Genomic DNA, 509,788 nt, shown 5'->3' with positions numbered 1-509,788 from the left:
CATCCCCTATAGGTTACTGCGACGCCATGCATGTGTCGCAACGTAACGTCGCAGCGGCCTACTAATCACTTGCAGGACTTACGACGTGGTCGCTGGACCAGGGACCTGCAAATCTTTTAGCTCAACTCTAATGACCATACATCCCTATGAGAAGATTGGAGAAGACATTGGGCAATTGCTTATATAGTAATTCCCTAATATAATTTACAGGGCTGATCTAATCCTGCAGATTTCAATGGTAAATCATGGACGCTGTCACCCTGATTAAATCTATCGACATCGGTCAGATTATCGATTATAGTCAATCGCCTAAAGGGCAATTCCCTAATAATGTTATCTTTTGCTAATTGCTTGCTTTATGTTCATGAAGCAGGACACTTGTATAGATAGATGGATGGAGCTGACCTGGAATACCAGATTACCGAAACGGGTAAAAGTCCCATATTAAGGGATGTCAAAATATGACTTATTAATTTTCAAATTAAAAAGTGGTCAATAAAGTGTTATTAAAATGTTTCTAGAGTGATCCTGTATTAAACTATATTCCAATCTTTAGCTAGGGTTTGTATTTACTGCAATAGCTATCAATTACTAGTATTTTAGGCTGATCAACCACAACTGCAGTCCGTGACTATATAGTAATTCAGAGATAAGTATCAGTGTTGTTTGTATACATCAGAATCACTCAAGTACCTAAAATTCAGTCATAGCAACCCCAACAAGTTTCGCCTTTACGGGCTTCCTCAGGAGGCTACGGCTATCACTCAAGCAACTAAAATTCAATCATAGCCACCCCAAAAAGTTTCACCTTTACAGGTTTCCTCAGGGGGCTGGGGCTTTCACTCAAGCAGCTAAAATTTAATCATAGCCAAACCAAAAAAATTAGCCTTTAGAGGCTTCCTTAGTGGGCTGGGACTGTCACTCCAGCAGCTAAAATTCAATCATAGCCAAACCAATAAATGTAGCCTTTACAGGTTTCCTCAGGGGGCTGGGGCTATCACTCAAGCAGCTAAAATTCAATCATAGCCATCCCAACATGTTTCACCTATACATGCTTCCTTGGGGGGCTTGGGCTATCAATCAAGCAGCTAAAATTCAATCATAGCCATGCCAACAAGTTTCACCTTTGCAGGCTTCCTCAGGGGACTGAGGTTGTCACTCAAGCAGCTAAAATTCAATTATAGCCAAACCAACAAGTTTTGCCTTTACAGGTTTCCTCAGGGGCTAGGGCTATCACTCAAGCAGCTAAAATGCAATCATAGCCAAACCAACAAGTTTCGTCCTTACAGGCTTCCTCTGGGGGCTGCGGATATCACTCAAGCAGCTATAATTAAATCATAGCCAAACCAACAAGTTTAGCCTTTACAGGCTTCCTCAGGGGGGCTACGGCTATCACTCAAGCAGCTAAAATTCAATCATAGCCAAGCCAACAAGTTTAGCCTTTACAGGCTTCCTCAGGAGGGCTACGGCTATCACTCAAGCAGCTAAAATTCAATCATAGCCAAACAAACAAGTTTACCCTTTACAGGCTTCCTCAGAGGGCCGAGGCTATCATTCAAGCAGCTAAATTTCAATCATAGCCAAACCAACAAGTTTCGCCTTTACAGACTTCCTAAGGGGGCTGGGGCTGTCACTCCAGCAGCTAAAATTCAATCGTAGCCAAACCAACAAGTTTCGCCTTTACAGGCTTCCTCAGGGGGCTGGGGCTGTAACTCCAGCAGCTAAAATTCAATCATAGCCACCGAAATAAGTTTCGCTTTTGCAGGCTTCCTCAGGGATCACTCTAGCAAAATTTTAATAACACTTTATTGACCACTTTTTAACTTGAAAATGAATAAAAGTCATGTTTTAACATCCCTTAATATGGGACTTATTTACCCATTTGGAAAATTTGTTGTTTATAAATTTTTGGGTGTTTAAACTTCTTTGTTGCAACCTGGAATACCAGACACTGCCTACGGACAAGAGGGGCGCTGCTTATTGTGGGCTGGGTAAATCCTGAAATATGGCTCTCTTCTCTGTATGTAAATCTAATATTGCTACCAAGTGCATAGTGCACAACTCTCCTCATGGGAGTCTTCTTAATGACCACGCCCACTTGGTTAAAATACTAGATTTATATACAGGGAAGAAGGGGCCATATCTCAGGAATGGAGAGGCGCAGGAAGAAAAGAAAAACATCTCCGGATTCAGGAGAACAGCAGCATTTACACCAGGTAAAAATTTATTTATGGCAAGTGACAGATTTTCGTTAAATTTAAGAAATCTTCTATTTGCTTGATATGTAATCCTTCTTTGAAGAATTGCTACTTAAGTAATTTCCTCATTCTTTTAACTAGATAAAGAACAATAGCCAACAAGCCACGTCCATGTATCGGCCCCAGTTTTGCCAATGACAGGGTCAAACCCAAAGCGTTCCCCCCAGAGTATCATTCAAGGCTCTAACACAAACGCGACCCACCCCCCTTATAAAATCTCCATTACAATTGCCCCGTCCTATTAGGCGCAGTTCTGCCGCGGTGTCTCCGCGTTCTGCAGGCGATCCATATTTCCTCACTCATATGGTTATTTAATCTAATCTTTTATTACCTCTCAGCGGATTTGCATTGATTTCAACGTCTCGGGCTCTTTCCAGAGCAAATTAACCAGTCGCTGCTGAACAAAAAATAAATAGGAAGAGGCGGCTGCATGTGTCAGTGGGGGCTGAGGTGGGATTTATTGGGTTAATGGAGGAATATAAGGTTTCCCATCATTCTTCCCATGGAGAAGTGATTGCTATTCGGTGTCTGACCTCGCGCTGTTTCCAGGTGGTGAATCGCTTGGTGTTTCCGGGATGATTCAATTATCTTTGTAGAGAGGCTTCAGTATCCGCTCACATCTCACTTCTGAGGTCTTCAGCTACTGTAAAACTACAACTCCCAGCATGCCTTCACGGCTGTCAGAGAATGCTGGGAGATGTGACTCTCCGGCTACTGCAAAACTACAACTCCCAGCATGCCGTCACGACCGGCATAGAATGCTGGGAGATGTGACTCTCCAGCTACTGCAAAACTACAACTCCCAGCAATCTCTCACAGGCTGTCATAGAATGCTGGGAGATGTGACTCTCCAGCTGTTGTAAAACTACATCTCCCAGCATGCCCTCACGACTGTTAGATCATGCTGGGAGTTGTAATTTTGCGACAGTTGGAAAGCCAGAAGTTGCAGACTTCTGCTATAATGGATCATTGTTGATGGGATTGCATATAACGGTTACCTATTGTTGGGGGTCTTTTTCCCCAGCCCAAACCATTCGTATGGTGTCATCTCAAGTGCTCGGGTCCCATAGACAATGAATGGAGTGGATTCCGAGCACGTGCGCCTCCGCTACATTCAGGACGGGGTTGCGCCTGCACTAGGGGTTCCAGAGCCTAAATCTTGGGATAAGTTCTAGGGGTCACAGTGGTTGGACCCCCAGCATTTAACAAGTATTTTCCTTTCCTGTGTATATGGTGTTACAGATCTTATGAACTGTAGAGGAAACCTAAAAAGTGGGCGACTCAACAGCCCCGTAAAATGTCACGTTAACTTGTTTTTTGGGTCTAAAGGAAGGGGTTTTTGGTGGAAAAAAATGGGGGTCCCAGAGTTGGTGCCCTCCCTATAATGCAGCCCTGTATACTGTGCACATATACTGGATGCACATTCACATACTACATACAAGTGCATCTCACTAAATTAGAATATCATCAAAAGGTTAATTTATTTCAGTTCTTCAATCCAAAAAGTGAACCTCATATATTATATAGAGTCATTACACACAGAGTGATCTATCTCAAGTGTTTTTCTGTTAATGTTGATGATTATGGCTTACAGCCAATGAAAACACAAAAGTCATTATCTCAGTAAATTGCAATAATTAACAAAAACCACCTGCAAAGGCTTCCTAAGCGTTTAAAAACGTCCCTTAGTCTGTTTCAGTAGGCTCCACAATCATGAGGAAGACTGCTGACTTGACAGATGTCCAGAAGGCAGTCACTGACACTCCACAAGGTCCCAGAGTCAGGAGGAAGAGTGGAGAGATCAAAAGACCAAAGTCAGCGCAGCCGTCTACCAGGACATTTTAGAGCACTTCATGCTTCCCTCTGCCGACAAGCTTTTTGGAGATGGAAATGTCATTCTCCAGCAGGACTTGGCCCCTGTCCACACTGCCAAAAGTACCAATACCTGGTTTACAAACAACAGTATCGCTGTGCTTGATTGGCATCAAACTCGCCTGACCTTAACCCCATAGAGAATCTATTATAGAGAATCTATGGGGTATTGTCAAGAGGAAGATGAGAGACACCAGACCCAACAATGCAGACGAGCTGAAGGCTGCTATCAAAGCCACCTGGGCTTCCATAACACCTCAGCAGTGCCACATGCTGATCGCCTCCATGCCACATTGCCGCATTGATGCAGTAAATGATGCAAAAGGACCAAGTATTGAGGGCATTTACTGAACATATATTTCAGTAGGACAACATTTCAGATTTTAAAAACATTTTTCAAGCTGTTATAAAGTATTCTAATTTACTGAGATAATGACTTTTGTGTTGTCATTGGCTGTAAGCCATAATCATCAACATTAACAGAAATAAACACTTGAAATAGATCACTCTGTCTGTAATGACTCTATATAATATAGGAGTTTCACTTTTTGTATAGAAATAAATTAACTTTTTTTTTATATTCTAATTTAGTGAGAAGCACCTGTAGATGAATGTACACAAAATACTGTCACGCATATAGCCAATCACTACACAAATACAAATATACACATACTTTTCATTAGGGGCAATTATAGGTTCCTTTCACAGAAAATGTGCAGTAGCTCCGGCCACTAGATGGCAGCATTGCCCACTGGCAGGGCTCAGAGGTTGATTGGCTGCAATCTGTGATCGTCTACCTGTCCTGGCTCAGACCTGAGTGAGGGGCACGGGAGAGGGTAACATTATGCGCAACCTGCTCACAGCCCTCTACAGTCCTTTATATGTGCACACAGAAATGTTACTATTAGGGAAGCCTTTAGTGGGATACCCCCTTTTATCGCCCTTATGCTATATGACACCCCCACACTGCCCCTCCTACACAGAATGATTCCCAAACAGTATGATGCCCTAGCAATGCCCTCCCCTCCAAGCATAATGCCCCAATGCTTCCTACACATAATGCAAGCATAGTGCCCCGAATGGCCCACACATTGTAATGCCCCTCACACAGTATGATGCCCCCTTATTGCCTCAATGACCCACACAGTATGATGCCCCCACAATCAGTATGATGCCTCCACAGTGCTCCCCAAACTCTCACATAGTATGATGGCCCCAATACATAGTATGATGTCCCATAGTGCTCCAATGTCCCACACACAAAGTATAATGCCCCATAGTGCCCCCGCACAGTATAGTGGCCGACATACACAGTAGATGCCCTTAGTGCCCCCAATGGCCAACACAGTGTGATGCCCTCAACACAGTATGATGCCCCATACACACCGTATGATTCCTCATAGTGCACCCAATGGCCCACACCCATTATGATGCCCCATAGTGCCACACACAGTATGATGTCCCCATAGTGACCCCAATAGCGCACGCACAGTGTGATGTCGCCACACAGTGTGATTCTCTAATGTCCCTCACACATAGTATGATGCCCCATAGTGCCTCACACACAGTATGATGCCCCTACAATCAGTATGATGCCTCCATAGTTCCCCCAATACCCTCACATAGTCTGAAGACCCAACCCCCCCCCCCCCCCCCCAAGTATGATGGCCCTTCACACCACTGTCATAAATATACTCACCCAGCCATGTTCCCATGAGTGGAGCAGATCTCTGCCTTGTACTGTGTGGCCCCCACAGCAGGGGCGATGTTGTGCTAGGACCCCCTATTAAGAAAACCACTCGTGTACAGCTATAACAGCGGGCCACCATTGGTAAGCAATCTGCCGCAGACCCCCTGCCAATCTATTAGCTGGTTGTTATCACACACCATTAGATTGCACTGAGCTGTGAATAATTTTCTTTCATCTGGAAGAGATGATAGTTTATTTTCTGGATAAAATGAAGTCAGCAGTCATAGAATAAGCTGCACGGACCTAAGGAGGACCAGTCCTCATTCTCGTACAGGAGCAAATGTTTAATATGCAAAAAGTCGATATATATGTAATCTGTAAAGTAAGACATGGAAAGGATGAGGATGTGTCCCCGGTCTTGTAACACACCAATCAGATGTAGCAGCGGAGCTTGCAAATCCCTCATTAGGAGGATCATCTCAGTGATGAACCCGTCCCTTTGTTTAACGAATAGCATCGGAGTCCTAGAAAGGAACGGTCCCCAAAGATGTGCGAAGTGGGTTAATGATCACACAGACATCTGTTTCTAGTCCATGAAGTGTGGAGTTTCAGGAACTTGTCACCAGTCCTAATTAGAAGCAAACGCAGCACTGAGCTTAGATTTGTAAAGAAGGGATCTGCCGCCACCTGGTGCTGAAGGGAGGGATGGAGTAGTCGTCCTTCAACTCGTTATGATCGAAGAGTTTATAACTCTATAATAAATGGGATAGTTTTAGGGAAGGCGATAGGCCAGTCTAAAGAAATGTGTTTGTACTGCATGCTTGAAAGAGTGGATACTGGGAATTAACTGCATCGCTTGGGGTAGTGTATTCCAGAAAACTGATGCAGCACGGGAGAAGTCCTGGAGACAAGAGTGGGAGTTTTGGATTATAGAGGATGTTAGTCTTAGGTCATTAGGGGAAAGAGGAGGACAGGTGGTAGACAGATAAGGGAGATGTAGTGTAGAGCGTTGGAGAGCTGTGTGTTAGGCCACATTCATACCTTCAGTATTTGGTTAATATTTTACATCAGTATTTGTAAGCCAAAACCAGGAGTGTGTGAAAAATGCAGAAGTGGTGAAGTGTTTCTATTATACTTTTCCGCTGATTGTTCCACTCAGTTTTCACCAGTTTTAGCTTACAAATACTGATGTGAAATACTGACCAAATACTGAACGTGTGAACATGGCCTTACGGTGATGAATTTGTATTGGATTCGGTAGCGGATGGGCAACGAGTGCAATGACTGGCAGTGTGCAGGCATTAGTGTAGGAGTTGGACACATGATACCGGCTGCTGCATTCATGAAAGATTAGAGAGTTTAGTAAAGGGGAGAATAATCAGTAGCGAGTTGCAATAGTCCAGGGGAGAATAAATCAGAGCAACAGTAAAAGTTTTTGAAGAGTCAAAAGTAAGAAAATGTCAAATTCTGGGAATGTTTTTGAGGTGCAGAAACACATCACCCAACTTTGAATAATAAGAAAGAAGCACACTAATCCAATATCCTAACGTCACCCAGTTCTATAAATGCACCCAGGGAAACATTTCTCCTGGCGAAGCCCAATAGTGTTCCCACACATTAGAGTAACACATTCACAACGCCCACCATACAGTATGATGTCCCCACAGTACATCCCCCCACACACACACAGTATGATGTCCCCACAGTACATTCCCCCCACACAGTATGATGTCCCCACAGCACATTCCCCCCACACAGTATGATGTCCCCACAGTACATTTCTCCCACACACACACAGAATATGATGTCTCCACAGTACATTTACCCCTACATACACACAGTATGATGTCCACATAGTACATTCTCACCCACACACAGTATGATGTCCCCACAGTACATCCCCACCACACACACAGTATGATGTCCCCACAGTACATTCACCCCTACATACACACAGTATGATGTCCACATAGTACATTCTCACCCACACACAGTATGATGTCCCCACAGTACATCCCCACCACACACACAGTATGATGTCCCCACAGTACATCCCCACCACACACACAGTATGATGTCCCCACAGTACATTTCCCTCCCACACACATCCCCCCACACACAGTATGATGTCCCCACAGTACATTCCCCCCCACACACAGTATGATGTCCCCACAGTACATCCCCACCACACACACAGTATGATGTCCCCACAGTACAACCCCACCACACACACAGTATGATGTCCCCACAGTACATCCCCACCACACACACAGTATGATGTCCCCACAGTACATTTCCCTCCCACACACATCCCCCCACACACAGTATGATGTCCCCACAGTACATTCCCCCCCACATACACACACAGTATGATGTCCCCACAGTACATCCCCCTTCACACACACAGTATGATGTCCCCACAGTATATTCCCACCACACACAGTATGATGTCCCCACAGTACATTCCCCCCACATACACACACAGTATGTCCCCACAGTACATCCCCCCCCACATACAAACACAGTAAGATGTCCCCACAGTACATCCCCCCCACATACACACAGTATGATGTCCCCACAGTACATCCCCCCCCACATACACACAGTATGATGTCCCCACAGTACATCCCCCCCCACATACACACAGTATGATGTCCCCACAGTACATCCCCCCCATATACACACAGTATGATGTCACCACAGTACATCCCCCCCCACATACACACAGTATGATGTCGACACAGTACATCCCCCCCACATACACACAGTATGATGTCCCACAGTACATCCCCCCCACATACACACAGTATGATGTCCCCACAGTATATTTCCATCACACACACAGTATGATGTCCCCACAGTACATTCCCACCACACACACAGTATGATGTCCCCACAGTACATTCCCCCCCACATACACACACAGTATGATGTCCCCACAGTACACCTCCCCCACATACACACACAGCATGATGTCCCCACAGTACATCTCCCTCCACACACACAGTATGATATCCCCACAGTACACCCCCCCACACACACACACAGTATGATGTCCCCACAGTACATTCCCCCCTACATACACACACAGTATGATGTTCCCAAAGTACATCCCCCTGCACACACAGTATGATGCCCACATAGTACATTCTCCCCCACACACAGTATATTGTCCCCACAGTACATTCCCCCCATACACACACACACAGTATGATATCCTAAAAGTACAGTCATGGCCAAAAGTTTTGAGACACCAAAATTATATTTTCACATGATCTGCTGGCCTCTGGTTTTTATTAGTGTTTGTCTGATGTTTATATCACATACAGAAATATAATTGCAATCATATTATGAGTACCAATAGGTTATATTGACAGTTAGAATGAGTTAATGCAGCAAGTCAATATTTGCAGTGTTGCCCCTTCTTCTTCAAGACCTCTGTAATTCTCCCTGGCATGCTCTCAATCAACTTTTGGACCAAATCCTGACTGATAGCAGTCCATTCTTGCATAATCAATGCTTGCATTTTGCCAGAATTTGTTGGTTTTTGTTTGTCCACCCGTCTCTTGATGATTGACCACAAGTTCTCAATGGGATTAAGATCTGGGGAGTTTCCAGGCCATGGACCCAAAATCTCTATGTTTTGTTCCATGAGCCATTTAGTTATCACCTTTGCTTTATGGCAAGGTGCTCCATCATGCTGGAAAAGGCATTGTTGAGCGCCAAACTGCTCTTGGACGGTTGGGAGAAGTTGCTCTTGGAGGACATTCTGGTACCATTCTTTATTCATGGCTGTGTTTTTAGGCAAGACTGTGAGTGAGCCGATTCCCTTGGCTGAGAAGCAACCCCACACATGAATGGTTTCAGGATGCTTTACAGTTGGCATGAGACAAGACTGGTGGTGGCGCTCACCTCTTCTTCTCCGAATAAGCTGTTTTCCAGATGTCCCAAACAATCGAAAAGGGGATTCATCAGAGAAAATGACTTTGCCCCAGTCCTCAGCAGTCCACTCCCTGTATCTTTTCCAGAATATCAGTCGGTCCCTGATGTTTTTTCTGGAGAGTAGTGGCTTCTTAACTGCCCTCCTTGAAACCAGCCCTTGCTCAAAGAGTCTCCGCCTCACAGTGCATGCAGAAGCACTCACACCAGCCTGCTGCCATTCCTGAGCAAGCTCGGCACTGCTGGTAGTCCTATCCCGCAGCTGAAACAGTTTTAAGATACGGTCCTGGCGCTTGCTGGTCTTTCTTGGGCGCCCTGGAGCCTTTTTGACAACAATGGAAGCTCTCTCCTTGAAGTTCTTGATGATGCGATAGATTGTTGACTGAGGTGCAATCTTTGTAGCTGCGATACTCTTCCCTGTTTGGCCATTTTTGGGCAGTGCAATGATGGCTGCACGTGTTTCTTTAGAGATAACCATGGTTAACTGAAGAGAAACAATGATACCAAGAACCAGCCTCCTTTTAAAGTGTCCAGTGATGTCATTCTTACTTAATCATGACTGATTGATCGCCAGCCCTGTCCTCATCAACACCCACACCTGTGTTAATGGATCAATCACTAAAACGATGTTAGCTGCTCCTTTTAAGGCAGGACTGCAATGATGTTGAAATGTGTTTTGGGGGTTAAAGTTCATTTTCTGGGCAAATATTGACTTTGCAAGTACAGTAATTGCTGTTAAGCTGATCACTCTTTGACATTCAGGAGTATATGCAAATTGCCATTACAAAAAACGAAGCAGTAAACTTTGGAAAAATTACTATTTGTCTCATTCTCAATACTTTTGGCCATGACTGTATATTCCCCCCATACACACACACACACACAGTATGATATCCCAACAGTACATTCCCCCACACAAACACAGTAAGATGTCCCCACAGTACATCCCCACCACACACACAGTAAGATGTCCCCACAGTACATCCCCACCACACACACACAGTAAGATGTCCCCACAGTACATTTCCCTCCCACACACATCCCCCCACAAATAGTATGATGTCCCCACAGTACATTCCCCCCACACACAGTATGATGTTCCCACAGTACATTCCCCCCTCCCCACACACAGTATGATGTCCCCACAGTACATTCCCCTCCACACACACAGTATGATGTCCCCACAGTACATTCCCCTCCACACACACAGTATGATGTCCCCACAGTACATTCCCCTCCACACACAGTATGATGTCCCCACAGTACAGTCCCCTCCACACACACAGTATGATGTCCCCACAGTACAGTCCCCTCCACACACACAGTATGATGTCCCCACAGTACAGTCCCCTCCACACACACAGTATGATGTCCCCACAGTACAGTCCCCTCCACACACACAGTATGATGTCCCCACAGTACATTTCCCACCACATACACACACAGTATGATGTCCCCACAGTACATCCCCCTCCACACACAGTATGATGTCCCCACAGTACATCCCCCTCCACACACAGTATGATGTCCCCACAGTACATCCCCCTCCACACACAGTATGATGTCCCCACAGTACATCCCCCTCCACACACACCGTATGATATCCCCCTTCACACACACAGTATGATGTCCCCACAGTACATGCCCCTCCACACACACAGTATGTCCCCATAGTACACCCCCCTCCACACACACAGTATGTCCCCATAGTACACCCCCCTCCACACACACAGTATAATGTCCCCACAGTATATTCCCAATAGTACACCCCCCTCCACACACACAGTATAATGTCCCCACAGTATATTCCCCCCACACACAGTATATTCCCCCCACACACAGTATGATGTCCCCACAGTATATTCCCCCCCACACACAGTATGAGGTCCCCACAGTACATCCCCTATAGTATATCCCCAAAGTACTTTCTCCCACACAGTATGATGTCCCCCAAGTATATTCCCCCATACCCACAGTATGATGTCCCCACAGAACATTCCACCCCACACACACATTATGATGTCCCCACAGTACATTCCCCCAGACAGTATGATGTTCCCCCAATACATTCACCCCACACACACAGTATGATGTCCCCACAGTACGATGTCCCCACATTACATCCCCAACACACACAGTATGATGTTCCCACAGTACTTTTCCCCCACACAGTATGATGTCCCCACAGTACATTCCCCCCACAGTATGTCCCCAGAGTGCATCCCTCCCACACACAGTATGATGCCCCGAGTACATTCCCCCCACACAGTATGATGTCCCCAGAGTAAACCCCAAAACATAGTATGATGTCCCTAGAGAAAATTACCCCCCCACACACACACAGTATGATGTCCCCAGAGTACATTCCTCCCCCACAGTGTGATGTCCCCACAGTACACCCCCCCACACACACAGTATGATGCCCCCACAGTACATTCCCCCCACACACAGTATGATGTCCCCACAGTACATTCCCCCCACACACACACACAGTACGATGTCCCCACAGTACATTCCCCACCACATACACACACAGTACGATGTCCCCACAGTACATTCCCCACCACATACACACACAGTACGATGTCCCCACAGTACATTCCCCACCACATACACACACAGTACGATGTCCCCACAGTACATTCCCCACCACTTACACACACAGTACGATGTCCCCACAGTACATTCCCCACCACTTACACACACAGTACGATGTCCCCACAGTACATTCCCCACCACTTACACACACAGTACGATGTCCCCACAGTACATTCCCCACCACTTACACACACAGTACGATGTCCCCACAGTACATTCCCCACCACATACACACACAGTACGATGTCCCCACAGTACATTCCCCACCACATACACACACAGTACGATGTCCCCACAGTACATCCCCCACCACATACACACACAGTACGATGTCCCCACAGTACATCCCCCACCACATACACACACAGTACGATGTCCCCACAGTACATCCCCCACCACATACACACACAGTACGATGTCCCCACAGTACATCCCCCACCACATACACACACAGTACGATGTCCCCACAGTACATTCCCCACCACATACACACACAGTACGATGTCCCCACAGTACATCCCCCACCACATACACACACAGTACGATGTCCCCACAGTACATCCCCCACCACATACACACACAGTACGATGTCCCCACAGTACATCCCCCACCACATACACACACAGTACGATGTCCCCACAGTACATCCCCCACCACATACACACACAGTACGATGTCCCCACAGTACATCCCCCACCACATACACACACAGTACGATGTCCCCACAGTACATCCCCCACCACATACACACACAGTACGATGTCCCCACAGTACATCCCCCACCACATACACACACAGTACGATGTCCCCACAGTACATCCCCCACCACATACACACACAGTACGATGTCCCCACAATACATCCCCCACCACATACACACACAGTACGATGTCCCCACAGTACATCCCCCACCACATACACACACAGTACGATGTCCCCACAGTACATCCCCCACCACATACACACACAGTACGATGTCCCCACAGTACATCCCCCACCACATACACACACAGTACGATGTCCCCACAGTACATCCCCCACCACATACACACACAGTACGATGTCCCCACAGTACATCCCCCACCACATAGACACACAGTATGATGTCCCCACAGTACACCCCTCTCCACACACACAGTATGATGTCCCCACAGTACACCCCCCTCTACACACACAGTATGATGTCCCCACAGTACACCCCCCTCCACACACACAGTATGTCCCCACAGTACATCCCCCCCCACACAGTATGATGTCCCCACAGTACATTCCCCCCCCCACACACAGTATGATGTCCCCACAGTACATCCCCCTCCACACACACATAGTATGATGTCCCCACAGTATATTCCCACCACACATAGTATGATGTCCCCACAGTATATTCCCACCACACACACAGTATGATGTCCCCACAGTATATTCCCCCCACACACACAGTATGATGTCCCCACAGTGCATTCCCCCCCCCACACACAGTATGATGTCCCCACAGTGCATTCCCCCCCACACACAGTATGATGTCCCCACAGTGCATCCCCCCCCCACACACAGTATGATGTCCCCACAGTGCATTCCCCCCCACACACAGTATGATGTCCCCACAGTACACCCCCCTCCACACACATTTTGATGTCCCCACAGTACATCCCCCACACACACAGTATGATGTTCCCACAGTACTTTTCCCCCACACAGTATGATGTCCCCACAGTACATTCCTCCCACAGTATGATGTCCCCAGAGAGCATCCCTCCCACACACAGTATGATGTCCCGAGTACATTCCCCCCACAGTCCCCAGAGTACATCCACCACACACACACACTATGTCCCCAGAGTACATCCCCCCCACACACACACAGTACATCCCCCCCCACACACACAGTACATCCCCCCCACACACACACAGTACGATGTCCCCACACACACAGTACGATGTCCCCACACACACAGTACGATGTCCCCACACACACAGTACGATGTCCCCACACACACAGTACGATGTCCCCACAGTACATTCCCCCCCCACACACAGTATGATGTCCCCACAGTACATTCCCCCCCACACACAGTATGATGTCCCCACAGTACATTCCCCCCACACACAGTATGATGTCCCCACAGTACATCCCCCTACAATCTGATATCCCCACAGTACATTCCTCCCACAGTATGATGTCCCCACAGTACATTCCTCCCACAGTATTATGTCCCCCAAGTATATTCCCCCATACACACAGTATGATGTCCCCCCAATACATTCACCCCACACACACACAGTATGATGTCACCACAGTACATCCCCCCACACACATTTTGATGTCCCCACACACAGTATGATGTTCCCACAGTACTTTCCCCCACACAGTATGATGTCCCCAGAGTGAATCCTTCCCACACACAGTATGATGTCCCGAGTACACCCCAACACATAGTATGATGTCCCTAGAGAAAATCCCCCCCCCACACATATACACACAGTATGATGTCCCCAGAGTACATTCCCCACACATACACACAGTATAATGTCCCCAGAGTACATTCCCCACACATACACACAGTATAATGTCCCCAGAGTACATCCCCCACACATACAAACAGTATAATGTCCCCAGAGTACATCCCCCACACATACACACAGTATAATGTCCCCAGAGTACATCCCCCACACATACACACAGTATAATGTCCCCAGAGTACATCCCCCCACACAGTATCGTCCCCAGAGTACATCCCCACACACACAGCATGTCGCTAGAGAAAATCCCCCCCCACACACACAGTATGATGTCCCCAGGGTACATTCTCACACACACAATATGATGTCCCCAGGGTACATTCCCCCCCCCCACACACAGTATGATGTCCCCAGGGTACATTCCCCCCCCCCCACACACACACACAGTATGATGTAACCAGAGTAAATTCTCCCCCCCCACACAGTATGATGTCCCCAGAGTAAATTCTCCCCCCCCCACACAGTATGATGTCCCCAGAGTAAACTCTCCCCCCCCACACAGTATGAGGTCCCCAGAGTAAATTCTCCCCCCCACACAGTATGATGTCCCCAGAGTAAATTCTCCCCCCCCACACAGTATGATGTCCCCAGAGTACATCCCCCACACACAGTATGATGTCCCCACAGTACTTTCCCCCCCACACAGTATGATGTCCCCACAGTACTTTCCCCCCCACACAGTATGATGTCCCCACAGTACTTCCCCCCACACAGTATGATGTCCCCACAGTACTTTCCCCCCCACACAGTATGATGTCCCCACAGTACTTTCCCCCCCACACAGTATGATGTCCCCACAGTACTTTCCCCCCCACACAGTATGATGTCCCCACAGTACTTTCCCCCCCACACAGTATGATGTCCCCACAGTACTTTCCCCCCCACACAGTATGATGTCCCCACAGTACTTTCCCCCCCACACAGTATGATGTCCCCACAGTACTTTCCCCCCACACAGTATGATGTCCCCACAGTACTTCCCCCCCCACACAGTACTTTCCCCCCCACACAGTATGATGTCCCCACAGTACTTTCCCCCCCCACACAGTATGATGTCCCCACAGTACTTTCCCCCCCCACACAGCATGATGTCCCCACAGTACTTTCCCCCCCCACACAGTATGATGTCCCCACAGTACTTCCCCCCCCACACAGTATGATGTCCCCACAGTACTTTCCCCCCCCACACAGTATGATGTCCCCACAGTACTTTCCCCCCCCACACAGTATGATGTCCCCACAGTACTTTCCCCCCCACACAGTATGATGTCCCCACAGTATGATGTCCCCACAGTACTTTCCCCCCCCCACACACAGTATGATGTCCCCACATTACTCCCCCCCCACACACAGTATGATGTCCCCACATTACTTCCCCCCCCACACACAGTATGATGTCCCCACATTACTTCCCCCCCCACACAGTATAATGTCCCCACATTACTTTCACCCCCCCCACAGTATGATGTCCCCACATTACTCCCCCCCCCACAGTATGATGTCCCCACATTACTTCCCCCCCACACACACAGTATGATGTCCCCACAGTACTTTCCCCCCCACACAGTATGATGTCCCCACAGTACTCCCCCCCCCCACACAGTATGTCTCCACAGTACTTCCCCCCCCACACAGTATGTCCCCACAGTACTTCCCCCCCACACACAGTATGATGTCCCCACAGTACTTTCCCCCCCCACACAGTATGATGTCCCCACAGTACTTCCCCCCACCCACACAGTATGATGTCCCCACAGTACTTCCCCCCACCCACACAGTATGATGTCCCCACAGTACTTCCCCCCACCCACACAGTATGATGTCCCCACAGTACTTTCCCCCCCACCCACACAGTATGATGTCCCCACAGTACTTTCCCCCCCACACAGTATGATGTCCCCACAGTACTTTCCCCCCCCACACAGTATGATGTCCCCACAGTACTTTCCCCCCCCACACAGTATGATGTCCCCACAGTACTTTCCCCCCCCACACAGTATGATGTCCCCACAGTACTTTCCCCCCCACACAGTATGATGTCCCCACAGTACTTTCCCCCCCACACAGTATGATGTCCCCACAGTACTTTCCCCCCCACACAGTATGATGTCCCCACAGTACTTTCCCCCCCCCACACAGTATGATGTCCCCACAGTACTTCCCCCCCCCCCACACACAGTATGATGTCCCCACAGTACTTCCCCCCCCCACACACAGTATGATGTCCCCACATTACTTCCCCCCCACACACAGTATGATGTCCCCACATTACTTCCCCCCCTACACACAGTATGATGTCCCCACATTACTTCCCCCCCCCACACACAGTATGATGTCCCCACATTACTTCCCCCCCCCACACACAGTATGATGTCCCCACATTACTTCCCCCCCCCACACACAGTATGATGTCCCCACATTACTTCCCCCCCCACACACAGTATGATGTCCCCACAGTACTCCCCCCCCCCCCACACAGTATGATGTCCCCACAGTACTCCCCCCCCCCACACAGTATGATGTCCCCACAGTACTTCCCCCCCCCCCACACAGTATGATGTCCCCACAGTACTTTCCCCCCACACAGTATGATGTCCCCACAGTACTCCCCCCCCCACACAGTATGATGTCCCCACAGTACTTTCCCCCCACACAGTATGATGTCCCCACAGTACTTTCCCCCCACCAGTATGATGTCCCCACAGTACTTTCCCCCCACACAGTATGATGTCCCCACAGTACTTTCCCCCCACACAGTATGATGTCCCCACAGTACTTCCCCCCCCACACACAGTATGATGTCCACACAGTATGATGTCCCCACAGTACTACCCCCCCCACACAGTATGATGTCCCCACAGTACTTCCCCCCCCCCACACAGTATGATGTCCCCACAGTACTTCCCCCCCCACACACAGTATGATGTCCCCACAGTACTTTCCCCCCCACACAGTATGATGTCCCCACAGTACTTTCCCCCCCCCACACAGTATGATGTCCCCACAGTACTTTCCCCCCCCACACAGTATGATGTCCCCACAGTACTTCCCCCCCCCAAACAGTATGATGTCCCCACAGTACTTTCCCCCCCCACACAGTATGATGTCCCCACAGTACTTTCCCCCCCCCACACAGTATGATGTCCCCACAGTACTTTCCCCCCCCACACAGTATGATGTCCCCACAGTACTTTCCCCCCCCCACACAGTATGATGTCCCCACAATACTTTCCCCCCCCACACAGTATGATGTCCCCACAGTACTTCCCCCGACCCCCACACAGTATGATGTCCCCACAGTACTTCCCCCGACCCCCACACAGTATGATGTCCCCACAGTACTTTCCCCCCACACAGTATGATGTCCCCACAGTACTTTCCCCCCACACAGTATGATGTCCCCACAGTACTTTCCCCCCACACAGTATGATGTCCCCACAGTACTTTCCCCCCACACAGTATGATGTCCCCACAGTACTTTCCCCCCACACAGTATGATGTCCCCACAGTACTTTCCCCCCACACAGTATGATGTCCCCACAGTACTTTCCCCCCACACAGTATGATGTCCCCACAGTACTTTCCCCCCACACAGTATGATGTCCCCACAGTACTTTCCCCCCACACAGTATGATGTCCCCACAGTACTTCCCCCCCCACACAGTATGATGTCCCCACAGTACTTCCCCCCCCCACACAGTATGATGTCCCCACAGTACTCCCCCCCCCCCACACACAGTATGATGTCCCCACAGTACTCCCCCCCCCCACACAGTATGATGTCCCCACAGTACTTTCCCCCCCCCACACAGTATGATGTCCCCACAGTACTTCCCCCCCCCACACAGTATGATGTCCCCACAGTACTTCCCCCCCCCCACACAGTATGATGTCCCCACAGTACTTCCCCCCCCCCCACACAGTATGATGTCCCCACAGTACTTCCCCCCCCACACAGTACTTCCCCCCCCCACACAGTATGATGTCCCCACAGTACTTTCCCCCCCACACACACAGTATGATGTCCCCACAGTACTTCCCCCCCCCCACACAGTATGATGTCCCCACAGTACTTCCCCCCCCCACACAGTATGATGTCCCCACAGTACTTCCCCCCCCCACACAGTATGAAGTCCCCACAGTACTCCCCCCCACACAGTATGATGTCCCCACAGTACTCCCCCCCCACACAGTATGATGTCCCCACAGTACTTCCCCCCCCACACACAGTATGATGTCCCCACAGTACTTCCCCCCCCCCCCACACACAGTATGATGTCCCCACAGTACTTCCCCCCCCCACACAGTATGATGTCCCCACAGTACTTCCCCCCCCCCCCACACAGTATGATGTCCCCACAGTACTTCCCCCCCCCCCCACACAGTATGATGTCCCCACAGTACTTCCCCCCCCCACACAGTATGATGTCCCCACAGTACTTCCCCCCCCCACACAGTATGATGTCCCCACAGTACTTCCCCCCCACACAGTATGATGTCCCCACAGTACTTTCCCCCCCACACAGTATGATGTCCCCAGAGTACTTTCCCCCCCACACAGTATGATGTCCCCACAGTACTTTCCCCCCCCACACAGTATGATGTCCCCACAGTACTTTCCCCCCCCCCACACAGTATGATGTCCCCACAGTACTTTCCCCCCCCCCACACAGTATGATGTCCCCACAGTACTTTCCCCCCCACACACAGTATGATGTCCCCACAGTACTTTCCCCCCCCCACACAGTATGATGTCCCCACAGTACTTTCCCCCCCCCACACAGTATGATGTCCCCACAGTACTTCCCCCCCCACACAGTACTTTCCCCCCCCCCACACAGTATGATGTCCCCACAGTACTTTCCCCCCCCACACACAGTATGATGTCCCCACAGTACGATGTCCCCACAGTACTTCCCCCCCCCCCACAGTATGATGTCCCCACAGTACGATGTCCCCACAGTACTTTCCCCCCCCCCACACAGTATGATGTCCCCACAGTACTTCCCCCCCCCCCCACACAGTATGATGTCCCCACAGTACTTCCCCCCCCCACACAGTATGATGTCCCCACAATACTTTCCCCCCCCACACACAGTATGATGTCCCCACAGTACTTTCCCCCCCCCACACAGTATGATGTCCCCACAGTACTTTCCCCCCCCACACAGTATGTCGTCCCCACCGTACTTTCCCCCCCCCACACAGTATGATGTCCCCACAGTACTTCCCCCCCCACACAGTATGATGTCCCCACAGTACTTCCCCCCCCCCACACAGTATGATGTCCCCACAGTACTTCCCCCCCCCCACACAGTATGATGTCCCCACAGTACTTTCCCCCCCCCCACACAGTATGATGTCCCCACAGTACTTCCCCCCCCCACACAGTATGATGTCCCCACAGTACTTTCCCCCCCCCACACAGTATGATGTCCCCACAGTACTTTCCCCCCCCCACACAGTATGATGTCCCCACAGTACTTTCCCCCCACACAGTATGATGTCCCCACAGTACTTTCCCCCCACACAGTACTTTCCCCCCACACAGTATGATGTCCCCACAGTACTTTCCCCCCACACAGTATGATGTCCCCACAGTACTTTCCCCCCACACAGTATGATGTCCCCACAGTACTTCCCCCCACACAGTATGATGTCCCCACAGTACTTCCCCCACCCCCCACACAGTATGATGTCCCCACAGTACTTTCTCCCCACACAGTATGATGTCCCCACAGTACTTCCCCCCCCACACAGTATGATGTCCCCACAGTACTTCCCCCCCCCCACACAGTATGATGTCCCCACAGTACTTCCCCCCCCCCCACACAGTATGATGTCCCCACAGTACTTCCCCCCCCACACACAGTATGATGTCCCCACAGTACTTCCCCCCCACACAGTATGATGTCCCCACAGTACTTCCCCCCCCACACAGTATGATGTCCCCACAGTACTTCCCCCCACACAGTATGATGTCCCCACAGTACTTCCCCCCCCCCCCACTCAGTATGATGTCCCCACAGTACTTTCCCCCCACACAGTATGATGTCCCCACAGTACTTTCCCCCCACACAGTATGATGTCCCCACAGTACTTTCCCCCCACACAGTATGATGTCCCCACAGTACTTTCCCCCCACACAGTACTTTCCCCCCACACAGTATGATGTCCCCACAGTACTTTCCCCCCACACAGTACTTTCCCCCCACACAGTATGATGTCCCCACAGTACTTTCCCCCCACACAGTATGATGTCCCCACAGTACTTCCCCCCACACAGTATGATGTCCCCACAGTACTTCCCCCCACACAGTATGATGTCCCCACAGTACTTTCCCCCCACACAGTATGATGTCCCCACAGTACTTCCCCCCACACACTATGATGTCCCCACAGTACTTCCCCCCACACAGTATGATGTCCCCACAGTACTTTCCCCCCACACAGTATGATGTCCCCACAGTACTTCCCCCCCCCCACAGTACTTTCCCCCCACACAGTATGATGTCCCCACAGTACTTTCCCCCCACACAGTATGATGTCCCCACAGTACTTCCCCCCACACAGTATGATGTCCCCACAGTACTTCCCCCCCCCACACAGTATGATGTCCCCACAGTACTTCCCCCCCCCACACAGTATGATGTCCCCACAGTACTTCCCCCCCCCACACAGTATGATGTCCCCACAGTACTTCCCCCCCCACACAGTATGATGTCCCCACAGTACTTCCCCCCCCCACACAGTTTGATGTCCCCACAGTACTTCCCCCCCCCACACAGTATGATGTCCCCACAGTACTTCCCCCCCCCACACAGTATGATGTCCCCACAGTACTTCCCCCCCCCCACACAGTATGATGTCCCCACAGTACTTCCCCCCCCACACAGTATGATGTCCCCACAGTACTCCCCCCCCCCACACAGTATGATGTCCCCACAGTACTCCCCCCCCCCCCCACACAGTATGATGTCCCCACAGTACTTCCCCCCCCACACAGTATGATGTCCCCACAGTACTTCCCCCCACACAGTATGATGTCCCCACAGTACTTCCCCCCCCCCACACAGTATGATGTCCCCACAGTACTTCCCCCCCCCACACAGTATGATGTCCCCACAGTACTTTCCCCCCACACAGTATGATGTCCCCACAGTTCTTTCCCCCCACACAGTATGATGTCCCCACAGTACTTTCCCCCCACACAGTACGATGTCCCCACAGTACTTTCACCCCACACAGTATGATGTCCCCACAGTACTTTCCCCCCACACAGTATGATGTCCCCACAGTACTTTCCCCCCACAGTACTTTCCCCCCACACAGTACTTTCCCCCCACACAGTATGATGTCCCCACAGTACTTTCCCCCCACACAGTATGATGTCCCCACAGTACTTCCCCCCACACAGTATGATGTCCCCACAGTACTTCCCCCCCCACACAGTATGATGTCCCCACAGTACTTCCCCCCCCACACAGTATGATGTCCCCACAGTACTTCCCCCCCCCCACACAGTATGATGTCCCCACAGTATTTCCCCCCCACACACAGTATGATGTCCCCACAGTACTTCCCCCCCCCACACAGTATGATGTCCCCACAGTACTTCCCCCCCCCACACAGTATGATGTCCCCACAGTACTTCCCCCCCCACACAGTATGATGTCCCCACAGTACTTCCCCCCCCACACAGTATGATGTTCCCACAGTACTTCCCCCCCCCCCCACACAGTATGATGTCCCCACAGTACTTCCCCCCCCCACACAGTATGATGTCCAAACAGTACTTCCCCCCCCCACACAGTATGATGTCCCCACAGTGCTTCCCCCCCCACACAGTATGATGTCCCCACAGTACTTCCCCCCCCCCCACACAGTATGATGTCCCCACAGTACTTCCCCCCCCCCACACAGTATGATGTCCCCACAGTACTTCCCCCCCCACACACAGTATGATGTCCCCACAGTACTTCCCCCCCCCCACACAGTATGATGTCCCCACAGTACTTCCCCCCCCCACACAGTATGATGTCCCCACAGTACTTCCCCCCCCCACACAGTATGATGTCCCCACAGTACTTCCCCCCCCCACACAGTATGATGTCCCCACAGTAATTCCCCCCCCACACAGTATGATGTCCCCACAGTACTTCCCCCCCCCACCACACAGTATGATGTCCCCACAGTACTTCCCCCCACACACAGTATGATGTCCCCACAGTACTTCCCCCCCCCACACAGTATGATGTCCCCACAGTGCTTCCCCCCCCCACACAGTATGATGTCCCCACAGTACTTCCCCCCCCCCCACACAGTATGATGTCCCCACAGTACTTCCCCCCCCCACACAGTATGATGTCCCCACAGTACTTCCCCCACCCAGTATGATGTCCCCACAGTACTTCCCCCACCCAGTATGATGTCCCCACAGTACTTCACCCCCACCCCCCCAAAAAATTATGTCCCCACAGTACTTCCCCCCCCCCACACAGTATGATGTCCCCACAGTACTTCCCCCCCCCACACAGTATGATGTCCCCACAGTACTTCCCCCCCCCCACACAGTATGATGTCCCCACAGTACTTCCCCCCCCCACACAGTATGATGTCCCCACAGTACTTCCCCCCCCCCCCACACAGTATGATGTCCCCACAGTACTTTCCCCCCCCACACAGTATGATGTCCCCACAGTACTTCCCCCCCCCCACACAGTATGATGTCCCCACAGTACTTTCCCCCCCCACACAGTATGATGTCCCCACAGTACTTTCCCCCCCCACACAGTATGATGTCCCCGCAGTACTTTCCCCCCCCCCACACAGTATGATGTCCCCACAGTACTTCCCCCCCCCACACAGTATGATGTCCCCACAGTACTTCCCCCCCCCACACAGTATGATGTCCCCACAGTACTTTCCCCCCCCCACACAGTATGATGTCCCCACAGTACTTTCCCCCCCCCACACAGTATGATGTCCCCGCAGTACTTTCCCCCCCCCAACACAGTATGATGTCCCCACAGTACTTCCCCCCCACACAGTATGATGTCCCCACAGTACTTTCCCCCCCCACACAGTATGATGTCCCCACAGTACTTTCCCCCCCACACAGTATGATGTCCCCACAGTACTTTCCCCTCCCCACACAGTACTTTCCCCCCCCACACACAGTATGATGTCCCCACAGTACTTTCCCCCCCCCACACAGTATGATGTCCCCACAGTACTTTCCCCCCCCACACAGTATGATGTCCCCACAGTACTTTCCCCCCCCCACACAGTATGATGTCCCCACACAGTATGATGTCCCCACAGTACTTCCCCCCCCCACACAGTATGATGTCCCCACAGTACTTCCCCCCCCCACACAGTATGATGTCCCCACAGTACTTTCCCCCCCCACACAGTATGATGTCCCCACAGTACTTTCCCCCCCCACACAGTATGATGTCCCCACAGTACTTTCCCCCCCCCACACAGTATGATGTCCCCACAGTACTTTCCCACCCCCACACAGTATGATGTCCCCACAGTACTTTCCCCCCCCCCACACAGTATGATGTCCCCACAGTACTTTCCCCCCCCCACACAGTATGATGTCCCCACAGTACTTTCCCCCCCCCACACAGTATGATGTCCCCACAGTACTTTCCCCCCCCCACACAGTATGATGTCCCCACACAGTATGATGTCCCCACAGTACTTCCCCCCCCCCACACAGTATGATGTCCCCACAGTACTTCCCCCCCCCACACAGTATGATGTCCCCACAGTACTTTCCCCCCCCCACACAGTATGATGTCCCCACAGTACTTTCCCCCCCCCACACAGTATGATGTCCCCACAGTACTTTCCCCCCCCCCACACAGTATGATGTCCCCACAGTACTTTCCCCCCCCCACACAGTATGATGTCCCCACAGTACTTTCCCCCCCCCACACAGTATGATGTCCCCACAGTACTTTCCCACCCCCACACAGTATGATGTCCCCACAGTACTTTCCCCCCCCCACACAGTATGATGTCCCCACAGTACTTTCCCCCCCCCACACAGTATGATGTCCCCACAGTACTCCCCCCCCCACACAGTACTCCCCCCCCCCCACACAGTATGATGTCCCCACAGTACTTTCCCCCCCCACACAGTATGATGTCCCCACAGTACTTTCCCCCCCCACACAGTATGATGTCCCCACACAGTATGATGTCCCCACAGTACTTCCCCCCCCCCCACACACAGTATGATGTCCCCACAGTACTCCCCCCCCCCCCCACACACAGTATGATGTCCCCACAGTACTTTTCCCCCCCCCACACAGTATGATGTCCCCACAGTACTTTCCCCCCCCCACACAGTATGATGTCCCCACAGTACTTTCCCCCCCCCACACAGTATGATGTCCCCACAGTACTTCCCCCCCCCCCCACACAGTATGATGTCCCCACAGTACATTCCCCCCCCCACACACAGTATGATGTCCCCACAGTACTTCCCCCCCCCACAGTACTTTCCCCCCCCTCACACAGTATGATGTCCCCACAGTACTTTCCCCCCCCCACACAGTATGATGTCCCCACAGTACATTCCCCCCCCACACAGTATGATGTCCCCACAGTACATTCCCCCCCCCACACACAGTATGATGTCCCCACAGTACTTTCCCCCCCCCACACAGTATGATGTCCCCACAGTACTTCCCCCCCCACACAGTATGATGTCCCCACAGTACATTCCCCCCCCCACACACAGTATGATGTCCCCACAGTACTTTCCCCCCCCCACACAGTATGATGTCCCCACAGTACTTCCCCCCCCACACAGTATGATGTCCCCACAGTACATTCCCCTCCCCCACACACAGTATGATGTCCCCACAGTACTTTCCCCCCCCCACAGTATGATGTCCCCACAGTACTTTCCCCCCCCCACACAGTATGATGTCCCCACAGTACTTTCCCCCCCCCACACAGTATGATGTCCCCACAGTACTTTCCCCCCCCCACACAGTATGATGTCCCCACAGTACATTCCCCCCCACACACACAGTATGATGTCCCCACAGTACTTTCCCCCCCCCACACAGTATGATGTCCCCACAGTACTTCCCCCCCCCACACAGTATGATGTCCCCACAGTACATTCCCCCCCCCACACACAGTATGATGTCCCCACAGTACTTTCCCCCCCCCACAGTATGATGTCCCCACAGTACTTTCCCCCCCCACAGTACTTTCCCCCCCTCACACAGTATGATGTCCCCACAGTACTTCCCCCCCCCCACACAGTATGATGTCCCCACAGTACTTTCCCCCCCCACAGTACTTTCCCCCCCTCACACAGTATGATGTCCCCACAGTACTTTCCCCCCCCCCACAGTACTTTCCCCCCCTCACACAGTATGATGTCCCCACAGTACTTCCCCCCCCACACAGTATGATGTCCCCACAGTACTTCCCCCCCCCCCACAGTATGATGTCCCCACAGTACTTTCCCCCCCCACAGTATGATGTCCCCACAGTACTTTCCCCCCCCACAGTATGATGTCCCCACAGTACTTTCCCCCCCCCACAGTACTTTCCATCCCCCACAGTATGATGTCCCCACAGTACTTTCCCCCCCCACAGTATGATGTCCCCACAGTACTGTAGTGGATTGTCCCCACAGTACTTTCCCCCCCCCTCAGTATGATGTCCCCACAGTACTTTCACCCCCACACCAGTAATGATGTCCCCACAGTACTTTTCCCCCCACACACAGTATGATGTCCCCACAGTACTTTCCCCCCCCACACAGTATGATGTCCCCACAGTACTTTCCCCCCCCACACAGTATGATGTCCCCACAGTACTTTCCCCCCCCCACACAGTATGATGTCCCCACAGTACTTTCCCCCCCCACACAGTATGATGTCCCCACAGTATTTCCCCCCCCCACACAGTATGATGTCCCCACAGTAATTTCCCCCCCCCACACAGTATGATGTCCCCACAGTACTTTCCCCCCCCCACACAGTATGATGTCCCCACAGTACTTTCCCCCCCCACACAGTATGATGTCCCCACAGTACTTTCCCCCCCCACACAGTATGGTTGTCCACCACAGAATGTCCCCCACACAGTATGATGTCCCCACAGTACTCCCACAGTATGATGTCCCACCGGTTCTTCCCCCCACACAGTATGATGTCCCCCCACACAGTACTTCCCCCCACACAGTATGATGTCACTTCCCCAAGTATGATGTCCCCAGTACTCCCCCCCACACAGTATGATGTCCCCACAGTACTTCCCCCCCCACACAGTATGATGTCCCCACAGTACTTCCCCCCCACACAGTATGATGTCCCCACAGTACTTTCCCCCCCACACAGTATGATGTCCCCACAGTACTTTCCCCCCCCACACAGGTATGATGTCCCCACAGTACTTCCCCCCCCCACACAGTATGATGTCCCCACAGTACTTCCCCCCCCCACACAGTATGATGTCCCCACAGTACTTTCCCCCCCCACAGTACTTTCCCCCTCACACAGTATGATGTCCCCACAGTACTTTCCCCCCCCACACAGTATGATGTCCCCACAGTACTTTCCCCCCCCCACAGTATGATGTCCCCACAGTACTTTCCCCCCCCACAGTATGATGTCCCCACAGTACTTCCCCCCCCACACAGTATGATGTCCCCACAGTACTTTCCCCCCCCCACAGTACTTTCCCCCCCTCACACAGTATGATGTCCCCACAGTACTTTCCCCCCCCCACACAGTATGATGTCCCCACAGTACTTTCCCCCCCCCACAGTATGATGTCCCCACAGTACTTTCCCCCCTCACACAGTATATGTCCCCACAGTACTTCCCCCCCCACACAGTATGATGTCCCCACAGTACTTTCCCCCCCCCACAGTACTTTCCCCCCCACACAGTATGATGTCCCCACAGTACTTCCCCCCCACACAGTATGATGTCCCCACAGTACTTCCCCCCCCACACAGTATGATGTCCCCACAGTACTTCCCCCCCACACAGTATGATGTCCCCACAGTACTTCCCCCCCCCACACAGTATGATGTCCCCACAGTACTTTCCCCCCCCCACAGTATGATGTCTCCACAGTACTTTCCCCCCCCACAGTATGATGTCTCCACAGTACTTTCCCCCCCCCACAGTATGATGTCCCCACAGTACTTTCCCCCCCCCACAGTACTTTCCCCCCCCACAGTATGATGTCCCCACAGTACTTTCCCCCCCACAGTATGATGTCCCCACAGTACTTCCCCCCCCACAGTATGATGTCCCCACAGTACTTTACCCCCCCCACAGTATGATGTCCCCACAGTACTTTCCCCCCCCACAGTATGATGTCCCCACAGTACTTTCCCCCCCCACAGTATGATGTCCCCACAGTACTTTCCCCCCCCACACAGTATGATGTCCCCACAGTACTTTCCCCCCCCACACAGTAGGATGTCCCCACAGTACTTCCCCCCCCCACACAGTATGATGTCCCCACAGTACTTCCCCCCCCCACACAGTATGATGTCCCCAGAGTACTTTCCCCCCCCCCACACAGTATGATGTCCCCACAGTACTTTCCCCCCCCCACACAGTATGATGTCCCCACAGTACTTTCCCCCCCCCACACAGTATGATGTCCCCACAGTACTTTCCCCCCCCCACACAGTACTTTCCCCCCCCCACACAGTATGATGTCCCCACAGTACTTTCCCCCCCCCACACAGTATGATGTCCCCACAGTACTTTCCCCCCCCCACACAGTATGATGTCCCCACAGTACTTTCCCCCCCCCACACAGTATGATGTCCCCACAGTACTTTCCCCCCCCCACACAGTATGATGTCCCCACAGTACTTTCCCCCCCCCACACAGTATGATGTCCCACAGTACTTTCCCCCCCCACACAGTATGATGTCCCCACAGTACTTTCCCCCCCCCACACAGTATGATGTCCCCACAGTACTTTCCCCCCCCCACACAGTATGATGTCCCCACAGTACTTTCCCCCCCCACAGTATGATGTCCCCACAGTACTTTCCCCCCCCCACAGTACTTTCCCCCCCCCACAGTATGATGTCCCCACAGTACTTTCCCCCCCCACAGTATGATGTCCCCACAGTACTTTCCCCCCCACAGTATGATGTCCCCACAGTACTTTCCCCCCCCCACAGTATGATGTCCCCACAGTACTTTCCCCCCCCCACAGTATGATGTCCCCACAGTACTTTCCCCCCCCCACAGTATGATGTCCCCACAGTACTTTCCCCCCCCCACAGTATGATGTCCCCACAGTACTTTCCCCCCCCACAGTATGATGTCCCCACAGTACTTTCCCCCCCCACACAGTATGATGTCCCCACAGTACTTCCCCCCCCCCACACAGTATGATGTCCCCACAGTACTTTCCCCCCCCCACACAGTATGATGTCCCCACAGTACTTTCCCCCCCCACACAGTATGATGTCCCCACAGTACTTTCCCCCCCCACACAGTATGATGTCCCCACAGTACTTTCCCCCCCCACACAGTATGATGTCCCCACAGTACTTTCCCCCCCCCACACAGTATGATGTCCCCACAGTACTTTCCCCCCCCACACAGTATGATGTCCCCACAGTACTTTCCCCCCCCACACAGTATGATGTCCCCACAGTACTTTCCCCCCCCCACACAGTATGATGTCCCCACAGTACTTTCCCCCCCCCCACACAGTATGATGTCCCACAGTACTTTCCCCCCCCACACAGTATGATGTCCCCACAGTACTTTCCCCCCCCACACAGTACTTTCCCCCCCCCACAGTATGATGTCCCCACAGTACTTTCCCCCCCCCCCACAGTATGATGTCCCCACAGTACTTTCCCCCCCCCCACACAGTATGATGTCCCCACAGTACTTTCCCCCCCCACAGTACTTTCCCCCCTCACACAGTATGATGTCCCCACAGTACTTTCCCCCCCCCACACAGTATGATGTCCCCACAGTACTTTCCCCCCCCCACAGTATGATGTCCCCACAGTACTTTCCCCCTCACACAGTATGATGTCCCCACAGTACTTCCCCCCCCACACAGTATGATGTCCCCACAGTACTTTCCCCCCCCACAGTACTTTCCCCCCCCCACACAGTATGATGTCCCCACAGTACTTCCCCCCCCACACAGTATGATGTCCCCACAGTACTTCCCCCCCCACACAGTATGATGTCCCCACAGTACTTCCCCCCCCACACAGTATGATGTCCCCACAGTACTTCCCCCCCCCACACAGTATGATGTCCCCACAGTACTTTCCCCCCCCCACAGTATGATGTCTCCACAGTACTTTCCCCCCCCACAGTATGATGTCTCCACAGTACTTCCCCCCCCCCACAGTATGATGTCCCCACAGTACTTCCCCCCCCACAGTACTTTCCCCCCCCACAGTATGATGTCCCCACAGTACTTTCCCCCCCCACAGTATGATGTCCCCACAGTACTTCCCCCCCACAGTATGATGTCCCCACAGTACTTTACCCCCCCCACAGTATGATGTCCCCACAGTACTTTCCCCCCCCACAGTATGATGTCCCCACAGTACTTTCCCCCCCCACACAGTATGATGTCCCCACAGTACTTTCCCCCCCCCACACAGTATGATGTCCCCACAGTACTTTCCCCCCCCACACAGTATGATGTCCCCACAGTACTTCCCCCCCCACACAGTATGATGTCCCCACAGTACTTTCCCCCCCCACACAGTATGATGTCCCCACAGTACTTTCCCCCCCCCACACAGTATGATGTCCCCACAGTACTTTCCCCCCCCCACACAGTATGATGTCCCCACAGTACTTTCCCCCCCCACACAGTATGATGTCCCCACAGTACTTTCCCCCCCCACAGTATGATGTCCCCACAGTACTTTCCCCCCCCCACAGTACTTTCCCCCCCCCACAGTATGATGTCCCCACAGTACTTTCCCCCCCCACACAGTATGATGTCCCCACAGTACTTTCCCCCCCCCACAGTATGATGTCCCCACAGTACTTTCCCCCCCCCACAGTATGATGTCCCCACAGTACTTTCCCCCCCCCACAGTATGATGTCCCCACAGTACTTTCCCCCCCCCACAGTATGATGTCCCCACAGTACTTTCCCCCCCCCACAGTATGATGTCCCCACAGTACTTTCCCCCCCCCACAGTATGATGTCCCCACAGTACTTTCCCCCCCCCACAGTATGATGTCCCCACAGTACTTTCCCCCCCCACACAGTATGATGTCCCCACAGTACTTTCCCCCCCCCCACACAGTATGATGTCCCCACAGTACTTTCCCCCCCCCACACAGTATGATGTCCCCACAGTACTTTCCCCCCCCCACACAGTATGATGTCCCCACAGTACTTTCCCCCCCCCACACAGTATGATGTCCCCACAGTACTTTCCCCCCCCACACAGTATGATGTCCCCACAGTACTTTCCCCCCCCCACACAGTATGATGTCCCCACAGTACTTTCCCCCCCCCACACAGTATGATGTCCCCACAGTACTTTCCCCCCCCACACAGTATGATGTCCCCACAGTACTTTCCCCCCCACACAGTATGATGTCCCCACAGTACTTTCCCCCCCCCACACAGTATGATGTCCCCACAGTACTTTCCCCCCCCCACACAGTATGATGTCCCCACAGTACTTTCCCCCCCCCACACAGTATGATGTCCCCACAGTACTTTCCCCCCCCACTCAGTATGATGTCCCCACAGTACTTTCCCCCCCCACACAGTATGATGTCCCCCACAGTACTTTCCCCCCCCCACACAGTATGATGTCCCCCACAGTACTTTCCCCCCCCACTCAGTATGATGTCCCCACAGTACTTTCCCCCCCCACTCAGTATGATGTCCCCACAGTACTTTCCCCCCCCACACAGTATGATGTCCCCACAGTACTTCCCCCCCCCACACAGTATGATGTCCCCACAGTACTTTCCCCCCCCCACAGTATGATGTCCCCACAGTACTTTCCCCCCCCCCACAGTACTTTCCCCCCCCCACAGTATGATGTCCCCACAGTACTTTCCCCCCCCACAGTATGATGTCCCCACAGTACTTTCCCCCCCCCACAGTATGATGTCCCCACAGTACTTTCCCCCCCCCACAGTATGATGTCCCCACAGTACTTTCCCCCCCCACAGTACTTTCCCCCCCCCCCACACAGTATGATGTCCCCACAGTACTTTCCCCCCCCCACACAGTATGATGTCCCCACAGTACTTTCCCCCCCCCCACACAGTATGATGTCCCCACAGTACTTTCCCCCCCCCCCACACAGTATGATGTCCCCACAGTACTTTCCCCCCCCCCCACACAGTATGATGTCCCCACAGTACTTTCCCCCCCCCCACACAGTATGATGTCCCCACAGTACTTTCCCCCCCCCCACACAGTATGATGTCCCCACAGTACTTTCCCCCCCCCCACACAGTATGATGTCCCCACAGTACTTTCCCCCCCCCACACAGTATGATGTCCCCACAGTACTTTCCCCCCCCCCACACAGTATGATGTCCCCACAGTACTTTCCCCCCCCCACACAGTATGATGTCCCCACAGTACTTTCCCCCCCCCCACACAGTATGATGTCCCCACAGTACTTTCCCCCCCCCACACAGTATGATGTCCCCACAGTACTTTCCCCCCCCCACACAGTATGATGTCCCCACAGTACTTTCCCCCCCCACACAGTATGATGTCCCCACAGTACTTTCCCCCCCCCACACAGTATGATGTCCCCACAGTACTTTCCCCCCCCCACACAGTATGATGTCCCCACAGTACTTTCCCCCCCCACACAGTATGATGTCCCCACAGTACTTTCCCCCCCCCACACAGTATGATGTCCCCACAGTACTTTCCCCCCCCACACAGTATGATGTCCCCACAGTACTTTCCCCCCCCCCACACAGTATGATGTCCCCACAGTACTTTCCCCCCCCCACACAGTATGATGTCCCCACAGTACTTTCCCCCCCCCACACAGTATGATGTCCCCACAGTACTTTCCCCCCCCCACAGTATGATGTCCCCACAGTACTTTCCCCCCCCCACACAGTATGATGTCCCCACAGTACTTTCCCCCCCCCACAGTATGATGTCCCCACAGTACTTCCCCCCCCCCCACACAGTATGATGTCCCCACAGTACTTTCCCCCCCCCACACAGTATGATGTCCCCACAGTACTTTCCCCCCCCACACAGTATGATGTCCCCACAGTACTTTCCCCCCCCACACAGTATGATGTCCCCACAGTACTTTCCCCCCCCCACACAGTATGATGTCCCCACAGTACTTTCCCCCCCCCCACACAGTATGATGTCCCCACAGTACTTTCCCCCCCCCACACAGTATGATGTCCCCACAGTACTTTCCCCCCCCCACACAGTATGATGTCCCCACAGTACTTTCCCCCCCCCACACAGTACTTTCCCCCCCCACACAGTATGATGTCCCCACAGTACTTTCCCCCCCCCACACAGTATGATGTCCCCACAGTACTTTCCCCCCCCACACAGTATGATGTCCCCACAGTACTTTCCCCCCCCCACACAGTATGATGTCCCCACAGTACTTTCCCCCCCCCCACACAGTATGATGTCCCCACAGTACTTTCCCCCCCCCCCACACAGTATGATGTCCCCACAGTACTTTCCCCCCCCCCACACAGTATGATGTCCCCACAGTACTTTCCCCCCCCCACACAGTATGATGTCCCCACAGTACTTTCCCCCCCCCACAGTATGATGTCCCCACAGTACTTTCCCCCCCCCACACAGTATGATGTCCCCACAGTACTTTCCCCCCCCCACACAGTATGATGTCCCCACAGTACTTTCCCCCCCCCACACAGTATGATGTCCCCACAGTACTTTCCCCCCCCCAACACAGTATGATGTCCCCACAGTACTTTCCCCCCCCCACACAGTATGATGTCCCCACAGTACTTTCCCCCCCCCACACAGTATGATGTCCCCACAGTACTTTCCCCCCCCCACAGTATGATGTCCCCACAGTACTTTCCCCCCCCCACACAGTATGATGTCCCCACAGTACTTTCCCCCCCCACACAGTATGATGTCCCCACAGTACTTTCCCCCCCCCACACAGTATGATGTCCCCACAGTACTTTCCCCCCCCACACAGTATGATGTCCCCACAGTACTTTCCCCCCCCACACAGTATGATGTCCCCACAGTACTTTCCCCCCCCCCACACAGTATGATGTCCCCACAGTACTTCCCCCCCCCACACAGTATGATGTCCCCACAGTACTTTCCCCCCCCACACAGTATGATGTCCCCACAGTACTTTCCCCCCCCCACACAGTATGATGTCCCCACAGTACTTTCCCCCCCCCACACAGTATGATGTCCCCACAGTACTTTCCCCCCCCACACAGTATGATGTCCCCACAGTACTTTCCCCCCCCCACACAGTATGATGTCCCCACAGTACTTTCCCCCCCCCACACAGTATGATGTCCCCACAGTACTTTCCCCCCCCCACACAGTATGATGTCCCCACAGTACTTTCCCCCCCCCACACAGTATGATGTCCCCACAGTACTTTCCCCCCCCACACAGTATGATGTCCCCACAGTACTTTCCCCCCCCACACAGTATGATGTCCCCACAGTACTTTCCCCCCCCCACACAGTATGATGTCCCCCACAGTACTTTCCCCCCCCCCACACAGTATGATGTCCCCACAGTACTTTCCCCCCCCCCACACAGTATGATGTCCCCACAGTACTTTCCCCCCCCCACACAGTATGATGTCCCCACAGTACTTTCCCCCCCCCACACAGTATGATGTCCCCACAGTACTTTCCCCCCCACACAGTATGATGTCCCCACAGTACTTTCCCCCCCCCCACACAGTATGATGTCCCCACAGTACTTCCCCCCCCCACACAGTATGATGTCGCCACAGTACTTTCCCCCCCCCCACACAGTATGATGTCCCCACAGTACTTTCCCCCCCCCCACACAGTATGATGTCCCCACAGTACTTTCCCCCCCCCACACAGTATGATGTCCCCACAGTACTTTCCCCCCCCCACACAGTATGATGTCCCCACAGTACTTTCCCCCCCCCACACAGTATGATGTCCCCACAGTACTTTCCCCCCACACACAGTATGATGTCCCCACAGTACTTTCCCCCCCCACAGTATGATGTCCCCACAGTACTTTCCCCCCCCACACAGTATGATGTCCCCACAGTACTTTCCCCCCCCCACACAGTATGATGTCCCCACAGTACTTTCCCCCCCCACACAGTATGATGTCCCCACAGTACTTTCCCCCCCCACACAGTATGATGTCCCCACAGTACTTTCCCCCCCCACACAGTATGATGTCCCCACAGTACTTTCCCCCCCCACACAGTATGATGTCCCCACAGTACTTTCCCCCCCACACAGTATGATGTCCCCACAGTACTTCCCCCCCCCCCACACAGTATGATGTCCCCACAGTACTTTCCCCCCCCACACAGTATGATGTCCCCACAGTACTTCCCCCCCCCCACACAGTATGATGTCCCCACAGTACTTCCCCCCCCCCACACAGTATGATGTCCCCACAGTACTTTCCCCCCCCACACAGTATGATGTCCCCACAGTACTTCCCCCCCCCCCACACAGTATGATGTCCCCACAGTACTTCCCCCCCCCACACAGTATGATGTCCCCACAGTACTTCCCCCCCCCACACAGTATGATGTCCCCACAGTACTTCCCCCCCCCACACAGTATGATGTCCCCACAGTACTTCCCCCCCCCCACACAGTATGATGTCCCCACAGTACTTCCCCCCCCCACACAGTATGATGTCCCCACAGTACTTCCCCCCCCCCACACAGTATGATGTCCCCACAGTACTTCCCCCCCCCTACACACAGTATGTCCCCACAGTACATTCCCCCCCCCCACACAGTATGATGTCCCCACAGTACTTCCCCCCCCCCTACACACAGTATGTCCCACAGTACATTCCCCCCCCACACAGTATGATGTCCCCACAGTACTTTCCCCCCCCCACACAGTATGATGTCCCCACAGTACATTCCCCCACACAGTATGATGTCCCCACAGTACATTCCCCCCACACAGTATGATGTCCCCACAGTACATTCCCCCACACAGTATGATGTCCCCACAGTACATTCCCCCCCACACAGTATGATGTCCCCACAGTACATTCCCCCACACAGTATGATGTCCCCACAGTACATTCCCCCCACAGTATGTCCCCAGAGTGAATCCCTCCCACACATAGTATGATGTCCCAAGTACATTCCCCCCACACAGTATGATGTCCCCAGAGTACACCCCAACACATAGTATGTCCCCAGAGAAAATCCCCCCCCCCCACACACACACACAGTATGTCCCCAGAGTACATTCTCACACACAGTGTGATGTCCCCAGAGTACATCCCCCTCCACACACACAGTGTGATGTCCCCAGAGTACATTCCCCCCACACACAGTATAATGTACTCTGGGGGACATCCCCCCACACACACAGTATGATGTCCCCAGAATACATTCCCATCCTGCACACCGTATCATGTCCCCACAGTACATTCCCCACCCTGAACACAGTATCATGTCCCCACAGTACATTCCCACCCTGAACACAGTATCATGTCCCCACAGTACATTGCCTCCCTGCACAGAGTATGATGTCCCCAGAATACATTCCCACCCTGCACAGTCATGTCCCCACAGTACATTCCCACCCTGCACACAGTATCATGTACCCACAGTACATTCCCCCCCCACAGTATGTCCCCAGAGTGCATCCCTCCCACACACAGTATGATGCCCCAGAGTACACCCCCACACACACACACACACACAGTATGATGGCCCCAGAGTACATTCTCACACAGTATCATGTCCCACAGTACATCCCCCCCCACACAGTATGATGTCCCCACAGTACTTTACCCCCACAGTCTGATGTCCCCAGAGTACATTCCTCCCCCAGTCTGATCTCCCCACAGTACATTCTCCCCCCCAACAGTCTGATGTCCCCAGAGTACATTCCCCCCACACAGCATGATGTCCCCAGAGTTCACCCCCCACCCCCACATACAGTATGATGTCCGAAGAGTACATTCCCCCCCACACACAGCATGTCCCCCACAGTACATTCCCTCCCTGCACACAGTACGTCCCCAGAATACATCCCCCCACAGACCGCATGATGTCCCCACACACACAGTATGATGTCCCTACAGTACATCCCCCTCCACACACACAGCATGATGTCCCTACAGTACATTCCCCCCACACACAGTATGATGTCCCCACAGTACTTTCCCCCCACACAGTATGATGTCCCCACAGTACTTTCCCCCCACACAGTATGATGTCCCCACAGTACTTTCCCCCCACACAGTATGTCCCCACAGTACTTTCCCCCCACACAGTATGTCCCCACAGTACTTTCCCCCCACACAGTATGTCCACAGAGTGAATCCCTCTCACACACAGTATGATGTCCCAAGTACATTCCCCCCACACAGTATGATGTCCCCAGAGAAAATCCCCCCCCCCCCACACACAGTATGTCCCCAGAGTACATTCTCACACACAGTGTGATGTCCCCAGAGTACATCCCCCTCCACACACAGTGTGATGTCCCCAGAGTACATTCCCCCCCACACACAGTATAATGTCCCCAGAGTACATCCCCCCACACACAGTATAATGTCCCCAGAGTACATCCCCCCCACACACAGTATGATGTCCCCAGAATACATTCCCATCCTGCACACCGTATCATGTCCCCACAGTACATTCCCACCCTGAACACAGTATCATGTCCCCACAGTACATTGCCTCCCTGCACAGAGTATGATGTCCCCAGAATACATTCCCACCCTGCAGTCATGTCCCCACAGTACATTCCCACCCTGCACACAGTATCATGTACCCACAGTGCATTCCCCCCCCACAGTATGTCCCCAGAGTGCATCCCTCCCACACACAGTATGATGTCCCGAGTACATTCCCCCCACACAGTGATGTCCCAACAGTACATTGCCTCCCTGCACAGGGTATGATGTCCCCAGAATACATTCCCACCCTGCACACAGTATCATGTCCCCACAGTATATTCCCACCCTGAACACAGTGATGTTTCCACATTACATTTCCCCCCACACACACTATGATGTCCCCACAGTACATCCCCCCCCCACAGTATGTCCCCAGAGTGCATCCCTCCCACACAGTATGATGTCCCGAGTACATTCCCCCCACACAGTATGATGTCGCTAGAGAAAATCCCCCCCCCCCCCACACACAGTATGATGGCCCCAGAGTACATTCTCACACAGTATCATGTCCCACAGTACATCCCCCCCCACACAGTATGCTCCCACAGTACTTTACCCCCACAGTCTGATGTCCCCAGAGTACATTCCTCCCCCAGTCTGATGTCCCCACAGTACATTCTCCCCCCAACAGTCTGATGTCCCCAGAGTACATTCCCCCCACCCCCACAGTATGATGTCCCAAGAGTACATTCCCCCCCCACACACAGCATGTCCCCCACAGTACATTCCCTCCCTGCACACAGTACGTCCCCAGAATACATCCCCCCACAGACCGCATGATGTCCCCACACACACACACAGTATGATGTCCCTACAGTACATTCCCCCAGACAGTATGATGTCCCCACAGTACATCCCCCTCCACACACACAGCATGATGTCCCTACAGTACATTCCCCCCAGACAGTATGATGTTCCCACAGTACATCCCCCTCCACACACACACAGTATGATGTCCCCCAGAGTACATCCCCCCCCCCCACACACAGTATGATGTCCCCACAGTGCATCCCCCCCCACACACAGCATGATGTCCCCACAGTACATCCCCCCCCCACACACAGTATGATGTCCCCACAGTACATCCCCCCCCCCACACACAGTATGATGTCCCCACAGTACATTCCCCCCACACACAGTATGATGTCCCCACAGTACATTCCCCCCACACACAGTATGATGTCCCCACAGTACATTCCCCCCACACACAGTATGATGTCCCCACAGTACATTCCCCCCACACACAGTATGATGTCCCCACAGTACATTCCCCCCACACACAGTATGATGTCCCCACAGTACATCCCCCCCACACACAGTATGATGTCCCCACAGTACATCCCCCCCCCCACACACAGTATGATGTCCCCACAGTACATTCCCCCCCCACACACAGTATGATGTCCCCACAGTACATTCCCCCCCCCCACACAGTATGATGTCCCCACAGTACATTCCCCCCCCCACACACAGTATGATGTCCCCACAGTACATTCCCCCCCACACACACAGTATGATGTCCCCACAGTACATTCCCCCCACACACACAGTATGATGTCCCCACAGTACATTCCCCCCACACACACAGTATGATGTCCCCACAGTACATTCCCCCCACACACACAGTATGATGTCCCCACAGTACATCCCCCCCACACACACAGTATGATGTCCCCACAGTACATCCCCCCCCACACACAGTATGATGTCCCCACAGTACATCCCCCCCCACACACAGTATGATGTCCCCACAGTACATCCCCCCCCACACACAGTATGATGTCCCCACAGTACATCCCCCTCCACACACACAGCATGATGTCCCCCACAGTACATTCCCCACACACAGTATGATGTCCCCACAGTACATTCCCCCACACAGTATGATGTCCCCACAGTACATCCCCCTCCACACACACAGCATGATGTCCCCACAGTACATTCCCCCAACACACAGTATGATGTCCCCACAGTACATTCCCCCCCAGACAGTGTGATGTTCCCACAGTACATCCCCCTCCACACACACAGCATGATGTCCCCACAGTACATACATATACACACACGGTAAAAACTGCAGCACCCTACCCCAATTTAGGACTTAAGCGGAGTTCCTTCCATCATATACATTTTTGCCATAATATATTTCTTCCTTGAGGAGTCTAATGTACCACTGATTGTCTACACTGCCCTAGCAAATAAATTCAGCTAAGAGATATAAGTTTTCATGCTGGTGTCCGCACAATCATAGTTTTGGTTCCAACACTCCTGAACCAAATATACAAGCAATACAGAAACCATCCACGGCCTTTAATAGCCATATAGATCCCAATATTATAGTTGGCAATAATGTCTCAGGTCTGAAGACACTATATCTGTTCTAACCCTATCAAATGGCAGGGAATATTGGGTCCAGAGTATCCAATTTCAGACTGCCAAATACTTCTGGCCGCAGCACGCTCATAGAAAACACGTTTATGGTGGGGTTGGGAGAAGGCTGTTGGCCTACTGATCCGATGAATTGGACATCTGTTGTGTATGGGGCTAAAGAAGTTTGTGACATATTCACATGTGTGTCATGGATGCAGGTAGAAGAGTAGAAAACAAGGTTTCCAGACAACACCCAGTGAGGCAGCTGCACTACAATAAGGTCGCCCAGGCATGTGTACAGCCCTCATTTAGGATTGGACCAAATAATGTAACTGGCCTCCACTTTCCCCGCTGCAATGGGCAATTCTTGCACAATCATGCAGCCAGTAATCTGCCATGGGTGGTTGAAGCTTTGGCCACACTGCCACTGAAATCTGGGCGTACTCTTTATGTAAATCCCACATAAGTGAAGACGCGAGACTAGCAGCCACATTAACTGCATAGCCCGTGGATGACATGAATGGTAATTACACTTTAAAACAGATTTGCTTTGCTCTAGAAACAGAGTCTTTTTCCTATTGAACCTGAAAATAATTTCTATTCCTCCCGGCACGAGACCGATATGAACGACTCAAGGGCAGAATTACAGAATATTGTTTTATTAACAGTTCTCGTGAAGGATTTATTTTTTCTTCTCCATGTCCTGTTCTGCAGCTTCCTTTGCTTTCTTGGCACGGATGCCAAAGAGCCGGGCGTTGGCACGAGCCATACGCAGACTGGCAAAAGCTTTGAAGTTCTTCTCTTCCTCTGTGATGACTCTTGGTTTTTCTCTCTTGTAGAGCTAAAATAAAATTAAAAAAAAAGAAAAAAAAAAACACCTTGTTAAAACACCAAAATGGGGCATGGACCTACAAAGGAAGGCAACTCTGATTTGTGAAGCCCATAATACACTGAAGAGCCCACTGCGGAGGAACCACAGATCAAACAGCGCCCCTACCCAAACAGCATTTTCTTTACTGGACAGTTTAGGACTTAAGAGTAATTCCTCCTATCGTATACTTTTTTGCCATAAATATCAGCTATTTCTTTCTTGAGGAGTCCATAATGTACCACTGATGGTCTACACTGCCCTGGTAAATAAATACAGCTAAAAGATAAGTTTTCATGCTGGTTGTCCTCACAATCAGTTTTGGTTCCAACACTCCTGAAGCAAAAATACGAGCAATACAGGAACCCCCAGCGGCCTTTTATAACCGCGTAGATCCCAATATTCTAGTCGGCAATAATGTCTGAGGTCTGAAGACACCACATCTGTCCATATAGATAACAGCAGCTATGAGAAAACCAAGCCGGCCTCACATGAAGGTGCTGACACCATCCACAGAGCACTAGGGGCGCATTGTACCCTGGCACATTTTTCGTTAAACTGGACCTAGGCAGCCGCCTACTTGCCAACATCTAAAGCCACCATGAAGGAGTTGGCCTCAATTTCCTCTAAAAAGAATCGACCAGCAGATTTTACAATACAAAGATCTACTATATGGATAAACGTACTGGGACGAGTCTTCGGACAGAATGAAAAAAAATTAAATTCACTGCTTATTACCCTACAGTGTACAACATCCACCCGGTGTTTCCCCCCGCCCTACATGTATAACATCCAGCCCCCCCACCATACCGTCTGCCTTTACTACCATGTGACAGAACGGCCGGTGGAGCAGAGCTCACTGATACCAGTGCGGTCCTGTAATAGGAGCCACAGGGGTAACAAGTCCATTCATGATATTTCTTCCTCCACCTATATAATGTAAATAATTTACGGATCTTAAACCGGATGAAACTGGTGTATTTGCTATAAAATAGTCATGTCAGAATAGATGTATAATAATTTTTTTTTAAAAAAAAAAATGGGAAATTAAAAAAAAAAAAAAAATATTACACAGCCGAGTCATACACAAATTCATTAAGAAGGAAAAATTGTAAGAACTTACAGTGCGGATCGGCATGATCGTGCCCTTAAATTGGGTGGCCATCTTCAATTCTTCAGCCTGGAACAAGAAATAAAACGTTGGTATAAGATTTAGAGGGTTTTGCTCATCCTCTGACTGTAGATATAAATGCATTATCTGAGTATAGAGGGATGTGAATGAAGAAATAGAGGAATCTGCTGGGACCACTGCACCTTTATGTTATTGGTCTCCATAGTCCAGCATATACCCCAACACTACTTACAGAGCTGTCTCCCTTCTTGGGAGCGGAGGGTTTGCGTGGGAAGATGATCAGTTTGGAGCGGTACTCCTTTAGCCTCTGCACATTGGCCTGCAGGGATTCTGTAGACTTGTTGCGACGACGATGATCCACTGAGATGCCAATAGTGCGGGCGATCTTCTTGTTGATGCCAGCAGCCTGTACAAGAGAAGCGTGTTAAACTACGACGTACACTAAAGACCTCAAGACGGACGACCGATCCCAACAGCCATCAGAACAAAGGGTTCAAGGGAATCATCACAGAAATGCAGAGATTCCGGAGATTTGTCATCACACGGCCGAGTTCACGTTATTTGTCAGAGTTTATTTGCCATCTCTGCACACACAATAATCAAGAATTGCAGTCCTATGGAAAGATGCATCAAAAATAGCTTAGTAGTTCATAAGGTCACAGCTTAGATTTTCTGAAAAATTAGGTGCAAGCTTATTGGTTGCAGGGAACAAATGCAAAGCTTCTCATTGGTTTTGATTCATCTCTCTCATAGTGTTCGCGAATCTTTATTAAAAGAGGACTGATTGAAGTTTACAGACAGCCATGCTGCCAGCTCACCTTGAGTTCCTCCAGACTGAAGCCTCGTCCAAGTCGCACCTTTGTGTGGTATCTGACGGTCGGACATCTAACCACTGGCCTGACTGGTCCTGAAATGGGCCTTGGAGCTATCAGGCGGGCTTTGGCCTGACGTGTCTTGCGCCTATTTGGGTTAAGAGAGTGCATATGAGAATCTACCAAACGGTGGCGTAGTAAAGCCATTGCCACAAATAATGGGTTTCGGCAATAACTTCCACTTAGAGGAGCTGTCCAGTGAAGATATGTGATCACCTAACCTATGGATAGGTGGACTCCAACAAATGGACCCCATTTCTGCGCATGCCCGACCACTGCTTCATGCACTATAGCACTGGCAATAACTGTGCTCAGCTTTATCCCACAGCTCCATGGAGAATGAATGGAGTGGAGGTCATGGCCGAAAGTGTTGGCACCTTTGAAATTGTTCCTGAAAAATAAGTATTTTTCCCAGAAATTACTACAATTACACAGTTTGTTATACACATTTTCAAATACACACAAAAAAAAGGCAAATTGGACAGAATTTCACAAAAAAACAAACAAAACTGGGCCGGACAAAATTGTTGTCACCTTTCCAAAAATTGTGGGTAAACAACTTTGTTTCAAGCATGAGATGCTCGTTCACACTCACCTGTGGCAAGTAACAGGTGTGGGCAATATGAAAATCACACCTGAAACCAGATAAGAAAGGGAGGAGACTCAACCTTTGTATTGTGTGTCTGCCACACTAAGCATGGAGAACAGAAAGAGGAGAGCACTGAGGACTTAAGAACCAAAATTGTTGAAAAATATCAACAATCTCAAGGTTACAAGTCCATCTCTAGAGATCTTGATGTTCCTTTGTGCACAACATAATCAAGTTTACAACACATCAGACTGTAGCTAATCTCGCTGGACGTGGATAGTAGAGAAAAAATGATGAAAGGTTGCAACGCAGGATAGTCCGGATGGTGGATAAGCAGCTCCAATCAAGTTCCAAAGAAATTCAAGCTGTCCTGCCGACTCAGGGTGCATCAGCGTTAGCGCAAACTATCCGTCGACATTTGAATTAAGTGAAATGCTATGGCAGGAGACTCAGGACCCCCCTGCTGACACAGACAAAAAAAAAGCTAGATTGCAGTTTGCCAAAATCCTTCTAGGAAAGCGTCTTGTGGACAAGTGAGACCAAGATAGAGCTTTTTGGTAAAGCACATTTTTCTGCTGTTTACGTAATATGGATTGGGGACTACAAAAAGAACACACTACCTACAGGCAAATATGGTGGAGTTTCAAAGATGTTTTGCTGCCTCTGGCACTGGGTGCAAGGTATCATGAATCTGAAGATTACCAAAGGACTTTGGGTGGTAATGTAGTGCCCAGTGTCAGAAAGCTGGGTTTATGTCCTAGGTCATGGGTCTTCCAGCAGCACAATGACCTCAAACATACTTCAAGAAGCACCCAGAAATAGACGGAAAAAAAAGCACTGGAGAGTTCTGAAGTGGCAGCAATGAGTCTGGATCTAAACCCCATTGAACACCTGTGGAGAGGAGATGTCAAAATTGCTGTTGGGAGAAGACGCCTTCACATATGAGAGACCTGCAGCAGTTTGCAAAAGAGTCCAAAATTCCAGCTGAGAGGTGGAAGAAGCTTGTTGATGGTTATAGGAAGCGACTGATTGCAGATATCTATCCTGAAGGACGTGCAACTAAATATTAAAGTTGAGGATTCCAATAAATTGTCAGGCCCATTTTTTGGGGTTGTGTGTGAAATTATGTCCAATTAGCTTTTTTTCCCTCTTTTTTGTGTTCTAATATGCACAAATGAAACAAACATGTGTATAACAAAACAACTGTAGTTACAATAATTTTCTGGGAGAAAAGCTTCATTTTCAGGAATAATTTCAAGGGCGCCAACACTTTCAGCCATGACTGTATATGCAAGTTATCACTTATCCCTATACTGGACAACTCCTTTCAACTATACCACAGAGAACTTTTGCATTAGGTGCCCCTATAACAGCAGGCAGTGATCTAGCTGTCCTACGTCACCTATATACTTGCAAATAAAGAGATCGTTCCATCACATGTCACAGTCTACAGTCATCAGGCTGAAAGGGGTTCAAATATGGATTCATCACAGAAGCTGCAGAGATTCCGGAGAATGTGTCATCATCTGACCGTAGACCTGGACCCCACATCCCCCCCAATAGAGATCTTACTATAGGACGCCCGTGAATTTACCTGCGGAGCTTTCTGGCTGGCTGGTTAAACCAGGTGGCCACTCGCCGCTGCCAGTCCTTGTGGAAATGAGGCTTCAAGATCATGCCATTCCTGCTGGGGGCCATGGCGACTTAATCCCTTCAAAACAAAAAAAAAAAAGTTTAAGATATTTTTATTAGAGTCTATACTTTGTATGGACATTATGGGCAGAGGCAATGTCATGTATGGACATGTGCACAGACCCAATAGATTACTGCCTGGGACACAGCCCTTTAATACGCAGTATTAACTAAAAAGCTTTCATGACATGTAAGAAGTTTTAAATAATTGGTTTTCAGAGGACAGAGACAACCACAGATAGGAAAGTATAGCTGGCTCAAAAGTCTGATGTCCACTTACCCGGGCACTGTGCCCTTCGTTTCCACGATCGTAGAGGAAGAATCTTATCCCCCAACCCCACCGTGATCAAAACTTCAAATTATCACCCGTTCCTGAAGTTTTTATTCTTACTGTGCTCAAGGCAGTGCACCACATAAGACCGATCTAAGCATCTGGTCGGCATCAAATAAATAAAAAAGGTGCAGGAAACCGAGAAATCACACATTCCTGGACTTGCCCAGATAGTCTCAAGGCACCAAATTGTGAGCCGATTACAGTCATTAAAGGGTTAGTCCCCAAAAGTGATTTACTAGCCATAGGCCAGGTGACGACTGAGTGACCACTGGGACCGCAACGACCCAAGGAAGTGGGTTCTGCAGGCCCATACTGAATGGGGGAGGGGGAACAGCAGTCAGACCCCCTGCAAACACTACATTTTCCTTTATCCTATGCACTGGAGATGACTAGTAAAGAGAGGTTTCCAAAAAAAGATGTCTCCCATTCATAGGATAGAGGAAACTTGCTGATGGCTGGGGGTCCAACTGCCGAGACCCCCAGAGATCCTGAGAAATCCGTTCCTGGCACTGATGAGGGTCCAAGAAGTCGGACCCCAGTGATCAGCACATTATCCTTCGTTCTATTGCTGGGAGACGTCATTTTTGGGGGAATAACCCTTTAATAGTCACCAGCCAGTGGAGGTAATACTGGAGATGAGCGGCGCCAGACGTGTGCGGCTGCTGATCTCCAGGACGCTACAGAATGTAACTGGTTAATAAGCAACAGTCAGGCAGTAATGGAGGCCAGGAATAGGTAGCATAAGCACTGCCAGATCCAGGGTGCAACCAAAAATATCTTCCCCACAAACACACAGGAGGAGAGCGCAGAGCCCTGCATACATACATATACACACACCGCTCTCCGGTCACCAGGCCTCATCGCCTGGATCGGACCCCCCAAAACACTAAACTCCCCTCTAATAAGGCCCCCAAACCAACGCCCGGGAGCAGAGGATCAAATCCCACCCGGCCGGGGCATCCGGCGTCACCCAGAGACCGAGGATGATAACGGATAGTAAAACATTGCGGCCGCGGACCCGTCCAACATACCTCTGTGGGGAGAAAATGGCCGAAAAGAAAGGAAGAAGGCTCCCGTTGCAGTATGGGATATGATGCGCTGGAGCCAATCAGCAGGAAGGAGTGTCGGCACCCAATCAGAAGACACGTAAAGGAACGTCCACTTCCGCCAGTAACTACAGCGTGTTGCGTGCCCGCACTAAAGATGATAGGGCCGGACGAGTAAACGCAAACAAAACTTTATTGAAACTTTACAGTCCACGCGCAGGAGGTTATGTTCATGAAGCAATAAAGTTTGAAAACTCAAAATGGCAATAAAATTAGGTGCTATGTCTGTGTGTATATCCCTGTGTGTATAAATATATCTAGATAGATAGATATACACACATGAATGCAAAGACGCCAGAGAGGACCACCAGCGGTTTCCCGAAGCGTCTTCTGCACATACTCCTCTCCCTCAGTTGCATTTTTTTTTTTTTTTTTTAAAAGACAGTCTTACTCACCCTCCCCTGGTCCAACACTGAGTCTCCACCACTGCTCCGGTTATTGTCTTCAGAAGTGATGATACGCAGCCAATCTTCGAGTTCAGCAGCTCAGAGCGACTCCTGCTGTCAATTCGGGCAGAGCTGCTGCGCTCAGTGATTGGCTGCAGCGCTGTTGACATGATATCAGTGCTGCAGACAATAACAGACATGGGGAGCAGTGGGGACTCAGCGCCGGACCAGGGGAGGGTGAGTTATCAAGTTTTGTTTTTTTTAAATAAACTGCAGTTTTCCAAAAGCGAACCACCCCTTCGACCGCCTGTGGATCTATGATAGGATTTTTTTGTGCATTTAGGTGCGGATTTCACGCCCTGTATTGAATAGGAAAATCCACAGCTGGCCCTTTATTTCACACGGATTGGTTTTAAAACCACTTGCACATGTTGCACTATCAAATTTACACTGAAAATCAGCAGAAATTGTACAATATGGCAGCTCTGATTGATCAGGGTTAGGGCCCGTATACATGACCGTATTCTCAGTCTGACAAAACATCGGATCGCACTCAGACCAATGTTATTCTATGGGGCCGAGCTTTCCCTCGGACTGAGCAGGATGCCCACAATTGAATCTGATCGGATCGCACTCGGCAATGGAAATCAAGGAGTCCATGGAAAACATTGGACTGCACTCGGATGACATCTGAGTGCAGTCCAATTTAAACAGACAGAATGGAGAATTTTTTTTCCTCCATCTTCTCGTCTGAGAAAATTGAATCACACTCTGATCAGAGTGTGATTAGTATAATTGGTGCAATTCTCTCGGATGACCGAATATACTGCAGTGTGACCCTAGTGTATACACTGTGTAGGGACATAATCTCATGGACATTAATAATGGTAGCACCCAGTCGTAAATTTTCTGCCATAAATTTCCAGGAAGAATAATAGAGGATCACAAAAATAAGAAAATATGCAGAATTGTTCTTTCAAGCTGCCATGTTTAGGGATAAATAATAATAATGATAATGAGCGGAACCGTGGATATTCGGGTTCCTTCGGCTTGAGCAAACTTTAGTCCAAAGTTCGGATCGGGTACCAAAACTCTACCCAAACACCACAGAAGTCAATGGGGACCCGAACTTTGATGCTGTAACTGACAACAGACGTCTGGGAGAAGTCCGTGCTCGGAGTTCAGCATTAGGTGTCCGATACTTTACAGTACATGTCTAGCCATGTTGTTACACTTGTGGAGACCTGGATTCATAGAAGACCATCATTTACATCCACACTGCAGTTTGAAAAGTATGAAAACAAATTCTTAAAAGTCAAATTACTTTATTTCGCCCAGTTTAAAATGAAATAAAAATAAATTATTATCTGGTATCAACGAGTCTCAAAGTCCGATCATATGAAAATCTAAAAATATGGTGAATGTTGTAAATAGGGGTAGGGGGAACACCAGAATTGTCAATATTCCACTGCCGCACTTATTTAAGAAAAATGCAATAACAAGTGATCAAAACGTTGTGATCACTTCCAAAAAAAAAAAAAAAAAAAAGAGGTAACAATACTAATACCATCCTGCCACACAAGAAAACAGGCCCTGGCACAGCAAAATTGCCCCCAAAAAATGAAAACAGATACGAGTCTCAAAATACGGTGACCATAAAAAAAAATAAAAAAAAAAACCTTTTGAGAAAAAAAAATAATTAACACTTAGAATAAGATCATGCAGTAATCATACTGACGTGAAGAATCATGTTATCAGGTCATTTAATATCACACAATAAATAGCAGGGGGAGGGGGAAATCAATGGCAAAATTGCATTTTTTTTTTTTTTCACCATTATGATCCACTTGGATTTTTTCCTCGCTTTTCAATATGTTGCATGATTAAAATGAATGATTGTCATTTAAAAACTACAACTGGTCCTGCAAAAAAAAAAGCAATCATACGGCTGTAAATGGTAAAAAAAAAACAACAAGTTACAGCTCTTAAAAGAAGTGAAGGATAAAAACGGAAGTGTAAAAAATATAAAATGGATAAAAAAAGAAATTAAAAAATTCATCGGGTCCTTACAGGGTTGAAGGAGTTGTTTAATGTAAATGACCAGCTCCCCGTGTCCAGTTAGGGTGATATGGGGACTATAAACCAGGATCTTTGCAGCACATGGTTACCCGTTAATATCCTGCAATGTACAGGTCGCCAGAAAACATTTTCTCGGAGGTTTCCCACAGACATCATTTACTATTGCGGAGAATGAAATCAGCTACTTGTGGGGGGAAAATCTTACAGGTCCAAAATAGCCACAATAATTTAAACACAATAAATAAATTTATTTATTTTTTTTTCACAAAAAATTACAACTTTAATTCGATTTATTAAATATAAAATGCAAAACTCTAATTGCGATTTCAACATCTGCATCGGTGCAATGGTATGTACATATACTGCATTCATCTCAATGGGATTGTTCTTCAAGGGGTGCAAGGATTTCTGTAAGCCCCATTCATATAAATGGGCCAGTCACAGAAACTTCTGCAAAAAAAAACTTGCCACGTGTGAATGCCCGGAAGTGGCTTTTAGGCCTCAGCCATCCGAGGGTGCATCACAGTCCGAGTACAGACCGGCCACCGATCTCCTGATCTGAACTCCACGGTCTCATATATGAAGGCTGTCAAATTTGGATCAGGAGACTCGTGGCCGCACCAACGTCTGAATTTGGGTTGTAGCAGTCATTTTTTTAGGCAGGTGTCATATTAGGTTCCTCTTCTTCCTCCTCATCTTTCCGAGGCAGCGGTCTCGGAGGTTCATCTTCTCCGGTGTCTTGTTTATCCCTCTCAGCTTCAACCCAACTCTGCGGGGCGATCATTTTTTTGGGCCCGTGTGGAGGAGGACCGATAAGTGCTTCAATGTCATTATAGTTTATCACTTCCTTTTCCAAGAGGGCACTGGCCAGCTACGGAAACAGAGGAAAGGTGTGAATGTGCAAGAAAGGGGACGACAGAAAAATAATACAAATGTCACAAACCCCCTACATATAATAAACTAGCCCCCTTCAGTGTCTCATGTGGCACTGAAGGGTGTTTAGCCTTATTTAACCTATTAAATAAGTTTAAAAAAAATGGTGTGGGGTCCCCCTTTTTTTAATAACCAGCTGAGGGAAAGCTGACAGCTGGTGTTATTATTCTGGAAAAGGGCCACTATCCATGGATCTTCCCAGCCTATTAATAATAGCTCACAGCTGTCTGCTTAGACTTTGCTGGTTATTAAAAATAAGGGGGACCCCATATGATTTTTTTGGGGGTCCCCCGTTTTTAATAACCAGTAAAGGCTATGTAAACAGCTGTGAGCTGATATTAATAGCCTGGGAAGCTCCATGTTTATTGCCGCCTTCCCAGAATAATACCACCAGCTCACAGCTGTTCGCTTTCCCTCAGCTGGTTATTAAAAATAAGGGGGACCCCCATGCAATTTTTTTAATTTAATTTTAGATTTATTAGATAAATACATGTACAGTAAACACACATGCACTGCACTAATTATATATCTCACTGACATCTTTCTGTCTTTATATATATTTTATCTATTCTGACTGTTCAGGCTGTGAATTTACTGTAGTCGGCTGATGAAATGTCGGGTTTCCTATGAGATGGGTGCGTAAAAATAGGACGGCATACGAATGGCCTGTGCGATTTTTTTCTCGCATCCATTGACTTGCATTGGAGAGTCTCATCGGATATACGCGGCCACTCGCAGCACGCTGCGATTTTTTTCTCAGTCCAATCCAAGGTGAGAAAAAAAATAGCAGATAAATACTGAATCAGTGAATAACATTAGCCAGAGTAATCAAATTTTTTTTATCGGATTGTACTCATCCGATTTATACGCAGATGAGTATGAGCCCTAAAATGCGTCGTAGCTGGTATATACCGACACAGCTGGTGTATACCAATATCATTTAAGGTATAACGAATGGTAGCTGGTTTATACCGTCACCACTTGCTGCTGGTATATACCGTCACCACTTGCCGCTGGTATATACAGTCACCACTTGCCGCTGGTATATGCCGCCACCATTTACCGCTGGCATATGCCATCACGATTTACCGCTGGCATATACCGTCACCATTTATCGCTGGCATATACCGTCACCACTTACCGCTGCTATATACCGTCACCATTTACAAGCTAATATGCGCGCACGCAGATATGTAGCAGGTATACAGATCCGTACCATTTGCAGCTTGTCCTTGTTTTCCTGCAATAGTTTCTCTGTGTTCTTGTAAGCTATTGCAATGAGCTGCTGCGCTTCCTACGACATGAAGAAAATATGTAATAAGCAGATCAGGATTATATGCACTGTGAAACATAACAGTGTAGCGCCAGTACGAGGAAGTAATCCAGGACCTTATTTTGTACCGCTTACTAACTATTCAGCAATATAACTGGATAGGTGGATGAAAGCGCCAATTCCTCATCCCATCATCTCTGAATACAAAATGTTACTCACATAATCCATCATTTCCTGCAATCCCTGACTGAAGGGTCGTCTCCCGATGCCCGTCGAGGAGTCACTGTCTGGAAAGGAGACCTGCCCGATGCTGGGTATCATGCCATATTGTTTCACCATATTATATGCCACCCCGGTCACTTTCCTCAGATCGTCCTGAGCGCCTGCACAACAGGAGAAAACATGAAAACCTCCAGCAATAATAATCATAGTGTGATAAATTAAAATATTTTAAGGCTGACCTAGATTGTGCAAGTAGGAGCCTAACACTATATATATATATTTTTTTTTTTTTATTTTTTTTTAGACATTTTAACTTTTTTTTCAACTTAGAGTCTCACGCAGTAGGAATAAGGAACCATGTGGTTACTTACTGGATTCATAGATTTCTGCATGGCAATGTCTTATACAGCCCTATGAGACCCTACATCCGGCAAGGCATACACCACAGGCAAACTTTAGCCTCAAGGCGCCATAGAAGCCTATCGGCACCTTCGAGGTTGCAGTGGCCGTTAAGGGGTTAAGCAATACTTGTCAATATCCCAGTTTTATCAAGCATGATATTTAAAAGTTCTGTCTCAAGAATCTAAAAAAAAATATGCAGGAATTTCTGCTTTCGGATGAGGTTTTTGTAATCCACACCTCTTTTACGGACTAGGAAATGCCCAAATTTGGCTAAAAAATAAATAAATTTGGGACTAGCCCAACAAGAAAATGAACCACGCTAATATAATTTTTGTTGCATACCTGTGGTGACCTTGTTGAAGGTTATTGCCTCTGCCACCCTGCCACCCAGCGCCATGCACATCCGCTCGCACAGCTGCTCCTTGGTGTACAGATACTGGTCCCTTGGTAAAATCTGAGCAAACCCTAAGGCTGCATTTGTCCTCGGAGCGATGGAGACCTGTAGAGACGACACATAAGAGTTGCTCTGAACGTCCATTAAATGCAAAATCTGCAACAATTTTTTTGCCCTCCGTAAAAGTGTTAACCCCTGGGGTTCCCCCTTACCTTCATTACAGCTTCCGTGTGCTCCAGCAGCCATCCGACCAACGCGTGTCCGGATTCATGGTAAGCCACCACACGCCTCTCCTCCTTTGACATGATCTTACTTTTCTTGACCGTCCCTGTGTATAAAAGATGGCTAAATGGTATCAATTGAAAAATAATGACAGTGCACTCTTCTCCCCTGGCCACAAGAGCACTGTCAGGAGGAGTTGACAGGAGTGGCTGTTCACTGCTCCATTATATATCTATGGCACTAAAGACAGCTGAGTGCAACAGCAGAGGACGACAGAAAATACAAGACCCCTCTTCTGGCGACCCACCCATATCCATTTGATCAATATAGACATTTATTATTGATATTATATATTCTGTATTATCAAAGGGGTTTTCCCAAAATCACAAGTTATTCCCCCTAAGGGATACATTTTGAATATGGGAAAACCACTTTAATCAATTCTAAATATACATATATGATAATAATCTTTATTTTTATATAGCGCCAACATAGCCCGCAGCGCTTTACATACATTATCATCGCTGTCCCCATTGGGGCTCATATCTAGATTCGCTATCAGTAGGTCTTTGGAGTGTGGGAGGAAACCGGAGAACCCGGAGGAAACCCACGCAAACACGGGGAGAACATACAAACTCCTTGCAGATGTTGTCTGTGGTGGGATATTATCACTTACCTGCAATAACCCTCTCCACGGCATACTCAAAGTTCATGGTGTCTATGGACGGGTGGCCTTCGCGTGCTGCATGCAGAGCCGCCTCGTTGCAGATGTTAGCGATATCCGCTCCTGAACAGGACGTGAAGACGCAATTCTTACAAGATGTGTTAGGATGAGGATATTCCCCCCACTGAGCTAACACTCCAACATAACCTTCCTCTAGCAAAAAGATGCAGCCGAAAGCAGGTACAATTGGGCGGCCAACGCCACAGGGGAATTACACATCTAAACCTTTTCTTTCCAACACCCCTTCATGACTTAGTAATTTTTTGGATTTTTCCTCCCTTCAACATAATCGTTTAAAGGCTTGCTTTTTGCAGGACGATTAGTAGTTTTTTTACCATACAATGTATTGAAAACCAGGGAAAAAAAAAATAGAATTGGAAAGAAATGGTGGGAAAAAAATGCAATTTCGAAATTTTTTGAGTTTAATATAAATACACACACATATATATATATATATTATATATATTAGTGTGTGTATTTATAATATGTGTGTGTATTTGTACTATATATATGTATATTATAAATACACTAACTATATATAGAGATAGACAGATTTTTTTGGTTTGTGTGGCAAAAAAAAAAAACAACATATATTCACAACCTCTTTAGCTACAAAAGAAATATATACAGTACAGACCAAAAGTTTGGACACACCTTCTCATTTAAAGATTTTTCTGTATTTTCATGACTATGAAAATTGTACATTCACACTGAAGGCATCAAAACTATGAATTAACACATGTGGAATTATATACTTAACAAAAAAGTGTGAAACAACTGAAAATATGTCTTATATTCTAGGTTCTTCAAAGTAGCCACCTTTTGCTTTGATGACTGCTTTGCACACTCTTGGCATTCTCTTGATGAGCTTCAAGAGGTAGTCACCGGAAATGGTTTTCACTTCACAGGTGTGCCCTGTCAGGTTTAATAAGTGGGATTTCTTGCCTTATAAATGGGGTTGGGACCATCAGTTGTGTTGTGCAGAAGTCAGGTGGATATACAGCTGATAGTCCTATTGAATAGACTGTTAGAATTTGTATTATGGCAAGAAAAAAGCAGCTAAGTAAAGAAAAACGAGTGGCCATCATTACTTTAAGAAATGAAGGTCAGTCAGTGCGAAAAATTGGGAAAACTTTGAAAGTGTCCCCAAGTGCAGTTGCAAAAACCATCAAGCGCTACAAAGAAACTGGCTCACATGAGGACCGCCCCAGGAAAGGAAGACCAAGAGTCACCTCTGCTTCTGAGGATAAGTTTATCCGAGTCACCAGCCTCAGAAATCGCAGGTTAACAGCAGCTCAGATTAGAGACCAGGTCAATGCCACACAGAGTTCTAGCAGCAGACACATCTCTACAACAACTGTTAAGAGGAGACTTTGTGCAGCAGGCCTTCATGGTAAAATAGCTGCTAGGAAACCTCTGCTAAGGACAGGCAACAAGCAGAAGAGACTTGTTTGCGCTAAAGAACACAAGGAATGGACATTAGACCAGTGGAAATCTGAGCTTTGGTCTGATGAGTCCAAATTTGAGATCTTTGGTTCCAACCACCGTGTCTTTGTGCGACGCAGAAAAGGTGAACGGATGGACTCTACATGCCTGGTTCCCACCGTGAAGCATGGAGGAGGAGGTGTGATGGTGTGGGGGTGCTTTGCTGGTGACACTGTTGGGGATTTATTCAAAATTGAAGGCATACTGAACCAGCATGGCTACCACAGCATCTTGCAGCAGCATGCTATTCCATCCGGTTTGCGTTTAGTTGGACCATCATTTATTTTTCAACAGGACAATGACCCCAAACACACCTCCAGGCTGTGTAAGGGCTATTTGACCAAGGAGGAGAGTGATGGGGTGCTGCGCCAGATGACTTGGCTTCCACAGTCACCAGACCTGAACCCAATCGAGATGGTTTGGGGTGAGCTGGACCGCAGAGTGAAGGCAAAAGGGCCAACAATTGCTAAGCATCTCTGGGAACTCCTTCAAGATTGTTGGAAGACCATTTCCGGTGACTACCTCTTGAAGCTCATCAAGAGAATGCCAAGAGTGTGCAAAGCAGTCATCAAAGCAAAAGGTGGCTACTTTGAAGAACCTAGAATATAAGACATATTTTCAGTTGCTTCACACTTTTTTGTTAAGTATATAATTCCACATGTGTTAATTCATAGTTTTGATGCCTTCAGTGTGAATGTACAATTTTCAAAGTCATGAGAATACAGAAAAATCTTAAAATGAGAAGGTGTGTCCAAACTTTTGGTCTGTACTGTATATAGTATAAAATATATGTATTTTCTTAGATTTTCAGTTCATTTTAATAACTGTATAAATTCCCCACCCACTGAAAAAAAAAAATATATATTTTTTTTTAAAGCCACAAAAAAGGAAATTATATATTTGAAACACACTATTGTATTTTTTAATGCTCAAAAAAGAATTGTCAAATATAAATTTGCTTTATGTCACCATTTTTGAGTCTAGTAAAAAAAATTTATTTTTCCATTGATGCGAGATCTTTTTTTTTTTTTTTTTTGCATGATGACCTGACCGTTTTATTGATAACATTTTGGGGCACATATGACGCCTTCATATCCTTTTATTGCATTTTTAGGAGGCGGTGCGGTGACGGAAAAACAACAATTTACTTTTTAATTAAACAAAAAAAAGAACAAATTCTTCTCCCCACTCCTCTGACATCTGCTATGGAAAGATTGCCAAGACACTTCCACACAAGTTAGATAGTCAGGGAAACATTGAAATCTGCAGCTTTGGTTGTCATTCATCTACAGGGTGGAAGCAAGGTAGCAGCTTCAAGTACGACATGAGCAACAGCACCGGTGGCCACTGTCATTTTAAAAGTGGCTAGAAGGTTATTACTTTGCATCAGAATGGGCAAGTGAACTTCATAGCGTACAAGGATTGGTAAACTGTGATTCTTAGGGGCCACATACTATTATCACACATGGGCACTTTGCCCTCTCTGTGGTCTATACCCACCACTGCTGAGACTACGTCACCCGTCGTGATATCTGCCACGTACCACTGAACCCAGGAGTCAGCTCCGCCAGGCGCAGCGAATAGAAATTCCCAGGTTGCGTCAGTTTCAAGATTTTCAGATGCTGCTCAAAGATCTCCCTTCTCTCCTAAAAGACAGAAATGCGCGTGGGTGGCTGTAATGAAATACTAAATATTCACCATAAAGACAAGTCTGTTCTTACCTGTAACGTGGGCAGATCGATAAAAATGTGTCTGTCCAGTCTTCCCGGTCTCATCAGAGCCCCGTCCAATATATCGGCTCTGTTGGTGGAGGCCAGTACTATGACGTGATCCGTGGTGCCCATACCTGCCGGAGAGAGCAGAGACGTTCCTCGTAACCCTATATACTCTGGTATCACCACTGATTAGTATGGGACGACTGCCGAAGGAGGGGGAATTAATAATAGAGCCGTGAGTGAGAAATTCAGGAAACCAGGATGTGCGAGTGTTATTTCTGGCTAACGTCCCACAACGCCATGTCACATCTCGGGAGAGGATGCCATTGCTGAATAGCCAAAATTAAGCAATGCTTGTCACCTCCAGAGCCGAACACTACATCACACACAAGACTGGCTCCACAGCTGGCAGGCGAAGGAAGGGGGCAAAGGGAGCGACGCCTCCCCCATTCAAGGCCGATCTATGTTATCTCCGTCAACCATAAATCAAAGGAAGGAAGTTTACTCCAGTGCACTAAGAAACCAGAAAAAAATGTGGGACTGAATCACAACCGGGGAAAGTTAATGCACTATAAAATATGGAGGCGATATAAAGGGTCAGAACAAAAAGTGCTAAAACAGGATCACAGAGATTGTCGTGGTCGGTACTCGCCCCTCCATGATGCTCAAATGTCCTAATAGGACACATTCATGTTGAGGCGTCGTCATATTCTGCAATGGAAATAGCGCCAAACAAGACACTGTGACCTAGATCATTGGACAACAACTAACCCCTTCCCAACCATAAAAAAATATATATTTTTGCGTTTTCGGGTTTCTTTTTTAGTCCCTTTCTTCCAACAGCCATTACCTTTTTATTTTTCATTTTCGCCTCTACATAGTTTGGTATCAGCGTTTATTTATATATATGACCCACTAAATAAAGTTAAGTGTTTTGTTTTTTTTTAAACTATGCAGAAAAAAATGTGGAATACATCATTACTTTGTGAGACACGTAGCTTTTTTTTATTCTTCTGTCGATGGAGTTTGTTTAGGTGTGACAAGTTGCTGTTTTTATTGGTAATATTTTGGAGTATTCACGATGTTTCATAAAGATAAAATAAATAAATAAATAAATTCTGGCGTTTCTAACTTTTGTTTTACACTGTTTACTGTTCATTAATTTTATATTTTCAAAAATCTGAAGTGATAATGTTTAATCAACAGATGCTTGTCGGGTCTTGGGCAGTTGTCTATGCATTAGAATAGGGCGCACCGATGTCACCTGCCGGCCATGCACATATCCTGACCGACACAACGTCATCAGAACCCAACATCTTGTGATGCAGAAGTAAGAGATGCCGGAGTGCCCCCTTTAAAAAATAAGCCAACCCTGCACCCCAAGTAAGCTTGTTCCTTATAAAGCTTTAAACAACTAGGTCCTCCATGCCATCAGATCAGGAACTTTCTGCCTCTGCTCACCGTCCATCTCCACCAGCAGCTGGTTCAGCGTCTGCTCCTCTTCAGTATTCGAGAACGTGGACATGTTAGATGATCGCTTTTTACCCACCGCATCTATTTCATCAATGTAAACGATGCAGGGCGCACGGATCCGGGCTTCCTTAAAGAGACTGCGCATACGTGCTGCGCCGAGACCTAGAGTAATATAGAAGAGGGTGCATCACAATTGGTACATGTATACTACACTACTCACCACAGCACCAATCATCAGATCATTTACTCATTTTCTGTAATAGATGCAAAAACCGGGATCTGATTGATTCATTAAATCAAAACATTACTTTTTTTTGGTGATCCACGATATATCGGGCAAAATGAAAAGTTTTGCAACTTTTCAACTTTGCAATTTCTCAGTCAGTGGATAAAAAAAACAAACCCCATACATAAGCACTTTTTTTTTTTTTAATTATTATTTCTTACCTCCAATCACTTCCACAAACTCTGATCCCGCTATTGCCAGAAACGGCACCTGCGCTTCTGTGGCTACGGCTTTTGCCAACAAGGTCTTTCCACAGCCGGGAGGCCCAAGAAGTAACGCTCCTTTTGGTACTTTGGCACCGAGGTGAAGGTAACGTTCTGGGCTCTAAAAAATTAAATGTTTTCATTACATTAAGGGGCTAGACTGCTGTGATCAGAGCTTCAATTTGGGAGCCGGCTGTACTCCGGAGACCACTCCAGACAGGATTGTATGACTCCCAGACACAGTTAGACCAGGGGTTTGTCACGTGCTGGTGCTGGTTCTCACATCATTTCCAACCATGATCACTGTAAAAAGTTAACAGGGATATACTGTACATGTTTAAGTAGTTTCTTACCTTCAGGTAATCCACAAACTCTTTCACTTCCATTTTAGCTTCATGCATCCCTGCAACATCCTTAAAGCTGATTCCTTTTCCCGATGCTCCATCCACAATGGTAAAACGAGCCGTCTTCAGCTGATTCTGAAGCCAAAGACAAAGCAGTAAGTTGTAGATAAAAGCAAAAATTTGTAGCTCTTTTCATTGGTAAATTAATCTATAGGGGGACACTGGATCAAGGAGGAAGGCTACGCTACTGCTCCCATGCTCAATGTTTCCCTATAGGAGGAAAAGTGGCTACGTGCTTGAAATTGTGAAAACAGTGAGGCCGCATGATGGTTGTGGTACCAAAAATTGCTGTTGCTCTCAAGCATAGAATATGGGCTCATTCACATGTCCGTTTTTTCAATGGATGGGAAAAATGGACCGATTATTCCGATCCGGGTTTGATCAGATTTTCTCGTATGTGGCGAAATTGAAAAAAATAAAAATAAATTTCTCCACCTTCTCTATTCTGATAGTCCATGAAAATCAGATCACAATCGGATGTTATCCAAGTGCGGTCGGGTTTTTTCACGGACCCAGTGACTTTCATTGACAATTTTGATCTGACCCTCAGATCAAAATCGGACATGTCTCCGCGGACCAAGAAAATTCAAGGGCATAGACTATCACAGATACGAGTGCTATCCGTGAAAATCAATAATAGCACTCGCATGCAAAAATCAAAAATATGAATGAGCCATAAGTAAAAAAAAGAAGAAAAAAAAAAAAGGGGTCTCCCCCTTATTGATCACACTGGGACCCTCAGTGATCGTGAGAATAGGGCTCTGGAATGGATATTATTATACTATAGTCATTGTCTTTGGGGACGGTTGGAGACCCATACAGAATGAATGGAGTAGAGTTCACGTATACTCACTCCATTCATGCAGAGTCCGCTTCCCAAAATCGCTGGTGAACCCAGTGATCGTCCCCCCGCTAATCACTAAGTTGGGATAGGGGATAACGTTTTATCTTGGGAATAACCATTTATCAATATTACCAGGAAAAACGTAGGGAATATAAAAAAAAATAATGTATTGGGTCCGATCTCCCAAAAGTGAGCAGTTTGTGAATCCCCCCATATAGGATTTAACCCTTTGTGATCCCATCCAATATAACATAACTCACAAAAGCACTGAAACCTCCTTGGCGACCTGTTAGCCCAATTAGACGCAAAAAGTAGATAATAAGGCCGATGGCGAGAGCCGTGAAAGCAACGGTGTACACAGCACTGTGGGGGAAAAAAAAAAACAGACACACTATTTCCATCTCCTCTAATCTTCATAGCGTCTTATATAGAAGCCATGATCTTACTTTCCAAGAAAGTCACTGCGCTTGTAAGAAAGAGGAATCCGGTCGGTCACAGCGATATTCAGGGCATCTTCCGCGTCGCGCAGCCTTTCCTCGAACTTATCAATGTTGGCCACTTTCATTCTGTAGAACAAAGTCCTGGCCTATGAGAAGGGGGCAATTAAAAAAAAATTAAAGTTATAGTCACACCATGCTGAAACATTCAATTCCAATACAGCTAGGGGAAAGGGGGACTGGGGATCAGTGGGACCCCCCAAGGAACAGCCATTTATCTCCTACCTTAAAAGGGAAGGTGTCATCCAAAAAAAAAAAAAAAAGTAAAGAATTAATGTTTTAATTTTAAAAAAATATTATCATTTGTTTTTAATGGAGTAAAATATGAAAAATAATTGTAAAAAGTTTGGTAGTTCCACTTTTAAACACTAGGGGGAGCAGCTGCTGAAATTTACCATGAGAACCTAATGTAGTGCTAGCTCGCATTACAATGACTGCAGTAAATGTGCATCACATGTGTATGACATCACTCCTCTCCTCCCCTTCTGGGCGTTAGCAGAAGGATAAGGAAGCATGAAATATAGGATAACAGTGTGGAGCCATCTTGTTGGTGACTGCCACTGATACAGACAAGTACAGTGTCACCGAGGACGGCGCTGATTCTGTTAGTCGTTGCTGCTCGCTGTATCATAATCTGGGGTTAGATACGCAGAGTGTATCACGTGCTGTAATTAATCCCAGAGTGTGTTACACTCCTCGTACCCAATTGTAGCATGTGATGCACTCCGCGTATCTAGATACAGGGCTCAGTGTAGTGTATCGCATGATGGGATTAAGTACATTGGTCTGGGGCGTATCACGCATGATGGGATTAGATACATGGGTCTGGGGCATATCACGCATGATGGGATTAGATCCACGGGTCTGGGGCGTATCACGCATGATGGGATTAGATCCACGGGTTTGGGTCGTATCACACATGATGGGATTAGATACACAGGTTTGGGTCGTATCACACATGATGAGATTAGACACACAGGTCTGGGGCGTAGCGCACATGATGGGATTAGATACACGGGTCTGGGTCGTATCACACATGATGGGATTAGATACACGGGTTTGGGTCGTATCACACATTATGGGATTAGATACACAGGTTTGGGTCGTATCACACATGATGAGATTAGATACACGGGTCTGGGGCGTAGCGCACATGATGAGATTAGATACACGGGGCTGGGTCGTATCATGCATGATGGGATTAGATACACGCGGCTGGGTTGTACCACGCATGATGGGATTAGATGCCCCAACTGTAACCCCTCCGCTCCCATACACACAAACACAGCCCTCCATGCACTATAATGGGCCTTCATACAGTATAATGGCCCGCACTAGCCCTCCACACAGTATGATGCCACACAGTATGATGGACCGAGCACAAACCTTCACACTGTATAATTGCTTGTAGACAGTATAATGGCCCCCACATAGTCCTTCATAAAGTATAAAGGCTGCTACAAAGGCCTCCAAATATAATGCACCCCCCCATCGTCCTCCACATAGCATAATGTACCCCCCCATCGTCCTCCACATAGCATAATGCACCCCCCCATCGTCCTCCACATAGCATAATGCACCCCCCCATCGTCCTCCACATAGCATAATGCACCCCCCATCGTCCTCCACATAGCATAATGCACCCCCCCATCGTCCTCCACATAGCATAATGCACCCCCCCATCGTCCTCCACATAGCATAATGCACCCCCCCATCGTCCTCCACATAGCATAATGCACCCCCCCATCGTCCTCCACATAGCATAATGCACCCCCCCATCGTCCTCCACATAGCATAATGCACCCCCCCATCGTCCTCCACATAGCATAATGCACCCCCCCATCATCCTCCACATAGCATAATGCACCCCCCCATCGTCCTCCACATAGCATAATGCACCCCCCCATCGTCCTCCACATAGCATAATGCACCCCCCCCATCGTCCTCCACATAGCATAATGCACCCCCCCATCGTCCTCCACATAGCATAATGCACCCCCCCATCGTCCTCCACATAGCATAATGCACCCCCCCATCGTCCTCCACATAGCATAATGCACCCCCCCATCGTCCTCCACATAGCATAATGCACCCCCCCATCGTCCTCCACATAGCATAATGCACCCCCCCATCGTCCTCCACATAGCATAATGCACCCCCCCATCGTCCTCCACATAGCATAATGCACCCCCCCATCGTCCTCCACATAGCATAATGCACCCCCCATCGTCCTCCACATAGCATAATGCACCCCCCCATCGTCCTCCACATAGCATAATGCACCCCCCCATCGTCCTCCACATAGCATAATGCACCCCCCCATCGTCCTCCACATAGCATAATGCACCCCCCATCGTCCTCCACATAGCATAATGCACCCCCCCATCGTCCTCCACATAGCATAATGCACCCCCCCATCGTCCTCCACATAGCATAATGCACCCCCCCATCGTCCTCCACATAGCATAATGCACCCCCCCATCGTCCTCCACATAGCATAATGCACCCCCCCATCGTCCTCCACATACCATAATGCACCCCCCCATCGTCCTCCACATAGCATAATGCACCCCCCCATCGTCCTCCACATAGCATAATGCACCCCCCATCGTCCTCCACATAGCATAATGCACCCCCCCATCGTCCTCCACATAGCATAATGCACCCCCCCATCGTCCTCCACATAGCATAATGCACCCCCCCATCGTCCTCCACATAGCATAATGCACCCCCCCATCGTCCTCCACATAGCATAATGCACCCCCCCATCGTCCTCCACATAGCATAATGCACCCCCCCATCGTCCTCCACATAGCATAATGCACCCCCCCATCGTCCTCCACATAGCATAATGAACCCCCCCATCGTCCTCCACATAGCATAATGCACCCCCCCATCGTCCTCCACATAGCATAATGCACCCCCCCATCGTCCTCCACATAGCATAATGCACCCCCCCATCGTCCTCCACATAGCATAATGCACCCCCCCATCGTCCTCCACATAGCATAATGCACCCCCCCATCGTCCTCCACATAGCATAATGCACCCCCCCATCGTCCTCCACATAGCATAATGCACCCCCCCATCGTCCTCCACATAGCATAATGCACCCCCCCATCGTCCTCCACATAGCATAATGCACCCCCCCATCGTCCTCCACATAGCATAATGCACCCCCCATCGTCCTCCACATAGCATAATGCACCCCCCCATCGTCCTCCACATAGCATAATGCACCCCCCCATCGTCCTCCACATAGTATAATGCACCCCCCATCGTCCTCTATATAGTATAATGCACCCCCCATCGTCCTCTATATAGTATAATGCACCCCCTCCATCGTCCTCTATATAGTATAATGCACCCCCTCCATCGTCCTCTATATAGTATAATGCACCCCCATCGTCCTCTATATAGTATAATGCACCCCCTCCATCGTCCTCTATACAGTATAATGCACCAGCCCATCGTCTTCTATATAGTATAATGCACCCCCCCATCGTCTTCTATATAGTATAATGCACCCCCTCCATCGTCCTCTATATAGTATAATGCACCAGCCCATCGTCTTCTATATAGTATAATGCACCCCCCATCGTCTTCTATATAGTATAATGCACCCCCTCCATCGTCCTCTATATAGTATAATGCACCCCCTCCATCGTCCTCTATATAGTATAATGCACCAGCCCATCGTCTTCTATATAGTATAATGCACCCCCCCATCGTCCTCTATATAGTATAATGCACCAGCCCATCGTCTTCTATATAGTATAATGCACCCCCCCATCGTCCTCTATATAGCATAATGCACCCCCCTATCGTCCTCCACATAGTATAATGCACCCCCCCATAGTCCTCCATATAGTATAGTGCACCCCCGCATCGTCCTCCACATAGTATAATGCACCCCCGCATCGTCCTCTATATAGTATTAATGCACTCCACATTGTATAATGCACTCACCATAGTCCTCCATATAGTATAATGCACTCCAAATAGTATAATGCACTCCATATAGTATAATACCCTCCCCATAGTATAATGCACACCCCATAGTTCTCCACTGCCTTGGGGCATATCAGGTATGATGGCATTACATACACAGATCTGCTATGGCAGTACATGCGTTACAGTAACATAGCATAGCTGCGGCAGTGATCAGGACACAGCAGGGTGATAATTACTCTGCTGTGCTCTGAACACTGGTGACAAAGGCGGTGATCAGCAGCCTGGAATTATATAGTATAATGCACACCCCCCCATCGTCCTCCACATAGTATAATGCACCCCCCCATTGTCCTCCACATAGTATAATGCACCCCCCCATTGTCCTCCACATAGTATAATGCACCCCCCATTGTCCTCCACATAGAATAATGCACCCCCCATCGTCCTCCACATAGTATAATGCACCCCCCCATCGTCCTCCACATAGTATAATGCACCCCCCATAGTATAATGCACCCCCCAATCGTCCTCCACATAGTATAATGCACCCCCCAATCGTCCTCCACATAGTATAATGCACCCCCCAATCGTCCTCCACATAGTATAATGCTCTTCCAATAGCTCGCCACATTGTATAATGTACCCTATAGTCCTCCATATAATAGTATAATGCACTCACCATAGTCCTCCATATAGTATAATGCACTCCATATAGTATAATGCAGTCCATATAGTATAATGCAGTCCATATAGTATAATGCAGTCCATATAGTCCTCCATATAGTATAATGCCCTCCCCATAGTAGAATGCCCTCCCCATAGTTCTCCACTGCCTTGGGGCATATCAGGTATGATGGCATTACATACACAGATCTGCTATGGCAGTACATGCGTTACAGTGACATAGCATAGCTGTGGCAGTGATCAGGACACAGCAGGGTGATAATTACTCTGCTGTGCTCTGAACACTGGTGACAAAGGTGGTGATCAGCAGCCTGGCATTGTACTACTAATCACAGACTTCTGATCGCTGATCAGCGCCGCTGATACTCACCTCATTTCGGACCTTCGTTCCCTGGCACCTCCTGTCACAGCCCGCACTGAGCAGTGTAAGCGGTGACAGGGGGAAACTGGAGTGTGCAGAGTAGCTGCGGGCTACAACAAAATGTCCGCGACTCCTTCCACAGCTGTGACCTGCACAGCCCTGTCACAGCAGGAGGCATCTCCAGTGTAGGAGATGCGGACGGACACTGATAGCAGTCTCCTATGAACAGGAGCAGTATTTTGTGCAAGTGTCGTAGACACCAGCAAATGAAAATGGCCACTCCCAGTGGCTGAAGAAAAAATAAAAAGCAATTAAACAAGTAAATTTCAGTTTGTATTAAAAATAATTAATTGATTACATAATCAATAATTATTAATACAAAAATAAAAATCACGGCACCTTTCCTTTAAAGATAAGGGATCAATGTAATTTGTGGCCAAGACCAACTGTAAATGATGCAATAATGCAAGTGCTGTGGCATTAGGTGACGTTACTTACCGGTCGGCCAAGGACCACAGCTTCTTCGTGGAGGAAGATCTGAACGTAATCGCTCTCAGGTACGACGTCTACCCGCTTCACTTCACCCTTGGCCAGCATTTCATTTACAAATTCATTCCAGGAGACGTATATGGTGTTAAAGGTGGTCATAAAGTATATACCCAGGGCAAGTATAGAAAGGGTGAATATTCGATAGACCGACAAGAGGTGCTCCTTATTCTTCTCCTCATCTGAGAAACACAAAATGTGGCATATAAGTCTGTATATTGTTCATGCCACAAGCAACGATATGATGGAAATCTATCAGATCACTTTGATGAAAGTCTGAAAAGTTGGTTGATCTGCCACCATCACTTAGTGTACACCACCAGCCCCGCACTAACCTGCCGCCATCACTTAGTGTACACCACCCGCCGGCACTGATCTGCCACCATCACTTAGTGTACACCACCCGCCCCGCACTGATCTGCCATCACTTACTGTACACCACCTGTCCCACACTAATATGCCACCATCACTTACTGCACACCACCTGTCCCACACTAATCTGCCACCATCACTTACTGTACACCACCCGCCCAGCACTGCTCTACCACCACTTACTGTACACCTCCAGCCCTGCACTGATATGCTGCCATTACTGCACACCACCCGCCCTGCACGGATCTGCCTCCATCACTTACTGTACACCACCTGCCCCGCACTAATCTGCTGCCATTATTGTACACCACCCGCCCCGCACTAATCTGCCGCCATCACTTACTGTTCACCACCCGCCCTGCTCCGCCATCACTTACTGTACATCCCCTGCCCTGATTTGCCACCACTTACTGTACACCACCCGCCCCGCACTGATCTGCCACCATCACTTACTGTACACCACCTTCCCAGCACTGATCTACCACCACTTACTGTACACCTCCAGCCCCGAACTGATATGCTGCCATTACTGCACACCACCCGCCCCGATCTGCCTCCATCACTTACTGTACATCACCCGCCCCGCACTCATCTGCCTCCATTACTTACTGCACACCACCCGCCCCGATCTGCCTCCATCACTTACTGTACATCACCCGCCCCGCACTCATCTGCCTCCATTACTTACTGTACACCACCCGCCCCGCATTGATCTGCCACTATCACTTACTGTACATCCCCAGCTCCGCACCGATCTGCCACCACTTACTGTACACCTCCAGCCCGACACTGATATGCCACCATCACTTACTGTACTTCCCCAGCCCCGCACGGATCTGCCACCACTTACTGTATACCTCCAGCCCTGCACTGATATGCTGACATTACGGTACACCACCCGCCCTCCACTGACCTGCTGCAATTACAGGACACCACCCACCCACCACTGACCTGCTGCCATTACGGTACACCACTCGCCCCGCACTGATCTGCCGCCATTACTTACTGCACACCACCCGCCCCGCACTGATCTGCCGCCATCACTTACTGTACACCATCTACCCGCACTGATCTGCCACCATCACTTACTGTACACCACCCGCCCCGCACTAATATGCTGCCATTACTGTACACCACCCACCCGCACTGATCTGCCTCCATCACTTACTGTACACCACCCGCCCCGCACTGATCTGCTGCCATTACGGTACACCACCCGCTCTGCACTGATCTGCTGCCATTACTGTACATCACCCGCCCCGCACTGATCTGCCTCCATCACTTACTGTACACCACCCGCCCCGCACTGATCTGCTGCCATTATGGTACACCACCCGCCCCGCACTGATCTGCTGCCATTACTGTACATCACCCGCCCTGCACTGATCTGTCACCATCACTTACTGTACACCACCCACCCCGATCTGCCATCACTTACTGTACACCACCCGCCCTGATCTGCCGCCATCACTTACTGTACACCACCCGCCCCACACTGATCTGCTGCCATCACTTACTCTACACCACCCGCCCCGCACTGATCTGTCACTATCACTTACTGTACATCCCCCATCAGATCTGCCGCTATCACTTACAGTACACTACCTGCCCCGATTTGCTGCCATTACTGTACACCACCCGCCCCGCACTGATCTGCTGCCATTACTGTACACCACCCGCCCCACACTGATCTGCAGCCATCATTTACTGTACATCCACAGCCCTGCACTGATCTGCCTCCATCACTTACTGTACACCACCCGCCCTGCACTGATCTGCTGCCATTACTGTACACCACCCGCCCCGCTGCCATTACTGTGCACCACCTGACCTGCACTGATCTGCTGCCATTACTGTGCACCACCCGGCCTGCACTGATCTCACGTACCGTCGTTTTCCTTCTGGTTTCTTTTACTGGAATCTTCATTCTGATTTTCTTTCCTCCTTTCTGTGGTGGAGCTGAAGTAATGGATCCCCCCTGTATAATAAAAGCCAATACTGTTTCACCAACCCAGGAACAAAGCGTTAAAGGGGCTCTCCTGCCTTATAATGTGGACTGCCTTATACTACGGGGTCTGCAGCTCCGCTCCCATTCACTATAATAGCAGCTGGGCTGCGGGACTCGAGAACAGCCTCTACCCATGCTGAAAATCTGGAGAACCCCTTTAATTTTCCTTAAATAAGTTTTTTCTTTAATGTAAGCTGTGAAATGACAGACCTAGGAGCCTCCAGAGCTGAGCGGGATTTTCAATGGCATGCCGTCTTATTAGGAATGTGGTTACTCCGTCAGATATCGGGGTCACTTTCCTGCACAGTAGTGTCTGAAAAAAAACTCGGGGTCAGAGCTTCTCCAAGAAGGAAAACCCTCAGATATAGGAACAGAACCACAGAGATGAAAAGCAGCAAATACACCTATATCATCCGGTAACCTCCATCTTACTGTTACTTCTTACACCCTGTATCTGCCCCTATTATTACTGCCCTGTATTATAGCCCCTGTCACCCCTGTATCTGCCCTATATTATTACCCCTGTATCGTTGCCCTGTCACCCATGTATCTGCCCTATATTATTACCCGTCACCCCTGTATCTGCCCTATGTTACTGCCTGTGTCATCTCAGGATCAGCCCTGTATTGCTGCCAGGTTATCCCTGTATTATTGCTCCTGCCTCCCCGGTATCTGCCCTGTATTATTGCCCGTCACACCTGTATTATTGCCCCTATCACCCCGGTATCTGCCCTGTATTATTGCCTGTCACCCCGGTATCTGCCCTGTATTATTGCCTGTCACCCCTGTATTATTGCCCCTATCACCCCGGTATCTGCCCTGTATTATTGCCTGTCACCCCTGTATTATTGCCCCTATCACCCCGGTATCTGTCCTGTATTATTGCCCCTGTCACCCCGGTATCTGCCCTGTGTTATTGCCCCTGTCACCCCGGTATCTGCCCTGTGTTACTGCCCCTGTCACCCCGGTATCAGCCCTGTGTTACTGCCCCTGTCACCCCGGTATCTGCACTGTGTTACTGCCCCTGTCACACCGGTATCTGCCCTGTGTTACTGCCCCTGTCACCCCGGTAACTGCCCTGTGTTACTGCCCCTGTCACCCCGGTAACTGCCCTGTGTTACTGCCCCTGTCACCCCGGTATCTGCCCTGTGTTACTGCCCCTGTCACTCCGGTATCTGCCCTGTGTTACTGCCCCTGTCACTCCGGTATCTGCCCTGTATTACTGCCCCTGTCACCCCGGTATCTGCCCTGTATTACTGCCCCTGTCACCCCGGTATCTGCCCTGTATTACTGCCCCTGTCACCCCGGTATCTGCCCTGTATTACTGCCCCTGTCACCCCGGTATCTGCCCTGTGTTACTGCCCCTGTCACCCCGGTATCTGCCCTGTGTTACTGCCCCTGTCACCCCGGTATCTGCCCTGTGTTACTGCCCCTGTCACCCCGGTATCTGCCCTGTATTACTGCCCCTGTCACCCCGGTATCTGCCCTGTGTTACTGCCCCTGTCACCCCGGTATCTGCCCTGTATTACTGCCCCTGTCACCCCGGTATCTGCCCTGTATTACTAACCCTGTCACCCCGGTATCTGCCCTGTGTTACTGCCCCTGTAACCCCGGTTTCTGCCCTGTATTACTGCCCCTGTCACCCCGGTATCTGCCCTGTATTACTAACCCTGTCACCCCGGTATCTGCCCTGTATTACTGCCCCTGTAACCCCGGTTTCTGCCCCCCCTATACCTGCAGTAATCCCCCGGAGCTGCTGCTCCTGATCTCCGTCCTGCTCAGCAGCCTCCACGCTCCGTACAGACCGGCCGGCCTCCTCCCGAGAGCCCGCAGCAGTGGCCCCATGTGTGGGCCGGGCTGATACTTGAGGCCGAGGCTTCCCCGCGGCCTAGTGACTGGGCACAAGACTCCGAGACCGAGGGCTCTGCCCGCCCACTGTCATCAGAAGCCGCAGCCCAGGAGCTGTCACCGGAGGAGGCGCTATCACAGCTCCTCAGCGTCCTGTAATAAATCCTTAAAATCTTCTCTATGTTATAATGGCTCTGTGCTAACCAGTTTTGGATTTTTTCTTTATTGCCCCTTTTCTTTTACTATTTAAATAAAATGATATATAAAAAAACTGGCAAAAAAAATATATATACCTTAGGTCACCAAAGTCTGGGAGCCATAACTTCTTTTTAGTTTTCAGTGGACAGAGTTGTATCATATTGTGATATTTTATTAGTGTGGACGATTCCGCAGGCGGCAAAACCAGATATATTTATTTTTTAAATATATTTCATTCTAGCAGCAACAAAGTAGCAGCAACCAGCAACTAGTTACCTTCTTCCTTCCATCTTACCTCTCCCAGCTGTCGCTTCTCCTGAAAATGCCTGTTGTAGTCATTGTCTTCCGCCTACTTGTCTTTCCTTAGACATATGTATTGTGCTATACCTCAGTTATTCCTCCTGGAAACGTCTAGCTGACATGTTTTCTACAACTTCTAACTAAAATTTTACAACAAGGGTGATTTGGTGTGTTAGGGTGGGAAAACCTGACATCCCCTGGCAGAAGAAGAAGCAGCTAACTGACTGCAGCAGTCACCAGACATTCCCCACCGGAAGAGAAAGCTAATTGTCTGCAGCAGTCATCTGATGTCCCCTGCTGGAAGAGAAAGCTAATTGTCTGCAGCGGTCATCTGATGTCCCCTGCTGGAAGAGAAAGCTAATTGTCTGTAGCGGTCATCTGATCTCCCCTGCTGGAAGAAGAAGCTAATTGGCTGCAGCAGTTCCTTGAAATCCCCAAAAGGAAAAGGAAGCTAATTGACTGCAGCGGTAACCAGATGTTCCCCGTCTGAAAGAGGAAGCTAATTGGCTGCAGTGGTAATCGGACTTCCCTCACTGGAAAAGGAAGCTAATTGGCTGCAGCAGTCCTCTGATATCCCCTACTGAAAAGGGAAGGTAATTGGCTGCAGCGGTCCCCTGACATGCTCCACTGGAAAAGGAAGCTAATTGAATTGGCTGCAGCGGTCTCCTGATATCCCCCACTGAAAAAGGAAACTGGCTGCAGCAGTCTCCTGATATCCCCCACTGAAAAAGGAAACTAATTGGCTGCAGCGGTCCCCTGACATCCCCTGCTAGAGGAGGAAGTTACTAGACTAACAGAGAACACAGGCAGCAAATCGGAGGGACAGCGGGGGTCACATAGGTGAGTATGCGTTTGTTTTTTTTAAGAAAACCATCGGCCCATTTTTTTTTAATAATATAAAGTAGTGGACAATCCCTTTAATAGCACGGCCGCTTCCCAGTGAGGTGCATATAAATACTGCAAGGAAAAATCCCCAGATTCAAGGTTCCCCAGAGCGAGCAGTGGTAGGGGGAATATGCTGCCACTTGTGCGAACTGAAAGGCAGATGGCGCCGCACTATAAGTAATAAAGGGCCGTGTTTTGCATTGTATGTAAGGTCACATCCGGCGGCGTCTCTGACAAAAACAGGAAGTAAAAGGAGATGTGACCAGTGACGTAATGTGGCCAGTAAATACAGTCCCCAAATACACCGTCAGGATCGCCAATAACTGTATATATATATTCTCATCATCATCTTATGTTTGTATGTTCTCCACATGCTTGCGTGGGTTTCCTCCAGGTTCTCCGCTTTCCTCCCACACTCCACAGACATACTGATAGGGAATTTAGATTGTGAGCCCTGATGGGGACAGTGATGATGATGTCTGTAAAGCGCTGCGGAATATAATGGAGCTATATATATAAGTGAGCACAACAAATAAAATAATAAAGACATGCAACATTGCAATTTACTTGTTATTAAAAATCCTCTCCATTCTCAAGGAACTTTATTGTCTACTGCTCATTGCCCAGGTCACCACTGCAGTCAATCAGCGGTAGCTAGATGCCTAGGCAAGGAGTGCATTATTACAAGAGCTGATCTTGTAAGCGCTGCTGTGAGGTTCGCTAGAGAGCTGGATATTACCGTCTTCATTGCCCCTTCTCTCCTCCTCCTCAGTTCAGGCAATTGCACAAAGATGCCGCTGGAGCAAAGTGTCAATCTCCAGGAGTGGACGTCCTCCGGCAATCTGGGATGCTGGGGAGTGGTATGATCCACCAGGAGCAGTGGAGAAGACCCCTTTCAATGAGCATTTACCGTAAGAGTGCTGTCAGACAACTGTATAAATTGGACCGGATTGCAATGCACGGACTGGCCGGTGGGTATCCCTACCCAAGCGTGACAGCTTCATATATTTCTATGCAGCGGTTGGGAGAGCCGCTGTCCAGTCCGGGCATTACGGTCCGATCTCAGTCCCATTTATACGGTCTGGCTGTGCCCTAAGGGTAAGACCAGACATGCAGCTGACCGTGCAAATGAAACAGCCCAGCCGCGGGAACCAATTTTGTTTTGCAATCATGCAGACGTTGGCCCCCTAGGGAGGGCAGTGATGCTGAATGCTTTGAGACTGAAAATGGTCGGATCCAAAAAGACGGTCAACTTCCGAACTGCGCTTGCAACGGCAGAGGTGGCCAGTAATCTGAAAAATTAAACATCCCTCCGTTCTGGAAAACAGAGAGGAATTTTTAATAAGAGGTACCGTACATTGGAAAATTGTTTTTTTACAAGCACTTTGCAATTTTTCCCATTGAATCGACCCCTTTGAAAGGGTAATTCGGGACTTTAAGATGGACAGATGATCTTAAGCTGATTGCAGAGGGGTCTCTCATCTTGACCTTGAAGATGGATAATGACCTTAAATCTCTTGAACAGAGTAACATGCCGTCCTTCTGTCTTCGTCTTCAGTTGGGTAAGTTTCTAACTTTCGGGCAAGGGCCCAAATATTCTGGATAAGATGCATGGTCATTCCAGCTGTCCTGGCATTGGTAGTTTCAGCTCTCCACTGATGAAAGCAAGATGTCTTCAAGTATTTTGAACACGGTTGACAAGCAAGGTCATAACTAAGATTAAAAAAAAAGACCTTGGTTCATCTGAAACACCGCAATTACAGTCAGGTAAGTCTCCAAAATCAGGTGATATGGAGCTGCGGGAATGAGGGAAGAGACACCTGGGGAAAAGGACACCATACTGCAGAGAGGGGCATCTTGGAGGAGTTGGTGAGGTCACCTTGTGGCACCACATAGATGAAATGTTGATGACAAGAAAAATAATGTAGTTGTATTTTTAGACATTTACAGTTACTAATGCTATTTTGGGGAATTAAAGAGAATCTGTTGCCCAAATAGAGTAGCAAATTACAGGGAAAGGTCCGTTTGTCTATTAAAGGGAATCTGTCAGCAGGTTTTTGCTATCTATATAATCTGACAACAGCATGATGTAGAGGAAGAGAGCCTAATTCCAATGATGTGCCACTTACTAGGTTTTGCTTTGCTGATTCAATACAATCAGTGTTTTATCAGCAGGAGATTATCACTACAGGACTAGGTGTCTGGTGCCTCCTGGTCCAACCACGCCCCCAGCACTGATTAGCAGCTTTCTGGAAGGTACCACCGAAATTGGTAGCTTCAGCTGATGTTGTACTAATGTGTATGGGGGGCTTTAAAGGGGTTGTGACACCCATGATGTTGTCGGTTATAAAGTAATGAAGATATACTCCCCGGCTCTGACTCCCGTTGGTTTAGCACAGGACACTTGGGTGTCTCGATTAATAAAGGAATCAATGAGGCCTGTGATTGGCTGCAGCGGTCAGGTAGCTGGAGCATCTCTTTAGAATTTATTTATGTTAGGGTTTATATGAATTTTTGCATTTTGTAAATAGTATTTTTCTTTTTTTTCCTATTTTATTGGTCCCTTTAGGGGAATTGATCCTGCGATCACTTGATTGCCTGTACAATATATTGCAATACTGCAACATTGCATCATAAAATGATCAATCTTCTCAGCAGACCTGGCAACAGGCACTGTGTCATGGGTGTCCAAACATGGCAGACGCAGCCTTCTACAAACCCCCCGACAGCCAAGACAATGCCATCGGCACCCAAGTATGACTGACAGCTGCATCTAAAAGGTTAAACTGCTGCGATCGGGGCAATTGAAACACAGGCAGAGCGGGCTCCATAGGTGATGTGGGCAGAGGTACTTGCCCAGGTTTGTTGGCACCTTTTGGGGCAATTTATTTAAAAAATTCTACTTAAACCAATGTAATTTGGGCTAAAAATTGCACCAAAATGTTGCACCATTCTATAGACTCCATGATGCACTGTCTGTTTCTGTGAGTTAACTGAGAATCAGTCAGTGAGCTCTGATCAGAGTTGGTAACTCTTTTACGTGTTTTTTTTTTAGTGCCTCTAAAATTATTTATGACCACAGACCGCATCAAAGTTGAATTTATAGGGAAACAACGCGCTTGGAAAAGCCAAAGAGTGCAAAATTTTTAATGAAACCCAATTGCAAAAATAATTTTAAGCTTCAAATATAAGCATTTAAGTAAAATAAAAAAAATGGCTCCTAAAAGTGGACAACCCCTTTAAAAGCCCCTAAACACACAGGTATGACATGATGCAGTGTCGATGGAATGGTCTCAATCATGTGCAGCAAAGGGGCGGGACTGTGTGTCTGGCAACAGCAGGAGAGCTGACCAATCAGAATACAGTATATCCAAGATTGACAGATAAGGTTTAGCTCCGCCTCTGTCACTGACGTCACTCCCAACATACACACAACAGAAGCAGGGAAGAGATGGCAGCCGCGCCCCGCCCCCTTTCTCTCGCCCTCTCCTTCCTAGCTCCTCCCACCTCCGCATCTGTCCTTGCGTCACTCGACCAATGAGAGTCGCCGAGGCAGCCAGTCGCTGAGGCGCCGGCCAATAGGAGAGCGCGTCACGTCGCCTTCTTCCCACCTACTTTCTTCTCTCCCGGGGAGCGCGCCTTGAGGGAGTCAAAGGGCGCGTAGAAGCAGCTCGCTATGCAAGCGTTTGGGGGCGCGCACGGGAGCGGCCTCTGAGGAGAAACAACCGGCAGCGGGGGGCTCCGCCTCCCCCACCACCGAGCGCCGCGCGTTCTGGACTCACCCTCGCCGTGTTTTTGGTCACCTTTACTTCATTTTGGGCCTTTTTTTTCCTCCCCTTTTTTCCTGTCAGGACCTCGTTTACCGGACGCTGCTGTGCAGGAGAAGCCTCGCAGCCGCCCCCCTCCCCCACTCACGCGTTGGGTTATCGGCTGTCGCTGGTTTCCGTTCCCCTCCCCCCCCCCACTTCCATCCCGGTTACCGGAGGAGGGGAGGAGGGGGAGGTAGGCCGCGGCCCCCGCTGGGTCCATGCGCAAGTTCGCGGCCTTCCCTCCCTCCTCCTCCTCCTCAGAACCGGTCCGAACACCGCGGGGCCCCAACCGCCAGGGAGTCGGGACTGATCACCGCCCGCCCGGAGAGCAGCGTGCACGGTAAGAGCCGGGGAAGGGGTCTGGGTGGGCAAAGCCACCATCATGGGGGGCAGGAGCCACTCGTCAGGTCTGAGGGAGACCGAAGCTTCCATCATGGAGGGCAGGAGTGACTGGTCAGGTCTGGGGGAGACCAAAGCCTCCATCATGGGGGGGTGGGAGCGACTGGACAGGTCTGGGGGAGACCAAAGCCTCCATCATGGGGGGTGGGAGCGACTGGACAGGTCTGGGGGAGACCAAAGCCTCCATCATGGGGGGGTGGGAGCGACTGGACAGGTCTGGGGGAGACCAAAGCCTCCATCATGGGGGGGTGGGAGCGACTGGACAGGTCTGGGGGAGACCAAAGCCTCCATCATGGGGGGGGGTGGGAGCGACTGGACAGGTCTGGGGGAGACCAAAGCCTCCATCATGGGGGGGGGTGGGAGCGACTGGACAGGTCTGGGGGAGACCAAAGCCTCCATCATGGGGGGGGGGTGGGAGCGACTGGACAGGTATGGGGGAGACCAAAGCCTCCATCATGGGGGGGGGGTGGGAGCGACTGGACAGGTATGGGGGAGACCAAAGCCTCCATCATGGGGGGGGGGGGGGAGCGACTGGAGAAGTCGGGGGGAGACCAAAGCCTCCATCAAGGGGAGTGTGGGAGTGACTGGTCAGGTCTGGGGGAGACCAAAGCCTCCATCATCGGGGGGGGGGGGGGACTGGTCAGGTCTGGGGGAGACCAAAGCCTCCATCATCGGGGGGGGGGGGGACTGGTCAGGTCTGTGGGAGACCAAGGCCTCCATCATGGGGGGGGGGGGGGGAGCGACTGGTCAGGTCTGTGGGAGACCAACCTTCATCATGGGGGGCAGGAGCGACTGGTCTGGGATCTGCATCGTGTGTTTTTTTTTTTTTTTTTTTTTGGTGGTGAGGATTGAATCTGGAGTTATTTCTGTGGATTATTCTCTATTCATACGGTATTTGGTAACTTTCTGATTGCTGGAGACCCCCTGTCATCTCAATAACGGAGGTCCTGAATGTCAGCCTTCTTGGATACTCATCCCCCTTGGATATTTCTGGGGGTTTCTGGCACCTCTACACCATTCATGATGGGGCTCTGTTCTTGGTATATCATGGGGTTCCAGCACTCAGGGGATTACTTACTATCTACACCATTCAAGATGAGCCCCATTCTCAGGATCACTGGGGGTCTCTGTTCGGACCCCCCCATTGTTCAGTGAGTTATCCCTTACCTTGTGAAAAGGATGCCATCATTAATTGGTGTACCACAGCACATCAACCTGTGTATAAGGCCCCCCTAACTCCCCAATGCATATTGCAAAAAAAATATCCTTGGACCATGTGCACAGCACGGTCCAGTTGAATTCGCTACTGGGGCTGCACATCCTAGATGTGTCCTATATCCTCCCACAGATACCTGCATATCCTGCACAGGCACATTCTGGCCTGCCCGTCAACCGTGCAGGGATCTGTGCATTATCCACATCTATCAAGATAGGAGGAGTCAGCCATTGTTTACAAACGGTTAGCATGTGACTTAGAATCATAGAATCATAGAATGGTAGAGTTGGAAGGGACCTCCTGGGTCATCTGGTCCAACCCCCTGCTCAAAGCAGGATTCACTAGATCATCTCAGACAGATGTCTGTCCAGCCTCTGTTTGAAGACGTCCATTGAAGGGGAACTCACCACCTCTCGTGGCAGCCTGTTCCACTCATTAATCACCCTAACTGTCAAAAAGTTTTTTCTAATATCTAATCTGTGTCTCCTCCCATTTAGTTTCATCCCATTGCTTCTAGTCTTTCCTTGTGCAAATGAGAATAAAGATGATCCTTCTACAATGTGACAGCCCTTGACATATTTGTAGACAGCTATTAAGTCTCCTCTCAGTCGTCTTTTTTGCAAGCTAAACATTCCCAAATCCTGCAACCGTTCCTCATAGGACATGGTTTGCAGACCAGTCACCATTCTGGTCGCTCTTCTCTGAACTTGCTCCAGTTTGTCTATGTCTTTTTTAAAATGTGGTGCCCAAAACTGTACACAGTATTCCAGATGAGGTCTGACCAAAGAGGAGTAAAGACCGATAATGACTTCACGTGATCTAGACTGTATGCTTCTGTTAATACATCCCAGAATTGTATTTGCCTTTTTTGCTGCTGCATCACACTGTTGACTCATGTTCAGTCTATGATCTATTAGTATACCTAAGTCTTTTTCACATGTACTGTTGCTTAGCTCTATTCCTCCCATTCTGTATATGCTTTTTTCATTTTTATTGCCCAGATGTAGTACTTTGCATTTTTCCCTGTTAAAAACCATTCTGTTGGTTGCTGCCCACTGCTCCAGTTTATTTAGGTCTTTTTGAATCCTCTCTCTCTCTTCTCTAGTATTAGCTATCCCTCCTAGCTTTGTGTCATCAGCAAATTTAATCAGTTTACCCTCAATTCCTTCATCTAAATCATTGATAAAGATGTTGAACAATACAGGTCCCAGGACGGAGCCCTGTGGTACCCCACTTGAGACATTCATCCAGCTGGATGTGAAGCCATTTACAACCACCCTTTGAGTCCGATCACTAAGCCAGTTATGAATCCACCTAACAGTTGCCTGGTCCATTGCATACTTGGTCATTTTTTCAATAAGGATGGTGTGAGATACTTTGTCAAATGCTTTGCTGAAGTCAAGATATACTATATCTACAGCATTTCCCTGATCCACCCAGTCAGTGATTCTGTCATAGAAGGAAATTAAGTTAGTCTGACATGACTTGTTAGTTACAAACCCATGCTGACTCTGGTTAATCACTTCATTCTTATCCATGTTCTTACATACATGTTGTTTAATAATTTGTTCAAAGATCTTTCCTGGTATAGAAGTCAGACTCACCGGCCTATAGTTCCCTGGGTCCACCTTCTTCCCCTTTTTGAAGATAGGAACAACATTTGCTCTTCTCCAGTCTTCTGGGACTTCTCCTGTTCTCCAAGAATTTTCAAAGATTATGGAGAGTGGTTCTAAAATTTCTTCTACGAACTCCTTCAGTACTCTGGGGTGTAATTCATCTGGACCTGGAGACTTGAACTCATTTATGTTAGCTAAATATTCCCTCACAATCTTTCTGTTTACAGATAACTTGGATTCCTCTATTCCTTTAAAAGGACAGTGAAGATCAGTTGATGTTACATTTTCTTTCTGAGAGAAAACAGATGCAAAATAGGAATTAAAAAGTTCGGCCTTCTCAACATCCTCTCTTACCATTTCTCCATTTTCATCCTGTAAAAATCCTATAGCATCTTTGACTTTTCTTTTACTTTTGACATACCCCCAAAATCCTTTTTTATTGCTTTTGACATCTCTTGCAAGCCTTAATTCATTGTCAGCTTTAGCTAACCTGATACGTGCCCTGCAGGATCTGCAGACTGCATTATAATCTTCTTTAGATATGCCTCCCTCTTTCCATTTAATAAACATTTCTTTCTTTCTTTTCAGCATGTGTTTAAGTTCTGTGTTCATCCATCCTGGTTTCCTTAAATGCTTCCCATTCTTCCTACTTTTCGGGATTAACGATTGTGCTTTGAGAATCTCATTTTTAAAAATTTCCCATCCTTCCTGGACATTTTTGTCCTTAAGGACATCCAGCCATTGGATCCCTCCTATTCTCTTTCTGAGTCTCTTAAAATCTGCCTTTCTAAAATCTAACCTTGAAGTTTGAGTCTTCACATGTCTTCCTCCTCTAGTTATCCAAAATTCTATAATAGCATGATCGCTGCCTCCTAGGGTCCCAGCCACCTTTACCTCCTCAACCATTTCCTCCCTGTTTATAAGGATTAGATCCAAAGTAGCAGATCCCCTTGTTTTCTCCCCTACCTTTTGGAAGATAAAGTTGTCAGCAAGAGAGGATAAGAATTTTCTTGACCTGTTAGTTTTACTTGAGAGAGATTCCCAACAAATGTCTGGATAGTTGAAATCTCCCATGACCACTACGTCATATTTTTTGGAGAACTTGGTCATTTGATACATAGAGTTCATCCATATCTTCAGCTTGCCCAGGTGGCCTGTAGTAAATGCCTACAATGGTGTCCTTTCCGTTGTTCTCTCCTTGTATTCTTACCCAAACAGTTTCCACAGAACTCCCAGTCTCTGAAGCTTCAATCTCTGTGCAGATATACGCTTTTCTAACATACAATGCAACACCTCCTCCTCGTTTATCAAGTCTGTTTCTTGCAAATAAGTTGTATCCTTTTAGCCTTTTATTCCAATCATGTGTATCGTCCCACCAAGTTTCAGTGATTCCAATGACATCATATTCCTTTTCCTGCATTAGTAGTTCCAATTCTCCTTGTTTGTTGCCCATGCTTTGTGCATTTGTATAAAAACATTTTAGTTTGTGATTGGTTTCTCTTCCTCCCATATTTTTATTATTTAAATTGTTTTGTCTTTGTTCTTCCTTTCCACTTCCAGTAGCAGAGATCTCAATAGTATTTGTCAGCTGTATGGCTTTTTCTGGCCTTTTGCTTCCCTTCCCACATTGTTCTAGTTTAAAGCTCTTCTGATGAGTGTAGCAAGGCGACTTCCAAATACATGTTTTCCAGTCTTCGTAAGGTGCACCCCATCTCTAGCAAGTAGTCCATCGTATAGGTAATTCATTCCGTGATCCAGAAATCCAAATCCTTGTTGACGGCACCATCGACGTAGCCAGTTGTTCACCTGTAGAATCTTATTCCACCTCATTGTTCCATGGCCATCCACTGGGAGGATGGATGAGAAGACCACCTGCGCTCCCAATTCTTTCACTTTCTTGCCTAAGTCTTCAAAGTCACTGCAGATGGTTTCCAGGTCCTTTCTTGCGGTGTCATTTGTCCCCACATGTATTAGCAGGAATGGGTAGTGATCTGTAGGTCTGAAGAGTCTTGATATCCTGTCAGACACATCTTTAATTTTTGCTCCTGGAAGACAGCACATTTCTCTTGAGGTTATGTCTGGTCTGCAGATAGCGGCCTCTGTTCCTCTTAACAGGGAATCCCCCATGACGACCACTCTCCGTTTTTTCTTCGCAACATTCTTCTTTCTCCATCCAGGAGGATTCTGAGGGCTTACAAGGTTATTCATTGCTGGCAAAGTCTTATCTTGCTGTATTTCTTCATGGTTCTCCTGTGTGAGAGCCTGGTACTGGTTCCTGAGCAGTATGGGTGCTGACTGCCTCTCGATCCTCCTGCTTCTGTGGGTCACATGCTTCCATTCCTCTGTTTCGTCAGGTGCAGTTCGAATTTCTTCTCTTTCTGAATCATGAAGAGATAATTCTGCTCTGTCTAAGAACTCTTCACCTTCCTTAATGATTTTCAAGGTACTTAACCTCTCTTCTAGATTTCGCAACTTTTCCTCCAACAGGGACACAAGCTTGCATTTCTGGCATGTGAAGTTTGGCTTTTCCACTGGCAAGTCTGTGAACATGTAGCAGGATATGCAGCTCACCAAATGGCTCCTGGACTCTTCCATGTTCTTATTGTTAATGTTCTGAAAACAGTGAAAAAAGCTTAAAAAAAAAAGCTTCAAAATGCGCGTGCCGGTAGGCGCGCGGTTTACCGATGTCCTCTTTTCAGCTCCAACAGCCAAAATCCAGTGTTCTTTGAGCTCGCGGAGACTCTTCACTTACCCCAAAACTTGTATCCAATCAGTGTTTTTCTGCGGTCACATGTAGCACTGGAGCAAATCGATGTGTACGATCCAGTCCATCGGCCTAGTCTGTGGCCGCTAAACGGGAGTTGAGAGCCGCCACTTTTTGATCAGCCTGTCATATCGTCTTACGGATCAGATTAATGTTGTGGCCAATGGTCTGATTGGGCTCTATTCACATGCTGTTGGCATCAACACTGCCCCATGATGTTAGTAGCAAGGCATATGACTGGGTGTTTGTAAACAAAGACTGATAGGGCCACTGCTCAATGACCAAGGGAAGACAGTGATTAGTATTCTAGATAATTCCTGGTGGTTATACACAGTAGATAAAAGTAGAACGAACGTTTGTTTGGTGACAGTCATACACAGTACAGGTGATATTACCCGTCATAGGTGCTCAGAACAGCCTTGATATGGGGAAATGTGGGGCCTGGAGTGACCTACAATATAGGAGAAGAGATCCTTTGTGGAACGATTTTGTGCATTGGATAGAAAATGTAAATGTGGTCTACGTTGTTCTACACAGCTAGTTGGCCAAGGCCATCAATCATTGCTGTTTTTGTCCCAAAAATGGCAGTGAGGATTTTTACATGTGTAAAGTCTGCAGACTAATGCAGCACCATCTAAGTCTCCTACATATTGCATAAATATTGAGGAATTCATTGGATGTTACTCTTTGCACTGTGGATGAAATTCTCAAAAAAATCTGCTTGTGACACATGCAGAATGTAATGCAGAAGCACTCCAGACTGCTTTGGATTTTGACGTGGGTACGGTGCAGAATTTGATGCAGCTATGCGTCGGAAAGTCCACATGAAGCCTTCTTTGTGAAGAGGTACTCTTCTGGTTCTAATCATTCGCTACAGTAATCGGCTGATGTGGACCATTGTGTAGCCCATACTGGGGGGGACACACAACAGTTGCAAAGAAAATGAAATAAATGCTGTGAAACAAAAGCTGGGATCTGGTTGCTCTAGGCCGCACCACCTTTGTTCCTGTTGATAAAGATTGACCCAAGGTGTGTGGTGTGATTATCTCGTGACATCCAAAAGTCATGACTGTCTGCAGTACTTTGTATATGCCCCAGCTTGAACGACTAACAAAGTCTCTGCAGATGATTAATTCCCAAACTGCATTAAAATGCCAGATAGTGTTTAGCTAAAGATGTGGAAAAGTAAAAACACAAGGCCCATTTGGCTGAACACAGTACAGCAGTGCTCTATTGCGTCGGGGAGTCTACGCAATACAACACTGTGGCACTGTGCTCAGCCAAAGGAGATATAAAACCAAGGAGATAAAACTACTTTTCTCTGCATTCAGACATCTACCATGGGCCACACTGGTATGTATACATTTACTATTCAATACACTGTATGGCCATAGTAGAGGTCTGATGACTCCAAAGTGGTGACAGATTCCCTTTAAATATATTACACACAAATGGAGCTGAAAATGTGCAGGCATAGTTGCCAGCCCGCAGGTTGTAACCCAGCAACATATGGTGCAAAATAAATTAGGCAGTATACAATAAATGTGCACAAATAAATGGTGTCTTTATTGGCTCATGTGAATAGGTGGCTCGCGTTAATATGGTGGACCAATAATTGTGTGTATGTATTATATTTCTAGAGTGATCAAAGATGGCTTGTGTTGCTTCCAAATGAAACTAGACAGTGTCCACTGACTATTTCACTTACATGATGATGCGAGCTAGAAACCAAGATTAAGGGCACATTCACACGTCCAGTATTTGGTCAGTATTTTACATCTGTATTTGTAAGCCAAAACCAGGAATGGAACAAGAGGAAAAGTATAATGGAAACCCGTGCACCACTAATGCATTTTTCACCCACTCCTGGTTTTGGCATACAAATGTAAAATACTGAAAGTGTGAACTTGGCCTCAGCCTGGAGGTGTCAAATGAGCTAAGGTTTTGTTGAGGATATTGTGAGTGGCACTCAATGGTATGTGGGGTACTGGAAGTACAAGCAAGACCTGGCAGACAGGATTGCGGAGTCGGTAAGCCAAACCTCCGACTCCTCAATTTCCATGACTCCGACTCCCTCAAACATGGCTCATGTTTAAGTGATAAACTGACTGTAGCCCCGATTCATCTCAGCTAAAAGTCTAGACCAGGGGTCTCAAACACTCGGGCCGCATGCGGCCCTTCAGGCTCCTTCATGCGGCCTGCAGGCACCATAGACCCTGATCACGGCCCAGTCCAGGAGCTGCCGGCAGCTGCGCTTCAGTTCATTGTATGGCCGCGCAGAGACCGGCTCTCTGCACAGCAATACCAGTGCCAGCCGCCGGCCTATCAGAGGCCAGCAGCTGATCTCTGCGTCCCAGCGCAGCAGCGTATGACGTCACTGACACGCGCAGATGTCAGCTGCTGGCCTCTGATAGGCCGGCGGCTGGCACTGGTATTGCTGTGCAGAGAGCCGGTCTCTGCGAGGCAATACACTGAACTGGAGCGCAGCTGCTGGACCGGCTGCGATCGGGGTCTATGGTGCCTGCGGGCCGCAGGTGCAGAAAGGACGCCAAGGCAACAGAGGACAGGTGAGAAGAATCCCTTTTTTTTTTTTTTTTTTTCTCTTGTATGTGTAGAACGGCACAAGATGGGGACCGGGATGGGAACAGTCCTCCAAGATGGTGTAAGGTGGCGGTGTACACGCCGTGCAGTAACTGAGGCAGTGACCCAAGCTAGTCCAACATAAACAGCTTTTATTCAGCAACTCACGGTTAAACAGAAAGTCCTCCTGTTCGCAGCCGGGTTAACATGACTCCATAAACGACGGTTGCCGGGGACAACGGCCACGCAGGGCCTCTCAGAACCTGACAGGTGCAGAGCCTTCCTAGGCGGTGGTTCAGCCACACTCAGTCCTGCTGAGCTAACCTGCTGTGCTCCTAGCAGGTTGCAACATAGAATAACACTAATGTTTAGTGCAGGGATTTTAAAGGACCTGTGGCAAGAGCCACTGGAAAACCCAGGTTGGAGGGAGGAGGCCGCCCCACTGCCTCCTGTGGACTCCTCCAAGAAATGAAGGCCCTGGCGGGTTTTACTTAAGCTGCCTTAGCCAGGTAGTCTGACCAGGTGATTGCTCACCTTCATTCCTGCATTGCAGCTGTGTCTGTGACTGCAATGCACTCCAATGGATTTAATAGGTCTCTGTACGTACACATTCTGGGGGATATATAACGTCCCTCGTATACGATTCCGGTCACTGCCTCAAATATCTCCCCCCCCCCCCCCCCCCCCCCTGTTCCAACTTGTGGGGTTGAACATTTGCCACCATACAGGGTGCCCGGGACAGGGCATCCGCGTTTCCCTGCGACTTCCCAGGGCGATGTTCTACTGAGAAACTGAAATTTTGCAGTGACAGGAACCACCTGGTGACTCGCACATTCCTCTCCTTGGCATTTCTCATCCATACCAAGGGTGAGTGGTCTGTCACCAAGCGGAACTGACGCCTGAGTAAATAATAACGTAGTGATTCCAAGGCCCACTTAATAGCCAAACACTCCTTCTCTACCACACTATAGTTTTTCTCTACCGGGACAAGTTTTCTACTCAAGTAGGTGACCGGGTACTCTTCACCATTCACTTTTTGTGACAATACCGCTCCTAGGCCTACCTCCGAGGCATCTGTCTGTACAATGAAGGTTTCCTTGAAGTTGGGGCTGATGAGGACCGGTTGTCCACACAGAGCCAACTTCATGGACTGAAAAGCTTCCTCTGCCTTAGGGTTCCACTGAACCATTACCGATTCCCCCTCCTCCCCCCCCCCCCCCCCTTAAAGAGATCAGTCAGGGCTGCCGTTCGCCCAGCAAAATTAGGTATAAACCGGCGGTAATACCCAAGGATGCCAAGGAACGCCCTCACCTGCTTTGTACTTGACGGTTTAGGCCAGTTTTTTTATGGCCTCAACTTTATTGATTTGGGGCTTAATAGCTCCTCGGCCTATCACATACCCCAAGTATCGGGCTTCCTCTAGCTCTATCGCACATTTTTTTGGATTTGCCGTTAACCCCGCAGCTCTGAGAGAATCCAGAACCGCTTGTACCTGGGATAGGTGCGTATGCCAGTCAGTGCTAAAGATAATGTCATCTAGATATGCGGACGTGTACTCCTGATGGGGCTTAAGCACTATGTCCATCAACCTCTGGAATGTAGCCGGGGCCCCATGTAACCCAAAAGGTAAGACCACATAGTGGTATAGACCCTTTGGAGTTACGAAGGCGGGCTTTTCCTTCGCCGAATCTGTGAGGGGTACGTGCCAGTAACCCTTGGTGAGATCGAGCGTGGTAAAGTATTGGGCCTGCCCCAGTCTCTCAATCAGCTCGTCCACCCTGGGCATTGGATAAAGGTCAAACTTTGACACTTCATTCAATTTCCGGAAATCGTTACGGAAGCGTAATGATCCGTCTGGTTTTGGAATCAATACGATGGGGCTAGCTCACTCACTCCGTGATTCCTCTGACGCCTAGCTGAAGCATTTGTTTTACCTCAGCCGTGATGGCTTGCCTCCGGGCCTCGGGTACCCGGTACGGTCTTATTCGTACCCTTACGCCAGGTTCGGTGACAATGTCATGTTGGATTTTTAGTCCTACCTGGTAGCTCTGAGAACACGTTATTGTGCTGCACCAGCGAGCGAGCCTCTCGTCGCTGCTGTTTAGTGAGGGCACCATTTATCCTGACCTCCCCCTCGGATGCTTCCCTGGCTAAAGGTAGAGAATTCTCTGGTGATATGCGCGGAGTGACGTCTGTAACTAAACACTCTCGATCTTTCCAAGGTTTTAACAGGTTTACATGGTAAAGTTGCTCAGGTTTCCTCCTTCCGGGCTGATACACCCGGTAATTTACCTCCCTCACTTTTTCTCGAATCTCATATGGTCCTTGCCACTTGGCCATGAACTTACTCTCTGCTGTGGGTACCAGTACTAACACCCGATCACCCTTGTTAAAAGTTCTGACTCTGGCTCTTTTATTATATGTGCGCCTCTGAGCTGCCTGGGCATCTAACAAATGCTCTTTCACGATGGGCATGACCGCCGCGATCCGGTCCTGCATACTAGCCACGTGTTCAATTATACTCCGATGCGGAGTTGGCTCTTGTTCCCATGTCTCTTTGGCTACGTCCAACAGACCCCCTAGGGTGTCTGCCGTACAATAACTCAAAGGGAAAGAACCCTGTGGAAGCCTGGGGTACCTCACGGACGGCGAACATCAAATAGGGTAACAACATGTCCCAATCCCTTCCATCCTTAGAAACCACCTTTTTTAACATGGACTTGAGGGTTTTATTGAACCGTTCTACTAGCCCGTCGGTTTGAGGGTGGTACACCGAGGTGCGCAATTGTTTAATTTTTAGCAATTTGCATAGTTCCCTTGTCACTTTGGACATAAAGGGGGTCCCCTGATCCGTCAGGATCTCCTTGGGGAGTCCAAGGCGACTGCACGGGAGCTGTTTGCCATGTTCTATCAGTTTTGCCGAGGTGTGGCGTAGTGGTATAGCTTCCGGGTACCGAGTGGCATAGTCGACGACTACCAGTATATGTTGGTGTCCACGGGCGGATTTTACAATGGGTCCAACCAAATCCATTGCAATCTTTTCAAAAGGCACCTCTATCACTGGCAGAGGTACCAATGGGCTACGGAAACTTGCAGTGGGTGAGGTCAACTGACATTCGGGGCGTGATTCGCAATACCTTTTGACTTCTGCGTAAACCCCAGGCCAAAAGAACCGCTGTAAGATATGGTCTAGCGTCTTTTTCACCCCTAAGTGTCCACCCAGCAGGTGTGAGTGTGCCATCTCCAGAATCTCTCGACGGTACGACTGAGGTGCCACTAACTGATCCACAACCTCGTCCCTGATCTTATCTATCCTATAGAGCAATTCACTGTTGATTACCATGCGGGGAAATACAGTATCTGCACCGGGCTGTTGAGCTACGCCATTTACCTCTAACACCCTTTCCCGCGCCTGAGCCAGGGTGGGATCCTGTAGCTGAGCCGTCCCAAACGTGGCCCGGGACACTTCCAGCTCTGGTATCGATGGGATCTCCTCGACCTCTCCTGCCAGCACCTCTAAGGGAAACCTATCAGGGTCACACTCTGTCCCTAGGTTGGACACCCCTACGGCAGATTCCCCTGACTCTGGTTCGTCGGGAACAATGCCTGTAATACATTTTACCGGGGGAGAGTGGATTTCGTTTTTCCACAGAGTCCAGAACAGGGGCAAGTCTCTTCCCAACACAGTCCCATAGGGAAGAGTTTTTACCACCCCTACCACATGTTTTATTTCTCCACACTGCGTGGACAGGACTACCTCCTCAGTTGGGTACTCTCGGAGGTCCCCATGGATACACACAACCCCAATGGGCCGTTCACCAGGGTTGTCTCCTGCCACCAACGACCCATGTACCAAAGTCACAAGGCTCCCTGAGTCCAGGAGGGCCTCCGTGGGGTACCCATTAACCAGTACCTGGCATAGTTGGAGTTCACTGTCCCGGGAGTCGGCACTCGCCGTGCAGACGGTCTGGGCATACATTGAGACCCGGCGGCTATATCCACAGTCCATGGGTTCCGTAGTCAGGGGGCAATTAGCAATCACATGTCCCGGCCGCTGACACCGCCAGCTCCTAAAGATGGTGGTACTGTTTGGTTCTCTCCCAAACTTTCATAAGACCTGTCTCCTGCCGCTCTCACTGCGGGGTTCCCCTTCAGCACGGGCACGGTGCTGACTGTCCCCAGCAGAGGGACGCGACCCCTTTCCCGACTCCTGGGTTGGCAGGGATCGGCGTGACAGCAGAGAGGGGGCAGAGTCTCGAATGAAGTCCTGAGTAGCGCTCGACCAAACTGACCACCTGGTCGAGGGTGCCGGGGTCCCCTTGCCCCACCCAACGTTGGATAGCGACTGGCAGAGTCCTCACCAGCCTGTCAACCACCACCCTCTCCACTATCTGGGCTGGGGACAAAGTCTCAGGTTGGAGCCACCGCTTTACCAGCTGCAGGAGGTCATAAGCCTGAGACCGGGCAGGTCGGGTCTCCACATAGGCCCACGAAAACACACGCTGAGCCCTCACGTATGTATTGACCCCCAGCCGGGCAAGGATCTCACCTTTTGAGCCTCTGGTAGTCCCGGGCGTCCTCCTGACTGAGGTCGAAACAGGCCTTCTGGGCATCGCCAACCAAATACGGAGCCACCACTTCCGCCCACTGGTCTGCTGGTAGGTTTTCCTGCTCGGCTGTGCGTTCCGGTCCCATCTTCCTCAACGCTGATCGAACCTTTTCCCTGGTATCTCAACGTTCCGGGGCTGATGCGATCGGTGTCTCCCGCAGGGCAGCAATCTGTTGCATCATCAGTTCATTTATTTTTTTGCTGCTGCTGGTACAGTAGCTGCTGCTGCTGATTGTGCTGCTGTTGCCGCTGGAGACTCGGGTGCTGCTCCTGCTGTTGCCGCTGGAGACTGCAGCAACTGCTGCTGGGCGAGTGCGAGCTGCTTTAATAGCTCCTCCATTTTGTCCATGGGGTGGAACTGAAAGATGGCAGGCCGGATTGTGGTCATGCAGCGGCCGGTGGGGTATGACTCAGTCACTATGCCCGCATTCTCCACCAAGCTGTAAGGCGGCGGTGTACACACCGTGCAGTAACTGAGGCAGTGACCCAAGCAAGTCCAACATAAACAGCTTTTATTCAGCAACTCACGGTTAAACAGAAAGTCCTCCGGTTCGCAGCCGGGTTAACATGACTCCATAAACGACGGTTGCCGGGGACAACGGCCACGCAGGGCCTCTCAGAACCTGACAGGTGCAGAGCCTTCCTAGGCGGTGGTTCAGCCACACTCAGTCCTGCCGAGCTAACCTGCTGTGCTCCTAGCAGGTTGCAACATAGAATAACACTAATGTTTAGTACAGGGATTTTAAAGGACCTGTGGCAAGAGCCACTGGAAAACCCGGGTTGGAGGGAGGAGGCCGCCCCACTGCCTCCTGTGACCTCCTCCAAGAAATGAAGGCCCTGCCGGGTTTTACTTAAGCTGCCTTAGCCAGGTAGTCTGACCAGGTCATTGCTCACCTTCATTCCTGCATTGCAGCCGCAGCTGTGTCTGTGACTGCAATGCACTCCAATGGATTTAATAGGTCTCTGTACACATTCTGGGGGATATATAACGTCCCTCGTATACGATTCCGGTCACTGCCTCACAATGGGGACAGTCCTCCAAGATGGGGACTGGGCTGCGGCACATTACTACAAGATTTTGGTAGAAAAACTTCAAAATAAAGCATGAAAAAATATTTTGCCACTAAAAATGCTGCTTTATATCTAAACTAAAGTAAACAAAAAAGTGCATGTTTTATTATCGCCACATCCATAACGACCCAAGCTATAAAAAATAAAACAGCAAAAATGTTCAAAAGGTGTATAGAAAAAAAAAAATGGTATCACTAAAAATGTCTGTCCTGCAAAGAATGCTGCCCCCCAAATTATTTTTTTTTCAGTGTGCGGCCCATATACCCAACCGAGTTTGAGACCCCTGGTCTAGACTCTTAGATCAGGAATAGGTCAGACATTTATAGGACATTTCATAACTTTCCCAAATTCTTAAGAAAAAATATTCCCCACAAACTGCATTTAACTACTGTACCCTATTATATATTTTAGGAGTTGGAGTCGGTCCACTTTATACAGATTCTGACTCCACAGCACTGCTGGCAGAGGTGGTTCATGTCTTTTCAGGTCCTTCTTTCTGTACTATGAATCTATCATCTCTACCTTATCACGGTGCTAAATGAAGGAAGTGCGATCTGATAGAGACACAATTCTGGGATTTCAGCAGTGTTTGCATATGCAATGACGGTTGCCCAGATTATACATTTTTAACCAGGGCCCTATGGGAAATAACCCAACTGTCTATTCTCTTAGGGCTCTTACACACATCTGCACAATGGATCTGTTCTGTACGGAGCCCTAAAAAGGTTCCCAATAGACCACTGTGGGTATATTCTGTGCTCCTTGTTTTACATGGAGAAGCCTGTGAGCAAACCATGGTTATCATAAATCAGTTGCCATAATACAAGGTTACTACCATTGCTGTAAGTACACGGTGACTGTGTACAGGGTGTTACTCAGTTGCAGTTTTGTTGCACTGTGTACCTTGCTTGGCTCTGTCAGACGCTTTCTTATCGCTCTGCCCAGTCCTTTCCTCTGAAAGCTGGATGATGTTGGAGTGTCTTACAGAGAAGACTGAAAGCTGCTCGTGGTTAACAATGTTTTTTTAGGTTATTCCTGAATGTTGACTTTTCTGCTTCCACTTTTTATCCCTCCCTCCCCAGACAGTGTTTTTTTTTTTTTTTTTTTTTTTTTTTAAAATATCACCAGCCTTAATGTACTGCCAAAAAGGAATACCTATTTCTGAAAATCCCAGTGTATGCCTCACGTGCAGCATTCATCAAATGTTTGACCAGAAGAGCTCAGCGTGTTTAGTATGTATGTCCAATGCTGGTATCTGCTGACCCATAAATGGCCAATATTGAGGCTCTGCCATTACTGTAGGGTTTCCATTTTAGAGGGCTGTTTACATCGGCTGGGTTGTTTAGATTTGTGACCTAATTATGTCTCTGCATAACCTGTTCTACTTCTCCATGTGCTTTAATCTGCAGGCTATTTACTGTAATGTATCCTGGCCCTAATAGCATTTCCTCAATTATATAACTAGAGACCCCAGACCTCTTCATGGAGATATCCAACTTGTGTAGTGGTAATCGGCCACGTTTCCTCTTTGAAGGGCTAATATTGGTCACATCAGAGATGTGTCATTTTGTCTGGCTAGTAATTCTGTGCCCATAAAGACACTTTGCTTCTGTATACGAATGGAGTTGTATCGGAGATAGAATAAGGGACCAATTCATCAAAGCTTTTGGAAACTGTCGTAACAGTTTTTAACAGTTGCAAAAAAATTTGCACCACTCACAATCTGGCTTTATTTTTTTTTCATTTTGGCAGTTTGGCTCAGCTCTGCCAGAATGGAGGTGTGCCCGCCCATCACGTTTATTAAAATTTCTGGCTTTTCTACACCGGAAGTACTACTCGAGTCCTTGACTGGAGTAGCATTTCTGGCACACGGCTCAGCAGAGACACTGAATGTATTAAGTGATGAGCGCCTCTTAATGATTTCAGCGCCTCCTGTACTCCATCATGACTGTCGTAGCAGGACTTCTGAATGATGACCAAAGTTAGGGAGCTTAAAAATTAGTACACTTGGATTTGGGGTTGCAAGTTTGCTTGTGACTTGGCTCCCATTGACTTCAATGCAAGTTTTGGCTGCAAGTCAGATAATCAGAACAAATGATTGCTGTCAGATGTGCGGTGCTGCTGTATGGCCGCAGCCTTTAGGTTTTTGCATCCTCCTGTGCATGTTGAACTTTGAGGTAGAGAAATTGCTGCACATCTCCAGTACCGTTCTTTGTTATATTTTATTTATTTTTTAGCCACTTGTTACTAAATCTATTACTAGGATGGAATGGTTTTGACTGTCCACCTTCTTATAACTAAGGGAACCTAGGTCTGGATTTTTTTTTTTTTTTTCTGCTTCCATATTTTCTTTGACTCTTAGCTGATAGTTTGACAAAGAATACAGTGTCACGTTTGCTGCAGTCGGCTGGTGCACAGATTTATGTACTGGTAGTCTTAAAAGAAGTGTGCTATTGTCACAGGAGCAATTATAGTGGCTGCCTTCTGATTAAGGTGTGGTTGAGGTGGAGATGTGGTTTTGGAAAATATTTCCTTCTATATATTCAGTCCTGTGACTGTCTGTTTTGTTTTGTAAGGTTCCTTTAGTTGACTCTGAAGGCAGCTTTCATGCATATCGTTACTTATGGGGCATCGTCTCCTGACTTATTGGGAGAGCTTTCTGAAGGCTTATGACAACATGAAAATTGAGCAGAGCTGAACTTTGCGGTCATAAATCATCTGAGAACAGACCAAAAGAAAGAAGATAAGTAATAAATGCTCTCCTCCAAACCAGCTCACTGACTGATTCTTAGGGCATGTGCCCACATAGCGTTTTTACGGCCACGAAAACGCTTGTAAAACCGCCTGCCACTCAAAGCAATGTGTATTCGGATGTGCTGTGCACATGATGCGCTAATTAGTGCGCCGAATTCGCATTGCAAAACGCAGCATGACCATTTCTACCACGACTACGCTGCAAATTCGCGGCCATTGAGGAACATTGAAACACAGCAAACCCGCATGTATATGTGGATTTGCTGCACTTCAATTAAATTCAACGTCTGTGAATTTGCAGTGTAATTGTGTTGTGTGTGGTACCCAGGATGAAGGAGAGACTACAACTCCTCTTCATCCTGGCTACCACGTGGTGAAAGAAAGTTTAAAAAAAAAAAAAAAAACTGTATACTCACCTCTCCAGTCTCCTCCTGGCGGCGATCTTCGGCGTCCCGCCGTGTACTTGCAGGATCTGCGGTGATGTCATTTAGTCAGCTGATGGTCACGCGACCGCTGACGTCAGGTGATGGTTGCGTGACCATCAGCTGACTAAATGACATCACCGCAGGTCCTGCCAGTACACAGGTTTTTTTTTTTTTTTTGGTTTTTTTTATATATACTATAGATGCAGCATTTAAAGCATCTAAGTTGGTCACACAATTTAAATCCATGCCAGTTGCATGGATTTATATTGTGTGACCAACTTGTCAAGCACTTTTCCAAGTGATGCTCAAAATCGCTTGGAAAAGTGCTTGAAAAAACGCATGTAAATCCTCTCTGCCAGAGGCAAAAACGCTCTGCATCAAATCTGGGCACACAGCCTCAGGCCGGTTTCACACATATGAGAAACACGGACAGTCCTTGAAAAATCTGACTGTCTGCTCTCCTGACCTGAGCGAAGTGCTTCATTAGTGAAGCACATGGACCAGGAGTGGTCTTCCGATGCAACAGTGGTCAGTGCTTCATAGGCTAAAAAAAGTTCCAGAAGATGTTGAAATCCTTAGGCATCCTTCATGAAGATTTTATTAAATTAAGGATTTTTTCTTCTTTGAAAGATAAACCAATGGAAGATGACATGTAAACAACTCTATGCTTAGTGTTTCTTGTATTTGTTATAAAACCCCACAATGTTTTTGTGATTTTTAATTTTTCTATTGAGAAAAATCTCACTGCAGCATTTTTTTTTAATTTTTTGCTAGGAAAACCTCCAGGAATTGAGCAGCAAATGTGGTGTGAAAGCGTCATAAGGATATGTTCACATGTTGAGTACATTGTGGAGTTATAGTAGCAGGGAATCGTAGCCATGCGCTTGGGGCCTGGAGGAGTTCCTGCTCTAAAATGCTGCGTGGTGTGTACGATGCCTTAAACCAGCTATGAAGGAGCTTGTTTAGTGAATGTAGTTTACCTTTAGGTTCTCATCTCATTTGATGAAAAAACCTAACCAGATAATTAGTCGGTCTCCACTAGTGTTGAGCGAGCATGCTCAACACTACTCGTTACTCGCCCGAGCATCACGCTACTCGGGATGTTCGGCGAGCACCGAGCATTTCCGGGTTACTTGGGCGGGAGCTCGGGTCTCCGCCCTGCACGTTTGACGCTCTTTACAGAGCCAATGAACAGGCAGGGATTGCCAGCCAGTCACTGTAATGCCGCAGCCATGTTTGTGGGCATTACAGTGATTGACTGGCCGCACAGCGTCACCTCGAGTGTTTAAAACCAGGCGCCGCCATCTTGGACACAGTTGCTCCGGATCAGCTAGTGTAGGGTCAGTGCTGCTGAGTTAGGGAGAGATATATAGTGCGAAATAGGTAGTGTAGGGTCTCTAAAGCCTGCCAAATCAAACACAGTCCTCAGGACTAATATCCATCCCAGATATCAGGCAGGCAGGCTGTATAGGAGATGCAGTGGTTATACCAACAAACACTGCATTACAGTCCTGTGTGCTCCTGTTGGTCAAATTGCTAGACTTATCACCCCGGTTTCAGGGGCCAGGAAAAAATCTTTGTTTTCATCTAAATCCTGTTTTTTTTTTTTTTTTGTTTGTTTTCCCTCAGACTGTACAAATACTCGTCTTATTAACCTTTTGGTATTCCCCCCCCCCCCCCAAAAAAAAAATAAAAAAATAAATTGTGTCTGTGACTGTTCAGACACCAATATATCTGTTTAAAAGAGTCTGGTGTACGACACATAACTATAACTGTGGTTTTGCAGTTCCACGGGTCAGATCTCTGTATTATCCACTTTTGGGTCTTTTTTACATAAAAAAAAAAAAAAAAAAAAAACCCGTTTGAGTGTCCCGGACTGTTCAGCCCCAAATATATCTATTTAAAGTCTGGTATACGCCAGTAAATTAGAACTATGGTTTTGCAGTTCCACGGTTCAAATCTCTGTATTATCCAGCTTTTGGCCTGTTTTACGTAAAAAAAAAAAAAGTAAGTGTCTCCCGGTCTGTTCAGTCACAAATATATCTGTTTAAAAGATTATGGTGTAGGCTAGAGAAAGAGAACTGTGGTTTTCTTCTTCCACGGTTCTAATCTCCTTTTTATTACCCTTTTTCCATTGATAGTGCGAGTGTAAGCTATTTTACTTCATTTACAATGGGCAAGGCGCGTGGCAAGGGACGTGGAATTGGACATTCTGGTGATGGTGCGTGTAGAGGACGGGGCCGTGGCCAAGGTGAAAATGTGCCACAACCAACAGCCACATCTTCTCGCTCCCACTTCTTGACCGAATTACTAGGGAAGCACACTACAACACCAGTATTGCGAACTGATCAGTGTGAACAGATTATTAATTGGATAGCAGATAATACTTCCTTTTACCTGGGCACCACCACCTCCGGTCTGTCTTCCACACGGTCAAATCTTAGTAGCCGTGAGTCTCGACCGCATACTCCTCCTTACCCTGATGCTCCTTCCTCCCACCATGCCGAGTGTCGTCAGACAGCAACTGATCCCACACTTGGACACTCTGAAGAGCCGTTCACTGGTCCATTTCCAGATTTGGGCCCATCGCCTGCTCCGCTTGAAGTGGTGGAAGAGGAGATCCCATGTAGCGATGCCCAAATATTTGAACTGCCACGGCCACAGGAAGTCGACGCTGGCAATTTGTCACGAGTTGGACTATGACGAGACACAATTGCCACGAAGTGAGGAGGAGGATCGTGGTGCGCAAGTGGAAGAGGTGGTGGATGATCTAGTAACTGACCCAACGTGGCAGGAGGACACGCAGAGCGAGGCCAGCAGCACACAGGGGGAGGGAGGCAGAGTACCCCAACAGGCAGAAAGAAGCAGTGTGGTGGCCGCAGACAGAAGGCGGGCAACCGTTCCCCGTAACACCAACACGAGGGACGTTGCCAGTACAACCAGTAGGTCTTCCAGAGTCTGGAATTTTTTTAAAGACTCTGCTGATAACCCCAAAAAGGCCATTTGTACCACCTGCCATGCCAGCATCAGCAGGGGTGACAAAACTACCAGCCTGACCACCACCAGCATTATCAGGCACATGGCAGCAAAGCACCTGACTTTGTGGGGCGAACCCCAGGGTCCACGACCAGTGTCAGCGGGTGTCACCACTGCTTCTTCCGCTGTTGTGCGTGCAAGGCAATCCCCTGTCCATACTGCATGCAAAGATGCCCCCTCCTCTGTCTTCACTTGTTATGGCAGTTTCTCAAGAAACAGCATCAACGTCCACGTCCCACCGCAGCATTCAATTGGCCATATCCCAGAGCTTTGAACAAAAGCGCAAATTCGCAGCCAACGCCCCACAGGCCACATTCCTAAATTTGCACATTTCATGACTGTCATGCTGTCTCAACGTACAGGAGGTCAGGGGCCTGAGCTGACCCTAAACGGGGGCCCTGACTAATCCCTCAACCTGGAGGTACTGTTAATGGTACAGAGGTCCAGGCCGCCAGCGTAACCCTAAACTCCTGAATATCCCTGAACCTTAGTAATCTAGTCCTGAGAAGGACCCTGATCACAACAATGGGGAACAGGATAGAAAATGCCCAAACACAGTACTAAACAAACGAGACAGTACAAGGGGAAAACCAAAAACCACCTTGCATACAAAAACTCACACCACAATTACAGAGGGAACAACAACAGGTTAGGAGATAAATGATAAAGGGAGGAAGGGAAGAAACCACACCGTATACTCTTCGCTCCGAACTCCACCAAACAACGATCCGCTCTGAAGGTCTGCAAGAAATGCTTTCACCGACAACTTCCCTATCAGACCAGCAGGTATTTGAAGGAATCCCAATCCAGCAGCATTAACTGCAGCTGGGCGAGGCTGAGCCTCGTCAAGCACAGAGGGAGAGAATTAACTCCCTCACTACCAAAACACAAAGCACCAAAAACTCAGCTGCGAGAAGTCAGGCTGTGTAGTCGCGACGATCTTCGTGGCGACACACCCGTGACAGTCTGCTTGCGTTGGAAATGCTGCCTTTTAGGCTGGTGGAGACGGAATCCTTCCGCAACCTTATGGCGGTGGCCGTCCCTCGGTACTCGGTCCCCAGCCGACACTATTTTGCCCGGTGTGCCATCCCCGCACTACACAAGCACGTGTCCCAAAACATCTGCCGTGCCCTCAACAATGCAGTTATTGGGAGAGTCCACCTGACAACGGACACGTGGACAAGTGCTTGTGGCCAGGGACGGTACATCTCCCTGACGGCACACTGGGTAAACATAGTGGAAGCCGGGACCCAGACGGAGCACATCCTCCCCACACCGATGATTGCGGGCCCTATGTCAGTCAGAGTTGCCCCCACAGTGTACAGCTCCTGCGCATCCTCCTCCTCCTCTTGTTCAGCCTCCATCTCAGATATCAACACATCAGTTACAAGCTGGAAGCACTGCAGTACTGCCTCAGCCAAGCGGCAACAGGCTGTGCTGAAACTCATAAGCTTAGGTGATAAACCTCACACTGCTTGTGAGTTATGGACAGCTGTGAAAGAGCAGGCAAATCTGTGGCTGAGACCGCTGAACCTACATCCAGGCATGGTCGTGTGTGACAATGGCCGTAACCTGGTGGCGGCTCTGAGGCGAGGCGAGATCACACACGTACCATGCCTGGCTCATGTGCTTAACCTCGTGGTTCAGCGGTTTCTTAAATCGTACCCCGAGTTGCCAGATCTGCTCGTCAAAGTACGCCGCCTGTCAGCTCATTTTCGTAAGTCTGCTACAGCTTCCGCCGCCCTTGCTGTGTTGCAGTAGTGTTTGCAGCTTCCGTCACACCGACTAGTGTGTGATGTCCCCACACGTTGGAACTCTACCCTCCACATGTTGCGAAGGATTTGTGAGCAGAAGAGAGCAGTTGTGGAGTACCAGCTGCAACAAGGCCGTCGATATTCAGGTCAGACTCCACACATAAGACCTCAGGAGTGGACCTGGATGTCTGACATGTACTATCCTGACAAACTTTGAGGAGTCCACCAAGATGGTGAGTGGCAATGACGCTATCATTAGCGTCAGCATCCCACTTGTCTGTCTTTTGCAACGCTCTCTGCAGAGAATTAAAGAGGAGGCATTGCAGCCAGAGTATGATGAGATGGATCAAGAAGCCGTAATGGGCGATTACACACAGCCCAGCCTCATCTCATCCCAGCGTGCATTGGTGGACAATGAGGAGGAGGAAGAACAGGAGCTGGTATCATGCACTGTAGATGGTAGTACCTATACAACTGTCATACTGTCGGTTCAGCATGGCTGGCCTGAGGATGGGGGGGATGGGGGGGGGGGGAGAGCATGGTCAGTCGTCATCTTGGTGAGGACACGGAAATCTTGCCCGTTACCAGTCTGGCACGCATGGCTGACTTTGTTACGCTGCCTTAACCGTGAGCCTCGCGTTGTCAAAATGTTGGGTGACAGTCATTACTGGTTGGTGACACTTTTAGACCCCCGCTACAAGGAGAACTTTCACTCTTATTCCTGAGGTGGAGAGGTCTACAAAAATGGGGCAGTACCAGAAGGCCCTTGCTGCAGAACTGTTAAAAAAAAAAAAAAAAAATTCCCATCTGAACACGCTAGCGGCAGAGGTCACAGTTCGTTGCCCAACCAAAGGCGTACAGGCGAGAGAGACGCAACTCCAATCCAGCAGAGGCAGGGGAACACTGTCAATGTTCTGGGACAGTTTTCTGAGACCCGTCCAGCTTACAAGCCCTGAGGCGTGGGGTACTCTCACAAGGAGTGGAAAGTTTCAAAAGATGGTGAGGGAGTACCTTGCCGACAGTACCAGCGTCCTCCGTGATTCCTCTGTGCCTTTTAATTATTGGGTATCCAAGCTAGACACTTGGAATGAACTCGCTCTGTACGCCTTGGAGGTCCTGGCCTGCCATGCCGCTAGCGTGTTTTTAGTGCCGCTGGGGGAATTATAACTGATAAGCGCACTCGCCTGTCAATTGACAAGCTGACCCTTATCAAAATGAACAAGGGCTGGATTGGGCCAAACTTCTCATCACCAAATGACAGCAGAGTAGCATAAAGTCAAATCCACTGTGTTATTTTGGGAGGTATATTCCCATGCACCGCTTCACACCCACACATGGGTATAGCGCTTCCTCATTTTGGCTGTATTTTGCTCTTCTTATCCTCAGCCTCCACCACCACTATACCATCAGGGTAACCGTGGTCCGTGTTGCCAGCATTGCAAGTTCCTCCGTCCTAATTTTTGGCAGATTTTGCTTGGAAGGCATAGGCAAAGACTATGGGAGACCCACTCCTTAATAATGGGAATAATGTTTTTAATATGCTGTACTGCATGGCTCTTTTAAGGGGCATTAAAACCGTCTTGTTAAGCTACTGCGACCTCCATCACTTTCCCCAGGGGCATTGATATTGTCTTTTTATTCCACTGCGACCTCCACCACTCTTCCAACGGGCATTGCATTTCCTCCTAATTTTAGTTAGCTTTTGCTTTTCAATGCATAGGCGAACACTAAGGGAGACCCACTCCCCAATAAGGGGTAGAAGGTTTTTAGTATGCTGTAATCCACGTCTGTTTCAAGGGGCACTGCAAGTACCTCATAATTTTTGGAAAGCCTTCCATTCACTGCTTAGGCCAACAGTGTACAGGAGACCCAGTTGCTATAAATGGAGAAAACAGTTTAGTTAAGGCCCTCTGACCTCCATGTCACTTCCAAGGGGGCATTGGAGTGCTTTGAAATTTTTTAGGCATTGCACTCACTGCATGCCCTAGAACTGTGTAGCCGAATTGCTCCTTTTGGTACAGAAACATATCCTACAAGACATGCGTGGTTGACTGGCCTGATATTGATGTGAATGGTCCCTGTTCCTCCTGCTTTTACTCCTTTGCCACCACCACATCAATCATTCATCACCTGAAGCTTTGTTTTAACAGGAGTCATAGAACTGGGATAGTAGCAGGAAAATATCCAGCAATCCTCGGAGGAGGTAGGATATGCGCCAAATTCCTGACCACCTCAGGCCTAGCCGCTACTACATACATGCGCTTGCATTCCAAGAAAACAAAGCAGATGCTAACTTTCATCATCATGCTCCTCACCTTGGCACTCTCAACTCCCCTGATGGAGAAGCCAGGGCCCACTGGAGGAGTCTGGTTCTCTGGTGGGCTCGTCTAATGCTGCCCTAAAGTAGGCCAGGCTAAGAAAAGTGTGGGGGAAGTTTCAAGGAGAAATAGGGGCGGCTGGGGACCGAGTATGGACGCCCGGCTGCCCCCAGGTGGCTGGGGACCGTGTGCGCACACCTGGCCGCGGGGCGGCTGGGGACCAAGTGTCGACACCCGGCCGCCGGGCGGCTGGGGACTGAGTATGGATACCTCGCTGCCGAAGCAGCCATGAGGTAGTGGCCAGCTTCGGCCTCCTCCAAACTAAAAGGCCCCCATTTCAAGTGCAAGCTAGTAGTATGGTATTGCAGCCTGGGGGTGGGTGGCAGGCTGCATACTTGCGCTTGCATTGCAAGGAATGGGGGAGGTACGATTGAACACTGCCCTGGGACAAGGACTTGCACGGGGATAGTTGCAAGTCTGCATCTTCTGATGCGGCAAGGATCACTTCTGATGGGCACACTTTTAGGCAGTGTGACCTGGGTGTCAGATGCTTCCAGGGATCTTCCCCATGCTGTTCCCATGTCTTTTCAGCACGGTATGCATGTCACACAGCACATGGCCAGATAAGGTTGTAAAATGTTAAAATGACATTTCCTGGTGAATGCATTTGTCACGGTTGAAGCAATGCAAAAACGCATAAAAAATGCTACTTTTGAACATAGCCCAAGGTGTGGAGGAGTATTTTTGTTTTTGGTTATTTATTTTACCTTATACACAAGTCTTTACCCTGGAAATGAAATTCCTTAACATATTTCACAGGAAAGCAGTTTCAGTTTCGTTTTTGAACGTTTTATTGTGAGCCCGTAAAAGTGCCTTAATACCTCTGACCACGTTGTTGACAGCAGTGACCTGGGGGTCAGAAATGCTTCCAGGGGCGATCCCCATGCTGTCCCCATGTCTTTTGAGCACTGTCACTATCGTTTTGCGCACTTTTTAGGCTTTCTACAGACTGCCGGGGGTGCCGCCGCAGAAATGCTCGTGTCTCCCATAGAGTAACATAGGGCTCATTGCTCGGGTCGAGCACCCGAGTATCATGGCGAGCTCGACCCGAGCTTTAAGCACCTGAGCATTTTAGTGCTTGCTCAACACTAGTCTCCACATATGAGCATTCTTCTTCTTCTTCTTCTTCTTCTTCTTCTTCTTCTTCTTTTTTTTTTTTTTTTTTCTTCCCTCTCTTTATTAAACTTTGGTTATAACTATTATTGACTTCCGCTAGGTGTACTTTTTTTTTTTTTTTTTTTTTTTTTTTTTTAATTGTGGTTTCCTGTTTTGAAGCTTGCAGCAGTCCATGCTTTTCAATACGATTGGAAAAAAATGTTCACCTGTAAAGCCAACAGAAATATCCCAAAAAGTAATATTTTTAAGCAGTTTTCCAGATCGAGCAGTGCATCTTGCCGAATGCTAAGTGTGTATTGTACACACTGAGAGAATTTGGTGGCCAGTTCTAGCAGTCATGATGTGACCACAAGTGCGTGATTTGCATGCTTGCGGTCACATGCTAATTAGCTCTTTATCCTCCTTTCAATGCTGAGAAACTTGACTGTTTAAATCGACTTGTAGAGCCGAATCCGAATACTGTGCACCTTACGCACTGTTAGGATTTGTCATTCTACACTACTTGCCAAAATTTTCATCTTTGGTGGAAAACTCTTTAGGCTGGGGCTATATGGGTGACTTTTGAAATGGCACATGCGCGCCCCCCCCCCCCCAAAAAAAAAAAAAAAAAAATGGCTCCATGGTGCTGCTACATTGCAACCTAATGCAGTTGAATGGGGTTGCATTGTGCCCCAGGGGGTTGCCAGGACAGGCAAGTTATAAAAAAAAAATTAAATTTAGTTCTGACTTTCTGCAACTAGTTTACCTGCATTACTGCAATGTTTGGCGTCACGGCCAAAGGCGCAGTGTAGTCCAAGCCTAAAGAGACCCCTGTCCTGTTTTCTAGACTGATGTATTCTAGTTAGCGTGCACACAGGCTTGCTATATGCAGTAGTGCTTTGCACGTAGTAGCTTGTTGCTAAGCTTACGTATGGCTTTGTGCTTGCTCACACTGTGAGTCATGACCATGTTCTAAGCTTATTGTTGCTTTCAGCTTCCTTTTGCCGAATATACTTAAGATATTGATGCAGCAACATCATTTAAAATGGTGAAAAAAGTATGAGAATATTAGCATGCTTTTCCAAATGTTCAGGCTGTGAAACAGCTAAAAAGTGGTGGTAGGTGATCATAAAATATTGGGCTAAAATTGTATGATCAACCTGTACAGTAATGTCTCAAAACTGTGTTTTCTGAGGGCTTTTTAGTGGTGGTTAATGGTTTTTACAGTGTTTTTAACTGTATATTTGTTTTTCTGCTATAGCTGTTGTCAAGGCATCTTGGCTAGACAATCTTATCTTGCTTAAAGGGGTATTCCCATCTCAAAGATCCTATCCCAATATGTAGTGGGTGTAATAGCAAATGCCTCCAATTAGAAATGTATCAGTTTTTCTGATTTGCTATGTCTTTCCATATGTGAAGGGCATTGCAGCACCTTGGGTATCCATGGTAACAACCACTGATATAGTGACAGCTAGTTGCTAGTGGCTATTACCATGGATACCTAAGGTCCTGCACATGAGAAAAGAGACATACCGAATCAGAAAAACAATAGTGCATTTCTAATTAAAAGTATTTGCTAATATCATTACATCTACATATTGGGATAGAATCTTGCAGATTGGTATACCCCTTTAAGTCTATTTTGGCTTAATGTTGTACAATCTAGAATACAGCATTATTTTTTTTTTTTTTTTTTTTTAGTCATGCAGCAGGTTATATAGGGTTTTCCTGGCTGATTGTGTGTAAACACATGGCCCCACTTTATTCCATAAGGTGCGTGAGCTTGCATAACAGATTGGATCAAGAAACTAGAACCATTTTTCTATTTTTGTCTTGCATGTCATCCATATACAATCCATTTTTTATTTTTATTTATTTTTTGCACCAGCTGTTAGTCTGCGTTCACACATTGCGTATTTTCGCGTGCTTTTTTGCGCGCCCTTTTTCAAAATGCGCTATGTGCCTTGTGTCTGCCAGCAAAGTGAATGGGAAATTCACTTTGCCGTTCAGACACTGTGTGATTTTACGCAGCGCGAAAGCGCCGCTGCGTAAAGAATGGACATGTCAAATCTTTACGCAGCTGCGTCCTGTTCTTTCTCACTATTGTGCCCATTATAAGCGCTGGAATTACGCAGCGGTGTTCACACACTGCGTAATTACAGCGCTTTTTTACGGAGGCGCAGAACAAACTATGGATACTCGCCTATCCGATGGATGGGAGAGACGTCCGGTCCCGCGCTTCCAGCATCTGCCGGTGAAGCGATCAGCTGATGGCTAACCGGCCGATCAGCTGATTTACAAGCCAGTCAGCTGATTGCTTCACGGTAGATGCTGGAAACCGCGGGAACGGACCGGACGCCTCTCCCATCTATCGGATAGGTGAGTATCCATAGTTTTTTTTTCTTAGCAGTGTATGTACTGCTGCCAGAAGCTGTCTGTACATATACTGCTAGGGGGACACTCACACACACGACACATAGACACAGATAGTACACACAGGACATACAGACACATACATTACATTACATACAGGTGTCCATGCTCCTCGCACTTCATTTCTCCTGCACCTCCATAAAAAATGGTGTGTGAATGGAGGTGCTTTTTTTACCTGCGTAAAAAACGCAGGTAAAAAAAACGCAGGGAAATACGCAATGTGTGAACGCAGCCTTAATTCTTTGCAAGACCATTTAGTTTCCTATGTTACAAAGTGCAATGTACGGTTGCTATACTCTGGCTCTGTATGACATCCAATCTTTTTTTTTTTTTTTTCTTTGCGGCTCCATACACGGAGTCTCATCTGATTTTACTAAAGAAACTAGTTCATGTTTTTTTTATTTTTTTTTCCCCACACCTGTTTTGGCCGGTAAAAAAAAACCCAAAAAACAATCTGCACTGCCCCATTGAATAACATTGGTCAGAGTGTGGTCTGTGTTTTTTTTTTTTTTTTTTTTTTTCTCCATACACTGCACTCAGACAGAAAATACGGTGGTGTGAGCCCTTAAGGTGATTGCATATGTCCGACGTTTGCGGTCTCGGTACAGATCGTCATGGTTATTTATTATTATAGCACCATTTATTCCATGGCGCTTTACATGTGAGAAAGGGGTATATATAGCAAAACAGTTACAATAATCTTGGCCAAAAACGAGTCAGCGACTGGTACAGGAGAAGAGAGGACCCTGCCTGCGAGGGCTCACAGTCTACAAGGGATGGGTGAGGATACGGTAGGTGAGGGTAGAGCTGGTCGTGCAGCGATATGGTGGGGCAATGATTACTGCAGGTTGTAGGCTTGTTGGAAGAGGTGGGTCTTCAGGTTTCTTTTGAAGGTTTCTACGGTAGGCGAGAGTCTGATGTGTTTGGGTAGAGCGTTCCAGAGTAGGGAGGATGCACGGGAGAAACCTTGTATGCGATTGTGGGAAGTAGAGATGGAGATAAGTTTCAACCTACTGTGGCTTTCTCGACCCAAACTTATCAGCCACATATATGCCTATATGAGACATGGTTATCTATGACCGTTTGGCATTAGAAATCTGTTTTGGGGTTTTATCTTGCATTGCCCTTTCGATAGGGGTTGATCTAACGAGCAACAGTCTTACTGCCATTTCTCCCGAGCTCCAACCCCTCCTTATCCCGTCCTCATTCATTCACGCAGTGCGGACGCATGGTGACTCCGTACAGCACAGTATTCTCCTTTTAGAAGGAATGTGAGGGGCTTCGTGTCTCTACGTGCTCTAGAGAACAGATCCATGTTATTTGTACCTCCCCTTGTGAGGCACCTTATTCGCATGTATTTATTTTTCAGCCTTGTAAACATGTACTTCTAATGTAAACCACAGATGTAGTGTGCAGCCAGCCTAATCAAAAAGTATTTTACGAGACTGGGGAGGGTGGGATGGTTGTGTTTCAGCAAAGATGTTGAAATCCATATCAGAAGGGTAACTGGGTATTGTTGGGTCGGGCCTATACACAGGTCAGACTGAGCCTGCAGGCTTTGTAGTATATTACTGAGGGAGTTCCCTGTGCTAATGAACAGGCGCCTGTGCATGAGGATTAAAAGTGAGTTGTTTGACTTAAGTATTCGTCACCTCTGAATCATGTTTACTAGTGCATTGCTAGCAGAAGAAAATGTGCACAACTCTTGCCAGATTTCAGCTGAAGCCCAAAGCTATGAAGTATCTGGAAGGTCATTCTTTAATGCTGCGACGCTGAAGCCTTCAGCACGTGCAACTCCACCAAACAGCTGGTCTGTAGCCATTATTAAAAATATTATGGATTTCTTAAATGTAGTGAACTATATAACCGTAGTTGCCAAGTTAGAATGAAAGATCTTTTCAGCACATTGTGGTGAATCACTTCATGATGAGTTGACAATCGTCATGTCCTGATGTATTAGGAAGACAAGCATCCTGTTTGTGATAGAGTTAAAAAAAAATTCACTTTCAGATTACCCAAGGACTGAAAGGTTTTGTGCTATTCATATTCCCCACCACACCCCCCTCCTGCTTTCTGAATTAGACTTTGGTCAATGATTGGTACTGACACTTGCATATTTATAGCGAATCGCACAATCAGCCGAATGAGAAATCAAACTGGCTTTTGGTGTGGTCTCGTGGATTTCGGGTTGGTGCCGTCTTAGTTGTGGGCGGCACTCTCACTGGTGGCGATCTTCATGAAAATGCCGCAGGCGCATGCACAGATCGACCTCCGGCGATCTTCAGTAACATTATGCCGGAGGTGGCTCGTGCTCAGAATGAGATCTGCTCAAGGACTCGATCATTGGCATGGCAAGAAGACAACCAGCGGGTCAGCCAGCTACAACAAGCCTGTTAAACCATGCTCAGAGCATGGTCTAAAAGGCTTCTGTCAGTGCAACACTGACAGGTATAATGCATTGCAATGCATTATACCAGCTATCTGAGTAAAATAAGTTAAAAATATATATATATTTTTTTAAATCTCAAAATAAAGGACAACAAATGAAGAAAATTATTATACCAATAAATGCAGCCAAAGACCCAAATAATACACTTGATATCACAGCGTCCGGAACAACCCGACCTATAAAACTCGCACTAGTTAATTCCTTCAGTGAGCACCATAAAAATGTTTAAAAAAAAACAACAACAAAAAACTATGCTTTTTCATCATACTGCCGAACAAAAAGTGGAATAAAAATGCAATCAAAAAGTCAAATGGAAATAAGAATGGTATCTCTGAAAACGTCATCTTGTCCCGCAAAAAACAAGTCTCCATGTAGCTCCATCAGCAGAGATTTAAGTTACAGCTCTCTGAATAAAGCGATGCTAAAATAATTCTCTATTATATAGTTTTGTTTAAAAGAACATAAAAAAATATTAATGTGGTATTGCTGTAATCGTATTGACCCAAAGAATAAAGCTGCCTTATCAGTTTTACCACACTGTTAACGACCAAAAAAAACAACCCTAAATTGTTGGATTTCGTTCATTCTGCCTCTCAAAAATTGGAATAGAAAGTGATCAAAAAAATGTCGTGCCCAAAAATGGTGCTAATAAAAACGTCAACTCGTCCCGCAAAAAGAAGCCCTCCCATAACTGTCGGCAGAAATATAGAAAAATTATAGCTCTATGGCAATGCAAAAACTTGTATTTGAAATAAAAAGCGTCTCTTAATGTGTGACAGCAGTCAAACGGAAAACCTATATAAATCTGGTATTGCTGTAATCGCACCGACCTGAAGGATAAAGTTGTCTAATCACTTACACTGCACGAGGAACTCCATAAAAGATAAAACCAATTCTTCACCTGCAGCGCATTTATTCGTTCTGCCTCAGATCGCAGTATGGCTCGGCTCGCATTTATCCTGTGCTCTAGGCTGAGCGCTTACACCGGGGTTTCTGTTTAAGTCTCTGAAATGTGTGATTCAGATGGAAACCCTGGCGGAAGATTCCTCATAAAGAGGCAGACACACTGTGGACGCTGTCTGCCCTCTAATACGGTGGCGTCTGTCTTTTTAGGTGTGCATAAAAGTGCCGTTGGCCACAGTTTTGTGCACCTCTGAAAAGGATACTGCTGAACAGAGCCCAGTCGGAGTCCAGAGTAACTCTGCTGCCTCATTATAGTGAATGGATCCCTCAGAAGTTTCATCTGAATCACATCACTCAAAGATTTAGATGGAAACCCTGATATAAGTGCTCAGCGTAGAGCGCAGGATAAATGTGATCCCAAATGTTATGTGAAATGTTCTCAATAAAAGCTTCGACGTAATCCACAAAAAAAATCCTAACTGAGGTCCATCATGTTATCAGAAATATAGGGGGGCTTCCACATTACTGGTAGTACAAAGGCTCTGGAAAACTGCGATGGCTCCTCACCCCCAAAAGAAATCCAGCAAAATCAGCGCTTCCAAAACCAAATGCTCCCTCTGTTCTGAGCCCCAGTGTGTCAAAACTGCATTTAGCATCCACATGCTTGGCACTTCTGTAGCAATGAGAGGCCCGCTTAATTTTCCTGGTCCATGTCTCCAGAAGCACGAGCTGGGCCACAATAAGAGCAGATTTGTGATTTTCATTCGGCAATATCCACTACTGCTTGTTTCTGGGAAACATACATGGAGTCAAAATAGTCACTACACCTGTAGATAAATTCCTAGAGGGGTATCATTTCCAATATTGGAAAATTTGAGGGGGGATTCTGCTCTTCTGTCACTTAGGGGCTCTGTATATGGAGTCCGCAAACTGTTCTGCGATTTGTTCAGAGTCAAACAGTGCTTTGTCCCTCCCGAGTCTCGCAGTATGGCTAAACAGTACTGTACAGCCACATATGGGGTATTGCCACGTTCAGCAGAAATTGTGACAAATTTTGTTGCCAGTTTTACGCATTTTCCCGTGCGAATTTTTTTTTCTCGCTGCCCAATGGTATAAGATTGTGACACACCTGTGGTATCAATATGATCACTGCACCCCTAGATGAATTCGTTGAGGAAGTGTAGTTTGTAAAATGGGGTCACTTATGGGGTGGGCTCTTCCAGTGGGTCATGGCACCCGCAAACCATAACAATCTGCACTGCAATATGGCGCTCTTTCCCTTCTGAGCATTCCACTGTGCCTGAAAAGTATTTCCCCCTCACATGTAGGGTATTGGCGCTCTTGGGAGAAATTGCACAACAAACTGAGGTCCATTTTTTTTTTTTTTTTTTTTTTTTTTCTTTCTTCCCTCTTCCTATAAATGCTTATAAAATTTAACCCCTTCACCCACCAACCCTGTTTTTTCACCTTCATGACAAGGCCACTCACTTTATGTGGTAATAACTCGAATGTTTCAACGGATCCCACTGATTCTGAGTTTTTTTTTTTCTTTTTTTTTCCCCATAGCATATTCTTCATGATAGTGGTAAAATTTGTTGGATATGACTTGCGTTTTATCTGTGAAAAAAATGTGAAATTTGGATAATGTTGAAAAGCTTTTAATTTTCATGCCCTTAAACCAGAGTTATGTCACACAAAATAGTTAATAAATAATTCCCACGTGTCAACTTCAGCACTTTTTTTTTAAACGTTTGTTAGGAAGTTAAGGGTTAAAAGTTGACCGATCTCCCAATGTTTCCAACAAAATTCACAAAACCTTTTTTTTTTGGGGATCACATTTGAAGTGACTTTGAGGAGCCTATATGATAGAATATACCCCAAATTGACACCATTCTGAAAACTGCCTGCCCCCCCCCACCTTGAGGTGTTCAAAACAACATTCAGGAAGTTTATTAACCCTTAAGGTGCTTCATAGGAACTGAAGCAATGTGAAAGGAAAAATTGAGTACATTTTTTTTTTTTTTTTTTTTGTGAAAAAAAATAAAAAATTAAGGCCTAAAAAATTTTTTTCACAAGGGTAGCAGGAGAAAATGGACCCCAATATTTGCTGTGCAATTTCTTCAGAACATGTCCATTTCCCATATGTGGGGGAAAACTACTGTTTGGGCCCATGGCAGGGCTCTGAAGGCAAGGAGCATCATTTGACTTTTTAAAAGCAAAATTTGCTAGAATCAGCGGATTCCATGTCACGTTTGGAAAGCTCCTGATGTGCCTAAACAGTGCATTCCCCTGCAAGTGACACCATTTTGGAAACTAGACCCCTCAGGGAACTTATCTAGATGTGTGGTGAACACCTTGAACCCTCAGATGCTTCACAGAAGTTTAACATTGAGCTGTGAAATAAAAATTAATTTTTCTCACAAATGGGTTTTAGCCGCTTTTGAGGCACTTTGCAAAGCTCGAAAGGGAAGAAGCGCTATATTCGAGTTCAGATTTCTCTGGAATGGTTTGAGGGTGCCACGTCACATTGGCAGAGCCTCTAAGATGTCAGAACAGCAGAAATCCCAAATAAGTGACATAATTTTACAAACTACACCTCTCAATGAATTCATCTAATGGTGCAATGATCATATTGGCACCACAAGTGTCTAACAATTTTATACCATTGGCCAGTGAGGAAAAAAAAATTTCATTTTTGACCCCCCCCCCCCCCAGCTTTTACTTTTTCACATTGGGAAAAGGGTAAAAATGGCACCAAAATTTGGCACACAATTTCTCCTGAACATGGTAATACCTCAGATGTGACTGTGCAGTACTGATTCGCCTCCTGGAGCACAGATTTTCTTAGAATAGTATGCAGACTCCATATACAGAACCCCAAAGTGCTAGAATAGCAGATTTCCCCCCTCAAGTGACCCCCGTCTTGGAAATTATACCCCTTTGAGAATTTATCTACAAGTGTAGTGATTATTTTGACTCCATGGGTGTTTTCCAGAAACAAGCAGCAGTGGATGTTGCTGAGTGAAAATTGCAAATCTGCTACTATTGAACTACCCGTAAGATTATGCCCAGCTCGTGCTTCTGGAGACACTCACCCGTAAATTAAATGGACTCTTATCACTACAGTAATGCCAAACATGTCAACACGAAATGTGGTTTAGGCACACTGTGGGGCTTAGAAGACAGAGGGGCATTTGGGAGCAGAGAATTTTCTGGATTTATTTTGGGGTGAGGAGCCACAGTGCTTTGCCAGAGCTTTTTGTAGTACTAGTAACGTGGAAACCCCCTATATTTCCGATAACAGATGATGACCTGAGTGGGGACTTTTTTGTGAATGGAGTTGAAGCTTTTATTGGGAACAATTTACATAACATTTGGGATCACATTTATCCTGCGCTCCTACTATGAGCACTTTTTATATCGGGGTTTCCATCTAAATCTTTGAGTGACGTGATTCAGATAAAACCCCTGAGGGATCCATTCGCTATAATGAGGCAGCAGAGTTACTCTGGACTGGCCTCTGTTCAGCGGTGTCCTTCTTTTCAGAGGTGCACACAACTGTGGCCGACCTTGCTTTTATGCACACCTAATAAGACGGACACATAGGCCAGACTGCATCCACGGTGCCTCCATCTGCCTCATAGGGTATCTATCGCTGGGGTTTCCATCTGAATCACGTATTTCAGAGATTTACACGGAAACCCCATACTGCGATCTTTGGGAGGCAGAATGAACAAATCCAACAGCAGGTGAAGAATTGGTTTTATTAATTTTTCTTACTACTGTTTGAGTTTTTTGTTTGTTTTTTTTGTGATTTTTACTTTTTGCAGTCTCAACTCTTCATATTGCATTGCACAAGCTTTAAACTCAGTGCCATACTGACACAAGCTTGTTTGACCATGCACTGCGCATGATCTAACCAGGCTTGCTAGCCCTGGTGGCTCGAATGTAGTCATAACGATGTCAGGTCACCATGGCAACGATCATCCCATATTAATGTTGCACTGGCGCCGATTAGACAGCAGACGGAGCCCTTTCTTTGCATTCTAATTGCTGTGATTGATATTGACCCCATGAGCGGGGTGGGCACTGCTCATGCCAGTGAGTGCTGGGTGTCAGCTGTCAAGTCTGCTGAACACACGTCGGTGATCGCGTGCCCACAACTCTTAAGCGTGCAAAATTGCCAGAACATATCCAAGGTTGGCAAGTGCATCCCAACCTGGACATATGGAGACGTCCAAGGTCATGAACGGCTTAAAATCTTGGGGCTAAAACATTAGTGGTAGAAATGTAATTTATTCTTTTCCTAATGGTATAAAACTCTGTGAAGCACATTTGGTGTCAATATGATAACTGCACCCCTAGATGAATTAAAGGGGTTGTCCACTACTTTTACATTGAGGATAGGGCATCAATGTATGATCGGCTGGGGTCTCGTACACTGCACCCCCACCGTTGAGCTGCTTCCGGTGCTGGCTGCCAGCCGGAAGTGCTCAACTGCGGGGGTCCGCCGTCAAGTGGCAGTGGCCGACGCAGTGTACTGCACATCCACCTCCTATACATTTGAGGGGGGGGTTTCTGTGGAGTCTGAGTTCGTATCTATTTTGGTGGAGTCTGTATAAAATGAACTAACTCCTAAAATATATAATGGATTGGGTTCATTAGTACAATGCAGAATGTGCTGTAAGTATTTGGGAAAGTTATGAAATGTCCTATTCTGGATCTAAGGATCTCAGCTTTTAGTTGGGATGAATCTGTTGCATTGTATGTACATGCTTAGTAGTGAGGCAGGGCTGTGGAGTCAGAAGTTGGGGAAATTGAGTTGGTGGTTTGACTTTCCGACTCCATAGCCCTGGTTTCTGCTATTCTGGCACCTCATGGACCCTGCCAATGTGACATGGCACTCTGCCATTCTAGCAAAATCTGCACTCAAATATGGCGCTTCTTCCCTTTTGAGCATTGCACTCTGCCTCAAAAATAATTTTCCACCAAATATGGGGTATCCGTGTACTCCAAAAGGAAGGCGGGGAAAAAATTATTTTTTTAATTTTCACGGCTCAACGTTAAACTTCTGTGGAGCACCTGGAGATTCAAGGTGCTCACCACTTTTCTAGATAAGTTCCTTGAGGGGTGTAGTTTCCAAAGTGGGGTCACTTCTGTGGGGGGAGGTTTCCACTGTTTAGGCACATCAGGGGTTCTGCAAACGCGACATGGCGTCAGCTATCAATTTTAAGCCCCAAAAGTTGAAGGGTGCTCTATCCCTTCCGAGCCCTGCCATATACCCAAAAAGTAGTTATCCACCACATATGGGCTATCGGTGTACTCAGGAGAAATTGCACAACAAATTGTTTGTTCCATTTTCTCCTGTTGCCCTTTTGAAAATGCAAAATAGTGGCATTGTTCTGTTGCTGGTCCAAACTGTGTGCTTTAATGCTACAAGATGGTTTTGGCTCTGCAGCATTTGAAGCACGGACGCTGTCAGAATTGGGGGTGAACAGTGTGCTTCAGCGCAGTGCTTATAATCCTTACTGGAAAGCACTTGTAAGAACAGTCATGTTTCTGAGGCAATGATCTGTAAACCAATACAATGTTTAAAGCAAAAAAAAAAAAATTTCTTGAACGGAGAGGATTTTTAGTAGTCAGAAACTTAAACAGTTTCTTGTTTTTTTTGTTTTGTTTTTTTTTAAGCACTATTGCGATTTTTTTTTTTTTTTTTTTTTTTTTTTTTTTTTTTTAACCATTTTTATTTAAACCTGAGAGCAACCTTTTTAAGAGATGGCATAACTGTATACATTATTAAATCAGTGTTAGCGGTACAGCCCTTGGCAGTTTCCTTGAGGCCATAAGTTTGGGTTACGACTGCCGCTGGAATACAAACTCTAAAATGTTGCACATTGGTCATCTGAATGAACCCTTAAAGGGAATCTGTAGCCAGGTATTTGCTACCCCCTATCTGAGAGCAGTATAATGTAGGGGCAGATTGCCTGATTCCAACTATGTATCACTATGCTGCAGTTTTGATAAAATCACTGTCACTGTTGCTGAGCTTGAAGGCGGATCTCTATAGCCCCACCCACACTGCAGATTGGCAGTTTTCGGTGTACACTGTGTAGAGGCAGAAAGCTGCTAATCAGTGGTGGGTGGAGTTATACACAGATGGTGAATATATTTAACTACCCTGCAGCAGATATATTCATCTTTAAAATCACCGTTTTATCAGGAAATTAATCAAACCTACAGTAAGTGGCACATCAGAATCAGGTCTGTTATCCTGCTCTTAATTACCCAGCAAAACCCTTGTGATTCCCTTTAAGGCCCTTCCCTCATACACCTCAAATGAAAGGCAGCAAAACTTCCCAATTTTGATTTATCCCAGTGACCATCTGATGTGTGAGGATAAAGCTGATTGCCTCCCTATTGTGGTCTGTCTTTTTTTGGTGCTTTGTTTTTCTGTCTGTCAAGGCCACTAACAATATTGCAGAGGACTGCTGTGAAACGCTTGCACCCGGCGTATTGTTTGTAAACCCTCCTGTACTTGTGACCTGAAGCAGAGAAGTGCTGTGAACGCTGTCTTCACAAGCCACGTCCTTGAACATGTTCTGCTGCCACCCACTTATTTATTTTGTAGAGATACTAGATATTTTTACATGTATATCTTGCATGACTGCTGCTATAGCAACTGATGTTCAGTGTTGGTGACTGCTAACGATGCATCACATATCCTTCGCTACAGACCTGTTAATGCTGCAGTCACAGCCGTGTATGGTTTCAATAATAAGGTGGTTTGCTGGCTTAGGACTGTACGGTAGACTGATTTTACAGCGCCCATACTGTAGCACCGTGTACAGAGTCTACTAATGAATCTGTGAGAAGAAATAATTGTGGCCTTCTGTATCAGAGCTGTCCTTACCTAGGGATGAATAAGTCGCCCACAAAAGCAGCATGATGGGTGTCTTAGCGCACGGCATTGCCATGTGCCTATAAGCCTGTTTTCTGTTGCTGTACTCCTTGTAATTTGGCTATGACGTGCTTAGAGCCCATGTGGTTATGTTTTCGTGTTTGTGCATGAAAGGTTTGTTTCGTACAATGTTAATGTTTCTCTCCCACGGTTGTGTTCTGCATGTTGCATCACATGTGATTTACTAAGGCCCAAGCTGTCTATGGTTTAACATAACAGGAAGGTGGGGGGAGGGGGTATGAAAAATATACTAACTTTAGCAGTTTGTAATACACTACAAAGAAACATTATTTTTGTGGCCAATCACTAACTGCTTAAATTAATGTCTTTCTTATGCAAGAAAAGGACTAACCTATTTCTCCCAGAAGACTCATATTGGCAGCAGTGGTGCCTTCCAGAAAACCTGTCTAGTCCATGGGGCTGTCCAAAAGTGTACATAATTGGGATGAAGCTGGGGGGCCAAGGTGTACAACACATGTACAATCCCTGAGCTTGATCTGAAATAATTATTCAGCTAGTGTATATTCTTGCCTCACAATTTAACTTTTTTTTTTAATGGGTGAATGTTTGTTTTATACCAGAGAGTGCAAACCATAGAGATCTGAACACTCATGATGGTTCATGTGATACAGATGGATGACCTGTCCAAATTTGGTTTTGCCTAATGCCACAAACATTCTAAAATTAAAACTACCATAGCTGGAATCGCATACAAAATGGGAGAAATAGGAGTCCGACAAAGCTTAAAAATACAATTTTTATTTAGGTGTACATGTATAATGGAGTGGCCGAGCTAATGTATGCTTTTCAAACATGCTATTCCGGTACTATTTAGGGATCAGTTGTGGTCTTCCTTCATGACCTAAATGAATAACTTGACACCTCCATCCCAACCCATCCTTCCTCGGGCCTCATTCAGACTTGCTTGTTTTAGCTTTTACAATCTATGGTGCTGTTCATATGTCCATGCAAAGCACAGACATGATTTTTTTTTTTTTTTTTTAGCAGCACAGATGAAGGGCAAATACAAGACCTGGGTCAGTGAAAAACACATGCAGCACACGGATGGCATCAATGTGCTGTCTAACATTGCAAAGTATAGGAGAAGCTTTACAGTATTTTTCTTCATCCATCCATGAAAAACACTGACATACTGATCGTAAAAAGACATGCTTGACACTTATACGGTGCCATTTTTTTGTCACTTATATGAACATGGACGTGTGAATGAGGGCTTTGTGCTCATCTGTATTAAATGTACCAAAAAGTGACGCCGGCCGGCCTCTGCTGTGCTTCCATATGCAACATATGCCTTCGACGGCTGTATTATAGAGTATTTTTCCACTTGAGGCTTTAATATTGCTTTTAGGATAAATGTTTGTGACATGGTGCTGTAATGGCACCATATAGTGGCACACAGCTTTTGGCATGTTTGACTTCTAACTGTTATAAATGTGCTCCTTGTCTGAGTGTATGTGTAATGTGGGAAGAGTCCAGTATAAAATTGCCAGCTTTATATTGCAATATTACAACAGTTTATAGGTCACACCGTACATTGGTGTATTGGGCCCCTTTCCTAGTTGCAGTGCTAAGCCGCTTATATCATGGGGACCCGACTTGCTGCAGGAACGCTGGTGTTGCTGCCGTAGTTTAACGGATTGTCTCATTTGACATTTGAAATGCAAATACTGCGTGGCTCTTACCAGTGTACATCTAACAAATCCCATGTCTTTCTTATTTCAGAATCTTCCCACAAGCTTGGGCAAAACACTGGATTTTTATATGCGACTAGCTCATCGCGGCTTTCCACTATGGAGTCGGTAAATATCCTATTGCAATTTTTTTTACCATCTTTTTGACGCCGCCTGCTGTACGCTCTGGCTGTAAAGCTTCAATGTGTGACTCGCCATAATATAAAAGGGAATATTGTTGACACAGTAGTGCATTTTATTATTTATTTTTTTTTACCTACCCTTTAATTATCTGCATTGCAGACTTTTAGATATATAGGGTTACTGCACTACATGCCTTTTTATATTGCCTTTTATATACAGTTTATTGGCGTGTGCGCTTAACTATTCATTTGGTTGAAAGCACTGTTTGATCACAAGGTTTTGGACGCCGCCGATGTTTATTTGCTTTACTGTGATGCTCTCTGCTGCAGTGTCGGATTATTAGTATGTCTTCAGTACAGGGTGGTTTTCATGGTTGTGTTTAATGGCTTTTTCTTTACACCTTTTCATCTGTTTTTGTAATATTTCATTAAAAAGGTGAAATCTCACCAATTTGATAACTTGCAAAGCAAGAAGTTCAGAGATGTTGGCCTTCCTGGTCTATTGTCATTGCTTCATGCAGTTACTTTGTGACTGTCAAAGTGATCTGAAGTTTGTTTGCAAATGGATTTGATCTTATTCGCAACACTGGTGAACGATTTAGACAGATGCTAGTGGCATGATCAGCTGGTTCTTTATATCTACCGATTGTGCTTTATAGAATTTACTTTGTCGTTGGTGATCTCCCTCTTTAGGCTGTTATTCAGCAGGATCCTTGGATGTTTTTGCATTTTTGTCTTGACTCTTTCTGGTTGCATGTCTGGGCTCAAGCATCTTAATGGACTCATTTTCTGAGTGTTACATTGTGTGCTCTCCCCCGCACCATTTGCTTTATGCCTCGGAGCGGGTGTGTTCTCCTTCACGTGACTTTTTCCATATAGTAGCTTGTTAAGTCTGCTTATTTCTTTGTTTTGATGCTGAGGCCCTGCTTTCCCACTCTTGCTTGGCTTGTTGCGTGCAAGCAATTAACAAGCTGCTACATGGAAGACATTTACTTATTGCTTCTTCTGGTGTGTCTTTAGGACCTCAGCGCCAGTGTAAAAGCCATTACTGTTCAGTCTTAAATGTTTGCTGCCAGAGAGATTGGTACATTTGGTAAACTCTGACGTTTCATTAATTCGAGTATTGTCGAGGCTTGGCAAACCTCATGGGCCCTGTAGCTAATGTATCTTCAAATATGCTTTTGGTACCTTATTCTTCATTTTAGAGAGCTTTCTATTTAATGCCTTGGCAATTTCTCTTTGCTGATTAAAATTAGCAGGAAGTGTATTTTATTTTTACCATCCCTGGTGTTGTACTACTTTAATGCCTACAATAAAGTTTTCTGTCGGCCTCTCCACCAAACGTCCATTGCATTGCACGAGCCGAGGTCCAGGCGTGCGCTGACATTGGCCATATTGTAACATGTGGTACCCCTGAAAATGACATGCTATGATGCATCAGTCAATGTAATTTGCTCACTGAAACAGAGTGCTGTGGTCTTTCCTACATTGTCGGGATTCCTACCTTGCCACTGAGCACCGTCATCCACCCGGAGTACAGACCTTTTTTTTTTGTCCATGTTTCATACTTTAATAGATTACACTTCATTCTTTTCTTTTTTTTTTTTTATTCTATCTTTTTACTTTAACTGGGGTGTGTACTTTGTCCCTTTCATGACGTTTCCCAATCAAAAAACAGGAGGTATCATGTAAAAAAAAAAAAAAAACCTCTGCTCCAAACTCTGTAGCTACAGTGCAGCAGAGCAGAGTTTGATTAAAAACACTTCCAGATCTTGTCTCATAGCAGTCAGGTCTGCTGTATTCTCCTTCCTTTCACAGGGAGTGTCAACACAGACATAACTGCAGCTGTCCTCTCACAGCACTGTCTATGCCCCACACTGTTACTGTCCTGAGAGGTGTTTGATCATTGCACACGCTGCATTTTCTGTAAATGAGCATGTACTTTGGTTGGCCATGTTCCTTTCTGCATTTCTTTTTTCTTCTTATAATTAGGGCTTGTCATGCAGTTGAGGGCTGTACTGAAAGAACTTGCATTGTGTGTCTTTTGCAACGATAGCTTGCCATACGGCTTTTATCAGACTCGTGCTTCTTTTTATAGAGCTGTTGGATGTGGCTTCATGACCTGAACCATAAAGCGCTAGAAAGTTTCTTTTGCAATGTAAATGATCATCCTGCCTGCTGTAGACTCGCTCTTTAGATTGAATATGCAGCAGATAAATGCACTGAAGATTTTTACCCGTTTTCTACATCTGTCATGTCGGATGAGAGCAGTTTATATATGCTGCGGTTTAGAAAAGCCTCGTCTGTTGCTATGCAACGTGTTAGTCTGCTCAGACAAGCGTTCCAGGATTTTTCAAGCTTTAAAATTTATTTCTTTTTTTTTCTTTTTTTTTAATATACCTGTAAATGCTGGATCAGGTGGAATTTTGTTCCTGGAGGCAATTGGATTAAATAGTACAAATATAATGAAAAATAATACAAAAAGGTTTTTTTTTTTTACCTTTCTTTAAAGCCCAAATAAGAAATATATTTAAGTGCAGATTTTTTTACTATAAATGTGCCAAATTTAGCAGAGGTGTTCCCTACTATGGCCTCACCCCCTGCTGCCCTGGATAATGTGGCGCCTTTTGCACATGTATCCCCCCATGGATTATCTCGGTGTAAACATGCTGGTTTTTCCACTGTTCGGCATCTGTTCTCAGGAATCAAATGACTCAAGTATACTGGAAACCTTCAGAACTTTGTTCATACTGACTGCCCTATGAATCATTACTGTGACTACTTGCTGATTATTACCCAAATTTATATATCCCTCACCCCTTCACACTCTTATGAGTCTGCCACTGTTCAAAACTGAAAACTGTTAGGCCATGTGCCCACGTAGCGTTTTTGTGGCGTTTTTACGGCCGCGAAAACGCTTGTAAAACAGTCTGACATGCAAAGCAATGTGAATTCGGATGTGCTGTGCACATGATGTTCTAATTTGCGCGCCGAATTCGCATTGCTTTGCAAAACACAGCATGGCCATTTCTACCTCGATTACGCTGTGGCGTAATCGCGGTGTGTGTGCTACCCGGGATGAAGAGGAGACTACAACTCCTCTTCATCCCGGCTACCACGCGGTGAAAAAAAAGAAATAAAGTTAAAAAATAAACAAAACCTGTATATTCACCTCTCCGACGGCCCCCGGTCTCCTCCAGTCTGCTCCTGGCCGCTTCTTCTCTCTTCAGCGTCCCGCAGTGTACTGTCAGGACCTGCGGTGACGTCATTTAGTCAGCTGATGGTCATGCGACCATCACCTGACCGCCAACGTCAGCGGTCGTGTGACCATCAGGTGGGACGCTGAAGAGAGAAGACGCGACCGGAAGCAGACTGGGGGCCGCCGGAGAGGTGAATAGACAGATTTTTTTTTTTCTTTTTTTTTCTATACTATAGATGCTGCATTTAAAACATCTAAGTTGTTCACACATTATAAATCCATACCGGTTGCATGGATTTATATTGTGTGATCAACTTGTCAAGCACTTTTCCAAGTGATGCTCAAAATCGCTTGAAAAAGTGCATGTAAAAACTCTTCTCTCTGGCAGAAAAAACGCATGCTTTTTTTCTGCCAGAGCGAGGCAAAAACGCTCTGCATCAAATCTGCTACGTGGGCACATAGCCTTAATGATTTGTTGGCCATGTGAATGTGGTCAGCTTTTTCTGTTGTCTGCAGCAGTATTATATGGTGGCCTTGCCAATATATAGCACTTCATGTCATACAAGGACTTCTCAGCATGAGGGGGGGTCTTGATGTGTGTAATGGGGCGTGTTGACAGTGTTTGTCTTCATAAAACCACCCCTTTAACTAAATGTTGCCATAGACTTGGCTATACTTGAACAATCCAGTCTCTGGTTTAGTTACATCCCTGACTCCTGTTGTGCTTGTTTTAATATATTCCTGGGTTCACAAGGTACTTTTTAAGATAAATGAAGTAAGGTGTTTTTAGGGTTTTGTGTTGTGTTTTTATTTTTAATGAGTATTTAACATTAATTGCAACCAAGGCTGTCTTGAAATGTGGTGAATGTAGAAAAGCACAAGGTCCAATATCCAAAATTGATTCAGTTTACAAGCTAATGACTTAAACGATGAGTGGTGCAGCAAAGCTGCAGCTGGCTATCTGAGGTCCTGCTCCATGAGGTGGGGGAACCTTTTTTTTACTGCCAAAGGCCATTTGGCTATTTATGCCATCCTTCGGGAGCCAAAGAAATCGCGCTCTCTGCTTACAAAGTACATTCTGCTGTTGGCAATGGCGTCATGACATAATCCTTGCACGTGCCTCAATGTTCAGTAATGAATGCTGCATGCGCGTGCTCACAAGAAAGAAGAAATTAGATGGTTAGACATCACGGGCCGTAAATGGCCCAGGGACCTGTGGTTCCCACACCCCTACTCCAATGCATCAGCATCTTCTGCCTGGTGTGACCCAGTAGAGACAAATTTTTGGAGGCCCACACACACATTAAACCCATGTCTTTGTAATGATCATAATGCTGTCGAGGTGCCTTTTAGCTGCCATAAAGGGCCTAGAACCAAATTGTGTAGCTAGAGTCTGATGAACCCTCGTGCAAGATTAGGACTGGCGGCCCCCCACATCCTGAATACAAGTGTGTGTGTGTGATTACGTGCAGTGGTGTAAAAGTGTTTGCCTTTTCCTGATTTCTTATTCTTTTGCATGATTGTAGCACTTAAATATTTCAATCACAAAACAAATTTAAATATTAGACAAAGATAATACAAGTAAAGACAATGTCGTTTTTAACCCCTTAGTGACCACCAATACATCTTTTTACTGACCTGTGATCTAAGAGGCTAGCATCCCCTGACGGGTGACAATCCTGCAGCTGTACATTATAGCTGACAACTTTCTGCATCAGCCTGGATCAGTGTTGGCACCGACCATAACCTTTTAACCCCCTTAGATGCTGCTGTCAATAGTGATTACAACATTTAAATGGTTAACAAAATGTGGAAGCTCCCTCTTTAACCCCATTGGCACCCTGAGATCTTAATTGTGTGGTACTGATGTTTGCCATCGCAGTTCATGGCCAAATAACAGCCTTAAACTTCTGAACAGGTCTCTATAGCTGACAGACTATCAAAATTTAGGTGGTAAAAATAAACTTTCATACCGTCATACCACTTTGCATTAATTCATGAAAAGCACCTGAAAGGTTATTGAACTACCTGAAAACAATTTTGAATACTTTGAGGGGTGCGGTTTTTAAAATGGTATCACTTTTGGGGATTTAAAATATATAAAACCCCCAAAGTCACTTAACAATTGAACAGGTCCCTATAAAAATAAGTTTTATAAATTCATTTAAAATGAAAGATTACTGCTACATTTTTAAACTTTCTAAAATGCTAACAAAATAAAAACATTTTACAAATGGTGCAGACATGAGCGAAATGTGATATATATTAATGCTTATGTGTGATATGACTATCTGGATTAAAGAGATAATCATTTAAAGTTTCAAAATTGCAAATTTTTTAAAATTTGTAAAATTTCTGATGTTTTGCGTCTTTTTCTAAAAATATGTAAATTGCCTCTTCAGAGAAAAAGAGGACTTGAACTCTATAGCGCCACCTATTGGAAGCAGCAATCCTACAAGTCACAATCAACCCTTTAACGAGTCGTGCAATATGACTTAGGATAATAGCTAAATCAGAATCTGTTTGCAGACACTGTGTTTCGGGCTGTTGGTCCTCATCAGTGCAAAGTATGAGAACTGATTTGGCTAGATAAGAGGCTCTGGACTGAGGTCTAAGGGGTAAGGTTTCTCCTTGTGGAGAGTGACCTAAAAATATCAACCTAAACTTACCATTATTATAATGTAAAATATGTCACAAGAAAACAATCTCAAAATCAATAGGGTATGTTGAAGCATTCCAGTCGTACTACATAGTGACTGGTCAGATTTAAAAATAAATAAATAAAAAAAAGGCTCTGTAACTAAGGGGTTAATTGAAGGTCTTTATTAAGGGAGAAAGAACTCCAAACCTACAGGGTCCTGTGTGAAAAAGTGATTGCCCCCTAAATTTAACTGGTTGGGCCGCCTTTAGCAGCAACAACTGCAATCAAGCATTTGCGATAACTGGCAATGAGTTTTTTTTTTTTCAACCCTCTTACAACAATTTTGCAGTGGCCAAAATTCCTCCGATCAGCCACATTTGAGGGTTTCCGAGCATAAACCGCCTTTTTAAAGTCCTGCCACAGCATCTCAATCGGATTAAGGTCATTACTTTGAATAGGCCACTCCAAAGTCTAAAATTTTGTTTGTCTTATGCTATTCAGAGGTGGACTTGATGGGGTTTTGGATCATTGTCCTGCTGCATAACCCAAGTGAGCTTCAGCTTGAGGTCATGAACAGATGGCTGGACATTCTCCTTCACGATTTTTTGGTAGACTTCAGAATTCATGATTTCATTTACCACAGCAAGTCTCCCAGGTCCTGAAGCAGCATAACATCCCCAGACACTACTACCACCACCATTTTTTACAGTTTGTATGATGTTCCTTTTCTGAAATGCCGTTACTTCTACGCCAGATGTAATGGGACATACACATTCAAACAGTTCAACTTTTGTCTAGTCAGTCCACAGAGTTTTCTCCCAAAAGTCTTGGCGATCATCAAGATGTGTTTTGGCAACACCGAGATGAGCCTTTGTGTTCTTTTTGCTCAGCAGTGGTTTTCATCTTGGAAGTCTGCCATGCATGCCAATTTTGCCCAGTCTTATGGTGGAGTCATGAACACTGACCTTAACTGAGGCCTGCAGTTCTTTGGATGTTGTTGTGGGGTCTTTTGTGACCTCTTGGATGAGTCGTCGCTGCGCTCTTGGGGTAATTGTGGTCGTCCGGCCCCTTCTGGGAAGGTTCACCACTGTTCCATGTTTTTGCCATTTGTGGATAATATCTCTCACTGTGGTTCACTGGAGTCTCAAAGCTCTAGAAATTGTGTTATAACCTTTTCCAGACTGATAGATCTCAATTACTTTTTCTCATTTGCTTCTGAATTTCTTTGGATTGCAGCTTGATATCTAGCTTTTGAGGATCTTTTGGTCTACTTCACTGTCAGGCAGGTCCTATTTAAATGATTTCTTAATTGGAAACAGGTGTGGCAGTAATCAGGCCTGTGTGTGGCTAGGGAAATTGAACTGATAACCAAAGATGTGATTAAACCACAGTTCATTTATGCTATCTGGGGGCAATCACTTTTCCACACAAAACCCTGTAGGTTTGGATTTCGTTTTCCTTTAATAATAAAGACAATACATTATGCACCCTCCATCCTGATATATAAGTCCCTCCGCTCCAACCTCCCCACCCCCCTTTATGCTGCTGTTCTTTAATGTATAGAAATAAATTTTACCATTATTCTCACCCAACAGTATACATAAGTCATGGGGCCCCATAGCAGAAGTATAATGCACTCCCCATAGTCCTCCATTTAGTATAGTGCACGGCCCACAGTCCATGTAGCAGCAGCAGCGCTACTGATTTAAAAAAAATATACTTCCCTTTGCTCCCCCGCCGTGCGGCATCCTCTGCTGAAGCTGACTTGTGTGACGGGAGCACATGATGTCACTGCCATGCGCCCCCAGTCACGTGCACGCAGACGTCAGCTGCTGGCCTCTGATTGGTCGGCAGCGTGTATTGTCGTGCATGGTCCCGATGGTTCTGTGCGCAGCAATACACTTCAGCTAGATGTGTGTCCGAGGACGCATGTCCAGTTGAAGTTTCTGCTGGCGCCAGCGTGCCCGGTCGCAGCAGCAATGGCAGTCGTTGTACTCCTAATCATACCCATTTTTTTAAATGCTCGAGCGATCATTATCCAAATTGCTTTCCCATGCGCCGTATTTCAAGGGATCCCGCTGCCCATAGTTTAATGGTATAAATGCAGAACTGCGGTTGTCACTTGGGAAATTACTAGACCATTTCCTCGGTCCTCTCCAGCACAGGCACTGAAAACTTCTAGCACATATCGAGATGCAGTTGATTTTGCTTCCTCAATGTTTAAGCATCTATGTAAAAGAGGGTAGACTTGGGGAAGTGGACACTTGAGTACCTGTCCTGTGTACATGGCGCTGCTACTGTGCAGTTCTACCACAGATCACAGACACTAGGGGTCTTAAAGTGCAGTATACAGGTATTCATGACTTGTTGCGTCTGTACAGTTTTGGCCAGGGCGTGGCCTGCTCTTTTTTAAAAAAAAATAAAAAAAAAATGTTTGCAAGACCTTAGCGATGTACTGAGCTGATTTGCCTAAAATTGTTCTGGGTATCTGCTACCAATTTTCTCTTTTGCTTTCAATATTTTTTTTTTTCGCTGCAGGTTTAATAAGAATGTAATAAGCCGTCTGTGTATTCTTCTTGCAGTCTGGGAAGCTTTGCAAGTCTGCTAAACACTGACTGCTCTTCTACGCTGGTGTTTAATTATCATGATCTGCAGGCTCGATGTTCTTCCCTTTTCTGGTCTGTTTGTGGCATTTTGCAAAACCTTCAGTGAAGAATGTCAAACTCAGCACCAGTTTCCCCCCTAGCGCCTAGACGCTGCTAAGCGGAATGTCAAAATCAGGCTTTTTCTAACTTTCCGATCTTGGATTACTTAATAGTTCTCAGTCAGTGTGGCTCTTTTCACATTGGCCATAGGAATATAATTGTGTTTTTCATTAATATTGCCCCATCAACAGTGGAGGAAGGGGGAAGAAAGTGTTTATTGCAAAGCAAGTGTTTTTGTCCCCGTCCCCCCCCCCCCCCACCACCACCACCACACCCCTTGGTTTATACAAATCCTTGGCACCTACAATTCGAGGGTCTTGCTTCATTTATTACATATATACGAGTCATTCCATGTCAAGTGGACCAGTGGTCCCCACTCGACCTTCTCTGATTTTGCTGAAAATTTATAAAGATGTACATGTATGTTTGAAAAGAGGTTCTGTAAATTTTTAGGGCCAGATCTCAAATACATTGGGCACTGTTGACCTTTCACTGGAGGTTCCACCAAGCCTGCGGCTTCAGCTAAGAGGATTTTGCAAACTTTGGCACATAGCCATTAGAGTTCTATACTGGCTATGATGCTGAAATTTGGCATACTAGCTCAACTTTTGCTGCTAAACACGATAAAATTATTACCGGCTATGACAAAACAATATTTCGGCCGCAATTTTGTGTCAAAGTAGCTTGTAAAACGCGTCGCATAAAATTTATGCCAAACTTTGCCCATATATAACTCAAGACCAAAAACCAATAGTAACTGGTGCTTTGCCCTGTACACCAAACATCTACATGACTTTGCATTGCTGCAATATCACGGTCAAACCATATGTATTTGTGGAAATATTCACACCCACATATGATGAAAAACTTAAAAACTGAATTTTACCTATTTTTAGGCCAAATTTCTCAAAAAGGGTACCCCTAAAATATATTAATTCTGATATCATTAGAGCACATTTTACTCTACAATGATCATTGTTGTTTTTTTTTTGGAGTCTCTCAGTTTAAGAAAAGAAAAATGCCACTGAACATGGTGTTATTTATTAATAAGCAATGAATGGTAACTGCACTATTCAAACCCTTGCGTTGGTCCATGGTGGTTATACCACAACCAATTCCCTAAGAATTGGTATTTATAATCCTATTAAGAATTGTAATAATGCTGTCTTTCGAGAATTGGCAGCCCCATCGCCTAGGAGCCATGGCCGATAGCCGTGCAAGGCCAGCCGCGGGCGGTCTCTTTATCGCAGGTTCCGAAGCCTGAGGGTGGGTGTCTTTGCCCAGGATCCCAAGCCTAATATTGGGTATCTTTTGTTGGTTCCCAAGCCATAATGTTCAGTCTACGTGGTCTGGAATTGTTGCTGAATTTGCAACATAATCGGTTCAGAGAAGCTGTATTGTCGGCCCATTGCTGTTGCAGCTGGTGCTGGAATTATTGCAATGATTGACTGCTCGGGAATCCAGCATGTATCATTTCTCACAGGCCAGTGAAAGAAGCTAGCTGGTCCATGAGGATGCATAAAATTTATTAATGCATCATGGTCGTCGACTGAAATTTCAGAAATATTTCCAATCCACCAGTTCCTATCGTAAATGCAGGCAATGTATTGCCCTGGCTGGAGGTTTGCAATTGGCACAAAAGGCATTTCTGATCTGACAGATCTATCTACATGGGCAATGAAAGATGATGGGTCATTTGACACCCTTGAAATGCGAATCTTTTTGTCATTAATTGGCACAAACTGGTGATTTTCTCTTGTTCCAGCAATTGTATGTCCATCTTTGAACCTTTCCTCTTGAACTACCCGTATTTCGTCAATTTTTTCTTTTGGAACAAAAAAAAAATTTGATTCCATGCAGTTGCTCGTTGCAAAAGTTGAATAAATCCACCGGGGTCAGTGTTTGGTTTTCAGTTGGGCGTTGAAGACTGGCACGAGCTGCCAACCTCTTTGCTGTCCCTCCAATCCCATCACAGGGCGACTTTCCATGACTGGTACCAAAAAATTCCATTCAGCGCTGATATTGAAATCAGCATTGTGGTGGCACAAGTTGAGAACATTTTTGAAATTTTTGTACTGGGCTGCAGATCCATCGCTGAAGTAGTGGATATGACGAATCCCATAGATGAGAGTCTTGAGATACTCCACAATTACTGTTAAGAAAGTGTGGACTGCAACTGTGTCATGTCGTGAGCAATCACTGATTATGCACAAGCTGATGTTCTGCGCAGCTTCACCATTTAACTCCTTGAAGTAAATTACAAATGGGTGTACTGTAGCTTGACTATTTTCCCAGTGGAAACCTTTAATGGCATCTTGAACAATAAATGAGTAATTTTCAGCAAAGTCCATAAGGATCACAAGTAGTGTTGAGCGATACCTTCCGATATCAGGAAATATCGTATCTGATTGGATCGGACCGATACTCAAAAAGTATCGGATATCGCCGATTCCGATACCGGAAACCAATGCAAGTCAATGGGACAGAAATATCGGAATGAAAATAAACCCTTTCTTTCCTTGTAGGTTAATTCTACATGAAGTAAAACAACTAAGAATAATATAGAATGTATTATGCGAAAAGCCGGCAATTCATCAGCGCATACACCGGTACCCGACAATTTACAACCGAAAGAATAGAGCTTCACACATAGATTAGATAGATAGAAACATGTCAGAGCAGAATTATCTCTTCATGATTCAGAAAGAGAAGAAATTCGAACTGCACCTGACGAAACAGAGGAATGGAAGCATGTGACCCACAGAAGCAGGAGGATCGAGAGGCAGTCAGCACCCATACTGCTCAGGAACCAGTACCAGGCTCTCACGCAGGAGAACCATGAAGAAATACAGCAAAATAAGACTTTGCCAGCAATGAATAACCTTGTAAGCCCTCAGAATCCTCCTGGATGGAGAAAGAAGAATGTTGTGAAGAAAAAATGGAGAGTGGTGGTTATGGGGGATTCCCTGTTATGAGGAACAGAGGCCGCTATCTGCAGACCAGACATAACCTCAAGAGAAATGTGCTGTCTTCCAGGAGCAAAAATTAAAGATGTGTCTGACAGGATATCAAGACTCTTCAGACCTACAGATCACTACCCATTCCTGCTAATACATGTGGGGACAAATGACACCGCAAGAAAGGACCTGGAAACCATCTGCAGTGACTTTGAAGACTTAGGCAAGAAAGTGAAAGAATTGGGAGCGCAGGTGGTCTTCTCATCCATCCTCCCAGTGGATGGCCATGGAACAATGAGGTGGAATAAGATTCTACAGGTGAACAACTGGCTACGTCGATGGTGCCGTCAACAAGGATTTGGATTTCTGGATCACGGAATGAATTACCTATACGATGGACTACTTGCTAGAGATGGGGTGCACCTTACGAAGACTGGAAAACATGTATTTGGAAGTCGCCTTGCTACACTCATCAGAAGAGCTTTAAACTAGAACAATGTGGGAAGGGAAGCAAAAGGCCAGAAAAAGCCATACAGCTGACAAATACTATTGAGATCTCTGCTACTGGAAGTGGAAAAGAAGAACAAAGACAAAACAATTTAAATAATAAAAATATGGGAGGAAGAGAAACCAATCACAAACTAAAATGTTTTTATACAAATGCACAAAGCATGGGCAACAAACAAGGAGAATTGGAACTACTAATGCAGGAAAAGGAATATGATGTCATTGGAATCACTGAGACTTGGTGGGACGATACACATGATTGGAATAAAAGGCTAAAAGGATACAACTTATTTGCAAGAAACAGACTTGATAAACGAGGAGGAGGTGTTGCATTGTATGTTAGAAAAGCGTATATCTGCACAGAGATTGAAGCTTCAGAGACTGGGAGTTCTGTGGAAACTGTTTGGGTAAGAATACAAGGAGAGAACAACGGAAAGGACACCATTGTAGGCATTTACTACAGGCCACCTGGGCAAGCTGAAGATATGGATGAACTCTTTATGTATCAAATGACCAAGTTCTCCAAAAAAATATGACGTAGTGGTCATGGGAGATTTCAACTATCCAGACATTTGTTGGGAATCTCTCTCAAGTAAAACTAACAGGTCAAGCAAATTCTTATCCTCTCTTGCTGACAACTTTATCTTCCAAAAGGTAGGGGAGAAAACAAGGGGATCTGCTACTTTGGATCTAATCCTTATAAACAGGGAGGAAATGGTTGAGTAGGTAAAGGTGGCTGGGACCCTAGGAGGCAGCGATCATGCTATTATAGAATTTTGGATAACTAGAGGAGGAAGACATGTGAAGACTCAAACTTCAAGGTTAGATTTTAGAAAGGCAGATTTTAAGAGACTCAGAAAGAGAATAGGAGGGATCCAATGGCTGGATGTCCTTAAGGACAAAAATGTCCAGGAAGGATGGGAAATTTTTAAAAATGAGATTCTCAAAGCACAATCGTTAACAATCCCGAAAAGTAGGAAGAATGGGAAGCATTTAAGGAAACCAGGATGGATGAACACAGAACTTAAACACATGCTAAAAAGAAAGAAAGAAATGTTTATTAAATGGAAAGAGGGAGGCATATCTAAAGAAGATTATAATGCAGTCTGCAGATCCTGCAGGGCACGTATCAGGTTAGCTAAAGCTGACAATGAATTAAGGCTTGCAAGAGATGTCAAAAGCAATAAAAAAGGATTTTGGGGGTATGTCAAAAGTAAAAGAAAAGTCAAAGATGCTATAGGATTTTTACAGGATGAAAATGGAGAAATGGTAAGAGAGGATGTTGAGAAGGCCGAACTTTTTAATTCCTATTTTGCATCTGTTTTCTCTCAGAAAGAAAATGTAACATCAACTGATCTTCACTGTCCTTTTAAAGGAATAGAGGAATCCAAGTTATCTGTAAACAGAAAGATTGTGAGGGAATATTTAGCTAACATAAATGAGTTCAAGTCTCCAGGTCCAGATGAATTACACCCCAGAGTACTGAAGGAGATCGTAGAAGAAATTTTAGAACCACTCTCCATAATCTTTGAAAATTCTTGGAGAACAGGAGAAGTCCCAGAAGACTGGAGAAGAGCAAATGTTGTTCCTATCTTCAAAAAGGGGAAGAAGGTGGACCCAGGGAACTATAGGCCGGTGAGTCTGACTTCTATACCAGGAAAGATCTTTGAACAAATTATTAAACAACATGTATGTAAGTACATGGATAAGAATGAAGTGATTAACCAGAGTCAGCATGGGTTTGTAACTAACAAGTCATGTCAGACTAACTTCATTTCCTTCTATGACAGAATCACTGACTGGGTGGATCAGGGAAATGCTGTAGATATAGTATATCTTGACTTCAGCAAAGCATTTGACAAAGTATCTCACACCATCCTTATTGAAAAAATGACCAAGTATGCAATGGACCAGGCAACTGTTAGGTGGATTCATAACTGGCTTAGTGATCGGACTCAAAGGGTGGTTGTAAATGGCTTCACATCCAGCTGGATGAATGTCTCAAATGGGGTACCACAGGGCTCTGTCCTGGGACCTGTATTGTTCAACATCTTTATCAATGATTTAGATGAAGGAATTGAGGGTAAACTGATTAAATTTGCTGATGACACAAAGCTAGGAGGGATAGCTAATACTAGAGAAGAGAGAGAGAGGATTCAAAAAGACCTAAATAAACTGGAGCAGTGGGCAGCAACCAACAGAATGGTTTTTAACAGGGAAAAATGCAAAGTACTACATCTGGGCAATAAAAATGAAAAAAGCATATACAGAATGGGAGGAATAGAGCTAAGCAACAGTACATGTGAAAAAGACTTAGGTATACTAATAGATCATAGACTGAACATGAGTCAACAGTGTGATGCAGCAGCAAAAAAGGCAAATACAATTCTGGGATGTATTAACAGAAGCATACAGTCTAGATCACGTGAAGTCATTATCGGTCTTTACTCCTCTTTGGTCAGACCTCATCTGGAATACTGTGTACAGTTTTGGGCACCACATTTTAAAAAAGACATAGACAAACTGGAGCAAGTTCAGAGAAGAGCGACCAGAATGGTGACTGGTCTGCAAACCATGTCCTATGAGGAACGGTTGCAGGATTTGGGAATGTTTAGCTTGCAGAAAAGAAGACTGAGAGGAGACTTAATAGCTGTCTACAAATATGTCAAGGGCTGTCACATTGTAGAAGGATCATCTTTATTCTCATTTGCACAAGGAAAGACTAGAAGCAATGGGATGAAACTAAATGGGAGGAGACATAGATTAGATATTAGAAAAAACTTTTTGACAGTGAGGGTGATCAATGAGTGGAACAGGCTGCCACGAGAGGTGGTGAGTTCCCCTTCAATGGACGTCTTCAAACAGAGGCTGGACAGACATCTGTCTGAGATGATCTAGTGAATCCTGCTTTGAGCAGGGGGTTGGACCAGATGACCCAGGAGGTCCCTTCCAACTCTACCATTCTATGATTCTATGTCAGTCACATATATATGAAGTACAGTGACAGTGTTGCTTACTGTACTTGTCATTTAGTGTAAAGGATTTATTTAAAAAAATAATAGTGTTTTTATGCACCGTCTCTTTAAGAAAGCCGGCCGGCAATTCAGCATCTGTACCGACAATTTAGAATAGAAGGAATAGAGAATCATACATAGATTAGATAGATAGAAACATGTCAGTCACATATATATGAAGTACAGTGACAGTGTTGCTTACTGTACTTGTCATTTAGTGTTAAAATAAAGGATTTATTTAAAAAAAAATTGGCGTGAGGTTCCCCTTAATTTTAGGCTCTAGCGGAGGTTAAGCAGACAGCTGGGGCAGATGTTTGAAGCCTGGGAAAGGGGTAATACCCACGGAGCTTCCCAGGCTGCTAATATCAGCCCCCAGCGGAATACTTAGCCTTTACTAGCTATTAAAATGGGGGACCCCCCCAAAAAAAAATGACGTGGGGTTCCCCCTAATTTAATAGCTAGCAAAGGCTAGGCAGACAGCTGGGGGCTGATATTAATAGCCCAGGAAGGGTGCCATGAATATTGGCCCCCTCCCAGGCTAGAAACATCAGCCGTCAGCCGCCCCAGAAAAGGCGCATCCATAGGATGCGCCAATTCTGGCACTTAGCCTCGCTCTTCCCACTGCCCTGTAACGGTGGCAGTGGGGTAATAGGGTTGGGGTTCATGTCAGCTTATAATACCAGCTGACATCAAGCCCAGGTTAGTAATGGAGAGGCGTCTATAAGACACCCCCATTACTAACCCCATAGTCAAAGTTAAAAAAAACACAAACACCCAGAATAAAGTCCTTTAATTGAAATAAACACACAATTCTTTATTGTTCTAAATTAAACCATACTTACCATCACGCCCATTCCAGCTGAAGCCAACGATCTCCTGCAATAAAAGAAAAATAATAAACCAACCTCATCCTTACCTTTCCATGGTTCCCAGGACAGCTTCAGCTCTGCTACATCGAGATGACAGGCTGGACCGCAGGAGAAAGCTGCCATCCAGCCTGTCATCCCGCAGACACTGAGAAGCGCAGGCATGCTTGCGCTCCTCAGTGTCTCTCTGTGACGTCATCCAGATGAGCCGAGTTCATGTCCAATGAACTCAGCTCCCCTCATGGGAAAATTCTCACGCTGAAGCGCTGAGTGCAGGAGAATTTTCCCACGCTGTCAGTGACGTGCATGAGGTGAGGTCATGTCCAATGAACTCGGCTCACCTCATGCACGTCACTGACAGCGTGGGAAAATTCTCCTGCACTCAGCGCTTCAGCGTGAGAATTTTCCCACGCTGTCAGTGACGTGCATGAGGTGAGCTGAGTTCATTGGACATGACCTCGGCTCATCTTTATGCCGTCACAGAGAGACACTGAGGAGCGCAAGCATGCCTGCGCTTCTCAGTGTCTGCGGGATGACAGGCTGGATGGCAGCGTTCTGCTGCGGTCCAACCTGTCATCTCGATGTAGCAGAGCTGAAGCTGTTGTGGGATCCATGGGAAGGTAAGGATTCATCATATGTGGGTGTGAATATTTCCACAAATACATATGATTTGACCAAATACTGACCCCGGTGGATTTATTCAACTTTTGCAACGAGCAACTGCATGGAATCAAATTTTTTTTTTGTTCCAAAAGAAAAAATTGACGAAATACGGGTAGTTCAAGAGGAAAGGTTCAAAGATGGACATACAATTGCTGGAACAAGAGAAAATCACCAGTTTGTGCCAATTAATGACAAAAAGATTTGCATTTCAAGGGTGTCAAATGACCCATCATCTTTCATTGCCCATGTAGATAGATCTGTCAGATCAGAAATGCCTTTTGTGCCAATTGCAAACCTCCAGCCAGGGCAATACATTGCCTGCATTTACGATAGGAACTGGTGGATTGGAAATATTTCTGAAATTTCAGTCGACGACCATGATGCATTAATAAATTTTATGCATCCTCATGGACCAGCTAGCTTCTTTCACTGGCCTGTGAGAAATGATACATGCTGGATTCCCGAGCAGTCAATCATTGCAATAATTCCAGCACCAGCTGCAACAGCAATGGGCCGACAATACAGCTTCTCTGAACCGATTATGTTGCAAATTCAGCAACAATTCCAGACCACGTAGACTGAACATTATGGCTTGGGAACCAACAAAAGATACCCAATATTAGGCTTGGGATCCTAGGCAAAGACACCCACCCTCAGGCTTCGGAACCTGCGATAAAGAGACCGCCCGCGGCTGGCCTTGCACGGCTATCGGCCATGGCTCCTAGGCGATGGGGCTGCCAATTCTCGAAAGACAGCATTATTACAATTCTTAATAGGATTATAAATACCAATTCTTAGGGAATTGGTTGTGGTATAACCACCATGGACCAACGCAAGGGTTTGAATAGTGCAGTTACCATTCATTGCTTATTAATAAATAACACCATGTTCAGTGGCATTTTTCTTTTCTTAAACTGAGAGACTCCAAAAAAAAAACAACAATGATCATTGTAGAGTAAAATGTGCTCTAATGATATCAGAATTAATATATTTTAGGGGTACCCTTTTTGAGAAATTTGGCCTAAAAATAGGTAAAATTCAGTTTTTAAGTTTTTCATCATATGTGGGTGTGAATATTTCCACAAATACATATGGTTTGACCGTGATATTGCAGCAATGCAAAGTCATGTAGATGTTTGGTGTACAGGGCAAAGCACCAGTTACTATTGGTTTTTGGTCTTGAGTTATATATGGGCAAAGTTTGGCATAAATTTTATGCGACGCGTTTTACAAGCTACTTTGACACAAAATTGCGGCCGAAATATTGTTTTGTCATAGCCGGTAATAATTTTATCGTGTTTAGCAGCAAAAGTTGAGCTAGTATGCCAAATTTCAGCATCATAGCCAGTATAGAACTCTAATGGCTATGTGCCAAAGTTTGCAAAATCCTCTTAGCTGAAGCCGCAGGCTTGGTGGAACCTCCAGTGAAAGGTCAACAGTGCCCAATGTATTTGAGATCTGGCCCTAAAAATTTACAGAACCTCTTTTCAAACATACATGTACATCCTGTGGAATGACCCATACCTGGAGTTTCCTGAAACATAACTTCCTGTCTGCTTCTACGTGGCTAATATTTACCCAGAGTAAGCCGGTCTATTCCATAGAGCACATGGAGTATTATCAGTCCCATTTTCCATTATTACTTTTAACATATCTTGAATATTTTCTGTAGATAATCATTTTCTTCAGTTGCACCTAGATTAAATAGAATAGTTTGCTGCTAGTCCACTTCCAATGCTTTGGCACAGCAGCTGGTCTGAAACTACAACACCCTGGCAGCCAAAACTAATTGGGGGGGGGGGGGGGAGAGTATCCTTGAATCAATTGATTCGATGAGAGCCATAAATTATATGTTAATTGGGCATTTATAGACGTTATCAAGACCTTGTACGGTGGCGTGCGGAGGTAAACGCAATGCTTCTAGTAGAAACTTGCACTAATCTAGCATTATTAAGGGCCTACATTGACTGAGATGGAGGATAAAATAACTTGGCAACATAAGTAGATTTAATGGTGTACCATGTACTCGCCACCCAGGAATCCTAACTTTCAGGGTGGCATACGAGCTTGTTGGGTATAGATGTTGGTCTGGTTTGCTAGTTTGAAAAATGTTTGTATTGATGAGCTGCAAAACGAGGTCGGTGAAGGCCTTAGCTCTTCGATAAGGGTCAGTAGGTGCATGAGCTTACCAGCCTGGTTTGTCTTGCTTCTTGACGTTCATCCATAAAGTTTTATGGCGATGTGTTTTGAGCGTGTCTCAGCATATTTTAGGTGCATTCTGCACGTGTTTCACGTAATCCGCTATCAGCAGTGTACAATACAAAACCAGCCTAGTTGAAATTTAGAACTGTGATTCCCTGTCATTTTAAAGTAGTGTTTAGCCTTGCCTAGCTATTTTATTTCCCCCGACCACTAAAAAAAAAAAAAATTTTCTTTGCAATGATCTAAGAGCGGATATTGCACTAAGGGGAATTTACCAGGTTTTTGCCACCTAATCTGAGGGCAGAATAATGTAGAAGCAGAGACCCTGATTCCAACGATGCCATTTACTGGGGGGTTAGCTGTAGGTTTGATAACAAACACTGATGGAAATCTGATCCGAAATATCAATGAAAAATCAGTCCTTATTTTATTTTTGCATTTGGTAAAAATCCCTGGTGTCTGGATGCATCCAGAGATAGCCATGGCCACCATACTCGTCCCAATGCGTGGGACATTTGTAAATACTAATTCCACAAATATTCATGGTAGTACAATGGTCTTTCATCAGTTTACCCCTAAAATGACTAATGCAAATTTGTTTTAAGCCAGGAGCTTATGACCATCTTTTCTATGGATCATGTATGTACCGTATTTTTCGAACTATAAGACGCACTTTTTCCCTCAAATTGTGGAGGAAAGTGCGAGGTGTTTCTTATAGTCCGAATACTATATTACTGTATGGCCGTTCATGGTGGTGGGTGTGAGGGAGTGGCAGCGGGGGATCAGCGGGGCACAGGAGGCAGCAGCCGCCTGCTGCAGCCTACGCTGTGCCTGCTACTAAAGAAAATGAATATTCCCTGCTCCCCACGCCCATGGGGGAAAAATACGGTATGTACAGGTGCATCTCACTAAATTAGAATATCATCAAAAAGTTAATTTATTTCAGTTCTTCAATACTGAAAGTGAAACTCCTATATTATATAGTCATTACAGAGTGATCTATTTCAAATGTTTATTTCTGTTAATGTTGATTATGGCTTACAGCCAATGAAAACACAAAAGTCATTATCTCAGTAAATTAGAATACTTTATACCAGCTTGAAAAATTGTTTTTAAAATCTGAAATGTTGTCCTGCTGAAATGTATGTTCAGTAAATGCCCTCAATACTTGGTCGGGCTCCTTTTGCATCAATGCGGCAATGTGGCATGGAGGCGATCAGCCTGTGGCACTGCGGAGGTGCTATGGAAGCCCATCTGCATTGTTTGGTCTGAGGTCTCTCATCTTCCTCTTGACAATACCCCATAGATTCTCTATAATAGATTCTCTATGGGGTTAAGGTCAGGCGAGTTTACTGCCAATTAAGCACAGTGATACTGTTGTTTTTACACCAGGTATTGGTACTTTTGGCAGTGTGGACAGGGGCCAAGTCCTGCTGGAGAATGACATTTCCATCTCCAAAAAGCTTGTCGGCAGAGGGAAGCATGAAGTGCTCTAAGGCTATGTGCCCACGATGCAGAAATGCTCTGGATTTTTCTTGAGCGGTCCTGTATCTCCCTGGCAGACAAAATGCATGCGGATTTTACATGCGTTTTTTTCTGCCAGGTAGAAGCGTTTGTCACGCGTTTCTAAAATGCGATTTTGCATTCTGGTTGTCAAGCGCTTTCCAAGCGATTTTAGCATCACTTGGAAAGTGCTTGACAACTTGGTCACACTATATAAATCCATGCAAACGGCATGGATTATAAAGTGTGATCGAAAGAATGGTAAAAAATAAATCTATACTTTCTGATGGCCACCAGAGTCTTTATCCAATGCGTCGCAGCTCGCGGTACACTAAAGGACCTGCCGACGTCAGCGGTTGCGTGACCCGTCACACGACTAAATGACGACATGGCAGGTCCTTGAGTTGAGTCCACCGCGATCTGCCGGCAAACCAAGACCAGCACACCGGGGGCGATCAGAAGGCAAGTATAATATTTATTTTTTATTTTATTCTTTTTTTTTTTTTTTTTTTTTTTTTTTTACAGGTATGATGGTACCCGGGTCCGGAGGAGAGTCTCCTCGTCTTATCCAAACCTGGGTGCCACCCGCACATTGAAACGCATGGATTCCGCATGTACATATGCAGTGATGATTAATCCATGCGTTCCAATGCAAGTCATTGGCAGCGAAAACGCAGCACTTTTGCAAAATAATTGGTAGTGCTGCGGATTTTTCCGCAATGATGATCCGCAGCGGAAATTTTCGCAGCATGTGCATAGCACATGCGGATTATCATTAGGGAACATGGCAGACCTTCTACCATGCGTTTTTTAAGTGTTTCTGCAGCGGAATTGCCGCTGCAGAAACGCTTAAACGCATCGTGGGCACACAGCCTAAGGGACCTTTTTAACCACTTCGCACCAGAGCCTGCTTTTGCCTTCGTGACCGGGCCAATTTTTTCAATTCTGACCACTGTCACTTTATGAGGTAATTACTCTGGAACGCTTCAACGGATTCCCCTGATTCTTAGATTGTTTTTTTCATGACATATTGTACTTCATGATAGTGGTAAAATTTCTTCGATATCACTTGCGTTTATTTGTGAAAAAATTGGAAATTTGGCAAAAGTTTTGAAAATTTTGCAATTTTCAAACTTTGAATTTTCATGCCCTTAAATCAGAGAGAGATGTCACACAAAATAGTTAAATAACATTTCCCACATGTCTACTTTACATCAGCACAATTTTGGAACCAAAATTTTTTTTTGTTAGGAAGTTATAAGGGTTAAAAGTTGACCAGCGATTTCTCATTTTTTCCAACATAATTTACAAAAACATTTTTTTAGGGACCACCTCTTATTTGAAGTGACTTTGAGGGGCCTTTATGACAGAAAATACCCAAAAGTGACACCATTCTAAAAACTGCACCTCAAGGTGCTCAAAACCACATTCAAGAAGTTTATTAACCCTTCAGGTGTTTCACGGGAATTTTTGGAATGTGGAAGAAAACAATGAACATTTAACTTTTTTTTTTTTCCCACAAAAATGTTACTTTAGACCCATTTTTTTTATTTTCACAGGGTAACAGGAAAAAATGGAATACACAATTTGTAGTGCAATTTCTCATGAGTACGCTGATACCCCATATGTGGAGGCAAACCACTGTTTGGGGGCACGGCAGGGTTTGAAAGGGAAGGAGCGCCATTTGACTTTTTGTATGTAAAATTTGTTTGAATAATTAGCAGACGCCATGTCGCATTTGGGGAGCGCCTGATGTGCCTGAACAGTGGAAACCCCCCACAAGTGACACCATTTTGGGAACTTATCTAGATGTGTGGTGAGCACCTTGCACCCCCAGCTGCTTCACAGAAGTTTATAATATTGAGCCGTAAAAATAAAATTTTCACATTTTTCCCACAAAAAAATGTTTTTCATTCCCTAATTTTGCATTATCATAAGGGTAACAGGATAAATTGCACCATGAAATTTGTTGTACAATTTCTCCTGAGTACGCTGATACCCCATATGTGGGGGAAAACCACTGCTTTGGTGTACAGCAGGGTTCGGAAGAGAAAGGAGCGCTATGTTGGCTGGGATAGGCAGCAGACACCATGTCACATTTGAAGAGTCGCTGACATGCTGAAACAGCAGAAACCCCCTCAAGTGACGCCATTTTGTAAACTACACCTCTCAGGGAATTCATCTAGGGAAGTAGTGAGTATTTTTTAATTTTTAAATTTATACCATTGGGCAGTGAAGAAAACATAATTGTATTTTTACCACAAAAAAATGTTTTGCCCCCAGATTTTACATTTTCACACAGGGCAATGGGTAAAAATTGTGCCGAAATGTGTCACACAATTTCTTCTAAAAGTGGAAATACCCCATATGTGGCTGTATCGTACCGCTCAGCCATACGGCGAGATCTGGGAGGGACGGAGCGCTATTTGACAATTGGAGAACAAATTATTGTAGAATAGGCATTTGGATTTGGGAGCACAACATTTTCTGAATTTCTTTTGCGGGGGCAAGGACCATTTCGCTTTTCCAGAGCCTTTCTGCTACCAGTAACTTGGAATATTTTTAACAGATGACTGACCTGAGTGGGGACTAGCTTTTTTTGAGGACTGAGTTGAAGCTTTTATTGGGAACATTTTACGTAACATTTATCCGGCTGAGCACTTACATCGGGGTTTCCATCTAAATTTCCAAGTGATGTAATTCAGATGAAACCCCTGCGGGATCCATTCACTATAATGAGGCAGCAGAGTTACTCTGGACTCCGTCTGGCCTCTGTTTAGCGGTGTCCTTTTTTTCTGAAGTGCACAAAACTGTGGCCAACCGCACTTTTATGCACGCCTAAAACAAATGACACCGTGGGATCCCAGGCCAGACGGCATTCACAGTGGCCTATATCTGCCTCATTACAGGGAATCTTCCGTCATGGGTTCCGGCTGAATCACATATTTTAGAGATTTACACGGAAACTCTGGTGTAAGCGCTCGGCGCAGAGCGCAGGATAAATGTGGGCAGAGCCTTTCTGCGATCTTTGGGAGACATAATAAATCAGTAGCAGGTGAAGAATTGGTTTTATTTATTTTTTACGCCGTTCCTCGTGCGGTGTAAGTGATGAGATTACTTTATTCTTCGGGTCTGTGCGATTACAGAGATACCAGATCGGGTTTTTATGATTGACAGCTGTCACACGCTAAGACGCTTTTTTTTTGCAAAATCTATTTTTTGCATCGCCATATTTTGAGAGCTATAATTTTTCCATATTTCGGCCGACAGTCATGTGATGGCTTGTTTTTTGCGGGACGAGTTGACATTTTTATTGGTACCATTTTTGGGTACGTGACATTTTTTGATCGCTTTCTATTACGTTTTTTTGGGAGGTAAAATTAACAAAAACCAATTCAGGAATTGTTTTTTGAAGTTTTTTTTTTTTTTATGCCGTTCTGCGTGTGGTAAAAGTGATGAGGCAGCGTTATTCTTCGGGTCAGTACTTTTACAGCGATACTACACTTACTGTATATTTTTATGTTTTGGCGCTTTTACACAATGAAACAATTTTATAGAAAAAATATTTTTTTTGCATCGCTTTATTCTGAGAGCTATAACTTTTTTTTATTTTTCGGCTGATGGAGCTGTATGGCGGCTTTTTTTTTGCGGAACAAGATGACGTTTTCAGCTGCACCATTTTTATTTCTATTTTGCTTTTTGATCTCATTTTTTTCCACTTTTTTGGCGATATGATGAAAAGGAAAAGATTTTTGCTCCGTTTTTTATTTATTTTTATTACGGTGTGCACAGAAGGAGTTAATTAGTGTGACAGTTTTATAGATCGGGTTGTTTCGGACGCGGCGATACCAAATATGTGTACTTTTTTTGTTTTTGCATAAATATACGGATTTATTGGTTTAATATTTAATTTATTTATTTTGTGGGTTTTGTTTTTTTTAACAGTTTGTAAACTGTTTTTTTTTACTTAGTCCCTGTATGGGACATTAATTTTTATTTTTCTAATCACTGATGTCATGCAATGTAATAGACATATATTACATTACATGACATCTTTTCTGACTGTTTCACAGTCAGTGTCTCCTGTTGGACTCAGCTGCAGGGCTGAGCTCAGCAGGACACCATATATGGCAGATCTGGAGGCGGTCATGTGACCTCCAGCTGCCATAACGGAAGGTCCTGGAAGATATCAGGGGGCCGTCGGAGAGGTAAGTTGACGACCCCTTCTCCTCTCACTATCTTCTATATGCCGCGATCACTATAGATCACGGCATATAGAAGATGGCAAAAGGTTAACATCATTGGGACCTGATCCAATCAGGTCCCGATGATGTCCCCTATCAGAGCTATCGCTCTGCACCGGAACCGCAGCGCTCAGGACCCTGGGGGTCCTGAGCGCTGCGGAACCAACCACCGTTTTTAAACGTCGGTGCTGCACAGAGCCCAGGCAGCGCCGACTTTTATGTACAGTGGGCGGTCCTGAACCGGTTAAAGGCTTAGGAAGCCTTTGCAGGTATGTTAATTTTAATTTACGGAGATGATGACTTTTGTGTTTTCATTGGCTGTAAACCATAATCAACATTAACAGAAATAAACACATGAAATAGATCACTCTGTAATGACCCTGTATAAGGAGTTTCACTTTTTGTATTCAAGAAGTGAAATAAATTCACTTTTTAATCCATATTCTAATTTAGTGAGATGCGTATGTATGTCCCTTTTTGTTGCAGATCAAGGGACTGTATTAAAATCCAGCATATGGACTTATGCATATCTCACACTGAGTATTTTCAGGATCTGTGTGATCTCAGATTTAAGCCCTGGAAATTATTCTGTAGGCCAAGTTCACATTTTGTGTTGTCTTTGTTCAGGCCAACACTACCTAGTGAAAGAGATCTTGTTGAACACTGGAGTTTTCATTTACATCTCTTGCATGCTTCTGTATTTTCTGATGTGTTGTACGAATCCATAATAAAGTACCTTTTCACTATATTACTATTTTTACATGTGTACTAGATTATGTTTGTACCATACCGTGGCACAAGGGCAGCTCTTAAAGCTTCGTATAACTGAAGCTTTGGCCCAGTGTATACACTTAGTTGGTATATGCGTCCTTGAGCTGCAGTTTTCTGTGTCATTGAACCCTGTTGGGCATGTGGGCATAACTGTACATGATGTGCCCGGGTGACCATGTGTGTAGGGTGATCAGGAGCGGAGCTTCCTCCACACACGGCTGATGCTGGTTATAACAGATATATGGATGATGCTCTCAATTGTTGACAGTGGAATTTAAAGGACATTACAGCCTGTGTATGTAGACTCCTATCGCCTTCTCCACCTGTGCCTTGATTGCTGGGCTCAGCTTGATTACTATGTTGGCCCATCATTGTTGCCATGCTGTGCCTTCTTGGCTATATACTGAGCTTCTGAAGAGGGTAGGATTTACATTATATACTGCAATACACAAGTATTGCAGTATATAGTATAAGTGATCAGACGATCACAGGCTCAATTCCACTAGGAGGACCAAATAATATTGAAGAAAATGTTGGCTTGCCGTGTAAAATAGGCAAACGCACAGCTCCATTCATAGAAAAGTAAACACTAAGCAAATCTCTCTAGATATATATAAAAAAATAAAAAATAAACCTCTACATTTTTATTCACCAATTTACTTAAAGTATGCAAGTTTGCTTGTCGTAATCATACTAATCTGGAGAATCAGGCTTCCAGGTTTTTTCCATAAAATGAATGCTGTGAAAACAACCCCCAAAAATATTAGGTGAAATGATAAAAAAAATGCATTTCTGCCAACTAGAATTTTTTCCCCTGTTATTTAGTACATTGTTTACAGTATAATGAATGGTGTCATTCAAAGCACTTAATTCTGAAAAAAAAAAAAAGGCTCTCATTTAGACATATTTATGGAAAAAGTTATGGCTTTCTGTGTTTTTTTTTTTAACTCCCATTTGAAATGGCACAATGGGCTCAGCCCTGCTTTACCTTACCCTGCTGGTGTGTCATGAGATGTCAGTGGAAATGTATGTGGTAATTTTTTTTGCTGTCAGAACTTGTTTTGCAAATAGATGGCTGGAAAGTAGTCAATTTTTTTTTTATAATTTTGGAATTAATGTAAATTTTTGTTTTTGTTTTATGTGATGTCATGTTCCCACGATGAGTGTCTTAATGTTGCAGAATTACTGCACGCTATGTAAATTGGGTTGCTTGCGTGTTTGTGTCCCCGCACCACCAAATGTGTTTGACACTGCGGTTCTTATTTTTGGTGTCATGCTTAAAAACAATTGTGATGCTCTGGAGAGGGACAGAAGCGCGGACAATAGTGATAGTAATGGTGGTTCTCACCTGAAAGTGTGTGCAGGTTCAACACCTATAAAAGCTTGTGCCTCGTGGCTGTAGGAAATGCTTCTTCCAGATGTATAATGGCAGATATGGAAACTGTCTCGTGTAGGTGGGCTGCGCTGCCACAATTAAACGATTCTGAATCCCAGAGCTTTTATTATTACCAACGCGTTTCTGCGCTGGACTGGCGCCTTTCTTAAGGTATAAAAACCAAGTGTCAAAAATAAAGCAGCTTTGTTTATATATTCCTAGTATTTGGCTTTGATAGGCATATGGATCACATGCATTTTTAGTGCTTTTCTGCTGCGGAAAATCACTAAACTTTTTTTTTTTTCCTGCGTATTTTCCTTATCTAATGCGATTCTATAAGGAGAAATTGACAGATTGCGGATTTGAAACAGGCACCACAGGTCAGTTTGCGCTGCGTAAAAAGAAACAAATATTGATTAGCAGATCTTTAATTCTGGCAGAAGCTGCAGGGCATCCCCACTCTGTATTCAGTGTAGTTGGCACAGCAAGTATCGGGCATGCTAATTTTATGGTAACTAGTCTGATTTTCATTTCCCTGTGGGGATGAGTGGCGATTGACAACTACTATATATTTGCGTTAAATCAGCTACATGGTGATGTTTTTTTTTTTTTATTTAGTCCTAATTTTTATGGTTTCTAGTAAGAGGGTGCTGCTCACAGGGGCAATCGTGCAATGCAGCCTAAAGACACACACCGAATACTGTGAGCAACACCCCATTGGTAACGATGGGTAATTGGCACATTGGGAGAATTTAAATAAAAAGGTCCATATCTCTACAACCATGTAGTGAACTAACCCCTTCCTGACGTGACATCCTGGTATGTAATTTGTCTAGTCCCATTGTTTGATGCAGGCTCAGGAGCTGAGCCAGTGTCTTTTCCAGCAGATGATGGCTAGGTCATTCAGCTGTCATCTGTGGGGCGTTAATCTCAGTGTAATTTACAGCGCACTGTTCTCATTGCATATCGGTGCACCTCTAATGCATAGTGTTTGCTGGTACTGTAAAACGCAGCTTAAAATTGGCATAAAAAGCAGCAAAAATGCGACGTGTGAACATAGCCTTACTGTGGATTATTGTATGCTTTCGGTGTGACACCCACTACCCATTGCATCAACGTAGGCCCCTAATTTAAGCATTGTGGATTTCCTTATTCTGAACTACTCAATGTATATTAAAAAAAATATATCATTTATATCTTTTTTGGGGGGGGGGGGGGGCTTTTTCATATGTCCGAATAAAACATGTACGTGAAAAAACGTTACTGGTGTCATTAGTGTTTTGCATTTGTCCAGTGTAATTTCTCCTTAGCCATAGCGTAAAAACAAATCCTCTCCTGTACTCTGCAGTGTTCAATATGGATGGCACACACAGATGCTTTCCGTGTGCTGTACGTGATTTTCACTGACCCATAGACTTGTATTGGCCTTTGTCATCTGTGCTGCTGGAAATAAACTAACATGTCTCCTTTTAGTTTTGCATGGACGCACAGTGCGTGTATAAACACAAACTTTCATAGCACCATAGGTTATCAAGGGTACGTGTGGTATCCATGAATGTAAAACAGATACCACATGTACTGGAAACACGGACGTGTGAAGACCTTTGCTGGCCAGTCCACTGATTTTGTAAGGACTGGCCAGCCATCTCCTGTATGAGGCTTCCTAATCCCCCCCCCCCCCCCCCCCCAAATATTGTCAGTATGAATTACAATGCCTCATCCTTTGATTTCATTAGTGATGAGCTGCTGCCAGCGATGTCTTTCCCCATTGGAAATGTGTAAAACGCAAGTGTGTATGGGGATTCTGGAGAGAGCTGTTAGCTGACTGCAATCTTCTGGGTATAGGCAGCTTGAAGGGGGCAGTAGGCATTGTAAAGTTGATCAAAATGGGCAAAGAATTGGTGAACTAAAACAGTGACAGACCTTTATAGTCTGGACACCGTGTAAAACATGGCTGACACTTTTCCATAATCCTTTAAGATCTTTCATTACGTGTCTTCTCTGAAAATCATTTGACTACTCATTGAATATTCATGGTCATTACTGCTGTTCAAACAGGCCAACGTGGACCAAAATCTTTTTCGGTCTAAAGATTGTTCACCTGTTGACCTTTCTTACAATAGTTACTACAACTACGTTATCGAATGTGTATGGTTCACTTTAAACAACATGCAGAACAGATATGAGGTCCTTGAAAAGATGGAAGAGGCCTTTGGGATAGTTCATGGTCTTTACATGCTTGGATTTTTTTTTTTACTACTTGACATCCAAATCACAACTCTCCACTGTGACATTTTTGCCTTTTCTTCCTTTTGTTTAAAAGTTTTGTGCAGGAGGTTGCTCAATAAAAGAATCCAGGGTACTTGTCTTGTGTCACTGAACTTTCTGGTGCAAATATAGACATGGTAACTAAGGCTTGAAGATGTGGGTTGCCTGAGGATGGTGGCAGTAAGTTTCTCGGGGTTTTCTTGCAGTGTGTGCATAGTTCTGTGTAAATAAGCTGTGTGGATTCTAGGATATGAAGCTTCTGATCATCCTGTTGGATTTTGCATAGCTAGAAGTTTCACTTTAGCTGCATTATGAATCCTCTCTCTAACATGAAGATGTTATCAATGGTGGTCTTTCCTATAACTCCTACCGACTGCTAGAGCAAGCCCTCTGCATTGTTCATTTTGTTACACTGGATTTTTTTTCTTATTGGTTACACACTTCTTATTACATTTCTAATTACCTTGTAGCAGTCAGTGGTTTTTGCAGTTTAAGGCTACCCCTCTAAAAAGAAAAACTGCTCTGTCAGTGATTGAGTAGGCTTTTCTGACCAGTTTCATCCTTCATGAACCTGGAGATATGGTGATGATTGTTATTGATGCTTTAATTTTATACCATCCTTTTAAAGTACTGGTACAGCTGGACAGTCCCTTTTTTAAATCCGTTTTTTTTTCCTCCTCCCTTTAGGCTTAATCCCTGAAAGCGAGCTGAATGCTTCAATTATATCCTGTCCACTCATGGATGCTCTGTTGTGCCACACAAATCTGCCCATACACATACTTTTTTCATTATTGGGTTTCCGGTTTGCTGGCACCGGCTCTTGTCAGGCAGGCTCGAATAGTAACTCTGTGTTTGTGTTTAAGATCCACTATTTAATTGACAGTGAATTCAGCCCATTTCCATTTCCGATGGGTAATTAACATCTGTGAAGCGTGCAAAGGGCTACACAAAGCTTTCTCAAGATATAGCAAAGCTGTATTCATGTACAGGCACAGAAGTCTCTTGGAGGCAATAGTTATTCTCTGTGAAGGTTTCTGGGCAGCTGGTGCTGCAGAGGCGCAGCTCATCCTACAGGTGCTTGGAGGGAAACCACAAATCAATTGGGGGGATTCAATGTGCTGTGGTGTATATGTCTCTTCACGTTCTTGGCAGTGATTTGGGAGTTTGGCTGAGATTTAAGTAGATGTTTGATTATTTACTAATTTGCTGTAGTTTGTCTGTTTTGTGCATCCATATTTACCTGAAACTCTCATCCCAAAAATAAGGAAATTATTCCAGATTTACTTCTTTTTCTAAAATGTTTTTTCACTAGATTTCGTGTTATGGCCATGTGAATTCACACCATATAGTGACTAGAGCATTATTGATGACTGGGAACGGCCTGATTTACAGTAGACACTGTAGTTCCTTTAGGATAGACATCAATATTGCTCTGGGGAGGGTCCAAATCTCAGCTAGCCCACTACATCTTCTCTACTGGTTACCAAGCAGCTCCATACACTTAGTAGTGATCGGTATTGCAGCCTGCCAATCTAATATCATTACCATTTAATCCTTCAAGGAGAGGCTCATTCCGCATACAGGATCCCTAGATTTCCGCATTTGTAACTTCTTAAATTATGCACACGCTGCATTTTTTTTTTTTTTTTTTTTTTTTTTTTTTTTTTTTTATGCAGCCAAAACATGCAGTAAAACCGGTGCGTCCCACACAACCATTGACTGTATTTTTGTGTTTTTTTTTTGTTTTGGATACAGATTACATGTTCTGTCTCCAGTGTAATAAAGTTAGTGTGGGGGAAAAAACACCACTGCAAAAGCTCAATGGCATTTTTGAAACTTATTTAATGCATAAAACGTTCTCATTGCTTTCTGTGGGTGAAGAGAAAAAATCTGAAAGAATTGACACCCTGCAGAATCAATAAATGCTTTTTTTCTCCCCTGATTGAATTTGAGAACTGCAGCAAGTGTGTGAGACTTCTGAAATCTCGGCTTTTGATGGTACTTTGTAAAGCAGCTTTTAACTTACATTTTTTTGCTGCCTTTTTATGCATGTGAAAATGCCATTTAAGGCTTTTTTTGAGTGACTAATGCAAGTTTCACACTGACTGAAAACATCGGATCACACTCAGACTAATGTTGGTGTTTGAGGCTGTACACATGTCCGTTTTTGTTTTTTTTTTCCTCTGACAAGCACTGTCCAAGTTAAATCGTTGCATGCCCAAGTTTGATCTGGTATTCGGGTCGCACTTGGCCATGCAAGGCGAACAGTCCGATTTCCGTGCACTAACACTAAGAATAAAAAATTCTCCGTATTCTTCAATCTTCTCATCTAAGAGAATCAGGTCAAATTCTGACTAGTGTTCTTGGCGTAATCCCCCGGTTCTCTTTGAGAGAATATACTACAGTCTTCACCAAGCCAACCTCTAATACATCGACCCCCTGATAACCGCATTACTTAAAGTACTTGCCTCATTGATTTTAGGATTCATATAATGTATCCTATGGTACACTATATATAGCTATTGCTTAATCCTAATCAGTCCGAAAAGATGCTGAGGCCTTTGTGAACGGTTCCTTAGACAACGCATACTTTGTTCTGTCAGTAGTGAGAACAGAACTTTTGGGGGGTACATTAGTACTATAACCCCCATGTTCTCTCCACTGACACAATACAGATATTATAAGGATTACTATTCATTCTGATGGTGCAGGTAAAGTGGCTGTTAGGGGATTACATTTTCCCACAATTGCACACTTGAGCGGGAACAATTTTAGTATATAGAAGAGCATCAACATTTACATACTGTTCTTGATTTATAGGAGTCTTATTGGTCAATCTTGCAATTTGCTCTTGTGTATGGCCACGGACAGCTGCAGTGTATACCACAGCCTGGATATCTGTCGATCAGTGATTCACCTGTAGCACCAGGTTGTGTTTTTCCATAATAGTCCTTTCACAGATCGTGGAGTATGAAGCTCTGAATAGTCCGTGCCAAAAAAAGGATTTCTAAGCTGTATTTAATATGCTTGTTTGGTTGCAGCGTTGAATACGTGTAATGTCGGCTGCTCACTACGTGGACTTTGGCCTACTATCTTTTACTCCTTCTTACAACAGTTACCAAACACAGATTGCTTTAGACAGGAAAAAACTCAGAAGCAAAGCCTGGTGCCTCCCATGCTGCACGACATGAGGGTGTGTGGTGGGAATCATGGCTGGGTACATGGGTGTTCTATGATTGCAGCAGATCAAAGCGCTTCCGAGTCTGTTCATAGGTTTGGCTTTTGTATTTTCTAAATTCCCCTTGCCTAGCCTATTGTAATCGCTAGCAAGAGTATACTACCACTAACGTGTATGTAGACAGAGGCAGGATCTGAGAGCTGAAATGTGCCTTGTCATCTTGTAGCAGCGTTGGGTGGATTAGTTCTTTTTTTTTTTTTTTTTTTTTTTTTTTTTTTTTTCCATTTTATTACATGAGCTACACGTTTCTCATCTGTCCAGCCCTGGTATAGCAGTTTTAACTGCATCACGGTGTCTCTTGACCTATCTCCCAGTTGGACCCCTGTTACACTTGTTTTCGTATTTCCCTCATAGGAGCACGTACAGGTTCCACCTTTCATTCTCCAGGCACATGACCAAAAGTCCCTCTTCTCTCATGTTACGCAAAAGGGGTTTCACAAACACTTTCAACCGGTTTACATCTGCAGCTCTTATACAAGCTGAAGTCTCCACAATGACTGATAATAAACCATATTTAGTTGATCTTGCAGGCTTCTGTTGCTCCATTTCTATGTTGGTAAGAGGAGGTGGTTGAGCACAGAGAATGGGCAAGCACCTGGAGGCAGCTGGGTTCGCTTCTTCACGTGAAACAAGAGTCTTCCTTTCAATGAAGCAATATGTTGGTTTGGTATATTGCTGTCGTGCCTGCTGTAGAGGGAAAATCTATATATATAATTCTTATCCCGTCTGTCTAGGAAATCCCTTGTCACTCATTGGTCCGGCAGCGGCCAATCAGCGCCGCGGGATTTCTGAAAAAAAGATGGCGGCCGTTAGCGGCTCATCTGCCGGACGGAGGTCAGCGGCGATGCAGCGGGGAGATGAGCGGCGCTAGCAGCACAACTACCCCGACCAGCGCCCCTGACCTCCATGCGGCTAACGTCGGAAGATCAGCGGCTTGGCCCGCTGATCTCCCGACAGCAAGTGTGAACGGAGGACCGGGGAGCGGCGCTGCCGGTCGGGATGCTTGTGCTGCGAGTAGCCGCTCATCTCCCGGCTTCTCGCAGCAGAAGGAGCCGCACAAGCAGCGCCGCTCCCGGGCCCACACTAATACGACGCTGATTGGTCGCGGTGGCCGGCCGTGACCAATCTGTGATATAGGTGCCAAATTTTAACACCGCTTTGCTAATTGGTCGAGGCCGGCAACCGCGGCCAATCAGCGATTTTGGTGCCAAATTTAAATACCGCTCTGCTGATTGCGCCCGGTCAGCCGCATGCCTATTTTAGCATACCCGATGCGTTAGAATCGGGCCACCATCTAGTAGTATATAAGTGGCTGGATTTTAACTTGTCCAATCCTATAATTAAGCGACTTCCGTGTCTAGCAAATGCACTACGGAAGCTGTGTCCATTACTAAAGCTGAAGGAGCCGGATGTCTATGGGCAACCAATAAATGAACCATTTTGACAGTCCTGGTATCTATATAGATAGAGAGATGGATATATATAGTGCAGGTATGTCCAGATCACTTGAAATCATAAACACGGTAACTATTTCAGTGGTTTACTTAGTCAGTGACGCAATCTGCCATTACACCTAGAGACAGACCACATTGGTTACTGTAGATTACACATGTCAAACTCTGGCCAGCAGGCAAATCTGGCCCTCGGAGTGATTACATTTGGCCTGTGCTGTGTGGGGCCCACAGTTGGGGCATCGTACTTTATTAATTCAAGGTTATTTATACTTTATTACATATTTAAATTAAGCAATTTGCTTTTTATTGCTCTTAACGTATATTGTTCCAGTATGCCCCATTTGTGATTGTAACATAGTAACATAGTCTAACTTCAACCTTAAAAACTAAGTCCATCTAGTTCAACACATAGCCTAACATGTTAATCCAGAGGAAGGCAAAAAAAAACCCATGTGGCAAACACTAAGCTCCACATTGGGGAAAAAAATTCCTTCCCGACTCCATACGACAATCAGACTAGTTCCCTGGATCAACGCCCTATCAAGGAATCTAGTATATATAACCTGTAATATTATACTTTACAAGAAAGGCATCCATGCCCTTCTTAAATTTTAGTAGTGAATCACTCATTACAACATCATGCGGCAGAGAGTTCTATAGTCTCACTGCTCTTACAGTAAAGAATCCGCGTCTGTGATTATGATTAAACCTTCTTTCCTCCAGACGTAGAAGATGCCCCCTTGTCCCCGTCTCAGGCCTCAGAGTAAAAAGATCAGTAGAAAGGTCTTTGTACTGTCCCCTCATATACTTGTACATAGTAATAAGATCACCCCTAAGCTTTCTTTTTTCCACAGTAAATAACCCCAAGTGTAATACCCTGTCTTGGTATTGCAGACCCCCCAGTCCTCTAATAACCTTGGTCGCTCTTCTCTGCACCCTCTCTAGTTCAGCTATGTCTTTCTTATACACCGGAGACGAGAACTGTACACAGTATTCTAAGTGTGGTCGCACTAGTGACTTGTATAGAGGTAAAATTATGTTCTCCTCATGAGCATCTATGCCTCTTTTAATGCATCCCATTATTTTATTTGCCTTTGCAGCAGCTGCCTGACACTGGCCACCAAACGTGAGCTTGTCATCCACCAATACACCCAGGTCTTTTTCAGTGACCGTTTTGCCCAGTGTTTTACAATTAAGCATATAATTATACATTTTATTTCCTCTGCCCAAGTGCATTACCTTACATTTATCCCCATTAATGCTCATTTGCCATTTATCAGCCCAAGCTTCTAGTTTACATAGATCCTCCTGTAATATAAAATTGTCGTCCTCTGTATTGATTACCCTGCAGAGTTTAGTGTCATCTGCAAATATTGAAATGTTACTCTGTATGCCCCCTACAAGGTCATTAATAAATATGTTAAAAAGAAGCTGGCCCAATACTGACCCCTGTGGTACCCCACTGTTAACTGTGACCCAGTCTGAGTGCGTTCCATTAATATCCACCCTTGGTTTCCTATCACTGAGCCAGTTCTTAACCCACATACATATATTTTCCCCTATCCCCATTGTTCTCAATTTATGTATCAACCTTTTGTGTGGAACCGTATCAAAGGCTTTTGAAAAGTCCATATACACAACATCCACTGCATTTCCTTGGTCTTATTCTAAGATCTATTAATTAAAATGTACTTTGTTCTAGGGACAACCCCTTTAAGTTTCCATATGAAGTTTCATCATATTTGATGAGGAAAAACTTCCTCAATTGTAGACATTTTTTGTTTTAATAAATATCAAGGTTGGCCTGCTACTTTGTCAAAGTTTTTTAATTTTGGCCCTCTGTGTATTTGAGTTTTGACATCCCTGCGTGTAGATCAGGAATGTCAAACTCAAATACACAGCGGGCCAAAATGTTAAACTTGGACAAAGTCGCGGATCAACCAGTATACAGAATAATGGGCCCCGCATAGTGCTCTGTGTAAAATAATGGGCCCCGCATAGTGCTCTGTGTAGAATAATGGGCCCCGCATAGTGCTCTGTGTAAAATAATGGGCCCCGCATAGTGCTCGGTGTAAAATAATGGGCCCCGCATAGTGCTCCGTGTAGAATAATGGGCCCCGCATAGTGCTCTGTGTAAAATAATGGGCCCCGCTTAGTGCTCCGTGTAGGATAATGGGGCCACCCCGCATAGGGGTGACTGTTCTGGTGTCGAGGGGCAAATATATCCACCCTGCGGGTCAGATTTTGCCCACGGGCCAGAGTTTGACACGTATAGTGTAGAGTAAAGCATTATAGAGTAGTCTTGGTATTGGACTTCATCTGGTGTGTGTTTTATAGATAGATGGAGCTTAATGTTGAGGGGAGTCCGAGAGAAGCATAAGCTGCAATGACTTCAGTGGGTCAGAGGAGCAGCATACAGAGATTTCCTCTCGATCTGCCCTGGGCAATTCACTTTTTGAATTGGTGAACATCTCTGTAATCTTCTAAATTTTTTTTATTTTTGTTTTCCAAAATGCCATTTACTAATTTATTATGACAACTTTTGTTTGTGTAAAAAGACTGAAAGTAAGTAGACATGGGTAAATTGAGTTAGTTTTTATGTAGAGCACACTTTTCTAGCTACCGAAACGTATGTTTCAGAGCTTGGGCTGCAAGTATGTATGATATAACTCAAGATCGTAGGGGTACGGGTGTGTGGCTAAGAGTTTAATTTTAAGTATATATATATTGGGGAATACAACAAATATCCTTTTTAAGAGTGTATATATACCTAACTAATTTTATGTTTTTAAATTCTTTGTCTGCTTCATAAAGCATTCCACTTGTACTTTTATTTTATTTTTTTTCATTGAATATTCTGCAGAGATTTGAGTTAAGGTTTTTGCTTATAAACTAGTTTTTCAATGTTGAAAAACAGACAGGAACCGGTTGACAGGAACCGGTTTTGTGAATTCCTCTGACCCATAAACTTGTACTGGTGACTTTTGACCCATGACACGGATGACAAATTAATGATGTAAGATTGTGTTCTGTCTGAGGCTTTATGGTTAGCTCACTTGAAGGACAATGTTGAAGCTCTGGTCAAACCTGTTTCATATGATTATTAGTGAGGCTAGGCTTAACATATTCAGTAGGGTAAGCTGAGCGTCCTACTGAACGTACAGCTAGGTTCAGTCACTGTCAAAATATTTCTGAAGTCTGGAGGCTATGGATGTCGCCAAACTCTGGGTTTCCTCCATTGTGAGGCTTTGCTGCCTTTACTGCAGTGACTTCAGTTGTTGCTTGTGGCTCTTTCTGACTTGTGTTTTGTCTTCAGCCTGTGAGATGCTGCTCAATGGGGTGGAGATCTGGTAATGACTTGGCTATTGCAGAATATTCCACTTCTTCTTGCTTTTGCTGTATGTTTTGGGTCATTGTCCATCTACTGTGAAGCGCCGTCCAATCAACCTTGCTGCATTTGGTTGAATCTGAGCAGAAAGTATTGCCCTGTACACTTAGAAATTAATCTGGTTGCTTCTGTCTTCAGTCACATCAATAAACACTAGTGACCCGGTGCCATTGGAAGCCATGCATGCCTGCGCCATCGCACGGCCTCCATGTTTTACAGAGAATGCGTTGTGCTTTGTATCAGGAGCCGTTCCAAGCCTTCTCCAAACTTTTTTTCTTACCATCATTCTGGTACAGGTTGATCTTACAGTAGTGTTTGTCCAAAAATGCTTCTCCAGAACTGGGCGTCTTCTTTTGTTACATGGGTTTTGGCAAGGTCTAATCTAATCTGGCCTTTCTATTTGTAAGGCTGTTTAATGGTTTGCATCCTTGTGGTGAACCCCCTGGATTTGCTCTCATGAAGTCTTCTGTTTATGGGAGACTTGGATACTGAGACACCTTCCTGGAGAGAGTTCTTCACTTGGGTGGATGTTAAGGGGTTTTTCTTCACCATGGCAAGGATTCTGTGATCATCCACACTGTTCTGTTCTTCTGTGGTCGTTCAGACCTTATCGAGTTCCCAAGCTCACCCCTGCGCCTTTTCTTTTCTTGATGTGAATGCCCTCAAAGCTGAGGGTCTGCACTTTAAGCCTATACTGACTATATCAAAACATATTCAAGATAGTTATAAACCGCTAAAATGTCAAAATTGGTCACGGTCCAAATATTTCTAGGCCGAACTGTATAGCTCGGCACATATGGCTTTGAGGCTATATGGTTACAAAAGTCGGTCATTCGATATATTTTTGATGAATAAATATATTTATGAACTGTACATATAAATATATTCTACATAGTGTGGGGTGTCAAACCTCAACCAAATGTTGGACTTTAAGCTGTCAGTATGCCACATTCCCCTCTGCCTTGACCGAATGACCATCTTGTTTCCTGGCTGTCGGGAGGGCAAATTTGCCTGTTGACTTTTAGTGCCCAAGACGAGCCATCACTTAAGGCTCTCATACACATTATGCTAACTGCCCAAACCGATTAATATTGACAGGCTTGGCCATCAGTCTTGTGTATGGGGAGATAGGGATCCGGCATGTTTAATTTCAGACTGCTTCTCCTTTTTGTGCTAAGCGAGGAGCTGCAGCTGATCGCTCCTGTGCATGGAGGAGTCACAGATGGGTGACTTATCGGTGTTGTATGGGGCACCTTGGACATCTGGCTTGAGCTTTATCCTTTTCCCTATGACACGTGCACGCCAAATAACACATGTATGGGGAGGAGGAATAGTTTGCAGTCAGAATTAGTCGACAGCGATTGCAATTTTATGACCGGCTTTTCCCTAGTCTGTGCCAGGGCAGCGTTTTCTTAAGGCTGACATATATTTTACCTTGTTAGTGGTCATTGTGGGTAGAAGCCAGTTTGCTGGAAGTGAATGAGGCGATGGTTGGTTGGGTAAATGGCCCGTCATTGTGGATTTTAATCACCAGTCCTAGTGCAGTTGTATAGCACATTGGCGATTTTGCTGGACAGAGCGTTATAACAAGCTTATGTGAAGGCCCCAATCATGCAGAACACAGAAGAAAAAGTTGACAGCCCTCTGCCAGAGACACGCTCGCACAGCTAGATGTGTTTTGTGAGTAGAGTTGTAATGTGCAGGGTCACAGTGGCTCAGAGAGGAAAATAAACAGGCATGGCATTGGTGGATATAGCAGTAGGAGGAACGAGAAGCTTTTGTACCATTAATAACAGATCTGGCCGGCAGCCAAGGCTCAGAGTGTGGGATTAGCCTGAACAATCAAGACTGCAGGATCAAAACAAGGAGGCAGGAACAGCGAGGTCACACTGCTGCCATCTGCGTTGCCGCAGTGGGGGAGGGTGAAGACTGGGAAGAGAAGGGAGTGGGGGGTGTGATGGAAAAAGAGGGGGTTGGGGAGGATGAGTCTGCTCCAAACAGCAGCCGGAGTATATAGCCAGTATATCTTTAGAAAAGCTGTCTGTGGAGCAGGAAAAAAACATCCTGCAGTTGAGCAATAAGCCTTGCCTACAACTGTATGGTATGTGTATGTGTGTATATATACAAAGGAGAGATTTTTGTGTGTATATATGTGTACAGGCTTTGTCACTAGATACTTTTACAGATTCTTTACTACATGGATCAATTTGACATTTTGTAAATGCAGCAATTGCAGGCGACTTGTGGAACCATAAAATGGAAAAAATAAAGTCTTCAATTGTACAGTTGCACTATCACATCTGCAAATGTGCTTATTAAATCTTAGCCTAAAAGATGCCCATTAACATTAGATGAAAGTTGTCTGAACGCGCAGATTTTGACAAGATCTGCAGACCATCTGATGTGTATGGGGGGCTTCCTGAATCACCCCTGATAAAAGGATTGCTGATTTGAAATTTCAATGTCGACCCTTCTATTTTCTGGGGGAGTGAAGGTGTCTGAAGCTGCTTTCTCCTCTCTCCCCATTAAAAATGCATGCACGCTCGGCTGGGATTTTCCCAGGATTTTTAACTTGTGCCCCAAACGTATAGCAAAAACAGTGGAGTAAACAATCCAACATGTATGACTTTGACAGGTCTTCAGTAGAAGTGCGTTCTAACGCGAAACAGGGGTGACTAATCAAAAACAGAAGCATTTATGCACATGCTACGTGTGTTGACCTATAAATTTCCATCCAATACATGTTTTTCTTTAAGAAAAACACTGAGGAACACTGAGAAAAGTCACATGTAACCATTCATCTAAGCTAAAGGTGCACTTTAACGTGTTTATTTCAGCCCATCAGCGTACCATAACCTAGGACGCAAGCCCAGCCTTGACACTGGGCACTACATTGTGACCCAAAATCATTTGGTAATCTTCAGATTTCATGATGCCTTGCACACTGTCAAGGCGCACAGTGCCATATGCAAAACAACCCCAAAACATCTTTGAACCTCCACCATATTTAACTGTAGGTAATGTGTTCTTTTCTTTGTAGGCCTCATTCTGTTTTCAACAAACAGTAGAATGATGTTCTTTACTAAAAAGCTCTATCTTGGTTTCAGTGTATCTTAGTGTGACATACAAAGACATACAATGAAAAGATCCAGTCAACTTCTCCCCTTTTTATCTGGCTTCGGGAGTTTTTTTTTTTCATATTGCCCACACCTGTTACTTGCCACACTTGAGTTTGAGCAAGCATCGCATGCTTGAAACAAAATTGTTTACCCACAATCTTGGAAAGGTACCAACAGTTTGTTTTGCCCATTTTGGGGGTATTGTGTGAAATTATGTCCAGTTTGCCTTTTAAACATGTTTATAACAAAACATTTGTAATACTACATTTTTCTGGAACAATTTCAAGGGTACCAACACTTTTGGCTATGACTGTATATATTTGTACTACCTGGAAGTAAATGTGTGAATGAGTTTCAATTTTAGGTTTAATTTTAGAGTTGGGCAAAAAGATTTGCAGGACAATGATCTACTGCCGGTCAGCTGCACGCAAGATGCTCATTCACCGGCCTGTTTACACTGACCAACCAACAATGATGGGGCAGAGCGATGGCTAGTACGTTTCTTCTGTCCCCTTACTGTATCATGTTATCAGAAGCACATCCCTGTTCACACAGTGCTGCTTGTAGTGATAACTTTATTGCTGGAGTAAATGATCTCAATTCACAACAAAGTATTTACTAGTGTAAATGCCCCTATTGCACCCACTTACTTACTGAGTACGGCTTGATCCTGCAGCAAGTCTGGTTCATTTGTTTTGCAGGTTTTTTTTTTGTGTTGTCTTTGGTTAATCGTTCCCCTCACTAATCTCTAATTCAGATATGCAAATTTAGTAGCATTGCCTAAAAAATACTATCGCTATATGTACAGATGATGATCGCAGTAATGTCTGCTCACACATAATAATAAAAAATAATAATCTTTTTATATAGCGCCAACATATTCCGCAGCGCTTTACATACATTATCATCGCTGTCCCCATTGGGGTTCATATCTAGATTCCCTATCAGTAGGTCTTTGGAGTTTTGGAGGAAACTGGAGAACCCGGAGGAAACCCACACAAACACAGGGAGAACATACAAACTCCTTGCAGATGTTGTCCTGGGTGGGATTTGAACCCAGAACCCCAGCGCTGCAATGCTAACCACTGAGCCCCCGTGCTGCCCGCTTAGCAGTTTATCATTAATTCCACAAGGCTATAGCACTAATTGCCCAGATACAAAGTATAGTTTCTGTGTAGTGTTCATGATTAAGGGAAAATAAACTTTTTTTTTGTTCCCCTGAGTTCTGTCTATATAATTAGTAGATAAAGCTTTCATACGCATGTGGTTAATTATAGTTAACACAATAGTGGTTAGTATTAAACTTCTTTGTACTGATGAAGGGTCCGTCTACACCGAAGGATAAGTTGGTACAGCAATAATCGATTGTTAAGCAGTAGTATTTGCACACAAGTTGTTTGTTACAATAAGGTTCACATGAGTGTATAAAAAAAATCGTTCAGTTTCATTCAGAAAAGTGGGGTGATGTTGCGGTTTGTGGGCTTTTTTTTTTTGTTTTTGTTTTTTATTCTCCCATGGAACTAAAATACGCTCCCTAATTGTGATTACTTGAGATGCCTTGCTTTTGTCAATGTATAACATACTTCTACATGAGTCTTTAAAGAGTTTGACGTGTTTTTTTTTTTTTGTTTTGTTTTGCTACGTTCCCATGATGCTTTTGGTGCATTTTTGATGCAGAATTTGTGCTTTATTTCTGTCTGGCCTTTTTAGGCTATGTGCCCACGTAGCAGATTTGATGCAGAGCGTTTTTGCCTCTCTGGCAGAAAAAAACGCGTGCAGATTTACATGCGTTTTTTCTGCCGGAGAGAAGCGTTTTTACATGCGTTTTCGCATGCGTTTTTTTCAAGCAGTTTTCTAAGTGATTAGCATCACTTGGAAAAGTGCTTGACAAGTTGGTCACACAATATAAATCCATGCAACCGGCATGGATTTATGTGTGAACAGCTGATGCTTTAAATGCAGCATCTATAGTGTAAAAAAAAAAAAAGAATTAAAACGTTAAAAAAAAAATTAAAAAAATAACCTGTATATAACCTGTATACTCGCTTCTACAGTCTGCTCCCGGCGGCGATCCTGCGATCCTCTCTCTTCGGCATCCTGCAGTGTACTGTTTGGAGCTGCGGTGACGTCATTTAGTCAGCTGATGGTCACGCGACCATCACCTGACCGCCATCGTCAGCAGTCGCGTGACCATCAGGTGACTAAATTACGTCACCGCAGGTCCTGACAGTACACCGCGGGACGCCAAGGAGAGAGTACGTGGGCGGGAGCAGACCGGGGCCGCCGGAGAGGTGAATATACAGGTTTTGTGTATTTTTAACTTTTTTCTTTTTTTCACCTCGTTGTAGCTGGGATGAAGAGGAGTTGTAGTCTCCTCTTCATCCCGGGTACCACACACTGAAAATTTGCGGCCATTGACTTAAATTGAAACGCAGCAAATCCACATATACCTGTGGGTTTGCTGTGTTTCAATGTTCCTCAATGGCCGCGAATTTGCAGCGTAATCGTGGTAGAAATGGTCATGCTGCGTTTTGCAACGCAATGCGAATTCGGCGCGCGCATTAGCGCATCATGTGCACAGCACATCCGAATTCACACTGCTTTGCGTGGCAGACTGTTTTACAAGTGTTTTCGCAGCCGTAAAAACGCTACAAAAACACTACGTGGGCACATGGCCTTATAGTGTTTCATGCTTTTTTGAACGCTGTGGTTTTTGTCTCTGGTTGGTGTCCTGCATTAAACAAAGCTGCATTGTTTTTGTTTCTTCCTGGGATTTGCCTTTCACAACTTCATTGATCTACTTGAAGGCAGATTAGATGCTTTTTTTTTTTACCTGCAAATTTTTCACATCTAATGCAAGACTATGGGCAAAATACGCACTGAAAACTGATGCAAGAGAAATTGACATGCTGCGGATGTGAAACTCGCTCCGCAAGTGCGTTTATGCTGCGTTAAAAAGCAGAGTGGGCATGAGATTTCTACAAATCCCATCCACTTTGCTCGAAATGTAAGGCTACTTTCACACACTGCGTTTTTGCTGCGTTTTTCCTGCAGGCAACCGGTTTTCTTAGCAGTAAAAAAGCAATGTCAAAAAAGCAGGTTTTGCTGTTTTTGTCAGGGTGCATTTGTCTCTTGTGCATGCTGATGGTTTACTGCGTATAAATAAACTTCCTCAGGTTTTGTCAGCAAAACCTGATGCCTATGTTTTTTTGCCGTGTTTTTGCACTATCCATTGCTTTCTATGGGTGAAAAATTATCAAAAAACGCAGCTTTGACAAAAACGGTCAGGGAAAAAAGGTGTCTTCATGAGATGTCTGACATCCCAGACTTTGCTGGTACTGTATAACACCTGTGAGCATAGCCTATGACAATGTTTTTGACACGGCACAAATACGCAGCGTCAGAAGCTCATTGTGGGAACCTAGCTTTAAACTTTTTGTATTATGGATCACATTGGGGTTCGCATCACCTGATGTTCTCAGAGCAGCCAGTGTCCATTGAGCAAGATGTGCACTAATAACCTCATTTAGGTAAGTTCCCACAAGGAGATTTTGATGCTGCGTATTATTGCAGCGCATATTCAAGAGGGAGCCGAAGCACAAAACAACGATCTATAGCCAATTATATTGAAAAATGTGAAACAATCTTTATTAAACATATAACCACAGGAAGTCTGGAGAGACTATTGAATGCAAAAAATACATACACAAGCCTAAAAACCTGATTAAAAACAAGCAAGTATCACGCAAAGTACAGATTCCTCTATTGTCAAATTATATAGCAGAGAAGATATATATGTAGATATACAAGAAGAGCGATCTATATGTGTCCAAGATGCCCCCATTCATATAAACCTATATCCTACCCTCACATCATGTCCCATGGTAATCACTCATATTTACCTTGGTGGGGAGGGCGAAGCCTGCACAACCTGCACAATGCGTGTATCCCCGACGCGCGTTTCGGCGCTGTTGCCTTCCTCAAGGGGACTCCCCACCAAGGTAAATATGAGTGATTACCATGGGACATGATGTGAGGGTAGGATATAGGTTTATATGAATGGGGGCATCTTGGACACATATAGATCGCTCTTCTTGTATATCTACATATATATCTTCTCTGCTATACAATGTCTTTGTGCAATAGGGATTTGACAATAGAGGAATCTGTACTTTGCGTGATACTTGCTTGTTTTTAATCAGGTTTTTAGGCTTGTGTATGTATTTTTTTGCATTCAATAGTCCCTCCAGACTTCCTGTGGTTATATGTTTAATAAAGATTGTTTCACATTTTTCAATATAATTGGCTATAGATCGTTGTTTTGTGCTTCGGCTCCCTCTTGAATACAGTCTATTTGACGATCAGCCTCTTTATATATATATATATATATATATATATATATATATATATCTATATCTATATCTATATCTATATCTATATATCTATCCAATGAGTAAGTTGCAATATGGATAGTATGTTTGTTTATATTTTATTTTATAACCTTGGTAGTATGCAACTTGATACTCTATCCTAATTATCCCGTTTGTGTATTATTGCAGCGCAAAAAAACAAATCAGTGTCTTCGTTTCCACTTTGGAAACGCACAAAATCATGCATGTAATCCACACATGACTGTCAGTTTTGTTAGAGCCAAATACCAGAAAGTATAAAAAATATAGCAGCTTTATTTAAAATGTGACAAAACGCAATTAAAAAAATTGCAGGCAGCGGTCAGCATGGGGGCTCAGTGGTTAGCACTGCAGACTTGGGGACCTGGGTTCAAGACCCACCCAGGACAACATCTGCAAGGAGTTTGTATGTTGTCCCCGGGTTTGTGTGGGTTTCCTCCGGGTTCTCCGCTTTCCTCCCACATTCCAAAGACATACTGATAGGGAATTAAGATTGTTAGCCCCAATGGGGACAGTGCCCATAATGTCTATAAAGCGCTGTGGAATTAATGGCTCTAGATGTGAGTAAAATAAATATAAAGCAACCAAATTTAACTAACTGGTGCAGAAAATCGACATCAAAACCGCCTCAAATACCAATTTTTTTTTCCAACGTAGAGGGATGGTTTCATGTAGTCCTATTGATTTTTAATATTTTGTGCAGTGAGAGGATCCCAGAGTGTTTAGCTGCCAATTCGTTCAACCAAGCCAGGGAGGGAGTAGAGCAAAGTTTACAGCATTATCTGCCACCATATGTAGTGTTTATACTGTAGTACATGGGTGGTGAACCTTCTTTTTTTTCCTGCCACCAGGTATCTGGATATTTATACCATCTTTCAGGGGCCGTACAAACTTAGCTTGAAAATTATCCTGCTGTATTGGTCAAACATTTACTTGCCTCACCCCTAATGTGATGGTTGGAGCTGCTCCTCTTTGGTGTGGCTGTGATAGGTGGGGTGGATGATTTTTCTACTCTCAACTTCTTTTCCATATTTGCATCGATCTGGAGAGCAGGCGACTCTTTGCAATTTTAAGTTTTGTACAGAACTTGCAGCATTAAGTTGCACCGAACACAGATGTTTATTACGCTGCCGGTCTCCACAGTGGGAAATTCATCATTGCCCACGTTACATTTAGGCTGTGTGCCCATGATGCGTTTTTCATGCGTTTCTATATTAAAAGACAGTGTAGGTACCGTCCCAATTTAGAGTCACCTTGTCGCTGGTGGGACGGCTTGTATACTTTTTTTGATCAAAAATAGTTCACTAAGTACCCTATATTTAATATGCAACTTTGCTTTACATTTATATATAATGATGGTAGGGTATGAGATATATTTTTTGTCTGTTGTAGGTTATACTGATAGGAAATGTAGATTGTGAGCCCCAATGGGGACTGTGTCGATAATGTCTGTGAAGTGCTGTGGAATTAACGACTATTTATTTGTGAGTAAAATTAATAAAATGTACAAAATCATGCTGTGTGTTTTGGTTACATAGTTGAGTAGAGGGGAGTGTTTCACCTCCTGGTCTGAGTCCTGAGAGCCTATGATGCCTTGTGAAGGCCGGCCAGTGCCCTCTCTCCCGACCCCATTTCCCAGCATGTCTTTCATGAAAAGGCTTTAATACACTGCATTTAGAGGGATTATCACTATTTTATCCCATGTGATTTATTCAATCTATTCTCTCGTGATCACCTTACATATTGTAATCCTGCATGTGGCTGCCAGTGCTTTTTGTATAAATTAAAAGGTATTTGGGGCTTGTATCTTTATGACCCTTCCTATTAGACACAGCCAAGGTCTTCCCTTTAATCTAGGGTACATTGTGCTGCTTTGTGTATGGTGCTCAGCCATTATCTGATTTGTAAAGAAATTATACTTGGAAATTTTTACTTGGTCCTTTATGACAGGTTAAACTTGTATCTATGGCTAAAGTCTTATTCAGACGTCCCTTTTCTTAAGCTGCTCATATCAATGTTTTGTTTTTTTATTCCTCCTTCCCCCGAGGCAAACTGATCAAATCTGACAAACTGACCAAACTTTTATTCTTTACTTCTTTTTTTTTTTTTATCTATCTGTATGAGGCCTTAGGTAGATTTTCTCAAGTTGAAAACTTGTATACTTTGACGGGATCGTGCGATCGAGCCCTAGTCTGTCAGTGGATGCTGCAATAGAGATTCTTGAGACGCCGTACAGTGACAGATTGCAGTGCCATGGTGTGGAGACACTGGTGCCTCGCTAAGGCTCCTTTACACTGCGTTTTTGCCCACGTTAGTTGGTCCCATTGGGGCTTGCGTCCAACTCCCCTCCTTGATCTCCTTGCAAAACGGAATTAGGGTTTATGTGCCGACGGGACCATAGACTATAATAAACAGTCAATGTGCGCTGGCGTGCATAATGGAGGCGGATACTCAGACATAGTAGACTGCGCAAGTGTCAATTTTTTTTTTTTTTTTATGGGGGTAACCTTGTTGCCTGACCTGCTGTTCTCCACATTCGGAGAGCTACTTCACAGCAGTTACACGGGATGTAGACAGACTGGAGATATTCATTGATTTATATGTGAGAGCGGAGTGTGATCTGTGCAGGTCATTGTGCCGGGAGGGGAAGAGGAGTTGTGACACCTTTTTTTTTTTTTTTTTTTTTTTTTTTTTTTTTTTTTACTTCTAGTAAATTCTGGTGTGAATTTAGCCTGCAGGTATGTGTACATGTCAGTCCATGCATAAAATCTGCATCGCATGAATGTGAAAGTCATGTCTGACACCCCCCTCCTCCTCCCAGGTATGTGCATTTTAAAGTGTAATACAATGGTTGTAGCTGGAACGAATGACAACACTTAAAAAGTGTTGTAGGGGTCAAACACCTACATTAAGCCACTGTAGAATGACCATACGGTAAATCTTCAGATCTGCTGTGCACTCTTAAGCCGCATTTACTCAAAAGGTTGTCCTTACCTTTTTGGTGTAAACTATCTGCCTATGAATGAGCAAAATGCTCATTCATCAGGTGAAATGATCCTCTGCACAGTGCACAATATCATTGGTAGCAGTGTGTCGTCCTGTGTATGCCAAGAACAGTGGCAGCTTATGTACTGAACGATCTATTACAGATCAGTCAGTGCGCATCGCCTACAGCAAATGACTGCCGATTGGTAACGGTTGACCGGTCTGCAGTCGTTTAGTGTCACCGGTCGGTCCGTGTAAATAAACCCTCAACAGATCTGTGGGTAAAACCTTGGATTTCTGGCGCAGATATACTACATAAATGAAGGTCCTTTGCCACGGGCTGATGTCCTGGAATGGGCATCGATTATCCGCCTATGCAAAAATGCCTTCCATCGCTCAACAAACAAGCAAAATGCTCACTCTTCTGGTGAGCGGATCCAGCATGAAGATCATATTAACAACCTTTCTTCCTTAGACAGTATGCCAGACTGCATGAACGAGCTAGCACAGGTCTTGTATATATTTATATAATTGTTCAGGCTTCATCCCCTTCCATGGTTCTAGCGAACACTTGTGTTTTCTCTTTGCAGAACATTTCAGTGATTAAACCGGCGCTGAACTGTTGAGCCACAGAGTCCAGTCCCCCATTAAGCCGTGGCACATTACCGCATTCCAGTCACAGGAAGACTGGACAAAAGGCATTCCTGAGCGTCCTCCTACAGGAAAGCTCTACCCGCAGCTCAGGACTGGGGAAAGATACTGCTTTCTTGTGAAATAATTTAAAAGGACCTGCTTTTGTGTGGGGTGTTTTTTTTCTGTTTAAATTTAACATGGCACTCCATCTCTAGTCCCTCATGTAATATTTATGACCCATGCGTAAAGCTAATTTGTGATTTTGCACACCACACTTGGTTTGAATGGACCAAGCAGGTTGAGTCCCTCTGCAATGTATAATTTAGAGCTATAAAAATGCTGTGCTGCTAAGCAGAGCACCAATGATGTAATGGGTAATCGTACTCTGCTGTATGTAAGCCCTGTACATTAGTTTCTTGGCTAGGATAGCTGCTGCTATCAATTATGTATAGTCTTCTGGCTCCTTACCTTAGTAAGGTCACATCACAGAAAGCTGACTATTCTCATTGTTCGCTCCCTCCTGTCCAGCTGCCGTTTCCCTCACAAATCTAAAACCGCCATATAAAGCATAGGCTTAGTCCTCTGCCCCTCTATGGTTCTGGCTAATCCATCATCGCAAGTTTTTTTTTTTTTTTTTTTTTTTTTTTTTACTGAAAAGAGGGGCAAATTATTAACACAGTTAAATGTGCACACTTATAATATAGATTTCCTAATGAGATTGATGTGGCCCTAATTTGGCAAGTGAATGTGTAGCGAGGCTATTACTACTGTAGATGTAGATTTGGGCCTCATGAATAACGTAGATTTGTTTTTCTTCTTAAAGGCCCATGTAACGTTGCATTAATTGCTCTTCCTGGTAGTGCTATCATTTCTGTCAGGCTGATCTATATATCTGATTTTCGTCCTTGTGTGCTACGCCGGAGGATGATGTAAGCCTCTTCAGGCAGCATTTCTTTGTTGGCAATTTGCTTCTATATTACTTTAGACGTGTTTGCGGACTTCTTGTGTAAGAGTTTGAGCTTGTACTTGAATAACAAGTTTAGTGACCCCTCTAATAGACTGGCCAAGCTAGTCTTAGGAACTTTAACCTACCGCAGATCTTGTTTCCAGCTTCTTCCTTTTTGTTATTGACTCCTTCCCCCTGCCCTTTTGTGATCAGCATATTTGCTGGACAACAGATGCGAAGAATTGGATCATGGGCCACCATGGGGTGCTTTTTGATCAATGTATGCATCTTTTAATTACAATGGAGTATACAATAACATTCAGGTTAAACAGAAAAAACACCTTGCTCCTTAGGCACTAAGATCTGACTAGCGAGGTGTTTTACATGTGTAATCACCACTGCATTTACACTTTTTTTTTTTTTAATTTTCAGGCCGTGGTCACACATGCACATAACCGCTCCACTCCAGGGGGGACGGGGACCCCTGTTCTCAAGTGGTGACCCCTGTTCTCAAGTGGTGACCCCAGTGGTCAGCCTCAACAGTTAGATTTTTCGCACATACTTAGTTAGGATAGGTGAGAATGCTTTAAAAACTTAACTCATTTTCAATAGACAACCCTTATTTCACATCTAAAGGATAGGCAATAATTCGCTGATCAGTGGGGAACACAGACCCCTGGCACCCACACAGATTGGCGGAGCAGGGTATTTTTATTGCCTTTTATAAGGTGAATGTAGATCGTTACTCCATTCATTGTGTCTGCTGGAAAAGGCTGAGTGCAGCGCTCAGTAGCCCTATAGGGGATGGATGGAGCAGCAGTCTAGCATGTACATCTAACGGGGGGATAAAAGTGCCCCCTTCTGCCAATCCATTCAGGTTCCAGCAGTCAGAGCCTCACGATCTCCAAGTCGTTACCTATACTGTTGGGTGTTAATTTGTTTTCACTAGACAACCCCATTAACAAAAACTTTCATTCCTATGCACAGCAAAAGCTTCTGACATGTTAGGCTATGTGCCCACAATGCAGAAATGCTGCATATTTTTTACGCTTCTCCCTGGCAGGAAAAACGCATGTGGATTTTACATGCGTTTTTCCCGCCAGGTAGAAGCGTTTGTCAAGCGTTCTTCACATGCATTTCTTGCATTTCTGCATGCGGGTTATCAAGCGCTTTTCCAAGCGATTTTAGCGTCACTTGGAAGAGTGCTTGGCAACTTGTTAACACGAAATAAATCCATGCAACCGGCATGGATTTATAGTAGTGTGACCAAGTTAGTTAAACAAAAAAAGAATAAGAATGGTAAAAAATAAAGATTATACTCACCTTCCGATCTCCTCCCGGTGTTTTCTCTGCTGCGTCCGGTCTCTTGCACTGTTCGCGGTGATGTGAAGGACCTGCGGTGACGTCATTGAGTGATGTGACAGGTCACATGACTCAATGACGTCATGGCCGGTCCTTCACAACACCGTGACCCATACAGCAGACCAGACAGAGGGGAGAAAACACCGGGAGGACATCGGAAGGTAAGTATAATCTTTATCTTTTATTTTAAATTCTTCTTTTTTTTTTTTTTTTTTTTTTACAGTTTCTATGGTACCCAGGTCTGGATGAGTCTCCTCTCCTCCAGACCTGGGTACCATCCGCACATTGAACCGTGTGATATCCGCTTGTACAGATGTAGTCATGTGGATGTCATGTGGTCCAATGCAAGTCAATGGCGGCGATTACGCTGCGTGTCCGCAAAATTAATGGACATGCTGCGGATTTTTGAGCGCAGCATAAATGCTGCACAAAAATCCGCAGCATGGACATTGCGGCTTGTCATTGGGGACCATGGGGGACGGATTACCAAGAGTTTCCCAAGCCTTTATGCTGTGTAAATTCCGCAGCATAAACTCTTGGAAAATGCTTTGTGGGCTCGCAGCCTTACATTTGACCCTGGGACAGGTTGCCAGTCATCCGAGGCTATAATGGCTCTACCTTTTCTATAAAATACACCAAGGTCACATTTTTGGCCCTGCTCTTAGTCTGTACACGTCCATTGGGTGCTTTTCTGTCGCTTGTGAATACACGAAGCAAAAACATGATGTAAAAGGGCCTAAGATTTATTTCTGACCTTTAGTGTGTGTTGAATGACTTTTTGATTGAGTAGTTTCAGGTTTTGGAATAGCACAGCTAGACCCCCATCCTGTCTGTTGATTCATGTGCAAGTGATCCTTAATGATACTTTGCATCTTATGGACTACAGCTTTCAATGGACACACGTGTTCACTGTGGGGGAGATGTACGCCGTGGGGCTGGGATTCAGACTGAATTTCATATAATACTGGTTATGACAACTTTGACACCATGGCAGTATAAATGTTTCTTCTGCATACTGTTTTCCCCAGTACGAGATGTACCCACTATTTAATTTATTAGGCTTTGCTTGTATAGCGCCAGCATATTCCACAGTGCTTTAGACTCCTATATCCCTGTCCCCAATGGGGCTCTCAATCTAAATTCCCTATCAGTATGTCTTTGAAGTGTGGGAGGAAACCCAGGCAAACACGTTGAGACCTTAAACTCCTTGCGGATATTATCCTTAATGGGATTTATACCCAGGACCCAATGCAGCAGAGCAACAGTGCTAACCACTGAGCCACCCTGCTGCACTGCATTTCAGTTCAAGTATTGGCCGAGGTGGTTGTAACCAATCAATCCTGTCTATTTCAAGGTCTGCGCAGAGTCTTATAATTGCTCCTTCTAGACTGCCAGCTAAATATAATTTTTTTTGTGCTAGAAATGATTGGGAGTTTGGGCAATTAAATCTGTATAAGGTTTTTTGTATTGCCACATGTCAGCAGTGGTTGTAGGATTTGGCATAAGGTTCTGGTCCATTTCTACATTTTGTAAAGGTGCATAAACAAGGAGATAAACTATTCGCAGGAAATCTACCAACTAGATATTTAGCAATATGATATAAGGACTTTTTATGTTCACGTGTAATATCAAAGTTTCTGGTTTCTCAGTTAGAACCTGCTGGGCTCTTTACATTGAGAGCCTACATATGGGGGATATTACAATATTAAACTAGTCACTGCAGCATATTCCTCTGCATGCCTATACATTTCCAGTAGTCTTCCATTGTGAAAGAGTTTTAAAGTAGTTGTGCACTTCTTGGACAACCCCTTCTGAATCCCTATGGTTACCCCCTGTAAAATAACACTTGTACTCCCCTTCGGTGCAGTCACGGTGATCACAGGACCTTTTTATGTCACGCAATCCCTGCGGCAATCAGATCTGGCCTTACTCTTCCCTCCTATGGATGTAATTGACATCCAAAGGAAGTGACAGCAACCGCAGCTCTGACTTCCACCAGATGTCTTGATTTGTTCAAAGAGGAGTGAAACCAGTTCTGATTGGCTGTAGTGATCACGTGACATAAATGTCATGTGATCTCCTTGAGAACCAGTGTCAACACTGGAGGTGAATGTGTTTTTTTATTTTACTGGGGGAGGAATTCAAAAGGGGTTGTCTGAGGAGTGTACAACCATTTTTTAATAGGGTATTCTCTTATGGCATGCGTGGTTTTGGAATCTTTTAATGTATTTTAAACATCACCTAAATAGTCCCCTGTGACCCTTACCACGAAATGAAATAATCAGGCTGTTGATCGTTAATTGTGAAGCGCTAAGATTGTCAGGTTATTTTTGTTTTGTTTAGAACTGCCGTGTAAACAAGCCCTTAATGTCGGTTCAGGTAGGTGTACACAGAATATATTTATATAGCACGTCAGATTAGTCTTTTCCTATGCATAAAAAAATATACAGGTGCATCTCGCTAAATTAAAATATCATCAAAAAATTAATTTATTTCCGTTCTTCAATACAAAAAGTGAACCTCATATATTATATAGTCATTACAAACAGAGTGATCTATTTCGGGTGTTTTTCTGTTAATGTTGATTATGGCTTACAGCCAATGAAAACACAAAAGTCATTATCTCAGTAAATTAGAATACTTTATAACAGCTTGAAAAATGTTTTTAAAATCCGAAATGTTGTCCTACTGAAATGTACAGCTCTGGCAAAAATTAAGAGACCGCTGAACAGTTTTCTGTTGGAAAGACTGGTGGAAAGCATGCCAAGACGCATGAAAGCTGTGATTAAAAATCATAGTCCACCAAATATTGATTTCTGAACTGTACGGGAGTTAAAACATGAGTAATTTGAGGTCTTGAAAGCGCTGTTTCTCTTTTAGTATTTTGACGCTTTATCATTTGCTGCAAATACAAAATTTTTAGCTTTGAATTTCAGAGACATGTTGTCAGTAGTTTATAGAATAAAACAACAATGTACATTTTATTCAAAAATATACCTATAAAGAGAGAAATCAGAGAAACTGAATATTTTGCAATGGTCTCAATTTTTGCCAGAGCTGGATGTTCAGTAAATGTCCTCAATACTTGGTCCTTTTGCATCAATTACTGCATCAATGCGGCAATGTGGCATGGAGGCGATCAGCCTGTGGCACTGCTGAGGTGTTATGGAAGCCCAGGTGGCTTTGATAGCAGCCTTCAGCTCGTCTGCATTGTTGGGTATGGTGTCTCTCATCTTCCTCTTGACAATACCCCATAGATTCTCTATAATAGATTCTCTATGGGGTTAAGGTCAGGCAAGTTTGCTGCCAATCAAGCACAGTGATACTGTTGTGTGTAAACCAGGTATTGGCCCCTGTCCACACTGCCAAAAGTACCAAGTCCTGCTGGAGAATGACATTTCCATCACCAGCAGATGACTAGGCTCCCCAAACCATCACTGATTGTGGAAACTTCACACTAGACCTCCAGCAGCTTGGATTGTGACCTCTCCACTCTTCCTCCAGAATCTGGGACCTTGATTTCCAAATGAAAACTGGAACTCTGGGACCTTGTGGAGTGTGGCAAGGACATCTGTCAAGTCAGCAGTCTTCCCCATGATTGTGGAGCCTACTGAAACAGACTAAGGGACCTAATTAAACGCTTAGGAAGCCTTTGCAGGTGTTTTTTGTTAATTTTTTTAATTTGCTGAGATAATGACTTTTGTTATATTCTAATTTTGTGAGGTGTGTGTAATATACAGGGGTTGGACAAAATAATGGAAACACTTTGAAACATCAACAAAAGTTTGTTTAATATGGTGTAGGTCCACCTTTTGCGGCGATTTACAGCCTCAATTCTCCGAGGTATGGATTCATGCAAGGTGTGAATTGTTTCCAAAGGAATTTTAGCCCATTCTTCAGTTAATACACCCTCCAGTTCTTTGAGCGACAATGGCGGCGGAAATCGACATCTAACTTGAATCTCTAAAATCTACTATATAATTGTCTTATCCCGTCTCTGTCTGTCTTTCTGTCTGTCCTGGAAATCCCGGGTCGCTGATTGGTCCGGCCGCGGCCAATCAGCGATGCGGCATTTCTGAAAAACATGGCGGCCATTAGCGGCGATGCAGCCGGCTACTCGCAGCACAAGTCCCCCGACCGCAGGTGCCGCTGACCTACATGCGGCTATCATCGGGAGATCAGCGGCTACGGCCGCTTATCTCCCGAGGACAAGTGTGACGCCCCTCCCCTCTCCTCCCGTCCCTCCCCTCTCCTCCCTCTCCTCCCCTCTCCTCCCCTCTCCTCCCCTCTCCTCCCCTCTCCTCCCTTCTCCTCCCTTCTCCTCCCTTCTCCTCCCTTCTCCTCCCTTCTCCTCCCTTCTCCTCCCTTCTCCTCCCTTCTCCTCCCTTCTCCTCCCTTCTCCTCCCTTCTCCTCCCTTCTCCTCCCTTCTCCTCCCTTCTCCTCCCTTCTCCTCCCTTCTCCTCCCTTCTCCTCCCTTCTCCTCCCTTCTCCTCCCCTCTCCTCCCCTCTCCTCCCCTCTCCTCCCCTCTCCTCCCCTCTCCTCCCCTCTCCTCCCCTCTCCTCCCCTCTCCTCCCCTCTCCTCCCCTCTCCTCCCCTCTCCTCCCCTCTCCTCCCCTCTCCTCCCCTCTCCTCCCCTCTCCTCCCCTCTCCTCCCCTCTCCTCCCCTCTCCTCCCCTCTCCTCCCCTCTCCTCCCCTCTCCTCCCCTCTCCTCCCCTCTCCTCCCCTCTCCTCCCCTCTCCTCCCCTCTCCTCCCCTCTCCTCCCCTCTCCTCCCCTCTCCTCCCCTCTCCTCCCCTCTCCTCCCCTCTCCTCCCCTCTCCTCCCCTCTCCTCCCCTCTCCTCCCCTCTCCTCCCCTCTCCTCCCTTCTCCTCCCTCTATCAGGACCCCGGCACCGGCGTCATACTTACTCCTCCCCGTGTCTCCGCAGCAGCTCCTGTGTCTTCCGCTGATGCTCTGTGATGTCTCAGGTCAGAGGGCGCGGTGACGTCTTTACACCGCGCTCTCTCCTGACCGGTCACAGCGCACAGCGTCCACATGCCGGCTACGCTGGAGTCCAGAGAAGCAGCTGAGAAGAGAGGTGAGTATTGGATTTTTTTTTTTTTTTTTGTATGGGGCCATAGGGGACCTGCATGGGGCACTATGGGGGTATGGATATACAGGGGATATGACTTCCTGCATGGGGCATTATATGGGGGGGAGAGGTGACATCCTACATGGTGCATTATATGGGGGAGAGGTCACATCCTGCATGGGGCATTTATGGGGGGAGAGGTGACTTCCTGCATGGGGCATTATATGGGGGGGAGAGGTCACATCCTGCATGGAGCATTATATGGGGGAGAGGTGACATCCTACATGGGGCATTATATGGGGGGGGAGAGGTCACATCCTGCATGGGGCATTATATGGGGGGAGAGGTCACATCCTGCATGGGGCATTATATGGGGGAGAGGTGACATCCTGCATGAGGCATTATATGGAGGGAGAGGTGACATCCTGCATGGGACATTATATGGGGGGAGAGGTGACATCCTGCATGGGGCATTATATGGGGGGAGAGGTCACATCCTACATGGGGCATTATATGGGGGAGAGGTGACATCCTGCATGGGGCATTATATGGGGGATGTGACATCCTGCATGGGGCATTATACGGGGGGAGAGGTCACATCCTGCATGGGACATTATATGGGGGAGAGGTGACATCCTGCATGGGGCATTATATGGGGGGAGAGGTCACATCCTACATGGGGCATTATATGGGGGAGAGGTGACATCCTGCATGGGGCATTATATATGGGGGATGTGACATCCTGCATGGGGCATTATATGCGGGGGATGTGACTTCCTGTATATGGGGCATTATAAAGGAGGGTCGGGAGACATATGCTAGAATACCCGATGCGTTAGAATCGGGCCACCATCTAGTCTACCATAAATGCTCAATAATGTTGAGGTCTGGGGATTGTGGTGGCCAGATGAGATGCTCAACTTCATTAGAATGTTCCTCGTGCCATGCTTTAACGATTCTAGCTGTATGAATTGGTGCATTATCCTGAAAGATGGCGTTGAACCATAGGATGCACTTGGTCGCCCAAAATGCCTAAATAATCTCTGCTGTTAATTCTTCCATGAAGGGATATCATTGGCCCGGCAGATCTCCACGAAATAGCACCCCAGATCATCACAGAACCTCCGCCATGTTTTACGGTTGGGAGAAGGCAGTCTGGATGGAAGGCTTCTTTCGGCTGTCTCCAAATGTACACTTGGCCGGAGGTCGGAAAAAGGGTAAATGAATATTACATTTTTCCACTGCTCAAGGGACCAATTCTTGAGGTTTCTACACCACTCTAAACGCTTGGAAACGTTTGTCATTGAGAGCAGCAGTTTTCTAATTGCAGCTCTTCCGTGGAATCCAGATTTGTGCAGCTCCCAACTTAGACTATGTGCCGACGATGCAGAAATGCTCAGGATTTTTTCCTGAGCGTTTCTGCATCTCCCTGGCAGAAAAAAAACGCATGCAGATTGTACATGCGTTTTTCCTGCCAGGGACATGTGGATGTGAAGCGTTCTTCACATACATTTCCGCATGCGGGTTGTCAAGCGCTTTCCAAGCAATGTTAGCATCACTTGGAAAGTGCTTGTGACAACTAGGTCACACATATATAAATCCATGCAAACGGCATGAATTTATATAGTGTGACCAAGAGAGTGGTTAAAAATAAATATATACTTACCCTCCGATGGCCCGCGCTGGCTTGTTTCGCTTGGTCCCGGCAGCAGTGAATTGAAAGACCTGCCGACGTCAGCGTCGCGTGACCCGTCACATGACTCTGACGTCAGCGCAGGTCCTTCAATCCACTGTGAAGTGCCGGGAAGCAAGGAGGAGCGCAGCGCGGGCCGCCAGAAGGTAAATATACATTTATTTTTTATTTTATTCTTTTTTTTTTTTTTTTTTTTACAGATTTTTTAATGGTACCTGGGTGTGGAGGAGACTCTCCTCTCCTCTCCACCCGGGTACCATCCGCACATTAGAACGCGCCAATTACGCAAGTACAGATGCAGTCTTGCGGCATTGGCGCGTTCTAATGCAAGTCAATGGCGGTGAAAACGCTGCGCTTCCGCAAAATTAATGGACATGCTGCGGATTTTTGACCGCAGCATGGGCATTGAAAGTGCGGAATTGCATAGGGGACCATGGCAGAAGGCTTATCATGCGTTTACACTGCGGAAATTTCCGCACCAAAAGCGCATGAAATACGCATCGTGGGCACACAGCTTAACAGTTTTCGTGGAAACTGGGTTCTGTATGTGTTCATTGAGCTCAGCAGTGATTTTCCGTGGTCTTGCGATCCTCTCACAATTCGCTTTAGAGTCAGACGGTCTCTCTCAGTCAACTTAGACTTTCGGCCGGACCTGTGCTTTTCCTGCAGACGTTTTTCCCTCTCTTTCAAACGCAGTCATTACTTTGGAGACAGTACCTCTTGACACGCCAAGCATTTGGGCACTTTCGGTTACACTAGTGCCTGCCATGCGAGCACCAACAATTTGTCCTCTTTGAAAATCCAAGAGGTCTGCTATTGGTGTCAGGTTCTCATCAATGTTCTTACAATTGTGCAAAACAAAATTTAATTTACATACACATATCAAATAACACAATCAACTACAAAACATTACCATATGTCACGGTTTGCATGTTTATAACATATTCGAAGATTATGATGCCGAAATGTTAGGTGTTCCCATTATTTTGTCCAACCCCTGTATGTAGTGTGTATATATTTATTATGCATAGCGAAAGACCAATCTGACATGCTATATGAATATATTCTGTATACACCCACCCACCTGACCCAATGGACAATGTGAAGGGCTTGTTTACACGACAAGTCTAATATATGTTTTGCCAACAATCTGACATGCCACAGGTTGGCACAGCATAACTGAAATTCTATATGACTGAACTGTACATTAAAAGTCAAAGTATATGCCACCCTCCACTGCAGTCTGTTACCTTATTTACTACATTGGCGTGCTGGTTCTGGGCATGTAACTGTTGTTTTGCTACTCTCCACCATCCCCCTGCTGTAATCTCTCAATTTGTCATGTGTTAATCCTCTAAGAGTCATCCTGATGACCATCATTTTAGGAGTCCTGTATATGTAAATAGCCCTCATCTCCCCCAATCCTGTGTGATTAAAGCAGGACCATTTCATTGCCATCACCAGCTCTCCTGAGAGCAGTGTGTACACCAAGCCTAATACAATGGGGAAAATAAGTATTTGATACACTGCTGATTTTGGAAGTTTTCCCACCTACAAAGAATGGAGAGGTCTGTAATTTTTATCGTAGGTACTCTTGAACTGAGACAGGATCTAAGCAAAAAATCCAGAAAATCATTGTATGATTTTTACAAAATTAATTTGCATTTTATTGCATGAAATAAGTATTTCATACAATAAAAACAGAGCTTAATATTTGGTACAGAAACCTTTTATTTGCAATTACAGAGGTCAGATATTTGCTGTAGTCCTTGACCAAGTTTGCACACATTGCAGCAGGGATTTTGGCCCACTCCTCAGATCTTTCAGGTTTCGTGACTGTCGCTGGGCAACATTGAGTTTCAGCTCCCTCAGAATATTCTCCGTTGGGTTCAGGTCTGGAGACTGGCTAGGCCACTCCAGGACCTTTAAATTAATCCATGACAGCGTAGTGTGATACTAACGGTAATGTTTGAGACAGTGGTCCCAGCTTTCTTCAGGTCATTTACCAGGTCCTTCTGGGCTGATTCCTGACCTTTCTCAGAATCATCCATACCTCATGAGGCGACGTCTTGCATGGAGCCCCAGACCGTGGAAGATTAACAGTCCTTCCAATCTCCAATAATTGTGCCAACAATTGTTGCCTTCTCACCAAGCTGCTTGCCTGTTGTCCTGTAGCCCATCCCAGCCTTGTGCAGGTCTACAATTTTGTCCCTAGTGTTAGCTCTTTGGTCTTGGCCATGGTGGAGAGGTTGGAGTGTGATTGTGTGGACAGGTGTCTTTTTATACAGGTAATGAGTGCAGAGTAGGAGGGCTTCTTAAAGAAAAACTAACAGGTCTGTGAGAGGCAGAATTCTTGCTTGTTGGTAGGTGATCACTTATTTCATGCAATAAAATGCTGTTTAATTATGTAGAAATCATACAATGTGTGATTTTCTGGCTTTTAATTTTAGATTCTGTCTCTCACAGGTGAAGTGTATCTACGATAAAAATTAAAGACCTCTCCATTCTTTGTAGGTGGGAAAACTTGCAAAATCAGCAGTGTATCAAATACTTATTTTCCCCACTGTAGGGTGTGAATTTGATCTGTGTAGCATTTGACTCTTTTTCAGTTGGGGAATATAAAAATGACATTACAGGAGTATTGGGGTCTGTAAAACATGGTGGACGATTTGGCTTTAAAGTTTCTGATGAAATGTCAGACTTGCATTTCTTCTAGGGAAGATCTGTTAGGACATGTCTGTATTACAAAGCTTACGTGATGTTGACGTGTGCACAAGGTCTTACCCGCTTTGATATTAAGGCTCTGTACCCTCATGATGTAGTTCTATGCGGTGGCTGCAGTACTCTCGTGCACGTCTGGCTCCGGCGCTGCAGTTTCTCAGCGTTGGTTTTATAATCTTTGAAGACTTCTCAGATCAGTCGTATTCTTTGCATGGCACTTTCTACTGTGCATATATGGCTATGCGACCGAGCATTCCCTAAGCGCTTGTATCTGTTGTCATAGATGAATGTATTTCTGGAGAGACTAAATGTTTTGGAGATTTACTCGTATGGTTGTCTCTGCCCATTGGATTAGACTGGGGCTAGACAGCCGACCTGTAATGGAGCCTCATTGGCATCTTTGCAGGATTTCCGGTTTAATGTGGAAGGGACCTTTTATATGACTGGGTAACTTGTGGAGTCTACCACGAGCTGTTGCAGCATTGCATGTGATGTTTGGCCTATGACTACACTGCATATAAAATGCAGGCCAATGCCAGTACAGTTAAGAGTTCCCCTTAGTGCAGACTGTGCCATATGGTAATACAGGAATGAAGCATCCCAGGAGCCACGTAATCAGTGCACTTAAAATCTCAGAGGGGTTTGTTAGGTTAATTTGTATTGATCTATAGCATTTTTTTTTATTTTTTTTTCATGGATGCGATTCTAAATATAAATTTAACTGCCATCTAAAGCCTACAGTAACTTCTCTTGCATCTTTCCATTTGCTTAATAGGCAGCAAGCTATTCTAATAAAAATCTGCACAATGTATGAAAGGTGGACTGCGTGTTAGCTCTGTGGAAGGCAGCCCAGAGTCTGTTCACCATTGCATTAGGGGTCCACTTTTACCTTGGAGACAACAATAAAGTGCTGAATCCTTTGTACCTTGAACTCTATTGACGTATTAGGTCTGTCAAGGATAACCGCTGGGGGGGCTCATGCTGATCCCACCACTGTTACCACTTCGTCACAGATTACATCAGCGAGATCATTCAGATCCCACCACTGCCACCAGTTGTCAAGGAAATGCCACTCCGCAGCCTCCAATCGTCAGGACAATTACGCCATTGACTGACAAGTGATGGACAAGGCCGCAGCTGCTCTCACTACTAGGCCAGTTATTGGGGAACTCACAGTGAGCGTATGGTATATACACCTCCGATTGCCGCTCATGGAATGCGTGTTTATTATACACACCCCGATACGGTGTAATATATTTATATTAGTAGGCAGTGTTTCTAAAAATGTATGCATGTTTTTACAATACAAAATTAACAAACAAAACGATATGTACTATTACATAACGTAAAGAGGGATAACTGAAAATTACTAAACCTAATGTCGTGGAAATGGCTCGGAGGGAGGTGGTACTAAAAAAACACAACAAAAAAGACAGAACCCACAACAAGCTGTACCGTATAGGAGTGCCAAATAACCGAAACCCAAATACCGCTTTTTTAGATCAAATTTACTCCCACATACCTCCCCTTGATGAGCTTATATGAGGGCTGATTGTGACATGTGCCAGGTCTTTCATAATTTTGAGATCCCCCAACTTACATGATGATTTCACCCCTGGAGGTCCCAGGTGGTAGATCTTGTCATGTTGATTGCAATTTTATTTTTACATAGAGATGAACATGACCTGGATAGAATCATCCATCAGAATGTTAAGTTGGATGGGTGATGCCAGCCTTACGGTTACGTGAGTCAGTGCGTTTTGTTAGTCCCTTTGCTGCGGTGTCGAATATATCTCCCATGAATATTGGATTAATGCAAACTCCAATATTCATCACTGACCTCTGGCTCCTACTGATCTGCGAAAAATTTTGATCAGCGGAAGGCCTTTTTAATTTTTCTGACACTGTCCTTAAGATTATTACAGTGGTATATAAAAGTTTTGGGCACCCTTGGTCAAAATTACTGTTGTGATCAGTTAAGCAAGTTGAAGATGAAATTATCTCTAAAAGGGTTAAAGATGACACATTTACTTGGTGTATAGAAGGCAAAAAGTCATTTTTTTTTTTTTTTACATTTTAAAAATCCAAAAAGTAAAGTGGGCCGATGCAAAAGTTTGGGCACCCTACATGGTTAGTACCTACAGTAGTATCACCCCCTTTTGCAAGTATAAAAGCTTGTAAATGCATTTTGTAGCCAGACTAGTCTCTCAACTCTTGTTTTTCCTCCATTCTTCCAGTTCTGTAAGATTCCTGGGTCGTCTTGCATGCGCTGCTATTTTGAGGTCTAGCCACAGATTTTCAATGATGATCAGATCAGGGGACTGTGCGAACCATTGTAAAACCATCATCTTGCACTTTTTGAGGTAGTCTATTGTGGATTTTGATGTGTTTAGGATCATTATCCATTTGTAGAAGCCATCCTCTTCAACTTTTTGACAGATTATGTTTGCATCAATAATTTGTTGAAATTTCATTGAATCCATTCTTCCCTCTACCCGTGAAATGTTCCCATTGGCTGCAACACAAACCCAAAGCATAATTGTTCCACCCCCATGCTTAATGGTTGGCAAGATGTTCTTTTCCTGAAATTCTGTGCCCTTTTTTCTCCACACATACCTTTTGATCATTGTGGTTAAAGAGTTCTATTTTAACCACCTCAATGTACAGGACTTGTTTCCAAAATGCATCAGGCTTGTTTAGATGTTCTTTTGCATACTTCTGACGCTGAATTTTATGATGAGGACACAGGAGAGGTTTTCTGCTGATGACTCTTCCATGAAGGCCATATTTGTGCAGTAGAATAGGATCTAGGAGATGGGAATACCCCTTTAACACATTGTTTTTATTAGCGTAAATGGTCAATTTGAACAAATTTAAAGGCTGGTTTTGCATAAACTTATCTTATGCCCAATTTAGAGGTGGGGAATTTTTTTTTGCCATGGGCCACTTTAAATATTAATACTATCCTTAAGGGACTGTACGAAAATGATCCTGCTATATTTAATCAACTCTCCAATTAACTCCCCATATTGTGATGGCTGGAGCTGCTCCTCTTTGGTTTAACATGTGATGCTAGGTGATATTGATGATATTTGGCCTGGAGCGCAGTTAACTCTTTGGAATGAATTTTGAAAACAACTTGAAGCATTTAAGTTCTGAACACAATTGTATCTTGTACTACATGTCTCCTCACAGTGGGATATTTATTTCCGTTCATGTAACATTAAGACCTTAAAGGGGTATTCCCATCTCCATGATCCTATCCCAGTGTGTTTTTAAATGTAATTTATTAGGATTAACCAATACCTCCAATTAGAAATGTATGGTTCTTCTGATTCACTGTTGCTTACCTCGTACAGGGCATTCCCGTAGCTTAGGAATCCATGGTTATGACCACTCATATAGTAAGTTAGTTGTTAGGGGTCGTAACCATGGATACCTAAGCTACTGCAATGCCCTGCACATGGGGTAAGCGACATGGCGATACAGAAGAACTAAACTACATTTCTAATTGGAGGTATTTGCTAATATTACACCTACTACATAAGTGGAATAGGATTTTTGAGATAAGAATACCCCTTTAAGCAGTGGGAGGTCTGCAGTATACATCACAATAGACACCAAGACTGCTCTATATAAATCACAGACACACAGACTGCTGCATATGCATCACATAGGAGACACTGGAGCATATACAGTTTATCACACAGGAGACGGAGACTGCTGTATATAAATCACATAGGAGCTGCTACATATTACATTGGAGACCTGGGCTGGATCATATACATTACATAGTATACTTTGCTGCAGCACATGCATCACATAGACCTCGAGACTTTTGTATATACATCATATAGGAAATTCTGGGGCTGGAGAATATAAATCACATAGACACTGGGAAGCAGCATTTAAATCACATACTCCGAGACATAATTATTTATTGTCTGCGCCTCAGTGGTGAGTGGTGTTCTCACAGAGTAAAGAGCAATTAAAGGGCCCATGGCCAACAAAACGGGGCTTTCTGCCTGAGCACTGCGGTCTTGGGTATCTGCCCTGGGGCCCGAGGGAAAAAAGATATTGCGGGGCCACAAATGGGCGCTTGTAAACCAGGGCTGTGGAGGTGGAGTCGGTGTTGGTATAAAATGGACCAACTCTTAAAATATATATAATAAATTGGGTACAGTAGTTCAATGCAATGCAGTTTGTGGGGAATATTTTTTCATAAGAATTTGGTAAAGTTATGAAATGTCCTATAAATGTCTGTCCTATTCCTGATCTAAGAGTCTAGACTTTTAGCTGAGATGAATGTGCTACAGTGAATTTATCACTTACACATGAGCCATGTATGAGGGAGTCTGAGTCATGGAAATTGAGGAGTCGGATGTTTGGCTTACGGACTCCACAGCCCTGTTAACAAGTCAAAATCAGGGGCTAACTATTTTGCAATCGATCAGGGCTCGTTTACTGCCCTGTTTTACACAGGACAATGGGGTGGGTGGGAGAATATATCTATCTATCTGTCTGTCTGTCTGTCTGTCCAGGAAATCCCGCGTCGCTCATTGGTCCGGCCGCGGCCAATAAGCGACGCGGTATTTCAGAAAAAAGATGGCGTCCATTAGCGGCTCATCTGCCGGACGGAGGTCAGCAGCGATGCTGCCGGGAGATGAGCTGCGCTAGCAGCAGAACTACCCCGACCGACGGCGGCGCTGACCTCCATGCGGCTAACGTCGGGAGATCAGCGGCTAGAACCGCTGATCTCCCAAGGGCAAGTGTGAACGGAGGACCGGGGAGCGGCGCCGCCGGTCGGGATGCTTCTGCTGCGAGCAGCCGTTCATCTCCCAGCTGCTCGCAGCGTTAGTAGCCGCACAAGCAGCGCCGGTCCTCGCTAATACGACGCTGATTGGTCGCATCCGGCGGCTGCGACCAATCAGCGATATGGCCGGCAAATTTAAACTCGCTCTCCAGTACTCACTAACACGGTTCGCTGATTGGTCCCGGCCGCAACCAGCGATTTTGGCGCCAAATTTAAACATCGTTCTGCTGATTGGTCGCCGGCTGCAACCAATCAGCAGTATTGGCGCCAAATTTAAACACCTCTTTGCTAATTAGTCGCGACCACCGACCGTTACCAATCAACGATATTGGTGCCAAATTTAAACACAGCTTTGCTGATTTGTCGCGGTCGCGACTAATCAGCGATTTTTGGCACCAAATTTAAACACGCTCTCCAGTCCTCACTAACACGGTACGCTGATTGGTCGCGGCCGCCGCCCGCGACCAATCACCGATATTGCCGCCAAATTTTTAACACCGCTTTGCTGATTGGTCGCGGTTGCCGCCCGCGACCAATCAGCGCTTTTGGCGCCAAATTTAAACACCGCTCTGCTAATTGCGCCCGGTCGGCCGCATACATATTCTAAAATACCCGATGCGTTAGAATTGGGCCACCATCTAGTATTAATATAATTGCTTTGTCCTCATGCAGAATCTTTCAATCGCCAGCACAGCCTCAGTTTACAGTGTGATGTGCTGCTGATAACTATTTTTATGCTGGAAATCATTCAGTCACTGGCAAAGTTTTGGTCATTCATTGGGTGAACGCCGGCAGGCTGATTATCTGAGAAGGCCATTTTTGCAAATATTTGTTTGGCAAATATTCGCTAGCCTTAATGGACCATTAGTTGTGAAACATTAGTGTTCAGGTGTCAGAAACCGGCCGATCAGACGTGGATAGGTCAATGTAAAAGTAGTGGATAACCTTTCACACGTTGGATTATTCTCAACTTGTCCCTTGAGCAGCTCACAACTTTGCAGTCTCCTTACTTCATGGTTTCTGGAAGGCGGTCACTCTTACTAATACTACAGCTCTGCTACTGAACTGTCACTGAAGGAGAACTATAAAGGTCAGCACAAGTTTTGCAATACCACAAGCTCGGTGAATTGTTTTGGCATGTACACCATCAGTCTATATATAGAGATAACTGCAGTTGAGCAAGCACATCTCAAAGTGAGAGCTGTGATGCTGGGGACCGAGGGGAAAGATTTTATAGGATTGGTGAGAACAGCTATTCTGGAGATGAGGGGGAGGTGAACAGGTAACTGCTGTATAGAAATCAGTGGGCTGAAGAGAGATGGCTAGTATGTTATCTTTTCTCCTGGAATGTAGCTACTGTGCACTGTTGGCCAGAGTCTGGGCAGGCACTGGTGGTCAAGTTCCAAGGAAACCAGATGTACACTATGTAAGATAAAAGCTGTCGTTGCAGAAGAATGACAACAGAAAAAGCAAGTCAATTGCAAACTTATTTTCATATTGTCTAAAGCAATTTATTAACTTAAAGTGGTTGCCAACTATTAGGACAACCCAGTCTTCATCTAAATGTTTGGCCCCGATGAAATAGTCTTATACTCTCTTCCCATGTCGGTGCCGTTCCAGCATTGTTGACACTCGCGGTCACAGGGCTCCCTTGTGGTGGTTGTGACATGTGAGCCAGACGTCCAATCAATGCTGGCTTCACTGTCCCCGCCTTCTGTCCAATTAAGCATGAAGAGGAAGTCCGGGCTGTAGATGATCTGACTTCCTTCTCATGTTCAATTTGTCCGAAAGCGGGGACATTGACGCCGGCGCTGATTGGACTCCTGGCTCACGTGTCACAACAGCAGCACAGGAGCCCTGGGACCGCGAGTACTGACACCGCTGAAGGGATGCCAGCACGGGAGGAGACTATAAGCTTTATTTATTTTATCGGAGCCAAGCATGGGGAATGGCAAGGTGTTGTCGAAGTAGTGGACAACTTGTTTAATGACATCCTTTTTAAGTTTTGGTTCAGTACCGCTGTGCAAGGTTTGCATGCAGCGATCGTAACACATCTTAAAATGCAACTGCATTATTGCTGGATAAGATCCAGAGCCGGTTAAGGCTATGTGCCCACGATGCAGAAAATTTCTGCAACATTTCTGCATCTCCCTGGCAGAAAAAACGCATGCAGATTGTGCATGCGTTTCTCCTGCCAAATACATGCGGATTTGAAGAGTTATTCACATGCGTTTCCGCATGCGGATTGACAAGCGCTTTCCAGGCGATTTTAGCATCACTTGGAAAGTGCTTGACAACTACGTCACACTATATAAATCCATGCAAACAGCATGGATTGATATAGTGTGACCGTAAAATGTTTAAAAATAAAAAAATAAACCTATACTTACCTTCTGATGGCCCGGCGTGTGTTGCTGCGCTCTTTCCTGGCTGCCAGCTGATTGCGGGACACTGCACTGAAGGGCCTGCGGTCACATGACTGTGACGTCACCGCAGGTCCTTCAGTCCTGCCCGCAAGCACAGGGAAGGAGACCGGGGGCCGTCGGAAGGTGAATATAATCTTTATTTATTATTTTATTATTTTTTTTACAGGTACAATGGTACCCAGGTCTGGATGAGAGTCTCCTCTCCTCCAGAACTGGGTACCATCCGCACATTGAAACGCATATAATCCTTGAGTACAAATGTACTGACACGGATTATGTGCATCTCAATGCAAGTCAATGGCGGCGATTACGCCGTGCTTCCGCAAAATTAATGGACATGCTGCGGTTTTTTTTAGTGCAGCATAAACGCTGCGGAAAAATCCGCAGCATGGGCATTGAAAGTGTGGAATTGCATAGGGGACCATGGCAGAAGGCTTACCATGCGTTTATCATGCTTTTACGCTGCAGGAATTTCCGCACCAAAAGCGCATGAAATGCGCATCGTGGGCACACAGCCTAAAGGGATTTTTTTCTTTTTTTTAAATCCACATTGGCATAGACCTCCATTGACTTGGTATATAGTAAAAGTGGCTTTGTTGCTTACAGGGCTGTAGAGTCGGTAAGCCAAACTTCCAACTCCTCAATTTTCATGCCAAAGACTGATTCCCTCATACACGGCTAATGTTTAAATGATAAATTTACTGTAGCACAGATTCATCTCAGCTAAAAGTCTAGACCCTTAGATCAGGAATAGGACAGACATTTATAGGACATTTTATAACTTTCCCAAATTCTTATGAATTAAATATTCCCCACAAACTGCATTTAACTACTGTATCCAATTTATTATATTTTTTAGTAGTTGGTCCATTTTATACAGACTCCAACAAAATGGGCTCCGACTCCACAGCCCTGGTTGCTTAGAGGGGATCTCCAGATGCAGCCTCAGGAGTCCACCCCTTCATGCTTTGCCAGTTGGAGGGGAAGAATTCAGGCCAACAGTGATGGCTTAGTTGGTATGAGCTTGTGCTCTTTCCAGGTTATTGGCACTGGCAGTTTTGCCTTTGCAGCATGGAAGGTAACACAGAGGCTGGTCTGAGCCAGCGATCTGGCCAGCTTCAGAGCCGCACAAGTGGGCTGTAAGCGTAGAGCCTGCTTGTGAAGCACGCTCCATGCCTAGGTACCCATCCTGGCTGGAACTGCAGGTTGTGTGGCAACTTGGGCATCAGTCTGTGCACTATAAAATTAAAAGCACCCATGCTCTTAAGAAGATGGTATTTCCTTTTTTATCAGGGCGCAATGTATTTTCTCTGCGTTCTAATTACAGCACTTGTGTTTAGGTAATATGTGGATTTGCCGCATCTAATGACGTTCTATTGTGAAAAATAGAGACTAGCATCTCCGCTACAGAAATTAACATGCTGCGGCTCATAAACCCGCACTGCAGGTGAGTTAGCACAGCGTTAAAGGGAATCTGTCACCCCCTGAGTTATCAGACCGCTACTATGGGCATATAGGGTATAGAAAAGTAAATCTATACTTGCCTGTATGGCCATGGTAGAAGTCTGATTGCAGAGAAAAGTAGTTCTATCTTTTTGGTTTTCAACAGGCTTGGCGTCAGGCATTGCTTGGCATCCCCCGATCAGCCTAGTTACCATTTTCCCTCCCCTGCACATCACAGGGCGCTGTGACGTGCGCTTTCCTTCCTTCCTCACCTCCCGGCGCATGCGCAAAGCGTGGCTCTTAGATACTGCGCTTTTTCTCCTGACCGGGTGTGTGAGCACAGTGCCGCAGTTCTGTATTGCGTAGGCGACTGGGAGTCACACGGACTTCTGCTCAAGTGCAAACCCGGCCAGGAGGAAACAAAGCGCGGTCTAGAAGAGCCGCGCTTTGCGCATGCGCTGGGAAGTAAGGAAAGAGAGCGCACGTCACAGCGCCCTGTGACGTGCGGGGGAGGGAGGGAGAATGGTAACTAGGCCGATAGGCAGCGATTTAGGGGAATAGTAATCAGATAGACGGGCATTGCTTGGCGTCCCCCGGACACCAAGCCTGTTGAAAACCAAAAAGATAAAAGTACTTTACTTTTCTCTGCAATCAGACCTTTACCATGGCCATTCAGACAAGTATAATTTACTTTTCTATACCCTATATGCCTTAGTAGCGGTCTGATAACTCTCAGGGGGTGACAAATTCCCTTTTAAAAAGCACAGCGGGCAGGGGATTCCTAGAAATCCCATCCTCTATGCTTGCAATGTAGAACGCAACGTTTTGGACGTAGTGAAAATACGTTACATCAAAAATGCTAATATTCCTGATCGTGGGCACAGTTGGTTTTTTTTGTGGTTTTGTTTGTATTTTTATATTCAAGCCCTTTGCAGTTTTACTCATTTGAGACCCCGTAAGTCAGTGTTCAGCATTTTTGTTTTTTTATAAATATATTTGATAGTTTTATAGAGGATTGTATATACTTTCTTTAGATTTGTTTTTCTTAGTTTGTTTTAGGTTAAAAAAAATGTCTAAACTAGATCGCCTTTGTCCCATCCTGTTTTCTCCTAATAAAAGGTTTTTCTCTTTTGCCTTGAGAACTCATAATTGTAAAAATAACTTGTGCCTGCTTTGCTTTCTTCAAGTGTAAGAGTATGTGCACACGATGCAGAAAATTTCTGCATCATTTCTGCATCTCCCTGGCAGAAAAAAACGCATGCAGATTGTGCATGCATTTTTCCTGCGGAATACATGCGGATTCACATGCGTTTCCGCATGTGGATTGACAAGCGCTTTCCAGGCGATTTTAGCATCACCTGGAAAGTGCTTGACAACTAGGTTACACTTTATAAATCCATGCAAACGGCATGGATTTATATAGTGTGACCCGAGAGAGTGGTAAAAATAAAAAATAAATGTATACTTTACCCTCCGATGGCCCCCGCAGTCCTGCTCACTCCGTTCTCCCTTGCCGGCAACATTGAATTGAAAGACCTGCCGACGTCAGCGTCACGTGACCCGTCACATGACTCTGACGTCAGCGCAGGTCCTTCAACTCACTGCAAAGTGCCGGGAACCAAGCAGGAGCGGTGCGCGGGCCGACAGAAGGCAAGTATACATTTTATTTTTTATTTTATTCTTTTTTTTTTTTTACAGATTTTTTAATGGTACCTGGGTGTGGATGAGACTCTCCTCCACACCCGGGTACCATCCGCACATTAGAACGCGTGGATTACGCATCTACATATACAGTGATGCGTAATCCATGCGGTCTAATGCAAGTCAATGGCGGCGAAAACGCTGCGTTTCTGCAAAATTAATGGACATGCTGCGGATTTTTGAGCACAGCATAAACGCTGCGGAAAAATCCGCAGCATGGGCACAGCACATGCGGATTATCATTGGGGACCATTGCTTCCGCCCTACCATGCGTTTTTAATGCGTTTCCGCAGCTGCAAAACCGCTGCGGAGACGCATTAAAAACGCATCGTGTGCACACAGCCTAAAGTTTTTATTTTCTCCCTTCCCTCTATTTACAGATCAGTATCAGCTGATCTCCCTGTACATATGTTTAGAGCAGTTGCTAAGGTGATTTGTTGAGAATTCAACACCTACGCTATTCTAGTGAGAGGCTGAGAAATGTTTAGTATCCTCTCCTCTATCTCCAGCAGGTCAAGGCCATGCAGAAAGCTGAAATCCTGCCTGCTTTTATATCTCCTTATTTATGCCATACATATTCACTAATGGTGTGTCTTACATTAGCTGTATGTACACGGTGTGCAGAATTATTACGCAAATGAGTATTTTGATCACATGATACTTTTTATACATGTTGTCCTACTCCAAGCTGCATAGTCTTGAGAGCCAACCACCGATTAAGTAATTCTGGTGATGTGCATCTCTGTAATGAGGAGGGGTGTTGACTAATGACATCTACACCCTATATAAGGTGTGCTTAATTATAAGGCTGCTTGCACACAATGTGTTTTTCATACGTTTATGCTGCGGAACGCAGCTGAAACGCATGGTAATCCGCACCCCATGGTCCCCAATGGCATTCCGCAATGTCAATGCACATGCTGCGGATTCTTCTGCAGCGCAAATAAATCCGCAGCATGTTCATTAATTTTGCGGAAGCGCCGCCATTGACTTGCATTGAGACGCATAATATCCGCGTCTGTACATTTGTACAAGCGGATTTTATGCGTCTCTATGTGCGGATGGTACCCAGTTCTGGAGGAGAGAAGACTCTCATCCAGACCTGGGTACCATTGTACCTGTGAAAAAAAGAATAAAATAATAAAGTTTATATTCACCTGTCCGGCGGCTTCTCTCTGCTTGCCGGCACCTCTTCTCCTTCCAGGACCTGAGATGACGTCGCGGTCATGTGACCGCAGGCTGTCTCGCGATGTGCCGGCAAGCCAGGAAGGAGCGCGACAGCTCACGCGGCGGCATCGGGGGTGAGTATAGCTTTATTTTATTTTTTTACGGTCACACTGTATAAATCCATGCCGTTTGCATGGATTTATACAGTGTGACCTAGTTGTCAAGCACTTTCCAAGTGATGCTATCGCCTGGAAAGTGCTTGTCAGTCCGCATGCGGAAACGCATGCATTTATGCATGTGAATCCGCATGTATTCTGCAGGAAAAACGCATGCACAATCTGCATGCGTTTTTTCTGCCAGGGAGATGCAGGAATGCTGCAGAAATTTTCTGCTTCATTTCTGCATCGTGGGCACATAGCCTTAGGCAACTTCCTTCCTTAGGCAAAATGGGTCAGAAGAGAGATTGGACGGGCTCTGAAAAGTCCAAAATTGTGAGATGTCTTGCAGAGCGATGCAGCAGTCTTGAAAATTCCAAACTTTTGAAGTGTGATCACTAAACAATCAAGCGTTTCATGGCAAATAGCCAACAGGGTCACAAGAAGCGTGTTGGCCAAAAAAGGCGCAAAATAACTGCCCATGAATTGAGGAAAATCAAGCGTGAAGCTGCCAAGATGCCATTCGCCACCAGTTTTGCCATATTTCAGAGCTGCAACGTTACTGGAGTATCAAAAAGCACAAGGTGTGCGATACTCAGGGACATGGCCAAGGTAAGGAAGGCTGAAAAAACGACCACCTTTGAACAAGAAACAGAAGATAAAACGTCAAGAATGGGCCAAGAAATATCTTAAGACTGATTTTTCAGAGGTTTTTTGGACTGATGAAATGAGTGACTCTTGATGGGCCAGAGGCTGGATCAGTAAAGGGCAGAGAGCTCCACTCCGACTCAGACGCCAGCGAGGTGGAGGTGGGGTACTGGTATGAGCTGGTATCATCAAAGATGAACTTATGGGACCTTTTCGGGTTGAGGATGAAGTGAAGCTCAACTCCCAGACCTACTGCCGGTTTCTGGAAGACAACTTCTTCAAGCAGTGGTACAGGAAGAAGTCTGTATCGTTCAAGAAAAACATGATTTTCATGCAGGCCAATTCTCCATCACATGCATCCAACTACACAGCGTAGCTGGACAGTAAAGGTCTAAAAGAAGAAAATATAATGATGTGGCCCCCTTGTTCACCTGATCTGAACCCCATAGAGAACCTGTGGTTCATCATAAAATGTGAGATCTACAGGGAGGGAAAACAGTACACCTCTTGGAGCAGTGTCTGGGAGGCTGTGGTGGCTGCTGCACGCAATGTTGATCGAAAACAGATCAAGCAACTGACAGAATCTATGGATGGAGGCTGCTGAGTGTCATCATAAAGAAAGGTGGCTATATTGATCACTAATTTTTTTGGTTTTTGTATGTCAGAAATGTTTATTTCTAAATGTTGTGCACTGATATTGGTTTACCTGGTGAAAATAAACAAGTGAGATGGGATTATATTTGTTTTTTATTAAGTTGCTTAGTAATTCGGGACAGTAATAGTTACCTGCACAAACAGATATCCTCCTAAGATAGCCAAATCTAAAAAAAACCCACTCCAACTTCCAAAAATATTAAGCTTGGATATTTAGTCTTTTGGGTTGATTGAGAACATAGTTGTTGATCAATAATAAAAATAATCCTCTAAAATACAACTTGCCTACTAATTCTGCACACAGTGTATGTATTATTCTGTATCTCTCATCCATTGAACGGATCACCAATTTTCTAAGTAAATATATTTTTAGATGTGCTGTTGACTTGACATTCTCACCAGATGTCTGTAGCTGCCTCATCCAATCCACACAGGCAAAAAGCATGGATTTCTTTACATTTTAAGATAAGTGTAATAATGAGAAGTGACACAGGGATAATGTATTGAACACCTGAACAAGAGCTACAAAAAGCCATGGAAAGTCCTGACACCAGGTGCATCTATCAGTAATTAGAAAGCAATCCTGCATTTAGTGAAAAATATCAGCTGGTTCAACTGATGGCATATAAAGAGGTGTCTCATTACCAAAGTGTCACACAAACATCTCATGATGGGTTAAACCAGTGAGTTGTCTCAAGACCTTTGCAACCTTATTGTTGGCAAACAGACTGCCATTTATTACAGAATTTCTAAACTACTGAAGGTTCCAGTGAGCACTGTTTGTGCCATAATTTGGAAGTGGAAAGAACATAATTTCATTATAAACCGGACACGACCGAGTGGTTCCCGCAAGATTTCAGAGACTGGTGAAAAGAATTATCAGAAGAGTTGTTCCAAGGGCCACCTGTGGGGAGCTACAGAAAGACCTGGAATCAGCACGTACAATTTTTTCACAGAAAGCAATAAGTAATGCACTCTACCTCCATGGCCTGTATGCACGCTCACCACGCAACCTCCATGGCCTGTATGCACGCTCACCACGCAACCTCCATGGCCTGTATGCACGCTCACCACGCAACCTCCATGGCCTGTATGCACGCTCACCACGCAACCTCCATGGCCTGTATGCACGCTAACCACGCAACCTCCATGGCCTGTATGCACGCTCACCACGCAACCTCCATGGCCTGTATGCACGCTCACCACGCAACCTCCATGGCCTGTATGCACGCTCACCACGCAACCTCCATGGCCTGTATGCACGCTCACCACGCAACCTCCATGGCCTGTATGCACGCTCACCACGCAACCTCCATTTCTAAATATAAAGCATGTTCAAGGCTTTTAAAGTTTGCTCAACATTTCAACAAGCCTGTGAAATACTGGGAGAATATAGTCTGGTCAGAGAAGACCAAAATTGAACTTTTTGGATGCCATAATACATGCCATATTTAAAAGCCAAAAGGCACTGCATATCACCCCTAAAACACCATATCAACAGTGAAGTTTGAGGTGGGGTTGTTTTCACCATATAGCACTGGCAAACTTCATATAATTTAAGGATGAATGGCCCAATGTACTGAGCTGCTATTGATATAAATCTGCTGCCCTCTACCAGGATGACTATGAAACGAGGGTGGACAGACATTTCAACAAGACTGTTCCCAAACACAGCCAAGGAAACTCTTAATTGGTTTCAGAGAGTCTCAGCCAGTCTAGCAGCTTTATTTTCTATCACCAGACCTGAATCATAGAAAATATGTAGGGAAGGAACTAAAGCTGAGTTCATAGAATAGAAGGAGCCCACGGGAACTTCAGGATGTGACCTATTTGTGTTGCTGAATGGGCCAAAATCTCACCTGAGCAATGCCTGCGACTAGTTTATCCATATTGGAGGCGTCTTGATGCTGTAATCACCAACAAAGGCTTTTGTACAAAGTATTAAATTTCAGTAAGCGTGCTCAATACTTTTTTTTTTTTTTTTCCTTTTGTAATTTCTCATTATTACACAACTTAATTTATGGACATCTATGGTTTGATTTCTTTTGCCTTTGTGGATTGGATGGGTTGTTACTGACATCTGTTGATCATTTCTTATCAATAGCACCTTTTTGGAATAGGTTTACTTAGCGGGTGAAGTATTTAAGAACTCACCAACTGCGGGTGGGTGGGTGGAGATCCTATACATATACACCCACCCCTCACAAAAAAGTTAGATATTTTTCGCTTTCGTGTGAAATTTTGAGGATGATCCTAAATTGCACTCTACCCTTTTCGGGTGAATTAAATTTGACAGTGTCTAAACTTTTGAATGCACATGATCAATTGTTAAACGTTTCAGTACTTTTTGCACAACTTGCTGTTCTCCTACGAGGAGCTTAATGGCAAAATTCACAAGTGTTTGATCCATGAATTGCCCAATAAATTTCAGGGCTGTGGAGTCGGTAAGCCAAACCTCAGACTCTTCAATTTCCATGACTTCTGGCTCCACAGCCCGGCCTCACCACTGAGCATGGACATAAAGTGCCGCACAGATTCATCTCAACTAAAAGCCAGAGACCCTTGGATCAGGAAAAGAACAGACATTTAGGCTATTTGCCCACGTTGCGGAACTAAAGCATATTTTTTACGCTTCTCCCTGGCGGGAAAATCGCATGCGGATTTTACATGCGGTTTTCCCGCCAGGTAGAAGCGTTTGTGAGGCGTCTTTGCAGCGTCTTTGCATGCATTTCCGCATGCGGGTTATCAAGTACTTCTCCAAGTGATTTAAGCATCATTTGGAAAAGTGCTTGACAACTTGTTCACACTATATAAATCCATGCAACCGGCATGGATTTATATAGTGTGACCAAGTAATAGTTAAAAAAAAAAAAAAAAAGAATCAGAATGGTAAAAAATAAAAAAAATAAAGTTTATACTCACCTACCGATGCATTCTTGGCCCCGTCCGGAGTCTTGAGCGGCTCATGCTGTTGTGTGCAGGACCTGCGGTGACGTCATTGAGTCATGTGATGGGTCACATGACTCAATGACGTGGCAGGTCCTTCACACAACAGCGTGACGGAGGGAAAACATCAGAAGATAAGTATAAACTTTATTTTATTCTTTTTTTTACAGGTTCTTTGGTACCCAGGTCTGGAGGAGAGTCTCCTCTCCTCCAGACTTGGGTACCATCCTCACATTGATTCCGCTTGCGGAAACGCAAAATTAATGAACATGCTGCGGATTTTTGACCGCAGCATATACGCAGCGGAAAAATTCGCAGCATGGGCATTGACATTGCGGAATGCCATTGGGGATCATGGGGTGTGGATATACATGCGTTTTACAAGCGTTTACGCTGCAGAAATTCCGCAGCATATATGCTTGTAATACACAACGTGGGCACGCAGCCTTATAGGACATTTCATAACTTTCCCAAATTCTTATGAAAAAAAGTACTGCACATACTGCATTGAACTACTGTACCAATTTATTTTAGTAGTCGATCCATTTTATTCTGTATAATCTGATCACTCCACCATCGTCTTGCATGGCCACGGAGCATCTACACTGGACAAAGGACCAGTGGACCTCAGTGCTGTTCACTGATGAAAGTTGATTCACACAGAGTAGAAATAATGGGTTGGAGACGTCAAGGAGAGCGCTATGCACCAGTCACTGTTGTCACCAGACGAGCCTGTGATGGTGGGGTTAGTAAGGGTAGGTGTGTGTAGTCAATCCAGAGCTGTCCTACACTATGTGAATGTTAGTGACAAGCCCCTACTACTTGAATAACATCATTGATCCAGTCATTGTGCCATTGCATGAACATTTCATCTTCATGAATGACCATGCTCCAGCTCATCAAGGAACGGCTTCTGGAGACTGGTACGAAGGGGTGGACTGCACTTTCTGCAGACCTGAATCCCATAGAAAACCTATGGCATCCGCTTTGTCGCAGTGTTAGAGGCTTGTAACTCTGTACCCCAGAACCTCAATGACTTGAGGGCTGCTCTTCAAGAACAGTGGGATGCCATGCCTCAGCAGACAATAACTCCAGTTGTTGAACAGCATGAGATGTTGTTCAGCTGTAAATGATGCTCAAGGCCTCATGACAGGTTATTGAGACATTGACTTTGGGGGAGGACAGAGGACTTATGTTTCAATAAATTGAGGTGAGAAAATCTAAGTTTCATGCTTCTGCTTAAATGCCTTTCAGGATAAAATATCACTGTAGCATGAATGTTCTACATTTTCCATAAATTTCACCCGAAAGCCAAATATCCCTAACTTTTTGTGGTATGTACGGTATATTTGTGTGCATATATTTTGAGTGACACAATCAGTCTTTACAGCAACCTACTGCTGCAATGCAACACTTGATAAAAACCATATTCCTTTTATTATTTTTTTTTCTATTTTTTTGTACACATTTAGCCCACATGCCACTTTACTGGCAACTTTTTTTTTTTTTTTTTAAATGGGTTACACCTAACCATATTGCCTGCAGTAGACTTACAGACCAAAGGCACCTAAACTGCCCCGATGAGCACAACACCATAGCGACCACTGCCGAACACCATGGCCATGTCAACTTACCGTATATATTATGTAATGTAAAGCCATTAACAAATATTGGTGACCATGTATCCAGAGATGAGAGCTGATCAGTTTGTCAGTCACACGTACTTGCCCTTCTAGACATGATCTTCGTATGCTTGTGATGCTTTCGTGTGTTGTGTGATTCCATACAGTAACACAAAGCTTCCACAATTAAATTTTTTTTTTTTTTTTTTTTTAAATATATCAGAAAATGTTTGGATTGTCAGCACTTGCCGAATTAATAACGGGTGAGAGCATTCATAAGAAACGCTTGTTTGAGTGATTTTTAGGTCGTTTTTAGCCAGCAAAAAACCACAAAGCTTTATATGGAAAAGGGGGAGGGGTGGTGATGAAATCAATCTGTATGGGATGATCATATTGTCTAGCCTTCTGCCCCATCATGTATCATCGGCATATGTAAATAAGCTGGTAAATGAGAGCTTGGCAACTGGTATAAAGTCCAATGGCGCTCGTTCATGACCTTAAACAGGCCGTAAGGCAGTGTTCAGATGGGTGCATTTCAATGACCGCAGGTATCGCAAACTGAATTTACAACCTTTTGAGACCCTGAGGCTGTAAGTTTGGGCCAGAACACCCACCGCTGCTGGCCCACAAAATACGAATGTGAAATTTTAAGGTATGGTGTACAAAGAAGCCCAGTGTCCTAATGAAGCGATCTCACAAATGCACTGGGGTTGGATCTTGGTTCTGGGAATTCACTGTTTGTGGTTGATGCTTTTCAGCCAGATAAAACACACTGGTAACCTAGTATTCCTGTATGCTTCTGTGTAGCATATGATAGCCATTGTTTTGTACAGTGTACTATTACATCTTTATCTTGAAACCTTTAGAAAAAGCAAATGTAAACTCCTTGTGTAACCCGAGGTCTTGATAGGACATTGTTTCATGCCGTCCACAATGTGTTCTTGAAGCCAGCCTGTCAGTTAGTATTGTACAGGCCCTTTGCCGCATCTCTCCCCCACCATGAATAAGCTGTTCTGCTTTATTCAAAAGCTGCATTGAGTGAGGTAATAGGATCCAAGCCTTGATGTGAAGAGCAACACGATCCAGCCTTGTGCTTCAGAGAGGGGGTGGTTTTGAGTACAGAAGCCGAGCCTCAAACTGGGGGATGGGAAGATTAAAGAATGGTCGAGGAAGAAAGCGATATTATGTCACCACCTGTACTGCTGCACCCACAGGTTACATCCTTTAATCTGTGCAGTGTTCACCTTGTATAGAGAAGCAAATAAACTAGTTTTCATATAAAAGCCTGGGTCTTGTATGTCCCCTCTTCCTTACTATAGGATCATTATATTCTGTAAAAGGTTTGCTGCTGATATTTTGCTTCAGGATTCACCCTTCTGTTTTATTTTTTTTCTTCCTTGGACCACATGCGGACCCCTAGTTTCATTTGTCCACATACATCTATTTTAAAAACAGATCAGTGTGACCGATCCATGAGACTGAGCGTGTCCTGTTCTCATTCATTTTATGGATCAAACTCTGCAATAGTCTATCCTGTGTACCTAAGGCCTCCGTTCACTTTTCACTTATTGTGGAGTGACAGTCCAACAGATAAATAAATCAATGTTCAGACCTGTTTACCTCCTTCAGCTTTTAGGAAAGAGAATGAGAAATAAGCAGATAAAACACTGAGGCCAGAAAGTCAGTCGTTTTACTTTGATAATGAAAGTAAACACGGATGTGTGATTGTAGCCTTAAGGCCCCGTCACACTAAGCGAGATCGCTAGCGAGATTGCTGCTGAGTCACAAGTTTTGTGACGCAACAGCGACCTCAGTAGCGATCTCTCTACGTTTGACACTTAGCAGCGACCAGGCCCCTGCTATGAGATCGCTGGTCGTGTCGGAATGGTCTGGACATTTCTTTGATCGTTGAGGCCCCGCTGGGTAGCATGCATCGGTGCGTTTGACACCTTACCAACGACTTTGTTGACGACTCAGACACAAACACATAGGCGTGCATCGTTATACAGATAGTTACGGGTCACTGCATCGTTGCTGCGTCGTTGGGAAGATCTGACTGTTTGACATCTCACCAGCGACCACATAGTGACGAAGCAGCGATCCCTGACAGGTCATATCGTTGTCGGGATTGCTGTAGCGTCGCTTAGTGTGACAGGGCCTTTAGTCCCCAACTTTCTATTCAAGGTCTTTGACTATATGAAGCTGCAGCACGTCTTTAAAAGGGTTGCCCACTACTCGGACAACCCCTTCTCAATCCCTGTCCCACCCAATTAAAATATTTTTACTTGCCACCGGTGCCATTCCTGCAGTGTCTTCACTAGCTCTCCCAGGGCTCGCATGACATAAACTAATTGGTGGCTCCTTCACTCCCCTCTTCTGCGGACACATCAAAACTTCCGGAGGAAATGAGAGGAGCCGCAGCTGCCACCTGTTCTGGAGGTCTATTACAGCTCTAGGACAGGAGATTTTAGCAGCTGCAGGGTTTGCGTGACACAACAATGTCACCCAAGCCCATGAGTCAATGCTGACACCACTGGAATGCTGCCGGCACTGGAGGGGACTAGAAGTATTGTTTTACTGATTAGAAACGGGGACTGAGAAAGGGGTTGGTCAAGTAGTGGACAACCACTTGAATTTTTTTTCCCAGCCTAGTAAAGGCAATTCTTGCGTACAAATGAAGGCTTTATATCCACATGGAAAAAAAATGGCACCATACATCATTCTGGTCTGTTTTAACATGGGACTGTGCTAGTTTTTATGGCAGGTAGCTCCTGGACCCTTAGGGGATGTTGCGAAGTGCATGGATTTGCCATTGTGTTTTGTCCAAGAGTTGTGAAATTTGTGAGCATGGCCTTGGAGTAAGTTCACATTGCACATAGGCATGGGGCAGGTCACAAAGTATGTCAGAAGTATCCAGTTTTTCTAATGAAGGCCTACAAAGCATGTTTTTGTCTGTCAAGCCAGTATTACCTTTCCAGCCTCCCAATGCAGCATAAAGACCCCGTCACACTAAGCGATGCAGCAGCGATCCCGACAACGATACGACCTGTCAGGGATCGTTGCTGCATCGCTAATACATCGCTGGTGAGCTGTCAAACAGGCAGGCTCACCAGCGATGAGGGGAGCAGCGATATCGTGGAAAGAATCGTTCCACGATGTCCTGCTCCCGTTACCAGCCTGCTGCTTAAGCATGAGCAGGCTGGTAACTATGGTAAACATCGGGTTACTAAGTGCGCGTGTGCCCCTAGTAACCCGCTGTTTACCATGGATACCACTCTGCTACGGTGCGCTGGAGCCTCCGCTCACCGTAGCAGAGTGGTATCTATGGTAAACAGCGGGTTACTAAGTGCGTGCGTGCCCCTAGTAACCCGATATTTACCATGGTTACCAGCCAGATCGCTGGTCACACACAGCGATGTGTGCTGACCAGCGGGAGAGCAACGACCAAAAAATGGTCCAGGACACTTTGCAACGATCAGCGACCTCACAGCAGGGGCCTGATCGTTGCAAAGTGTCACACATAGCGACATCGCTGGTGAGTCACCAAAACCGTGACACAGCAGCGATCTCGCTAGCGATATCGCTTAGTGTGACGGGGCCTTAACACTGCTTTTAGATAAGTAGATAATCTGCAATCTCGTTCACAAACCTCTTTCCATGGAAACGTACCGATCTAGAAAATGCTTATTCGCTGGGTGATCATGTCGGAGAGCAGCGTTCCTGGTTACATTTGTTTCTTTTGAATTTCCTGAAACCCAGAAGGACTAAAAAATGTGGAGAGCCTAATCCTGAGACCGAAAGCCCCATGTTTGCTGGTATTTAGATTGGGGACTTGTACAGCAGCCCAGCAGTTCTCATCTCCGCTTCTAAATTCATTAATCGCTGTGTCTCTGCAATTACTTTTTGTTCTAAAACTTGTATACTGGGTGCATAGGAGAATGAATGCAATATTCTTTACTTCTATGAGGATGAAGGTGGGGGTGAGACTGACTTCTCCCAAATAGCCACAGTGAAGACATGTGTTCCTTAGGAGCTGTGGTCTGAATGATTTGTCAGAATATCTTCGGATAGTCTAAATATTATTCCTTGTGATGTAGCTTCTTGTCCCTCTCCCATGAACTTGCAGGCAGCGGATGGCAGGCTGCCACACAGTTGTGTTTCTACAGATTGCGATACGTGTTCAGCGTCTGACATGGGAGTAGGTTTGTACACTGCGGAGCCTACACTTTCGCACACTATTTGTTTTTCTGGTCTATTTTCAGTAGCCTGTGTGGAAACACGCTAGGCAGCAATTCCCTACATTTTTCAGTAATTGACTCCAGTCAGGCCTTTGCATGCCTCTGACGGAGGTTTTTTTTTTTTCCGAAAGCCATTCTGTGGATTGCGTTAAAGCAAAAACAGATTTTCTCCTCAGAGGTTTATTCATTATGCCGCACCTCTGGTGCAAGTGATCTAGAGGCCGAATGGTGTTTACTAGAGTAAATGGGATCGGTTTTTACTTTGGGGTTCATTGAGTGTATGGTTGGCAGATCGTGCCTAACAGGGATACAGTAAAGGATGAATATTGGGGTTTTCCAAGTAATTTCTGCAAGTGTGATATTTTTACATTTTTTTTTTTCCCCAATATAAATTTACAAGGAGCTGACCCTTTCAACTCCAGAAATGCTACATAGCTGCTGATATAGGGGGTAATCTGCAGGGAAATGACTCTTAAATCCTGTATGTCCGACTTGCTGAAGATGCGGCCACAGTGAGAAAATGAAGTTTTATGCTCTCTGCAGTTGCTCACCTTGTCATCAGGAAGGTGCATAGAGCAAACCCCTTCACGCCATATGAAGTACAGTTACGTCGTGTACCTGCCTTTGATGCGGGTTCACATGCCTAGCCCCTGTCTTTCCTGGCAGATGATTGCTGATTTAATCAGCCATCATGTGCCATTTAACATTTGCGGGTGGAGCAGAGCTTTGCCCGAGGCTGTCACCTGCTAAATCCAGCTGTCACTCCACTCCCTCATCGGTGCGGCTGTGACGTGATTGCGTGACACCAATGGGTTGCCATTACAGCTTGGGGGTCTGCTTAAGGCCTCTTCTTAAGTAAACAATGGTGCAGCGGTCTCAGGGAGCGCCAAAGGAATACTGGACAATTTAGTAGATGTCAACCGACTTTTATTCTTCCTCCAATACCACTGCCACAACGCGTTTCAACGGTCTAAGCCGTCTTCATCAGGTGGGGTAACGGGGAATGTTACAATGACAGCTTTATAAAGGGGTGGTATTTTACAAAATTTAGACCACGTGTTGTAATCAATTAACCCTTTCATTGAAAAACTCCATATAATACATTCTTAACCAATTAACCTCTTATTTCCCCTGGAAACAGCATTGTGCACTAAAAAATCCCTACATGGATTCTTAAAATCACAATTCTTAGTAAAAACTTCCTATTTGTAAAAAAATAAGTTTTTTTTTTTTTTTTTTTTTTTTTTTAAAATATATTTATTACCAACTATTAATTATTAAAATCATCCTGGGGACCTTCTTGGGGTGTCTTGACAGTGTTATACTGCACTTTCCAGCCCCCAATTCAAAAGTTGAATTTCTTAAAGAGACAGTGCACTTTCATATAAAATGGCCGAAAATAACCCTGTACAATTACCCACTACGATTATAAACCCCATAAATATTTAAAAACACCCTGGGAACCTTACCAGAGTGTCCTGACAATGCTATACTGCAGTTTCCAGCCCCCAATTCAAAAGTTGGATTTCTTAAAGAGACAGTACACTTTCATATAAAATGGCCGAAAATAACCTTGTACCCTTGCCCACTGCGATTATAAACCCCATGTGAGGAGCACGGAGTTGCGAGGCAAACACCGACAGGACGGTACTACAAATAGAGGTGACCCGGAGCCTCATTAATTACACGCTTAATCTTGGTTGTGTAGACGTACACAACCTTCACAGGTGAGTGTACTGGCACTTTTTAAATTCAGCAAATAGCCCTGTGAGTCTACACATGCGCCCTTTCTTTTCTTTTCACATAAGGCCTCTTCTTGTCATGACTATTCTCTTGTGAAAGCTGGCATTCATAGGAGACCATGATTTTCACTATACACAGCAGTACTGTAGCACATGAGATTGGCTGATCACAGCTTCAAGTCCCATAAGGGGACTATTAAATACAGTAAAAAGTGTAAAAAATAATAAAATAAAATCACCTCCTTTTGCCCCATTAAAAATAAAACAAATACACATTTGGTATTGTGCATTAGTAAAAGTCCAATCTATCAAAATATAAAGTAAATTACATCAGTAAACTGTGTAACAAACATATTGAAACTCCAGAATTGGGGGGGGGTAGGTGGGTGGTTTGGGCCGTTGCAACAAAACATTGTATTTACCAGGGCTGTGGAGTCTGAGTCTGTATAAAATGGACAGACTCCGACTCCTAAAATGTATAATAAATTTGGGTTCCATGAATACAATGCAGAATGTGCTGTAAATGCTTTCATAAGAATTTTAAGAAAGAAATGTCTTCTTCCTGATCGAAGGATCTCCGGCTTTTAGTTGAGATGAATCTGTGCTGCTCTTTATGTCCATGCTCAGTAGTGAGGTCGGACTGTGGAGTCAGAAGTGATGGAAATTGAGGAGTCTGAGGTTTGGCTTACTGACTCCACAGCCCTGAAATTTACTGGGCGATTCATAGATCAAATACTTGTTGTTTTGGTATCTACCCCAAAATGGCATTCGTAGAAACGTCTGCGCCAGTAGCAAAAAATAAGCCCCCTCACAGCCCCATGTCTTGAAAAATGAAAATGTTACAGGTCTCTGAAAATGACGCAAGAAAAGGCTTTTTTTTTTTTTTTTAATAAAGTTCCAAATTTATTTTTTTCACCGCTTAAATACATTAAAGGGGCTGTCCACTATTAGGAAATCCCCCCCCCCCCCCCCCCCTTCTTGAACTAAATGTTTGGCCACAATAAAATAATAATAAAAAAAAAACTCTACTTGTCTTGCGTGCTGTTGCCGTTCCAGCTGAGTCCGCATTCGCGGTCCCGGGGCTCTGGTGCTGTGGAATGAGACATGGTGCCCGGCACCCAATCTGCTCTGGCGTCAGTCACCCGCCTTTGGACAAATCGAACACTAAGGAAGCCCGGGCTGCAGCTGAACGCACTTCCTCTACATGTTCACTTCGACAGGAGGCTGAGACAGTGACACTGATTGGCTACCAGGCACCACATGTCATGACACTGCTGTAACTGCATCGGCACGGGAGTGGAGTATATGTATTTTTATTTCATTCGGGTCAAACATTTAGTTCAAGAAGGTGTTGCCCTAGTAGTGGATAACCCCTATACATGTTAGGTACCTGCTTAATTATACTGGCCTGGAGAGTTATATTGCCAAGTCAATGATCCTTATAGGGGCCAAGTTCCCTATATGGCTGTATATGTAGTTTCAATAGAGTTTTAGGGTTAACCAAATCGCTTTCATGTACTATAATGGGTCTGTGTGCTAGTTATGAAAAACGGAAACCTAATGAAAAACGATTCAGAGTGAGGCCTAACACCATGTTTTGTTTCGAGAGCGTCCCCCATTCACAATAGATGGTTGGTGGATTCTGACCATTTTTATCCAGTGATTTGTTTTGTTTTTTTTTTTTGCTTGTTTCCAGTACATAAACTTTCTGCCAGCTGTTTGTGAGGCTGAAACTGCACACGTCCATAGGATCAACTAAAAGTTTTGCCTGCGCTTCCTAGGTAAATCTTCCAATTGTAGGCCAGAGGCTTTTTTTTTTTTTTGTGACATTTTGCAAGGTTAATTATCACTATGCACTCTTGGGTTATTTGGCGTCTCCTCTTGCTGCTATAGTGTAAGAAAAGAAAGATAATGAAATTAATTTTCACAGATCACAAGACTGATGGCCTTCCAGTTGCCAGGATACTGAACCAGAATAAGCAAAGACCTCTGCAATCCTTTCTGCGTGCAAAGCATTCACTGCTCGCTAATATGCTTTCTGCTGAACAGTATCGGGCAAGGTAGATGGTGTTTTTCTCACCCAGAGAAAAGTACATGTTTAGGCCAGATCTTTATTCTGAAGAGATAGATGTGTAACGCGCCTGCTGCGCCTCCTTGTCAGTGCTGTTGTAAGCAGCGTTCCCTGGTTTTATGTTTGCAGAGATTTTGTCCATGTATGTTCCACACTGCGGTACATGTAAACTGAGCGGCTCTGGTGCCTGATTTCCTGCAGTGTTCAGTGTGTGGGGGATTTCAGCAGGCGAGCGAGTGAGACCGGGGATCTCTGCACACAAAATTGCCTCATTTAAATTCCAAGGTCGCTCTGGGAGGTTTTCAGAGGAAATGTGAACCAGGCTTATCTAATGAAAGTGATACTAGAGATTTTCATGTTAGTTTTTGGGGCAGCTTTCATGTCCTTCTGCATTCTTGCATGAAACCAGGCAGAAATTGAGTGCGCGCTCTGTGGCTCCCAGCTACTCTACTTGTATAACCAAGGCTTCTTTAGCTTTTCTTTTTTAGTGTGGCATGGATGTGCCCTAAACCACTATCTGTCAATGGATTTTACATTGGTATGTAAAATGTATTTCCTCAATACATTTCCTGACAAACACATTTTGCACTAACGTGGGTTTCATAATTTTTTTTTTTTTTGGGGGGGGGGGGGGGGGTCTTTTTATAGCTTGGACTTTAAACTCAGAATTTCATGCATCCATGTAGTTTAATAGACTGCCGAAATTGCAAAAAATTGTAGTGCATAAGTTTTCCATAAACTCAATTTGGAGATGTAATCTCCTTGAACTGGTATGTCCCTCAAGCCATTCCTAAACAGTTTTTTGGTGCGTAGCGAAGGCATTACTGAGGTTGGGGAATACTGCTTTTATGAAGGATGAGGTACTTGATCTTTACAAAATTTTAGGTTGGTGGTACCGGTCACACGAACATGATTGGCAGTGGCAATTACTCTGGGCAACTTGTGTTGGTGCCGTCTCTCCCCAACTCCACCTTCCACCCCGTATCGTGTGAATGGCGGGCGAAGTGTCCTCACCTGGGGAAACGCACAATTCGTCCAGTCAGGCTCACATGCTTTCATTGCGTCATGGTCCGTTTCTGAGGGTTACATGCCCTTTTCCAGCCTTTTGATGGTTGGCCAGGATCTACTTGGCTCTGACTTCTCTGAGCTTCAATACGCAGTAAGCTCTGTGCATGCAGACATCCTATTATAATGGCCAGCAGGAACTTTTTAGCAACTTGTGCTACTGTTTTGGAGAGGATTTGACTTGGTTCTCTAATCGGTTTTTCCTTTTTTGTTAAAGTTGCTCCGATCCTTCCTGACCAAAAGTCTGGAATCGGCGTTCCGACAAACTCTCGTTTCCCAATTTTCTACCTGCCTAAACACACTATTAATCACCCAAAGGACTGGACGAACTCTCGCTCGTCTGAATTTAAGCTAGCTTAAAAAAAAAAAAAAAGTTCTCGGCAGCACATTGACATGCTGCTGAAAACAATATTGTATGCACACAGAACAAACATATCTGCAATCGTTCTATGCTTGTGGAAGTGTGACCTGCCTGTCTGAACAGGTTATTAAATGACCATTGATAGACTGACGTTTAATCAGCCGCTGTCGACTTGCACATATGCACCTTTGCCTATTTTTCCTGCCTCCCAAGGAATCCATTTTAAAAAGTGTTTATGCGCGAACTAAAATGTCCCACCCTATGATGGGTCTGCAAGAATGTGTTCACGTCACCTGCTGGGGGATGTGGTGTATGCAATGTGTCTTCTGTGTTTATGGGGTTTCTGCCAAACTCCAAAAAATAGAATCTAATTTTTTTGGGAGGTCAATTATTTCAACACTCGTATTGTGCTGTAAAATGTATGCTAATGGTAATTGTTCTACATTTCAGCCGAATTGCCTGTTTCTTTATATCCGCATGAATCACTGTCCCAGTTCCAACCACCTATTGATTCCTGATCCATCTCTGCACGCCTTGGCCGTACGGCAGGTAGACTTGTGATTATGCCACCCACATTAATACTAGTGAGATGATGTATCTTTCAACGAGAAATTGCTGACTGATCGTATCCAGCTTTCAAGAGCATTAAAGGGATCAATAATACAACCTTATGATATAACTTCCTGTAACAGGCACAGTCCGTGATTGCTTCATAGTAAATATAGAGGACAGTGTCGCAACACACGGACTGCCACGTGCCAATAATGTGGTTTCTGCTCTGGAGATGCTGCTCGCCTGGACACTGGATATGAAAGCAGATTTGTTTTATTTGTGTTCCAAGTCTTGATGTTTATACTTTAGCCAATAGTGAGAAATCGTGAGAATTTGTTTCATTTCTCTCTCTGGGGTAACAAAACATGAAGGAAAATGATCTTTGCTGCTTTTGCGGTTTTGTCATGGAGCCTTATTCAGATGTTTTAATAAAATCTTATGAAAGCCTTCATTAAGGGCTAAAATAATGTAACACACTATAGGCAACTTCTCATATATGTGACGGAAAATCTGTCTGCATTTTTAAGACTACCGCAGCTTTTTCTCCCATTGACATCCATATTTTTTTTTATTTCCGGTTAGTATAGTGTCGTTCTAGTCAGCAAGATTGTACAGAGATTGTCGCAATTCTCAAATCAGTTCCTCATATTATCTAGCTTTCATAGGAAGCCAATTTAGTATATGTAGTTTTTGGTTTTTTCTTTATGGGAGGAAACTAGAAGACTTGGTGTCCCATGCGACATGGGCAGAACATAAACTCCATGTAGTATGTTGTCCTCGGGCTACTGTCACATGTTTTCATTTTTTAAATCTGTGTTAAACAACTATTTTATCACCCATCTCATCTGTATTAAATCAGGGTTGCAGCCATCTCTTTTTTTTCTCAGCTGTTTTAAAAACTGGAGCTGAATGGGGTGTACTTTCTGGATAAGTTAAACGGTGTTCAGATTTTCATCTCTTTAATGGACCTTCATAAACTTTAATGGCCAAACCTGATCCGTCATACGGATGAGAACAGGGCATGCTCCGCGTCTCATTGTATCGGACACACTGATCCCTTTTTACATCGGATGTGTTTATTAATGAGTGAAACTCTACGGGTCCGTGTTTTGTTTTTTTTAAAGCACCCGGGCGTGTATAATGGATATGTGAATACAGCCTTGGTCAGATTAAACACCAGGACTCCAGTGGTGCAAGGCAACAATGCTAACCACTGAGCCTCTGTGGCCCATTTCTTGCTGTGGATTTCATACTATTCATGTGAATTTGCAACTTTATAAAGTGTCTGTATATTAATACAGAGCAACGTCCTGATGTTGAGTTGTGGGTTACTTTGACTGAGGATTGTATGTATATTCCCTTCTCCCCCACATTTTGCTGAAGCACAAAAAAAAGAAGGAAAAAATGTATCATGGCTCCTCCCTATATACTGAAACATCTTCTTTTTGTTTTAAATTGATTGTCCTAAACTAAAAACTGACTGGGTTGCCCTCCTCATCTGTTACTAAACCAGAGGGTCCGTGGAGCTTGAAGTAAATTTGACTGTTACGTTTCCTGACCATTATTCTGGGGGTTTTCTGCCTTCTATTTAATAATCTAAGGGGCGAGGGTTATAAATAAAACAAAAAACATGTCCGATATTGAAGCTCTGCTTCTTTAAATCTGATAACTGCCGAGTGGACCCATCACAGGAAGAGGAGACTTCACCGATCTACCTGCAGCAGCCTGTGATTGGCTGCAGCTTTTCAGGTGATTTGAGCACTATGTCTTCAGAAAAACAGCTGACCGCTGCGGCCAATTACTGGTTGCAGCAATCCTGCTGATCAGTGATGTCTCTTCTTCCTGAGTCAGTGCAGGCCATCGAACAACCTGCACTAGATCCACATAGGAGTCGGTAGTGGAGAATCACTTACTTTAGTGGAGGGAGAGACTGATATATATCTCATATTTTATTTTTACAGCTAAAAGTCCCTGGGGAATTTTTTAAATGATTCTAAAAGTTTCTATGAACTATCTATTCCATGCATTAGTGTGATAGTTTTCTGCACCGTGTGCATTGATTTCTACAAGCCTTGTTGAATTGATTGCAGATGTTGTCCTTGGTGGGATTTGAGCCCAAGACCCCAGTGCTGTGCAGCAGTAGTATTAGCCACTGAGCCACCCTGCTGCCTCTGCCTAGATTTGCAGTAGCTGTTACAGGGCAGCTAATTCTTGTCCAAATTTGACCTTGTATCCTATTAATACCCAACTTCAGTCCTTTACCTCCTTCACCCTATTTTCTAATAGTCCTTTTTTCTGGTTTGTACATTGACTTTGCCATTAGAAGTGTTTTATCAGACGGTATGCTAACCTAGCTGTGCGACCATCCTTGTACTGTTACACTTGGCGCTCTTTAGAAAGTCGCAAGTTCCCACATTGTATTGTCAAGTTTGAATGTATTTTTTATGGCCAGATAGTGTAGTACGTGTGGTGACTGCACACGGTTTATGGCTCCCATGATTATGTGGTATAGTCGGCTGTTTATGTGTTATAACGTTTCAGCTGAAGAGGACGAGCACATGAGCTCTAGAAGCCGCGCTTCTACTACCAGAATATTGCTTAGCAACGAATAGGAGAAAAAGATCGAACTCTATAAACCAATGAATTGATGTGTGAATGTGGCCATTAGCACTCTGTAGTGGCGACGACGTGGCCGTAACCTGCATGTCTTGTGTAAATGGGAATTTTGATATGTAAACCGTTCTGCGGCCTATGTATGAGCGACACAGAATGAAAGTGAGTGTATACAACAGTCTCCGTGATCTGATCTGGTAACGTTTCATTCTGGAGTCTGAATCCTTAGCAGAAATGGCTGTTTCTTTGCCTTAGAACTGAGCCTATATAATCTGGGTTTTTTCTCATACCTGTGGTTTGATCCCCCGTGCAGCAGATTCATCTCGTTTGCTGGAGATGTTGCATTGAATGTTGTGGCGAACAAGTCTGATGATCCCTTAGTCTGATCACTCGGCATACCGACAAAGAGAGAAGGGTTCACTGCTAAAGAGATACTGCGGGTCCCTACATGTGTCAAAATCAACTCACAAAATGCAGGATGAGCACACCTGGAAAAGTAAAAAATGTATTCCACAAATGGCATAAACAATACACAAGCATAAAAACATGTAAACACACACTGATCTCCTGTATGTCATGTCATCACAGTATGTATGTAATGGAAAGGAGCAGCATGCAAGAAAATCCTACACAATGAAATATGCCACAGGCATAGACCCAGAAATAAGTCCAAAATGGCCAGTTGCAAAAAGGTGCGAATAAGATACAGATGGGGAAAATGGATGAGGCTCAGCTCCATTCCAGGCTAAGTACCTATGTTGGGTGTATAAGGATAGAGGCCATAACAAATACCACAATTCGAGTATATTATCATAATACAATATAGATGCAAGTGAATTGCAAAATATGGCAATAGCCCATATAATCCCAACAAAGTGAATGGTAGCCTAACAACAATGAAGGATGGACATTGCTAAAAGTGTGGCAATATGTAGAGCAATAGAATAGTTACAAGCATGGTTCACATGTTAACGAAGCAACCCAATGTGTATCGCTGCATGTGTGAAGCTTCATCAGGGAACCTTCATTACACATCCCCTGACGAAGCTGCACGCATCCAGCGATACACGAGGGGGTTGCTTCTTTAACCTGTGAATCTTGCTTGTTACTATTGTATTGCTCTACATATTGCCGCACTTTTAGCAATGTCCATCCTTCATTGTTAGGCTACTGTTCACTTTGTTGGGATTATATGGGCTAGTGGCATATTCTGCAATTCACTTGCATCTATATTGTATTATGATATTTGATGTACCCTGCTTGTAGTATTGGTTATTGTCTCTAACCATCCTCATCACCCACCCCACCTAGATACATGTGTGAGCCTCATGTCCATCCCAGGTTATTTTTTCCATCTGTATCTTGTATGGACCTTTTTGCAACTGGCCATTATTTCTGGGTCTATAGCTGTGGCATATTTTATTGCATAGGATATTCTTGCATGGAGTTCCTTTCCATTACATACAGGAGATCAGTGTGTTGACATGTTTTTATGCTTGTGTATGGTTTATGCTATTTGTATAATATTTTGTGACACTTGGGTGTGCTCATCACTCTTGTATTTCTTTTTGTTTTGTGGTGATCACTCGGCATACCGGAGTGTGGTATAGGATTTTAATGATTACACACTGTAGTTCTTCTGACCTGAACTAATATTTATATATCATTTTAGGATGTAGGATCAGGCCCGGAGCCCCACATCAGTCTGTATACGGACCGTGTAACCCGACAGACATGTGAATAGGGCCATTGTCTCATGTTCAGTGCAAGCCGTATTAAGAGCTGTTCTGGATTATACTATTAGAGACGTTTGCTGACTGCATGAGGGCCGCTGTATTAAATCTCATGCAATAATGTGGCCATCATTATAGACTGTGTACGGGACCCAAGTTTACACATTCAGACTGCAGTTTTTATACAACTTCTCTTAGGCTACGTTCACACACTGCGTATTTGCTGCTTTTTTTTACGCGCACATATTTTCCTGCAGTTTTTACCTGCGTTTTTTTTCGCAGGTGAAAAAAACACCTCCATTCACACACTGCGTTTTTTGCTGCGATTTATTACACATGCTTTTTTTTCTGTTATGTACACTACAAAGACAGACAAAGTTTGTTGGAAAAAAAAAAAGAGAAAAAAAGTGTCATTGATGTAATTTCCTGTCTTTCCTTCCCTTTTTTTTTTTTTCATGAATTTCACGCAGCCACCCCAGAAAATGGCACGTTCATAGAAGCGCCATCTTCTGGCGCTGTACCCAACTCATCCAGGGCCCTGGTGCGGTGGCTCACTGGGTAATAGGGGTCAGGGCCAGCTTGGTATTATCAGCAGGCTCTAAGCCCGAAATTCATGGGGTCACACCAATATTAGACATGACTGCCATGAATTTCTAGTAAAGTATTTAAAAAAAAACACAACACCCAGAATAAAGTCCTTTACTTGAAATAAACACACAATTTTTTAATGTTCTAAATTAAACCATACTTACCATCGCCCATTCCAGCTGAAGCCAATATCTTCTGCAATAAAAGTAAAATAATACACCAACATCATCCTTACCTTTCCATAGTTCCCAGGACTGCTCCACCTCTGCTACATTCACATGACAGGCTGGATCGCAGCAGAACACTGCCATCCAGCTTGCCATGCCGCAGACACTGAGAAGCGCAGGCATGCTTGCTTTCCTCAGTGTCTGGCTGTGACGGCATCCAGATGAGCCGAGGTCATGTCCAATGAACTCAGCTCACCTCATGCACGTCACTGACAGCGTGGGAGAATTCTCCTGCACTCAGCGCTTGAGCAGGAGAATTCTCCCATGCTGGGATGGCATTGAGATGACAGGCTGGATCGCAGCTGAGCTCTGCCATCCAGCTTTTCATCCTTCAACCGGACCGGACGCCTCTCCCATCCATCGGATAGGTGAGTATCCATAGTTTTTTTCTTTTAAGTTAAGCAGTGTATGTACTGCAGCCAGAAGCTGTCTGTACATATACTGCTAGGGGGACACTCACACACACGACACATAGACACAGTACACACACGACACACAGACACATACATATACTTACCGCCATTCACTTTGCCGGCAGACACAAGGCACAATTGCGTATTTTGAAAAAGCGTGCGCAAAAATATGCAGTGTGTGAACGTAACCTTACAAAAGTGCTGCACCAGGTAAATGTAAGCAAATCAGGTTAATACCGGTAATATTATTTTTTTCCTCTGGTCTCCTCTTCATCAATAGGTTAAATTGAGAGGGTTTGGAAAATTGAGTAAGTGGTGTTTTCCAGATAGAGATTTTAATTTCTATTGTGTACAGCTAGTTACCTAGGTTACCGGCCACCCTGCTTAGTCAGAGTGGCCAGTTACCTAGGCAGTGAGCACACACCTCTCTGCATTAGTGCCTGCACTTGCAGCTATGAAGGTGGCTGCTCCTCTGATGTTGTAGAGGCTTTGGACACCGCAAGCAGTATGGGACGGCACTCCGTTCATCTATGCTGCAGATCCAGACTGTCAGTCTTCAGGAGCGCCCCTTCCCTGGCCAACAAGAAGCCAGGAGGCAGCTGAGTGGTGCGCTCCTGAATAAAAAAGAACCCTTTAAGGAAAGGTTGAGGTTGTGGTACCTCAGCCATTCCTCACTTGTGGGTGATGAGATCACTGAGAAATCCTAGTCTTCTGGTTTCTACTGAGTAGTTGTGCTGTGGTTTTGTCTCACTGCTGTAGTGCGCAGTCTGAATGTAACCTTATTTGGTCTCAGTTGATCTTAATGGAAATGTTGCAGCAGTTACCTGTATATTTATCATGTGCACAGTGTGACAGAGATCCACATCTACTTGGTCCTTCTGGAGAAGCCTTGCCAGGGTTGGCCATCACTCTCCCCCTCCACAGCAGTGTTTCCCAATCTAAACCCTGCAGAGAATATAATGTAGTTGTTGGCCACGTGCAATGTCTTGTGACCTAGTAGCGAGCAGGAATTTGCAGCCCTATTTCATCATACTCGCTCCAGTCATTTTCTCCTCCCTGTCAAACAGGTCTGTTGAACATAGAGCCTAGTTATGCACTGCAGATGTCTGGGGAGAGGGGGAGGTTGGGATTGAAATGCTTCCATGCAATTTTCCCATGGGTGGAGTCTGACCGTAATAAGATTATCTACTTGCCATATTGCTGGCAGTCCTTGTGTTCATGTGTATTGTTCTTGTAGTTGTCCCCCCATGAAGAGATTAAAATGATACTGTGTGTTCAACATATTGCTGTGATTCTTGTGTCTGAATGTAATGTATTGTTACTCAGTTTTAGCTTTTTCTCCCCTCATGGTGAACTTCATGTCTGCAGCATACACAATCTGACATCCTGGGAGTGTAAGCGGCTTTAGTTAACGTGGGATAGTCCTGCCGTGCCGAGGAGCAATGTAATGCCATGCTGGAATGTTTAGACGTATTAGAAATGTACAAGTGTGCAATGAACATCTTACTAAAGGCTCTGTAAAATACAGTGAAGGAAATAATTATTTGATCCCTTGCTGTTTTTGTAAGTTTGCCCACTGACAAAGACTTGAACAGTCTATAATTTTAAGGGTAGGTTAATTTTAACACAGAGGATATACAAGAAAATCACATTGTTTAAGTTCGATAAATTTATTTGCATTTTGCAGTGAGAAATAAGTATTTGATCCCCTACAAACCATTGAGTTCTGGCTCCTACAGACCAGCTCCTAATCAACTCGTTACCTGCAATAAAGACAGCTGTCTTACATAGTCACCTGTATAAAGGACTCCTGTCCACAGACTCGGTTAGACTCTAACCTCTACAACATGGGCAAGACCAAAGAGCTTTCTAAGGATGTCAGGGACAAGATCATAGACCTGCACTAAGCTGGAATGGGCAACAAAACCATAAGTAAGACGCTGGGGGAGAAGGAGACAACTGTTGGTGCAATAGTAAGAAAATGGAAGAAATACAAAATGACTGTCAATCGACTTCGATCTGGGGCACCATGCAAAATCTCACCTCGTGGGGTATCCTTGATCATGTTAATGATCTCAAGGCAGCTGGGACCACAGTCACCAAGAAAACCATTGGTAACACATTACAGCTTTAAAGGTTTAAAATCCTGCAGTGCCCGCAAGGTCCCCCCGCTCAAGAAGGCACATGTGCAGGCCCGTCTGAAGTTTACCAATGAACCCCTGGATGATTCTGTGAGTTATTGGGAGAAGGTGGTTGTGGTCAGATGAGACAAAAATTGAGCTCTTTGGCATTAACTCAACCCGCCATGTTTGGAGGAAGGAGGAGTACAACCCGAAGAACATCGTCCCAATCATGAAGCATGGTGGGGGAAACGTTCTACTTTGGGGGGTGCTTTTCTGCAAAGGGTATATGATGTCTGCCCCATACTGAAGGGAAGATGGATGGGGTCATGTATTGCGAGATTTTGGCCAACAACCTCCTTCCCTCAGTAAGAGCATTGAAGATGGGTCATGGCTGGGTCTTCCTGCAAAACAATGACCCAAAACATACAGCCAAGGCAACAAAGGAGTGGCTAAAAAAAAAGCACATTAAGGTCATGGAGTGGCCTAGTCGGTCTCCAGACCTTAATCCCATAGAAAACTAATGGAGGGAGTTGAAGCTTCGAGTTGCTAAGCGACAGCCTCAAAATCTGAATGATTTAGAGATGATCTGCAAAGAGGAGTGGACCAAAACTCCTCCTGACATGTGCGCAACCCTCATCATCAACTGCAAACAACGTCTGACTGTTGTGCTTGTCACCAAGTATGAAGTGTTGTTTGCCAGAGAAATCAAATACTTATTTCTCACTGCAAAATGCAAATAAATTGTATCTAATTTATACAATGGGATTTTATTTTCTTGATTTTTTTTTTGGGGGGGGGGGGTGATATTCTATCTCTCAATGTTTAAAATTTACTTTATTTCATTCACTGTTATATGGTCTTGTATGGACACTGCCAAAGTATATTATTTTACATAAAGGGTCATTGCTTAAATTGGGGTAGCATGAACCCACTGCTATCCTGTGATTGGGATTCCTGTAGAAAGCCAAGTACAACTCTAGTACATAGACAATGAATGGAGTGGAAGTTTGAGCGCACACACCTCCACTTCACACAAAGCAAGTCTCTGCACAGCCCAGTTCCAGACCCTCTGTTCTCAGGATCGCTGGTGGTCCGAGTGGTCAGTAAGGATAGGGGATAACTGACTCTTTTGGGAATAGCCTTTTAAACTAAGATCCTGTTCCCATAACTGTTATTTGCTGTCTGTTTGAGATGGATAGATTTATATTTATTACACCCAAAAATCTGGAGAAAACGCTAATTCGGTTACTAGATGGAGGCCCGATCCATGTATATCACTAAACCACAAGAACAGGTGTGGCTTCCTTCTTGTGGACTCTTAATAAGATTACATTTTTGTACATGTCTGGAGAAAAAAAGGAATACTGGTAGGATGGAGGCCAGATAGTGTCCAAATCCTCAAACATGACATTTCCACTCCAAAAACTCGGCAACAAGTCTATTTTCACATGCGTTTAAAGTAAATGGCTCCTGTAAGGTTTCTTTTGGAATCCTGTTTTTTGGTGGAGAGCTGTGTGAACGCAGCCCTATTTATATGGATGAATCATGAGGTTTTCCAGTGGCATTTGCTTGACAGATGTATCTGACTAATGAAAATGTCACGAAAAGCCATTGAATAAAACTGTATATGACGCATGTTAGTTAGGCATTTGTAAACGGAGAATGTGACCATCTTTAAAAAGAGATTTTTGGGGGATGGATCAGATTTTTATTTTTTTTTTTGTAACTTTTGCAAATTTTAACTTTAAAGAGGTTGTTCACTATTTTAACATTGATGGCCTATCCTTAGGATAGGTGATCAATATCTGATCGGTGGTGGTGTGACACTCTGCACTGACCAGTTGTGGAGCTGCACAGCTCTGTCTACTGTGTAGCGGCCACAGGTACTGATTTGAGTAGGGGGTGGATGTGCAGTACCCAGCCGCGGCCACTATACAGTAGACGGAGCTGTGCAGGTCCACAACTGATCAGTTCTGGCTGACACAGAACAGCTGATCTGTGGGGGTGCAGGGTGTCACACCGCCACCAATCAGACATTGATGACCTTTCCTAAGGATCAGCTATCAATGCTACTGTAGTGGACAACCTCTTTAAGAAAACTAAATTAGTTGCTGTTAATAAAAGGGAGAAAAAAACAAAACCCTTCTGATTTACTGGATGCTCCTGATACAGGGAGATGCTCAGTGTATGGAGAGTGAGCAGCACTGATTTTTGCCATATATCTGAATATCACTTGCTGTGGGAAAAAAAAAAAATTAATGTAGGACGGCACATTGGTTGCAGCTAGAAAAAAAAAAAAAACGTCAACATCAATGATGACTACCTGCAGCTCTGGCAGGAAATACTGGAGCCCATCCCCATGGTGAGACGATCCGTACGCTACTGTTGCTGGGCAACGGGTTGTAATATGCAGGAACATGTGCTCGGCCTGCCTCTGCTCACTGCTGTATTCACTGGTTTTTGCTGTTTTTTTTTTTTTTTTAATGACATGGGTGATTCGTTACAAGGTTTATTTTGGTCCTCTGTTTATTAATCCTCTCCCCCTCCCCTAGTAAGTGACAGTGCAGTTCTGTTGTAGACTTGTATTGGATAAGGGCAGATTTGTAAACCTTCTGCTTTTCTTACTTTTCTGGTCTTTTGCTGTTATCGCTCTTCGGCAAGAGCTGGCGACGGAAGAGTTATTGACTTTGTAATACTTTTTTAGTCTTTTTTTTTTTTTTTCTTCCTCAGCATAAAGCTGAAATGTCCTGTTCAAGGTCACACACAACCGATCACTGGACGAAAGCCAGACTTCACTGCCCCGTGCATGTGTAATGGGCGACATAATGGCTGTGAACACATCCCAAACGGCAGTGCCATTGATGGCAGGAAAGCCACTATCTTTTTCTATATCGTTCAAAAGCTTAATGTCTGTAGATAAGATTAGCGGAAGTGGACAGATCTCCAATTTTTGTTACTAGAAATTGTCTCCTACGCAATCTTTAATACTTCAGGGCTTCAATCTGGATCATGCAATAAACCCTACTTTGTAGCCGTTCTCAATTCTCACTGCAGCATCCCTGAAGTCTTTCCTTAGGACTGATGGGTCACACTAGCAATTTTTAGTAACGTTCATCTGAATATGTGCAGCAATATAAACAATTGGATCATGCACAGCCCTGTTACAGAGAAGTGGGGCTCAAATCCATAGTATTTCTGCAGATTCCTATGGGGGAGAATTCTGCCCTTGTTTAAAGATTTTGCTTGGTGCCTTATCAGCCTATTGCAAGTATCCAATGGGTGAAAAGTTGAACTTTCGATCTTAAGTAAACTTTCTTTTTTTTCTTTGGGATGTCCCTAGTAAAAATAAAATTGTTCTAATTTTTCCTTGTTCCCGTCAGTGGTTCAGGTCTCGTTACAACATGTACCTGAGTGTTTGTTGAAGCGGTGTGTTTTTTTTTCCCCTGACCTTGTTTCCTGGCAACACCGCCCAGCCGGTGCAGTCTTTTGTCATTCCATGTCGGCACAGCACTTGCCTAGAAGAGAAATAATAGCGTTGTCAAGATTAAAGGCACCATGAAGATGTTTGGAATACAGAGTCTTGTCCTACCTCCGCCATGTGACCTCTGTAGCGGATACACCCTCCGAGAGGCCCGGTGGATATTCCGCTGCGAGCCGGGCACCCCCAGATTACCATTCTGTTTTCTACAGAGTTGCGTATGAGGAAAAAAAATGCTGAAAAAATTGACATGCTGCTTTTTGGCAACGTCACCAAGAAGTAGAGGATACACATACAATTATCCATTTATACATATGTAGCAAAGGTTATGTTGGGCATGACCATAGGAACGCATTGTCTCAATATAAATCTATGGATCAAAGCAAAACGCAGTATGTAGATGAAGGTATCGCCTGTATAAGTGCCAGTATTATGAGGTATGAAGAAATGGCAGAACCAGCGTCTTACCCACTGGGATGTTGCCAGCCCAGACGTGTTTGACCTCAGGCAGTGATATTTGTGATTCACGATTTTTAGAAGAAGAAAAAATTGTCCCAAAAGAAAGTATATTTATAGTCATAGCTGCTTGTCATCAATGTTTTCCCAGTATGTTAATAGTTTAGTTTCATGTAAAAGCACTTAATACACCGTACATACACATACATACAAGCCGGATTCAAAAAAAGCAGCGTCAGACCACGAGTGTGTCATGTGAACAGCTGCTGTTTGCCAGCATGACTGGGTAGTGTTTGCAGTTGCTTGGTGGGAAGGACGATATTAGAGTATGGTAGAAAGTGACAGGTATCAATTATATAATACCAGAATATATATTTTCATGTAACTTTACTTGCTGTTATGATTTTAGAATTTTTTTCCCCCATTTTGATCACTTCTTGCAATCTTTTGGGGAAGGTTCTGCAACTAATATACAATTCTTGCCATAGGAGTATTTATCTTATCTTTTTCGTTCTAATTTTGCATTTCCTGTTCCAGTTTAATTTTGTTTTGACAGCTCAGACTTTTACCGCGGTGGTGATGCCTGATATGCCTATTTTTTGTTTGATTTACTGCTTTATTATTGAGGGATGTGTGGAAAGTGTTAGACTATGTTAACACATCTGGGTTTTTTCCAGCTTTTTTTGATTGTTTTTTTTATGCACATTTTCAGCTGCGTTTTACAGTACCAGGAAAGTTTGAGATTCCAGAAATCTCATGCACACATCTTGGTGCTTTTTTTTGTTCAGGAATTTGTGCTTTGCGTGTTTTTTTTGCAAAATAGAGCATGTCACTTCTTCTTTCAGTTTTTTTTTTTTCACCCATTGAAAATAATGGGTGGTGAAAAAAAAAAAAAAAAAGCAGCTGTCAGGTTTTTCGGCATTTTTGTGCCAAAACCAGAATGAATTTTTTTCACTGAACTTTATGTACATGCGTAAAGAGACAAAAGGACAGTGAAAAAAAGCACCAAAAACAAGCAAGAAAAATCCTGAACAAACCTCCTTGCAAGAGATCAGGTTTTGCTGCAGGAAAAAAAAACCTCAGCAAAAACACAATGTGTGAACATAGTCTTACTCATACAAAAAAAGGGAAAATGTGTAAACAATTTTCCCCTTTTTTTTTGTATGAGTAACACTGCCCCACATCCCTCAATATTAAAGCTGTGTCCGTCTATTTATGCATGTACATAAAGTTCTGTGAAATAAAAAAACCATTCTATTTTGCCATCAAAACGCTGAAAAAATTTTTGCGTCCCCCCCCCCCCCCCCCCCCCCCCCACCACCACCCATTACTTTCTATGAGTGAAATTGACATGCTCTATTTTGCAAAAACCCAACCAAGGTACAAAATACGAAGCCAAAAAAATAAGGTGTGAACAGAGAATTCTGGTTTCTCAGGCTTTGCTGGCACTGTAAAAGGCAGCTGAAATTTTGCATAAAAATCTGCAGCAAAATAAGCTGCAAAACACAACGTGTGGGAATATAGCCTAAATCAAACAAAATTGAGCATAATGGGCATCACTACTGCATTAAAAATCTATATTTCCTATAGGAAATTTGAACCTTTTGTAAATTTTGTCTACATACAAGCAAATGATCAATCTCCTATCAAGCATGTGCTTCACAGGTGGGCAAAATTGTCATCATGAAGGGCTTCCAGAAGGCCCTTGACTGGCATGATGACTCATCAGCTCCCACACCCAGCAAAAAAGTGTTATGGTGGGGTGATGGAACTGGTGAATGTACCAATGATTGCATTATTTAAATGATGCTCAGTGATTTGACAGTGATATTTTAACAATTAATCAGCAGGGACCGGATACTGCACGATGCAGTCTGTGTATCACTGCTGGCCTCTCCTGGGTACGGTGTGGGCTCAGCTCCTGAGCCTGCTCCATACATCGACACCCTACATGTCTTACCAGTACATCATATGTTGGGAAGGAGTTATTTTTTATCTATTCATTTGTACTTAATCTGATTGCTACTATTTTCTTTTCATAGTTGCCTACATAAAACAATGAAATGTTGAAGCTGCTCGTTTCACTATTATCTTGCTGTGTAAACAGGCTGCCGATCACCCAGTGAACAAGCAAAGTGCGCGTTCATCGAGTGAAATGATCTTTTATGCATCATAAACATTCATTGCTCTCGGTGGCACATCGTCCTGCATAAACGGAACTCGTGCTGCCGTGGACAATGTCAGCCAATACACACAGAGCAATTTCTTATAGATCGCTCAGTGCGCAGTCAAACTACCACCAATCAGTGATCGTATCGTATAAAGTGATCCTAAGGGGGTGTTCTGAATACAACTGTGCACTGCTGGTCGGATGCCAGCTGGGAGTGGGAACGGCCCCCTCATTGTGTAGACTAAGGTGGGACCTGGCCATAAATATCACTTTTGAAACCATCCCATTTTAAAGGTCTGCTAAACAAATCTGATTTTTGTAGCATAACCATGTGACTAATATACTGTGGATGAAAGTGTGACTGTACCCTTAAGTCTGTGTGCACACGTCACGTTTTTGCCATGCGGGGTTGTCACAAAACCTGAAGGGAATACCAGTGCCAGCAAAGTGAGTGAGTATCCTGACGTGTCATGCACACGTTGCTTATTTGTGACTTGCAGATTTGGTGCAGATTCAAATCTGTTTCATGTCAATTCTTTCAGCTCTTTTGTAGCGTTTTTTGTACTTTTCACCCATTGACTTCAGTAAAGTCGATTTTAAAAATGCTATAAAAGTGCAGGTTTAAGGCTATGTGCACATGATGCAGAAATTCCTACCAAAATCCGCATGTGTTTTTTTTTTTTTTTTTTTCCCTCTCCTCTTGGCAGAAAAAACGTATGCGGAATTGACATGCGTTTTTTTTCTACCAGGGAGAAGCGTTTTAGCTTTTTACATGCGGTTTAAGCATGCGTATTTTCAAGCACTTTTCCAAGCGATTTTGAGCATCACTTGGAAAAGTGCTTGACAAGTTGGTCACACTATATAAATCCATGCAACCGGCATGGCTTTATATTGTGTGACCATACGATAGTTTAAAAAAAGAAATTACTTAGTACAAAATATTCCTACTCGCTCACCGGCCGCCGGTGTCCTCCAGGCGACGATGTGCTCTCCTTGGCTCCCAGTGGTGATCTGCAAGGACCTCCGGTGACGTCATTTAGTCAGCTGATCGTGACCCGACCATCACCTGACCGCTGATGTCAGTGGTCGCGTGACCATCGGCTGACTAAATGATGTCACCGAAGGTCCTTGCAGATCACCGCTGGGAGCCAAGGAGAGCCAATTGTTGTCGGGAGGACACCGGGGGCGCCGGAGAGGTGAGTGATTTTTTTATTATTATTTTTAACTTTATAATTCTTTTTTAACTTGTAGGTACGATGGTACCTGCGTCGGATGAGTCTCCTCTTCTCCAGATCCGGGTACCATACGTGTAGTCAAGCAGATCTTATGCAGTCCAATGCAAATCAATGGCGGCGATTTTGCAGCGGAATCGCACTACAATTGGTCTTGCTGAGGTTTTCACCGCAATGTGAATCCGCAGCGGAAATCTCCACATGATGTGCACAACACATGCGGATTTGCATTGCATTACATGGCAGACCTATTGCAAAAATTTTAATGCGTTTTCGCAGCGAAAATCCTGCCTATTGGTATGTTTGTGTAAATGGAGTATCAAACCATGAAGGAGGGCTAACTTTAGGAAGACCCAAATACTATGATTTGCTGCGTGTTTGGTAAACAATCATGTTACCTTTTGTATTTCTCCTGTCTAATAAGCATCTCATTATATTTAACACTGACCTTCATGCTCCTCTATTATTGAGGTGATGTTGGCTTCGTATGGTCATTGCTATGTATCATCAGGTGCTTTTTTGTTGGTTGAGTTACCATTGACTCTTGTTAGCAGGACTATTCTAGTTAATACATACTTTCCTGTGTGTATTTCGGACGACCATTAACACACGAGAGGTCATTTGAACACTTGATGGCCTTATATTGGGTGTGACATTGGAGAAAGGGAGTGTATGAGTGGATCACTCTTCTATTGTATTCATGTCAGTCTGTAAGCACTTACACTTTGATTTTATAAAATGTACTTTTTAATTGATACACGGCTATTTCAGTCATAGTCCAGAGTGACCAGGAACGTCTGGAGAGCAGGGATACTGCTGTCACGGTGTCTGAGGCGCCGGGTCACGCCTCCCTCTGAAGAGCCGTAACCTCACGGCTCTTCAGACGTTCTTGGTCACTGTGGACTACGTCAGACCTGCGTGGAACTTTTTTTTATATATATAAATTGGTGAACGAGGGATAGTGTTGGAGGGTGTTTAATTGAATGAAGTATTCTTGTATTTTTTTTTTTTTTCCCCTTACGGGATTAGTAATAGGGTTGTCTAATAGACACCTCTCCATTACGAATACCAGGGCTTGATGTTGGCTGTGTTTTTGGACACTACACAGCTGGACATCAATCCCAGCCGCCACTGTCCCGATTGTCAATGCACCAGAGAAATCTGGGAGAGCCAAGGCGAAGCGCCAGACTGAAAGCATCTCATGTAATGCGCCACCTCTGGGGCGGCTGCAGGCTTGTATTTTTAGGCTGGGAAGGGAAAGGCCAAATAACATGGACCTTCCCATATTGATATTGGCTCACAGCTGTCTGCTTTACCTTTTGCTGGCTACAGAAAATGGGGGAACCCCACATCAGTTTTTTCATTTATTTATTCATAAAAAGCTCCATAGGGTGAAATTGTATAATGTCTGGGGGATTGTGCAATTGTTTGTCTAGAACATCTATCTCTCTATAGCATTCTTTGCGGTCTGAGAGCAAAAACGTGTGTTCGCTGTTGAGATTTTCCTGCCAAGAGATGCAGAAATTTCTGCATCCAAATACTCAACGTATACACACACCCTTATCAGCTAACCTGACAGATTTGGGTGTCTGGCTGCCGCTTTATACCCCTCCTGCTGGTTTAATTGCTTTGGGGGCTCTGAGTATGGATAATTTTTTTTTTTTCTTATTTTTATCTGCTTTTTTTTTTCTCACCCATATTTGCTCTATTTGCGGCTGAACAATGAAAGAAATATGACTGAAACCAAAGAAAAACGGAGCATTGACATAACTTAAAAAGAAATCGATAGACATAAATAGGGAGAGATCAATCTGTATTACATGTCCACATTTCCCTGCGTTCTTCTTGTGACTGAGATCTGAAAAGAGATGCACACCGTACTAGACAGACCCCTAACCTACTTTAAAGGGAATGTGTCAGAAAATAACTTAACCTTTTTTTTTTTTTTTTAACATGGGGTTACTGACTTTCTTTGCAATGGTCATTTGTAAAGCGAGGAGGAGGTGAGCTGTGACCATTGGCTATTGTGAATGGTGGCTCCTGTTATCTTTCATTGTAATCCTGTTTGATTTATAAAGGGATGACCTTAACATTTGTGATTTTTTTTTTTTGTCTGTGCTGGTTGCAGATACAGTAACTATGCAGCACCCCCTAAAAAAAACACTTTTTTAACATTATGTGCAAGTGAAAAGTCAATGAGCCGCTAACCTGTTCTGTTCTTAATTTTGTCTTTCAGACTGTTGATGACGAAGCGATAGGGGCATAAATGAAGGCCAAATAAGCAAGGCAAAACGATGCCCAAGGGTGGGTGTTCTAAAACACCACAGCCAGAAGAATTCTCTCTCAGCTACGACATGGTGGAGAAACAAACTGGGAAAAAGGTAAAACAGCTGCTCTATTTGCACTTCTGTACTCCTAGCATGTTAAATGCAAGGGTTGACTCTTGCAGTTATGTGAGTCTCATTGAAAGTAGTAATTTTTGCATATACTAGGCCTAGGCTGCATTCCATATATCCATTGTACACGTCAAGGTGCTGTCTGGTTTTTTTTGTTTAACTCCTTTCCAACATATGATATACTATTGACTCATTGGTCAGGTTCCCTTTCTTTGATGCACTCCCAGAAACTGAGCTTGCACCTTTCCTGGTAGATGACTGTGTTGCACAGCCAATAGCTGCTGTTAACCTCTTAAATCCCACTGTCAACCCCTGTCAGCAGAATTTACATCACACTGTTTGAAGCTGCGGTCCATTCCATGCACCCATCCCCTCCCCCCACGACGCTTTGGCAGCCAGGGGTCTGCTGAAGGCCCCCGTATTTACCACGACAATACCACCCTATGGTTTTCATTATATGTAGCATTGTGATCGGTAGATCACAGGTCAAAGCCTTCTTAAGGAACAGCCAAGAAGTAATAAAAATATTAAAAAGTAATGTGAATCGGTTCCCTTTTCCCCCATTAAAAAAAAAGTATACAGATTTGTTATTTCTGCGTCTTTAAAAGTCTGATCTAACAAAATACAAATAACTCAATCCGTAAACTACATAACAGAAAGCAAATCACAGCTCCACAATAGGAAGCTATCAATTTCTGACGTGCCCCAAAGTGGTATATAAAAAAGAAATCTGCTCATTACACACACAAAACCCTCAGGCTATGTTCCCACAATGCAGAAATGCTCCGGATTTTTCCTGAGCTTTTCTGCAACTAAACAGTGGAAACCCCCCACAACTGAACCCATTTTGGAAACTAGACCCCTCAGGAAACTTATCTAGATGTGTGGTGAGCACCCTGAACCCTCCAGTGCTTCACAGAAGTTTATAACATTGAGCCGTAAAAATAACATTTTCACATTTTTCCCACAAAAAATGTTATTCAGCCTCCAATTTTGCGTTTTCTTAAGGGTAACAGGAGAAATTGCATCATAACATTTGTTGTGCAATTTCTCCTGAGCAAGCGGATACCCCATATGTGGGAGAAAACTACTGTTTGGGTGCACGGCAGAGCTTGGAAGGGAAGGAGTGACGTTTTGGAATGCAGACTTTGATGGAATTGTCAGCGGGCGTCATGTCTCGTTTGCAGAGCCCCGGATGTGCCTAAACAGTGGAAATGCCCAACAAGTGCTCCCTTTTTGGAAACTAGACCCCCTCGGAGAACTTATCTAGACGTGTGGTGAGCACCTTTAACCCCTAGGTGCTTCACATAAAATTATAACGTTGACTTAAAAAAAAAAAAAATGCCAAAAAAATCACGTTTTTGCCACAATAATCTTTTAGCCCCAATTTTTTATTTTCACAAGGGTAACAAAATAAATGAAACCCCAAAATTTGTTGTGCAATTTCTCCTGAGCACGTAGGTACCCCATATGTGGGAGAAAACTACTTTTGAGGCACAGTGCAAAGCTCAGAAGGGAAGGAGCGCCATATAGTAGTTCATATTTTGCTGGGCTGGTTTGACAGTGCCATGTCACATTAGCAGAGCCCCTAAGGTGCAGAATAGCAGAACCCCTCCACCCATAAGAGGCCCCATTTTACAAACTATGCCTCTAAATGAATTCATCTAGGGGTGCAGTGAGCATGTTGACACCACATGTGGCTCACAGAATTTTACACCATTGGGCGGTGAAAAAAGAATAATTAAATTTTTTTCCACCAAAGGTTTGTTGGCCCCAGACTTTTACTTTTTCACTCTGGGAAATGGGTAAAAACAATACCAAAATTTGTCCCACAATTTTTGCTGATTTTAGAAATACCCCGTATGTGGCTCTACAGTGCTGCTTAGCCACACGGTGAGACTCTGGAGGGACGGACCGCAATCTGCCTCCTGGAGCGCATATTTTCCTAGAATAGTATGCAGACCCCATGTGCAAAGCTCCTACGTGATTCAGATTAATCCCCGAGGGATCCATTCACTATAAGACATCAGAGTTGGGCCTCTTTCACATGTCAGTGTGTCCAGTATGTGTAGTGACAGTTTCCACACGTACCAGACACACACGCAGACCCATTCAAATGAATGGGTCTGTGCACATGTCAACGTGTTTTGCCCACAGACACACGGTCCGTGGAAACACTGACATGTCCATTTTTTTCGCGCTGCTTGGGCTGCAAAACGTCCAACACAGATGACATCCGTGTGACACATACCAGCGCCTGGGAATTAGTGTACAGTTACCGCTGTTCCCACGCACCGAGTGCTGAACGCTGCCCTCATCATTGTCCCTTGCTTGCCCTGCGATCAGCGTGAGCAAGAGACAATGGGGAGAGTAGTGTCTGCTACCGCTGTGTCCTGGTGTAAAAGGATTAAAAAAAAATCTTATACTCACCTGTCCGAAGATGTCCCCCGCTGTAATTCACCTGACCGCTCACACAGAGGAGCTGGGGAGAATGACTCCCTCCAGTGAGCGAGCCCCGGAGCTTCGCTGAGCTCAGTGAGTGACAGGACACCTCTCGCTGAGCGCAGTTCTGAGGCCCGCTTTGTTTTTCTTTTCATAATATTTATAAGTACTATGTATATTTTTCTTTTCTGATTTTTCAAAAAATATTTTTACATTTTATTTTTTTTTACTTAGTCCCACTATGGGACTTTCAATTTCTGCAGTCTGATCGCAGTTATAAGGTATAGCGGTGCTGGATCACTGCTATACCTCATAACTGTCGGTGCTGCAGACACAAATGCACTGCTTATGATCAAACTAACTTGCTGGTGACCTGGATGTCGTTGTGACATTTGGTCACCATGGCAACGATCAGGACCCTGCGATGACGTCACGGGGTCTCCAATACAAGAGCAGAGAGGCTTCAGTCCCTCTGTATACTTGCTAGATGCAGCAATCGCAGCATTTAGGGGGTTAAAGTGCCAGGAGCAGTGTGGGCACCACTCCTGGCACTAAGTGCCGGGTGTCCGCTATCAGTCAGCGGACACCCGGTGGCAATCGAGCCCGCCCAGCAACTGTGCGATCGCCGAGATGTATTATGTACCCGGACCATAAGGCCCAGGGCACAAGGACGTACTATTACGCCTTACGTCAGAAAGGGATTAAGGCTGTCACCAGGTTTTTGCCACCTTTATTCTGAGGATAGCATAATATAGAGACCGGGACCCTGATTCCAGCAATGGATCATTTACTGGACTGCTTGCTGCAGTTTTGATAATCTCCTGCTAAGTGATTTTATCACTAGAGAACTAGTAATTCTGCCATGTAGTCCCCATTTTCATGAGCTCTGTATAACCCTGCCCTCGCCACTGATTGGCAGCTTTCTGTGTACACTCTGCATAGGCAGAAAGCTGCCAGTCAGTGGTGTGAGCGGGTTATACCGAACTAGCATTCAGAGAACTGCTAGATCTGCAGCAGATAAAACAGGGATTTTATCAACTGTGGCAAGCAGCCCAGTAAGTGAAACATAGTTGGAATCGGGGTTTCTGTCTCTCCATAATGCTGCTCTCAGGTTCCATAGCAAAAACCTTCTGACGGATTCCATTTAATTGTAATGACATGGAGAGCATCAAGTTCACCAGTCCTTTTTACCATATGATGGATACTGTAAAAACAAAGACTAAAGTTGTGGCTTTCAATATGTTTTTTTTTGTTTTTGTTTTTTTGCTCCTTTCCACAACTTCTCATTTTACTTCTCTCACTCTTTTAATACATGGACAACATTCATTTTAACATTGACTCCAAACTACTTCCTATGTCTGTCAATGAAAAGAAGGCACAAAAATGAAAAATCACCCGTTAAACAAGACAATACACAGACCCAGAGTTTCATTGATCCATGCACACACACATCTGTTTTAAAATAAATAAAAATAGGATCACTTTTCAGCCTGGGGATCAGATGAAAAATGAGAGGCCTACCTCAGTGCTTTATCCGTGTTTTATCTGTTTTTATTTTACCTGATTGAATTACTAAGAGTGAATGGATTTTTTATAAAATGAATACAATTTACCTCCTTCAGATTTTATAAACTGCTTTAGGCTGTGTGCCCACAATGCGTTTTTTAAGCATTTCCGCAGCTGCAAAAACGATTAAACGCTGTGCACATGTTGCGGAAATTTCCGCTGCGGGTCATCATTGTGGAAAAAAACGCAGCACTACCAATTATTTTGCGGAAGTGCTGCGTTTTCGCCGCCATTGACTTGCATTAGACCGCATGGATTACACATCACTGTATATGTAGATGCACATTCCATGCGTTCCAATGTGCGGATGGTACCTGGGTGTGGAGGAGAGGAGACTCTTCTCCGGACCCGGGTACCATAGAACCTGTAAAAAAAAAAAAAGAAAAAGAATAAAGTAAAAAAATATATATTTGCCTTCTGACGGCCCGCGGTGCACTCCTCCTCGCATGCCGGCAGTTCGCAATGGACTGAAGTATCTGCGCTGACATCATAGTCATGTGACTGGTCACGTGACGCTGACGTCGGCAGGTCCTTCAGTGTACCGCTGCCAGCAAGGGCGAACGGAGGGAAGCAAGACACCGCGGGCAATCGGAAGGCAAGTATAGATTTATTTTTTTATTTTTTACCATTCTTTCGGTCACAGTATATAAATCCATGCTGTTTGCATGGATTTATATAGTGTGACCAAGTTGACAAGCACTTTCCAAGTGATGCTAAAATCGCTTGGAAAGCGCTTGTCAACCCGCATGCGGAAATGCAAGTGAAGAACGCTTCACATCCGCATGTCCCTGGCAGGAATCCGCATGTACAATCCGCATGCGTTTTTTCTGCCAGGGAGACGTAGAAACGCTCAGGAAAAAATCCTGAGCATTTCTGCATCGTGGGCACATAGCCTTACTCTTCTGTAGTATTGTAGCTGTCATGTTTCATCCCTACTCTCACATCCAGACATTTTTGAACCTTTTATTATAAGCACCTATGTCTCATTGTACCCAGTCAATGACCACCTAATGGATACTTCAGACCAATGGCGTGGTCGTGGTTGTGCCGCAGGCCGGACATAGACCGAATAAGTGTAAGAACAGTATAGGGGCCCTTTGCAGTCCAATAATGATTGACAGAAGCTGCTTTGGAGGTGGTAGTGGCCCCCTTACATCATTGGTGCAACCTGTGCAGCCATACAGGGTCACCAGTAGTATGTCCTCTAGAAATTGCCAGCAGTGATGGCTTTACATCTCAGGAGGAAAGGATCTGACCAGGATCAGAGTATTGCTTATTGGTAAAGAGCTTGTAAGGTTGCCCTCCTTGCCTAAGAGACCGGCCACCGCTGATGCTGCTTGTTGCCTAGGATACCAGCCACCTTTGCAAACTTACCTCTTATTGCTGTGTAAATGTCGTGTTGGAAAGAGTGTAACGTGTCACTAAGATGAAGAAGCCCTCTGAACATAAATCTCACGTCTGCATTTGATGGTTGTTTCTTTGCTGCTGTCGCCGGCCCTGGAGATGGTGACTCACAGCTCGGGCACTGCTGCTGCACAGAGGGAAACGTCCATGTTTTCTGCAACCGAGGGATTCACGGTCTTCTGTATAATGACATTATCTTCTACGAGTAACATTTATTTATATCTGGAGATGACCATATTCTGTGGTTATCAGCCTCGAGGTTGCGGCTGGCCATCTAATAGTTAATGTGGGCTTCCTTTCTACCTGTAGTGCTGGGTTTTTCACCTGCACTAATGTTTACGCTGAGTTTTCACTTTTAGATATATATCAGGAAGTTTTGGGGTTTTTATGATGACTACATGAAAATGACCCCCCAAATACCAGTTAAATGGGCTATCAATGATTAGCTGCAGCGTTGATAAACTATCGCGGATGTCACCGCTGGAGCCAAAATGCTGAGATCGGAGCAGCGCCGGCTGTGTTTATTTTAGGTATTTTAAGGCATTTTCGTCCACTTTCCTGAAAATGGACAAACCCCTTTTAAAGCAATTGTCTGGTCTCAGAAGAAAAGTCTGCAGTCACTTTGTGACCATGTGCACACTATTCCCTGTGTGAATTGGTGGTCACTTGCCGCTTCACTTTTCTCCATTCTCTCCTTTTGCGCAAAAACTAGTCGGCACATGATCGCAAGTCACTTGCTTGGAGAATACAGGAGAATCAGGAGTGTGCACATCTCCCATTATTTGGCAATCTGCAGTCACATAATGTGTTTGCAGACTTTTTTCTTCTGACCTCTTTAATGTTTATATAGGCCCACATCCACTTTTTAGCCTCCATCTGTCTGGAGTTCATCTACTTACTATTTAACTGAATTTGCACACTTATGTCCCTATAGAGGGGGCCGCTGTTTTTGCAGTGGGAGCCTATGGTGGACTGACGACACACAGGCCTTGAGGCATGCGATATGTCAGGATTTGTTGGTGTTTAATAATGGGTCACAGCCGTATCTTTCCTGGGCCCTGTTTTAGTGGTGTGAAAATGAATGAAATCCCTCTGGGGGTGCAGAGGCCCATCTGATGGGTGCAGGCACATTCGGAGACACCCAGAGGTGCATCCAATAACCATCCTGAAAACAAGGGCACTTTTACTGACAGATACCTTTTTATTCCACTTCTAAGTCTGAAGTCTTAAAGCCTAACAACTACAAAGCTTGCAGCCATGTGAGCGAGTGCACACGTAAACACGGACATTAAATTGGGTGAAATGTGGGCAATCATGGGAATGGTTTGCTTTAATACAATTCCATTTTTTTTCTCCGCCATCACTCTCCCTTAGTGTGTTCTGGGTCAGTGGAAATCGTTTGATCTTGTGCTCACCCTTTCATCTGCCTGGATCTAGTTAGGATTAGATGCTGCTTTGGTCTCTTGGCTGTGAGGAAGATTTTTACCATCTCCATAGTGGATAATAATGTAACTATTAACCCTTTTCCCTCTGTTGTGGGAGAAGTTATACCTTACTGGTAGAGCAACAGTGCGGTAGTAAAGCAAATTCCCAGGTTCACGGTTTACTCGTTTGATGTGATCTATATATTTTAATTTAACAAAAGGCTTAGGGAGGGGTATGGATTGTTGCTGGTATGCCCAATCGTTTCTCAAAAAACAATCGCTGAAAAAGGAACACTGATTTTAATGCATTTTGAGTTAATTATATCACTCCTGATATAACTGTTTAAACTGTCTCACCTTTTATTGAATTTATTGTTTGTACATGTCCCCGCTTAATTGTAAAGTGCTGCGGAATATGTTGGCGCTATATAAATAAAAATTATTATTATTATTTCCTTTAAAAATACCCAAATTAGCGCATATACATGTTCTCTTGCGTGTCGTAATGGACCATTGAAATGGATTGTTACAGCTCACTATGAATTATTGTGATTTATTTATTATTATAGCGCCATTTATTCCATGGCACTTTGCATGTGAAAAGAGGGTATACATAGGAGAAACACTTACAATAATCTTAACAAAACGAGTCAGCGACTGGTACAGGAAGAGCGAGGACCCTGCCCTTGAGGGCTCACAATCTACAAGGGATGGGTGAGGATACGGTAGGTGAGGGTAGAGCTGGTCATCGAGCGGTATGGTGGAGCGAGGGTTACTGCAGGTTGTAGGCTTGTTGGAAGAGGTGGGTCTTCAGGTTCCTTTTGAAGGTTTCCACGGTAGGCGAGAGTATGATGCTTTGGGGTAGAGAGTTCCAGAGTAGGGGGGGATGCACGAGAGAAATCTTGTATGCGATTGTGGAAAGAGGAGATACGAGGGGAGTAGAGAAGGAGATCTTGTGAGGATCAGAGGTTGCGTGCAGGTAAGTACCAGGAGACTAGGTCAGAGATATATGGAGGAGACAGGTTGTGGATGGATTTGTATGTCATGGTTGAGGTTTTGAACTGGAGTCTCTGGGCAATGGTGAGCCAGTGAAGAGATTGACAGAGAGGAGAGGTGGGGGGGGGGGGACGACAGGTGGATTAGCGGGCAGCAGAGTTTAGGATAGATTGAAGGGGTGCTAGGGTGTTGGAGTGGAGGCAACAGAGCAGGAGGTTGCAGTAGTCGAGGTGGGAGATGAGGGCGTCCACTTATGTTTTTGCAGAGCCTTTGCTGAGGAATGTGCGGATTCGGGAGATATTTTTGAGTCTGCAGGAAGTGGAAAGGGCTTGGATATGTGGTTTGAAGGAGAGATCAGAGTCCAGGGTTACCCCGAGGCAGCAAGCTTGCGGGACTCAGGAGAGTGGACAGCCATTGATGTTGATGGATAGGTCAGATGGGGGGAATGAGTGAGATGGTGGAAAGATGATGAATTCTGTTTTATCCATGTTAAGTTTAAGAAATCTGGCAGAGAAGAAGGATGAGCTAGCGGCAGGCCATGTTGGATTCTGGTTAGTAGGGAGGAAATATCTGGTCCAGAGAGATAGATCTGTGTGTTGTCAGCATAGAGGTGATACTGAAAGCCATGGGACTCAGCTGTCCGAGGCCAAAGGTGTAGATAAAGAAGAGCAGGGGTCCTAGGACTGAACCTTGGGGGACACAGACAGATAGGGGGGTGCTGAGGAGTTGGTGTGTGTGTGTGTGGGAGATGCTGAATGTCCACATTAACCCCTTCATGCAGCGGCCATTTTCAGTATTTTCGTCTAACCCCCCCCCCCCTTATTCAGAGTATGTGTGTGTATCAAACTCTGGCTCAAGCTGTAAGGCACTCGATGTTGGAGCCTGCTACACCGTATGGAGGGGCTGGGGGGGGGCCCAGTTGTACCGTATGGAGGGGCTGGGGGGGGGGGCCAGTTGTACCGTATGGAGGGGCTGGGGGGGGGGGCCCAGTTGTACCGTATGGGGGGGGGGGGGGCCAGTTGTACCGTATGGAGGGGCTGGGGGGGGGCCCAGTTGTACCGTATGGAGGGGCTGGGGGGGGGCCCAGTTGTACCGTATGGAGGGGCTGGGGGGGGGGCCCAGTTGTACCGTATGGAGGGGCTGGGGGGGGGCTCAGTTGTACCGTATGGAGGGGCTGGGGGGGGGGGCCCAGTTGTACCGTATGGAGGGGCTGGGGGGGGGGCCCAGTTGTACCGTATGGAGGGGCTGGGGGGGGGGCCCAGTTGTACCGTATGGAGGGGCTGGGGGGGGGAGCCCAGTTGTACCGTATGGAGGGGCTGGGGGGGGGAGCCCAGTTGTACCGTATGGAGGGGCTGGGGGGGGAGCCCAGTTGTACCGTATGGAGGGGCTGGGGGGGGGAGCCCAGTTGTACCGTATGGAGGGGCTGGGGGGGGAGCCCAGTTGTACCGTATGGAGGGGCTGGGGGGGGGAGCCCAGTTGTACCGTATGGAGGGGCTTGGGGGGGGGGGCCCAGTTGTACCGTATGGAGGGGCTGGGGGGGGGGCCCTGTTGTACCGTATGGGGGGGGGGGCCCTGTTGTACCGTATGGGGGGGGGGCCCTGTTGTACCGTATGGAGGGGCTGGGGGGGGGGGCCCTGTTGTAACGTATGGGGGGGGGGGCCTGTTGTACCGTATGGAGGGGCTGGGGGGGGGGGCCCTGTTGTACCGTATGGAGGGGCTGGGGGGGGGCCCAGTTGTACCGTATGGAGGGGCTGGGTACATTACAGTAGTCCTACCATGTGTTTGGAGGAATGCACTGTGAAGGTAGCATACTGTGTGGGGCACTTTTGTTTGCATCATACTTTATCTGTATTATTCAAGGGGTTTTTTTTTATCCTTAGTTATAGATTTAACTTTAGGCCATTGGGCCATATGATTTTTACTATTCTATAACATATTATTCCAATATTTTATTCTAGGATCTATTAATTAAAATGTACTTTGTGGAACAACCCCTTTTAAGGTTTTTTTTTTTTGTTTCCTTATGAAAAAGTTTGTTATACTTGATGATGAGGAAAAATTTCCTTAATTGTGGACCTTTTTTAATATCACTTTTGGCATGCCCCTTTGACTAAGCTTCTAATTTTGTCCCTCTGTGTATTATTACATCTCTGGTATAAGGGCTTGTATTTTGTGGGACGAGTTGTACTTTTGAATAACCTCGTTCATTTTGTGATGCACTGAGGGGGGGGGGGGGGCAGTGCAGTGCAGTGAAATTGCAAAAAAAAGGTGCAGTTCCACTATATGGTAAAACTGAGCAGACATTGATTCTTCAGGTCATTGCAATTATGCAGAGACCTAAAATGTATAGTTTTTTTGTTTTTTTTTTAAGTGGTGAATATTTCAAAAATGTAAAAAAAAAAGATGCTGGTCTCCATTTCTCGTGACCCGTAATTGTTTCAAATTTCTGTATATGGAGTGGTGTGTGGGCTTGATTTTTGTGCCCTGAGCTTGCATTTTTACTGATGCTATTCTGGGGTAGATATGATGTGGTGTTCGCCTTTTATTGCAATGTTGCAGCTCCCCAAAAAAAAAAAGTAATTGCATTTTATGCAATGTGTTTATCCCGGACAAAATGTAATGGATTTTGGGTGCTTTGTAATTTGCTCTCCATCCTGATCATTCTTTATGCCGCGCTGTAGGACGTTAACACTTCCCATTTTTCCTTTGACTCGGACACTTTCCCTTCACAGACAATAATGCACAAAGTATTTTTTTCTTGTGTGTAAATGGCAGCTTCACAACTATATCATCGCCAAGATAGAAGCAAAAATTAGAAAGCTGTAATGCTTTCCAAGGTGAAGCACACTGAAAAAAACATATTTGTATCCTGGAGAAACCTACAGAGAAGCTCTTCATAGATGTATACAGTCTGTGATCTGGAAAGCTGACTGCCCGGAGATGTAGTGGAACGCCGGGCTGGATCGGTCATGGAGTATGTGGGATTGCAGCCTTACAGGGGTGGTCTTGACTGCTGCTATCCCATTATATGAAATCATCCGGGCTGTATGAGTATATATGGATAGGCTGGTATCTACTTGTAGCCCTTTCCAGGAGCCATGAATGTGATCAGAGACCAGATATATAGTAATCTGCACATTTGAAACTTGGAAGTCTAGGCTAGTTAGTAAAGCAGAGGTGTATAATGTCCCTGGATGTAGCCTCATCAACAAACCGAAAACTGCCTTGTCGACTGCATCCAGACAAATAATGCACTAATATAAAAAATTACTTATGCAGCAAATGTCGAATACAAAGGAAGATTTATTAATTTGGTGATGAAGCTGGAGCTTCCTTGCAGGATCCATAATGGCCCACGTGTCACTGTAACTTTTGCAACATTAATACAACCAATCTACTTTTGTAACATGACCACAAGTAACGGTCACCACTATAGATGATGTAAGCTCCTCATTCAGCAGAGCCGGTGGACTGTGGTATTTGTTATTCACTTGTCATTACGTTTTATTTTGATTTCTCCAATCTTCCCGTTTTGTTTTTAACCTCTCTGGTGAACATAACACCAATGTTTTCATGCTTTCGTTGCCGTGCAGTCTGGGTATTTGCACCCCAGTTTTAGCTGGTGGTAATTGCTTTTATTGCTGCTGTGTGTGGCACTGCACAGTCTACCATCTGGCTTTATCTATAAACTGATGCCAGCGAGCCTGGGAGCCTGTAAATTACACGTGTAACACAAGCCTTGATCCAGCTTCCTGCTTTTCTTCTGGGCGGTTTCCCTGGCTGCAGTCAGTTTGGGCCACTTGGAAGACAATATCTGTTCCTGTTTTGCCTATTAATAGAGACGACCATTGTCTTGAGTTGTTTCAATTTTAGGTGGTCACTAATAAAAGGGGTCCAGCTGCAGCTAAGATCAGTCAATCAATGGTTCCATACTGAGAAGGTTTGAGTTTGTAGTCGTTTTTTCTCCGCACAGTGGTTCACCTGACGCACATCTTAACAGCCCTTCATTATAGAACCTTTTTCCAAAAAAAAAAGTGTGAGTCACTATGAAGTTGTGGGCAATAGTAATTATAAAAACAGTCTGTATAGATGTTAAAAGCAGGGCTGTGGAGTCTGAGTCTGTGCTCATTTTGGTGGAGTCGGTATAAAATGGACCGACTCCTAAAATATATAATAAATTGGGTACAGTAGTTCAATGCAGAATGTGCTGAATATTTTTTCATAGGAATTTGGGAAAGTTATGAAATCTCCTATAAATGGCTGTTCTATTCCTGATCTAAGGCTACATTCACACACAGCTTTTTTGCTGCGTTTTTTGAGGATACGTTTTTCAGCTGCAAAAGCAGATCAGCTTTTTAAAAACCGCATCACCTGAAAGGTTTTTGAGCTCATAGATAATGTTTTCAATAGCAAAAGCAGATTAGAAAAACGCTGCACAAACTGACATGCTTATTCTTTGTGAGGATCCGTTTTTGAGCCCAAAAACGGATCCTCACAAAACGATGTGTCTGAATGTCATATCTTGAAACCTATTGACTTTGCTGGGATGCCCAGAGTCACTGCATTTTACTGCAAAAAAACGATCTGCAAAAACGCTGTGTGTGAATCATGGCCGTAACCAGCAAGGGGCAGGGGGGGCAGCTGTACCCCCCCCCTTCCCTAGAAGCAGGGGCACGCACCTATCAAAACTCACTTTTATGCTGCAGTGCTCCCGTCCTGCACCGGCTGCAGGGGGCAATCACCCCTCCTCTGTCCTGTGTTCTGCCGTCTTCACCAGAGAGAGGAGGGGTGCCTGCCCTGCACCGGATCGGATTCCTGGGCCCCGAGCTGGAGAAAGTGAGAAAGTGAAAGTACTACTGCTCATCTCTGTCACAGGAAGGTAACTAATGCTAATATTGTAGGTGATTATGTTCTCTCTGCACATATCGCACATATAGTTCACACATTGTACAATGTACTATTTGCTGTCTGTAGCTATCATCTGTCTCACGCTCTCTATCCCTCCATGTATTCATCTATCTATCTCTCCATCCCTCTATTTACCTCTCCATCCCTCTATTTACCTCTCCATCCCTCTATTTACCTCTCCATCCCTCTATTTACCTCTCCATCCCTCTATTTACCTCTCCATCCATCCTTTCATCTATCCCTTCATCTATCTATCCATCCATATGGCTATTTATCATCTATCTATCCATATATTTATCCATCCATCCCTGTATCTATCTATCTATCTATCTATCTTTTGGAGAGAGACACAGCTATTGGATAATAAAAAAATTTCTGGCAGCTGTTTGTGGACCCAAGTCATCGTATACTGCTTCATGATCAACAGCTTACTAAAGGAAAAGAAGCTCTGACTGAGGTAGCAGTTAGGATGAGTGGCCTACAGGAGGACTGCCAGGCACAAGAGGACTTGGGTCCTGACAGTGCTACTGCTGCCATATCTTCATCCTCACCAGATGAGGAGTTTGACTTTGACAAGTATTTGGATGACATGGAGCAGGCAAAGCGTTGCCGCAAGTAAAAAGATTTCACTCCGTCTCCTATAGCAAGCAGATTGACCATAATTCAGCAAAATGTTTCACTTGCTCTCAAAGAAATAGAAAAATTCAACCGTTCATCAAAACTGACTGTGCATGAGGCAATTCCTTTATACCCGGAAATTGTTAGAGATGTTGCCCATGTGGTTACGGCTTTGCCTCCAACCCAAGTTAGTGTAGAGAGGTTGTTCTCTAGCCTTAAAATTATTAGGTCAGATTTGAGGTCCTCTATGAAGGAGGATCTGATGGAGCCAATTCTATTTCTTAGAACCAATTCATAGACTGCACAAATGTTATTTAGTATGTTTTTGTTGAAAACTGTTTTTTGCCACTTACATACAGTACAGACCAAAAGTTTGGACACACCTTCTCATTTTAAGATTTTTCTGTATTTTTAGGACTATGAAAATTGTACATTCACACTGAAGGCATCAAAACTATGAATTAACACATGTGGAATTATATACTTAACAAAAAAGTGTGAAACAACTGAAAATATGTCTTATATTCTACGTTCTTCAAAGTAGCCACCTTTTGCTTTGATGACTGCTTTGCGCACACTTGGCATTCTCTTGATGAGCTTCAAGAGGTAGTCACCGGAAATCCATTACAATTTGCACAGCTTTGAAGTCTGCCTCTTACGCTTTGGGTATTAATTTCTTGAAATGCATCTCTTATGTATTTTTCAAATCACTGACACTTTTTGGTTTTCGACTATAAACTTTGTCCTTGAGTACTCCCCAAAAGAAAAAATCCATTGGGGTCAAGTCTGGTGAACGTGTCGGCCAATCAAGTGGGCCTCTTCGGCCAATCCATTTATTAGGAAATGTTTCATCAAGATACTCGCGGACTACTCTTGAATAATGTGGAGGGGCCCCATCTTGTTGAATTAGGCTATTGTTGTAACTGGGGAACAACTTGATTCATTAGAATTTCGAGATGCTTATCTCCTGTGACCGTTCCATCAAAAAATATTGGTCCTAAAACACCAAAACTTGAAATACCACCCCAAACATTAACACCAGACTCATTCACAGTAGTTGTTGCTCTAATGTTAAATGCATGTTCTCATTATACCAGTAAATACAATTATGTCTGTTAATATGGCCGGATAATTTGAAAGAAGCTTCATCACGCCACATAATGTTATCTACAATTACTGGATTTTGTTTGATATATCTCCCCCTTCATAACCTTATTACACTTTCTGTCCACCTACTTTTGGACCACCGTGTGTGTGTATGTGTATATATATGTGTATATATATATTCGATATTACATATGTACAATTTATTCTTTTTTTGTTATAAAGTTGTATTCCAATAAATGTATATTATGTTCTATATAAATATATTGATTATTGTATCAAAAAATGATTAAATGTCTGATATTCACATTGTACTACAATAAATTTTTCACTTAAATATAAGCAATATATGTGTGAGTCGTGGAATCTGTGTAAGGGAAATTGAGGAGTCTGAGTCTCAGGTTTGGCTTACCGACTCCACAGCCCTGGTTAAAAGGGTGTCCAAACTTGGGATAAGTCAGCAGTCATTCTAAGGCCAGGGAAGAGTCGAATATTGACATTAAATGTCTTTAAACCTGATTTCTAAGTTTTGAGCAGCGTTCATCAGGCATGACATCGCTCCTTTTTATTCTCCTAGTTGTAAGTACTTTGTGAAATAGTACAGAATCAATGTAAATGGTTTGCCTAAACCTGACTACACATGTCTGTTGACTGTCATTGGGGTTCTCAGAATTGCTATAATCTTCTTCTTTTTAAAGGGCTTTCCCGAAAAAAACAAATATCCCCTATATGTGTATATAATAAACTTTATTGATCCTTGGTCCCCCAGTGATTCTCAGAACAGGGCTCCAGGAGCCTAAGTGACTGCCGGAGATATCCAAGTACAGCGCTTGGGACATCTCTTAATGATATTAGTCATCCTATCCCCAGAAAAGTTCCAAATTCAACCTGAAATACTTATCAGCAAATGTCATGACGTACTGCTTACTGTCAGATATATTAATGTATGTGTATATTCTTAAATGTAGCTCTGATTATCTAATACCTTGTGCAAAACATTCACCTTATAAAAGTGTAGGTACCGATGTGCCTAAGTAAAGCGTTTCATGTTTATAGCCATCTAGAATTATACGGATTTTAAGGGATCTGTATATTTTCTTTCAGGATAAAGATAAAGTTTCCCTGAATAAAACTCCAAAGTTGGATCGAAGTGATGGAGGGAAAGAGAAAACTACTAAAAGAAAATTGCCTTTCTCGGTAGGAACAAATGGAGATCAGAAAGATTCAGACACAGGTAACGTCTGACCAACTTTATTGCTTATTGCCCAACTTTTATTGTGTGCACTGAGATGCGTAGAAAGGCAGCCCAGGAGTACAGATGAATAATCCTGGAGGTCCCCTTGGCATGCTCTTTGTATAGGTAAAGAAATCTTTGTTTTAGTTTACATTTTGTCGATTGGTTTTTGGCTTCTGAAACACATAAAGGGGGTCTAATTTTGCGTTTATGAAACAGTAGGGTGGAAATACGATATGTACTAAATGATTAAAGCAGGCGCATCTGATCTGTGAGCGTTTTCCAGTATAACTTTATGTATATGCTGATTTATATGTAAGTCTTTATGGTAAGGAGTATCGTATCTCCATGTAAACAGGCCTACCGGCATGTGAGGTTTGTTGTTTTTGGAGTGTCACGTGGAGGCCTCCAAAGTCTCCCCACACCGCTGTTGAGAGAAAAGTATTTGAGCAATGGACTTGACTCACCTGATCCTTTTTTATATCTACAGAGGATTTGGCAAGAGATATGTAAAGGCCCCCATACACACACGCAGCTGTCTACTGACCCATAGTTTGGCAGACTGCTGTCTTCTGCCGTACACAAGATACTCTGGTTCCCTCAGAAGCAAGTCTTAAAGCCTAAGTAGATGAGCGTCCACTACAAGGCACGCCAATTATAGGCTTGTGTAAACTTGCTGACAATAGACCGAAACGCTCATTTGGTACTTGGACCGTTAATGCCTGCATGAAAATCCACGTTATTGCCAACTCATCTTGTGCAAACAGATAACGTGCTGCCGGTGACATGTTGTTCTATGCGTCCGATCGGTGGTCGTGTCACGGCCGCAGTTGGTAGTTGTAAGTGCCTGTTACTGAGCAGATATGATATATTTTCAGATGAGCAGCAATTAAATTACATCCACTAATGTCAAAGATACAATGGCATTGGAGCTGCTGAAATGCAACTTGTTTGTTGGGTTTCCTGGTCAATCATTGCAATGTTCTGCTGTCCTGAAAGGGGTCCCCGAATTGCCGATCACTTGACGAACGAGCAAAACGCACATACTTCAGATGAAATGAACACTTGCACTAAAGATCATCATTCTCGGTAACTCCTCTTCCTGCGTTACTAGGACTTGGGCTGCCTAGAACAATGGCAGCCTATGCACAGTGATCATTCAGTGCACATCTGACAGAAACAATGGCAGCCTATGCACAGTGCACATCTGACATGTCGGTCTGTGTAAATAGGATATTAAACGAACAGCACTCTGCGAGCATGCTTTTGGCTGGTGGTTACAAAGCACTGCACATCGCTCATTGTACGCCAAACTTTGGATTAGGTCATCAATATAAAATTGGTGGAGTCAGACACTGCCCCATATGGATGTGAAATTGATAACCTATCTTATGGACATTCTGGATAAGCCCTTTTTACATACAGCCAGAGCTGGAAGCCATCATTGGTGGTGCAGGGTGTTGGACCCTCACCTGTCAGATAATCGGTTACCTATGATAAGTCAACAATATCAAAGTTGAGTGTTTTGATGCAGACTATTTAATATAGTATTCCACAATACAAAAATACCCATTTCCAAGCTACAGGAAAAATATTGTGTGTTTTGTGGCATGCTGTAGGTGGTGAGCTGCGCAGCATGGCCTATGTGTGGCTGATTTCACCCATTGCAATACGCCAGCTGATATTTGGGATCCCTCAGCTTTTTCTTGTGCCTCACAATGGCCTGAATCTTTTTCTCAATGACGCTGTGATCTTCCTAGCTGTATAGCATCAGCGCTCTATATATTGATTTTCTGCTTGTATTATGTGCTATTGGTCTTACCCTCAGTCACGTGGTCTAGCGCTGGCACTTGTAGTCCCCCCTCTGTGCACACACTGCTTGGCCGCAGCGGCTGATTGTCTGGCTGGCTGATGGCTCTTTTGACCTCTCTTGAGTCTAGATAAAAAGCTGCACTTATTGGAAACATTGTGTTAAGATGCAAAATGAGCAAAAACGTATGACGAAACCCTAATTTCTTGGTGTATTTACATTATGCGATCTGTAGATATTTGCAGATGGGCGTTTTAGACAAGCAGAGTGCATCGCTCTGTGGGCATAGTCTGTCATTGTTCTCGGCGGCAGAGGTCTGCGATGTGCTGCCGAGAGCAAAGCAATTGATTATTTCACCGGACTAAAAGACCAGATCTATACATCTTACTGTTTTTTAAGTATAGTTAGGTGGTAGCAGTCAAGCACCTACTGAGTTTGCCGGGTGATCATCAGCCTGTTTACACTGCGTGGTTATCAGGAAAGTTGTGTCCTTTCATGGAGCCGTGTATATGTACCTTTAGTGTGATTTGCTTGACTGTTACCTTGCTTTTCTTAAAAATCAGGAAGAGAGGATGGGTAGATTTTGTCTTATAGTTTTCCTAATAGTGAAGCCATGTATAATTGTATTATTGTGAATGATGTGTGTGCCCTGTACGGAGAGTAAAGCGGTCCAGTGATTCAGAACATTGTTTTATCCTTTTTAAATTCTTTCATGCAAATGTAAATTGCAATCTAGGAGGGAGATTCCACATCCCTCCGATGACGGCCTGTGCTCAAAAAGAACCTGCCATGAGGGCATCATAAAGTCCGCGCCACAGACAGTCTGCTCACTGCCATATTCTATCAAGTCGATTACAGCAGTTTCTATCTTTAGGAAGGCCTTTTAATTGAATCAGCCTAATGGACCTGTGCAGACCGGAGCATTAGTGTGGGGGATGCACTGTCTTCTGGGCAGGGTATATCGATCACATTCCCATTCAGCTGTAAGCTTTTAACCAGTTGCTTTAATCCGAGCACTGAAAAGAACTTGAGCTGATGCAGAATGTCTGATCCAGGCTGCTTAGTGTTAGTGCACTCATTTGGGGATGTTACTGACCTTGGTCACGTGAATAAACGAGTAGTCGTTCCTGTGTATAAGTATCTTGGTGGCAGTTCTACATGTTCTCCCTTTCTTTTTTTTTCTTAACCTTCTGCTTCGTGAAGGTGATGGATGAAAGGAGAGATTCCAATAAACAGTATAATTGCCAATGAAAGTCATTTTGCAACTTTTCTGCTCCCTCTTGCAAGACAAAAAAAAATAAAAAATGTAAACTTACCATGAAGGTGTCACTCTATGAATTGCTAGATTCTCCTGCTATGGCATTATCGAGCCTGGTAAAAGTGGCGATATCTGTCCTATGTAGGCCTGTTTGGTTTCCACACAGCAGATTAAAGGGCACCAGTCATCTGATTCATGCTGCCCAAATCACATCTCCGTTGCATACTGCCGTACATGATTTAGGCTTAAACAGAGGAAAGCTACGTGGAAAAGCCAACCGTGGACTATGCGTCTGAAATGACTAGTCTGCGGCGGATCCCCGGCAGTTTCTCCTAGCTCCGCTAGACTGACAAAGCTTCCTTCTTGGGCTCGGTTTTTGTGACTTGATGCCTGCAGTTTTTGATGCAGGTTTGTGGGTATTTATTTTTTCATTCTTTTTTTTTTTTAAATATTTCATTACATTTTTTTACTTTTTTTTTTTTCTGTAACTTTGTTTCTGAAGCTCCAGTGCAGATGTAAACCAAGCCTCATTCGTAATATTTGTCTGACATTCATTCTGCAGATTTGTGGAAGGGATCAGACATGTTGAATTTCAGCATGCCCCATCCTCTGCAAAAGAGCTTACCTGTTAAAGAAAATGATGTATACATCTCTAAAGAGTTGAGTGCTGCCATGCCTGCAAAAACTTCTGAAAGAGTGCAATTGTGTTTGCCATGTGAGATGGCGGCGTATTCCAATCTCCCAGCAGCACACAGGCACGCTCAGGAGAGCAGTGTACATGGGTCTCCCGACCTCCTTGTAAACATCCCCGCTTTGGTTTGGCCTTGTACACACACGAGTTCTGTAGGGGAGATAAGCCGCTGTCAGACTGAGAATAGGATCGGCCCCCCCGACTTGGGTGGGCTTTGACCCTTTTATGGTTGCCGTGACCTCAGGGCTTTAGAGCAGTTTGTTGCAGTTAGATTCTTGCTGCGTGGTATGATCTTAAGTTGTTGTGGGAGGGGGTTTGGTTTTTTTTTTTTCCTTTATTTATAGATTTATACTGTTGACCTGGTAATTGAGAAACCATTGTAGTGAGAGCGGTGTTGGGGCCCAGCCATGCAGTGTCTTGGTTGAAAGTGTATTGTCATCCGGTTTCTATTGCACCACTTTGGCCGTGCTCACCGCCACTGCCTCTGGCCCAGCTCCTTCCTCCTTTCACTTCCCCATCCATGTGATTAGCAGTGCTACAAATTTCTCTGCACGACACACAGCAGAGTCATGATCTCTCTCTGCGCAGTACAGCCGTGTTACGAACGCCAGAACTTGTCAATATCAAGATTGGCTGAGACATTCATCTAACCCTGGAGCGACTACTCCCCCCTAAATAAATCTTTTACAAGAAGTTTGAGGCGTAACGCAGTCCTTCGTAATATGCCAGCAAGTGCCGGACTTCACTATATTGTGTCACACCACATACAAAATATAAATTACAATCAACAGACTGGTGCAGAGGGGGAGGCCCTGCCATTATGGGCTTGCAGTCTACAATTTAATGGGGAAAGAGACAGTAGGCCCATGGGGGGTTGAAGCGGCTCTGGTGGTGGGGATGTGGCAGATTGTCTTTGTTGGCTGTAAGCTTTCCAGAAGAGATGGGTTTTCAATATCCATTTGTCCACCACATTCAGAACTTTTAATTGGACGTGTTGCGGCACAGATCTCCTGAGGATGGCGGATATGCATTAGAAGTTGTTACGGTGAATGTGAGAGTGGAAGATGTTTTGAGGACCATAGATTACATGTGGGAAGCTATTGGGAGGTATATGGAGGAGACACATTATGTACAACTTTGTAGGTCAATGTTAGTACTTTGAACTGGATACGTTGGGAAATTGGGAGCCAATGAAGGGATTCTCTGTCCAAAAAATCCACATCTGTCCACACTATTCCTCAGTTAAGGGTGGACTGGAGAGGTGCGAGCATGTTAGCAGGGAGGACACAGAGGAGGATATTGCAGTAGTTGAGGCCGGAGATGAGGAAATGCACTAATATTTTAGTAGATTCAGGGTTGAGGAATGAATGGATTCTTGAAATATTTTTGAGTTGGAGGTAGTGAGAGCTTGATGTGCGGTTTGAGGGACAGGGCGGAGTCTAGGGTTACTCTGAGGCTGCGGACCTCCTGTACAGGGGAAAGTGTGATGTTAATTGTGATCGGGTTGGGGAGTTAAGTGGGATGGGGGAAAGATGAGTTTGGTTTTGTGTACATTGCACTTTAGGAAACGAGTGGAGGATATGGCTGGTAGACCCTGTGGGATTCTGGAGAGCAGAGAGATGACGTCTGGGCCGGAGAGGTATATCTGAGTGTTTTCCGCGTTTAGGTGGTACTGGAAGCCGTGGGACTTTGAGTTGTCCCAGGCCAAAGTTATAGATGTAGTGTAAGGGACCCAGGAAAAAGCCTTGAGGGACACCAACAGAGGGCAAGATGAGGTGGTAGAGTGGGAGACTATAAATGTGTGGTTAGAAAGGTATGAGGAGATCCAGGAGAAGACAATGTCTTAGACACCAAGGGAAGAGTGGATCTGTAGTAGGAGGCAGAGGCCGACTGTGAAAGGCAGAGGACAGGACTAGAACGAGGACTGTAAAGAAATGTCTTTTAGCTGTTCAGTAAGTCGTTAGTAATTTTGGTTAGGGCCATTTCAGTGGAGTGGTGAGGACAGAAGCCAGATTGTAGGTTGTCGACGAGTTGGATTTTGAGGGGTCCAGTTCAATGTGGACCTGCTGTTCTTTGCAGTAGGTTTTCACACTGTAAAACTGTTTTGCGTTTTACTGTAAGGCTGTGTGCACACTTTTTTGGCTTTTGCAGCAGAAGCATCTGCTGCAAATACTAGTGTTGGCACAAAAATGCTGCATGGGAAAAAAATTTCATTTTTACTTTAAATTTTTTTTTCCTTGTTTTGGGTGAAAAATACTGCAATAAATGACTGACTGGCTGCAGAATTGAAAAAATCACTTCTGAAGGTTCAAATCTGCAAGGGGAAAAAAGCAGCATTTGCATGAGACTTCATAAATCTCATCCACTATGCTGGTACTGTAAAACATTACTTATTTCTGCAGCCAAGAAAAAAATTGCAATGTGTGAACAAGCTCAAAATTTTGTTTTTATCTGCTTGGGGCTCACAGAAGATTTAGTTGCAACAATCTAGTGTAACAAAACACACTTGGCCAAGCTTTTCATGCAAATAGCAGTTTTGAAGCATATTTTTAATTCTCCCCCTTGCTGCCATACTGTATTTCTGCTGTTTGGATACTTTCTTCCTGAGGTTGTGACCCATAAACTACCATGACAGCTGTCTTTTTATTTTACTTTCTTTTTTTCTCGCCATAGTTCTGTGGGGAGGGTAAAGCTTTTTTCCTCCTGGCCTAGTGCTGCTTTTGGTTTTTCTATATAATGCATGTGTAGTGTAATGTGTGGCTCCCATTGCATTGAGACATCTTAAACTATAGTGTTATTAACCCCCGGCACACCGTTAACTCTTGATCTGCTGTTTATTTAAGACTTTTGGGTAACATAATATTCAGGGTAAGGTTAAATTTAAAGTTTTATGTGATGGTGTTCATCCTCGCAGATTAAGACTGGAGAACCTTTGGTAGTCCGGCTGTTATGGACAGCTGGCAGATATTTGTGAAGGACAACGTTACCATTGATAACTTCTTGGGAGTTGACAGATGGATGGGTAGTATTTTTTTTCCTTTATGTACTCTAGCTCCTTACAATGAGTATTAAATCCTTCCTCCTAAGCCATCAAATATTCAGATCTGAAAGTATTGTGTAGCATTTTAGTTAATGGATTTATTTAGTTCATATACAGTTAGGTCCATATATATTTGGACAGAGACCACAATGACTGAGGAAGACTGGGCACAAACTGTTGTAATGGGGCACAGAAGCAGAGGAGTGGGCTAATGAAATAAAATGTGTTCTGCAGGTTTTTGCTTTTTTTTCGCCCTGAAATTTTTCAACTTCTTGACTGTGCCAATTTTTACAGTGCTGACCAGTGTCCTTTTAACGTAATAACTCTGGAACGCTTCAACGGATCCCCCTGATTATGGTGTCTCAGCTCCTGCTCCCTGAGCAAGCGCCGACAGGCCACCGTCCTGAAGGACTCCGCGACCATCTTGGGTCCGGGGGTCACCATCAGCACAACGCCATCGCATTGCGTGGTGCTGATGGGAGCCCACGCCCTCAGCGATGCCCCACAATGTATTGGTCACTACTGACAGCAGTATCACAGGGGTTAAACGCCCGCAATGGGTGCTAGAACCGATAGCGAGTGTTACTGTGGGGTGTCATGTGCACCCGCACTCTATTGCAGCAACACTCAGCGTGTGCCCGCTCGCTCACAGCGCCATATATATACTGCTCTTTGCTGGAACGCAGCTTCCGCAGAGCAGTATATATTCAGCAAGAAAATGTTCCTCTGATAATGTCCTATTTGATATCCTATACATTTTAGCTTGTTCTTTCTGTGTCAGCGAGGCCACTCTGCTTTCTACAGGCATTGCTTTGGTCGCTCTTAGAACCAAAGAGCTTTAATGAAAAGACTAATACTGTCCAGTAATAATGTCCTTCACATCTATAAATACTGCAGAGGATACGGGGAAATGTTCTCAGGGAGAAAGACTAGAAACACAGATTGTGAGCCTTTTAAAACTGAGAGATCGCATGACCTTGGCTACAAAATGACCGGTTCCTAGTAGTTCAGGTCTTCCCAGCCTGATTCCTCTTCAAATGCAAGTGGTGCAAAACCAAATTGTGGACTGACAGGATGATGCGGCTCATCCGTCAGGAGACATAGCTTGTGTTTACTATGGATTAAGACCAAAACTAGTAGCTCCAATTATAACATGTCGTGGGAAGATTGTGTAAAATATTGGATGTCAGTCTGTATAGGTAACTGAAATTGGGTGAGAACATGCAAAATATGTAATGGATGGCAATTCTGGGCATACACAATAGCTGCCAGCTCGACATTTGTTTTGCCAACATCTTCCTCTCCCTACTCCCCCATAAACTTGAGTGCTTGGCTGGGTGTACATGTTGTTTTAATGGGGGAAGAGGACTTTTGGGGGTTGCCTTTCTGTGACGGGGCTTTTTAAGGTGGGCCCGCCTTTCTGTGACAGGGCTTTTTAAGGTGGGCCCGCCTTTCCTCGACAGGGCTTTTTAAGGTGGGCTCGCCTTTCCTCGACAGGGCTTTTTAAGGTGGGCCCGCCTTTCCTCGACAGGGCTTTTTAAGGTGGGCCCGCCTTTCCTCGACAGGGCTTTTTAAGGTGGGCCCGCCTTTCCTCGACAGGGCTTTTTAAGGTGGGCCCGCCTTTCCGCGACAGGGCCTTTTAAGGTGGGCCCGCCTTTCCTCGACAGGGCTTTTTAAGGTGGGCCCGCCTTTCCTCGACAGGGCTTTTTAAGGTGGGCCCGCCTTTCCTCGACAGGGCTTTTTAAGGTGGGCCCGCCTTTCCTCGACAGGGCTTTTTAAGGTGGGCCCGCCTTTCCTCGACAGGGCTTTTTAACCCCTTTACAACCCAAGGTGGTTTGCACGTTAATGACCAGGCCAATTTTTACAATTCTGACCACTGTCAATTTATGAGGTAATTACTCGAACGCTTCAACGGATCCCCCTGATTCTGAGACTGTTTTTTCGTGACATATTGTACTTCATGACAGTGGTAAAATTTCTTCGATATCACTTGCGTTTATTGGTGAAAAAAAACGGAAAATTTTGACAATTTTGCAATTTTCTAAATTTGAATTTTTTTGACCTTAAATCAGAGAGATATGTCACACAAAATACTTAATAAATAACATTTCACACATGTCTACTTTTACATCAGCACAATTTTGGAACCAAAAATTTTTTTTTTATTAGGGAGCTATAAGGGTTAAAAGTTGACCAGCGATTTCTCATTTTTCCCACAAAATTTACAAAACAATTTTTTAGGGACCACATCATATTTGAAGTGACTTTGAGGGATCTTTATGACAGAAAATACCCAAAAGTGACACCATTCTAAAAACTGCACCCCTCAAGGTGCTCAAAACCACATTCAAGAACTTTATTAACCCTTCAGGTGCTTCACAGGAATTTTTGAAATGTGAAAGAAAAAAAAATGAACATTTAACTTTTTTCACAAAAATGTTACTTTAGACCCAATTTTTTTTATTTTCGCAGGGGTAACAGGAAAAAATGGACCCCAAAATTTGTTGTGCAATTTCCCCTGGGCACGCAGATACCCCATATGTGGGGAAAAACCACTGTTTGGGCGCACTGCAGGGTTCGGAAGGGAAGGAGCGCCATTTGACTTTTTGATTGTAAAATTTGCTTGAATAAATAGCAGACGCCATGTTGCGTTTGGAGAGCCCCTGATGTGCCTTAACAGTGGAAACCCCCCACAAGTGACACCATTTTGGAAACTAGACCCCTCTGGGAACTTATCTAGATGTGTGGTGAGCACCCTGAACCCCCAAGTCCTTTACAGAAGTTTATAACACATGGAGCCGTGAAAATAAAAAAAATCAAGACTTTTTCCACAAAAATAGTTTTAGCCCCAATTTTTTTTATTTTCACAAGGGTAAGAGGAGAAAATAAACCCCAAAAACTTTTGTGCAATTTCTCCTGAGTACGCCAATACCCCATATGTGGGGAAAATAGTGTTTGGGCGCACAGCAGGGTTCAGAAGGGAAGGAGCACTGTGTGACTTTTTGAACGCAAAATCGGCTTGAATTGAGAGCGGACGCCATGTTGCGTTTGGAGAGCCCCTGATGTGCCGAAATAGTGGAAACCCCCCACAAGTGGAAACTACACCCCTCAAGGATTTTATCAAGGGGTATATAGTGAACATTTTGAACCCAGAGGTACGACACAGAAATTGATAACATTAGGTTATCATATTGAATAAGTTGTAATTAGTCTTGAGCGCTATTGCTCGCTACTTGAGTTTGCATCGGGTACTCAGGTATGCACCATGTACTGCGTGTGCTCGAGTCCCTGCCCCGCATGTTTCACTGTTATTAGACACCCAAAAAAAAACATGCGTGGATCGCTCGTGCATGGCAGGCAATCCCTGCAAAGTTTTTTTTGGCTGCAAAGCATATGGGGCGGAGACTCGAGCACCCGCGATACTCGATGCATACCCGAGCACCCGATGCAAACTCAAGTAGCGAGCACTTGCGCTCAACGCTAGTTTCCATATCGTCATCATTTTTTTTTATTATTTTTTTTTTACTTTTGAAAAAAATCCCAGCCCTAACCCTAGCCCATCCCTAACCTGAGAGTTTATTTTTTACGCCGTTCCTCGTGCGGTATAAATGATTAGATGACTTTATTCTTCAGGTCGGTGTGATTACAGCGATACCAGAATCATATCGGGTTTTTATGATTGACAGCTGTCACACACTAAAAGACGCATTGTTTTGTAAAATCTAGTTTTTGCATCGCCATATTTTGAGAGCTATAATTTTTCCATATTTTTGCCGACAGTCATGTGACGGCTTGTTTTTTGCGGGATGACTTGACGTTGTTATTGGTGCCATTTTCATGCACGTGACATTTTTTGATCGCTTTCTATTCCGATTTTTGGGAGGCAGAATAAACAAAAAACAACAATTCAGGAATTGTTTTTTTTTTTTTTTTTTTTTTTTTTTTTCTTATTCTACTCCGTGTGTGGTAAAATTGATAAGGTAGCTTTATTCTTCAGGCCAGTACGTTTACAGCGGTACCACATTTATATAGTTTTTCTATGTTTTGCGCTTTTACATAATAAAAGCAATTTTAAAGAAAAAAAATATTTTTTAGCATGGCTTTATTCTGAGAGCTGTAACTTTTTTTATTTTTCGGATGATGGAGCTGTATGGCGGCTTGTTTTTTGCGGGACAACATGACGTTTTCAGCGGTACCATTTTTATTTATATTCGCCTTTTTGATTGCGTGTTATTCCATTTTTTCTTGGTGGTATGATGATAAAGCATGGTTTTGTTTTTTTGCTTCGTTTTTTTTTTGTGTGTGTTCACTGAAGGGGTTAACTAGTGAGAAAGTTTTATAGGTCAGGTTGTTCCGGACGCGGCGATACCAAATAGGTGTACTTTTATTTATTTTATTTTTTTCCCCATAATATTTATTGATGGGTACATTATATTTTTATTTTTGGTGGATTATTTTTTTTATTCATTTTAATATTTTTACAATTTTTTTTTTCCCCACTTTCTGACAGTTTTTTTTACTTTTATACTTCGTCCCACTATGGGACTTTCACTTTTTTTTTTATTCTGATCGCCTGCATAGCACAGTAATGCAGCACCATCCCTGTGCCATGCAGGCAGTCAGCGCAGCACAGGGTGAAGCTAGTTTGGTCATGCACTGCGCATGACCATAAATCTTCCTGCTGTCTGGTGACCTGGATGTTGTCATGACGACATCGGGTCGTCATGGCAACATCCGAGAAGCCGCGGCAGACAGCGCTGGAGACCGGAAGAGGAGGGGAGTATTGCAATCACCTCCCCTTAGCCACCGCAATGCTGCGATCGACTTCGATCACAGCATTGCGGGGGCTAATGTGCCGGGAGCGGTGCGGGACCCCTCCCTGCACATAGCATTGGGTGTCGGCTGTGACAATCAGCTGACACCCGGCAGCGATCGCGCCCGCACTGCCTGTGTGCGGGTGCGATCGCTATGACTTACTATTCCGTACCTGGCTCTTAACTCCCAGGGCGCAGGTACGGAATAGTACGTCATGGGCTTTAAAGGGGTTAAGGTGGGCCCGCCTTTCCTTGAGAGGTCTTTTTAAGGTGGGCCTGCCTTTCCTCGAGAGGACTTTGACCTCGTGGTCAAAAAACTGCATGCAGATGTACTGTGGGTTATTAATATAGGTTTAGCTTCTTTTTTTCTCTCAGATGAAATATTAAAAATGTTTTGCTTGTTAAAAACGCAGGGTGTTTTTTTTTTTTTTTTTTTTTTTTTTTTTTTTTTTTTGCCCTCATGGATGTAAACGCACACTCAGCCCACGCCAGACTGGGAAATAATAAAAGTTGTGATGCTTTGAGCGTGGCACGAGCCGTTTACTCAGCAGATCGCCTTCTGACTGGAGTGAAACCCGATACATTGTAACGTTTGGCTTCTTCAGCTTTCCGTCTGTTCGGATTGCACAACCTCCTATTAATAAAGCTCGGGCAAAACATTTCTCCTAAACGTGTTTGAGAGATGTTGCGTAACACAAGATATAATGGGAGGAAATTAAAACGCAAAGGGAAGATATTCTCCCTTGCTGCACCACGGAGGTGATACATGGCGGCATTACCACTGTCGGGGAATATGCCTACATGGCATCCTTCTACAGGAAGCCGGATAATGGCATCTCCATGATTGTGCATACAATAAAGCATTACATTAGATGAGGAGAGCAGGGGTACGAGGAGCTGTTCCCCCATCTGCTTTAGAGGTCTCTATGCCGGAGAGTTGTAAGATGAATAGGTGATTCTGGGGGCAGGGATGGATTTTATTTTTTTAGACTTCATGTCCGTCATCACAGATGTGACTGCTCAGAGTTTAGATCACATAAGCAAATAAAAATGGAGAAGTCTGTACCCACGGAGCTGATGTTCTCGGGCTTTGAGGGTTTTTTGCATCTGGGTATTGAAGCCGCAGCATAAAATATGGTATTCAGTGGTTTATAGTGAACTAATGCTAAAGTGTGGCATTTGGTGGGTTGTGAAGACCTATGCTTCAATGTTCGGCCATAAACGTGGTTGAGCACATGGGTGGTGTTTACAGTAAAAGCGACCGTGTTTTCAGCGTTGCTATGTGGTTATTTTTCACGTTTTGGTCCTATATGAAGCTGTCATATTACAGGTGCTGTCAGGAAGCCGGGCCCACATTCTGTAACCTCTAGGGATGTATATAGGAATGCTCATATGCCTGCAGAGCAGCGCGCCGACTGCTGCCTGTATGTAAATGGCTGGTTTAAAGGGAATGTCCAGATCTTACCACAATCCGCCCCTTCACTTAGTTATACTATTCTTTATTGATTGAGCTTTTAAAAAAAATGTTTCCCCTGTCCATGTTTGTGTGATACTTGATGCTGTATATTCCTAACGGTGTCATGTAATGTTGTTGGAGTCGGGTGGTTGCCATATTCACCAGTAACGTACGCCCAGATGATAGTCTTGCAGATGTCATTGATACGTTTAATTTCGGTGTAATGTGAAGGACAGCGGCGTCACTGAAGGGTTAAGATATCTTCTTCTCAGGGTTCTCATGTTCCCAGTGTGTTAATTCCAGTGAGTCATCAGAGTTAAAGCTGCAGGAAGAAGGAACCTGTTTTGGTGATTTTGGAGCTTTGCTGTGGAATAAGGGCGACTTGTATACTGGTTTTTACAATATCCTAAAAAAAAAAAAAAAAAAAAAAAATTCTACACCCCAGTGCCATTAAACAGTGATGTTCGGCTTCTGTCTGGCAGCATTGGACTCTAAACACCAATGTTTTGGCATCTAGTGAACCGTATATGCTTACAGGGATCCTGTCACTAAACCATTGGTTTAAAAATGCCCTCCATATATGAAAACCACTTGTTTCAGTAAAAAGGTATTTAAGCACAAGTATACATTGTATAATCTGCACGGAGTTACAATCCGTGGTGCTTTTTCCTATGACTGTCCAGTGCACGTCGCTTCAGGGTTTCTTCTATTTTGAGCCCCGATATCTTCATCTCCCCTCTTCTTTTTTTTTTTTACCCTGTGAAAACGAGTGTAGGATTCTTCTGCCTATGATTATAGAAGCTGACAATCATAAATTTGTAAAGGATTAGCAGCTCCTGAAGCTTTTATTGTATTGTGTTTTAATTAAAAAATGCAATTCTAAGCTTTATTACTAGCATTTTTTTTATTTTCCCCTCCACAGAAAAGCAGGGTCCGGAAAAGAAAAGAATCAAGAAGGAGCCTGCCAATCGGAAGTCTAGTTTACCATTCGGTATTGGGATATCTGGGATTCGAGCTGGATACCCGTTGTCAGAGCGGCAGCAGGTTGCTTTGCTTATGCAGATGACAGCAGAAGAGTCTGCCAACAGCCCAGGTAACAAGCGACCACGGCCCCCCGGAGATGCCACTCATCCTAAGATTATTGCAGGCGAGGGAGGCATGTCCTATGGAGTAAAACAACACATAATACAAAATGATCCAAATCTGTCTGTCTGTGTGTGTGGGCCCACAGCTGCCCCCTACAACACACTCAGCAGCATGTAAATGGCATCTGTACTCTCTGAATGGAGAGATGGGGGTCTCTGCCTTTTTGCCTTCTTTCTGAAATCCAGTTGTAGCTAAGCTTGGATTTCAGTCTTCTCTCTCGGACATGCACAATCATGCAGTCTAATGGCATACCTTGTCTTGCCGCTGCCCTTGTATCTGTTAATACGTGAGTGGAAAAAAAAAGTTCCTATTTTTGCTTTATAAATGTTGTATCCTACAATCCTTCCTCCGTATTCCCAGCTTTCTAACTTGTTTTGTGCTTTATTTAATCCACCAGCGCGAGATCCACGTCCAGTTTTATGTATGAAGCAGGCGCCCCCTCTTGTGGTGAATATTGAGATTGCAAGGCATTTCAGGAAAAGTTGTTCAAATGGCATTTTAAATACCTTTTTAAATAATAATAAAAAAAAAATCTATAGAAAGCTGTTTGTCAGTTTATTACAAACCATTAAGCTGGGGTTTACTATGATCAAGCTGCAGCACATATATTGCTCGAAGCCAGATTTATGTCTATGTATTACGTGTTATCTCGAGATTTTTTTTTTTTTCCTTTTCCATATTGGTCATGTTACACAGTGAGAAAAAATGGAGCTTTCCTCTTGGCATCACCTGTTTTTTGACAAATTTATGCACGGTACTGACCAGATATATAAATGTCTGAATGTACCCTTTTTTTCTTACAATAAAAGGGTCTTGTGTTATTTTTTTTTTTTCTTGGACTACTTAATTTAGTAAACGTTTATGGTCGCTCCACTTTTCTTTTTTCTTTCCACAAGCTGTGACTAAAGCTGTGCATAAAGAATAAAGCTAAAGGGGCTGATTTGATTTGAAGGGGCTGTCGCACAGCCTTTGGTGTAAAGGGGCTGTCGCACAGCCTTTGGCGTAAAGGGGCTGTCGCACAGCCTTTGGCGTAAAGGGGCTGTCGCACAGCCTTTGGCGTAAAGGGGCTGTCGCACAGCCTTTGGCGTAAAGGGGCTGTCGCACAGCCTTTGGCGTAAAGGGGCTGTCGCACAGCCTTTGGCGTAAAGGGGCTGTCGCACAGCCTTTGGCGTAAAGGGGCTGTCGCATAGCCTTTGGCGTAAAGGGGCTGTTGCACAGCCTTTGCAATTTATCTTCTATTAAAAAATCCATGCTTTCAAGAACAGAGATCAGATGTTTGCTGCTGGTTGCCTAGTTTACAGTCTACTTCAGCAGTCTTGTCAGAGGTGGTCTCCTAGGCAAGGAGTTACATCGCTCTTCTCTGAAGCTGGATGGATAACTGGATCCATGCTCTTCTGATGCAGAGGCAATGTTGTTGTTTTTGCGTGCAGCTATGGAAAGCTCACAGTTTGGGCTACAAGCGCAGCCATGCCATATGCTCGCACTGTCAGTCTTTTGGAGCACGCCCTCCCCATCAAACAGGAAGGCAGGAGAACATAGTTTTAACTAGTGTGACGATACAGTTTATAATCTTAATCAACCAGATGTCTAGATTTCTTAATTCAAGAGAAATACATTATTTCTGTGTTGACTTGTAAATGTGTTTCTATGGCTGGTCAAGAAGGACAGACCAGTATTTGTGTAACCCTGATTGTTGTCTCCTCTTTGAGTCTGTGAACAATGATGTTTGTTAATATGCTAATTACATATTGTACTAAAAGCCAGCTAGATGTTGATTTAAAGAGCCCCCTCCTATACCAACTATGTAAATTGATTAAATGCACAAACAATGAGACCTGAGCCCTGTGGAATAATATCATCCCTAACCCTTGACCTGTGGATGTGTGCTTAAAAAGGACATGTGCCTCTGTAGAAGGCAGACTTTACAAGGAGAATCAAAGATCAGAGACTCTCTGACCATCAGCTTGGAAGCATGGCTTTAACCAAAGAAACAGATTTGGATTCTACATGATTCCAGCCTAAGGGTGTATGGCCCTGACTGGATGCATACAGATCTGCTCCATTGACCATCAGAGCCCATGAATACATTTGGGGAGACCAGGTTGGGACAATGAAGTCTCCAGGCCCCATGGATTTGTTTGGGGTTGCCAGGTGGGACCCTCCGGTCGCCTGGAACCCAGGAGACATTCGAAGAAGCCATATTGGGACCAGCCGGTCATCTGGCCCCATGGAAACTCTGAGAGGCCAGGGTAGGACCCTTGGGTCTCCTGGCCTTGTACCTCGATGGACTGCTAGCTTCCTAAGCTTGCAGCTACCTCCTCTCTGTGGGGGCCCGCCAGAAGTGTGTGTGTGGGGGAGGGGTGCTACTGGTTGAGGTAGTTGGCCCTGGAAGTCCCAAAGTTGCAGTTATTCTATCCCAGGTGGGCGGAGCGGAAGGGTGAAGTCTGTGTAATGTGGTACCACCTTGGGGATTTGCTGGGAAGACTGTTCTGTGTGTGTCTGCTTTGTGGTTCAGTAAAGTATTGCCACGCTGTTTTACCCTCACCCTGTGTTGTCTGAGTAGTGTTATGCCCACAGAAGGCCCCGGGTCTTCACAACTAGTATTGCAACGCAATCATTCAGCAATCAATGGTGAGGGGTTTATATGGTCAGACGAATACTAAGTAACGGTATATAATGGCTAAATACAATCCCTTTCTGTAGTGAGTTGTCCTAATATAAGATCTTGAACACTAACTTAATTTCATAAAGAATTTTTTTTTCTCCCTTTTAGTTGACACAACACCAAAGCATCCTTCTCAGTCTGCTGGTCAAAAGGGGACCCCCAACTCCGCCTCCAAAACCAAAGACAAAGTAAACAAGAGAAATGAGCGGGGGGAGACTCGTTTACACCGGGCGGCCATAAGGGGCGACGCACGGCGGATCAAAGAGCTCATAAATGAGGGCGCCGATGTCAACGTTAAAGACTTTGCTGGTAACTTCTAAGGATTGTTTGTCATTTCTTATGTGTTGTATCTCTATTGTGCGTTTTGCCGGGTAAAATAAGTTTTAGTTCTGCACTTTTATACCTCAGTTCTGACCTTCTATACCTCTGTATCCTGATAATTGGTTGGAATAGACAAATGTTGTTCTCTCTGGCAGGATGGACAGCCTTGCACGAGGCCTGTAACAGAGGTTACTACGATGTTGCAAAACAGTTGCTGGCTGCCGGAGCAGAGGTCAACACCAAAGGGTTGGATGATGACACCCCCCTGCACGATGCGTCTAATAATGGTCACTTCAAGGCAAGTGCGCTTACTACCGACCATTATAGATGTGTTACGACGACGTGTCATTCCCTAGGTAGCAATCTTCAGTTCTTTTGAGCTGTGACGTTCATTCCCTTCTTTTTACATCCATTACGATAAGGCCTGGTTTACATCATGTTTTTGCTTTCCATTTAGCATGTACACCAGGAATGCTCTCGTTTTACCCGTCCATTTCCAGATGGCGTCAGTGTCCTTTTCCCGGTGAGACTGAGGCCAAGTACTGCAAAATGCGGGATGAACAAGATATTATACTATACTTTTCCATCCTACAGAAAGTCTAGAATAAGCATAAAGTTTCTCTTACTTGGAAAGTCTGAAAGATTACATATTTATAGCATCCGTCACAGGCATCCATTTAACGGACATGCCACCGGGAGCTTTTCTCGCCATATTTGTTAATTGAAGGTCAAGAACTCAGCGTTCACCCATAATGTATTTTATCCTTCAGGTTGTGAAACTGCTGTTGCGATATGGAGGCAATCCTCATCAAAGTAACCGAAAGGGAGAGACCCCTTTAAAAGTCGCTAGTTCTCCAACAATGGTCAATCTTCTCCTCGGCAAGGGCACCTACACCTCCAGTGAGGAAAGCTCAACTGGTGAGTGGAAATTAAACCTAATGTACACTGCTCAAAAAAAATAAAGGGAACACTTGAAAAGAATATAACTCCAAGTGAATCAAACTTCTGTGAAATCAAACTGTCCACTTAGGAAGCAACACTGATTGACAATCAATTTCACATGCTGTTGTGCAAATGGAATAGACAATAGATGAAAATTATTGGTAATTATCAAGACATCCTCAATAAAGGAGTGGTTGTGCGTTCACACTTGTGGTAGCATGAGACGGACTCTACAACCCACAGAAGTTGCTCAGGTAGTACAGCTCATCCAGTAAGGCACATCAATGCGGGCTGTGGCAAGGTGGTTTGCTGTGTCTGCCAGTGTAGTGTCCAGAGGCTGGAGGAACTACCAGGAGACAGGCCAATAAAATAGTAGATGCAAGCCCTCCATGTGCTCGCCAGAGGTAGCCTGACTGCCATTAGGTACCGAGATGAGATCCTCAGACCCCTTGAGACCATATGCTGGTGGGGTTGGCCCTGGGTTCCTCCTAATGCAGGACAATGCCAGACCTCATGTGGCTGGAGTGTGTCAGCAGTTCCTGCAAGATGAAGGCATTGAAGCTATGGACTGGCCCGCCCGTTCCCCAGACCTGAATCCGATTGAGCACATCTGGGACATCATGTCTCGCTCCATCCACCAACGTCACGTTGCACCACAGACTGTCCAGGAGTTGGCGGATGCTTTAGTCCAGGTCTGGGAGGAGATCCCACAGGAGACCATCCGCAACCTCATCAGGAGCATGTCCAGGCATTGTAGGGAGGTCATAGAGGCACGTGGAGGCCACACACAATACTGAGCCTCATTTTGACTTGTTTTAAGGACATTACATCAAAGTTGGATCAGCCTGTAGTGTGTTTTTCCACTTTAATTTTGGGGGTGACTCCAAATCCAGGCCTCCATTGGTTAATAAATTTGATTTCCAGTGATGATTTTTGTGTGATTTTGTTGTCAGCACATTCAACTTTGTACAGAACAAAGTATTCAATGAGAATATTTCATTCATTCAGATCTAGGATGTGTTATTTGAGTGTTCCCTTTATTTTATGAGCAGTGTATTTTCTGGAACTGATCACTTTTATCTTTCTAGGGTTTAACTTTCTGCTATGTGTATGTTGCTGTTTAATGTATGTTTCCTATAAAAATACAAAGATTTCTGATTATTTTGTGTCTGGCATGAAGAAACCTAAAGCTTATTTCTTAGTTTTTTTATTTTACTTTATTAAATATATAATTTATCATATTTTATTTTAGATTTTTACATTTTATTTTTTGTTTTGCTTATACTCATATTTTTATTCTAAAATAAAAAAAATAAATCTATAGAGATCTTATTTGTAGTAAAAAATGTATAATATGAAAGAAATAATCCATTATAAAAACAATATAAGTTTATATTTTTAATTTATAATCATTTTATATTTTTTATAATCCGTTTCTATTTTTAATCTACAATATAAAATATATATATATATATAAATATTATATTATAAAAATATTATAAAAAAAATTTTTTTTGCATATATAACTTTGATTATACATTTTTATGGTTTTGCATATTAATGTGGAACTCATTGTTTTTTGTTTTTTTTTTTGAACAGAAAGCTCAGAAGAGGAGGATGCACCCTCATTTGCACCTTCCAGTTCGGTTGATGGCAATAACACGGACTCTGAGTTCGAAAAGGGCTCGAAACATAAAGGCAAACACCAGGAGGCGCCGAAAAGTACGCCCGTGAAGGACGAGTACGAGTTCGACGAAGATGACGAGGAAGACCGCGTACCTCCCGTGGACGACAAGCACCTCTTGAAAAAGGACTTCCGTAAAGAGACTAAGGCGAACAGTGTTATTTCTGTTCCTAAAATGGAAGTAAAAACTTACTCTAAAAATACGACTGCACCAAAGAAAGCTGCTCGCCGTATCTTGTCAGACACGTCGGATGAGGAGGAAAACTCTGTCTCCTTAGGGGCTCCTGAAAAGCTCCGGTTGTCAGCTCACACCGTTCTACCGAGCAATAAAACCAGAGAGCAACCTGTATCCAAGCATAAAGAAAAGAGTAAAGTGAAAAAGAAGCGGAAGAAGGATGCAAAAAACAAAGTAAAGTTTGGGAAGAAAAATAACCTTTTTTGTTCCGAGAGCGAAAGCGAAAACTTGGAGAGCGATGTGGAGAACGATATGCTTTCCTTAGACAACTCAAACTGTGTCAAAGACTCTGCCTTAGCTTTGAAGGAAACTTCTTTGTTTAGCTCTTTATCTGCATCTTCTGCATCTTCTCAAGGGAGTTTAGCATCACAGAAGCACAATGCTAATATCCCAGACCAGCACTCCAAGCATTGGAGGACAGACAATTGGAAAACGGTATCTTCTCCCGCCTGGTCAGATGTTAGCTCGTTGTCGGATTCCACAAGGACGCGGTTAACTAGCGAATACGATTACTCCTCTGAAGATTCCAGCTTGGAGTCTTTGAAACAGGTTAAAAAGAAACACGAGCACAAAAAGAAAAGTAACGCGCATAATAGCATATACGAAAAGAACTCTTTCCATCTTCATGTTGAAGGTGCGATCCCCAAGTTAGATAAAGAAGGTAAAGTAGTAAAAAAGCATAAAACAAAACATAAACACAAAAGCAAAGAAAAGGTTCAAAATCAGACCAGCCAGGAGATAAAGATCCTTAAAAGTTTTTCTTTTGACTATGACGACTCTAAGCAGAAATCGGAAAAGTCTCTAAACCTAGAGGTTGACGTTCCAGAAAAATTAAAAGTATTAAAACACGATCATGATCACCTCAGGAAAGAAGAGAAATCCCTCCCCAAGGTTAAGTCAGAGGAAAAGGACTGGTCATTTAGAGATGAGGCAGGCAAAGTTGCCAAAGAGGAGAAGTCATCGAAAAAGACAAAAGAGGCTAAAGATGGTAAAACCTTCAAAGAGGACAGAGAACGCTCTAGCAAAACAGATCGAGAAAAACCTGTTAAGGCGAAATCTCCCAAAGAAGACAAACTTAAAACGCACAAAGAGGAAAAGAAGAAGAAAGTGAAGGATAAATCCACGAAATCTGAAAAGAAAGCTGAGACGAAAGAGGAGAAGGCTTCTAAAAATGAGAGGGAAAAGATCTTCAAAGAGGAGAAGGTGAAGAAGTCTCACAAGGATGAAGCGGCTTTCGAAGAGTTTAACAACAAAAGCAATTTTTTAGACAATGAGGAAGCGAAGTATAGTACTTCAGATGACCAAGGTTTATGGATGTCTGAAATGTCCTCAGATTCTTCTTTTGATTTTAAGGCTGAAGATAGTTGGGACTCGTCCTTCACAGATTTTAGAGAGAGCAAAAACGATACAATCCCTAAACTTGTAGTGGAATCTATTAAGGAAGAATCAAAGGATAAAGAGTCTAAAAGCAAAGACAAGAGGGACTACGGAGATAAACCAGAGAAGGAGGTAGCCCCTAAAAGGAAGGATCGAGACTCTTCAGACAAAGCTTCCGACAAAAAGAAAGACCAAATAGACTCTCACAGAAGCACCCCTTCCTACGTAGCCGAGAAAGACAAGAAACGGAGGGACTCTATAGAGTGCACGAAAATCCGGAAAGATGGTGATTCATTAAGAAGAGATTCTTTGCCGAGCAAGGATCGTAGAGATTCCAAAGTAAAACAAGAAGATTTGTATAAAGAAGACCTGAACGACTACGGATCAGAAACATTTTTTAAAGATAAGTCTGAACAAGAGATTTTTCCCAAAAATTCTGAGACACGAGAGCGGCATCACTCCGGCAAGGAAAAGAGAGAACTTTCTGAAAAAAAGGAGAAACCAAAATCTGAAAAACATAGAGAAAAATCTAAAGATGCTGAGCGAGAGAAGATGGATAAATCTGCAGAGAGAAGTCAGAGGGAAAAGGAAGCCGATAAAGTGTCTAGAGATAAGAAAGAATCGAAAGAAAAACACAAAGATGTGCACAAAGACAGAAAATCCTTCTCTGATCAGAAAGCCGAGAAAAAAGATAAAACCTCCTCCTCTGTTGAAAAAGATTTTAACGACAAGAAGGATGAAAAGAAAGCAAAGGGGAAAAACTGGTATAGCATCTCGGACATTTTTACGGACGAAAGTGAAGAGGAAGAGCAAAGGTTTGTACAAAACTTCAAAATCACCGAAGCCTACAATGACCTGCACAGCTACGAGAGGGAGACCACCCAACAAGATAAAGATACGTCTCAGTCTGAGAAACACAGAAAATACTCCAGCGACAAGCAGCATTCTGGGGATAAACAGAAAGACCGAGAACAGAAGGAGCGGAAAAAGGAAAAGGGTCAAGGAGAATCCGGAAAAGAGAAAAAAGAGAAGAACACAGAAAAACACAAAGACAAAAAAGACAAGGATTCTCTTGACAAATACCGTAAGGATAGGGTGTCCCTAGACTCCAACCAAGATAAGAACTGTAAGATAAAAGCCCCAACTGACAAAAAGGACAAGAAGCATCCCGCAGAAGAGAAAATAAAGACCAAACACAAAGAGAAAGCCGATCATTTTAAGGAGAAGAAGTTCTCAAAGAGCGAATCTGAAAAAAGTATGTTGGAGAAATTAGAGGAAGAAGCTCTCAACGATGACTCGAATGATAAAATTAGTGAAATTTCTTCTGACAGTTTTACAGACAGGGGACAAGATCCAAGTAACCTGTTTGAGAATCCTGGAATAACCAACATGGATACAGTTGAGGAAAGATACAAGGATTCAGTGCCTGTGCCTTGCTTAGCAGAGAAACTGAAAGAAAAGGAGAGAAATAGACACTCTTCGTCATCCTCAAAGAAAAGTCACGATAAAGATAAAATACGGAAAGAAAAGTCAGAGAAAAAATCTGAGCGAACGGATGATGTTAAGGATTCTTACAGCAGGCGCGAGTCGATGCAATATGAGAGAGAAACTCCTGCAGGAGATGCTGAGACTTTTACTGTATTCAGCGTAAAAACTGAGACAGAAGAGGAATTGGACCGAAGTATAGATTATATGTTCCCTTCAGAAAAAGAGAAGCACGATTCTGACAGAGAACTCGTAAAGAAGTCAGAAAAGGACAAAGTTTATGGCGTGAACACACCAGCTATAAAAGAGAAGAAAAAGAAAGATAAACACCGGGAGAAAACTAAAGATGAAAAGCACAGAGACAAACAATTAGAGGCGTTCTTTAAGCATCACAGGGACGAGATAAAAAATGTGAGAGAGAAAGAGTCGCCTCAAATAAACTCAAAAGATAAATCTAAAGATGACTTGGGGAAGTTTGGTGAAAACCGGCTGAAAGACAGATCGAAAGAAAACACAGAGAGAGACAAAACGGACAACGTAAAAATCAGTAACGGAAATGAGAAAGTGTTACTGATTAAAGAGTCCAACAAGAAAGACGCCAGGCCAAGGGAGAAACTGTTGGGTGATGGAGACCTTATGATGACAAGCTTCGAAAGGATGCTGAGCCAAAAAGATCTTGAAATAGAAGAAAGGCACAAAAAGCATAAGGAGAGGATGAAGCAAATGGAAAAGATGAGGCACCGATCTGGGGATCCAAAGTTGAAAGAGAAGAAGGCTGAAGAATTGCGCAAGCGGAGCTTGGATTTGAGTACTAAAAAAACATCTGTGCCTGATGCCATTCAGAAAGAAAAGAAAAATAAAGATTTGCCCCCTTTAATTATACCTGCCCCTGAAAATAAAACCCAAGCTGTTATCGGGATTGACTCTAAAGACTGGCTAAATGGCCCTCAAATTAAGGAAGTGCTCACGGCTTCCCCACGACCAGATCAGAACAGGCCCACCGGTGTCCCAACGCCTACATCTGTAATCTCATGCCCAAGCTATGAAGAGGTCATGCAGACCCCTAGGACGCCATCATGTAGCACTGAGGACTATCCAGAGCTCATGTTTGACTGTTCAGATAGTCAACATACTCTCCCCGTGTCTGCAATGTCCATGAATGCGTGCTCCCCGACTTTCTTTGATCGATATTCGACTACTGGAATGTCAGAAACTCCAAACCAAACGCCAACTAAATTATCTTCCTCCATTAACCGAAGCCGTTCAGTCTCTGTTGATGTAAGAAGAGTTCCTGAAGAGGAGTTTCCAGCTTCAGAGTTAAAATTTTTTAGACAGCAGAGTGTCCCAGCATCTTCTAGCTTCAATTCACCCATGCAGATAATTATGGAAGATAAGGTCCAACCTCTTGTGCCTGCAGAGAAATTTCCATGTTTGTCTCCTGGTTATTACTCACCGGGCTACCCGCCTGATGATGTTACGTTTGCACCCGGTGATATCGCAAGTATTGCTCCATCTCCTGACCGTGTCTACTCGGGTGTACAAGCAAAATCCTCACCTTCAGAAAGAGATGACTTGCTAGAGCCCTCTACCGAAAGTGCTGTTCCACCAGACCTTGGCCTGCAGTGTGATTCTGCAGAAGCGCAACAAGCTACCGAATCCATTCTTCCTCAAGAACCAAGCTTTTCCCCACCAGAGTCTAACTTCATACAGCAGGAGTCTGGCTTTCTAGAAACTGAAAATAATTTTATTCCAGACAGTAATGGCTATACGTCCGAACCTGATTTCATACCACAAGAGTCAGATTATTTACATCATGACCCTGAATATATTTCTCAGCAGCCAGGCTTTCTACCTCAGGAGTCAGATTATATGCCCCCAGAGCCGTCCTTTATACCATCAGAACAAAACTATGTAATCCATGCCACATCCAATTTTGCCCCTTCAGAGAGCGCTTACTTGCCTCGTGAATCTGACTTTCATGCCTCCCATTCAGAGCCCTCTTTTCTACCTCCTGAACCTGCTTTTATTCCACCACCACCTGAGTCTGATTTTCTTCCTCCGGTTGAAGAAAATACCTTTGATTCCCCAATTTCTGAGCAGCATCTAGGTTGGGTGAGTCCAGCAAATAGTAATTCGGAGTCAGTTATCCCTCAGGGTCTAATGTGTAGCAATTCGGAGGAACATGGAAGCTGGCCGATGAGATCCGATCTTGTGAAGTCGCCGCAAAGGTTCGCCGAGTCACCAAAGCATTTTTGCCAATCAGACAAAATTATCCCTGCTCCAGTTCCTCCTTTCATTTCATCTGATTCTCCTTACCCAGTCTCTCCCGTTTCGTATCCAATATCCGAATCTGCTCCTGAGGAATTGAAAGAGGAAGATGAAGCTGAGGAAGTTACACCTCCACCTGAAGATCAGGGCTCATACAGGTCTCCTACATCTCATACTGGTTTCTTTGATAATTGCAAAACTCATCCAGAGGAACCCCAAGTTTTGCCAACAGAGCCCCAGGTTAATATCGACCCCCTTGTAGACACTTTAGCATCTGTCAAAGAGGATTTTGCACAGTCTAGTGAAATGCACCCAAACGGTCAAGAAGAGCCAGAGCCTTGGTCTAACCCGTTTTCCTCAGTAGTTGATGAACTGGAATTTGGAGCTTTTTCGTTACCAGAACTTCCTCTTCCAGTCAAAGATGAAAATGACGGTGAAACCTGTGGTCAATCGAACATTACTGCTGAAAGCCCACCTGCTCCTTCTGATGACCTTGTCGAGAGTACAACAAGCGAAATGCATCCTGGTGAAATAGATCTTCCGAGGCCAGAAACTCCAGAGGAACCACCCTGTGCTGTGGAAGCTGTTACATTACCACCTCAAATACCGGAGGAAAAGGCTGCCGAGACCATTAAAGAATCGGCTTTGGAAGCTCCAAAAGTAACGCAGCCTTCAAAGCCCTTGTTCGACCCGGCGTTGTTTCCTCTTCCATTTGTCCAGTTGGAATCTCTAGAAACAATTGAGGCTAAAGTTCAGGCAAACCTAAACGCTTTAGAAACCGGTGTTCAGGTTTTGCCAAAGAACGATGTGGCTGTTGATGACAAGGCGGATGAAAGCGCACAAGTTGAAAAAGTCAGTAGTGACCCAGACGTCCAAGTAGAGGCTCCTCTAATCAACTCCAACTCAGATGTCCCAGAACAGACGGCAAAAACGACAATTGATGTTCCAAAGCCGCCTAAAGTGGAAGAAATACCTCTACGTATGACTCGAAATCGGGCTCAGATGCTTGCCAACCAGAATAAACAGAATTCTGCACCGGCAGAGAAAGAGCAGCCGATGATAACTGTACCGACCACCCGTGGCAAGAGTAAAGTCAGCGAGGAGGAAGAGCCGCAAGCGCAACACCCGCGAAAGAGAAAGCTGCAGAAACCTAACCAGCTCCAGCAGCAGATAATAAGCAACACCAGTCAGCAAACTCGGGAGATGATACAGCAGACTCTGGCCGCCATAGTGGACGCCATCAAGCTGGATGACATTGAGCCGTATCACAGCGACCGGTCGAACCCTTACTTTGAGTATTTGCAAATTAGAAAGAAGATTGAAGAGAAGAGGAAAATCTTGTGCTATATAACGCCTCAAGCCCCACAGTGCTATGCTGAATATGTCACCTATACTGGCTCCTATTTACTGGATGGCAAACCACTCAGCAAGCTTCACATTCCAGTGGTGAGTTGTTCCTGGCAAAGCTTGTGAGCGATACCCTCCAGTAATAAGGCAACTTTGCAAATAGTCTTGATTTAAAAAAAAATAGATTTTTTTTTTTTTTTTGTACATGGTCCTGTTTCCTTCCTAACCCAATGACTGTCAGGTTTTTAAAGTCTTAACAAGCTGACACTATAATAGGGCTATTTGATAAGTTTTTTTGTCTTTTTTTCTTGTAGCATTAGCATATACCATATTTTGCAGATAAGACGCACCCCAAATTTTGGGGAGGAAAATAAGAAAAATATACAGTACAGACCAAAAGTTTGGACACACCTTCTCATTTAAAGATTTTTATGTATTTTCATGACTATGAAAATTGTACATTCACACTGAAGGCATCAAAACTATGAATTAACACATGTGGAATTATATACTTAACAAAAAAGTGTGGAACAACTGAAAATATGTCTTATATTCTAGGTTCTTCAAAGTAGCCACCTTTTGCTTTGATGACTGCTTTGCTCACTCTTGGCATTCTCTTGATGAGCTTCAAGAGGTAGTCACCGGAAATGGTTTTCACTTCACAGGTGTGCCCTGTCAGGTTTAATAAGTGGGATTTCTTGCCTTATAAATGGGGTTGGGACCATCAGTTGTGTTGTGCAGAAGTCAGGTAGATACACAGCTGATAGTCCTACTGAACAGACTGTTAGAATTTGTATTATGGCAAGAAAAAAGCAGCTAAGTAAAGAAAAATGACTGGCCATCATTACTTTAAGAAATGAAGGTCAGTCAGTCCAAAAAATTGGGAAAACTTTGAAAGTGTCCCCAAGTGCAGTTGCAAAAACCATCAAGAGCTACAAAGAAACTGGCTCACATGAGGACCGCCCCAGGAAAGGAAGACCAAGAGTCACCTCTGCTTCTGAGGATAAGTTTATCTGAGTCACCAGCCTTAGAAATCGCAGGTTAACAGCAACTCAGATTAGAGATCAGGTCAATGCCACACAGAGTTCTAGCAGCAGACACATCTCTACAACAACTGTTAAGAGGAGACTTTGTGCAGCCGGCCTTCATGGTAAAATAGCTGCTAGGAAACCACTGCTAAGGACAGGCAACAAGCAGAAGAGACTTGTTTGGGCTAAAGAACACAAGGAATGGACATTATACCAGTGGAAATCTGTGCTTTGGTTTGATGAGTCCAAATTTGAGATCTTTGGTTCCAACCACCGTGTCTTTGTGCGACGCAGAAAAGGTGAACGGATGGACTCTACATACATGGTTCCAACCGTGAAGCATGGAGGAGGAGGTGTGATGGTGTGGGGGTGCTTTGCTGGTGACACTGTTGGGGATTTATTCAAAATTGAAGGCATACTGAACCAGCATGGCTACCACAGCATCTTGCAGTGGCATGCTATTCAATCCGGTTTGCGTTTAGTTGGACCATCATTTATTTTTCAACAGGACAATGACCCCAAACACACCTCCAGGCTGTGTAAGGGCTATTTGACCAAGAAGGAGAGTGTTGTGGTGCTACGCCAGATGACCTAGCCTCCACAGTCACCAGACCTGAACCCAATCGAGATGGTTTGGAGTGAGCTGGACCACAGAGTGAAGGCAAAAGGGCCAACAAGTGCTAAGCATCTCTGGGAACTCCTTCAAGATTGTTGGAAGACCATTTCCGGTGACTACCTCTTGAAGCTCATCAAGAGAATGCCAAGAGTGTGCAAAGCAGTCATCAAAGCAAAAGGTGGCTACTTTGAAGAACCTAGAATATAAGACATATTTTCAGTTGTTTCACACTTTTTTGTTAAGTATATAATTCCACGTGTTAATTCATAGTTTTGATGCCTTCAGTGTGAATGTACAATTTTCATACTCAAGAAAATACAGAAAAATCTTTAAATGAGAAGGTGTGTCCAAACTTTTGGTCTGTACTGTATTTAATAAAATAATGGTGCATCTTAGTCTGCTTGTACGATAGCTTATCTGGGGTGTAGCGGTGTCCCAGAAGGCACCAGCTGCTGCAGGAAGCTGGCGGCGGAGAACCGAGTAAGGCGATGCTGCGGACCCCAGGCTGGTGATGGGGGGTGCTTGGCGGTGCGGGCGCTCTGCCAACATTTTGTGAAAGCCTGGAGCCACCGCACTCTCCATGGTTTAAAATGCCATAAACTTAAGGAAAATGGCCACCGGAGGCTTGGCGGCACTTGCACAAATTGAGATTTCAGAAGACCAGATCTGAATGCCGAGATTTCGACTTGCGCATGCGCCGCCTCTGGCGGCTATTTTCCCGAAATCCACACAAATTAAAACCATGGAAAGTTCAGGGAACTTGTTACCTAACACCCCCTCCTACCAGCCTGGTGCCCGCAACTTCACCCAACTCCTGCCACTGCCGCCACCAGCTTTTTGCAGCAGTGACTCTGGGACCTCGTTCCACCGCAGCCAGTAAGCTACATTTGGATTATAAGACGCACCCCATTTTTCCCCCAAATCTGGAGGCAAAAATGTGTCTTATCTGCGATTTTGCTACAAAATTCTTGCCTGGAACTTATGTGCAGGAAAACTTTTCAATATTTATTTATTTTTTTTCCTTCTTGCATTGATATATGCATCCGTATGAAGGCTTGTTTTTTATTTATTTTTGATTTCTCTACTCTTACTGACCTGGAGAATCATATTGCCAGGTCAGTGAAAATATCAGATGCCAAACGTATAGTGTTTTTTTGTTTTAAATTTAACCCCCTTCACGACCGATGACGTATAGGTATGTCATTGGTCGTACCTGTTCCTGCCTTTGCGGGTTCCAGCGCTGAGCCCGCAACTTTCCTTGCACATGACAGCTAAACTGATCGGCTAATAACAGTCGCAATCCCAACCACGTCTGTTAACAAGTTAAATGCTGCGGTCAACCTCTGACAGTGGAACTTGACACGCGCTGGCCGAAAGCGCATCCCAAGACACACACACACCCCCCCCCCCCCCCCCCATTGGCGCCTTTGTCACATGATCTTAGTGTACAGATGGATTGTCATGACTGTCTGGGGTGTGCAGAAGTCACATGCCTGTCGTAAGTCTCGCCCGTGGCAGACGTTCATATCGGATCATCATTTCTGCTACAGATTGCAGTGCTGATACACTGCGCCATGTGTAGCATCGGATGATCACAGCTTCAAGTCTCCTAATGGGGACTGTTAAAGCAAGTAAAAAAAATAAAAAATACACATTTGGTATCACTGTGTTCAGAATTGTCCGAACTATCAATGTAAAGTAAATTAATCCGAACTGTGTGAAGAGAAAAAAATCAAAATGCCTGAATTATGTTTTTTTGGTTGCTGCAACATTGCAATAAGAGGCGATCAAAACATCGTATCTACCCCCAAAATGGTATCAACAATGTCAGCGCGTCGCGCAAAAAATAAGCAAGCAATTTTTTTTTTTTTTGCTTACAAATTTCTGATATTTTTTTCACCACTTACATTTTAAAAAAAAAACAACCTATAAATGTTTGGCATCTGTGAATTTGTAATGACCTGGGGAATCCTAATGGCAGGTCAGTTGTAGCATCTATTGAACATGGTAAATAAATAAAAAACATCTGTGGAATTGCACTTTTTTTGCAACTTCACTGCACTTGGATTTTATTTCCCGTTTTCCAGTACACTGTATGGTAAAATCAATGGTGTCGTTCAAAAGTACTTCACATGTAAAGCGCCATGGAATAAATGGCCCTGTAATAAATAGTAATTAGTCCTGCAAAAAAACAAGCCCTCATATAGCCATATTGATGGAAAAATGAAAAAGTTATGGTTATTGGAAGAAGTGGAGGAGAAAAAAAGTGGAAGTTTGCCCGCGGGTGAAAAAGCCAAGTGGTGGAAAAATTTTTGGAAGTTCTTATGAAAAAGTTGTGCTTTTTTCGCCAGTTTCCAAGACCTGTAGCGTTTTAATTTTTCAGGATATAGGCCAGTGTGAGGGCTTATTTTTTTGCACCCTGAGCTGATGTTTTTATTTAGACCATTTTGGGGTAGATACGATGTTTTGATCGCATTTTATTGCAATGTTGCGGCGGCTATAACTGTAATTCTGGCAGTTTTAACTTTTCTCGTTAAGCAGTTTACCGATTTTGGATTAATTTGTTGTATTTTGATCGGACATCTCTGATTCCAATGATACCAAATTTAATGGGGCAAAATTGAAACTTGGATTTGAACTTTTTTAAAAATGAATTAAAAGAAAACTTTTTTTTTATTTTCTGTATTTAATAGCTCCCTTAAAGGACTGGAAACTGCGATTGTCCGATTGCTTGTGATGCACATAGCAGGGCATCAGCACTGCTATGTATAGCAGAAATCACGATCTATGAACATCGGCCACAAGCCGGCATTCACAGGAGGATCGTAATGACCGGCACGGGTGTGGGGGGGGTCTTCAGCATTCTCCTGGCTGTCAAAAGCAACACATCGGCTTCCCCCGCGATCACATCACAGGCACGCCAATGGGAGTGGGGAATGATGCGCTCCCACCTGTCGGCACAGACTTGACACCGGGATTTAACAGTTTAACAGCCGTGGCCGAAACACTGCTCCACCTGCGACTGTCATACATGACAGCTGATTAGATCAAAGTGCGAATTGTTTATAAAAACAAGCACATTTGTATTTTACTTAGTTAAAAATCCTCCAAGTTGCCTAGGGTATAGCAGCGGTGGCCGGACATGTGTGATTGATATTCAGACCTCTCGTTGTGTTCATTCGGCTGTAACCCCCTGCTCTGCTTGCATCCCATTGTGAAAAACCTTGGACACCCCTACCCCAGATTTTACCTGTTTTATTCCTCCACGTCTCCCATGTTCAAAACTAGCAGGACACTCATTACATTTTCCTTTGTTTTTATTTCTGCAGATTGCACCTCCTCCATCGTTGTCAGAGCCCCTTAAAGAACTTTTCAGGCAACAGGAAGCCGTTAGAGGGAAGCTTCGCCTACAACACAGCATTGAAAGAGTAGGTTTAGTTATACGGACTCCTCATCCCCTTATAAGCGGGGAACCCTCCCGGCATTTGGTGCTCACATGTCTTTTCACTCCTTAGGAGAAGCTGATTGTGTCTTGTGAGCAGGAGAACCTCCGCGTTCATTGCAGAGCAGCCCGGACTATTGCCAATCAGGCTGTGCCTTTCAGCGCTTGCACCATGTTACTGGACTCGGAGGTGTATAACATGCCTCTGGAAAATCAGGTCAGTGCTGTATTCGTCCTGCACAGGCAGTGGTATACGTGCGGCGGTTCTCGAAGGTCATCGCACATTTCATTACCACATGCTTTGTGCATATGTCATTTAGGCCAGGGGTTTGCCCCTCCGTATAAGCTGTCCATTAACATCTTGTGTTTTTGTAGGGAGATGAAAACAAGTCAGTCAGAGACCGATTTAACGCTCGCCAGTTCCTGTCCTGGTTACAAGATGTTGACGATAAGTACGACAGGATGAAGGTGAGCGAGGAAATCCTTGCCAAAATCTGGCGATTAAAGAGCAATCCCCTTCCCTGCTTCGAGGACTTCCTCTTTAAACTTTTCGGAGTAGTCACGTTTGCTTAAGATTACAGTTGTGTAGCACAAGCGATCAGAAGATCGCAGCTTCAAGTCTCTTAAGGAGACTATTAAAGCAAGTAAAAAAAATAAATAAATAATATATATATATTTATTATGTGTGTGTTCAAATCACCCCCTTTTGCCACATCCCCCCCTTCTAAATATATTCAGAATCTTGTTCTAACTTGTTTGACATCTAAGGTTTTTTTTGTTGTTTTTCTTGTAGACGTGTGTATTAATGAGACAGCAGCATGAAGCGGCAGCCTTGAATGCGGTGCAGAGGATGGAATGGCAATTAAAGATGCAGGAGTTGGACCCAACGAGCCACAAGTCCCTGTGCGTCAACGAAGTTCCCTCTTTCTATGTGCCAATGGTGGACGTTAACGATGACTTTGTGCTCTTGCCAGCATGACAAGGCTGACTCCTGAGGTTTTTTTTTTTTTTCTTAACTTGTAACTGGCAAGGGCCGGCCCCCTTGGCTTAGAAGAGCTCAGACTTCACTTGCATCTTTTTCGCTTGCTGATGAATCCGCTGCTTTATGAGAGGAGGAAGCATTTTGATATAACTAATACGGGAAAAAAAAAATCCCCCCCTTTTTAGAGGAATTGCACTTTCTTCACAGCTTAAGCCCACCACTCCTCCCGGTAGCAGGCGGGAGTGATCTACCGTGGAAGGAGCATGCACAGGGGGAGCAAGGGATCAAAGGATGCCACGTGTGCCACCGTCACACAGCTGCCATCTGCTCCGTTGTGTTTCAGAGACGTCGCAGAGAAGAGCTGGTGGAGGAAGGGGCACCCATTCACCATGGCTTTTTTTTTTTTCCTCCAAGATCTGGTTGTTTAAGAACTTGAAAAACTTATTTGACTATTCCCCCGCGCCCTCTTGCGTTCGTTCCATCTTGTCAATGTGACGAGAAATGAATAATAAAAAAAAAAAATCGCCTTCAGCCGCTGACTACCTCATGTCAGCCTTTAAATTTCCAGGCCGCCGATGCATAGCGAAGACGGTCTGTTCCTTTAAAATAGTAATTTTTGTTTTGTACCTTCCTTGCAGATTCTGCATGTGGTTCTTACTGGTTTAGGATTCCAAAACTTACCGCCCCATCCCTTCCATGCTTTGCGTCTGACCATGCCAAGCATCGGCAATCCCAAATTTTTTCATTTTTAAGAGACTTGACGCTCAGTGTGTCACTTTCTCCCCCCTCCCCCTTCTTAACAACATGTTTTAACATTTTGGGCATTTTGTTTCTCTTGTTGGAGAAGTTAACTTGAAACACTACAGAGCCAATACTCCTATATGTATGAAAAAGACGAAGAGATGAAAAAAAACAAAAAGAGAAAAAAAAAAGTATCTGGTAAATTATGTACAGTTTTTATACACATTACCCTATGTACTTTTTGCTGCCTTCTAGATAAATTATTTTGCAAACACATTACTGCACAGTTGTAAATAACTTATGTACTGTAACATCACTTTCAGTTTTGTGTAAAGAAATAAATGACTTTAAAAAAAGAAAAAAAAATAAATAAACAAAAAAAACAACTTTGTAATATAGTTCACCCTAGGCAGCACTTCTCTGAAGAGACAGGTTCTGGGAGTGTGGGCAACAGATGGGCCAAAAAAAAGAAAATTCTGTTCAGTATTTTTTTTTTTGCTAAGTTTGTCTCCGTATTAACATTTTTTTGTTTTCTAGTCCGTACACACCTGGCAGGAAGGGGCTCGGGTACAATACCTTTTTTTTTTTTTTTTTTTTTTTTTTTAAGCAGTGAACCGGTTGTCATTTTTGGTCACCCGTTTTGTTAGGGATCTGGTGGATCTCTTTGGGTTTATTTTCTATTGTCTTGATACTCATAGCTGTTGTATCTGCTAAGCTGCGGCTGGTTAGTAGGATCCGTAAGGTCGGCTTTAGCACATTTTAGTGATTTGTTGTGATCGTACATATAGTCCTAATGAAGCTTTTTAGAAGGTGGTGTCGGTCATCAGCTTCTACCCAAATGACTGGTATATAATGGGGGAGGTCTTGGGGCCGGTTCTTTATTCGGAATAGCAACAACTCCTATGAAGGCCGTAAAAATCTGACTGGCCGGCGTCTCTCCCAGCTGCATAGAAATACATGAAAGCATCACACTCTGGAGAGCTGCCGGCCAGTCCATGCGTTGCGGTCTGATTTTTATGGCCGTCCCTAATCTGTTGAAATGGTTTTGGGTGAAGCAGAAAAGTTGCCCATGGTTTACTCTCGGCATAGACTTTTCCACCTCCATCTTTGTATGGCTGCCGCACAGTCCGTTTACAGTTTCACGTCCTTCCCCCACATCCGCACAGACCTGAATATCACTATTTGGAATAACCACATGAATTTGTTGACTATGCTTATTCTGAAGACCTATTGAGGCAAAAAAGCATATTCCTTCCCTCCCTAAGGGTTTCCTTTGATTTGAGCCTATTCTTGCTTCATGCCCAGTGACTACCACCCCCCAAAAGGACTGCTAAACACTGCTTTCCCAGACTTTCCTGCTGTCTGAGCTGGTATCAGTAGCCATGCTAAAGCGCTGGGATATCTGTGTTTACCCACGAATAAATGCTTTTCAAAATCTTATATTTTGGGGGGGGGAGGTGGGATACAAGATTATACAAGAGTCCAATGCACAAATGACATCGCTAAAAATCTATAAAACAAAAAGTAGATATGCACAGGTCTCCTCATAGGCTTCACAATCCGTACCAATGTAATGGCTAAACTGTTAAGAATAATTAAAAAAAGATATAATCCTGTGTTATGGGGGAGGTATGACTAGGGGCATCAGCGCACGGAGGGTCTCATTGCAGGTTACAACAATCTCCATTCAATCATTATTCATTGTAGCGACTACTATTTTTTTGTTTAAAAATTTGAGTCTAAAAAAAAAATCTAAAATGTATTCCCTAAATTTGTAGATCCCTTTGATCTTACGTCTATGTTGGGGCTCTGAGTCCAGTATATTGGGGACTGATGTTCTTATTAACTCACAGAAATGGCCATGATCTTTTGCAAATTTTGATGGGGAAATGCCAGAATTCAGACATCCATATATATCAGCGCTCGATGTATGGACCGGCTGCGCCCAAGTTTTGGGTCCGGTCCTTGCATCGCCGGACAGCTGAAGAATCTGGATTTTAGCATGTAAATCAAATTGAAATTTTCTTAAAGATTTTGTAAAAATCAGACTGCGACACCACAAGTGTTTCTAGGACAAGTCGCACCAGTACCTTCCTGCAGACCCGCTTGTTAATGTTCTGACCTTCGCGCTGGGAGTATCTTTTGCTGCCTAAGTCTTTCCCAATCTTTTGGATACTTTTTTTTTTTTTTTTTTGCAAAGTTTTAACCACCTTTTAAATATTCGCTTTTTTTATATTAAATTTATTATTTTTGGAAATATTTTTTTCCCTTCTGTTTCAATTTAACCCTTCCCAATTCCAGGGCACCAGTCTTTCCACAATCCCAAAAAAAGCTAAGTAGCAACTATTATTTATTCTTCTCACCTGTGGTATGTTTGATTCATGTCTCAGCAGATTGTAAATTTCCCTCCTGTAATTGTTCTATGAGACATTGTACATAAGTGTATATATATCGAGCTAGCAGGTCGCTCCACACCCTTTGTTACAATTCACGTCCGTACAGTGTGTGGATTGATACCGCAGCCAGAATTTGCGTTCTTGATAAATGTAACAATGTTGTTTTTTTTTTTTTGTTTTGTTTTTTTTAATTCTTTTATTTTCCACTTGTTTGTGTACATATTGTTTTGGCAGTGCTGGTGCTGCCTTTGCACTGCGCTGCCCTTTTTTTGCGGTTCAATCATTCAGCTGTATACAACTTCCTGCAGAATACAACACAGTAAAAAAAAAAAATTATTAAAATAAAAAATGTTATTTTCTACAATTGCATGTACAGAACGAAGGCCAGAATTGCTCTTGTCCCTCAGAGATAATGTTCATAAATAAATTAAACAAAAAAAAAATCTAAAGTCTGTGTTTGATTTATCACTTGCTAAAGCCTTCCATGATTTATAATGGGATTTGCATAATATCGGGAGCACATTATGGCTGGCGCTGCTTATATGGACCCTTTTAGCCTAGTCTAATGCACATTCACAAAACATTTCGCCGGCCCTAGAGGGAGGAGTGGGGTGGCTCGCCGGCCCTAGAGGGAGGAGTGGGGTGGCTCGCCGGCCCTAGAGGGAGGAGTGGGGTGGCTCGCCGGCCCTAGAGGGAGGAGTGGGGTGGCTCGCCAGCGACTTTAGTAAGAAGTCTTGCACAGAAGAGCATGGTTGTTTACTGGCACATTGGACGAGGAGAAAATATTGTAAGATGGGATGATATTGCTAGTCAACAGGGGCACATGAAGCTCGATGCTATGTTGTGAGTTCCCAAGGTGATAAAGGTTGATGACCGCTGCTCTAAAGGGACCATTGCAATCAGTGGGGAGCAGAAGCTTAAAAAGGCAAAAGTGCACAGTTGAGTGCTGCTCTGCAGAGATTAAAGACTGGCTCTTAAGATTTCTGTTGAGTCCATTCTCTTTCACATTAGTAGGTAAGAAGCTGCAGGGACAGGTCATTAATCCTGATGATTAGGTGTACAATAGCTGACGATCCTTCATCACGTCCCACCCAGCAGGGACATCTCCAGTGCTGCTGCAGAATTGATTGCTGCTTGACTACCTCTTTAAGTCTGTCTTCAGTCTTGGCAGGATGATTAGACCCCACCGATCAAAATTTTGGACATCACTCAAGTTTTGTAAGTGCTATTACGGCTTTGGACTGGATGTATTGTAAATATTTCCTCCTCGTTGCTTTATGGTAAAATGTAACTTGGGTCTTTTACAAGATGGTTGTGATGTAAATTTTAACCACTGCCCCCTTCCTTTTCTATATGGCCAGACTGACCCCTCTGGCTACTGTATTCTGGGTCACAAGCTTGTACAGAGGCATAATTTAAGTTTTTGCAATAACCTTTAGTCACTTGCCCTACAGACCTGTCGGGTTGTTTCACTTGTCTGCCTGTGGGTTATAGACAGCAGACGCCAGTAACCAGTACTCCTAACAGGTGAATAGCGAACACCTAGGACCTTACTGTGGTACAGAAAACATTAGTCACTCAAACATTTGCAAAAAAGTTCTGGGATGGCCTAATAGATTTTGTACGACTTATCTACAATTTGTCTGCAGCTCCTATGCAGACCAATGTGTTGGCTCCTTGGTAACAGACTACAAATGCTGCACAGTCTGACTCCACATTCATACTTCCATCTGCCCGATGACAAAAAGTGGGTGACACGGAGGGAGGTTTGACTGCAGAATTGGAATTCCCAGCATGTGTGTTCTGTTTCCATGGAGACGGTGATCTGCAAGAGCTCTGTGTTGACAAATATTGACATAAATTGAAAAACATTCCATTAAATAATGTGTCGCCATTTTTTGCTCGTATAACCAGTGGGTAAGGCAAATGCAATTACATTTTAGCGCTTGCTCCATATTGGATACATCAGGATACGTTCTTAGTTCATAGATATTATAGCATGGACGGCTGAAGAGGCAAAAGCTGCTATGCCATATGCTCAGAATAAAGTATTATTGTGCACCCTCCAGCTCTAGAATTGTCTTTCTGCATAGTTGGAGGTTCACTTTAATGAATGTAGGGCAGACGGATACCTGTGCTTTACGCAGACCAGTCCATGCAGGAAAAACCTGCTTGATTTTTACCTATTGACAGTATTACTTCACTATGACCCAATAAGCCCTGCTTGTGAAGTGTTTACTTAGGTATAAGAGGTTGGTTTGTAAATCCTTAAATTACTTTGAGATTTTCTGCCCTATTCACTGGTTTTGCAATCACCAAGCTCATTCCACAAACTAAAAAAAAAAAAAGTATCCAAACTTCTCGAGTGTCTTATTTGGAAGTATTTTGCTCAAAGTATTAAGTTTTCCAACATTCAAGGAATTTTAAAGGCAAACTCTGAAATGTGTAAGAATAGAGAACCTGTCAGCAGATAAAATCACCATTTTTTTTTTTCATCTGCCATATACTTTTGACCTGGTGACAGATCTGAGTGGTTTCGTCACACTATTGCTGCCACTGTGGCCACAGATCGGTGATTTACAAGTACAGCAGAAGAATTTCCACAGTAAATATTAGAACCATTGTCCTATTCTTCTTAAACCCTCTTTAAGGACTTTTTTTTGGCAATTGGCCATCAAAATCTTTTGCAGAAACATCTGTGTTTCTCCTATGAAGATTTAATGTCTACAATAATGAAAACTAAGAAATTATTTCTTGCTGGGTCTTTTTTGGGCAAGGTGGCTATTAAAGACTGCTACCCTTTGAAAACATGACCCCCAGATGATTGAGCAGCGTCTGCTAGTAGTCATCAATGTTAGGCTTTGTAGAAAGATGTGTACAAAGGTGACATTTGGGAAAACCTAGACGATAAGTTATCACTATGCTATGACCCTATCTGTCTGCACTGCCACAACCCCAGACTGCTGCTTAGAAATAAAGTCCTACAGAAAGAGGTCTAAAGCCCCCGTCTCACATAGCGAGATCGCTGCTGTGTCACGGTTTTGGTGACGCAACAGCGACCTCACCAGCGATGTCGCTATGTGTGACACTTTGCAGCGATCAGGCCCCTGTTGTGAGGTCGCTGATCGCTGCAAAGTGTTCTGGACCATTTTTTGGTCGTTGCCCTCCCGCTGGTCAGCACACATCGCTGTGTGTGACCAGCGGGAGCAGGGATCAGGCTGGTAACCATGATAAACATCGGGTTACTAGGGGCACACGCGCACCTAGTAACCCTTTGTTTATCATGGTTACGAGCCTGCTAAAGTGAGCGGTAACCATGATAAACAACGGGTTACTAGGTGCGCGTGTGCCCCTAGTAACCCGATGTTTATCATGGTTACCAGCCTGCTCCTGCTTCAGATTCTTTCCACGATGTCGCTGCTCCCCTGATCGTTGGTGAGCCTGCCTGTTTGACAGCTCACCAGCGACCACATAGCGACGCAGCAAAGATCCCTGACAGGTCATATCGTTGTCGGGATCGTTGCAGCGTCGCTAAGTGTGACGGGGCCTTTAGTCCCTCTTAAATCATTCAATTCTATGCAGAACAGGACCCCTTTATAACAATGCATTGACACCCGTCCTTGACCCCCAATGACATGAGTCGAGAGGCTCCCATAAACATGAGATGGTCAGCTGGTCCTGCTGAAATTAGCGGGTCATTTTAACAAATTTTTTTGCAAAGATTTTGACCTAAATGTTCAACTTGTAAAGTTTTGCTCACCTTTCAAGACTGTTGCTCTGCTATACCCGCAGATCATTTATATAATTGCAGATGTTAAATCTTATCTGAGCACATCACTGTGCCATGTGGGAGCAGGAAGCTTTCATGTGTCAAAGGCAAGCTGGGGTAGAGGTATTAGGGCTGGTAGCCGGACATTTGTGACCTTAGTACTTACAATAAAAGTATATTAGTATCAATCTAAGTTTTAAGCTCATTAAGCCATTTTTTTTATTTTGCTGGCCAGATCCCATTTAAATATGAGACTTGTACAGTTGATATATGAAGTTTTGCAAGTGTTTCTGCTCCTGGAGAGAAAGTCTTTTGTCCCTTGGTAGATAATGAACGGCTCGCAACCAGCCAAAAGGAAATGTCTGAATTTCCTTAGTGATTGATTGTGTCTGACAGTAAGCATTGTGTGTAATACAAAGCAAGACTCGCAATAACAGGATTCGTCTCTTCTAGGTAGTCCAACTGAAGGATCATAAAGGAAATCTTTCTATCCTGTGGTACGTCAGCTGGTGCAGAACTACAAGTGGCAGAGTTCCCTGATTGCATGCTGGGAGTTGTTGTAGTATTTTTTGTGTATATATTCGTATTCTGTAGCACTTTACATTTTAGAAGGGACTTGTACAGGCAATAAAGACATTACGGAATAAACATATATACCTCTGATGCCAGGAGGAGGGCCCTGATCCCAAGCTACAAACTATGAGGAAATGGGGGAGACACGAATGGTGGATGGTAACAATTACTTGTATTGTACTGTCCAGCCATGAATACAGTAAATGGGGGGGGGGTTCAAGTGCATGGAGGTGTGTGAAGACATGCTAAGAGGGTCCTGATTTTGAAGAAAGTTTCGGAAGGGCAAAACAGGGATAGTTAAAGGGAATCTGTCACCCCATGGGAGATATCAGACTGCTACTATGGCCATACAGCGTATAGAAAAGTAAATCTATACTTACCTGTACGGCCCATAGCAGAGAAATCTGCTTTTATAAACTGTTTTGCACAGGCTTGGCGTCCCCCAGAAGCCAAGAAATCCCCGCCCATGTGCTTATTATTCCCCCAAATCCCCACCTAGATGCTTAATTATCATATTTCCCCCTCCCCTGCACGTCACTGGGCCCTGTGACGTGCACTGTGCTCCATGATTTCCCGGGCATGCGCAAAGCACCGCTCACATAGAACATGCTTTGCGTCCTCCCGGCCCCGTCTGTCTGTGCACTGCGCTACATACAGGTTGCTATTGCGCAGGTGCAAGGACATGACTCCCCAGCGCTTGCGCAATAAACACCTGCAGCGCAGTGCACAGGCAGACGGGGAATAATAAGCACATAGGCAGGCATTGCTTGGCGTCCAGGGGCCGCCAAGCCTGTGCAGAACGGAATTTATAACAATATCTCTGCAATCAGACCTCTGCTATGGGCCATACAGGAATGTATAGATTTACTTTCCTACACCCTGTATGCCCATAGTAGAGGTCTGATATCGCCCACGGGAGTAACCGATTCCCTTTAAGTGAGGTGGGGCGATTGGCCAGTCTACAGAAATGCGTTTTTAGGCCACGCTTGGCCTAAAACGCAAACTGTGGGTATTGGGAATTGATTGAATTGTCCTGGGTAGTGCATTCTAGAGAATTGGTGCAGCATGAGAGAAGTCTTTGAGGCGGGAGTGGGAGGTTTGGATTATTGAGGATGTTAATCTTAGCAGAACGGATGGCACGGGTAGGGTGGTAGAATGAGACGAGGGAGGAGATATAGGATGGTGCTGAACCGTGGAAAGCTTTGAGGGTAATAAGCTTATATTAGACTGTAGCGGATGGGCAACCAGTGCAATAGCTGGCACAGTGTGGAGATATTGGTGTAGTGGTTGGCGAGGAATATGATCCTGGCTGCTGCATTTAGCACAGATTGGAGATGGGTGAGTTTAGTAAGAGGGAGACCGATTAGTAGAGAGTTGCAATAGTCCAGACAAGAATGAATCAGTGACAGTAAGAGATTTTGCCGAGTCAAAGGTAGAGTCTTATTCTAGAGATGTTTTTGAGGTTTAGATGACATGAGCGAGCGATTGATTGGATGTAAGGAGTGAAGGAAAGATCTGAATCAAGTATAACCCCAAGACAGTGTGCATGTTGCTGGGCAGTAATGGTAGAACCACACATGGGGGTGGCTATATTGGATATATGTAGGTTAGTGGAGGGGGGAAACACGAGGAGTTCAGTGTTTGACAGGCTCAGTTTCAGATAGAGGGAGGACATGATGTTAGAGACGACTGAAAGACCATCACTGGTATTTTGTAGTAATGCAGGGGTGATATCAGGAGACGATGTGTATAATTGGGTGTCATCAGCATCGAGCTGATACTGAAAACCAAATCTACTGATTATTTGTCCAATAGTGGCAGTGTATAGAGCGAAAAGGAGGGGCCTAGGACTGAGCCTTGAGGAACCCGGACAGTAAGAGGAGGAAGAGCCCGCAAAAGATAGTGAAGGAGCGGTCAGATAGGAGGAGAACCAGGAGAGAACAGTGTCTTTGAGGCCAATAGTGCGGAGCATAGTGAGGAGGAGCTGGTGATCCACAGTGTCAAATGCTGCCGAGAGATCCAGGAGAATCAGGAAGTAGTTACCATTAGATTTAGCTGTTAGAAGATCATTAGAGACTTTACTGAGGGCAGTTTCAGTGGAGTGTAAAGAGTGGAAACAAGATTGTAGAAGGTCAAGAAGAGAATTGTGTGAGAGATAATGGGTTAGACAGGAATGGACCAGGCGTTCCAGGAATTTAGAGATGAGTGGAGATTAGAGATCAGTCTGTAGTTGTGCCCCACAACTCTTGGTCTATTATTATACCAAAATGTGGCCAAGGTTCAGCTGTAGGAACCTTGACACCAAGAAAGATGCGGCATGTGCCAAATTCGTGGATAAATTCTAAAATGAAGAAATATTGATACGTTTATCACATTATTTCGACACCAGGTGGCAGCAGTCTCATTCATAGTATCAGGGTCCATCTAGTTAGACTAAGTTCTCATGGCAAACTCTTTTTGCTTGAAAAAAAAAAAAAAGCAGCAGTATATGAAAATGTGCTAGAGATGGATGTTATCAAAACCATGAATGGCAAGAAAAGCAAACAAATCAATTTTGGAACAAATCCAGCCAGATGTGTCACTAGAAGCAAAGATCAGCAAGCTACAACGTGACTACTTTGGACACCTCAAAAGAAGAGAGCGATCACTGGAGAAGGACATCATGGTGGGAAGAATAGAAGGTACAAGATGAAGAGGAAGACAAGAAACCCGATGGCTTGATACTATTAAGCTAATGGTGGAGAAGCCCATGATGGACCTATCTAGTCTTGCACAAGATCAATCTTCCTACTTGAGCGTTCATCCATCAAGTCTCCATCACTCGAGATTGAGCTGAATTTAAACAATCAGATTTTTTTTATTTTTGTAAAATGATGGCCCCTATGACCAGTGAGGTTAGGAGCTGCTCACATGGATTTGCTGTGACAACAGCAGAGTTCTTGATTTATAGGCTTTTCTGGAGAGGTTTATTTTGAAGGTTTCAAAGGTGGGGGAGAGTCTGGTTGGGAGAAAGTTCCAAAGTACAAGGAAAACACCAGAGACGTGTTGGAGTCTGTTGTGTTAAGAGTGGACACGAAAACTAGAACTTGTGAGGACCATAAATTACGGGAGCAGTGGAGGAATTAGAAGATTAGGGTAGAGATGTCTGGAGGAGATAGTTATGGACAGGAGATTAGATCACATTTTGGAAGACAATCTCCAGTTACCTCCCCACACAGTGCATGGGCTGGAGATTGTGCAGGTGGTTAAAAGGAGATTGTGCGGGGAGAGTAGGTGTATGGAGGGGACCGGTTATGGACAGGAGATTAGATTAGGTGATCAGGGACCATCTTAAATTTCCTCCTCACCCAGTGTATGGACTGGAGAGGTCTAGTGTGCAGTTTCCACAATCAGTGATGGTTTGGGGAGCCATGTCATCTGCTGGTGTAGGTTCACTGTGTTTTATCAAGACCAAAGTCAGCGCACCCGTCTACCAGGACATTTTAGAGCACTTCATGCTTCCCTCTGCCGACAAGCTTTTTGGACATGGAAATGTCATTCTCCAGCAGGAGTTGGCACCTTTCCACACTACCAAAAGTACCAATACCTGGTTTACACACAACAGTATCACTGTGCTTGATTGGCAGCAAACTCGCCTGACCTTAACCCCATAGAGAATCTATTATAGAGAATCTATGGGGTATTGTCAAGAGGAAGATGAGAGACACCAGACCCAACAATGCAGATGAGCTGAAGGCTGCTATCAAAGCAACCTGGGCTTCCATAACACCTCAGTAGTGCCACAGGCTGATCGCCTCCATGCCACATTGATGCAGTAATTGATGCAAAAGGAGCCCCAACCAAGTATTGAGGGCATTTACTGAACATATATTTCAGTATGACAACATTTCAGATTTTAAAAACATTTTTCGAGCTGTTATAAAATATTCTAATTTACAGAGATAATGACTTTTGTGTTTTCATTGGCTGTAAGCCATAATCCTCAACATTAACAGAAATAAACACTTGAATTAGATCACTCTGTTTGTAATGACTCTATATAATATGAGTTTCACTTTTAGTATTGAAGAACTGAAATAATTTTTGGTGATATTCTAATTTAGTAAGAAGCACCTGTATATAGAGGGGCCAGGTTCTGTGTGCGCAGGAGGCAGCGTGAGATTAGTTTAGATTAAAGAGGACAATTAATGGACTAGAGATTGTGCGGTTGGATAGAAGGAGATTAGATCAGGTTATGGATTGGAGATTGCAGAGATTATATGTATGGAGGAGGACTGATTATGGCCCTCAAATAATTTCTATAATAAAAGTAAACATTGCTGCATTGTCATCGCTCGCTGCTCCTGAGGATGGATTGTCTCACAGTAGATAAGATTATTCCTCTGCTATTATCAGTTTTCACACTTGGAGGCTGTGTGCCCACGATGCGTTTTTGGTGCATATTTTGCTGCGTATTTGCAGCGCGTAAACGCTCCAGAAACGCGTTGCATACATTATCCCCTGACTTCCTATGACATTCTGCAAGTTCTGTGCACATGGTCCGTATTTTTTCTGCGCAGACTTTACTCGCCGAAAAAATACGGACATGACCAATTCTTGTGCGTTTCTGCATGCGTATTTGCCTATACAATGCATTGGAAAAACGCATGGCAAATACGCGTCAAAAACGCATGCGTTTTTCTGCCAAGGAGATGCAGAAATGCTCAGGAAAATTTCTGCTTCATTTCTGCATCGTGGGCACTAAGCCTGAGGGTTCAGTGATATATATTTTTTTCTGACTCAGAAATTAAGTTGAAAAACTTGCTGTACAAGTCTGCACTCCTCACTTAAGGTCAGCAGTGCGACACTTGTGGCGCTTTATGCTAACACTTGTGAGGTTGTCTCTGTCTCCTGAAATCCACAATTACCTGCACTAGGCAAATAATCTCTTGCGTAAACCTCAAAATGCCGTTTCGCAGTGACGCAGGTGACGGTCGTGAGATGGACACTTTACTTTTTCCTACTTTTTCTGTAATGCTCAAGTGTCATTACCAGAATGACTATTCTGTTTTATCAAACGCTAAAGCCATCGCTCATCTTTCTCGTCATTGAGCGGCTAACTAGCAGGATTATTTGGTCTCGTCTCAGATTTTTTATCTTTAAGCTCATGGGACAGCATAAAGAAAAACAATAGCTGGGCCCCAACAATCATAAATTGTCATTTATAGCACTGACGTCCTCTTATGTGACATAAGCTGCTGGTAGGAGACCAGGATCCTATCCCTTAACACTTATTTTTTATTTTATTTTATATAAAGCTTGCAAGTGTTTCTATACAGTGCAAGCTGCTTTATCTTCTCACTGCCCAAATCAATGTCAAGATCACTTTGAGGTGCTTTCTTTCTCCACTCGGGAGCAAGCACAGCTCTGATCATGCGAATGGTTTTGATCCAAGATGTATGTGCATTCCTCCACCTGGATATCGTTCACATCCTCTGTCCTGACATAAGACCGTACAATAGATCTAGAAAAGAGTGACTGGCAGTGCAGGGCAGGGAACAGTAAATATGGACCATTTGCCGTCACATGTCAGGAGCAAAGGAGAGTGGTACATGTGCACATTCGCTGCATAACATGATGGTAGAGAACGAGCGGAGTGATCAAAGCAAGGAAGCATTGATAGATCTGGGCATCCGAGTTGGTTGGGATCGATGCTCTTGTTCAGAGCTGGGCACACTCGCTGCTTAATTGATGGATTTGAGCTGCGAAGGGATAGAGCAGCTTGCAGTGTATAGAAATACCTGCAAGCTGCAGAATATAAACAGGGAAAAAAACACCGGTGTAAAGAGCCTTTAAGCCTGTCTGAGCATGTAAAGTTGTAGCTAGAGTAAGGGACGTCTTAAATAGCAATAACCTTATATAAGCGGTCCTTTTATTAACACTGACAGCCCAGGTACGTATACAGGATGGGGAAAATGAGACTCTATTCCACATGGATTCACACATTTTATATCTTTTTTTTGTTTGTTTTCTAGGTGTTTTAATGATTTTACCTGCTTGAACCTGTTTAAATATCACACGAGTAACAACACTATTGTACAATCTGCATTGCTCCAGGCGTGTACGTACAGGAATTATTCTAGATCATCATCCCCTTGGGTTGGGAGTGTGTAACTGGTTTTAACAAGTAAGACACGTAAAGGTAAAACCTCCCATGGTGGAGATTTATTTTATTATAATGACATTACACAAAGGACACGTGTATGTCATCTTAATGGGGTTCAGGTGCAATACCAGTCACAGCCTGTAGAGAAGAGGGGAGCTGTTTCAATATGATAAAAAAAAAAAATTCCAATTTGACAACCTTGAACACTTAGGATGTGATTCTGCTGGGTGCAGGCCATGCATAACGATCTTATAACATGACTGGAGCGATGGGCCGGGTCCAGGAATGTAATACCATGAGTGCTGGAGGCAGAGCTGAGCTGCCTGGAGGCTGGTTAACCCTTTATTATATCACACAGCTTGAATCTCGGACATCTGCATTGAAATGCTACTGAGCATGTGCAGACTCTGGGCCATCTGATGTATACAGATTAGGAAAAGGTGTCCTATGTCTGGACCGGCTGTGGAACTCCCTACCAGAACTCTGCAGCCTCCGTTACCATACTGTATAGGAGTCTGCAGGGTTGGGAGTATTGCGGCCGGTCCAAGCATCATGGTCCATATTTGGACTGTGAATGACGTACGTTTAAAACCGGCCAATGGAAAAAAAAGTGTCTGGAACCGCAACAAACCACATAGTCCTAGGGGTAAGAAAAGCACTGTGTTTGGTAAGCACACGTGCCCATAAAACTAGTACACTGGCTATAATGGCTACGTGTGCTGTCCATGGCACACAGGGTCCGATTATATACGCTCATCTGAACGAGCCCTTCTGCCAGCACAAATATATACATACATATGCTAGTCCTCCATGCATTATATATATATATATATATATATATATATATATATATATATATATATATATATATATATATATATATATATATATATATGTGTGTGTGTGTGTGTACAGACCAAAAGTTTGAACACACCTTCTCATGTAAAGATTTTTATGTATTTTCATGACTGAAAATTGTACATTCACACTGAAGGCATCAAAACTGCGAATTAACACGTGGAATTATATATTTAACAAAAAAGTGTGAAAAAAATGAAAATGTCTTATATTCTAGGTCCTTCAAAGTAGCCAACTTTTGCTTTGACTGCTTTGCACACTCTTGGCACTCTCTTGATGAGCTTCAAGAGGTAGTCACCGGAAATGGTTTTCACTTCACAGGTGTGCCCTGTCAGGTTTAATAAGTGTGATTCCTTGTCTTATAAATGGGGTTGGGACCATCAGTTGTGTTGTGCAGAAGTCTGGTGGATACACAGCTGATAGTCCTACTGAATAGACTGTTAGCTGCTTTTTTCATGCCATAATACAAATTCTAACTGAAGAAAAACTTGTGGTCATCATTACTTTAAGAAATGAAGGTCAGTCAGTGCGAAAAATTGGGAAAACTTTGAAAGTGTCCCCAAGTGCAGTTGCAAAAACCATCAAGCGCTACAAAGGACATGAGGACCGCCCCAGGAAAGGAAGACCAAGAGTCACCTCTGCTTCTGAGGATAAGTTTATCCGAGTCACCAGCCTCAGAAATCGCAGGTTAACAGCAGCTCAGATTAGAGACCTGGTCAATGCCACACAGAGTTCTAGCAGCAGACACATCTCCAACAACTGTTAAGAGGAGACTTTGTGCAGCAGGCCTTCATGGTAAAATAGCTGCTAGGAAACCACTGCTAAGGACAGGCAACAAGCAGAAGAGACTTGTTTGGGCTAAAGAACACAAGGAATGGACATTAGACCAGTGGAAATCTGTGCTTTGGTCTGATGAGTCCAAATTTGAGATCTTTGGTTCCAACCACCGTGTCTTTGTGTGACGCAGAAAAGGTGAACGGATGGACTCTACATGCCTGGTTCCCACCGTGAAGCATGGAGGAGGAGGTGTGATGGTGTGGGGGTGCTTTGCTGGTGACACTGTTGGGGATTTATTCAAAATTGAAGGCATACTGAACCTGCATGGCTACCACAGCATCTTGCAGCGGCATGCTATTCCATCCGGTTTGCGTTTAGTTGGACCATCATTTATTTTTCAACAGGACAATGACCCCAAACACACCTCCAGGCTGTGTAAGGGCTATTTGACCAAGGAGGAGAGTGATGGGGTGCTACGCCAGATGACCTGGCCTCCACAGTCACCAGACCTGAACCCAATCGAGATGGTTTGGGGTGAGCTGGACTGCAGAGTGAAGGCAAAAGGGCCAACAAGTGCTAAGCATCTCTGGGAACTCCTTCAAGATTGTTGGAAGACCATTTCCGGTGACTACCTCTTGAAGCTCATCAAGAGAATGCCAAGAGTGTGCAAAGCAGTCATCAAAGCAAAAGGTGGCTACTTTGAAGTACCTAGAATAGAAGACATATTTTCAGTTGTTTCACACTTTTTTGTTAAGTATATAATTCCACATGTGTTAATTCATAGTTTTGATGCCTTCAGTGTGAATGTACAATTTTCAAAGTCATGAAAATACAGAAAAATCTTTAAATGAGAAGGTGTGTCCAAACTTTTGGTCTGTAGTGTGTGTATGTATGTATGTATGTATGTATAATATTACACATACACACACTACCGTTCAAAAGTTTGGGGTCATTTAGAAATTTCATTATTTTTCAAAGAAAAGCACATTTTTTTCAATGATTCTAGCTGCAAACGTCTTGTTTTTATTCGGTCGCCCATGACAGCACCACGTGAGAGAGAGGATCCGCCCATCAAGGACAGGAAACATACAGGTTAAAAAGGGCGGCCCTCTCTTCCCGCCTCAGTTTAGGTTTCCTGTCCATGATGGGAGACCTTGCAGGCTTACCTGCAGATGATGGACTCCTGTCCCAGAGAGGGCCACAGCAGGTGGTTGGAGCCGGTCCGTCCCAGTCCTCTGGAGATGCCACGGCAGGGCTCATGGGGGCGCCTCCGTGAGCGTTGCGGCGGGCGCGACATCGCCTCACGGGGAGGTAGATGTCCGCCAGGTGTGGGGCCGCTAGCGGGCTTCCTCCCCCCCGCTACAGCTTGCAGGAGATCCAGGTCGCGCCGGCGGCGCACGTGACGGGCGCAACCTTCTGACGTGACTTCCTGTGCGCCGGGCAGGAAGACCTGTGACGTCACCGGAAGGGGCGGGGCTCGTTTGAATTTTTGGCGCGAGCAGCTGAACGCCGGGGGATTGAGGACCTGGCGGCGAGGAGCCCACCTGGATCCCACCTGGACCTGGGGAGGAAGACCAAGGAGCAGGTAACGCCCTCCTGGGTAAAAAAAAAAAAAAAAAAAAAAAAGGAAACACACACCCACACATGGTACCGGTATGGCCAGTATATAAAGGGTCTGGTAACATACAGAGGTGCTTCCCAGCCCATTATTACAGTGTAAGCTATGAGAGATTCACAAGAGCTGTCACCTAGGCAACAACATCTGCTGCAGGAGCAGCCCTCTGGGGAGCCCTCACAACTAGTGGCGCAGCGTCATTCCCGGCTAGGGTCTAGTCGTACAGCTAGAAGAGCTACCACTAAGAGCAGGAAGGACGGTCCGGTGCGGCGTGATTCCTCGCCATGCATGCTGGATTCTTCTGCTTCTACGGTACCGAAGGTTCTGTGGGGTGAGTGGAATCTTCGTGAAAGTTCTACTAATGTTTCCTCCTTTCTATCTATAGCTTTCTTTTAGAGCAAGAAATGTTCCTCGAAGTCCAAGCACAGAGTGTGCCTTATGCAGCTGTCCGCTCCCTGATTCATATAGCAAAAGGTTATGTCAGCTTTGTATCAGCAAAATGATATCGGAGGAGACCCCAGATTTTTCCCTAGGCCTAAGAACTTTAATAAGGGAAGAAATAGGCAAAGCATTGCAAGGTTCAGAGTCTGGGCATATTCCTCAAGAAACCCAGCTGGGTTCAGACTCTGAGCTATCGGTCGCTTCCTCCTCCGCCTTCTCTTCCTCTGATAGTGAGCCAGATAGACAGTGCTTCCCCCTGAAGGAGGTCGATGCCCTAGTAAAAGCCGTCCGATCTACAATGGGGATAGTGGACTCGAGGGTAGAGAAGTCAGCTGAGGATGTTATGTTTGGTGGTCTGGGGCTAAAGAAGAGAAGGGTCTTTCCAGTAAATTCAAAGGTGAAAGACCTCATTGATAAGGAGTGGAGAAAGCCTGACAAGAAGGGTAGTGTTCCTCCATTCTTTAAAAGGAAATATCTGTTTGAGGATGCTATGTGTTCCTCCTGGTTAAAAGCACCCAAGCTGGATGTTGCTGTTACCAAAACAGCGAAAAGAACTGCCCTCCCGTTCGATGATATGGGTGCATTGAGAGATCCCCTAGACCAGGGGTCTCAAACACGCGGCCCGCGGGCCGCATGCGGCCCCTGAGGCTGCTTTATGCGGCCCGCAGGCACAGACCCCTTGACGATCCCGACCTGGTCCAGGAGGAGCCGCCGACAGCAGCGCTGAATTGCCGCACAGAGACTCTCCCAGCACAGCATTTCCAATGCCAGCCGCCGGCCAATCAGAGGCCAGCAGCTGATATCTGCGTGTTGGCGCAGCGAGTATGACGTCATTGCCATATGCAGATGTCAGCTGCTGGCCTCTGATTGGCCGGCGACTGACATTGGAAATGCTGTGCTGGGAGACAGTCTCTGTGCGGCAATTCAGCGCTGCTGTCGGCGGCTCCTCCTGGACCAGGTCGGGATCGTCAAGGGGTCGGACTCTGTGGTCCCTGCGGGCCACATCTGCAGGAAGGCCGCCGAGGGAACGGAGGACAGGTGAGAATCATCTTTTTTTTCTATTTTATGTGTGTGAAGAACAGCACAGGGGGCACAGAGCCACAACATGGGGACCGGGATGGGGCACATAGCCACAAGAGGGGACCTGGATGGGGCACATAGCCACAGGATGGGGACCTGGATGGGGCACATAGCCACAAGAGGGGACCTGGATGGGGCACATAGCCACAAGAGGGGACCTGGATGGGGCACATAGCCACAAGAGGGGACCTGGATGGGGCACATAGCCACAAGAGGGGACCTGGATGGGGCACATAGCCACAAGAGGGGACCTGGATGGGGCACATAGCCACAAGATGGGGACCTGGATGGGGCACATAGCCACAAGAGGGGACCTGGATGGGGCACATAGCCACAAGAGGGGACCTGGATGGGGCACATAGCCTCAAGATGTGGACCTGGATGGGGCACATAGCCTCAAGATGTGGACCTGGATGGGGCACATAGCCACAAGAGGGGACCTGGATGGGGCACATAGCCACAAGATGGGGACCTGGATGGGGCACATAGCCACAAGATGGGGACCTGGATGGGGCACATAGCCACAAGATGGGGACCTGGATGGGGCACATAGCCACAAGATGGGGACCTGGATGGGGCACATAGCCACAAGATGGGGACCTGGATGGGGCACATAGCCACAAGATGGAGACCTGGATGGGACACATAGCCACAAGATGGGGACCTGGATGGGACACATAGCCACAGGATGGGGACCTGCATGGGGTACATTACTACAAGATGTTTTCCATTATTACTATATGATGGTAATTGTAAGACAATATTACTGTATGTGGCCAATTGGGGGAAATAAAATTGTAAAAAAAAGAAAAAATAAAATAAAGCATGAAAAAATATTGGGCACTAAAAATGCTGTTTTATATGTAAACTAAAGTAAACACAAAAAAGTGCACGTTTATTATCGCCACATCCATAACGACCCAAGCCATAAAAAATAAACACGGCAAAAATGTTCAAAAGGTGTATACAAAAAAAATGGTATCACTAAAAATGTCACATTGAACAAAGAATGCGGCCCCCCAAATTCAAATTTTTTCCATGTGCGGCCCATATACCCAGCCGAGTTTGAGACCCCTGCCCTAGACAGACGGGCTGATACTTTCCTGAAAGGGGCATGGGAGACAGCTGCTGGAGCACTGAGACCAACAGTAGCATGTGGCTTGAACAGCTAGACAGTCAGTTGAAGGATGGGACTTCTAGGAAAGACATTATTTCTTCCCTTCCACTGGTTCAGGGGGCGGCAGCTTTTCTTGCTGATGCATCTGTGGACTCGGTGAGGTTGGCAGCAAAGTCAGCAGCACTGTCAAATGCGGCTCGGCGAGCCTTGTGGATTAAAAGCTGGCCAGGGGATTTACAGACTAAGTCCAGACTGTGTACAATCCCGTGTGAAGGGGAATACCTCTTTGGTCAGACCATGGACGACTTATTGGAGAAAGCGGGGGACCCTAAGAAGGGGTTTCCATCAGTACCTCTGCCCTCCTTTAAGAGATCTTTCCGGAAGAGGAAATTTTTCCGGAAGAGATATTTCAGGGAGCAAGACAAGTCTGATGAAAGAGGTCGAAAAGGTAGAGGTCTACTCTTTGGTCCGTCTCCAAAAATTGAGCAGAAGCCAGGGGATACACAATCAGCCCAGGTGGGAGGGAGATTGTCATGTTTTGTCCCAGCTTGGGAACAGATTTCTCATAGTAATTGGATTTTGAGCCTGATTAAGTATGGTCTTAAATTTCAATTTAAAGCATTGCCTCACAAAAGGTTCATGGTTGTTCCCTCCAGTTCTTCCCCAGAACGCCAGGCTGCCCTCGTTTCGGAAGTACAAACCCTAATAAAGCACGTCCTGATTGAGGTTCTGGAAGCTGAAAAGGGTCTTGGTTTCTACTCCCCACTCTACTTGATTCCGAAACCGGATGGAAGTTTCAGGACAATTATAAATCTGAAATCCCTGATTATTTTCCTTAAAATACACACCTTTAAAATGGAGTCTTTAAAGTCCGTAATAAAGTTACTTTTTCCCCACTGCTATATGGTAGTGCTCGATCTCAAAGATGCATATTACCATATCCCAATTCATAGTAATTACCAGAAATACTTGAGGCTGGCCATTGAAATAGACGGGGTGGTTAAACACTTCCAATACACTGCACTCCCCTTCGGTTTAGCTATAGCCCCATGGGTTTTTACTAAAGTAATGGCGGAAGTTATGGCCCATATAAGAGAAAGGGACATTCTAATTATCCCTTACCTGGATGATCTCCAGATAGTGGGGAATTCGTTGGTTCAGTGCGAGACCCACCTGCAGGAGACCATGTCGGTCTTAAAGAGTTTGGGGTGGTTTCTAAATTTAGAAAAGTCTAGACTATCTCCACTCAAGGTACAACAATATCTGGGGGTCATATTAGATTCTAGGAAACAGCTATGTTGTCTTCCAGAAGAGAAAATTTATAGAATCCGGGAGTTGGTAGAACAATGTATACGTAAACCTTCTATGTCACTCCGTAAGGCCATGTCACTATTGGGAACCTTCACCTCCACTTTTCCTGCGGTTCGTTGGTCACAATTGCATTCAAGAGCCTTTCAGTGGGATGTGTTGTACAATAACGCAGCTTTAGAGGGGCATCTAGACCGTAAGTTTACGCTAGGTCCTCGTGCCATATGGTCCCTTCGTTGGTGGTTACGACAAGACAATCTTGCTAAAGGGGTTCCCTGGGAATGTAGTCCAACTGCAGTCTTGTCCACTGATGCAAGTGCTGCAGGTTGGGGAGCTCACTTTGAAGGGAAATTAGTGCAGGGAACCTGGTCAAGCAATGAACAACAGTTGTCATCAAATGTTAAGGAGCTTCTGGCAGTGCAGCATGCGTTCAACGAGTTCCTTATATATTTTCAGGACCAGCATGTCCGTGTACTCTCGGACAATCAAGTCACGGTAGCTTACATAAACCACCAAGGGGGAACCCGCTCAAGAAACTTGATGAGGGTAGCGAACGCACTTCTGCTGAAAGCCGAAGATCACTGTCTCTCTCTTTCGGCTACTCATCTAAAAGGCAAGGAAAACATCACAGCGGATTTCCTCAGCCGTACTTCTGTAAAAGAGGGTGAGTGGTCCCTAAATACACAAATATTCTCCAGAATCGTAGAAATGTGGGGCCTTCCGACTGTGGACTTATTCGCAACAAGAGCCAATCGGAAAGTGGAACATTTTTGTTCCTTAGACCCCAGAGAAGGACCCCTGGCAGTGGACGCCTTCATGGTTCCCTGGAGATTTCCTCTGGCATATGCCTTCCCTCCCATGATCCTGCTCCCAGCGGTGATGAGAAAGATCAGGGCAGACCGGGCCAGAGTGATACTCATATGTCCCTTTTGGCCCAAAAGACCGTGGTTCCCTTGTCTCCGGAAGATGTCCATATCAGATCCCTGGGTTCTTCCGGAGATTCCAGACCTCCTCACTCAAGGGCCACTTTCCCATCCTCCAACCCCGATTCTACATTTGACGGCGTGAAATTTGAGAGGGTGTTATTGACCAACAAAGGATTCCCCGCAAATGTAGTGAATACTCTCCTGGCTAGCAGAAAACCTGTTACCACCCGTATTTATGCCAGGACCTGGAGGAAGTTTCTGTCCTTTGCAGAAGTTAAGGTGGAGGAGGGGCCCCCTATTGGGAAAATTCTGGAATTTCTGCAGCGAGGCTTACAATTAGGTCTCACTACCAGTACCTTGAAAGTACAGGTGTCGGCGTTGGGAGCTTTATTTTCTTCCAATATTGCAGATAACTATTGGATAGCCCGTTTTTTAAAAGCTTCCTTTAGGTGTAGACCCATTACCAAAGTAAAGATGTCTCCCTGGGATTTGAATTTTGTCTTTGATGCCTTGACCAGTCCTCCTTTTGAGCCACTAGATTTAGTCTCCCCCAAAATTATTTTCCTAAAGACGGTCCTGTTAGTAGCCCTAACTTCAGCCAGGAGAGTCAGTGACCTACAGGCCCTTTCAATATGCCCTCCATTTACGCAAATTCTGGACGATAGGCTGGATCAGGTTTTAATATAATCCTTTCTTCCTAAAGTGGCCACTCGATTCCATAGAACCCAGGAAATAGTTCTCCCAACTTTTTGCTTTCCGTCCAAAAATCAAAAAGAGAAGAGACTTCACACTTTAGACGTTAGGAGGTGCGTACTAAGGTACTTAGAAGTATCACGTGGCTTTAGAAAGGATAAGTCCCTATTAATTTGCTATCAGGGGGCTAGGAAGGGTTGTAAGGTCTCAAAGGCTACAATCGCTAGATGGATCAAGGAGGCCATTTCCCTCGCATACTCCTCAGGGGATAAAGAGATACCGGAGGGATTGAGGGCGCATTCTACCAGAGCGGTATCAACCTCCTGGGCGGAGAAGACAGGGCTTTCCATTGAGGAAATTTGTAAGGCTGCCACTTGGTCTTCTCCCTCTACTTTCTATAGGCACTATAGATTGGATCTGGGTGGCTCTGCAGATCTCACTTTCGGGAGAAGGGTGCTTCAAGCTGTGGTCCCTCCCTAATTTCCTTCGTCTCTGTAATTCTCTCACGTGGTGCTGTCATGGGTGACCGAATAAAGCCTTAGTTACTTACCGGTAACGGGATTTTTCGGAGCCCATGACAGCACCTTTATATTCCCTCCCTTCACTGGTGTTGTGCACTCCTGTAGATTTGATTTCTTTTTGTGCACCCTTGCGGGAAATTGATGAAAAGTAATGTACTTAATGTGATTATGTTTTGTTATAACGAACCTTGGCGGTACTCTCATGCTCTGTTAACTAAACTGAGGCGGGAAGAGAGGGCTGCCCTTTTTAACCTGTAGGTTTCCTGTCCTTGATGGGCGGATCCTCACTCTCACGTGGTGCTGTCATGGGCTCCGAAAAATCCCGTTACCGGTAAGTAACTAAGGCTTTTTGCAATATCTACATAGGTGCATAGAGGCCCATTTCCAACAACCACCACTCCAGTGTTTTAATGGTACATTGTGTTTGCTAATTGTGTAAGAAGCTAATGGATGTTTAGAAAACCCTTGCACAAGTATGTTAGCCCAGCTGAAAACGGTTTGGCTGATTTGAGAAGCTATAAAATTGACCTTCGTTTGAGCTAGTTGAGAATCTGGAGCATTACATTTGTTTGTTCTATGAAACTCAAAATGGCCAGAAAAAGAGAACTTTCATGTGAAACTCGACAGTCTATTCTTGTTCTCAGAAATGAAGGCTATTCCATGCGAGAAGTTGCCAAGAAACTGAAGATTTCCTACAACGGTGTGTACTACTCCCTTCAGAGGAGAACACAAACAGGCTCTAACCAGAGTAAAAAGAGAAGTGGGAGACCCCGCTGCACAACTGAGCAACAAGACAAGTACATTAGAGTCTCTAGTTTGAGAAATCGACGCCTCACAGCTTCTCAACTGGCAGCTTCATTAAATAGTACACGCAAATCGCCAGTGCCAATGTCTACAGTGAAGAGGCGACTCCGGGATGCTGGCCTTCAGGGCAAAGTGGCAAAGAAAAAGCCGTATCTGAGACTGGCTAATAAAAGGAAAAGATTAATATGGGCAAGAGAACACAGACATTGGACAGAGGAAGATTGGAAAAAAGTTTTATGGACAGACGAATCAAAGTTTGAGGTGTTTGGATCACACAGAAGAACATTTGTGAGACGCAGAACTGAAAAGATGCTGGAAGAGTGCCTGACGCCATCTGTCAAGCATGGTGGAGGTAATGTGATGGTCTGGGGTTGCTTTGGTGCTGGTAAAGTGGGAGATTTGTACAAGGTAAATGGGATTTTGAATAAGGAAGGCTGTCACTCCATTTTGCAACGCCATGCCATACCCTGTGGACAGCGCTTGATTGGAGCCAATTTCATCCTACAACAGGACAATGACCCAAAGCACACCTCCAAATTATGCATGAACTATTTAGAGAAGAAGCAGGCAGCTGGTGTGGCCAGCGCAGTCACCAGATCTCAACCCCATTGAGCTGTTGTGGCATCAAAACTATGAATTAACACATGTGAAATTATATAATTAACAAAAAAGTGTGAAACAACTGAAAATATGTCTTATAGTCTAGGTTCTTCAAAGTAGCCACCTTTTGCTTTGATGACTGCTTTGCACACTCTTGGCATTCTCTTGATGAGCTTCAAGAGGTATATATATATACAGTGGTGGCCAAAAGTATTGGCACCCCTGCAATTCTGTCAGATAATACTCAGTTTCTTCCTGAAAATGATTGCAATCACAAATTCTTTGGTAATATTATCTTCATTTAATTTGTCTTCAATGAAAAAACACAAAAAGAATTGTCCTAAAGCCAAATTGGATACAATTCCACACCAAACCTAAAAAAGGGGGTGGACAAAAGTATTGGCACTGTTTGAAAAATCATGTGATGCTTCTCTAATTCGTGTAATTAACAGCACCTGTAACTTACCTGTGGCACCTAACAGGTGTTGGCAATAACTAAATCACACTTGCAGCCAGTAAACATGGATTAAAGTTGACTCAACCTCTGTCCTGTGTCCTTGTGTGTACCACATTGAGCATGGAGAAAAGAAAGAAGACCAAAGAACTGTCTGAGGACTTGAGAAACCAAATTGTGAGGAAGCCTGAGCAATCTCAAGGCTACAAGTCCATCTCCAAAGACCTGAATGTTCCTGTGTCTTCCGTGCGCAGTGTCATCAAGAAGTTTAAAGCCCATGGCACTGTGGCTAACCTCCCTAGATGTGGACGGAAAAGAAAAATTGACGAGAGATTTCAACGCAAGATTGTGCGGATGGTGGATAAAGAACCTTGACTAACATCCAAACAAGTTCAAGCTGCCCTGCAGTCCGAGGGTACAACAGTGTCAACCCGTACTATCCGTCGGCGTCTGAATGAAAAGGGACTGTATGGTAGGATACCCAGGAAGACCCCACTTCTTACCCCGAAACATAAAAAAGCCAGGCTGGAGTTTGCCAAAACTTACCTGAGAAAGCCCAAAACGTTTTGGAAGAATGTTCTCTGGTCAGATGTGACAAAAGTAGAGCTTTTTGGGAAAAAGCATCAACATAGAGTGTACAGTAAAAAAAGAGGCATTCAAAGAAAAGAACACGGTCCCTACAGTCAAACATGGCGGAGGTTCCCTGATGTTTTGGGGTTGCTTTGCTGCCTCTGGCACTGGACTGCTTGACCGTGTGCATGGCATTATGAAGTCTGAAGACTACCAACAAATTTTGCAGCATAATGTCGGGCCAGTGTGAGAAAGCTGGGTCTCCCTCAGAGGTCATGGGTCTTCCAGCAGGACAATGACCCAAAACACACTTCCAAAAGCACTATAAAATGGTTTGAGAGAAAGCACTGGAGACTTCTAAGGTGGCCAGCAATGAGTCCAGACCTGAATCCCATAGAACACCTGTGGAGAGATCTCAAAATGGCAGTTTGGAGAAGGCACCCTTCAAATATCAGGGACCTGGAGCAGTTTGCCAAAGAAGAATGGTCTACAATTCCAGCAGAGCATTGTAAGAAACTCATTGATGGTTACTGGAAGCGGTTGTTCGCAGTTATTTTGGCTAAAGGTTGTGCAACCAAGTATTAGGCTGAGGGTGCCAATACTTTTGTCTGGCCCATTTTTGGAGTTTTGTGTGAAATGATCAATGATTTGATTTTTGCTTCATTCTCTTTTGTGTTTTTTCCTTGCAAGCAAATTAAATGAAGATAATAAGACCAAAGAATTTGTGATTGCAATCATTTTCAGGAAGAAACTGAGTATTATCTGACAGAATTGCAGGGGTGCCAATACTTTTGGCCACCACTGTATATGTATATATGTATGTATGTATATGTGTATATATATATATAATATACACTGCTCAAAAAAATAAAGGGAACACTGAAATAACACATCCTAGATCTGAATGAATGAAATATTCTCATTGAATACTTTGTTCTGTACAAAGTTGAATATGCTGACAACAAAATCACACAAAAATCATCAATGGAAATCAAATTTATTAACCAATGGAGGCCTGGATTTGGAGTCACCCCCAAAATTAAAGTTTGATTTACTTGGAGTTATATTCTGTATAAGTGTTCCCTTTATTTTTTTTGAGCAGTGTGTGTGTGTTTTTGTGAATATACACACACACACACTAGTCCTTGCTATATAGATAGATAGATATATATATATATATATATATATATATATATATATATATATATATATATATATATGTGTATATGTATGTATTAAAAAAAATAAAGGGAACACTTAAACAACAGAATATAACTCCAAGTAAATCAAACTTCTGTGAAATCAAACTGTCCACTTAGGAAGCAACACTGATTGACAATCAATTTCACATGCTGTTGTGCAAATGGAATAGACAATAGATGAAAATTATTGGCAATTATCAAGACACCCTCCATAAAGGAGTGGTTCTGCAGGTGGGGACCACAGACCACATCTCAGTACCATTAATAATATAATAATCTTTATTTTTATATAGCGCTAACATATTCCGCAGCGGTTAACATACATTATCGTCGCTGTCCCCATCGGGGCTCACAATCTACATTCCCTATCATTATGTCTTTGGAGTGTGGGAGGAAACCCACGCAAACACGGGGAGAACATACAAACTCCTTGCAGATGTTGTCCTTGGTGGGATATGAACCCAGGACCCCAACGCTGCAAGGCTGCAGTACTAACCACTGCGCCACCGTGCGCCATTGCTTTCTGGCTGATGTTTTGGTCACTTTTGAATGTTGGTTGTGCTTTCACACTCGTGGTAGCATGAGACGAACTCTACAACCCACAGAAGTTGCTCAGGTAGTGCAGCTCATCCAGGATGGCACATCAATGCGAGCTGTGGCAAGAAGGTTTGCTGTGTCTGTCAGCGTAGTGTCCAGAGGCTGGAGGCGCTACCAGGAGACAGGCCAGTACACCAGGAGACGTGGAGGGGGCCATAGGAGGGCAACAACCCAGCAGCAGGACCGCTACTTCCGCCTTTGTGCAAGGAGGAACAGGAGGAGCACTGCCAGAGCCCTGCAAAATGACCTCCAGCAGGCCACAAATGTGCATGTGTCTGCACAAACTGTTAGAAACTGACTCCATGTGGGTGGTATGAGGGCCCGACATCCACAGATGGGGGTTGTGCTCACAGCCCAACACCGTGCACGACGCTTAGCATTTGCCACAGAACACCAGGATTGGCAAAGTCGCCACTGATGTCCTGTGCTCTTCACAGATGAAAGCAGGTTCACACTGAGCACATGTGACAGACGAGACAGAGTCTGGAGACGCCATGGAGAGCGATCTGCTGCCTGCAACATCCTTCAGCATGACCGGTTTGGCAGTGGGTCAGTAATGGTGTGGGTGGCATTTCTTTGGAGGGCCGCACAGCCCTCCATGTGCTCGCCAGAGGTAGCCTGACTGCCATTAGGTACCGAGATGAAATCCTCAGACCCCTTGTGAGACCATATACTGGTGCGGTTGGCCCTGGGTTCCTCCTAATGCAGGACAATGCCAGACCTCATGTGGCTGGAGTGTGTCAGCAGTTCCTGCAAGATGAAGGCATTGAAGCTATGGACTGGCCCGCCCGTTCCCCAGATCTGAATCTGATTGAGCACATCTGGGACATCGTGTCTCGCTCCATCCACCAACGTCACGTTGCACCACAGACTGTCAAGGAGTTGGCGAATGCTTTAATCCAGGTCTGGGAGGAGATCCCACAGAAGACCATCTGCAACCTCATCAGGAGCATGCCCAGGCATTGTAGGGAGGTCATACAGGCACGTGGAGGCCACACACAATACTGAGCCTCATTTTGACTTGTTTTAAGGACATTACATCAAAGTTGGATCAGCCTGTAGTGTGTTTTTCCACTTTAATTTTGGGGGTGACTCCAAATCCAGGTCTCCATTGGTTAATAAATTTGATTTCCATTGATGATTTTTGTGTGATTTTGTTGTCAGCACATTCAACTTTGTACAGAACAAAGTATTCAATGAGAATATTTCATTCATTCAGATCTAGGATGTGTTATTTGAGTGTTCCCTTTATTTTTTTGAGCAGTATAATATATATATTAACATACACAAACTAGTCCTTCTTGCATGACACACTAACTTGAGATATTTTGTACATTCTGCACAGTGGCACCATAAGGCAGCACACAATCCATACATGAGACGCTACACAGCGCCAGGTCATGGTGGGATCTGCTCTTTATCTAGAATCTGCCGTACACTATTCTGTCAGGACAGTCTGCCCTCTCCGCCCAATATTAATGCCGATGGTAAACCTGGATAAACTTGAGCAGATTTAGGGAAGGGCTGAAAAGTCAAACACAAACCTCCCTGTATAATGTGCACATATCTGTATCATCCTGCTTGGCTCATAAAGTGATCTCAGCCTTCCACAGAAGATGATGTCACAGCTCACCTCCTCCTCCTCCTGTACAATGACTGATAACTCCTCTATATACAGTCGATAACACAAGATTTCTCCCGTGCATCCCTCCTACTCTGGAACTCCATACCCTAACACATCAGACTCTCTCCTACCATGGAAACCTTCAAAAGAAACCTGAAGACCTACCTCTTGCGACAAGTCTACAACCTGCAGTAACCACCGCTCCACCACATTACTGCATGACCTCCTCTACCCTCACCTACCGTATCCTCACCCATCCCTTGTAGACTGTGAGCCCTCGCGGGCAGGGTCCTCGCTCCTCCTTACCAGTTGCTGACTCGTTTTGTTAAGATTATGTAAATGTTTTTGCTATGTATATCCCTATCACATGTAAAGCGTCATGGAATAAATGGCGCTATAATAATAATAATAACACATGATCTACCATTCACAATAGGTGATATCACAGCTCACCTCCTCCTCCTGTACAATAAAAAAAGGAAAAAAGGGTCCCTGCTAAGCAGGGACCCTTTTTTCCTATATTTATATGATGGTCTGTTCTGAGGTTAAATCATATATACAATAACATGGGTCCATTTGGACTTGATATAATTCAACCTTGTTTATTGTGGTGGTTTTTCAGTCTCTCATTTTCCTCCTATACAATGACTGATACCACCTCTATATACAGTAGATAACACAGGATCCACCATTCACAATAGGTGATATCACAGCTCCCCTCCTCCTCCTGTGCAATGACTGATGATGACTCTATATACAGTAGATAACACAGGATCCACCATTTACAATAGGTGATGTCACAGCTCTCCTCCTCCTGTACAATGACTGATACCACCTTTATATACAGTAGATAACACAGGATCCACCATTCACAATAGGTGATATCACAGCTCACCTCCTCCTCCTGTACAATGACTGATAACACCTCTATATACAGTAGATACACAGGATCCACCATTCACAATAGGTGATGTCACAGCTCACCTCCTCCTCCTCCTCCTGTACAATGACTGATAACACCTCTATATACAATAACATAGTTTTTAAAGTTGAAGGAAGACTAAGTCCATCTAGTTCAACCCATAGCCTAACATGTTGATCCAGAGGAAGGCAAATGTTCAGCTATGTCTTCTTATACAGCGGAGACCAGAACTGTACACAGTATTCTAAGTGTGGTCGCACTAATGACTTGTATAGAGGTAAAATTATTCTCTCCTCATGAGCATCTATGCCTTTTTTAATGCATCCCATTATTTTATTTGTCTTTGCAGCAGCTGCCTGACACTGGCCACCAAACGTGAGCTTGTCGTCCACCAATACACCCAGGTCTTTTTCAGTGACCGTTTTGCCCAGTGTTTTACAATTAAGCATATAATTATACATTTTATTTCCTCTGCCCAAGTGCATTACCTTACATTTATCCCCATTAAAGCTCCTTTGCCATTTATCAGCCCAAGCTTCTAGTTTACATAGATCCTCCTGTAATATAAAATTGTCATCCTCTGTATTGATTACCCTGCAGAGTTTAGTGTCATCTGCAAATATTGAAATATTACTCTGTATGCCCCCTACAAGGTCATTAATATGTTAAAAAGAAGCGGGCCCAATACTGACCCCTGTGGTACCCCACTGTTAATTGAGACCCAGTCTGAGTGTTTTCCATTAATAACCACCCTTTGTTTCCTATCACTGAGCCAGTTCTTAACCCACATACATATATTTTCCCCTATCCCCATTGTTATCATTTTATGTATCAACCTTTTGTGTGGAACCGTATCAAAAGCTTTTGAAAAGTCCATATACACAACATCCACTGCATTTCCTTGGTCCAGTCCAGAACTTGCCTCCTCATGAAAGCTGATCAGATTAGTTTGACAGGAACGGTCCCTCGTAAACCCATGTTGATATTGGGTCATGAGGTTATTCTTCTTCAGATACTCTATTATAGCATCTCTTAGGAAACCCTCCAGGATTTTACCCACAGTAGAGGTTAAGCTTACTAGCCTAAAATTTCCAAGTTTGGTTTTTGTCCCCTTTTTGAATATTGGCACCACATTTGCTATACGCCAGTCCTGTGGTACAGACCCTGTTATTATGGAATCTTTAAAGATTAAAAATAATGGTCTGTCTATGACGTTACTTAATTCCTGCAGTTCTCACGGGTATATCCCATCCGGTCCCGGGGATTTGTCAACTTTAGTGATTTTTAGACGCCGCCGTACTTCCTGCTGGGTTAAGCAAGTGACATTTAATGGAGAATTTTTGTTATCACTGATCATGTTTTCTGTCATGCGATTTTCTTGTGTAAATATGGTTGCAAAAAAATCATTTAGCATATTGGCTTTTTCCTCATCCTCCTCCACCATTTCACCCAGACTATTTTTAAGGGGGCCAACACTATAATTATTTTTTTTTTTTTACTATTTATGTAGTTAAAGAATATTTTGGGGTTATTTTTATTTTCTCTGGCAATGAGTCTCTCTGCCTCAATCTTTGCTGCCTTGATTTGGTTTTTACAGAATTTATTTAATTCTCTATATTTATTTAATGCCTCATCACTACCTACTTGCTTTAGTTCTCGAAGTGCTTTCTTTTTGTCACTTATTGCGCCCCTTACAGCTCTATTTAGCCATAGTGGTTTCCTCCTATTTCTAGCATGTTTATTCCCATAGGGTATATATTGTGCACAGGTCCTATTCAGGATGCTAATAAATGTCTTCCATTTGTTTTGTGTAGTTTTATGTCTCAGGATATCGTCCCAGTTTATTGCACTAAGATCATCTCTCAACTGTTGGAAATTTGCCTTCCTGAAGTTTAGTGTCCTTGTAACCCCTCTACTACACATCTTATTAAAGGTTACATGAAAACGTATTATTTTGTGATCACTATTACCCAAGTGACCCCCAACTCATATACAGTTAGGTCCATATATATTTGGACAAAGACAACATTTTTCTAATTTTGGTTCTAGACATTACTACAATGAATTTTAAACAAAAGAATTCAGATGCAGTTGACGTTTAGACTTTCAGCTTTCATTAGAAGATATCCACATTAAAATTGGATGAAGGGTTTAGGAGTTTCAGCTCCTTAACATGTGCCACCCTGTTTTTAAAGGGACCCAAAAGTAATTGGACAGATTAAATAATTGTAAATAAAATGTTCATTTCTAGTACTTGGTTGAAAACCTTTTGTTGGCAATGACTGCCTGAAGTCTTGAACTCATGGACATCACCAGACGCTGTGTTTCCTCCTTTTTGATGCTCTGCCAGGCCTTAACTGCGGTGGTTTTCAGTTGCTGTTTGTTTGTGGGCCTTTCTGTCTGAAGTTTAGTCTTTAACAAGTGAAATGCATGCTCAATTGGGTTGAGATCAGGTGACTGACTTGGCCATCCCATTCAAGAATATTCCACTTCTTTGCTTTAATAAACTCCTGGGTTGCTTTGGCTTTTTGTTTTGGGTCATTGTCCATCTGTAGTATGAAACAACGACCAATCAGTTTGGCTGCATTTGGCTGGATCTGAGCACACAGTATGGCTCTGAATACATCAGAATTCATTCGGCTGCTTCTGTCCTGTGTCACATCATCAATAAACACTAGTGACCCAGTGCCACTGGCAGCCATGCATGCCCAAGCCATCACACTGCCTCCGCCGTGTTTTACAGATGATGTGGTATGCTTTGGATCATGAGCTGTACCACGCCTTCGCCATACTTTTCTCTTTCCATCATTCTGGTAGAGGTTGATCTTGGTTTCATCTCTCCAAAGAATGTTCTTCCAGAACTGTGCTGGCTTTTTAGATGTTTTTTTAGCAAAGTCCAGTCTAGCCTTTTTATTCTTGATGCTTATGAGTGGCTTGCACCGTGCAGTGAACCCTCTGTATTTACCTTGATGCAGTCTTCTCTTTATGGTAGATTTGGATATTGATACGCCTACCTCCTGGAGAGTGTTGTTCACTTGGTTGGCTGTTGTGAAGGGGTTTCTCTTCACCATGGAGTTTATTCTGCGATCATCCACCACTGTTGTCTTCCGTGGGCGCCCAGGCCTTTTTGCATTGATGAGTTCACCAGTGCTTTCTTTCTTTCTCAGGATGTACCAAACTGTAGATTTTTCCACTCCTAATACTGTAGCAATTTCTCGGATGGGTTTTTTCTGTTTTTGCAGCTTAAGGATGGCTTGTTTTACCTGCATGGAGAGCTCCTTTGACCGCATGTTTACTTCACAGCAAAACCTTCCAAATGCAAGCACCACACCTCAAATCAACTCCAGGCCTTTTATCTGCTTAATTGAGAATGACATAACGAAGGGATTGCCCACACCTGTCCATGAAATAGCCTTGGAGTCAATTGTCCAATTACTTTTGGTCCCTTTTAAAACAGGGTGGCACATGTTACGGAGCTGAAACTCCTAAACCCTTCATCCAATTTTAATGTGGATACCATCAAATGAAAGCTGAAAGTCTGAACTTCAACTGCATCTGAATTGTTTTGTTTAAAATTCATTGTGGTAATGTCTAGAACCAAAATTAGAAACATGTTGTCTCTGTCCAAATACATATGGACATAACTGTATGTGATATGCGGTCTGGCCTGTTGGTTAATATTAGGTCTAGCAGTGCCCCCCTTCTTGTTGGGTCCTGAACCAGTTGTGAAAGGTAATTGTCTCTCATAGTTGTCAAAAACCTATTACCTTTGCTTGAACTACATGTTTCTGTCCCCCAATGTATTTCAGGGTAGTTAAAGTCTCCCATAATAATGACTTCTCCTTGAGTCGCTGCTTCATCTATTTGCTTTATGAGGATATTCTCCGCTGCTTCCATTATTTTTGGAGACTTATAACAAACCCCTATCAGTAATTTATTATTTTTCCCTCTCCCCTTATCTCCACCCACAGGGACTCTACATTTTCATTAGATTCACATATATCCTCCAGCAAGATGGGTTTTAAGGATGATTTTACATATAACCCCCCCCCCCCCCTCGCTTGTATGTACGGTCATTTCTGAACAGACTATAGCCCTGTGAATTAACTGCCCAGTCATGGCTCTCGTCCAGCCACGTCTCAGATATCCCCACCATGTCATAATTATTTTCCAACTAAATTCTAATTCCTCCATTTTGTTGGTGAGGCTTCTGGCATTAGTGTACATGCATTTGATGTATCTCTCTGTACCTCTATTCCTTCTTACTATATTGACTGTTCTAACCTCACCCCCAATTTCTTTATTTGTGCCCAGGTCACTATCTGCACTATCTTCCCCACCTATAAAATGAATACCCCCCCAATCCCCAGTTTAAACACTCCTCCAACCTTCTAGCCATTTTCTCCCCCAGCACAGCTTAGATAACACAGGATCCACCATTTACAATAGGTGATGTCACAGCTCACCTTCTCCCCCTCCTGTACAATCACTAGAGCACATGAAAAAAAATACATTTTACATAATAGTTTTGAATAAAACAATAGGTAATTTTTTGATGAAACATTCCCTTAAGGCTATGTTCACACTGTTTTTTCAGTGTTTTGGGTTTTTTTTAATGCAAACTTTGTGTTGCGTTTTACAGTACCAGCAAAGTCTATGAGATTCCAGAGATCTCATGCACACACATTGGTTTTTGTGTCATCAGTATTTTGTGCTTTGCATGGTTTTTTGCACAATAGAGCAGGTCACTTCTTCAGCGGTTTTGCAGCATTTTTCACCCATTGAAAGTAAAAGGCAGTGACAAAAACTCTGAAAACATGCAGGTATCAGGTTTTGCTGTGTTTTTTTGAAAAAAAAACCTGATGAAAATGAATAGGTAATTTTTTTTTTGTCACTGAACTTTATTAGCATGCATAAAGAGACAAATAGACAGTGAAAAAAAAAACGCAGCAAAATCTGCTTTTTGGAGGCAGAAACGTTACTGCCACGAGATCAGATTTTGCTGCTGAAAAAAACACCTAGTGTGAACATAGCCTAAAAAGGGTTTTCTTATCTGAGCAATGTCTTGCAGTTTGCAGCCCTGGTTGTAATCTGAAGACTCAGGTTATGGCTCAAGCAGTTAATTGTGAGCGGCTACAGCTGGAGTCTGTCAGAAATGAAGCGGCTCTGTTATCGCTTGTAGGAGGGGGCCGCACCTTCATGATACTACGCATTTTACATTTTTCTCTGGATGCCTCCGCTATTAGTTTTTTTTTTTACTTCAATGCAGGGTTGGACATACAGGTGCATTTCACTAAATTAGAATATAATATAAAAGTTCATTTATTTCAGTTCTTCAATACAAAAAGTGAAACTCATATATAGAGTCATTACACACAGAGTGATCTATTTCAAGTGTTTATTTCTGTTAATGTTGATGATTATGGCTTACAGCCAATGAAAACACAAAAGTCATTAGCTCAGTAAATTAAAATAAGTAACAAAAAACACCTGCAAAGGCTTCCGAAGCATTTAAAAGGGTCCCTTAGTCTGTTTCAGTAGGCTCCACAATCATGGGGAAGACTGCTGACTTGACAGATGTCCAGAAGGCAGTCATTGACACACTCCACAAGGTCCCAGATTCTGGAGGAAGAGTGGAGAGGTCACAATCCAAGCTGCTTGAGGTCTAGTGTGAAGTTTCCACAATCAGTGATGGTTTGGGGAGCCATGTCATCTGCTGGTGTAGGTCCACTGTGTTTTATCAAGACCAAAGTCAGCGCAGCCGTCTACCAGGACATTTTACAGCACTTCATGCTTCCCTCTGCCGACAAGCTTTTTGGAGATGGAAATGTCGTTCTCCAGCAGGACTTGGCCCCTGTCCACACTGCCAAAAGTACCAATACCTGGTTTACACACAACAGCATCACTGTGCTTGATTGGCAGCAAACTCGCCTGACCTTAACCCCATAGAGAATCTATTATAGAGAATCTATGGGGTATTGCCAAGAGGAAGATGAGAGACACCAGACCCAACAATGCAGACGAGCTGAAGGCTGCTATCAAAGCAACCTGGGCTTCCATAACACCTCAGCAGTGCCACAGGCTGATCGCCTCCATGCCGCATTGATGCATTGATGCGTAATTGATGCAAAAGGAGCCCGACCAAGTATTGAGGGCATTTACTGAACATACATTTCGTATTTTAAAATCACTTTTCAAGTATTCTAATTTACTGAGATAATTTTTTTGTTTTTATTGGCTGTAAGCCATAATCATCAACATTAACAGAAATAAACACGTGAAATAGATCACTCTGTTTGTAATGACTCTATAGAATATATGAGTTTCACTTTTTGTATTGAAGAACTGAAATAAATAAATTTTTTGATGATATTCTAATTTAGTGAGATGCACCTGTATCATTGGTGCAACCTGTGCAGCCACACAGAAGCCCATTTCTACCTCCAAAGCAGGTGCAGTTTTGCATTTTTAGGAGCTCTTGAGCTCCAAAGGGCCCATATATTGTTTTTTTTGCACAGGGGCCCTTTCTGTCTGTGTCTGCCAGTGCTTAAATGCATGTATTTGGGGCAGAAAATCACTTCTGCAATTGGGTTTCATTAACAATGTTGCACCGTTTGCTGCTATAGCCTCGGTGTTGTACTGTGATACTGCTGGCTGTAGGAAGATTCCCAGATACCAGTGCGCTCGCTATGACATTCTGAGCTTGTGACTCTCTTATCTGTCTTTTTCTGAGCTCCTCTCGGCTGATTTCTGATCACTGACCCCATTAAAATTGAATGAGCAGGGATGAGCCAAAAGGTGCAACATTTGTAATGAAACCGGATTGCAAAAATGATTTTTAGCTCCAAATTCATGCATTTAAGTTGATAAATAAAAATTGTCGCAAAGGCTGGATAACCCTGTACGGTTATATTAAATCTGTTCTGGTATCTGTAGTGTTGTAGACGTCCTGCATCAGGAGAAATAGGCCTGGATTAAAATGCTGTGACAAGTATGGCGCGCCTAGGGGTGGTGCCAGCACATGGTGCACCCGGGTATGTGCCCCGCATGTATGGAGCAGGATGTGTTGTACAGCCGGCACCTCAATCTATCTGCCCCCTTACAGGGACGTAACTACAATAAGTGCAGGGGTTGCAATTGCACCCGGGCCCTGGAGCCTAAATGTCCAGGGCCGTAACTACAACCGGGGCAGTGCCCCGGGGCCCCAAACTGATGGTAAAAAATTGTATTTTAATACTTTAATTTCTCATAAACTACCCAGCTCCTATATTCCTGTCAGACAATGTCACCCGGAGGACAGGAAAGACTGTCATTTCAATAATTTCCAGGAGCTCTGCCAGCTGTCAATGAATGGAAACCTGCACTGGCCTGGAGAGTCTCATAGCACAAGATTTGTAACAATATGTTAGTCTGGAGATCACAGAGAGTTGGCAAGGAAGGCACAGTGCACACTGACTGTAACACACTCTCAGCATCATTGAGAGGAGACAGTCTCAGCAGACACAAATATCTCTGTGACAAACTGTGAAAAGCCCTGCTATAGGTCTAAAGCCCCCGTCTCACATAGCGAGATCGCTGCTGTGTCACTGTTTTGGTGACGCAACAGCGACCTCACCAGCGATGTCGCTATGTGTGACACTTTGCAGCGATCAGGCCCCTGCTGTGAGGTCGCTGATCGCTGCAAAGTGTCCTGGACCATTTTTTGGTCGTTGCTCTCCCTCTGGTCCGCACACATCGCTGTGTGTGACCAGCGGGAGCAGCGATCAGGCTGGTAACTATGGTAAACATCGGGTTACTAGGGGCACATGCGCACTTAGTAACCTGCTGTTTATCATGGTTACGAGCCTGCTAAAGTGAGCGGTAACCTCCCGCTCACTGTAGCAGAATGGTAACCATGATAAACGGGTTACTAGGAGCGGTGTGCCCCTAGTAACCCGATGTTTACCATAGTTACCAGCCTGCTCCTGCTTCAGCAGGCTGGTAACCAGGAGCAGGACATCGTGGAAAGATTCTTTCCACGATGTCGCTGCTCCCCTGATCGTTGGTGAGCCTGCCTGTTTGACAGCTCACCAGCGACCACATAGCGACGCAGCAAGGATCCCTGACAGGTTGTATCGTTGTCGGGATCGTTGCAGCGTCGCTAAGTGTGACGGGGCCTTATCCTGCTGCAAGGTGGGAAGTCTCCATAATCACACATTCCTCCCGGCTCCGGGTCATGCAGTATCTATCTTCTCAGTCATCTGCCTCTTGTTTTCAATAATCAGAGCTGTGTACAACCCCCACTCTCCTCACAACCGGGAGGGAGCAATAGTGACATATACAGTTATTTGAAAATTGTGCAATATTTGGAATTATTCACCTTATTAATTTTCCAAACATATTCACTGAATATTTAACTTCTAAAACTTGCATCATAAACAACAAAATCTCTTAAAGGTCTTGCGGAACGTGGTGCAGCCTGTGTGTGTGGCACCCCAGGGGTCTGGTTTCCACAGTAATAGCAATATTACGTCTGTGAGCAGGTGGGAGGTCTCCTGGGCAGGAATCCTAAGCATGCCACACCTCCTGCCCAGTCCTGGGAGGGGAAGAACTTCCCCTACATAAACTGGGGCTGAGGCAGGGTTAGAGGAGAGGAGTTCCAGACAGAGACGGAGTCTGGTCTGGACATGCAGAAACAGGGACAGATAGACCTCAGGAGCTCTGTAGGAGCCAAGGAGAAGCGCCAGGGGCTGGAGCTGTGCAGAGCTCGCCCTGGGAGAAGGTACTAAAACCGGACACAGGAGTCCGAGGCTGTGGGGACTAAGATATACCCAGCAGCAGAATCCATCCGGCAGGGGATTCCAGGTCCTCTGGCCATAAAAGCCCGGAGGCTCAGTCACAACGAAGGGACCAGCACCGCCATCCCGGAGCGGAGGCTAACAGGAGGCCCCAGGTCACCAGCCATACGGGTGAGCACCACACGGTATACCCAGGGACGTGGGCTACTTGTAACCGCCGAAAGCAGGGTAGCCAGGACGGGTACAGACTAACGGGAAGGCCTACAACTCCACCTGGCCAGGGGAACTCCGGCTTACTCGCAGACTAACCAGGCCCCAACTACTAGCCAGTACTCCCGGGGGAATTTGCCTTGTACCATCAGTAAAGACCCTGAACTGTACCCTCGCGTCTCCGTGCTTCCTTGTCGCACCATTAGTGCTGGGACATCCACACCATCACTCCCAACATCAACCTCATCCTCTGCCCTGAGGCCATACCCCTCCCGTTGGGGGTTGTGCCGTCCACGCTGCACATCCGTACCACCGGCCTCAGCGGGCTGCCCTGCAGCGGCGGCTTCATAGCCGCATTCAACGGGTGGCGTAGTCGGACACTAATACCATCATACCAATAACTGCCACTTAGTTTGACCACCCTGGGCACGGACCGGGTCACCGCCACACGAAGACTACTACCCCCATCGGATCCGGCTCCGGGTATTCCCCGCGCGCACCCGCGCCGCACTACAGCACTGGCCCAGGGGGCGCGTCAACTTTGGCGTAGTCGGCAGGATTACGTGCCCGCAACCACCGGGTACTGCGTGCCTGAAAAAGAGACTTTTATACTTACCTGTGGTGAAGTTTCCCGCCATCCGGAGCCGATTCCCGCCATCAGACGCCATCTTGGACCGTTTCCCGTCGTCTTCTGCCTTCTTCCCGCCATCCGCAGCTGCTTCCCGCCTTCGGACGCCATCTTCGGGACGCCGCACGGGAAGAAGAGGGGCGTGGACTCCGAAAGCCCGCGAGAACTGAAGCCCCGCCTCACGTCCGGACGTTGCGTAAGGTCCTGGAAGGAGCCCAGCAGACGCCGACGTCACAGGAGCGCGACGGAAGGTCCTCAACCCTGACGATCCACTGCGGAGCCGCGGCCTACGGAAGAGGATCATCGCAAGGTAGGCCACGGTCCACTAGGGGGGAGGAGGATGTCGGATACGGAGGAGAGCTTCACCGCCACAGCCGCCGCCAGCGCCACCGCTGCTGCGGTCATGCCTTTCACCATGCCCTATATCCCGGGGGCAGCCTGGCTGCCCCAGTACTCAGGGGAGTCACATACCCTAAATGACTTCAGAGAAAGGCTGGATAGCCTCTTCCAGGTGTATCCCCTCACGGAGGCGCAAAAAGTGAGCATCCTGGTGGCCCAATTAATCGGGGCAGCCCAAAGGGAGGTAAAGTCCTGGCCACCTGGGAGGAAGAGGACTGTCAGAGACATACTAACCCGGCTGAAAGACACATTTGACACCCGCACCTCAGCCGAAATAAAACTAAGATTTTATGGGTGCAAACAACGGGCACATGAGAGTATAAGAGACTATGCTCTAAACCTACAAGAGGCCCTGAGAGCCATTAAGCAGGCAGACCCTGACAGCGTGGGAAATGAAGATAAGCTGTTAACTGAACAATTCATTGAGGGTCTACTGTGCAATGCCCACCGAACCCAGTTGCGGGCAATGGCCTTACAGGACCCTGACCTGGACTTTGCACAGTTCAAGGACAGAGCCATCCGGGTGCTCCGAGAACCGGCACCAGGTGGCAATGTGACCCACAGGCGCCCTGCTATCACTTATCACCAGGAGACGGCGCCCTTGTCTGCAGGGCCTGTGGGAGCTGATGCGCAGGCTTTAAACAATGACCCAGCTACAGACCTGCACCATCAGGTCCAAGAGCTAACTAAAAGCGTTGCCGCGCTAACCCGAACTGTGCAGTCTTTACAGGTCTCCTCTCCAGGAAAGATCCAGCTGGCATCCGGACCGGAGGACGTCCCGTGGCGCCGACTGAGGAGGACCCCACCGGCCAGAGGAAGACCCAGCGACAGATACAACGAGGACGGACGACCCATCTGCCGCCGCTGCAATCAACCCGGACATGTGGCAAGGTACTGTCATTTAAACAGGCACAACCTGGGGTAGAGGGCCAACCCCCAGGCACAAGACCATCAGGCCCATCAAACTGGCGTGATAAATACGTAGGGGGACGTCCAATCTTGCCTGTGGTACTGGATGGCATTCCTATGAGTGCCCTACTAGACACTGGGTCACAGGTGACCACCATCCCGTACGTGCTCTTTAAACAGTACTGGAATGACTCGGGCATAACCCGCTACCCAGATGACGACCTGAGTATCGTCGCCAGCAATGGTCAGCCCGTGCCGCAGGTGGGATTCAAGGAGGTGACCATTAAAATCGGTAAAGTCGAACTAGCGGCACAAGGACTGATTATAGTGGACATCGACCGTCATGAGAGTCACCCTAGAATCACCCTGGGAACCAATGTAATTGAAAATTGTCTTGCAGAGGTGATTCTCATTTTACAGCAGGTTGCCAAGAACGCCAGTTCCGGCCAGCAGCGTGTGCTCCAAAAAGAGATCCGGGCACTGATGAAGCGGCAACAGGTGGAACTATCTGGTGGTGAGATAGGTAGCGTGAGAATGTGTGACCCGTTCCCTATTGCCATGCCCCCAAAAAGTGAGATGATGATTTGGGGCCGGGCAGCTATTGGTCTAAGAGGTAGAGACTACCAAGCAATGGTAGAACCCGTCTACTCAGACAGTAGGCCCACCATTTTGACAGCACGGGGGGTGGTCGATGTACGCCATGGGAGGGTGCCCGTTCGCATCATAAATATCGGTGAGAGAGAAGTACACCTGCCCCGGTATGCCACGCTAGCTAAATTGTTCACCATAAACCAGAATTCTGTACAGGCCGTGGAACCCTTGCCTCCATCTCAACCAGAGGAAGGTAACGGCTCTAAGAAACCAATGGAGGACTGGTGTCAGCAACTACATTTGGGTACTGACTCTACTCCCTCACACCAGAAACAGGGAGTCTATCGGGTGGTTCAAGAGTACGAGAGAGTGTTTAGTAAACACCCGTTAGACTTCGGGCGAGTAAAGGGGGTAGAACACCACATCCCCACGGGAGACCATCCTCCCATAAAGGAGAGATACCGACCCGTACCCCCTGCACACTACCAACACGCCAAGGGGATGCTTAGAGACATGAAGGAGGCTGGGGTAATCAGGGACAGCTGTAGCCCCTGGGCAGCTCCACTAGTCTTAGTGAAAAAGAAGGACAACACTATGAGAATGTGTGTAGACTACAGGAAGGTCAACCGTATCACACACAAAGATGCGTACCCGTTACCAAGGATAGAAGAGTCCTTAGCTGCATTAAAATCTGCTAACTTCTTCTCTACTTTGGATCTCACTAGCGGGTACTGGCAGGTTCCTGTAGCAGAGGCAGACCGGGAGAAGACCGCATTCACCACCCCGATGGGTCTCAGCGAATTTAACTGTATGCCGTTCGGGCTCTGCAACGCACCAGGAACCTTCCAACGGTTGATGGAATGCTGTCTGGGACACCGGAACTTCGAGACGGTCCTGTTATACCTGGACGATGTCATCGTCTATTCCAAGACCTACGAGGACCACCTGAAACACCTGGCAGAAGTGTTCGAAGCTCTGGAAAACTACGGCCTAAAGGTGAAACCCTCCAAGTGTCATCTCCTGAAACCAAAGGTGCAATACCTGGGACACGTGGTGAGTGCTGACGGAGTGGCTCCTGACCCTGATAAGATCACCGTGATTAAGGACTGGCCAAGACCCTCCAGCATAAAGGAAGTGCGGCAGTTCCTCGGGTTGGTAGGCTACTACCGAAGATTCATTCCCGGTTTCACCAAAATGGCAGCCCCTATGCAGGACCTCCTGATAGGTCAATCTCGAAAAGCCAAAAACCAGAAGCCGCCCTTTAGGTGGGAAAAGCTGGAAGAGGAGTCCTTTTGCCAGCTGAAGATGGCCCTCCAGGGGGATGAAATCCTGGCATATCCAGACTACAGCCAGCCCTTTATCCTCCACACGGACGCAAGTAACATCGGGCTAGGAGCCGTGCTGTCCCAGATCCAGCAAGGAAAAGAACGGGTAATCGCTTAAGCTAGCCGAAAGCTACGACCCACCGAGAGGAACCCTGAGAATTATAGCTCATTCAAGCTGGAGTTCCTGGCAGTAGTGTGGGCAGTGACCGAACGTTTCAAGCATTACCTTGCCTCCTCCAAATTCATCGTGTACATGGATAACAACCCGTTGACACACCTGGACACTGCAAGGCTCGGTGCTCTGGAACAGAGATGGATGGCTCGCCTGTCCAACTTTGAATTCACCATCAAATACCGGGCAGGACGCTCAAATGCCAACGCGGATGCCCTGTCTAGAATGCCGAACTTACCGGACGTAGGGGAAGATCCAGAAGATCTGGAAGAAGTTGAGCTCCCTGCGTTCCACCGTCATGGGATTACCCTGTATTCCAGCCGTGTGAAGGACAGGCGCTCCGCGACGTTCAATCCCTTGCCCCACTACAACTGGGCGGAGACGCAAGACAGTGATCCTGCAGTCCGCCTGGTGAAGGAAATGCTGACCCAAGCCGATGCCAGTCTGGACCCAGACGCCCCAGAGGAGACTAAGCAACTGTGGAAGGAGAAAAGTAGGCTGTTCCTCTACAGGGAGAAGCTGTGCCGGAGAATGGTTAACTCTCGAACGCATGAGTTGACCTGGCAGGTAGTGGTCCCCAGACGAGACGCGGCTATGATTCTGGAGGTGTACCACAACGGAGCAGGACATTTCGGGTGGAAGAAGCTGGAGTTCTTATTGCGTGAACGGTTCTACTGGGTAGGCATGAGAGGAGCCATCGAGAGGTGGTGCAGAGACTGTGGACCGTGCCACCTAAGAAGGAAGGACCGTGCCAGCCAGAAGACTCCCTTGCAGCCCATCATCACCCGACAGCCACTGGAACTGGTAGCCCTGGACCATGTGAAACTGGCTCCAAGCAGATCTGGGTATGTCTACGCCCTCACAATCGTAGATCATTACTCCCGGTTCCTGGTGGTGGTCCTGGTCAAGGACTTAACGGCTCAAACAGCAGCTAGAGCCTTCCAGCAGCACTTCTGCCGTCCACACGGGTACCCGGACCAAGTGCTGACAGACCAAGGGCCAGCCTTCGAAGCGGAAGTCTTCCAGGAGTTCTGCAACCTGTATGGCTGCACGAAGATAAGAACAACGCCCTATCACCCACAAACTAATGGACTCTGCGAGAAGATGAACCAGGTGGTGATAGACCTCCTGAAAACATTGCCCCTGGAAGAACGCAGTATGTGGCCTGAGAAGCTGCCTGATCTGGTGGACCTATACAACCACATCCCTGTAGGTTCTACCAACTGTACCCCGGCTTACCTAATGAGAGCGAGACCTGGTAAGCTGCCTATCGACCTGGATATGGGAGTCCTGACGCCCGAGGACACCTCGCCAGAGGCAGACTGGGATACAGAACGGCAGCAGCAGTATCGGAAAGTGCAGGAGAGCGTCGAGCGAAGTCTGTCTCAAGCTAGAGAAAGGCAAGAGAGGGCTTATAATCAGTATGCTCCCGCTGTTCCCCTGGTACCTGGAGAGCAGGTCTTGAAGAGGAAAAGACGGCTCCACAAGTTGGACGACCAGTGGGAGAAGGACCCGTACACCGTACTGCCATCAAGCCATGAGAACCCAAAGATTTGCGTGATCAGTAAGGATGGAGGAGAAACCACAGCCGTTGTCTCCAGAGACCACCTGAAGAAGTGTCCCGAGCAGCTGCAAAACCCTGAAGAAGAAGATCAAGAAAACCCTCGACCCGCAGAGGAAAGGGAAGAAATGATCAGGACTGTACTCGGAGACTTCCCCCGGTCTTGGACACAAGTAAACGGTGCTGTCGTGGTACCCGTCCTCACCTTTCTCCAACCAGCCCCGCAAGTGCCTACAGAGGAACCGGAAGAGCTGGAAGAGCAGCCGGCCCAAGAGGCAGAAGAGTCCACACCAGCAGTACAGGAGGATCAACCCTCTGCTAGTAGTGAGCCTGCCGTGCCCCTAGTAAGCCAAAGAGTGCGCAGAAAGCTGCCCAGCCTCCCCATAACACCTCCTACACCCTGTAGTGCAGGACCAGTTAGTGAGCTCCGTAGGTCCATTAGGGTTACCAGAGGCCAGATGCCCGTACGTTGGAGAATCTAAGTTGGCTAATTGCTTTAACTATTTTATGTTTACCTGTTTTGTTGTAGCCGTTGCTAATTATGTTTTTCAGTTACAGATTTCTTTATATGGACTGACAGGTTATGGACAGTGAGTAACCGGAACTCTGTTGTAAATATGTTTGGAGCGTAACCCAGGAATGGACTAAAGACTGTTAAAGACTCGGGGCAGGACAGACCCCTACCTGGTTACGGCTCCCTGTTCTTTGGTGAAATGGACACCCTTATTGCTTCCCGGTTACGGACACGCCGTGACCATCTCATGTATTTAATTGTTCCTGTTTATACCCTGTTATGTTTTTGAAAAAAAATATATATGTTTAGTCCGGGAGTACTAAATTTCACTAGGGGGGAATGTGGCACCCCAGGGGTCTGGTTTCCACAGTAATAGCAATATTACGTCTGTGAGCAGGTGGGAGGTCTCTTGGTCAGGAATCCTATGCATGCCACACCTCCTGCCCAGTCCTGGGAGGGGAAGAACTTCCCCTACATAAACTGGGGCTGAGGCAGGGTTAGAGGAGAGGAGTTCCAGACAGAGACGGAGTCTGGTCTGGACACGCAGAAACAGGGACAGATAGACCTCAGGAGCTCTGTAGGAGCCAAGGAGAAGCGCCAGGGGCTGGAGCTGTGCAGAGCTCGCCCTGGGAGAAGGTACTAAAACCGGACACAGGAGTCCGAGGCTGTGGGGACTAAGATATACCCAGCAGCAGAATCCATCCGGCAGGGGATTCCAGGTCCTCTGGCCATAAAAGCCCGGAGGCTCAGTCACAACGAAGGGACCAGCACCGCCATCCCGGAGCGGAGGCTAACAGGAGGCCCCAGGTCACCAGCCATACGGGTGAGCACCACACGGTATACCCAGGGACGTGGGCTACTTGTAACCGCCGAAAGCAGGGTAGCCAGGAAGGGTACAGACTAACGGGAAGGCCTACAACTCCACCTGGCCAGGGGAACTCCGGCTTACTCGCAGACTAACCAGGCCCCAACTACTAGCCAGTACTCCCGGGGGAATTTGCCTTGTACCATCAGTAAAGACCCTGAACTGTACCCTCGCGTCTCCGTGCTTCCTTGTCGCACCATTAGTGCTGGGACATCCACACCATCACTCCCAACATCAACCTCATCCTCTGCCCTGAGGCCATACCCCTCCCGTTGGGGGTTGTGCCGTCCACGCTGCACATCCGTACCACCGGCCTCAGCGGGCTGCCCTGCAGCGGCGGCTTCATAGCCGCATTCAACGGGTGGCGTAGTCGGACACTAATACCATCATACCAATAACTGCCACTTAGTTTGACCACCCTGGGCACGGACCGGGTCACCGCCACACGAAGACTACTACCCCCATCGGATCCGGCTCCGGGTATTCCCCGCGCGCACGCGCGCCGCACTACAGCACTGGCCCAGGGGGCGCGTCATGTGTTGTATACAAAAATGCATAGCAGGCTTCACCACGTTCCGCACAACCTCTAGTGATTGAAATGTTGAGGGGCCCCACTATGAAGTTTTGACCCGGGGCCCCGAAGTTTATAGTTATGGTACTGTAAATGTCCCTTTGGCCTATATCAAAAGACCAATACTATTAAAGCCTTGCAATAATTAGGGGCTTTTGCATTGCATTGCATTGCATGAGCTTCACGTTACGCCACTGTCCCCTTAGATGCCACAATGGTGACGGCTGCATTTAAGAGGTTGGAAATAGGGTGCCGATTGTGGTGTCATTGCAGTCAGGGGCCAAACTGATCGCCCCCCTGTCTGTTGCTGGGCCTCATAGGAGATGGGTGAATTTAATATTCCAGTCTATGTTACAAGTCTCTTGGGGTAACTGGTAAAAAAAAAAGAAAAATATTTCATATTAAAATTCCTATCACTAGAAGGTAAAAAAAATGAAGAAGATATCGCTCTTGGAAGGTGAGAGTCAGGGGCCAAACTGATCGCCCCCTTGTCTGTTGCTGGGCCTCACAGGAGGTGGATGATTGTAATAACCGAGTCAATGTTACAAGTCCCCTGGGGTACTGAATAAAAAAATGTAAAAAACAATGAAAAATATTTTTATATTAAAATAGAAAAATTCCTATCACTAGAAGGTAAAAAAAAAAGAAAAGATATCACTCTTGGAAGGTGAGTCAGGGGACAAACTGATTGTCCCTCTGTCTGTTGCTGGGCCGCATAGGAGGTGGGTGGTTGCAATAACCTGGTCTATGTTACAAGTCTGGGGTAATTGATAAAAAAAATTAAAATGTAAAAAATAAATGAAAAATATTTCATATTAAAATATAAAAATTCCTATCACTAGAAGGTAACTAAAAAAAAAAATGAAGAAGTCACTCTTGGAAGGTGAGGCGGAAAATGGACAGCGAGGAGACGCCCCTGTCTGCTGTGACGTCTGTGACAGACTTGCTGTGTGAACTGTCCCAATCTAGAAATCTGGATGAACGGTGACATTTTATTGGAGCCTACATGGGAGCAGAGGCCCCTATCAACCAATCAGGTTGCAGCTTTCGTGTGTAAGGCGCAGGTTTGAGGATGAGAGCTGCGCTGTGATTGGTTGCTGGGGTTTCACTAGAGGACGCGGCGCCGCCCCAGCTTCTGTCAGTCATCCGCAGACACCTGGAGCCGGGGCCGCGCTCGTCTCTCCTCACTCCTCGGCTTTCTCCAGTCTCCGCTGCTCTCAGCTTCCCGGACTCTCATGGACTTTGACGGGAAAGTGTGGCCCTTGGCGGGCGGCTTCGGGCGCTACACCCGGCTGGTGGCCGCCGCCTCTTGGCTGCCCAATGTGTTCGTGTCTCTGGGCTTCTCCTCGGACGTCCTGTACACCAGCGTCCCGGAATACCAGTGCCAGGGGGAGAGCGGGGGCCCCTGCAGAGGGGACAACAGCAGCAGCAGTCCGGGGGCCACACACCGCAATGGCAGCGGCTGCCCCGGGGGTTGGGGCCCCCAGAGCTGGCTGCAGAGCACTATCGTCACCCAGGTGAGGGCCACACATGGCAGTGCCCGCTCTACGTGGCACCGTTAACCCTTCCAGCACCTTCACTAATCATTCACAGAAGTGTTATTTTTTTTTATGTACTGTCTCTTTAAAAAAATAATACTTTGTTGCAATTTTGGTTCCATCTTGGAATGTTTGTAATTTTCCACCATTGGTCAGTGACAGAAGCACAGCACCCCCCAAATTCTGCCGTGTGACATGACGCCGTCCGTGCCCTAGCGAGAAAACGGTCTGTAAAATCCGACAAATTCCGTAGATGTTGTTTACGGATTTTCTTATTACTTTTTTATCAATGAAATGCAGAATTCAGTGTCTGGAAACCATCAGCAAGTTGCTGTTAGTGGATCTTTGCTCGGTTCCTTGGTGCCTATAACAGCCCAATCTGCGGACGCTGTAATATCATCATGTCAGCCATGTTGTTAGTGCCCCCCCCCCTCTCTGGCTGAAGCAGGGGTCCTATACCCCCTCATTTACGGATCCTAAACAATCGGTCGCCCACCTAATAATTACGAGGGTGTCCTGTCTCTTCCATCAATGGCAGATGTTGGGAGGGAGAGAAGGATCCGGCATGTGGAATTTTTATGTCCGATCCTTTTAGTCTTGGGGGGGGGGGGGGGGGTTAGAGGCCACTAAGTGTTGGCCGACAACTTACTCCCCTCTCCCCAATAATAACATGGGAGAAGCATAGTGTACATGTGTATGGGGAGGTTGGGGGGGAATTGCTGTCAGTTATCTAAAGCACAAGGCAAAATGTATGAATTTAAAGACATTCTGGAAACCAGCAGCAAGCAGCTTCTCTGCCATAGGTAAGGACGTATGTAACCTATGATGCTGTAGCTAAACTGCTTGCTGATGGTTTCCAGAATGTTTTCAATTGTGTAGTGAAAAGGAATACAAACAGACAAATGAGGAAAGGGGAATTGAGCTCTAAGATACTGGGGTCATATTCTCTGTATAGAAGGTGTAATAATGGGGGGCTCTGAGCTCCACGCTGTATAGAAGTGTAATAATGGGGGGGCTCTGTTCTCCACGCTATATAGAAGGTGTAATAATGGGGGGGCTCTGTTCTCCACGCTATATAGAAGGTGCAATAATGGGGGGGGGGCCTCTGTGCTCCATGCTGTATAGAAGGTGTAATAATGGGGGGGCTCTGAGCTCCACGCTGTATAGAAGTGTAATAATGGGGGGGGGGGCTCTGAGCTCCACGCTGTATAGAAGTGTAATAATGGGGGGGGGGGCTCTGAGCTCCACGCTGTATAGAAGTGTAATAATGGGGGGGGGGGGCTCTGAGCTCCACGCTGTATAGAAGTGTAATAATGGGGGGGGGCCCTCTGTGCTCCATGCTGTATAGAAGGTGTAATAATGGGGGGGGGGGGCTCTGTGCTCCATGCTGTATAGAAGGTGTAATAATGGGGGGGGGGCTCTGTGCTCCATGCTGTATAGAAGGTGTAATAATGGGGAGGCCTCTGTGCTCCATGTTGTATAGAAGGTGTAATAATGGGGGGCCTCTGTGCTCCACGCTGTATAGAAGGTGTAATAATGGGGGGGGCTCTGTTCTCCACGCTATATAGAAGGTGCAATAATGGGGGGGGCCTCTGTGCTCCACGCTGTATAGAAGGTGTAATAATGGGGGGGCTCTGAGCTCCACGCTGTATAGAAGTGTAATAATGGGGGGGGGGCCTCTGTGCTCTATGCTGTATAGAAGGTGTAATAATGGGGAGGGCTCTGTGCTCCATGCTGTATAGAAGGTGTAATAATGGGGAGGGCTTTGTGCTCCATGCTGTATAGAAGGTGTAATAATGGGGAGGCCTCTGTGCTCCATGTTGTATAGAAGGTGTAATAATGGGGGGCCTCTGTGCTCCACGCTGTATAGAAGGTGTAATAATGGGGGGGCTCTGAGCTCCACGCTGTATAGAAGTGTAATAATGGGGGGGTGGGTGGGGGGCTCTGAGCTCCATGCTGTATAGAAGGTGTAATAATGGGGGGGCTCTGAGCTCCACGCTGTATAGAAGGTGTAATAATGGGGAGGCTCTGAGCTCCATGCTGTATAGAAGGTGTAATAATGGGGGGGCTCTGAGCTCCACGCTGTATAGAAGGTGTAATAATGGGGGGGGCTCTGAGCTCCACGCTGTATAGAAGGTGTAATAATGGGGGGGGGGGGGCTCTGAGCTCCACGCTGTATAGAAGGTGTAATAATGGGTGGGGGGCTCTGAGCTCCACGCTGTATAGAAGGTGTAATAATGGGTGGGGGGCTCTGAGCTCCACGCTGTATAGAAGGTGTAATAATGGGTTTGGGGCTCTGTGCTTCACGCTGTATAGAAGGTGTAATAATGGGCTGGGTGTAATAATGGGGGGGCTCTGAGCTCCACGCTGTGTAGAAGGTGTAATAATGGGGGGGCTCTGAGCTCCACGCTGTATAGAAGGTGTAATAATGGGGGGGGGGCTCTGGGCTCCACTCTGTATAGAAGGTGTAATAATGGGTGGGGGGCTCTGTGCTCCACGCTGTATAGAAGGTGTAATAATGGGTGGGGGGCTCTGTGCTCCACGCTGTATAGAAGGTGTAATAATGGGGGGGCTCTGAGCTCCACGCTGTATAGAAGGTGTAATAATGGGGGGGCTCTGAGCTCCACGCTGTATAGAAGGTGTAATAATGGGGGGGGGCTCTGAGCTCCACGCTGTATAGAAGGTGTAATAATGGGGGGGGGCTCTGAGCTCCACGCTGTATAGAAGGTGTAATAATGGGGGGGGGCGCTCTGGGCTCCACGCTGTATAGAAGGTGTAATAATGGGGGGGGGCGCTCTGGGCTCCACTCTGTATAGAAGGTGTAATAATGGGGGGGGGGGGGCGCTCTGGGCTCCACTCTGTATAGAAGGTGTAATAATGGGGGGGGGGCTCTGAGCTCCACGCTGTATAGAAGGTGTAATAATGGGGGGGGGCTCTGGGCTCCACTCTCTATAGAAGGTGTAATAATGGGGGGGGGGGCGCTCTGGGCTCCACTCTGTATAGAAGGTGTAATAATGGGGGGGGGGGGCGCTCTGGGCTCCACTCTGTATAGAAGGTGTAATAATGGGGGGGGGGGACGCTCTGGACTCCACTCTGTATAGAAGGTGTAATAATGGGGGGGGGGGGCGCTCTGGGCTCCACTCTGTATAGAAGGTGTAATAATGGGTGGGGGGCTCTGTGCTCCACGCTGTATAGAAGGTGTAATAATGGGGGGGCTCTGAGCTCCACGCTGTATAGAAGGTGTAATAATGGGGGGGCTCTGAGCTCCACGCTGTATAGAAGGTGTAATAATGGGGGGGGGGGGGGGGGCCTCTGAGCTCCACGCTGTATAGAAGGTGTAATAATGGGGGGGGGGCTCTGAGCTCCACGCTGTATAGAAGGTGTAATAATGGGGGGGGGCGCTCTGGGCTCCACTCTGTATAGAAGGTGTAATAATGGGGGGGGGGGGGCGCTCTGGGCTCCACTCTGTATAGAAGGTGTAATAATGGGGGGGGGCTCTGAGCTCCACGCTGTATAGAAGGTGTAATAATGGGGTGGGGGGCTCTGGGCTCCACTCTGTATAGAAGGTGTAATAATGGGGGGGGGGCGCTCTGGGCTCCACTCTGTATAGAAGGTGTAATAATGAGGGGGGGGACGCTCTGGGCTCCACTCTGTATAGAAGGTGTAATAATGGGGGGGGGGGCGCTCTGGGCTCCACTCTGTATAGAAGGTGTAATAATGGGTGGGGGGCTCTGTGCTCCACGCTGTATAGAAGGTGTAATAATGGGGGGCTTTGCACTTTCTGGTATCTCCTGTACATCAGGATGGATTGTGGATTTTGGGGAATGATTTGCACAAACTTAGGGATTAACCATTTGTTTTCTGGATTTGTGATGTCCTGGAAATACTTAGTATTTTGCTGCACAGGAGCCGCAGTCTGTGAGGAAATTGCTCTTATTGCAATTCCTAAATATTATAATGTGGGTCCAGCTGTTAGAATTCTCTTTCATTCCTCCAGTTTTCGTGTTCACCTTTTTGTGTTTACATCTTTGCTTTCCTGAGAGCACAGATCCCCGGGGCAATGAGGTGTGGACATACCAGCCACGTGTTTTGTGGCACCGTGACATGTCCTGCTGCCTGCGGGAACATTGGGGCCGTCTGCAAGTACAGAATGAGACTTCTAATCCTGGAGTGCACCCATGGGTGCCAGCCACCCGCGGGCATTTCTAATTGTGCCTCTTCTTCCCTGGGTTGTGATGAGTCCTCTGGGCGATCGCATTGGGATATATGGAAAAACTTTGTCCTTATGGGACTGGAACCCTTCATGAAGGCATTAGTACTGCTGTGCATCCCTCTGTATCACAGCACATGACCGGCTTAGATACACCTGCTCAACTTCTCACAATTCATGGAAATCACCTTTTAAAAAGCCGACATTTATGTACTAGATGTGCAACATTTCAGGAATGCGGCTAAATGCCAGGAATGGCAGAGATGGACGTCAGATCCCAGCGGGGCATCATTCCGGTCAGAAAATCAATGGAAGGACACACGGCAGGGAGCTATGATAGTTCACGGGAAACTAGTGAATAAGACCATTCTGATACTTTAACTTCTCAGATAACTGCTTAATATTGGGCACGTGCCCACTGGCAGGCAATAATGGCCCAAAAGAATGACCATAGGGTCAGACTGACCGAGTGCAGTGATATGTATTCTAATTGCACAGCGGGTATCGTTATACCATCATGTATGACATGGCACTGCTGGTAAAATCTGGGTGTGTAATGTCCCTTTATGGCCACAGAGTTGGTTATTTAGGAGTATGAATGGTCTGGCAGCACCACAAGTCCCAGAATTATGAGGAGAGCATGATACCTGTGCTGTGACAGCTGCAGCCTGGTGGCACCTAAACTTTAGCACGGCATCTAATCCTCCACCGGATTCCAGCCAAAAAATGAAGATTCGATCTGTACAGTTTTCCACCTTGCTGCCTGAAGTGACTGCGATTTCTCCAACATTTATTTCAGGTCGGAATTGCCAGTCATTTTTATACATGCTTAGTTGTCAGGTTCACACAGCAAAGCGTCGCTCATTTTAGGGAATATTGCAATGATGCCTGTTTTGTTATACACGTGTTTATTTCCTTTGTGTATATTGGAACAACACAAAAAAAAAAAACAGAAGAAAAAAAGGCAACTTGGACATAATTTCTCACAAAACCCCAAAAATGGGCCTGACAAAATTGTTGTCACCTTTCCAAAATTGTGGGTAAACAGCTTTGTTTGAAGCATGTGATGCTCGTTCAGTCTCACCTGTGGCAAGTAACAGGTGTGGGCAATATGAAAATCACACCTGAAACCAGATAAAAAGGGGAGATGTTGACTCAATCTTTGCATTGTGTGTCTGTGTGTGCCACACTAACCATGGAGAACAGAAAGAGAAGAGAACTGTCTGAGGACTTGAGAACCCAAATTGTTGAACAATATCAACAATCTCAAGGTTACAAGTCCAACCCCAGAGATCTTGATGTTCCCTTGTCCAAGGTGCACAACATAATCAAGAAGTTTACAACCCATAGCACTATAGCTAATCTCCCTGGATGTGGACGACAGAGAAAAATCGATGAAAGGTTGCAACGCAGGATAGTCTGGATCGTGGATAAGCAGCCCCAATCAAGTTCCAAAGAGATTCAAGCTGTCCTACAGGCTCATGGTGCATCAGTGTCAGTGCAAACTATCCATCCACATTTGAATGCAATGAAACTCTACGGTAAGAGACCCAGGAGGACCCCACTGCTGACACAGAGACATAAAAAAGATAGACTGCAGTTTGCCAAAATGTACGCAAGTCAAAATTCTTCTGGGAAAGCGTTTTGTGGGCAATTGAGACCAAGATGGAGCTTTTTGGTAAAGCACATCATTCTGTTTACTGCAAACGGAATGAGGCCTACAAAGAAAAGAACATACTACCTACAGTCAAATATTGTGGAAGGTCAAAGATGTTTTGGAGTACTTTTGCTGCCTTGACTGTGTGCAAGACCTCATGAAATCTGAAGATTCCCAAAGAATTTTGGGTAGCAATATAGTGCCGAGTGTCAGAAAGCTGGGTTTGCATCCTAGGTCATGGGTCATCCAGCAGGACAATGACTCCAAACATACTTCAAGAATCCGCCAGAAATGGATGGAAACAAAGTGCTGGAGAGTTCTGAAATGACAGCAATGAGTCCGGATATAAATCCCATTGATCACCTGTGGAGAGATCTTACAATTGCTGTTGGGAGAAGACGCCTTCACATATGAGACCTGGAGAAGTTTACAAAAGAAGAGTCCAAAATTCCAGTTGTTATGGTTATAGGAGGCGACTGATTGCAGTTATTTATTCCAAAGACTGTGCCACCAAATATTAAGCTGAGGGTGCCAACAATTTTGTCCTGACCATTTTTGAGGCTTTGCGTGAAATTATGTCCCGTTTGCCTTTTTTTTTTCTGTGTTGTTCCAATACACACAAAAGAAATAAACGCGTGTATAACAAAACGTGTGGAATTGTAATAATTTTCTGGGAGAAATACTTCATTTTCTGGAATAATTTCAAGAATACCAAAAAATAGATCACACTTAAGAACAGTATATAGAAAATTTACATGACCAATTTATTAGTAAGAAATTGATAAGAATAGAAACATGCCAGGAAAAATACAAAATGAAAAGGGCGGCACCTGGGATAAGGAAATGGTATTCATAGATTTGGACACACAGCACCCATATTTTCCTTTTTTTTTTGTGTGTGTGTTTAATAATTTCAAGAAACCAACACTTTCTGCCATGACTGACTGTATCGGTCGTGATTGACAGGTTGGCGGCTCCTGAACCCTCAGAGCTGACACATTCTGGTCTAAACACTTTCTGATCCAGTGATTGCCGCAATTCACAACATCGTGTCCTTCTCTTATCAGTGGGACCTCGTCTGTGAGAACGGGTGGAAGGTGCCCCTGGAGCAGATCTGTTATCTGATTGGCTGGTTGTGGGGTTACATCATCTTCGGATGTGTATGTGACAGGTAAGAGATGATATAACTGCGACTACCCGGACTGATTGGGGGGAACACGTCCCATAACTATAGCATTCGCTCATGGTGCTGCATGGAAATTACCTACCTGACCATAACACATAGAGTTGGACATAGACTTACAGGGCAGCTGGCGCCAATAGGTGGCAGTAGAGAGCCAGATTTCTCTGCTAATTTGCATGCCTTTTTCCCAGGGAGCATTGTCTGTCCTATGTCTCACTAACAGTCTCCATAATCAGAATCAGAACCGCAGCCTAGATATCTATAAAGTACACGGAGATTGGGGATTGCTTAAATAGCAGCCCCTTAATGTGGTGCAGAAAGCATGGCCCCCCCAGGATCGAGGCAATGGTTAAGTTTGAATGCCCGAGGATTGGTTACCCTGGGGATTGGGAACCCCACTGAGTTATATGGCACTTCTTTTAATTTTTCACTAGGGCTTTTCAGATGCAGTTACCTTCTGACCGGTTCCGGGTTGGGGAGGGTTTCGCCATCCGGTTCCGCTCCCCCCTGACCCCAGGCTTTCCTCTCTCTGGAGGAGAGCGGACAGTCGATGGCTCCTAGTTCTCGCTTGGGTGGCAGATGCAGGAGCAAGATTCTGGCTCGGAGGCACGGGGACTGGTTTTCGGGAAGTGTTACATGAGACCGCATCCTAGTGCATTTTTTTGTTGTTGCACTGTTAGTCACTTTTTTAGTGCACTCAGGTGGAGAGCATGATCTTGGGCTTTCAATTTAAAAAAAAAAAAAAAAAACACAGCAGAGGGTATAAGTACATTCACTGTTCCCCACCAGCAGAATAAGGGCGGTTTATGCTTTTAGCAAAGTACATAAGTGTTTTCTACTTTCATCATTCACTGTACATGTGTATTTCAGGTTTGGACGACGTAGCGCTTTTATCAGTGCCCTGGTGGTGGCGCTGCCCCTCGGGGTGGCCTTGTGCTTCTGTCCTGGGTACCTCAGCTTCCTGGCCATCAGAATAGTCTTTGGTTCGGCTCTGGCTGGAATCTTCCTGTCTTTCTACATAGCAAGTGAGTGCAGTATGTGCGCTGCTCAGAGGGATATTAATAAGGTCCGGCCCGACGTCCAGCACCCGTTTGGCTCGATGTCTCTGCCCCTCCTCACGGTGTCTCCTATTATTTGCTCTGGGTGGTTTCTGTGTTTGCTGGAACTTTGTGACCGAAATGTGAAGTGGAAGGAGGGTGAGGGGACGGCGTCTACACCAAGTACACGTTACATTGTAACACATCACAGCAGTGGACAACTTTGGATAAATGCACACGGTGCGGATTTTCTGCGCAAAAAAAAAAACGCAGCGTAATATATTTCCAGCTAAGTTAATGAAATTTTTTTTAAATCTCATCTGCACATAAATCAACCTACTGTGCGGATTTTATAACATGCAGCGTGTCCATTCTTTGTGCGGACTTCACGCTTGCAACGTATAAGGTGCAATTCTAGATAAAATTCTGCCGTAACGCATACTCGGCAGATGTGCAACCGGCGTCTGTGCTTGGATTTTTTTAACAAAGTCTTAATATTGTAGTGATCCCAAAATGATAGGAAAGAAGGGAGAGGATCTTTCTAACTGAGTAATAAAATACATAAAAACCATAAAGTTATATTCTCCCCTGCAAAAAAAATAACTCTACAGATCGCTTGTTGGTTAATTTAGACCTTTTGCTGGGAATGTTGCCACATTGTCGGCATAGGAAACCCTCCTGGAGGTCCCTTTTTAAGAAGGAAAACACAACTTTTGGCCGCACCGCTTCTTCTATAAGACTTATCCGGGACCTGTTTGCTTGTCGTTGCGCTTTACAGCTGTCTGATTTTCTGCGGAATTCAGATTTAATTTGTAAGTAACTATTCAGGTTTCCGGAGTGAAGCTGTATATTAACCAGCCCGAACACTTTACCGGCACACTAGAAAATCATTGGGAGCCTGTTATGACTGAATTTTGGCATGTAAATAGCAATTACCGGAGTCGCTGAACCTGTGGCTCGTGTCTCCGCACGAATGTTTGCCGATAAATACTCAGTGTAAATAAGAGCCGAACTTGTCGAGTCGGGTAAAATCTGTCATTATGTTCTCGTGTAGGGTCAGTCGTCACTTTGTAGGAACCATGGGGTTATAAGAATTGATAATCTCCCTATTAGATGTTTAACCGTCCGGTCACTTTCTGCTTTCTCATTATGCTGCTTTCCTGGATGTTGCAGACTCTCAGGTAGGCACCATCAGTGACCTCTTTTACCTGCTCGGACGATTACACTCCCTTTTTTTTTTTTTTTTGTTCCTAAAATTAAAGCCTTTGTTTCTGGGCTCCTCAGGGTTAGAGCTTTGTCCTCCTGGTCTCCGGCTCATGATCACAATGATTGGAGGATTTTTCTGGTTGGGAGGTGAACTGCTACTGCCGGGGGTGGCCTTGCTGTGCTCCGACTGGAAGATCTTACAAGGGGCAATAATGGGAGCATTGGTGTTACTGTCTGGATATTGGTGGTAAGTGATTCCTGTATTAGGCTGGGTTCACATCACATTCGGGTCGTCTCAGTCAGGACTTCGGATCAAAGCCTTGAAAATGGTATTCAGGTGGGACCGCCCCCAAGGAACCATTTACGAAAAATGAGACGGAGCTTTGTGCTTTATCTGAGCTCCTAAAGATACGGACACTTCTGGATTGGAGAACAGAAAACACAGTGACTCCTTCCGGTTCTATTGGAGGGATCTGGCAAATCCCACTTTTCAGGGCTTTGTAATCGTGATGTGTACACACGCTGTCCATCATCATTTCCCTTGTATTTAGCTGCCAGTTACTCTTCCCTGAATCGCCCCGCTGGCTTCTGGCAACGCAGCAGTTAAATCGATGCAAAGCAGAACTCTGCGTCTTCTCCAGGGCAAATGGAATTGACACCGGAGAGGATTTTGCTGGTCGGGAGACTCTGTTCACAGGTGAGCGGCTCAAATAGGATTTAGCATTTAATAAGATCCAGAAATGTAATGAATAAATATCGGTGATCAAAATTCTCACCTAGACCTGCTGCAAACTGGAATGAATACCAATTATTAATGCTTTTCCACTAAGTGCATTTTTGACCTCCTCTCACTTACAGAAATAGACTCGCTTTGGGAGGGTTTTCCTCGTCCTCGATATTACAGCTTCTGCAGTCTGTTCGGGACCCGGCTTATTTGGCGGAACGCATTGATCCTTGGGTTTACTACGTAAGTCTTTTCTGAAGCCCGAATGATCCACAGTTTGTTTTTTTTCTTCCTGTATAATGATTGTAAAGTAAGAGGTCAACCAGATCTACAAGTGTATAACAATAGGAACAATGGGTATGTGCCCCATCTCCTAGGGTACACCTGTAGGTAGTATGGGTATGTGCCCCATCTCCTAGGGTACACCTGTAGGTAGTATGGGTATGTGCCCCATCTCCTAGGGTACACCTGTAGGTAGTATGGGTATGTGCCCCATCTCCTAGGGTACACCTGTAGGAACCCGGTATTAGATGTCCACACCATGTAAAGTTGATGAGATTGGGATTCACAGTTTTACTTCTCACTTTCCAATCCGACATTATGGCTGTACTTGTCTGATGAGGGAGATTCCTCAAAATTAGTTAAAAATAAAAAGTAAAAGTGGAGCATTTGGAAGAAATCCTATTGCCCTTTGGTTACACTTTGCATCACTTAACGACGCTCTCAGGAGACTAAACCACTGAGGATAGTTCAGAGAACTTTGTGTTTGGCTCAGCAAGTACAATTCATCCCACAAATTACTCCAATACGACACTAATGGATAAATCTGTTTTCACACATCCGATATTCACAATTTGAGTATGGACCAGCCACGGGTCTTCTGACCCAAACTCATCAGCCTCCATAGATGTATGAATTCTGGGTCAGGAGACTTGAGGCTAGTCTGGACATCTCAGTCCGTACTTGGACCATGAAAGTTGGATGTCTAGGAGAACCTTGTATCTCTGCTGGGGCATTTGCACAATTACAAGTAGAGGCTTTGATGGTAATATTCATACAGTCCGGTATCTTCTCCCCCTCGCACAGGTTCATCGGCTGTGGCATCAGACCATGCTTTGCTCGGAACCTCATGGCTCTCGGTGGCTCCATTCCTTATTTTCTCCAAGCTGGTAGCGAACTCCTCGCTTGTATTTTCCTCTGCATCACTGTGAACCACTGGGGTCGTCGTGCGGTCCTCCTCCTGTGCACCGTCCTGACCGGGTTCTGCTCACTGCTGCTCCTGGCCCTGACACAGTGTAAGACTCCCACCCTCACTGCTGGTCCTATATCATGCTCCCTATACTTTCAGTAATAACAGTCCCCTCTCTCTGCCATCCAGACCTCTTTACAGTAATATCCATAGCCATATCCGTGCTGGGGTCCCTCTCGTCTCATGCAGTAGTGATGTTGAGTATCTTCTACGCCAGTGAGGTGTTGCCAACAGTCATCAGGTAAGTACAACAATGGCTTGCTTACTATGTTGCAGAAATTTGCACTCAAATTTTGGTCACAGGTTGGACCATTCCGCTTTTTCCGCTAAGCCAAGCTCCCAGCTTATATGTCAATCAGAGGCCATGAATGTGATGTGAACAGGGCCTTACATGCTATTCCTTGTACAGTACTGCCTCTGGCCAGGAGCTTGGAGCCTCTACCTTGTGTGTATTTCATACCTAGACTTCTATTCCCGTCTTGCCGAATGTGATATTAAAATTTTTTCCATCTTGCATCTAGGGGTTCTGGCCTGGGTGTTATTCTGGGGCTCAGCATGTTGGGCCGGGCTTCTCTGCCAATCATCATCCTTCAGCAGCGATCTGGTTACTTCTTGCACCATGTCGTCTTATCCTCCTTCTGCATCTTATCGGTCCTGAGTCTTCTCCTACTGCCAGAAACTAAAAGGAAAGGTCTCCCAGACACGCTGAGACATGGAGACGGCCTGCGCCGTCCTCCGCTCCTCTTACAAGCCACTCAGGATGCAGTGCCGCTGCTTTCCCATGGCAAGCCCCGTGCCGACTACAACCCGGATAACTATGCCCGGCTAGCAAGTGCCACAAAGAAAATGATTAGAACAAAGTCTAAAAATGGGCGAGATAGTAAAGCTCTGACCAATGATTAAACGCCAGGAAATCGTTCCTTCTCACAGACAATGGGGCAGATCCCCCCCCCCGGGCACAACTGATGATTGCCACAAAGATGATTTTTATTACATGTATAAAAGATGGAATTATCAGGAAGTTTCCCATGAAGTAAAACCGCCATCAAGGTGTCATGACGTCCGTCCAAGCAGCGACCCTCCATTATGTATTAGTTCTCAGCATCAATACAAGGGTCTCTCGTTTATCGGCCCCCTTACCCTCTCACTTTACCAAACTTAAGCCTAGGAACTATAGGCTTCTCTCCCCATCACCCTACCCCCTCCTGGTCCCGCTCCATAAATAAGTAAACCGTTCTGTCTTACAGTTACACGTGGACCATGGAGACCTACAGAGTCTCAAAAATGGCACATTTCCGAACCATTAATATATACACTGGGATTGCTGAAGCTTGTAGTACTTTCTGATCCCCAGGCTGGTGTAACGCCTCCAGTATAAGACCGAGGATTCATGGAAAGCAGTCATCATAGTCACTGGTTGCCATACATGTCTGCCAGCCGGCGGAAGCGTGGACCCCACTCCTGCAAGTGGTCATAATCTTGGTCACTGTCCTCCTCGGTAGACAAGATGGAGCTCAGGGTCCCAGCTACTGACCCCTCTCCTTCATAATCGTAGATGAGTGCAGTGTCATATGGGGGAACACTGGGGTCTGAATCTGCCGTCTGCAATCCCTACAGAAGAGACGAAGAACTGTGGTTACACAACAATCACAAGGATGGAAACCATAAAACCCAACAACTCACATCTTGTATGAAGTCTGCAATGTCAGAAGGTCGGTCTGAGGGTCTCCGGGGATAGCGGGGAAGTGTCTGACTGTACGGAGCGTCCCTCCGGATTGGGGGCTTGAAGCGAGGTGATGGTGGCACTGCCATGGCGGGGTTCCTGAGACGGTTCATGTCATAGGCATCCTACGTGATATCAGTATACAGTATTGTTAGTTAGTGCTACTGACCTTTTCTGCTGTACTTGACGGTTGTAGGAGATTAGAATAACATTACGCTAATTGTGGCGGAAACGTTAAAAGAAGAAAAAAGTTACCCCCAAACTAAAAGTATAAACCAAGCACAGGAGGGCAGAGGATAGAAAAATCACACCTTCTGTTTCTGCAGAATGGAGACAGTGATTTAAGGGTTAATGGGAACCTGATGGCGGATACATGTAACATCAGTGGCTGCGCCATTTCAGCCGCTCGGGTGACTAGTCTTAGAGGCCGGACCCCAGCAGCTTCTCCCCGCTCTTGTACAATGACAGGTCTCACTGTATGCACACACATAGGGAGAGAATGGGAACTCAAGGGAAGTGGGGTGAGATGACGCTGCCCGGGACTCTCGGACTAGTCACACGAGCGGCTGGCATTGTACAGACACAGGTTAGGGCAGCATGTATCAGCTGTCAGGTTCCCTTTGACTAAATAAATAGGGTGCTCTGGTGTAAAATATGCTGTCACTACTGAAGAATTTGCCCCCGCTCTGCCCATAACTGGCATGAGAATACCAACATTTTTGCAAATTTTCAAAGTGCTTTGATGAATCAGGGCCCTAGGGTTGTAATCTCTGCGGATACTGAAGGTGTGATTCTGACGTTTATGCTGTCCGTTCACTCCGGTACCTGGTCTTCTTCTCCGCCTCCCTGCTCATTGTAATTGAAGATATTGTCCCGTACGTCGTCCTCCGATTCGCACAGTAACCCCTTCTGTGCTGTGCTGCTAGCCGTGCAGCGAAACAGGAGGAGCAGCAAAGCGAGAACTGCAACAAATGACATGTGCATTAATTAGATATATACAGGTCTTATCAAACCTGGATCTCATGCACATGTTGTATTTGAGCTTTTTGCACTGCCATGTATATTTAATGGACGGACGGAGTAGCCTCCTGGCAGGTGGAAGGATCAGTCGGCCATAACCACATTATATCACTGTGACCTGCAGATCCTGCTATTGTCCACCATGTTTGCTCCAGAACTAGTTATACATCCCCTGTGACACAAGCCCGTCACATTGTACCGCACGCTACAGAGCAGATTGCTAAATAGTTTTGTGGGTAAAGATTAGAGGGGTTGTCCGAGTCCTGATCTGATCTGTTGTGGGGTATATTTGTCAGAGATTTTCATTGGTGGGATCAGAGGCAATGATCAATGCAATGGAAGTAAAGTAGGTTTCTCCAGAGATGTGTAAACTAAGCTTTAGGCCACATTCACATTGTAATATTTATCAGTATTTTCCACCTATAATTGTAAGCTAAAAGTGTCTCCAAAACGTGGAAGACATACAAAGCTTCCCAATCCGTGACGGATTTCTCTATACGTTCCACTCCGAGTTACGACTTAGGCTGTGTGCCCACTATGTGTTTTTTAAGCTTTTCCGCAGCGGCAATTCCGCTGCACAAACGCTTAAAAAACGCATGGTAGAAGGTCTGCCATGTTCCCCAATGATAATCCACATGAGCTGTGCACATGCTGCGGAAATTTCCACTGCGGATTATCATTGCGGAAAAATCCACAGCACTACCAATTATTTTGCGTAATCGCGGCGTTTTCGCCGCCATGGACTTGCATTGAATCGCTTAATATCCGCATGACTACATGTGCACATGCGGATATTAAGCGATTCAATGTGTGGATGGTATCCGGGTCTGGAGAAGAGGAGACTCATCCAGACCCGGGTACCTGTAAAAAAAAAATTAAAATAAAAAAATACATTATACTTACCTTCTGATGGCCCCCAGTCTCTTGTACGGCTCGCAGTGATCTAAAAGGACCTTCCATGACGTCATTTTGTCATGTGACGGGTCACGCGACTGCTGACCTGTCACATGACTAAATGACGTCATGGAAGGTCCTTTTACACCACCGCAAGCCGCCCAAGACACCAGACGCAGCGGAGAGAAGAAGGTGAATATAATGGTTTTTTTTTTTTATATATATTTTTTACCATTTTTAATATTTTTTTCAACTATTAACTTAACTTGGTCACACTTTATAAATACATGCCGTTTACATGGATTTATATAGTGTGACCTCGTTGTCACAAGCACTTTCCAAGTGATGCTAACATTGCTTGGAAAGCACTTGACAGCCCGCATGCGGAAATGTATGTGAAGAACGCTTCACATCCGCATGTCCCTGGCAGGAAAAACGCATGTACAATCCGCATGCGTTTTTTCTGCCAGGGAGATGCAGAAACGCTCAGGAAAAATCCGGAACATTTCTGCATCGTGGGCACTTAGCCTTACAGTATTTTCTATCAGTATCGGCATTTCTAATCAATATGATCATCTGAATGAGGCCTAAATGTTCGGTTTTACTCACTAGATACAGGTCCAAAAAAAAAACAACAAAGAAATGAGCTGGAACACATGTTGATATATGTGCAATGTGTAGAAGTATGTTCACACTGTGGCCATTAACAAACATTACCTAGAATAAAAACACAATAAGCAAATACCCTGCAGTAAAGAAATAGTACATGCAAATAACATGGGGTACTTGGTTAATACGGTTTTGAACCCTAAAAAAAAAGCAAGCCTAAAAGCCATCCCACTGTGACAAGGTGCACCCAACCAGGACGGTTCTATCTCTAATGTAAACTCTATGTGCCAGCAGGCCTCAATAGACTGTGCTTTTAGTGTATAATATGTATATATGTATGTGTATGTGTCTTTCCTCGGCCTGGTGTCTGAACACTCAGGTTTGAGTCCTTCTCTGCCCTTGTCAGCACATAGAGGGGATTTACATTAGGGATAGGACCATCCTGAATAGGGTCACCTTGTCGCGGTGGGATGGCTTTTACGCTTTTTTGATCAAAACAGGGTCAACTAAGTAAACTGTTATTTACATGTACTTACTGCAGGGTATTTGCCCATTTTGTTTTTAATCTGGGTTGTATTTAGTGGATTTTATATTTCTGTTTATAGGGTTATATCTGAGGTTCCCGCTTTTGGTGAAGGAAAAGCAAATGTCAGCTGTGGCCGTATGAAGGAGCCCTTTGACCTAGAGCAGATGAATAGGAAGGGTTTCTATTATGTATTGTTTTAATAGTTATATATGTCATAATTATTTTTTCCATTGCGTTAAAAAAATTAAAAATCAAATTGCACTCTGTCAAATTTTTTCTATATAAAACTACTTTAATCACCCCCAAAATGGCAGGAAATACGCCTGCATCTTTTGACTCCATTCAGACAAGCTGCTCCTTATCTGCTGTCAGAACAAAGATGCGTATAACTGGGGTGGAGGATTGAGGACCATACACCTTAGATGGCAGCCTGCCGACCCATAGTCCGTCCGACTCTCCCATACACAGGAGATATCTGCCAGACATCTGCGGCTATTCTCATGAAGAATAAAAGCATCGGATTATATGATCATCTGTTTCGAGTTGTGAATGTGGATTTTGGAATTATTTTTATTTTTTTTTTGTTAATGTAGTATACAATAGAGGATGTTTTTTCTTCATGATACTGCAGATTATAACAGACGGATTGTTATTGATCCGACATGATCTATTTTGGTCAGATTAATTTAGACTGACACCTGATCATAAAAAGATGTATAGATTTTTTTGCTATGTCTAAAAGTGCCACTCTAAATGATTAAATACACTGCTGTACTATTTGTCTGTGTTTCCTTCATATCAATATGATTTCTAAAAATTAATTTTGAGAGTACCGAGAAAATACATTCAGCTTTGTTGAAAATGCAGCTGCCTGACACTGAGCGTCATCAATCCTTACACTTCCATAGTAAAGGAATGAAAATGGCCACCATCCAGACCCTGATGTCATTTGAGCGGGGGCAGAAAGTAATTGCAGCTCTATATTTAGTGCTGGCTTAACGTGAAGGATCACATAAGTGTGCGGGGCATGTTTATTCAGACTTACCCAATAACAAGGCCACGCTGCTCAGTATAATGATGAGTGCACTTAGGCTGATGCCGGCTCCGGAGCTGAAGAGAGCGGCCGCGCTGCCGCTACAGATGCCGACAGCGTCACAGCGACAGACAGACACGTTCAGCATGTGCAGCTGGGCCAAGGGTGGGTCACCGGAGTCCGAGACCAGCAAAGGCAGGGTGTACGCTCCTGCATCCACCTCGCTGAGCAGCTCCAGCATGGCGTGGGTACCTAAGGGGGAGACATGCTTTACTAAGCAAATCTTAAGACTCTCTGTTCTGACCTTTGAAGTAGCAACTCCAAGAAATCGCTATACAAATATTCACTTGATAAACGCCAAGATAATCTCACATTTCCACTGACAAGAAGTAATGGCGGCCTCTGCCAAGTTGTGCCACCTGGTCTATATTTGCAAAGCTTGACAATGAGGTTTCACATGGATTTATATTGATTGTGATTGCCTTTTACAAAACCTAAACAGCTGGAAATACTTCTGAGATACATATTTATTTTTTTAAGGAAAAGACGGAGGAGATTATTTTCCCCATTTACCATTAACCTCGCTGATGCTCCAATTAAGGGTGAGGGCTACGGAGGATTGATCCAGCTGGAAGTGGAATGGGTGCGACTGGGGTGGCATGTCCTCGTCCGTGGCGCTCAGCAGTATTCCCTGACCGTGCTGCGGACTGCTACACAGCTCTGCTGAATGCTGCCACAGCGCAGGAGCGTGGTCATTGAGCTCGATCACCTCCACAGACAGCGTTCCTGTGGAGCTCAATGGGGGCACAGCTGCAATACACAAAGTATAAGAAGCTATAAAATATTAGACTGGGTCCTGCACCATCTCCATAATCTGTGACCCCTGAGAGCCCCTTTAGCCCCCCGGCATCTGCTGCTCTCCTTTTGATCTTCCGGCCTTGTACGTGCGTAACGAGGCTAATCAAAAGAAGAGCCATGGATGCCGGGAGGTAGAAGCCGATTCTTAGGACTCACAACCAGCAACTCTATAAAAATATACTTCCTCGCTGGTGTCAGACTGCAGATCCAATAGGCCTTTTATTTTTTTTTTTTTTTTTTTAGGAGTGAAGATCTCCAGTCCCGCACCAGCATATTATTTATATCCATAACCCCCACAACATGCTATAAGGAATATATCCGCTCTCACCGTTGTCCGAAGCCGTGATCAGAGCCGTGTACCAGCCTCTCTCTAGAAACGGCGACTTCCGGTCCATGCTGTATCTGGTCCCTATCTGTCCGGACTGGACGTCTACAAGCAGCCAGTTTGCAGGATCAGAAACCAACAAATATCTGAAATAAATATGAGGGTATTAATGAGCAGATCACCATGTCATATACAGTGCTGGCCAAAAGTATTGGCACCCCTGCAATTCTGTCAGATAATACTCAGTTTCTTCCTGAAAATGATTGCAATCACAAATTCTTTGGTATTATTATCTTCATTTAATTTGCTTGCAAGGAAAAAACACAAAAGAGAATGAAGCAAAAATCAAATCATTGATCATTTCACACAAAACTCCAAAAAAGGGCCAGACAAAAGTATTGGCACCCTCAGCCTAATACTTGGTTGCACAACCTTTAGCCAAAATAATTGCGAACAACCGCTTCCGGTAACCATCAATGAGTTTCTTACAATGCTCTGCTGGAATTGTAGACCATTCTTCTTTGGCAAACTGCTCCAGGTCCCTGATATTTGAAGGGTGCCTTCTCCAAACTGCCATTTTGAGATCTCTCCACAGGTGTTCTATGGGATTCAGGTCTGGACTCATTGCTGGCCACCTTAGAAGTCTCCAGTGCTTTCTCTCAAACCATTTTATAGTGCTTTTGGAAGTGTGTTTTGGGTCATTGTCCTGCTGGAAGACCCATGACCTCTGAGGGAGACCCAGCTTTCTCACACTGGGCCCTACATTATGCTGCAAAATTTGTTGGTAGTCTTCAGACTTCATTATGCCATGCACACGGTCAAGCAGTCCAGTGCCAGAGGCAGCAAAGCAACCCCAAAACATCAGGGAACCTCCGCCATGTTTGACTGTAGGGACCGTGTTCTTTTCTTTGAATGCCTCTTTTTTTTTTTCCTGTACACTCTATGTTGATGCTTTTTCCCAAAAAGCTCTACTTTTGTCTCATCTGACCAGAGAACATTCTTCCAAAACGTTTTAGGCTTTCTCAGGTAAGTTTTGGCAAACTCCAGCCTGGCTTTTTTATGTCTCGGGGTAAGAAGTGGGGTCTTCCTGTGTATCCTACCATACAGTCCCTTTTCATTCAGACGCCGACGGATAGTACGGGTTGACACTCTTGTACCCTCGGACTGCAGGGCAGGTTGAACTTGTTTGGATGTTAGTCGAGGTTCTTTATCCACCATCCGCACAATCTTGCGTTGAAATGTCTCGTCAATTTTTCTTTTCCGTCCACATCTAGGGAGGTTAGCCACAGTGCCATGGGCTTTAAACTTCTTGATGACACTGCGCACGGAAGACACAGGAACATTCAGGTCTTTGGAGTTGGACTTGTAGCCTTGAGATTGCTCATGCTTCCTCACAATTTGGTTTCTCAAGTCCTCAGACAGTTCTTTGGTCTTCTTTCTTTTCTCCATGCTCAATGTGGTACACACAAGGACACAGGACAGAGGTTGAGTCAACTTTAATCCATGTTAACTGGCTGCAAGTGTGATTTAGTTATTGCCAACACCTGTTAGGTGCCACAGGTAAGTTACAGGTGCTGTTAATTACACGAATTAGAGAAGCATCACATGATTTTTCAAAGGGTGCCAATACTTTTGTCCACCCCCTTTTTTAGGTTTGGTGTGGAATTGTATCCAATTTGGCTTTAGGACAATTCTTTTTGAGTTTTTTTCATTGAAGACAAATTAAATGAAGAGAATAATACCAAAGAATTTGTGATTGCAATCATTTTCAGGAAGAAACTGAGTATTATCTGACAGAATTGCAGGGGTGCCAATACTTTTGGCCAGCACTGTAACTCCCAAAGTGATAGGATTAGGCAGGTTTGCCATTCAGGATCCAGGGAAAGTTGATGCCATTTCTCCATACAAATAACTATATTCATTCATTTTCTAACTCGGGGATTTTTACTAACAGGTGATGCATGTAGGGCTTGTTGCCTACTTTTTTTTGCAACTTCCATATGGAAACAAATTTGCAAGAAACAACAGAAGAGTCTACAAAGATTCTGAACAACTTTTTTTTCTCCATAAGAAAACGATGAAATCACCTTAAGCCTTAAAGGGGTATTTCCATCTCGGTAAGTGATGTCATATCGCTACGATGCTGGCGGTCAGGTATCGGCGTCCCTGGCACGTATTCTATTAGTATAGAGTAAGCAGCTCTCAATGGCGAAGTGAGAGGCACCAGATATCCCTTTAAATAATGAACGTGGTCACATAGTGCTGTTTTTGGGAGAAAGCAGCCATGTTTTTCCAATATATTGGACACTACTCTGCTGTACACAACCGTCTCTCTTCACCAAGTATAATGGGATTCCTCGCTCTCTAGTGTAGGAGGGAATATGGCGATGAGCACAGACGTCACATTACAAATGTCATCTCACCGGATGTCCTGGGACAGACTGACATCTGGATCCTTTGCAGTAAAGATGCCAATAACACTGCCAGGGTTAATCCTTTCCTTCACTCTCACCATCATGGGGTTCTCCGTAAAGACGGGGGGTTCGTTTAGGTTTTTTACGATGACCTTTATCCGGGCTCGAGAGCGGGAGGCGCGGGGGACGAAGGGGAGAAGCGGAGCTTCGTTCTCAGCAAACACCGTCAGGTTATGCATGGCGATTGCTTCGTGATCCAGAGGCTGGAGGACACAGAGAATTATTTATTCTGTTTTGTTTTTTTTACATCTTCTATTATAATATTAAGTAACTCCAGATCAGATAAATAAAGCAGACTTACTCTACTCACACCCAAAGCTGCATTTAACATTCTACTGGCTGAAACATCACTTTTAGCTTACGTGAGCTCCCATAATGCATGGAGATTTCATCCAAAACACAGACTAACAATCATTACATCTCCATTTTTTTTTCTACTTAAATGTAAATATTTTTTATTTCCTTTTTCAATTTAGTTTCATTAAACATTTTGCACCATTTGTCTCTTAAGGGATCCTTGTTTTCCTGCACATCCAACATTAATTAATGTGGTCTGAGAGAAGTTAAAAAATAAGTTAAAAAAAAGAAACCTCCCCCATTGGACTGCCAGAACTAGCTTGCTGATGGACTCTCAGTTAACTCATTCTGCAGCCAGAATATATAATATTATAATATAATTAATATATATATATATAATATTTTATTTATATTAACTAAATACATAAATATAAAAGTGACATGTAGGGTAGTACATGAACCTGTTTCACAAGCTGTGAGTTTCCACATTAGCATTTCAGTGCTCTTCGGAAAATGTGAAGACTCATCTCTTGTGAATCAAGATTTGGGAATGTTCTCAGATTTTGGGTTTCTATATTTTGTACTTCAGTCCTGGTATTTGATCATCATAAACATTATACATGCCAAATAATTTCGATTTTTAAACCTCCCAAATTGTGCCCATCCCTAAAGCTGTGTAGAGGGGACTGATCCTGATACCAGAAAACTGTCTCAACTCTTCTGGGTAATTATAATGCAGACAGCGCCACCTGGAGGCTATGATAGGGTACTACTATACTAATTAATAAATATAAATATATATATATATACAGTACAGACCAAAAGTTTGGACACACCTTCTCATTCAAAGATTTTTCTGTACTTTCCTGACTATGAAAATTGTACATTCACACTGAAGGCATCAAAACTATGAATTAACACATGTGGAATTATATACTTAACAAAAAAGTGTGAAACAACTGAAAATAGGTCTTATATTCTAGGTTCTTCAAAGTAGCCACCTTTTGCTTTGATGACTGCTTTGCACACTCTTGGCATTCTCTTGATGAGCTTCAAGAGGTAGTCACCGGAAATGGTTTTCACTTCACAGGTGTGCCCTGTCAGGTTTAATAAATGGGATTTCTTGCCTTATAAATGGGGTTGGGACCATCAGTTGTGTTGTGCAGAAGTCAGGTGGATACACAGCTGATAGTCCTACTGAATAGACTGTTAGCTACTTTTTTCTTGCCATAATACAAATTCTAAGTAAAGAAAAATGAGTGACCATCATTACTTTAAGAAATGAAGGTCAGTCAGTGCGAAAAATTGGGAAAACTTTGAAAGTGTCCCCAAGTGCAGTTGCAAAAACCATCAAGCACTACAAAGAAACTGGCTCACATGAGGACCGCCCCAGGAAAGGAAGACCAAGAGTCACCTCTGCTTCTGAGGATAAGATTATCCGAGTCACCAGCCTCAGAAATCACACGTTAACAGCAGCTCAGATTAGAGACCAGGTCAATGCCACACAGAGTTCTAGCAGCAGAGACATCTCTACAGCAACTGTTAAGAGGAGACTTTGTGCAGCAGGCCTTCATGGTAAAATAGCTGCCATGAAACCACTGCTAAGGATAGGCAACAAGAGAATGCCCCCTTTTCATCAGTGCAAATGTAGGTGTGAAAAGCTCATTATACAGATCTGTGCTCTCCCATGCTTCACGGTGGGAACCAGGCATGTAGAGTCCATCTGTTCACCTTTTCTGCGTCACACAAAGACACTGTGGTTGGAACCAAAGATCTCAAATTTGGACTCATCAGACCAAAGCACAGATTTCCACTGGTCTAATGTCCATTCCTTGTGTTCTTTAGCCCAAACAAGTCTCTTCTGCTTGTTGCCTGTCCTTAGCAGTGGTTTCCTAGCAGCTATTTTACCATGAAGTCCTGCTGCACAAAGTCTCCTCTTAACAGTTGTTGTATAGATGTGTCTGCTGCTAGAACTCTATGTGGCATTGACCTGGTCTCTAATCTGAGCTGCTGTTAACCTGCGATTTCTGAGGCTGGTGACTCGGATAAACTTATCCTCAGAAGCAGAGGTGACTCTTGGTCTTCCTTTCCTGGGGCGGTCCTCATGTGAGCCAGTTTCTTTGTAGCGCTTGATGGTTTTTACAACTGCACTTGAGGACACTTTCAAAGTTTTCCCAATTTTTCGCACTGACTGACCTTCATTTCTTAAAGTAATGATGGCCACTCGTTTTTCTTTACTTAGAATTTGTATTATGGCAAGAAAAAAGCAGCTAACAGTCTATTCAATAGGACTATCAGCTGTGTATCCACCTGACTTTTGCACAACACAACTGATGGTCCCAACCCCATTTATAAGGCAAGAAATCCCACTTATTAAACCTGACAGGGCACACCTGTGAAGTGAAAACCATTTCTGGTGACTACCTCTTGAAGCTCATCAAGAGAATGCCAAGAGTGTGCAAAGCAGTCATCAAAGCAAAAGGTGGCTACTTTGAAGAACCTAGAATATAAGACATATTTTCAGTTGTTTCACACTTTTTTGTTAAGTATATAATTCCACATGTGTTAATTCATAGTTTTGATGCCTTCAGTGTGAATGTACAATTTTCAAAGTCATGAAAATACAGAAAAATGTTTAAATGAGAAGGTGTGTCCACACTTTTGGTCTGTAATATATATATATATATATATATATATATTATATATATATATATAATTTATTTTCTTACTACAATTTCATCTACCAGTGATGCAGGTATTGTGTTTACCTTGACAAGGGACAAAATTCCCTCATTGGTCTGCGTGTCTGTGCGAATAGAGAATGCACCTTGGGGGTCTCCGTTGATGATTGAATATTTGACCATCCAGTTTGGGGAGCCGCGGAGATCTCTGTCTGTCACGCTCACTCTGCCGACATCTAAGCCGCTGCTCTCCTCTGGGACGTCCATTACAAACTACAACAATGAAAGATGAGAGAATAAAAAAATATACAACATTATTATTATTATACGGGAGACAGAGCGGCCAAACACAAAATATGTCGGAGAATCCTGCCAATCAGCTAATGTATATGGGGATCTCCCCGACTGTTCACTATGGCACGTGTTGGGGTGCAATCAAGAAGGTTGGATTTCGGCATGTCTGATCCTTTTATGTGCTTGGACGCACACAGATTATACCAAGGGATCCCTCAGTGGGTTCTCTATAAGCAAAAAAACTAAGCATATAATCCAATCTCCAAGGATTATCAAGGACTAGGACACCTGTGATCTGCTACTTTACCTCTTCCTGGGTGAAGAGAGGTGCGTTATCATTGAGGTCACCTATGGATATGACTGCACTGGCCGTGCTGGATAACCCGTCTCCCATCATATCGGCCACCTGTACAGTGAGGTTGTAGGATGCCACCAACTGTAGGGACAGAGACACTATTTAATATTTCATTAATATCCCATCATACCTGTAATCTGGAGGTGGCTTTACCTCTCTGTCCAGCCCCACTTGGACGGTCCTGATTTCTCCAGTGTCCTGGTGAATACTGAACATCTCTGGACTGTCCTGGTGGATGATGGAATATTTCAGCAGAGCGTTGTCTGTGTTGGCATCATCTGCATCGGTGGCGATCACCCTCATTACCAGAGTTCCTAAAGGGGGGAAATAAATAAGATGGTCACAGTCTATTGGTTATTATAAGGGTCCCGGAAAATAAGGAGGACCGTGCACCTACTGAACCTATATCAGTGCAGTACAAATATTGCACGCAGATAAATCCACATTACCCGGAATTGCGTTCTCCAGTACATATCCTTTGAAGAGAGCCTGCGAGAACGCCGGACGGTTGTCATTTTGATCCAGAACGACGATCTCTAAATCAGTGGGGTCTTCGAGGGGAGCTCCATCGCTGTCCAGTGCGAAAGCCCGGAGCTAAGGAGGAGGAGAAAGGGGCGATGAAGCCACATCTGCATGCTATGTACGGATATAAAGACATTGCTGAACGATGTACCTTGAAGCGATCAATCTTCTCACGATCCAGCACCGCGTTCAGATACACAATTCCAGTTGTTTTATTGATGGTGAAGATTCCTCTGGGCTCCTCGTCTACCCCTGGCCCTTTGATGCTGTATATAACGCTGCTCTGGTATTGCTTATCTGACTTAATCTGCAAGAAGGAATCACACAAAGAATCACTGTACAGATGGAGCTCTTTTCTATATATTATTTGCACTGGATTTAGTGGCGAATTTATATCAACTTCTGTGCCATGTAATTCCACTTGTGTACAACAGAGGGCGGCATTCACCTTGTACCCAGTAAACCATATATAAAAAATGGCTTTCTTATTAGTAAATGGGTCAGTGACACTGGATTCAGGATTTTGGGGCATAAATAACACCTATTGGGCGGGAATATTTGTGCACATAAACGCATTGCTTCCTTACCTGCACTACTTGTGAGGGGATGCTTTTAAGGTTCTCCGAGACTGAAATTGTAGGAATGACCCAGGCTCTTTTAGACCTTTGTATCCCACTGATCGCCTTAAACAGCTGGTGCCAGGGGTGCAGGACGCTGACGTCTTCATCTTGGCTTGCGCTGGCGACCTGCAGAGGAAGGTGGACATTGCCGGGTTATATGACATTATTACAGGGCATTCAGTTCACGTTCAAGCCCATTATCAGAATGGAGGCCTCATACCAAAGATTAAAAAGGATCCCTTATTATGGTGCCTGGTTTGCCCACCAAGGTCAGAAGTTCCCAACCCTTTCCCCTCCAGACCCCTGATGAACGTAGCATGAACCCGCCATTATCAGGCGACCATCTAATGTGTGAAAGAAGGATCAGGCTGCTGGATTTCATCATGTCAATCTTTTGTTCTAACAGGAGATAAGTCACCACCAGAGATGTCTAGAAAACGCTTTCTCCCCTCTCCGCATTACAATGCATGTGTATAGTGGGATGTATGGAATAGACCTTGGACGAATGAGCTCCATTGTAGGGGCTGAACAATTAGCATTGGGCGCCTTGTTCTTAACAAGGGCCCTATGGTATCTGAATGATTTGCCCCATTCAGATGAGGAGGGGCACAGAGAAAGTGGCTATAAATATTAATAATAAAGCCGCCTCCTCGTGTCACGACTAATTACACACTGCACTCTATTACTATGTCTGTTCCTTCGCACTACTCCCCATGGAGTCTGGATGTCTTTGGTTACCACGTGAGGACACCCGGGCACTGCCAGTCACTGCCTCCGACACCAGCTGCTGAAGCCGCAGGTGTCACAACACCAGTACCAAGAGGTCTACCGGGAACACCTGGGGGGCTTCATTCTAGAGGGCTCACATACAGGATCCCGGGAATGTACAGAGCGGAGCTGATCCCACAAAGACAAGTGTGAAAGAACAGGTGCGGCCGACAAAGCACCAGAGAAACCTTACAAGTCGTCATATCAGCATGGCTGCGATTCCTCACATCAATGAGACCTATATCAAAATGCCCTGTCGCAGTCGTGGCACATCTTTGGGAAGCCACACACAGGCCTGATTACTGCCACACCTGTTCTCTATCAAGAAATCACTTAAATAGGACCTGCCAGACATAGTGAAGTAGACCAAAAGATCATCAAAAGCTAGACATCATGCTGCTATCCAAAGAAATTCAGGAACAAATGAGAAATAATGTAATTGAGATCTATCAGTCTGGAAAAGGTTATAAAGCCATTTATAAAGCTTTGGGACTCCAGCGAACCACAGTGAGAGCCATTATCCACAAACGGTAAAAACATGGAGCAGTGGTGAAGCTTCCCAGAAGTGGCCGGCCAAAATGACCCCAAGAGCGCAGCAACGACTCATCCACGAGGTCACAAAAGACCCCACAACAACATCCAAAGAGCTGCAGGCCTCACTTGCCTCAGTTAAGGTCACTGTTCATGACTCCACCATAAGAAAGAGACTAGGCAAAAATGGCATGCATGGCAGAGCTCCAAGATGAAAACCACTACTGAGCAAAAAGAACATAAAGGCTCGTCACAGTTTTGCCAGAAAAAATCTTGATGATCGGCAAGATTTTTGGGAGAATACTCTGTGGACTGACGAGACAAAAGTTGAACTTTTTGAAGGTGTATGCCCCATTACATCTGGCGTAGAAGTAACAGCATTTCAAAAAAGGATCATCATACCAACAATAAAATAAGGTGGTGGTAGTGTGATGGTCTGGGGCGGTTTTCCTTCTTCAGGATCTGGAAGACTTGCTGTGGTAAATGGAACCATGAATTCTGCTGTCTACCAAAAAATCCTGAAGGAGAATGTCCGGCCATCTGTTCATGACTTCAAGCTGAAGCTCACTTGGGTTATGCAGCAGGACAATAATCCAAAACACACCAGCAAGTCCACCTCTGAATGGCTTAAGAAAAACAAAATTAAGACTTTGGAGTGGCCTAGTCAAAGTCCTGACCTTAGTCCGATTGCAATGCTGTGGCATGACCTTAAAAAGGCGGTTCATCCTCAGAAATGTGGCTGATTTACAACAATTTTGCAAAGATTAGCAGCCAAAATTCCTCCAGAGCGGTGTAAAAGACTCATTGCCTAACAGGAGCTCTATGGAACGCTCGCTCCGTCTGCAACAAACTTTCCTACATACATGATCTTTTCATAACTAACAAACTTTCCTTCCTCGGCATCATCGAAACCTGGCTCACCCCATCTGACACTGCCTCTCCAGCTGCACTTACGTACGGTGGATGCCACCTTTCCCACACCCCCCGCCCCTTTGGCAAGCATGGGGGAGGGGTAGTTTTCCTCCTATCAGATAACTGCTCCTTCACCCAAATCCCACTGCCACCCTCCATTACTCTCCCCTCTCTTGAGGTGCACTGTGTGCACATCTACTCCCCCTCCAACCTCCAACTGGACATCATCTACCATCTCCCAGGACCAGCCACCACCTTCTTAAACCATTTCACCACCTGGCTACTTCATTTGCTTTCCGCTGACATCCCCACTATCATCATGGGTGACTTCAACATCTCCATCGACACTTCCCTCTCAGCTGCCTCTAAGCTTCTATCCCTCACTTCCTCTTTCGGCCTTACTCAATGGTCTTCCGCAGCTACTCACAAAGATGGCCACACTCTGGACTTCATCTTCACCCTCCTCTGTTCCCTATCTAACCTCCCCAACTCACCTCTCCCTCTCTCTGACCACAACCTACTTACATTCTCTACCCTCTCCTCTCCAAGGCTACAATCCCCACTCCACAAACTTCCATACCCTCACAGAAATCTTTAACACCTTGACCTACACTCACTCTCTGAATCCCTCCTCCCTCTTGCAGACATCAGTTCCATACATGACGCAGTTGTTGCTGCCGTTTTATATAACACCACAACAGCTGTAGCTCTCAATTTGGTCTCCCCCCCCTCACCCATACCAAAGCTCGCAAAATCAACAGGCAACCCTGGCACACCAACCTGACTAAAGAACTGAGGCGGGCCTCCAGGGTTGCTGAGCGTAGATGGAAAAGGTCCCACTCCAATGAGCACTTCATCGCATTCAAACAGTCCCTCGCTACTTTCAAGTCCACATTCACTGCAGCAAAACAAACCTACTTCTCATCTCTCATATCCTTCCTGTCTCACAACCCTAAACAGCTATTCAACACTTTCAATTCTCTCCTCCATCCCCTAACGCCTCCTCCCTCTCCTCTAATCTCTGCTGAAGACTTTGACACCGTCAGACAAAGCTTTTGCCTAAAGTCCCCCCAGCCCCTCCTCACACCTACTCAATCCTCCTCCTCCTCCAAAACCAGCTTCTCCACCATTACGAAAGATCAACTTTCCTCCTTACTCTCCAAATCATACCTCACCACCTGTGAACTTGACCCAATCCCGTCCCACCTCATCCCCAACCTTACCACTATCTTCATCCCAACGCTAACCCACCTTTTCAACCTGTCACTAACAACTGGTGTCTTCCCCTCATGCTTCAAACATGCCTCAATCACACCTATCCTCAAAAAGCCCTCCCTTGACCCATCTTCTTTTTCTAGCTATCGCCCCATATCACTCCTCCCCTATGCCTCAAAACTACTGGAAAAACATGTTTCCAACACTTTCCACTTTCTGCCGACTCCAGATCAAAATATCTCCCGGATCCGCACATTTCTCAACCACGAATCAGAAAAAACACTAGTGCACGCCCTCATCATCTCCGCCTCGACTACTGTAACCTTCTGCTCTGCGGCCTCCCTTCTAACACTCTCGCACCCATAGGCGGATTATAATGAGGGCAATCTGGGCTACCGGCCCGGGCCCCGGGGGGGTCCATGGCCAGATTGCCCTCATTATAATATGTGCGGCGCCGCGGCACATACCGGTAGTCAGAGGCAGGGGGCCCCCGGACCGCTCCCCCAGCAGCGGCGCACTACCGCTGCTTCTTCTTCGGCCAGCACTGCACCTGTTAACTTCCCTGTGTGCTGGCCCGGCCGCGACACAGCTAGGAGACACAGCCCTGTGCGCGGCCGTGTCTGCTAGTGTGACGTCACGCAGTGAGCGCCCTGCACTGCTACTTACCACCAGAGAGGAGCGGGACGACGGGAGCCGGGGGATGGGGAGTGTGTGTGTGTGTGTGTGTGTGTGTGTGTGTGTGTGTGTGTGTGTGTGTGTGTGTGTGTGTGCAGATATCATTGTGTGAGGTCTGTTTATATGTATTTTTGTGTTTGAAATGTGTTTATGCCGTGTATGTATGTATATGTTTGTGTGTGTGTGACTGCGTGCGGCCTCCCGCTGTCTCTGGGGGGGCGCCGTGCGGCCTCCTGCTGTCTCTGGGGGGGGCACCGAGTGGCCTCCCGCTGTATCTGGGGGGCGCCGTGCGGCCTCCCGCTGTGTATAGATGGCGCCATGCGGCCCCCTGCTGTGTATAGAGGCACCGTGCGGCCCCCTGCTGTGTGTAGATGGCTACGTGCGGCCTCCTGCTGTGTGTAGATGGCTACGTGCGGCCTCCTGCTGTGTATGGGAGGATTGCGGCAGCTCATATTGTGTGTAGGGTCTCATACTGTATATAGGGGATGTCAGTATACTTAATTGTGCTCAATATTAAGTCATACAATTAATGTAAAAAAAAATATTATAATTAATATATTAATATTGTGCCAAATTAATTTCACGTGAACTATCACATGATCTATCACAGGGGATCATGTAACGTGATACATCAGGGGTGTGAGGGGGGGGGGGGGAGGGCCCGTGCCTTCTAAACTGCCCGGCGCCCTTGCTACTCTTAATCCACCCCTGCTCGCACCCCTTCAATCTATCCTAAACTCTGTTGCCCGACTAATCCACCTGTCCCCCCGCTATTCCCCGGCCTCTCCTCTCTGTCAATCTCTTCACTGGCTCCCCATTGCCCAGAGACTCCAGTTCAAAACCCTAACCATGGCATGTAAAGCCATCCACAACCTGTCTCCTCCTTATATCTGTGACCTAGTCTCCCGATACATACCTCCACGCAACCTCTGATCCTCACAAGATCTCCTTCTCTACTCCCCTCGTATCTCCTCTTCCCACAATCGCATACAAGGTTTCTCCCGTGCATCCCCCCTACTCTGGAACTCTCCACCCCAAAGCATCAGACTCTCGCCTACCATGGAAACCTTCAAAAGGAACCTGAAGACCCACCTCTTCCGACAAGCCTACAACCTGCAGTAACCCTCGCTCCACCATATCGCTGCACGACCAGCTCTACCCTCACCTACCGTATCCTCACCCATCCCTTGTAGATTGTGAGTCCTCGCAGGCAGGGTCCTCGCTCCTCCTGTACCAGTCGTCGTCACGTTTTGTTAAAGATCATTGTAATTGTTTTTGTATGTATACCCCTTTTTTCACATGTAAAGCGCCATGGAATAAATAGCGCTGTAATAATATATAATAATTGCCAGTTATCACAAATACTTGATTGCAGTTGTTGCTGCTAAGGGCGGCCCAACTAGTTATTAGGTTTAGGGGGCAATCACTTTTTCACACAGGGCCCTGTAGGTTTGGGTTTCTTTTTCCCTTAATAATAAAGACCTTCATTTATAAACTGCATTTTGTGTTACTTGTATTATCTTTGTCTAATATTTACATTTATTTTGTGATCTGAAACATTTAAGTGCTACAATCATGCAAAAGAATAAGAAATCAGGAAGGGGGGGGGGGGGGGGGACACTTTCACACAACTGTAAGTTGATCATGTATATTAAATTAGTTTTCCCAAAATTAAAAATGAGCCCCAATGCGCATCATAGGAGATAACTTGCTGATCGCTTGGGGGTCCGAACGCTGGAACATAGGGCACCGGAGGCCGAAGGACAGGGCTAAGCCCCATCGTAAGTCCTCATGTTCTGCCTACAATCCATTCATTGTCTATAGAGCTACTGGAGAAAGCTAAGTACAGCGTCAGCTATTTACAACAGTCCCATAGACAATGAATGGAGCAGAAGTCGAGCATGAGCACTTACTCTCTACTCTTGGCAGACCTGCAGAGCCTTGTCCTTGGTGCGCCAATGCTCCATTCTCAGGATTGTTTGGGGTTCCAGAAATCGTATCCCTGGCGATCTGCTGTCCTATGTGTAAACCCCTTTAAGACATAAGAATTTTGTGTATGTTGGAGTGTATGGATATGGCATGTATAGTATCTGGTATTGTAGCTCATCAGCATTAGTGGAGCTAAACTGCAATACCAGACACAAACTGTGGACAGGAATGGCGCTAGCTCCTGAAGATACCAGCCATATTTTTCTAATCCTAGGAAAAGGCCTTGTACACAAATATTTCCTCTAACAGGACCATTACTGCATACCCTGCGATGGCATAGGACAGGTGTGGACCCACGTGGGGGCCCTTATAATGCCCCTTACAGATGGGACCTCCCTATCAACTCTGAGTCGGTGTCATGCTGTAAAGTGACAAGCCCCATCATCTCTACTACTACTCGCATCGGTAAAGCATTGCTGGAACTATTAGTTCTACAACTCCTTAGTTATGGATTACCTCCATATAGCTAGCTATCTATATTTTAACTCTTGCACTGCCAGTATTCAATATATCAATGGCTCCCGTGCCCGCTCGGTCAATAACACATTGAGTAATTTGTCCCTGCTTTCAGGATATCCAAACAGCTGCTGTCTGCCAGAAAAGCCAAATGGTGCCTGTCACAGAGGGGTCAGCAATTAACGAAAAGCCATCTGTCGAGGTTACCCACCCTCCGCCGAGCTGGACACTCATTACCGTCGCCAGAAGCCATTTAATTATGTAACAAATACAATGTAATGAGACTGATTGTTGCACGTGAGGCGGCGAACAGTAATGGCGGCATTAGTGTGGAGACACAATCATATGAACCCCCTTTTCCTAGATCGTGGAGGTCAACCTTTGGAGAAGTTTTTTTTTTTTCTTTCCTGGAGAATTTTGGAAGAGTTTTTTTTTCCAGAAGTTGTTTTTTTTTGCAGCCTTTTGATTGCACAGTGTCTAGTTTGGTCCAGATTCCATCAGGATCCACTTCAAATAAGTGACATTCACATTTTTTTAACCAGGTATTTTAATTAATTAATTTAGAGAGGAAAAAAAATGTTAAAATAACTGAACATATGAACAGTAAAGTCGATTTCCCAAAGAAATGAATGGAGTTTTTCAAGAAATTTTTAAGTGATTTGTAAGTAGGATTTTGGAGAGGAAAAGCTGCAAAATAAAAGCTTAATGTGAACATGGCGTAGCAGGAAATCTGATTTGGATAAAGGGTCTTCAGTCTTTTAGGTTTTATTCATTACCTGCTTATTTATCAAGATACTTTTCTTGTGGTATTTGTTGATGTTTTTCATTCTTCAAAATGGCGCACATGGTTATTGAATTTTGTACAAAATAAAAACAATTTGTTTTACCTTTTTTTTACGACTTAAGTTAAAATGATACAAAATTTGTACCACACAAAAAAAAAAGAATCAGCATGTATATAAAATTACTCACGGCGGGAAATGGAGTATTTTTGAGCAAAAATTGCACAACTTTTTAAAAATCATAATTGATGAATCAGACAAAGATGTCTGGAAATCCCAAAAACAATGACGAACATAAAAAAAAAAGGAAAACACAAAAAACAGTTTTTAAAAAGGCACAAGTTAAAAGAAAAATAAGGAGCAAAAACAGGTGAAAAATGCCAAAAAATAGAAAAGTGAAAGGTACAAATGCAATAATGAATGAAGCCCTGAGTGTATTGTGGTGTCCAATATACAATACACAGACCATAAGGGGGTAAATTCCTATATCTATATATCCTATATTATATTATATTAGATTGCTTGCTGCTGATTAAAAGGACCTATCACTATCAGATCGGTAGAGAGATCAGTGATCAGTTGTTAGAAGCACTAGATGTGAACACAGCTCTAAAATAGCTGATTATAGGGGCGCCAGGTGTCGGCCTCCCACCAATCTGGTATCGATGACCTATCCTGAGCTGTGGAAAACCCCTTTAAGTAATGCAACAGTGTCAGGAATATAGGAATGGGTTGAACAGTGCGATTTGTGCTACCTAATGTGATGCCAACATTTCCCATATATATTTGTATTTATGAGGCCCAATGCAAAATCTATTATAGGGCCCCCACCTGAGTTATAGCAACATCAATGTTGGCATACCCTGAAGCCCATGGGCCCCAAAATATCCGGGGTCTTTAATAGTATTGCTCTTCTCATATGGGGCACCCTACGATCTAGGTGCGACTACAACTTCTGCACCCACTAAAGTTACGCCACTGCCCAGTATAAAAGACAGGGGTCTTCCATGCAACCGATATATGATGCAAAACCCCCAAAATTCTATGTACCCAGCTTGGTGTATTACATTTCCTCCACATCTGCTGATACGATGGACACGTTTGCCGTCAGCTATGTAATATAAACTTCTCCCCCCATAAAACGTGCGGAGGAGAAAATACAGATGACGCCGTTTGTTTCTCCGCTGTATGGCGCAACATTTAACCCTTCGCCCACCGAACAGGTGTGAAAGCAGTAATGTATAACCCCCCACCCATCTTCCCTGCCGAGTGCAGTAACTATACAGCTGCCCAGAAAACAAATGTGGGATTAACTCGAGTATGGTTTTCCCCCAGGGCCCAGAAAGTACCAGCTGCTGCCCCTGCCCCCCTGGATTTCAAGGGCGGCATCACATTACAGACGCCCGAGGAATTTACCTCATTCCTACACAAAATTGGGAATGAGGCAGACCCTGCACCTACTGTCTGACTTAGGGATTTATGTCCCCTTTCCTACACATGGTGAACTCACGTCCCACCCGAACCTCATATCTTTATCCCTGTATTGATATTCCCCGGAAATGCATACAAAAGATGGAAGATATAGAAAGAAATAAGGAAAAAGTGAAGTGTTGACACTAGCAACCAATGCGCAGAGGAAAACTTGAGCTGCTTTCCCTAGCAACCAATCAGATTCCAGCTTACATTTCTCCAAAGCAGATTATTACATGAAAGCAGAGATGTGATTGGTTGCTACTGGCAACGGCTGTAGGCCTAAGGATCTAAGTTAGTTAAAAAAAACAACAGGGCCACCATTACAGCTTACAGTACAGTACAGCTACAGTTATTCAAGAAACCTAAATAGCAACTCTGATTAGTTTTACATATCTACTCAGGGATCTGGGTGAAATGAGTGCAATATTCTCAATAATGGGAAAAAATACTGATCGAATACTGATAGTGGGGCCGTGGCCTTACCCAGACTCCCAAACTAAGGGGGCACAAACGGTCTGGCCCATATGATGAGACCATTGCCATTAAAAACAGAAAAAAAACTGACTAGCACATCCAAACTAGTGTGTACAGGTGCAAGCAAAGACAACCAAGTCAATAAATCTAAGAAAAAATAGCCGCACCCTGAAATGCAAAAAACGATGAATTTAGAAAATTAGAACTGCATTACTGCCATAAATGCGTGAACGCTATACTATGTAAATATGAAATATTGAAAAAAATGGAACTGCAATATTGCTTCAGAAAAAAAATACAGAAAAAATTAAAGGTACTTTGCACATAAATTGGCCAATTCATGGGGTCCAATAACCTTCATTTTTTCAGGATTTTTTCTGTAGCAATATAATATTGCAGTTCAATTTTTTCAATATTTCATATTTATAGCATTGACATATTTTCTATGGCAGTAATGAAGTTCCATTTTTCTAAATTTATTGTCTTTAGCATTTCAGAGTGCGGCTATTTTTACTTTAATGATATTAACGAGATCCTTGATATTTGAGGAGTGCTATTGGAAAACTCCTAGAAAAAAACTCAGTGTGAATATAGCCTAAGAGGTCATAGATTTCAACTTGGTCAATCAGCTGAGGTCTTCTTGTTGGGTAAACAGGGCGCCAACTAGGTTGCGTCTTGACAAGTCCAACTAAGACTATATAAGCAATTATTAAAGAAGACCATTGAGGACTTAATTCTAAAAATTTGATTGCACATGAATCACTTTTTTACTTAAGATAGTAATGGTGATATTAGCTAAGGGGGCAGAGAATTGTAAAAACATGGCAGCTGTCTACAAGAAATGAGCAAGAAGATGGCAAGTCTGGAAGCCTGGAGGATCTATACTGGAGCACACACGGCCATCACAAGTATTTAAGTCAAACCCAAATTTTGGCAGACCCATTAGCTACCAGGCTCCTGGCTCTTGGGACGTGTTCAGTCATAGGGCAGAGGAATGTAGGATTTGACTGTCTTTAAAGGGTTATTCCCCCCAAAAATGAAGTTATCCCATATTCATAGTATAGGGGCTAACTTGCTGATTGATGGAGGTTCGACTCCTGGGACCCCGAGGGAGCCAGAAATTGGGACTATGGAACCCCAAGAATGGGGTTCTGCAGTCCCGTCCTGAAATTAGCAGAGGTGCACACATCCACTCCATTCATCATCTATGGGGCTGACAAGTACTGCTCTGCGCTACTTCTGCTAGACCCATAGACAATGAATGGAGCAGAGGCCGAGCATGTGCACATATGCTCCACTCAGAAAAGGGCTGAAGAGCCCCAACCTTGGGATTCCAAAAGACCAGATCCTGGCATCCCTGGGGAGAACCTCCTGCGATCATCAGCACATTATCCCCTATCCTGTGACTAGGGGACAACTCAACTTTTTGGGAAGAACTCTTTAGCCATTTTAATCTTCCAACTTCGTCACAAAGCATATTCCTGATATCAAGTTGCCAAAAATATTCTAATTCAGCCATTTCTTAGTTATATTATTTTTTTTTTAAAAGTTGTGTGACAACCAATAGGACCACCAGTAAAAACTTACAAGGGATGCCCCAGCTTTGATCCATCTCTTGACCCTAAAAGGTGAGCATTTATATTAGTCTCTTTTGGAAAATGGCAAAGAAGAAAGAGTAATGACCAAGAAATAATAAGCAGCATTCAAAAGACGCATGAAGGACATCTGGTTAATTGTTTGGCCTCTAAAATTGGTCCAACATAGAATGGGATAGAAAAATGACAGAACTCCAGCCCTTATGGGTCGGTGATTACACTGGGAACTTGACACACGGTTACCGCATTTTAATCTCTATCCACAAGTAGCAGAACATTTATCACACGTAGATTGAAGCATCCTGCGGAGACGCATCTTACAATCTTACATTGTCCTTTAATATGACTATAGCCATCCTCCCTTCCACTATCCCTGGCGGGGCACACATGCAGGGACGGGCAGGCGGCACTGGCAATCTGATTAGCTGCTAACTTCATTTTTCCCAAGGTTGGTGCCAAGACTTGCAATAAGGTCTAACTTCTAATAAACAACTCTCATGAGGTTGTGTGCGCTGTCTGGGAATGTGTGCAGCTTGTGGACCAGAGGAAAAACTGCTGCGTTTTGCAGTACCAGGATTTTGCATGAGATTTACAAAAAAGAGCCACAGCCTAAATTGAATCGCACAGCATGTGATTTTTTTTCCTATGGATGTCACTGCAATGCAAAGTGTGAAATGTCCAGCTTACCCGCACCATTATCCGCATTGGTAAATTCAGTTGCAGAATTTGCAATGGGATTAACATGGTTGTGCCTGCAGATAATTTACAATGAGCGTAGATGAGATTTGGTAAAATCTCAACCACAATGCTGGTGTTGAGTTTCTATCCTTAAAATTCTGTACAGAAAATTTTCAGTGTATTAGTCCCATGTGAACACACCTGGAGGATAAAAAAGCTGCCTAGATGTTTAGCTTTTGGAAAAATCTCATGACACTTGTGAAAGTCGAATGTGTCGTAAAAGGGATTACATTTACACTTGAGCAACGAAGTACTGCTATACAGAGTAATCAGTAACCTTGCGATTGCAAGCCATCATGGTGACCATGCATGGATGTAATGCATCATGGTGACCATGCATGGATGTAATGCATCATGGTGACCATGCATGGATGTAATGCATCATGGTGACCATGCATGGATGTAATGCATCATGGTGACCATGCATGGATGTAATGCATCATGGTGACCAAGCATGGATGTAATGCATCATGGTGACCAAGCATGGATGTAATGCATCATGGTGACCAAGCATGGATGTAATGCATCATGGTGACCAAGCATGGATGTAATGCATCATGGTGACCAAGCATGGATGTAATGCATCATGGTGACCAAGCATGGATGTAATGCATCATGGTGACCATGCATGGATGTAATGCATCATGGTGACCATGCATGGATGTAATGCATCATGGTGACCATGCATGGATGTAATGCATCATTCATGGTGACCATGCATGGATGTAATGCATCATTCATGGTGACCATGCATGGATGTAATGCATCATTCATGGTGACCATGCATGGATGTAATGCATCATTCATGGTGACCATGCATGGATGTAATGCATCATTCATGGTGACCATGCATGGATGTAATGCATCATTCATGGTGACCATGCATGGATGTAATGCATCATTCATGGTGACCATGCATGGATGTAATGCATCATTCATGGTGACCATGCATGGATGTAATGCATCATTCATGATGACCATGCATGGATGTAATGCATCATTCATGGTGACCATGCATGGATGTAATGCATCATTCATGGTGACCATGCATGGATGTAATGCATCATTCATGGTGACCATGCATGGATGTAATGCATCATTCATGGTGACCATGCATGGATGTAATGCATCATTCATGGTGACCATGCATGGATGTAATGCATCATTCATGGTGACCATGCATGGATGTAATGCATCATTCATGGTGACCATGCATGGATGTAATGCATCATTCATGGTGACCATGCATGGATGTAATGCATCATTCATGGTGACCATGCATGGATGTAATGCATCATTCATGGTGACCATGCATGGATGTAATGCATCATGGTGACCATGCATGGATGTAATGCATCATGGTGACCATGCATGGATGTAATGCATCATTGGTGGCCATGCATGGATGTAATGCATCAAGGTGACCATGCATGGATATAATGCATCATGGTGACCATGCATGGATGTAATGCATATTCTGCCACCTGGGCACTGTAGGCACTCTGTAAGCGGGTGGATGCAATTCTCATCTAAGCTCTTGTAGAGTATTACAAATATGTCCAGCTGTTCGCCCATGATATTTCCAGGACATGGTAGGGAGGCAGAGAGTTACAGTCATGAGCGGAACAATGTAGGGATGGGGCTTGTGGTGTATCATAAACCAGAACTTTATTTAGGTGCTGATGTAGGATCCAGTCACTGACTCCTGTCCCTTTTATAGAATAGCAGATCACGGTATCTGTGTATGGGAATGCACTAATACAGGGACTGAAGACTCAAAAAATGAAATACTAAAGCAAATGTTAGAATAATCTCAACTTTGCAATTAAGCATTAGACCTATGACATAGCAACCCTATTAAAAAAAATATATATATAAATGACATACAGCTTACCCCCCTATAGGATGTCTTATTAACAACGCCCGACTTGGCAGCAACCTAAAATACCTCCCCCGTACCTAAATCCATGTAAAAGCTCTACATGGACTACAACACGCCACATATAACCTTATATATAATCTGTAGAACATACAGCCAGGCCATATGTGATCGTTTCCCATACATTCCCATGACCATGTGTCTAAGTCATCCTCTCTGTGACCCAGATATATGAGGCATCCACACCATGGCTAAATGAAGAAACATTTGGTCCTCGCTGAGTCACAGATACAAGACATTCCTGACATTTCATGGCTGTCACAGATTCCTCTGCCGTGTCCTTATGGTCGGTGGGTCAGATTGGAAAAACAGTGGCACGTAGGGTGCGGTCACACGTCCGTATTTTAGGTTCATGTTTCGTTTTGAAATGGAAGGATAGAGCCGCATGTGACACTATTTTTACCCGTCAAAATGATTGATGCCGATACAGACCCCATTAAAAGCCCTCTTCGCCATTAACGTGCACACTGGAGCGTTATTTTATTGGTTCAGCAGGAGATAAGTGGCCAAATCCTCCCAAGTATTTTCTTACTTCTGTTCTGAGATGGCACCAAGTATCTGGTAGCCGTTCCCTCTAATTTACACCGCTGAATTTTAAAGGCATGATGGGATGATGACTTGGGCTGGAGCTACACCGCCATACAGGTTGCATGGTCAAAGATCACTTTCTGTCGCTGCAACATAATGCAAGTGAATGGGGTCACATTGCAACTCATCTGCAACAAGCAAGTTGCAAAAAGTCAGAATCTGTTGAAATTTTGCCACCTGCTTGTCGCGGTCCATGCATGTTGCAAATGCGACCCCATTGCTGGCACTATCTGCAATGGACTTGGACAAACAAAAGCTGGTAAGGGTTACGGAGAGCCGGCTGCAGTGCACGGGCACCGCTGCCTCCTAGTCGGTGGTAGAGCCGGGGGCAGAGGGACCATTGTGTGAGGTGTTCTCCCAAGTGTGCTCTAGTGTTGGTAATCACCGTCCCCATTGGGGTTCACAATCTACATTACCTATCAGTATGACTTTGGAGTGTTGGAGAAAACCGGAGAATCCAAAGGAAACCCACGCAAACACGTGGAGAACATACAAACTGTTTTGAACCTGAAAGGTTACAGTGCTAACCACCGAGCCACCTATTATTGAATATATCTGGAAAATATGGAGGCTCTAGACCTGATGTGTTGGGACAGACTGCAGATGAAGAGATGACCTGCAGAGAGAGACGTAGGTGGAAAGGTAGATTTTTATCCACAAGAGGACCTTTGTGAAAGCCAGTGTCAAAAAGGTATGGAGTTGTGGGAAGACTGGAGGCCAAACCTACGGGTGTTGCAGGGTGCCACGGGGAGCTATGGGCAGGTGGAAAAAAGGAAGCTCCCCGCCAGCACAGCTAGGGCTTGACTTTATGTAGGCTGGAGACAAAGCTGCAGGAGAGATCCCCAAATATATAGAAATTAAATAATAAATGGAAATATGGATTTACAGACAAAAGAAAACCCCTTTGCCCAGACCCGATTTCAACCTATGATGTATACCAGCCATTATCTTTGAGAAGACCACCACTATAGAAGACCACTTTTCTTCACTTTATATAGTAATAGTTGTCACCCTGAACGTCCTACACATTATAAAAGCGTCACGACCCTGCACCCACAAGACCAGACGGTGGCCATCAACGAAGCAAAAACTATCATATTGTCCTGGAAGACCCCTAATCCCGAGACATCTGTGTAGCCTCCTTCATGGAGATATAATGCTCAGAGGCTTTGATCTTCTATATGGCACGTAGTCCTCGCTGTTGGACAATGCTGGGAAATACCGGATATCCATTACCACTACTGACAGACAACAGAGAACAGCAGCTCCTATCTTTTCCCCAGAGGCGACTTTTATGTCTGGGTTTGCAATTGACCGACCAGTCTGGTTTATTACGATGCACCATTTTCCAAGAAGCCGATAAGCTACTGGGTCCAGAGGGTTTGGATTTATCCCGGGCATTGCACAACCAGTATGCCCACTAACCCACTGGCCATCGCTCAGGTGCTTATCTCGCGGCTTCCTCCATCCGTCAGCCCCTGGGACCATTTAATAGCCCATCTGTTGCTCATAAGCCAATTCCCGCCACCCCAGAGTCTGGTCCTGTATCTTTTCTAGCAATTATTTCTTCCCTCTGCATTTTCTATAATTCGCCTTTAATCACGGGAATAAAAGACATTTCATCATTCCGTTGATTTTAACTGTACGAGGGCTGGGAGCACGTGCTGGGTCTTCGTCTGCTGATTATATAATCACGAGGAGCCTGTATCATTAATCTCCCCCGACAGATAAAAGCTCACATACATATGTTTCAGTTCACAGGCTGCTGTGAGAGATAGCGAAATTATCATAAAGATTGCCATTAATCAAAGCGCTACGGCAAGGGGTGGAGACGTACGTCGCCAAGGTGTTATTTATTCCGGCGCTGTCTCTTTAACTGGAGAATTATAATGACACAGTCTGATATGTGCTGAGAAATTATTATGGGGGACATCTGGATATAATGAAAGCGATGCTATAGCTGTCACTAACACACATTTATATATCCATTTATCAGGGTGCACCCGTACTAATATGTATGCAAAATTCAAGTAATGTCCCGATCATGTGCAAATGAGTCGCTGCAAGAGAGAGTGCGCCGATACCCTGTGACGAGGTAAGCGTCGCCTCCGGCAGCAGCTTACCCAATACAAACTTTGCATTCAATATTAAATAGATCTCTTAGACCGGATGAGGCTGGTGTACTTACTTTAAAATTCACAACAGAATTGAGCAAGAAGTTTTCCTGTCTGAGATTAAAATGAGTTTTTTAGCCAAACTCAAAAATGCTAATTTTTAACATCAGGATTACGCAGAGTTTTCAAAGTAAGTATACCAGCCTCATCAATTTGAATAGATCTATTTAAAGGCCCCCCCCTCAATAAAAAATCAGGTTCTTTATTGCTAATCACTGAGACACCCAGCAATCCCGAGATCAAGGCACTGCAGCCCTGTCCTGAATGAAGCGGAGGTGCACATGCTCGGCCTCCATTCCAATGATTTCCATGGCACTGCAGAACGCAGCGCTTGGCAATTTCCAGCAGTCCGATGGACAATGACTGCGATGGCCACCTGCGCTCCATTCAGGACACCTGATCTCGGTATCACTGGGGGTCCCAATCGTTGGACAGCTAGGGATCAAAAAATTATCCTCTATCCTATGGATAAGGGATAACTTGATTTTTTTTGGGGGGGATAGCCCTTTAATAATGTATGCAGCTTATATGGTGAGATATGAAAACAGATCCTCTTTAGAAAACGCAAGAGATGAAAACAAAATGTATATTAAAAAGTTGCAGAACTTTTCATTATATAATGAGTATGAATACTGGGGGGAAAAACTTTTAACAGGGAACCCCTACTTAGGTGGGAGTCACACACCGGACACTCAAGGTGATGTCCTGACCAGCAGCGATTCACCTGACCCCAATTCAACAGCCTCATAGGCACAGGGGTGGCTAAGTTCAGGTGAGGAGATCTGCGGCCAGTCCGGACCTAGGTGTGAATGGTCACATAAAGTAAATAAATATCACTTCCACCATCACATATAAAGCCGGACATTCCCAATCTAGTACAGTTATTCGGTCACTTCTATACATTTTTCCCCTTTAATTCTTTTCAATAAATAGTATACAAAGTGCTGAGTTAAAAGGGAATGCCACCTACAGTCCCAATCTCACGCACATGCTTTATCTGTGTTTATAACGGACAGAACACGTACCCATTATAGTCTACGGAGATTCACATGGCTGTATTTTTTTTTCTCGCTAAGTGTCCACAAAAAAACCAAAACACAGTTTATTCGCCCATTCAAATCAATGGGTCCATAAAAAAAAAACCAAACACATGGATAAAAAAATAAATAGTAGAAGAAGCTTAATATTTTTTGTCGTGCTTGAGAAAAACGGACCAAAAATGGGATTAAAATTGGATCCAGCGAACATAAAAAATGATTTGCAGTTATACCAATGGTACTGCCCTTTCTAAGCACCGCCATTGCTGGGGTCTGCTCTCCCATCAGGTTAACTATCTTGTGCCCCATACAGGGGTGGACATATCATTGGTGCAACCTGTGCACAGGGGCCCGAGAGCCAAAAGGGGCCCATTTCTACCCGCAAAGCAGGTGGAATTTTGCATTATGATGAGCTATTGGCCAATATACTGTTTTATTCACAGTGGCCCTCTTCTGTCTGTGTCCACCACTGGCCCCATATACATATAGGGTCATCACCAAAGCCGGCTAATATATTTAAAGGGAAACTTATACTTAAATAGTTTCCCTTTTTAATGAAAGTTGGGGGGTAAAATCTGTGCCCTTGTACCCTACGGACTCGGGCCATGTCCTGTGCTGAGCCCCCAACCCAATTGAGCATATCCTGAGTGTAAACTTCAGAGATCATCTTAATAGGATTTAAGTTTTCCCCCAATTTGGGAAGCAATCCTATTACTGCAATTCTTTCTCCGGAGACTTATTGTGAGGCCATACAGGTGTGCACAGAGCCCTACGCTGTCGGAGAGGGTCTCTTACCTGCCCGCAGGTGGACACCAGGCAGCACATGGCCAGGAGTATCCGTCTTTCCATCCTGCTTGGAATGAAGTTGTCTCTGTGGGAAAAGGGCGAGGGTCTGTGTGCTCCTGGCTGTGTCACGGATCCCTTTCCCGGGGTGACTGACAGCACAAGTGTTGAGTTGTAACTTTACTCCACTTCGGTGGGGTGGGAGGGGGAATCACTGGGGTGTCGGGGGTGTACGCTGTACAGGGGGGGTTGAATGGGGTCTGCAGCTGTGCCCATTACAGACTCTGCTCTGTTTCAAGGTCACTTCCCGGCTCTCGGACCCCTGTATTCTTGGGGGGAACGTATGTGCAATGTAACACGTGCCACCTGTCTCCAGATCAAGCATATCACAAATCACAGGGCTGCCTATTCCCCGATGTGAGAAAAGAAAGGGTTAAAAGGGTCCGGTGGGGGGAAACAGTGGCCGCTTGTTACTTAAAATCTCTCCAAACCCCTATAACAATGTATAAGAATATCAGCAAAAAACGTTCATGCAATTAACTCCCGAGTCGCCCAGAAAAAAATAATAAATGGTGGCGCTGTATAAATCAGGTGGCAGTTATTATGTGCCCCCATAGTGATCGGTGCCGCTCCTCCATCTGCTGTCTACATCGCTGATGAGAATACCTGATCTGCCGTCTTTGGCCAATAAACTCCATTACACTAATTAAGAGCCGACTTAAGAGATTCGCATGATCCCCAAGACGTTTAGGATGTCTGCTGCGATTCCGGACAACACTATTCATTTCCATCTTACATAAGAAAAAAACAACCTAAAACTATGATCAAAATAAAATAAATACATTTAATTCAATCCTTTACGATTTTGCAGTTCGATCTGAATGCTTGGAAATCTGAAATAAGATGGTCAGAAGCGTTCCCACAGGTCCAGCTATGATTAAAAGGGGTTGTCGCAACTCCTAAAAGTTACGACAAGCAACTTTCTAATTTACCTCTTATTAAAAAGTCCTTTCCGTTCTCAGGAATGGAGGGATTTTTATTACTATTGGTTAATTTTCGTTTGCCAAGTTACCCGCCACCTCTGCAGTGTATCAGAGGTGGCTGGTTTCCGAGGCGAGGAGGAGTGCTTGCAATCAACCGATCCGGCCAGCTTCAGTGCCTCTGCTAACAGCACAGTTCAGACCAGAGGCGCAGCAATGTTGTTGGTCCGAACTGTCGATCATGAGGAGTCTCCCCCCAGCAAGCAGGAAATTATTAGGCTAGGGGGAGATGTGTTCTTGGAGATTGAAGAATAACCCTTTAAAGGGAGGGAATCTGTCAACAAATTTTTGCTATGTGATCTGAGAACAGCATGGTGTAGGGGCTGAGAGCCTGATTCCAGTGATATATCACTTACTAGGCTGTGTTTTATCAGCAGGAGATTATCACTACAGGACTAGGTGTCTGGTGCCTCCTAGTCCTCCTGCTGTGTGACCCCGCCCCCACCACTGATTGGCAGATTTCTGACAGTGTACAAAAAAGCTGCCAATCAGTAATGTGGGCGGGGTTATATAGAGCTCAGTATTCTGAGCACTGCTCCATCTGCAGCAGGGAAAGCAGCCCAGTGAGTGATATATCACTGGAATCAGGGTCTCTGCCTATACATTATGCTATTCTCAGATTACATAGCAACAACCTGCTGACGGATTTCTTTTAAATGTATTCGTAAAAATCCTTTCACTAGGGAGAGACCAAAAAAAAATGTCCTTTTGGCTCTCGTTGGTAGTCCTGGTACTAAGGGTCACCACGAAGCAAAAATATTTACCGTAATCAATATAGTCAATTTGCCATAAGGGGCCTGAAAACGTATCTGTGTAGTTGTATGGGAAAGACGCGAAGACTTCACTAGGATTTTTATTTTTTGGAGGAAGCCTCCTCCACAGTGCAAGACGCTGCGCTCCCTTCATCACCGGATAGATGGAGCCTCCTTGACCCTGAAAGTGTTAACATCCTGTTTGTTGAGTTTAAAAGGAGAATAGGACTTTCAGATGTTATCCAGAACAAAACTCCGGATTTTGCCATTACCACGATGTTCTTGATGATATCATCATGGCTGTTAATTTCCAGTCCGTTAACTATGTCAAGTCCGGGCACAGATGGACTATGATGGTGTGCAGCACTAATGGGGGGGGGGGGGGTATATTACTGTGTGGTCATCAGGAGGGTGAAAAAAAAATAATTGAAGGAGAGAAGCATCGGGCACTGCCATCTCTCAGCCATGGTTGGCACGTCGGCCTACGCTAGCAATGAGGGCGTTACGGATGAAAAGAGACGGGTGAGGCCGAGACAGCTGCGTTCAGTGACTCACACGTACCAGGCATTGAGACAGTCAGGGACAAACCGTGACAGAGGGAATAAGGAGGAAGCTAAAGACACAGAACTATTCTGAAGTTATCTGGACTTTCGGGAGAACTTGGGCATACAAAGTTTAAAGCCGGCCATACACATTAGCTTATACTGTATGGGGACCTCCCAAACTTTCCCCCCAAGAGATGATGGTGGGAGAAGGAATGAGAAGGAGATAAGGTGTCTGGTAGCAGTTTACTTCTCACTGAAAAATCATGCACAGTCGGCTGAGCCGAGCATGCATGTATATCCGGGGTTGCAAGGAATGGCTGTCCATGAATGAGAGTTGGCTGACAGCTTTCTAGCGGGCACAGTGCATATTTGGATGTGAAAAATCAGAAGCGTAATACCGTAAAATCTTATCTACACGCCAGGTGTGGACATTTTCTGCAACTATATGTACAGTGCGGATAAACATCTTATAGCTCCCCTGAGGAAAAGGGTAGAGTTTGCCTTATTGAGGGTGATGGTGGCATAAGGTATAACCATCTGAGGACATAAACAAGTGACGCGCCCAGGGGATGGGGGAAAACGACTCGGCGCCCGGGCCTTGTTGTTGCCTGATTTTGGGGGATGTCGCGGTGGCCGGCTCTCGGGCCCGTACCCTGGGGTCACTCTTAAAAGGAAGGGGGAAAGTTATATGGGATAGGGGAATGTTCGTGACACCACCCGTGGTGTCTGGTGAGGATCACCAGCGCTGCAACAGTCCTCTGAGGCCGGTGTTCAGGCAGCTAGTTGGTGCTGCTTCCCACAGGTGGAGCGGGGCCTCGGGGCAGTGTTGAGAGGGGTGTAGAATGGAGCGTTGGCGGGTGCAGAGCCGCGGAGGAAAGAACAGACAGAGGCAGTAATTGAAGTCATCCAAGTCTTTACTCACTGTGGTGTTTTCTCAGCTCAGAGCTTCGCTCTGCTGTCACACGGCGAGCTGCGGCCGCCAGGGTGGGGTTCAGCACACTCCAGGTAGTTCAGGAGAACTTGACAGGACCCCCGCTCTATTGTGTTCCTCTCTTATTGAACTTCTCCCGCCTTGTGTCCCCCACGGAGTCCCGTACGGGTACTGCGATGTCCCTTGTGGGTAACGTATAGTTCCCGGAACGACTGGGTGCCCTTTTTGGTGACTTGTGGTGAGAACGTGGCGTAAGGCCGGGTCCCTCTGGATAAACTCAGATTAGGGCATACAGGTGGCGACTCCGCTCCGTCCGTATCCTCCAGGGATCCACACAAGCCTCCGGACTTTTCCGACAGAGACGTGAAGTGCAAAGTCAGATAATCGGGGACCGGTACCCCCTCTTGCGGCAGGGTCTCTCTGGCAGGGCCAGAATAAGGTATGCAGGTCGCGACTCCGCTCCGTCCGCACCCCCTGAGATCCTTTCGCCTGTGGAGCCTAACTCCTCTGCTCCCCTTCTGGGCCTTCTTGGTTGGACTCTGACCGGGGACAGAGCCGGTTATAACTCTGCCCCAATCCCCCGTCTCGAGGCCTGAGACCAGGAACCGTGGACCCTCAGCCGGCAGCAGCCTTGTGCTGACCTGCCGTCCCAAAGACCCACGACCAAAGACCCGGTTATTAAAATGGCCTCCAGTTATATAGAATTCTAATTAAGTGCTTAAGTAAAATGCTTCCTCCACCCTCACGCACTACGTGGTTCCCCCTAACTTTGGTTCCCCCCAACTCCTCCATTGAGGCCCGGGGCAGCACTATGGTGCTATAGGCCCCCTTCAGAACTGGAGTGGTGTAGTGTTGAGTGTGTGGTTGGGGTCCTGAGTGGTACTCCATCCTTATCTGGGAGAGGAGATACCACACCTCATTCTGAAGTGCAGTACCCCTGTGGCGACTGAACCCTCAAGGGGCGCCACACAAGCAAGAAAAGTGCATGGGTGGCTGGGGAGGGGGGGGGGGAGGGAAGTATTGACGCTTAGAGAAGTTTTGGGGGGTGTCTGAACGTAACAAGCTTTATGAATTACTATTAGGTGATGTGTACATGGAGTTTTTCGAGGAGTTTTTGGAGCAGATACTCTCCAATTCCTGCTCCAAATCTCAAAACCCTTTGAATTTCCATTGTTTTTGATGAATGATAGGGACATAACAATCGATCGTTCCGTCCCCAAAAAACTGTATTTTATCATGTGATTTTAATCAAAGTATAAAAATCCAATCACGTCTTGCTCTCTTGATGATGATGAAGAATGAAACCGATACAAAGGCATGTAAAAGTTTGGGCACTCCTGGTCACAATTACTGTTATTGTGAACAGTTAAGCAAATTGAAGATGAAATGATCTCAAAAAGGCCGAAAGTTAAAAAGGTCACATTTCCTTTGTATTTTAGGCAAAAAATATATAGTTTTTCATCTTTTACATTTTAAAAATTACAAAAAGGAAAATGGGCAGATGCAAAAGTTTAGGTACCCTGCTTGGTTAGTACCTAGTAGTGCCCCCTTTTGAAGATATCACAGCTTGTAAACGCTTTTTGTAGCCAGACAGGAGTCTTTCAATTCTTGTTTGAGTGTTTTTCCTCCATTCTTCCTTGGACAATTCTTCCAGTTCTGTGAGATTCCTGGGGCGTCCAGCATGCTCTGTTATTTTGAGGTCTAGCCACAGATTTTCAATGATGTTCAGATCAGGGCACTGTGAGGGCCATTGTAAAACCTTCAGCTTGCACCTTTTGAGGTCTATTGTGGATTTTGACATGGGTTTAGGATCATTAACCATTTGTAGAATCGTCCTCTTTTCAACTTCAGCTTCTTTACAGATTGTGTTATGTTTGCATCAATAATTTGTTGAAATTTCATTGAATCCATTCTTCCCTCTACCTGGGAAATGTTCCCCGAGCTGTTGGCTACAACACAACCCGAAAGAATGATTGATCCACCCAAATGCTTAATGATTGGCGTGATGTTCTTTTCCTGAAATTGTGACCTTTTTTCTCCACACATACATTTGATCATTGTGGCCAAAGAGTTCTATGTTGCCTCATTGGTCTACAGGGCTTATTTAGATGTTCTTTTGCATACTTCTGATGCTGAATTTTATGGGGAGGACGCGGCAGAGGTTTTCTTCTGATGACTCTTCCATAAAGGCCATATTTGTGCAGGTGTCTCTTAACAGTAGAACAATGTACCCCAACTCCAGAGTCTGCAAAATCTTTCTGAAGGTCTTTTGCAGTCAAGTGAGGGTTTTGATTAGCCTCCTGTCATGCAATGTGTGGGAAAGACTAAGTGCAACACGAAGTGAAGAGGGGAAGGGAGCCCAGACGCTAGGGTAAGGGGGAGTGGAGACCTCCTAGGTCGATTTGATATCACCCTGACTCCCCTTCCGTCCCTATATTGGTTCCTCACCAATTGCCGCACTGGAACCTAAGTCCTGAATTTCCCTAGTGCTAGGCCCTGAATAGGGAAGGGGGGATGAGCACTAGTCAGTCCCCACTAGCAACTAAAGACAACAAGGGAGACACACACGGGGGAAAAGTAACTTAGCTTGGGCAGACTTCAGAGAGATTATATCAAATGTCCTCCTAGCACCAGGGAGGAAGTAAGCAGACTGCAGAAGCTCCAAGCCTTCACAAGGAAACATGTGAAAATCACCGGCACCACCCTGCTGCAAACAGAAAGTATTTAAACCCCCAGGCCTGGATGTCAATTAGTAGGATGGCGGTAGCCGCTGGATCCTAGAGTGAGGCATTCGTTTGTAATGCCAAACGAAGAGATCTTCTACAAGCAATTGCAGAGTGACTGTCTGTCACATCTGACACACCCGTGACACCTCCCTAGCAATCCTAGGAGCAGCTTTCACTGAACATTTTGCTTGGTCTTCCAGACCTTATCTTGACCTCCACTGTTCCTGTTAACTGCCATTTCTTAATTACATTTCGAACTGAGGAAAGGGCAACTTAAAAACGCTCCACCATTTTCATTTTCAGAGTGCTAGGCAGCGGCCTAGAAGAACCCATGGCTGCTGTTTTTTGGCACAAGGCTAGAGGAGGCTGGGTTTTTATACAGCTGGGAAATTTGCATCACCTGGCCTTTCCTAACGATGATAGTGACCAAGCCATAAATCTAACAGGCTAATTAAGGTCTGAAACCTTGGTCAAAGTTATCTGAGCACATAAATCTCCAAGGGTGCCCAAACTTTTGCATCGGCCTTTTTGTAATTTTTAAAACGTAAAAAGTTGAAAATATATAGATGTGCCTAAAATACAATTGAAATGTGTTATCTTTAACTTTAGGCCTTTTTAGAGATCATTTCATCTTCAACTTGCTTAACTGTTCATAATAACAGTAATTTTGACCAGGGGTGCCCAAACTTTTATATGCCCCTGGATATGGCAATGTCTACATTTTGTACCATCCATCTGTAGAAGAAACGTTCTTCCACTGCTCTGCATTAGGAGCCCAACCATAGGTATGTTTCCAAGGCCATTGCAAAGGTTTTGAAGCCTAAGAAACTTTTTAGAGGTTTTTTTATCTTTATTTTTATATAATAGAAGCAGTGATTTTTCTTAAAAGTTTTCACAATCCGCATGAATGTTACAATGCAAATGATTATTCCGTCATGGCTTCCCTTTATTTCCGGCAATCTGATCTATAGGGTGTAAAATCACTATCACTATATGTTCCTCATTAGTCATAGTGAAGTAGACCATTCGGGAGAGTGAAAATTTCAGGATCTTATAAACAAGGAAATCTTCATCTGCAAATTTTGCCATGGAGACACATAGGTCTGTATATGAGCTGTGACGATAAAGCTTAAAATCTTAATAGGAAAGTAGACGTATAGCATGGCGGCTCCATCCAAAGAGACACAGATTTGGATTCTACATGATTCCAGTCTAAGTGTATCGGGCCTGACTGGAAAGATACGAATCTTCTCCATTGACCATCAGAGAGACCATGGATACGTTTGGGAAGACCAGGTTGGGACGATGAAGTCACCTGGCCCCATGGATATGTTGTTTGGGGTTGCCAGGAGGGACCCATTGGTCGCCTAAAAGCCAGGAGACATTCGAAGAAGCCAGATTGGGACCCACCGGTCATCTGGCCCCATGGAAACTCTCGGAGAGTCCAGGGTTGGGACCCTCGGGTCTCCTGGCCTTGTACCTCGATGGACTGCTAGCTTCTTAAGCTTGCCGCTACCTTCTCTCTGTGTTGACCCGCCAGAAGCAGGGGGCCACTGGTTGAGATAGTTGGTCCTGGAAGTCCCAAAGTTGCAGCTGTTCTATCCCAGGCGGGCCAACAGAAGGGTGAGACTGTGTAATGTGGTACCATCTTGGGTATTTGCTGGGACTGTTCTGTGTGTTTATTGTCCATTTTGTAGTTCAAAAAGTATTGCCACACTGTTTTACCCTCACCCTGTGTTGTCTGAGTAGCGTTACGCCCACGGAAGACCCCGTGTCTTCATATGAGCTGTATGCAATAAATGGTGGGAGTTTATAATAGGTTATTTTTATTACTGTATTCTATCAGAGAGAAATTTCACCCATGTACATTAAAATGATTAGCACATAATAAAACTGTGGTACACAAGTTTAAAGAGAACCTCGAGAAACCCAAGGAAAACTCTTGTTATTCATTTCTATTGCTTTTCATATGATGTTTTTTAAGAATTTTTTTTCCCCCCAAGAAATCTGTTGAAAAATACCTGAGTTTCCTTAAGCTGAAAAATGAAAATATCCTATTTTACTTAATGGGCGCATAAAATCTGCAACATCAAAAGCTCATTGTGGGAACATAAACCTAAGGGTAAGTACAATCAGTTCTTTTTAGTAGGTTTTGGAGCAGAAACTTTCCAAATACTCCCCAAAAACCTGGAGTTTCTACACCTAAACTTTCTAAAAAAAAAAAACCTCAGTGTGCACATACCCTAATATGTCTTCATTAACATCCCTGAGGACAGAGAAGGTCATTCTAAAAATTTCTGCTAAGGGGTCAACCTGATTGTGGGAATATCTCTTCTTGTAGTGGATTTGAAAATCCTAAATAGCTTGATGCCTCGTAGTAGTACCAAGCACAAGCAGATGGTGGCGACAGAGTCCACTGTATGAGACTGAACCTGATTCTTTGGGCCGTACAATGAAGTCTTCACTCACTCTGTAGGCGATATGGAGCAGATTTACTAAAACCGCCTACATTTGTAGACAGAAAAATGTCTAAAGCACATATTAAGTGTTGCATAAGGCAGTTTTTGCAACAATTAGCATAGTAAATCTCCAGCTATGTGTTATTTATTAACGCAGAGTTATATTAATATACAAATTTCGAAAGAAAAAGTCTGGATTACTGGAAATACTGAATGATACCATCCAGAATAAATGAAAAGGAGCGTGTGCCAAATACCGAGGCAGAACCAGGTCAGGGAGCACTTTAGAAAGCGACAGCTGGCACTGGTCCTAAAATACAGCGGTGGGACTTGATCAGCCATTATATTAAGGGCAGAGCTGGCATAAACTTCACCTTTCGTGGTGGACATTTTTGTTTTACAATTGTGCACCCATTGTCGGACTGGGATGACAAGGGCTCATTCCTGAAAGGCGGCCCACCGGAGGATTTCCCTCTTTTTCCTGTTGGCCAGTCCAAGCCTGTGTGCACCTGTTGGCACACACAGATGAAGTAGAGAACAGTGATTATCTCAACGCAAACAGTCAGTTCTTGAAGTTAATTTGAAGATAAATTGGCATGTGTAAGGATCTGAGCAAATTTGACAAGGGCGAAATCTTGATGAGGCTCTCCTAAATTGCAGGATCTGAAGGGTGTTCTCAGTGCACAATGATTAGAACCTACCAAAAGTGGTCCAAGGATGGACAAACAGGACCAAGCGACAGGGTCATGGGTGACCAAGGGAAGCTAGCCCATCAGAAGAACTATGATGGAAAGCAGAGCTTGTACTGACTCTGACCACTGCCAACAGTGCCTACAACTTCTGAGACTGGCGACGAGTGGGATAATATCTGCGCTGCCAGTCTTCCAGAGATGAGCAGAAGATGAAAAATGTGGTTTGTCGACGCGTTTCGAAGTGACACACTTCTTCATTAGGACAAACCACAATGAACTGGGCATTTTCTGCTGGGAACATTGTGTCCTGGCATCATGCGGATGTGACACGTACCTCCTACCCGAATGTTGTACAGACCAAGTAGTTGGCTTCATGGCAGAGGTATTTCCTAATGACAGTGCCCTTTTTCAGTAGGATGATGCTCGTGGCAAAGTGCAAACAATGTTCGAGAACGGTCCAAGGAACACGACGACTTGTCTCCAAATCTTCAGATCTCTAACCCATCATCTGCACCTTTGAGATATGTTGGAAAAACAAGACCAATCCATGGAGGACGCACCTCCCAATCTACAGGATTTACACCAAAAATTATATGTTATCCATAGGATTGGGAATAATTTCCTGGTCACTGGGGGTCTGACTCTCTTGCAGTCTGATGAATGGAGCTGGGGACGTGAATGCTCAACCACAGCTCCAGATCTTCAGAGGATCATTCGGGGTCCCAGCAGCTGGACCCCCACTTCTTTCTTTGAAGAGGTTGTCTGATTTTCATACCTGTAATGGATGCGGCCATTGATTAGCTGTATCAATCAAACGCCGACCACCCCAGAAGAAAAAAGAGAGGAGACAAGCGGAAGACACAGGCAAGTAAATGTTTTTCCTTATATTTTTACCCCACTGCAGCCATCTGCTGCTAACGTCTTGGTGTTGGACACCAGAGAATACCTTTACAAGTCTTGTGAATAGTTAAAGGGTTCTTCTTATTTTTCATAGGATATAATCGGATAGAGCTTGTAAAAACAAGCAATTTTGCAATTTACTGCCTGTTAAAATTTGCTGCCGTTCTTGAGCTATTAACATCTTTCTTTTGTTGCCTAGGAGACCGACCACTGCTGATGTCTAACTTGTAAGCGCTTTGCTGAAGCTGGCACGTGTTAGGAGGTAACAGCGATGCTCCAACGATCCTGTCCAGCTTTAAAAACTGTTCTTACGATGCCAATAGAAACGAGCTTATAAGCACAGCGCACGTTCTGTTGCCTAGCAGCGGTGGTCGGTCTCCGAGGTAACGAGCTGCAAACAAAAGTGTTATTATCTCAAGAACGGAAGGAAATTTTAAAGAGCAGTAAATTGCAAAATTGCTTGCATTTCCAAGTACTATCCAACCCAGATCATAATATATTCAGCCTGTACACTGCAGTATTTATTGTTATCACTGTTCATCCTGAGCCTCCTGGTTCACAAAGATACAAATAACATTATAGGGCGATGTAATCTTTTACCTGAAGCTGCGTATTGTAAATTCTGTAACATTTAGAAGCACAGTGGTTTTTCTCTACACCTCTATATACTGTTTGGGGTGCCTGTGGAGTCCTTTGTGGCAGCCAAAGGGTTAACAAGATGATTTTTATTTTTTAACCTCCGCTTGTGAGTGTGTCTGTCAGCGAGACTTACTTCAAATAAGTTATTTCATCAGTATGTATTGTGCGAATAAACATACAGAGGCGGGAGAGCTGCTGCCGCGGGCTGTGGCGCTGTAGAGGCCCTCCTGGCTCCTGCTGTCACTGCTCATATAGTCACAGAAGCTGTGCCACCCAGGATGCCCACAGGCGGTGCCATCTTGTCAGCCCACATATGCTCAGCTCATATGACAGCAGCTGGAGGTAAGAGGAGGTGTCTACAACGCGCACACAGATATACCGTATACGTTCATCCCACCTGACTGCCCCCCACCCCGATCGCTCGCTGCCTCGGTCAGCGACAAAGCGCTAGATGTCCTCAGAGTCACAGCTGGGTGGTAGACTGGCACACACGGCCATAGAAAATCTCACATGTAATAAAAGAAAAAAAAAAAAAGATCCCGTTCACATATTTAAAGGGACCGTAAATATAACGTATACACACAGATTTTGCTGTTTTTTTTGGGGTCAATGATTAATTTTTTTTTTTAAAGGGGTTGTCCATCTTCAGGGCCTAATTTTATTTTATTTTTTACTTAAATGTATGTATTTGAGACTAAAAATCATTTTTGCAACCGTATTTCATTAAAAAAAAAATTGCACCGTTTTGCTTTTACAGAATCTTTCTTATGCTGCACATTCAACTTGGTCATAAATCAGCTGAGAGGAGCTTAAAAAAAAAAGAAGAGTTACAAAGTACCCGTGAGAATGAGCTCACTGACAGATTCTCTGTTAAATCATTCTGCAGCCAATGATAGACAGTGCAACATAGAAGCGCAACATAGAAGCAAGAGGGTGCAAAATCTGTAATGAAAACTAACTGCAAAAATTATTTTTTTAGCCAAGTAAAAAAAAATATGGCCAAATGTGAATGCTCATCTTTTTTTATACCATTTCATATTCATGTTTAAAATTCTGCTCTGATTGATTTCTCCCGATATATTTTCATAGAGGTTAGAGCAGTTTTTCTGGATACAGCGCTCCAAAGCATCACAGCTCCAAAGCATCAGCTGCCTGTGGCCACCAATACAGGGAGCTTTAAAAGTTTGTACCAAGTTATGACCTACCCATAAAATAGGGGATATTTTATAGAATTGGTCTGACCATTGGGAACCCCAAACCATCCCAAAAACGGGGTTTAGCAAGGCCCCTCTGAATAGTGTGGAGGTCATGCATGCAAATCACTGCTCCATTCATTGTCTATACGACTGCTGAAGTACAGTGTTCATCTCTGGCAGTGTCATAGTCAATGAACGATGCAGTGCTAAATTTCGTAATGTGGTTTATGTAAAGTAATTACATGATGCTTGCCCCCAAAAAAAAAAAAAAACACAATATGCCCTTAAAGGCACTTTTTCCAATTCAATGGAAGGGAAGAAACAAGTCAGATATGAAAACCTATTCAAACACCACCCTGATTTTTGATGTGGATTTCTCTGGAAAATCATAATGGATTTGTCCGACTTGGAAAAAAAAAAAGTTTGTGTGATCGTCCCGTAAACTGTCTCTTGGGCTCAGGCCTGCAAAATTAACCCATAAAAAGGTATGCGAATTGCCTCTTCAGAGAGGAAGAGGACTTGAACTCTATAGACCCACGAGCGATCCTACAAGTCCCTACCGACTCTTTAACGAGTCGTGCAATATGACTTTAGGATAAAAGCCAAATCAGAATCTCAATTTGCAGACACTGTGTTTTGGGCTGTTGCCCCTCATCAGTGCAAAGGATGCAATCTGATCTGGCTAAATGAGAGGCTCTGAACTAAGGGGTAACATTTCTCCTTGTGGAGAGTGACATACCGGACCTGGCATGCCAATGTAAGGAGGCTTATTCGCCCTGCAATGCTTCTCTGTGAAATTTAATATGCAAATTGCCTCTTCAGAGAGGAAGAGGACTAGAACTCTATAATTAAATTTCCCATAGGAGCATTGCATGGCGAATAAGCCTCCTTACATTGGCATGCCAGGGCCGGTATGTCACTCTCCGCAAGGAGAAACGTCACTCCATAAAAGGTAGGAACAAGTACATTATACAAAGGAAAAAAAAAAAGCTTTGTGCCAGAAAGGAGGAGATCTAAGTGGTAACGTTTATCCTTCTGGAGAGTGACAAGTCAGGCCTGGCATGACAGAGTAAGGAGACTTATAGGCCATGCATACTCCTCTGAGCAATTAAATATGCAAATTGCCTCTTCAGAGAGAAAGAGGACTTGAACTCTAGTGCCACCTATTGGAAGCAGCAATCCTAAAATCAATATCAACGCTTTAATGAGGAGTGTACAACCAAGATAACAGCAGATACCACCCAGGATAGTCTCTAAAATCACGGAAAGCCACTTAGAAGGTGCCAACTGGCAAAAATGTTGCCTTGCACCATACACAGCGGTGGTACCCTTACCTTATGAGAAAGCTGTGCCTCCAGCAGAGGGAGTACATGAGCTAGCACACGGTGTAGTGGGTAAAGCTTCCAGCTGTTGGTACTTCATTGCAGAAAAGAAAAGGGAAAGTCATCTTAGCAGACCCCGGCCGTCTCCCCGTGGGAACGTCAGCTCCGCAGCAGTGTGCACACAGTCAGCCTTATCTGCAGACATGGCTGAGGACACACCGAGCTTCAGCAGAGGGCTGGCATTAGCTTTATGCCACTGCTGGGGATAATATAATCTGGGGGGGATGAGAATTAGATGCTGAGTGTATTAAAGTGTTAATGGTTGGAAAAATGCTGAGTGTGGAGTAGTGTTAATTTTTACGGTGCGAGTAGTGGTGTTAACTTTCCTGCGCACGTATGGGATTAGTTATGTGCGGATGTGGCCGGATGGATGCACGGTGAATTAGGGCTTTTTCCATACTGGTGTAAATGTATGCGCTGTTACTGGCTTACCGAGAGTCATTAGTGGCCGGCGCGTGCATCAGCGCGATGGAAAAATGTTCGCATCTTCCTACTAAATGAATATCAGATGCCATCCTGAGATACTATGTAAAGTAATGCGCTGTGTTAACAGGCGCCGGTAGCGCAGTTGGTTTGGCTTTTAGAACAGGTTTCTTCTTCTTCATGTAGAAAATGATGCATCAGCTTCCCTCCACCACCGCTGGATTAAAAGACAAAAAAAAATATATCCTAAAATATGATCCTCATTTATGATCTAAGCTCATAATTTACGTTTGAGATAAAAACGGAAACAAATGGGTTAACCTGCGCTGCCGTCGAAAGATTACGGTAATCCGAGTAATGTGATTTTCCAACGCATTTCGAAGTTTGTCAACGCGTTTCGAAGTTCGAAGCCTCTTCAGGACAAACCACGTACGTGGTATGTCCTGAAGAAGCTTCAAACTTCGAAACGCGTTGACAAATAAATCATGTTACCGGGATTCCCGTCTTTTCATCATCTTTCGACGGTAGTGAAGGTTAACCCATTTGTTTCCGTTTTTCCTTCATTTCTCCTCGTGGGTCTGCAGCAGCAATAAGCCTCTTTGATGGTTGTTTGAACACGACCAAACTTGGTGAGCACGATTGTGCAATTTTATTTATACAATTTACCCGGATAAGACCCTATTGAACTTTTTTTTGTCGTTCTCTAGTTTTACAAGTTTCATAATTTAAGTTTGGCAAAAAGGAAGGAAAGCAGCAACATTAGGCGCCCATAGTGGGCATCGGAATATGACTGCACCCATTATATGGGGTCAGGTTGGTTCTACTTATAAACGCATCGGTCTATTTCAGAGAAGACCTGGTAAGGGCACAGATGGATAATTACCCCTTGCAAATAATAACTTTGCCCTAATAGTTCTAAACTCACATACCCGTCCTGCGGGCCAGGCAATAGAAGTAGATAAAATGAGAATATACCAACTATGTAAATTGATTAGCTCAAACAATGAGACCACCTGAGCCCTGTGAGTAATGCCCTCCCTAACCCCTTGACCTGTGGATGTATACTTAAAAATGAGATATGCTTCTGTAGGAGAGAGACTTGGTTTACCCTCACCCTGTGTTGTCTGAGTGGTATTATGCCCACAGGGGGACCCCGGGTCTTCATGCAGAACCTACAGGAAAAGTTAATCGTGCTGCATGGAAAGCAGAGGTGCAGCACTAGAGAAGCCAGATGGAAAGTCAAAAGGCTAAAATCTTCACCAAAGACGCTATTGCCTGAAGCTGCCAGAAATTTCACAAAAACTACATTACTTTGTTTTTTTTAAGTGAAAGTAAATTTTACAGAAGTATTAGTTTTCCTTAAGGAGCTCAACACCATGGGGAAATAAAGTATGGAAATTCGCTCTCTTGCAGAATATCCTAGGAGAGGTAACTACCATGGGAATTGGAAGGATCCGACAGCATGAAGCCCCATCGATCCCAAGAACGGGGCTCTGAAATGTCCGGTTGTAATTTTTCCTTTATGTCGGAGCTAGTCGTGAGCTGTACTTAGCTGTCCCATAGAGGATGTATGGGGAGATGATGTGCATGTGTTGCCACCACTTCATTCCAAGAAAGGGCATTTTGGACCCTTTGATGGCATCATTGCGACCCAGGACGATCTGCAAGTTAGCACCTATCCTTATAACTTTTAATCTTGGGAATAACCCTTTAAAGGGCCAGATGCTGACTTGTAGGGTAGGTTCCTCTCCTAGGTGGTACTTGTGAGATGCAATTTTGTGAGATATACAATCCGAGTACAGTTCGCCATGTCTATAAATTCTTATAAAAATGTAGTATATGGAAAGGAAAATGTGACAGAAATAAGAGAGCGAGTTCTGAAAAATCCTCCTGCTTGTCATCTTCACTATCCTGCCTGTCACTCTTCCCTGACAGCACAGTCGTCATTGCTCCCGCTGTCTGTAAGTCTATCTTTTTTAATGTCTCCGTGCCCTTGACTAATGTCACTGACGGATATTGTTTATCGTGTTAATGGACTAGACAGTTCAACAAGAGCGCAGTCCGCCCCCACCGTGTACGTTCACATGAGCGCACATCCTATACCCATAGGCACCACCCTTCTTCCCCTCTCTGACCTGCCTGCTGCCACGCAGGACAGGGGCAGCAGAGCAGATGTTGCCTGCCACTGGCATTCTCTAGCCTGGGCATAGCCACATCACATCACATTATGCCAGAGCAGCACTAAGCATATTCTGTCTGTCCTCCACACCAGCTGAAGGATTCACATTGCCCTGGGCACTAATACTACAAAGGGAGAGACAGGGCTGAAAAATCTCTCCACCCCCCCACTGCCATAAAATAGTAAAAATGAATGCATTAACTCACCTCATCTACATAACCGCTAGAAAGGAGGATGATGTTACGTAGCGATTGTACAGAGTGTTCACGACTGGGTGCGTACTCACAAGTATATACAAAATGTGCACAAGTGCTCGGTGGTATTTTCTAATTTCTAATATAAAATAAATAGAAATGTACCAAAACTATATACTTAACCTCCTGTCAATTGTCAAAAATACATTTTTTTAATCTGGTGTAAAAGCCTCTGTTCTCCCGATTCCAGCGATGTTTTTCTTTTCTTCCTACTCCTTTCCATTCCTGAGATATGGTCCCTTCTTTCTTGAATAGAAGGCTAGTCTTGTTAGCCAACTGGGAGAGATCCTCAAGAACACGCCCACAAAAAGAGTTGAAGATCATGCCTACTTGGCTAAAAGACTAGCTTTATATTCCAGGAAGAGAAGGCCATATCTCAAGAATGGAGAGGCGTACGAACAAAAGAAAAACATCGCCGGATTCAGGAGAATGACCGAATTTACATAATATAATAATATTACATATTTATGAGCAAGTGACAAGTCCTCGAAGTGCATAATCCTCAAAGTGCACTTCCTAATGGCATAATTATAGGGGTTAATTAATAGTAGTCACGGACAGTTGATTGTTTTATGTGGAACGAGTTGCCAGTTTTGAAAGACACCATTCATTTTATCAAATATTATACTTAAAAATAGGAAAAAAAATTCCAAGTGAAATAAGACGCAATTCCGCCATTGTTTTCTTTTAGGAGTTTTGTTTTTATGGAGTTCATTGTGCAGAAAAAAAAAATACCTGGAAATTTATTTTAAAGCTCAATACATTTACAACTATACCAAATTTATAATTTTTTATTTTTAAAATTCAGAATTTTGTAAAAAATAATAATATTTTTCCCTTCTTTTGCTTTCTGAGACCTGTATATATTTTTTTATTTTTATATGGATGGAACTATGTGAGGGCTTGTTTGATTGCACGTTGAGCTGTAGCTTTTATTGAAACAACTTTCATATAAAGTTTTGATCGCTTGCATTTTTTGGCGGGGTTGGAGGGGGATACAGAAGCCAAAAAAACGACAATTCGGACTTATCAATTTATGATACAAAATATACAAAATATTCATTTTTTTATTTCTTTATTTTTGAATTAACTTTTTATGAAGTTTTTTTAATATTACATTTTTTTTTAATTTTTCATTATTTTTTTAATTCTTCTGGGGGTCTTGAAAGTGTGATTTTTTTATCAATTGTACTATATACTACAATAACACTCCTAGGAGAGAGGTCAAGGGCATGTGTGGCCATCAGGTTCCCTCCCACGACCTTTGTTGGATGGACATTAGGGTTGCAGCCCGACCCTTGCCCTTGCTGTGGTCTTCTGATCCAGAGGGTGATGGAAAGTTTTTGGGGGCTCCTTTGGGAGAGGGTCTGCAATAGACCAAATCATTGTGCACATTTTGTTTTATGGCATCGCCGCAACTTTATTTTACTTTGCACTGGGAATGTCAATCGAAAAATTAAATGAATAGGGTTGAGCTGGTTGAGAGGGTGCCGTTGGTCCCCACGGCAGTCCCTCACAATCACGCCATCATTCTAAAATGATTAAAAATTGCTTTAAATATGTTGTGTAATGTAGAAAATATCTATTCCATAAGAAACACATCGGATGCAAGACCCCATATGCCAGTCTGATCCTTGCAAGGAGGGCTTCCGAAAGATGCATCATGTTACATTACAGAGGATGTAGCGGTCTAAGGAACCAAGGGTGGTATAATTTTTACGACGTACAGACATATAGATGAGGACTTTGTCCTAAAAAAAATGATTCAGAGGGGCATTAATCCCCTTCTTCCCCCCTCACAAAGTACCAGAAGTGTACCGTGTGTTGTCAAGGGAGAGAATCCTGCGAGGATAGGATGAGCTGCGCATATAGCAGTAATAAAACCAGCCGAGCCTGGAATTTTTATCTGGCAATAAAAGATAATGTCAGCTATAAAGAAACTTGGAAGCCCAGCACCCCCCGGGCACACATTCCACCGTCTGCTGATTGCTGCAAACACAGCACGGGCAGAGCACGGGGAGTTCGCGCAGCACAATGAGGGGAGCAGACAACAATGTACTGGGCACGCAGTACAGAGGGCAAAAAGCGGAGGGAGAAAGGATGGCATAACCTCCGAGAGATAAGTGTCTATTACACCAGACGAGCACAATGGACACATAATAGCGTGAAGAGCACAACACCCCCAGAAGAAGCTTTATATAGGGGAGGGGTACGATGCAAAGCACCAATCAAGTCCGCGACCAAAGAAAAGTGTCATTACAAAAGGACAGAATAATGGCATTAATCAAGGCATGGAGTATAAACGATAGCGCCAAGGCAAGGAAGCACAGGGTACTGCATGCAAAATACAACAGTGAGCTAGATTGAGCGCAGGATTACAGGGGCGCCATACCACCTGTATTCAATATCGGGGCATTAATGTCTAGTATTCCTCTATACAAGACACTAGTGCGGACACACATATACTGGGAATGATTTGGGGTTCCGATGTAGAAGAACGGAGTTAAACTGGAGCAGAGAAGAGCGACCGAGGGTATTAAGGGAATGGGCTACTGAAGAAGACTGGGGGGGGAAGTCAGTATGGAAAACGAAGGCTCAGGGTGACCTTAGCATACACCATACAAATATATGGGGGGGGCAGAACAGAGGTCTGTATAATGAGCTTATTACACTTAGACCCTCGACGGGGACAAGGGGGCATCCTATACGTTGTGAGGAAAGCAGGTGTAATAATAATCACAGATTGCGATTCTTTACTGTATGAGCAGTGAGACTATGGATTCTTTACTGTACAAGCAGTGAGACTATGGATTCTTTACTGTACAAGCAGTGAGACTATGGATTCTTTACTGTGTAAGTAGTTATACTATTGATTCTTTACTGTGCGAGCAGTGAAACTATGCATTCATTACTATGTGAGCAGTGAGACTATGGATTCTTTACTGTGCGAGCAGTGAGACTATGGATTCTTTACTGTGCGAGCAGTGAGACTATGAATTCTTTACCGTGCGAGCAGTGAAACTATGCATTCTTTACTGTGTGAGCAGTGAGACTATGGATTCTTTACTGTGTGAGCAGTGAAACTATGGATTCTTTACTGTGTGAGCAGTGAAACTATGGATTCTTTACTGTGTGAGCAGTGAGGCTATGGATTCTTTACTGTGTGAGCAGTGAAACTATGGATTCTTTACTGTGTGAGCAGTGAAACTATGGATTCTTTACTGTGAGCAGTGAAACTATGCATTCTTTACTGTGTGAGCAGTGAAACTATGCATTCTTTACTGTGTGAGCAGTGAAACTATGGATTCTTTACTGTGTGAGCAGTGAAACTATGGATTCTTTACTGTGTGAGCAGTGAAACTATGCATTCTTTACTGTGTGAGCAGTGAAACTATGCATTCTTTACTGTGTGAGCAGTGAAACTATGGATTCTTTACTGTGTGAGCAGTGAAACTATGGATTCTTTACTGTGTGAGCAGTGAAACTATGGATTCTTTACTGTGTGAGCAGTGAAACTATGGATTCTTTACTGTGTGAGCAGTGAAACTATGCATTCTTTACTGTGTGAGCAGTGAAACTATGGATTCTTTACTGTGTGAGCAGTGAAACTATGGATTCTTACTGTGAGAGCAGTGAAACTATGGATTCTTTACTGTGTAAGAAGTTATACTATTGATTCTTTACTGTAAGAGCAGTGAGACTACAGATTCTTTATTGTGCAAACAGTGACTCTATGAATTCTTTACTGTGTGAGCAGTGAGACTATGGATTCTTTACCATGCGAGCAGTGAGATTATGGATTCTTTACTATGTGAGCAGTGAGGCTATGGATTCTTTACTGTGTGAGCAGTGAAACTATGGATTCTTTACTGTGTGAGCAGTGAAACTATGCATTCTTTACTGTGTGAGCAGTGAAACTATGGATTCTTTACTGTGTGAGCAGTGAAACTATGGATTCTTACTGTGAGAGCAGTGAAACTATGGATTCTTTACTGTGTAAGAAGTGATACTATTGATTCTTTACTGTAAGAGCAGTGAGACTACAGATTCTTTATTGTGCAAACAGTGACTCTATGAATTCTTTACTGTGTGAGCAGTGAGACTATGGATTCTTTACCATGCGAGCAGTGAGATTATGGATTCTTTACTATGTGAGCAGTGAGACTATGGATTCTTTACTGTGCGAGCAGTGAGACTATGGATTCTTTACCATGTGAGCAGTGAGATTATGGATTCTTTACTATGTGAGCAGTGAGACTATGGATTCTTTACTGTGCGAGCAGTGAAACTATGAATTCTTTACCATGCGAGCAGTGAAACTATGCATTCTTTACTGTAAAAGCAGTGAAACTATGGATTCTTACTGTGAGAGCAGTGAAACTATGGATTCTTACTGTGAGAGCAGTGAGATTATGGATTCTTTACTGTCCGAGCAGTGAGACTATGGATTCTTTACTATGTGAGCAGTGAGACTATGGATTCTTTACTGTATGAACAGTGAGACTATGGATTCTTTACTATGTGAGCAGTGAGACTATGGATTCTTTACTATGTGAGCAGTGAGACTATGGGTTCTTTACTGTTCGAGCAGTGAGACTATGGATTCTTTACTGTCCGAGCAGTGAGACTATAAAACTCTGCCACATGATGCTGTAATGGTCGATTCACTCCACAATTACTATGAGGACCTGAAAAATTAAATATTACAGATTATGGGACGTTGATCCAGGGAGCTAGTCTCATTGCTGTATGTGGTGCCTGGAAAACTTTTTTCCCCTATTATGGGGCAATTAGCATCTGCCTTATGGGGTTTTTGCCTTCCTCTCGATCAACATGTTAGGTTAAAGGTTGAACTCGAAGGACTTGTGTCTACTTTCAACCTTATAAACTAAAACTATAAATGCAATTTATTGTTCCCTGTTATCAGCCGTTTCAGGCTGTAGTGTTCTTCAATGAGAAGAAAAGAGTAAAAAAATAAAAAAATTCTAATTCTTTCCGAAAAATGGGGAATGTTTAAAATAATAATTAAAGGGGTTATAACGGAGCCACATGAGAAGTAAGCATTGCGGACGATGGTCCGACTCCACAACCTGACGATCGTGCTCCTGTCCTTGAACGGCAGGAGCGCGGGGGTAGGGACATCACTTCCACTCCGGGTAACCCCATTAAAGGGATTTTGGGGGTCTTAGGATGGGTCACCAGCACCAGTGGAGGAATACTTCTCTACAACGTTTTCCTCTGCTTTCATTGACTTCTGAATTGAGGATCTGCCTGGAAAGTGACATTTAGAGGAACATTAAGGGACAAAACTTTTTTTTGGGGGGGGACCATGCATGTCATTACTCCTGCAAGATTAGTCCCGTCACTAGTCCTGTGGCTAGGTCAGGGGGTTAATTGCTGCCTGGCGAGCCCAATACTCCCATTTTAGATCCAATCTATCACAACAGATTCCTGTAGAATTAGACTAATGATTCGGACCCCTGGTCGCTCTCCCCCTACACAGTGCACAAAGAGACAGGCATATTCCCCTTCATTACCTGTGGCCGCACTGGCCGAGCGATGGATCGTTAGCAGCCGGCCTGCTATTTATTCCCCGCTGGGTCCTGCCTGTCACCGGAGCAGTTATGAATGAGCCTCTGCTGCTCCGTATTGATCCGACTGCCAAGTCCAGGAGATGTCACCAAAATCAGGACCACACCAGGGACCAAAGCCAAGGGATTAACTCTTTACGGTGCAAAGAAAAGCTTGCCATTAATTGCAATAATAACTTGCGGATAATTGCAAAATGAACGCGATCTGCTCTGCACGGTACAGGTCTGATTTACGGAGCCCACGTAACGTCCTGCATGTTACATGTTTTGCAATTATAGAATAGTTTAATGGAATTTGCCGTATACAGCAGACATGACAGCTCGCTGACTGATCCCAGCGAGTCTGGGATAATTGCAGCACAGAAATGCTCTGTAGGTAATTAGGGTATAATGGACTCCATGTTGCCTGACTGCTCTGCAGGTAATTACAGTACAATGTGCCCCATGTTATAGGACTGGTTTTGGGGTAATTACGGTATAGCGCTGTGTGTAAATGCTCTGCAAGTAATTACTGTATAATGTGCGCCGTACTGTATGACCGAAGGCTGAGGGCGATCGCATGACAATCTGCAAATACATGGAGGGAGAGCACAGATCTGTATAATGAGCTTTTCACACCTACATTTGCACTGATGAAAAGGGGGCATTCTCTTCATCCTCATAGGAAGGGATTCTTTACTGTACAAGCAGTGAGACTATGGTTTCTTTACTGTACAAGCAGTGACTATGGATTCTTTACTGTACAAGCAGTGAGGCTATGGATTCTTTACTGTAAAAGCAGTGAGACTGGATTCTTTACTGTGTGAGCAGTGAGACTATGGATTCTTTACTGTACAAGCAGTGAGACTATGGATTCTTACTGTGCGAACAGTGAGACTATGGATTCTTTACTGTAAAAGCAGTGAGACTATGGATTCTTTACTGTGTGAGCAGTGAGACTATGGATTCTTTACTGTGCGAACAGTGAGACTATGGATTCTTTACTGTAAAAGCAGTGAGACTATGGATTCTTTACTATGTGAGCAGTGAGACTATGGATTCTTTACTGTGCGAACAGTGAGACTATGGATTCTTTACTGTAAAAGCAGTGAGACTATGGATTCTTTACTGTGTGAGCAGTGAGACTATGGATTCTTTACTGTGCGAACAGTGAAACTATGGATTCTTTACTGTGTGAGCAGTGAAACTATGGATTCTTTACTGTGCGAACAGTGAGACTATAGATTCTTTACTGTAAAAGCAGTGAGACTATGGATTCTTTACTGTGCGAGCAGTGAGGCTATGGATTCTTTACTGTGCGAGCAGTGAGACTATGGATTCTTTACTGTAAAAGCAGTGAGACTATGGATTCTTTACTGTAAAAGCAGTGAGACTATGGATTCTTTACTGTGCGAGCAGTGAGACTATGGATTCTTTACTGTGCGAGCAGTGAGGCTATGGATTCTTTACTGTGTGAGCAGTGAGACTATGGATTCTTTACTGTGTGAGCAGTGAGACTATGGATTCTTTACTGTGTGAGCAGTGAGACTATGGATTCTTTACTGTCCGAGCAGTGAGACTATGGATTCTTTACTGTCCGAGCAGTGAGACTATGGATTCTTTACTGTCCGAGCAGTGAGACTATGGATTCTTTACTGTAAAAGCAGTGAAACTATGGATTCTTTACTGTGTGAGCAGTGAGACTATGGATTCTGTACTGTGTGAGCAGTGAGACTATGGATTCTTTACTGTAAAAGCAGTGAGACTATGGATTATTTACTGTAAAAGCAGTGAGACTATGGATTCTGTACTGTGCGAGCAGTGAGACTATGGATTCTTTACTGTGTGAGCAGTGAGACTATGGATTCTTTACTGTGTGAGCAGTGGAAATAAGGATTCTTTACTGTCTGAGCAGTGAGAATACGGCTAACAAACAAAGTAGCACTCTGTAACGTTAAGTTTGCGAACATGAAATATATGAAATATGAATAGCATTACTGCTGTAGAAAATAGAAATAAATGAGAAATCTTAGCGCATAAATTGGCCAATTCATGTGTACCTGGTAGCCACGGTAAGGAGTTTCTCAAAATACCAGGAACTACCAATGTGAATACCTCTCTAAGGTACCTAATTTTACCACAAAAAAACTGGGAAAATGTATTGACTCGATTATAAGCCTAGGGTGGGAAACACAGCAGCTACTGGTAAATTTCCCCATCCTGGTAAGTATTGCCCACTCATCCCCAATCCTGGTATTTATGGCCAATGGTGGTTGGAACCAAAGGTCTCAAATTTGGACTCATCAGACCAAAGCACAGATTTCCATTGGTCTAATGTCCATTCCTTGTGTTCTTTAGCCCAAACAAGTCTCTTCTGCTTGTTGCCTGTCCTTAGCAGTGGTTTCCTAGCAGCTATTTTACCATGAAGGCCTGCTGCACAAAGTCTCCTCTTAACAGTTGTTGTAGAGATGTGTCTGCTGCTAGAACTCTGTGTGGCATTGACCTGGTCTCTAATCTGAGCTGCTGTTAACCTGCGATTTCTGAGGCTGGTGACTCGGATAAACTTATCCTCAGAAGCAGAGGTGACTCTTGGTCTTCCTTTCCTGGGGCGGTCCTCATGTGAGCCAGTTTCTTTGTAGCGCTTGATGGTTTTTACAACTGCACTTGGGGACACTTTCAAAGTTTGCCCAATTTTTCGCACTGACTGACCTTCATTTCTTAAAGTAATGATGGCCACTCGTTTTTCTTTACTTAGCTGCTTTTTTCTTGCCATAATACAAATTCTAACAGTCTATTCAGTAGGACTATCAGCTGTGTATCCACCTGACTTCTGCACAACACAACTGATGGTCCCAACCCCATTTATAAGGCAAGAAATCCCACTTATTAAACATGACAGGGCACACCTGTGAAGTGAAAACCATTTCCGGTGACTACCTCTTGAAGCTCATCAAGAGAATGCCAAGAGTGTGCAAAGCAGTCATCAAAGCAAAAGGTGGCTACTTTGAAGAACCTAGAATATAAGACATATTTTCAGTTGTTTCACACTTTTTTGTTAAGTATATAATTCCACATGTGTTAATTCATAGTTTTGATGCCTTCAGTGTGAATGTACAATTTTCATAGTCATGAAAATACAGAAAAATCTTTAAATGAGAAGGTGTGTCCAAACTTTTGGTCTGTACTGTATATATATATGGTATAGCGACAAGCTAGGCTGTATGCGACACAGGACACGGTCTCTTTAAATTTCGGGTTAGTTTATTAAGCGTCATATACTACCCTGGAGTCCATAAAGAAAAACACAGTCTGTTCGGCTAAAGAGACAAAACAAAATACAAAATTGCAGCACAGTCCGTATATCGGCCAATGTCCGGCCACTCAGGATTAAACACACACGGTTCAGCACAGCACGTGTGCGCTCCTTCCTGGAGCAGAGTTTCTCCAGACACTGAACACACCTGAGTGTCAGGGCTGGCTATTTAAAGGCCAGACCACTCCCTGGATTGGAGACATGGTGGATGATGTCCAGCCCTGTACTTTGTCATCCACTAAAAACATTCCCTTGTAAACCTGAGCCATTAACCCACTCTACACCTAATGTGCAGGGGAAACTTCCATGTTTCACATCACTGAGGCTAACAGCCTCAGTGAAACATATCTCCCCTCCAACACACGTCCACGATTTTTTTTATAAACTTTGGAAAATAGTGACATATAATTTTTTTTTGAGAGGGTAGGGGTGGGGGATTTTGTCACTATTTTTTGAAGTTTGTAAAAATAAATAAATATAGGGCTTTTTTTTCTGCTTGGTGAACTCAAAGTTTTAAGGACACAATATTTTGATCGCTTTTATTGCATTTTTTTTCATGCAGGTGTGGAGATTAATTCTCTTAGCAGCTTTTACTGTACGAACTAATTAATGTTTTGATAGACTGGACTTACAGTCCAGTACAGCAATACTAAATATCTTTCTTTTTCTTTGTTTTTAAGAAACAAGTGATTTAAATTTTTATATATATTTTTTAGATTTTCCAAAACTTTTTAGTCCCCTTAGGGGACTTGATTGCTTGTTCTATATACTGCAATACACCTGTATTGTACTATATAAGAAAAATCACTGACTGTGTCATCCACATGACCAACGACACCACTGGCAGGGAAATGGAGCAATATTGAATAGGCAAGTATCTTATGGGCAAGGATTTCATTTTATTAAGATTTCATTGCAATTCCAATCAGTGTGAACCTCCAAGAGATTATATTCATGTAGCGATTACAGAAGAGAGCCACATTATCACACGGATCAAGTAAAAACTTCTGTATATTCACACGCGACAGATTGGCTGCCGAAATATCTGCGACTGCAAATCTGTTCCATACGTCTGCATGGGACTGTGTCCGTGGATTTCTAAAAGCCCCCTTGTAAATGTCCGATTCCAGGCGTTGTTTCATACAGCTCTCTGGTCAGGGGTGATACAGATTAAGCAGAGCTGAATAAATAATCTAAAGATATCGTGATGCGTTATCTGCGGTATTTCCATAGGAATGCAGATTACCCTGCGTTCTTATATTATCACACGGCTTAACAGCTCAGCTCTGCTACATCTGTACCTTACCTGGAGTATATACCCGTGTACGCTCTCCATTACGGACTCGTCTTGGTGTGTGATCAGGCAGGTACGGTATATTCTGCGCCCCCCTCCCTTCTCACTGAGGATAGAAGAGAGCCAGCAGTTGTTTTTTATTGATTTTTCCCATCTGGTTTCGGGGAATTTCTTCCACCCGGATGAGCTCAGCAGGAATGCAGTACGGGGCCATGACTGCCCTAAATAAGAAAAGGGAACAGGGCTTAGATACTTGTATCACGTATGTGCCGGGTCTGCATGCAAAATGTGTCAACGGAAAGAAAGCAAAGAAACCTACTGCTGTACTAATATTTAATATATATTTGCTCTCTGCAGGACTACAAGTCTCAGCAAAATACCCAAATTCCAATTGCATCTGTAATATTGGCGGCCACAGAATGTAAAGAGCTTTACAGCAGCTTACAGAGGTTGGGAGATGACGGCATTTCCACCCTTCTCAATACTTTCCTTATTGATTCAGCTTTTGACATGGCTGGATGTAGTGACTAATCTGTGCAATGACCGAGAAACATGCAAGGTCTTAGAGGCACAAAGAAAAGAAACATGGCTGCGACGGAGCAAAGCAACATGAGATCAATAAGGGCCTAAAAGTTTCTTGCCTCGTAGTTGGGCAGAAGAATGAAACCACAAGTGCAAGGGGGAAAAAATAATCACTAATCACATGTACTATCCTTTTGCTTTTTTTGTGTCTGTCCTCTTGGGGGACACACTTATTGTACATCTGCAAGAAGCAGGCACTGCTGGTAATATCGAACCTTGTTGCTAAGATTTAGTACTTCTAATGAAGTCGTGAACACATGCTAAAAACTCGTAGGTGCTCCCATAAAACGGACATCGCTATAGTGGATGTGGGTCTTATGTTAATGCCATATAACCATTAAGTCTATCACCATCTCCATCATCTACTCACCTGCCCCATTCCTTCAGTTTCTTTAAGGACAGTATATGCCCCTCACGTACTTTCACAATGGCCGACACTCGCTGCCCCCAGGTTGCATCTGGAGCTCCGATCACAGCCACATCTAGAAGCAGAAGAACCAGGTTGCATTATAAAGTTTCATAGTTATAAGTTGTATAAGTTATTCCCTATACACAGGATATCTTAATGATGGCTGGGGGACAATTGATATGACCCTGACCCATCCTGTATGTCTGGCAGTCTCATAGAGGAAAAAAAAAAATGGAGCCAAGGTGCACGTGCTCAACCTCTCCTCCAAAATGGTCAGAACCCCTAAATTATCCTCTATCCTCGAGAAAAACCCTTTAAATCAAACCTGTCAGTAAATTCATTCATGAATCAGAGCCTGGTTGCGTGATTGCAGCAAGGTATGTTTTTCTTTGCAATGCCAGAGATGAGACTAATCTGGCGCTTCTTCTTGCATCACTGCAGGTGATTGACAGGTCTCTCTTATGTGAGTACATTGAGAAAGACCTGTCAATCAACTAGAGCGGGGCGGGTAAACTGCTCCAGATTAGGCTCATCTCTCCCTATAGTCCCAAGCCGGCTCTTCAGATATACCTGGCTGCAATTGTGCATTCATGCTGTCAATGAATCGAGCATGAATCGAATATGGTTTCCCTTTAATTTACACACCTGTAATGCTAGGATGTGCCAAGAGGTGGCGCTCCACTTCTAAGGCGCTGATTTTATACCCTCCGCTTTTTATGATGTCCACAGAGGTTCTGCCCAAGATCCAGTAAGAATTGTCCTTGAAGACTGCGGTGTCACCTGAGAAGACACACTTACAAATATATAATATTGTATATATACAAGCACAAAAACAGTATACAAAACGGCCAATAAAGGACCAACCTTCATTACTTGTGCAATGAATTTACACCCATATTTTTTTGCACTGTTACATTTCATGGGCTAATAGCTATTGCCGCCTCCGTGGCTACTGGTGTCGCATGAGTAGTAATGGGTTGGTCAAGCGCATACTTACCTGCACACAGATAGCACTGTTGGTGTACTGGACACTCACCAGGTTCAGTCCTGAAGTCACATCAACAGCGCTGCAGCCAATCAGCGAGCTCAGCGGCTCAGGCCATGAACTAGAGCTCACTGATCAGCCATAATGTTAACGATGCAAACAATAAGACACCTAGAGCAGAGGTGGAGACTCATCATTGGACCTGGGGAGGCAGAGTAAAGAATTTTGTTTAAAAAAAAAAAATGCAGCTTGAGGACCGAGGTTTTCTGAAACTGGAAGATCCCTTTAACTATTTATCCGGTACTCATATTCATAGCTGCCTTAGTCCTTTAAGCACTTGCTCTTCCTCACGGGTGTCCCCACACTCCGGCTTTTCCCTGGTCCCTCCATTTATAGCCGGTTACAAATGGCTGCCTGGGTCAGGGCCGTCTAATTACGGCTATCCCATGTAGTCTCCGGCTTTCCAGTTTACACCAATTGCTCCCAGTCCGCCCCCGTAATGTGCATAGCCATCCATCCCAGCCGGTAAGAGGCATCGAGATAATCTATCCCCAGCCTCGAGCATCATGTCTCCGAGGTAGTAAACACAGCAGCGCTCCCCAGGGTGGTCCGCAAGGAGAGAGGGGGGCTCAGAATGAATTAAGAGACTGTCGTATCATCTATTTCCCGGAGTGGTCCATGTAACTGGGGACTGTAAATGCTGCAGCCGGGATGGGTCTGGGGAGAGGAAAAAAGGCTTTTCTAGTAGAATAAGAGTTGTTGGACAGATCGAAAAAACGGACCTCAGACCTAACACGCGGGGACGTGTGTGCCGCCGAGAGGAGACGATCGGGAGGATGTATCCCAAGATGGCGCCTCTTCTCTACGTCCATTGCTATGAAAGTTCTGGCCGGTATTAGGAAGTCCTATAAGCAATAAATGAAAAGAAGCTGGCACATGTGCCGCCACCAATCCACTCAATGCTGGTTGGACGCCAGCTGGAAAAGGGGAGATGGGACTCACAGTTATCCGACATTTATGGCCATTTTCTCGTTAGTCCTCAAATTATCAAATTTCCCAAAATTCTCATTGACTATGTGCACACCGAATCTTATTACTAAACTTTCTCAAAGTTTTCGAGAAGTTTTGCATTCCAAAAACCTCTAACTGCACATAGCCACTGAAGAAAAGTTGGTTCCCTTAGCTAAAACAACATTTAGTTTTATCAGGACACTTCATCTATTTATTTTTTTTCTAATCCCAAATTTGTGCTTTGTCTTTAACATAAAACGCAAAACATGGGAACACGGAAAACACACAGAAAAATCCAGTCCACTGCAAGCCCTGTCCAAAACAAGAGCCACATGGCCCAGTCATTATGCTTCCAAACCAGAAATCCCACCCCCAGCCTTGTAAGGCTATGTTCACACTAGGCGTTTTTTCTATGCAAATTTTAGCTGCATTTTACAGTACCAGAAAAGTCTATGAGATTCCAGAAATCTCATGCACACATCTTGGTTTTTGTGTTATCAGTATTTTGTGCTTTGCGTGTTTTTTTGCACAATAGAGCAGGTCACTTCTTTCAGCGTTTTTCACCCATTGAAAGTAATAGGTGGTGAAAAAACGCCTAGTGTGAACATAGCTATCAGGTTTTGCAGCGTTTTTAGTGAAAAAAGCAAGTACAGCAGTATGTGAAAATCATTTATTTTTGTGATTGTATCATCTTGTCTTTGTCACCTGAGATGGTAGTTTGGATTAGGACAGTTTAATTAAATTAATGATGTGCACACAGCAATCATTGGCTGAGCTAGGTGTGAGATTGAACAATACCTGTGGCCCATGGAGGTGTGAAATTGAACAATCCCTGAGCAACTCAATAGCAGACCATAGTGTGAAAGTAAATAGTGTCCTACAAACTCAATGCACTGCCAGTGTCTAAACTATTCCTGAACAATTCACCTCCGCCCACTGTTACATTAGTAATTCTGGTTTCACATATGTCTTGCATTTGTGACCTGTGTTCATGCTTCTGTGGTGGAAACAAAGCTGAACTCTGGGATCCTGAAAAACGCACCAAAAAAACGCACCAAACCTGCGTTGTTGACGCAGCTTCTTTCCTGCAGAAAAAAACGCCTAGTGTGAACATAGCCTAAGGCCAAGAGAGACCCCAAACGTCTCAGTTTGGTAAAGTGAGTATTAGAATTGCCTGGTTAGATGAAATCTTGTAAAATGTCCTATCCTTTCAGGATCCTCCTCTATTAAACTCCCACCCGGAAGAGGACACCCATCCATGTGTTTCACAATAGGCGCCTCGATTTCCATGCAGAGGTCATTTCCTCTCCTATGACAGCGAATCGAGATGGACAGGGGGCTTTCAGCTGTGAGATTCCCTGTGATCAATTTACCATCAGGGAACATTTCCAACAAAAAATGTTAATCCAATCTCTATAGCATTTTTAAAGGGGTTCTCTCATGAAGAAGACCCCCTGTCCACATTCCCTATTAGGGCAAATTGATGCCACAAACGTGTTCTCGTGCTTAAATGGATTTTTTAGAATTCAGAAAACCCCTGTCTCTAGGGGCAGGTTGTTTAAAAAAAAAACAAAGTGCATTACTGCTCCTTCCCGGGTCCAGCGCTGAGTCTGCACCGCTGCTCTGGGCTTCTGTTATTGTCTGTAACGCTGCTGCAGCCAATCACAATTTAAAGGCTGCAGTGCTGCAGACAATAACAAAAACAAGAACAGAGTCGGAGACTCAGCGCTGGACCGGGGGAGAGTGAGTAAAGCCCAGTAAAAAAAAAAAGTTGGGGACAGGATTTTTCTGATATAAGACTAGAAAGCCACCAAAAAAAAAGAGCAGCTTCTGCAAGGTAATGGACAGTCATGCTGTCTCGAAGCCGGCAGAGCGTGTGACCACAAATGGCTTCCCCTAATGACGACGATTTAGGGGTTAGAGAACCCAAACTGTCAAGGATCGGCGCCAACTTCTAATCGAAAACTTGAAATTTCCTCTAAGATGGAATAATCTGTCCAGCCTCCTTGCAGACCGGGTGATGGAGTCTTACACCGCCGTTCCCATCCTGCATTTCTCATGTACGGAAGCTATGAATCCTCCTGCATTCATATAAAAGCACTTTAAAAAAATTCAGCAAATAAAAAAAAAAGTAGATGTGGCGCTCGTCCAAAATTGTAAGAAATATTGCTATCAATTATGATAACCGTAATGATGCAGCATTTCTCACGACGATGAATTATTTAACCTATACCCAGGTGGACTTTACTGATGCGCTGTGTAAGAACAGAGCTGTTTTTCACATTTTTTTTTTCTTTTACCGATTGGCCATAGATAAATGTATTTTTATTATTTTCCCTCTTAAATTTGGGAATACACTAAGGGGGTTCTCGGGTTCGGTGTCTTCTCGGTGGGGAGCAGAGCTGTTTTTGGCTGAGTGTCTCTCGCATGTGCGTGTGTGGTATCCCCCAGATTCCCCCCTTCCCCTCTCGCACGCATAAGGAGTCGCATCAATAGTCCTCCATCTGCTCGCATACATCACACTCTTCATCTCAGTTTATTAGCCGGAATAAATCATAAATATTTCATTGTACATCAGCGAGGCCGGCGGGGGGAAGACGAGCCATCCATCTCACACCCGCTCGCGGAGACCTGCCACCCGCCAATAACCCTTTCACTCTATTAAGCAAGATTGATACAGTGCAGGAATCTGCTCATAGAGGGACACGAGGGGGCGAGAGCTCTGGGGACCCCCGGCCGACCGGCGATGTGCAGGAATCTGCTCATAGAGGGACACGAGGGGGCAAGAGCTCTGGGGACCCCCGGCCGACCGGCGATGTGCAGGAATCTGCTCATAGAGGGACACGAGGGGGCAAGAGCTCTGGGGACCCCCGGCCGACCGGCGATGTGCAGGAATCTGCTCATAGAGGGATACGATGGGGCGAGAGCTCTGGGGACCCCCGGCCGACCAGCGATGTGCAGGCATCTGCTCATAGAGGGACACGAGGGGGCGAGAGCTCTGGGGACCCACAGCCGACCAGCGATGTGCAGGCATCTGCTCATAGAGGGACACGAGGGGGCGAGAGCTCTGGGGACCCCCGGGCAACCGGCGATGTGCAGGAACCTGCTCATAGAGGGACCCGAGGGGGCGAGAGCTCTGGGGACCCCCGGACGACAGGCGATGTGCAGGAATCTGCTCATAGAGGGACACGAGGGGGCAAGAGCTCTGGGGACCCCCGGCCGACTGGCGATGTGCAGGCATCTGCTCATAGAGGGACACGAGGGGACGAGAGCTCTGGGGACCCCCGGCCGACCAGCGATGTGCAGGCATCTGCTCATAGAGGGACACGAGGGGGCGAGAGCTCTGGGGACCCCCGGCCGACCAGCGATGTGCAGGCATCTGCTCATAGAGGGACACGAGGGGGCGAGAGCTCTGGGGACCCCCGGCCGACCAGCGATGTGCAGGCATCTGCTCATAGAGGGACCCGAGGGGGCGAGCGCTCTGGGGACCCCCGGACGACAGGCGATGTGCAGGAATCTGCTCATAGAGGGACACGAGTGGGCAAGAGCTCTGGGGACCCCCAGACGACAGGCGATGTGCAGGAATCTGCTCATAGAGGGACACGAGGGGGCAAGAGCTCTGGGGACCCCCGGCCGACCGGCGATGTGCAGGAATCTGCTCATAGAGGGATAAGAGGGGGCGAGAGCTCTGGGGACCCCCGGCCGACCAGCGATGTGCAGGCATCTGCTCATAGAGGGACACGAGGGGGCGAGAGCTCTGGGGACCCCCAGCCGACCAGCGATGTGCAGGCATCTGCTCATAGAGGGACACGAGGGGGCGAGAGCTCTGGGGACCCCCGGCCAACCGGCGATGTGCAGGAATCTGCTCATAGAGGGACCCGAGGGGGCGAGAGCTCTGGGGACCCCCGGACGACAGGCGATGTGCAGGAATCTGCTCATAGAGGGACACGAGGGGGCAAGAGCTCTGGGGACCCCCGGCCGACTGGCGATGTGCAGGCATCTGCTCATAGAGGGACACGAGGGGGCGAGAGCTCTGGGGACCCCCGGCCGACCAGCGATGTGCAGGCATCTGCTCATAGAGGGACACGAGGGGGCGAGAGCTCTGGGGACCCCCGGACGACAGGCGATGTGCAGGAATCTGCTCATAGAGGGACACGAGGGGGCAAGAGCTCTGGGGACCCCCAGACGACAGGCGATGTGCAGGAATCTGCTCATAGAGGGACACGAGGGGGCAAGAGCTCTGGGGACCCCCGGCCGACCAGCGATGTGCAGGCATCTGCTCATAGAGGGACACGAGGGGGCGAGAGCTCTGGGGACCCCCAGCCGACCGGCGATGTGCAGGAATCTGCTCATAGAGGGACACGAGGGGGCAAGAGCTCTGGGGACCCCCGACTGACCGGCGATGTGCAGGAATCTGCTCATAAAGGGACACGAGGGGGGAGAGAGCTCTGGGGACCCCCGGCCGACCAGCGATGTGCAGGAATCTGCTCATACAGGGATACGAGGGGGCGAGAGCTCTGGGGACCCCCGGCCGACCGGCGATGTGCAGGAATCTGCTCATAGAGGGACATGAGGGGGCATGAGCTCTGGGGACCCCCAGCCAACGTGCAGGAATCTGCTCATAGAGGGACACGAGGGGGCGAGAGCTCTGGGGACCCCCGCCCGACTGACGATGTGCAGGAATCTGCTCATAGAGGGACACGAGGGGTCGAGAGCTTTGGGGACCCTCGGCCGACGTGCAGGAATCTGCTCATAGAGGGACACGAGGGGGCGAGAGCTCTGGGGACCCCCGGCCGACCGGCGATGTGCAGGAATCTGCAAGATGTGACGTATCAGAGGAGAAATGAGTGAACGGAGGCAAAGAATAAAGCAAAAATCGATTTAGCAACGCCTTACTTATGTAAAGCCTGGCGTGTATTTGCACGCTGCAGAAATTGGGGGTCCGGAGCTGGAAATTCTGCTGCGGATTCGCATGAGTCTTTTCTGAATCCACAACAGCAAAATCAGCAACTCAAAACAATGGGAGGAGATCGGGGGGGGGGGAGGGGGGGGGGGTCCGTAGTGTAGATTTTGGCGAGGTATCGAAATCCACGTGAAAAAAAAAAACAACTCCAAGGATGGGATTTCTAGTGGAAATTACTTTTTAAGCAGTTTTGAAAAAGTTTTTTTTGCAGCCTTATGATTGGACCGTGCCTAATTTGGAGCACAATGCAGGTCTAGTCTAATGGGGATAAAAGTTCCCCATCCTGCTGATCGATGCTCGGTCCCAGCGGTCAGGCCCCCATCTAACAACAAGTTATCACCTATGGATTAAGTAATTAAGGTAAAAGGTGACATAACTATTTACAGTTCTTTATATACAGTGATCATCCTAGGTCAGGATTGACCCTATAATCAGACGTGAATGAACAGCTCCACATCCTCGAGTAGGGACTAATATATCCATGTATATTTATATAATATATACATATATGTGTGAGTGTGTATATATGTTATATATTCATTCACATCTGGCTAGGAGGTCAATCCCGACCTAGGATGTGATTTTCTCACCGGTCTTGATGAGGGGACATGGTGGAGTCAGATGTTCTTGATTCATGAAGAGTTGCACACCTCATCATGAGTCAGAAGCGTCTGACAGGTTCGGTGTGTTCCTGATTGGGGTAAGATTTTTGGGGTAGGCAACGCCACAGCTTGTCAGGAATAAGATGAGCTGTGGCGTAACGCTGCCGTCCTACCCCAGCTCCACCCATTTTGGTGAAGCTGGAGCTGGGAAAAAAAAATGGGCATGAAAAAGCCATAAGTCGCAAAATTTTGTACCAAAATGTTGTGACCTTTAAAAGCAATTTATGCCAGAATTCTTGCAAAAATACTTTGATTAATTGGGGCCACAGTGTATAGAGGTAGAACTGTCAATACCTACAATGTGGAACTGTAGTATAAAGCATATAGTGTGTGTGTCTGTATATGTATGAGTATACATAGATAGATATATAACTATATCTACACACACGATATACTACATACACAAATACAGTTCCACATTATAAGGATTGACAGTTCTACATACATACACAAATATATGCAGTGTGTATATATATATTATTTATTATTTTAGCACCATTCATTCCATGGCGCTTTACATGAAAAAAATATATATGTATATAAATTTGGTATGTTTGTAGCATCCTTATACCGCCAAGCATTTCTCCTACCTGTCCTGAACCAGCCATCTGGAGTGAAAGCCTCCATGGTCTCCTGTGGTTTGCTCCAGTATTCTCTGAACACGGCCGGGCCTCGTACCTGCAGCTCTCCGTCCCTGTCCTCGAAACCTGGGGAGACCTTGAAAGTGACACCTGAAATTAACCGCTGCCACACAAGACACGTACGCCTCCCCCACCACCAACCCTGCCGATCCCTCTAAAAATCCGCCTTCTGTGCAGCTGGTGTTGACCTTGCGCGATTTCTACAGTTTTGGTAACGCTCCCACATCTTTAGGAAAACATCTGCTGAGTGCGGCATCTGCCAGTTAGGAGTCTTGGCACGGGGCTGGCGCCAGTTGGCAGAAATAAGAGGGTGAGGGTGAAAGGAAGGGGGGGGGGATTTGTGGATAAAAAAGGCGAGAAGACAATAACGAAAAACTTGCATCCTGTACCCCTGTTTACTTGCGTCGGTGCGATAAACCCGCGGGCTTCTGTTATTTTTAGATTGTCTACATCTAAGGGTCCGGGTAAAATAATTTTGCACCAATCTTTGTACATATTTGTTTTCAGCACCGATTTTGAGTTCACAATATATTGCTGCTTTCATCTAAAGCCATCTGTTGCAGAAAGAAATAAAATAAATAAAATCAAGAAGAAACATCGTTCCCCACTTACGAAGTTACAGTAAATCTGGAATAAAAAAATAAATAAAATACAGAATACTCATCTCCGTTGAGAAATCGTTTGGTGCTAACCTCATCGGTTTAATAATCCATCCTATCATCCACAGATTCCCAGAAAGTGTTCGGGTTATTAGAGGAGAACATATAGGACCGGACGGAGATGAAAAAAATCCCTGGCGCTGGCCACGTCGTGCCATTACCTCTGTGCCAGTGGCGTTTCCTTGAGCGAGGACGGTATAGGAGCTTTCTTCTTTCTGTGGGATCTCCGTGGCTATACGGACGTCCACTCCTGGTAGTGGGTTGCCGACTGACCCTGGCAAAAAAAAAAAAAATAGCAGTATGTAAAAATATATCATCCAAATTTGGAAAGTGTTATTTATTTTTTTGGATCAGGTACAGGTATTTGCACCTAACCTAAAACTGTGGACTGCCGTCTTCAGAAATACGGTCAGGGTCCAATGACGGCCACATTGGATCCATTTTGGCACATTTCCATTGCCTTTAATGAGGTCAAGATTCGTGTATAGAAGATTTTAGTTCAAGGGTATGTCCAGTGTGCACGCCGCCTACTTGTAGAATACCGAAGGAGGATTTTTGCAGCTAGATCCGTGTGCACATTGGCCCCGTTCTGCGTCAAATTGGCTCGGTAAGTGACATCTCACCCAATGAGGTATTATAAAATTTGCTGGGGTAAAATCCACTTCTATATAAAAAAGCTGAGGGCAGTTGAACACTAATTTTGATCACTTAAGTAAAAAAAATAAATAAATCCATATGAACCCCCTTTTTCACACGTAAAGTGCCATGGAATAAATGGCGCTATAATAATAAATAATAATAATGTGTCCTAATATAAAAAAATGAAATATACTGTTATATTGATTATAAGGTGTATTAAAATAATATATATCTAAAATCTGGAAGCACATTAGTTGGTGTCCTCTCAGCCCCCTGATGCACACACGTCCCCTCCCGCACCCCCGTCCTCTATACGGAGGTTTCTTCCGAGAGCAGGGCTGTGTAATTGAGGATGCTGCATGTGCTGAGGCTCAGGGGGGTCCACATGCTGCTGTGTACGGTGGGGCCCTGGGAGGATTGAGACAGGCCGGTGATAAGACACACTGCGATCCGCCTGTCACAATGCGCCGGGTCCCCGCTGGAGCAGCCATTAGCCAACTGTGATCTAAACCTCCAATTAAAGCGCTGATTAGACCCGGCGAGGCGTGAGCTAGCCATGAATAATTCATAGCTCTGTGCCGTGAAGAAAAGAGAGAGAGAGAAAAAGAGGAGAAGAAAAAAAACTCAGGAAAATGCAGTAGGATTAACCCCTTCTGCAACGCGCTTAAAAAAAAAACTTATTTTACAGTATGATGTACGAAGACTGATGCCCCCTACAGGCCAGGGATGGGATGGGTCAAGACGCAAGATCGTTGTCGGTGGATTTGTATAATATCTATGGTACCTGGAGAATGTTCACCTGACTGTCACTGTCATTGGTAAGGGTGTGTGCGCACAACGCCACCAGGCTCCACCCTCCTCTCCCTGATTGACAGCTCTGGCTGTGTTACGTTATCCCTGTTGCAGCGGAAATGTGGCGCATGTGCCGTGACCACTTTATGTAGTTGGATCTTATGTCGCAGCCACAGTGATGACTTTATGGAGGCCAGAGCTGCCAATCAGGAAGAGGAGGGTGGCACCAAGCGAGAAGTAATGAGGAGGGAAGAAGTCTTCCAGGAGCATTGACACGCCCCTAGTGCACGACCTTCCTTATCTGCATATGACTCATACACTAGATTTCTCATGTCTGGCACATCAGATCAATAAAAAAAAAATTGGTGGAAAAGTACATATAAAGGGGCGTATATGAGATAATTAATCAGCATGATAATAAAAGGTGGAGGTTCACTTTAATGTAAAGGTTTGTTTCTAGACCCCTGAACATACACAGGAAGAAGTGGAACTAAGTAAAGCAGGATCACGGAATAATGAATGATGCCCGGGCCTGGGGAGGACCCCCTGACGCGTAGGCCTGGGCCAGGGGAGGTCCCTAGACGAGACCAGATAGAAACAGGCTAAACTTCTATACGTGTATTGCAGTCTTCAATACGATCATATCTTAGATTCTATTGGGTTACCTGGTACACGCGGTCCATTGAGTGGGTTTGTCAGCGCCATGCCAATTTCGGTCATGCCGTATCTCTCTAGAAGAGTGTGACCAGTGATTTCTCTCCAGCGCTCAAGAATCGGCACCGGAAGAGCTGACGACCCAGACACCATTAACCTGAAAAATAGAAAAATCAGTCTGCTACCATAGACATCGCTGGGATAGCACTGCTCCGGGAGGTGTGTGTGTGTTTTTTATTGTTTCATTTTATCTGGGACACTTTAGCATATAAGGGTGTCCAGTAGTAAACCTAAAGAAGTTCTCCAATCACAAAATATCAACCTCTGCTTCTCCAACTGCTGCAAAACTACAACTTAGCTTGCTGGGGGTTGTAGTTTTGCAAAAGCTGCAGCTCCTCAGGATGGACAGCGATTGTATATGATGTATAAGTAGAGGCCCCGCTTTTTAACTTCCCACTAAAACAAGGTCATGTTTGGGTTGTCAACTAATGTTCCCAGAAATCCTGGCATATACTACGGATTGACAGTGTCATCAGCTTTGCAGCGATACCTGATGTTCTGCCGGCACATTGCCTTCACAAAGTCCTTGACGCCCGGCTTGGTGAGGTGGCTGTCATAGTAATCGATCAGTTTACTGTATATGGTGGGCACGGCCATGAAGACATTGACAGAGGGTGAATCCGTACTGAGAAAGTGCTCCCATACCTGCAGAAAAGGAAGCGACAAATTCAAACTTTTTTTTATTTCTTTTCCAAAATATTTTGATAGTTTGGACTTTTATGGACTCGGTGATACTAAAAAAATAAAAACAAGCATATTTGGTATCTTTATTGCCGTATATAGTAATAAATAACAATCGGCCGTGGCACCTTATTGGCAACCCTGCAATGGGCACCCGGATCGCACCACCGAAATGTCGCTTTCGGAGACCGATCGCCCTGATCTCTGCTGTTAGAGGCCAATGTTGGCTGTATAAACACAGCCAATACCAACCCTGTGCGGAGCAGGATCGTTTCCTGAGAATGCTCCATACACCCGCACTAATCATGGAGGGGTTAAAAGAATATATTGTCCACTTATCGTGTATTTTTTGGGCCACAATGGGTCTAGTAGTGCTGCTACTCCATCATGTATCTAGCTCATATGATCGCTGCAGCCATTACTGGCCTTAGTGATGATGCTGGCATGTGACTAGCTGCAGCGGTCATGTGAATGATAGATAGCATGATAGAATGATTCTTCAGCCGCTGGACTCTTGTGCCCTGACCGAGCTTAGTGGAGGGTTCACACAAGGACCCGTATGTTACAGACTACGTAAAACTGTCTATTAAATATCCTGAATATTAAATATATTCAGCGGAAATGAGCAGAGCGATTTACACTCTTATAATATTTCAACAGACAGCAGCTCGGCGTCCTCACCGATAATGTATCCCGGACTATCAACCAGTGATGTGCAAATATCTAATGGACAATGACTCTGCAAAACCCAGAATCGTGGGCTGGGGATACGGCAGAGAGGACGTCACAGGATAAGCGCGATCACTGGTGTTGTATCGGCTCATCTATATACTAATGTATTAGGGAATTGCATGACTAGTACTTCCCTAACATACTACTGTAAGCTAGAGAGCACTGATCATCAGGTAGGAGGCCAAATAGTATATATATATATATATATATATATATATATATATATATATATATATATATATATATATATATATATATATATATATATATATATATATATATACACACCCCTTTAAATTTTTCATTCTTTGTTTCATTGCAGCCATTTGGTAAAATCTAAAAAGTTCATTTTTTTCTCATTAAAGTACACTCTGCAGCCCATCCTGACTGAAAAAAACAGAAATGTAGAAATTTTTGCAAATTTATTAAAAAGGAAAAACTGGAATATCACATGGTCATAAGTATTCAGACCCTTTGCTCAGACACTCATATTTAAGTCACATGCTGTCTATTTCCTTGTGATCCTCCTTGAGATGGTTCTACTCCTTCATTGGAGTCCAGCTGTGTTTAATTAAACTGATTGGACTTGATTTGGAAAGGCACACACCTGTCTATATAAGACCTCACCGGTCACAGTGCATGTCAGACCAAATGAGAATCATGAGCTCAAAGGAACTGCTCAAGGAGCTCAGAGACAGAATTGTGGCAAGGCACAGATCTGGCCAAGGTTACAAAAGAATTTCTGCATTACTCAAGGTTCCTAAGAGCACAGTGGCCTCCATAATCCTTAAATTTAAGAAGTTTGGGACCACCAAAGGTCTTCCTAGACCTGGCCGTCCAGCCAAACTGAGCAATCGTGGGAGAAGGGCCTTGGTGAGAGAGGTAAAGAAGAACCCCAAGATCACTGTGGCTGAGCTCCAGAGATGCAGTAGGGAGATGGGAGAAAGTTCCACAAAGTCAACTATCACTGCAGCCCTCCACCAGTCGGGCCTTTATGGCAGAGTGGCCCGACGGAAGCCTCTCCTCAGTGCAAGACATATGAAAGCCCACATAGAGTTTGCTCAAACACACATGAAGGACTCCCAGACTATGAGAAATAAGATTCTCTGGTCTGATTAGACAAATACAGAACTTTTTGGTGATAATTCTAAGTGGTATGTGTGGAGAAAACCAGGCACTGCTCATCCACCTGCCCAATACAATCCCAACAGTGAAACATGGTGGTGGCAGTATCATGCTATGGGGGTGTTTTTCAGCTGCTGGGACAGGACGACTGGTTGCAATTGAAGGAAACATGAATGCGGCCAAGTACAGAGATATCCTGGATGAAAACCTCTTCCAGAGTGCTCTGGACCTCACATTTGGCCGAAGGTTCACATTCCAACAAGACAATGACCCTAAGCACACTGCTAAAATAACAAAGGAGTGGCTTCAGAACAACTCTGTGACCATTCTTGACTGGCCCAGCCAGAGCCCTGACCTAAACCCAATTGAGCATCTCTGGAGAGACCTGAAAATGGCTGTCCACCACCGTTCACCATCCAACCTGACGGAACTGGAGAGGATCTGCAAGGAAGAATGGCTGAGGATCCCCAAATCCAGGTGTGAAAAACTTGTTGCATCATTCCCAAGAAGACTCATGGCTGTACTAGCGCAAAAGGGTGCTTCTACTCAATACTGAGCAAAGGGTCTGAATACTTATGACCATGGGATATTTCAGTCTTTCTTTAACAAATTTGCAAAAATTTCTACATTTCAGTTTTTTTTCAGTCAAGATGGGGTGCAGAGTGTACTATAATGAGGAAAAAAAATGAACTTTTTAGAATTTACCAAATGGCTGCAATGAAACAAAGTGTGAAAAATGTAAAGGGCTCTGAATACTTTCCGTACCCACTGTACATGTAACACTGTATGTGATAAATATATAATATTAGATTAGTATTTCTACTAGTTGTATGTAATAAAATCACAGATGGGAAGAACAGAAGTATGTTAACCGCCTCTTTTCTAAATATTAGTAGTTTGTGTAGCTTCACTTTATCCTTTATGGAGGATGAAAGGCATAACTGATGCAGAAAGAGCCTACACTGCCATAAGGAGGCTGGAAGCCATAACTGATGAATAAAGTTATAAAGTGCTGATAATGAGAGCGAGGACAACTCCAGACAAGAACGGATGTGATGATAGTGATAATGGAGACACCTGCAGCAGGGTTTACCTATGGGGTATATGGAGAGGCTGACTAGATATGTCTAGTTCTCCTTACTACTCCCATCCCCCCATCCCATGCCACTAACGTATGTGATTGCTAATGGAGGCTGACACTCCGACCCGTTCCTGCCCCGTGCTGTGCGCAGAACTCATCTCAGGACTGATTAAAGGTGAATCGCTCCACGCCTCAGTACACGGACGCCCTCCGTGTTCTTGTAGAAAACTCCAGGCTTTATATTCCCAGGAGCTAATGGTCGTCGTCTCCGCACCCCTCCTCCTCACACCGCTGCTCCAGAACAATTCTCTCTAAAACGCTGCGAGTATTAACGCGCTTTACTGCAGCTGAGAGAGACATCAAGACCGCAGAGCAACCTCTTTATTCAGCGCAGCTGGACGAGAAGGCTGGAAAACATCTACGCTGCGCGTTCGGACCACGCGGCCGGGTCCTCGGCTAATGGTCGTCTCAGATCGATGGAAGTCGGAAGCTTTTAATTGGCAGAACAGGTCGTGTCCTATACTACAAGGAAGATTGCATATTGTAAGGCTATGTGCCCACGTTGCATTTATGAAGCAGAAAATTTCTGCTGCATAAATGCAAGTTCTCTCCCGGAAAAACGCATGCGGAATTCCGCACGCGTTTATTGCGCATTTTTCGCGCGTTTATCACGCGTTTTCCACATGCGGAATTGCCTTGCGTTTTTTATGCATTGGACTAAGGCAATTCCGCTTGCGGAAACGCAAAATTAAATGACATGCTGCGGATTTTTGAACGCGGCATAAACGCTGCGGAAAAATCCGCAACATGTGCATAGAACTTGCGGAATCCCATTGGGGACCATGGGGTGCGGATATACATGCGTTTTTCAAGCGTTTACGCTGCGGAAATTCCGCAGCATATACGCTTGAAAAATGCTACGTGGGCACACAGCCTAAGGCTATGTGCCCACGTTGCATAAATGAAGCAGAAAATTTCTGCTTCATTTCTGCAAGTCCTCTCCCGGAAAACGCATGCGGAATTCCGCACGCGTTTATCGCGCATTTTTCGCGCGTTTATCACGCGTTTTCCACATGCGGAATTGCCTTGCGTTTTTTATGCATTGGACAAAGGCAATTCTGCTTGCGGAAACGCAAAATTAATTGACATGCTGCGGATTTTTGAACGCAGCATAAACGCTGCGGATTTTCCGCAGCATGTGCATAGAACTTGCGGAATCCCATTGGGGACCATGGGGTGCGGGTTACCAAGCGTTTTACAAGCGTTTCCGCTGCGGAAATTCCGCATCAAAAACGCTTGAAAAACGCTACGTGGGCACACAGCCTCAGACTCCGTCCTATCAGGCTGTTCTCGCAAGAGACATTTTTAATCGCATTTTTTGCAATGTATTACTGAAAAAGCAATAAAAAAAAAGTGCAGAAAAACCTCAAAAACCTCGTACTCGTCTCTTGCATTGCCGCTGTTCCAGAGAGATGGCGGTGTCGGGTCTACATATCAGTCTACTTTGTGCAGGGACTGTTCTGATTCTCCTGCTCTGTAATTTGCCATTCCACTTATTCCTTCTCATTCTGCCAGCACTTTAGGTCCAGGCACTTCCTTTCCTTGCCATAGTCTATTGTTTTGGGGGTTGAATGGTGTAAGCGTACTCCTACGATCTTTTATAGCTATTGTGTCCTTGATATGTGGCGATAAGTGTTGTATTTAATTACAGCACTGAACATGGACGTATCCTTGTATTTAAAGGGTTATAATCATTATGTCAAATGGGTTGTAAAAACAAGCAACTTTGTAATTTACTTGTTATTATAAATCCTCTCTGCTCTCAAGAAAGGAGGGATTTTTTTTATTATATTGTTTACAGCTCGTTGCTTAGGTGACCAGCCACCTCTGCAGTCTATCAGCAGTGACCAGTCTCCTATGCAAGGAATGGAATGCTTAAATGTTATTTTCTATAGATCATCTAATCACTGGATCTGGTCAGCTTTGGTGTCAGTGAAGAGGAAAAGCTGCCTCTGCTTGCAGTCAGCGAGCTGTCAATCATACAGGAGAGCAATGCCCCCCTGGCAAGAAAAAAGGCTTTCTTGTCCCTTTGAACACACCGATCACTTCTTACCTCTTTTGGAGAGAATTCAGGGAGCATGATGCAAGTCGCCCCCACCCACAGCGGACATAGCAATTTGTTGACCACTCCGTGGACGTGATGGAGGGGCAGAATGTGCAAAATACAATCAGATTTAGTCCACGACCATTCACTGACCAGAGCGGATACCTGCAAGGAAGGAGACAGCAGATGACAACAAATGAGGGTCTTAAGTGGATAGGTTATGTGTCTTGGCACTTTCAGAAGTCTCAAAAAAAGTAGGGAGACAACTCCTGTCCACGTGACCCATTTGGAAACTTTTAAAGTAGCTGTCTAGTATACAAAACTTATTTTTGACAGCATTTTGGGGAATCAGATGCAACATTTTTTATTTCATGATTGCGTATCTTATACGTAAGGTTTTGTCGTGCACAATACTTAGTCAAATCATGAACAATTATCGCCTATGATGGCCGTGGGTCCCATCACAGGGTTCCAGGATGGGGATATTGATTAACTATCCTCAGGATAGATCATCGATATCAGACCAGTGGAGGGGCTGAGTGTCAGACCCCCACAGATCCGATATTAATGACCTATTTGCAGGTGCACGGTGGAAAGTAGTAGTGTATGGAGCCAGGACACCACAGCCCCAGTACACTGAGTAGTAGCTGTTCTGTCATCAGAAGTGTATGGAGCTGAGCTGTCCTGGTCAGCAGCAGATTGGTGAGGACACCGGGTATCGGATTCCGACCAATATGATATGGATGACCTATTTGCAGGTGCACAGTGGGAAGAAGTAGCCGTGTATGGAGCCATGACATCACAGCCCCCGTACACTGAGTAGTAGTTGTTCTGGGGTACTGAAGCCCACTCCGTACCTCTGTCATCAAAAGTGCATGGGGCTGAGCTGTCCAGGTCTATAGCTGTCAGCAGCAGATCGGTGAGGGCGCCATGTATCGGACTCCCACCAATATGACAGTATATTGATAGGTCATCAATATCATAAGTCATCAATTTTGTGGCCCTGGATAACCCCTGAAAGGGGCTCTGAGTCCTCAGTCTGAATGGAGCATTGTCACAACCACACTCCGCCATTCCCATAGACAATGAATGGAGCGGTAGTGCAATTACAAGCCCACGTTCTATTCAGACGGGATCCCCATTAGCAGTGAGATCCCACCGATCACCTATCTTGCGGATAGGTACGGTGCCATTACACAAGCAGCCATTTTTCTTGCTGCAGGCACATTCGGAGGATGCCTACTTCCAGTTTCTTACCATAGCACTTAGGTTTTGGTGGGTGCTCAGGACACCTTTTGGTCTTCCAGTGGTTCCGCTGGTATAAATAATCATAGCCCCCCTTTCTTTCCAATCCAGGTCAAAATGTTCAGCCTCTAAATATACTGCTTGTTCTGTAGTGCTGTGCTGTCGGATATTAGGTACAGTAAGGTTTGCGATCCCCAACTTCTCTGCTAAAGGCGCAATTACATCTGTGTAGTTTGTCTCTGCAACCACCAGCGCACTCTGGGAATCCTTCAGTATGTACTCCAGCTCTAAAGGGGGGTGATTCTTAAATAACGGGACAGCAATGGCACCACTCATCCACGCTGCCCATTGACACACCACATAGGAGGAGTCATTAGGGCAAATAAAGGACACTCTCTCTGGAGGGAGGTCATTGCTGGGGACACCCAGAAGACGAGTTATTTCTTTAGATAGGGTGAAGCTCCTGAGATATAAATCCTGGTAGCTGTGACGCCCATGTTGGTCAACCAGAGCTGTTCTGTGACCGTAGACTGCAGCGTGATAAAACACCGGGGTACAAGGCTGGGTCTGGCTGGGTGCGGGAGTATGGAGGGAGCAGGAAAGAGTACGGAGGCAGTGACGTCTTACTGTGGATAATAGCAGGCGACATCCTCCAGCCATTGCCCCCTGGGTCTTACAGTGAAACAGAGGATAAGATCAAAAGGAGGAGCAGAGTAAGAGAGCCTAATGTCCGATCTTAAACACCAAGTCATTTCACCTATGAACCATGATGAATAACTGAAGCTGGGCAATTCCTTTGTGCTGTAAAAAAAAAAAAAAAAAAAAAAAAAAAAAAAAAAGGAAAAAGTTACTTTATATTGCAATACTTGTCAGATAATAATTAACTGGTCAAGGCAGCAGTTTGTGCTCCAGAGCTGCCCTTTAGAGCGAAGTCAGACGGCCGTATTAATTGGGCGAGGATCAAATCGCAATCCTCGGATTCTCCATTGGCTATCCTGACCTGAGCGTGACAGCATGTATTTCTAAGGAGCTGCCATGCTTGGGACGGGATGGGGGATGGCATCTTCGTGCAAGTAATAGGGCCGTCTGACTGCACCCTTATTATATAATTTACAACCATAGTCATCCATTATTGTCTTCCTTTCCCTCCTCTCCCTCCATCTATTTCTACTAATCTTGGGGATTTCTCCCATATTCACACAAAGCCCATTATACATTGTTTCATCAGTAATTTTTACATTTATAACCATATAAGACCAAAAGACATTCGACACATTGCGGAGAACAGAAAAATATATTTAAATAAAAAAAAATCAATATAGATGATGTTTTTGTGTTTTTTGCGGAATTTTAGGGGTTTGCAGCATTTTATTCAGGCTGATGGATTTTAACATGAATGTTTATTTTGCTCTTAAAGGAGATAAGTTGCCATCAAATGTGTCAGCAGTGGCTTATTCCTTTCTATATTGAGAACACAATTGAACCTGTCACACCAATTGCTTTTGTTGTACAATCCAATCTAATATGTCCAGGGATTATCCCAAATCACATGCTCTGCACATTCTTTTTCAGTGGGTGTATCCTTTTCATCAGTATTCTGTCAGCACTAAAGGTGCTGTCATCTCCTTTACCAGACTTCCCAGCATGTAATGGATCTACCATTATCCAACTGATTGCCTGACAAGACCTCAAAGCCACCTCTCTGATCGGTCTATATGAAGCTTGATTGACAGGACAGCAGGAACAGAAATGCAAAGATCCCCTCCCCCTCACTTTCTGTAATCTGTCTAGGAGTCTCTGCTGCCACATACAGATTACACTCGGCAAAAGACAGAGGACAGAAAGTTAAAGGCCTTGTCCGGCCTTGGGGTACAAGCCCGCAGTCGCTCTATGTGATTGCAGACTTGTGATTTCTCACAGCGTGCGCACGGCACGCTGTGAGGATTTTCTTGTGCTAGCACCAGGAGCAGAAGGTTATGTGACCGCCTGCATGTAATTTGCATACTTCAGGCCACATTCTGACTAAACGTATCCGGCCTCACTCAATATACTTGCAAAGAGCAAGGGCATGCATGTCTAGTCAGCACATGACCGCATATATGCAAATCGCATACTTGCAGTCACGCACCCGCTGCTCCCGGCACCCGAGAATCCTCACAGAGTGCAGTGCGAGCGATGTGAATATCCACAAGTCTACAGTCACATAGAGTGACTGCAGACTTGTACCCAAAGGCCAGACAACCCTAATTTGCAACTTCTGGCTACATTCCGACTAGACATATCTAACCTTGCTCAATTACCTTGCACTAAGCAAGGCCGTGAATGTCTTGTTGGCATGTGACCGCATGTATGTAAATCTCATACTTGCGGTCACGTGCCTGCCTGCTCCCGGTGCTTGGATTGGAGAATGACTGCAGCTTTGAACCCCAAGCTTGGACAACCTCTTTAATCTTTTATAAAGAATTATACATCCATTCTGAGATTGATAATCAAAGAATTAAAGAAAACAGTTTCATCAGGTCTTAGAGATCTATATAGTAATGTAAGCAGTGTGTATTGTGAAAACTAGTGACCAGAGAGGAATGTATTGATACAGAACCCTGATCCAGCATCAGGTCAGTAGTCCGTTGACGCCAAAAGCGAGTCCTTCAAATCACCTCCTGACTGCCAGCATCACCAAAGACTCTGACAGATAGGAGGTAGTTCACAGGGCTCCCATCCATCCAGCCCACGGACTACTGGCCTGACTGCTGGACCAGGTTCCAATGAATCAATTTGCTTATCTGTACTAGTGAGAGATCAGATTTAAGAGAGATAAATTGATGTCATAGGTGCCAGCTGGCACTGGCTGACTCCCCTCTATACTAAACAATAGTCCCACATTGTACTGGAGGGTCAGGAGGAATAGTGCTGGGCTGAAAACATAGGTGGCCACCCTTGGGATCAGTGCTTACCCCCCAACATGTCAGCGCTGGGTAACACATCTCATTATGTCATGCCATCACATATAGGCAAATGACAGGTTCACTCCATACTGTAATACTATAGAACTGTAGTATACAGTACAAGTGATCATACGAGTGCAGGTTGTAGTCCCCAAATGAGGCTAAAAAACAAATTAAAACTTTGATTAAAAAAAAAAGTTTAAAAAAATATATATATCAAGGTTTAAAGGTGTTGGATCATCTTTCTTCTGCAGTGTTCTGCTCCCCTGGCTCACAACGTCTTGCTTGCTTGGTAAAGGTGCCCTTTATGCTGCAGCTTTGCTTCTGATACATGAGAGACGAGCAGTAGAAAATAGGATTAAAAAAGCTTGTTCTTGAGAATGAAGTTTTTTTTTTAAATAAAGGATAAATTGCAAAGTTGCTTACTTTAAAATCAACTTTGCAATTTTACCCCTTTAATAAGATGAGACAAACCCTTTCAAAGCACCACACCAAATTTTGTTTTTCCAGTGCTGGAGTGGTGCTTTAAATGTAAGTTCCCGGCCATATACTCACCCTCCAGTCTCTACACCGCTCTGGTCCCGCGGCGCCATCTTGTGAGCACAGCTTCTGACGGGTTAAAAGTCATAAGCTCTCAATGCAAGTCTATGGGAGCCAGAACGAGGCTCTCATAGACTTATATTGAAAAGTGACCTACATGAAACACTGGAGCTGCCAGCAAGTCACTTTTCACTGGAGACCGTCGGGAGAAACGCTAGAAATGTATGAAGGCGGCAGCAGGTAAGTATAAGACAGGAGGGAGGGGAATTACATTTAAAGCACCATTCCAGCACTGCAATAAAAATACTAATAATAATAATTTAAAAAAAAAATTTGCTGTGGTGGTGCTTTAAATTACAACCCTTTTACCCCCCAAATAAAAAACGTTTCGTATCGCTATGTCTGTAAAATAATTTAACCAAAATGGCAAACTGCGGAAAAAAAACAACGGATTTTTGTATCAATAAAAAAAACTAAGAATCACACAGCTCCATTGATAGAAAAATAAGAGTTATAGGACTAATGGGAACACAAACAATTTTTTTTTTTTTTTTTTACAAGGTTCTGAAATAACCCCACAAATGAAAAATAAATATGGCATTCGGTACCAGTGTAATCGTACTGATATTTTTACTGCACAATTAATACCGTAAAAAAAAATTAAATGGAGGAATCGCAGGGTTTTTTTTTTGAGGTTTCACCGCACTTGTAATTTATTTTTTACCGTTCAGTACATTATATGGTAAAATAAATGGGGTTGTATAACCAGAAAAATAAAAAGTTATGGCTCTTGGAAAGAAATGGGGAAGAAAACGTAAGCGCAAAAATAAAAAATGGCTGCATCCTGGAGAAGTTAAAGGGATTGTTGGTGCACTGCGTCCCCAGCAAATTGTTTTCTGCCGGCGCCTGCCATTACATTGACTGATAAAGTAATACAGACACAAAAAGCGTTTGCAGGGAAAAAAATACATTATAGATTGTCTCCGGGCAGCGACATGTCGCAATTTGGAGCGCAACTTTTGGTTTAGCTCTATCCTGACACACTGTCACGATACAGGCAGTGAATATGTTATCTATGGGGGGAGGGGAGGGCTTTGATACATGAATAACTGAGCTCATGTCCCTCCTGCCGTATAATAGGCACAGACAGAGAAGGAAGAGCCGCCATATCTACAGCAGAAGAAGACTGACTATTTCTCCACACACACCGCTCTCACCTTGTATTACTAGGGGACAGGTCCGTCACTGCACAGCTCCGCCCGGAAACATGAGCCGAGAACTCATAGTTCTGCCTATCGGAAGAATGCAGGTACTGCATGGCGCTTTCCAACGGGAAAAGCCGTCCTTGTCGAAATTTCCTTCTTACCTGCCCCATATATTATGATAATGTCGTTTCAATTGCAATTTGTATCGTTTTGAGGTGCCACAGCCTCCTGCATGGAAACTGCGGGGGTTGCCCATAGCAACCAATCAGATCGCCGCTTTCATTTTCAGACTTGCTTATTGAGACTGCAAAGTGGAATCTGATTGGTTGCTATAGGCAACTGCTCACTACTTGAGGCCCAGCTAAATTTGACATTTTCTTTAGACATGCACAGTTGTGTGTCACATTGCATCTAATCACTGTGGCCATGGCACTGTCATTATTACCCCCTTTTTCCCTCATTAAAATTAATAATAAAAGAAAATTAAAAGCATAGTTAATGTCTCCGTGTCTGTAAATGTCAAATCCATAAAAATATTACATTAATGAACCCATACGGTATAAAGAAAAAAATCAACATGCTGGAATTGTGATTTTTTTCAGTCACCATTGCTCCCCCTAAAAATATATATAATATAAACAATCAATTTGTCATGTACCCCAAATTGATGTCAATTAAATTGTTAGCTCGCCTCGTCAAAATCAAGTCCTGATAGAAGCAGCTACGTTGACGGAAAAATAAAAATGTTACATGATTTCGAAAATGGAGACGGGAACTAAAATGTATTTTTTTATACAAACTTCTGATTTTTTTTTTCGCCACTTAATTAAAAAAAGTAATTATGCAAGATTGCTATTGCCATAATTGTACTGACCATTATCGTGATCGCTACCAGATCATTTTTACTGCACAATGAATACCATAAAATTAAAAAAAAGAAAATATTGGTAGAATTGCATTTTTTTTTCACCATTTCATCCCACTTGGATTTTTTTTCCCGTTTTCCAATACATTGAAAGGTAAAATGAAAGATTTCATCCAAAACGACAACTTGTCCCGTAAAAAAAAAATAGCCCTATTACCGAAAAATGTAAAAAAAAAGTTATGGCTCTTGGAAAAGAAGGGAGCAAAAATGAAAAAATTGCCCAATTCTTAAGGGGTTAAAGAGGTATTCTCATCTACTATATAGGGTTTCCATCAGACAAATAATAAAGGGCTGATAGATGAGGGTCTCACGGGTTTTTGGGCCCTCATCTCGTGCCACTGTGAGTGGAGAGGTGGCCACACATACAGTACAGACCAAAAGTTTGGACACACCTTCTCATTTAAAGATTTTTCTGTATTTTCATGACTGAAAATTGTACATTCACACTGAAGGCATCAAAACTATGAATTAACACATGTGGAATTATATACTTAACAAAAAGTGTGAAACAACTGAAAATATGTCTTATATTCTAGGTTCTTCAAAGTAGCCACCTTTTGCTTTGATGACTGCTTTGCACACTCTTGGCATTCTCTTGATGAGCTTCAAGACGTAGCTCATCAAGAGAATGCCAAGAGTGTGCAAAGCAGTCATCAAAGCAAAAGGTGGCTACTTTGAAGAACCTAGAATATAAGACATATTTTCAGTTGTTTCACACTTTTTTGTTAAGTATATAATTCCACATGTGTTAATTCATAGTTTTGATGCCTTCAGTGTGAATGTACAATTTTCGTAATCATGAAAATACAGAAAAATCTTTAAATGAGAAGGTGTGTCCAAACTTGGTCTGTACTGTACGTTACTGTCTTCATTACCTTTTTTAGGGTATTTCAAAATAATTGAGCAAACACACTGAGCAATTTTTGAACCCTCATAGAAGTGAAACATGCACGCGGAGCCAACTTTTCATTGACACGGATCGGTATGGGACCCGCACCTGTCAGACATTTATCAATGTAGTAAAGCAGCTTTCCAATATAAAATGAATACGAGCCACAACCCCATTATCAGTATTTGGTCAGTATTCGGTCAGTATTTTTTCTCAGGAGTGGCAGCCAAAACCAGGTGAGGAACAATCAGAGAAAAGGTATAATAGAAACAAGTCACCAATTCTGCATTTATCACTCACTCCTGGTTTTGGCTCCCACTCCTGAGAAAAAATACTGACCGAATACTGATAGTGGGGCCGTGGCCTTACTCCCATTATCTGCAGGAGTGATTGTGTCAGTGGATTACCACATTTTCTCTATATAAAATATCCAATTCACACTTGCAGATACAGCCAACACAGCAGGGGCTACGATATTCCATCTACCCAGGGTTACCAACTTGACTTTTTATTTTTTTCTGGACAGCTTGTCAAAAAATCACTGTAAGTAGCAAAAAAGATGTGCATGCAGCAATTTTAGGGGGTGCAGGCTGGACTGGATAATTCCAAAGATCCTAGTATTAAAAACAGCCGCACTCTCATATGGTTGCAAATAGTGTACAGTTTATTGAATAACTAATGTTCACCACACCGTGGTATAATATTATTTTATAAATTATATTTTTTCTCGTAGCGATGTTTGACAAAGACCCAGGATTGAGTCTAAACGTCACGACGTATCGCTTCTAATATTATTCCACGGTGTGGTGAACATTAGTTATTTAATAAACTCTACACTGTTTGCAACTATATGAGCGTGCAGCTGTTTTTTAATATAAAAAAATCATGGGCAGACAAAAAATTTTATGGACACATTGGAAAATCATAATAAATAATTATGATTATAAGTGATCAATATCTACAGTCCATAATTCCGATATGAAGACATCAGCTACATTCACTGTGAACTGTAAGACAATGATAATTACAGTCAAAATAATCTGTATAAATTTCTTTTAAAAAAATCATTGACGCCTTAAATTATTTTACGGACAGATTAAAAAAAGTGCCCTATTTTTACAGACTGTCCTGGAATTTTCTGGACAGTTTTCAACCCTTCATCCACCCGTCTACCACGAGAACCCTTCCACACATCACCTTTGTTATGTCGTGCTGAATCATTGTATCTAGAGTTACCAAAGTCTATAATCCAGACCTCATTCATGGAGTATAGGCCACTGTGTACTACAGTCTGTAGTCCAAAGGATAGACAGGGTTGCCCCAGTAAATTCTAGGTGCTCCAACAGTTCAAGTAATGGTATTTTAGTAAAGAAGTTTTAATATTAATTACTTAGGGGTCAGAGGCCACTACCACCAAAGCTTGCAGTAGGATTCACAGCCCCTACACAATGTCGAAAAGAATGTCAGGAGTCAGTACGCCACACATCCGATATTAATGGCTCATCCAAGGGATAGGTCATCAATGTGGAAAACCCATTCAAGTAATTCAGTAACATTTTCTGCAAAAATAACCCTACACTATAAAATTCATGGCGCTTACACTTATGCAATATAGCGTGATATATGTTTTATATTTATTGTTCCGCCTTTTCTCCCCATTGTATTGTTCTGATAATTGCTATCATCCTTCATATCAAAATTATTAAACCACTGACGTGAACTTTTTCTATAGTCAGTAATTTTTACATCTCTCTAGTTTGCAGATCATTTGGACTTGCAAATGACTTTGGAGGCAAGTGATAATAAAATGAATCCAGTGTTTTCAGTAAAATATCTGAAGTGAATAGCTGAGAATGTTGGACATCATTTTAAAGCCTCATTCAAACGTCTGTAAAACACAGTCCGAGTACTGACTGCATTGTATGAACCGGCCACGGGTCTCCAGTTCTGAACTTGACAGCCTCATATATGCCAACTAGGCTGTCAAGTCGAAGTCAGGAGACCCCCAGCCCATCTGTACATCACGGTCCGTACTCAGACTGTGTTTCATGGAATTCTGATTGAGGTTTTACTTTGCAGCACCAAAAATGGTTGGATCCATCAGCAGGAGCCCAATGTATTAGGAAGCCTTTAAGCCCCCATACACATTAGACTAATGTCATCCAAACTCACCGATATCGACAGGTTTGGCCAACAATATAATGTATATGGGGGACCTGGACAATTGATTATCGTGGGGGGAGTTAAGCATCCATCATGTCCGATTTCAGATTGCCAAACATTTTTTTCTTCCGGAGATATGCCGCCGGCACACATGTTTGGCAGTCAGCCATGATGACTGCCAGCTGAACAATTGACCAAACTATTGGCCAAACCATCGTTCAGCCGACAGCCATCTAAAGTGTATAGTGGGCTTTAGGAAGGCGGTCAACTTTGTGGTATGTTTTTCTGAAAGGAAACATAGTGAACAAGTTAAAAACATTGAAATAGGGTAGAAGTCGAAGCCGATGGCATGATGGTGAAAATTGTCCGATCCAATGGTTTGAATGCGCCAGTCTTCTAATTCATAAATAATGGAAATATTGCAGGTTTATATTGCATTCAGCTATTAATTTCAATGGAAACATTTGTTCATACTTACCCCATACACAAAAATACCTTCATTTCATAGGTATTTTGAGACTCCCCAACTCCAGCTGCTCCCAGTGGGGATGCCAGGCTTTTCCCAGTCCTAGACATGTGTAACAATATGGAAACCTGGTTGAGAATAGGGAACCATGTGAGTGCCATAGCGTGTGTCATCAGCAGATGAGCAAGCACTTGGCACAGCACACCACTTTCTAAGATGACAATCCACTTGGCACGCAGAACACGTCGGGCACATCTGCCTCTTCCGATAGCAGCTGCGCCATGTGTTGGCACACACAAATATGTGTGGTGTTATTATCTCAGCACGGATGATTGTGTCACCTACCTGTAGCTTTCGATTACTGTCTTCCTTATGTAAACATTGCATAAGTATACACGCCCGTCCTTATGCTGATAACATTAGGTGATAGAACAGCTGCAATGATTTTCCCAAGACTGATTGAACCTACCAGTACCGCTGTCTGGGGCTCTCAGCGAGGCCGACATGCACCTCTCATATGTACAACTACTGAGACTCACTGGTGGGAGGACTGTAGACTTGAGAATATCAAAAGCCAGGTGAGAATCTTCAAGGACATTGCAATGACTGCCAAAGGGAACATTTGTGAACTTTCAAGGCATTGCTTTTATTTAGTTGCAGAATGGATGACTATGTACCCCTTTCCAGTATGAAATAAGATATACAAACCCCATTTGTCATCTCAAAATCTACTATAACCCTAGTGGTGCATTTAGCGATCGGTCACTTACTACCTATCCTATTACTTAATAGATGAGAGCACCAGTGATCAGTCACTTACTACCTATCATATTATCTAATAGATGGGACCACCAGCAATCAGTCACTTATTACCTATCCTATTACCGAATAGATGAGACCACCAGAGATCAGTCACTTACTACCTATCCTATTACCTATTAGACAAGACCACCAGCGATCAGTCACTTACTACCTATCCTATTACCTAATAGACAAGACCATCAGAGATCAGTCACTTACTACCTATCCTATTACCTAATAGATGGAAACACCAGTTATCAGTCACTTATTATCTATCCTATTACCTAATAAATGAGACCACCAGCGATCAGTCACTTACTACCTATCCTATTACCTAATAGATGGAACCACCAGCGATCAGTCACTTACTACCTATCCTATTACCTAATAGATGGGACCACCAGTGATCAGGCACTTACTACCTATCCTATTACCTAATAGATGGAAACACCAGTTATCAGTCACTTATTATCTATCCTATTACCTAATAGATGAGACCACCAGTGATCAGTCACTTACTACCTATCCTATTATCTAATAGATGGGACCACCAGTGATCAGTTGTAGCGTCAGCGTCTCTGCCTCCTGCCGGGCAGAGACGCCAATCCCCTCACCGCCGCGCTCCCGGTCCGGCGTCCTCCAGCTCCCCTGCTGCTACCCAGGGTGCGTGCACCACGCACAGTCTCCTGGGCACTGTACTTAGGGCGTGCACTCCCTCTCTCTTAAAGGGGCCGCGCGCAGTCCTAAAGATTCCCCGGCCAATGGCTGGGGGACTACTCCTATTTAAAGCACCTCCTCCAAAATGGAGGTGCCTGTGCAAGGTTGCTGTTTGTGTGCTAACACTCTCCTCAGCCCTCAGGTTCCAGTGCACGTCAGCCTGTCTATCAGCCGTGCCCGCCAGCCTGTCTACCTGCCTAGCCCGCCTGCTTGCCTACCCGCATCACCTGTCAGTCTACCGGCCGTGCCCACCTGCTTGCCTACCCGTATCACCTGTCTGTCTACCGGCCGTGCTCATCTGCTGTACTTGTCAGCTTCAGCCATCTGACCCGTGGGAGTCGCCTGCTCTCACACAAGGTCGGTCCCAGAGTGGCATCTGGTTCACCTTCCCGGTCCCTCCTTGGTTTACGGAGTCGACTAAGCTGCCGTGTGGCCAGGGTTGGTCCGGGTAGGCACTTAGTTACGCCCCTCTAGTCCCTCCTTGCATCACAGCACACTGTTAGAACCTTGCTCTTAGGTTTTTTTTTCCTTTGCTGGTCACATGACCTTGTTGGCCTATTTAATCCTGCTCCGCCCTTCTGGCTTTGCTGGACTTCATTGTTTAACTACTTTCTAGCTAGCCTGTGCTCTGTATCTAACTCTGTTAGTTTGCTTGGTCTACGGACCTCTTTGTTCTATATATTTTGTTTGTTCGTCTGTCTGCTACTATTTCTGTTAGGAGGTGTCCCATTTTCCTCCCAGTCCTTAGTACTTGTAGGGATTCCTTCCCCACATCTATAGGTCTCCGTACAGACTAGCTTAGGACTTTAGCAGGTCTGATCGCAGGATCAGGTCCCCTGTTACATCGTAGGGTTTAAGCTGAGTTCTATCGTAGGGACAGATCTCCTCTCTTTCCTTAGCTCTGGTAGCAGAACATAACACACAGAGGTTCCACCACACGGATCCGTAATAGTTTGCACAGGCCATGGAATCCGGTGGCTCCCAGCAGGCTCCTTCGCTCTCAGACCTGTACCAAGAGGTCTCTCGCCAGAGATCCCAACAGGATACTATCCTGTCCTATCGGCGGACAGTCAACTCCCGTCTGGATGCGCTGTTCACCCCGACTGTGTCCGCCTCTCACCGAGCGGCACCCGCTTCGACGACCACTCAACCCAGTGGCGCTGTGGCACCCAGCTTTGGACCCCGGCTTTCTGCGCCTCCACGTTTTGGTGGTGACCCTGTCCTATGTCGGGGCTTCATAAATCAGTGCACCCTGCACTTTGAACTCCTGGCACACCAGTTCACCTCCAACCGGGCCAAGGTGGCATTCATCATGTCTCACCTCACCGGAGAGGCGTTGGCGCGGCTTAACCCTCTGTGGGAGAGAGGGGATCCTCTGGTGTCCAATCTCCAGGCCTTCCTCGTGGCTTTCCGGAAGGTGTTCGATGAACCTGGACGAAAATTTTCTACTGCCTCCTCACTTCTCCGACTCCGCCAAGGGAGTCTCTCTGTGGGACAGTATGCCTTGCGTTTCCAAACCCTCGCCTCTGAACTTGCCTGGAACAATGAGGCTCTGGTGTCCACCTTTTGGGAGGGCCTTTCCGGACGGATCAAGGATGAGCTAGCCGGTCGCGACATACCTCCCTTCCTGGAAGAACTGGTGTCATTGGCTACCCGGATTGACATCCGTTTTCTGGAGCTTTCTAAGGAGACGACCCGTGAGAGAAGAACTCTGCGCCTCACTCCAACCTTCCTACGTCCAGTCTCGCAACCAGCATTCCCCCGGGTGTCTTCTCCAAAGTCAATGCAGATTGACCAAGTTAAGATGGTCAAGTCTTGCCAGGAGACCCGCCGTGCCGAAGGGAGTTGCTTCTACTGTGGCAATATAGAGCATCAGATCCGCTCCTGCCCGGTGAGACCGGGAAACTCCAGTGTCTAGGACCGCTCTGAGAGGTCGGCCTAGGCAAGAGTTCTTCCTCTCCGCCCTTGACTCTGTCCGTTTCTGTTACCAGTGGTGAGACCCGCTTCTTCGAGACTGCCTATCTGGATTCTGGAGCCGCTGGGAATCTCATTCAACAGGCCGTTGTGGAGCGTTTTCAGATTCCTACCATACGTCCGGCTGATCCTTTAGCGGTTTCCTCTGTGGATGGAAAGCTTCTCTCTGAAACCATCTTTTTTGTCACTGAGCCTGTAACTCTTCAGGTGGGAATGCTGCACTCAGAGAGGATCTCCTTTCACGTCCTGTCCGGTCTCTCTCATCCCCTCTTGCTTGGCCTGCCTTGGTTACAGAGACATGAGTCCGTCCTGAATTGGAGCTCGGGGGAGATGCTCCGTTGGGGTCAGGAATGCCATAAGTCCTGTCTGGTACCAGTTCGTCCAGCTCGACCCCCGTCTACTCCTGCTAACCTACTTGGCCTGCCGGCACCCTACTGGTCATATGCGGACGTCTTTGATAAAAAGGAGGCAGAAACACTACCACCTCATAGGCCGTATGATTGCCTCATTGACCTAATACCTGGTGCTTCACCTCCTCACGGGCGAATCTACCACTTGTCGCTGGCCGAGACCTGTGCTATGTCTGAATACATAGAAGAGAATCTTGCTAGGGAATTTATCCAAAAATCCACCTCTCCGGCTGGAGCAGGATTCTTCTTCGTCAAAAAGAAAGATGGCTCTCTTCGTCCTTGTATCGACTATAGGGGCCTAAACCAGATTACCATCAAAAATAAGTACCCGCTGCCTCTCATCTCGGAGCTGTTTGACTGCCTAAAAGGCGCAAAGATCTTCACTAAGCTCGATCTTTGTGGGGCGTACAATCTGGTCCGGATTCGCCAGGGAGACGAGTGGAAGACGGCATTCAACACTCGGGATGGTCACTATGAATACTGCATGATGCCCTTCGGTCTCTGTAATGCTCCAGTCTTCTTCCAGGAGTTAGTAAATTACATCTTCCGAGATCTCCTGTATTCCTGCGTGGTGGTGTACCTGGACGATATCTTGGTGTTCTCCCCTGATCTGCCCTCTCACCGGAGGGATGTGCGTCAGGTCCTACTGAGGCTCTGGAGGAATCGCCTGTATTCTAAGTACGAGAAATGCCTCTTTGAGCAGACCTCACTACCATTTCTGGGGTATATCATCTCTGAGACCGGGCTGCAGATGGATCCCGAGAAGGTGTCTGCCATCCTAAAGTGGCCCCAACCTGAGGGGTTGAAGGCTATTCAGCTTTTTCTGGGTTTCGCTAACTATTACCGCCTCTTCATTCCTCATTTCTCCTCCCGGACTGCTCCTATCTCTGCTCTCACCCGTAAAGGTGCAAATCCCAGGGAATGGACTTCCGAGGCGGAGAATGCCTTTGTCTCTCTTAAACAAGCCTTCTAATCCGCTCCTGTGTTACATCGGCCTGATTGCAATAAACAGTTCTGCCTGGAGGTTGATACCTCTTCCTCCGGGGCCGGAGCAGTGCTCATCCAGAAATCCTCGTCCGGGATAATGGTGACCTGCGGCTTCTTCTCCAAACTCTTCTCTCCGTCCGAGCGCAATCACTCCATAAAAGATCGAGAACTGCTGGTCTGACCATAAAAACCTTGCTTATTTGCAGACCGCCCAAAGACTAAACCTGCGTCAGGCCAGATGGTCTTTGTTCTTTGCTCGATTCTGCTTCACTCTTCATTACCGCCCAGCAGACCAGAACATTAAAGCCGACGCTCTATCCCGCTCATTTTTGCCCATCGACCAAGAGGAGGAGCAGCTACACATCATTGACCCCTCTAGAATAATGACTGTTGATCCCTTCGATCTGTCTCATCTACCTCCTGGTAAGACCTATGTAGCGGATCAGGATCGGAAGAGGGTCTTACTCTGGGGTTATTCATCCAAACTGGCTCGTCATGCCAGCCAGAGGAAGACGCTTCTACTCATTGCCCGACATTATTGGTGGCCCTCCCTCCGCAAGGATGTTGCGGATTTTGTCGCAGCTTGTTCCTCTTGAGCCCGTAACAAGATACCTAGGCACCTTCCAGCCGATCGCCTTCTCCCTCTTCCCGTCCCTTCCGCTCCATGGCAACATATTGCAATGGATTTCATCACGGATCTTCCTGTATCGGCCGGTTGTACTGTCATTTGGGTGGTCGCCGACCGCTTCTCCAAGATGGCTCACTTCATCCCTCTGCCTGGTCTCCCGTCCGCACCTGTGCTGGCTAAGGACTTCATCCGTCACATCTTCCGTCTCCACGACTTACCCCTCCCTCCACATTGTCTCGGACCAAGGAGTTCAGTTCACTTCCCGCTTCTGGAGAGCCAGGTGCAAGCTGCTGGATGTCTCTTTGGATTTTTCTTCTGCCTATCATCCTCAGTCCAATGGTCAAGTGGAACGGATCAATCAGATCCTTACCAGTTTTCTTCGACATTTTGTCAACGCTCACCATAACGATTGGGTTGAGCTCCTGCCCTGGGCCGAGTTCTCCTATAAAAACCACGAGAGCGAGTCTTATTCTAAATCCCTGTTCTTTGTGGTCTACGGTCAACACCCTCGGATTCCGTTTCCCGTCTCCTCTTCAGTGGACAATCCTGCCGCGGAGTCTCTGGCCAGCGAATTTTCTGCTATTTGGGAAGACACTAGATCTGCACTTTTTCAGTCCTCTGAGCGGATGAAGAAAGATGCTGATAAAAGACGTCTGCATCCCCCTCAATTCCGTCCGGGAGACAAGGTGTGGCTTTCCTCCAAATATGTTCGTCTCAAGATACCTTACTATAAGTTGGGTCCGCAGTTCATTGGTCCGTTCGAGGTTCTGAACCAAATCAATCCCGTGGCTTACAAGCTGAAACTCCCGGTCACCTTACGGATTCCCAACTGCTTTCATGTATCCCTACTCAAACCTGTTGTCCTTAATTCTTTCTCCGACGATCTAGGTGCCACTCCTGCTCCAGTCTCCGATGAGGACGTCTTTAAGGTAGAAAACATTTTGGCCACCAAGAGGGTAAGAGGAAAGACCTTCTTTCTTGTGGATTGGAAGGGGTTTGGCCCTGAGGAGAGGTCTTGGGAACCCAAGGAGAACATTCATGCCCCTCATCTTCTTAAAAAATTTCTTGCGGGCCTAAAGAAGAGGGGGCGTAAAGGGGGGGTACTGTAGCATCAGCGTCTCTGCCTCCTGCCGGGCAGAGACGCTGTTCCCCTCACCGCCGCGGTCCTGGTCCAGCGCCCCTGCTGCTGCCATTGGCCGTCCTATAGAGTCCCCAGCCAATGGCCGGAGGACTTCCCCTATATTAGGCACCTCCTCCAATATGGAGGTGCCTGTGCAAGGTTGTTGTTCCATGTGCTAACACTTGCTTCAGCCCTCAGGTCCCGCTGCCTGTCAGTCCTGCCCACCAGTCTGTCTACAGTCCTGCCCGCCAGTCTGTCTATAGTTCTGCCAGCCTGCTTACCTGGAAGCACCTGCCAGTTACCTGCCGTGCCCACCAGCCTACCTACTAGGAGCACCTGCCTGTTACCTGTCGTGTCCGCCTGCTTGCCTACCCGGAGCACCCGTCTGGCTATCTGCCTAACCAGCCTGCTTATCCACCCGGACCACCCGTCAGCCTTCCTGCCGTGCTCATTCGCTGTACCAGTCAGTTCCTGCCATCTGACCCATGGGAGTCACCTGCCCTCACACAAGGTCAGTCCCAGAATGGCACCTGGTCCACCTGCTCGGTTCCTCCCTGGTTCACGGAGTCGATTGAGCCGCCGTGCGACCTTTGTCAGGCCGAGTAGGCACTTAGTCACGCCCCTCTGGTCCCTCCTTGCACCGAAACACAGAGGTTCCACCACCTGGATCCGTAACACAAGGTTGTTGTTTGTGTGCTAACACTCTCCTCAGCCCTCAGGTTCCAGTGCCCGCCAGCCTGTCTATCAGCCATGCCCGCCTGCCAGTCTTTCAGCCATGCCCGCCTGCCAGTCTTTCAGCCGTGCCCGCCAGCCTGTCTGCCTGCCAAGCCCGCCTGCTTGCTTACCCACATCACCTGTCAGTCTACCGGCCGTGCCCACCTGCTTGCCTACCCATATCACCTGTCTGTCTACCGGCCGTGCTCATCTGCTGTACCTGTCAGCTTCAGCCATCTGACCCGTGGGAGTCGCCTGCTCTCACACAAGGTCGGTCCCAGAGTGGCACCTGGTTCACCTTCCCGGTCCTTCCTTGGTTCACGGAGTCGACTAAGCCGCCGTGTGGCCAGGGTCGGTCCGGGTAGGGTCTTAGTTACGCCCTTCTGGTCCCTCCTTGCATCACAGCACAGAGGTTCCACCACCCGGACCCGTAACATCGGTCACTTATTACCTATTCTATTACCTAACAGATGAGAGAACCAGCGAGCAGTCACTTACTACCTATCCTATTATCTAATAGATGGAAACACCAGTTATCAGTCACTTATTATCTATCCGATTACCTAATAAATGGGACCACCAGCGATCAGTCACTTACTACCTATCCTATTATCTAATAGATGGAAACACCAGTTATCAGTCACTTATTATCTATCCTATTACCTAATAGATGGGAACACCAGAGATCGGTCACTTACTTCCTATCCTATTACCTAATAGATGAGACCACCAATGATCAGTCACTTACTACCTATCCTATTACCTAATAGATGAGACCACCAGCAATCAGTCACTTACTACCTATCCTCTGGATAGGTGATAAGCTGTAATTCTCAGTCACCCCTTTAGGTAATAAGGGAATTTCTCACTTCACAAGATTTACCAAAGCATCTGTGCAGTTTTGTGAGACCCCCTCAAGCTTTCCGGGTCCATCATGACAATTGTCAGTTATGTTCCACCTCACATGTAAACTGGGAACGCACAAACAATATTTCCATGGTTTTTTTTCATAGCGTTATAGGGTTTTTGACAATTTCTTATGTCTCCTGATGGGTCTTAGTCCAGACTCGTCTGCCAACTACTGCTTCTCCAATATCCTTTAAGTCAAAATCTTGCAAATGCTATTGGCTTAAATAGAGTCCCCACCTAAAGATAATGCAGGTTAGAAGGTAGTAAACTAATATGCACTTGACATTCTTACATATTTTTGCATTTTGACTAAAAGGTAGCGTTGAAAAAATATATATATATTTTTTCAATTGCAAAAAAATTATCAGAATATCCTTGTGAATTTTGTGCTGCCATCTAGTGGCTGAAACCAGCATAATATACCTGTACAAGTTTAGTTTTGCAACTTTTTCTGAATATTAAAACTGGTTACAACATAAATATATTTGTTCTACATCTTTTTAGAATGCCTTTTATTTTTGCAACTTTTAAGTAAAAATTCAATCATAAATATGTTGTACTTCACATGAAAACTCCAAAAATTGCCCTGCTGTCAGATGTTGGGGTATAGATGGATTGAGCATGGGTTATTTCATCATTATGCCCAATCCTTTGTAAGTCTCCATCAGAGGTTAATGGCAGCTGCTCCTTCCTGTAGAGAGCAGAAACCGAGAGAGCAAGGATATCTTATGTGTATCACAATTCTCCTCTGATGTCACATGTCGTGGTATAGATTGATTGGGCATGTTGGATTTCAGTATGCCCCCTCCTTTGTTCTAAAGGGAGATAAGTCTCCATCAGAGGTTTCTGCCAGCCACTTTATTTGTGTTTATAAACGAGCGTGCAAGGGTATCTGATGTGTATGGGGGTATCCAAATCCTCATCTGTTGTCAGATGTGGGGGGATAGATGGATTGGGCATGGCGGATTTTATCATTCCCAAGGTCGGCCAGGTCAGGAGACCTGCAGCCAGTCCGTGCATTGCGGTCTGATCTCAGCCAGGTCGGGAGAGCTGCAACCAGTCCGTGCATTGCGGTCCGATGTCGGCCAGGTCAGGAGAGTTGCAACCAGTCCATGCATTGCAGTCCGATCTCAGCCAGGTCAGGAGAGCTGCAGCCAGTCCGTGCATTGCGGTCCGATCTCGGCCAGGTCGGGAGAGCTGCAACCAGTCCATGCATTGCAGTCCGATCTCAGCCAGGTCGTTAGAGCTGCAACCAGTCCATGCATTGCAGTCCGATCTCAGCCAGGTCAGGAGAGCTGCAGCCACTCCATGCATTGCTGTCCGATCTCGGCCAGGTCGGGAAAGCTGCAAGCAGTCCGTGCATTGCGGTCTGATCTTGGCCAGGTCGGGAGAGCAGTAGCCAATCCTTGCACCCAGATATAATAATTAATGAAATTGTAGACTGGTTTTGAGATCCAGCGAGCTGCAGAAAGGTATTAGATTCACGTCACAGGTTGTTTTTTTTTGTTTTTTTCTATTATGTTCTTTTCCAAATTAATTCACACAAAGTCTCTGCCAGTGGGAGCTTTTATAAAAGCCTTTACGAGTTCATTTTACAAAGAAATTTTCATTATTGTTTATTAGTCGCTTGGAATGGAGATATTTACCGGAAAAGATTTGTCGCTGCGGAGAAAAATAGTTCTCAAAACGTTGCAAGAAATTAGATCAGAAAACAGAAATCAACCCACGATCACTTGGCCTCCGACTGTCACTACTAGTTTTTGTCATTGCAAAATACTTTGTATATTTACATTTTCAGATTATTTATTTTTTTTACTTTATTCTGATGATCGGAAACTTTACTTTATACTTTTTGCGTTTTCAAACTCTGGCTCTTAACCCTTAAAATGACCGTCTGGGCTATTAGTAGATATACAGTACAGACCAAAAGTTTGGACACACCTTCTCATTTAAAGATTTTTCTGTATTTTCATGACTTTGAAAATTGTACATTCACACTGAAGGCATCAAAACTATGAATTGACACATGTGGAATTATATACTTAACAAAAAAGTGTGAAACAACTGAAAATATGTCTTATATTCTAGGTTCTTCAAGGTAGCCCCCTTTTGCTTTGATGACTGCTTTGCACACTCTTGGCATTCTCTTGATGAGCTTCAAGAGGTAGTCACCGGAAATGGTTTTCACTTCACAGGTGTGCCCTGTCAGGTTTAATAAGTGGGATTTCTTGCCTTATAAATGGGGTTGGGACCATCAGTTGTGTTGTGCAGAAGTCAGGTGGATGCACAGCTGATAGTCCTACTGAATAGACTGTTAGAATTTGTATTACGGCAAGAAAAAAGCAGCTAAGTAAAGAAAAACAAGTGGCCATCATTACTTTAAGAAATGAAGGTCCATCAGTCTGAAAAATTGGGCAAACTTTGAAAGTGTCCCCAAGTGCAGTTGCAAAAACCACCAAGCGCTACAAAGAAACTGGCTCACATGAGGACCACCCCAGGAAAGGAAGACCAAGAGTCACCTCTGCTTCTGAGGATAAGTTTATCCGAGTCACCAGCCTCAGAAATCGCAGGTTAACAGCAGCTCAGATTAGAGACAAGGTCAATGCCACACAGAGTTCTAGCAGCAGACACATCTCTTCAACAACTGTTAAAAGGAGACTTTGTGCAGCAGGCCTTCATGGTAAAATAGCTGCTAGGAAACCACTGCTAAGGACAGGCAACAAGCAGAAGAGACTTGTTTTTGGGCTAAAGAACACAAGGAATGGACATTAGACCAGTGGAAATATGTGCTTTGGTCTGATGAGTCCAAATTTGAGATCTTTGGTTCCAACCACCGTGTCTTTGTGCGATGCAGAAAAGGTGAACGGATGGACTCTACATGCCTGGTTCCCACCGTGAAGCATGGAGGAGGAGGTGTGATGGTGTGAGGGTGCTTTGCTGGTGACACTGTTGGGGATTTATTCAAAATTGAAGGGATACTGAACCAGCATGGCTACCACAGCATCTTGCAGTGGCATGCTATTCCATCCGGTTTGCGTTTAGTTGGACCATCATTTATTTTTCAACAGGACAATGACCCCAAACACACCTCCAGGCTGTGTAAGGGCTATTTGACCAAGAATGAGAGTGATGGGGTGCTACGCCAGATGACCTGGCCTCCACAGTCACCAGACCTGAACCCAATCGAGATGGTTTGGGGTGAGCTGGACCGCAGAGTGAAGGCAAAAGGGCCAACAAGTGCTAAGCATCTCTGGGAACGCTTTCAAGATTGTTGGAAGACCATTTTCGGTGACTACCTCTTGAAGCTCATCAAGAGAATGCCAAGAGTGTGCAAAGCAGTCATCAAAGCAAAAGGTGGCTACTTTGAAGAACCTAGAATATAAGACATATTTTCAGTTGTTTCACACTTTTTTGTTAAGTATATAATTCCACATGTGTTAATTCATAGTTTTGATGCCTTCAGTGTGAATGTACAATTTTCATAGTCATGAAAATACAAAAAAAAGCTTTAAATGAGAAGGTGTGTCCAAACTTTTGGTCTGTACTGTATATTAGTAGATTTGTGGCTAAATGCTGTAGAAATGGTTATTGTTATGTTTAGTTTTGAAGACTTTTTTTTTTTCAGTACCTACATCTCAATCGCACCGTTCTCCCCCCCTTCTCTCCAGCCTGTGGGCATTGCCGTCTAGGGATCCTGATAATTGCCCACTCGCCGCTGAACATTGACAAGTTGTGCCGGTCTCTGGAGTGGGTGTTAACCCGTAATTGGTGCCCCCCTCTAGTAGACTGTGGAGTGAAGTCCCCCAGGACTGTATTTTTGTTATATTCATGTGACAGGTTGACATTAACCCTCTCAGTGGTGACAAAAACTGCAGTCCCCAGGCACAAAACCCGTCCATACTTCTCTTCTTTAAAGTCTGGCGCTGCATTATCTTAACCTACGCTGTCTGCGGAATTTAGAAATGTGGATGGAGAAAACTCGAGCCGTCCTTCATTATTTTCCATACCAGCATTATGCTAGGCAATTGCTGTCGACATGAACGTAGAAAATGGATTTATGTCATCCAGCTTTTGGATGGCACAGAGGGTACATGTATACTTTTCTGGATGCTTTTTGGACCCTGCCAGCTAGAAGACGTCCATACAGTAAAAAAAAATCATGCTGTGACAGTAGAGAACCCTATATAATGGCATCACAGCTCATCCACCCTGAATTGTGATCCTTATTTGACAGCCACAGGCATTCTTAAAATAACCCCCAAGATCCCACTTTAAAGGGGCGTAACTACAATAGGTGCAGGGGTTGCAATTGCATCCGTGTCCTGGAACCTAAAGGGCACAAAAAGTGTTTTTGGCCAATATAAAAAGACCAATACTATTAAAGACTTGCAATAGTTGGGGCCCCCGTTTGAGCTTTTGCATTGAGGCCCATTAGCTTCAAGTTACGCCATTGCCGCTTTCTATGATGTTTACATGTCCCCTAAACACAAGGCAGAATCCATTTTAGACAGGGCGACAATGGAGCGTATTTACTAACATTTCTTTTTGGTAGATCAAAGTATCAGGTCCGTTTTGTTTAGTCTGTTATGGAGTATCTGGAGTAGAAGAGAACAGCAGCAATGAGAAATTTGATTCAACTGCCATGGTCTGGCTTCCATTCCTGTCCAACATGGAGCCTGGCCTTCGCTTCTGCTCACGGCACCCTCAGACCAGCATCCATTTCTGTCCAATATGACACTTGGCCTTTGCTTCTGCTCATGGCATCCTCAGACAAACATCCATTCCTGTCCAACATGGAACCTGGCCTTTGCTTCTGCTCATGGGATCCTCGGGCCAGCATCCATTCCTGTCCAACATGGAATCTGGCCTTTGCTTCTGCTCGTGGGATCCTCAGGCCAGCATCCATTCCTGTCCAACATGGAACCTGGCCTTTGCTTCTGCTAATGGGATCCTCGGGCCAGTATCCATTCCTGTCCAACATGGAACCTGGCCTTTGCTTCTGCTTATGGGATCCTCGGGCCAGCATCCATTCCTGTCCAACATGGAACCTGGCCTTTGCTTCTGCTCATGGGATCCTCGAGCCAGCATCCATTCCTGTCCAACATGGAACCTGGCCTTTGCTTCTGCTCATGGGATCCTCGGGCCAGCATCCATTCCTGTCCAACATGGAACCTGGCCTTTGCTTCTGCTCATGGGATCCTCGGGCCAGCATCCATTCCTGTCCAACATGGAACCTTGCCTTTGCTTCTGCTCATGGGATCCTTGGGCCAGCATCCATTCCTGTCCAACATAAAACCTGCATAACCAACATAAAAACTTATGCTCATGGTATCCTCAAGCCAGCATCCATTCTTGTCCAATATGACACTTGGCCTTCGCTTCTGCTAATGGCACCCTTTGGCCGGCATCCATTCCTGTCCAACATGGAACCTGGCTTTCACTTCTGCTCATGGCACCCTCAGACCAGCATTCCATTCCAATCAACGCCTGCGGACTGGCTGCAGCGTTTACAGAGAGGATGTCCGCTCTGACGGAATATTGATGAGCATCAGCCGATCAGCGACCATTGATTGGCTGCAATGGTCACGTTACCCAACTGGAATAGTAGCAGTGCCAAGATTGCTGGAACAGCACCGATACTGGAGGTGAGTATCCAGTGTTGTTACCGTATATGAGGCACTGAATTGATTACGCCTGGGTTGTCTAGTAGTGGATCACCCCTTAAAAAAGGGCCATAGATATTGGATGGAAATCCAGCTATAATAAAATAATAAAAGGCTTTTCCTTTACAGCTTTACTATTACCACGATACGACATCTTCTTATGTTGTTTCTGCAAATATTCTTTTTTAGACAGAATTTTTTGCAAACCATAAAACCCACAACACAGCAGCACGGAGGAGGGAAACACTGGGTGCAGGCGAAGGTGGGGTGCAACACGCTGTATACTTCCGTTCTAACCCAGGCTGCAACCAGACAATGAGGTGTGTCTTCTTCATCATTAGCCTTCAGTTTTATTTCAGGGATTCCCTGAAATCAACAGGGTGTGAGCTGCCAACCAAAACATCTGCAGAGTCTCCAACCTTTACAGCCTTCCTCTGATTTGGGTCTTTGTTGCTCATTTGCTTCTAGTCGATGTGATAAATATCAGTTAAAAACGCATAAAATGACCCAGAACAGTGGTGGAGATGGGTAAAGAAGGGCCGCTAAGCAGTTTTTGGGTTCTTTGAGTTATATCAGAGAAATTAGGTCTTCATTGAACTTTATAGATCCTTTATCAGGGAGTCTGGTATAGTGCAAAAAGATAATTAAAGGGGATATCCAGCTTTGGGGACAAATCTTTTTACTTAAGTGCATGTCATTGGGGTTTAAAATCATTTTTGTAATTGGGTTTCATTAATAATTTTGCATTGTTTGCCTTCTGTCTATCAATGGCTACAGAATGAGTTAACTTAGAATCCGTCAGTCAGCCTACTATGACAGTCTGATGGGGAGTCTGTAACTTTTTTGAGATCCTCTGACTTTCCCTGACTTTTTCTGAGCTCCTCTCCGCTGATTTATGACCACAAACTACATCAAAGTTAAATGTGCAAGGAAATAAGGAGCTTGTAAAAACAAACAGAACAACATTTTTAATGAAACCCAACTGCAAAAATGATTTTTTTTTAGCTACAAATGAAATAAAAAAGTCCCCAAAGGTGGACAAGCCGTTTACTCAGGCTCGGACTGGCCCATCGGGGAGCAGGAGAATCCTCCGGTAGGCCCCCCCTGTGAAGGAGTGCTAATAAGAAGTGCTATTACACTTGATTCACAATTTGCCGGAAAAGATATAATCTAATAATTCATTAAACCACTAGCAAAATTAATATTACATAGAAGCACAAGTAAATTTGTGTACTCGGAGCATAAACCCCATTCTAGGACTGCCCCCAAATTAGACAAGGACTTCCACTTTTGTGTGGGGTCTGTATAAAGCCGCACTCCTATTGCTGTTCAGTTCGTAGGATTTTCCCACGAGATCAAGGACTTCTGGCACGGTCCCTAACATACGGCTAATTCATGAGCCTTTTTTCGTATATACTAAAAAAAAGGAGGATTTCTGGCCGAAGTGTCAGTTTTTACCATAAAACTGATGGAGGTTTCGCAAGCTTCTCCCTAGGCTCTGGTCACATAACCGTTTTTTTCTCCAGCCTAGAAAAACGATCCAGTTATTCTGATCAGAGTTTGATCAAAAATAAGTTTCTCCACCTTCTCCATTCTGACAGTCTGTGAAAATAGGACCACATTCATTTTTAAGTCCATATTGGCCATTACAGTAGTAACGACACCAGCGTAGGACGAATGACTTAGTCTTTTCTTTACATGACGTTTTTGAACACAGATGATGGGGTCTGTCAAAATGATCGTCATTTCTATGTGTCGCCGAGGAGTCAACATTTTGGTGGAAATCGTCCGTTTAGATTAGTATGGCCACCTTTAGCCATTAACAGACTTCTTGAGAGGGTCCTTAAAGGGGGAAACAAATTATCACCCATCCACAGGATATTTGATCTGTGGGGGTCAGACTGCTGGGACCCGTTTATCCACGTTAGAATGGAACGGCACCGGAGCTCGACCACCGATCCTATGATAGGGGCAAACATACCATTGATGCAAGCTGACCGCACAGGGGCCCAAGAGGTAAGAGGGCCCATTTCTATTTCCAAAGCAGGTGCAATTGTGCATTATCATGAGTTATTTTGCTGCATTGGGACCATGTACTGTACCCTTTTCGATCTCTGTATGGGGCATCCGATTTGCCCTTCCATCTTGCAACTGCGATAAAATTCCCCATTCTGCCAGACTGACCTCCACCGATCAGTAAGTGACCCCCACCGATCAGTAAGTGACCCCTTTAATCCGAACATTATTTTATTGTATCATTTTTATATCTGACCAGGGTTTTTTTTGTAGCCTTATCATGTCCTATTCATATCCAAGCAACGTTGGTCCCAGCAATTTCCTACCTGTGCACACCATGCATGATGATTGTCAGCTCTTTTGGCCAACAGGGGGCACACGGGCAGCACTACGGCTGTCCCACTCTATCCGCTGTATAAGCCCAGGACGGCGAGGTGACGCATGTCAGTGCAGCCTCGCTGACAGCTGTCACTCTCTGCCTCGCTTGTCCTCGCTTTACATGCCATCTGTCCGCAAGCCTCTAGAGCGAGGGAGGGGGATGATGAGGGCAGTTGTCAAGTTTTTTTTTTTTTTTCATTCTTTTCTTTTGTGGGTATTATTATTCATGAGTCAATACGATAGACTTGCTTTTAAGCAGCAAGTGTGATCCGGTGCCCTATTGTATGGCCTCCTTGGGGGAGACCAGATTACTCCTTCGACACGGGATCAGCTTTAATGATGAATTATGGTCGTGTCTTAGGGTCGTCTGCTGCATCAACCATCGCGATATTGATTTATTTATATCGGAACGTGGATGATTCCTTGCAAAGAAAATAAAGTAGAGTAGATATGATCACACCCCAAAAAAAAAAAGTGTTGGAAAAAATTGAACAAAATTAATTCATGTAGGATATTTTCTTTTTTTACCAGTACGACTCGGCAGCTAAGCTTACTCTCGGAGCAGATGTCCGGCCTAAGTGTCCTCTGCACCCACCCGTCCCTGGCTTTATCCCTAGATGCACTTATAGGTTGCAGCCATCTGCAACGTCTCCGCACCCCCCTCCCTTTCCAATTCATTCCCTCTAAACCCTGCGCCTGACAGAAGGGCCTCAGCCACAATCATATAGACGATACGCATTACTATTTATTATTATTGATTGCTAGAGCTCCGACGTTTCCCACCACGGCGCTGTAAGGGAGCAAAATTAGGGGAAATTACAAGAATTTCCTTATTGTAACATTCAGCAGCCGGGGACAAGAAGAGAAAGAATTCATGTGAGCTTACAATCTAAAAGGTGCACGATAAGTGCTGGAGTCTGGCGTTACATTTATAAAACCTAGAGTTTTTTCCTAGTACATAGATCTCAGACCTCAGCTACACATTTCTGGCTGATACATCTATATAAAAGCTTGTTTTTTTGTCCATTTTTTACTTCCAGGTTCTTACAAATTTTTGAAATTAAAAACTGGAGTAGGCTTTTTCAGGCGGAATCCACCTGAAAAAGTGCCATAAAATGAACATAGCACAAAGCAAGGTCAAAATGACACTGCTATGCACATGTGCTGTATAATTTCACTTCTTTTAACCACATCAGGGTTCAGGAATCCGGAATCGGTTAAAAGAAGTGACATGTTTAGTATAGAGAGAAAGCCACCGCCGGCGAAACTTCTCCAGGAAAAGAACGTTATCGTATTCCTGAAGCAGTTTCGCCTGCGAAACCTGACTCCGTGTGCACCTAGCTGTGGCTGTGTTCACATGAAGTTTTTTTGCTGAGCTTTCAGAGCAGAAACTGGCAATGTGCACATGGAGTATTTGAAGGAGTTTTCGGAGTAGGAACTGAGAGGAAAGTCCCCAACTCAGAAATGCAAAACTCCTCAAAAACTTGGAGGTTCTGCTCAGTTCCTCTAAAAAAAAAAAAAAAACACAACAAAAAGACACAGCCAACGAGCAGGACCTCCACGTTTAAGATTTCTGAGTGGGATTTGTAGAGCTTCCACTTAGTTTCTGCTCCTAAAACCTCTAAAAAAAACCTCTGTGTGCCTATAGCCACTCAAAGTTTTTGAGGAGTGTGGAGATTTGGAGGATGATTTTGAGACTTACAAAACTCTTGGTGTCCATAACCCTTAGATCACAGTTTTTCAAGGAGTTTTTGGAGCAGAAACTCTCCAAATCCTACTCAAATATGCATAACTCCTCAAAAACTTGGAGGTTCTACTCAGTTTTTACGCCAAAAACTCTGCAAAAAGACTTTGTTTTGCACATTCCCTATTATATCACTATTTTGATATGGATTCCTCATGGAACTTGCTCGAAACACTGTCCAGTCAAAAACTATAAAAAGCCATGTGGAAATAAACCACTTAAAAACTCTTCAAAATGGCATAACAATTAGTTAAAAATCCTTTTTTAAATGCTGCAGCTGTACCAGAAGCCAGCCTACACTGTGCTTTTGCTTTTGGCATTTTGTGGCGTTTTTAGAATCTTCAGCAATTTTTCCATATTATCTAGATATAGTATTTTTTTTTCTTAAGCTTTAAGTCTAAAGGACTTGAAAAAAATTGCAGAACTAAAAATGTTTCAAAATAAAAAAAAAACAGCAACAAAGATGCTGGTAAAAAAAAATTAATAATTTAATAATATACCTGAAACTCATTGCGTTTTTACGAGGATTTAGGACTGTCTAGGCGTAAAAATAACCAATATTTTTGACCTATTTTGGCTTTTGATTTAATATTTGACAGATTGTGGTCTGGAACGCGTTAACAAATTAACTCCGCTGTGACTGGGCCCCTTCTGTTTTGGCCCCATGCCATCTGGAGATCCCTCTGCCCCCACAGCCCGTTCACTTCTCACACCTAATCCCCAGCCTAAAAACTCGGTTGCACTTTTAATGATGATAATGAAGCGTCTGGGGTGTGAACACAGGGCTTCTCACTGGGGGGTATTTTAGCTTATCCAACCTTCGGTTTCGCCGATCTGGCAGCCTTCTCATCTCCCTGGTCCCGACACCCCATCTGGGGTTCCCAGTGCTGTAGATCAGACCTCGTATTGCAGTGGACTACTCCTTAGTACTTTTTCAAAAATTGATCTTTGAGATTACTTTTTTTTATTTTTATGGATGTTTTTCAGTCCACAAAATTGTCCTATTCTTGCAATTTTCACGTGGAAGATACTTTGATAAACCTACACAGTTGGCTAAGTTTCGACTCCAAAAATTGGCCCGCAATTCCTTTAATATTCCCGAGGAGTTATGGGTTGGATATATATCAATTGGTTTCACATTTTTAGAATTCCCAAACTTTGGTCTCATTTTTTAATGCTCGCAGGATCAAATAATCCCCAATTACAGTAGAGTAAGAACTGTGTCCAAAAATTGCAAATTTTGTCAAAATTTGATATTTATACGCCAAAAAAAAGGTGTTGGATTTTATTAGAATTGGTCCCTTTTTTCACTTAATTTTTGATGTTTTTGAGCCTGGTCTTTGGGCGGTCCAAGGACAGCGTTATGGGTGGATGGGTGATGTTTTTTTGTATGGCTTTCACAGTTATTGAAGACAATGGTTTGGAGATTAAATCTTGGGTGTGAAAGTACACAAAGAAAAGAAGGACCCGTGGCGAAACTCTGAATCTGTACAGCTGGTTAATTTTGCCACAAACCCCATTGCTGTTACTTTGTATGTTCTAGCAAGGGGCAGACATATCATTGGGGCAACCTGTGTAGCCGCATAGGGGCCCACAATTGGTAAAGGGGCCACTACCACCTCCAAATCAGGTGGAATTGTGCATTATGATGAGCTATTAGACTGCAAAGGGCCCATGGATTGTTCTTGCACAGGGGCCTCTTCTGTCTGTGTCCAAAAGTGGCTCCAGCTCAGGGATACACAACTTTTTCTGGTTCGAGGGCCATATTGTCAGATTGAGGCAATCCCAAGTGCCGCAATAAAACTTGATGGGGTATTACCAGATGAGATATCAGGGTCAAAAGACTCTTATTCTGCCAATATATCTTAGAAATGGCCACACAGTGCACCACTGGTGTATACCCATCACTGTTCCCTCCATCAGACACAAACAAACATATCCGTTACTAGATGATTGGGGGCCATACAGATTGGGACATGGCCACTGTTGCATCAGAGTCTCTGCCTCCTGCTAGGCAGAGACGCCGTCTCTCTCACCTTCTGTTCAGCGCACGGCGTCCTCCAGCGCTCCTTCCCTCGCTGCTGCCAGCGCGCGCTCCTTCCCGGGCACTGTGCTTAGGGCGCGCGCGCGCTCCCCCTCTCTTAAAGGGACCGCGCGCGCCGTCCTAAGGAGTCCCCGGCCAATAGCCGGGTGACTTCCCATATATAAGGCACCTCCTCCAAAATGGAGGTGCCCGAGCAAAGTTGTTGCAAAGCATACTCACCTCTGCTTCAGCCCTCAGGTCCCGTTGCCAGCCTGACTACCAGTCCTGTTTGCCTGCTTGTCTTCTCTTCAGCCCGACAGTCTGTCTCCTGCATCCGCCAGTCTGTCTATGGGCAAGTCCACCTGCGGACCAGGAAGCACCTGCCTGCTACCTGCCGTACCTGCTAGCCCGCTCACCTGGGAGCGCTCATCTGCTATCCGCCTGCTAGCCTACCTGGAGGCTCCGCCGTCACTTGCCGTGACCACCTGCCTGCCAGCCAAGAGACTCTTGCCCGCTCAGCCGTCACTTGCCGTGACCGCCTGCCTGCCAGCCAAGAGACTCTTACCCGCTCTGCCGTCACTCGCCGTGACCGCCTGCCTGCCAGCCAAGAGACTCTTACCCGCTCAGCCGTCACTTCCCGTGACCGCCTGCCTGCCAGCCAAGAGACTCTTACCCGCTCAGCCGTCATTTCCCGTGACCGCCTGCCTGCCAGTCAAGAGACTCTTACCCGCCCTGCCGTCACTTGCCGTGACCGCCTGCCTGCCAGCCAAGAGACTCTTACCCGCTCTGCTGTCACTCGCCGTGACCGCCTGCCTGCCAGCCAAGAGACTCTTACCCGCTCAGTCGTCACTTGCCGTGACCGCCTGCCTGCCAGCCAAGAGACTCTTACCCGCTCAGCCGTCACTTGCCGTGACCGCCTGCCTGCCAGCCAAGAGACTCTTACCCGCCCTGCCGTCACTTGCCGTGACCGCCTGCCAGCCAAGAGACTCTTACCCACTCTGCCGTCACTCGCCGTGACCGCCTGCCTGCCAGCCAAGAGACTCTTACCCGCTCAGCCGTCACTTCCCGTGACCGCCTGCCTGCCAGCCAAGAGACTCTTACCCGCTCAGCCATCATTTCCCGTGACCACCCGCCTACTCACCCAGAGACTGCTACCTACCTGTTGTGTCCACCCGCTACTCCTGTCAGTCCCAGCTACCTGACCCGTGGGAGCCACCTGCTCTATTACAAGGGCGTCCCCAGAATAACACCTGCCCCTCGGGGTCCCTCCTTGTTCCAAGGCACAGAGGTTCCACCACCCAGCCCCGTTACAGTTTGCTCGGGCCATGGAACCCGGTGGCACCCAAGCTCCCTCGCTCTCTGACCTGTTCCACGAAGTCTCCCGTAAGAGATCCCAACAGGAATCCATCCTGAACCACCTGCGTAATGTCAACTCCCGCCTGGACACACTGACTGCTCCACCTGGACCTGCCTCCAGTCGTACGACTCACGCCCCGGCAGCGCCGCTGCCCATCAATGCCATGGTACCCGGTCCGGGTCCCCGGCTCTCTGCACCGCCTCGTTTTGGTGGAGATCCCGCCTTGGCTCGAGGCTTCATTAACCAGTGCACCCTGCACTTTGAACTCTTGGCACATCACTTTACCACCGACCGGGCCAAAGTGGCCTTCATCATGTCCCATCTCACTGGGGAAACACTGGCTTGGCTAAATCCCCTGTGGGAGAGAGGGGATCCCCTGGTATCCAACTTGTCAGCTTTCCTCACTGCTTTCCGGAAAGTCTTCGATGAACCGGGACGAAAGACCTCGTCAGCCTCCTCTCTGCTACTCCGCCAAGGGAGTCTCACCATTGGCCAATATGCCATACGGTTCCGTACCCTCGCTTCTGAGCTTGCCTGGGATAACGAGGCCCTGCTGTCCGTCTTCTGGGAGGGTCTTTCCAGTCGGATTAAAGATGAACTTGCCGGTCGGGACATCCCTACCACCCTGGACGACCTGGTGTCACTTGCTACCCGGATTGACATCCGGTTCCAGGAACATACCAAGGAAACCACCCGTGACAAAAGGTTTCCCCGCCTTGCTCCTAACTTCCAGAGACCTGTCTCTTTTTCAGTCACTCCCCGGGTGCACTCACCCGAGCCCATGCAAGTTGACCAGACCAAGTTGGTCAAATCCCGCCAGGAGTCACGCCGGGCCGAGGGGAGCTGTTTCTATTGTGGCAGCAAGGAGCACCTCATCCGTTCCTGCCCGGAGAGGCCGGGAAACGCCGGTGTCTAGGATCACTCGGAGAGGTCGTCCTAGACAAAAGTAAGTCCTCTCCCTCCCTGACTTTATCTGTCTCTTTCTCCTGGGGAGAGGATCGGCACTTTGAAATCGCCCACCTGGACTCTGGAGCTGCTGGGAACCTCATCTCCCAGTCCTTGGTAGAGAGATACCGTATTCCCACCAAGCCTCTCACTGAACCTTTGTCAGTTGCCTCCGTGGATGGTAGACTCCTTCCAGTGCCCATCCTGCTCGTCACTGAACCCTTAACTCTGCAGGTGGGAATGTTGCACTCTGAGAAGATCTCCTTCCATGTGCTATCCGGACTCTCTCACTCCCTGTTGCTAGGTCTACCTTGGCTCCAGACACATGAACCCGTATTGAACTGGCGATCCGGTGAAGTACTCCGTTGGGGTCCAGACTGCCATAAGACCTGCCTGGTTCCGGTCCGCCCAGCTCGCCCTCCGCCTACGCCAGCTAATCTACCCAGTCTCCCGGCTCCATACGGATGTCTTCGGTAAAAAGGAAGCAGACACGTTGCCACCCCATAGGCCATATGACTGCCCGATCGACCTGGTACCACTCCTCCCCATGGGCGTATCTACCCGTTGTCTGCGGCCGAAACCCGGGCCATGTCTGAATACATTGAAGAAAATCTGGCTAGGGGATTTATCCGAAAATCTACCTCCCCGGCTGGAGCCGGATTCTTCTTTGTCAAAAAGAAAGACGGCTCGCTACGTCCCTGTATTGACTACAGAGGACTGAATCTAATCACTGTAAAAAACAAATACCCCCTGCCGCTCATCTCCGAATTGTTTGACCGTCTCAAGGGCGCCAGTATCTTCTCCAAGCTGGATCTACGAGGAGCATATAACCTGGTCCGTATCCGTCAAGGAGACGAGTGGAAGACAGCATTCAATACCCGGGACGGTCACTATGAGTACCTTGTGATGCCCTTTGGTCTCTGTAACGCCCCCGCTGTCTTTCAAGAGCTGGTCAACGACATCTTCCGTGACCTCCTGTACTCCTGCGTAGTGGTATACCTGGACGATATCTTGGTCTTCTCTCCGGATCTCCCCACACATCGGAGGGATGTTCGTCAGGTCCTGCTTAGGCTTCGGCAGAACCACCTCTATGCCAAATACGAGAAGTGCCTCTTCGACCAGACCTCCCTTCCATTCTTCCCTTATCTCCCAGACAGGTCTGCAAATGGATCCCGAGAAGCTCTCTTCCGTTCTAAAATGGCCCTGTCCAGAGGGATTGAAGGCGATACAGCGATTCCTGGGCTTCACCAATTACTATCGTCTTTTCATCCCACACTTCTCGTCCCGGACTGCACCCATATCAGCGCTTACCCGTAAGGGGGCAAATCCCAAGGTATGGTCGCCTGAAGCAGAGGAGGCCTTCCTTTCCTTAAAGAGAACCTTCGCCTCTGCCTCCGTCCTGCACCGTCCGGACTGCAATAAACAATTCTACCTGGAGGTTGATGCCTCCTCCTCCGGAGCCGGAGCGGTACTCACCCAAAAATCTTCTACCGGTAAAATGGTAACCTGCGGCTTCTTCTCCAAAATCTTCTCCTCGTCTGAGCGCAACTACTCCATAGGAGACCGTGAATTGCTAGCCGTCAAATTGGCACTGGGGGAGTGGCGCTATCTGCTTGAAGGGGCTCTTTACCCGGTGATCATCTACACGGATCACAAAAACCTGGCATATCTCCAAAATGCCCAGAGACTTAATCCTCGCCAGGCCCGGTGGTCGTTGTTTTTTGCCCGCTTCGACTTCATACTTCATTTCCGCCCGGCGGACAAGAACGTCAAAGCTGATGCCTTGTCCCGGTCCTTCCTGTCCTCCGATCAAGAGGAGGAGATTGCGCACATCATTGACTCCTCCAAGGTGATGAATGTGGCCCCCTTGGATCTGACTCGTCTTCCACCCGGAAAGACGTTTGTAGCAGTACCAGATCGGGAGAGGGTTCTTCGCTGGGGACATTCTTCTAAACTAGCTGGCCATGCTGGCCAAAAGAAGACCTTCCAGCTCATTACCCGGCATTACTGGTGGCCTACCCTGCATAAGGACGTTGTAGACTTCGTCACGGCCTGTTCATCCTGTGCCCGTAACAAAGTTCCCAGACATCTACCAGCTGGACATCTCCTGCCCCTTCCTGTACCTGCTGCTCCATGGCAGCACATTGCTATGGACGACTTTATCACCGATCTTCCCATTTCTGCCGGTTGTACAGTCATTTGGGTGGTCGCTGACCGCTTTTCTAAAATGGCCCACTTCATTCCCCTGCCTGGTCTCCCATCTGCACCCGAGCTGGCTAAAGACTTTATCCGCCACATCTTCCGTCTCCATGGCCTACCCCTCCACATCGTGTCGGATCGTGGGGTTCAGTTCACCTCACTCTTCTGGAGAGCCACATGTAAGTTGCTAGACGTCACCCTGGATTTCTCCTCCACTTACCACCCACAGTCCAATGGTCAAGTGGAGCGGATCAATCAGATCCTGACCAGCTACCTCCGGCACTTCGTTAATGCCCACCATTCGGATTGGGTGGATCTCCTACCATGGGCCGAATTCTCTTATAATAACCATGAGAGCGAATCCTCTTCCAAATCCCTGTTCTTTATAGTCGGTGGCCAACATCCCCGGATTCCAGTTCCTGTCTCTGCTTCTGTGGACAACCCTGCCGCGGAGTCTCTTGTCAGCGAATTTTCTACTATTTGGGAGAGTACCAGGTCCGCTCTTCTTCTGTCCTCCGAGCGGATGAAGAGATATGCTGATAAAAGACGTTTGGATCCGCCTCAATTCCGTCCGGGAGACAAGGTTTGGCTCTCTTCCAAACATGTGCGACTCAAAGTACCCTCCTACAAGTTGGGCCCTCGATTCATCGGACCCTTCGAAGTCCTCAGGCAAATTAACCCAGTGGCCTACAAATTAAAACTCCCGGCCACCCTACGCATTCCCAACTCCTTCCACGTATCCCTCCTCAAACCCGTTGTCCTTAACTCTTTTTCCGACAATCCAGGTACTCCTCCTACTCCGGTTTCTGCTGAGGACGTCTTTGAAGTGGAGAGTATCCTGGCCACCAAGAGGGTAAGAGGGAGAACCTTTTTTCTGGTGGATTGGAAGGGGTTTGGTCCTGAGGAAAGAACTTGGGAACCCAGGGAGAACATCAACGCTCCTCTTCTCCTTGAGAAATTTCTCTCTGGCCTAAAAAAGGGGGGGCCTAAAGGGGGGGGTACTGTTGCATCGGCGTCTCTGCCTCCTGCTAGGCAGAGACGCCGTCCCTCTCACCTTCCTGTTCAGTGCACGGCGTCCTCCAGCGCTCCTTCCCTCGCTGATGCCGGCGCGCGCTTCTTCCCGGGCACTGTGCTTAGGGTGCGCGCGCGCTCCCCCTCTCTTAAAGGGATCGCGCGCGCCGTCCTAAGGAGTACCCGGCCAATAGCCGGGGGACTTCCAATATATAAGGCACCTCCTCCAAAATGGAGGTGCCCGAGCAAAGTTGTTGCAAAGCATACTCACCTCTGCTTCAGCCCTCAGGTCCCGTTGCCAGCCTGACTACCAGTCCTGTTTGCCTGCTTGTCTTCTCTTCAGCCCGACAGTCTGTCTCCTGCATCCACCAGTCTGTCTATGGGCAAGTCCACCTGCCGACCAGGAAGCACCTGCCAGTTACCTGCCTGCTACCTGCCGTACCTGCTAGCCCGCTCACCTGGGAGCGCTCATCTGCTACCCGCCTGCTAGCCTACCTGGAGGCTCCGCCGTCACTTGCCGTGACCACCTGCCTGCCAGCCAAGAGACTCTTACCCGCTCAGCCGTCACTTGCCGTGACCGCCTGCCTACTCACCCAGAGACTGCTACCTACCTGTTGTGTCCACCCGCTACTCCGGTCAGTCCCAGCTACCTGACCCGTGGGAGCCACCTGCTCTATTACAAGGGTGTCCCCAGTATAACACCTGCCCCTCGGGGTCCCTCCTTGTTCCAAGGCACAGAGGTTCCACCACCCGGCCCCGTTACAGCCACCATGCTGTGCACCCTTATTCTAAGAGTGGTTGGACCTCTGGACCATACCCCTCCTGTTACTATCATTGTAGCATACCCACCATTGGTTGGTGACATGTTGGGGCTGCCTCCTGCTGTGGATTAATCCAATGTGCTAACTTTATATTTGCACTATTGGGTTAATCGATAAGAAAGGATAAAGAGGATATATTGATAACCTGTATAATAGCTTTTCAAACTGCAAGTAACCATTAAAAAAACAAATCACCATTGTCATACTTCCGGGACCTGCAACGTCTTCTCCTGTTGTAAGGCACCGCCATATTAATTCTGCTAGTAATGAGGAAGACATGGGGACCAGAAGCTTGGTTGTTTCTGGCTTTGTCCAGCTACTGACTATGGTGGCTGGGACTTCCAATGCCTTCCAGTTGGGCAGTATGGGTGTACTTGCTGTCAACTGGAGTAATCATCTCCATACCTTGGCCAATTGGACAGCACCACACCCTACCAAAGCTCCCAGATTCCTGCTGGAGGCTACCAGATATAGCTCCGCTTGCATGGTTCACACACCCTAATTATCCGCTCTTTTTTTTTAGTGGATTTTCCCGTTTCTGACCTAATTTTATTTACTGACCATTCTCTTGCCCAAAGCTTTTGTACCTTGTCTGCCCACTGATTCAGGTACCTTTACGATTTCTGCCAGCCTGCACCACCGATCAGCAGCCGACCCGTAGAGTCCTTGTGTAAGACCAGATCCCTGTACAGGGTTTAAAGAATGAAGACCAAGGCAACTTCTTGGATCTGTTAAACCGAGTGGCTGTTCAAGGTTGCCATTTTTAGAGTGGCAAGGTGGCCTCCCGTTATAACCATAGTTGATGCTTTAATTGTCTGATCAAAGCTTTATAGTGGTACACCCATGTGGAGTTACCTTTTAACTCTATAATCTGCCATATCAGTAATGCATTTTATATTTATTTTGTTTGAATCAGAAGAAAAAAGGAAATTATAGATAATATTACATTAGAATAGTAGTTCTGGTGCTCCACATCCTCAAAATCATGGCTTACTTTATAAGCAATCCATAGATAAAGCGTTAATGCATTTGTGACCGCTTGACGTTACTCGTAGATAACACTAGTGAACAGGAGACATGCTTTAATCTCTGGATGTTAGATTTTAATATGCCAGATTGACTGGGAGATTAGCGATGCTACTGATGTCTGGCAGTGACTTATGCTCCTTTCCCTATAGTGCTAAACATACATCTCCAGTCGAGTATTTGTGAGCCAGACCAGATGATTTGGCTGCCAGCTGTCGTACGTTTGCCGTATACCTTTGTCGATTTGGCTACACATGAGTCAATCTTGTCATTGAACCCAAAGATCTAAAGTAGGGAAGCAAACCCTGCAGCCTGGGGGCTACATTGGGACCACCATACCATTCTGTGTGGCCCCCAACCATATGGTCATAGACATGCTTGTCTGTGTCTGGTGGCTGCTCAATTTTTATTTTTCAAGATTGGCTCATAGTTTTGGAACAGGAACGATTAAGTACTAGTAATAACTGGATCCCCCATATATTAGCAGTATGGAGGTCTCCTGACCCATTTCACTTAAGAAAGAACTAGTGGAGTTGAAAAGGTGGCCATTTATGTATGTGGCTATTTTCATTGCAGTTTTATGGACGTTGATCCAGGGAACTAGTCTGATTGCCGTATGGAGTCAGAAAGGAATTTTTCCCCTAATATGAAACTATTAATGTCTGCCACGTGCGGTATTTGACTTCCTCTGGATCAGCATGTTAGGCTATAGGTTGAACTCGATGGACTTAAAGGGATTTTCCCACAAACAAAAGATCATTTTAATCAATTGATCTTGGAATAATAATAAGTTCCACAATTGGATGTGTTTAAAAAAAATGTTCCTGTGCCGTGATAATCTTATAAATATGCCCCTGCTGTGTAATGGCTGTGTCTGACCGTGCAGGAACATGGTCTGATCATACCATATCTCCTAGGAAGCCGTATGCTACAGAGACACAGGTGGAGAAGACAAAGATACAGTACTAAAGCACCGAGTGTAGGGAGCGAGACAAACAACAACTTCATATGGAATGCCCACTGAACCCTGAACTTGCAACTCCACAAGCAAACACTTCAGAGTAAGCAGAATGCAACAGAGACACAATTGGAGAAACAGCAACAAACAGGTGAAATAACCAAGTGCAGGGAACTGGAGAAAAACAGAAACTTTACAGGAAAGATGACTGAACTCTGAACTTGCAGCTACACAATAGACACCTCAAAGGAAGTACTATTCTCCAGAGACACAGGTGGAGAAGTCAGAGATACAATACTAGAGAACTGAGTGCAGGGAACAAGAGAGGAACAACAGCTTTACAGGAAATACCCATTGATAACTGAACTTGTAGCTCTCCAAGCTGATACCTCAGACTAAGCAGTATGCTACAGAGAAGTTGAAGCTAGAGAGACACAGGCCTGAGCACTGAGTGCAGGGAGCAAGAGAAATAACAACTTCACAGGGAATGCCTGCTGAGCTGCGAACTTGAAGCTCCACAACAGACACCTCAGAGGAAGCAGTACACTGTAGAGACATAGGTGGAAAAGAAATATATACAATACTAGACCAGTGAGTGCAGGTAGCAAGAGAGAAACAATAACTTCAAAGGAAATATCCACTGAGCTCTGAACTTGTAGCTCTGCAAGCAGACACCTCAGAAGAAGCTATAGAGAAGAAGTTGAAGAAGGACGAGACGCATGGGCTTGAGCAATGAGTGCAGAAAACGAGAGAGAAACAACAACTTTACAGGGAATGCCCAAGAAGAAACTTCACAGGAAGAAGTATACTACAGAGGCAAAGTTGGAAAAAAACAGACACACAGACTAGCGAAGAGTGCAGGGAGCAAGAGAGAAATAGCAACTTTACATTGAAAGTCTACTGAACTCTGAACTTGCGTCTCCAAAAGCAGATACCTACAGAGACAAAGTTGAAGAAAATAGACACACAGGTTAGAATACTGATTAAGGGGAACGTGTAAGAAACGGCAACTTTACATTTAATGCCCACTGAACTCTGAACTTGCAGCTCCACAAGCAGACATATCAGTGGATATTGGCTTGAAGAACAAATAAGTTGGGTTACATTCTTTAAGACACTCAGGAACCTAGGTGAGAACCCATATAGTCACTGCAATGGCCACCATTATAACAAAAAATCCCAAAAACATATTGCTTGTGGACACAAACACGTCCAAAACGGGTGTGTGCCACTGCAAACAAACCACTCCAAAAAACATGGAAAAGCAGAGCAAAAAACACAGAGTTTTATAGGTTTATATAAAGATAAACATAACTTTCTTAGCACATACAAATTAATCAATATATATAATTATAAAACAGACATGTGTAGGAGGGGTATAGGAGGTAGCAGCAGGGGCGAAAAGCACACAGGGGACCATGCCAAATCATAAGGTTTGGGGCTAGAGGGAGCACCAAACTCAGGCATCATAAAAGGCTAAAAAGCCTAACAAGACCAAGTGGTACATAGGCAATCCGGAACAATGTCTTTAGAGTTAAATAGCCATAATTACAGTACAAAAACAAGACCTGGTATGGTGAACCTATCAAAGCATGAAAGCTAAACAAAAGCAACATGGCTTACCCTGAGAGAGCACAATGCCCGAAAGATGACAGATGGATATGTACCGCTTCCCGACGCGCGTTTCGCGTAGAGCATACACGGCTTTATCAAGGGAAGGTCCCCAAACCTTATGATTTGGCATGGTCCCCTGTGTGCTTTACGTCCCTGCTGCTACCTCCTATACCCCTCCTACACATGTCTGTTTTATAATTATATGTATTGATTAATTTGTATGTGCTAATAAAGTTATATTTATCTTTATATAAACCTATAAAACTCCATGTTTTTTTTGCTCTCCTTTTCAATGGCCACCATTACTAGCTGTCAGACATTATACATTACCAATATATAAGGCAAAATTCCCCCAAAACACAAATGGATGTGATATTTCCAGTTTTTTGTTTTTGCATTTTTCACAAGGAAATGTTCTTTAATGCCAGTTTTTATTGCCTTGATTACAGTAATTGTCTCTCTGTGTCGGCAGGTGATGTACCGAGACTCCATAGCGGGAACACAGAGCACATATTACCTTTCATAGAGCTGTAGTGACAAATGATAGGGGGTTAAACAGACAGACAGGCCCGGAGTCCATAGAGAACTTTGTAACTTATTACTGTGCTAGACTCGCCTGGCATCTGAGTGTTAATTAACGCTGAATTCCACCAGAAGGGCTCCTGGAAACCCATTAATACTCAATGCATTTATAGTCATTAGTGCTTCAGTATGAATTAATAATGAAGAAGCATCAAAAGCCACTTAAAAGAATACCTGTTAAAGGCAGCAGTCTGTTAACGACTCTGCCACCTCGCACTCACTGAATTACAAGAAAGACAATTTAAGTGAATAATTAATAATGAAATGAAAGGAGCTAACAGTTTGAACAGCCCGAAAACTGGCGTTAGGGCATTAACCCTTTCCCGGCTGGACCAACCACAGGACGACAGCAGCGAGGCTGCGGCTTAGGAAGAGCCTTGTTTAAAGTTCAAAAAGGCCGACGCTTGCCAACACCAGTCCTGCACAGGCACTTAAAAGCCAGAAAACACAGAAGCATTAAGAGCCTCTTGGTTTTAATGCTTGTTTTTTTTTTTTTCTTTCATTTGCGGGTCATTGTTTTTAATGGTTTTCTGTTGTTAATGTTTTTGGGTTTTTTTTGCTTTGGTTTTTAATTGAACCATGCAAAAAAGAAAAAAAAAGTTAGAATTTATGTAATGATCTTACCCAGAACCCTAATGATGTGTTGATGTTGGAGAAGTAATCCTGATAAACTTTTCTCTGTAGTGTTTTGGGAAGATTTTTTTTTAACTACACATTCAGCCCTTTAATACATTACAGTGTTACTCCACTTTTACATTTTACCATTGAAACTGAAAACTTCTATAAAGTGATAGCATATCACTAGTATTTGCTATTACTTTATGATTGGTCAAGATTTGACATCTGGGACTTCCGACCCGAGGATGAAGGAGTCACAATGATGATGATGATAGAACTAAGGCTCGTTCACAGTATTTCTCTGCTCCTTTGCGAAACGTTAAGTATAAGAACCATATTACAGCATCATGCAAGTGAACGGACCCAGCTTCAGTTCCCTTTGCAATCATGGGGCAAGGAGTGCCGCTGTTATGGGGAAAACAGGGATGAGGCCATAGTTCTGAATCAGAATTGTGGTATTTTCCACTGTACTCTGAACTTTTAGACACCACAGAGGCCATAGCCCTGAATCAGGATCGCGGGGGGGCGGTACAATTGAGCGTTGAATTTTCAGCTCCACAAGCAAACACCACACAGATGTAATGCTGAATCAGGATTGTGGCGGTCCACTGAGCTCTGAACTTTCAGCTCCACAAGCAGACACCACAGTGGCCATGGTGCTGAATCAAGATCGTAATTGTTCCACTCAGCTCTGAATTTTGAGCTCCACAAGCAGAGACTGCAGAGGCTGTAGCACTGAATCAGGATCGTGGGGGTCACTCTGAGCTCTGAACTTTCAGCTCTACAAGCAGATACCACAGAGGCCATGGCGCTGAATCAGGATCATTGGGGTCCTACTGTGCTCTGAACATTTAGCTCCATAACCTGATACCACAGAGGCCGTAGTGCTGAACCAGGATCATGGGGGTCCCTCTGAGCTATGAACTTTCAGCTCCACAAGCAGACATCACAGAGGCCATAGCGCTGAAACAGGATCATGGGGGTCCAACTGAGCTCTGAATTTTCATCTCCACAAGCAGACACCAGAGAGATGTAGCACTGGATCAGGATTGCAAGGGTTCAACTGAGCTCTGAACTTTCAGCTCCACAAGCAGACACCACAGGGACCATAGCATTGAATCAGGATTGTGGGGTCCCTCTGAGCTCTGAGCTTTCAGTTCTACAAGCAGACACCACAGAGGCTGTAGTGCTGAATCAGGATCATGGAGGTCTCACTGTGCTCTGATTTTTCAGCTCCTCAAGTAGACACCACAGGGGCCATAACATTGAATCAGGTTTCTGAGGTCCCTCTGAGTTCTGAACTTTAAGCTCTAAAAACAGACACCACAAAGGAAGCAGTAGGCTACAGAGATTTAATTAGAGAAGACAAATACCATCATTTTGTAAGATAGGAATGACCCTTTCTAAATCATGCATTTCAAAGTCAAGTATTGAAATTTTCTCCTTTCATGTTACAAAGGATCAAACTCAGACTTTCGTTGTCTACAGACCTTTTTGCAACCTTACTTGCAAATATACATTTTATGTTGACAGATGAGTCTGAATTAATGAGGATATGTCATGGAGGGGCAGGCTCATTTATTAGTGCTCCACCATGTCTTTGAGGGTCTCATCAGAGGTAAAGGCTATGATCTGGAGATTTGAACTTCTGGACGTTTATCCCTGGATGGCATGAAAATGATTTACCCTTTTAAGTTGATTTTGTGCTCTAGAGCTCTTGCACATGGCCGTATTAGGCTGTGTATCAAGAATCTGCAATATGTTGCCAACAATGGGCCCATGCTGTACTTCTCCGTCTCTGACTTACATAGAACACACAGAGGGTTTTTTTCAAACAGATTTCTTACTCCTATTTTTTTTGCAACTAAAGTTTAACAATTATTGTAAAGTTGGAGACCATTAAATGCCCTCTAGATCAGTGTGGATCTTCTCTGGCCCTAAGAGCTCCTCAACTTTCTCTTAAACCACTTTGCAGAAGCTGAGCTCCTACATAAGCACCAGCTTAATAAGACGTCTATGGGTCCGTATACAGCTATCAGGTCGCTCATGCTGCAGCTGAACCCTTCTGTCCAATAGTTTGAGCGATCAGTGGGGGTCCCAGGTCTCAGACCTCCACCAATCCACATGCCTTTTGACAGGCTACAACTTATCAAAAGCTTATAAAAGTTTAGTTACAGAATATCCAACAAATTTCAGCATGTTCCATTGAATTTTGTCCTACGGAGGTAATCTCCACTGTAAGTATTACTTCCATGGGAGACTGCAGCAAATGGCTGCACATGACATGCTTATGGGTCTGCAACAGTGACCTCCACGAGTCGCCAAACAAGAGGTTTTTGTGCAGTAAAGCTAAAGAACAAAATCATACTTGTTTGGTGCATAAGGGTCAGGCAAAAATTACAGAATTCATAGAACTCTGGGGTTGGAGATTTTTTTTTATATGGTGGAACCACTTATTTAGGTCATGGTAAGAACAATTCAATGAAAAATGTCTCAGTGCACGATCTACCCTAAGAACCAACATGATGACAACTGTTTTGAGCACCATGTTTTGCAACCCAGAAAACTAGGAATCGAATCATCTCTGTGCACGATCTACCCTAAGAACCAACATGATGACAATTGTTTTGAGCACCATGTTTTGCCACCCAACATTGTGACAACTGATTTGAGCTCCGTCTTTTGCAACCCAGAGAACCAAGAATTGAGCTATCTCAGTGCACATTCTGCCCTAAGAACCAAAATGGTGACAACTGTTTTGAGCACCATGTTTTGCAACCCAAAGAACCAAGAATCAAGCCATCTCAGTGCACGATCTGCACTAAGAACCAAAATGGTGCCAACTGTTTTGAGCACTACGTTTTGCAACCCAAAGAACCAAGAATCAAGCCAGCCCTGCAAAAACTAGGAGTAGTTCACTTTATGCACCTTTGTGCCGCACAGATTGATGCTTGATTTTTACGATTTCAATTATCTGAAATACTAGAGCAGTCAATGTCGGTTAGAAAGCGTTCGGTGGCCATATTGTCCACTGTGGGATTTCCTTACCCAGGCCACAGTCGCAGGTGTGAGGATCTGAAAGTGCCTCCTCCCTGCTTCTGTGTCTCCAGCTGTGCCCCTGAAATTTGCACGAAAAACCACAAAACTGAATCACAAGATGCAGGTGCAGTCGTATCTGTGTGCTGTCCCCTGCCTCGTACACATAATGTGTTCCTCCATGGTGTTTTCTCTTCTCGTCTGACATCACTCAACGGAGACGTCTCTCGTTATCTGTAAATTAGGAGCTTGTATCATATAGCAAGAATGAATAGTGCGGCTAAATAAATCACGGTTGGACATGCAGGAATTAACTCATGAGTGGCCGAGGAGATTTGCAGATTTATTTCGCAACTTTTGTGTGCATCTGCTTCGTACTTGGAGAGCTGCCCAAGTTCAGTGTCAAGCGTGTGCGTCTATGCTGATATCCAGCCTAGCCAGGTGCCTCGTCGATTGCGTTCCCCGAACAGGAACCAAGTGTGAAACGAAAATCGGCGTGTCGTTTTGTGTGTAACACGAGACAGATTACCTGTGTTTCTAACCCGCCGGTTCATGCGACTGGTCCCTTGTCGGATTTCGCCTCCGTTCCCCATTTGTGCCCATTCTGTGCTTCTTGTAAAAGGAAATCCAATGCTCAGCAGCTGTGGGAAAACAACTTGGCTTTGTCGCTGCCAATTTTGCAGATAGCTGGCACTGGTACCATAGGTCCGGGGGGCGACGATAGGGAGGAGGATGGGAGATCACAGACGGAAAGATGGACAGATGCCACGCAAGCTGGAGCTGAGAAGGTGCCAAGTGTGGCAGCATGGGGCCAGGGAAGCTGGCACCGCATTCCCAGGCAGGCGGGAGGTGGTTTGGCACAGGCGCCATTGAGGATGACACAACATACAACGTGAGCGAGACAGACAGAGAAGCAGGAGAGTGAGCGAGAGGGTTAGACAGAAAGGAGAGACAGGATGTGATGGAGCAGGTATACAATGGACATATCAGCAGGTAGCAGCAGCCTATATATACTCTGGGATCCTGCTCAGTCTTTTTTTTTTGCAGCTGCAACCTGGAATATGGGCTTCCTCCTCTACAGACCGGCAATGGTGGTGGCGCCCGCCGCTTCTTGATTCGGGGCGTCTGTTTTTGCCGTGGCCTCTCAAACACCCAGACAGAGGGATATCTTAGGATTTGGGCACTTTTCCCAGACATTCCCATCTGCCTCTTTGCTTTCCATATCTCGTAATTTTTTCCGTTTACATCGAGGCGCCGTCACTCGCTGTGGAAGTGGCCGCATATTCCAGACTCCGGGAAGAATTCCTGCCTTTTGGGATTTGCTACCTATGGAAATACCTGAGGACCCTCGCCGTCGGCTCACTCCATGGATGTACAGTTTATCGGATGCCAAATTACAACCAGGATCCATTAGTTTCGTTGCGTCTCTCGTTGGCAGCCATGGCGGACGTGCCACGTTAGCCAGCTTTCTCCTTAGCTTGAGCCTGGATTCAGAAGAATGAATGCATCGCTTTTATCCCAACATTAGAATCTCATTCTTAATTTTTAACCAAAATTTGGAAATTTAGGATGGTTTTCATTCCAACCACTTCCAGTCTGTAGAAAGAAGCAGATGAGGAATGGACGGTATTATTTACTGCCTGTAGGGCGGCAGTGTTGTGGTTTTACGTTGCCATGTCTTTATCAACTGCATGCCCGCCATCATATACTATGCTTTTTCTATGTCGCTGCTCAATGCCAATCTCTATGTAAGAGGTATGAGAATAAGCCAGTGCCATTGTGCATTATACACCCCTGCTCATCACCACCTCCAGTCTTCACACTCAGTAGCCAGAAGATGAAGATTCTCCTACTCTCCGAGTAACTTCCTAGCAGGGCAACCTATTCCCCCTCCCCTGGCACAGTGCCAGTGCCCCCTCCCATTATCTCTACTTATTACCAGCTTGTACTGATCTTTGTCGAAAATCTTTTTTTTTTTCCTCCTGAATTTCCCTACAGGGAAGTTTCTTGCTTAACGCCAATCAAGCAATTTAGGTGCAAGTGCATAGTAATGTGTGTCTTCAAGGAACGGCGTCATCGCTGCAGGATGGTGAGATGGGGCCAACTGCGACAAGGTTTTATTGGATTTTCGGAATTAGGATTTTAACCGCTTGCAGTCTGGAGCTTGTATAAAATCTGACGGTATTGATTTGTATTATTTTTAGGTGAGCAAAATAGTTATTGGTAAATTACTGGCCGGTATGTACAGAGATGACGCTTGGGTGGATAGGAGGATAGATGGATAGATAGCTAGATAATAGATAGATACATAGATAATAGATAGATGATATATATAGATAATAGATCGATCAATACAACAGATAGATAATAGATAGATAATATATAGATTAATAGATAGATAATAGATGATATATAGATGTATATATATAGATTGTATATATTTCTCTCATCTATCTATCTATGTTCTATCTATCTAAAACCCTCTCTCATATATATCTATATTCTATCTATCTATGTAATATATCCTTTTATCAATCTATCTCATATATCTCTCCTATCTATTTATTTATTTATAATCTATGTATCTCTAGCTAATATCTATTTATTGGATAGATACAAGAGAGATAGATATGGGATAGATAGATGGATAGATAATAGATGATAAATAGATAATAGATAGAGGGATATATAGATAATAGATGGATAGATGATAGATAGATAATAGATAGATAATAGATGGATAGATAGATAGATAGATAATAGATGGATAGATAGATAGATGAGATTAGATAGATATATAGATAATAAATAGATAGATATGAGATAGATGATATATAGATAATAGATAGATAATAGATAGATAAATAAATAATAGATATATAGATAATAGATAAATATGAGATAGATAATAGATAATAGATGGATAGATAGATGATAGATAGATAGATGAGATTAGATAGATATATAGATAATAAATAGATAGATATGAGATAGATGCTAGATAGATATATAGAAGGATAGATAGACTATAGATAGATGGATAGATGATAGATAATAGATAGATAACAGATAATAGATAGATAAATAATACATAGATAATACATAGATAGATAGATATGAGATAGACAGCTAATAGATAGATGATAGATACAGTAGATAGATATTAGATAGATAGACAATAGATATATAGATAATATATAGATAGATAATACATTGATAGATAGATAGATAATACATAGATATGAGATAGATTTTTTATATATATGAAGTAATTAAGAGTCAAAAGTCTACAATTTCTTTTATTCCTATACTGCATAGAAGATGGCGGACGGTCTGGTACCCTACACTGGGGGCGCAGGGACCCCCAATCCTGACAGCTGTGGCGCTCCCTATTTCCGTCTTGCTATGTAGACATATGTATAGATATGATCGTGCCTCGGTGGGCTCCTATCTGGCTGTTTCTTCTCGTCCCCAGCATTATGTCTCCTCTCCGCGGCACGCTCTGCCTTCCTCTCCGCCAGCCTCTTCACACTCTCCCTTCTTTGCTTCCTTTTTTTTTTCATACTTAACAGTTTCTGCCTTGCTGCACAGAGCCGGGTTCCCCCTGAGACCCACCAGATGTTGTGAGCTCCCCGGCACATCTTCACCCCCCTCCTCATCTCATGAAATATTCATAAACCTGCCTGCGTGATGTGCCAGCGGCTACCGGGACCCAAAACCGGGGCACGTGCCTCGCACTATACACCTGCCATAACCAAAGCCGAGTATGTTATAGGCAGTGACACCGCAGCCAGGGAGGGGGCCAGACCTGGAACTAGACAGACAGGTAGCGTTTTGTTGGGGAGAAACCCGCTGTGGGGGGGGATATAAAGATGGCTGCACAGCTGCCGAATGCGCCAGCTATTTAAAATGCAAAATGCTCACATTCCACTTGAGAATGTTCTGCGGCTCCGATTAACCCTTTAAATATCAGACAGGGACTTGGCATTAATTATCGATAAATTCACACCGAGTTTTACAGAAGCTGCAGACGAATGTAAATGCAGAAGCTTTTGGGAATAATACGATTTGGTAACTGGTTCCAAGCTTTTCTAAAATTACCTTTCCGGTATATTATATTTATCTGAAACATTTCCAAAACCGTGTCAGCGAAAAGACAAGTATTGCTAAAATATACAGCAATCCATTGAAGTGTATCAGGACATAAAAAGGATAACAAACAAGGCGCGGCGGTGCAATATAGGAGAGACATGCAAAGCTTGTAATTTTGGGCTTTGGTCAATCCTTGACCACAAAGAAACCCGATGCTGGGACCTCCATCGATCGGCTGTAATGGTTGGGAAAACCCAACAGTAAGTGATTAATTTCCCCGCAGCGCTCCAGCAGGAGAAAAGGAGTATTACAGAGCCTCCATTGAAATCACAGCCATCTGAGTCCTTCAGAGAGGAGGAGAGAGGCTCTTTCAAAGGGGTTTTGTAGACAATTTTCCATGATAATATAATGGCTTATGGGATGTTTGTACCATGCCACTCATTCTTAGATTTCTGTGCCAGGCTATGCGAGGATTTGGCCCTCCAAGGATCCATTGGGGTTCATGGTCCGTAGCTCTTGCCAAAACACTCTCTATTCTATTTCACAGGAGCAATTACAGAGCATCTTGTATGTTCGGTACTCCGTGACAGCGTTTCTTCCATCAAAGTCAAATAAAATTCAATTTTTCATTTACTGTCAGATCAAAAAAAAAAAAAAACCTTCAGAGAGACTATAGGTACATATGGTGGATATTGAGAAAATTTCATCTGGCGGTCCATTGATAGGATTACTCCAGCATTCATTCTTCACAGCACATGGGGCTTTGCATTCCTCTCGTGGGTACGTACCCAGCTGCTATCTGACCTAGCATGAACCTATTTCCCTAGGCACCAATTTCTACAAAAAAAAATCAATAAATGCTATATATAGAGTGGGTCAATTAGAGTCCTGTCAGTGCATCCTATTATGCGGCCCCCTTATTAGCAGACCCTGTTCTGTCAATGGTACGAACTTTAATGAAAATAGCAAAAGGACTTCGTTTTCTCACTTTGTTTTTTCTCACTTTGCTTGACACAGTTATTAGGCTGTTAAAACTGTTGGTAGTTTTTTGTAGATTTAGGCCTAATGCGGACAGCCATATTATTACTCTATATTGTATCCCATATACCTATAAAGATGCCCTACTCTGCCTCCTTTCATATCCATTTCATTGCCATATGACACATATCATATCACATGCTGTATTATAGAGATTTTTTTTCTATAGAAATATTGAATAACTTTGATACATGGTACCTGAAGGAGCACCGAAGTGTGGCGAAACAACATTATACTAGTTGGGTTAGGCTGGGTTCATCTATGGCATTTGACTTTAAAAGTTTGACCAAGAATATAAAGTCTTATGAGCCAGCTAAAGTGAATATATATAAACATTGAATACCTTTGATATATGGTACCTGAATGAGCACCGAAGTGTGGCAAAACAATATTATACTCATTGGGTTAGGCTGGGTTCATATCTGGCATTTGACTTTTAAGGTCCAACCAAGAATATAAAATCTCATCAGTCAGCTAAAGAGCTTTCAGCCAACATCCATATGACACATATCATATCATATCACATGCTGTATTACAGGAATTATTCCTACATAAACATTGACTATCTTTGACATATGGTACCTGAAGGATCACTGAAGTGTGGCGAAACAACATTATACTGGTGTTTGACTTTAAAACTTTGACCAAAAATATAAAATCTTATCAGACTGTTAAATAGCATTCAGCCAACACCCATATGACACATATCATATCACATCACATGCTGTATTACAGGATTTATTCCTATGTAAACATTGAATATCTTTGAAATATGGTACCTGAAGGAGCACCGAAGTGTGGCGAAACCACATTATACTTGTTGGGTTAGGCTCTGGTGTTTGACTTTAAAGGTCCGATCAAAAATATAAAATCTTAGCGGTCAGCTAAAGAACGTTCAGCCAATATCTCTATACATTTTATGAGAGAATAGTTGTGCCCAGTGTATTCCTACATTTCCAGGAGGAGAAACAGAGTTGTAAGAGAAAATGTTCACCCAATTTTATGAGGGAATACAAGAATTTACTGAAACAGACACAGCAGAGTGGACTGGTCATCTTTAAAGGGGTTGTCTGGTGAAAACAAGTTATCAACTATCTATAGAAAGAAATGTGTCAATGTGTGTCCTAAAAAAACGGACAGAGAGAACATGAGTCAGGTGCACTTCTATAAAAGGAGAATTTGTGTCTGGTGCGCGAAGGGCGTGTATCTTCTGCAGTGTATACAAGGAGAATGTGTATTAAGGTACACTGCATTTAAGGTATCAGGAAGGATGTGTGTCCGGTGCGCTGTCTACAAGAAGGATGTTTGTCTTGTGCATACTATTTAATTAGGATGTGTGATGTACTCTGCACTAGGAGGATCTGTATCTAGTCAGTGCACAACATTCCAGAAGGAAAATGTCACGAATGTACTCTATACAAGGCAGAAGTGTCAATTGTCTACTCTATATTAGAAGGAAGTGTCACTTGTACACTCTATACAAGGAGGAAATGCTTCTTGTGCGCTCTATGCAAGGAGGAAAAGTCACTTGTGCACTCTATACTAGGAGGATATATCACTTGTGCACTCTATATTAGGAGAAAATGTCACTTGTGCACTCTGTACTAGAAGGAAATGCTTCTTGTGCGCGCTCTATATAAGGAGGAAATGTCACTTGTGCACTCTGTACTAGAAGGAAATGCTTGCTGTGTGCGCACTCTATAGAAGGAGGAAATGTCACTTGTCCACTCTATACTAGAAGGAAATGCCTCTTGTGCGCGCTCTATATGAGGAAATGTCACTTGTGCACTCTATACTAGAAGGAAATGCTTCTTGTGCGCGCACTATATAAGGAGGAAATGTCACTTGTGCACTCTATACTAGAAGGAAATGCTTCTTGTGCACGCTCTATATAAGGAGGAAATGTCACTTGTGCACTCTATACTAGAAGGAAATGCTTCTTGTGCGCGCACTATATAAGGAGGAAATGTCACTTGTGCACTCTACTAGAAGGAAATGCTTCTTGTGTGCGCTCTATATAAGGAGGAAATGTCACTTGTGCAATCTACTAGAAAGAAATGCTTCTTGTGTGAGCTCTATATAAGGAGGAAATGTCAGTTGTGCACTCTATACTAGAAGGAAATGCTTCTTGTGCGCGCACTATATAAGGAGGAAATGTCACTTGTGCACTGTATACTAGAAGGAAATGTAATTTGTGCACTCTATACAAGGAGGAAATGTCACTTGTGCAGTTTACACTAGGAGGGGATTATACTAGCAAACTCTATGCAGGGGGAGAAATGCTTCCTTTTTGTATGCAGAGCACAAGTGACATCAGTTATTCACTGTGTACAGGACATTTGTGTGTTTTGTGCACTCTATTCAAGAAGGCAGTGTTACTTCAGCACTCTATACTAGGAGAGAATGTCATTTGTGCTCTGTATACAAGGAGGAAGTGTAATTTATGCACTCTGTAGTAGAAATATGATTATCGTGTGCACACTATAGAAGGAGGACATGTCCCTTGTGCACCATATACCAAGAGAAAATGTCACTTGTGTGCTTTCCTTTACCAGGAGGAAATGTTACTTGTGCGCTCTATACGAGGAGGAAATGCTTCTTGTGCGCGCTCTATATAAGGAGGAAATGTCACTTGTGCACTCTGTACTAGAAGGAAATGCTTGTTGTGTGCGCACTCTATAGAAGGAGGAAATGTCACTTGTGCACTCTATACTAGAAGGAAATGCCTCTTGTGCGCGCTCTATATGAGGAAATGTCACTTGTGCACTCTATACTAGAAGGAAATGCTTCTTGTGCGCGCTCTATATAAGGAGGAAATGTCACTTGTGCACTCTGTACTAGAAGGAAATGCTTCTTGTGCACGCTCTATATAAAGAGGAAATGTCACTTGTGCACTCTATACTAGAAGGAAATGCTTCTTGTGCGCGCACTATATAAGGAGGAAATGTCACTTGTGCACGCACTATATAAGGAGGAAATGTCACTTGTGCACTCTACTAGAAGGAAATGCTTCTTGTGTGCGCTCTATATAAGGAGGAAATGTCACTTGTGCACTCTATGCTAGAAGGAAATGCTTCTTGTGTGCGCTCTATATAAGGAGGAAATGTCACTTGTGCACTCTATACTAGAAGGAAATGCCTCTTGTGCACGCACTATATGAGGAAATGTCACTTGTGCACTCTATACTAGAAGGAAATGCTTCTTGTGCGCGCTCTATATAAGGAGGAAATGTCACTTGTGCACTCTGTACTAGAAGGAAATGCTTCTTGTGCACGCTCTATATAAGGAGGAAATGTCACTTGTGCACTCTATACTAGAAGGAAATGCTTCTTGTGCGCGCACTATATAAGGAGGAAATGTCACTTGTGCACGCACTATATAAGGAGGAAATGTCACTTGTGCACTCTACTAGAAGGAAATGCTTCTTGTGTGCGCTCTATATAAGGAGGAAATGTCACTTGAGCAATCTACTAGAAAGAAATGCTTCTTGTGTGAGCTCTATATAAGGAGGAAATGTCACTTGTGCACTCTATACTAGAAGGAAATGCTTCTTGTGCGCGCACTATATAAGGAGGAAATGTCACTTGTGCACTGTATACTAGAAGGAAATGTAATTTGTGCACTCTATACAAGGAGGAAATGTCACTTGTGCAGTTTACACTAGGAGGGGATTATACTAGCAAACTCTATGCAGGGGGAGAAATGCTTCCTTTTTGTATGCAGAGCACAAGTGACGTCAGTTATTCACTGTGTACAGGACATTTGTGTGTTTTGTGCACTCTATTCAAGAAGGCAGTGTTACTTCAGCACTCTATACTAGGAGAGAATGTCATTTGTGCTCTGTATACAAGGAGGAAGTGTAATTTATGCACTCTTTAGTAGAAATATGATTATCGTGTGCACACTATAGAAGGAGGACATGTCCCTTGTGCACCATATACCAAGAGAAAATGTCACTTGTGTGCTTTCCTTTACCAGGAGGAAATGTCACTTGTGCGCTCTATACGAGGAGGAAATATCACTTGGGTGCCTGATACCGGGAGGAAATGTCAGTTGTGTGCTTTATATAAGGAAGAAATGTCACTCGCACTCTATACTAGTAGAAAGTGTTACTAGCACATTCTATACAAGGATGTCACTTGTGCACTACATACTAAGAGGAAATGTTGTTAACACACTTTTTACAAGGATGAAATGTCAGTTGTGCTCTCTAAGCTATGAGGAAATGTCACTTGTACTCTGTTGGCTGTACTCTATTAAAACTTGTTACTTTTACACTCTGTACAAGAAGGAAATGTGACTTGAGCACTATACTAGGAGGAAATGTGACTTGAGCACTCTATACTAGGAGGAAATGTCACTTCTGCAAGCCATACAAGGAGGAAATGTTTCTTGTGTAATCTATATTAGGAGGAAATGTCACTTGTGCACTCTATACAAGGAAGAAATGTCACTTGTGCGATCTATACTAAGAGAAAATGTCACTTGTGCGTTCTATACAAAAAAGAAATGTCACTTGTGTGCTCTATACTAAGAGAAAATGTCACTTGTGCAGTTTAAATTAGAAGGTGATGCTACTAATAAACTCTATACAAGGAGGAAATGTCAGTTGTGCAATGTATAGAAGAAAGAAGTGACAGTTATGCACGGTGTACAGGGAATTTGTGTGTTTTGTGCACTCTATTCAAGAAGGCAATGTCACTTTAGCACTCTATACTAGGAGAAAATGTGATTTGTACACAGTATACAAGGAAGAAGTGTAATTTCTGTGCTCTATTGCAGAAACATGTTTGTCTTGTGCATTCTATAGAAGGAAGAGATGTCCCTTGTGCAACATATACCAGGAGGAAATGTTACATGTGCGCTTTATACTAGGAGTAAATGTCACTTGTGTGCTCTATACTAGGAGAAAATATCGCCTGTGCACTCTATACCAGGAGGAAATGTCACCTCAGCACTCTATACATGGAAGAAATGTCAGTTGTGCACTACATACAAGGAAGAAATGTCACTTGTGCGCTCTATACCAGGAGGAAATGTCACTTGCACTCTATACTAGGAGGAAATGTTACTAACACACTCTCTACAAGGATGTCACTTGTGCATTATATACTAAGAAGAAATGTTATTAACACACTCTTTACAAGGATGAAATGTCAGTTGTGCACTCTAAACTATGAGGAAATGTCACTTGTACACTCTTTACTAGAGGAAAATGTCACTTGATGTCTCTATACTAGGTGGAAATGTCACTTGAGCACACTATATTAGGAGGAAATGTCTCTTGTGCACTCTATACTAGGAGGAAATATCACTTTAGCACTCTATACAAGGAGGAAATGTCACTTTAGCACTCTATACAAGGAGGAAATGTCACTTTAGCACTCTATACAAGGAGGAAATGTCACTTAAGCAATCTATACTAGGAGGAAATGTCACTTGTGCACTCTATACAAGGAGGAATTGTATATTATATATTATTATATTATATTATTATACTAGGAAATTTCACTTCTGCAAGCTATACAAGAAAGAAATGTTTCTTGTGTAATCTATACAAGGAAGAAATGTCACTTGTGCGCTCTATACTAAGAGAAAATGTCTTTGAGGAAATGTCACTTGAGCATTCTGTACTAGGAGGAAATGTCACTTCAGGACTCTATACAAGGGGGAAATGTCACTTGTGCACTCTGTACAAGGAGGAAAAGTCACTTGAGCACTGTATACAAGGAGGAAATGTCACTTGAGCACTCTATACTAGGCAGAAATATCACTTAAGCACCCTATACAAGGAGGAAATGTCACTTATGCACTCTCTGCAAGGATACATGTTTCTTGGGTACTGTATACTAGGAGGAAATGTCACTTGAGCTCTCTATACTAGGTGGAAATGTCACTCGAGCACACTATATTAGGAGGAAATGTCACTTGAGCACTCTATACTAGGAGGAAATATCACTTTAGCACTCTATACAAGGAGGAAATGTCACTTTAGCACTCTATACAAGGAGGAAATGTCACTTAAGCAATCTATACTAGGAGGAAATGTCACTTGAGCTCTCTATACTAGGTGGAAATGTCACTCGAGCACACTATATTAGGAGGAAATGTCACTTGAGCACTCTATAAAAAAGGATATGCCACTTATGCACTCTATACAAGGAGGAAATATGTCTTGTGCAAGCTATACTAGGAGGAAATGTCACTTGAGCACTCTATACTCAGAGGAAATGTCACTTGTGCACTCTATACAAGGAGGTAATGTCTCTTGTGCAATCTATACTAGGAGGAAATATCACTTGAGCACTCTATACAAGGAGGAATTGTCACTTGTGCACACTATACTAGGAGGAAATGTCAATTGAGCACTCTATACTAGGAAGAAATGTCACTCGAGCACTCAATACAAGAGGAAAATCTCTTTTGTGGACCCTATACTAGGAGAAAATGTCACTTGAACACTCTATACTAGGAGGAGGTGTCATTTGAGCTCGCTATACTAGGTGGAAATGTCACTTGAGCACTCTATATTAGGAGGAAATGTCTCTTGTGCACTCTATACAAGCAGTAAATGTCTCTTGTGCACTCTATACTAGGAGAAAATGTCACTTGAGCACTCTATACAAGGAGGAAATGTCACATGTGCAGTCTGTACTTGAGAACTCTGTACTAGGAGGAAATATCACTTGAGCACTCTATACAAGGAGGAATTGTCGCTAGTGCATACTATACTAGGAAGAAATGTCACTTGAGCACTCTATACAAGGAGGAAATGTCACTTGTTCACTCTATACTTTGAGAAAATGTCACTTGAGCACTCTATACTAGGAGGAAATTTCACTTGTGCAAGCTATACAAGAAGGAAATGATTCTTGTGTAATCTATACAAGGAAGAAATGTCACTTGTGAGCTCTGTACTAAGAGCAAATGTCTTTGAGGAAATGTCACTTGAGCACTCTGTACTAGGAGGAAATGTCTCTTGAGCAAATTTCACTTGAGCACTGTATACGAGGAAAAGTCTCTTGTGCACTCTATATTAGGAGAAAATATCACTTGAGCACGCTATACAAGGAGAAAATCACTTGTGCACTCTATACTCAGAGGAAATATCACTTGAGCACTCTATACAAGGAGGAAATGTCACTTGTGCACTCTATGCAAGGAATACATGTGCACTGTATACTATGAGGAAATGTCACTTGTGCACTCGTTACTAGGAAAAATGTCACTTTTGCACTCATTACTAAGAGGAAATGTCTCTTTTGCACTATATAAGGAGGAAATGTCACTTGTGACTCTATATAAAAAGGAAAAAATGTCACTTGTGTGTTCTATACAAGAATGAAATGTCTCTTTTGCACTCTCTGCTAGGAGAAAATGTAACTTGAGCACGCTATACTAGGAGAAATTGTCACTTGAGCACCCTATACAAGGAGGAAATGTCACTTGTGCACTCTATGCAAGGATACATGTCTCTTGTGCACTGTATACTAGGAGGAAATGTCACTTGAGCTCTCTATACTAGGTGGAACTGTCACTTGAGCACACTATATTAGGAGGAAATGTCTCTTGTGCACTCTATACGAGGAGGAAATATCACTTGAGTACTCTATACAAGGAGGAAATGTCACTTGAGCACTCTATAAAAAGGATATGCCACTTATGCACTCTATACAAGGAGGAAATGTGTCTTGTGCAAGCTATACTAGGAGGAAATGTCACTTGAGCACTCTATACTCAGAGGAAATGTCACTTGTGCACTCTATACAAGGAGGTAATGTCTCTTGTACAATCTATACTAGGAGGAAATATTACTTGAGCACTCTATACAAGGAGAAAATGTCACTTGTGCACTCTATACTAGAAAGAAATATCACTTGAGCACCCTATACAAGAAGGAAATGTCACTTGTGCACTTTATGCAAGGAATACATGTGCACTGTATACTAGGAGGAAATGTCACTTTTGCCCTATATAAGGAGGAAATGTCACTTGTGCACTCTATATAAGAAGGAAAAAATGTCACTTGTGTGTTCTATACAAGGATGAAATGTCTCTTCTGCACTCTCTGCTAGGAGAAAATGTAACTTGAGCACTCTGTACTAGGAGGAAAGTCACTTGAGAACTCTATACAAGAAGGAAATGTCACTTGAACACTATACAAAAAGGAAATGTCACTTGAACACTCTATACAAGGAGGAAATGTCACTCGAGCACTCTATACAAGAAGTAAATTTCACTTGCACGCTCTATACAAGGAGGAAATGTCACTTGTGACCTCTATACTAGGAGGAAATGTCACTTAAGCACTTTATTCTAGGAGGAAATGTCACTTGAGCATTGAATACAAAGAAGTGTCAACCACACGGAGGATGTGGTTTTGTGCACTTTTTACCAGAAATTTTTCAGTTTGGTGCCCTTGATGTCTTGACCACTATTTTTTTTTTTATCTTGGATATGGAGATGAACAAGTAACATGAGTTTATTATCTCTTGTTCTCAACATAGACACAATATATTCTATGGCACTATTTATTTTTATGTGATCCTCAGTAAATAAAAAAAAAATAGGCTACTCTGATTCAATTTCGATTCAAAATCGGTCCGTGCAGAAAACGGACAGCACTTCGTTGGCCGTACTCTATGAGAAGTTGATATAAGTTGTGTGCTCCCACCCAGTCCCTGCTGTAAGTTCGGCTCTGTGTCCTATGACGAGGGGCCTGTTGGCTTCATGGAGTTGCACAGTCAGGGCTCTGTGTATAGGAGCAGGACTCTGTGTATAGGAGCAGGGCTCTGTGTATAGGAGCAGGGCTCTGTATATAGGAGCAGGGCTCTGTGTAGAGAAGCAGGGCTCTGTGTAGAGAAGCAGGGCTCTGTGTAAAGGAGCAGGGCTCTGTGTATAGGAGCAGGGCTCTGTGTATAGGAGCAGGGCTCTGTATATAGGAGCAGGGCTCTGTGTATAGGAGCAGGTCTGTGTAAAGGAGCAGGGCTCTGTGTAGAGGAGCAGGGCTCTGTGTAAAGGAGCAGGGCTCTGTGTAGAGGAGCAGGGCTCTGTGTAGAGGAGCAGGGCTCTGTGTAGAGGAGCAGGGCTCTGTGTAGAGGAGCAGGGCTCTGTGTAGAGAAGCAGGGCTCTGTGTAGAGGAGCAGGGCTCTGTGTAGAGGAGCAGGGCTCTGTGTAGAGAAGCAGGGCTCTGTGTAGAGGAGCAGGGCTCTGTGTAGAGGAGCAGGGTTCTGTGTATAGGAGCAGGGCTCTGTGTAGAGGAGCAGGGCTCTGTGTAGAGGAGCAGGGCTCTGTGTAGAGGAGCAGTTCACTGTGTAGAGGAGCAGGGCTCTGTGTATAGGAGCAGGGCACTGTAGAGGAGCAGGGCTCTGTGTAGAGGAGCAGGGCTCTGTGTAGAGGAGCAGGGCTCTGTGTAGAGGAGCAGGGCTCTGTGTAGAGGAGCAGTTCACTGTGTAGAGGAGCAGTTCACTGTGTAGAGGAGCAGGGCTCTGTGTATAGGAGCAGGGCACTGTAGAGGAGCAGGGCTCTGTGCAGAGGAGCAGGGCTCTGTGTAGAGGAGCAGGGTTCTGTTTGTAGGAGCAGGGCACTGTGTATAGGAGCAGGGCACTGTGTAGAGGAGCAGGGCTCTGTGTAGAGGAGCAGGGCACTGTGTAGAGGAGCAGGGCACTGTGTAGAGGAGCAGGGCACTGTGTAGAGGAGCAGGGCACTGTGTAGAGGAGCAGGGCACTGTGTAGAGGAGCAGGGCACTGTGTAGAGGAGCAGGGCACTGTGTAGAGGAGCAGTGCTCTGTGTAGAGGAGCAGGGCTCTGTGTAGAGGAGCAGGGCTCTGTGTGTAGGAGCAGGGCACTGTGTATAGGAGCAGGGCACTGTGTAGAGGAGCAGGGCACTGTGTAGAGGAGCAGGGCACTGTGTAGAGGAGCAGGGCTCTGTGTAGAGGAGCAGGGCACTGTGTAGAGGAGCAGGGCTCTGTGTAGAGGAGCAGGGCACTGTGTAGAGGAGCAGGGCTCTGTGTAGAGGAGCAGGGCACTGTGTATAGGTGCAGGGCACTGTGTAGAGGAGCAGGGCTCTGTGTATAGGAGCAGGGCACTGTGTATAGGAGCAGGGCTCTGTGTATAGGAGCAGGGCACTCTGTATAGGAGCAGGGCTCTGTGTAGAGAAGCAGGGCTCTGTGTAGAGAAGCAGGGCTCTGTGTAGAGGAGCAGGGCTCTGTGTAGAGGAGCAGGGCTCTGTGTAGAGGAGCAGGGCTCTGTGTAGAGAAGCAGGGCTCTGTGTAGAGAAGCAGGGCTCTGTGTAGAGAAGCAGGGCACTGTGTAGAGGAGCAGGGCTCTGTGTAGAGGAGCAGGGCTCTGTGTAGAGGAGCAGGGCTCTGTTTATAGGAGCAGGGCTCTGTGTATAGGAGCAGGGCTCTGTGTATAGGAGCAGGGCTCTGTGTATTGGAGCAGGGCTCTGTGTATTACTCAGTCTCTGCATCTCATAGTTGGGATTTTGCTCTGTAAGCGTCTGTCTCTGCTGTCTATTCATTGCGCTATTTATTAGGGGCTGTTAAGCTGCTTAACGTCTTTTCATCCCTATTGATTACTCTGTTACTGTTCCGTCCCTGACAGATCTCACCCAGCAACTCATACATCACATACTGACAGATATTACCTGTTCAACAGGAGCTCCCAGGGGCATTTACTCAGAGCTCGGCGCAGGGAGCGTGCCGCAGCCCGGATCAGATGGGAATAGAAGAAGCACTTACAGACAGACATCTCTTAACACTCTTACTTTATTGATTAATCAAATATAAAGCAGTATCCCATAGAAAACTGAGGACAGTGACACGCTGCTTCAGTGCCGCCTTAAAGGGGATGTATCAACGACATTATTTTTTACTTACTAAAACCCCAATTTTTAAAATATTTTTATTCTCTACATTTTTTTTCTCTCTATATGAAGATGGGGGTGGCCTGCTTGCCTGACGGTCTGTTAAAGGGACCCCCCCTACACGCTATTTGAACATTCTAGCAGCCCCCTTCTTCGGGCTTCGCGATTTCCATATATATTCAAAATAAAGTTTTATTCTGCATTTGTACTATGCAAATATCTCTCGACCGGTCCGACGGGTCGTTTATTTCCCTGGACTAGTCCTGGCTTTCATCTCCTGCGCACTTTTTACATCAATTTGCAAGAACAACATCACCATCGGCCTCTTGCAAAATTTACACATGTGCAATGTTCTTACACCCTCAAAATGAAGCCCGGTGTACGCTCCCCTGCCACCATCAGTGCCTTGCACATGCCCAAGGAGGCAGAATGTCTCATGCATGCGCAAGATTTGCAAGGAGGCAACAGTGATGCCACTGTAGAAAATTAGTCCAGGACTTACCAGATGGCAGGCAGGACTAGTCCAGGGGAATCAGACTAGTCCTGAGACATTTGCATAGCAGCCACATGGACCATAAACAGCATTTTTCCGGAGATGATAATTTACTTCTATGGGAGTCCATGCTCAGTGACCATTGAGTAGGAAGGAGGAGGAGATGAGCTGTGACCAGTGTTAGATTGAACAACATTGGGCCCACCAGAGGATTTGATTCTGAGGGCCCACCTTTCTCCCCCACTCAAGAGCCCCATAGCAGCTGCAAGGTTTGCACTATGAACTCTCCTGAATGAGAAGCCAGGGCCCACCAGTGGATTCCCCGGTTCTCTGGTGGGCCAGTCCAACCCTGACAGTGACGTAACCTATTGTTAGTGGTGGATCCTGTGTTAACTGTATACATATATATATACAGTGGTGGCCAAAAGTATTGGCACCCCTGCAATTCTGTCAGATAATACTCAGTTTCTTCCTGAAAATGATTGCAATCACAAATTCTTTGGTATTATTCTCTTCATTTAATTTGCTTGCAAGGAAAAAACACAAAAGAGAATGAAGCAAAAATCAAATCATTGATCATTTCACACAAAACTCCAAAAATTGGTCAGACAAAACTATTGGTACCCTGAGCCTAATACTTGGTTGCACAACCTTTAGCCAAAATAACTGCGAACAACCTCTTCCGGTAACCATCAATGAGTTTCTTACAATACTCTGCTGTAATTGTCTATCATTCTTCTTTGGCTAACTGCTCCAGGTCCCTGATATTTGAAGGGTGCCTTCTCCAAACTGCCATTTTGAGATCTCTCCACAGGTGTTCTATGGGATTCAGGTCTGGACTCATTGCTGGCCACCTTAGAAGTCTCCAGTGCTTTCTCTCAAACTATTTTATAGTGCTTTTTGAAGTGTGTTTTGGGTCATTGTCCTGCTGAAAGACCCATGACCTCAGAGGGAGACCCAGCTTTCTCACACTGGGCCCTACATTATGCTGCAAAATTTGTTGGTAGTCTTCAGACTTCATAATGCCATGCACACGGTCAAGCAGTCCAGTGCCAGAGGCAGCAAAGCAACCCCAAAACATCAGGGAACCTCCGCCATGTTTGACTGTAGGGACCGTGTTCTTTTCTTTGAACGCCTCTTTTTTTTTCCTGTACACTCCATGTTGATGCTTTTTCCCAAAAAGCTCTACTTTTGTCTCATCTGACCAGAGAACATTCTTCCAAAACGTTTTAGACTTTCTCAGGTAAGTTTTGGCAAACAACAGCCTGGCTTTTTTATGTCTCGGGGTAATGACGCGCCCCTGGGCCTGTGTCGCGCTGCGTTGCGCACGCGGGAGCTTACCCGGAGCCGGATCTCTTGAGGGTTGTAGTCTCGTGGCGGTGATCCGGTCCGTGCCCAGGGAGTCAGACTAAGTGGCGCTGTATCAGCGGTAGATGTTGGACGACTACGCCACCCGTTGAGTACAGGCTAAGGAGCTGCTGCTGCAGGGCAGACCGCTGAGGCCGGTGGTAGGATTGTGCAGCGTGATAGCATAACCCCCAACGGGAGGGGTATGGCCTCAGGGCAGCCGACGTGGACGATGGGGGTAGCAGGAACCACTCGGAGACGGTACGGTGTAGTTCAGGGTCTTTACTGGTGACAAAGATAGACCCTCCCGGAGTACTGGCTAGCGATTGGGGCCTGGTCAGTCCTTGAGCAGATGGGATCTCCCCTGGCCAGGCGGAGTTGTAGGCCTCCCAAACTGACTGTACTCTTCTGGCTACCTTGCTAGAGGCGGGTATAAGTAGCCCACGTCCCTGAGTGTACCGTGTGGTGCTCACCCGTATGGCCGGTGACTCGGGGCCTTCTAGTAGCTTCCGCTCCACCACGGCGGTGCTGGTCCCACGCGTGTGACCGTGCCTTCGGGTTTCTGGGCCAGAGGACCTGCAATCCCCTGCCGTTCGGTTTCTGCTGCTGGATAGGAGTTAGTCCCCACAGCCTCGGACTCCGGGTCCGGTGAGAAATCTTCTCAGTCAGGGCGAGCTCTGCAGCTGCCAGCCCCTGACTCCTTGTTGCACTGCTCCTACAGAGCTCCTGTAGTTTCTTCCTATGCTGCTTCTCTTCTCTACTTCTTCTCTACTCACTAACCCTGCCTCAGCCCTAGGTTTATATAGGGGAAGTTCTTCCCCTCCCAGGACTGGGCAGGAGGTGTGGCATGCATAGGATCCCTGACCAAGAGACCTCCCACCTGCTCTCAGACGTAATATCTCTATCACTGTGGCAACCAGACCCCTGGGGTGTCACATTCTCCCCTAGTGAAATTTAGTACTCCGGGACTAAACATATTTTTGGAAAAACATAACAAGGTATAACAATAATGATACAATAAGAAAAACACATAAAGGTGGTCACGGCATGTCCGTAACCGGGTGCAGTCTTTGAAGAAAAGCAAGGTGTCCATTTCACCAAAACAGGGAGACGTAACCAGGTAGGGGTCTGTCCTGCCCCGAGTCCTTAACAGTCTTTAGTCCGTCCTGGGTTACGCTCCAACTATGTACACAGGATTCCCGGTAAATCCACCAAAGACTCCTATAAACAACTAGAAACACATAATTATACACAAGCAACAAGAAAAACAGGTAACCACAAATAAAACAATTTATACACTTCAAATCCTCCAACGTGCGGGTAACTGGCCTCTAGTGGCCCTAGTGGACCTACGGAGCTGACTGTCTAGCCGTGAACTACAGGGTGTAGGAGCTGTCAAGGGTAAACTGGGCAGCTGTCTACCGGCTCCTTGGCTCACTAGGGGTACGGCAGGCTCACTATAAGCAGAGGGTTGATCCTCCTGTTCTGCTTGTGTGGAGTCTTCTGCCTCCTGGACCGGCTGCTCTTCCAGCTCTACCTGTCGCTCCGTAGGTGCTTGGGATGCTGGTTGGAGGAAGGTGAGTACGGGTACCACAACTGCACCATTGACTTGAGTCCAAGACCGAGGGAAGTCTCCGAGCACAGTACTAACCATGTCTTCCCTTTCCTCTACGGGTCGAGGGTCTTCTTGTTCCTCTTCAGGGTTCCGTAGCTGTTCGGGACACTTCTTCAGGTGATCCCGGGATACAATGGTCGTGGTTTCCCCTCCGTCTTTGCTGATGGTACAGACCTTTGGGTTGTCGTGGCTTGAGGGCAGTACGGTGTACGGGTCCTTCTCCCACTGGTCGTCCAACTTGTGGAGCCGTCTTTTTCTCTTCAAGACCTGCTCTCCGGGTACCAGGGGAACAGCGGGAGCATACTGGTTGTAAGTTTTCTCTTGTCTTTCCCTAGCCTGACAGAGACTTCGCTCCACACTCTCCTGTACTCTCCGGTACTGCTGCTGCCTCTCTGTGTCCCAGTCTGCTTCTGGTGAAGTGTCCTCGGGTGTCAGGACTCCCATTTCCAGGTCAACAGGTAACTTACCAGGTCTCGCCCTCATTAGGTAAGCCGGGGTACAGTTGGTGGAACCTACCGGGATGTGGTTGTATAGGTCCACCAGATCGGGCAGCTTCTCAGGCCACAGACTGCGTTCTTCCAGGGGCAACGTTTTCAGAAGATCCATTACCACCTGGTTCATTTTCTCACAAAGTCCATTAGTTTGCGGATGATAGGGTGTTGTCCTTATCTTCCGGCAGCCATACAGAGTGCAGAATTCTTGGAAGACCTCCGCTTCAAAGGCAGGTCCCTGGTCTGTCAACACTTGGTCCGGGTACCCGTGTGGACGGCAGAAATGCTGCTGGAAGGCTCTAGCTGCTGTTCGAGCTGTTAAGTCCTTGACGGGGACGACAACCAAGAACCGGGAGTAGTGATCCACGATGGTTAGTGCGTAGACGTAGCCACTTCTGCTTGGGGTCAGTTTTACATGATCCAAGGCTACCAGTTCCAACGGCTGCCGGGTGACGATGGACTGCAGGGGAGTCTTCTGGCTGGCACGGTCCTTCCTTCTTAGGTTGCACGGGCCACAGTCTCTGCACCACCTCTCGATGGTTCCCCTCATGCCTACCCAGTGGAACCGCTCGCGCAGCAGGAACTCCAGCTTCTTCCATCCGAAGTGTCCAGCCCCGTCGTGGTATGCCTCCATCACCATGGCTGCGTCTCTTCGTGGCACCACTACTTGCCAGATTAGTTCATGCGTCCGGGAGTTAACCATTCTGCGGCACAACTTCCCCTTGTAAAGGAACAGTCGACTCTTCTCAGCCCATAGTTGCTTGGCTTCCTCCGGAGCGTCTGGGTCAAGGCGAGCCTCTGGCCGAGTCAGCATCTCCTTCACCAGTCGGACGGCAGGGTCACTGTCTTGCGTTTCCTCCCAGTTGTAGTGAGGCAAGGGGTTAAACGTAGCGGCTTGCTTACTCTTTACCCGATGGGAATACTGGATAGTCCCATGACGGTGGAACGCGGGGAGTTCAACTTCTTCCAGTCCCTCTGGATCTTCTCCTACGTCCGGTAGGTTTGGCATCCTGGACAGGGCGTCCGCGTTGGTATTGGAGCGTCCTGCCCGGTATTTGATTGTGAACTCGTAGTTGGACAGACGGGCCATCCATCTCTGCTCTAGGGCACCGAGTCTTGCCGTGTCCAGGTGTGTCAACGGGTTGTTATCCGTGTACACGATGAACCGGGAAGAAGCGAGGTAGTGCTTAAAGCGTTCGGTGACTGCCCACACCACTGCCAGGAACTCTAGCTTAAATGAGCTGTAATTCTCAGGGTTTCTCTCGGTGGGTCGCAGTTTTCGGCTGGCGTAAGCGATTACTCGTTCTTTCCCCTGCTGGATCTGGGACAGCACGGCTCCTAGCCCGATGTTACTTGCGTCGGTGTAGAGGATAAAGGGCTGGCTGTAATCAGGGTACGCCAGGATCTCATCCCCCGTGAGGGCCATCTTCAGCTGGCGGAAGGACTCTTCTTCTAACTTCTCCCATCTGAAGGGTGGCTTCTGGTTCTTGGCCTTCCGGGACTGGCCTATCAGGAGGTCCTGCATAGGAGCTGCCTTTTTGGTGAAACCGGGGATGAATCTGCGGTAATAGCCTACCAACCCGAGGAACTGCCGCACTTCTTTTACACTGGAGGGACTTGGCCATTCCTTAATTGCGGTGATCTTATCAGGGTCGGGAGCCACTCCGTCAGCGCTCACCACGTGTCCCAGGTACTGCACCTTTGGTTTCAGGAGGTGACACTTGGAGGGTTTCACCTTTAGGCCGTAGCTTGCCAGAGCTTCGAACACTTCCGCCAGGTGTTTCAGGTGGTCCTCATACGTCTTGGAATATACGATGACATCGTCCAGGTACAACAAGACCGTCTCGAAGTTTCTGTGGCCCAGACAGCACTCCATTAATCGTTGGAAGGTTCCTGGTGCGTTGCAGAGTCCGAATGGCATGCAAGTAAACTCGCTAAGTCCCATCGGGGTGGTGAATGCGGTCTTCTCCCGGTCCGCCTCTGCTACAGGAACCTGCCAGTACCCACTAGTGAGATCCAAGGTAGAGAAGAAGTTAGCAGATCTTAAAGCAGCCAAAGACTCCTCTATCCTTGGTAAGGGGTACGCATCCTTGTGTGTGATACGGTTGATTTTCCGGTAATCTACACACATCCTCATGGTGTTGTCTTTCTTTTTGACTAAGACTAGTGGAGCTGCCCAGGGGCTACAGCTATCCCTGATCACCCCAGCCTCCTTCATGTCTCTAAGCATCCCCTTGGCGTGTTGGTAGTGTGCAGGGGGTACGGGTCGATACCTCTCTTTTATGGGAGGATGGTCTCCCGTGGGGATGTGGTGTTCTACCCCCTTGACTCGCCCGAAGTCTAACGGGTGTTTACTAAACACTCTCTCGTACTCTTGAACCACCCGATAGACTCCCTGTTTCTGGTGTGAGGGAGTGGAGTCAGTACCCAAATGTAGTTGCTGACACCAGTCCTCCATCGTTTTCTTAGAGCCGTTACCTTCCTCCGGGGAAGATGGAGGCAAGGGTTCTACGGACTGTATGGAATCTTGATTGATGGTATACAATTTGGCTAGCGTGGCATACCGGGGCAGGTACACTTCCCTCTTCCCGATATTTATTATGCGAACGGGCACCCTCCCATGGCGTACATTGACCACCCCCCGTGCTGTCAAAATGGTGGGCCTACTGTCTGAGTAAACTGGTTCTACCATTGCCTGGTAATCTCTACCTCTCAGACCAATAGCTGCCCGGCACCAAATCATCATTTCGCTTTTTGGGGGCATGGCAATAGGGAAAGGGTCACACATTCGCACGCTACCAATCTCACCACCGGAGAGTTCTAGCTGTTGCCGTCGCATCAGTGCCCGGATCTCTTTCTGGAGCACTCGCTGCTGGCCGGAGCTGGCGTTCTTGGCAATCTGCTGTAAAAGGAAAATCACCTCTGCAAGACAATTTTCAATTACATTAGTTCCTAGAGTTATCTTTGGGTGACTCTCGTGTTTGTCAATGTCTACAATGATCAGTCCCTGGGCTGCCAATTCGACTCTACCGATTTTAATGGTCACCTCTTTAAATCCAATCTGTGGCACGGGCTGACCATTGCTGGCGATGATACTCAAGTCGTCGTCAGGGTAGCGGGTGATATCCGAGTCATTCCAGTACTGCTTGAAGAGCACGTACGGGATGGTGGTGACCTGTGACCCGGTGTCCAGCAGGGCACTCATAGGAATGCCATCCAGTACCACGGGTAAGACTGGACGTCCTCCCACATATTTGTCGCGCCAGTTCGATGGGCCTGGTGATCTTTTTCCTGGGGGTTGGCCCTCTACCCCAGGTTGTGCCAGTTTAAAGGACAGTACCTTGCCATATGTCCGGGTTGATTGCAGCGGCGGCAGATGGGTCGTCCGTCCTCGTTGTATCGGTCGCTGGGTCTTCCTCTGGCCGGTGGGGTCCTCCTTGGTCGACGCCACGGGATGTCCTCCGGTCCGGATGCCAGCTGGATCTTCCCTGGAGTGGAAACCTGTAAAGACTGCACAGTTCGGGTTAGCGCAGCAACGCTTTTAGCTAGCTCTTGGACCTGATGGTGCAGGTCTGGAGCCGGGTCATTGTTCAAAGCCTGCGCATCAGCTCCCACAGGCCCTGCCGACAAGGGCGCCGCCTCCTGGTGGTAAGTGGTAGTGGGGCGTCTGTGGGTCACAACGCCACCTGGTGCCGGTTCTCGAAGCACCCGGATGGCTCTGTCCTTGAACTGTGCAAATCCCAGATGAGGGTCCTGTAAGGCCATTGCCCGCAACTGGGTTCGGTGGGCATTGCAATATAAACCCTCTATAAATTGTTCAGTCAACAGCCTGTCCTCGTCTCCCACGCCGTCAGGGTCGGTCTGCTTAATGGCTCTCAGGGCCTCTTGTAGGTTTAGGGCATAGTCCCTTATACTCTCATGTGCCCGCTGTTTGCACCCGTAGAATCTAAGCTTGATCTCGGCTGAGGTGCGGGTATCAAAGGTGTCCCTCAGCCGGGTTAGTATCCCTGCGACAGTCCTCCCCCCAGGTGGCCAGGACTTTACCTCCCTTTGGGCTGCCCCGGTTAATTGGGCCACCAGGATGCTCACTTTTTGCTCCTCTGTGAGGGGGTACACCTGGAAGAGGCTATCCAGCTTTTCTCTAAAGTCATGCAGGGTATGTGACTCCCCCGAGTACTGGGGTAGCCAGGCTGCCCCCGGGATATAGGGCATGGTGAAAGGCATGACCGCCACAGCGGTGGCGCTGGCGGGGGTTGAAGCGGTGAAGCTCTCCTCCGTATCCGACATCCTTCTCCCCCCTAGTGGACCGTGGCCTACCTTGCGATGATCCTCTTCCGTAGGCCGCGGCTCCGCAGTGGATCGTCAGGGTTGAGGACCTTCCGTCGCGCTCCTGTGACGTCGGCGTCTGCTGGGCTCCTTCCAGGACCTTACGCAACGTCCGGACGTGAGGCGGGGCTTCAGTTCTCGCGCGCTTTCGGAGTCCACGCCCCTCTTCTTCCCGCGCGGCGTCCTCAAGATGGCGTCCAATGGCGGGAAAACTCCACGTATGGCGGGAAGAAGGCTGAAGATGGCGCCGGATGGCGGGAATCTTCACCACAGGTAAGTTTGAACAGTCTTTTTCAGGCACGCAGTACCCGGTGGTTGCGGGCACGAGATCCTGCCGACTACGCCAAAAGTTGACGCGCCCCTGGGCCTGTGTCGCGCTGCGTTGCGCACGCGGGAGCTTACCCGGAGCCGGATCTCTTGAGGGTTGTAGTCTCGTGGCGGTGATCCGGTCCGTGCCCAGGGAGTCAGACTAAGTGGCGCTGTATCAGCGGTAGATGTTGGACGACTACGCCACCCGTTGAGTACAGCTAAGGAGCTGCTGCTGCAGGACAGACCGCTGAGGCCGGTGGTAGGATTGTGCAGCGTGATAGCATAACCCCCAACGGGAGGGGTATGGCCTCAGGGCAGCCGACGTGGACGATGGGGGTAGCAGGAACCACTCGGAGATGGTACGGTGTAGTTCAGGGTCTTTACTGGTGACAAAGATAGACCCTCCCGGAGTACTGGCTAGCGATTGGGGCCTGGTCAGTCCTTGAGCAGATGGGATCTCCCCTGGCCAGGCGGAGTTGTAGGCCTCCCAAACTGACTGTACTCTTCTGGCTACCTTGCTAGAGGCGGGTATAAGTAGCCCACGTCCCTGAGTGTACCGTGTGGTGCTCACCCGTATGGCCGGTGACTCGGGGCCTTCTAGTAGCTTCCGCTCCACGACGGCGGTGCTGGTCCCACGCGTGTGACCGTGCCTTCGGGTTTCTGGGCCAGAAGACCTGCAATCCCCTGCCGGTCGGTTTCTGCTGCTGGATAGGAGTTAGTCCCCACAGCCTCGGACTCCGGGTCCGGTGAGAAATCTTCTCAGTCAGGGCGAGCTCTGCAGCTGCCAGCCCCTGACTCCTTGTTGCACTGCTCCTACAGAGCTCCTGTAGTTTCTTCCTATGCTGCTTCTCTTCTCTACTTCTTCTCTACTCACTAACCCTGCCTCAGCCCTAGGTTTATATAGGGGAAGTTCTTCCCCTCCCAGGACTGGGCAGGAGGTGTGGCATGCATAGGGTCCCTGACCAAGAGACCTCCCACCTGCTCTCAGACGTAATATCTCTATCACTGTGGCAACCAGACCCCTGGGGTGTCACAGTAAGAAGTGGGGTCTTCCTGGGTATCCTACCATACAGTCCCTTTTCATTCAGACGCCGACGGATAGTACGGGTTGACACTGTTGCACCCTCGGACTGCAGGGCAGCTTGAACTTGTTTGGATGTTAGTCGAGGTTCTTTATCCACCATCCGCACAATCTTGCGTTGAAATCTCTCGTCAATTTTTCTTTTCCGTCCACATCTAGGGAGGTTAGCCACAGTGCCATGGGCTTTAAACTTCTTGATGACACTGCGCACGGAAGACACAGGAACATTCAGGTCTTTGGAGATGGACTTGTAGCCTTGAGATTGCTCATGCTTCCTCACAATTTGGTTTCTCAAGTCCTCAGACAGTTCTTTGGTCTTCTTTCTTTTCTCCATGCTCAATGTGGTACACACAAGGACACAGGACAGAGGTTGAGTCAACTTTAATCCATGTTAACTGGCTGCAAGTGTGATTTAGTTATTGCCAACACCTGTTAGGTGCCACAGGTAAGTTACAGGTGCTGTTAATTACACGAATTAGAGAAGCATCACATGATTTTTCAAACAGTGCCAATACTTTTGTCCACCCCCTTTTTTAGGTTTGGTGTGGAATTGTATCCAATTTGGCTTTAGGACAATTCTTTTTGTGTTTTTTCATTGAAGACAAATTAAATGAAGATAATAATACCAAAGAATTTGTGATTGCAATCATTTTCAGGAAGAAACTGAGTATTATCTGACAGAATTGCAGGGGTGCCAATACTTTTGGCCACCACTGTACATGTGATACCTTATATATAGGAGCTGATCTGCAGTTATTGGCAGCTGAAAACAGGCGGATGTCGAACCCCCACTGAACTGATACTATGGATAATCGGTCCTCAGTATAGATGTCCAGGCAACCCCTTTAAACATTTCTTTTAGAAACTAACTAAGACCTTTCCCCATATTATTATTTTAAGGGGTATCATACGGGTCAGTCGTGAAGAGCCCCCATTTCCTATTTGGCCCCTAAGGATTTGACCAACCTTTACACGGCCCTAGACCAACAAGGGAATTACGACTATCCCCTTACCTATTTAGGTATTGTATGGCGGCATTATTTGGACGTTGAATGGCAGTTTTATTTGGGCAGTATTGTCGGGGAAATATATGGCACTATTGGTAGCATTGCATAATACTGCATGGAAGTAATATTTAGGCATGCTACGGGAGTATTGCTTGGACAGGGATTGGCGGTATTATGCGAGAAGTATTAAGTGACTTTGTATGGCAGTGTACAGATTTAAAAAATGGTAAAAATGCACAAGTATATGTTATTTATTGTAAGATAGGGCGGTGTCCCTTTACTTGTTGTTGATGGCCCTGCTTTCTATAAGAGCGGCCCTGGATATTAGGTGCAGTAATAGAATTATTGGCTGAGCCATAGTCCCATCCTACAGCACCTACTGATATCAAAGATCCCTATAATACACAATAAATTATTATATCTTTATATAATAAAGGCGTAAATCGGGGGGCGCCCCACGCACAATTTCTCTTTAATTGAGTCTACAAATATCGAAGCCGGACACCATCTGGGTCCGAGGACCATAGAAACATATAAACAGTATGAGCCTAAAAGGTCTCATCCGGCTACTTATTGATTTATCTGGGAATCAATCCCACCCAGCGGCTACACAGACAAGAGGGGTGTCCAGATTTCGGGCTGTGACATTCATTTATAGTGGTGTCATTAGGAATGAAGCAAATCTCAGCAGGAATATAGTATATAAAACTGTAGATCAGATCTGTATTATTTTATATTTTCTTTCATTTATTTATTTTTCCAAAACCGGATCCCGGGAAATGTTTTTCATCATTCTACTGGATCCCACTTTAATTTCTCTAAGGAATTAACCCACATCTACAGTTTGTTTAAAAAAAAAAAAAGAGCTTTACTCACCCTTTTCAGGTCCAGCGCTGAGTCTCCGACATCTGTTATTGTCTGCAGTGATGAAATCACGTCCACAGCGCTGCAGTCAATCCATGAGCATAGTGGTTTGTGAAGAGATGTTGAGCTCAGTGATTGGCTGCAACTCTGCAGACAATAACAGACACCGGGAGCATCGGCGGAGATTAAGCACTGGACCTGGAAAGGGTGAGTAAAGCACAATATTTTTTTTAAATAAACTACATTTGGGGGACAGGGTTTTTACATTTTTTTTATCCTGTGAGTGAAGACGACCACAGTGCTGAATTAGACCCTTTCCCCTGATTTTCCCTGCACATTGGCGCTCCACCTAGCCACCATGTAAGGGACTGCAGCATGGTTCAGTTTAAGTGATTGGCGCCAGCTGCGGAGCCGAAAGTGCGCAGTAAATAGGACACAGCACTAAATCAGCGCTGCAAACCCTTTTTTTCCCAGGATCGGTGGGGGTCTCAGACATCGGAGCCCGCTAATCATCATCCTAGCGATATGTCATCACTTTCTTAACTGAGAAAACGTTCCTGAGACTGAATTGACATTTAGTACACACATCAGCTGCTGCAGAACATCTTTTTGAAAATGATGGGGCAACCTGTTACCGATACACATATCTCCCAGGTCTGACCACTTATGGTGTGGACAAGTCTGGCCAATTATGGTGTCTTGACAGGTCTAGCCACTTATGTGGTGTGGACAAGTCTGGTCACTTATGGTGTATTGACAGGTCTAGCCACTTATGGTGTGTCGACAGGTGTGGCCAATTATGGTGTGTCGACAGATCTAGCTACTTATGTGGTGTTGACAGGTCTGGCCACTTATGGTGTGTCAACAGGTCTGGCCAATTATGGTGTGTCGACAGGTCTAGCCACTTATGTGGTGTGGACAGGTCTGGTCACTTATGGTGTGTCGACAGGTCTGGCCACTTATGGTGTTTCGACAGATCTGGCCAATTATGGTGTGCTGACAGGTCTGGCCACTTATGGGGTGTCGACAGGTCTAGCCACTTGTGGTCTGTTGACAGGTCTAGCCACTTATGTGGTATGTCGATAGGTCTGGCCACTTGTGGTGTGTGGACAAGTCTGGCCACTTATGGTGTGTCAACAGGTCTGGCCACTTATAGTGTGTGGACAGGTCTAGCCACTTATGTGGTGTGGACAGGTCTGGTCACTTATGGTATGCCGACAGGTCTGGCCACTTGTGGTGTGTGGACAAGTTTGGCTACTTATGATGTGTTGACAGGTCTGGCCAATTATGGTGTGTCGACAGATCTAGCTACTTATGTGGTGTTCACAGGTCTTGCCACTTATGGTGTGTCGACAGGTCTGGCCAATTATGGTGTGTCGACAGGTCTAGCCACTTATGTGGTGTGGACAGGTCTGGTCACTTATGGTGTGTCGACAGGTCTGGCCACTTATGGTGTTTCGACAGATCTGGCCAATTATGGTGTGCCGACAGGTCTGGCCACTTATGGGGTGTCGACAGGTCTGGCCACTTGTTGTGTGTCGACAGGTCTAGCCACTTGTGGTCTGTTGACAGGTCTAGCCACTTATGTGGTATGTCGATAGGTCTGGCCACTTGTGGTGTGTGGACAAGTCTGGCCACTTATGGTGTGTCAACAGGTGTGGCCACTTATAGTGTGTGGACAGGTCTAGCCACTTATGTGGTGTGGACAGGTCTGGTCACTTATGGTATGCCGACAGGTCTGGCCACTTGTGGTGTGTGGACAAGTCTGGGTACTTATGATGTGTTAACAGGTCTGGCCAATTATGGTGTGTCGACAGATCTAGCTACTTATGTGGTGTTCACAGGTCTTGCCACTTATGGTGTGTCGACAGGTCTGGCCAATTATGGTGTGTCGACAGGTCTAGCCACTTATGTGGTGTGGACAGGTCTGGTCACTTATGGTGTGTCGACAGGTCTGGCCACTTATGGTGTGTCGACAGATCTGGCCAATTATGGTGTGTCGACAGGTCTGGCCACTTATGGTGTGTCGACAGGTCTGGCCACTTGTGGTGTGTCGACAGGTCTAGCCACTTATGTAGTGTGGACAGGTCTGGTCACTTATGGTGTATTGACAGATCTAGCCACTTATGGTGTGTCGACAGGTCTGGCCAATTATAGTGTGTCGACAGATCTAGCTACTTATGTGGTGTTGACAGGTCTGGCCACTTATGGTGTGTCAACAGGTCTGGCCAATTATGGTGTGTCAACAGATCTGGCCAATTATGGTGTGTCGACAGGTCTGGCCACTTATGGTGTGTCGACAGGTCTGGCCACTTGTGGTGTGTCGACAGGTCTAGCCACTTATGTGGTATGTCGACAGGTCTGGCCACTTGTGGTGTGTGGACAAGTCTGGCCACTTATGGTGTGTCGACAGGTGTGGCCACTTATAGTGTGTGGACAGGTCTAGCCACTTATGTGGTGTGGACAGGTCTGGTCACTTATGGTATGTCGACAGGTCTGGCCACTTGTGGTGTGTGGACAAGTTTGGCTACTTATGATGTGTTGACAGGTCTGGCCAATTATGGTGTGTCGACAGATCTAGCTACTTATGTGGTGTTGACAGGTCTGGCCACTTATGGTGTGTCGACAGGTCTGGCCAATTATGGTGTGTCGACAGGTCTAGCCACTTATGTGGTGTGCACAGGTCTGGTCACTTATGGTGTGTCGACAGGTCTGGTCACTTATGGTGTGTCGACAGGTCTGGTCACTTATGGTGTGTCGACAGCTCTGGCCACTTATGGTGTGTCGACAGGTCTGGCCACTTATGGTGTGTCGACAGGTCTGGCCACTTATGGTGTGTCGACAGGTCTGGCCACTTATGTGGTATGTCGACAGGTCTGGCCACTTGTGGTGTGTGGACAAGTCTGGCCACTTATGGTGTGTCAACAGGTGTGGCCACTTATAGTGTGTGGACAGGTCTAGCCACTTATGTGGTGTGGACAGGCCTGGTCACTTATGGTATGTCGACAGGTCTGGCCACTTGTGGTGTGTGGACAAGTCTGGGTACTTATGATGTGTTAACAGGTCTGGCCACTTATGGTGTGTCGACAGATCTGGCCAATTATGGTGTGTCGACAGGTCTGGCCAATTATGGTGTGTCGACAGGTCTGGCCACTTATGGTGTGTCGACAGGTCTGGCCACTTATGGTGTGTCGACAGGTCTGGCCACTTATGGTGTGTCGACAGGTCTGGCCACTTGTGGTGTGTCGACAGGTCTGGCCACTTGTGGTGTGTCGACAGGTCTAGCCACTTATGTGGTGTTGACAGGTCTGGCCACTTATGGTGTGTCGACAGGTCTGGTCACTTATGGTGTGTCGACAGGTCTAGCCACTTATGTGGTGTTGACAGGTCTAGCCACTTATGTGGTGTTGACAGGTCTGGCCACTTATGGTGTGTCGACAGGTCTGGCCACTTGTGGTGTGTCGACAGGTCTGGTCACTTATGGTGTGTCGACAGGTCTAGCCACTTATGTGGTGTTGACAGGTCTAGCCACTTATGTGGTGTTGACAGGTCTGGCCACTTATGGTGTGGACAGGTCTGGTCACTTATGGTGTGTCGACAGGTCTGGCCAATTATGGTGTGTCGACAGGTCTGGCCAATTATGGTGTGTCGACAGATCTAGCTACTTATGTGGTGTCGACAGGTCTGGCCACTTATGGTGTGTCGACAGGTCTGACCACTTATGATGTGTCAACAGATCTGGCCAATTATGGTGTGTCGACAGGTCTGGCCACTTATGGTGTGTCGACAGGTCTGGCCACTTGTGGTCTGTATACAGGTCTAGCCACTTGTGGTCTGTTTACAGGTCTAGCCACTTATGTGGTATGTCGACAGGTCTGGCCACTTGTGGTGTGTGGACAAGTCTGGGTACTTATGATGTGTTAACAGGTCTGGCCAATTATGGTGTGTCGACAGATCTAGTTACTTATGTGGTGTTCACAGGTCTGGCCACTTATGGTGTGTCGACAGGTCTGGCCAATTATGGTGTGTCGACAGGTCTAGCCACTTATGTGGTGTGGACAGGTCTGGTCACTTATGGTGTGTTGACAGGTCTGGCCGCTTATGGTGTGTCGACAGATCTGGCCAATTATGGTGTGTCGACAGGTCTGGCCACTTATGGTGTGTCGACAGGTCTGGCCACTTATGTGGTGTGGACAGGTCTGGTCACTTATGGTGTGTCGACAGGTCTGGCCACTTATGGTGTGTCGACAGGTCTAGCCACTTATGTGGTGTGGACAGGTCTGGTCACTTATGGTGTATTGACAGATCTAGCCACTTATGGTGTGTCGACAGGTCTGGCCAATTATGGTGTGTCGACAGATCTAGCTACTTATGTGGTGTTGACAGGTCTGGCCACTTATGGTGTTTCGACAGGTCTGGCCAATTATGGCGTGTCGACAGCTCTAGCCACTTATGTGGTGTGGACAGGTCTGGTCACTTATGGTGTGTCGACAGGTCTGGCCACTTATGGTGTGTCAACAGATCTGGCCACTTATGGTGTGTCCAGATCTGGCCACTTATGGTGCGTTGACAGGTCTGGCCACTTGTGGTGTGTCGACAGGTCTAGCCACTTATGTGGTATGTCGACAGGTCTGGCCACTTGTGGTGTGTGGACAAGTCTGGTCACTTATGGTATGTCGACAGGTCTGGCCACTTGTGGTGTGTGGACAAGTTTGGCTACTTATGATGTGTTGATAGGTCTGGCCAATTATGGTGTGTCGACAGATCTAGTTACTTATGTGGTGTTGACAGGTCTGGCCACTTATGGTGTGTCGACAGGTCTGGCCAATTATGGTGTGTCGACAGGTCTAGCCACTTATGTGGTGTGGACAGGTCTGGTCACTTATGGTGTGTCGACAGGTCTGTCCACTTATGGTGTGTCGACAGGTCTGGCCACTTATGGTGTGTCGACAGATCTGGCCAATTATGGTGTGTCGACAGGTCTGGCCACTTATGGTGTGTCAACAGGTTCGGCCACTTGTGGTGTGTCGACAGGTCTGGCCACTTATGGTGTGTCGACAGGTCTGGCCACTTATGGTGTGTCGACAGGTCTGGCCACTTATGGTGTGTCGACAGGTCTGGCCACTTATGGTGTGTCGACAGGTCTGGCCACTTATGGTGTGTCGACAGGTCTGGCCACTTGTGGTGTGTCGACAGGTCTAGCCACTTATGTGGTGTTGACAGGTCTGGCCACTTATGGTGTGTCGACAGGTCTGGTCACTTATGGTGTGTCGACAGGTCTAGCCACTTATGTGGTGTTGACAGGTCTAGCCACTTATGTGGTGTTGACAGGTCTGGCCACTTATGTGGTGTGGACAGGTCTGGCCACTTGTGGTGTGTCGACAGGTCTAGCCACTTATGTGGTATGTCGACTGGTCTGGCCACTTGTGGTGTGTGGACAAGTCTGGCCACTTATGGTGTGTCGACAGGTGTGGCCACTTATAGTGTGTGGACAGGTCTAGCCACTTATGTGGTGTGGACAGGTCTGGTCACTTATGGTATGTCGACAGGTCTGGCCACTTGTGGTGTGTGGACAAGTCTGGCTACTTATGAAGTGTTGACAGGTCTGGCCAATTATGGTGTGTCGACAGATCTAGCTACTTATGTGGTGTTGACAGGTCTGGCCACTTATGGTGTGTCGACAGGTCTGGCCAATTATGGTGTGTCGACAGGTCTAGCCACTTATGTGGTGTGGACAGGTCTGGTCACTTATGGTGTGTCAACAGATCTGGCCACTTATGGTGCGTTGACAGGTCTGGCCACTTGTGGTGTGTCGACAGGTCTAGCCACTTATGTGGTATGTCGACAGGTCTGGCCACTTGTGGTGTGTGGACAAGTCTGGCCACTTATGGTGTGTCGACAGGTGTGGCCACTTATAGTGTGTGGACAGGTCTAGCCACTTATGTGGTGTGGACAGGTCTGGTCACTTATGGTATGTCGACAGGTCTGGCCACTTGTGGTGTGTGGACAAGTCTGGCTACTTATGAAGTTTTGACAGGTCTGGCCAATTATGGTGTGTCGACAGATCTAGCTACTTATGTGGTGTTGACAGGTCTGGCCACTTATGGTGTGTCGACAGGTCTGGCCAATTATGGTGTGTCGACAGGTCTGGCCAATTATGTGGTGTGGACAGGTCTGGTCACTTATGGTGTGTCAACAGATCTGGCCACTTATGGTGCGTTGACAGGTCTGGCCACTTGTGGTGTGTCGACAGGTCTGGCCACTTATGGTGTGTCGACAGGTCTGGCCACTTGTGGTGTGTCGACAGGTCTAGCCACTTATGTGGTATGTCGACTGGTCTGGCCACTTGTGGTGTGTGGACAAGTCTGGCCACTTATGGTGTGTCGACAGGTGTGGCCACTTATAGTGTGTGGACAGGTCTAGCCACTTATGTGGTGTGGACAGGTCTGGTCACTTATGGTATGTCGACAGGTCTGGCCACTTGTGGTGTGTGGACAAGTCTGGCTACTTATGAAGTGTTGACAGGTCTGGCCAATTATGGTGTGTCGACAGATCTAGCTACTTATGTGGTGTTGACAGGTCTGGCCACTTATGGTGTGTCGACAGGTCTGGCCAATTATGGTGTGTCGACAGGTCTAGCCACTTATGTGGTGTGGACAGGTCTGGTCACTTATGGTGTGTCAACAGATCTGGCCACTTATGGTGCGTTGACAGGTCTGGCCACTTGTGGTGTGTCGACAGGTCTAGCCACTTATGTGGTATGTCGACAGGTCTGGCCACTTGTGGTGTGTGGACAAGTCTGGTCACTTATGGTATGTCGACAGGTCTGGCCACTTGTGGTGTGTGGACAAGTTTGGCTACTTATGATGTGTTGATAGGTCTGGCCAATTATGGTGTGTCGACAGATCTAGTTACTTATGTGGTGTTGACAGGTCTGGCCACTTATGGTGTGTCGACAGGTCTGGCCAATTATGGTGTGTCGACAGGTCTAGCCACTTATGTGGTGTGCACAGGTCTGGTCACTTATGGTGTGTCGACAGGTCTGGTCACTTATGGTGTGTCGACAGGTCTGGTCACTTATGGTGTGTCGACAGGTCTGGCCACTTATGGTGTGTCGACAGGTCTGGCCACTTATGGTGTGTCGACAGGTCTGGCCACTTATGGTGTGTCGACAGGTCTGGCCACTTATGTGGTATGTCGACAGGTCTGGCCACTTGTGGTGTGTGGACAAGTCTGGCCACTTATGGTGTGTCAACAGGTGTGGCCACTTATAGTGTGTGGACAGGTCTAGCCACTTATGTGGTGTGGACAGGCCTGGTCACTTATGGTATGTCGACAGGTCTGGCCACTTGTGGTGTGTGGACAAGTCTGGGTACTTATGATGTGTTAACAGGTCTGGCCACTTATGGTGTGTCGACAGATCTGGCCAATTATGGTGTGTCGACAGGTCTGGCCAATTATGGTGTGTCGACAGGTCTGGCCACTTATGATGTGTCGACAGGTCTGGCCACTTGTGGTGTGTCGACAGATCTAGCTACTTATGTGGTGTTGACAGGTCTGGCCACTTATGATGTGTCGACAGGTCTGGCCACTTATGTGGTGTGGACAGGTCTGGTCACTTATGGTGTGTCGACAGGTCTGGCCACTTATGGTGTGTCGACAGATCTGGCCAATTATGATGTGTCGACATGTCTGGCCACTTATGGTGTGTCGACAGGTCTAGCCACTTATGTGGTGTGGACAGGTCTGGTGACTTATGGTGTATTGACAGATCTAGCCACTTATGGTGTGTCGACAGGTCTGGCCAATTATGGTGTGTCGACAGATCTAGCTACTTATGTGGTGTTGACAGGTCTGGCCACTTATGGTGTTTCGACAGGTCTGGCCAATTATGGCGTGTCGACAGCTCTAGCCACTTATGTGGTGTGGACAGGTCTGGTCACTTATGGTGTGTCGACAGGTCTGGCCACTTATGGTGTGTCAACAGATCTGGCCACTTATGGTATGTCAACAGATCTGGCCACTTATGGTGTGTCGACAGGTCTGGCCACTTGTGTGTCGACAGGTCTAGCCACTTATGTGGTATGTCGACAGGTCTGGCCACTTGTGGTGTGTGGACAAGTCTGGCCACTTATGGTGTGTCGACAGGTGTGGCCACTTATAGTGTGTGGACAGGTCTAGCCACTTATGTGGTGTGGACAGGTCTGGTCACTTATGGTATGTCGACAGGTCTGGCCACTTGTGGTGTGTGGACAAGTCTGGCTACTTATGATGTGTTGACAGGTCTGGCCAATTATGGTGTGTCGACAGATCTAGCTACTTATGTGGTGTTGACAGGTCTAGCCACTTATGGTGTGTCGACAGGTCTGGCCAATTATGGTGTGTCGACAGGTCTAGCCACTTATGTGGTGTGGACAGGTCTGGTCACTTATGGTGTGTTGACAGGTCTGGCCACTTATGGTGTGTCGACAGGCCTGGCCACTTATGGTGTGTCAACAGATCTGGCCAATTATGGTGTGTCGACAGGTCTGGCCACTTATGGTGTGTCAACAGGTCTGGCCACTTGTGGTGTGTCGACAGGCCTAGCCACTTATGTGGTATGTCGACAGGTCTGGCCACTTGTGGTGTGTGGACAAGTCTGGCTACTTATGATGTGTTGACAGGTCTAGCCAGTTATAGTGTGGGGACAGGTCTAGCCACTTATGGTGTGCGGAAAGGTCTGGCCACTTATGGTGTGTCGACAGGTCTGGCCACTTATGTGGTGTGGACAGGTCTGGCCACTTATGTGGTATGGACAGGTCGGGTCACTCATGGTGTGTCGACAGGTCTGGCAACTTATGGTGTGTCGACAGGTGTGGCCACTTATGGTGTGTGGACAGGTCTGGCCACTTATGTGGTGTGGACAGGTCTGGCCACTTATGTGGTGTGGACAGGTGTGGCCACTTATGTGGTGTGGACAGGTGTGGCCACTTATGGTGTGTGGACAGGTCTGGCCACTTATGGTGTGTCAACAGGTCTGGTCACTGGATGTGATGCAATTTTTTTAGACCAGGTTGTTAGAAAAAATACTCTTTTCATCCAGAAACAGTACCTCCCTTGGCTGTTGCTGGTATTTCAACTCAGCCCCATTCAATTGGTATTGTTTTTGTGTTCCCCTCCCTGCTCACGGTCTACCTACAGCTTCTTCTTCTGCCACTATCTACTTCTTTTGTCATTCTCCAAGTCCAATGTCATGAAATAAGAGATGTGCATCCAACAGATCTGCAGGACTTTCTTGATGCCATCATGTCTACATAGACCTAAGTCTAAGAAATGTAGCCAGCACTTTGTTGAATCTTGGACATGATGTTGGGTCCTATCCAAAGCCAAAGAAGAGTCCACCATGTCCCGTGCCGCCCCCCGTTGAGATCATTTAGGAAAATCCTCCAATTTTGTTAGACCCTATATGAGATCCATCACCTAATTTGGAGATTCAGTCTATATAATTTGGGGTTTGCAGTTTTATTATGCCAAGGTACAACATGGAGCCTGTATACACACAGTAAACAAAGCACATCTTGACTAGTAGTATATATCTCATCAGTCGCCTTGGTGCTTCATCTAAATTCCATATTTTCATTTTTTTGTTACCTGCACTCCAGTGTTATACTAACCCCCACCCCAACCCGATGCTTCGCACCCCCACCCCAGCCAGTACTTCCTTTCCGTGCCTCCCTTCCCCCCAGACTCATTTCCAGCATTCCTCTTAATACCACATTAACGAAGGCTGCTCATTTGAATACATAATCAGCTTCAGCATTCTGCCTGGCTAATTTCGAGGTGGGGAAGAAAAAGCAAGGGCTTTTTTGGTGAGGGGGGGACCAGAAGGGTGGAGGAATTTGCATATTAATTTTCTAGAAAGAAAGAGAATGTTTGCAGCATTCTTCCGTGGATCTACAATGGGTTTAACATCTCCTTTCCCAAAACACTATCTTATCTTTAACACTTTGACTTCCGCGAGCCCCAACTCTTCTTTGGCACAGCGAAGTCTTGGCGCCGCCTCATGCCATCGAGGGGTTAAAGGTATCACTTGAGAATTTAATCACACAAATTACAGAGCATCTGCTAACCTCTTTTATGCGAGCGTACGCCTGCAGAGCATTGCAGCAGCGGCATCACTCCGTTGGGAAGTCTGCCTCGTGCAGCTCATCACGTCTCGAGCTAAAAATCTGCAGAGCCTTGTTTAACCTGCTCAAAGGCACCAACGTAGGCATGTGTTCAGGAGATACTCTATGGGGTTCCTGAGAATTGGCTTAGACGATGAGTGCCAGAGACTTGCGAAACCTTAGTAGCCTAATATATAAACTGATTATGAAGAAGGTGCGGAATTCCCTGGGTTCGTCTCCAAATTTGTAGAACTAAAAAACTCTCTAAAATAATATTCACGCTTTTTTCTAACCCGTAGATTCAATAGGATTTAGAAATAAATGCTCCATTTATACTTTCCCAAAGAGCGACCCATACATAGCTGCAATCAGACTGGAAATGCAAGTTCAGAGTGATAATGAATGTGTCAAGATGATTGGATCCATGGAGTTCAATATGAATAGATGATTCGATCTTGATGGTCAAGATAATTGGATCCATGGAGTCCAAGATGAATGGATGATTGGATCTTGATGGTAAAGATGATTGGATCCATGAAGACCAAGATGAATGGATGATTGGATCCATGGAGTCCAAGATGAATGGATGATTGGATCTTGATGGTCAAGATGATTGGATCCATGGATTCCAAGATGAATGGATGATTGGATCCAATTATCTTAACTATTAAGATCCATAGAGTCCATAGAGTCCAAGATGAATGGATGATTGGATCTTGATGGGCAAGATAATTGGATCCATGGAGTCCAAGATGAATGAATGATTGGATCTTCATGGTCAAGATGATTAGATCCATGGAGTCCAACTTCTAATCAACCACTATCAATTCTTCCACTGGAGAAATCAGAATCCTTACGGAGAATATCCAGATTTAATTTTGCTTGTCAACGAAATATCGTGACGACAAAGACGATATCACGATCATGAGTCCCAATAAAACTGTCCTTGTAAACATGCATGCTGGATCATCTAAGCATGCATGTTTACTGTCATATGTGACTGCTCAAAACTACTGGTGCTTGATATCCCCTAAATGTTTTGCAAAATGCCAATAGTTATACAGTGACATGTAAAAGTTTGGGCACCCCTGGCCAAAATTACTGTTATTGTGAACAGTTCAGCAAGTTGAAGATGAAATGATCTCTAAGAGGCCTAAAGTTAAAGATGACATATTTCCTTTGTATTTTAGGCAAAAAAAAAATATTGTCATTTTTACATTTTAAAAATTACAAAAAGGAAAATGAGCCGATGCAAAAGTTTGGGCACCCTTGGTGATTTGTGTGCTCAGATAACTTTGGCCAAGGTTTCAGACCTTAATTAGCCTGTTAGGGTTATATCTTGTTCACTATCATCGTTAGAAAAGGCCAGGTGATGCAAATTTCCCAGCTTTATAAAAACCAGCCTCCTCTAACCTTGTGCCAAAAAACAGCAGCCATTTGTTCTTCTAAGCAGTTGCCTAGCACTCTGAAAATGAAAATGGTGGAGGCCCACAAAGCAGTAGAAGGCTATAAGAAGATAGCAAAGTGTTTTCAAGTTGCCCTTCTCTCAGTTGAAATGTAATTAAGAAATGGTAGTTACCAGGAACAGTGGAAGTCAAGATAAGGACTGGAAGACCAAGCAGAATTTCAGTGAGAGCTGCTCGTAGGATTGCTAGAGAGGCAAATCAGAACTCCCACTTGACTGCAATAGACCTTCAGAAAGATTTAGCAGACTCTGGAATTGTGATACATTGTTCTATTATTCAGAGACACCTGCACAAATATGGCCTTCATGGAAGAGTCATCACAAGAAAACCTCTCCTGCGTCCTCACTATAAAATTCAGCGTCAGAAGTATGCAAAAGAATATCTAGACAAGCCTGATGCATTTTGGAAATAAGTCCTGTGGACCGATGAGGTTAAATAGAACTCTTTGGCCACAATGATCCCAAGTATGTGTGGAGAAAAAAGGGCACAGAATTTCAGGAAAAGAACATATCGCCATCCATTAAGCATGGGGGTGGAACAATCATGCGTTGGGGATGTGTTGCAGCCAATGGCATGGGGAACATTTCATGGGTAGAGGGACGAATAGATGCAATGAAATATCAACAAATTCTTGAAAATAGCAGTGCATACAAGACGCCCCAGGAATCTCACAGAACTGGAAGAATTTTCCAAGGAAGAATGGATAAAAATCCCTCAAACAAGAATTGAAATACTGTTGTCTGGCTACAAAAAGTGTTTCCAAGCTGTGATACTTTAAATAGGGGGTGCTGCTGCTAAGTATTAACCATGTAGGGTTCCCAAACTTTTGCATCTACTTATTTTGCTTTTTGTAATTTTTAAAATGTAAAAGATGAAAATATATATGTATTTTTTTGCCTAAAATGCAAAGGAAATGTGTCATCTTTAACTTTAGGCCTTTTAGAGATCATTTCATCTTCAACTTGCTTAACTGTTCATAATAAGAGTAATTTTGACCAGGGGTGTCCGAACTTTTATATGCCCCTGTATATGTAAATTGAAACAGCGCCACACAGAAAAATTACTAAAACAAGACCTCATTCAGCTCCATTAATGAGCAAATTAAAATAAAGTTATTGAAAGGCAAAAAATGTCAAAATTTAGCTGATCGTTAAGCGGTAGGAAGATGCGGGCGGTGGCGATGCGACCTAAAGTGCAGTGATGCCAGTTTCGGCTGCATTGTAATTGATCATTAAAATGGATTGATCATTGCCTATGTATTGTTAGGGGCAGCACGATTTTTTAGACCATCAAGAATAAGCAGCAAAAAAATGTTTAATCAATTTTAAACTTGTGAGGTCTGCAATGGCCGTGTGGTCTTCATCCCGATCTGTTCCTAACCCTTAAAGTGGTTTTCCATAGTATTATTAATACACTGGGAATCCATCCTTATAAAAGAATAAAAAGCCATATTTACCACCACCTCTGCGCTCCAGTGCTGCTCCACCGATCTCCATCCAACTGGAAGTGATGATATCATAGCCACCGGGACGTTGTCCAGAAAACCGCTGCCTATCCTAAAGCATTGTTTGGAAAAATGCTGCTGCCTATCCTAAAGTATTTTTCGGAAAACTGCTGCTGCCTTTATTAAGCATTGTTCAGAAAACCGCTCCTGCCTATCCTAAAGCATTGTTCGGAAAACCGCACCTTCCTATCCTAAAGCATTGTTCAGAAAACCGCTCCTGCCTATCCTAAAGCATTGTTCGGAAAATTGCTCCTGCCTATCCTAAAGCATTGTTCAGAAAACCGCTGCTGCCTCTCCTTAAGCATTGTTCGGAAAACTGCTCCTGCCTATCCAAAAGCATTGTTTGGAAAACCGCTCCTGCCTATCCTAAAGCATTGTTCAGAAAACCGCTGCTGCCTCTCCTAAAGCATTGTTCGGAAAACTGCTCCTGCCTATCCAAAAGCATTGTTTGGAAAACTGCTCCTGCCTATCCTAAAGCATTGTTCAGAAAACCGCCGCTGCCTCTCCTAAAGCATTGTTCAGAAAACCGCTGCTGCCTATCCTAAAGCATTGTTTGGAAAAATGCTGCTTCCAATCCCAAAGCATGTTTAGGAAACCTGCTGTTGCCTATTCTAAAACATTGTTCAGAAAACCATTGCTGTCTACCCTAAAGCATTGTTCATAAAACTGTTCCTGTCTATCCTAAAGCATTGTTCAGAAAACCGCTTCTGCCTATCCTAAAGCATTGTTTAGAAAACCGCTGCTGCCTCTCCTAAAGCATTGTTCAGAAAACCGCTGCTGCCTATCCTAAAGCATTGTTTGCAAATTTGCTTCTGCATATCCTAAAGCATTGTCCAGAAAACCGCTGCTGCCTATCCTAAATCATTGTTTGGAAAAATGCTGCTCCCTATCCAAAAGTATTTTTCGGAAAACTGCTGCTGCCTTTATTAATCATTGTTCACAAAAACGCTGCTGCCTATTCTAAAGCATTGTTTGAAAAACCTCTGCTGCTTGTACTAAACCATTGTTCTCAAAACCACTGCTGCCTATCTTATTTTATGGTGCAGAAAACCGCTGCTGCCTATCCTAAAGCATTGTTCAGAAAACCGCTCCTGCCTATCTTAGAGCATTGATTCAGAAAACCGCTCCTGCCTATTCTAAAGCATTGTTTCGAAAACCGCTGCTGCCTGTCTAAACTAGCCGATTACAAGAATCTAGTGGTATCTGGGAATTTTTAGGAATAAATCTGTGCCGTCAGTAGTATTCTTAGATGGTGTGACTTACATAAATTTGTTCTGCTCCCCTGCTTATCAAGGTTGTGTGATCTCCTGGCAGCAACATGAAAGAAACCCAGTTGGGTCTATTAGCCGTGGGTGCTTCATTCCTCTGGTGTAACTGGGGATGGGATCATTGCAGGAGATCACAGCGGTATCGTGTAGCAAACGGTTAACAGTCCTTGATCTTGCATGCCTCTGTAGTAATGTGCAGATCTTTATTTGCATACTGCAGTGTGTGCGCAATTAAAACGTACTTTTAATTTCCTCGCAGCAAATGACTTCTGGTCTTTCACCGTGCTCAGAAATACCAGGAAATCAGGAGAAGGGGGTTGGAGAGATTTCACCAATTTTACATCAATTGTCAATGAAAATTAGCATTTTCAATGGGGGACGCCTACAAAAAAAAATCTAAAAAAAAAAAAATGCAACATAGTCAATAGTAGGGTTATATAAAATCTGTAAATAATGGAAGGGATCTCCTGTGCATCATTCTTGTACTTTGAATGTAATATGGTCCAGGCACAGAGGGGTTCTTTTGTGAACCTTTGCAGAACTTGACCTTTTTTCTAGCATCATAGTCTTGGCATATAAAATGGTTGTGGAGGCTAGCCGACAGGTCGGACCACTCTTTTCAGCTATATCGAATGAGAAGGGGCAAGCTCCTGGGCGGGAGCCATGGCCTACTGGACCAAGAGTGGCCTCCACAATCTGGTCAAACATGCTATAAAGTTGTCCAGGCTCGGATTTATAGAGCGCTCACTCTGAATTCTTCCTAAAACCCTACCTTTTGTCATCCATGAGTGAACATACAAACAGTTTTACCATCCAGTTGAGGAAGAAAAAGTAAGTGAATGTCTACCATAAAGGGGTTGTCCACTACTAGGACAACCCCTTCTTTCTACCGCACCAGAGCCCTGGGACCGTGAGTGCCGACACCACTGGAACGGTGCCGGCACCGGAGGTGAGTATAGACTTTTTTATTTTATTGGGGCCGAAGATTTAGGTTAAGAAGGGGTTGTCCTAGTAGTGGACAATGCCTTTAATGACTTCTCCAACAGCTCATTGGCAGAAGGTGTTTCAGTTAAGTGTGAGTTTCATTAAATAAAGGCACACAAAGCCTGGTTACTGACAAACTTATACTTTCTGTAAAAGTTTGAATAGTTTCAATTATTTTGTGAGAAAAAAAAACTTTCAGAGGACGTAAAGACTTGTAGTAGAGATGCATAAAAGCTGGAAGAGGGAAAGATCTGGATATACATCAATCATCAGTTAGGTAAATTGTCTACAACTGGAGAGCAACCAGGACTGTAGTAATCAATGCAAAAAGCAGGTCATTTCAAAGGGTTCACTTTGTTCTGGTAACTGTAGCTATCATTTATTTAACTATAATCAACTTTTCTAGGTGTCACTATGAATGTTGCTCAAAGCCCCATCTCTTTCCAGCCCTGGCTGACCAAGTAGTTGTACGATCCAAGGCAGAGAGGAAAAGTAATTGAACTTCTATGATAATTACTTCAACAGCTCATTTGCATAAGTTGTTTCAGTTAAAGGGTAGGTCCTAAACTAATATTAATATTCATCCTAGATGTCTATTTATTTTAACAATATAATAGATTTTCCAATATAGTTTAATTAAAAAGTCCCTACCCTTCCCTCTCTAATCTTACTGTTTTATTTTTTTTTCTACCTATTTCCGTTTTGATGATATTTTATTGAGAATCCCCAGTGCATGCGGTGATACTCTAACAGGTTGGCATCAGAAGACAGAGGCTGTGGTCACTGCCGCAGCCTCTGTCCCCATCCAGTGACAGTGCGCTCCCTCGCTGGCTCTAATGAGAAGTAACAAACCGGGAACAGAGTGCAGTGTCATTGCGCATGGTAAGGAGAGAACGCGGCGAGCAGAGACCAGTCCCGCACCCAAAAGTGACGCCTGACAGTGCGCTCTCTTGCCGGCTCGTCACTTCTAATTCGAGTCAATGAGGGAGCGCACTGTCACTCTACAGTGATAAGGATATTGCACAGTGAGAAGGGAGCTCGTACTGAGCATATGTCAGAATATACAGCCGACGCATGATCAGTGCAGGAGAGACTAGCCCAGCCCCTGAAACAGACGTCTCAGGTGACGCTTCATTTCAGGGGAAAAAGGCTGTGGCAGTCACCGCAGCCTCTGCCCCCTGATGACGTCCTGTTTGAGTGTCCCAGCATGCACAAACGTTAGATTGAGACCCGTATAGATGAAAAAAGTTTTAAAAAAAACATTGCTAAAATGCAGGCAATTTCAAAAAATTATTTTTCTAGCAACTGTAGTTATAATCTATTCAGCTATAGTCAATGTTTCCAGGTGTTTTGCTAGGTGATTCAGAGGGTATAAAAAGTGCGGGGTGTCAGGCATATCTAAAGAAGATTATAATGCAGTCTGCAGATCCTGCAGGGCATGTATCAGGTTAGCTAAAGCTGACAATGAATTAAGGCTTGCAAGAGATGTCAAAAGCAATAAAAAAGGATTTTGGGGGTATGTCAAAAGTAAAAGAAAAGTCAAAGATGCTATAGGATTTTTACAGAATGAAAATGGAGAAATGGTAAGAGAGGATGTTGAGAAGGCCAAACTTTTTAATTCCTATTTTGCATCTGTTTTCTCTCAGAAAGAAAATGTAACATCAACTGATCTTCACTGTCCTTTTAAAGGAATAGAAGAATCCAAGTTATCTGTAAACAGAAAGATTGTGAGGGAATATTTAGCTAACATAAATGAGTTCAAGTCTCCAGGTCCAGATGAATTACACCCCAGAGTACTGAAGGAGATCGTAGAAGAAATTTTAGAACCACTCTCCATAATCTTTGAAAATTCTTGGAGAACAGGAGAAGTCCCAGAAGACTGGAGAAGAGCAAATGTTGTTCCTATCTTCAAAAAGGGGAAGAAGGTGGACCCAGGGAACTATAGGCCGGTGAGTCTGACTTCTATACCAGGAAAGATCTTTGAACAAATTATTAAACAACATGTATGTAAGTACCTGGATAAGAATGAAGTGATTAACCAGAGTCAGCATGGGTTTATAACTAACAAGTCATGTCAGACTAACTTAATTTCCTTCTATGACAGAATCACTGACTGGGTGGATCAGGGAAATGCTGTAGATATAGTATATCTTGACTTCAGCAAAGCATTTGACAAAGTATCTCACATCATCCTTATTGAAAAAATGACCAAGTATGCAATGGACCAGGCAACTGTTAGGTGGATTCATAACTGGCTTAGTGATCGGACTCAAAGGGTGATTGTAAATGGCTTCACATCCAGCTGGATGAATGTCTCAAGTGGGGTACCACAGGGCTCCGTCCTGGGACCTGTATTGTTCAACATCTTTATCAATGATTTAGATGAAGGAATTGAGGGTAAACTGATTAAATTTGCTGATGACACAAAGCTAGGAGGGATAGCTAATACTAGAGAAGAGAGAGAGAGGATTCAAAAAGACCTAAATAAACTGGAGCAGTGGGCAGCAACCAACAGAATGGTTTTTAACAGGGAAAAATGCAAAGTACTACATCTGGGCAATAAAAATGAAAAAAGCATATACAGAATGGGAGGAATAGAGCTAAGCAACAGTACATGTGAAAAAGACTTAGGTATACTAATAGATCATAGACTGAACATGAGTCAACAGTGTGATGCAGCAGCAAAAAAGGCAAATACAATTCTGGGATGTATTAACAGAAGCATACAGTCTAGATCACGTGAAGTCATTATCGGTCTTTACTCCTCTTTGGTCAGACCTCATCTGGAATACTGTGTACAGTTTTGGGCACCACATTTTAAAAAAGACATAGACAAACTGGAGCAAGTTCAGAGAAGAGCGACCAGAATGGTGACTGGTCTGCAAACCATGTCCTATGAGGAACGGTTGCAGGATTTGGGAATGTTTAGCTTGCAAAAAAGAAGACTGAGAGGAGACTTAATAGCTGTCTACAAATATGTCAAGGGCTGTCACATTGTAGAAGGATCATCTTTATTCTCATTTGCACAAGGAAAGACTAGAAGCAATGGGATGAAACTAAATGGGAGGAGACACAGATTAGATATTAGAAAAAACTTTTTGACAGTTAGGGTGATTAATGAGTGGAACAGGCTGCCACGAGAGGTGGTGAGTTCCCCTTCAATGGACGTCTTCAAACAGAGGCTGGACAGACATCTGTCTGAGATGATTTAGTGAATCCTGCTTTGAGCAGGGGGTTGGACCAGATGACCCAGGAGGTCCCTTCCAACTCTACCATTCTATGATTCTATGATTCAGCTCGTCATTGCATTTCAGTCACCGGGGACAACAGGTTTACTTTAATAATCTCTCCAGTAGGGTCCAGTCACCAGATAACATTGGGTTATGGATTTTTTATCTTTCCAGTAGCTGTCCGCTGGAGTACGCGTGAATTTATGTCTCCATTCTCTTGGCTTTCTACCACTGGATTAGTCACAAGCAGCCAGCCCTTCAGAGTGATGAATGGCTTATTGTTCTATTACTGAGCGTATCACTGCTGTTTATATCGATCGGACACATCGTTAAACTACTTAAGAACTTTAGTGTTAAAAGTAAAGGACTGTGAAAGCCAAAGACGGCGTCATGTTTGCTTTTACCCCCATCTATTGTGTTTGTACAGAAGCCCCCTTAACTGGCTCAGTAAGTGAAGGGGCAAAGGGTTGGTACAAGTTAGCAAACAATTAATAAAAAATATATATATCAACATTTCCCTGGTCTCTCATCATCACGTTTATCGGTATGATGGAGCTGTAAGAAATGATGGCATCTATGGCTGTCGGATTACAGGTCACAAATTGTTGAAAGGGTTATTCCCATAAAACAATTAAACAGCATAAATCCTCAGCCTAGGCGATAAATGTATGAATGCCAGAGGTCAGTCTGCTGATTCCCAAGAATGTGGGGCTCCATATTCTCTGTGTGAATTGAACAGTAGTGAGCATGTGCGACCACTATGGAATGGTAGTGAGCATGTGCGACCACCACGGAATGGTAGTGAGCATGTGCGACCACCACGGAATGGTAGTGAGCATGTGCGACCACCACAGGAATGGTAGTGAGCATGTGCGACCACCACGGAATGGTAGTGAGCATGTGCAACCACCACGGAATGGTAGTGAGCATGTGCAACCACCACGGAATGGTAGTGAGCATGTGCAACCACCACGGAATGGTAGTGAGCATGTGCAACCACCACAGAATGGTAGTGAGCATGTGCACCCACCACAGAATGGTAGTGAGCATGTGCAACCACCACAGAATGGTAGTGAGCATGTGCAACCACCACGGAATGGTAGTGAGCATGTGCAACCACCACGGAATGGTAGTGAGCATGTGCAACCACCACGGAATGGTAGTGAGCATGTGCAACCACCACGGAATGGTAGTGAGCATGTGCAACCACCACAGAATGGTAGTGAGCATGTGCAACCACCACAGAATGGTAGTGAGCATGTGCAACCACCACAGAATGGTAGTGAGCATGTGCAACCACCACGGAATGGTAGTGAGCATGTGCAACCACCACGGAATGGTAGTGAGCATGTGCAACCACCACGGAATGGTAGTGAGCATGTGCAACCACCACGGAATGGTAGTGAGCATGTGCAACCACCACGGAATGGTAGTGAGCATGTGCAACCACTACAGAATGGTAGTGAGCATGTGAGGCCACCACAGAATGGTAGGGAACATGTGCGACCACCACGGAATGATAGTGAACATGTGCGACCACCACATGTGCGACCACCACAGAATGGTAGTGAACATGTACGACTACTATGGATTGATAGTGAGCATGTGCGAATCCCACGAAATGGTAGTGAGCATGTGTGATCATCACGGAATGGTGATGAGCATGTGCGACCACCACAGAATGGTAGTGAGCATGTGCGACCACCACGGAATGGTGATGAGCATGTGCGACCACCACGGAATGGTAGTGAGCATGTGCGAACCCCACGGAATGGTGATGAGCATGTGTGAGCACAGTGAATAAAGCAGTAGTCACACATGCTTACTACTGCTCTATTCACACAGGGAAATTTGGGACCTTTCTTCTCCTGACCAGTTGGCTTCCCAAAAAATGGACCCTCAGTGATTATACATTTATCACTGATCCTGTGGATAGATGATATAAGATGTTATAAGTTGTTTATGGACAATCAAAAATCTTACGTAGACCTCATTCAGTGATTTTTCTCATATGCAAAAAAAAAAAGCGAACTGATTTTCATCATTAGATTTTCATCAATATTTGGTCTGTGTTTCACTTTTTTCCCAGCAGTGATTTTCTCATATGTTAAAAAAAAATTACAAAGTTTCTCCTGCCCATTACAATGTTAGAATGGATCTGTGTACTGTCTGTGATTTTCATATGTTTTATTTTTTTTTACTGGGATTTTTTTTGTCCTAAAGAGGTTTTGAAAAATGGCTGGTGTAATATATATATATTTTTTAAAAAGTGCACGTCACTTCTTTGAAGCAGATCCTAAAGAAATCCTCTACAAACTAGGCACTGTCAAATTAGAAGGCTGCAGAAAAATTCTTCCAAAACTCTTCAAACTTTTCCAAAACTCTTTCAAAAATTCCCCCTAAACTTGCAGTGGCATGTTTGATCTGTGGCTTGGATCAAAAACAGACGTGGCTTTTTTTTTTTTTTTTTTTGAGGACCACCTGGTCTGGAAAAAAAAACACAGACATGTGAACAGCCAAATAGACTATAATGGGTACATGTTCTATCCATGATGAACACGGACAGATAGAACATGTATGTGAAAAATGGACGTCTGGATTAAATCTTAAAATGGGGTCAGGAGATTCATCTTTTGCTTCCTTTAAGATGATGACACGCTCAACACCAGGGGAGTCTTGGGGTCTCATCTATAAGAATAAAGCATCCTTCTTTCTGTAATATGTATCATTCGATTTGGTAATTAACAATTGTGCCATTTTTTTTATAGGCATAACTTGAAGCGCCTGTGAACCTCCTAAAAAAAAAAAAACTTTAAAAACCCCTGTAAAACTTTATTTATTTCTAGGAGAGTTTTGTTTTTACTGCTTTTTTTTGAGATTTTAAAAAACGGCTGGTGTAAAAATAATTTTAAAAAAGTGCAAGTCACTTCTTCGAAGCGGATCTTGAAGGAATCTATTCCAAACTAGTCCACTGTCAAGTCACAAGACTGCAAAGAAAAACGCTTTAAACTTTTCCAAAACTTTTCAAGAAAATAAAAAAATCTTCCAAAACGCTCCCCTTCCCCCCACACCCAAGGCTATGTGTACACAGTGTCTTATTGCTGATTTTTTTCGGATCAGAAACAAAGTTTTTAAGGAGTTTTTAGATTTTGAGGAAGATTTGGAGAGTTTCTGCTCCAAAAACTCATCGGGGAAAAAAAACTCTGTATGCACATAGCCGAAGAAGGAGCGTTTACTGAAACACTTTGGGATTTGTTTGCCCCAATAAACTCTGTGGGGGTCTATGCAGCATAAACTGAGTTGAAAACCTTCAATTCTCAAAACTACTCAAAGACTTTGAGTTTCTGCTCAGTTTCTGATCCGAAAACTCAGCAAAAAGACTCCATCCGAAAACTCAGCAAAAAGACTCCATGTGCACACAGCCTCATACCTCTAGGATCACAGGTACAAAGTTGTACCCAAAGTGCACAGTCTATTTAGTGGTCATTGGTTGTAATAAAGTTGGAATGTCTTGTGTTCTGATGTATTATTATGTAATTAAGTATAAATAAATCGATCTTCATGTTATACCCTTCGCCTTCAGTACCCTTGTATGGTTCATTGATCACACCTATATGCATACACACTATACGTATGATTACAAAATTATTTTTTTCTTATGTAAGTAGGGGCAGTACTTAATTTCCAAAAATATATTTAATGTAAAAATAAAAAAAAAGTGGAATAAATGTTGTTTCAATTCAAAAGCAAAAAAAAAAAAAATCACAGAAGATGTAGGCAATTTCAACCTTGATGCAGTCGGTGGTCATAAATAAGCTGAGAAGAGTTCAATAAAAGACAGATAAAAATATTACAAGCTCTCTATCAGACTGTCAGAATGAATTCACTGATGGATTCTCAGTTAACTCATTCTGCAGTTAACAATAGATAGTGCAACACAAAGGCTATAAAAGGCAAATAGTGCCAGATTTTTAAAAGGAACCCATTTGTAAAGACTATTTTTCCCAACACATGAATTTCACTCACGGGGGTAAAAAAGGTGAATTTTTTTTTTTTTTTTATTTTCTTTAAAAAATGTGGAAATATGAAACACACTTTAAACCATGCTTAAATATATACACAGTGCATTGTGAAAGTATTTGGCCTCCTTGAACTTTTCTACCTTTTGCCACATTTCTGGCTTCAAACATAAAGATATAAAATTCTAATTTTTTGGGGAAGAATCTACAACAAGTGGGACACAATCGTGAAGTGGAACGAAATTTATTGGATATTTTAAACTTTGTTAACAAATTAAAAACTGAAAAGTGGGGCGTGCAATATTATATATATATATAATCCTCTTATCCCGTCTGTCTGTCTTTCTGTCTGTCTCTGTCCAGGAAATCCCGCGTCGCTCATTGGTCCGGCCGCGGCCAATCAGCGACGCAGGATTTGAGAAAAAGATGGCGGCCGTTAGCGGCTCATCTGCAGGACGGAGGTCAGCGGCGATGCAGCCGGAAGATGACCGGCGCGAGGCGCTCATCTCCCGGCCGCTAGCAGCAGAAGGACCCCGACCGGCAGCGCCGCTAACCTCCATGCAGCTAGGGTGTCAAGCGAGGACCGGGGAGCGGCGCTGCCGGTCGGGATACTTCTGCTGCGAGCAGCCGCTCATCTCCCGGCTTCTCGCAGCGGAAGCAGCCGCTCAGGCAGCGCCGCTCCCCGGTCCTCACCAATACGATTTCGCTGCCCGGTCCTCACCAATACGATTCGCTGATTGGTCGCGGCCGGAGGCGGCGACCAATCAGTGATCTTGGCGCAAAATGTAAACACCGCTGTGCTGATGGGTCGCGGACGCTGCCCGCGACCAATCAGTGATTTTACCGCAAAATTTAAACAGCGGCCGCGACCAATCAGCGAGATTGGCACCAAATTTAAACAATGCTCTGCTGACTGGTCGCGGCTGCCGGCAGCGACAAATCAGCGAGATTGGCGCCAAATTTAAACAACGCTCTGCTGATTGGTCGCGGCCGCCGGACGCAACTAATCAGCATTATTGGCGCCAAATTTAAACACCGCTTTGCTGATTGGTCGCGGTCGCCGGCCGCGACCAATCAGCATTATTGGCGCCAAATTTAAACAACGCTCTGCTGATTGGTCGTCGGCCGCGACCAATCAGCATTATTGGCGCCAAATTTAAACACCGCTCTGCTGATTGGTCGCGACCGCCAGCTGCGACCAATCAGAGATATTGGCGCCAAATTCAAACACCGCTCTGCTGATTGGTCGCGACCGCCAGCTGCGACCAATCAGCGAGATTAGCACCAAATTTAAACAACGCTCTGCTGATTGGTCACGGCCGCCAGTCGCGACCAATCAGCGATTTTGGAGCCAAATTTAAACAACGCTCTGCTGATTGGTCGCGGCCGCCGGCAGCGACAAATGAGCGAGATTGGCGCCAAGTTTAAACACCACTCTTCTGATTGGACCAATCAGCGAGATTGGTGCCAAATTTAAACAACGCTCTGCTGACTGGTCGCGGCCGCCGGCCGCAACTAATCAGCATTATTGGTGCCAAATTTAAACACCGCTTTGCTGATTGGTCGCGGTCGCTGGCCGGGACCAATCAGCATTATTGGCGCCAAATTTAAACACCGCTCTGCTGATTGTTCGCTACCGCCAGCTGTGACCAATCAGCGACATTGGCGCCAAATTTAAACACCGCTCTGCTGATTGGTTGCGGCCGGCGACCGTGACCAATCAGCATTATTGGCGCCAAATTTAAACCCCGCTCTGCTGATTGGTCGCGACCGCCGGCCGCGACCAATCAGCGATATTGGCGCCAAATTTAACCACCGTTTTGCTGATTGGTCGCTGTCGCGACTAATCAGCGATTCTATCGCCAAATTTAAACAAGCTCTCCGGTTCTCACTAACACAGTTCGCTGATTGGTCGCGGCCGCCACCCGCGACCAATCATCGATATTGCCGCCAAAAATTAAACACCGTTTTGCTGCTTGGTCGCAGTTGCCGGCCGCGACCAATCAGCGATTTTGGCGGCAAATTTAAACAACGTTCTGCTGATTGCGCCCGGTCGGCCACATACATATTCTAGAATACCCGATGCGTTAGAATCGGGCCACCATCTAGTATATATATATATGGTCTGGTGCTGCTCTGGCATTTTTTTTCCTATCAGCTGATTGAAGGGGCCTCATCGCACTGGAAGTGGCACAGCGCTGTACATAGTGCAGTGGCCATGAAAGGTACTGCAGCTCTCTCCCATTCACAATCCGTGCCGATCTGATCCTGATAACCCAAGGTTAGGTCATCGGAACCGCTTTAAGGTCTCCTATCTGTCCTATTTTGCCAGCTCTTTGGTCAAAATTAAAGGGAAGGAAAGACAAAATGAATACACCAGTACAGTGATGTTACTTGAAGTTGTATTCAGCCGTTCTTTAGATATACAGAATGTATCTGGTTTTAGGAAAGCTGGGTGCCACTACAGCTCCTTACAGAAAGGGGAAGTTTGCTTTTCAGGACCGCATGGAAGCTTAGTGACCCTTTTGGGAGCTTTAATGGTAGCCCAGCTTCCCAGGAATGGCTTAAAGGGGAACTGTCAGCAGGTCAGAAGTTGCCAGTTTCTGCTCTTATATTATTCCTGATGTTCCCCTGAGTATTCCATTTTTTTGAAAAAAAAAAAATCCGCCATACGGTTCCAGAGATCTGGGCCTTTTTGTTTAGTACTAATTTTTCTGGCCTTTACTAAAGGGGTGTGGCTCACAGGATTCTTTGGGGGCGTGTCTTTAGGCTGCTCTGCATAATCCATCTGTGAGCCACGCCCCCTTAGTAAAGACCCTAATAATTAGATATAAAGGCCCGTATCTCTGGAACCGAATGGCGGATTTTGAAAAAGAAAAAACTGGAAAACTCAGGGGAGCGGCGAGAATAAAATAAGAGCAATAAAAGGCTACTTTTGACCTGGTGACAGGTCCTATTTAATGAGCTAGAATAAGTGAAGGCAACTGAAGGATATATTTACTGGTGATTGAGTCTCATATGCACTGAAATGCTCGTTACAGAGGAATGCAGACATTGATATTTGACTCCAAAATTGCACCGTGTTTAGTTTTAGGTCATTTATTATTTTGCAATCAATTTCCAATAAAGTCAGTTACGGCCAACGCTCGAAACCCCCCTACTGCCCTTTTATGTGCCATTCTTCACAGATGCCCATTGACATCCATGATTTTTCTCCGCCGAGCTGCGTTGCATTCTTTTGCACACCGCACAACCCCCCATTCGTCTCGCCTGTGCCTTTAAGTGAATGAATAATACATGGTAATATTTTATGCCAGGCTCTCTCTCTCTCTCTTTCGCTGTCTCCCCCTGGATATCTTCTGACAATTACCGCTTCCCTGGCAGCTGGTGAGTGTGTGCGTGCCTATGTGTGTGTGTGTGTGTGCCGGTTCCCCTGTGCCACACTCTCTGTATACATGAGCTACGCTCCCTTCTTCTCCCCCAGCGCTGAAATTTACACTGAACCAGAAATTAATTTCATAATTTTTTCCTCTCTAATTATACCAACATCTGCTGCAGCACCAAGCTGTGCACATGAATTTTAATAACTCTGCTCTCTCCCTCTCTGCTCCCTCCTGATAATTATTGAAAAGTTTAGACAGAGCAGGCTCTTCTCGAGAATGAGTAATCTGCCTGCGTCTGCAGCCGTGACTGCTGCTTAACTCCTCTATGCCTGAATTAACTAGTAGCCCTTTTACGCTATTGGCCAATCATGGCGATGAAAAAGGGACAAAACTATTTAAGAATTATACCTTCTAAGACCGTTTTCACACATCATTTTTTTTCACGTGAAAAAGTTCTTATTTTTTGTGCTGATTCCTTGTTGCATCCATTTTTCCAATCCTTGTAGCATCAATTTTTCCAATCCTTGTTGCATTCATTTTCACAATCCTTGTTGCATCAGTTTTTCCTAATCTTTGTTACATCCATTTTCACAATTCTTGTTGCATCCGTTTTTGCAATCTTAGTTGCATCCGTTTTTGCAATCTTAGTTGCATCCGTTTTTGCAATATTTGTTGCATCCGTTTTTGCAATATTTGTTGCATCAGTCTTTTCAATCCTTGTTAAATCCATTTTCACAATCCTTGTTGCATTAGTTTTTCCAATAATTTTTGTCTGTTTTCACAATCCTTGTTGCATTCGTTTTTGCAATCTTAGTTGCATCCGTTTTTCAAACCCTTATTGCATCTGTTTCTCAAATCCTCGTTGTATCCGTTTTTCCAATAATTTTTGTCTGTTTTCACAATCCTTGTTGCATTCGTTTTTGCAATCTTAGTTGCATCAATTTTATCAATCCTTGTTGCATCCGTTTTTCCAACCTTTATTGCATCTGTTTCTCAAATCCTCGTTGTATCCGTTTCTACAATCCATGTTGCATCAGTTTTCACAATCCTTCTTGCATCCATTTTTCCAATCCTTGTTGAATCCGTTTTTACAACACTTATTGCATCTGTTTCTTCAATCCTTGCTACATCCGTCTTCATATTCCTTCTTGTATCCATTTTCCAATCCTCGTTGAATCCGTTTTCACAATCCTTGTTCCATCTGTTTTTCCAAAGATTTTTTGCCTCCATTTTTCCAATCCTTGTTGAATCCATTTTTCCAATCATTTTTTGCCTGCATTTTCACAATCCTTGTTACATTCGTTATTACAAACCATGTTGCATCCATTTTTCCAATGCTTACTGCATCCGATTTTCCAATCCTTGTTGCATCCGTTTTTCTCATATGAAGAAAAAAATTCTTAGTTTCTCCTACTCATCAAATAGTAAAATACAAACAGCATGAAGACGACAATTCACGAGATCTGTCTTGCATTGGCGAGTTTGATCCACAACACTGATCAAATTAGAACATGTATTGGTCTGTTGTTTTTTTTGTTTTGTTTTTTGTGCGTTTGGCATAAAAAAAGGACACGTGAAGAGACAAATATTGGGTCCATGATCAATCCGTAAAAAATAGCGGGATGGGATTTACCAGAAAAATGATGCATGAAACCAGCCTAAGGCATACATGGATGGGTAGATATCTGAAAAGCATAACATTACCTACATATAGGGGATTGAGGAAAATGAAGATTGGATGAGAACAGCCACATACCTATCCATCAGGGAGACCTAAGGGCCCACAATGGGTGTGTCCATAAAGAGGGCAATTCCATAACTGGAAGTTTGTTAGCCCCAATGCAAAATCTCCAAAAGGGTCTCCAAATATCACAGGTCTTTATTAGAATTGGTCTTTTTGTTATGGGCCAAAGAGACCCGTTGGGATCCCCAGACTTAGGGGCCAGGGTGCATAGTCAACCCCTGCTTTCTAATGGGGAGGTTAAAATGCAGATTTTCCAGTTGGAGAATCCGTCAGTAAAATTAATTCGATTTTATAAAATCTCATCCGAACACTGTGTAAAAAAATAACTTATGCAGTAGATTGTGGTACAATTTATGCCCTGTACAGTAATGTACATAGAGGAAAGTGGCTCGCAAAGATAACAAACAAACAGGGCCCATTTTTGGTGACGGTTGACATTACCAAAATTCCAAATTATCAGGGGCAAAAGATGATTTTTTTAATTTTTTCCCTTATCCTCTTTTAAAGGGTTTGACCAATGTAAGTAATGGTACAGCTGGCTGTATAGGCGCTTGTCTCCCAATAAAAATTATACCTTTTTAGAATCGATCCGATGTACCAGTCGAGAGAAATCTAGTGTAGAAGCCATCAGGCTGGAAGTGCACTGGGGGCGTGTCTATGCACCTGGAAGACAGGCTAAGTGCACTGACACGCCCCCCAGTGCACTTCCAGCCTGATTTGCACATGCCCTTCTCCTGTTAATTTCTCATGACTGGCACATCGGATCTCTACAAAAAAGGTATCATTTTTATTGGGGGACAGGCGCCTACTCATAACTTCCATATTTAAAAACTGTCATGTCCCCCTTATTAACACTTGCGTAGAATACACTCTCCCTTAATTGCTACCATCGCCGTCCCTGTGGAGATCAGATGCTTCTGAGAGTTCTCACCTCTCATTAAAATAGGATATGAGGTCAACCACGGCGTCCCCACCTTCTCCGTTGCTTGGCCTGTCTCTAAAGTGCATAGATACAAAAAGCCAGCCCCCTTTATCCCTGCGTTATGCTTAGCTCCAATACTTCTCTTTATTGCTGTCACCAATTATCTGTGCATTTAGATGTGGAAAAGGTAAGAAGACATGTGGGCGAGGAGGGGGTGCATCCTATACCTGTGCTCCTCAGGTGTGGGGGTGTTTGCAGAGCTCTGAATACCAGCTGCAGCCTAAATATTACCTGCGACAATAATAGGGATATCACTGTTGCCAAGCAACCCCGTCCCTCTGTTATCCTCGTACCGTGCATCCTGTCATCCAGATGTCGGGAGGTGAGGGGGAGGTTTAATGGGTGCACCTTGTCGTAATGTGTCAAAACAGAGAAAAAGTTGGAGCCTTATTCTGCACAGGAGACATCTCATAAACAGGTACATTAACATCGCTACTCAGTTTAGCCTATTAGTTAAGAAAAGGGGACTGCAAATAAGTAAAATCCATCAATTCCCAGAATGCTAACAGTTCTGAGCCTTATAGGGGTAACAATTTTTTTTAACCTTCATGCTGCTAAAAATTAATTATTGCAATTGGATTTAATTAAAAATGTTGCACCATTTACCTTCTATTGCCCATGGGTTGCTCTGTGTATTACTGGCTGTGTGATGAGTTAACTGAGAATCCGTCAGTGAGCTCATTTTGACGGCCCAATTGGAGAGTTTCTAACTCTTCTCTTTTTCTGAGCGCCTCTCAGCTGATTGATGACCACAGCGAAGTTGAATGTGCAGGAGAACAATGGCAAACGGTGCAATTTTTTTTTTAATGAAACACAATTACAAAAATGATTTTTAGCCCTAAATACATGCATTTACGTAAAATAAATAGATAAATACATACACTGCTCAAAAAAATAAAGGGAACACTTAAACAACACAATGTAACTCCAAGGCAATCACACTTCTGTGAAATCAGCCTGTCCAGTTATGAAGCAACACTGATTGTGAATCAATTTCTCCTGCTGTTTCGCAAATGGGCAACATGTAGAAATGATCGGCAATTAGCAAGACACCTCCTATAAAGGAGTGGGGACCACAGACCATTTCTCTGTTCTCATCCCTTTTGGCTGTTTTGGTCACTTATGCATTTTGTCATTGCTCTCACCCCTAGAGGTACAGTAGCATGAGGTGATGTCTACAACCCACAGAAGTTGTTCAGGTAGTGCAGCTCCTCCAGGATGGCACATCAATGTGAGCTGTGGCAAGAAGGTTTGCTGTGTCTGTCAGCGTAGTGTCCAGAGGCTGGAGGCGCTACCAGGAGACAGGCCAGTACACCAGGAGACGTGGAGGGGGCCGTAGGAGGGCAACAACCCAGCAGCAGGACCGCTACCTCCGCCTTTGTGCAAGGAGGAACAGGAGGAGCAATGCCAGAGCCCTGCAAAATGACCTCCACAGGCCACAAATGTGCATGTGTCTGCTCATCCCGGTACCTAATAGCAGTCAGGGTACCTCTGGCTAGCACATGGAGGGCTGTAGCCACCACCTCATGCTACTGTACCTCTAGCGGTGAGAACAATGACGAAATGCAAAAGTGACCAAAACAACAGCCAGAAAGGATGAGAACAGAGAAATGGTCTGTGGTCACCACCAGCAGAACCGCTCCTTTATAGGGCGTAACTTGCTAATTGCCATTCATTTCTACCAGTTGGCTGTTCCATTTGCACAACAGGAGGAGAAATTGATTCACAATCAGTGTTGCTTCATAAGTGGACAGGTAGATTTCACAGAAGTGTTATTGACTTGGAGTTACATTGTGCTGTTTAATTGTTCCCTTTATTTTTTTTGAGCAGTGTATACAGTACAGACCAAAAGTTTGGACACACCTTCTCATTTAAAGATTTTTCTGTATTTTCATGACTATGAAAATTGTACATTCACACTGAAGGCATCAAAACTATGAATTAACACATGTGGAATTATATACTTAACAAAAAAGTGTGACACAACTGAAAATATGTCTTATATTCTAGGTTCTTCAAAGTAGCTGTAGCACCCTGAGCATTCGGCTGCTACAGGGGTATTGCACCTCAACCCAGAGGTGTGGTATTCCACTCCCGGGTAAGGATGGAGTGTGGAACTGAGCTCAGAAAGCTGCATGCACTACACACATCCCATTTCCGAGGAACAGACCAACGGTACTCCCACTTAGAAATGTGCAGGTACGACCGAGTCTGTTCCTGGCTGGAGTGGGAGGGGGGTGGTACATCCCAGTAGTGTAGGGGCAGATAGGGGGAGCAGCCTGGGTAAAAGATAGGAGCTCATTGGGTGCTGGTCACCTGAGCTCACACATAGAGGGAGTATTTAAGGTGGGCACCATCTAAGATCAGGGTCAGTCTGTGAGAGGTCGGTCAGTCTGAGAGAAGTCAGCCTTTTGCAGAGAAGCCAGAGGAAGAGAGCAGAAGAGCAGAGCAGCCCCAGAGAGAGTGAGAGTGGAGCAAGAAAGACCCAGAGGGGGAGACAGAAGGAACTCTGAGAACCCGAGTACAACCCTAGGGTGAAGAGTTGGCAATAGGGTACCGGATCCCAAACTGGTGGGGGCTAAAGCATACCTCAGCCAGAGACCGGAGGCCGTGGGCAGGATCTGCCACGGCCACCCACCACATCCACCCTGAAGGCAAACCACGTGTAGGGTCAGGGAACCCAAGGCCAAGGGTCTCCCAACAGAAGGCCCGAGGGAGCTGGACCTAGGTGGATCCCTGGTGGGGACGGCCAGAAGAAAGGACAAGAAGGAGGGCTCAGGGACACGCTCCGGACTTGCTTGGGGGTTGGCTGAATCCAGGACCTGGTGGACGCAGCACGGCTCGGGTGGTCACTCAAGGCCGGAGTGACCGGAATATCTGCAGTAAGTAAACACCCTGAACTGCACAACCCGACTCTGTCTTTATTATCATCTACGCTGCACTACCACAACCCCCATCCTCTGCACCTGACCCCCTGAGGCCATACCCCTCCCGTTGGGGGTTATACTATCTAAAGCTGCACCAACACCATCAGCCTCAGCGGACCCTGCTGCAGCGGCGGCCGTAGTGACCGCAATCCAACGGGTGGCGTAGTCGACATAAAGAACTTTGTAACATCTGTAGGACTGCCACATACTCTGAGCTTGACACCCTGGGCACGGACCGGGTCACAGCCACTCGGAGACTACAACCCCCATCTGATCCGGCTCCGGGTATTCCCCTAAAGAATATGGCCCAGGGGGTGCGTCAACTTTGGCGTAGTCGGCAGGATTACGTGCCCACAACAACCGGGTACTGCGTGCCTGAAGAAAAGAACGAGTTTACCTCAAAAAGAAGTCTCCTGCCGGTTCCGGAGGGTCCCCGCCATCGGACTCCATCACAGATCGATTCCCGCCGGTTGTCCGCCATTAACAGCTTTTTCCCGCCATCTGCAGAGTTTCCCGCCACTGGGAGACGATTCCCGCCATTTCCGAAGATTTCCCGCCTTGGGGGAGCGGACGCCATTATGGGCGTGCCAGAGGGTGGCAAGAGGCCACCTCCCATCGTGGGCCAGGACCGAAAATGGCGCCAAAAGTGGAAACCGCCCCCACCAACAGAGACTGTGATGCTAGAGGTGTCTGTCAGCGTGAAAGAACTGCCCCTGGAGCTGACAATCACCAAGTGGCCCCGGAACCGCCCTCGAAGTGGGAGGACTGAGAACAAGAGAGCAAAGATGGGTGTCGCCTGGAGCAGTCTGGAGAGAGCGCACCCGGAGACAAGAAGCCTAGAGCTGAGTCCAGAAGAAGCTTACCCGGAGATGGAAGAAAAGCAGAGCAGCACCGGCCCGCTGGCCAGGAGCCTGCTAGAAGTAACGACCCCACTAGGCTTAGTGGAGGTCCTGGCACAGCTCCCCCGAGATCGGGAGTGTGCACAGACTGCGCTGGAGGGCCTCGCACGGAGGATGGCCCGGGTGCAGCGAGAGACGTTAGCAGAATGGAGCCGTGAGATGGTCCAGCAGACAAGAACTCGTCAGCGGAGCACGCCACCCGAGACGAGGAGACAGACCGCCTCTGAGGATGGCGCAGGAGGACTGAAGGCCGGAGACGGCGCCGAGAAGGGAGCCGAACGAAGGGAGGCAGGTAAAGGGGACGTCTCTACCCCAAACCGGGAAACCGTGTACCTGCCCCAGCTCCCCGTCGCAGAGCCCGAAGTATCCCCTGCCGTGCCCGTCGCTGCAACGTCACCGCCGCAGACTAGGCCACAACCGGAAGCCGCAGCCGCGACCCCTGTGACGTCACACGCCTCGACCCCGAGCGTGACCAAGCAGGAAGTACCACCAGCCTGGTCGCAAGGCCTAGTACCCCCGGGCGCCGCAATACCAACAGCGCCCCCTACCTCCGCGGAGCCCCCGGCCTGGTCGCAGGGCCAAGTAGCCCAGGGCGCCGCCGTCCTTACGGTGCCCTTCACTTTCCAGGTGCCCCAGGCCTGGCCGCAAGGCCTGGGCAACCTGGGTGCCACCACCACCGCGCCCATAAAACCAAGAGTGCCGCATCTGGGAGAAGATCTGTTCGCCCAACATACGTGCCCGGATGGGCAGCCCTTTATATGGCCACCGGAG

General features: G+C 45.2%; 6 protein-coding genes and 2 non-coding genes across 14 annotated transcripts; 2 read left to right on the top strand and 6 right to left on the bottom strand.

The window, feature by feature from the left end:
• Positions 1 to 40,810: 40,810 nt before the first annotated feature.
• RPL13 (ribosomal protein L13) lies at positions 40,811 to 46,835 on the bottom strand. Its single transcript, XM_073659194.1, has 6 exons — positions 46,686 to 46,835; positions 45,223 to 45,339; positions 42,986 to 43,127; positions 42,400 to 42,573; positions 42,159 to 42,215; positions 40,811 to 41,008 (listed from the first exon to the last, which is right to left on the bottom strand). The coding sequence occupies exons 2-6, from the start codon at positions 45,324 to 45,326 to the stop codon at positions 40,850 to 40,852; spliced, it is 636 nt and encodes a 211-aa protein (XP_073515295.1). The 5' UTR covers positions 45,327 to 45,339; positions 46,686 to 46,835; the 3' UTR covers positions 40,811 to 40,849.
• On the bottom strand, positions 42,626 to 42,708 carry LOC141174732 (small nucleolar RNA MBII-202). The gene has a single exon (XR_012252974.1). It is a non-coding gene; the product is annotated as a small nucleolar RNA MBII-202 (small nucleolar RNA).
• LOC141174734 (small nucleolar RNA MBII-202) lies at positions 45,067 to 45,151 on the bottom strand. The gene has a single exon (XR_012252976.1). It is a non-coding gene; the product is annotated as a small nucleolar RNA MBII-202 (small nucleolar RNA).
• Positions 46,836 to 49,452: 2,617 nt separating the features above from the next.
• On the bottom strand, positions 49,453 to 70,205 carry SPG7 (SPG7 matrix AAA peptidase subunit, paraplegin). The gene is made up of 17 exons (XM_073659193.1): positions 69,962 to 70,205; positions 68,438 to 68,540; positions 68,108 to 68,197; positions 65,800 to 66,029; positions 60,252 to 60,391; positions 60,066 to 60,168; positions 58,911 to 59,036; positions 58,516 to 58,678; positions 58,057 to 58,230; positions 56,602 to 56,726; positions 56,424 to 56,526; positions 53,348 to 53,458; positions 52,662 to 52,777; positions 52,398 to 52,554; positions 51,651 to 51,814; positions 51,375 to 51,452; positions 49,453 to 50,096 (listed from the first exon to the last, which is right to left on the bottom strand). Exons 1-17 carry the CDS (start codon positions 70,070 to 70,072, stop codon positions 49,881 to 49,883), a joined length of 2,310 nt encoding a protein of 769 aa, XP_073515294.1. The 5' UTR covers positions 70,073 to 70,205; the 3' UTR covers positions 49,453 to 49,880.
• A 4,884-nt stretch (positions 70,206 to 75,089) lies between these two features.
• ANKRD11 (ankyrin repeat domain containing 11) lies at positions 75,090 to 269,700 on the top strand. 2 transcript variants are annotated; one of them, XM_073659191.1, is made up of 13 exons: positions 75,090 to 75,607; positions 115,451 to 115,527; positions 220,352 to 220,496; positions 236,078 to 236,207; positions 250,199 to 250,369; positions 253,196 to 253,396; positions 253,564 to 253,706; positions 254,179 to 254,326; positions 255,950 to 262,845; positions 267,720 to 267,818; positions 267,906 to 268,049; positions 268,208 to 268,300; positions 268,626 to 269,700. In XM_073659191.1, the coding sequence occupies exons 3-13, from the start codon at positions 220,410 to 220,412 to the stop codon at positions 268,809 to 268,811; spliced, it is 8,298 nt and encodes a 2,765-aa protein (XP_073515292.1). In that variant the 5' UTR covers positions 75,090 to 75,607; positions 115,451 to 115,527; positions 220,352 to 220,409; the 3' UTR covers positions 268,812 to 269,700. The 2 variants fall into 2 exon arrangements, with proteins under 2 accessions (XP_073515292.1, XP_073515293.1); XM_073659192.1 differs by lacking the exon at positions 115,451 to 115,527.
• A 46,500-nt stretch (positions 269,701 to 316,200) lies between these two features.
• Positions 316,201 to 333,424, top strand: SLC22A31 (solute carrier family 22 member 31). The gene is made up of 9 exons (XM_073659190.1): positions 316,201 to 316,586; positions 323,542 to 323,645; positions 324,528 to 324,682; positions 325,979 to 326,147; positions 326,452 to 326,597; positions 326,759 to 326,867; positions 327,711 to 327,919; positions 328,003 to 328,114; positions 328,395 to 333,424. Exons 1-9 carry the CDS (start codon positions 316,305 to 316,307, stop codon positions 328,774 to 328,776), a joined length of 1,668 nt encoding a protein of 555 aa, XP_073515291.1. The 5' UTR covers positions 316,201 to 316,304; the 3' UTR covers positions 328,777 to 333,424.
• CDH15 (cadherin 15) lies at positions 323,497 to 360,384 on the bottom strand. Of its 3 annotated transcripts, none has more exons than XM_073659183.1 (14): positions 347,122 to 347,240; positions 342,072 to 342,230; positions 341,636 to 341,791; positions 341,412 to 341,556; positions 341,116 to 341,276; positions 340,915 to 341,043; positions 340,401 to 340,586; positions 337,285 to 337,538; positions 334,865 to 335,007; positions 334,252 to 334,488; positions 333,691 to 333,930; positions 330,422 to 330,558; positions 329,557 to 329,721; positions 323,497 to 329,484 (listed from the first exon to the last, which is right to left on the bottom strand). In XM_073659183.1, the coding sequence occupies exons 1-14, from the start codon at positions 347,212 to 347,214 to the stop codon at positions 329,284 to 329,286; spliced, it is 2,406 nt and encodes an 801-aa protein (XP_073515284.1). In that variant the 5' UTR covers positions 347,215 to 347,240; the 3' UTR covers positions 323,497 to 329,283. The 3 variants fall into 3 exon arrangements, with proteins under 3 accessions (XP_073515284.1, XP_073515285.1, XP_073515286.1); XM_073659184.1 differs by lacking the exon at positions 347,122 to 347,240 and adding an exon at positions 360,246 to 360,384 and having other exon boundaries at positions 323,499 to 329,484; XM_073659185.1 differs by having other exon boundaries at positions 329,418 to 329,721.
• A 24,780-nt stretch (positions 360,385 to 385,164) lies between these two features.
• Positions 385,165 to 449,614, bottom strand: ACSF3 (acyl-CoA synthetase family member 3). 4 transcript variants are annotated; one of them, XM_073659187.1, is made up of 10 exons: positions 449,467 to 449,614; positions 405,566 to 406,354; positions 404,318 to 404,473; positions 399,076 to 399,230; positions 398,537 to 398,682; positions 396,602 to 396,714; positions 395,731 to 395,857; positions 388,165 to 388,299; positions 387,481 to 387,592; positions 385,165 to 386,749 (listed from the first exon to the last, which is right to left on the bottom strand). In XM_073659187.1, the coding sequence occupies exons 2-10, from the start codon at positions 406,211 to 406,213 to the stop codon at positions 386,632 to 386,634; spliced, it is 1,710 nt and encodes a 569-aa protein (XP_073515288.1). In that variant the 5' UTR covers positions 406,214 to 406,354; positions 449,467 to 449,614; the 3' UTR covers positions 385,165 to 386,631. The 4 variants fall into 4 exon arrangements, with proteins under 4 accessions (XP_073515288.1, XP_073515289.1, XP_073515290.1 ...); XM_073659188.1 differs by lacking the exon at positions 449,467 to 449,614 and adding an exon at positions 416,469 to 416,633; XM_073659189.1 differs by lacking the exon at positions 449,467 to 449,614 and adding an exon at positions 416,478 to 416,633.
• Between the last annotated feature and the right edge of the window lie 60,174 nt (positions 449,615 to 509,788).

The sequence above is a fragment of the Phyllobates terribilis genome, unplaced genomic scaffold (genome assembly GCF_046119375.1).
Source record: "Phyllobates terribilis strain yellow unplaced genomic scaffold, ASM4611937v1 Scaffold_13__5_contigs__length_258822181, whole genome shotgun sequence".
NCBI classification, from domain to species: Eukaryota; Metazoa; Chordata; class Amphibia; order Anura; family Dendrobatidae; genus Phyllobates; species Phyllobates terribilis.
This window is presented reverse-complemented; position numbering and strand designations above follow the sequence as displayed.

What these genes read in the sequence shown, in the direction of transcription:
- RPL13 (XM_073659194.1), bottom strand. Translation starts at nt 45,326, where the DNA reads ATGGCCCCCAGCAGGAATGGCATGATCTTGAAGCCTCATTTCCACAAG. An exon ending in CCAGCCAGAAAGCTCCGCAG is followed by an intron (nt 43,128 to 45,222) that starts GTAAATTCACGG and finishes TAACCCAAATAG; the next exon opens with GCGCAAGACACGTCAGGCCA. An exon ending in CCAAGAAGGGAGACAGCTCT is followed by an intron (nt 42,216 to 42,399) that starts GTAAGTAGTGTT and finishes TTCTTGTTCCAG; the next exon opens with GCTGAAGAATTGAAGATGGC.
- SPG7 (XM_073659193.1), bottom strand. Translation starts at nt 70,072, where the DNA reads ATGGGGCCACTGCTGCGGGCTCTCGGGAGGAGGCCGGCCGGTCTGTAC. An exon ending in CTGTGGTCCTTGGCCGACCG is followed by an intron (nt 60,392 to 65,799) that starts GTAAGTAACGTC and finishes CCCTTCTCATAG; the next exon opens with GCCAGGACTTTGTTCTACAG. An exon ending in GCTGACTCCTGGGTTCAGTG is followed by an intron (nt 53,459 to 56,423) that starts GTACGTGGCAGA and finishes CGTCCTGTTCAG; the next exon opens with GAGCGGATATCGCTAACATC.
- ANKRD11 (XM_073659192.1), top strand. Translation starts at nt 220,410, where the DNA reads ATGCCCAAGGGTGGGTGTTCTAAAACACCACAGCCAGAAGAATTCTCT. An exon ending in TCAGAAAGATTCAGACACAG is followed by an intron (nt 236,208 to 250,198) that starts GTAACGTCTGAC and finishes TCCCCTCCACAG; the next exon opens with AAAAGCAGGGTCCGGAAAAG. An exon ending in ACATGCCTCTGGAAAATCAG is followed by an intron (nt 268,050 to 268,207) that starts GTCAGTGCTGTA and finishes GTGTTTTTGTAG; the next exon opens with GGAGATGAAAACAAGTCAGT.
- SLC22A31 (XM_073659190.1), top strand. Translation starts at nt 316,305, where the DNA reads ATGGACTTTGACGGGAAAGTGTGGCCCTTGGCGGGCGGCTTCGGGCGC. An exon ending in TTCGGATGTGTATGTGACAG is followed by an intron (nt 323,646 to 324,527) that starts GTAAGAGATGAT and finishes TGTGTATTTCAG; the next exon opens with GTTTGGACGACGTAGCGCTT. An exon ending in CCTGTCTTTCTACATAGCAA is followed by an intron (nt 324,683 to 325,978) that starts GTGAGTGCAGTA and finishes TGGGCTCCTCAG; the next exon opens with GGTTAGAGCTTTGTCCTCCT.
- CDH15 (XM_073659183.1), bottom strand. Translation starts at nt 347,214, where the DNA reads ATGCACGGGAGAAACCTTGTATGCGATTGTGGGAAGAGGAGATACGAG. An exon ending in AAGTGGGGCTGGACAGAGAG is followed by an intron (nt 341,044 to 341,115) that starts GTAAAGCCACCT and finishes CTGTCCCTACAG; the next exon opens with TTGGTGGCATCCTACAACCT. An exon ending in TTGCAGACTTCATACAAGAT is followed by an intron (nt 329,485 to 329,556) that starts GTGAGTTGTTGG and finishes TCTCTTCTGTAG; the next exon opens with GGATTGCAGACGGCAGATTC.
- ACSF3 (XM_073659187.1), bottom strand. Translation starts at nt 406,213, where the DNA reads ATGGCTGGAGGATGTCGCCTGCTATTATCCACAGTAAGACGTCACTGC. An exon ending in GAAACGCCACTGGCACAGAG is followed by an intron (nt 395,858 to 396,601) that starts GTAATGGCACGA and finishes GTCACTTTCAAG; the next exon opens with GTCTCCCCAGGTTTCGAGGA. An exon ending in AAACTGAAGGAATGGGGCAG is followed by an intron (nt 386,750 to 387,480) that starts GTGAGTAGATGA and finishes TTTCTTATTTAG; the next exon opens with GGCAGTCATGGCCCCGTACT.